Genomic DNA, 576716 nt, shown 5'->3' with positions numbered 1-576716 from the left:
TTGTAATACTTTTTTAGTAGCACCTTTATAATGCCATTTGATATGTTGCTTATTCCATTTATACAAACTAGTTCTATAGCTACCAAATTCATCTTTTACACCACATCTAGGCATGTTCATAAAATTTAAAGTATCATCACTTAATTCACCACTTATTTCAAGATTATATGTTAACTGAAATAACATTAATGCTTCTCTAAATGTATCATCAGTAACATGAGTATTATCATTAACATTTGTAATATCTAAATATCCATAATCACTTAAATACTTTATTGCTTTACACTTATCATTGGCATATATAATTTTAAACAACAATAAGAATATTATTGTTTTCATTTATATAGACTAAAAAATTCAATCTTAATATTCTCATTCTTATCACTAAAATATAAATCAATAATATGGTTATATATAGTTGAAGAAAATTCCCAATCAGATGATGTAATTGATACTTTAAAATTTAGAAATACCTTTTCATCATAATTATAAATAATGATTCTATAAGTCGTATACAACATTTTTTCATATTTTATATAACCAAACCTAAGATTATTATGTAAATAAAAATCAATGTTGAATTCTTCAAGTTTAGATATGACTTCTATCAGCCTCACTTATTATATAAAAATAAACAGTTTGTTTCTTAAAATATTCATAAACAACACATATTTCCTCACAATTCAGATCATATACATAATTCAAAGATTCGTCATTTAACTTATTAATGAATATAGATACATCATCATCAGGATAACAGACAGATAGAAAAAACAGAAGTGCAAACTTCTTCATTTATATATATAAAAATTGTTCACGTATTATGTTGTCCTTACTGACCCAACTATTATGTGAATTATCAAATCCTAACCATTTAACATATACTTTATCAGCTTTTGTTCTTAACACCTTTTCAATAAGATATACATCTGGATATTTTGTTTTCTGTATCTCATGTTCATAAAAATTACCTTTAACATCTTTTAATTTGTATGTAATTGGATCTGAATAAATAACATCTTCAATTTCAAATAATTCTGTTGACCAATTAGCTGTATATCCTTTTTCAAATATTCCTATTAATTTACTTATTCTAACTTGATCACCAATAGAATATTTAGCTTTATATGGATATATTACAGTAGCAGATGGTTTATAATTTTTATCATTAACATCTATTGGTTTCATTTTTATTATACTATGTTTAGTATTATTATAGAAATTTACTAGTTTTGGTAATATATCAACCCATTTATAGTTACCTTGAATATCAAATTGTTTCCACATTTTCTCTTTTAGTGTTCTATTAAATCGTTCTAGAACTGATGCTTTAATTTCAGTAAATGTAGAATAGTGATTAACATTATATATTTTCATTAGTTTATTAAAATATTTATTATAAAATTCTTTTCCATTATCTGTTTGTAAATGTTTTGGTGATCTAATTTTAAATATATTATGAAATGCATTTGCTACATTTTCACCTGATTTATCCTTAATTGGAATAGCCCATGCATATTTAGAATATACATCAATAACAGTTAACATATATTTATATCCTTTATTTATTTTTGATATACCTTTTAAATTACCTGAATCCATTTCAACTAAATCAGCTTGCCATAAATCATCTATCCCAAATGATTCTACTTTTCTTCTATTGTAATTTTTTCTCATTGGTTTATGTAATTCATTTATTACATTTTCTCTACTTACAATTAAATTTTTTTTAAAAACTTACTCTTTTTTGTTTTACATATTGCACATATACCCCCAATTCTATTACATCCATTTTTAGTTATTGATCTATATAGGTCATGTGTATCTGTAAATGTTTTACACTTCAAACAATATATATGATCATTCATTTATAAGGCTTAAAATTCTTCTTCATCTATTAATTCACCAAATATAATTAACTTCACATCAACTGGAACAGTTTTAGCTGTATCATGTAATGTAACAGTTAGAAAATTTGATTTGTGTACAATTATTGATTGATAACCATTATTTACTTCATATAGTTTATCAGCTACACTTACCATAATATCAAAGTCATCAAATTTCAAATCTTTGTTTATATTCTTACCAACAACAACAATTCTTTTAAGTCTGAAATCATATTCAAAGTTGTGCATTTTTTGTTCATTACCAGTCAGAAAAGTATATTCAATTGATTGTTTATCACAGATTTTATTTTCAAGATTATTTATTTTATTTATGTATGGTGATAAATCTGACTTTGAGAAATAATCTGAAAAAGCCTTTTCAATCTCCTTTTTTGTGAAGAAATTCTTAAAAGTGTTGTAGTTATCTTGATGAATCTGATTAATTTTTTCATTAAATTTTGTATTGGTAACATAGTTATTAAATTGTGTTAAAATAGACATGTATTCAGGTTTCGTAACATATTCTTTTTCTAAGTATCCTTTTGTAACAGCATCATAGTCATTAACTGGGTCATTTATATTTACTAACCGTTTACCTTTAAAACTAATATATTTTTGGGTAACCTCAAAAATCTTTTCAAATTCATTAATTACATTCTGAATTTTTGAATCCAATATTGAGTTTAGTTTATTAATTTGTTTGTTTTTTATATTTTCTGATTTTATTTTATTTCAAAAAATGTCCATTTATTAGATTCAAAATATCACTGAATTTATAACCATCTGATAATAGCTTTAACACAAATATACATAAATGCCCACATATTACTTCATCATAATTTTGTATTCTCATTGCATTATAGTATAATTCATTTTCACCTAAATACTTAACTAGTTGATATGGTATATTACCACCAAATGAATCAAACACAAATTTACCATCATTATTCTTATAATAACATATCCAATGTGTACCAACATGATCAGATGTGTCTAAATTTACTATTCCACATTCATTATTTTTAGGTTTATTAGGTAACTCATCTATCATAAAAACACCTTTAAAATGTTTAATTTTTAATTTTTAGCTATATTTTCTAAATCAAAATTACTAAATGCTTTTGGATACATTTTCATTATTTTTTGCATCGTTTCTTAACCCTGTACCTTTTTTCTCCATTTCCATATTATGCCTCTTTAATTCAGCTAATTCAGCATCATTTTTCTTTTTATTCATAACTGAACTAGCAACAGCTGCAGCACCACCGGCTATTGTACCAATTGATGCTAAATATGGTAATGCAGCTAATAATAATGGTAAAAATCCACCTTCATGTTGTGTTAATCCACTACCTTCTTTCTTTTTTGTTAGATATTCAATAATCTTTTTCACAAATGGAATACCTAGTGTAATAAGTAAATTACCACCAATTTTTTATCTCTTTTTCTTTTTTGAGCATTAGTTAAAAAATTATCAATACTATTTAGTTGATCATTATTGGCTTTAATTTTAAGTGATTTTGGTTTAATTTTTCCACTAGGTAGTAAAGTATAGTCAATACTAAATGTATTCATTTATATAGATTAAAAATCCCATCTATCTCATCAAGATAAAGTCCCATTCCTAATTTCCGTTTTCCATACATAATTCCTCTAACAGCAGTAGAATCTAATTTTTCACTTAATGATGCATCTGAACTATACATTCTCTCTTTTGCTACATTTTGTAATATTTTATCAGCTATATGTCTTTTTTCTATATCTTTATTATCCCTATATGCAATATCATGCTGTTTACATGCTTCATCTAATGGATTTATACCTTTATTACCTCTAGATAACCTTTCATCTAATTTTGTACCTGGTCCACAATAATTATAACCAGGTAGATGCATTTCAAATGGTAATTTATTAATTAATGTATTTATCAAGCCTTTACCATATTTTTCATTCTTCCAAAATGTATGTGGTATATTATTCAAGTACCTAATTAAATAAGGAATACCTTTTGGATCATTAATTATAATGTCATTAAATTTATTTGTTAACATTTTAGTTATTCCTACCTTTTCATTGTAATAATTATTATTACCAGCCATTTCCTCACCATGAATTACCATTAATCTATCAATTAGTTGTCTAACATCATTCATCCATATATATTCAACTGGTTTATTACTATATTTTTTAATAAATCCTGTACCTGATTTGGTTGGGGACACATCTGAATAATCTGATGAATCTATAGTTTGTTTTCTTTTTTGGGGTAAATTTCTTTTATCAAATTATTGTATTTAAAACCTTTACTTAATTTAATTTTATTTGGGTTTTTATCAGAATATAATGCATCGGAATTGTATAATATATCTGCATAATTTGATAAATCAACAGGATAAAATTTATCATTCAAATCATCCACAGAAATATGTTTTTTAGTTAAAAGGTTCATTAATCCATCTGTACCATCATATTCATGTCCACCAATTATTAGTTTATCCCCTTTGAATTCTACAGGGAATTTACCAATGTACTTAAACATTCCAACAGGTCTTAATCCAAAAACTGGATCCTCACTATGATTGATATATTTTAACATTCTTTCACTTATATTAATTTTTTTTAATTTTTTCTCTTCTTCATATTTACTCAATACATCAATTTCTGATTCATTTAAATCACTGTAGTTATCATATTGTGTGATTTGTGGTATATGATATGGAATCGTTTGTTTTTCTACCTCTCTATTTTCTTCAATAGCTTTCAAAACATTATCACCTATTCCTTCAAGCCCTTGTTTTACTTGTTCTATAGCATCAATAACAGGTTGATCCTCTTTTTTATATTTTTCATATTCTGTTCTTGGTTGTTTTTTCCATGTTTTAAATTGTTCTTTTAATTTTTCTACTTTTTTTCTATTACATTTAGCTTGTTTAACTATTGCTGGATCATATTTTGTAAACATTTATTTAGAATGAAAATGTGTTTATGTTGATGTTTGTGTTGATGTTTAACGTTTATGTTAACATTTATGTTTATGTTTAACATTTATGTTTTATGTTAAGATTTATGTTTATGTTTACGTTTACGTTTATGTTCTTATGAAATGTTTTATTTTATTTCTATATTTTCCATTATTATATTTTCTTGTTATATCTATTGATATAAAACCAAATTCATCATTCCAACATTTACTACATATTTCTTTAAATTCGTTAAATTTTAAATCACCACCAACAAATTCATTATAAACATGATGTAGATTTGTATCATCCTGTCTAAATATATTTAAGAAATTCAGATTATCTCTGACTAACTGTTTAGGTATTTTTGAGTAAGTTTGAGCTAAATAAAAGCAATCAATTCCTTTATGTCTACCTCTAGTAAAATATTCTCTTACTATATCTTGATTTTCTAGTATAAAATCATCAAATATTACAATTGAATTATCATCACAATCATCTAATGGTACAATGTCATCATTGCTACTAATAAATGATGCTAATGAATCACCTGTTATATCTTCAATTTTATTACATTTTTTAATTAGTTGTTGATATTTTGATTGATCTAAGCTTTTAGAATAAATATATACATGGTTTATTTTATCCCAATTTAACCAGCCTGGTGCTAATAAATAGTTATCAATCATTAATGTTGTTTTACCACATCCACTTGGCCATATAATTGCACATCTAATTGAATTAGGTAACAGTTTACTATGCTTATTTTTTACCTTTTTCTCTGGTATTCTAATTTTTGGTTCCCAATCAATTTTGTTCATTTAATTAATAATAAATGAGTAGAATAATTCAACTAAGTGATAATTCATCAGTACTCAAAAAACGATTAACTGTTCCTATTAGAGATAACTTTAATAGTGTAGCATTAGTTGGATTTTATACAACATTTTTAACACCTAATATAACATCTAAAAATAATAAATTATATTGTGATGGTGAAACAATTGTATTTCCTATTGGCCAATATAATTTAAAAAATATAGAAAAATTTATTCATGCAAAAAACCCTAATATAAATATTAAAGCAGATGAAATTTTAAATAGGGTTGTTATTGAGAGTGATAAAAAAATATATATGGATATACAAAAAGAAGATAATATAGCACCTCTATTAGGTTTTAGTAATCAAACAATTAATCCAAAACAAAGAACTGTTGCTAATGATGTACCTAAAATTATACCATTTGAATTAATTAATATTAATTTTAATTTAGCTGATGGTATGTATATAAAGCATAATGATCATTTTCATAGAGAAACTAATATTATTGCTTCTTTTAAACCAAATGTTGAATTTGGTGCACCAATAATATATGAACCATCTGATCCATTATTTGTTCCTATTCATGATAAAATATATGATTTAGAAGTAACTATAACTGATGACAATGATAATTTAATTGATTTCAATGGGGCACAAATAACAGTTACATTGGAGGTGAAATGACACATTTTTCTTCTTAATAAATGAAGAAGATTGAAAGCTATCAATTTCAATCATTTCCAGTGAATGAAAACACAAAAAATAACCTAAATATTCCCAATAAGGATACAGAAATTAATATACATGTTGGTGATGGATGGTTGCATCCTAATATGGCTCAATTGTACATGAATTTTAGTATTATTAAAACTGATGGAACTAATTATCCAACATATGATGGAAAATCCAATAAGATGCTAATTGATAACTATGTAGCAAAACTATTTGACTTTATAACCATAAGAAAGGGCAATCATGTTTTATCTAGAATTGAACATCCATTTATTTCATCATCAGTTCTGTTGCATTTAACATCATGTGTTACTGATAAAATAAGTATGGAAGGACATATAGTTAACAATGGAAAATTAAGAAAGAAGAAAAATGAAGTATTGTATCCATTGGAAATGTTAGGTGGATTTTTTAATGATTACGAACAAATGATGTTTGAAGGTGATCTTACTGTATGTTTCACATGGTCATCAAGTGCAAATGATTGTATTTTGAGATGGGCTGATTATAATAATGCTGGAGTTGAAATTAAAGATACACTTCCAAGTGAAGGTAAAATCATAGTTGAGAATATGGAAATTCGTGTACCCGTTGTTAAATTTGAACCTAATTATGAACTTGAACTACGAGAAAATATACTGAAAAATCCAAAAATTCCAATATCATTCTATGAATTGCAAACTGTAGAAGTAGCTGGATTAAATGGTAAGGAAAAATTCGAATTAGACATCACAAATTATTATAACTCAATGGAATTTGATATGCCTTACTTTATATTTGTTGTATTTCAAACTAATCGTAAAAATAATCAATTGCTTGATTCATCATTATACGATCATGTTATGTTACAAAACCTATATCTGAAAAATGGAAGAAATGAATTATTTCCTCAAGAAATGTGGAATTTAGATCCACCATACGATTATTTGAAAGCTTATGATTCATTCCGTGATTTTAAAAGGCTAAAACAAAATGGAGATGGAAATGTTGATATTAATACATATAATTATATAACAAATTATCCTATTTATGTAATTAATATGGCACATAGAAAAAATACAGTAGTTACACAAAAAACAACTATGAAGTTATGTGCTACTTTTAAGGATAAAATACCTGATAATACACTAGCCTACATAGTCATGTATGGAAAGAAAAATCTCACTTATGATGCACAACACAGAATACTGACAGAGAACTTTTAATCCCATATATCAATATCTTCATCTTCATCTTCTTGTTTCTTATTCTCATTTTCTTCATGTTTCTTTTTCTCATTTAAAAATTGTTCCCATATACTAATATTACGTTTTGTGTTTTGTATTTTTATGTGATGTTCAATATTTAATAGTTCAGCTATTTTTGCAATTATATATTTGTATGGTAATGCCTTACCTTTGTAATAGTAATTAAACATTTCAAATAACTCTATAATACGATCCTTTTCATAACTATTAAACATATCAACTATGGCACCATTTTCTATAGTCATACGTAAGTTCATTAAATGTTTAATAAAATATTTAAATCTATATTTTTTATTATTATGAACACTTACTTTATCAGGATTACAGAACAATTTTGACAATATTCAGGTGCATAATATTCAGATGGATAACGTATATTATCAGGTATATCAATTTGAACTGCTTTTCCGAATTGTTGAACTAACCTACTATCATCATTTTTTACATTATTCTGAATGTTACTGGTTTCCTTTGGATGATATCTATTTTTTCTATCTTGATTAATACATTTCTTACATATAGATCTTGGTTTACCTAATTTCATTCCATATTCTGATATATCTTTTATCATCTCACATTTAGTACATTTTTGTACTGTTTCATTTTGAATGTTACTGGTTTTCTTTGGATGATATCTATTTTTTCTATCTTGATTAATACATTTCTTACATATAGGTCTTGGTTTACCTAATTTTAGTCCATATTCAGATATATCTTTTACCATATCGCATTTAGTACACTTCTTTGATATGTTGTCCATTTATTATAGAAAAAAATGTAAGTATTTGTTGTCCACTATTTGTTGTCTATGTTTTATATATGTAAATATATTGTGTATTATTGTTTCATCATCATTCATTGTATATATGTATATATTTAGATTAACTAACACCATCTATAATTGTATATATGTATATATTTATATTATTCAACACCATTATAAATGTTGTATAAATGTATATAGTACTATCTAAAAGAGACACTTTATGCATTTCCCTAATTTTGTGGTTGTATCATAGTAAAAATATGAACAATAGCTGATTTCGATGTAAAATGGTCTAAAAATAGCATAAAAATGGCTTTAAATGACTGATTTTGGCAATTGAGCCAGAACATACATTTCCTATCTACTTTCATGAATCTAAAGAGTCTCACTTGTATCATCAAGAATGCTGTATACCAAAGGACGATATAAAAGTTAAGTGTTCTAGTAGCTACGTTCTTTTCTTTATCACATTCATCACTTATCCTGTTCCAGACTTCGCGCCAGTCGGCGTGTGTGTACGTGTGCCCTCTCGGCTACCCGTCACTGTGGACTGGCTGCTTTGTCAGTCCACTACAAGGGCCTTTTTGTGTTACACGCAGTGTTGCAGACTTCATTATTCGACAAGTCACTTTGTTACTAATTTGTTACTAATTTGTTGGAGTGTCGTAGAACCTTCGTTCTTCTATCCTGTAACCTGACTCTGGGGCAAGGCTGTGTAAAAATGGCAGGAAGAAATTGTCTTAGCGGTGTACTGCACCAGAACCCGTTTCGCGAACTCACAAACTCGGCCTACCGTAACAACAGTGGTAACTCGGCGTCCATAGCAGTAGCGACGAGGCATTTACGAAACTGGTGACTAGGGTTTACAAAATACTGCTTCCCGTGGAGTGCAGTGGGCCAAAAACATGGAAGTCTGAAGGTGCGATATCTGGGCTGTAGGGTGGGAGAGGGCGAACAGTCCGATGACGTTTTCTGAGCTCCTCTCGGGTGCGCGAATTTGTGTCAGGCCTTGCGTTGTCATAGCACTCCGTCATCAGGCCACAAGTGGTCCAGCGGGACCATCCGACCGCCGTGTCATCCTCACTGAGGATGTGGACAGGAGGGGCGTGTGGTTAGCACACCGTTCTCCCGGTCGTTACGATGGTTTTCTTTGACCGGAGCCGCTACTATTCGGTCGAGTAGCTCCTCAATTGGCATCACGAGGCTGAGTGCACCCCGAAAAATGGCGACAGCACATGGAGGCCCGGATGGTCACCCATCCAAGTGCCGGCCACGCCCGACAGCGCTTAACTTCGAGGATCTGACTGGAACCGGTGTATCCACTGCGGCAAGGCCGTTGCCGCCGTTGTCATAGAGAGGATCATTTGCATTTTTGTAGCGATGGAGACGCTGAAGCCGTTTCTTCAATTTCCTGCAGGTGACACAATATACTTCAGAGGTGATCGTTGCACCATGAGGGAGGATGTGAAACAGAATAACCCCTTTAGATTCACAGAAAGCCGGCCGCGGTGGTCTCGCGGTTCTAGGCGCGCAGTCCGGAACCGCGCGACTGCTACGGTCGCAGGTTCGAATCCTGCCTCGGGCATGGATGTGTGTGATGTCCTTAGGTTAGTTAGGTTTAACTAGTTCTAAGTTCTAGGGGACTGATGACCTAAGATGTTAAGTCCCATAGTGCTCAGAGCCATTTGAACCATTTTTGATTCACAGAAGAGCGTTGCCATGACCTTACCGCCTGATGGTGCGTCTTTGAACTTCTTCTTCGGAGTAGAGGTGCAGTGGCGCCTCTCCATGGATTGCCGTTTTGTTCAAAATTGTTCAAATGGCTCTGAGCACTGTGGGACTTAACATCTGAGGTCATCAGCCCCCTAGAACTTTTTTTTTTTTTTTGGTCATCAGTCTACTGCCTGGTTTGATGCGGCCCGCCACGAATTCCTTTGGTGCAAAAGGGTTCAAATGGCTCTGAGCACTATGGGACTCAACTGCTGAGGTCATCAGTCCCCTAGAACTCAGAACTACTTAAACCTAACTAACCTAAGGACATCACACACATCCATGCCCGAGGCAGGATTCGAACCTGCGACCGTAGCAGTCGCACGGTTCCGGACTGCGCGTCTAGAAACGCGAAACCACCGCGGCCGGCACGAATTCCTTTCCTGTGCCAACCTCTTCATCTCAGAGTAGCACTTGCAACCTACGTCCTCAATTATTTGCTTGACATATTCCAATCTCTGTCTTCCTCTACAGTTTTTACCCTCTACAGCTCCCTCTAGTACCATGGAAGTCATTCCCTCATGTGTTAGCAGATGTCCTATCATCCTGTCCCTTCTCCTTATCAGTGTTTTCCACATATTCCTTTCCTCTCCGATTCTGCGTAGAACCTCCTCATTCCTTACCTTATCAGTCCACCTAATTTTCAACATTCGTCTATAGCACCACATCTCAAGTGCTTCGTGTGGTGTCACCGCCAGACACCACACTTGCTAGGTGGTAGTCTTTAAATCGGCCGCGGTCCATTAGTATACGTCGGACCCGCGTGTCGCCACTGTCAGTGATTGCAGACCGAGCGCCACCACACGGCAGGTGTAGAGAGACTTACTAGCACTCGCCCCAGTTGTACAGCCGACTTTGCTAGCGAAGCTACACTGACCAATACGCTCTCATTTGCCGAAACGATAGTTAGCTTAGCCTTCAGCTACGTCATTTGCTACGACCTAGCAAGGCGCCATTACCAGTTTATATTCAGTGTAATAATGTCTAAACAAGAGCGATGTTCTCCAGTTGTGGATTAAAGTTAAGTATTCCAAGAACTACGTTCTTTTCTTTATAGGATAATTACTTTACCTTGTTCCAGACCTCACGCCAATCTGCGTGAGCTCAACGCGTGCCTTTCGGCTACCTCCGAGTGGCTTGGCTGTCTTGCTACGCCACTACACTTCGATTCTCTTCTCTTCCGGTTTTCCCACAGTCCATGTTTCACTACTATACAATGCTGTACTCCAGACGTACATCCTCAGAAATTTCTTCCTCAAATTAAGGCCGGTATTTGATATTAGTAGACTTCTCTTGGCCAGAAATGCCTTTTTTGCCATAGCGAGTCTGCTTTTGATGTCCTCCTTGCTCCGTCCATCATTGGTTATTTTACTACCTAGGTAGCAGAATTCCTTAACTTCATTGACTTCGTGACCATCAATCCTGATGTTAAGTTTCTCGCTGTTCTCATTTCTACTACTTCTCATTACCTTCGTCTTTCTCCGATTTACTCTCAAACGATACTGTGTACTCATTAGACTGTTCATTCCGTTCAGCAGATCATTTAATTCTTCTTCACTTTCACTCAGGATAGCAATGTCAGCAGCGAATCGTATCATTGATATCCTTTCACCTTGTATTTTAATTCCACTCCTGAACCTTTCTTTTATTTCCATCATTGCTTCCTCGATGTATAGATTGAAGAGTAGGGGCGAAAGGCTACAGCCTTGTCTTACACCCTTCTTAATACGAGCACTTCGTTCCTGATCGTCCACTCTTATTATTCCCTCTTGGTTGTTGTACATATTGTATATGACCCTTACCCCTACTTTCTTCAGAATCTCGAACAGTTTGCACCATTTTATATTGTCGAACGCTTTTTCCAGGTCGACAAATCCTATGAAAGTGTCTTGATTTTTCTTTAGCCTTGCTTCCATTATTAGCCGTAACGTCAGAATTGCCCCTCTCGTCCCTTTACTTTACTGATCGTCACCTAGCGCATTCTCAATTTTCTTTTCCATTCTTCTGTATATTATTCTTGTATGCAGCTTCGATGCAAGAGCTGTTAAGCTGATTGTGCGATAATTCTCGCACTTGTCAGCTCTTGCCGTCTTCGGAATTGTGTGGATGATGCTTTTCCGAAAGTCAGATGGTATGTCGCCGACTCATATATTCTACACACCAACGTGAATAGTCGTTTTGTTGCCACTTCCCCCAACGATTTTAGAAATTCTGATGGAATGTTATCTATCCCTTCTGCCTTATTTGACCGTAAGTCCTCCAAAGCTCTTTAATACTGGATCCCCTATCTCTTCTAAATCGACTCCTGTTTCTTCTTCTATCACATCAGACAAATCTTCACCCTCATAGAGGCTTTCAATGTATTCTTTCCACCTATCTGCTCTCTCCTCTGCATTTAACAGTGGAATTCCCGTTGCACTCTTAATGTTACCACCGTTGCTTTTAATGTCACCAAAGGTTGTTTTGACTTTCCTGTACGCTGAGTCTGTCCTTCCGACAATCATATCTTTTTCGATGTTTTCACATATTTCCTGCAGTCATTTCTGCTTAGCTTCCCTGCACTTCCTATTTATTTCATTCCTCAGCGACTTGTACTTCTGTATTCCTGATTTTCCCGGAACATGTTTGTACTTCCTCCTTTCATCAATCAACTGAAGTATTTCTTCTGTTACCCATGGTTTCTTCGCAGCTACCTTCTTTGTACCTATGTTTTCCTTTCCAACTTCTGTGATGGCCCTTTTTACAGATGTCCATTCCTCTTCAACTGTATTGCCTACTGCGCTATTCCTTATTGCTGTATGTATAGCGTTAGAGAACTTCAAACGTATCTCGTCATTCCTTAGTACTTCCGTATCCCACTTCTTTGCGTATTGATTCTTCCTGACTAATGTCTTGAACTTCAGCCTACTCTTCATCACTACTATATTGTGATCTGAGTCTATATCTGCTCCTGGGTACACCTTACAATCCAGTATCTGATTTCGGAATCTCTGTCTGACCATGATGTAATCTAATTGAAATCTTCCCGTATCTCCCGGCCTTTTCCAAGTATACCTCCTCCACTTGTGATTCTTGAACAGGGTATTCGCTATTACTAGCTGAAACTTGTTACAGAACTCAATTAGTCTTTCACCTCTTTCATTCCTCGTCCCAAGCCCATATTCTGCTGTAACCTTTTCTTCTACTCCTTCCCCTACAACTGCATTCCAGTCGCCCATGACTATTAGATTTTGGTCCCCCTTTACATACTGCATTACCCTTTCAGTATCCTCTTACACTTTCTCTATCTGTTCATCTTCCGCTTGCGACGTCGGCATGTATACCTGAACTATCGTTGTCGGTGTTGGTCTGCTGTCGATTCTGATTAGAACAACCCGGTCACTGAACTGTTCACAGTAACACACCCTCTGCCCTACCTTCCTATTCATAACGAATCCTACACCTGTTATACCATTTTCTGCTGCTGTTGATATTACCCGATACTCATCTGACCAGAAATCCTTGTCTTCCTTCCACTTTACTTCACTGACCCCTACTATATCTAGATTGAGCCTTTGCATTTCCCTTTTCAGATTTTCTAGTTTCCCTACCACGTTCAAGCTTCTGACATTCCACGCCCCGACTCGTAGAACCTTATCCTTTCGTTACGTGTCTTTAATGTAGTGGTTTCCATTGCCTTCTGCATCCTCATGTCGTTGATCATTGCTGATTCTTCCGCCTTTAGGGGCAATTTCCCACCCCTAAGACAAGAGAGTGCCCTGAACCTCCATCCGCTCCTCCGCCCTCTTTGACAAGGCCGTTGGCAGAATGAGGTTGACTTCTTATGCCGGAAGTCTTCGGCCGCCAATGCTGATTATTTATTAAAGTTTAGGCAGTGGCGGGGATCGAACCCGGGACCGAAGACGTTTTGATTATGAATCAAAGACGCTACCCCTAGACCAGGGGTACTTCTGTCCCCCTAGAACTTAGGGCTACTTAAACCTAAGTAATCTAAGGACAGCACACACATCCATGCCCAAGGCAGGATTCGAACCTGCGACCGCAGCGGTCGCGGTTCCAGACTGTAGCGCCTAGGACCGCTCGGCCACCCCGGCCGGCTGCCGTTTTGTTTCCGGTTTGAAGTGATGAACACATGTTCATCGCCTGTGACTATATTCGACAGAAAATTGTCACGTTTAGCCTCTTATCGCCCAAATAGCTACGCATGGATGGTCCTTCGTTGCTCATTATGGTCCTCTGTTAGGCGGAGAGTAACCCATTGGGCACACACCTTTGAGTACCCCAGCTGGGGGACGGGTGTCTCAGCACCACCAACACACATGTCCAGCTGTGCCGCGAATATCTGTAGATCACCTAGAATGAGAGTGTCTGCACGTTCCAACATTGAATCAGTCACTGCTGTGTGCGGCCGTCCGGCACGCGGGTGATCGGACAGGTTTGCGTGACATTGTTGCGATGATGACACACGCCTACCCAACGACTCACCCGTGCTTCCGTTCACTGCCAGCTCTCTGTAGACATTCTGCAAGTGCCTATGAATCTCTGCAACGCTCTGGTTTTCCTTCAAAAGAAACTCAGTGACAGCGCTCTGCAATTTGCGCACCTCCATTACAGAAAAAATGGTTCAAATGGCTCTGAGCACTATGGGACTTACCGTCTGCGGTCATCAGTCCCCTAGAACTTAGAGCTACTTAAACCTAACTAACCTAAGGACAGCACACACATCCATGCCTGAGGAAGTATTCGAACCTGCGACCGTAGCGGTCGCGCGGTTCCAGACTGAAGCGGTTAGAACCGCTCGGCCATACCTGCCGGTTCCGTTACAGACACCATTTTGAAGGCTACATATTGCGCTGACACCTGTCGGAAATTCATGAAACTATAGCTGCTGAAGCGGGAATACGCCACAATGTCTTACAACAAGTATCGCGTTTTTTCAACCCAGAATTGGCTGAGAAAAACCGAGTGTTGTTGAACGCCCCATCTACAATTCCAAAGAAATTTTGAAAAAAGTTTTACACTGAACTTTATGTCATGTTTCGTATACTGTACCCAGTATAATGCAATCCGACTCATAAAACCAAGGTAAAGACGTGGTAGAAGCTACTCAAGCACAACGGGTGAGCCTTTTTGTACAGCATTTCTAACCAGCACTGGCTGAATGTTACGTATACTCGCTGTAGGGAACCTTGCTTTGTACGGTCTATTCGTGCAGTGCAGATGTGCTTCCCATCCATTATAGATATCACTTCAAAATTACTAAATAGTGAGCTGCAGTGGTTCTGAACATTAGTAACCTGCTATTTCAATGTGCGTCCAGCAGCTACATTGCGGCGTCCTTACCTGATTGGTGAAAGTTCTTACGGACGATAGCAGTTGTGCGCATTGCAAAGCGAACAGATGTCTTGGTTTCAAAGCAAGCTTCACGAAAAATGGAAGAGGGGGTTGGTACCATATGGCCACCTCATGACAGCATGAATTAATAAAGCTATGTGGCTATGTAAGAAAACAAAGGAAAATTATCTACTACTGTAAATAAGAGTATGACAATCTGAATGTTATAATGTATGAAAATAAATAGTACAGAAATATTAGTCCCACATGGACAGTACATATCATCAATATAGTAACAAATCGTATCATCACCCTATATTATCCATAAGGAAAGCTACAAAATGTTTCTAATGCCTTTTACCACAAGCCAGTTCTTGTCAGGAATGCAAAATTATAACAGGATATCCCCAACAATGTGTGAACAAATTTTGTAATAACTTACAAAGAAAATAACAAAGCGCCTTGCGAAATAGTCAGACACACGGTTCGAGAAGTTATTCTGAATGTACAGTCTTAGACATAAAAACTGACCGCAGGCCGGCCGCCACAGAGACTAAGTCCGAGTCGTTCACTTAAGGTGGCCAATAAAACTGACCGCCCCTGACAACTCTAAAAAAAAAATAAGTCCGGCCATCTGCACAATCTGGCAACACTGGAAGATGGGGACGTGTTAGGAGGAAGTGTTGTCTACTTCCGAGTTGATCTGGATGGAGTGAGCCCGTGGTCTTGCGGTAACCGTCGTGCATTCTAAACTTAGAGTCGCATGTTCGCGTCCAACTGTTTTTTTTTTTATTATTTCACATTTCAGTCTAAAGTTATGAGTCTGATTGAACATCGAAGACAATTCGCTTAACATTCTACCCACCCGCAATAACAAGTATTCCAGACACAATTCCGCAGCACAGCTCGTGGCTGCGTCGCGATCATAACAGCTTACGCTCGAGCGTTTCCTCGCGCTGCCGCGGCTACCGGCCACCGGCCAGACGCCACCCACCGCCTGAAATCCGGTGCCGCCCATGTGAAGGCGGCGCCACGCTGTCAGTGTATGTATCAATGCCATTTTCGAATTTGAAGTTCTAGTTGTCATCTTGCAGTTAAGCATTGGATTTTGCATACTTGAAAATCATGAACTATAGTTAAGCGTTGTAAAATTGAGTCGCAAGTGGAAAAAGGAGTAACATCTGCAACACAACGTTTACTTTTGGTATAACAGAGGGGTGAATGTAGAGGAGGCAGCTAGAAAGATTTGAACTGTGCGTGGAGCGAGTGCCTTTGGGAAAAATACGCCAGAAAAAGATATTCTTGTTTCAACAAAGATCGTTCTGGCATGAATGATTTTCCACATTAAGGAAGTCTCGACTACTGATATATGTGACAGATTACCATTTTACCATCATGCGACATTTGCATTCAACAGGCAAAGTTCAGAAGCCTGGTGTAGGAGTACTGCATGCTCTAATTCGAAACAACAAAAATCAACGGAGTGACTATTATTGAACGTCATCAGGTCGCTCATTGAGCATTCCTATGCAGTACTGTTACTGGTGACGTGTTATGATGCCTTTATCGTTAACTTCCTAAGAAGAAATGAAAGGCTGAGCCCCACCAAATGACGTAGACTAAAGTGTAGTGTGAACATAATATTTTACATTTGATAGCTCCATAAGTGTGTTTTGGACTACGAATTCTGCCCCAAGGGGTGTGTGCAACACAGCTGGAATTTGTTGTCAACATCTGAGACACCATTCGGTCGCAGTGTAAGAAAGTCGAGCAACAAAACTACATCACCTGCGCTACTGCATGATAACTCACTCTGTTGATTTGAGAAACAAAACTATCCAGGAGATTGATAGGAAAGTCGTCTCTCAGACACTTGTATTGATAGGGAAGTCCCCTCTCAAGAACTTGTCCCTCTCGTCATATAATCGAAAAATATTATCATTCCTGCTCTTGATCGATCAACCGTCAAGGCAATTCATTTCTAGACGAAAATACTCTTAAAACTACACTGGTTTAATGACATCGTTAAAACAAGTAGGTTTCTACGGGCGTAAAATTTGTAAACAACTGTTGCATTGTCAGATTGTTGTAGATATCGTGAAAGAAAATTCAGCTGCTGATTAATTTCTCTTTGATGATTACTGTTGCGTTTAGTAAACTAATGGAAAATGCAAATAAAATATTCACTTTACTAATACAAATTAAATTCATCTTACTACAGAAACATCACGACGGCAGTCTATCTTAATAAAGCATTAAGTTCAAAAATGGTTCAAATGTCTCTGAGCACTATGGGACTTAACTTCTGAGGTCATCAGTCCCCTAGAACTTAGAACTATTTAAATCTAAGTAACCTAAAGACATCACACACATCCATGCCCGAGGCAGGATGCGAACCTGCATCCGTAGTGGTCGCGCGGTTCCAGACTGTCGTGAAGCATTAAGTGTCCTATTTTAACACGAATTAGTAGGATATTACCGACTTTTGACTTCGAAAAGATCTGTATTTACTTCATTTCCTGTATCATTCGCAAGTATTATGAAAATGTGGCATTTCATAGATAAAATTATGCATTCACAACAACAAAAAATATGTCGTCAGAAAACAAAAGTGGCATTATGAAATTGGCAGTACCGAAAGGCTTCCGCTCTGACACTAAGGGTTACTGTAAGTAGCAAGCCGAATTTTGCTCGAGCGTTATCTTACGATTCCCTTATTGAGTTTGTATCTGCCTGCTTGTAGCTCAGCTACAAAAGAATTAAAAATCTGGCTTTCAGCGAGTCTCGAAAGGCGAACGAAAGCAGCTTGCACCTGGTAGCCAAGCATGTTACCTGGGAACTGGTTTTTTTCTAAAGTGGGAAGACATCCTTTTGTAGTTGTATTGTTGGCAAATGTCAGTCAGACGTGTGCCGTTGGTCTAAGCGTTTCGGTATGTTGAATTTGTACCAATGATTTTTCTACAGGTTTTTTCTGTTCCAAATAGAGAGTTGAAGTCTCCCATTAGTATTTTCACGTCATCTTGGTGAATTCCGCTCATAGTATTTTCGAGTGTGTTCCAGAATTTTTCGACATTTTTGGTGTTTTTCTTATTTTCGATGTTGGTGGGGGCATGTGCATTGATGAGTGTATATTTTTTACTGGGGCTCTGAATGAGCATAGTCATAAGTCGATTGTTGATGGGTGTGATTTCTTTGACAGAGTTGATGATAGATCTGTGTTCGAGAAAAGCAATGCCGAAGATTGGTACGCCATTCGGTACCCTTTGTTGTATTTTGGTCTTGAAGATGCAATGGTTTCCGTAATGCAAGGTTTCACTGTCAGTGAGTCGTGGTTCGTGAAGGGCAAGGATGAGAATTTTTTGTTGGTCGATTTCTTTTGTGAGATTATTTAGTTTTCGTGCTTGGATCAATGTACCGATGTTTAGTTTTCAAATGCATGTTTTCTGCTTGTAGGGAAATTTACCAGAGATCTTCGATATTCTCTGCCGTGCTAACCTGGCCTCCCCAGAATCCGAAATTCCAACTGCCGCCTGTCGACAATTTCCACAGTTCATGTTTGCTTGTGTTTCATTGGTTTGGCCTGGGTGATTCCAGGACCGGACAGGACCAGAGGGTGTTGAAGCCTTTGGGAGCAAATATTTTCAGCCGAGCTCATTGAGCTAAAAGACGGTGACCAGAGTAGCGGTGGTTTTCACTCAGACGTGCGTGGATTTTGAGTTCAACGGATTGAGTAGTCGTTGAGGATTGTGTTAGTATTTGGTTCACCCCAAGTATTTGATTTCCTCTCGGTACCACCCATATGGGGGAGGGTTTCCCCTCTCGGCCCCACGGGATTATTATTATTATTATTACTATTACTATTATTATTGTCATTATGTCATCAGCAAATCCGATATGGTGCATCTTCCCACCACTGAAATAGATGTGCATTGTTCGACTCAGTATTTCCATCACATAAATATGGGTTATAATTACGTTACATTGCTGCTAGTAGACATATTTCTCACTTTTTCTTGGGCAGTTGCTACCTGTTACTCCATCATAGGAATTTATGTGCGCAGCATTGTTGCAATACAGACGTTCAGTTTATCCGATTTCTGTAATTTCATTTCGATACCACATCGTTCTAATCGGATTCAGCCAGTCAGGCCTAATGTGGATATCCGAATACGACTGTCATCACTTGATAGACTGGGTAAACCACATTCTTAATCGGACGGTTGAATCTAGATCACTTATTTATGACAGGGCCTGAATTTTTAAACACTGTGAAAAATAATAATACAATGTGCTTATTACTAATATTTTAGCCGGCCGAAGTGGCCGTGCGGTTAAAGGCGCTGCAGTCTGGAACCGCAAGACCGCTACGGTCGCAGGTTCGAATCCTGCCTCGGGCATGGATGTTTGTGATGACCTTAGGTTAGTTAGGTTTAACTAGTTCTAAGTTCTATGGGACTAATGACCTCAGCAGTTGAGTCCCATAGTGCTCAGAGCCATTTGAACTAATATTTTATTTAAATATAAATATATGATCGAACGAGATAACAGTTTATTTACAGGAGCAGAGCCCCATCCATCATAGCAGAGCAGTGCGAGATTGGTTTCAGGGCCAAGAGAGGATAAAGCTGTTGGCGTTTGTTCCACGATCATCGAACATCAACCAGATAGAGAATATGTGGGCAGAGGTAACAAGGTCATTGCCATGTGGACCTACAAATGCAAGCGACCTTTGGACGAATATAGAAAACGTATGGTGGGAAGTAAACCATCACGCTACACTGTGCCCGGGTTCCCGGGTTCGATTCCCGGCGGGGTCAGGGATTTTCTCTGCCTCGTGATGGCTGGGTGTTGTGTGATGTCCTTAGGTTAGTTAGGTTTAAGTAGTTCTAAGTTCTAGGGGACTGATGACCATAGATGTTAAGTCCCATAGCGCTCAGAGCCATTTGAACGCTACACTGTCGACGACTTAATGAAAACAATGCCCCTACGCCTTCGAGAAATGTTACGTAATGATCGTGGGTGGGTTGGTTACTAAAAGTATACTCGTCTACAAAACCCATGTGGACAATTATCTGATAGTCGGTCAAGCTTTGCTTTGTCGCAGCTCTTTTAGATACAAGTCCATTTACTTTCAGTCTCCTCCTTACAATTCTTGCAATGCAAGGTAATTGAAAAATCTCATCCACTCGACGCCAACTGTGGAACTGACTGGTGCATGTGTTGTTCAACACACAGTAGTTGTCACTCTCACTGGAATCAATGACTGTTTGTGTGTGTGTGTGTGTTTTCGTGTTCACGCACTATCTGAATCAATACTGTTAACATTAGAGAGACAACCAACAATACATATTGCACCAAATATGACTGTAAAGTATTTTAATGCGATGGGAAGTTACAAACTGAATTTTTACCCAACCCACGACCTGCATATTACGTTACGTTAAGTAAGATGTATTAACTCCATAGTATCGTTAGCAGAGGCAGTACGCTCTTGTTGTCGAGGCTCGCGACAAGTGCAGCGATTAGCAGTGCCCAATGTCGCCGCGATTTGTTTATGTTGGCTGAGCGTGGACACTGCAGCAGACGCTTCGCCATAAACAGAAAGAAATCACCTTGGCTCTGACTGCAGTGAGCGGATATCACTGCCTGCGTGTTCTTATAGTAACCAACGTGAGACTCTACTCATAGGTGCCATGGAGCAATTGCAACGGGTATCATGTCAGTAGTCACCAGAATATTAACCAGTGATGAAATGTCCACTCTATTTGAATCCCAAGAAAATAGGAACCTTCTCACAAAGGAATGTGAGGTGATATCAAAATTTATCCAACACACAAAAATTAACTGCAGGGCTTTCATGTATGCAGTAGTAGCACACAAGGAAATATTATGTCTTGGAAGCGTATATTTCATTTCCTCTTCTCATATTAACGCCCTTGTTTTAGTATGAAGTGAGAAAAAAACATGAAAAACTAAAGTTCCTGAGAAGCATATCAGTCATTTCCTCTTCTCATATCATAACTTTTATTTTAGTATGAAGTAAAAAAACAAACAGATTAAGTTTGTGAAGCATAATATGACACAAGATTCTTATCGTAGGCGCTATCGGAAACGCAAAAAGCAGGGAGCTGTCCATTCTTTTGTCCAACAGTCTGTCTCCTTTCATGCATTACTCCCGCTGGGAGATTCTTATTTAAGGACTTGTGGGCATCAAGTTCTTCAGCAGAGCAAGCCTTATGCTATTGTGCTAATTACGGTATGGAAAAAATGCAACAAAGACGATTTCCCCTAAAGCAGTGGGGATATTTGCAAATGTCTGTATTCAGCAATGACTGCCAGCTGCCATAACACTTCACAGAATCCATGTGGCAGGCAACACAACTGAGCGTGCACTTCAGACTTCATTCAGTAAGACGTCAGGAGATGGATGGAAACGTCAAATTAACGTCGCTTTCCGAGTCGTATTCAGTCCAGAATGAGGTGTTATTAAGGTAGTTGAGCGTTCTAGCAATTACACTTTTCTAATTCCCATATGAGTATTCCGACAGCCAAAAGAACCTGTTAGTGTGAAACTATCGGGAACTGCAATAATATCAAACTGCAAGAACTTGAGACAATACGTGGACTCTTCTCTTCGCTGGGTGACCTATTACTGTTATTTAGGATTCTCTCCGTCCTAGGCGTAATGCAAATGGAACTTCAGAGGCGCTTTCCGCTATTATTGACAAACATCAGCAACTTGTAATCACTGCGAATTACAACTGCGTGATGATATGGCTCAGGTTGTCAGTAGTTGTGGTGGTGTTATGCTGTCAAACTGCTTACAGTAACGTTAATGGTGGCACACATAATTTAGCGCTCACTACCTACTTAAGTAAAGATAGTGTTGTGGCGTCGTCGCTTCTCTTTATTTGGCCTCAGCCTGTGTAATCCGATTTAACGAACATAGTACTCCATTCGCGGGCTGCTAATGGTACAGTATGACCACAGAGATCATCGTGCGGGTATTACATTAATTCTGCAAAGAATTGCTTAACAAATATTACCCTCAGCTATGCAACTGGAATGACTCATTACACAGGTACTCTGTGTTGCACTTGGTTAAGGGATCAGTTCGCTGCAATCCTGCTTCTACTGTTCGTAAATACTTGTATACTTCATAAATGGTTCAAATGGCTCTGAGCACTATGGGACTTAACTTCTGAGGTCATCAGTCCTCTAGAACTTAGAACTACTTAAACCTAACTAACCTAATGACATCAGACACATCCATGCCCGAGACAGGATTCGAACCTGCGACCGTAGCGGTTGCGATGCTCCAGACTGTAGCGCCTAGAACAGATCGGCCACCCCGCCTGGCATACTTGTATACTGACCATTCGTTATTTGACTAAATATGAACTACAATCTGATTCGCATATATATGAAATGGGTTAGCGGCGGCACAAAGCAATGACTAAGGGTTGGATGGCGTTGAAGTCCCGTTACACTGATGGCAAGACAAATGTTCGCAAATCACCTCTATTGCCTCAAGAAACAATTGCATCTTAAATATCGAAGGACCGACGTCCACACTGTCACAGCGCGTTGAAATACAGCTAAGACGGCAGATGAATATTTGCGACCGACTGGGCTTCGAACCTGGACCTCCTGCTTACTAGACAGACATGCTGAACACTGCACTATTATTTTTTTTAAAAAGTTTGAGAAGACTTTCAGCACCAGGTAGGCGGAGGCAAAGAGGGCAGGGGTCGAAGATCCGAGGCCTGGCCTCAATGCCTCCCCCCCCTACCTGTCACTGAGCAGAAGCATTATTCCCATGTATTCCTTGTTTGCACCCATATATACCTTTAAATTGTGGAAAAAAAATTGAAGTAGTAATTAAGGTAAAGTAAATTACAGGTTGCCGCCTCCAATGGCGTGCGTTCCTTGTAGAACATAACTTATAATAGTGAAAAGGGTGACGGAAAAATACATAACAAACATTCATTCAGATATATATTCACAGTTTCAGTTATTATGCTCTTAACCACAATCCGAGTTGGAGTCTCTCTTCAGTTACAGTTAACCAGTGCGCACCTATTGCACTATTGTAAGAACCGAGATGCAGTATTCTGGATTTAAAATTTTGTAAATTCGATTTAAGTATTATGAGACCAAGTTGCTTTGGTCATCGGTCCCTTAGCTTACACACTACTTTATCTAACTGAAACTAACTTACGCTATGGACAACACATACCGATGCCGGAGGGAGGGCTCGAACCTCCGTCGATGGGCACTGTCGGGACGCAGCAGCCAACCTCTTTTCAGCACCTATCTACACACGCTCCTCGTCAGACGCGAATTCCCATCTTTGCCGCATACCACATGCGCGGCTCTTTCGGGAATGTCCGAAAGGAAAGACACTACGAATCCGGTTTCGAACCTGATCAGGCACAAATTTTCATCTGACGCCGTTGTTCTATTTTAATGCGCTAGACAGCCTGGACATCTGTCCTTCAATCTTTAATTGATTAACAAAGCTGTCTATTTCGATTCGTAGTGTCTGTTCTTTCGGAACACACACACACACACATTTTGATCTTAAGTGCTATTCGGAAAATGTTTGGCAACTCAGTGATAGTGCCGGACTGGAGCTGCATCAACCTACTCATTTCACTAGATATAGTTGTAATTTTCTGACCAATTCCTGTTTATTAAGTGATAGCGACAGTGTCTCTCATCGTTTACTTTGTTGGAAACCCGCTTCTCTCTGCCCTAGCCTATACTATAGCAATGAGTGATTGCTCACATTCTTGATACCTCACTGGACGTGCTACTGCAACTGTAGCCAAAGATTCAAATCCCGCTCGAAAAGTATGTTTCAAGTCAGATGGTTTTGCTCCTCCCGTGCTGACATTGAAAACGATCACAGCGAAACTAAGTATAGGTATCCTATGAAACCCTTGAGTTCACACTATGGTGCTGTGAAGATGAAAAATGTAGTTTTTCACAATTATCAGATGACAGATGGAATTTGTCAGATTCCACTAATTATGATTGCATTATTAACTGTTGATTCACAGGCGCTTTTCTGCCGCTTATTGTAACTGTTATTTGAATGTTAGAGCTGGAAGAATAGAAACACCAAATTTTCGCCATATGGAATGTTCGAATTCACCCTAAGTCTTCACGTTTCGAACAAAGGCGGAATATCCGTCAGGAAAGCTGACAACAATAAGCCAGGCCATGCCTGTCTTCTGGTGGATGTGCCAATGACAGTGATCTCAATAACAATATTGTACAGCAAAAAGACATTGCCAACTCAACCACTGGAGAAGTTCCAAAACTGTGAATCGCGTCTGGTGAATACGCTTTCAAGGTTTCTGTCCGATTAAGTCAGTAAAACACAAATAATTGCCGCAGTTATTAATTTATGACGTTTAGTTTGCATTCAGTGCATCGATGTATTACAAGTAATTGCACTCTAGCCCCTAAACCTAGTTACAGAAATGCGAATAAGACTCATTGACATATAATGAGGATCTTGCGGCCCTTGCCACCCGCAACTTTGAAACGAAGGTATTGTCAGTTCCGAGGTCTCTCACAGAACACATCAGCTGGTATCCTTCCTGGCGGTATAACTGAAACGTGGCAACAGTGCAGAATATGTTTGGCAACTCTGTGACCGACGAGTTACTTCCTTGATGGCACAGAACTATCCTGCTAAATTCACTTGATATTATCGTGTCATTTAAATTTAATACTGAGTGATTTTCGCTTGAGACGTGACATAAGGATATCAGTTAATTCTTTTGAGTCCACGAAAGTCGTTCCACATGGGAAATACAACTACTGTCGCCTCTTATGTTGCGGTTTATCTGCCATAGTGCTTACTGGCTCAATAAGTAAGTGGCAAACACCGCGCCTATTCGCTAGCTCGTAGGTAACGTGCTTACCTGTCAGGTGCATGCTGCCTCTGTTCGCCTTTCGAGCCTCGCCGAAAGCTAGATTTTTAATTGTTTTGTAGCAGAGCTACAATCAGGCAGATACAAATACAATGAGGGAATCGTAAGACAACGCTCTAACAAAATTCGCCTTGCTTCTTTTAGTAACCCTTAGTGTCAAAGCGAAAACCTTGAGGTACTGCTAAATTCATAATGCCACGTTTTTGTTTTCTGCCGACATATTTTTTGTTGTTGTGAATACATAATTTTATCTATGAACTGCCACATTTTCATAATACTTGCGAAGCAAATCATGTGAAGTAACACTTCACCAATTTGTTGGGAAGGTGGAAAAAGCACTACCCTTTCTGGATGCTCTCTGTCTCTTCCTGGATGTCGAGTAATACGACCTTCGAGTAAATGGTTAGAGATGAAGAACCTAGTGGTGAATGAACTCATAGATGAGCTGAATGCGGGGGACTACTCTTGAAAAGAATAAGTAGACGATCTATTCACAGTAAGACTTAGAAAATTTGCTAGTACTGTTAAACCTATGTGCACTGAACATTGTGACAAAGTATTTAAAGACGAGCCCCACGAAAAATGGTGTAGTATTATTTATGGGGAAGTATGTCCAGCACACATCCCGAAAAATTATGTTTCTCGATGAAACTTTAGAGAGGGTTGTAGTGTATCTAGAGGTAGCCCTGGATGGAAAACTATTATGAACATCTCACATAAAGAATATTTTCCACTGCGAAAGATAATCTTACAAGCACTAGAAGCTGCTGTAGGGTAAACTGGGGTCTAAACCCAGTACGTACTGGATATACATCCCTGCAAGAAGACCAATTATAATTTATTGGCCTATAATATGAACAAAGTGCTGCTAGGGAGTCTGGCAAAGTGCAGAGACTGGCCTGCTTTCACAAGCAGATGGAATTAGCAGGATATCCACTATCCACTCTTGCAATGGGTATTATGCTAGACATGCCCGCCTTACATCTGTGGCTTAAAATGGAGGCAGCGGCAGGGGCATAAAGGCTAAAAATTGGAAATAACTGGATATAGTTAGAATATACGGAATCCCAAATCAGTAAGGCGATGGCTGGGGAAATGCCGACTAACTACACAATAACTTCTAGCTGTTTCAATAAACTTTGCCATGTAACAGTTGGAAGCAGGGAGCAGTGGAAAAACGAACGACAACACCGTGCAGGAGACATAATATTGTGGTTTACTGACAGGTCGAAAACAGATGAAAGTACCAGGTCTGGTGTACTGCCTAGAGTTTCTTTAATGAAGATGGCCACAGTATTACACGTTTTTTTCTGTCAGCATGTGCACGGAGGAAAATTAGGGTAGACCCTACAAAAATCGTAGCATCTACTTTTATTCAGACAGCCAAGCAGCTCTGAAATCTGTATCAGCCCCTGCAACTAGATCGAAGGTCGTTGCAGAATGCCATGAAGCATTTTCTTTCTGACATGTCCGAAAGAACAGAAACCACACATATATCCACAGGGTGTTTCAGGAGGAATAGTACATATTTTCGGAGGTGGTAGTACAGACGAAAACAAATTCCACATAAATGCGTCCACTTTTTATTGAGTGCAGAGATACAGCTGTCAGTACGTAACGCTAACAAACTCAAAGCAAAGGCAAATAAGGACATTCAAAGTTGATTTTCAAAAATTCACCAACCAACTTCAATGCACATTTGACTTCTCTTGATAACACCACGCGTGGCCTTACTGAGGTCGTCTTTGCGTTTTTTTATGAGGGCTGCGCTATTCATAACCCGAACGATCAAATCGGCTCTTGGGTTTACTTTTTATTTGTAGACTTCGCCTTTAACCATCCCCGCAGGCAAAAATCCAAAGAGATAAGGTCCGAGGACCTTGAAGGCCAAGAAAAGTGCTCATATCTAATGATCTACCTTCCGGGAAATGTTAGGTTTGGATTATGTGTCACCTGACGACTAGAATGTGCAGGAGCCCCGTCATGCTGGAGGAACATACGCATTCTTGTAGCCAAATGAACCTGCATCTCGGAACTTACAATAGTGCAACAGGTGCGCACTGGTTAGATGTAACTGAAGAGAGACTCCAACTCGGCTTGAGGTTAAGGGCGAATCCCAAGCGCATGGCCACGAACAATTGGGAGCGGAAACTTAATGTCATCGGAACCTTGTTGAAGGACCATGACATGCGATTGTTAGACCGACTGCAGAAAGCTAATTTTATAAATACATACATACTTAGCAAAATATATCATGTCGCAGCAGTCTTACCGATACTGCGGGTCACTGCACATAAAATATTAGCTGTAGCCTCTTGGTATGTGTGGAAACAAAATATCTTCAAAGTATCCCTCCACACGGCGACTTTGCAGAGGCAAAATGGAGGACATGCAATTAAAGACGTGCTTTTAAACTAATACATGCCACTAAGACAAGCATCACGAAACTTCTGTTCCTCTCGTTAGATCCTGGGGATAGGAACGCTCCTGTTAATGTAGCATGCCAGCCTAGGTTACGTCCGAAAGCACTATGGCGATTGGAGCTGTATAAGACTTCCACCAGCACAAACCAACACTAGAACCGTCTATGATTATATTACCACACATCGTCTTCACAAACCAATTCCGGTAAATTAACCTACAAAAAACTGGAGGAACGTCTGGAAAAATATCAACAATAAAATTCTACCAACTAGAGTCAGTGCCGTATGGTGCGACGTTGTAAACGAAACCATACCCTCAACGGAACGATTATGGAAAATCAAATTGAGACCATCTCCATACTGCGACAAATATCGGCTTGTAGAAACTGTAGAGCACATCTTCTTATGTGAAAATAGAATCAGAATTTGGAACTGGACTAGGAAGAAATTAGCACTATCAACTGAACCGCAGAAAGTCATATACCGACAACTGAAGCTTTACAACCCGACTGGAAATGTTACCCGTCCGCAAAGAATAACAGTTATTCGTGGCTTCTGGGAGAGTTTGTGTTTTACGTCGTAACAAAGAGAACCTACAAGAGTACATGTTCTATATTGCAGAAGAACATTTTACGCTGAAGAAGAATAACAAATATAAGGAATGGTTTCAAATTTTTTTATCTATTGCTTTATGTGGGCTACGAAGAGGTGGACAGTTTTTTTGATTAGAAGCAGAATACTATCCTTTCACTTTTTTTTATTCTTGGAATATTCTTTTACGTTGGTTCTAAAATCAGAACAGTTCTAATTTGGCAAAACCCCACCGGCTCCGAATTTTTTTTCATTTGTGGAAAAATATAAGGCTTCCTTACAGACCTCATATGCATCCAGTGCAAAATAACTTAAATTGTGAATATATTTCTGAATGAATGTTTGTTATGTATTTTTCCGTCACCCTTTTCACTGTTATAAGTTATGTTCTACAAGGAACGCACGCCATTGGAGGCGGCAACCTGTAATTTACTTTACCTTAATTACTACTTCAATTTTTTTCCACAATTTAAAGGTATATATGGGTGCAAACAAGGAATACATGGGAATAATGCTTCTGCTCAGTGACAGGTAGGGGGGGAGGCATTGAGGCCAGGCCTCGGATCTTCGACCCCTGCCCTCTTTGCCTCCGCCTACCTGGTGCTGAAAGTCTTCTCAAACTTTTTAAAAAAAAATAATAGTGCAGTGTTCAGCATGTCTGTCTAGTAAGCAGGAGGTCCAGGTTCGAAGCCCAGTCGGTCGCAAATATTCATCTGCCGTCTTAGCTGTATTTCAACGCGCTGTGACAGTGTGGACGTCGGTCCTTCGATATTTAAGATGCAATTGTTTCTTGAGGCAATAGAGGTGATTTGCGAACATTTGTCTTGCCATCAGTGTAACGGGACTTCAACGCCATCCAACCCTTAGTCATTGCTTTGTGCCGCCGCTAACCCATTTCATATATATGCGAATCAGATTGTGGTTCATATTGAGTCAAATAACGAATGGTCAGTATACAAGTATGCCAGGCGGGGTGGCCGATCTGTTCTAGGCGCTACAGTCTGGAGCATCGCAACCGCTACGGTCGCAGGTTCGAATCCTGTCTCGGGCATGGATGTGTCTGATGTCATTAGGTTAGTTAGGTTTAATTAGTTCTAAGTTCTAGAGGACTGATGACCTCAGAAGTTAAGTCCCATAGTGCTCAGAGCCATTTGAACCATTTATGAAGTATACAAGTATTTACGAACAGTAGAAGCAGGATTGCAGCGAACTGATCCCTTAACCAAGTGCAACACAGAGTACCTGTGTAATGAGTCATTCCAGTTGCATAGCTGAGGGTAATATTTGTTAAGCAATTCTTTGCAGAATTAATGTAATACCCGCACGATGATCTCTGTGGTCATACTGTACCATTAGCAGCCCGCGAATGGAGTACTATGTTCGTTAAATCGGATTACACAGGCTGAGGCCAAATAAAGAGAAGCGACGACGCCACAACACTATCTTTACTTAAGTAGGTAGTGAGCGCTAAATTATGTGTGCCACCATTAACGTTACTGTAAGCAGTTTGACAGCATAACACCACCACAACTACTGACAACCTGAGCCATATCATCACGCAGTTGTAATTCGCAGTGATTACAAGTTGCTGATGTTTGTCAATAATAGCGGAAAGCGCCTCTGAAGTTCCATTTGCATTACGCCTAGGACGGAGAGAATCCTAAATAACAGTAATAGGTCACCCAGCGAAGAGAAGAGTCCACGTATTGTCTCAAGTTCTTGCAGTTTGATATTATTGCAGTTCCCGATAGTTTCACACTAACAGGTTCTTTTGGCTGTCGGAATACTCATATGGGAATTAGAAAAGTGTAATTGCTAGAACGCTCAACTACCTTAATAACACCTCATTCTGGACTGAATACGACTCGGAAAGCGACGTTAATTTGACGTTTCCATCCATCTCCTGACGTCTTACTGAATGAAGTCTGAAGTGCACGCTCAGTTGTGTTGCCTGCCACATGGATTCTGTGAAGTGTTATGGCAGCTGGCAGTCATTGCTGAATACAGACATTTGCAAATATCCCCACTGCTTTAGGGGAAATCGTCTTTGTTGCATTTTTTCCATACCGTAATTAGCACAATAGCATAAGGCTTGCTCTGCTGAAGAACTTGATGCCCACAAGTCCTTAAATAAGAATCTCCCAGCGGGAGTAATGCATGAAAGGAGACAGACTGTTGGACAAAAGAATGGACAGCTCCCTGCTTTTTGCGTTTCCGATAGCGCCTACGATAAGAATCTTGTGTCATATTATGCTTCACAAACTTAATCTGTTTGTTTTTTTACTTCATACTAAAATAAAAGTTATGATATGAGAAGAGGAAATGACTGATATGCTTCTCAGGAACTTTAGTTTTTCATGTTTTTTTCTCACTTCATACTAAAACAAGGGCGTTAATATGAGAAGAGGAAATGAAATATACGCTTCCAAGACATAATATTTCCTTGTGTGCTACTACTGCATACATGAAAGCCCTGCAGTTAATTTTTGTGTGTTGGATAAATTTTGATATCACCTCACATTCCTTTGTGAGAAGGTTCCTATTTTCTTGGGATTCAAATAGAGTGGACATTTCATCACTGGTTAATATTCTGGTGACTACTGACATGATACCCGTTGCAATTGCTCCATGGCACCTATGAGTAGAGTCTCACGTTGGTTACTATAAGAACACGCAGGCAGTGATATCCGCTCACTGCAGTCAGAGCCAAGGTGATTTCTTTCTGTTTATGGCGAAGCGTCTGCTGCAGTGTCCACGCTCAGCCAACATAAACAAATCGCGGCGACATTGGGCACTGCTAATCGCTGCACTTGTCGCGAGCCTCGACAACAAGAGCGTACTGCCTCTGCTAACGATACTATGGAGTTAATACATCTTACTTAACGTAACGTAATATGCAGGTCGTGGGTTGGGTAAAAATTCAGTTTGTAACTTCCCATCGCATTAAAATACTTTACAGTCATATTTGGTGCAATATGTATTGTTGGTTGTCTCTCTAATGTTAACAGTATTGATTCAGATAGTGCGTGAACACGAAAACACACACACACACACAAACAGTCATTGATTCCAGTGAGAGTGACAACTACTGTGTGTTGAACAACACATGCACCAGTCAGTTCCACAGTTGGCGTCGAGTGGATGAGATTTTTCAATTACCTTGCATTGCAAGAATTGTAAGGAGGAGACTGAAAGTAAATGGACTTGTATCTAAAAGAGCTGCGACAAAGCAAAGCTTGACCGACTATCAGATAATTGTCCACATGGGTTTTGTAGACGAGTATACTTTTAGTAACCAACCCACCCACGATCATTACGTAACATTTCTCGAAGGCGTAGGGGCATTGTTTTCATTAAGTCGTCGACAGTGTAGCGTTCAAATGGCTCTGAGCGCTATGGGACTTAACATCTATGGTCATCAGTCCCCTAGAACTTAGAACTACTTAAACCTAACTAACCTAAGGACATCACACAACACCCAGCCATCACGAGGCAGAGAAAATCCCTGACCCCGCCGGGAATCGAACCCGGGAACCCGGGCACAGTGTAGCGTGATGGTTTACTTCCCACCATACGTTTTCTATATTCGTCCAAACGTCGCTTGCATTTGTAGGTCCACATGGCAATGACCTTGTTACCTCTGCCCACATATTCTCTATCTGGTTGATGTTCGATGATCGTGGAACAAACAGCTGAATTTTATTTCACGATATCTACAACAATCTGACAATGCAACAGTTGTTTACAAATTTTACGCCCGTAGAAACCTACTTGTTTTAACGATGTCATTAAACCAGTGTAGTTTTAAGAGTATTTTCGTCTAGAAATGAATTGCCTTGACGGTTGATCGATCAAGAGCAGGAATGATAATATTTTTCGATTATATGACGAGAGGGACAAGTTCTTGAGAGGGGACTTCCCTATCAATACAAGTGTCTGAGAGACGACTTTCCTATCAATCTCCTGGATAGTTTTGTTTCTCAAATCAACAGAGTGAGTTATCATGCAGTAGCGCAGGTGATGTAGTTTTGTTGCTCGACTTTCTTACACTGCGACCGAATGGTGTCTCAGATGTTGACAACAAATTCCAGCTGTGTTGCACACACCCCTTGGGGCAGAATTCGTAGTCCAAAACACACTTATGGAGCTATCAAATGTAAAATATCATGTTCACACTACACTTTAGTCTACGTCATTTGGTGGGGCTCAGCCTTTCATTTCTTCTTAGGAAGTTAACGATAAAGGCATCATAACACGTCACCAGTAACAGTACTGCATAGGAATGCTCAATGAGCGACCTGATGACGTTCAATAATAGTCACTCCGTTGATTTTTGTTGTTTCGAATTAGAGCATGCAGTACTCCTACACCAGGCTTCTGAACTTTGCCTGTTGAATGCAAATGTCGCATGATGGTAAAATGGTAATCTGTCACATATATCAGTAGTCGAGACTTCCTTAATGTGGAAAATCATTCATGCCAGAACGATCTTTGTTGAAACAAGAATATCTTTCTCTGGCGTATTTTTCCCAAAGGCACTCGCTCCACGCACAGTTCAAATCTTTCTAGCTGCCTCCTCTACATTCACCCCTCTGTTATACCAAAAGTAAACGTTGTGTTGCAGATGTTACTCCTTTTTCCACTTGCGACTCAATTTTACAACGCTTAACTGTAGTTCATGATTTTCAAGTATGCAAAATCCAATGCTTAACTGCAAGATGACAACTAGAACTTCAAATTCGAAAATGGCATTGATACATACACTGACAGCGTGGCGCCGCCTTCACATGGGCGGCACCGGATTTCAGGCGGTGGGTGGCGTCTGGCCGGTGGCCGGTAGCCGCTGCAGCGCGAGGAAACGCTCGAGCGTAAGCTGTTATGATCGCGACGCAGCCACGAGCTGTGCTGCGGAATTGTTTCTGGAATACTTGTTATTGCGGGTGGGTAGAATGTTAAGCGAATTGTCTTCGATGTTCAATCAGACTCATAACTTTAGACTGAAATGTGAAATAATAATAAAAAAAAAACAGTTGGACGCGAACATGCGACTCTAAGTTTAGAATGCACGACGGTTACCGCAAGACCACGGGCTCACTCCATCCAGATCAACTCGGAAGTAGACAACACTTCCTCCTAACACGTCCCCATCTTCCAGTGTTGCCAGATTGTGCAGATGGCCCGACTTATTTTTTTTTAGAGTTGTCAGGGGCGGTCAGTTTTATTGGCCACCTTAAGTGAACGACTCGGACTTAGTCTCTGTGGCGGCCGGCCGGCGGTCAGTTTTTATGTCTAAGACTGTATATTTTTCGAAATGCACGTCTGAAATACAAGCACGGTGAACGGGCCTTGAATGAAAAGCACGATTAGCGCCTGTAACAAGCGGCAGTCTACCCAGTTGTACCAAACAACGTGCTGAATCACCGCAACGCCATCTTCCTCCAGAACGTCTAAACTACATCGAAGAAGGACCCAGCAGCAAGAAACTTACTGAGGGTGAGGTCGTACAGTGGTTAGCACACTGGACTTGCGTTCGGGAGGATCACAAATGAGCTCCGTAAACTCATTTTAAACTCGCCAGCGGGTCCCAATGACGTCGTCTCCTCGCCGTCTCCCTATACTCGGAGACTCGACTCGCCAGTCTTCGCGCTGCTCATTTATAATAACCCTAAACGACGGAGAATACCGGTACGCCTCCACGAGACTGCACGATTCTGCTACCAGAAGGAACAGGGGTCACTGAATACAAACAGTGAAAGATACACTTTCGGCCGTTTAGGCGTACAAGATGACAAGACCTGCTTGTCAACAAAGTTAACAACATATGGAAGACGAAACGAAAATGGATCATAGAGATGGCAAACAGAAAGAGAAGGACCACAGCACACACAGTAAGAAATGGGAGGCAAGACTGCAAAGTTAACGCTCCAACAACCAGCTGGAAAGAAGAAAATCCCATTGAAGATCCAGCGACGACGACGACGAAGCGGACTCTACCAGCGTAGGAAGGAGACCGATTGCACGAGTATAACGGTGAACACTCAACGTTTGGGCATGACCATCTACACATATTGTATAGTAAAGTCCTCCGCCGCGTTTTTCTGTCAATATATGAAGGCTAATCTCAAGAACACCTCTAGGGATTTCGATACTGTTTGCACCAATAGGTTCACGAGGAAGCTTCGGTTGTACGAGGGCTGTCCAGAAAGTAAGTTACGATTGATCGCGAAATGAAAATCACAGTGAAAATCAGAAATGTTTCATTTGTAACAGTTAGCTACACCTTTCAGCTACTTCTCTACGTAGTCGCCGTTCTGACTCAGACATTCGTCGTAGCGTTGTACCAACTTTCCAATACCCTCATCATAGAAAGCAGCCGCCAGTATTTTCCGCCAATTCTCTACGCTGGCCTAAAGTTCGTTGTCTGTACCAAAATGTTGTCTTCATAGCCAGCGGTTCGTTTGAGCAGAGATGAAACTCAGTGGGAGACAATTGCGGGCCGTATTGTGGGTAACCAAACATTTCCAATTGAAACGATGCAGGAACATCTGCAGAATGAGGCTGACAAGGGAACCTCCCCATCGCACCCCCCTCAGATTTAGTTATAAGTTGGCACAGTGGATAGGCCTTGAAAAACTGAACACAGATCAATCGAGAAAACAGGAAGAAGTTGTGTGGAACTATGAAAAAATAAGCAAAATACACAAACTGAGTAGTCCATGTGCAAGATATGCAACATAGAGGATACTCTGAGCTCCGGAACGCCGTGGTCCCGTGGTTAGCGTTAGCAACTGCAGAACCAGAGGTCCTTGGTTCAAGTCTTCCCTCGAGTGAAAAGTTTCAATTTTTATTTTCATACAATTATCAAAGTTCAGGCACTCAAACGTAATCAACTTCGCTCTCCAAAATTCCAGGACATGTTCAGATTTGCTTGGACATATGCAGGATTTGACGGTCTACACACGGAAAAATTTGAAAACGTTAAAAACATATGTTTTGACACAGCACAGGGAAAACTGTGAAACTGTTGCATTCATTTGTTGCAGTTTATGTGACAAACTCTTATGTTTTCATCACTTTTTTGGGGTGATTATCACATCCACAAGAAAACCTAAATCGGGCAAGGTAGAAGAATCTTTTTACCCATTCGCCAAGTGTACAAGTTAGGTGGGTCGACAACATATTCCTGTCATGTGACGCACATGCCGTCACCAGTGTCGTATAGAATATATCAGATGTGTTTTCCTGTGGAGGAATCGGTTGACCTATGACCTTGCGATCAAATGTTTTCGGTTCCCATTGGAGAGGCACGTCCTTTCGTCTACTAATCGCTCGGTTTTGCGGTGCGGTCGCAAAACAAAGACACAAAACTTATTACAGTGAACAGAGACGTCAATGGACGAACGTACCGATCATAACTTTGTGAAAATAAAGAAAGAAAACTTTTTACTCGAGGGAAGACTTGAACCAAGGACCTCTGGTTCCACAGTTGCTCACGCTAACCACGGGACCACGGTGCTCCTGAGCTCAGAATGTCCTTGATGTTGCCTATCTTGCGCATGGACTACTCAGTTTGTATACTTTGCTTATTTTTTTCATAGTTCCACACAACTTCTTCCTGTTTTCTCGATTGATCTGTGTTCAGTTTTTCAAGGCCTATCCACTGTGCCAACTTATAACTAAATCTGAGGGGGGTGCGATGGGGAAGTTCCCTTGTGAGAATTGTCTTGAAGAAGAAACCGCACGACAGTTATGTAATGTTGGTTGCATAGCTTCAGGGGAAAATTTTCACCAGGCCCTCGTACTTGGCGGGAGACACTATTTTCTATAACATCTTTACGCGCTCACTAAGAGCTCAGGAATGAAAAGAGCGACATAATTCTACCTAGAGTCATACTAGTGACACTGCCCAAGACATCTTTGCAAAGCTTTATCGGATTTTCATAGTCGTTTCCATTTCGCGACCGATCGTAACTTACTTTCTGGACAGTCCTCGTATTATTTACCATTGGAAAGACGCTCCTATCGGAGCACAAAAAACGCGAACATGTTCCTTTTCCTCTTTAAAGGCTCTGGCTGAAAAGTGTGGTACCAGCTGCCTCAATCTACCTTCCTCATCAACTTTAAATTTTTTTACAAAAACCTTGCTTGTCAACATAGTCACCCTTTTTTTTTAACACGCAGCTCACTTCAAACTCAGAAAACCATCATAACGACTGGGAGAGCGGTGTGCTGACCACATGCCCCTCCTATCCACATCCTCAGCTGAGTATGACACGGATGTCGTATGGTCCCGATGGGCCATTTGTGGCTTGAAGACGGAGTGGTTTTTCACTTCAAACTCCCACAAGCTACCCATACACACCCAATAGTCCATCGCTCATACCGACCCACGCCTAACGGCCGTTTCTCACTCACTCATTCAGACCAGTTCATCGTCATTATCTCTTTGTGTCTCTGCGTCATTGTCTCCTGTATCACAACTACAGTTCCCTTCGCTCTGTCCTACGACCACATTCCTCTCTCATGGTCACTGTCCACCCTCTTACTCTCTCTTACTGCTATTACATCATTCCATTCTTCCTGCTGCTGCTGCCTCTTCTCACTGTCTCCCTCTTCCTCGTTGTCATATATTGTGTCTCTCTTTATCACAGGCTGTCACCTACTTGCACTTTGTTTTTATTCCGCCAACCCCCCCCCCCCCCCCTGCCCCGAGCACTTTTCCGCTGGTTCCTTTCTTTTCCCTGCTACAGCAGGGCAAGTAACTCATATGACCTGAAATGTATTAGTCAGTAAAATTTAGATAGTTTACTTAAGTGGAATTTAAATAATGCAAAACTAATTTTGCACCTCAGACCGGATTTAGAGTGCAAAAATATTTTGGACGAGCTTTACTCGTACAGCATGGGATTCCCAGACGATCAGATACTTTACAGTATATTTCCCCGCTCTACATCACTTTACAAAACACGTTTTCGCCTTACACGGGATTTTACGTGTACAACTAGCGTAACTTTGAACCTCTGTATCTCGAAAACGGATAAAGATATGAAGAAAACTTTCAAAGCTGTTCGAGGTCGAGATCTTACGATACACCATAAAAATTACAGCAATTTGCTGTACATAGCTGTCTCGGATTCCACGGCTGTGTTTTCGTACCGAAAATAACGTTTTTCCGGTTTCTTTCGATAACGGATTAAGATTTTTGAAAACGGGAAGATGTCTCTTCTAGCAGTGCCTAGAGAATATGCCGTTAAAATCTGAGCAATTTGGTGCGGTTATCTACTGTTTGGATTTGGCCACATGCCAGGTCTTACGTGTAGTAGTGTAGTAGTAGGCTGGCTTTGAATCTCTGTATCTTGGAAACGGATAAAGATTTCAAAAAAGTTTTCAAGGTTTTTCGAGATCGGGGTCTTAGGAATATTTCTGTAAAATTTCAGCCATTTTCTGTGCGTAGCGCTCATGGAAACCTCAGCAGGGTCTTGGTCCTCTGGTGACGGTGAAGATATAGTAAAAAACCTTTTTTTGGGCGGTTTTCCGAGGAACAGCCCATGATCTAATGGTGCCTGCACGAGCACCCTGAAGCCACCATAGACCTCATCAAATGCAAAAAGAACAAACCGATTTGCCCCATTTGCCTAAGCAGGAGGAGGAGTGTAATATTCATACTCTGAGTCTGCACTGTACGATAGTGACACTAGACGTTCATTCGGTAGAGCATACACGTCGTCCGGCCATAGTTATTTAGTGCTACCCGTGCGAATCCGGGGAGCATCGCTAGGTTTTTTCTAATGCGGATCGGTTAACAGTCAATATTATTCTATTTGTACTTACACCATACACCAACTCCATGCACCACCCTCCATTGTCTCTCCAACCCCTCCTGTCCCTCTCTCTCTGTCCATCTCCTCCTTCCCACTATCCCTGTTCATTTCGTCCTCTCACCTGTGTCCCTCTGCTCCTTCCCCCTCCGTCCATCTGCTTCTCCTCCCCCCCACTCCCACCATCACCACCACCACCACTACCACCTTCTCCCTCCATTTGCCATGCGAATCCCAAGGATGCTGGTGGTTCTAACGCCCCCCCCCCCTCCAGATCCTAACTAATACGTGAACCATGTTTGGTTAAAATTATTCCAGGGTTTTAAAATCAGCTTTCTACCTGCAGCTTTGTTGGTGTAATTACATATCAAATATAGTTCACATGTTATTAACACATTTCACATGTACACTCCTGGAAATGGAAAAAAGAACACATTGACACCGGTGTGTCAGACCCACCATACTTGCTCCGGACACTGCGAGAGGGCTGTACAAGCAATGATCACACGCACGGCACAGCGGACACACCAGGAACCGCGGTGTTGGCCGTCGAATGGCGCTAGCTGCGCAGCATTTGTGCACCGCCGCCGTCAGTGTCAGCCAGTTTGCCGTGGCATACGAGCTCCATCGCAGTCTTTAACACTGGTAGCATGCCGCGATAGCGTGGACGTGAACCGTATGTGCAGTTGACAGACTTTGAGCGAGGGCGTATAGTGGGCATGCGGGAGGCCGCGTGGACGTACCGCCAAATTGCTCAACACGTGGGGCGTGAGGTCTCCACAGTACATCGATGTTGTCGCCAGTGGTCGGCGGAAGGTGCACGTGCCCGTCGACCTGGGACCGGGCCGCAGCGACGCACGGATGCACGCCAAGACCGTAGGATCCTACGCAGTGCCGTAGGGGACCGCACCGCCACTTCCCAGCAAATTAGGGACACTGTTGCTCCTGGGGTATCGGCGAGGACCATTCGCAACCGTCTCCATGATGCTGGGCTACGGTCCCGCACACCGTTAGGCCGTCTTCCGCTCACGCCCCAACATCGTGCAGCCCGCCTCCAGTGGTGTCGTAACAGGCGTGAATGGAGGGACGAATGGAGACGTGTCGTCTTCAGCGATGAGAGTCGCTTCTGCCTTGGTGCCAATGATGGTCGTATGCGTGTTTGGCGCCGTGCAGGTGAGCGCCACAATCAGGACTGCATACGACCGAGGCACACAGGGCCAACACCCGGCATCATGGTGTGGGGAGCGATCTCCTACACTGGCCGTACACCACTGGTGATCGTCGAGGGGACACTGAATAGTGCACGGTACATCCAAACCGTCATCGAACCCATCGTTCTACCATTCCTAGACCGGCAAGGGAACTTGCTGTTCCAACAGGACAATGCACGTCCGCATGTATCCCGTGCCACCCAGCGTGCTCTAGAAGGTGTAAGTCAACTACCCTGGCCAGCAAGATCTCCGGATCTGTCCCCCATTGAGCATGTTTGGGACTGGATGAAGCGTCATCTCACGCGGTCTGCACGTCCAGCACGAACGCTGGTCCAACTGAGGCGCCAGGTGGAAATGGCATGGCAAGCCGTTCCACAGGACTACATCCAGCATCTCTACGATCGTCTCCATGGGAGAATAGCAGCCTGCATTGCTGCGAAAGGTGGATATACACGGTACTAGTGCCGACATTGTGCATGCTCTGTTGCCTGTGTCTATGTGCCTGTGGTTCTGTCAGTGTGATCATGTGATGTATCTGACCCCAGGAATGTGTCAATAAAGTTTCCCCTTCCTGGGACAATGAATTCACGGTGTTCTTATTTCAATTTCCAGGAGTGTATTTATACACATGTCTCACCTGTGCCTCTAGCGAATTTCGCCTTGGAGACAAGGCACTGTCTTTTCGTGCTATTTCCACCACACAAGAATATAAAAAACTGACTCTAAGCACTATGGGGCTTAACATCTGAGGTCATCACTCACCTAGACTTAGAACTACTTAAACCTAATTAACCTAAGGACATCACACACAACCATGCCCGAAGCAGGATTCGAACCTGCGACCGTAGCAGCAGCGCGGTTCCGGACTGAAACGCCTAGAATTGTTCGGCCACAGCGGCCGGCCAAGAATATCAGTTTACGCTTCTGCTTTCTTTTCGGTAGCAGCGATTGACAGGTACAACAATATACAACAGTACTTCGTGGTATTTGTCCGCATTGTCCATTCTTCTGGAATATTTCTTGAATTTCACCAGATGCGGCTGACGTACTTTTGTGTGAACCACGGGTAAGTAGAAAGAAAAGAATCGTGATTTATAGCAAAATAACTCATAATCATATTGCAGGATCAATCAGTAATAACATATATAGCTGTTCGCTCTCCTGAAACGTTTACACATTGTAAGGTGGCTATAATTTCGCACCTTGCAAGCACTCATCTATACATTTTGCCGTGATCTACAACCAGAATTAGGTATCATTTGATAGGTTGTACATCGTATATATAGTATTTAAAGAAGACTGACACTGTTACGTCTACCTTGTAAATATTTGTTAACGCTTAATGCATGAAAGGCGTAATGAATGATTGCCTATACTAGCAGAGGTTGGAACGCCATTGGAAATGAAACGTCAGGCGTAACTCAGGCCCTGGGTGGAAAAGCCCGCACAGGTGTGTTGGTCTTGCTTCACTCAGAAAGTAACCCAAGAGGGATTGTCGGAGCACCTGAGCACCGAAGCACAATACAGCGGCGGCCGGCCAGTGTTGTAGCGGGCCGGAAGGATAACCAGATTCTACTTCGGAAACTCTGAAAATCTTGGACGCAGTAGAGAGGAACGAGGAAGCGTTACCTCGGAAATCACGCAGGCTGGGTTATCTCAGAGGATTTTTTACTCTGAGAAGCGTACCATTGTATGAATTCCTAATTAACGGGTGTCGGTATTTCCTCACAAACTTTCCGCGCTGGACGACTAAAGCGTAAAGTATGGTCGGTCGGCGTTCGGAAGAATCTGTAGAGAGGGAGAATATTCCGTGGTTTCGAGAATATGATTCGCCTTCTGCAGTTACGAGGGAGGGGAGCCGAGCTTTGCTGGGAAGCCAGTGGTGGAGAGAAAGAGGTCTTCCGTTTTGAGCACCCGTGTCTGATGGTCGCTCAGTATCAGCTTTGTTGCTGCAGATAGACCTCCTGTGTTTGCTCTCAGGAGTTTTTATAGTTAGAACGGTTAGGCACTGTACTGTTGCGAACTTATACGATTCTGGACTTCGCCTCCGGGTAGGGAGTCGTCTTTGAGTATGCAACGTTCAGTGACTGAGAGCGCCTGAGTGCCACTGAATCACAAATACCGTGGTTCTAATATGCAGTACTTCGTTACCTACCGTTATATTCAAGTACATGCAAATTTTTTTCAATGGCATAACGTAAATTTTTAAGGACCCTGGATGATGAAAGGGATATAGTTGTGATATCGCCACAACATAATTGTAGAAATTAGATATTGACTTTTATGCTTTGACTGAGCTTCTTTATAAGCTATTGACCTGTCATGTGGTAAGCAGACGACCTTTGCTGACAGCATGGCATCGCTTACAGCGCCTCTCCTGGGATCGTGACCATATCGTCTGGCCCCTAGACGACAGGAAAACCATGGCCTGGTCGAATGAGTTCAGTTGGTAAGAGCTGATGGTAGGGTTAGAGTGTGACGCAGACCCCACGAAACCATTGATGCAAGTTTTCAACGAGGTGCAGTGCAAGCTGGTGGTGGTTCCATAATCGTTTGAGCTGCGTCCTCTGGTCGAGGTGAACCCCTCAGTGACTGAAATGGTTATTGTTCGGCTACTTAGAGACCATCTGCAGCCATTCAGGGACTTCATATCCCCCCCCCCCTCCCAAAAAAAAGATCGAATTGTCAAGGATGACAATGCGCCATGTCACCGGGTCACAATTATTCGCAACTGACTTGAAGAACATTCTGCACAATTCCAGAGAATGATTTGCACACCCAGATCGCCCGACGTGAATCCCATGGAATATTTATTGGACATAATCTAGAGGTCAGTTCGTGCACCAAATCTCTCACCGGCAACACTTTCGCAATTATGGACAGCTATACAGGCAGTATGGCTCAATATTTCTGCAGAGGACTACCAACGACTTGTTGACTCCATGCCACGTCGAGTTGCTGCTCTATGCTGGGCAAAAGTAAGCTCTACAAGATGTTAGGAGGTGTTCCATAACTTTGGTCATAGTGTGCTAAGAATGAGGCAGTTTCTTTTTTATCCCCTGTAATGGGCACAAAATTTGGAAGTGTCAACCGGATGACGTAAACAAACATTTTTCTTATACCAGACACAGCTGACAAAATATTCATGTATTCAGACGCTTCACATTAATCACTAGTTTTATGTATACAGAAATGGAATGGAACAAATAATTATAGTCACAGTTGTTCTGTATTTTGCGTTGGCTACCAAGCATACTTTATCAAATCCGTAAAAAGGTGACAGTTCAGAAATGACTGAAGTTTAACAATACTTTTCTGCTGATAAACCTAAAATGACAAAGAGTTATCAGAAACTAAGTTGTCCTACAATTTTCTGAAAAATTCTTCATACTGTTGGAATTTTTTTAATTGAGAGGCTGAATCACACTATTAGTTCCAGGTGGAACCCAAATTATATTAAGTCTACTACTTTGCTTGCGCCGTTTTGCAATAGACGGCAGTATCAGCAAGTGGGGTTCAGGTAGTTGGTCATAAGTGTAACACAAAAAGCTGAGGCATCTGTAAACACAATGCCATAAAAATATTAGTCGATTTGTGATTACATAATAAGGTTATTCTCGATTAAGTACGTCAACTTACGTACCCATTTCTCGTAATTTGCGGTAAGTTTTAATTTTCTGTTTTAACATGAACAAATCTGCGGCTGTGACTCTTAAAATGCTGGGTAACACGAATGGTGAGCGAAATATCAGTGGAAGAACGAGCAGAGAATGTTTTCAACGCCTTAAGAACTGTGATTTTGATGTCGAAGGCCGTCATGACGGTGTAAGAACGTTTTCGTAGCTACTGAAACAGACGAAGACAGTCACAGGACGTCATTATCGAAAGCAATTGATGCGTTCGAGCCCAGCACTGAAACACAAACGGCCACAATACATCGATAGACACGTGAAGGTAATTTTGCAGCAGGTTAGTGCTCGACCCAATGTTGCAAAACCCGACAAGATATATCTGGAAATATTGAAATGAGAAGTCCTACCCCTCCCGCCGTATTCTACATACGTTGCTCTCCTTGACTACCACCTTTTTCGATCAGTAGCATACAGTCTGGCTGACCAGCACTTCCGATCATATGAACAAGTGCGAAATTGAATCGAGTCATGGATCCCCACAAAAGATGCCCAGTTCTTCCGCCACGGGATTCGTATTCTATCTGAAAGATGGGAGAATGTAGTGGCCAGTGATGGGTAATACTATGAATCATATTTTTTTGTAAGTTTTTCACATTAAAGCCCCGAACTCCGAGAAAAAACGGCGGAAGCAAAGTTGTAGACCTAGTATTAACCGTCTTTTCGTCCTCCTTCTAAAGAAACAGGTGTCGTTATGTCCAGGCCAAGACTCCAACAAAAGAAAAGAATTATTTTCTGCAAAAGGTAAGAAGATGTTTCAGAAAACTACTCTCTGCCATTTTTCCAGGTGAAGCTGTGTAGAGTACAAGATTTTTGCAAGCAAACAGTCCTTTTTTTTTAAAAAAAAAAGTCCTGATTTGCCTATACGTTCCTGAAAATGGACATAGACTTGCGGAAACAGTAATCCATTGATATTTATCCCTGGCACAGTTAAATTCGAATGCGTCATAGCATTCACCGACTGCACAAGCGAGTCTGTCTTTTCTGTAGATCTAAATGATAAAGTGTGGTTTGCACGCAGTTCTTGCACGAAACCTGACTGATTGGCTTTATACACAGCATTTTAGGGGAAAGTAAGAAGATTCGTTTTCACGTCAGCTAAGAATTTCTCTATAGTATTACCTGTTAATGAGATCTCCTCTACACGTCTACTTGAGGTAAATTTCGCAGTTTTGCGAAATAATAATAATTTCGTGAATTTGTTTAACGTGGTCGAAGAAGCCTGTGAGTCAGTAATGTTCATCCCACTTGTAGTTCAGAACGCGAAGTCTCGTAGATCTCCCTCGGTACCAGTGCCCTGGCTCTCACGAGTAGTTGTAAATCTTTCGGATAGTTTTTCTTTCACACTTATGCGAGTTTCACTTTGGCGCATATTACATATTTCTTGTAAATTTTTATCCAATTTATACAACTCACGTCAGATTTTATTAAACATAACCGGCTTTGCACACTGCTTAAATTTAAGCTCTCTCCTCCCTTCGTTTAATCAAAAAATTTACAGCCTTTTCTTTGTCACTGACAGCTATTACTGAAGATGTTTGCTTTGGGCTTGGAAGGTAGTATATTTTTGTTCTGGACTCAAATTAGCATAACAGTCATCGTTTGCTCTACAATTCATGGAATCTTCCGACTTATTTCTTGCTTCTTCTAATAGTCCCAGTTTCAAAATTTCTAACGAAAAGTCGATATCATTCATAAGAATGTAGAATAAATTAACTAGTAAATAACACATATGCAGGTAAATTTAAAATTCTAGAAAGCATTCTATTAATGGAGCGTCAACAGTGATCGGCATAGAATGTTAAAATTTAGTAAAACAATCGATCACGACAATAGTTTATTTAGGCTGCCAACCGGTTTCGGTGTATAATTTCGATCATCTTCTGACCTTAAGCGGCTGGTGGCGACGGACGGAGCAATACCCGTCAGCTGCCAACCTAAATAAACTTCTGTTGCGGTCGAGACTGTTTTACTGAGTTTTAAAATATAAAGGTCATCACGAAATGTAAGTGAACTCGACTGCCCACGATGTTCTTGACCTGTATTTCATCTGTGCAAGGTTGAAAACATTAATTGGATTCCACATTACTCCGATTCTGTGGAACCTTCACAGAGACTCATACTATTAGCAATCACTTTTAATTACGAGTGGATATTAAATGAGCCGCAAATTCGAGAGAACAGTGACTGAACGATTGTCAGAGAAACTGTCAACGGAAACTGAAATTCGCTTTACAAATTACGATCACGTTATGCTTAGTTATGTGTTTATCGATGTGGCGTCAAACCAAGGATATGTTACCACCGTGTTGCTACGAATTTGGAAGTTTTCAACATTATTTTAAAAATGCTTGCAGTGTGACTTAGCAGCGAAAATTTTGAAATGTGTTTCTTTCAGTGTGTTCTCTCTATGTAAAAAAAATCATGGAAGGTTTCAGTGATTCACAGATTCAGATTTCTGAAGCACATAATTTCATATTCTAGCAGATCAAAAGATAGCTGGCAGTCTGGTTGTACCAAGATGATATTATATCCAAATCCGGCTCAATATTACCATATAAACTCTAAGATAAAAAGAAACGACGTACCACAAATGAATTATACGAAATGGACGGAAATCGGTAATTTTGATGTACATATACAGAAAAACAAATGATTATAACTTCAGAAAAACTGTATGATTTATTCAAGAAAATAACTTCCCAAATTGAGATAGATTGATAGATAGATATATTTTCAGCGATCCTAGGCCCTGCAGACCACGCGCTGCTTCCACAAACTGCCTCCATTCCTTCCTGTTTTGTGCCCGGTTCCTCTAGGTGTCTTCAGTTCCCAGGACTGCTAGGTCCTTCGCCAGGTCGTCCACCCAGCGGTGCCTTGGTCGTCCAATGGGGCGTTTGGTGTTTGGTTTCCCCGCTAGTGGCATCTTCGCCTGTCTTCCATCTGGCATACGGGCTACATGGCCCACCCATTGTATTCTTTTGCTCTTTATCTTCTGTAGGATAGTTGGTTGTCCACATCAGAAGGTAGATTTCCTCGTTTTTCCTCCTCCTCCATTCTCCATTATCTAAAACTGGTCCCCATATCTTCCTCATTACTCTTCTTTCAAATGTTAATAGTTTTTTCCTTTCTTGCTTAGTCATGCTCCATGTTTCTGAACCGTACATTACTGCTGGACATATCACTGTGTTGTAGATTTTCATCTTAGTGTTCACTGAGATCGATTTAGAGCCAAGCGTCTCTCTGAGGGAATGCATGCATTTCGTTCCCACTGCTATTCTTTCCTTGATGTCCATTTTTATGTTGTTTTCCGTGGTAAACCAAGGTCCCAAGTATTTGAACTGGTGTTCTCTTGAACCTCATGCCATCTATCTCAAGAAATTCTTCCTGCTCTTGTCTTCTTCCTAATTGCATGAACTCTGTTTTGTCTCGATTCACTTTGAGCCCTACCTTCTGTGCATAATTGTCCATTTTATGGTACATTTCTTTCAACTCGTGCTTTGATTCACTTAGTAGCACTTTGTCATCTGCATATGCGAGACAATTGAAGTTACCGTCCATCTCTATTCCAGCCCACTCCTGTTGCGTACACTCTTTTATTACTTGCACTAATATCCCCTTGTCTGAGACCTGTGTATATCTCGAATGTTTCTGATGTGGCTCCTCGGGAACGTACTCCTGCCTTTGACCCTTCCATACAAGCTTGCACCATTCTAACTAGCTTCTCAGGGATTCTGCAGTCACGCATTGCATTGTACAGGCTATTCCTGTGGATGCTGTCATATGCACGCTGTAGAACAGGCTGTTGATATCTTTATCATATTCCTAGTTTTTTTCAAACAATTGTCTTAGCGTGAAAATGTGATCTACTGTCGATCGGTCTGGTCGCAAGCCAGCTTGGTACCCTTGCATGTTGTTCTCTGTGAATGGTTGCAATTTTCTGAGGATATTGATGGACAGTACCTTATATGTTACATTCAACAAGATGATTCCTCTTCCCTTCTTGTATATTGGGTATATTATAGCCAATTTCCATTCTTCTCGCAGTGTCTCCTTCTCCCATATCATCTGGATCAGTTTATACATCTCTCTAAGTGTAAGCTCTCACCTCCCTCCTTTTATTAATTCTGATGTTATTCTGTCCTCCCCTGGGGCTTTGTTGTTTCTGAGCCCTTTGATTGCGGTCTTCACGTCTTCTTGACTAACTTCTCAATCTTCGTCTCTCCTTTCCTCCGTAGTGTCTGCAGGTAATATCTCATCTTGGTCTGGTCGATTCAACAGTTCTGAGAAGTATTCTTTCCTTCTTTCTACAATTTTTTCCTAGTCATTTATCAAGTTGCCATTCTTATCTCTAATGAAAAAAGTTGGGCTCTGAAATCCACATTTCCGATTTTTTTTATGTATTGGAAGAATTGTCTTGAGTTTTTGTTTTGGCTCTCTGCCTCAACTTGTTCTAGCAAACTTGTTAGATATATTCTCTTCTCTCCTCTTAGGATTCGCTTTGTCTCCCTTCTCTGCTCATTCTCACTGTCAGCTAGCCACTTCTCCCACATCTTCCTTCTCTTTTCTGTAGCCTTCTGGCATGTCTCGTTGAACCATTTACTCTTCTTCATTATCTTCTTTCTTCCCAATACATCACCCGCTACACTTAGTACCGTGGACTTTATTTCTTTCCACTTTTCCTCCACGTTCTTTCTTGGTTCCAGGGTCTCTAGGATCTCAAAATGGTTTTTGATTTCTATAGCATATTGTTCTTTAATGGTAGTTCCTCGTAGTTTCTCGACATTAAAAGCAGGTTCTAGTGTCCCCTTCTTCTTATGCATATAGGTGAACATGAGTTTAAGCCTGCACACAATGAGGAAGTGATCTGACGCACAGTCGGCTCCTCTAGACGTCCTGACGTCCATGACTATATGGCTGTAGCGCTGGTCCACCAAGATGTGATCTATCTGGTTGGTGGTTCTTCCATCCGGTGAACACCATGTTCCCCTATGTATTCTGTTGTGTTCGAAGTAAGTCGAACTTACTTTCAAGTTCTTTGAGATAGCTAAGTTGATCGTCCTCTGACCATTCTCATTGGTCTCATCATGCAAACTGTTCCTTCCTATGGTTGGTATGTAGAATTCTTCTTTTCCTGCTTCTCCATTAAAATCTCCCAGCACTATCCTGATATTCCTAGTTGGTGCGCTCTCAATTGTTTGATCTAGTTGGTCATAGAACTATTCCTTTTCCTCATATGTTTTATCCTCAATTGGCGCATGAAAATTGATGAATGTGATGTCTGACACTTGGTTTCCAAGTACTATGTAGGATATTCTCTCGTTAACAGCTTTGAATTCCTTCACCGAATTTGCTGCTTTGTTGTGTATTTCCCCAGATCACGTGATCTGGGGTATTACAAAACCAGTGCCGAATTCGTGTTTATCTATACATCCGCCGTAGAATATTGTGTATCCATCCTCTTTGTGAGTTCCTTCTCCTAGCCATCTTGTCTCTTGTATTGCCACCAGGTCCAGTTTATATCGGTTAATTTCTGACACCGTAGTCTGGATGGTTCGTCGTCTATACAGCCTCTGAACATTCCAAGATCCAAAATTAAAATTTCTAAATCGTATGCAGTTTCTCCTTTGCAGTTTTCGTATTCCATTGTATCCATCCACGTCCCAGGCAAGTTTGTATTTCGTAACAAAGAGTTTTTATAGGATTGGGTTGTTGGCCCAATGCCCAACCCTCCTCCTTTATCCGGGCTTGGGGCCGGCAGTGGCTGTTGCAAGGCAACTGAACCAAGGGGGAGTGGTCAAATTGAGCAAGTCAATAATGCGTTGATCCACCGCTGGCTCTTATACAAAAAGTTATTCGCCTTGGTACTGATTGATGTAGTTATTGGATACCGTGTCAAATTCTGTCCAATTGGCGCTTAAGGTCGTCAGTATCCCGAGATGGATGAGGGTCCTGCCCATAATGATCCAAACGTAGAGATTCGGTGGCCTTGCTGGCCAGTGTAGGGTTTAGCAGGTTTGGTGAGCGAGGAGGCTATACAAATGGACCTCCTCGACCAATCGATCGCCCATGAAACGTTGCGGTGAGGTGCTGTCATAAAAGTCGTACAAAATGGGTTGGTGTCCCGTCGTCCATAAACCACAGTCGTTATCTTTGTGCATGGGTAACGTTCCCTAGTAGGGACGATAATTAATCGCACAGAAATCAGTGATACACAGCGCGTTTTAATCTGATTGGCAAAGTCTTTTACCGACAATTCTGGCCATACACAGATGCTGATGCGATCTCGACGCCTCATCTCCACGATTGATCGAGGATTTGCATCTACTCACACATGCTCATTGTGGTCTTTCACTATGGCATCTCTAGCGACTCCTGCCTCAACTGCAAATAAAATGCAGCCTGTGAACTGGGGATCTTAACACCCATATCTTAACAGGTATTGGTTTCCGGACATATTAATGTAGGAACTTTTCTACTAGTTTTGACCAATATTGCCTACTGTACGAATACGTGACACATTTTTGTGAACGCCCTTTTTTATCAAGGCAGTAATAAACTAATTAATGACATGCAATATTCTGTAAAGTATTTGCATGAAATTTCATATGTGCGTTGTGAATCCAATTTCGCCGGCGAAATCCAAATAAGTAGTAGGAGGACAATAGTATGGAAATAAAATAAAGTAAAAGAAATACCGACGCACTTAACACATCACAGTACTTTTGCATCCGGTAGTTGTTGTATTACGCTGTATTATATGTTGTACGTTTCAGTGATCGGATATTATAGGTTTCTTTGATTGATGTGAAGATATATTCAAAAAACAAAAGTAATTTGGGTATCAAACAGAATAAATCATAATTGCATTAATACTCGGCAACGAGCAACCGAAAACAACGCATTCCTCATATCAAAATCCACAGAGAATATCCTTGAACAATCTTCCAAAGTACTTCTGTGTTGGTAGGCTACTCTTCATCCAGAACAGCATTCTGCGTTGCGTCCTTCACGAAGTCCGCAGTCCCTTGTCTAATATCCCTTGTGTCATTTTCTGCGACAATGTTCATGACAACCATAAGGCTGTAGATAGAAAAACTCTGGTTGATTCCGTATTTATTGACCTCTATATTTCTCCTATACATTTACACAACGTTGGTTACTGAATGAATAAATAACATACATATGGACAGTCGGGATAGGAATGTGACAGCAGAGAAAATTTCCTAGATAATCGAATCCACTACTTCGTTCTTAGACATCCTCAGGAACAAAAATAGCGTGCAGTGATGCGACAGTTATTGTTCACTTGAAGGCGCTAAGCGCTTGGTGCAAACGTAAGTAAATTATCTGGGAACGTCAGCGTAGTGTTATGATTTGGAATCAACACTTGTATCTAACCGTTCGTGAGTAAGCTCGTTCAGGGTAGAAAAAATGGTGGAAGAACTTCAACACAATCGGCTAAGCTTGTACAGATCACGCGTATGTCAAGAACAGTAAGCCTATTTGACATAAAAGAACCGGAAAGAGGTCATGGCGTCCTACCGAATACGTGGATTATGCCTCTCAAGAATAACCTGAAACCGATGAATGACCGATAACAAGACAAGGGGGGCCGACCTCAAACCGATATAGGTAAAAAGACACGGAAGAATTAGGAAAAGACACGATACATACAGCGGTGGGAAAGGCGGATGTCTGATAGGTATGCTGAAAGAAATCTAAGGAACTGTAATTCACTTACAGAGGACGTCGTTTACAAAACTCTCGCTGAACCAATGGTCCACGTGTACCAGGTCGTTATTGAAAGTGAAGCTACACACAGAAGTCTAGAGTGGTTTGTAATTATCGTATGGCAGCGAATATTGGTGAAAATAGTGAACCAATTTACGCCGAAAAAAATGTTGCAATTTTGGCCACCAGGTGCAAATAGGGCACAGAAGATGCAAGAAAAACGAACAGAATTTTTTCTATATGTAATGGATTAGGAACGGGACGTGAGCAGAAAAGGTCAAACAAGTAAGGAAGGCATAATATTAATAATATTATTAAACGCCACTTACACAATTTGTTCACTATGAGCACCGGAGACGTCGACGAGATGCACAGTGTCAGATATGCACCTGGTGGTCAAAATTAGAACTAATTTTATTCTAGTGTAAATCGGTTCCGCATTAACGCTTTAAAATACACTACTGGTCATTAAAATTGCTACACCAAGAAGAAATGCAGATGATAAACGGGTATTCATTGGAAAAATATATTATACTAGAACTGACATGTGATTACATTTACACACAATTTGGGTGCATAGATCCTGAGAAATCAGTACCCAGAACAACCACCTCTGGCCGTAATAACGGCCTTGATACGCCTGGGCATTGAGTCAAACAGAGCTTGGATGACGTGTACAGGTACAGTTGCCCATGCAGCTTCAACACTCTACCACAATTCATCAAGAGTAGTAACTGGTGTATTGTGACGAGCCAGTTGCTCGGCCACCATTGACCAGACGTTTCAGTTGGTGAGAGATCTGGAGAATGTGCTAGCCAGGACAGCAGTCGAACATTTTCTGTATCCAGAAAGGCCCGTACAGGACCTGCAACATGTGGTCGTGCATTATCCTGCTGAAATGTAGGGTTTCGCAGGGATCGAATGAAAGGGTAGACCACGGGTCGTAACACATCTGAAATGTAACGTCCACTGTTCAAAGTGCCGTCAATGCGAACAAGAGGTGACCGAGACGTGTAACCAATGGCACCCCATACCATCACGCCGAATGATACGCTAGTATGGTGATGACGAATACAAGCTTCCAATGTACGTTCACCGCGATGTCGCCAAACACAGACGCGACCATCATGATGCTGTAAACAGAACCTGGATTCATCGGAAAAAATGACGTTTTGCCATTCGTGCACCCAGGTTCGTCGTTGAGTACACCATCGCAGGCGCTCCTGTCTTTGATGCAGCGTCAAGGGTAACAGCAGCCATGGTCTCCGAGCTGATAGTCCATGCTGCTGCAGACGTCGTCTAACTGTTCGTGCAGATGGTTGTTGTCTTGCAAACGTCCCCATCTGTTGACTCAGGGATCGAGACGTGCCTGCACGATTCGTTACAGCCATGCGGATAAGATGCCTGTCATCTCGACTGCTAGTGATACGAGGCCGTTGGGACCCAACATGGCGTTCCGTATTACCCTTCTGAACCCACCGATTCCATATTCTGCTAACAGTCATTGGATCTCGACCAACGCGAGCAGCTATGTCACGATAAGATAAACTGCAATCGCGATAGGCTACAATCCGACCTTTATCAAAGTCGGAAACGTGATGGTACGCATTTTTCCTCCTTACAGGGTGCACCCATCTGCAGGTGGTCGCTCATGTCGGCACCAATGATGTGTGTCGCTATGGATCGGAGGAAATCCTCTCTGGCTTCCGGCGGCTATCTGATTTGGTGAAGACTGCCAGTCTCGCTAGCGGGATGAAAGCAGAGCTCACCATCTGCAGCATCGTCGACAGGACTGACTGCGGACCTTTGGTACAGAGCCGAGTGGAGGGTCTGAATCAGAGGCTGAGACGGTTCTGCGACCATGTGGGCTGCAGATTCCTCGACTTGCGCCATAGGGTGGTGGGGTTTCGGGTTCCGCTGGATAGGTAGCAGGGGTTGTGTGGCGTGGACTGGGCTTTTTTTTAGGTTAGATGGCCTCGGGCAAGTACAGAAAGGGCAACAGCCTCAAAGGGTGCGGAGCAAAGTCAGGACATGCGGGGACCAAGCAGCAATCGGTATTGTAATTGTAAACTGTCGAAGCTGCGTTGGTAAAGTACCGGAACTTCAAGCGCTGATAGAAAGCACCGAAGCTGAAATCGTTATAGGTACAGAGAGCTGGCTTAAGCCAGAGATAAATTCTGCCGAAATTTTTACAAAGGTACAGACGGTGTTTAGGAAGGATAGATTGCATGCAACCGGTGGTGGAGTGTTCGTCGCTGTTAGTAGTAGTTTATCCTGTAGTGAAGTAGAAGTGGATAGTTCCTGTGAATTATTATGGGTGGAGGTTACACTCAACAACCGAGCTGGGTTAATAATAGGCTCCTTTTACCGACCTCCCGACTCAGCAGCGTTAGTGGCAGAACAACTGAGAGAAAACTTGGAATACATTTCACATAAATTTCCTCAGCATGTTATAGTCTTAGGTGGAGATTTCAATTTACCAGATGTAGACTGGGACACTCAGATGTTTAGGACAGGTGGTAGGGACAGAGCATCGAGTGACATTATACTGAGTGCACTATCCGAAAATTACCTCGAGCAATTAAACAGAGAACCGACTCGTGGAGATAACATCTTGGACCTACTGATAACAAATAGACCCGAACTTTTCGACTCCGTAAGTGCAGAACAGGGAATCAGTGATCATAAGGCCGTTGTAGCATCCCTGAATATGGAAGTTAATAGGAATATAAAAAAAGGGAGGAAGGTTTATCTGTTTAGCAAAAGTAATAGAAGGCAGATTTCAGACTACCTAACAGATCAAAACGAAAATTTCTGTTCCGACACTAACAATGTTGAGTGTTTATGGAAAAAATTCAAGGCAATCGTAAAATGCGTTTTAGACAGGTACGTGCCGAGTAAAACTGTGAGGGACGGGAAAAACCCACCGTGGTACAACAACAAAGTTAGGAAACTACTGCGAAAGCAAAGAGAGCTTCACTGCAAGTTTAAACGCAGCCAAAACCTCTCAGACAAACAGAAGCTAAGCGATGTCAAAGTTAGCGTAAGGAGGGCTATGCGAGAAGCGTTCAGTGAATTCGAAAGTAAAATTCTATGTACAGACTTGACAGAAAATCCTAGGAAGTTCTGGTCTTACGTTAAATCAGTAAGTGGCTCGAAACAGCATATCCAGACACTCCGGGATGATGATGGCATTGAAACAGAGGACGACACGCGTAAAGCTGAAATACTAAACACCTTTTTCCAAAGCTGTTTCACAGAGGAAGACCGTACTGCAGTTCCTTCTCTAAATCCTCGCACAAACGAAAAAATGGCTGACATCGAAATAAGTGTCCAAGGAATAGAAAAGCAACTGAAATCACTCAACAGAGGAAAGTCCACTGGACCTGACGGGATACCAATTCGATTCTACACAGAGTACGCGAAAGAACTTGCCCCCCTTCTAACAGCCGTGTACCGCAAGTCTCTAGAGGAACGGAGGGTTCCAAATGATTGGAAAAGAGCACAGGTAGTCCCAGTCTTCAAGAAGGGTCGTCGAGCAGATGCGCAAAACTATAGACCTATATCTCTGACGTCGATCTGTTGTAGAATTTTAGAACATGTTTTTTGCTCGAGTATCATGTCGTTTTTGGAAACCCAGAATCTACTATGTAGGAATCAACATGGATTCCGGAAACAGCGATCGTGTGAGACCCAACTCGCGTTATTTGTTCATGAGACCCAGAAAATATTAGATACAGGCTCCCAGGTAGATGCTATTTTTCTTGATTTCCGGAAGGCGTTCGATACAGTTCCGCACTGTCGCCTGATAAACAAAGTAAGAGCCTACGGAATATCAGACCAGCTGTGTGGCTGGATTGAAGAGTTTTTAGCAAACAGAACACAGCATGTTGTTATCAATGGAGAGACATCTACAGACGTTAAAATAACCTCTGGCGTGCCACAGGGGAGTGTTATGGGACCATTGCTTTTCACAATATATATAAATGACCTAGTAGATAGTGTGGGAAGTTCCATGCGGCTTTTCGCGGATGATGCTGTAGTATACAGAGAAGTTGCAGCATTAGAAAATTGTAGCGAAATGCAGGAAGATCTGCAGCGGATAGGCACTTGGTGCAGGGAGTGGCAACTGACCCTTAACATAGACAAATGTAATGTATTGCGAATACATAGAAAGAAGGATCCTTTATTGTATGATTATATGATAGCAGAACAAACACTGGTAGCAGTTACTTCTGTAAAATATCTGGGAGTATGCGTGCGGAACGATTTGAAGTGGAATGATCATATAAAATTAATTGTTGGTAAGGCGGGTGCCAGGTTGAGATTCATTGGGAGAGTGCTTAGAAAATGTAGTCCATCAACAAAGGAGGTGGCTTACAAAACACTCGTTCGACCTATACTTGAGTATTGCTCATCAGTGTGGGATCCGTACCAGATCGGGTTGACGGAGGAGATAGAGAAGATCCAAAGAAGAGCGGCGCGTTTCGTCACAGGGTTATTTGGTAACCGTGATAGCGTTACGGAAATGTTTAGCAAACTCGAGTGGCAGACTCTGGAAGAGAGGCGCTCTGCATCGCGGTGTAGCTTGCTCGCCAGGTTTCGAGAGGGTGCGTTTCTGGATGAGGTATCGAGTATATTGCTTCCCCCTACTTATACCTCCCGAGGAGATCACGAATGTAAAATTAGAGAGATTAGAGCGCGCACGGAGGCTTTCCGGCAGTCGTTCTTCCCGCGAACCATACGCGACTGGAACAGGAAAGGGAGGTAATGACAGTGGCACGTAAAGTGCCCTCCGCCACACACCGTTGGGTGGCTTGCGGAGTATGAATGTAGATGTAGATGTAGATCACAACGACGCTTCACCAGGCAACGCCGGTCAACTGCTTTTTATGTATGAGAAATCGGTTGGAAACTTTTCTCATGTCAGCACGTTGTTGGTGTCGCCACCGGCACCAACCTTATGTGAATGCTCTGAAAAGCTAATCATTTGCATATCACAGCATCTTCTTCCTGTCGGTTAAATTTCGCGCCTGTAGCACATCATATTCGTGGTGCAGCAATTTTAATGGCCAATAGTGTATCTATCAAGTTCCGCTGCCTTATGATATTTGCAAACCACAGTGAACCTCCATGAGTAGATGCACTTTAATTATGACCACACGGTACCTCTATATTCTGCAAACTACCATTCGGTGTGTATGTACTTCTGCTAGTACCGTTAATCCCTACTTCCCTGTTCCATTCGCAAATAACGCGTTGTTCTAGAACGACCGTCGATAAACCTTCGTATGAGCTCTGATGTTTTGGTCACGGTCATTTTGTGAGACGTGTGTGGGAGGAAGTAATTTGCTTCCCGACTATTGTTAGAACGTACATTCGCAGAACAGTAAACCTCTAAGTGATACATAACGTCTCTCTTTTCGGTTAGCTGCTAGAGTCTGTCTAGCACCTCTGTAACGCACTTAAGCGTACTAAACATCCCATTGCAAAACCCGTCGCTCTCGTTCGATTTTTCCCAACTTTTTTCGTTTTAAGCCAACCCGGTAAGGTTCCAACACTGATGTGTAATACTCAAGGACCAGTCGAACAAATGTTTTGTAAGCTACTTCTTTCGGTGATGAATTTGATGTCCTTAATATTCTTTGAGTGAATCTGAGCCTGGCATCTGCTTTTCCTACAGTCATTACTATGTGACCACTCCCCTTTAGTTCGCTCCGGGCAGTTACTACGAGGTATCGTAACAACTGTTATTGTTCCAGTGATTTATCGCCAATACCGTAATCCAAATGTAATGGGCCCTTCGCCTATTCACTCCCCATACCTCCACATTTATTTACGTTCGGGGTCAACTGGCAACCCCTGCACCGGTTATCGATTCTTCGCAGCTGTTACAGCATTTCGCCACAGTCTTCTAACGTTGCAGCTTTCCTATAGACAATAAAATCTACGAACATCGTCCTGGAGCTTCCGAAGCTATCTACTGCATCATTAATGTAAGTTGTGACACTCCCTTGGGGTATTCCCGAAATTACATTTACATCCTTCGATTTCGTTCGAAAACGAACAGCGTATTGAGTTCACTTTGCTAGGGAGTTTTCCATCCAGTCACAAATCTGACCCGACACTCGTTGAGCTCGTATGTTGCTCACTAGATGACAGTGCAGAACTACATCGAATGCATTCCAGAAATCAGGGAACACGCCATCATCCTGGGCGCTTGCTCTATGCGTTCTGAATTACAGGGACGAACAAAGCGCACTGTAATTTAGACGATCTCTCCTTGCAGAATCCATGTTGATTTTTATAAAACAGATTTTCGTTCTCTACAGTCGTCAAAATGCGTGAGTGTTAAACGTTTTCGATAATTTTGCTACAGACTGACGTCAGCAACACAAACCAGTAGTTATAATATTCTGCAGTTTTTCCCAATCGCTTGGTACCTTTTATTGCTTCAACGATCTCTGTCTGCTAGGCGGAGAGTAACTTCTTTCGCACGACTAAGTACGGTTCGTTGATCAGGAGCCATACTGTATGTGATTACCAGAAAAGATAAAAATTCAAAGACGAGCTGCAAGCTTCGTCAACTTTTTGCTTAGACACCACGAGAACGTCGCAAATTACTTAAACTTCAATTCGAGCCACTACAAGAAAGGAGTTGTGCATCGCGTAGAGCCTTAGTAACAAAAATCTGAGTCTCTGTGTTCGCGCATGAGTCAAGAAACATATTATTTCCTTTATATTCTGTCTCACATAATGCTCACGTGGTCACAGTTGCAGAAAATTGGGCATATAATGGAGCGTCAACGATAGTCTTTCTTGTCGTACACCATCCACGGAGAAAATACACACATCAAAAAAAGTTTTGCATCGTCCCGGTTCCCAGAACTCCTGAAGATAGACGTTGATTGTGGGTACTGTATTACAGACACAGTCCCTTTGACTGTTAAGAGATGTCACTAAACCCGCCCAAACACGGAAACAACCATGCATGAGCAGCGCCTATTAGACGGAGCGGGTCCGACAGCCGATCAGTTCCAGTCATTCCACCAGGAAGGAGGTGATCGTCTTACGTTGTTTATAGTTCAACCATGCCTAGACGGTCAATACCGCGGTTCGATCGCGTCCGCACTGTTACTTAGTGCCAAGTGCCAGGTAGGGCTCTCAACAATGGAAGTGTCCAGGCGTTTCGGAGTGAACCAAAGCGATGAAGTTCGGGCATGGAGGAGATACAGAGAGACGGGAACTGCCGATGACATGCCTCGCTCAAGCCGCCCAAGGGCTACTACTGCAGTGGATGACCGCTACCGACGGATAACGGCTCGAAGGAACTCTGACAGCAACGCCACCATATTGAATAATGCTTTTCGTGCAGCCACAGGACGTCATGTTACGACTCAAACTGTGTGCAGTAGGCTGCATGATGCGCAACTTCACTCCCGACGTCAACGGTGAGGTCCATCTTTGCGACCACGACACCATGCAGCGCATTACAGATGGGCCCAGCAACATGCCGAATGGATCGCTCAGGATTGGCATCACATTCTCTTCACCGATGAGTGTCGCATATGCCTTCAACCAGACAAAGTGATGTTTATGTTGATCTCTATTCCAGTTTTCTTTACAGGTTCCGGAACTCTCGGAACCGCGGTGATGCAAAGCTTTTTTTTATGTGCGTACTAGGGGGAAGACGAGGCAAGGAGGTCAGGTACCTTACGTCTTACAACGTACGTTTTATACGTTGAAAGCAGACGCGAGCCCAGTAACTCCACTTCGGAAACGCGCTGAGAAATAGCCTGTTATAAGTGAACGTGACACTGTATTTCGACAGTGTTCACCCATCCAGGGACTCCGGTGGAATCTTGAAGAAGATGCCAGCAGAGGGATCGAAACGTCGAGCAGTGGAATCTGAAGAGGAAATTTAATGAATGGTGTCACTTCTAATTTCTTCACCGAGCGAGGTGGCGCAATGGTAGCACACTGGACTCGCATTCGGGAGGACGACGGTTCAATCCCGTCTCCAGCCATCCTGATTTAGGTTTTCCGTGATTTCCCTAAATCGTTTCAGGCAAATGCCGGGATGGTTCCTTTGAAAGGGCACGGCCGATTTCCTTCCCAATCCTTCCCTAACCCGAGCTTGCGCTCCGTCTCTAATGACCTCGTTGTCGACGGGACGTTAAACACTAACCTAACCTAACCTAACCTAATTTCTTCATTTAATGATTGTCTTTAATACAGTCTACAAGATCGTGGAATTCATTTGTCTAGAGGAGAGACTGGACTTGGTTGAACTGCTTGTAGCTCCAGTTAACATGTAGCCTTTTATGCACCGAACGCTTCCTGAGTACGTGAGGTATTTATCACTGGTGCCCTAATAGCAAGACGTTTGCGATACTCGCTTGGGGACACTTCTGCTACCACAACGTTTACACGCTGTCGGCTCATTGTGTCTGGTTGTGTCTTCGAGCAGTTACGCAAATGCATTGGTCAGATTCTGCCAAATGAACTTTCTCTAACAAAGGTGTAGCTCTGTCAGGAATTTTATGTCAAGTGTAAGTTCTTCCACAGTCTGAACTACGGAATGGAGCTTTAGCTACCATTCAACTTAGGCTTGTCTTTTTTATGATTCCGCCTTCTCGACTGTTAATTCCATTGAGACACCAGACAATTTTCGACTGCTATAATTTTTGCTTTTTTGTTCAGCACTCACTTCACTGTTGTAACATAAATGTTCTGCTTAAATTCATCTTCATTAATTTACGTCATGTCTAACTGAATTTTGTTTCGTTTAAAATCTTTCCCTTTAAGTTTTTACTTTCATTTCTTAGCTTTTTAAACGCATCTATTTTTAAAAACAGGCTCCAAAAATCAAAAGTATTTAATGGCACTAGAAACTTGTCTCTGTTCTTAAGTTCTGATGACTTCCATTTTTGTCTTGATTAGTTAGCTAATGGTACTTTCATTCATTTACTCTAAAACTTTTCTTTATGTTAACGGTTGTCGTGATCACTAAACAACTATACTCTTCAACTTTTGCCCCCGTTCGTAATTGATCCACTTAACTTTAAAAGATGAAAACAACAAGCTCATAGCCTGAATCATATGTCAGATTCTACAATCTTACTCTAAGGTAATATGCTTTTGCATTACAGTTACATTTTTTGCCTTAGATATTGTCCTTCGGCCATCGACGAACGCAGAAAACGTGTATGCATCTACAGTAGTGTCGATGTTCGCCGTGGACATGATTAAACAATTCCTGGATGCGAGCTTAATAGGTCGTAGCTAATTGTACATTGTCTACTGCAGTAGAGTGGTAACTGCTACATTAGCGATACATCTGTTGTCCAGAACCAACGACGCTCGTTACATTGAGCTCCCGTTGGCCGCATTATTTACAGATGCGTGGTGAATACGAGTGAAGAGATCGGAATAAAACTGCGATGGCGGAACAGACAGCGCTACAAGTCTCCGATGTATTCGTGTAGCGGAAACACTGGTGAACTGAATTCTTCTTTTTGAGTTTAAGCTTACTTTGGCTTGCCGTCATTCCTTCAAGAATACTGACAAATTAAATTTAATTACGTGGATGTTTCATGTCTGTCGAGAGTTACAGAAACCGCCTGAACATATTGGGAACATTGGTACTCGATACTTATCTCTTTTGTCCTATCTAATATTGCCTGTAGTTATATCTGAAAAATTTTGTTCGGAGTGTTCATATGTGTTCTTTCTCCGGACAAGCGTGAGATAAATTTTACAGTAGTACCTCACATTAACTGTAGAACATAGTTTGAAGCATAGGCAAGATATTTTTAAATATATTAAATGTTTCTTACAATCAAGTGATGATTGTAGATTACAATATGTAGAAATTTTTAATTCATTAGTGGTGTTATTTCGGTTTTGTTTCTTTGCAAAACATTTGCAAAAAAATACGGATTACGTAATGAAGCTGGAAGTGCTATTTAAAAAGCTTTTCAGACATTACGCACCTAATGAAAAGGTTGCTGTTTTTTTATTTTTATCGAAGGTCGGCAATAATCATACAGTTTTATACAATGGAGATATACTATAAAAAAATTTTGTTTCAACGTATAATTCATTCAGATGGTGGAAAAATCGTATGAGAAATAACCTACGGAATCTATGGATCAAGATAAGAAAATCTTTCGCTACATTTAACACTGTTCATGTATGAATCATCTGTGTGTCAAATTTTATTTTATCTAATAACCATATTTTAACTGGAACATGATATTTATCACTAAGCCAGAAGTACCAAATTTCTCAGAAAAACTTCTATTTTTAATGTTTTGTTAGGAAGAGACCCCAATTTCAGTTTTCATTTTCCACACTTTGCCCCACATTTGTGTTTCACCGTTCGACGGAGTAACAAGTGAGGTGATCGACTCTTAATGAGAGTAATAGTGGTCGGAGAAGACAGAGGAAAGACAACTCATTTGAACAAAGTTATTGTTACAAGTCTTTTAAGTACTTCATTCTGCATGAAAAGATAACAGCAGACCGTTTTACAGTTAGGGACTAGTTTTTCCGAGAAGCGTTTGCTAAGCTTTATTCGAAATTCGCTAAGCATACCCATGCAGCCAACAGCTCTCTCACGTTATGCGCTTAGTTCGTCCCTGGCCTACAATAATATAAACATTGAAGAAGACATTGTCCCATTACATTCTAAAAATGTTTCATAGATGATAAATAAGATGATCTTGCATTTCAAGAAATTGGACCATCTCTCAGTAAATGGTACTGAGTAGAACGAATATGTTCGAAACGACCAACCTGCTTTGTCGAGCAGGCACAAAAGTAAGGCCATGGAACCTCGCTTAGAAATCGCTCTTTTGACTTCTCGTCCGCGACAAATACAAGAGTCGCCTTGGAACTGTTTGTACTTTTTAGTCATTATACCTCTGTGTGCTGCGATGCAGAAATAACTCTTATGTGTCTTGGGAAGAGGACCAACTAGATGAAAAATGGTACAGTTCTTCAAGACATCTTACAGAAAAAATACATTTATTGCTACACACTAAAACACCATTTTCATACAACTAGCTGGTGCTGTCAGGCAAATGGTAAACTCTGGAAGATACACTGTACAGCACTGTACATCGGTTTCGTCTCTGCTTAGCTCGATACATGCGTCTATTTTATGAGAAGACTTATCACTCAGAGCGAACGGTACAATTTACCGAACATAGCTGGCATTTCCTCTGAGGCTATTCAGCGATAGTCGAGAAGCATTGGTGCTGTGTGAGGCGTTTCAGTTTGAAGTTAAGCACACCAAATAGCTGGAAGGAAAATGAAGTATCCTCTTGAAGGCGAATTTATTTGAGTTGTTATTACAAGAAGGAAAATAATTACAGAAAATAAGTGCGCGGATTTAAACACAACTTCCATAATTCAGCAGTTACCACAGTCTTTGAGTATGAAAATGATTAAAAAATAGGTAGCAACAGCTTCTGTTCAGTGGAAAATACGAATTTTAAATGAAGAATACGGTGGGGATATTAGGGGGCGATGAGCGGTTAGTACGAATAAATCTCCTCGTCGTCTAGCTTAGCCTAATATGGTGGAACCAACTACAAAACCGTGTTCAGTAAACATCAACGGGACGCATAATGAAAACATATGACATAATGTGGAGTGGAATGTGCAACTAAATCTAAGCTGTACTCTTAGGTCACAGCTCAACAATAATTTCGGAAATCTTGACGTTTTACGATAGAAGGAGCAAACATGTAAGACAATGATGACTGATCGTTTCATTTGCGGCAATTTACTCTCCGCTCTTAGGTCCAGACCTCACCTCTGAAATCTCGACCAATTAAAATACACGTCTTTCAGTACGACAAATACACTGAGGGGAAAATAGTCATGGGATAACTCCTAATACGGTATCGGACCTCCTTTTTCACGGTGTAGTGCAGCATTCCGACGTAGCATCGACTCAAATAGTCGTTGGTAGTATTAGGCACTGCTGTCTCTATAGCTGTCCGTAACCGAGAAAGTATTGCCGGAGCAGGAGTTAGTGCACGAACTGGCCTCTCAATTATGTCCCACAAATGTTCGATGGAATTAATGTAGGGCGTCTGGATGGCCAAATCATTTGATAGTATTGTCCAGAATGTTCTTCAATCCGAACAGTTGTGACCTGGTGACATGATGCATCGCCATTAGCAAAATTTCTATCGTTGTTTAGGACCATGAAGACCCTGAGTGGCTGCAAATGATGATGATGATGTTGTTTGGATTGTGGGGCGCTCAACTTCGCGGTTATCAGCGCCCGTACAAATTCGCAACCTTTTCTCAGTCCAATCTTGCCACGTGCATGAATGATGATGAAATGATGAGGACAACACAAACACCAAGTCATCTCGAGGCAGGTGAAAATTCCTGACCTCGCCGGCAATCGAACCCGGGACCTCGTGCTCGGGAAGCGAGAACGTGACCGCGAGACCACGAGCTGCGGACGGCTGCAAATGGTCTCCAAGTAACAGAACATAAGCATTTCCAGTCAATGATAGGTTCAGTTAGCCCAGAGGACGCAGTACATTCCATGTAAACCAGCCCACACCATTTTGGAGCCAACACCAGCTTCCACAGTGTCGTGTTGACAACCTGTGTCCATGTCTTCTTAGTGTCCACGTCACACTCGAGCCCTACCATCAGCTCTTGCCATCTGAAATCGGGACTCATCTGACAAAGTCACGGTTTTCCAGTCGTCTAGTGTGCAAGCGATATGATCACGAGCCCAGGAGAGGTGCTGCAGGCGATGTCGTGATGTTGACAAAGGAACTCGCGTCGGTCATCTGCTGCCATAGCCCTTAACGCCAAACTCCGCCGCACTGTCCTAATGGATACGTTCGTCGTACGTCCCACACTGATTTCTGCCGTTATTTCATGTATTGTCTCCTGTCTGCTAGAACTGACAACTCCAGGCAAACGCCGCTGCTATCGGTCATCAAGTGAAGGCCGTCAGCCACTGTGTTGTCCTTGTTGAGAGGTAATGCCTGAAGTTTCGTGTTCTCGGCACACTCTTGACACTGTAGATCTCTGAATACTGATTTCCCTAACGATTTCCAAAATGGTATATCCCATGCGTCTAACTCCAACCACCTCTCTGCGTTCAAAGTCTGTTGATTTCCATTGTGTGGCCATTGTCACGTGTACGCGATACTGGCGCCATCTGAATGTGTGCAACCCGCTATCCCATGACTATTGTCACCTTAGTGTATATGCCTGGGCTGTCCTCGTTCTTCCATTATTCTCCAGATAAGTTGTCTGTCTGTTCGGTCAAACGCCTTCCTGACCTCTGTAAATGCTATGTAGCTTGCATTATTATACCCCAACATTTTCTCCATAAGTTGTTTTGTAATGAACGCATTGTCGGTGCAAGATCTGCGCTTTATGATACATTCTGCGTCTCTGAAAGAAGCCAACGGCCTTGCCGCAATGGTAATAACCATTCTCGTCAGATTACGCTGTCGGGCTGGGCTAGCACTTGGATGGGTGACCATCCGGTCTGCCGAACGCTGTTGGCAAGCGGGGTGCATTCAGCCCCTGTGAGGCAAACTGAGGACCTACTTGATTGAGAAGTAGCGGCTCCGGTCTCGTAAACTGACATACGGCCGGGAGTGCGGTTTGCTGACTAAATGCCCCGTCATACCCGCATCCAGAGGCGCCTGTGCGCTGAGGATGACACGGCGGCCGGTCGGTACCGTTGGGCCTCCATGGCCTGTTTGGACGGAGTTTAGTTTTAGTCTCTGAAAACGTTCTTCACTTATTTGTGCTCTTTTATAGATCATTCTGGTGATATTTTGTACGTCGTATTTGCCAGACTTTTCTATCTCTGTAATTTCGCCATACACTTCGATTTCATTTTACATAACAAGGCCATTACCTTCGTAAAAAGCCCGTTCTGTGATAAGCCAATAACTCCACACACGATTCTTTAAAGAATCGAATTACCACGTATAATACACTTGCAAATCTCTGATTACTTTAACAATGGTTTAAAGAGTTCAATATTTGACGTTAAGCATGTAAAAACCTTTATGAATGAAGAAGCAAAATCCTAACTATGTTGGTTTTAAAAATTTCGGATTATTCAACCTTATCTCCTGAACTGTGTGTCATCCAGTGATATAATTTTACATGTATATTCAATGGTCCTGGTGGATAGTGTCAGCAAAATGTGTTGTGAATAGACTTAGTAGTAAAGAAGTAATAAACTGAAACGTCATTCCTGATTCTGAGGTTTTGTAACATAAACAGGTTTCCATTTATTATTTTGTGGGTTTTTTTTTTGTCATCAGTCTACTGACTGGTTTGATGCGGCCCACCACGAATTCCTTTCCTGTGCTAACCTCTTCATCTCAGAGTAGCACTTGCAACATACGTCCTCAATTATTTGCTTGACGTATTCCAATCTCTGTCTTCCTCTACAGTTTTTGCCCTCTACAGCTCCCTCTAGTGCCATGGAAGTCATTCCCTCATGTCTTAGCAGATGTCCTATCATCCTGTCCCTTCTCCGTATCAGTGTTTTCCACATATTCCTTTCCTCTCCGATTCTGCGTAGAACCTTCTCATTCCTTACCTTATCAGTCCACCTAATTTTCAACATTCGTCTATAGCACTACATCTCAAATGCTTCGATTCTCTTCTCTTCCGGTTTTCCCACAGTCCATGTTTCATTACCATACAATACTGTACTCCAGACGTACATCCTCAGAAATTTCTTCCTCAAATTAAGGCCGGTATTTGATATTAGTAGACTTCTCTTGGCCAGAAATGCCTTTTTTGCCATAGCGAGTCTGTTTTTGATGTCCTCCTCGCTCCGTCCGTCATTGGTTATTTTACTGCCTAGGTAGCAGAATTCCTTAACTTCATTGACTTCGTGTCCATCAATCATGATGTTAAGTTTCTCGCTGTTCTCATTTCTACTACTTCTCATTACCTTTGTCTTTCTCCGATTTACTCTCAAACGATACTGTGTACTCATTAGGCTGTTCATTCCATTCAGCAGATCATTTAATTCTTCTTCACTTTCACTCAGGATAGCAATGTCATCAGCGAATCGTATCATTGATATCCTTTCACCTTGTATTTTAATTCCACTCCTGAACCTTTTTTTATTTCCATCATTGCTTCCTCGATGCATAGATTGAAGAGTAGGGGCGAAAGGCTACAGCCTTGTCTTACACCCTTCTTAATACGAGCACTTCTTTCTTGATCGTCCACTCTTATTATTCCCTCTTGGTTGTTGTACATATTGTATATGACCCGTCTCTCCCTATAGCTTACCCCTACTTTTTTCAGAATCTCGAACAGCTTGCACCATTTTATATTGTCGAACGCTTTTTCCAGGTCGACAAATCCTATGAAAGTGTCTTGATTTTTCTTTAGCCTTGCTTCCATTATTAGCCGTAACGTCAGAATTGCCTCTCTCGTTCCTTTACTTTTCCTAAAGCTAAACTGATCGTCACCTAGCGCATTCTCAATTTTCTTTTCCATTCTTCTGTATATTATTCTTGTGAGCAGCTTCGATGCATGAGCTGTTAAGCTGATTGTGCGATAATTCTCGCACTTGTCAGCTCTTGCCGTCTTCGGAATTGTGTGGATGATGCTTTTCCGAAAGGCAGATGGTATGTCGCCAGACTCATATATTCTACACACCAACGTGAATAGTCGTTTTGTTACCACTTCCCCCAATGATTTTAGAAATTCTGATGGAATGTTATCTATCCCTTCTGCCTTATTTGACCGTAAGTCCTCCAAAGCTCTTTTAAATTCAGATTCTAATACTGGATCCCCTATCTCTTCTAAATCGACTCCTGTTTCTTCTTCTATCACATCAGACAAATCTTCACCCCCTTAGAGGCTTTCAATGTATTCTTTCCACCTATCTGCTCTCTCCTATGCATTTAACAGTGGAATTACCGTTGCACTCTTAATGTTACCACGGTTGCTTTTAATGTCACCAAAGGTTGTTTTGACTTTCCTGTATGCTGAGTCTGTCCTTCCGACAATCATATCTTTTTCGATGTCTTCACATTTTTCCTGCAGCCATTTCGTCTTAGCTTCCCTGCACTTCCTATTTATTTCATGCCGGCCGCAGTGGCCGTGAGGTTCTGGCACTGCAGTCCGGAACCGCGGGACTTCTACGGTCGCAGGTTCGAATCCTGCCTCGGGCATGGGTGTGTGTGATGTCCTTAGCTTAGTTAGGTTTAAGTAGTTCTAAGTTCTAGGGGACTTATGACCTAAGATGTTGAGTCCCATAGTGCTCAGAGCCATTTTTATTTATTTCATTCCTCAGCGACTTGTATTTCTGTATTCCTGATTTTCCCGGAACATGTTTGTACTTACTCCTTTCATCAATCAGCTGAAGTATTTCTTCTGTTACCCATCCCTTCTTCCCAACTTCTGTGACGGCCCTTTTTAGAGATGTCCATTCCTTTTCAACTGTACTGCCTACTGCGCTATTCCTTATTGCTGTATCTATAGCGTTAGAGAACTTCAAACGTATCTCGTCATTCCTTAGTACTTCCGTATCCCACTTCTTTGCGTATTGATTCTTCCTGACTAATGTTGAACTTCAGCCTACTCTTCATCACTACTATATTGTGACCTGAGTCTTGGTTGGTTGGTTGGTTGGTTGGTTTTGGGGAAGGAGACCAGACAGCGTGGTCATCGGTCTCATCGGATTAGGGAAGGATGGGGATGGAAGTCGGCCGTGCCCTTTCAGAGGAACCGTCCCGGCATTTGCCTGGAGTGATTTAGGGAAATCACGGAAAACCTAAATCAGGATGGCCGGACGCGGGATTGAACCGTCGTCCTCCCGAATGCGAGTCCAGTGTCTAATCACTGCGCCACCTCGCTCGGTGACCTGAGTCTATATCTGCTCCTGGGTACACCTTACAATCCAGTATGTGATTTCGGAATCTCTGTCTGACCATGATGTAATCTAATTGAAATCTTCCCGTATCTCCCGGCCTTTTCCAAGTATACCTCCTCCGCTTGTGATTCTTGAACAGGGTATTCGCTATTACTAGCTGAAACTTGTTACAGAACTCAATTAGCCGATCTCCTCTTTCATTCCTTGTCCCAAGCCCATATTCTCCTGTAACCTTTTCTTCTACTCCTTCCCCTACAACTGCGTTCCAGTCGCCCATGACTATTAGATTTTCGTCCCCCTTTACATACTGCATTACCCTTTCAGTATCCTCTTACACTTTCTCTATCTGTTCATCTTCAGCTTGCGACGTCGGCATGTATACCTGAACCATCGTTGTCGGTGTTGGTCTGCTGTCGATTCTGATTAGAACAATCCGGTCACTGAGCTGTTCACAGTAACACACCCTCTGCCCTACCTTCCTATTCATAACGAATCCTACACCTGTTATACCATTTTCTGCTGCTGTTGATATTACCCGATACTCATCTGACCAGAAATCCTTGTCTTCCTTCCACTTCACTTCACTGACCCCTACTATATCTAGATTGAGCCTTTGCATTTCCCTTTTCAGATTTTCTAGTTTCCCTACCACGTTCAAGCTTCTGACATTCCACGCTCCGACTCGTAGAACGTTATCCTTTCGTTGATTATTCAATCTTTTTCTCATGGTAACCTCCCCCTTGGCAGTCCCCTCCCGGAGATCCGAATGGGGGACTATTCCGGAATCTTTTGCCAATGGAGAGATCATCATGACACTTCTTCAATTACAGGCCACATGTCCTGGCCGGCCGCTGGTGGCCGAGCGGTTCTGGCGCTACAGTCTGGAACCGCGCGACCGCTACGGTCGCAGGTTCTAATCCTGCCTCGGGCATGGATGTATGTGTGTTGTCCTTAGGTTAGTTAGGTTTAAGTAGTTCTAAGTTCTAGGGGACTTATGACCTCAGCAGTTGAGTCCCATAGTGCTCAGAGCCATTTGAACCACATGTCCTGTGGATACACGTTACGTGTCTTTAATGCAGTGGTTTCCATTGCCTTCTGCATCCTCATGTCGTTGATCATTGCTGATTCTTCCGCCTTTAGGGGCAATTTCCCACCCCTAGGACAAGAGAGTGTCCTGAATCTCTATCCGCTCCTCCGCCCTCTTTGACAAGGCCGTTGGCAGAATGAGGCTGACTTCTTATGCCGGAAGTCTCATTTTGTTCGTTATAGTTCGTTGCAATTGTTCGTGGCGGACGTCCCCTGATGCCCGTTGAAGTTCGTTAGTGATCCATTAAGTCAGTTTTTTTATTACAGAGGGCAGCTAACCCTCTGACCGAACACGCTGAGCTACCGTGCCGGCGCGTCAAATTATTCCTACCCAACCCTATGACTTTACTTGTCATGCCTCTTTGCCGAATTCCGCGTTTATACCTTTGTAACGGTGATAGGATCCAACTAAGACTGAAACTTTCAATGTAATAGATGTATCCAATGTTGCTTGAAGGGTAAAGCTGTGTAATGAAGGCAGGAAAAAAAAGACATGAATTCACGGCTCCCAATTATCGACTACATCTTTTCTCTTCCCTAGGAACGGCTTCATACGGCTCATTCAATAACACAATATTCAATTTTTACTGTCAATAATGATGGGGGCTGAGGCGGAAATGTTAGTCAGAAGGTTAAAGCGATAGGAAAGTAGTGCAACGGGGCCATCATGACATACGAAAGTATGTGTCACTTCTGTACCCCAATAGGGATCCCCACATAACGTGATCACAGACTATAACAGCGACCCTAACTGGTTGCACCGAGCGGTGAACCGGTCAAGATGGGATTGGACCCCTAGACCACGGGTGGGGGTATCAGTGAGAAAATGTTTCACAAAAAAACATTTGAAATTATGTGTAAAGTTAGTTTGAAGTCGATTTGTTCTCATCCTAAAATACTTATTGACTTATACCTGTACGGTAAGATTATACTTCTTACAATTAGTATTACATCGCGACAGCATTTTGAACTTTTAAATCCGGTCGATAATTATATGAAATACTGAAAATCAAATTTTTGTGACCCTGGACCGGCCGCTGTGGCCGAGCGGTTCTAGGCGCTTCAGTTCGGAATCCCGCGACTGCTACGGTCGCAGGTTCGAATCCTGCCTCGGGCATGGATGTGTGTGATGTCCTTAGGTTAGTTAGGTTTAAGTAGTTCTAAGTTATAGGGGACTGATGACCTCAGATGTTAAGTCCCATAGTGCTCAGAGCCATTTGAACCATTTCATTGACCCTGGAACGTGTTAGTTAGGCAACCTGCAACTGAGACTGTTGATTGTCTTAGCCGTTTAGTAGCAGATATTAGTGTATGAGGCAGATGGGTTCCGGCAATAAAATATTTCTGGTACCAGCAGTTCGGTGACTGAAATTTGTGAGTCACGCGTTATTTTCACCGCGTGCAGGACTGCAGTGAGCATTCTTGTTGTACGGCTACAGGCAGAAAGGAACACGTCAGAGTACAGCTGTGTGTATTCGTTACTGAGTAACGAATATGCCACGATGCTCGAAGTATCGTTTCATTACTGCCTAAGGAGTTTCGTCACTCTTGTAACTTGTTTACCTCAAGTTCTGCCGACCCGGCTGTTTTCATTTTCTTCCAGTTTCTTCCTCTAAGCGTAGAATGTTGGCAGTAACACGTAGTTATAGACTGCGTTTTCTCTGTCATTACCGTATGTTTTCTTTTGCGCATGCAGTTCGTGTCCGCGTTGGGCAGTCGCGGCGGTATTCATAAGCCTCCAGTTCCTGACTCACATACCTTTCACCCGTGCGGTAAACGGCGTGAGCGACTTCTGCAGAAAATGTATGTCTGCAACACCATTTAGTTCAGCCTGTCAACGTCTCCTAGGAAGTCGCCAAATGATGATCGAAGAAATCTGTGGATACCAGTCACTGAATGCTGGCCCCTATTTTGACTGAACCAAAGGTGGAATTCTTCCGACATGTCTGAAGACGGCGCTGAAATTGGTTGTACAGATAAAATAAAACTTGAAATTTGAACGGCTGAAGGTGTTTTGATTTGACATTTTATACTGAATAGTCGAGGTTCCGCAACCATCTTGCATAAAGATGGACTTACAGAGAATTTTTAAAAAAGTTTTCAGTTCGACTGTAAAGATAAGTTGTAATTTGAGCATAGCTATCTCACGATGATCTGTTATAGTATTCATGAGTTCATATAAACGATAATTTAGTGTATTTTCGCACTGTGTAATGCAGCGTCATTTAGCGGAAAAGAAGCACACGGTGGTTTGGTTTTTTTAATTATTTATTTTTTATTTTTTATTTTTATTTTTTTTTTCAGCGACGAGCCAAGAAATAAAGCAAATTCAATTTTTGTGCCGACAAGTATGTCCACAAGCAGACCAAAAGACAATCGAATTTTAGTAATTTTTTTATTTACGTCACTTGAAGTTCAGAACTCTCATATCAAGTATCCAAAGCAGACTCTCAATAATTCTGGAGAAAATTGTTTTAAGGCTTGTCCGAGCGACTTTAATTCGCTAAAGGTCTGGAGACTGGTAAGTGGTCGATCACTAGTTCGAGTATCGCTTCGATCTTTATTTTTTTTACTTTTTTTCGTTCAATTCGAACATCTGCGTTTATTAAAAGTGAAAATTTAATATATTATAATTAACAGATATGTATTTACCAATTTTTACGAAAAATGAACGTCTTCTTATTTCTAATACAGACTCCACCCAAAATACATTTTCATCGGAAGTATACTGAAAACAAATTGCGACTGTGAAAATGCAGTATTTGTACAATATGCCTGACATAGTGAAATTTTTTGTTTTGCGTGTTTTTACTACGCTTATCACTCTGGGTCGTTTGAAACCACATCTGTGGTACAAAACAATGCACACAGTAAAAATAAAGAGTGATTTACAAGAGAATGATTTTTCTGTTTTTGATCCAAAAATTTAATTAGTAATTTTTTTAATCAGACTATCATTAGTAACAATCTTACATAAAAGATTGGTAATTGGGAGTTTATATTTACAAATAACACTTAAATTTTGCTTCCGATATGTAATTAAAAATAAGAGGTGCATTTTTTATGAAAATGATGTATTAATTTTATATATTTGATGAATTTTATGTTTAAATGGCATAGGTATTCGAATTGAGCGAAAGAAGAAAAAATAATCACCGAAGCGGGATTAGATCCAGCGATTACCATTCTTCAGCAGTATCGATAAAACGACTCGGCCAGTCGAAAATTATCATACCTGTAGTGAATTAAAGTCGGCCGAACAACTTCGAACTCGATATTATCGAGAATTTTTCAGAGTCCACATCGAACCGCTTTGGGAGATCAATATTTGAGTTCTGAACATCACGTATATATGAAAAATTACACAAATCCATTTGCCGCGTAGTCCCCCTCTCGGTCAGAGCAGAACGTTCGCAACACATTTCAAAAAACCGCTCTTGCCAATCGACGTTCGGTACTGACGTGACTAGTAACTAATACTTCGTAGCGAGTATTTGTCTCGACAATACAGGGCACATTCGGCAGAATATTTGATCGCTACTTGGACTGCGCTACGTCACAGGTAGTGGACGGTGTGTACTCACGGTGCTGCCAGTCGGGCCGCGACTCCTCGGGCCGCGCCGCCTCGGGAGACAGGTAGTGCACGCAGTCCGGTCTGGTGAAGCCCACCTCAGACAGCAGCTGCTGCTGCTCCTCTGTGGACAAACGGAGGCCCAGTCACAACACTTCAGCTCACCTCAGCATCACATCCAAGTTACGTCTCAACAACACATTTGGAGGTACAGTCTTGCCGAGCGTCTACATCACTACCTGAAGATTTGTTTAGTCAAGTCACTAAAGTAGAACAATTATGATTAACAACGGACTAGAAAAAAATTAAAAATATGGATCTAATACTACAGTTCAATTTAATTAAAATAATCGAAGAGGTATCATTGTCATTCGCCCTCTTCGCTGAGTTGCTGAATATCAATACCTGGCAGAAAATCCAAAGCCATTCTGGTCGTATGTGAAGTATGTTAGCGGCAAGAAACAATCAATGCCTTCTCTGCACGATAGCAATGGAGATACTATCGAAGACAGTGCTGCCAAAGCAGAGTTACTAAACACAGCCTTCCGAAATACCTTCACAAAAGAAGATGAAGTAAATATTCCAGAATTCGAATCGAGAACAGCTACCAACATCAGTAACGTAGAAGTAAACATCCTCGGAGTAGTGAAGCAACTTAAATCACTTAATAAAAGCAAGCCTTCTGGTCCAGACTGTATACCAACTAGGTTCCTTTCGGAGTACGCTGATGCAATAGCTCCATACTTAACAATCATATACAACCGTTCGCTCGACGAAAGATCCGTATCCAAAGACTGGAAAGTTTCACCGGTCACACCAATATTCAAGAAAGGTAGTAGCAGTAATCGCCTAAATTACAGGCCCATGTCGTTAACGTCGATATGCAGCAGGATTTTAGAACAAATATTGTATTCGAACATTATGAATTACCTCAAACAAAACTGCCTATTGACACACAGTCAACATGGGTTTAGGAAACATCGTTCTTGTGAAACACAACTAGCTCTTTATACACATGAAGTGCTGAGTGCTATTGACAAGGGATTTCACATCGATTCCGTATTTCTGGATTTCCGGAAGGCTTTTGACAGTGTACCACACAAGCGTCTCGTAGTGAAATTGCGTGCTTATGGAATATTGTCTCAGTTATATGACTGGATCTGTGATATCCTGTCAGAGAGGTCGCAGTTGACGGAAAGTCATCGAGTAAAACAGAAGTGATTTCTGGCGTTCCTCCAGTTAGTGCTATAGGCACTTTGCTGTTTCTTATCTACATAAACGATTTGGGAGACAATCTGAGCAGCCGTCTTCGGTTGTTTGCAGATGACGCTGTCGTTTATCGACTAATAAAGTCATCAGAAGATCAAAACAAACTGCAAAACGATATAGAAAAGATATCTGAATGGTGCGAAAAGTAAACTTCGGTTACACGATAAATCAGTCTAATCTAAAAGCCGTAAATTCAACTAAATACCTAGGAATTACAACTACGAACAATTTAAATTGGAAGGAACACATAGAAAATGTTGTGGGAAGTCTAACCAAAGACTGCGTTTCATTGGCAGGACACTTACAAAATTAACAGACCTACTAAGGAGACTGCCTACACTACGCTTGTACGTCCTCTTTTAGAATACTGTTGCGCGGTGTGGGATCTTTACCAGATAGGACTGACAGAGTACATCGAAAAAGTTCAAAGAAAGGCAGCAAGTTTTGTATTATCGCGAAATATGGGGGAGAGACTGTCACAGAAATTATACAGGATTTGGGATGGACATCATTAAAAGAAAGGCGTTTTTCGTTGCGACGGAATCTCCTCACGAAATTCCAATCACCAACTTTCTTCTCCGAATGCGAAAATATTTTGTTGACACCGACTTACATAGGGAGGAACGATCACAAAGATAAAATAAGGGAAATCAGAGCTCGTACGGAAAGATATAGATGTTCACTCTTTCCGCGCGCTATACGAGATTGGAATAATAGAGAATTGTGAAGGTCGTTCGATGAACCCTCTGCCAGGCACTTAAATGTGATTTGCAGAGTATCCATCTCGATGTAGATGTAGATGAGGTTGCTGTTGTAGTGGTCTTGTGTCAGAAGACTGTTTTGATGCAGATCTCCAAGCTAGTACATCCTGAGCATGCCTCTTCATCTTTGCAGAAATTACTTCCATCTCAACCCGCTTACAGTAGTCAATCCTCGGCCTCCTCGACAATTTTTACTCCCCTGGTTTCCCACCGTTACCAACTTGACAATTCCTGGACGCATCAAGATATGTCCTATCAACCATCCTTTGTTTCAGTCAAGCTGTGCCACAATTTTTGTTCTCCCACTTCCATTCAATATCTCCTCATTACTTACTCGATCTGCACATCTAATATTCAACATTCTTCTGTAGTACCTCTGGTGTCCAGACGAAAAAACACTCGTCAGCACTGTGCTGGGTTCTTAGATTTATTTGTGGAGGAGGGCACGTGTGCACTACAACAAGCACAAAGTATTAGATCACTTTCTGATAACCTGAACAAGATGAAATATTTAAATTTGAAACAATCCATGACCACAGGATTGTCTATGTACGTTGCTCTCACTGAACACTAACGTATCATTCGATAAAGTACAGAATAATAATCCTTTCTCTCAATGTACAAGTGACTATAAACTTTGCAACATACACTACTGGCCATTAAAATTGCTACACCAAGAAGAAATGCAGATGATAAACGGGTATTCATTGGACAAATTTATTATACTAGAACTGGCATGTGATTACATTTTCACGCAATTTGGGTGCATAGTTCCTGAGAAATCAGTACCCAGAACAACCACCTCTGGCCGTAATAACGGCGTTGATACGCCAGGGCATTGAGTCAAACAAAGCTTGGATGGCGTGTACAGGTACAACTGCCCATGCAGCTTCAACACGATAGAACAGTTCATCAAGAATAGTGACTGGTGTATTCTGGTGAGCCAGTTGCTCAGCCACCATTGACCAGACGTTTTCAATTGGTGAGACACCTGGAGAATGTGCTGGCTAGGGCAGCAGTCAAACATTTTCTGTATCCAGAAAGGCCCGTACAGAATCTGCAACATGCGGTCGTGCATTATCTTGCTGAAATGTAGGGTTTCGCCGCGGTCGAATGAAGGGTAGAGCCACGGGTCGTAACACATCTGAAATGTAACGTCCACTGTTCAAAGTGCCGTCAATGCGAACAAGAGGTGACCGAGACGTGTAACCAATGGCATCCCATACCATCAAGCCGGGTGATGCGCCAGTATGGCGATGACGAATACACGCTTCCAATGTGCATTCACCGCGATGTCGCCAAACACGGATGCGACCATCATGATGCTGTAAGCAGAACCTGGATTCATCCGAAAAAATGACATTTTGCCATTCGTGCACCCAGGTTCGTCGTTGGGTACACCATCGCAGGCGCTCCTCTCTGTGATGCAGCGTCAAGGGTAACCGCAGCCATGGTCTCCGAGCTGACAGTCCATGCTGCTGCAAACGTCGTCGAACTCTTCGTGCAGATGGTTGTTGTCTTGCAAACGTCCCCATCTGTTGAATCAGGGATCGAGACGTGTCTGCACGATCTGTTACAGCCATGCGGATAAGATGCCTGTCATCTCGAGTGCTAGTGAAATGAGGCCGTTGGAATCCAGCACGGCGTTCCGTATTACCCTCCTGAACCCACCTATTCCATATTCTGTAAACAGTCATTGGATATCGACCAACGCGATGGGCTACAATCCGACCTTTATCAAAGTCGGAAACGTGTTGGTACGCATTTCTCCTCCTTACACGAGGCATCACAACGACGTTTCACCAGGCAACGCCGGTCAACTGCTTTTTATGTATGAGAAATCGGTTGGAAACTTTCCTCATGTCAGCACGTTGTAGGTGTCGCCACCGGCGCCAACCTTTTGCGAATGCTCTGAAAAGCTAATCATTTGCATACACAGCATGTTCTTCCTGTCGGTTAAATTTCGCGTCTGTAGCACGTCATCTTCGTGGTGTAGCAATTTTAATGGCCAGTAGTGTAGTTCCGTTTAATACAACATTCGCACTGCTCTGTAGTGAGGCGACGCTGTCTTCTTCGGCGATGGTTGCAGACTGTTTTGAGCAACACTCCGCTCTGACGGAAGTAAGTCATCAGCAGAGATGGCGTCCGGAAACTCTTGGATGCGTGTCTACGACTGTGTCCCTCATTCGTTGCCGCGTTTGGCAACGACTGTGCTTACAAGTAGTATCGTCGTGTAGTACCAACTTTGTCATGGTACCTCGTTAACTGGACGACGCCACGAACATTTCCAAATTTTCCATACTTATCCGAACAGTTTATCGTCCACATCTCACTTCCGTGCAATGCTACGAGAGTAAGTCAATTATTTCCGCAAATTAGTTACATTTTTGTTTATTTTGGTAGTACTGTCGTTTTACGTTGATGACGCATGCTTTGTTTATTTATTGTTATATCTTTGCAATTTTCAAGCTGCTAGGTTAGTTTCGTTGTCGCTGCCGTGCTGTTAAACATGGCTGCTCCTCTGTCTATTTGCACCAAAGAAGGGCAACGTTTAGTGATCCGTTTTTTGTGGTCGGAAGTTGTATCAGGGGCCGAAATTCATCCAAGACTTTCGGTACAACGGAATGTCTACGAATGGATTAAAAAATTCCAAAATGGTCGCACAAGTGTTACGCACGATGAAGGAGCCGGACGACCGTTTACTGCCACAAATGGAGAAACCATTGAGCGTTCACGTGACGGACGATTAACTATTTACGAAGTGGCACATCGTCTGCAAATTAGTCACGGTTGTGCCTACAAAATCATCCACAACAGACTTGGGTTTCATAAAGTTTGTGCCCGATGGATCCCAAAGCAACTAACACTGTTGCATGAATAAACGCGCTTGGACATCTGCAAAAAACATTTGGATCGCTATGGTAACGAAGGAGACAACTTCTTGAACAGGATCATTACTGGTGACGAAACATGAACCCATCATTACGAGCCGGAGAGTAAACGGCAGAGTATGGAATGGAAACATCCAAATTCGCCGTGCAAGAAAAAGCTCAAGACCCAACCGTCCGCAGGAAAACTGATGCTTTATGGTGTTTTGGGACGCACAAGTTCCAGTACTGGAATATTATGGGGAAAGAGGCACAACAATAAGCAGTGTACGTTACAGTGACATGCTTACTGCCAGGCTAAAGGCTGCAATTCGAAGCAAACGCCGAGGATTGCTGTCAAAAGGTGTTGTGTTGTTGCACGACAATGCCCGTCCGCATACTGCTCCCCACACTGCTGAAACGTTCCAGAAACTCAAATTTGAAGTACTGGATCATTCTCCATATAGTCCCGATCTCGCCCCTTCTGACTATCACTTGTTTGGTCCACTCAAAAAGGCATTATGGGACCATCGATTTCCGTCGGACGAAGCAGTGAAAGAAGGGGTGCATTCCTGGCTCGCAGCTCAACCGACAACCTTCTTTTATGAGGGCATCAGGAAGTTTGTACAACGATAGAGCAAGTGCGTTGAAATGCAAGGAGACTATGTCGAAAAATGATGTTCTTGTAAGTTTCCTATTTGATTACAATAAAATTTTATAACTACCTTTCGGATAGTAATTGCCTTACCCTCGTAGATTTCAAAAAAGACTTCATTCAAATTTATATTCGATGTTAACAAATTCCTCTTTTTCACGAACGCTTCTCTCCCCATTCGCAGTCTGCATTTTATATCTTCTCCACCTTGGTCACCATCAGTTATTTTCTGCCCAAATAACAGAACTAACCTACTATTTTTTTAGTCTCATTTCCTAATCCAACTTCCTCAGCATCGCCTGATTTAACCCTACATCCAATTATCCTTGTTTCATATTTGTTGATGTTCATCTTACAATCTCATTTCAAGAAATATCCATTTCCCGCAACTGCTTCTCCAAATCCTTTGCCGTCGCTGACATAATTACAATGTCGTCAGCAAACTTCAAAGCTCTTTTTCTTCTGCCTGAACTTTAACACTTTTCAGATCTATCCTTTGTTTCTTTCACTGCCTGTTCAATGACCGGTTGAAAAACGTCGTGGACAAGATATGATTTTGTTTCACTCGCTTCTCAACTACTGCTACCCTTTCATGCTCTTTGACCCTTCAGATTGTAGTTTGGTTTCTGTACGAGGCACATAAAACATTATTTTATTACAAGTACACAACATTTATTAGTGAATAAAGTAAGTACAGTATTTAACTCTTTTTTTAAACAGCACGACGTTAGACACAATATTTTCCTAGTATTCACTTTCTATCAAAGTACTTATCATGTTGAGTTAAACTTCCAAGAAGTAATGAGACCATCTGCCGTGCGATGAATGTGGTGGGCGATTATTGTACCAGCTGGCAGGGTATCGGACCCGGAAGTAGACACACGGACTCTGCTGTCGAACTCAACTCTCCACATCGGTGATCAGGCATTCTATTGTAGTCACGTGGCTGACTTGGAATTAGTATTACTATAGTTTTCTTGAGTTCTTAGGGTATTTCGTCTGTCTCAAATAACTTGCATACCAAATGGAAAAATTTGGTCACGGCTGGCTGCCTATATGTCTCAGTAATTCCGAGGAAATGTCGTCTACTCCACTGATCTGTCATATTCTTTTCGCTGAATCATCTCTCCCATCTCATCTTTATTTAATTCTTCTCCTGCCGGCCGGTGTGGCCGTGCGGTTATTGTACCAGCTGGCAGGGTATCGGACCCGGAAGTAGACACACGGACTCTGCTGTCGAACTCAACTCTCCACATCGGTGATCAGGCATTCTATTGTAGTCACGTGGCTGACTTGGAATTAGTATTACTATAGTTTTCTTGAGTTCTTAGGGTATTTCGTCTGTCTCAAATAACTTGCATACCAAATGGAAAAATTTGGTCACAGCTGGCTGCCTATATGTCTCAGTAATTCCGAGGAAATGTCGTCTACTCCACTGATCTGTCATATTCTTTTCGCTGAATCATCTCTCCCATCTCATCTTTATTTAATTCCTCTCCTGCCGGCCGGTGTGGCCGTGCGGTTATAGGCGCTTCAGTGTGGAACCGCGCGACCACTACGGTCGCAGGTTCGAATCCTGCCTCGGGCATGGATGTGTGTGATGTCCTTAGGTTAGTTAGGTTTAAGTAGTTCTAAGTTATAGGGGACTGATGACCTCAGATGTTAAGTCCCAGAGTGCTCAGTGCCATTTGAACCAATTCCTCTCCTCTTCCTATAATATTGTCTTAAGAGTTCGTTTCCCTTGTACACATTCCTTCCACCTTTCAACCTTCCGTTCTTTGCTTAGTACTGGTGTTCTTAATACTTATACATGTACTTCATATTTCCTATAGGTAGCATTTGTCTTTTCCATAGTCATTCATAGTTGTACCGCTTTGCAATTTCTCCTTCAGCCATTCCTACTTTACAAAATTTCACTCTCTGTCAATCTCATTTGTCTTTTCGCATACTTGAGCCTCTGCTGCCTTCACCTCTTCATCTCTCAAAGGTACACATTTGTCTTCTATTGTACCCCTTTCCCCCGTTTCAAACGTTGCCTAGTGCTTACTTTGAAACTCTCAATAACGTCCAGTTCTTTCAATTTGTACAGGTCACATCTTAATTTCGTACGTTTCGGAAATATATTTAGTTTTAATCTGCTGTTTGTAACCAATAAATTACGGTCAAAGTCTAAAAACTTCCACTGGAAACGTTTTGCAACAATCTGGTTTCAGATTCTCTGCCCTCTCATTATGTAATCTATCGGGAACCTTTGTGTGTCTCCGTATACAATCTTCTGTCATGATTCTTTCACCAAGTGTTAGTGATTAGATTATGCTCTAAGCAAAATTGTACGATGTAGCTTTCCCTTCCATTTCTTTCCCCAGTCCATGTTCTTCTGCCTTTATCCTTCTCTTCGTTTTCCTACTATCACAATGAAATTCTCGTTTGCATTAACGATCTGAATAATTAACTGTTATTTATATGTAATAGAATGAAATGATTTATTTTTATTAACGTGATAGTATGTTATAAGCCGAAACATTACTATTAAGAATTGATGAATGACATAATGGAAACGTCACATACATCGTACGCTATGTTTTGTCAACAGCTTGTTGCTTTTCCTGTATGTTTGTAGTGGGTCTTGTAGAAATTTAATGATAATTTCGTAATCTTGAATAATCTATTGCTGTTTTTAAGTAAAGGCAATTTAGCTGTCTGTTCAGTTAGAGGGGTGATATCATTTACTATTAGCTGAAAAGTACCAGCTTCCATTTCTTTTCTGAATTGGAAAAGCTATGAAATTAATCATGTCATTTGTATAGCATCTAACTTATTCAAAGTATATTCTGAAAATTACATTCGGTTTTTCGCTTTCAGTAGAAAAGATGAATAATTTTTACTATAGGCCAAGAACCAACACGCAAGAAACACGAATCTCCCTAAATTCTCTCTGAAACACTGGAATGTTTCCCTTTGTTTTTTTATGAAGTTACAATGTACGCTAATCTTGCCGGAAATTGGGTCCTCTTAAAGCTGAAGTGAAGTCATATGACATGGATGGCTGGGAGACCCCGAAGAGCAGATTCAACCAGCCAATAGGAAGGCTTGACCGTATGCTTCGCGCCCGCAGGCACCTTTTCTTCGCGAAGTGTGAGAGCTGTGTGCGTAAGTGCAGTTGTTAAATGCAGGTGACTGTAATGGGTGTGTGTAGCGTAGAGTCACGTTCAGTCACTTTCTTCATGAGGGCCACCACTGCCATATACACTCCTGGAAATTGAAATAAGAACACCGTGAATTCATTGTCCCAGGAAGGGGAAACTTTATTGACACATTCCTGGGGTCAGATACATCACATGATCACACTGACAGAACCACAGGCACATAGACACAGGCAACAGAGCATGCACAATGTCGGCACTAGTACAGTGTATATCCACCTTTCGCAGCAATGCAGGCTGCTATTCTCCCATGGAGACGATCGTAGAGATGCTGGATGTAGTCCTGTGGAACGGCTTGCCATGCCATTTCCACCTGGCGCCTCAGTTGGACCAGCGTTCGTGCTGGACGTGCAGACCGCGTGAGACGACGCTTCATCCAGTCCCAAACATGCTCAATGGGGGACAGATCCGGAGATCTTGCTGGCCAGGGTAGTTGACTTACACCTTCTAGAGCACGTTGGGTGGCACGGGATACATGCGGACGTGCATTGTCCTGTTGGAACAGCAAGTTCCCTTGCCGGTCGAGGAATGGTAGAACGATGGGTTCGATGACGGTTTGGATGTACCGTGCACTATTCAGTGTCCCCTCGACGATCACCAGTGGTGTACGGCCAGTGTAGGAGATCGCTCCCCACACCATGATGCCGGGTGTTGGCCCTGTGTGCCTCGGTCGTATGCAGTCCTGATTGTGGCGTTCACCTGCACGGCGCCAAACACGCATACGACCATCATTGGCACCAAGGCAGAAGCGACTCTCATCGCTGAAGACGACACGTCTCCATTCGTCCCTCCATTCACGCCTGTCGCGACACCACTGGAGGCGGGCTGCACGATGTTGGGGCGTGAGCGGAAGACGGCCTAACGGTGTGCAGGACCGTAGCCCAGCTTCATGGAGACGGTTGCGAATGGTCCTCGCCGATACCCCAGGAGCAACAGTGTCCCTAATTTGCTGGGAAGTGGCGGTGCGGTCCCCTACGGCACTGCGTAGGATCCTACGGTCTTGGCGTGCATCCGTGCGTCGCTGCGGTCCGGTCCCAGGTCGACGGGCACGTGCACCTTCCGCCGACCACTGGCGACAACATCGATGTACTGTGGAGACCTCACGCCCCACGTGTTGAGCAATTCGGCGGTACGTCCACCCGGCCTCCCGCATGCCCACTATACGCCGTCGCTCAAAGTCCGTCAACTGCACATACGGTTCACGTCCACACTGTCGCGGCATGCTACCAGTGTTAAAGACTGCGATGGAGCTCCGTATGCCACGGCAAACTGGCTGACACTGACGGCGGCGGTGCACAAATGCTGCGCAGCTAGCGCCATTCGACGGCCAACACCGCGGTTCCTGGTGTGTCCGCTGTGCCGTGCGTGTGATCATTGCTTGTACAGCCCTCTCGCAGTGTCCGGAGCAAGTATGGTGGGTCTGGCACACCGGTGTCAATGTGTTCTTTTTTCCATTTCCAGGAGTGTATTTGTTAAGGGACATTTTGAAGTTCTATACCTCGGCTGGTATTCACAAGCATTCAATGTATTGGACTTGCACGATAGGCAAATTGCGGCCTTACAGGCCTTTTTCAAGCGCGCTAGGTGTCGATGTGTTGCAAATTGTCAGGTTAAAGCTGTAGATGATGAGAGAACGGAGAGGGTGAAACCCGGTGCCGGCACATAACCTACTCCCCTTGAAAACCACGAGGCGAGTGCCGAGCTTGACGTCTCCATTCATAGGACGATTCACCGTGAAGAGTGTCGCACGCCCTCGCTTTATGAGGTACTGCGGACAGGCTTGGAATTCAGTTCCGGCCACTGGCGCAAAGACTGGTGATCAGGGACTTACCACCACCACCTTTGTTTCTACGTCCGACGGTGCTTAACTTCGCTGATCTGACGGGGATCGGTGTATCCACCTTGGTACGGCCGTTGACTAGATTGAATGGTATGAACTCTGACTTGCCTTTAACTTTTTCGGTTAACATTTACGCTTTTTTTCCCTGGATCATTGAGTGAATTTAGGAATTCTGTTGCGGAATTTACTCTTTCGTCTTGATTCATAATTGTGTCAATAGATTTAAATATTTATCCTTCCCCTGATACCATGTTCTGTATTCGCTTATTTGTTTGTTGAAGTGCACCATTTTTTGTTCTTACAATTCTTAAGTCACACAACCATTCTTTGTTTACGTTCTCTCTATCAGCGGATACACTTTTTCGACAAATTATTTGTCTGACCCTACTCTGAGCTCCACAACTCATCGGTTAAGATTCAAAATGGTTCAAATGGCTCTAATCACTATGGGACCTAACATCTGAGGTCATCAGTCCCCTAGACTTACAACTACTTAAACCTAACTAAGCTAAGGACATCACACACATCCATCCCCGAGGCAGGATTCGATCGTGCGACCGTAGCAGTCGCGTGGTTCCTGACTGAAGCGCCTAGAACCGCTCGGTCACAGAGCCGGCCATCGGTTAAGACAATTCTGCTGGAGTGCATTTGAGTACTATATGTGTCGTATTCAAATTGCACTCTAGAACATTCCGGTATATTCTAGAACTTTCGAAAAGATTCGTTAACGTTCTAGAGTATCCTTAAAAGTTCGAGAACATTATAGATCCCGAATTCAGTACGCTGAAAAATACAACGCTGCGAAGAAGATAGATGCTCTGGCGGCCACAACGATGTGATGGCGACCACTTGAAATCCTGATGTCTCCTCAACAGCAACAGTTCCCATATCACAACCACTACAGTGCACGTCAGAGGATCATGTCTAACACCGAACGCAAAATCATGTGATCAGCGGTGGGTGGTCTTGGAGGTGTAGTCAACATTACCGACAAAGACTTTAATTTTTTCGTGAGTGCAGGGTGTAAAAACAACTTCGTACATAAAATTTTATTGTACTTGGCGGAGATGAAAAGAAATTTTGGCAAAAAATGTAACAGATGCTCCGTTGAAAGTTTTTGACGCTAGTGATGTTCAGAGTTGGTGCTGAAATTTCCGTGTCATGACTACTGTTTCAGAGAGGTTACTGATAATTTCGTCTGGTTACACCAGTGCATAGCTGACATCTTCGTGCTAATGACTGACTAACACAACCTGGCATTTTATGTTCCTGACATTGTCAGTATGCGGAAGATCTGCAACGTATGGTAACCGAAGAAAACTCCACAAGCCAAGAACGCTAAAAAACTTTTTATTGGTTGACGGGTTTCGACAGAGTTATGTAGTCATCATCGGATCTTATGCTTTAAAATATTACAACATATTGTCACACTGATGGACACCGGTCATCTAAGCCGGTCATTCAATAAAATGATTTTTTAGCGATCTTGGCATGTGAAGTTTTCTTCCGTTACCAACGTGGTATTGTTCACGATCTTCTGATTGGGCCATATCTTATGACTAACAGGCTCGATGAAAGAAATTACTGTATCTTTCTCCGCGAAATGCTACCAGAAATGTTGGGGAATGTCCCGCCAGCAGTCGGGCAACGATTATCATTCCATCATGATGGGGCGACGACCCTTTCCCTTGATATCAGAGAATGTTTAGACTCTGTTTTCCCCAATTGTCGGATTGGGTGCGGGGGACAAGTAACGTGGCCACCACGTCCCCCGACCATCAGCCATTTGGATGTCTTTTTGAGGGGAGAGATGAAGCATTTGGTGTACGAGACAGTGATAGACACTCCAGAAGAACTGGTTGCCCGTTTGACGGAAGCTGCAGCCATTATGCGTGAAACACCTTGCTGGACAATAACTGGCGCGAAGACGGCAGTTGTGAGTTAATCTAAACGAATATTTTCAGTAACATCTCTAAAATAATATTTATCGCGCGGCAGTTTAAACAATATCTCTGGACACCACTAGGGCAAAAATCTTTGTGGACCCCTAGCGGTAAACGGGGCGCCTGTGACATGTTTGTCACATAAAGTGTTTCTTTTTATCTTCTCTTACACCATATATAAATAGTTATGTGATCTGCAGAAAGAAAAAAAGGAAGTTGCAAATTCTAGCACTGCAAGTTAATACACTGCCGAAAAAAAAGTTAGTACACCTTCTAGAGGTTTCCAATTTACTCAAGGCTCACTGTTGTAACGGTGCACATGGAGTACATGAAATGATGACATTTACAGATCAATAGCACAAGCGATTTAGAGGTATCAGGTATCGACTCATGCAGAAACACCATGTTAGTACGTGGTGTAGTATCCACAGACGACAATGCAGGCATCCGGTCGATCGCACACATGACGGGTACCGTCCTTGAATACGTTATGCCACGCCTGCTCGACCTGTTGTTGGTTGACGAGTCGCACGCGTCACTTTTCGTCTCATCATATTCCACACGTGATCGATTGGAGGCAAGTCCAGAGATCGTGCTGGCCAGGGAAGTTGGTGTACGTCTTGCAGAGCACGTTGAGTTTCACGGGCAGTGAACCATCAGCTTCCTGTTGTAAGAAAGGCAAAAGAACGGGTCTAACAACATTCTGCACGTACCGAGCGCTGGTCAGCGTCCCTCGAGAATCACTAAAGGTGAAAGAGAGTTGTAGCTTAGCGTACGTCAGACCACAAGCCTGGGGTGGTGCCAGTGTGTCTCGGACGATTGTACCTTACGAGTTGTACGCCGTACGCTCAAACGACCACCTGCATGCAGACATTATCCAACACTGCTTTCTCACAACTGACTCGTCGACTTCTCATCTGTTTTTTTTTAATTGTTAGTTTAAACTGCCACCGTAGTTACTGCGCTGACATCATTTTTACGCCAGGAGTAAAATCAATCTCGAATCTTTTTGGACGGACGATATATACTAGAACAAACGAAGGACTCAAAGTTGAACCTTGTGCTACACTACGCAAAATTCTTCAAAATTTCGAGTGCCTACCGCTGCGTTATGAACATTCTATTGGATTTATGAGTAAACGAAACTTACTACCTCGCTGTGAATGAAGAAATTAAACAAAACTATATACTCCCCAGTAGCATCCCTCTGAATCTCTCATCTACAGAGATTATAATATTGGAAAAAGTTGCCAATTCAGGAAAGACGTGCGGATGGCCAATGCTTGACGAAATGACCAGGGACTGACTCTTAGCATAACAAAGTATAATATAATGCTGTCGCTAATAGCCGTTATTGTGTGTTTTCACCATCACTGATCAGCACTGGGATCAAAATATTGTATCTCTGGACGTATCCATACGTAATGATTTGGGCTTGGACAACCACATAAATCTAATATTGTGGAAATGGAAGAGAACATAGATAAAGATGAAATGGGATATATGATAATGCGTGAAGAATTTGACAGATCACTGAAAAAAAAGTGGAAATGAGCGTACGGCATTGTGGGACGGGAGTCCCCCATTCGGGGAAGTTCGACCACCGAGGGCAGGTACTTATTGCATTCGACGCCACATTGGGCGACTTAAGCGTCGGAGTTGGGGATGAAATGATAACGAGGACAACACAATACCCAGTCCCTGAGGGGAGAAAATCTCCTGCCACAACCGGGAATCGAACGCGTGCCCCTTGGCGTGGCATTCCGCGACGCTGAGCACTCAGCTAACGGGGCGGACCGACAGAGCACTGAAAGCCCTGTGTCGCAACAACGCCCCGAGGGTAGATAGCATTTCGTTAGAACTACTGATAGCCTTGGGAGAGCCAGCCGTGACAAAACTCTACCATCTGGTAAGCAAGATATATGAGACAGGCGAAATACTCTCAGACTTCAAGAAGAATATAATAATTCCAATCCCAACGAAAGCAGGTTTTGACAGGTGTGAAAATTAGCGAACTACCAGTTGAATAAGTCACAGCTGCAAAATATTTGCACGAATTCTTTACAGACGAATGGAAAAACTGGTAGAAGCTGATCTCGGGGGAGATCAGTTTGGATTCCGTAGAAAACTGCAACTGATCGACGTTAGAGATATAGGTCTATAGTTCTGCACATCTGTTCGACGTCCCTTCTTAAAAACGGGGAGGGCACAGGCCATCCCCGTTTTCAAGAAGGGACGTCGAACAGATGTGCAGAACTATAGACCTATATCTCTAACGTCGATCAGTTACAGAATTTTGGAACACGTATTATGTTCGAATGTAATGACTTTTCTGGAGACTAGAAATCTACTCTGTAGGAATCAGCATGGGTTTCGAAAAAGACGGTCGTGTGAAACCCAGCTCGCGCTATTCGTCCACGAGACTCAGAGGGCCATTGACACAGGTTCACAGGTAGATGCTGTGTTTCTTGACTTCCGCAAGGCGTTCGATACAGTTCCCCACAGTCGTTTAATGAACAAAGTAAGAGCATATGGACTATCAGACCAATTGTGTGATTGGATTGAAGAGTTCCTAGATAACAGAACGCAGCATGTCATTCTCAATGGAGAGAAGTCTTCCGAAGTAAGAGTGATTTCAGGTGTGCCGCAGGGTAGTGTCATAGGACCGTTGCTATTCACAATATACATAAATGACCTTGTGGATGACATCGGAAGTTCACTGAGGCTTTTTGCAGATGATGCTGTGGTGTATACAGAGGTTGTAACAATGGAAAATTGTACTGAAATGCAGGAGGATCTGCAGCGAATTGACGCATGGTGCAGGGAATGGCAATTGAATCTCAATGTAGACAAGTGTAATGTGCTGCGAATACATAGAAAGATAGATCCCTTATCATTTAGCTACAAAATAGCAGGTCAGCAACTGGAAGCAGTTAATTCCATAAATTATCTGGGAGTACGCATTAGGAGTGATTTAAAATGGAATGATCATATAAAGTTGATCGTCGGTAAAGCAGATGCCAGACTGAGATTCATCGGAAGAATCCTAAGGAAATGCAATCCGAAAACAAAGGAAGTAGGTTACAGTACGCTTGTTCGCCCACTGCTTGAATACTGCTCAGCAGTGTGGGATCCGTACCAGATAGGGTTGATAGAAGAGATAGAGAAGATCCAACGGAGAGCAGCGCGCTTCGTTACAGGATCATTTAGTAATCGCGAAAGCGTTACGGAGATGATAGATAAACTCCAGTGGAAGACTCTGCGGGAGAGACGCTCAGTAGCTCAGTACGGGCTTTTGTTAAAGTTTCGAGAGTCAAGCAGTATATTGCTCCCTCCTACGTATATCTCGCGAAGAGACCATGAGGATAAAATCAGAGAGATTAGAGCCCACACAGAAGCATACCGACAATCCCTCTTTCCACGAACGATACGAGACTGGAATAGAAGGGAGAACCGATAGAGGTACTCAGGGTACCCTCCGCCACACACCGTCAGGTGGCTTGCGGAGTATGGATGTAGATGTAGATGTAGATGTAGAAATGATGGAACACGCGAGGCAGTACTGACCTTACGACTTATCTTAGAAGATAGATTAAGAAAAGGTTCAAAAAATTGTTCAAATGGCTCTGAGCACTATGGGACTTAACATCTGTGGTCATCAGTCCCCTAGAACTTAGAACTACTTAAACCTAACTAACCTAAGGACATCACACACATCCATGCCCGCGGCAGGATTCGAACCTGCGACCGTAGCGGTCACGCGGTTCCAGACTGAAGCGCCTAGAACCGCACGGCCACTTCGGCCGGCTAAGAAAAGGTAAACCTACGTTTCTAGCATTTGTAGAAGTAGAGAAAGCTTTTGAAAATGTTGACTGGAATACTCTCTTGCAAATTCTGAAGTTGGTAGGGGTAAATTCCAGGGAGCGAAAGGCTATTTATAATTTGTTCAGAAACCAGATGGTAGTTGTAAGAGTCGAGGGGCACGAAAGGAAAGCAGTGGTTGAGAAGGGAGTGAGACTGGGTTGTAGCCTATCCTCTATGTTATTCAATCTGTATACTGAGCAAGCAGTAAAGAAAGCAAAAGAAAAATCTGAAGTAGGAATTAAATCCATGAAGAAAAATAAAAAAAAAATAAAAAAAATTGAGATTTGCCGACGACATTGTAATTCTGTCAGAGATAGCAGCTGAACGGAATGCACAGTGTCTTGAAAGTCGTATAGAAGATGAACATCAACAAAAGCAAAACAAGGATAATGGAATGTAGTCGAATTAAATCAGGCGATGCTGAGAGAATTAGATTCGGAAATGAGACACTTTACGTACCATAGTAGATGAGTTTTGCTATTTGGGGAGCAAAATAACTGATGATGGTCGAAGTGGAGAGGATATAAAATGTAGACTGGCTATGGCAAGGAAAGCGTTACTGAATAAGGGAAATATATTAACATCGTATAGATTTAAGTGTTAGGAAGTCGTTTCTGAAAGTATCTGTATGGAATGTAGCCATGTATTGAAGTGAAACATGGACGATAAATAGCTTAGACACGAAGAGAATAGAAGCTTTCGAAATGTGGTGCTACAGAAGAATGCTGAAGACTAGATGGGTAGATCACATAACTAATGAGGAGGTATTGAATAGAATTGGGAAGGAGTTTGTGGCACAACTTGACCAGAAGAAGGGATCGGTTGGTAGGACATGTTCTGAGACATCAAGGGATCACCAATTTAGTACTGAAGGGAAGCGTGGAGGGTAAAAATCATAGAGGGAGACCAAGAGATGAATACACTAAGCAGCTATTCTGAAACCATTATCCGCAGATACTGTTCATTCAAATTTTCAACTTATTTAATATTCGGCCTAATTACCAGCTGCTTTTGCGGCAGTGTAAGTATTAATAAGGTGATAAAACTGAATTAATTTTCATTGTGTTTAACTCTTAATGTTAAGCAATGTGCAAACCCGGTTTTGTTTCGTAAAATCTGACTGGAAGAAAGTCTTGTATGAAGCAATAAACATGTGTCGAAATGAAACTCGCACAACTGAAAAGAAAGACTAACCGAAAGATGTACAGTACAGGGTGGCCACAAAACTCCAGTGCCACCTGCCTGCCACCACCCCCAATTAATAAGCCCTAACTTTTAACTAACATAACAGCAAAGAAATGGTTCAAATGGCTCTGAACACTATGGGACTTAACTTCTGAGGTCATCAGTCCCCTAGAACTTAGAACTATTTAAACCTAACTAACCTAAGGACATCACACACATCCATGCCCGAGGCAGGTTTCGAACCTGCGACCGTAGCGTTCGCTCGGCTCCAGACTGTAGCGCCTAGAACCGCACGGCCACACCGGCCGGCCACATAACAGCAGCTCTTGAAAGGAATTTGCTTGAGATCTGAACCATGTAAAGTAGCTCTGAGAGACAATGCACCGTTACCGATCGAGATCTATGAGATCGGGCCCTCCGGATGGCAAATGAAATGAACATTGTTGATCTCAAGTCTTATTCGGCCTGGGTAAGCAGATTCAAAAAACCAAACACTATAGGAAGTCACAAGACGATGAGATTTATTTCAAATAAAAGTGTAGAGTAGATGCCATTAATTCGGAGCTGACAAAGCTTGCTGTTATCCCCAGATCGGCTATGTTTAATGCCAATCAGTTAGGTATCGTGAAAGAATGGCGAGTAAACCGCACTTGCATCATTTTGAGGGGAAAAAGGACAGAGACTGATGTGAAATCAATTAAAGCTATGATACATTCTTACACAACAACGCCAGTGAATGGATTACTTTTTCTGCAGCTACACTACTGGAAATTGAAATAAGAACACCGTGAATTCATTGTCCCAGGAAGGGGAAACTTTATTGACACATTCCTGGGGTCAGATACATCACATGATCACACTGACAGAACCACAGGCACATAGACACAGGCAACAGAGCATGCACAATGTCGGCACTAGTACAGTGTATATCCACCTTTCGCAGCAATGCAGGCTGCTATTCTCCCATGGAGACGATCGTAGAGATGCTGGATGTAGTCCTGTGGAACGGCTTGCCATGCCATTTCCACCTGGCGCCTCAGTTGGACCAGCGTTCGTGCTGGACGTGCAGACCGCGTGAGACGACGCTTCATCCAGTCCCAAACATGCTCAATGGGGGACAGATCCGGAGATCTTGCTGGCCAGGGTAGTTGACTTACACCTTCTAGAGCACGTTGGGTGGCACGGGATACATGCGGACGTGCATTGTCCTGTTGGAACAGCAAGTTCCCTTGCCGGTCTAGGAATGGTAGAACGATGGGTTCGATGACGGTTTGGATGTACCGTGCACTATTCAGTGTCCCCTCGACGATCACTAGTGGTGTACCGCCAGTGTAGGAGATCGCTCCCCACACCATGATGCCGGGTGTTGGCCCTGTGTGCCTCGGTCGTATGCAGTCCTGATTGTGGCGCTCACCTGCACGGCGCCAAACACGCATACGACCATCATTGGCACCAAGGCAGAAGCGACTCTCATCGCTGAAGACGACACGTCTCCATTCGTCCCTCCATTCACGCCTGTCGCGACACCACTGGAGGCGGGCTGCACGATGTTGGGGCGTGAGCGGAAGATGGCCTAACGGTGTGCGGGACCGTAGCCCAGCTTCACGGAGACGGTTGCGAATGGTCCTCGCCGATACCCCAGGAGCAACAGTGTCCCTAATTTGCTGGGAAGTGGCGGTGCGGTCCCCTACGGCACTGCGTAGGATCCTACGGTCTTGGCGTGCATCCGTGCGTCGCTGCGGTCCGGTCCCAGGTCGACGGGCACGTGCACCTTCCGCCGACCACTGGCGACAACATCGATGTACTGTGGAGACCTCACGCCCCACGTGTTGAGCAATTCGGCGGTACGTCCACCCGGCCTCCCGCATGCCCACTATACGCCGTCGCTCAAAGTCCGTCAACTGCACATACGGTTCACGTCCACGCTGTCGCGGCATGCTACCAGTGTTAAAGACTGCGATGGAGCTCCGTATGCCACGGCAAACTGGCTGACACTGACGGCGGCGGTGCACAAATGCTGCGCAGCTAGCGCCATTCGACGGCCAACACCGCGGTTCCTGGTGTGTCCGCTGTGCCGTGCGTGTGATCATTGCTTGTACAGCCCTCTCGCAGTGTCCGGAGCAAGTATGGTGGGTCTGACACACCGGTGTCAATGTGTTCTTTTTTCCATTTCCAGGAGTGTATTATATTGGGGCGCAGTGTCACTTTAACAAACACGGTTGTGTGAGCATTAGGATAATGACGTGATGATATTTACACGATCCGACGTGTAGCTATTAACGGTGTACTGCTCGGACACGATTGTAACTGAATCAGACATCATTACGTATATTCACTAACACTACCAGTGGAGTTGCTACATGTATGCTGGCCGCGATCCGGCATAGCGATGTTAAACGATAGAATGGCCGGTCATCGGTAGAGGATGACTATCGGTAGAGGATGACTATTTAATGACAGGCGTAAGAACATGATATGAATTCTGAAATTACGTAATGCTTTAAAATTTGGTTCTGTTAGATTTTACTGTTCAGCAACGACTCTAAAACTTCACTATTATTTGGTTTTTGAAAAATGTTGCATGTTAATAATTCACAAAAGTACATAAAACATAATTATTACTCGGTTTCTGGAATCCCCTGTTTACGAGTATGGCATCCATTTTGAAATTATTCTTTTACGATTGTAAGTTATTCGAAATCTCCATTAGTGTCTAAATTAATTAGTGAGAGGTGTTGTTTGATTCTGAAAAAATATATTGCCAAAGTACAGAACGTTTCAGTCAAATGGCTCTGAGCACTATGGGACTTAACTTCTAAGGTCATCAGTCCCCTAGAACTTAGAAATACTTAAACCTAACTAACCTAAAGACATCACACACATCCATGCCCGAGGCAGGATTCGAACCTGCGACCGCAGCGGTCGCGCGGCTCCAGATTGTAGCGCCTAGAACCGCTCGGCCACTCCGGCCGGCAACGTTTCAGTCATTGGGCAAAATACAGTATTCAAATATAAAGAGTCTGAACTTTTGGTATCAATTATTTCTTAAGTCAATTGCTTGCAGATTATTTCAAATAAGTTCTCGAAAAGTCGGGAGTGCATGTTTTCGAATGTGTAGTAAGAATAACCCCTCTTTGCTTATTACCTCGCAAAATTTTTCCATTACACAATGCTGTCGTAATTCCAGTTACCTGTATATTTTATTTATTAAGGCCTGCAGAAAAACTAATTGCATTATTGTAAGCAGGAATATAATTATAACCAGCTCTTTTTTTTTTTTTTTTAAATGGTTCAAATAGCTCTGAGCACTATGGGACTCAACTGCTGTGGTTATCAGTCCCCTAGAAGTTAGAACTACTTAAACCTAACTAACCTAAGGACATCACACACATCCATGCCCGAGGCAGGATTCGAACCTGCGACCGTAGCAGTCGCACGGTTCCGGACTGCGCGCCTAGAACCGCGAGACCACCGCGGCCGGCTATAACCAGCTGAGCTATTAATTTAAATGAGATTCCATGTAAAAAAAAATCTTACATATTCCTGTACTGACGGTGTATTACGTGCGTACATACTTCAGATATAGAATGAAAAAGCGAAAAATTTTTAATTATTCTTGGGATAAGAAAACATAACAAATGAGTTATATCCCAACTTGCTGCATTTCAAGCTTATATTGTGGTCTTATGTTTCCTACTTTTGCAGTGACGCTAATCTCTATGTTTTCAACTGTCTACTATGTATTGTTACATGAATCTTTATATTTTGGCCATTTAATATGATCGGGTAGACGAATTAGTTTCTCAGGCTAAAGCAGTGCTGACCAATTTGAAACTAACGTTTACGGCGTAATTTCTTGTCAGACAAACAAAATAGTTACGTCCATGAACTACAAAAAAGTCAATAAGATTTAGTTTATACGTTGATGTGGGTCATTGTTTTTGATTTAGTTCTGACAATTCGTCTAGATGAAAACGTATCACTCGTATCTTAAACATACCAAGGAATAATTGAGGTGAAATAGGTAAAAGGAACTCTCTGTGTGTAGCTTTTCATTAGTACATTTACTGCACAGAAGGCAGTGATAGTGAACGTTGTTAGTAGACTGTTTACGATCAAATCGTTTCATAAACTATAAGAGGTCAAAAATTCATAGTTATTCCATTGATATTTGCTAATTGATTTGGCGCAAGGAAAACATAGTCTTCTAGAAATAGAGCTGCTGTAATGGCTGAATCACAGGACTCGAATTTGGGACGAGTGGCGTACAAATCCCCTTTCGGCCGTAAATTAAATGTTTTCCGTGAATCATGAAAGGTGGCTACACTGAGCCACAGCGCCAGAGATCGCGCTAGAGAGTATTGTTCCGCCGCCTCCACTGGCAGTGATTATTGAGAACTCGTAGTAGTCAGTGCTTTGGGAGAACTCGTGGTAGTCAGTGCTGAGATGTCGTAGTGAGGAGTGTTTGTTGAGATGAGCTAGTAGGCAGTGCTTGCTGAGATGTGATACTGAAAAGTTCTTGTTGAGATGTGATAGTAGCGAGTCGGTGTGGAGAGATTGTAATGTCTAGAGTGCTTTTCATCAATATAAATTAATGTAACAAACTACTTTTCTTTTCTTTCTCATTATTTCAATGTCCTGAATAATGCGTCATTACAGGTTCAGTCAACAAAGCATCTGGCTTGTGTTCTTGTATTACAGTGTAATTCTGGTTTTCTTGAGTAATTATGGTATTTCTATTTTCTTTAATTAATTCAGTATAAATGATATTTAAAATTTCTTGTGTTGTTGAAGAAGAACCGTGCCAAATGCGTACGTTGAGTCATACTTCCACACATAGAACAGTTACACTTGTGCTTTGGTTTCGTAGGTTTTATAGTTGCTGGGGACTTAATTAATTAATTGTGTTAATGAAAATTTCCATTTCATTCTTTGTTGTTGTTCTATGCAGTCAGATAGCGTAATAATACTAGTCAGGGCCAACCGTTTACGAGACATAGCGTAATCGGACATACAGCTACCAAAAACCAAAATTATTTTCATTTCATTTAATTAAGCCCCCATGCACGTGGCGACCGCTGCTTCGGATCGTCCCTTGGAATCTTCTGATTGTAAAAATAGTAGACAGTAGTATTGTTGTAGTAATTTGTAGTTTAGCAATTGTAGTCTATTTTGCATGTGTAGATTTGGTAATTGTCATTCTTCTAATGGTATTTTTTTTTGTTGCAAAATTTCATTTCTGTTGTCTTGTCTACGGGTTTGACAATTAGTGCAATTATTTCAATTGTTCGATTAATCGTGTTTGAGGGAAACATTTCGTGTGAATGGTATTGTTGGAGATAAAGCGTCATTGTGTGTAATTTCATATAGTGACGAGTTTTGTATGTTTTGTAAATGATTACGCGGTCGATGAAAAAGGCAAAAATGATGGACAGTGAGAATGACGAAATTGTTGACATGGCGAACTCGCCAACACTGGACAACAGTATGATGAATAATGGAGTGGAAAACAATTTAATAAGTCGGGAAAATAGTCCGGAACCATTTCAAAATTTTTCTCAATCAGGAAATTCACAGAATACGAGATTAACGATAGAAGAGTCTGAAATAGTATCGAACACAGATAGCTTTACAGCTATGACGAAGGAAACTGGTTTTGCGGGAAATGTTAGGGGCGAAAGGAGTTTCGAATCAGTTACTATGGAGCAGTTGATGAGTGCTATATTAAAAATGGAAACACGGTTTGGATCTGAATTAAAAACACAGAGGGGAACACTGGAATCACTGGGATCACAAATAGGAACAATTAAAACAGAGATGGGAACTTTACGATCTGAATTAAAAACTGATATGGGAACAATGGAAACACGGTTTGGATCTGAATTAAAAACACAGATGGGAACAATGGAAACACGGTTAGACTCACGAATAGGGACATGTTTCAAAAACATGAAAGATGAATTAAAGAAAGAAATCAGAGAAGAAGTACAACCGATTTTGAATGCTCACAATAATAGATTAATTGCAGTAGAGATTAGACAAAGGGAACAGGATAGAGAACAGGAGGAAAGAGATCGCGTGATAGTACAAAAATTTTCAGAGTTAAATTTACAACGTGCACATGATAAGGAAGAAATATTTGAGAGAATCGAGGAATCCGTACCAAATGACAGAATAAATAATCTAACACAACAATATGAACAGTTAACTACCAAATGTGTCAATACTGAAACCCGAGTCGCGACACTTACGGAAGACGTAAGTAAACAGAAAGAAAAAATAGGTGACTTATCGGAAAGAGTTGAGGAGATTTCAGATAAATTGACAAGTCTTAGTTTAAATGGGGATAGAGATTCAGATGATACAGCTCCATTACCATTTGCAGAAACCGAAAAGTACCAGAACATAAGTAAGCATGTTGAAAATCAGGGAAAATTTAATGAACGCGTTAAAAGGGAAGTTGAGGCATTACGAAAGCAAGTCAAACAAATTGAAGGCGAAATCGTAGGAAAGGACAGCAAAAGAAATTTGGAATCACAGTTAGCGGAGGGGTTTGAAGAAAATAATTTGTTTCATTTACGGGATGCAACAAGGGAGCGCCAGGCGCGCGAACTTGACAATAATCAACATTGGGACTGGGACAGACGCGGTAGGTATTTGTCGCCACGAGGCGAAAACTTTGACTATAAACACTTTTTGACTGTTCGGAAATTTAAGATCTTCCGCAATTCTAAGAATGACATACATCCATGTGCATGGTTAGATCAATTTATGTATGCACTCCCACCAAATTGGCCACTAAGTCACAAACTGGAATTTATGTGTGGATATTTAGAAAATGAACCGGCGACGCGGATGCGCGCACTCATTAGAGACTGTAATAATCTGAATGATTTTTATCATGCATTTCTATCGGCATATTGGTCCGAAAACACGCAAGACAGAGTCAAACACAGTCTTATGCAGCGTAATTTCAAACAGTCTGAGTTCCGCACGCCAGCGGAATATTTTGAAGACATGATTCGAAGGAATCAGTTCCTTTCCAACCCTTATAGCCCGACTGAATTAATTCGCATTTGTTTAACTAAGCTGCCACAGTCCATAAGACAAATTGCTTTAGCCGGAAGATGTAAAGACGACATTGAGACTTTTAAGACTTTGTTACAAGAACTTAAGTATGACAACGACGACGGGACTTCTTGTAACTTTTTCAGTAACAGTAATTACGATAGATTTTCAGAGAAAAGGGATAGTGATCGGAACGGGCGTTATATGGGTAACTTTGAGAATGACAGACGTAACAGACAGGACAATAGATACCAGCCTTATGACAATAACAGACGTTCTAACAGAAATTACACAGACAATTATAATAACGGTAATTCTTACCGGAATGATCAATCATACGGAAACAGTAATCGGTATCATCAAGACAGAAATTATCCATACAATAATAGAAATTCTTACTACAGAAATAACCAGGGTAGTAAGTCTAACAGTAATTTCAGAAGTGACAGTCGAAATTATACAAGAAGTAGTTATGCAGACAGACAGGAAAACAGAAATTTTAATAACAGACACAACCAAGAATTTGCATCTAACAGACAGGAAGGACCTAATTGGCATCCTCCGCGTGACAGAAATTCAGAGAGACAAGTGGAAATAGTAGAAATTGATCCTCGAAATGTCGGGAATAATCAAAGACGTGACGCAAACAATCGACAATGACTAGCAGCTTCGGCTTCTGGCAGCAATATAGACGGGTCAGAAAGTAATGACACTACAACTTTACACAACGTACGCCTGGAAGATATGAGAGACATTTTGCTAGGCGAAAAGGAGAATAATGTAGACGCATTTTTACATCCTGTTATTGAACTATGTGTGGGTAAGAATAAGTTCACTGCAGTTCTAGATTCTGGGAGCCCATTGAACGTCATTAGTGAATCAGTTTTTCGTATATGTGAAAGAACTATTGCCTGTCTTGTGTTACCTATTTCTAAAACTACAATTCGAGGAGCGATTTCTGGAAAAGTTGTGGAAGTTAAACAACAGACCAACCTAAATTTCATTTGTCAAGGATACGAATTGTCTGCTAATTTTATTATTGTTCCATTACTCAGTACACAGATTATATTAGGTATGGAGTTTCTTAACACACATAAGGCAATTTTGAACTTTAAAGAAGGAAGTGTGAATTTGACTGTTGCCGGAATGCCGAAATGTCTGAAATTTTTCGAGTGTTTAGCAAGATCTGAATCAGATACAAAATGTTTAAGGTTTCGTACTTCTGATGTTTTCGTTGAGCATTATGACGACAGTGTGTTTATTCATGACAATGACAATAGATACAGAGACGCGATGGAGGATATAATTAGTAGCGAAGAATTAATTAATGAAAAGGTTAAAAAAGCTAAAGTGCCAGATGACGTTGCAAGAGAAGAGCTGCACCATATTTTGACTTCACATGCTACAGTGTTTAGTCATCACACAGGAACTATACAAGGCTTACAATATTTATTTAAAGTAAAAGTACACACACCATTTCGCGGGAAAACGTACGCTAATCCTTTGGCTTACAGAGACAAGGTTAAGAATGAACTTCAATACATGTTAGATCAGGGCATTATTGAGCCAGCAGTCAGCCCTTATACCAGCCCATTACACGTTGTTCTTAAAAAGGATGGGTCAATTCGTTTGGTTCTGGATTCCAGACAGATAAATAATATTATTATTCCTGAAACTGACCGTCCACAAAATTTAGATGAACTTCTTCAACATTTCCATGGAATTAAAGTTTTATCCACGATTGATATGCGCGCAAGTTTTTGGCAAATAGAACTCCACCCTGATTGTAGAAAATATACTGCCTTTTTAGCCTTTGGTAACTGTTACCAGTTTCGGAAATTACCGTTTGGACTTACTGTATCTTCAGCAGCATTCATTCGTAGCTTAAATGAAATTTTACCTGTTTATCTTCGTGACAATATTACTTCATATGTTGACGATATTCTTATTGCTAAACGTTCTTGGAGTGAGCATAACAAAATTTTGGATTCATTATTACGTATTTTTGCACGAGTTGGCATGACAGTGAACTTGGAAAAATCTGAATTTGGTCGTTCTCAGGTGAAATTTCTCGGTCACATTATTTCTACAGAAGGTATTCTTCCTGATCCAGAAAAACTAGACGCTATTCGTAATTATGCTCTTCCTACCACAAAACGTGATGTTCGTAGTTTCCTTGGTGTCTGTAATTTTCTTAGACGCTTTGTTAGATTGGACAATTTGGCCACACCTCGTTTATGTGAACTATCTGGAAAGAATTCTAATTGGTGTTGGGATGAGGAAGCTCAATCAGAATTTGAACAACTTCGTGACGCTTTAGTTGCTGCTCCACTTTTTTCACATCCGGATTTATCTAAAGATTTTTGTTTGGCGACGGACTCATCATACAAAGGCCTAGGTGCAAATTTATTTCAAGAGATAGAAGAAAACGGCGTTGTAGTACAGAAGACTATTGCATTTGGAAGTCGTGTTCTCTCTAAATCCGAAAAGAATTATTCGATTACGGAACTTGAAGCTTTGGCTGTTGTTTGGGCTTTCACAAAATTTCGCACATTTTTGTTTGGTAGACATACTAAGGTTTACACTGATCATCGAGCTTTGGAATTTCTTATGTCGACAAAATTAACTCATGGCAGATTGTCACGATGGGCGCTGTATCTACAGGAATTTGATTTTAGTATTGTTTACATACAGGGATCTTCAAATATTGTTGCTGATGCTTTATCACGTGCACCTATGGGTTTGAAACAAACTGCTGAAGAGGACTGCAAAGAAAACCATTATTGTTTGATGTACATTCAAGGTGTTGCGTTTGAGAACTTTATTTCATCTTCGCTCCAGGACATCGCTAAGGAGCAAAATAAGGATCCAATCTGGAAGGACATTAAGGAGAAGTGGAGGAGAAAGGAAAGCGTAGCGATCAGACGGTATTATTTAGTTCGCAATGATATTCTTTTCAAACGAAAATCGGTCGACAACTCTGTTTGGTTAGTTTGTATTCCTGATGAGTGGGTCAATAAATTGATTTGGTACACACATTTTAGTTATGCGCACTTTGGTCCCAGAAAATGCTTTCATAAATTACGAGAAAATTGCTACTTCAGTAATATGGAAAAACGTATTCGATCTGTTCTTGCCAAATGCAAATTATGTCAAAAGGCTAAGCCGCCAACAATTTCTCACAGAGCACCGTTGTTTCCTATCATTCCAGCGAAATTAAAGGAGATGGCTGCAGTTGATTTGTTCAGTCCAGTGGTTCGATCTACTAATGGTTTTACGTACATTTTTATAGCAGTGGAATTGACATCAAAATATGTGTGTTTTATACCTTTACGCAAAGCAACAGCTCGTTCAGTATCTAATGCTTTCATCAAACATTTTCTTAAAGAAGTTGGTCATGTTGATAAGGTTATATCAGATAATGGATCACAGTTTCGCTCTAAAATTTGGCTTCGTACTCTACGGCGTCGTAAGATTAAACCAATTTTTATTTCACTTTTTCACCCTCAATCTAATGCTTCAGAGAGATGGATTAAGGAAATCAATAAATTGTGCCGTCTTTATTGTTATCAGAATCACAGAACTTGGGATCAGTATCTTCATATTTTCCAAAACATTCTGAATGAACTTCCTAATGACTCAACTTCTCTACCGCCTCTATTGATATTAAAAAACAAAGCACCGACAAATCGCATTTCTGAAATCGTTCCTTTTCCGCCTTCACGGAAACTGCGGCATTCTGAAGTTGTCAACCTGGCTCTACGAAATATTGCGTCTGTGGCTGCTAGAAGAGAGAAATCAGCGAAACGTCCTGGTCGTTTAAAAATCTTGTCAGTTGGTCAAAAGGTATTAATTAAGTCTCACCATTTGTCTCACAAAGGAAAAGGCTTGTGTCGCAAATTTTTTCTGCTTTATAACGGTCCATATAGAGTTCGCAAAATTATTCATGATAACACTGTTGAAGTAGAAACTCTTAAATCTCGGCGCTCTAAGGGAATACATCATATATCGAACGTAAAAATTTTTGTGGAATGACATACTTTTGAGAAACCAACAGTTATACGTAAACAGGTGGAGAATGCAAGGATACCGCGCCGTGTTCCGGCGGCGGCAGATACTCAAAGCAACAGTGAAGTCTGCGCGCCGCAAAAGGCAGTCGTTGACCGCAAACAATTACTTCATACGTCACGCGCCTACAGCTGATCGAGCGCACAGTGTGAATGCACTGACAGCCGTAAACAAATACACAGTCTAATTTTTCCGACTAAATTCTGTATAAAGCTATGGTGACTTTATAAATTATGTTATTAACGTTCAGTATTTTTCAGGATATGGTTCTATAAAATATTTAAGAACTTCAGGTAAATTCTGTGCGTGTCCGACGTTAAGACGACTTGCTATTGAGAAAATTTCAGGAAGAATGTCATTTCGAAGAAGAAAGTAATAAACAAAAAAGGTAACGATTAATTGAGTTTATTTTTCAGGTAACATATTTCCACTTAGGTACGTACTTTAGACGTAATTTGCTGCTTGCGATTACGTGACTCATACTTTGTGCTAAATTTCATGTTCTATGAATTTACTTGTGAAGCGACGTGCTTACGCACATTAACTGATTTTGACGATGATTGATTAATGAACAGGCTTGTTATTTGTATATATTACGCATCGCTTGGCTGCACTGCTTTTTCACTGATGTCACATTTTTCTATTATGTGCCTGCTGTGCTTATTTATTTAAATTATAATTGTCACCTGATTAATTGTGCTGACTGTAGTTAGGTATGTAGGTTACACTTTGTGATTTATCTGCTTGCGCCTTCATGTTTACTTATTAAGATTACATATGAACATTTATTTGCTTATGCTGAATGATGCTAATGACTTGTTTATTACGTAAGATATATGTTTGCTGCTGTGCGTATGGATTGCATATTTACACACTTCTGTTTTGTTGTCATAACTATAAGTTGGTATATAGAAATGCTGATATACTGTGTACAAACATAGAGTTTAGGTCACACTATGGTATTAATTATAGATTGTTCGCTTGGCAGAGCCTCGTTGTAGGGATTGTGTTGCATCCACTTGTTGACATTCTGTTCTCTACTGGTATATTTACTCGCTATTGCATGTTTTGCTTACGCTCAGTGCCTGATATTTTTAAGATAAGAAAATGAACTGCTATAATCCTACGAACGACATTAGTACAAGAAATTTCATAAAAGTCACATGAGATGGAGGTTTTATGGAAGCTGTATAAATTTATGCTAATAGGAAGGAAGCTAACGACATGACATACCAACACTAGGTTTAGACCATTGACAGTTATTACACTGCATTTTTCGTGAGTAATTGAAATAGGAAGTGACACGACACAAGAAATACTCCACATGTTTGCTTCTTTTTGCCATAATTCTTGAAGTGGTGTACACACTGTGAAATATTATGATCATTAAACTTCGTAATCGTACTTACTTACTGAAAGTTATTCAAACTAAAGGCTGTTAGAGGTCATGTATGCATTTCTTTTATTTAATGATGGACAAGGAACCAAAATGTATCTTATAATTTATAATGAGTAGAAGATTTGGGTCAGATGGATTATACAGAGGTTGTGTGTGGACACTGTGTCTTCGGATTGTATGGGATGCTGAATTGAAGTTGCACTAGGATTTTGTCTGTACTTGTTCGAGGAGACTGACTAGAGGAAAGAGTTGTTATGGAAGTGAAATGATATTGGTGCTGAGGTTTATATGTATCGACGTATTATTGAGGTATTGAGATTATGTGAAGTTGATGATTATTGGAGTTTCGTGGACAAGAGGTAAGGTAAATGAGGTATTATTGAAGTATTGAGATTATGTAATGCTGATGTTTATTGGAGTTTTGGTGGATAAGAGGTAAAGTAAGTGAGGAGCATATTTTTTTTGTTGGTCCATATGGAACAAGGAGGATGAAGATGGCAGACTAGAACACTCAAGTAGAAGGAAGATTGTCTACACACACACTTTGTTAAATCACTAAGCAGTATATACTTTTTTTTTGGAGAGAGGAAGCAATTGCATATCTTGGGTCACTGACAGTTGTTCAGCAACTGTACATTTTGATCTGGCTTGGCAAACATTGGTCTTGACATGATGACTATGACGTTGACTAACTATTATTGACTGTTATACATTGCTGCCACTACCACTTGATACATATGATGAACATAAAATTTTGACAGAATTGCATTTACACAGTTAACACTATTCAACTACACAGTAGCACTAAATGTGGATGAAAGATGAGTGAGTGTGTTTTGTGTGTTTTCCTTTTATAATCCCAGAGAAGTGATCCCAACCTATCTCCTAAATATTATTTTACTTGTTTGTTGTGGCTTGCACTGACACCCATAAATATTATAGGTTTACTGGTATTTGTGTATTGTAATAGTTAATAGGACAATTATCTGATATCATTTGTGTGTTTGTTATGATTTGTATGTTTAGTGTAAAAGCATTGTATGTGTATTCAAACTATTGTTCATGCCTGAACTGTCTGATTAGTGATGGTGCTGCACTTTTCAACATGGTGGATGCCACCTGGACATGTTTAATTTCTGCTGATGAACTGTGTGATTAGTGATAGGGAATATTATGAACTGTTATTTGCACTTTTGGTGCCACTAGGACATGTTTAATTTCTGCTGATGAACAGTGTGATTAGTGATAGTGAATTTTATGGACTGCGGTCAGCACCTGGTCAACATTACTGGGTGCCACTGATGGACTGCTTCTACCGAAATGGTGTTACTTGTTGATGTCTGCACCTGCTCAACATTGCTGGGTGCCACTGATGGACTGCTTCTACTGAAATGGTGTTACTTGTTGCTGTCTGCACCTGCTCAACATTTCTGGGTGCCACTGATGGACTGCTTCTACTGAAATGGTGTTACTTGTTGGTGTCTGCACCTATTCAACATTACTGGGTGCCACTGATGGACTGTTTCTACTGAAAAAATGTCACTTGTTGGTTTTTGCACCTGTTGACCATTGCTGGGTGCTACTGCTGGAACTTTCAACTACTTGTTTCTTGGGCTATGGAAAGCGTTTATGTGAATATTTGTATAAACTGATTTTTTGTGTATTACTGTTTGTGAAAAGTTATGAGACTCTTACCTGCACATATTCGTCATTGCTGACGCTATTGATTGAACTGTTTAACCACATAATACTTGTGTAAACTATTATGTAAAGTCACATGTATGAAAGAATTTGTATTGCTTACTGTATTTTATATATTAGGTTATTGAAAGGTCAGTGCAAAGCCAAAATTTTATCTAGTTATATGATATTTACGCATTAATATTATCTTTTATTTTTGTCTGTATTTTTTTGACGAATTTGGTGGTATTTTCACCACCAATGCCGGCAAAAATACCATCAAATTCTAGACTGTGGAGGAAGGGCATATGAAAGGTGGCTACACTGAGCCACAGCGCCAGAGATCACGCTAGAGAGTATTGTTCCGCCGCCTCCACTGGCAGTGATTATTGAGAACTCGTAGTAGTCAGTGCTTTGGGAGAACTCGTGGTAGTCAGTGCTGAGATGTCGTAGTGAGGAGTGTTTGTTGAGATGAGCTAGTAGGCAGTGCTTGCTGAGATGTGATACTGAAAAGTTCTTCCAAATAACTTCCGGGAATTCAGCCAGGTAACACTTTCAGCGACCGCCGATATTTCGGCGGGAGAACACCCCGCCATTTTCAAGGCAAACTGCAACGGACAGGCGGCGTGCATGCAAATTTAATACCTCGGTTCTGCGACAGAAGCAGGAAAGATAACACACACACTGAACACTAGTGCCACCAAAGATGACCAAAGTCAGAGCTATCGATAGTGAGACTATGAATTCACAGGTGAGGCAGCATTGACTCTGTTCCTCTGTTTTTTGACAAGGGAGAGAGCCGGATTCCAAACAGAGTTTAAACAGAAACCTCCATCCCTGTTAACGAGGTTGCTCGCTAGTTTAATCTCAACTGCCTCCTTAATGACACTGTCCCAATAGCTGGACGTGCATGCCAATATCTCGGTGTTATTATATAACATGGGGTGACCAGTATCCAAGCAATGTTCGGCAATAGCAGATCTATTTGGCTGCTGTAATCGTGTGTGCCGTTTATGCTCAGTACATCTGTCCTCCACGGTCCTGATAGTTTGACCAATATATGCCATACCGCAGCTACAGGGAATACGATACACACCTGCCTTACGCAATCCAAGATCATCCTTAACGGAACTCAAAAGTGCTCTAATTTTAGATGGAGGTCGGAAAACACATTTCACATCGTATTTCCGTAAAATACGACCGATCTTATTGGACGTGTTTCCTACGTAAGGCAAAAAAGCAGTAGACTTAGGTGTTGACTCAGAATTATCATCAATCACCCGATGTACAGTTGGTCGATAGCGCAACGCACGTTCAATCTGTCTATCACTATAACCATTTCGACGAAATGTAACTTCAAGATGGGACAGCTCAGCTGGCAAAGTCTCAGCGTCAGAAACGACATGTGCCCTGTGTACCAAGGTACGAAGTACCCCTTCACGCTGAGCCGAATGGTGACAACTATTAGCTTGTAAGTACAAATCGGTGTGAGTACGTTTCCTGTAAACTGCATGTCCCAATGATCCATCATCCTTCCTCCTAACCAACACGTCGAGAAAGGGAAGGCAACCATCCTCTTCCACCTCCATCGTAAAACGAATGTTCGGGTGGATCGAGTTCAGATGTTCTAGAAAGACATTCAAATTTTCCCTACCGTGAGGCCAAACAACGAAGGTATCGTCAACGTATCTAAAGAAACAGGCGGGTTTTAAAGGCGCCGACTCCAATGCACGTTCCTCGAAGTCTTCCATAAATAAATTTGCGATCACAGGAGACAACGGACTACCCATCGCAACTCCATCTGTCTGCTCGTAATACTGGTCATTAAATAAAAAGTAAGTGGATGTCAACACATGCCTAAAGAGATTAGTTAAATCAGCACCAAACCTGGCTTCAATTAACCGCAACGAATCAGACAGAGGAACACGAGTGAAGAGAGAGACCACATCGAGGGACTGAGGCTGAATGACTCTGATATTTTAGTGAGTTTCGATGTTGTCTCTCTCTTCACTCGTGTTCCTCTGTCTGATTCGTTGCGGTTAATTGAAGCCAGGTTTGGTGCTGATTTAACTAATCTCTTTAGGCATGTGTTGACATCCACTTACTTTTTATTTAATGACCAGTATTACGAGCAGACAGATGGAGTTGCGATGGGTAGTCCGTTGTCTCCTGTGATCGCAAATTTATTTATGGAAGACTTCGAGGAACGTGCATTGGAGTCGGCGCCTTTAAAACCCGCCTGTTTCTTTAGATACGTTGACGATACCTTCGTTGTTTGGCCTCACGGTAGGGAAAATTTGAATGTCTTTCTAGAACATCTGAACTCGATCCACCCGAACATTCGTTTTACGATGGAGGTGGAAGAGGATGGTTGCCTTCCCTTTCTCGACGTGTTGGTTAGGAGGAAGGATGATGGATCATTGGGACATGCAGTTTACAGGAAACGTACTCACACCGATTTGTACTTACAAGCTAATAGTTGTCACCATTCGGCTCAGCGTGAAGGGGTACTTCGTACCTTGGTACACAGGGCACATGTCGTTTCTGACGCTGAGACTTTGCCAGCTGAGCTGTCCCATCTTGAAGTTACATTTCGTCGAAATGGTTATAGTGATAGACAGATTGAACGTGCGTTGCGCTATCGACCAACTGTACATCGGGTGATTGATGATAATTCTGAGTCAACACCTAAGTCTACTGCTTTTTTGCCTTACGTAGGAAACACGTCCAATAAGATCGGTCGTATTTTACGGAAATACGATGTGAAATGTGTTTTCCGACCTCCATCTAAAATTAGAGCACTTTTGAGTTCCGTTAAGGATGATCTTGGATTGCGTAAGGCAGGTGTGTATCGTATTCCCTGTAGCTGCGGTATGGCATATATTGGTCAAACTATCAGGACCGTGGAGGACAGATGTACTGAGCATAAACGGCACACACGATTACAGCAGCCAAATAGATCTGCTATTGCCGAACATTGCTTGGATACTGGTCACCCCATGTTATATAATAACACCGAGATATTGGCATGCACGTCCAGCTATTGGGACAGTGTCATTAAGGAGGCAGTTGAGATTAAACTAGCGAGCAACCTCGTTAACAGGGATGGAGGTTTCTGTTTAAACTCTGTTTGGAATCCGGCTCTCTCCCTTGTCAAAAAACAGAGGAACAGAGTCAATGCTGCCTCACCTGTGAATTCATAGTCTCACTATCGATAGCTCTGACTTTGGTCATCTTTGGTGGCACTAGTGTTCAGTGTGTGTGTTATCTTTCCTGCTTCTGTCGCAGAACCGAGGTATTAAATTTGCATGCACGCCGCCTGTCCGTTGCAGTTTGCCTTGAAAATGGCGGGGTGTTCTCCCGCCGAAATATCGGCGGTCGCTGAAAGTGTTACCTGGCTGAATTCCCGGAAGTTATTTGAAAGTTGTATACGCCAGGAGAAACTCAGGTCTCACATTGAAAAGTTCTTGTTGAGATGTGATAGTAGCGAGTCAGTGTGGAGAGATTGTAATGTCTAGAGTGCTTTTCATCAATATAAATTAAGGTAACAAACTACTTTTCTTTTCTTTCTCATTATTTCAATGTCCTGAATAATGCGTCATTACAGGTTCAGTCAACAAAGCATCTGGCTTGTGTTCTTGTATTACAGTGTAATTCTGGTTTTCTTGAGTAATTATGGTATTTCTATTTTCTTTAATTAATTCAGTATAAATGATATTTAAAATTTCTTGTGTTGTTGAAGAAGAACCGTGCCAGATCCGTACGTTGAGTCATACTTCCACACTCAGAACAGTTACACTTGTGCTTTGGTTTCGTAGGTTTTATAGTTGCTGGGGATTTAATTAATTAATTGTGTTAATGAAATTTCCATTTCATTCTTTGTTGTTGTTCTTTGCAGTCAGATAGCGTAATAATACTAGTCAGGGCCAACCGTTACGAGACTTCGTAACCGAACAGACAGCTACTGAAGCAAAAAATTAAAATTATTTGCATTCTATTTTAATTAAGCCCCCATGCAATCACTTCGGACGAATTCCCTGTTCCATCAACATGTTGCGGCTGACTTCCTGCTGCGTCCTTGTTCCACTGAGCTTCTCTATAATTAATGACATCGATGGAACAGTAAAGTACGTTCTTCATAACCCCTCTCATTGTTACGATGGAGTTTGATGATAGGTTAGGCAAGCAATTGTTCTTGTAATGATAACGAACGGATTTGGCATGGCCTAGTGGAAAAAGGTACAACCTTAAGCAATGGTTCTAAATCATTCAAGGTACATTCACGTGGGCTACACATTGTAATTACTATAATCACAGGTTCAAGTACCTACGAACAGGATGACACGGACAAAAATCTCAGCATCTAGTGAGGCGTCCTCTAGATACAATTCAGAACTGTAATTTTGTAGTAGAACTAACACAGAGGTGTCGGATGTTATCTTGGAAGGCGCAGTATAACACTTTACCTCTTTCTGGGGTCTTAAATGGTCAAGGGATGTTGCCAGGAATGCAGAACGGAGTTGATTTCGTCCCATCATGTCCAGCATATGATTAATGGAGGACATATGTGGTGATATTGCTGGCCAGGGGATTTGACGACTATCTTGGAGATGCGTTTGAAGACGTTAGAAGTGCGGCATAGTTTTTCTCCTACTGAAAAAGCACAGCACCTTCACGTTGTGGCAACAGCAACAGAATGGAGTAGTTGATGAAATGTACGTGTACAATATCTTACAGTGCGCCTCAACAAACACTAGACATGTATGGTGTTAAGCCTGTGTTTCCCAACGTGGTCCCCCGCGTTGGTCCTGCGTTTTCCAGTCCAGTACGGCCTCGTTTCCGCTCTCCTGATCCATGACGCAGTAGGAAACAACCATAACTGAAACCGAATTGGAATTGCTCTCATCGATGGCACTTACAACTCTCCAATGCATGTTCCGCTACGGTGGGCTGTACGTGGGATGTGAGAGGAGGCGTGACGGGCAGTACCATTGCTCGTGGTCCAGTTCCCAGCAGTGGATTTACGGTGCTCGTATGTCAGTGCGTGAGAGACTCCCAGAAAACTTAAAGCACAATTCGAAGAGTTCGTCCACACAGGGGGCATTCTCGCCTTCAGCACTACAATGCCAGACCACACACGAGCGCTACGACATCTGCAGAAATCCGACGCCATGGTTTCACCGTCATCGTTCATCCTCCGTACAGTACCGACTTGTCCCTGTCCGAGTTTCATTTGTTTCTAAAACTTAGAGAACACTTTCGAGGACTTCACTTTGATAGAAATAAAGCGGTGGCGAGGCTGTGGTTGTTCTGCAGTAACAGTATCAATGACCTGGTCTCTCGTTGGAAGAATTGTTTCCGCCGCCAGAGTGGCTAACTTGAGAAACAAATACGTAGGCATGAAGAATAAAGTTGTAGAATGTTAGTAAAGTTTGTTTTAACAAAAACTTTGTTTTCACTTACAAAATTTGGAGGCGTTGCTTTCCAGCACGCTCTCTTCTAACTTGCTTGAACCACAGACACCAAACGCTGATACATACCACCATTTCGAGCAATTGTTCGGAAGGACACACACCTCAGGCTCCTGCAGACCATCAGTACGGCTAGGTTAAACAATGTTAATTTCACAAATTCATCTCGTCGACAACTTTCTTAGTGTCTCTACAAATTTTATTGACTCAGTAACATGATAAAAAAAAGTATTCATCTTTCAGCATGGCAAATACTGTTTTAGACTCAGTGGTTTTATTCTCGTGAGGCGATGTGGTTTGTATTCCACTTGTGCGGCTGTCGGAGATTCGATGTGATCACTGCGGTTGACGATTAGAATATAAGAATAAAAACATACATAACAAATAAAAATAATTTATAAATTAGAACAACTACTTTTATGGTCTTAATTCTCCTCAGGCAATTTCATCCGAGAAATAGCCTAAAACGAAACTCCGCCCGAACTGGCCATAAAGGCCCAACGTTACCGACCGGCCGTCGTGTCATCCTCAGCCCACAGGCGTCACTGAATGCGGAAATGACGGGGCATGTGGTCAGCAAACCGCTCTCCGGCCGTATGTCAGTTTACGAAACCGGAGCCGCTACTTCTCAATCAAGTAGCTGCTGATTTTGCCTCACAAAGGCTGTGTTCACCGCGCTTGCCAACAGCACTCGGCAGACCGGATGGTCATCTACCTAATACTAGCCCAGCTCGGCAACACTTAACTGCGGTGATCTGACGGGAATGGGTGTCACCACTCCGCCAAGACCGTTGGCGAGAAATTGCCTAATTTAAGATACTTGAAATTTCCATCGTTAATTGGACAATGGGGCACTCGGTCGTGCTCGTATAATTAGGAAAACCAAGAATTGGCTCATATTGCAATCAAATGCGCTTCACGCCTTGGAATCGAGTGTGATGTATTAGAATGAAGAACATTTATTACTATCTGTGCCAGTTTCTTTTTCTGGTTCAAAATGGTTCAAATGGCTCTGAGCACTATGAGACTTAACATCTGAGATCATGAGTCCCCTAGAACTTACAACTACTTAAACCTAACTAACCTAAAGACATCACACACATCCATGCTCGAGGCAGGATTCGAACCTGCGACCTCAGCGGTCGCGCGGTTCCAGACTGAAGCGCCAACTACCGCTCGGTCACAGCGGCCGGCTACTTTTTCTGCCTCAGTTAATAGTTTCCTCTTCAGTTTTTTGCATCTATTGTCCGTAGCCTCGATGGAATGTAGGACATCCACTGCTACAATGATCGATCTCGTCCCGAGTTTCACGTCACTGGTAGTGCTCCTAAAGGATGGAAATAAAAGCAGACACAATTGAGCTAGCACCGCCCCCGTGATGGAGGAATGATGTGACCAATAAAGGAAAACAACTAGCGTAACACCAGTGCCCAGTCATTCATAGTCCTTTGCTTTCAATTTTTTATTCTCAGTGGTCTCCAGTGCATTTGTTTTCTTCTCTTTTTCATCTTTCAAATAACCGCAGAGCCAGTAATGTTTTTATTCTGATTACCGATGAGGACTCGTTGCACAAACTTAGTATACTAACTGAATGAAGTTATACCGTATTTGGCTGTTAAAAGTATTATTTATTGCGATTGCAGTAATGATATATACTCATTGCCAAGTGTTGTGGAATGTTAAAACTCACTCTACAACATTAAGTTCTCACATGGTAGAATATAGTTTCACACAGTCTGAAACCAAGTGTTTTATTGTTTCTTGCTCTAGTGTTCTGCATTTAACTGGCATTCCTACACAACCTGTCAATAAGTTGTTGGATTTTTGTAAATTGAACAAAATATTGTTGTTAGTTATAGAATACTGCCATCTAGTTTCCCGAGTTACGACGCTGCAACAGAATTCTTGTGCCAGTTACATCACCGTACTAGTCGTCAACACTGTAGCCTTGTACAACTCCTCGATATTATCAATTCCCTGTATGATATATACGCATCACCTATACCTGCCATCACTGTACCTTATTTTGCATTGCTTTGAAGAACTTCAAGACATCACGTTTACTGTCTACATGCTTGGCCGCGATGCTACTAGCTCGTTCACAGGCATCTCAGATGAGATGTAAACCCTCTTCTTGTTAGTGCTAGACATAACAGTACATTTTTCAGTTTATCAGACGGTTAATCCCTGTACAACTACGTAATGTGCAGTGATCGTCAATCTTGTTGAATTTCGCAGTGAGAGCTTCTGGAACGGAAGTTATCACAGCGACGATAGCTTTCGGAATCGACTTACTCGGGCTGCGCATCCGCATCTCCTGCGTTAGCGGCGATGTTGAACGAGGCGTATCGGTTGCAGGAGTGCCGACGCAGAAGGCCGATTGCTTCCGGCAAGTTCCGCCAAAGGAGTAAAAGAGAGTGGAGTTCAATTTCTCGTCGCCAACGAAGTCTTTGGACTCGGAGCACAGACTAAGGTGGAAAAGATGAGGAAGGGAACGGATAATGTAATTGTCAAGGGATCCGTCCCGATATTTGCCGTTAGCGACTCCGGGAAACCGCAAAAAACCAAAATCTGAGTGGACCTCCATCCGATACGTCTAAATACATAACTGTAGTGATACTTCTCAGTATGTGATACCTGAGCTGACAGAAGACGAATAACACCGAAACCGGTGAGAAGAAGAAGAGTAGAAAAATCTAACGAACATAGCGGTTCGGAACACAAAAGAAAATACGACATAGATGCATCAACATATAAAATGATTAAGTTGACCACAGAGAACGAGAAGTTAACGATATGTCATAAACTAAGATCAAAGCATATCTCTTGTTAACATTGAACTTTGTTGCAGTGTGTACCGGATAATGTAGACAATAAATGATAATCAAAGTAGACCATTACTATTAGACCATTGCTATTTACAGCATCTTGCTTTTTTTTAAAATAAGTGTGCAGCACAACATTCTCAAAACGTTAGAGGCTGTGTTCATAACTGTGATCCTCCTCAGTGATAGCCTTTTTGTTATGACAAACTTCTCTTTGATGGTAATCGATTGTGTATTAGACCATGGTCTATCGGTATATGTATGTATGAGGGCGGAAAAATACTCGGAATGTTACTAACCGAATGTGCCAGAGCCAGTAAGCTACCGATTAGTAAGGATTTTACCTACATGACGCGTTCCGAAAGTTGGTCTTGTAAGCTGATGGATGTGTGTAAGACTAAATATGTAACATTCGACATGTGTATGTGCGGGAACGTCTCTGTCCTCATATAACACGCTATAAACATTATTAAATGTGACACATACACCAGAAATATCATACTTCTGATAATAGCCTAAGGACAGTTATGTAATTTATGTGCAGTCTGCATTAAAGGAAGAAAAGTGACAGCCTACGTGTTTAAAATACACTCCAGGAAATGGAAAAAAGAACACATTGACACTGGTGTGTCAGACCCACCATACTTGCTCCGGACACTGCGAGAGGGCTGTACAAGCAATGATCACACGCACGGCACAGCGGACACACCAGGAACCGCGGTGTTGGCCGTCGAATGGCGCTAGCTGCGCAGCATTTGTTCACCGCCGCCGTCAGTGTCAGCCAGTTTGCCGTGGCGTACGGAGCTCCATCGCAGGCTTTAACACTGGTAGCATGCCGCGACAGCGTGGACGTGAACCGTATGTGCAGTTGACGGACTTTGAGCGAGGGCGTATAGTGGGCATGCGGGAGGCCGGGTGGACGTACCGCCGAATTGCTCAACACGTGGGGCGTGAGATCTCCACAGTACATCGATGTTGTCGCCAGTGGTCGGCGGAAGGTGCACGTGCCCGTCGACCTGGGACCGGACCGCAGCGACGCACGGATGCACGCCAAGACCGTAGGATCCTACGCAGTGCCGTAGGGGACCGCACCGCCACTTCCCAGCAAATTAGGGACACTGTTGCTCCTGGGGTATCGGCGAGGACCATTCGCAACCGTCTCCATGAAGCTGGGCTACGGTCCCACACACCGTTAGGCCGTCTTCCGCTCACGCCCCAACATCGTGCAGCCCGCCTCCAGTGGTGTCGCGACAGGCGTGAATGGAGGGACGAATGGAGACGTGTCGTCTTCAGCGATGAGAGTCGCTTCTGCCTTGGTGCCAATGATGGTCGTATGCGTGTTTGGCGCCGTGCAGGTGAGCGCCACAATCAGGACTGCATACGACCGAGGCACACAGGGCCAACACCCGGCATCATGGTGTGGGGAGCGATCTCCTACACTGGCCGTACACCACTGGTGATCGTCGAGGGGACACTGAATAGTGCACGGTACATCCAAACCGTCATCGAACCCATCGTTCTACCATTCCTAGACCGGCAAGGGAACTTGCTGTTCCAACAGGACAATGCACGTCCGCATGTATCCCGTGCCACCCAACGTGCTCTAGAAGGTGTAAGTCAACTACCCTGGCCAGCAAGATCTCCGGATCTGTCCCCCATTGAGCATGTTTGGGACTGGATGAAGCGTCGTCTCACGCGGTCTGCACGTCCAGCACGAACGCTGGTCCAACTGAGGCGCCAGGTGGAAATGGTATGGCAAGCCGTTCCACAGGACTACATCCAGCATCTCTACGATCGTCTCCATGGGAGAATAGCAGCCTGCATTGCTGCGAAAGGTGGATATACACTGTACTAGTGCCGACATTGTGCATGCTCTGTTGCCTGTGTCTATGTGCCTGTGGTTCTGTCAGTGTGATCATGTGATGTATCTGACCCCAGGAATGTGTCAATAAAGTTTCCCCTTCCTGGGACAATGAATTCACGGTGTTCTTATTTCAATTTCCAGGAGTGTAGTTCCATCATTTAGACGGCCTGTTGTGCTCATCTGAATTAGAACAGGACTATTAATCATCTAATCACTTAGCTTCTTGCAGGACATAAAGATTCTGTCATCCGAAGTAAATCAGATGCAATTTTTGTACACGTGTAATGCTAATGTAGACCAGATTTGTCCTAAGCAGATAATGTTTTTGGGCTCTAAACGTTAAGTGGAAAGATAAGAAGAAAGCAGCTTCCATCTGCCTTTGATTTTATAGAGCGTGATATTTACAAGACAACACAAAAATATTCTCTGCCTCGTGATGACTGGGTGTTGTGTGATGTCCTTAGGTTAGTTAGGTTTAAGTAGTTCTAAGTTCTAGGGGACTGATGACCATAGATGTTAAGTCCCATAGTGCTCAGAGCCATTTGAACCATTTGAACACAAAAATAAAAATCCATGACAGAATGAATTATAGAGCCACAAAAGTAAGTCACTCTTGTCCAGATACAGACATTGTTTAACAGGTGGGAGATTTGAAGATAGTTCTGCCTATCACATTTTTTATTGTAACAGAAATATACTATTTCAGTATCTATTCTATAAAACTAAATGAAATAGAGGACTTATTAAATAAAAACATGTTACAGAAGAAAACTTTATAATGAACTTAGCATTTTAGTTGTATGAGATGTGGCGTATCTGCCTTTCAGTCCGCAGAGTTAGAGTTCGGAAGCTATCAACGAATGCATGAAACAACGATTTGAAATAAAGGCAAGTAAGCATTGCCATGATTACGAATCTCTAAGAAACTATTTGTTTACTGATATTGACTTACAAATTTCAACTTGAACAAAATAATAAAAGTAATACACATCAATATCTAAAGTGAGATCAGTAGGAAAGTTGTACGAGACTCTAGATCTGATCGAAAATATACACGACTGGCCATTAAAATCGCTACACCACGAAGATGACGTGCTACAGACGCGAAATTTAACCGACAGGAAGAAGATGCTGTGATATGCAAATGATTAGCTTTTCAGAGCATTCACACAAGGTTGGCGCAGGTGGCGACACGTACAACGTGCAGAATTGAGGAAAGTTTCCAACCGATTTCTCATACACAAACAGCAGTTGACCGGCGTTGCCAGGTGAAACGTTGTTGTGATGCCTCGTGTAAGGAGGACAAATGCGTACCTTCACGTTTCAGACGGATTGCAGCCTATCGCGATTGCGGTTTATCGTATCGCGACATTTCTGCTCGCGTTGGTCGAGATCCAATGACTGTTAGCAGAATATCGAATCGGTGGTGGGTTCAGGAGGGTAATACGGACCGCCGTGCAGGATACCAACGGCCTCGTATCACTAGCAGTCGAGATGACTGGCATCTTATCCGCTTGGCTGTAACGGATCGTGCAGTCACGTCTCGATCCCTGAGTCAACAGATGGGGACGTTTGCAGGACAACAACCATCTCCACGAATAGTTCGGCGACGTTTGCAGCAGCATGGACTATCAGCTCGGAGACCATGGCTGCGGTTACTCTTGACGCTGCATCACAGACACGAGCGCCTGCGATGGTGTACTCAACGACGAACCTGGGTGCACGAATGCCAAACGTCATTTTTTCGGATGAATGCAGGTTCTGTTAACAGCTTCATGATGTTCGCATCCGTGTTTGGCGACATCGCGGTGAACGCACATTGGAAGCGTGTATTCGTAATGGCCATACTGGCGTATCACCCGGCGTGATGGTATGGGGTGCCATTGGGTACACGCCTCTGTCACCTCTTGTTCGTATTGACGGCATTTTGAACAGTGGACGTTACATTTCAGTAGTTTTACCACCCGTAGCTCTACCCATCATTTGATCCCTGCGAAACACTGCATTTCAGCAGGATAATGCACGACCGCATGTTGCAGGTCCTGTACGGGCCTTTCTGGATGCAGAAAATGTCCGACTGCTGCCCTGGCCAGCACATTCTCCAGATCTCTCACCAACTGAAAACGTCTTGTCAATGGTGGCTGAGCAACTGGCTCGTCACAATACGCCAGTCACTACTCTTGATGAACTGTGGAATCGTGTTGAAGCTGCATGGGCTGTTGTACCTGTACACGCCATCCAAGATCTGTTTGACTTAACGCCCAGGCGTATCAAGGCCGTTATTACGGCGAGAGGTGGTTGATCTGGGTACTGATTTCTCAGGATCTATGCACCCAAATTGCGTGAAAATGTAATCACATGTCAGTTCTAGAATAATATATTTGTCCAATGAATACCCGTTCATCATCTGCATTTCTTCTTGGTGTAGCAATTTTAATGGCCAGTAGTGTAAAAAAACGATATTAGAAGTTTAAGCCGTTACACAGAACTAACTTCAAACAAATCCCACGGTTAAATGCTTAAACATTGTGAAATGAATGAGACTTGATATTTTGTTGTTACAGTTACTGAGTCGCAGATCTCGAGGTTAACACGAAACATGCTTTAGGCGGAATATATCAAAAGTCTGGCACGTTACTGATGGCGATAAAACGATAACCAGAATCTGAAACACTACATGAAACTTCCTAGCCAAAAATTAACACTTTACTCCCGCTTATTAATGAAATGTGGAGTATGAAATTGTTTCGCTAAAAGATGAACCTGTCCGCTTTGCCAGTCTGAAGATAAACGATAAAAACCACTATAATTCTGATACAGACACTGTCGAAAGACGGTATAATATCGTGAAGACGAAGAATTCAGTGTCTCTTTACTGAGTTTGATCATCGATAACTTATTGTTACAGTTTTACTAATTGTCACATCATACAATAGTAACAGAATTGTAGTGATCATTATTTCAAATGGAAATACATTTTTTTTCTGACGCTAGCACAGTGTTTTATAACCAAGTATATTCAGTGTCAAATAAGTGTGAACCGGGGGACTAGCCGGCCGCGGTGGCCTAGCGGTTCTAGGCGCTTCAGTCCGGAACCGCGCGACTGCTACGGCCGCAGGTTCGAATCCTGCCTCGGGCATGGATGTGTGTGATGTCCTTAGGTTAGTTACGTTTAAGCAGTTCTAAGTTCTAGGGGACTGATGACCTCAGATGTTAAGTCCCATAGTGCTCAGAGCCATTTGAACCATTTAGAACGGGGAAACTAGGGGACTGATAACCTCAGATGTTAAGTCCCATAGTGCTTAGAGCCATTTGAACCATATGAACTGGGGGACTAGCAGACCCAATCAACTTGTTGGTGACGTCAGCTATTTAGGCATTGTCATTACTCTGTTGCTGAGACTAAACGGTAGCCAGATGGCGAGATGAAAGCCGAGCTCACCATTTGCAGCATAGTACAGGACAGATGGCAAACCTCTGGTGCAGAGCCGAGTGGAAGGTCTGAATCAGAAGCTCAGGCAGTGTAGGCTGGAGATACCACGGCTTGCGCCGTAGTGTGGTGGGGTTTCGGGTTCCAGTAAATAGATCAGGATTCCATTACACACAGGAGGTGGCTGCACGGGTAGCAGGGGCTGTGTGGCGTGTGCGGGCGGTTTTTTAGGTTAGAGTGTCTCGGTGAAACATAAAAAGTACTTCATTCTCAAAGGGTGCAGGTTGAGCACAGGAAGAAGGTAGCTCTACGAACCACAGCTATAACAGTTGTAAATTGTCGTAGCTGTGTTGGGAAAGTACCAGAGCTCCAAGGGCTAATAGAAAGCACTATTTCTGGAAAGCATTATAGTCACCGAAAACTGGCTAAAGCCGGAGATAAGGTCAGTCGAAATTTTAGCCAAGGACCTAACTGTGTTCGGAAAGGATAGGCTAAATAGTTGGCGGAGGCGTGTTTGTTGCTGTTAGCAGCAGTTTATCTTGTAGCAAAATTGAAGTAGATAGTTCCTGTGAGTTAGTGTGGCTAGAGGTCATTTTGACAACCGGAATAAAATAATAATTGAATCCTTTTACCGACCTCCCAAATGAGATGATACAATTGCTGAAAGGGTCAAAGAAACCTTGAGTCTAATTTCAAACACGAACCCGCTTCATAGAATTATAGTTAACGATGACTTCAATTTACCCTCGATATGTTGTCGAAAATATATATTTAAATCCGGAGGTACGCATAGAACATCATCCGAAACTATGCTAAACGCGTTTTCTGTAAACTGTTTCGAACAATTATTTCAAGAGCCCACTCAAATAGTAAGATGTTGTGAGAACACATTTGACCTCTTAGCAACAAACAATCCTGAGCTAATAAGCGGCATCGAAACTGATACAGGGATCAGTGAATACAGGGCTGTCGCTGCGAGACGGAATACCGTAAATCCACATCCTCCAGAAATAACTGAAATATATATCTGTTTAAAAAAGCAGATAAAAAACCGCTTGACGCCTTAATGAGAGTCACTCTCCACTCGTCCCAAACTAACAATGCAAGTGTAGTCCAGATGTGGCTTGAATTCAGAGAAATAGTATCGACAGCAGTTGAGAGATTTATACAAAATAAATTAACAAAAGACAGAGCTGATCCGACACGGTGCACAAGAGAGGTCAGAACACTGTTGCAGAAACACCGAAAGAAGCATGCCAAATATAAACGAACCCAAAATCGCCAAGACTGCCGATCTTTTATAGAAGCTCGAAATTTAGTGTTGATGTCAATACGAGATGCTTATAATAATTTCTCAAAAACTGGCAGAAAATCCAAAGAGATTCTGGTCGTATGTAAAATATGCTAGCGGCAAGACAGAATCAATGCCTTCTCTGCGCGATAGCAACGGAAATACTATCGATGACAATGCTGCTAAAGCAGAGTTACTAAATACAGCCTTCCGAAATTCCTTCACCAAGGAACACAAAGTAAATATCCCATAATTCGAATCAAGAACAGCTGCCAACATGAGTAACTTAGAAGCAGATATCCTCGGAGCAGTGATGCAACTTAAATCACTTAGCGAGTCTTCAGGCCCAGACTGTATACCAGTTAGTTTTCTTGCAAAGTATTCTGATGCAGTAGCTCCATACTTAACAATTATATACAACCGCCCGCTCGACGAAATATGCGTACCCAAAGACTGGAAAGTTATACGGGTCACACCAATATTCAAGAAAGGCAATAGGAGTAATCCACTAAATTACAGACCCGTATTATTCAAGTCGACATGCAGCAGAATTTTGGAATATATCTTTTGTTAGAACATTATGAATTACATCGAAGACAATGGTCTATTGACACACAGTCAACACGGATACAGAAAACATCGTTCTTGTGAATCACAGTTAGCTCTTTATTCACACGAAGTGTTGGATACAATAAAAAGGGATTTTAAACTGATTCTGTATTTCTGGATTTTCAGGAGGCTTTCGACACCGTACCTCACAAGCGGATTGCGATCAAATTGCGTTTTTATGGAATATCATCTCAGCTGTGCGACTGGATTCGTGATTTCCTGTCAGAGAGGTCGTAGTTCGTAGTATCTGACGGAAAGTCACAGAGTAAAATCACGTGGTGTATGGCGTTCCCCAAGGTAGTGTTATAGGGCTTCTGCTGTTCCTTTTCTATATAAACGATTTAGGAGACAATCTGAGCAGCAGTCTAAGTCAGCCTAAGTAAAGCCGTCAGAAGATCAAAACAAATAGAAAAACAGCTTAGCAAATATATCTGTATGTTGCTACAATTGGCAGTTAACCTTAAATAATGAAAAGTGTGATGTCATCAACATGAGTACTAAAACGAATCCGCCGCACTTGGTAGCCGCGCGATCTGAGGCGCTTTCCCAGTCCACGCGGCTCCCCCAGTCGGAGGTTCGAGTCCTCCCTCGGGCATGGTTATGTGTGTTGCCCTTAGCGTAAGTTAGTTTAAGTTATATTAAGTAGTGTGTAAGTTTAGGGACGAATGACCTCAGCAGTTAGGTCCCATAAGACCTTACCACAAATTTCAAATTAAAAAAGAATCCGTTAAATTTCGGTTACACGATAAATCAATCAAAACTAAAGGCCGAAAATTCAACTAAATAACTGGGAATTACAATTAAGAACAAGTTAAACTAGAAAGAAGGCAAAGATAAAGTTGTAGGGAAGGCGAACCAAATATTGCGTTTTATTGGTAGAACACTTAGAAAATGCAACAGATCTACTAAAGAGACTGCCTACATTACGCTTGTCCGTCTAATTTGGAGTATTGCTGCGCGGTGTGGATTCATTACCAGATAGTTTTAACGGAGTACATCAAGAAAGTTCAAAGAAGGGCAGTACGTTTTGTATTATGGAGAAATAGAGGAGAGAATGTCACGCACGTGATACAGGATTTGGGGTGGATATCACTAAAACAAAGGTATTTTAAACATAGCTGCACAACAGCAACGGTTCCACGTAATAAAATTATAAACAGCCGACCAGTTGCAATGGGTAAAGAAATCTGTACCTAGGTTTCAACAAATTTAAATTTGTCTTCTTCAGAAGGTGGCAATTTTACATTAGTATGGTCTGATGTATCATCGCCGTTTTTACAAATGTCTGCATAGATCCATTTGTCCAAATTAAAATATAGCCCTAAAAATAGGGTTTGTCATGTAAATATAAATTAGTACATGGATGTTGCAGAGCTCACCAGCGACTGGTGAGCTCTGCAACATCCATGTACTAATTTACATTTACATGACAAACCCTATTTTTAGGGCTATATTTTAATTTGGACAAATGGATCTATGCAGACATTTGTAAAAACGGCGATGATACATCAGACCATACTAATGTAAAATTGCCACCTTCTGAAGAAGACAAATTTAAATTTGTTGAAACCTAGGTAAAGATTTCTTTACCCATTGCAACTGGTCGGCTGTTTATAATTTTATTAAAACAAAGGTGTTACTCGTGGCGGCGGGATCTTCTCACGAAATTTCAATCACCAGCTTTCTACTCCGAATGCGGAAATGTTTTGTTGACGCCGACCTAATAGGAAGACATAATTATTTTACCATAAGAAAACAAAGTATCATTAAAATAAATTATCATAATAAAATAAGGGAAATCAGAGCTCACACGGAAAGGCAGAGGTGTTCGATTTTTCCGCACGTTGTTAGAGAGTGGAATAATAGGGAATTATTGTGAAGGTGATTCGATGAACCCTCTGCCGGGCACATAAGTGTGATTTGCACAGCATCCATGTAGATGTAGCAACTGCACGTCATCAACATGTCACCGTGTTGCATAGTTCCTTGCGGCTGATGTGTCGCTGTTCACGAAACAAAGCTGAATGCGTACATGGTAAGGGTAAAGAGTGGAATTGAAACATCTGTGTTACACTGTCACTCCATAGTGTGGATGTATTCAAATTGACACAAAAAAGAGGGATTAAAGGTAATTCGTGTAAGGTTTATAATTTAAAACAGCAACCAGTCAAAATTATGGTTTAAAAAGTTTATTTAAATCAGTCCATCACCGATTTCGGATTCATTAGGAACGCATCTTCTTGCTTTCCTGTCGCGCCTTCGTTCAGTAGTCGTTACTGGTTTTGTGCTGTGGTATGTGTGTGTGTGTGTGTGTGTGTGTGTGTGTGTGTGTGTATGTGTGAGAGAGAGAGAGAGGGGGGGGGGATATATTGCAAACCTACCACTATTTTTTCTACCTTAAAACTCGTATAATCCTTCTAAAGGTATTAACATATGTGCCGCTATTTTCACTAATTTGGCATTAATCAGTTCGGGATTTCAGTAACAACAACACAAAGAAAATTCGCATTTTATCCTCCTATTCGAACGAGCTGTTTGCCTGAGAATATATAATACCAAGCGCTATTTAGATTAGCAGTTTAATTGCTGTGGCTCCCGTTTATATTAGAGAAGCGTACATGTTCATAATGTGTTTTGCTCCAAGCTATGTTATTGGTTGTCGATAATGCGCGCGTGTCGCATTGCGCATTGAATATGTACTGTGGGCTGTCAGCCACTGGTCAGCCTATAGCGGCGTGATGAGCAACCCGTATCGCTCCACCAGGTGCTATCATATCCATACCCATAGCCTGCCACAGGCCCAGTATACCCCAGAACGGCTTCCGCGGTCTCGGGTAGCATCGCTGCTGTGGTCACGCGATCGAGCCCCATAGCGAGCACAAATGTGTTTTCGAAACCTGTCGTTATTATCTGTGCCCTCAGTACATATCACAGAAATGTTATGCTGTAAAATGACGTGCCTTCCAAATACTAGGGGCATTCAGTAACTAAATGGAAAAATTGATGTCGAAATTACAAAGTAGACGTTTAGTACCTTCAACATAGTATCTAACAATATTAATACACTTTTCCCCACAATGGCCTAGTTCTTTTATTCCTAATGCAAAGAAGTTTTTGTGTTGTCGTTTGAACCACTTTCCCGCCAATTCTTTGACCTCCTCGTTGTTACTGAACTTTTTTCCACGTAATGCATCATTGAGTGGACCAAACAAATGAAAATCCGAGGGATTTGAATCTCTGGACTGTGGGGAGGATAAGGTACTACCTCCAAAATCACTTTTGGCAATGGTTTCTTGGGTCAGCTGGGCGGTGCGAGGGCGAGCATTGTCGTGTAGCAGTATCACTCCATTTCTTTGAGATTCGTGAAGTGTTTCTCTCACTGCAAGCCTTAATTTGTTCATCAGCATGTCTGCATAGTAGGCACTGTTTATCGTACGCCAATCTTCCAAATAATATCAAAAGACAACACCTTTCACATCTCAAAAGACGGTCAATGTGATTCTTTCTGCTGATGCTTGCGTTCGGGATTTCTTTCGGACAGGGGAGCTGGTGTTCTTACATTCCGTGCTTTGTCTGCTGGACTCTGGTTGAAAACAGTGTACCCAAGATTGATCACACATTAAAATCTTGTCTCGAAAAGGGGTCACTTTCCCTTTAATAGCGTTCTTTCAAGTCTTTACACACTTTGAGTCTTGTCTCCTTGTGTTGTTGCGTTCTGTCGAGACCCACCATGCACTTGTTTTTCTGTAGCTTAGTTTGTTACTGATAACGTTATGAGTTGTGACAACACTTACTGCAACTGTTTTTGCTATATGTTCAACTGTACCACGTCGGTAATCACGAATAATAGTGAAGAAGTTGAGACTTCAACTGGCCGGACAGGACGTTGCCCGTCAGTCACTGAGGTTCGGCCATTTTTGAACTGTTCTGTCTACTCATCAAAATTTTCGCTGTTATACAACTTTCACCATACTGTAAAACCACTCGAGAAAACATTTCTGCAGGTTTTACATTTCCAGAAAACAAAGAAAGAATCGCTGAACGTTGTTCAATTAATGTGGAAACTTGAAATGTTCACACCATCATTAAAAGTAATATTGAAGCTTTCATCTGTCTGCTGTTCTCAGCTCATCCCAGTGATGCCAACCTAAAGTCATTAAAGTATAAAACTCCTCTTACAAACTGTTTCATTTCTGCATCAGTTTGTCTCTGTAGCTACTAGATGTCTTTCGTACATTGCGTGTTCACCTGTTATGAGTGAGACTTCTAGAATAGAAGAAGTAATGAGCAGGTACCATCCAGAATAAGTCTCTCATTCTTCAGAGGACTATGTGGTGTTTTGAAACCGACCACGGCAGACTAAGACTGTGGGGTAAGCGGGAATGGACTACGGAACCTTGCCTCCTACGAGCCGTGCTCTTGCCGATTATTTTTCTTTTTTTTCTTCCCTTCCAGTCCATTCTTTCCCTTACCAAAAATGCCCTCTATGGCTAGCATCTCATACTATATTCTACGTTTTGTTAAGGCACAACGTGTAAAACCAATGTTCATCGGAATATAACAACCCAGGTCACTCGACGAAACAAAAAGGAAAAAACTCATTTTCAGAATACAAACATGATACCTCTTCCGAAACAAAAAGTTCTTCTCTGTCCAAGCAAATTACTGCTATTCTGAAGCAAGGTAGATTCCTCTGCTATAAAACACAAAATTCCTCTTCCAAACAAAAGATAGTAAGTCTCCCCTTCAGAAATAAACAATGCTTCTCGTCTGAAACAAGAAATTTCTCCCCCTTGTAAAGCAAACTGGACTGCTCTTCTTGGTCTAAAACAAACGAATCTCGTCTTTCATGTCACCATTCCTTTCCTAACGCGAACAAGACATCTAACGCAATCCAGCCTTCTCTTCGACAGAAACTAAAGCTACCTCCCCAAGACTACTCTTGTGAAATACAAATATCCACTTCAACAACAAACAAACTTCTCTTCTGAAGTGAACCGTTCTTTTTCATATAAAAAACAAACAAAGGCATCTCTTCTTAATCAATAATAACGAAGCTATTTTGCTAAATCATCAAGCGTTTTTTTCTTTATAATAAACAAGGCTCCGCTTCTACAACAGGGAAAACCAGCGTTCTGTAGCATCAGTCATTGTGGCAGTACAGTGGTTAAAAATCGATCAAAGTGATCTATTTCGTGTATTGTTGCAGTTGGTTGTGTTACTCTGTCGAGTAATACCAGTAATCTTAGAGATTCAGCTTTCTTGCTAATTAAGTAGGAGATATAATGGGCTAGTAGCCACAGAAATGCATTGCTTTTAATTTTGGGTCAAAAGGACTTGTCTGGCAATAGAATTTCTGAGCTGTACGTGGTTGACGAAGTTCGCGAAATGATAGCAAATTTTTGTCTCGTCCACAGTCAAATTTCAGGCTTCTCGTAGCATATTAGGCGATGACGTATCGTATCTTCTACGTTGCAGCGAATGCACATTGAAGAGGGGCTAAGCTCTATTTTATGTAGTTTGCTGTTTATGGGACTCTTTTGGTAGATAACCTTGTGCCGTAGATATGGCTCAATGGGTTATGGATATTTTCCCATATCTTTTTCCATTTATTGGAATTATTCTAATTATCAACATTGCTCATATACGAGGGTGAGTCAAATGAAAACCTTAAATTTGTAATAACAAATCGAAATTTCGCGTCGTTGTCCTGTAAGTTGGTAAGCGTGCTACAAACAGCGTGCAGAATGGCCTGTAGGTGGCAGCATAGTGCAGATGCACACATACCGTCGCAGTATCAGTATAAAGATGGCCGCCCCACTTGCGACTTGCACCAGGGAAGAACAGCGTTCTGTTATTCGGTTTTTGCGTAGTGGTGGAACCTATTGAAATTCATCGACGAATGAAGGTTCAGTACGATGATGCATGTTTGTTACAGCAGCAAGGCCACGAATGGAGTAGGAAGTTCGCAAAAGGTGTGACTTCAGTGGAAGATGCTCCTCATCCAGGTCAGGCACATCGAGTTGTGACTGCACATAACATTACTGCAGTTGAAGCCATAATCAAGGAAAACCGCCGAGTGACACTGAATGACATTGCAGCATGTTTACAGATTAGTCATGGGTCAGCACACCACATTGTGCATGATGTGCTCCACTTTCGCAAAGTGGAAGATGGGTGCCACGGCAGCTGACTCCTGAAATGAGAGAACGATGTGTTGATGCTTGTGAAGAACTTCTTCGGCGCTTTGAGCGAGAAGGTGATGGCTTCCTTGCAAGAATCGTTACTGGGGACGAAATCTGGCTTCACTTCCACCAACCGGAAACGAAGAGGGCGAGCAAGGAATGGCGCCATTCCTCATCACCAAAACCAAAGAAGTTTCGAACAGAACCATCAGCAGGGAAGGTTATTCTGACTCTCTTTTGGGACGAAAAAGGCGTCATTTTGGAGCATTACATGCCTAGAGGGACCACTGTCACCAGTGCATCATACACAGATCTCCTAAAAAATCATCTGCGGCCTGCAATCAAATCAAAGCGACGTGGATTGCTGTGAGCATGTGTCCTTTTGCAACATGACAATGCAAGGCCCCACACTGCGCGTACAACAGTTGCAACAATCACAGACCTGCATTTTTAGTGTCTTCCTCATCCACCATACTCACCAGACCTTGCTCCCAAGTGATTTCCATATGTTTGGAGCACGAAAAGACGCAATCGGAGGAAAGAAGTTCCGTTCTGATGAAGAGGTACGCCACGCGGCGCATGAGTGATCGCACGGACTACAAAAAAAACTTTTTTGTAAAGGAATTTATGCACTTTGTAAGCGCTTGGAGGACTTGCATTGAAAGTGGGGGAGATTATGTTGAAAAGTGATACAGCTTAGTACCACTTCTGCACAATAAATAATATTTTAAAAAATATTTAAGGTTTTCATTTGACTCACGCTCGTATTATTGGCCTATTGCATTACATATTTTCCTAGTCGTTGGATTTATCGCAACTGATTTTTAGGGTTCCGTACCTCAATCGGTAACGGGATCGCATTGTTATTCCTCTGTCTCTATGTCTTCCTGTCTGTCCGACTGCTAAGTCCTGTTTTTCTTAGCAAGGAGTAGACGTATCAAATTGAAATCTGTGTCACATACTAAGGTCTAAGGTCCCTTGGCAAAGCTTCTAAGTCAGTACAGTCAAAATGTACGGCCATTTTATGTCACATATTTTGATACTCGCAAACTCAACCATCAAAACCTATTGGATGTTTTCCGTTGACCAAGAATCAAGAAATTTGATAAGAAGTAAGGTTTGTTTTGGCATTTATTATCCACCTGTGTCTGTCTGTTCGTGTGTTAAGACTCCCTTTCCTCAGAATGGGTAGACGCATCCAGTGGAAAGTTACGTCACATACTAAGGCCTGTGGTCTCCTGGCAGTGCAAAAAATTCAAGCTTCTAAGTCAATGCAATCGAAAGATACGGTCATTTATGGCCCATATTTTGATATCCGCCGACTCACTCATCGAATACATTATTTCAGTTCCTGTAACTGCAGTATAGTATTTGTCCACCGATGCCAGGCAGGGACTTTCAATTAAAATGTCCTTCCCTGTACAGGTTGTGACGCAGGAACGACGATATATGAAAGTTTGGGTCTGGCCGTGGGTTGTGTCCTGATAAACAAAAGCAGTTGAGGCGAGCCCTCGCGTAAAACGGGAAATCGGGTTCGAGTCCCGGCCCGGCCCAGATTTTTCACTGTCATCATTTTCTTATGCAGCTGATGTTATTCATATTCGCAATTGCGAATAAAGTTCATGTCACTCATCACAGGGCACTTCCTATCGACCTATAACAACGAAATTTCGCAGGAAACAAGGTTCCACAAGGAAAACATCCGAAAATTGTTAATTAGTTATTATATCGTATGAAAAAAATATTTTTTTTTCGTTTCCTATCTGACTGTCAGTTTATCTGTCAGCTGTCCGTCTGTTAAGGCTCCTTTTTCTCAGGAATGACAATAGCAAATCCGAAATACATCAAAAAATTTAAACTTAAAACTTAAGATGAAAGGCGTCTACTGGAACATACTTGTATGTGGCACCAGAATAAGATAAGAAAATCAATAAATTAAAATGAAACTAGTATACTGTAAATGATGAATATCCCCGATAGGCTCGATAGCCGGCCTTTGTGCACGAGCGGTTCTAGGCGCTTCAGTCTGGAAACGCGAGACCGATACGATCGCAGCGTCGAATCCTGACTCGGGCATGGATGTGTGTGATGTCCTTAGGTTAGTTTGGTTTAAGTAGTTCTAAGTTCTAGGGGACGGATGACCTCAGCTGTTAAGTCCCATAGTGCTCAGAGCCATTTGAACCATTTGATAGGCTCTATAATGCGGATCGCTGGCTGTGTGCGACCGCAGAGCCGAAGATACTGCTTTGTTGGAGTAAGAGAGCGCTAGGCGCACAGTTGTAGGTGGCTATCTGTGAGGGAAAGACGATGGAGTAGGCAGTTTTTTTTTTTTTGGGTGTGCTGTGTGAAGCCAGCAAGAGTTAGATTAATGTAGGTTTGTCAATAATGTTGTACATGGAAGCAGAAGTCGTCAGCAGCACAATCTTAAAATTCAAATTCCAACAATGCAACAAAACCGATAGCAGTATCATAATCTAAAGACTTTTCAGCACGTTTTGTTGTCATATTGTACCGTCCTTAGCGTCTATCATGTGACCACAGGTAATTCTTCCAATATAGCGGACATCGATGTTTCGTTTCGACTGCGAGTTGTCATTGAATTACTTGTTAAACAGGGGAGAACTGCTGCAGAAATTCTCCACAAACTTCAACGTGCCTAGTAGATGTCTGTACGGTGGCCAACAGTGTCAGGAGATGGGTGAATCATTTCAAAGATGGGAAAACCAGTACCCATGATGAGCCGCGTAGAGGTCGCCCGTGAACTGCCTCCACGGAACGCAACAAGGAAAGAATTGGTGATATCATTATAGAAGACATGCGTGTCACCGTGAATGAAATCGCTACTGAACTTGCAGTACAACTCAGTGCAGTTATCGAAAACTTTGTGCCCGTTGGGCCCCACGCTTATTTACCAAAGCTTACAAACCTCAGAGAAGACCCATCAGCCAAAACCTTTTCCTGAGATGTGAAAATGAAAGTGATGATTTATTGATGAGTATTGTATACGGTTCATTCAAATGAAACCCGTCTGTGCATCTACCGTTGCCTTACACGTGAGGTGGCACCACGTAACTGTGGGTATGGTGGCGTCATCTATTGGTAGAGAGACTGACGCGTACGCACCGTTTGATGTTGCATAGCGCCAAATCGTTCAAATGCCTCTAAGCACTATGGGACTTAACATCTGAGGTCACCAGGCCCCTAAACTTAGAACTACTTAAACCTAACTAACCTAAGGACATCACACACATCCATTCCCGAGGCAGGATTCGAACCTGCGACCGTAGCAGCAGCGCGTTTCCGGACTGAAGCGCCTAGAACCGCTCTGTCACAAGGGCCGGCTTGCATAGCGCCAGTTTGGTTTAACGCAGAAGAGAAGATGGTCACACAAGTTATCGTCCACTACCGACCGGTCAACTTCAGTAGGATCAAGGCAACGACCATTCTGGCGGTTGGTTAACTCCCACCCGATAGGATAAGAGGCTTGCACTTCCTGAGTGTTCTCCAGATTGGCTGGCTAACACCCTCGTTCTGTGAGGATGTGCTGGTTACACGGCAGGTATCGTGGATGTCTGAAAACGCTGGAACACAGTACTCCAGCTGTGTGTTACGAGCTCATGTAGTATAAGTTCTCTTTCGGTTAGTGCTGCGTCGTCCGAACAAGACACAGCCAGAGCAAAAGGGCTGGATGTGCAAAGATGCGAGCTGGTGCCAGTGCCAGAGAGATCCGCCACTTGCGCGAGTTGCTCCAGCGCCATGGGCGGCGCTGAGGATGAAGACATCGACTTAGACTCAGCCAGTTGCCGACCAAGTACAATCCGCCAATGACCGGACGACAATGGCCAGAAGCCTGCTCGGAAGATAGAAGAGCAGCTCTCGCCCATTTGGTTATAAATCATCTTCCAGGGCTGACTTAGACAGAGAATGTCGTATAGTGGACTCTTAGAAGTGAACAGACAGTTGTTGTAAATCGCATTTGCTCTGTACTGTCAAGTTTACCTGCGATTATTTGCACTTAGCCATTGAGGGCCTATTTTGAGTTATATTACATGCAGTGTTGCAGACTTCATTACTCGACAAATCACAAACGTAAGTAAACCTTTTTAATTCATTTGTGTGACTTTGTTACTAGTTTGTTGGAGTGTTGTAGAACCTTACCTGACCCTGGGGCATAGCTGTGTAATAATGGCAGGGAGAAATTGTCTGAGCTGTTGACCGCACCAGAAGCTGTTTCACGAACTCATAAACTCAGCCTACCGTAACAACAGTGGTAACTCGGCCTCCACAGCACTACGGCGAGGCCTTTACAAAATTGGTGATGAGGGTTTATGAAAGTCAGGGTCCGTTAATTATTTCATAGTTCAATGTAGTTGATAACTGGTTACTTAAACTCAGCCACTAGGTAAATAAACGATCCTTGTTGACATGTTAACCCAAGCTGTTCAGTCTGTGAAGTGTGAGGGTGATCACTCCGATAAAATCCCCATCATGACAGTCAGAGCTTTCGTAACTCAGTAGAACGAATATCTGGATCCATATCGAAATTTACGTGCATCGATTGTTACCATTTTTTTTTCTATGTTTTGGGGGGATCGATCTTAAGACGATGGACCACACACAATAGTACCGTAACACTGTCTTCCGCGTAACTGAAATGAAATGATGGTATGGCATTGATGACCGGGAGTCTCCACCTTGGGAAGTTAGGCAGCCGAGTTGCAGATCTTTCCAGTTAACTCCATACTGGACAGTACTCCAGCTGTGTCTTACGAGCTCATGTAGTATAAGTTCTCTTTCGGTTAGTGCTGCGTCGTCCGAACAAGACACAGCCAGCCGATGATAAACTGATGATGACGACAACGCAACACCCCGTCCTCGAGCGGAGACCGAACAGGGTAGCACAGTGATTAGCACACTGGACTCGCATTCGGGAGGACGACAAAACAAAACGGCGTCCGGCCATACTGATCCAGGTTTTCCGTGATTTTCCTGAATCACTTAAGGCAAATGCTGAGACCGTTCCTCAGAAATGGGCATGTCCGCTTTCTTTCTCCATCCTCCCGTAATCTGTGCTTGTGCTCCGTCTCTAATGACCTCGTTGTCGACGGGACGTTAAATACTAATCTCCTACACCTCCTCCTCCTCCTCCTCTCGAGTGGATAAAATCTTTGATCTGGCCGGAATCGAAGCCGGACCCGTTGTATGGCCCTGAGACTCGCTGAAAACTCAGCTAAGAAGGCGGACCCTACGCCGGCCGCAGTGGCCGAGCGCTTCTCGGCACTCCAGTCTGGCACCGCGGGATCGCTGCGGTCGCAGGTTCGAATCCTGCCTCGGGCATGGATGTGTGTGATGTCCTTAGGTTAGCTGGGTTTAAGTATTTCTAAGTTCTAGGGGACTGATGACATCAGATGTTAAGTCCCATAGTGCTCAGAGCCATTTGAGCCATTTTTGAATTTGCGAACCCTACTTACCTTATAGATCATTATAAATACTTCGGAGCCAGGGGAGGGGTTGGTAGTTTGGGATTTGTCAGAATTATCACAGTTTTATGGAGCTTGGTGAACTTACCACTATAGGAGGAAGGGCGGCATCGGACGTAAATTTTTAGTCTATTTATTGCAGTTCGATTTCAGCTACTGTGTATCTGTATCCATGTATTGATGACAACACGTGGTACCACTTGACATTACAGAAAACAATATCAGTATATTTACGGCAAGTCATCTTTATTTGGTTGTAATGCACCAAGATGGTTACACAAGTAACTGAAATCGATCTGCAGTAAACATATTAAAAATTTACAACTGATGGTGTTCTTTCTCCTATCGTGGATCTCATTAATACGGTCATGAGCACGGTTCCTAAAGGAAACAAAGATCGTGAACTTACTTCCCCCCCCCCCCCCCCCGCTTTTGATTCACCTGTACTGATGTTCTGATGTTGCTTATTCGTGTACGAATCCAATGTGCCTTCCCACTCTAGCTTTTTCTTAGTCGGTGTAAATTACCTATGTCACGAATGTTAGAGCTTATTACAGTCCGAAGTGCATTCATGATTATTTCCTCTGGCTAACGATCCCTTACTGATAATGATATTTATCGTGATAACCACTCCATTTTAACGTACCATATCAATATGTTTGTTCTATTTTTGGTACATCATGAGCAAGTTAAGAAAGGACAGGTTACAAACAAATAAATATCTGTTTCATGGAAAACTATTCGGTTTTAGTTTTCTCCCATGTGCACGCCAACATCTTCCTAGGTCCCCTATGATATCATTGACGATAGCACTCCCTGTTTGAGGAATGGTTACTGAAGGATTGATATAATCCTTTCCCTGGACGGTCGTGTTGAAATCATGATATAAAAGTCCCTTGCGCACTTCCTATTATTTAATGGACAATATTCTTTTAAAGGCTTGACGTGACATTGCATCCAGTGGAATCAGAATGTGGTGAGGCTTTGTCCACGGCTAACATTTCAAACAAGAATAAGAGGACACCTGTTAACTTTAAAGGTTTTAATGTAACCACTAAGACCTAAATCTAGATGACCGGGCGACGATTTGAACCTTCACCCTCATGAATACTAGAACAGAGTCTTACAAGCGCGCCACCGCTCGTTCGTAACCTAAAAATAGGGAGTCGTTATGAAAATGAATGAAAAAGAAACATTACTGCTTGCCTTTGCTACAAGCTCTGAGTGTAATAGGGTGGTTTCAGTGAAAAAGTTGTCTTCTGTGAGGAAGCAATATTTTAGAATGGTGCAGCAAATATGCAATGTGTGCAGAATGAGATTTTCACTCTGCAGCGGAGTGTGCGCTGATATGAAACTTCCTGGCAGATTAAAACTATGTGCCGGGCCGAGACTCGAACTCGGGACCTTTGCCTTTCGCGGGCAAGTGCTCTACCACCTGAGCTACTCACGCACCGTCCTCACAGCTTTACTTCTGCCAGTTCTACCAGTCCCGAGTTCGAGTCTCGGTACGGCACACAGGTTTTATCTGCCAGGAAGTTTCATACAATGTGTGAATCTGTGACACCGAAAAACCCACACTCTCGTGCAGCACAGTAGGACTCACCCGAAAAGTTTTTATCGAAGATAGTCTAAAGCACTAAAATTAAATATTTCGTCTTAGTGCGGTATGTTTGATCATATTCAAAGTTCAGGTATGAGTCAATCAGTGATGCATATGCGCCAGTTTGTACTGCTAGTACAGGTCAAGTATGGTTCTTCAGAAAGACATTTAGCAGGTCTTCATGGCATTGTCTCTTTTGTTGTCGTCTGTTATGACGATTAAGTAACAGTTTTCAGAAAAGTTTAGAATCGATATCATTCACATGTGCGTGTTTGTCGCTCAAATTAATGATGAGGTCTTTGGAACGCTGACAAGTCTACATGGATTATCTACGTTCCAATCGATGTTGGTGACGTAATTGTCTCGCCTGTTGGGATAGTACAGCAACACGAATCTCAACATTTTTCTGTGTTTGTAGTCAGATGCCAAGCAACTGTTTTAACAATAATAATTTATATGATAACTACAATTTATCAACTATCCAGTCATTATCGCATTTGTGCAAAATTACAAACAAGCATCGTTTAGGTTATTAGATGTAAAGTATGCTGCCATGTAGTATTAATTTAGATATGTAATGCTATTAAACGTTTTTCATCGTTAGGTTCACTGCAGGAAGATATGAGCTGTATGAAATTAGAAGTGGCCTCAAACAAGGCAAAACGACCGACAGATCTTTTTTTTAAAAAAAACCAATTCAATTGCCTGACCCAAAAAAATATGTGGGCAATCGTATGCAAGGCAAACACAGTGCTGGATGTAGTTCCGAGAGAAGCTTCATGTTGAAAACTTTTGCTAGAAGTTTGGCTCAAGAATTTGGTCGTGTTTGCTGATATGATAGTTATGAGACACTGCTGACAGACTTAGTCTCAGGCAGTGGGGAATGGTTCAATCAACGTGTCGAAACCTACCCTGAAATTTACACTACTCATTTTTGCCGCACGAAGAACCGCTTATAACGGCGGTTTGCTGCCCGGCGCGCGATCGGCGAATAAGACGCAGCCGTGACATGAGAATGTAGCACCGCGTACCGCGAAGTGCGACGTGCACACACGAGAATTTTAAGCGCTTAAACCATATCGAACATGTCTCAGATCACTAATTTTTATGAATAACTTGAAGTTTATATTGACCGCTTAACTGTTGCAGTTGTATTTGTTACACAAGATGCAACAAGTTCACTAAAGAGACAGCTTACACTACACTCGTTCGTCCCCTGTTAGAATATTGCTGCGCGGTGTGGGATCCTTACTAGGTGGGATTGACGGAGGACATCGAAAGGGTGCAAAAAAGGACAGCTCGTTTTGTATTATCACTTAATAGGGGAGAGTGTGGCAGATATGATACGCGAGTTGGGATGGAAGTCTTTAAAACAAAGACGTTTTTCGTCGCGGCGAGATCTATTTACGAAATTTCAGTCACCAACTTTCTCTTCCGCATGCGAAAATATTTTGTTGAGTCCAACCTACATAGGTAGGAATGATCATCAAAATAAAATAAGAGAAATCAGAGCTCGAACAGAAAGGTTCAGGTCTTCGTTTTTCCCGCGCGCTGTTCGGGAGTGGAATAGTAGAGAGATAGTATGATTGTGGTTCGATGAACCCTCTGCCAAGCACGTAAATGTGAATTGCAGAGTAATCATGTAGATGTAGTTATAGAACCTGCAAAAAGACAGATGCTATTAGCAACAACTGCTAATTATAATGGATATTAAACGAGTTGCAGATTCGAATGAATAGTAACTGTGAGCAGTTGTGTCAGAGAAACTATCAACGGAAACTGAAATTCTCTTTACAAATTACAATCGCATTGTGCCGTGTTGTTTTTCACCCATGTCGACCAAGGATATGTGCCTGTCGAGTTGCACACCCTCTGGAGGGCTACGAATTTAGCAATTTTCAACATTTGTTTTCTTAAACTTGCAGTGTGTCGTATCCGCATAAATTTTGGCATTGTGGTTCTTTTGTGTATTCCTCCTTTACAAAAATTTCTGAGCAGGTTTCGACATGTCGGATTGGACCGTTCTGTTGTCAGTGGTGGCTTGCAGCCAACTCTCCCAGTAATTCCGACCCGCCGTAATTGTTATTAGGAACCTGCGTACTGCAACAAGGTTGCAATTTCGTTCCAGACCCGCTAGCAGCAGGCGCTAGCATACTTCACTACAAGTCAAAAGCTGTTGGTATTTATCTCAAAATAAATAAATAATTAATTAAAAAACCATTTAATCTGTACGAAAAGCGATGCTGAGATCACTAATACAATGGGCAACTACTTTACATTTACATCTACATCTATATTCCTCAAATCTTCTTTCGGTGTGTGTGGCGGAGCGTACTTCTGCTATCACTATCAGAGACTCCCTCCCCCTTCCCTGTTTCATTTGTGAATGGCGTTTGGAACGAATGATGGCATTTATTGGTGGGGATATCCCATTCGGGGTTCGGCCACCGTATTGCAAGTCCTTTTATTTGACGCCACTTCGGCGACTTGCGTGTCAATGATGATGAAATGATGATGATGGACACACAACACCCAGTCCCCTCCTCGGAATCGAACCCGGGGCCCCTTGGGTGATGGGCAGTAACGCTACCGCTGCGCTACCGAGGCCGACGGAAAGAGTCATTACCGGTAAACTTCCGTATTAGCTCTAATTTTCTCAGATTTTCTCGTAGTCATCATTTTGCGAGAAATATGGAGAGGAAGACGTATGTTTCCCGACTCTTTCCGTGACGCATTCTCCCAGAATGTCAATAGTAAACGTCTCCATGATGCACAACGCCCCTTTTCTAGCGTATGCCACTGGAGTTTGCTGAGGATCTCTGAAACGCTCTCGCGCTGACTGAACGATCCCGTGACGAAACGCACCGCCCTTCCGTTGGGTCATGTCTATCTCTTCGTTTAATCCCACCCGGTGGGTGTCCCAGATCGATGAACAGTACTGAAGAATCGATCGAGTAAGAATTTGTAAGGCATTTCCTTCGCGGATGAATAACATTTCTTAAAGATTCTTCCTTTGAATCTGAACTTGGCACCTGCTTTTGCAACTATTTGTTCTGTGTGGTCATTCCACTTTAGGTCGCTTTGGGTAGTTACTGCTAGGTGTTTTACGGTAATTTCTGTATCCAGCGGTTTGTCACGAATTGTAAATTAGCGGATTTCTTCGCGCAATATGTTCCATTTATTTACGTTTAGAGTAAAACATCAGTCCTCAACAGATCTTCTTGTAGTTCGCGACAGAGTTGTGGCGTTGCTACATTTTTATAGAAAATCGCACCATCTGCAAACAGCCACACGGAGCTTCCGATGTCGTCTACTAGATCATTTATGTATATTGTGAAGAGCAACGCACCTGAACACTTCTTTGGAGTGTTCCTGAATTTAGCTTTACATCTGCTGATTTTGTTCCGTTAAGAGTGACGTGTTGAGTTCTGTCTGCAAGGAAGTCTTGAATCCAGCCAAAAATCTGGACGAACACTAAGTAAGCTGGTATTTTTTTTGTTTCACTAAACGACAGTGTTAAACCATGTCAAAATCCTTCATAATGTCAAAGAATTTGTCTACAGCGCTGTGGATCTGATGCTAAGTTTCGCAAGGCCTCTACTTGAGGAATCTATGTTGATTTTTACAGAGGATATTTTTCGTTCTGAAAAAACGTTACAGTTCTTGAGCATAAAACATTTTCCATAATTCTACAACAGACTGAGGTCAACATTACAGGTCTATAATTGTGTACGTCTGTCCTGCGTCCCTTTTTGAAAACGGGAATGAATGGGTCTGAGCACTATGGGACTTAACATCTATGGTCATCAGTCCCCTAGAACTTAGAACTACTTAAACCTAACTAACCTAAGGACATCACACAACACCCAGTCATCACGAGGCAGAGAAAAAAACGGGAATGACCTGCGCTTTTTTCCCGTCGCTAGGTACCCTTCGCCTATCCATCGATCTACGACAAACTACTGTCAGAAAGGTAGCAAGTTCTTTCGCATAATCTTTGTAGAATTTCGTAGGTATCTCATCTGGTCCTGATGCCTCTCAACTACTAAGTGACTGTAGTTGCTTTTCTATTCCGCAAACGCTTATCTCAATATCTGCCAATTCCCCGTTCTCGCATTGATTGAAAAGTGGGTCCGTATTACGATCTTCAGCAGCAAAAACAGTTTCGAAAGACCAAATTCAGTATTTCTTTCTTATGTCATCTTCTGTTTCTGTGTCAGTAAGATCAATGATTTTACATAAGACCAGAAGTTATTTGAAATTTTTTAAGTCAGGTTGATAAATTTTTACTTTGAAATTCATTGAACATATCTCATATTGTATCCTTGCGCTTATTTTCGCTTTGTTCGGCATATGTTTGTCAGCTAAGTTTTGCCTTCGTTTAAATCTCTTAAGAATCTCTCTCCGTAAAAACTTTCGTTCATGGCTATTAACCATCGCTAAAAACCTTACTAGGGACATACTTGTCTGAGGTCTGTTGAACGACGCTTTTGAATTTTATCCATTTGTGTTCAACATCTTTGTTCTCAGAACTGAATATTTGATGGTGACTACTCAGATACTTCGCAGTTTTTACCCTGCCATAGTCTATAAACCAGTGGAAACAGTAGCAATCATAAGATAAGTGGGAGTAACCGTTCGCTGCGACCGAAAGTGGAACGAGCACATAAACGCAATTAAGGGGAAAGCAGATGCCACGCTAATATTTATTGGAAGAATGTAAATGAAACGTAAACCATGGTATAGTGAACTTTCAGACGGTGAATCTTGCAATCTTGTAACCCATGATATCAACGTGGCTATCCGACTATCAAAGGAAGCCGCAACAGATCATGGTCGTAAATACCTCGGTGCAAACTGACGATGTAAAACTGATTGGTGTTAGCCGTGGCTTTTCCGATCCTTTTATAATAACATCCTTTCACATTTTATCCAAGTTTAGGATAGCTATGCACAGAGTAAATAGGCATGTTTAAATGCTTTTGATCTCGAGTCTGATTAAAAAATGAAAGACTAAATTTCTGCGAGTGAAACGGGAAGCAGTGACATTTGTCTTCTTGCTTGTCACATTTAATCAGCTGTTAACTTCTTATTATCCGTGCGCAGATATAGACACCAGTTGTAAACTCCCGTGAATGCGCACATGCGCATTAGACAGCAAGTACGCGCGCATGCACAGAAGAGGATACTTTCTGCTTGTTATTGTTTATAATGTACTGTCATAGCTGATATCCGTGGCCAGCACATAACTTGGGGTTTTCATGTTGGACATTTTTGCGCATTTTTAAATCACCAAATTTTCATAAATGCCGTAATTATACAAAACAAATATTTTTTACCAGCAGATTTTCTTTTATAAAAGGTGATGCGAAAATCATTCTTTGTACTGATTGCTTCGTATTCCAGAAATGGAATGGACAAAACAAATCTTAAGCATCCTGATCCGGGCGTACAGCGTGTAAAGGTCACTATGATCCCCACGGCTGCTGTAACATAAGGTACGTTTGTTATGCCGTGCGTTCATACAGCGCGGTCGGCGCACGTAAGACGAGCCCACAAGAAATGCAGCAGGCATACCACTGGAGTCGACGGAGTCAATCAGGGTGCAGCCTCACGTGATTAAGTCGCATCGTCGCGGCCCGGATGGGAGTCGTGTGGTGGGCCTCCTGGAGTACTGAGTATGTCTTCTCTCAGTCGCGATGCTGTTACGCTGATACTGTTTACGGGAGATGTACTTTGGTCACGGACCTGGACACAAGTGGTTGCGCTGGTTACGTTTCACCTTGTTTTCAAAATAAATCTTCAAAAATTGTAATTAATTCCGACTTTCCATTCGGTAGTTTGTACCCGGAACACAACAACGTCAGCAGTCGTTTATTTCTGAGTGTATATACATATAATTAGACATGTGCGAGTTTCTGTTTGTATACTTAGCGCCTTAACAGACGAAATAAAGAAATACATCAATTATTGCGAATATGGAGAAACGTCAGCTGTATAATGGACTGACGACAATGAAAATTAGTGCAGGATCGTGGCTCAAACAGGGATTCCCCGCTTATAGCGAGCGGTCGCCGTACCATTAGCCTGTCCGAGCCCGACTCACAACTAGACTCAATCTTTCATATGTCGTCAACGTGTGTCTATAACCTCTACTCGTGCATCCATTATGTACACTACTAAATGGTTCAAATGGCTCTGAGCACTATGGGACGTAACTTCTAAGGTCATCAGTCCCCTAGAACTTAAAACTACTTAAACCTAACTAACCTAAGGACATCACAAACATCCATGACCGAGGCAGGATTCGAACCTACGACAGTAGCGGTCGCGCGGTTCCAGACTGTAGCGCCTAGAACCGCTCGGCCACCACAGCCGGCTGTACACTACTGGCCACTAAAATTGCTACAACAAGAAGAGATGCAGATGATAAACCGGTATTCATTGGACAAATATATTATACTAGAACTGACATGTGATTACATTTTGCCGGCCGAAGTGGCCGTGCGGTTAAAGACGCTGCAGTCTGGAACCGCAAGACCGCTAGGTCGCAGGTTCGAATCCTGCCTCGGGCATGGATGTTTGTGATGTCCTTAGGTTAGTTAGGTTTAACTAGTTCTAAGTTCTAGGGGACTAATGACCTCAGCAGTTGAGTCCCATAGTGCTCAGAGCCATTTGAACCATTTGATTACATTTTCACGAAATTTGGGTGCATAGATCCTGAGAAATCAGTACCCAGAACAACCACCTCTGGCCGTAATAACGGTCTTGATACGCCTCGGCATTGAGTCAAACAGAGCTTGGATGGCGTGTACAGGTACAGCTGCCCATGCAGCTTCAACACGATACCACAGTTCAACAAGAGTAGTGACTGGCGTATTGTGACGAGCCAGTTGCTCAGCCACCGTTGACCAGACGTTTTCAATTGGTGAGAGATCTGGAGAATGTGCTGGCCAGGGCAGCAGTCAAACATTTTCTGTATCCAGAAAGGCCCGTACAGGGCCTTCAACATGCGGTCGTGCATTATCCTGCTGAAATGTAGGATTTCGCAGGGATCGAATGAAGGGTAGAGCCACGGGTCGTAAATCATTTGAAATGTAACGTCCACTGTTCAAAGGGCCATCAATGCGAACAAGAGGTGACCGAGACGTGTAACCAATGGCAACCTATACCATCACGCCGGGTGATACGCCAGTATGGCGATGACGAATACACGCTTCCAATGTGCGTTCACCGCTATGTCGCCAAACACGGATGCGACCATCATGATGCTGTAAACAGAACCTGGATTCATCCGAAAAAATGACGTTTTGCCATTCGTGCACCCAGGTTCGTCGTTGAGTACACCATCGCAGGCGCTCCTGTCTGTGATGCAGCGTCAAGAGTAACCGCAGCCATGGTCTCCAAGCTGATAGTCCATGCTGCTGCAAACGTCGTCGAACTGTTTGTGCAAATGGTTGTTGTCTTGCAAACGTCCCCATCTGTTGACTCAGGGATCGAGACGTGGCTGCACGATCCGTTACAGCCAAGCGGATAAGATGCCTGTCATCTCGACTGCTAGTGATACGAGGCCGCTGGTATCCAGCACGGCGTTCCGTATTACCCTCCGGAACCCACAGATTCCATATTCTGCTAACAGTCATTGGATCTCGACCAACGCGAGCAGAAATGTCGCGATACGATAAACCGCAATCGCGATAGGCTGCAATCCGACCTTTTTCAAATTAGAAAACGTGATGGTACGCATTTCTCCTCCTTACACGAGGCATCACAACAACGTTTCACCAGGCAACGCCGGTCAACTGCTGTTTATGTGTGAGAAATCGGTTGGAAACTTTCCTCATGTCTGCACGTTGTAGGTGTCGCCACCGGCGCCAACCTTGCGTGAATGCTCTGAAAAGCTAATCATTTGCATATCACAGCATCTTCTTCCTGTCGGTTAAATTTCGCGTCTGTAGCACGTCATCTTCGTGGTGTAGCAGTTTTAATGGCCAGTAGTGTACATTCAGTGGTATATGTGGGTACTGTCTGAAAACTGTGTTGTGAATGAAGTCGGCAGTAAAGAAGTGATAAATTAAAGTGTCATGTGTAATGCTACCAGGATAGCGAAATTTTAGTGAGATTAGATTATATTCGTTTTTCGTTCCGTATGTCCAAAAATGATACTCATTGGTGTGGAACATGTCGGAAAGAATAACACAAAAAACATAAAACACTTGAATACAATACTTGTTACCCTGATCATTTGTCAGGAGAGTGTCAAAATAGGTGAACACATTACAGTAAACTGCAACTGCTAATATTTACAGAATTAATACATTGTCAGAATGAAACACAGTTACGCAGTTCTAATAAATTTATCATACACAAAATACCTAATCTTGGCTGTTGTGCCCAAGAGCTGTCGAAACTGAAATCTAATAAACCTTTTTACTTCAGCTTGTCTAACAGTCCCTGTTAAGATATTCATCTATAGAGTATTCATCTGTAGAGCAGAATGAGTTGGCTATCAAAAAGTCTTTCAAACTATGTTTAAACCGTCCTTTAACTGAAGCCAATCAGATGAAGACTGACTGCTTACTGCACAGTTATTTCGCAACGACACCATTTGTTTCCAGTTAATTAGATAACGTTAACTGGAATACTCTCTTTCAAATTCTGAAGGTGGCAGGGGTAAAATACAGGGAGCGAAAGGCTATTTACAATTTGTACAGAAACCAGATGGCAGTTATAAGAGTCGAGGGGCATGAAAGGGAAGCAGTGGTTGGGAAAGGAGTGAGACAGGGTTGTAGCCTCTCCCCGATGTTATTCAATCTGTATATTGAGCAAGCAGTAAAGGAAACAAAAGAAAAATTCGGAGTAGGTATTAAAATTCATGGAGAAGAAGTAAAAACTTTGAGGTTCGCCGATGACATTGTAATTCTGTCAGAGACAGCAAAGGACTTGGAAGAGCAGTTGAACGGAATGCACAGCGTCACGAAAGGAGGGTATAAGATGAACATCAACTAAAGCAAAATGAGGATAATGGAATGTAGTCGAATTAAGTCAGGTGATGCTGAGGGAATTAGATTAGGAAATGAGACACTTAAAGTAGTAAAGGAGTTTTGCTATTTGGGGAGTAAAATAACTGATGATGGTCGAAGTAGAGAGGATATAAAATGTAGACTGGCAATGGCAAGGAAATTGTTCTGAAGAAGAGAAATTTGTTAACATCGAGTATAGATTTAAGTGTCAGGAAGTCGTTTCTGAAAGTATTTGTATGGAGTGTAGCCATGTATGGAAGTGAAACATGGACAATAACCAGTTTGGACAAGAAGAGAATAGAAGCTTTCGAAATGTGGTGCTACAGAAGAATGCTGAAGATAAGGTAGGTAGATCACGTAACTAATGAGGAGGTATTGAATAGGATTGGGGAGAAGAGAAGTTTGTGGCACAACTTGACTAGAAGAAGGGATCGGTTGGTAGGACATGTTTTGAGGCATCAAGGGATCACAAATTTAGCATTGGAGGGCAGCGTGGAGGGTAAAAATCGTAGAGGGAGACCAAGAGATGAATACACTAAGCAGATTCAGAAGGATGTAGGTTGCAGTAGGTACTGGGAGATGAAGAAGCTTGCACAGGATAGAGTAGCATGGAGAGCTGCATCAAACCAGTCTCAGGACTGAAGACCACAACAACAACAACAATTAGATAAGACTCAAACCATTTCGCAACATTGCCGGCGACACCATAATATTATAATTTACTTAAGAGAACTCTGCGGCTCACACAGTCGAAGGTTTTTGACAAGTCAGAGAAAATGCCAGTAACCTCTAATTTATTATCAAATGAATTCTCATTATAGGTGTAAATAGCTTTCGCTATATCAAAACACTTATGAAACCCAAACTGTGACTTGGACAATATATTATTCCTTCCTTTCATCATTTTGTGGGAGTTATCAACGAGAAACAGTTTCGTAAAGGTTTGAAATTATGTCTAAACCTTGATGGAAGTCACTAAGCACTCTCATTCTGAAATACTGGATCAATAAATTATGGGTACTTGCGCGCCGTCAGTTACGCTGCCTCATGGAAAACACACAGTTCCTAATTGTAATACTTATATTATTCTGTTAAAATTTTAACCTAAGATTATCAATCTTAATGAGTAGATTACGACAGCATTTTAATTTTTAAATTTGGTGAATAATTACGTGAAATACTGAAAATCAAATTTTTGTTGCCCCTGGAACTGGGACTATTGCAGAGTCAGAATAAGAAGATCCATCAAAGTTGCAGATGACTGTACACTGCAGCTCCTTGCGTCTACATCTACATCTATATTTATACTCCACAAGTCACCCAACGGTGTGTGGCGGAGGGCACTTTACGTGCCACTGTCATTACCTGCCTTTTCTGTTCCAGTCGCGTATGGTTCGCGGGAAGAACGACTGCCGGAAATCCTCCGCCCGCGCTCGAATCTTTCTAATTTTACATTCGTGATCTCCTCGGGAGGTATAAGTAGGGGAAAGCAATATATTCGACACCTCATCCAGAAACGCACCCTCTCGAAACCTGGACAGCAAGCTACACCGTGATGCAGAGCGCCTCTCTTGCAGAGTCTGCCACTTGAGTTTGCTAAACATCTCCGTAACGCTATCACGGTTACCAAATAACCCTGTGACGAAACGCGCCGCTCTTCTTTGCATCTTCTCTATCTGTCAACCCGGCCTGGTACGGATCCCACACTGATGAGCAATACTGAAGTATAGGTCGAACGAGTGTTTTGTAAGCCACCTCCTTTGTTGATGGACTGCATTTTCTAAGGATTCTCCCAATGAATCTCAACACGGCACCCGCCTTACCAACAATTAATTTTATATGATCATTCTACTTCAAATCGTTCCTTACGCATACTCCGAGATATTTTACAGAAGTAGCCGCTACAAGTGTTTGTTCCGCTATCATATAATCATACAATAAAGGATCCTTCTTTCTATGTATTCACAATACATTACATTTGTCTATGTTAAGGGTCAGTTGCCACTCCCTGCACCAAATGCCTATCCGCTGCAGATCTTCCTGCATTTCGCTGCAATTTTCTAATGCTGCAACTTCTCTGTATACTACAGCATCATCCGCGAAAAGCCGCATGGATATTCCGACATTATCTACTAGGTCATTTATATATATTGTGAAAAGCAATGGTCCCATAACACACCCCTGTGGCACACCAATGGTTACTTTAACGTCTGTAGACGTCTCTCCATTGAGAGCAACATGCTGTGTTCTGTTTGCTAAAAACTCTTCAATCCGTAGGCTCTTACTTTGTTTATCAGGCGACAGTGCGGAACTGTATCGAACGCCTTCCGGAAGTCAAGGAAAATGGCATCTACCTGGGAGCCTGTATCTAACATTTTCTGGGTCTCATGAACAAATAAAGCGAGTTGGGTCTCACACGATCACCGTTTCCGGAATCCATGTTGATTCCTACAGAGTAGATTCTGGGTTTACAGAAATGACATGATACGCGAGCAAAAAACATGTTCTAAAATTCTACAACAGATCGATGTCAGAGATATAGGCCTATAGTTTTGCGCATCTGCTCGGCGACCCTTCTTGAAAACTGGAACTACCTGTGCTCTTTTCCAATCATTTGGAACCTTCCGTTCCTCTAGAGACTTGCGGTACACCGCTGTTAGAAGGGGGACAAGTTTTTTCGCGTACTCTGTGTAGAATCGAATTGGTATTCCGTCAGGTCCAGTGGACTTTCATCTGTTGCGTGATTTCAGTTGCTTTTCTATTCCTTGGACACTTATTTCGATGTCGGCCATTTTTTGGTTCGTGCAAGGATTTAGAGAAGGAACTGCAGTGCGGTCTTTCTCTGTGAAACAGCTTTGTAAAAAGGTGTTTAGTATTTCAGCTTTACGCGTTTCAATGCCATTATCATCCCGGAGTGTCTGGATATGCTGTTTCGAGCCACTTACTGATTTAACGTAAGACCAGAACTTCCTAGAATTTTCTGTCAAGTCGGTACATAGAATTTCACTTTCGTATTCACTGAACGCTTCACGCATAGCCCTTATTACGCAAACTTTTGACATCGTTTAGCTTCTGTTTGTCCGAGAGGTTTTGGCTGCTTTTAAACTTGCAGTGAAACTCTCTTCGCTTTCGCAGTAGTTTCCTAATTTTGTTGTTGAACCACGGTGGGTTTTTCCCGTCTCTCACAGTTTTACTCGGCACTTAACTGTCTAAAACGCATTTTACGATTGCCTTGAACTTTTTCCGTAAACACTCAACCTTGTCAGTGTCGGTACAGAAATTTTCGTTTTGATCTGTTAGGTAGTCTGAAATCTGCCTCCTATTACTCTTGCTAAACAGATAAACCTTCCTCCCTTTTTTTATATTCATATTTACTTCCATATTCAGGGATGCTGCAACGTCCTTATGATCACTGATTACCTGTTCTGCGTTTACAGAGTCGAAAAGTTCGGGTCTGTTTGTTATCAGTATGTCCAAGATGTTGTCTCCACGAGTCGGTTCTCTGTTTAATTGCTCGAGGTAATTTTCGGATAGTGCACTCAGTATAATGTCACATGAGGCTCTATCCCTACCACCCGTCCTAAACATCTGAGTGTCCCAGTCTATATCTGGTAAATTGAAATCTCCACCTAAGACTATAACATGCTGAGGAAATTTATGTGAAATGTATTCCAGATTTTTTCTCAGTTGTTCTGCCACTAATGCTGCTGAGTCGGGAGGTCGGTAAAAGGAGCCAATTATTAACCTAGCTCGGTTGTTGAGTATAACCTCCACCCATAATAATTCACAGGAACCATCCACTTCTATTTCACTACAGGATAAACTGCTACTAACAGCGACAAACACGCCAACACCAGTTAAATGCAATCTATCCTTCCTAAACACCGTCTGTGCGTTTGTAAAAATTTCGGCAGAATTTATCTCTGGCATCAGCCAGCTTTACGTACCTATAACGATTTCAGCTTCGGTGCTTTCTATCAGCGCTTGAAGTTCCGGTACTTTACCAACGCAGCTTCGACAGTTTACAATTACAATACCGATTGCTGCATGGTCCCCGCATGTCCTGACTTTGCCCCGCACCCTTTGAGGCTGTTGCCCTTTCTGTACTTGCCCGAAGCCATCGAACCTAAGAAACCGCCCATTCCACGCCACACAACCCCTGCTACCCGTGTCGCCGCCTGCTGTGTGTAGTGGACTCCTGACCTATCCAGCGGAACCCGAAACCCCGCCACCCGATGGCGCAAGTGGAGGAATCTGCAGCCCACACGGTCGCAGAACCGTTTCAGCCTCTGATTCAGACCCTCCTCTCGGCTCTGTACCAAAGGTCCGCAGTCAGTCCTGTCGACGATGCTGCAGATGGTGAGCTCTGCTTTCATCCCGCTAGCGAGACTGGCAGTCTTCACCAAATCAGATTTCCGCCGGAAGTCAGAGAGGATTTCCTCCGATCCATAGCGACACACATCATTGGTGCCGACATGAGCGACCACCTGCAGATGGGTGCACCCTGTACCCTTCATTGCATCCGGAAGGACCCTTTCCACAACTGGAATGACTCCCCCCCGGTATGCACACGGAGTGCACATTGGTTTTTTTCCCCTCCCTTGCAGCCATATCCCTAAGGGGCCCCATTACGCGCCTGACGTTGGAGCTCCCAACTACCAGTAAGCCCACCCTCTGCGACTGCCCGGATCTTGCAGACTGCGGGGCAACCTCTGGAACAGGACAAGCAGCCATGTCCGGCCGAAGATCAGTATCAGCCGGAGACAGAGCCTGAAACCGGTTCGTCAGACAAACTGGAGAGGCCTTCCGTTCAACCCTCCGGAATGTCTTTCACCCCCTGCCACACCTTGAGACGATCTCCCACTCTACCATGGGTGAGGGGTCAGCCTCAATGTGGGCATTATCCCGGGCAGCCACAGGCGTAGTCCGATCGGGGGATGCGTGGGACGAGCTGCCCGTCCCCGACAAACCCCCATCCGGACCCCCACAGTGATGCCCATTGGCAACAGCCTCAAGCTGTGTGACTGAAGCCAACACTGCCTGAAGCTGGGAGCGAAGGGATGCCAACTCAGCCCGCATCCGAACACAGCAGTCGCAGTCCCTATCCGTGCTAAATACTGTTGTGCAAAGAACGTCTGAACTAACCTACAGAGAGCACAAACAATTCGACAAAATTTAAACGGTTATTAAAGTGCAAGACTGCCTAGTAAATGCAGTAATGCTTCTACTTGCGCACTGCTGACACACTGCTCGGTGGCAGAAGGCTAACTGTACTATCAGTAACGTACAAATACTATGTGAAAGAAATAAACAAATGACAGACGACTACGCGACTTTACACGTCACAAATATTAAAATGCAAATCTCCCCCTGCTAATTACGAAACTACACAAGGATTTGACGGATTTAACTAAACAAATGCGCTAAGAACACTCAAATTTTCAACTTGACTACTACACTTGTAGCCGGCCGAAGTGGCCGTGCGGTTAAAGGCGCTGCAGTCTGGAACCGCAAGACCGCTACGGTCGCAGGTTCGAATCCTGCCTCGGGCATGGATGTTTGTGATGTCCTTAGGTTAGTTAGGTTTAACTAGTTCTAAGTTCTAGGGGACTAATGACCTCAGCAGTTGAGTCCCATAGTGCTCAGAGCCATTTGAACCATTTTTTTTGAACTACACTTGTATGAACCTCAACCGATCACATTAAGCGATTCTGTAAACGTCACTACGGCAACGCCTCAATTTTGTCGCAGCTACATAGGCAACTATTCATTTGTCTTCAGTCATTAACGTTGTGCAGCTGAAAGTGAGCAACAGCGCTGATAGCTGTCATAAATCCTTTTATTCCAACCAGACTACAGGTTCCGGGTTTCAGTCGCTTAGTAATAAACTTTACTCATGTCTGGCAGTCTTCAGGTTGGATAAATAAGATAGAAGATGCGATGAAGGGCAGCGCATTTCCTCGTGGGTTCATTTAGGCTGCGCAAGTGTGTTACGGAGATGCTCAAAGAGATCTATTAGCAGACACTACGAGATATTACAAGACCTGAGTTACTGCATGCCGTTGTGGATCACAGAGAGGTTTACTGTTGGAGTTCCGAGATCACACGTCTACAAAGAATCAGGCAGCATATAACTTCTTTCAACATATATCTCGTGAAATAACCACGAACAGAAAATCGACAAATCAGAGCTAATAGCGAAGTTACTCGACAGTCGTTCTTCCCACAATCCGTTTGGGAATTTGACAAGGAAAAGGGGAGTGGGCTATAATGGTATAAGAAGTTCTCTTCACCCGGGCTCTAAGTGTCTTTCGGAGTGTACATGTAGATGTGGAACATCCAGACAACGAGATTCGCTTTCCTCAAAATTCGAGAGATTCAATATTTCTATGGCGTCAGCGAGAATTTACCAGACGCTTACATGTGCGTGGCATCCATGCCACACACAAGCCTACAGAGACCACCCTGCAGTATCCAGTCCCATTTACCACTAAGGGATTGCGTCAGTCATTGGAGAGCCTGTAAATGAACAGGAGAACTATGACCACATCTGTCAACGTGTCTTACACATGCTCGAGGATGGGGCTCGTCGCTTGCCGTTGCATTTCTCGAATGTCCAGGTTCTGCAAGGTACCCTTGTGATGCGCTGTTAATGCTGAACAAAAGACAGAATTCAGGGACGACACCATAAGCAGGAGCCACCACCTAGTCTACTGCGGTTTGCTCGATGCACTTCATGCCGGAAAGGTGACCACGCATAATGTTAAAATCGTTGCAGCCCTCATTACGAAATGTCCAACTTTCTGATTGTAAGTGACTGCCAATATGATTTATGTACAGTTAAGGAGTCGCATTTCTTGTGCTCGATTGAATACCCTCTTCATAAATAAAAAATAACAGTTAGGGGCCACAAAATGGCTCTGAGCACTATGGGACTCAACATCTTAGGTCATAAGTCCCCTAGAACTTAGAACTACTTAAACCTAACTAACCTAAGGACATCACACACACCCATGCCCGTGGCAGGATTCGAACCTGCGACCGTAGCAGTCCCGCGGTTCCGGACTGCAGCGCCAGAACCGCTAGACCACCGCGGCCGGCCAGTTAGGGGCCACATTTCCAGAGAGACCAGCAGCACTCATACATGGGTAGGTGCCAATTCCAGTAATAAGTCTGTCGCGTGTTGTCGATAACAATGTGGACTTGGAGTTGAGCACCAGCTCAATGTAGTTTGTGTATGCATTATCCGATCCGAAACACCCGGACACCTTTGTGTACTGCGGGATTTACAAGTATATGCCACGAGAGGCTGGCCTGCCAGAATACAACAAGGCAGGAAGCATTGTGTTGTCAACAGAGACACAGTAACAGCCGAATAGATATTCAGAACAGCTCAGTGCCTTCGAAAATGGCCTCAGTAACAAATCCACCAGAGACATTTCAACCATTCTAAAGCTGCCCTAGACGACCGTTGGTGACATCGCTGTTAAGTGAAAACACGAAGAAATAACCACAGCCAAAACATGACCAAGCAGACCGCATGTACTTACGGTCAGGGATCGTCGAACACTGCAGAGGGTAGTTGTAAAAAATCTCATGAAATCAGCAGAAGGAATCAATTGTGAGTTCAAAAGTGCTATTAGCAGACCAGTGAGGATATAACCTTACGTAAGAAAAAGAATGGCGTACAGTGGTCGAAAGGCAGTGCCGAGCGACACTTCAGGTGGTGTGAAGGGCCTTACCACTGGACAGTGGACGACCAGAAACGAGTCATTTGGAATGATGAATCACACTACACACTATGGCAATATGATGGAAGGTTTCGGGTCATCACGTGTAGTGCCAACAGAGAAGTACGTAGGAACTGGTGGTAGGAAATGGGTTTGTTTTTCGTGATAGGGAGTGGCCCTATTACTGCGCTTAAGAAGGCGCTAAATGCGGAAGGATATGAATGCATTTTACAGCGTTCTGGACTGCAAACGGTACCTCAGAGACGATGTTTGTATGAGCGTGACAGTGCATCCTGCCATAAAGTAACATGTGTGAGGCAATAGTCAGCGGACAATAACAGTCCTGAAAGGGACTGACCTGTCCAGAAACCGTAACTCAACCCAATAGAAGCCCTTTGGGATGAACTTGAAGGTCGATTTCGCTCCAGAGCCCAGCATCCGACATCAATATCTTCTCTGGTTTCGGCTCTTGAGAAATAATCGGCTCCCGTTCAACCACAGACGTTCGTACACCTCATTGAAAGGGTCCCCAGCAGAGTTCAAGTCGCCATGAAGGTGAAGCACGGACAGAACCCATACGCCTAACAGATGTCCGGAAACTTTTGATCAGAGAGTGTACTTAGCATTTTGAACGATGCCTTGGCAGGCCGGTGGACTGGAGCTCGTGAATTAGTGCATGGGCATGCCAAGTCTCGTGACTTTCTTGCTCTGAACGTTTACCTTTGGGAATACGTAAAAAGTGTGGTGCACACAACTCCCTATAACAATATCGGAACATCGGTGACGTAGGATAGCGTATCTGTAGCCTCTGTACCTCTGTTTGGTTGGAATGGCCTCGCTATCATCGACTGTCTTCGACTAGCAATGTTGAGATGTTGTCCGGATGCATTAGAACTCAGTGCACACAGTCTGAGCATCCAGAATTAATGTTTCATTCTGCAGCGGACTGTGCTCTGTTTCGAAATTTCCATCACAACTGAAGGCAGGAGAGCTGCTGAAGCTGTGAGGGTGTCTGTCATGTGTGGTGCCTGTATAGCTCATTCGACAACAGCATTGTCCTCGATACCCCTTCATGTTTGAGGCCCGATTCGGCATACAGTTTTTAGCCTGCTCTAAAGTTTCAAAACGTTGACCGTCTCCCGTAATGGGGGCAGCTTACGTACAGTACTACTGCACCGTGTGACTAAGTAACAATGCGTCACAGACCCTCTGCTCACAGGACATTTCTGTATTGTTTGACCAAGCGAGAGGTTGCGGTTGTAAGACACTAGAGTCGCATTCGGGAGGACTCTTTTCACACAAGTCTGGCAATCCACATTTAGGATATCTGTGGTTTACCTAAATCTTTTAGGGCGAGTGAAGGGACTGTAGGCTTGAAAATTATACGGACTGTTTCCTTTTACACCTTTCTCCAATCTAAACTTCTGCTCTGTCTCCTAGGACGATAAACGCTGATCTGTTTCGATCCTGAATTCCCCTCCCCCCTCCTCACCGTCTCCACCCACCTACCATTTGCAATACCACCAATACCTTCAGCATCACACCCCCGCCATGTTCCTTATAAATGTTTGGAAACTGTATTTGTCGTTGAAGATAAACGTAACGTAAACGTAACTCTGAAGATAGTGGAGCAAACTTTTTCCACAAGTGATACAGCTCGAATATTACAGTCTACCACCACATCTTCTCTAGAAGCCGTACTCGCCGTCTATGGTTTCATGTTTAGCAATTGCCCCTACTACCTGCGAAAATTTTCACTGCGACTTTAAAAAGCACTGATTTACCGTCTGCCACTGCTCAATGGTTTTCGAATACTATAAAGGAGTATACGTTCTGTTTAAAAACATCCATACTTCAATATCTTGGCATATGAAACTGTTACGAGAAAGAGCATAATGCAAATTCTTGCCGTTTTGCGTACTCTCACCTTCCGAAAGAATGTTATTTTTTTAATAATATCATAGATGTCCGAATATCATCTTCTCCCTCCTTTTCTAGTTGTGATATGGCCGGCAATAACGTCGTTATAGAGACTGAGTTGATAAAGAAATTCCTTATTTCTTTCATGTATTGAACAGTTCAAAAATGGCTCTGAGCACTATGGGACTTAACATCTTAGGTCATCAGTCCCCTAGAACTTAGAACTACTTAAACCTAACTAACCTAAGGACATCACACACATCCATGCCCGAGGCAGGATTCGAACCTGCGACCGTAGCAGTCCCGCGGTTCCTGACTGCAGCGCCTAGAACCGCACGACCACCACGGCCGGCTACTGAACAGTTGCTGGCCAGTCTGCATGAGATTTTTCTGCTGTTTTCCCAATCAACAGAGGTAAATACCGAGCTGGTTCCCGTTTCCTGCCTCAGATACACGATGTGTGAATACTTTGCCACATGATGTCACATCTGACCAAGCGAATGCTCCAACGCACTCTGAAGGGGTACGTCGATACCTTCCAGGAGGGGAGGTGGCAGTGCCTTTAAAATGCCTTGGCCGGCCGTTGTGGCCGAGCGGTTCTAGGCGCTTCAATCTGGAACCGCGCGACCGCTACGGTCGCAGGTTCGAATCCTGCCTCGAGCATGGATGTGTGTGATGTCCTTAGGTTAGCTAGGTTTAAGTAGTTCTAAGTTCTAGGGGATTGATGACCTCAGATGTTAAGTCCCATAGTGCTCAGAGCCATTTGAACCATTTTTTAAAATGCCTTTGACAGTGGTAATCCCGTCGTAATAATAGCCTGTGAACGAGTGTAGTTCGTTCTCCGCAAAATAGAAGTATCATATCAGTCACGACTCGGCATTGACTGGATATATTGCACTGGATAGGAACAAAGGAAGGATACGGCTGGAATGTGATAGGAAGGTGTTATATTTCGTACCAGTCTCCAGTCGGCAATCTTCAGGAAGCGACACAGCATTTGGTTCTGGAACGGCAAGAAATCATTCGGAGGCTGTTGCCACAATGAATATAACAGAGCATTCCTGCCCATGGAGGTCACATCTCATACCGATGTTGAAGATACACTGAAGCGCCAAAGAAACTGGTATAGGCCTGCATACTCAAATACTGAGATACGTAAACAGGCAGAATATGGCGCTGCGGCGGGCAACCCCTGTAAAGTGTGTACATTCTAAGTTCACAAACCAGAATAACTCAAAAAAAAAGCCACACACGAAAAATTGTGTAGAATCCAAAGTTGATTATTTTAGAGGGCACATCTGCTGGTGCTAGAATTAGCCCGCCATCCCAGCCCCCTGGGCAATTTTCTAATTTTTGCGTGGAAAATGTTTACAGATAAATAAAAAAACTTATTTACTTCGTAAATTTTGATTCTCTACAACTAAAACTCTCCCTCTCTCACCATAGGGTGGGGTTTGAGAGAGAGGAATTAGAGTTTTACAACTGTTGACCCAAATATTAATTTTTTCCACAGATTCGGATAAGTTTTGTTCGCTTCGTGGTCATGAGTCCACACAACTTTTAATTATCAAACAAATCATCTGACTAGCTAACAAACTAACCAAACATCCTACTTACTAACGAGTGATCTCATTAACTAAAAAACTAATTGACTCGCGAACCTAATGAGAACATGGGTTTTCGTGAATTACAGCGCAAACTACCAAGAATCAAAACAAATGTTTAAGACAAAATGCACGTAGTATTTTTATGCACACTACTGGCCATTAAAACTGCTACACCAAGAAGAAATGCAGATGATCAACGGGTATTGATTGGACAAATATATTATACTAGAACTGACATGTGATTACATTTTCACGCAATTTGGGTGCATAGATCCTGAGAAATCAGTACCCAGAACAACCACCTCTGGTCGTAATAATGGCCTTGATATGCCTCGGCATTGTCAAACAGAGCTTGGATGGCATGTACAGGTACAGCTGGCCATGCAGATTCAACATGATACCACAGTTCATCAAGAGTAGTGACTGGCATATTGTGACGAGCCAGTTGCTCGGCCACCGTTGACCAGACGTTTTCAATTGGTGAGAGATCTGGAGAATGTGCTGGCTAGGGCAGCAGTCGAACATTTTCTGTATCCAGAAAGACCCGTACAGGACCTGCAACATGCGGTCGTGCATTATCCTGCTGAAATGTAGCGTTTCGCAGGGATCGAATGAAGGGTAGAGCCACGGGTCGTAACACATCTGAAATGTTAGGTCTTCTGTTCAAAGTGCCGTCAATGCGAACAAGAGGTGACCGAGACGTGTAACCAATGGCACCCCATACCATCACGCCGGGTGATACGCCAGTATGGCGATGAAGAATACATGCTTCCAATGTGCGCCCACCGCGATGTCGCCAAACACGGATGCGGCCATCATAAAGCTGTTAACAGAACCTGGATTCATCCGAAAAAATGACGTTTTGCCATTCGTGCACCCAGGTTCGTCGTTGAGTACACTATCGCAGGCGCTCCTGTCTGTGAGACAGCGTCAAGGGTAACCGCAGCCATGGTCTCCGAGCTGATAGTCCATGCTGCTGCAAACGTAGTCGAACTGTTCGTGCAGATGGTTGTTTTCTTGCAAACGTCCCCATCTCTTGACTCAGGGATCGAGACGTTGCTGCACGATGCGTTACAGCCATGCGGATAAGATGCCTGTCATCTCGACTGCTAGTGATACGAGGCCGTACGGGTCCAGCACGGCGTTCCGTATTACCCTCCTGAACCCACCTATTCCATATTCTGCTAACAGTCATTAGATCTTGACCAACGCGAGCAGTAACGTCGCGATCCGATAAACCGCAATCGCGATAGGCTACAATCCGACCTTTATCAAAGTCGGAAACGTGATGGTACGCATTTCTCCTCCTTACACGAGGCATCACAACAACGTTTCACCAGGCAACGCCGGTCAACTACTGATTGTGTATGAGAAATCGGTTGGAAACTTTCCTCATGTCAGCACGTTGTAGGTGTCGCCACCGGCGCCAATCTTGTGTGAATGCTCTGAAAAGCTAATTAATTGCTTATCACAGCATCTTCTTCCTGTCTGTTAAATTTCGCGTCTGTAGGACGTCATCTTCGTGGTGTAGCAATTTTAATGACCAGTAGTGTAGTATCTGATTCTGCAATAAAAAATGGGGGTTCCCATTTGAAATTTTAAAGTTGCCTCCCGCCCCACCCCCAAGGGGCTGGGGTGGTGGGCTATTTTCAGCACCAGCAGATGTCCCCCTCGAAAATAATCAACTTTGGATTCTACTCATTTTTTCGTGTGAAGCTTATTTTTCGAGTTCTTCTGGTTTGTCAACTTAAAAGACAGCAAGTGCCTAGCGCAGTTGTTAGATCGGTTACTGCTGCTCCAGTGGCGGGTTATCAAGATTTAAGTGAGTGTGAACGTGGTGTTACAGTCGGCGGACGAGCGATGGGACACAACATTTCCGAGATAGCGATGAAGTGGGGATTTTCCGGTACGACCATTTCACGAGTGTATTGTGAATATCACGAATCCGGTAAAACATCAAATCTCCGACATCGCTGCGACCGGCAAAAGATCCTCCAAGGACGGGACCAACAACGACTGAAGAGAATCGTTCCACGTGGCAGAAATGCAACGCTTCCGCAAATTTCTGCAGATTTCAATGCTGGGCCGTCAACAAGTGTCAACGTGCGAACCATTGAACGAAACATCATCGATATGGGCTTTCGGAGCCGAAGGCCCAATCGGATGTCCTTGATGACTGCAAGAGACAAAGCATTACGCTTCACCTTGGCCCGTCAACACCGACATTGACTGTTGATGAATGGTAACATGTTGCCTGGTCGGACGAGTCTCGTTTCAAATTGTATCGAGCGGATACGGGTATGGAGACAACCTCATGAATCCATGGACCCTGCATGTCAGCAGGGAGCTGTTGAAGTTTGTGGTGACTCTGTAATGGTGTGGGGCGTGTGCAGTTGGAGTGATATACAGGGTGGCGCACGAAATGTGTTACCAATTGTTTCTTTCACAATTTACGACGCACATTAGATATCGCGCTGGGATCTCTACAGCAGGACCAGCAGAGCTTTGAAAAACAAATGAGTTACGAAATGACGCGTAATTCATGATACTGCCGCTAGGAGACTAGTAAGCAGCAGTGGCTGACAATGGAAGACTAACGACACAGCAACGATCGGCAATTGTGTTACTTTTTCATGAAACGATAAGCCTTGTTGTGACTCAGAGGCGTTTTAACACACGATGGGTCCCTTGCAAGAAGACCATCCACAGATTGTACGATAAATTTGTACAGGAAGGAACAGTGTTGGAAGCGAAGCGACATCGGCCTAGGCCTGTTTGTTCGCCGGAGAATATTGAAGCAGTACGAGTTGCTGTACAGAGAAGTCCCGGGAAATCGTGTAGAAAGGCAGCAGTGCAACTGGGAATATCCAGACGCTCCGTTCAAAGCATTCTTAAAAGTGACCTCCATATGTACCCATACAAGATGAGCTGTGCACAGAAGCTCACTGAAGAACACAAGCAGCAGAGACTACTGTTTGCACAGTGGGCAGAGGATAGGGAAGAAACTCTCAACAACGTTTGGTTTTCAGACGAGGCGCATTTTCATTTAGACGGTGTGGTTAACAAACAAAATGTATGCTTTTGGGCCACTGAAAACACACAAGTGCTTCATGAACGACAGCATTATGCTCCGAGGATTACAGCGTGGGTAGCAATTTCCAGTCACGGACTTATTGGACCCTTTTTCTTTGAAGAAACTGTGAACAGCGAGCGTTATTTGAGTTTGCTTCGCAATAGCTTCATTCCACAGCTTCTTGCTACTGCCTTGCCCTTCAGCACGCAGTGGTTCATGCAAGATGGAGCAAGGCCACGTACTGCAAACACTGTGTTGGAGTTTTTACACGAGCATTTCGACACGCGAATCATTTCACTCAGGTTTCCAGATCGCTTCAGTGACGGACAAAATTGGCCCCCCAATAGTCCAGAGCTCAATCCATGTGACTTTTTTCTTTGGGGGTACCTAAAGGAAAAAACTTTTCCCGGAACGTCCACGTCATTTTATGGAGCTCAGAAGACTTATTCTTCAAGCTTGCAGTTAAATTACGGAAGACATGTGCCGTAGGGTAGTCACTAACTTCAGTGTTCGTTTGAAGGAAATTAGGAATCGAAATGGTGGACATATTGAGTTAGAACAAAGGATAGGGAAGAAACTCTCAACAACGTTTGGTTTTCAGACGAGGCGCATTTTCATTTAGACGGTGTGGTTAACAAACAAAATGTATGCTTTTGGGCCACTGAAAACACACAAGTGCTTCATGAACGACAGCATTATGCTCCGAGGATTACAGCGTGGGTAGCAATTTCCAGTCACGGACTTATTGGACCCTTTTTCTTTGAAGAAACTGTGAACAGCGAGCGTTATTTGAGTTTGCTTCGCAATAGCTTCATTCCACAGCTTCTTGCTACTGCCTTGCCCTTCAGCACGCAGTGGTTCATGCAAGATGGAGCAAGGCCACGTACTGCAAACACTGTGTTGGAGTTTTTACACGAGCATTTCGACACGCGAATCATTTCACTCAGGTTTCCAGATCGCTTCAGTGACGGACAAAATTGGCCCCCCAATAGTCCAGAGCTCAATCCATGTGACTTTTTTCTTTGGGGGTACCTAAAGGAAAAAACTTTTCCCGGAACGTCCACGTCATTTTATGGAGCTCAGAAGACTTATTCTTCAAGCTTGCAGTTAAATTACGGAAGACATGTGCCGTAGGGTAGTCACTAACTTCAGTGTTCGTTTGAAGGAAATTAGGAATCGAAATGGTGGACATATTGAGTTAGAACAAATCTCCATGGACAGCTCTTCATTGTAGTATATGTTCCTTTCAGAATGTATTGACCATAAAGTTTATATTCAAAAACAAAATGGTAACACCCTGTAGAACCCCTGAAACATTTGGATACGACTCTGACAGGTGACACGTACGTAAGCATCCTGTCTGATCACCTGCATCCATTCATGTCCATTGTGCATTCCGACGGACTTTGGCAATTTCAGCAGGACGATGCGACACCCCACACGTCCGTAATTGCTACAGAGTGGCTGCAGGACCACTCTTCCCAGTTTGAACACCTCCGCTGGCCACCGAACTCCGCTGTCATGAACATTATTGAGCATGTCTGGGATGCCTTGCAACGTGCTGTTCAGAAGAGATCTCCACCCACTTGAACTCTTAGGGATTTATGGACAGCCCTACAGGATTTATGGTGTCAGTTCCCTCCAGCACTACTTCAGACATTAGTCGAGTCCATGCCACGTCGTGCTGCGGCACTTCTGCGTGCTCCCGGGGGCCCTACACGATATTAGGCAAGCGTTGTTGGGTTGTTTGGAGGAAGAGACCAAACGTGGAGGTCATCGGTCTCATCGGATTAGGGAAGGACGGGGAAGGAAGTCGGCCGTGCCCTTTCAGAGGAACCATCCCGGCATTTGCCTGGAGCGATGTAGGGAAATCACGGAAAACCTAAATCAGGATGGCCGTCGACCTCCAGAATGCGAGGCCAGTGTGTTAACAACTGCGCCACCTCGCTCGGTTAGGCAGGTGTATAAGTTTCTTTAGCTCTTCAGTATAGATATCAGATCAGACTGGAATAGAACTCGGTTTGATACCCATTGTGCGATGAATTTCTCCGCAAATTTCGTAAACATTGGACTGGCGCTTCATGGCGTGACACATCCAATTTTCGTCAGTGTATTTGTGACTCCATTGATTGTTCGTGAATCTTATAATCGATTATGGCTGTTTCCGCCTGTTTGTGCGGAGTACTTTGTATCCGTTATGCAGAGAGTCAACTGATAGTTCCTGTGCAGGTCTCCCCGCATCTCGGTCAGTCTAGTGGCAGACAGTGTGGCGCCGGACGCCGTGAGGCGAGACACGAGGCAGGGGCGGGGCAGAGGCACTGACCGGTCAGCGAGGTGCAAAGCGTCCAGATGCCGCCGTGCGTGGGCACGAGGAAGACGGCGTCCTCCTGGCGGCTGAAGGCGGAGGCGGAGCCGGGCGCGAGGCGGCGCGTCACGCCGAGCACGAGCCGCGCGACGCGCCCGCCCAGCAGCCACTCGGCCGCGACCGGCGCCAGCGACTGGTTGAGGCGCGCGCGGCTCCACGACAGCTGCTCCCAGCGGTCGGTCATCATGGCGGCGCACAGCAGCGCCGTGGCCGCCGCCGTCAGCGCCAGCGTCGCCAGCAGGAACCACGCCGTCGCGCTGCCCGTCGGCATGGCCCGGCCGCGCGCTCCGCCTCACTGACGCGGCCCACCTCGCTGCCGCTGCCGCTGCCGCCGCCTCCACGGCGAATCGATGCGTGCGCGCTTCCGCCGTGCCGGCCACTGCCGCACTGACCGACGCCACTGCGGCAGCCGCGACGCCGGCGCTGCGCTGCCGGGGGCGGCGCGCGCAGCCGCCACCGATCCGGCGGCGTCGCACGTGCAAGCAGAGAGGGGCGCACACCCTGGCCGGTCGGCTGCCAAGGGTAGTGATCAAAAAATCTGAGAAATGGACTGACACCACTTATCAGGCAGATATTGTCTCCGACAAGTGACGTGGGTCCTAATCCAACAGTTCGTTCACGGAGTGCTTTAAATCTGTTACACTGAATCAAACTGCTGACCGCCTTGGAGATCATGTGATCCAAGTGCCAATGGCAGTCACGTCTTCTACTACGGCCTGATAACGAATAACTTCGTGAGTTATGAAACACAACGTTCATATTTTATGTCCAGTAAGACCTTCAAGAGTGTGTTACGTAGAGGGGAAAAAAAGTTGCTATTAATGAAAGCAACTGGCAGAGAATGCTCTGGTGTGTTCAGAAACTCCCGTTACAGACTTGTAGGACCTGTAGAGAGGACTGCGTACACAAGACTTGTAGGACCTGTAGAGGGGACCGAGTACACGAGACTTGACGGAACTGTAGAGAGAGGACTGAGTACACAAGACTTGTCGGACCTGTAGAGGGGACTGAGTACACTAGACTTGAAGGAACTGTAGAGGGGACTGAGTACACAAGACTTGTAGGACCTATAAAGGGGACTGAGTGGACGAGACTTGTAGGACCAGTAGAGAGGACTGAGTACACAATATTTTGAAAATGATCCCCTGTCCAGAAACGCCATCCAACGACGCTACAGAGCGTCAAAGTTATAGGCGCCGACGTCCGTCTTCTTCTTCCATTGGCACTACATCCCAGGATGGAACTTGCCTCTTCGAAAATTTTCCGCCATTCCTCTCTGGACTTCTCTGTAGCTCTCCAGTTACGGCAACCAACTCGGGCAGCGTCTTCTCCGACCTCATCACTCCATCTCAAGCTCTGTCGTCCTCTTGCCCTTCTTTCTCGAGGTTCACTGCAGCAGGTTTTCCTTGCAGGATCCGTCTCATCAAGTCGTATTACATGTCCAGCCCATCTAAGCGTACACAACTTTATGACCTTCAACACATCATCCTCCTTATAGCAGTCATAAAGCTTATCATTCCTTCGCCTCCTCTTACGCCCATTTTCATACATAGGTCCAAAGATTCAACTTAATATACTTATTTCGTGTGATCTTAGTCTACTTTCACCCTGCTTTGTAATCGCCGATGTTTCTGAACCACACGTAACTATTAGGCATATCAGGGTTTTATATAATCGGCACTTAGTCTCTCGTGATAGAAGCTTGGATTTAAAATGTCAAACCGGCTGGAGTGGCCGAGCGGTTCTAGGCGCTACAGTCTGGAACCGCGTGACCGCTACGGCCGCAGGTTCGAATCCTGCCTCGGGCATGGATGTGTGTGATGTCCTTAGGTTAGTTAGGTTTAAGTAGTACTAAGTTCTAGGGGACTAATGACCTCAGCTCTTAAGTCCCATAGTGCTCAGAGTCATGAACCATTTTAAAAAGGTCAAGCATTCCAAAATAATATCGATTACGAGCACTTATGCGGGTCGTAATTTCAGTCGAAGTGCTGCCATTTACTTCTATCTTTGCGTCCAGACAAGTGAAACATTCCACTCGCTAGAAAGTCGTTCGATCAAGGCCGGCGCCAATAAATGTATATATATACAGAGCGATTCCGTGATGATGTTACAAACTGTCTAGGTTGATGGAGAAGGAGGAAGTCCCAGTCTGAGGTAAGGGTCTGTACTGGCAACGAACTAGTCGATATTTATAAGCGAAAACGATTCTGATACCTCTCACAGTGAAATACGTGTACTGCTACTATTGTTGCTAAGATTGTAGGGTAGGCAGCTTTCAGAGGAGGCAGTATGGACCATAACAGGGAAAAAATGACCACTAAACATAGGCTTTAAAGGCGCACCTGACGGGTTATTAGCACTTGTTCAACTTCGCTACTGTGAAACGCATCTCCTCTATTCAACAAGTGTCGTAGCTGTTAACGTACGCATTTTAGAGCTCGTGTTTACTGAACATTTTCTTCCTGTTGGGTGTGTTATCCTTAGCATAAGTTAGTTTAAGTTAGATTAAGTAGTGTGTAAGTCGAGGGACCGATGACCACAACAGTTTGGCCCCATAGAACCTATGAAGATCGAGAACGCGTAGAACACTTGGCTGACTCATGCCACTTCCTCGTGCGATTGTGTGAGAGCTGATGTGCGGATGAACTGCAACAGCAACAAGAACATTTATTTCCCCCTCTTCTGTCGTTCCTTGTTTCCTTCTGTTACGTTGTCTAGGTGTTACACTTTCACTTTTACGTAACTGGTTGAAGAGGTAGATAAATAACTGTCGAGATGGTTTGTGACGAAACAACCGCTATACCATTTGAGAGGTAGAAAGGCGAGCGAGTATGCCGAGACTTCCCCCAGTTCACTGATACTGGCGCCATTCATCATAATGCGCAGCATACAAAGCATTGCGCCATAATCTAAGAATGAAATTAAAGATTAAAGTAGCTTTTCCGAACTTTGTCAATATATGCTTCAGTATAAAGACGTTAAAAGTGTTAAATCTCGGAATTTTCAGAAGAATCTATTTCGCTAAATACATTCTTTAAAGTAAAACACAAATGGCGCTAAATAATAAAGACAGAGAGCCAAAAATTGTTCACGCTGTGCATATGTAGGTCGTAATCAACTGTTGTATGTTGTATGTTAACCGGGGGCCTAGAAACGACGGAGAGGCTCCGTCCCCGCCGCAGCCGCAGTGATCCAGAATCCCACGACGACTACCGCAGTCCACTTCACCCCTCCGTCGCCCCACACCGAACCCAGGGGGTTATTTTGCGGTTTCGCCCTCCGGGGGACCCTCCAGGGAACGTCTCACACCAGACGAGTGTAACCCCTATGTTTGCGTGTTAGAGTAATGGTGGTGTGCACGTACGTGGAGTGGAGAACTTGTTTGCGCAGCAATCGCCGACATTGTGTAGCTGAGACGGAATAGGGGGGCCAACCAGCATTCGCCGAGGCAGATGGAAAACCGCCTAAAAAGCCATCCACAGACTGGCCGGCTCACCGGACCGCGACACGTGTCCGCCGGGCGGATTCGTGCCGGGGACCGGGCGCTCCTTCCCGCTCCGGAAAGCCGTGCGTTAGACTGCTCAGCTAACCGGGCGGGCCAATTAACTGTTACGAGACTCAACTTGATAGGAGCAATATTTTAATCAAAACTGAAGGCGCTAAATATCAGACTCAGAAAAATGAAAATTGGTGTGAAGCTTCAGATTTATATGGAAACAATATGTGACCCTCACCAAGCTACCTCTAATAGTTTTCAAGTAATTTACTAAACACTAAATTTGGAACAAAAACGTCCTTATTTGTAATAAAAAAAATGGCTCTGAGCACTATGGGACTCAACTGCTGTGGTTATCAGTCCCCTAGAACTTAGAACTACTTAAACCTAACTAACCTAAGGACATCACACACATCCATGCCCGAGGCAGGATTCGAACCTGCGACCGTAGCAGTCCCACGGTTCCGGACTGCGCGCCTAGAACCGCGAGACCACCGCGGCCGGCTATTTGTAATAGATTAAGTAATCATTTATATTAACGATAGAAAGTTCTGACTGCAGCACTTGATTACATTCATTAGATACTCGTAATAAAGCTATAACAAGACTTTAATGTGAATAACAATCAATACAAGATCTCTTAAAGATATTCAGATGCCATGTTCTACTGTCTATTCCGTTCTAAGGATTCTAGCCGGCAAAGTTTATAGGTAGTCAAGCTGAAACCTTTTCTGTAGTTAAAGCTAACTCAACTCTATTCATGTAAAAATTACGAAGATTGTAAATTGATTCATGGCAGAGTTATTAAATGTGTCCGAGAAAGCGGCCATTTAGATGCTGCTACCTGGGCATCATATCCATGGCACTCTCTCCTCTATTTCGCGATAATACAAAACGATCTGCATTTCTTAGAACTTTTTCGATGTCCTCTGTCAATCCCATCCGATGCGGATACCACACCATGCAGCAGTACTCCGGAGGAAGGTGGACAAGCGTAGTGCAGGCAGTAGCAGTAAACGATTTAGGGGACACTGTGAACAGCCCTGTTAGATTGCTTGCAGATGATGTTGTCACTGAGTCACTTGGCTGTCCGGGAGGGCCACAAACATAAAGGCTATCGATTCAACTAAAATCTAAGGGTTAAAATTACGAAAAAGTTAAATTGAAATCATAGTATAGAAAATGCGTGGAAGGCGAAAAAAAGACTACTTTTCATTGGCAGAACACTTAGAAGGAGAGGTAGGTAGATTAGAGTTTAGCGTCTCGTCGACTACGAGGTATTTAGATACGGAATACTGAGAAGATGCAATTAATCTACCAAAGACATTGCCTGCACTGTCTCTTCTCTTCTCCTCTTCTCCTCTTCTGGAATATTGGCACACTACACGGTAGCCTTACCAGATAGGAATGACGGGGGACATAGAAAAAGTTCAAAGAAGAGCATCTAATTTTGTATTATCGCGAGAAAGGAGACAGGCAAATAAACCGAAATAATGCTCAGTGTATTATATTTACTAATATTTTCATAAAAGACGTGCAAAGAAAAGGCAAATTTGGGGTGGAAAATGAATATCCAAGAAAGGACTGTAGTTACAGCATCCAAAAGGACTCTGCAAATAAATTTCCAGGCAAGTATTGTAAGGCGTACACGACAAGTTCATATATAAAATTGGATTATTGTTTTAAATTTACTGCAGAAAAAAGCATTGGTTTACATACATCAAAGGTTCTCTCTCATCATACAGTTCGCAGCAAACCGCGCGTAACGCTGCTTCAAAACCAAAATGAAACTAACGGAACACGCTTTAATTACAATCCCTTCTTGGAAAGTTATTTGCAGGGTCCTCGTGGACGCTTCTTGGAAATTTATTTGCTATCTCAAATTTTCTTTGCCTATTCTTTTCTTGCTTTTTATGAAAATATTAAGAAAACAATGTATTGAGCATTATTTCGGTTTATTTGCAGTGCAAGTAACGTTAAAAATGGAAATAAAGTGTCCGCCTAAGGAATCGACCGCACGACCCTCGGTTTACTCTTCTGCACTCTTTGCGCTGCGCCAAAGGCTGCGTGGAAAGAACGCTAACGTAAGTGGTCCATGCCTCGCTCGACCCCTGCCAAAATGCTCGTTTTTCCCAAACGTTTGTCCATCTGGAGCTACCACTTCTGTCACTTTCATTTCTAACCATGCCTTAGTCGCGCCATAAATTTGGACAAAATCGTCGATGTCCAATAGGTGCAGACCCCTTCTAAGTATAGAAATGGCGTGTTTTCTATGCTGCTTGAGTTTATGCAGTAACACACACCAGAAGTGAATCGGTAGTTGTTTCAATTTTTTTTATATTTTTTTATAGTCCTGCAGCCGCGCGGAGTGGCCGCGTGGTTTGAGGCGTCATGTCACGTACTGCGCGGCCTCTCTCGCCGGAAGTCCGAGTCCTCCCTCGGGCATGGGTGTGTGTGTTGTTCTTAGCATATGTCAGTTTAAGTTAGTTTCAGTGGTGTGTAAGTCTAAGGATCGATGACCTAAGCAGTTTGGTTCCTTAGAAATTCACACACACACACACACACACACACACACACAGTCCTGCAGATACTCAGTGTGAATGATTGAAACAGAAGAAAAGAAAAAGTACAAACATCTACATTGACATCTACAAGTTTGCCCTGCAATTCACAATTAACTGTTCGGCAGTGGGCTTACAGAACCACTTTCTCTACCGTACTCTCTCGAATAGCACATGGGCAAAATAACGAATTAAACCTTTCCTTGTGATGTCTGGTTTACTTATTTTTGACGCTAGTCATTTCTCCCCATATACATGGAGTCAATCAAATGTTTTAGCAATCGGGGAGTAAATGGGTAATTTCGTGAAAAGAACTCACTACAACGATAAAGACGTCGCATTTTTCTCGCTGGCGGATGGCTTGCGGCGACCTTGATTGTAATCTGGATTTTGGCTATCCAGGAAATAGTCCACCTCGAAAATCACTTCGTAGTCGTTCTTGGTTCAAATGGCTCTGAGCACTATGGGAATTAACTGCTGAGGTCATCAGTCCCCTAGAACTTAGAACTAGTTGAACCTAACTAACCTAACGACATCACACTCATCCATGCCCAAGGCAGGATTCGAACCTGCGACCGTAGCGGTCGCGCGGTTCCGGACTGTAGCGCCAGAACCGCTCGTAGTCGTTCAGCAAATGCCCGTCACGCAATGATTTCTTCATCCGAAGCAAGAGGAATAAGTCACCGGGTGCCATGTTAGGAAAATGTGGCGTACGAAGTAAAATCTGATAGCCCAAAGAAGAAGCATTTGAGCTTGTGTCCAGTGCACAATGATCTGCGACGTCGTCGTGGAGCAAAAGCATCCCTTTAGACAGCTTCCCACAACCCTTCATCCTGACAGCCTCTCACAGTGTCGTCAGGAGACTTCGGAAGTGTGTTTCTGCGACCGTTTCCCCCACCGAGCGCTATCTGTTAGAACCACTCACGGCAGTCCCAAAAACTACTCACCATCACCTTGCCCTGTCATTGTTGGATATTCGCCTTTCTCGGCGGTGGTGAATTCAAATGTTTCGACTGCTTGTTTAATTCTTTTGACTCGGGGGCAAAGGGAAACACCCAGCATTCGTCCATGGTGAATAATCGACTGAACAAATCACACACATTGGCCTGATACAGCTGTAATATTTACGCTGCTGCCTCAGGTGGGCGGGAGTGGGTGAGAACAGTTGCGTAACCCAGTGGGCGGCGACCTTTATCATTTCAAAATGTTTGAAAGACGGTGAAAACTTATCCATGACTGAAACTTACAGGCAGATTAAAACCGTGCCCCGAACTTGGGACCTGAAGCTTTCACGAGCACGAGCACGTACTCTACCAACTGTACTATCCAAGCACGACACACGACTCTCCCTGACAGCTTTACTTCCGCCAATATCTCTTCTCTCAAGGGCCGTGAGCCTTGCTTGGACGGCTGCCATCAGAGCGCCCGTGAAAGACAAAGGTTCCAGGTCCGAGTCCTGCCCCGGCACACTATTTTAATCTGCCAGTGAATTTCACATCAGCGCACACACCGCTGCAGAGGCAAAATTCATTCTGATCCATAACTGATTTTCGCTTTTTCCATTATCGGTTAGTTTGTGATACATCAGTCTTGGAGCACCAGAGTCTCCATTACGAGTATCCGCAGAGATGTGGTCCACCACTTCGTACCTCGTCATTCCGACTTGTTTCACCACAATGTAAACATCTGCGCCATCTAACCAATGAGTCGTACGATGATACTTTGTTGCCAAGAACTCAGTCTGGATTGCTGTTTTGTTGTTCTTCTTCAAATGCAGAAGACAAATACCGAATGATACTCCAGCAATTGGCTGCGCTATTTTGCTGTTTCTGAGTGCAACGCTACTGTGACGTGGAGATTTCAGTGTGTAACAGGACTGCAGAAATGTACTTGCAAAGGAAAAGAAATTACGTAAGTATTTTTCTAACTTTTTACTGTCCCCCGTACAGTGTGTGGCGGAGGTTAAGAAATGCTGTTGGTACGGCTCTAGATGTCACTGGCCCAGCGAGGTGGCGTAGTGGTAAGACTCTGGACCCATATTCAGGAGGTTGGTGGTTCAGATCCTGCTGTCTGCCCATCGAGATTTAGGTTTTCCATCGTTTCTATAAATTGCTTAAGGCAAGCGCTAGGGTCGTCCTTTTGAAAAGGCATGGCCGTTTCACTTCCTCTTCTTTTCCCATCCCCAGCTCCATCTCCGATGACCTTGTCGTCGTCTTTATTTTCCATATGTGTTCACATTTCTCCAGTTCTATACACTGCCTGACACAGACAAAAAAGCACTCAGTAGGAATAGTCGGAAGTCTATGTAACTTCGTACACACACACACACACACACACACACACACACACACACACATCATGTAAATGATTAGAGTTTTAATTCTGCTTCTACTTCGTTCCTGAACGTTCTTACCCGCCGTAAACCCAATGGGTGTCTCCATCACAGCGTTTACTGCAAGACCACTCACACGAATCGGTATTTGCACGTCACCAGCTACCACCATCCAGCACAGAAACGGTCTTTTCTGAGGACCTTGGTACATTGACCTGAAACCGTCTCAGACGCCGAAAACTTGCTGAGGGATCCGACCCACTTACGTAAAGTTTACAAGGAAAACGGTTAGAACAACAGACAAACTTCGCTAGCAGTGTCATATAAGACTCGAAAACAGAAGGACTCCGAAGAAAACAAGAAGACTGCGTTTTTACCGTTTTGCGGTTCAATAACAGTGAAAATTAGCCGGCTCCTGAAAAAGCATAAAATCGACTGTCTTCAGGACCCCAGCAGAGATACGACAAGTCTGTGAAAGACGATTAGGGCTCGGAACACCTGAGATATTCAAAATAACAAGTGAGTGTGGACAGTTTTATGTCGGTCAGACTGTCCACACTACTGAACAGCGCCGCATAGAACATTAAAGGTGTTCCTACTAGGCTATCCCAAAAAATCAGCAGTAGCAGAGCATGCACTGAAAAACGGACCCCAAATTCCATTCGATGATACTTCTATTACTAAAAGTGTTGGGTTGGGGGTTGGGTTGTTTGGGGGAGGAGACCAAACAGCGAGGTCATCGGTCTCAGCGGATTAGGGAAGGACGGGGAAGGAAGTCGACCGTGCTCTGTCAAAGGAATCATCCCGGCATTTGCCTGGAGCGATTTAGGGAAATCACGGAAAACCTAAATCAGGATGGCCGGACGCGGGATTGAACCGTCGTCCCCCCGAATGCGAATCCAGTGTGCTAGCCACTGCGCCACCTCTCTCGGTCTAAAAGTATCCTGGCGTAACATCAAGCGCCGGCACGTCGGCCTGGGACGTTACAGCAGAGAGGTTTCTGAGACTACGTCAGCCAATAGTAGACTGACTAGGATGACACCACGACAGGAGCGGTCTCTATGCGAAGAGAACATAAGCGCCGCTCCGCCCAGCCGCGGCCGCACTGGAAGACGAGCAGTCAACCAAACGCTTTAGCCGTGACTTAGATTGCGATTTGCTTACATTGAAATTGTATATATCAAATGACATCGATTATTTTCATGCCGCCATTTGCTTGCGAAACCTCTTTGTGAAAACGCAAAGTTAAGTATTGTCAGCTTAACTTACATGTAATAAACTCCATTAATAAGATTTGCTTGAATTGCTGTCTAGCTATCCGAGAAAACAGCTTCCTAGGCACCCTATACTAGACGAGTGGGCAGGATACGACGAAAAGGACCAACAGCTTGTGGGACAGCGTAATAAATGAAGCAACAGAGATCGAATTGTTAGACAGCATCCTCAATAAAGACGGTGGTTTGACCTGAGTAAGCCCTAGGACCCTTTTATTGGGAAACTGAAGTGGGCACGGCGGTCGCGCCGCCAAAACATTTACGATACCGAACGGGGCACCATTGACGTCACTGGCGGCGACACGGCTATATTAAGCACGGCAGTGGCACTCACTCGATAATCAACACTTGAAAATCGCAGAGGAGATCTCTGGCGAAAGCTCGTGGGCAGTTAACCACCTGACGTGGCTTGAAACCCGAGAATATTTTATTAAAGGAAGATTAGAGTTTAACGATCCGTCGACAGAGTGGTCATTAGAGATGGAGCACAAGCCGGGTTACGAAAGGATAGAGAAGGAAATCAGCCAAGTCCTTTGCCCCAGCACTTGCCTGTAACGACTTAGGGATGTCACGGAAAACCTAAATCTGGATTACTTGATAGACATTTGAACCATTATCCTCCCGAATGAGAGTCTATGTGCTCACCACTGCGAGTGGTGGTGAATGGCGTCGCACTGTGTTCAGTAATGATTCACGGCTCCACACTACCCTGGGTGTCCATTGTCGGACAGCATGATAGCGACCTGGAGGGAGATCCCAAATGGTTCTGAGCTCTATGGGACTTAAAATCTTCCCCTTGACTTAGAACTACTTAAACCTAACTAACCTAAAGACAGCACACACATCCATGCCTGAGGTGGGATTCGAACCTGCGACCGTAGCAGCAGCGCGGTTCCGGACTGAAGCACTCCGGCCGGCAGAGAGATCCCACTCTTCTAGTATTTTGGAGAGGTAGATTGATGTCACTCCTGGCATTACGGTGTGGGGAGCCATCAGGTATGACTTCAGGTCAGGAAGTATTTAGGGAGCTCCGAAGGGACAACAGAACATCATGCACATCCTGCATTCTCATGTGTGACCTCTTATGCGACGGCATTTTGGACTTATTTTTCAATATTACGATTCTCGTCCACACAAGCAAGTGTCTCTTATGTAAGTTTATATGTACATACACGGAAACCCAGGAGAAATGGTCAGTATTTTGAGATATAACAGAAATGCTCATTTTAAGTGTAAGGCTTTTACTGTATTCCAACCTAACTCGTTACTTCCAACTTGTTTGCTCGAGATGTCTTTCTGCTATTAAGTTAGCCTGTTGTGAGTGGAGTAGCACGAGGACTGAGACTGTATCAGAGAAATAATCGGTAAACGTGTTTGTAGATGGGCTGGCTAAAATGCCACACAACTAAACTAATCGAGAATATGCAGATATGGTGTACAGTAAGCCTTCTGCGATCGTATTACTTCTGCTGCTGTTGAAGAATACCGTCGGCGCTTTCCGACACGTCTAATTCCTGATCTTAGATGTTTACGAGTTTTCAGCACACTGCGTCAAACAGGTATCCTTCCAAGATCCCATTTTTCTTCTGAACTGTTTAGTTCCACAATCTGTGTAGGAACAGCAACACATTGCTGAAATGATGCAGCGTGGTCCTACCGCTACCACATGGCGACCTTCTATACGGGTATATGTATATACCACGAACACGTGTATGGCTAACATCACACTCGTACATACTTTTCACATACAGCACGTCCACAGTTTTCACACTGACGATAGTCACTTGCTTCCATCCACTGTTGGAGTCACGTTTACACGGAATGGAATCGACAACACACGTAATAACCATCAATGGTCGCAGCTAAATCCACGCTCTACAGTGGAAACCGATTTCCAATTTCGTTTTTCCATCAGTGTTGGGTGCAGTATAATCGTTAACATCTTGATAGGTCCAATTGTTTTAGAAGAGTGAATGACGGGGCAGAATTACTTGCATTTTTTGGAAAATTCATGTACTGAACACCTTGAGGACGTTGCTTTGGCTGCGCGGGCTGCAGCGTACGATGGTGAGAAAATAAATAAGTCGCAAATGCCAGAATACGGTATTTAAATTTAGCGTCTATACGTATCTAGAAGGTGGCAGCACATGTCTCGTAGAAGACAACCGATACACAGTATTCCGCGGCCGATAATTACGATCTGCAGTCACACAAAGACGGCAGGTGTGCTATGAGTGTGTACCTGACTAGAAAAACGTTGATATTTGTCAGCCGAGGGACTGTCCATAGAGCACATCCATAGGCAAATTCGTCCCATTCGTGGTTAGAGCTGTGTTTCGTGGATTTTTGTTCAATTGGCTACAGGAATTCAGCAAAGAAAAAAAAAAAGAAAAAAAAGCGCCCAAGGAGCGTTCTGGCCGCCTAGTTATCCAGTGATGGCACACTATTTCCCCGGCCAGAGACATTTTACTACCTTCAGGACTCTTCGGTCTTGTGGGTTGCAGAAATTTGAGGAGAGAAAAACGCATCACACTGTGAACGATTTCAGCACTGTTGTGGATGTACTATAAAGTGTTTCAATGCGTTCTCATGAAATATCACGATAAAAACTTACGATAAGCCCATCAAATCACCCTCACTTTCGAGTACAATTATACTATGATTGACTAATACATTCCGAGAGGTCACTCGTTAGATACAAATGCTGCAGGCTTTAAGGCTTTGTCAAGTGATGGGAAAGTGTTTAACCCTTTCAGACCTGAATTTTTTTCTGGAGGAAGGAAAATTTTTCTTAAGTGATTTTTTAATGATTTTAGATGCAAGATTTACACAAAAATATGTACCAATTTTCAAAACATACTTCGTACACTTAGCCTCATTTTATGGAGTAAAATAACTAATTTCGAAATATGCTCTCTTGTAATAAGCAGTAAAATGATCATTCAATAATTACTGTAGAAAATAACAATAACAATATTCAACTATACACTGGAATATAGCGAATCGACTACGTCCGTGTATTCTGGTGGTCGCGAGCTGCTGCGCATGGCTACATTGACTTGTTGATATCTTCAATGTGATGTCCAACAGTTGGCAGCACCTGCGAATGATGAAAAGGTTGAACATTCACAAATGTGTACCTCAGGTTTCCACTGGGGAAAATACTTCTGTTGCAGTAAGACACAGCAAAAGTTAATGTACACAATTGTAGCCAGAAGGTCTGAAAGGGACAAGTCTACAAGGGGCTTAGGTTGAAATTCAGGGCGAAAGAATGTTAATAATAGATTCAATGATTACATTGATCAAAAAAGCCAAGAGAGCCACAGAAATGGAAACACCTCAGCTCATCACAACGAGACTGTCACGCCATAAGAACAAAGTGAGTGATTGTTACAAAACATTTGCATGCAAACATCAGTCCAACTTACAAAGTGACATCGCCCCTTACTAGGTTTTCTTTTCTTCCACAGGATAACCATAGCATTTATGAAAAGACTGTTTAATATCTGCGTGATCCAATTGTGAATTTGTTTTTGTAATGCCATATAGCCTGATGATGAGGTATATCCTCGAAACATGTCGCGCAATAAATAAATAATACAATAGTTAACAAATTTTGTGACTGGTAGCGGTAGTTAAAACCTTTACATATTTTTTGAGCCAGTCAAGGTCGGAAAATAGTCAAAATGGCGTCAAAAAGGAGCAGGATGGAAGGACATCTCTTGAGACATCAAGTAGTAACTTCCACGGTACTTGAGGGAGCTGTAGAGGATAAAAATTGTAGAAGAAGACAGAGATTGGAATACATCTAGCAAATAATTGAGGACGTAGGTCTCAAGTGCTTCTATGAGATGAAGAGGTTGGCACAGGAGACGAATTCGTGGTGGGCCATATCAAACTAGTCGGAAGACTGATGGCTGAAAAAAAAAAAGTTGAAAAGGAAAATAAGGTTTGGGCTGGTGCATGCAACTCTGATGTTTCTATCCCAGTTTGCGACTTATTTATTGAATCATCCTCGTACTTCCAGCATGACGTAACCCCTCCACATTTTACCAGACGTGTGAGGGAGAATCTCGGCCGTACGTAGCATATCGTTCGATTAGTCGTGGTAGAACAATTCAACTGCCCACCAAGATCGCTAGAACTTAACCACAATAGATTTTTGTTTATGGGATTGTGTTAAATCACAAACGAAAGGTGAATACGCGAGATTAGCTGCTTGGTCGTATAATGGACACTGCTGCCCTCACCAGGGAACGTGCATAATCAATCAGACAAGCAGATAACATATTCTCCGGTATTAAAATAGAAGGTGGGAAATTCTTAGATACACTCCTGGAAATGGAAAAAAGAACACATTAACACCGGTGTGTCAGACCCACCATACTTGCTCCGGACACTGCGAGAGGGCTGTACAAGCAATGATCACACGCACGGCACAGCGGACACACCAGGAACCGCGGTGTTGGCCGTCGAATGGCGCTAGCTGCGCAGCATTTGTGCACCGCCGCCGTCAGTGTCAGCCAGTTTGCCGTGGCATACGGAGCTCCATCGCAGTCTTTAACACTGGTAGCATGCCGCGACAGCGTGGACGTGAACCGTATGTGCAGTTGACGGACTTTGAGCGAGGGCGTATAGTGGGCATGCGGGAGGCCGGGTGGACGTACCGCCGAATTGCTCAACACGTGGGGCCTGAGGTCTCCACAGTACATCGATGTTGTCGCCAGTGGTCGGCGGAAGGTGCACGTGCCCGTCGACCTGGGACCGGACCGCAGCGACGCACGGACGCACGCCAAGACCGTAGGATCCTACGCAGTGCCGTAGGGGACCGCACCGCCACTTCCCAGCAAATTAGGGACACTGTTGCTCCTGGGGTATCGGCGAGGACCATTCGCAACCGTCTCCATGAAGCTGGGCTACGGTCCCGCACACCGTTAGGCCGTCTTCCGCTCACGCCCCAACATCGTGCAGCCCGCCTCCAGTGGTGTCGCGACAGGCGTGAATGGAGGGACGAATGGAGACGTGTCGTCTTCAGCGATGAGAGTCGCTTCTGCCTTGGTGCCAATGATGGTCGTATGCGTGTTTGGCGCCGTGCAGGTGAGCGCCACAATCAGGACTGCATACGACCGAGGCACACAGGGCCAACACCCGGCATCATGGTGTGGGGAGCGATCTCCTACACTGGCCGTACACCACTGGTGATCGTCGAGGGGACACTGAATAGTGCACGGTACATCCAAACCGTCATCGAACCCATCGTTCTACCATTCCTAGACCGGCAAGGGAACTTGCTGTTCCAACAGGACAATGCACGTCCGCATGTATCCCGTGCCACCCAACGTGCTCTAGAAGGTGTAAGTCAACTACCCTGGCCAGCAAGATCTCCGGATCTGTCCCCCATTGAGCATGTTTGGGACTGGATGAAGCGTCGTCTCACGCGGTCTGCACGTCCAGCACGAACGCTGGTCCAACTGAGGCGCCAGGTGGAAATGGCATGGCAAGCCGTTCCACAGGACTACATCCAGCATCTCTACGATCGTCTCCATGGGAGAATAGCAGCCTGCATTGCTGCGAAAGGTGGATATACACTGTACTAGTGCCGACATTGTGCATGCTCTGTTGCCTGTGTCTATGTGCCTGTGGTTCTGTCAGTGTGATCGTGTGATGTATCTGACCCCAGGAATGTGTCAATAAAGTTTCCCCTTCCTGGGACAATGAATTCACGGTGTTCTTATTTCAATTTCCAGGAGTGTATTTCTTCTGTTACCCATGGTTTCTTCGCAGCTACCTTCTTTGTACCTATGTTTTCCTTTCCAACTTCTGTGATGGCCCTTTTTAGAGATGTCCATTCCTCTTCAACTGTACTGCCTACTGCGCTATTCCTTATTGCTGTATCTATAGCGTTAGAGAACTTCAAACGTATCTCGTCATTCCTTAGTACTTCCGTATCCCACTTCTTTGCGTATTGATTCCTCCTGACTAATGTCTTGAACTTCAGCCTACTCTTCATCACTACTATATTATGATCTGAGTCTATATCTGCTCCTGGGTACGCCTTACAATCCAGTATCTGATTTCGGAATCTCTGTCTGACCATGATGTAATCTAATTGAAATCTTCCCGTATCTCCCGGCCTTTTCCAAGTATACCTCCTCCGCTTATGATTCTTGAACAGGGTATTCGCTATTACTAGCTGAAACTTGTTACAGAACTCAATTAGTCTTTCTCCTCTTTCATTCCTTGTCCCAAGCCCATATTCTCCTGTAACCTTTTCTTCTATTCCTTCCCCTACAACTGCATTCCAGTCGCCCATGACTATTAGATTTTCGTCCCCCTTTACATACTGCATTACCCTTTCAGTATCCTCTTACACTTTCTCCATCTGTTCATCTTCAGCTTGCGACGTCGGCATGTATACCTGAACTATCGTTGTCGGTGTTGGTCTGCTGTCGATTCTGATTAGAACCACCCGGTCACTGAACTGTTCACAGAAACACACCCTCTGCCCTACCTTCCTATTCATAACGAATCCTACACCTGTTATACCATTTTCTGCTGCTGTTGATATTACCCGATACTCATCTGACCAGAAATCCTTGTCTTCCTTCCACTTCACTTCACTGACCCCTACTATATCTAGATTGAGCCTTTGTATTTCCCTTGTCAGATTTTCTAGTTTCCCTACCACGTTCAAGCTTCTGACATTCCACGCCCCGACTCGTAGAACGTTATCCTTTCGTTGATTATTCAATCTTTTTCTCATGGTAACCTCCCCCTTGGCAGTCCCCTCCCGGAGATCCGAATGGGGGACTATTCCGGAATCTTTTGCCAATGGAGAGATCATCATGACACTTCTTCAATTACAGGCCACATGTCCTGTGGATACACGTTACGTGTCTTTAATGCAGTGGTTTCCATTGCCTTCTGCATCCTCATGTCGTTGATCATTGCTGATTCTTCCGCCTTTAGGGGCAATTTCCCACCCCTAGGACAAGAGAGTGCCCTGAACCTCTATCCGCTCCTCCGCCCTCTTTGACAAGGCCGTTGGCAGAATGAGGCTGACTTCTTATGCCGGAAGTCTTCGGCCGCCAATGCTGATTATTTATCAAAATTTAGGCACTGGCGGGGATCGAACCCAGGACCGAAGACGTTTATGATTATGAATCAGAGACGCTACCCCTAGACCACGAGTTTTAAACCCTCTGACCGTAAGTGGGAACAATGGAGTGTTACAGCCCGAAGTCCTTCTGCAGGACAATTCACAGAGCGCTTCTTCCCGGAATCACTTCCACAACCAGGTCACTGGACACCTCATTTATGGCCCACAATCCATCGTTCTCCCTGTTCTCTGTTGCCTTCATTATGGCCCTTCGGTTACAGGTTCTCTACAGGCTACACATGCAGTTATATGAACATTATGCCCACAATTTCCTCATGAAAAAATTAATAAGTCACCCATACCAAATGGAATACTGGGGAACACGGAAATCATTACTTGAAATTTGAATATTAAGCTGACCGACGGTGTAGCTAAGGTGAGAGAGTGGCGTGCCACCTCTCACAACCTCCTGTTGTCGAATAAGTTCTGCTTGAGGAGTGTCACACTTCAATAATGAGGTTAGTGTGACATGGAGCTGAAGAAATTATGACACTCTAACTGGGTCTTTGAGAATAACATGCGAGATCATGACAGATTTGATAATCAAAAACACAAAAAAGAGAAAACCATGCCTTGTCTTGCTCTCATTCAACCAGGAGTCATACACAAACACTCATTGTCGCATGCCCGCAAAAATTTTGTGATTTTCTGGGTGTCGTAGTTGTTTCTGTGGACCCTTAGGTCTTTGACATACACCCCTGACCATAAACACATCCACTGAACGGTTAAAACGTCATACAGACATTTAACTAACCCATTCACATCGAAGCTGAGGCCAGAGATGATTAGTTTCCCTACCACAGTACAATATCGTTGAGCGTTGAGCATTCTCTGCCTCAAAGATTTTGCTACCTCTGCCCAAGCATTAACAGTGGCTGAATATTCCATAGAGACAGTAACATGACAAATTCTATCCAAGCATTCAGCAAAACTAGTTCTTTTAGTAGAACAGAGCAAATAGTGTTAACACAAAATAAACAACATGCAAATACAATGTGAAATATAGTGAGACTTTATACAAATGACAAAGACAAAATAAAATGCATGAGTCGGTTTCAAAAGGTGGTTTGAATATTACAGTATTTGTTGTTTATGAACTTTTTCAATTTGAGATTTTAGATTAGATTGACCTTGTACCCCAGTTCACATCTAAAAATGGTGTTGTCCCTTAAAAGATTACCCCTTGACCTAGTAAAATTAATACAGAAAGGCACACAAAAATAAGAAATAAAAAACACAAACATTTTTAAGTCTCCTACTGCTCCCTTCTCAAGGGTCTTTAGGGAGCGCAAAAGTTAACTTTAACATTATACAAACAAATAAACACAGCGCTACACTCAAGAGGTGTGTAACAGGTTGTATGAGGCAGCTGTGGTTAGTGAGTTGGTGCTAAGAGAAGGGTAACCCCTTTACTTAACATAAGCAGTGGTGGCTGTGGTGTGGGGGCAGGACCTGTCTCCAGTCTATGGCAGCAACAGATGGGCATCTGGACTATCGACAGACTAGAGATGGGGCAAGATATGACAAACGGTTGTTCATGTTGAACACAGTCCTCCAGCAGCAGTTGTCAGTGTCATGGCAAGTGCCCGGAGACATCAATCGATTGGTCTGACGCTCTCCAGTCTGTCCTTTCTGGTCGACAGCGGCGTTACATTCAGGTCAGGTCCCTTGAGACGCTTGCGTCAGAAAGCGATTGTCCCTGGTGGTCGCGTGATGTCAGGGGCGAGCCTCCATTACCTGCTGGCTGCAGCTGAGGCACCCTTGCGATGACGTTTCCTCAGCTGGTCTCTCGCCCGGGGACGTCGCCCTGTCGTGATGTCACACTGGCAGCCGCGCCCAAGGTCCCGCTAAGACACCCAAGCCCTGCCAGCCGCGTTGTGATTTGGGCGCCTGCGGTGCAGTGAGCCACGTCCAGTCACGGTCTTCTATTTGGTCGCCGTTTGGAACGCCATAGTTCTTTGCACAATCCGTAGCACATGTTTCAGTACTGCGTTTATACAATAAATGTTTACAAAAACACGTACACAGAAAATGATAAAAAATATATATGAACTGATGGTCATTAAACCTGAAAATACTATTAATAGAGGAAAAGTGCCTTGCTGCCATCTTTCATTCGAATAAAGGACGAAACATCGATCATTAATCTCTTATCTAAAAAAACATCTAACCTAATCATTTTCTAGTTTTGAAGCCATTGCTGTTGTTTATGTCAGTGTCATGTTAGTTTCCCAACACCCTTAATGCACCCCAACAGGCTGCGTCAGCACAGACTGCACATTCATACTTCAAGCATCCTCACACCATAGAACACTTACTTCTAGTTATTTTACCCATTACCAAGCTTAGCTACTTCTAACCCTTTCTACTTTACGCTATTCTGGACTTTTACACTTCTCCTGATGCCAGCTTATTGGATGGTGACGATATTGCGGATATCTGGCTTAGAATCTGGGTCGAATACTGCTCACTGCTATCTGTACACTCCCCTTCGTTCTCTCAGCATAAATCAGACATCGGCACGAATTCATCTTTCCCTCTGAAAATGACCAATAACTCTCAAAACTCGACATACAGATATCATCATTACGAAGGGTCGTATTCATGATCTATGGAACAAGTATTAATCTAATCTAATCTAATCTAATCATCAACTAACAGCTACTACAATAATATAAAAATACCAAGTCTTATTAATATTTTTTTAATGCTGAACGATTAGTGTCGCACGTTTTCATTTGGTCCCGTTCGCTATTTCCTTCCTGTCCATCTAAAACGTACTACCGTTACACACACTCCAAGTGCTCACGTTATGTTATACAAATCTTTGCCGATGACGCACCTCTGGCGCTGGCGATCCACGATCGAAATACCTCAAGACGAACATCATCGCACTCCTGGCGATAATCCATAAGCAATGACCACAGACGAAAAACACCACCAGCGTAAAATATCGCACCATAGGCGATTACTCATAAGTGTAACCACATTCGAAAACCACCAACGAGACACATCGTTCTACTGGCGATAACAGTAATCGAACCACAGCGAGAAAAATGACTACATTAGAACATCAACACGCCTCTGGCGCGGATAGCTCATTCCATCTCGCAAGATACCCCCACTGGTATCAGTGGCATAATCCAAATCACACCAATATTCACTATCGGATCACATATCAGCTTCTGTGGCACCACTATGCCATCCTCACTCCGAATGGTGGAACAGACCGTGCATACGCCCCACCGGCAATGCACACAATATCAACGGAAGAAACCAAACCATTACTACATTCCAAGATGAGGAGAATTGCGACTCCAAGACTCGTGTGATTATTCCTGAACCAAGAAATGCAATTTTCCCATTGTTCCAGCACATACCTTTGCAGCAATGTTCAAATGTTGGACCAACCAGTTTTGTCACAAACCCGAGATATTTCTGCCGAGAAATCGGCACATTCCTATCCATGAAATAAATTTCTATCGGCGAAACATGAGAAGATACCAGTTCGTCACAAATTTGCGGTAAATCATCAAAGTGAAAATGCTGGACAGAAAACTACGAACGCCAGACTCACTGTTCAGATAACACAGGAGAAGATCTTATCCTCTAATTATGATAACAAATCATCCAAAATGTGCAAATGCCGACAAATAAAGAATAATACACTAAATGACTACATAAATGAATCGGGAACAAATGATTCTTAACACTAAATTAATGACCTAACTGTTCAAGTTTTATTCTATGAAGTGTGTCACATAGCAGATGTGATGAATCCCTAAGGAATTCTTGGTTTTCAATGTTTCGAGTTCCATCGTGTTTGGATGACCTATCCTACGAACTCGAACGGGTCAGACATAAGCCGGCAGCTGTGACCGAGCAGGTCTAGGCGCTTCAGTCCGGAACCGCTCTGCTGCTACGATCGCATGTTCGAATCCTGCCTCGGGCATGGATGTGTGTGACGTCCTTAGGTTAGTTAGGTTTAAGTAGTTCTAACTCGAGGATACTGATGACCTCAGATGTTAAGTCCCATAGTGCTTAGAGCCATTTGAAAATTTGTTTTTTGTCAGGTATAGATAGGTAAAATTTGTGGCACAGATGCTTTTGGTTAATCGATATTCAAAAGCTTTTGACGAGGTCTTTTTGTCCGATACGAAACTGTCGTTTCCGAGCTTTCCTGTTCTATGCATCCTTTCTCTTTGTACCTGCCACCCGCAGACGTCTGAGAGCCAGTTATAAAACACATTTATGTTGTTTCTGGGTTCTCGGCAGAAAGTCAATTGTTTGTAAATACATAAAACTGCGACTAGTCACTGTTTTGAACAGTTATTTATTATTCCATGAACCGGTTTTCGAAACTTTTCAGGTTCTTCTTCAAATTGGTATTTCTAGCATAATGCTGGGCGCTGGCTTTGTGACAGGAAGATGGAAGATGCTTTAATGTATCGCTATGAGTATTGTTTATCTGTCGATATGGATGCAAAATTTTAGTTTTGTACTTACTGCGACAGCATGAGCGGCTTTTTTTCTGTTAGTATCCATCTGTCTGCTTACATTTTGATGGCCGGTTGGTACATCACTTCACACACAATTATCTCGCGAATCTGGTCATTGGGGCACCTTTTTCTTAACATGGTCACTGGTGCCATTCTTATGACTCCGTGTGGCAGCTCATTCATTACCTCCTGGAAATCATGTAAGAAGCTGTTCCAGGTGTCGTGTCTTTTCGCGCAGTAGATGCGGCAGACATCCGTGAAGCTTTTCATTATTATCTTCGCCGGCGACGATTGGGGATGCCTTATGGATGCATAGATTGGTCTCATCCTGTGCTGTCTCAACATGGTCTTACATTTGTTTGATCTAAACTGTGGTCCAGTATCGGAGATGATTATGTTTACATGTAGTACCTGTGACAAGAAATCTTTGAAAAAAGTTTTGCTCACCGTTTGCGCGGTAGCCATCTTCAGTGGCGTCAGTGTGATGTATTTAGATGTTAGCTCAACGACAACTAGTATGTAGCACTACCCTCTACTCACGCATGGAAGAGCTCCCATGGGATCTGTGGCGGCCACATGCTTTAATTTTTTCGTAATGATAGGGTACTGTGGCGCCTGCATTGGGATTTGTGTGTTCCGATTTCTGACATGCCTTACCCACCGCCAGTAATCTCCTTATCCTCCTTTCCATGTCTTTAAAATAGCACAGTGTGCGTAGCTACCAATCCTGGCACCGAAGTGTTGGTAACTCAAGTGTGTGTGCCATGTCACTTTATTTACAAGTTCATCAGGGGTGCAGACGCTCCACAATGCATCTTCCCCTTCGCCACGGTAGAAAAGCACTCCTTTACATAACAAATAGGACTGCCTACTTTTTGTTTCTGCACGGTCCTTGACTCTCCCCATCAAGACTGACAGAGCTGGGTCTCTCTCCTATTCTCTCCCAATGTCTTTCGAGCTCGCGGCCACAAGATTTTCAAATGCTACAGTTTTTATATAGCATAGACTGAAGTGCTCCTCCTGCAAATAATGTTAGTATGTCACAAGATTCACATAAAAGCACAGTAAAAATAATGTTAATATATTGCAACAGAATATCAGGGGATTAAAAAACAAAGTAGATGAGCTTCTTTTTTGTTTAGAAGATTTAGAAACTGAGGGTGGAATAGATGTACTAGGCCTCTCTGAACATCATATAGTCACAGGTATGAAAATGTAGGTGAATATAAGCTTTCAGCACATGTAAGTAGAGACACCGTGGAGAGATGAGGAGTTGCCATATATGTTAAAATCTGTCATAGTGTGAAAAATTTGAAAACTAAAAAATTTTGGGTAGAACAACATATAGAAGTATGTGCATATGAGCTTAAACTAAATAATGGCACTTTAACAATTGCAGCAGTGTGTAGGACCTCATTGATAAATTTTCAACTATATTTGAAAAACTTTGATTCTTTGTTGTGCTATCTGTCAGACAGAGGAAGGCAAATTATTGTTTTTGGGGATTTCAATCTAGATTTTCTGAAAGAGTTCGATAGAAAGCTTGACCTGTGCATATGAGCTTAAACTAAATAATGGCACTTTAACAATTGTAGCAGTGTGTAGGTCCTCATTGATAAATTTTCAACTATATTTGAAAAACTTTGATTCTTTGTTGTGCTATCTGTCAGACAGAGGAAGGCAAATTATTGTTTTTGGAGATTTCAATGTAGATTTTCTGAAAGAGTTCGATAGAAAGCTTGACCTTGAAGTATTACTTGGTTTTTTTCAATCTGACATCAGTTACTGATTTTCCTAGTATGGTTCAAATGGCACTGAGCACTATGGGACTCAACATCTGAGGTCATCAGTCCCCTAGAACTTAGAACTACTTCAACATAACTAACCTAAGGACATCACACACATCCGTGCCCGAGGCAGGATTCGAACTTGCGACCGTAGCGGTTCTAGACTGAAGCGCCTAGAACCGCTCAGCCACATCGGCCGGCTTGATTTTCCTACTCGGGTGGTACAGGAAAGCAGCACACTGATAGATAATGTTGTCATAGACCAACATAAATTTAATCAAATAAAAACTTTTCCTGTTAAGAATGGTCGATCTGATCGTGATGCACAGCTAGTTACAGTAGATGATATAGCCCCAACAGTAATGCAAAACAGTCTTCCAAAGTAGTGCATTCAGTTAACGGTTTAACAGTTCAAAAGTTTAGGGTAAGCTTGCAAAAGTTAGTCTTGGGATGGGGTGTACAGGGAACATGATGCTTATTTAAAATTTAACCTATTTCATGATACCTTTGTGAGTATATCTGAAAACAGTTTCCCTAATGAAACAATGAAATATAATTATAAGAAACCACGTAAAAAGCCATGGCTTACTAAAGGGATAAAAATATCTAGTAAACAGAAAAGGGAGGAGGAGATCAGTGTTTAACGTCCCGTCGACAACGAGGTCATTAGAGACGTAGCACGAGCTCGGATTAGGAAAGGATGGGGAAGGAAATCGGCCGTGCCCTTTCTAAGGAACCATTTCGGAATTTGTCTGAAGTGATTCAGGGAAGTCACGGAAAACCTTAATCAGGATGGCCGGACGCGGATTTGAACCATCGTCCTCCTGAATGCGAGTCCAGTGTGCTAACCACTGCGCCACCTCGCTCGGTCAGAAAAGGGAAATGTATCTTACAGCTAGGAAGAGTAATGATTCTGATACAGTGAACATTATAAAAACTACTGTATTGTATTAAGAAAAGTTATTAAAAAGTCCAGAAGTATGTGCACTATGTCTGAGATTAGCAAATCTGATAATAAAATTAAAACAATTTGGAACATTGCTGAAAGGGAGACAGGGCAACCGAAAGCACAGGAAGACTGTATTTCTATCAAACACAATGAAAATTTTGTTAAAAAGAAGTCAAAAGTAGAAAACATTTTTAATAATCATTTTTAAGTGTTGTAGTGAAAATAGGATCCAGCTATTCATTAGAAAATGCAAGGCAGTAAATGGAAGAGGCAGTACCTATGCAGTTTCATAAAATTTAAATTCAAACCACCTCTCCTACTGAAATTAGGAAAATAATAAATTCACTCAAAAGTAAAAGCTCACGTGGAATTGATGGAATTTCCAACAGAGTACTAAAAGCTTGTTCCCAACAAATAAGTAGGATTCTGAGGCACATATGTAGTAGCTCACTGAAACAGGGTATTTTTCCAGATAGACTGAAGTACACCATTGTTAAACCATTGTATAAAAAAGGGGATAGGTCTGATGCTAACAGCTACCACCCATTCTCACTTCTAACAGGTTTATCCAAATTTCTTGAAAAAGTAATGTATTCAAGAGTCGCATCACATATTTGCAAAAATGAAGTACTAACAAAATGTCAATTTGGTTTTCAGAGAGGCTTTTCAACAGAAAATGCTATGTACGCTTTCACTGATCAAATATTAAATGCATTGAATAATCAAAAATCACCCTTTGGGATATTTTGTGATCTCTCAAAGGCTTTTGATTGTGTGAATCTTGAAATTCTTCTAAATAAGCTTAAGTATTGTTGCATGGGTGGAACAGTGCACAAATGGTTTGATTCATACTTAACTGGAAGAATGCGGAAGATTGAAATTAACAGTACAGATAGTCTTCAAAAACCAGCTGGGGAGGTACCAAGAATGGTGTCCCACATGGTTCAGTCTTGGGTCCCTTATTTTTGTTAATATATATTAACGAATTGCCATTCTACATTCATGCAGATGCGAAGCTTGTTCTTTTTGCTGATGATACAAGTATAGTAATCACACCCAACGAGAAATAATCAGTTGAGGAAATTGTAAATAATGTCTTTCAGAAAATTATTAAGTGGTTCTCTGCAAATGGACTCTCACTAAATTTGAGAAAACACAGTTTATACAACTCTGTAAAGTAAATGGCATAACACCATTGATAAATATGGAATATGAACAGAAGTCTGTTGCTGAGGCAGGCTACTCAAAATTTCTGTGTCTGTGCACTGTTGAGAAATTGAATTGGAAAAAACACATTGATGATCTGCAGGAACAGTTGGGTTCAGCTACTTATGCTATTAGAGTTATTGCAAATTTTGGTGATAAACATATCAGTAAATTAGCCTACTACTCCTATTTTCATTCAGTGCTTTCATATGGCATCATATTTTGGGGCAATTCGTCATTAAGAGATAAAGTATTCATTGCACAATAGAATAACAGGTGCAGCCCACCCAAGATCACCTTGCAGACAATTATTTAAGGAACTCGAGGCATTCACAGTACCTTCGCAATACATATATTCAGTTATGAAATTTGTCATTAATAACCCATCCCAATTCAAAAATAACAGTGAAGTGCATAGCTACAACACTAGAAGAAAGGATGATCTTCACTATTCTAGATTAAATCTCACTTTGGCACAGAAAGGGGTGAATCACGCTGCCACAAAAATCTTTGGTCCTTTGCCAAATAGTATTAAAGTCTGACAGATAGCCAACCAACATTTAAAAGCAAATTAAAAGAATTTTAAGAATGACAACTCCTTCTACTTAATAGATGAATTCTTAGATATGAAGTAGACACTGTAAAAAAATAAAAAGAAAAAAAATTAATTAATTATTTTGTGTAAAGAAAACTTATGCTAAAGTGACGCGTTCCACAGAATTACGAAATGTCGTGTTCATGATCTATGGAACACGGATTAATGTATGTATGTATGTAGGTATGAAGTCTCTGGGCTGTTCGATCCGTTATATTCTTGGACGGATGAAACAAAGAAGTTAGTCGCTTTTGGTCCGTGATTAAAGTAAACCGGCGTCCATAGAGATATTGGTGAAATTTAGAGGCGCCGGAGATGATCGCCAGGGCTTCCTTCTCTATGTGGCTGTAATTACGTTGGGTCTCAGTAAGCAACTTGGATGCGAACGCAATGGATCGATCCGAGGAGCCAACTTTGTGTGACAACACTGCTACTGTGCCGACATTAGAAGCGTCCGTTGCAAAGATAAGTGGCTTCACCGGACCAAAAGGCTTGAGGCAAGGGTCACTAAGAAGTGCGTCCTTAAGTTTTTGAAAAGCGTATTGACATTCCCTTGCCAACTGAAAAGGCACATGCTTCCAGCGAAGGCAACGAAGCAGAGCGGCGGTTTCAGACGCGATGGGGATGAATGTAATGTAATGAGATAACTTCCCCAAAAGAGCGAGTATTTCAGACACACTATTTGGCGCTGGTAGCCGAATAATATCGTCCAAATGCTTTTGAACTGAGTGAATGCCTGATTTATCAGTCACACAGCCCAAATATTCCAAATCAGGAACAAAAATTACACACTTGCCACGATTAAATTTGAGGCAAGTGAAGCCATAACAGTAAAAACATTTATGAGATTCTTCAAGCGATCCCCAGGCGATGTTCCCGAAACTAAAATATCATCCAGATAGCCGGCCAGTGTGGCCGAGCGGTTCTAGGCGCTTCAGTCTGGAACTGTGCGACCGCTACGGTCGCAGGTTCGAATCCTGCCTCGGGCACGGATGTGTGTGATGTCCTTAGGTTGGTTAGGTTTAAGTAGTTCTAACTTCTAGGGGACTGATGACCTCAGATGTTAAGTCCCATAGTGCTCAGAGCCATTTTTTCATCCAGATATGTGGCACAACATGGAACACTACACAATAGTTGTTCTAAGCAGTTTTGAAATAATGCAGAAGCAGAAGAGCTGCCGAACGGTAAACGTTGAAAACGAAAGAGGGCAATGTGATTGTTGATCACTGTGAACTGTTGTGTTTTTTCATCCAGTGGTATCAGAAGGTAGGCTTCCTTTTGATCAGTTTTGGAGAAATATAGGTCAGATTGAAGTTTATAAATGAGGTCTTCAGGGCAAGGCAGAAGAAAAGTGTCAACTATAGTCTGAGTGTTTACAGTAGATTTTAAATCCACACAACTTCTAATGTCTCCATTAATTTCTGTTATTACGACGACAGGTGACGCCACTGACTTCCTGTAATAGACTGCAAAACGCCAATGCCTTGCAACCAACGTAGCTCTGTTGCAACGTTATCACGAAGTGCATGAAAGACAGGTCGCATCCTAAAAAGCTTCAGAGGTTCGTCTGGGCGAAGAGTAATTTGTGCAGTATAATGTTTTGCTCACCCCAGAGATCGAGCAAATACACATTAGTAAAAGAGGTATGAGAAGACTTGTGCAGCAGCTTGTCCTGTATTTTCAGTCCAATTACATCAAAAGCATCCAAACCAAAAATGTTCTTACTCGAAGCTGCACGGAGGACAATAAACGACACTGATTTGTGGTGTTCTTATAAATAGAATTTAAGACTCATGTACCTAAAATGTCACATTTAGCACCATCAGAGGTCGTCAAACATGTATTTGAAGGGAGCAGTCATGGATTGCAAAGCAGTTTGTTAGTATTTTGATTCAGTAATGAAAGAGATGCATCTGTGTCCAGCTGAAATTGCCCATCGTGGTGACCAGTCTTCAGAGAAATGAATAATTTATTTGAACTGCTAGTAACTTTTGATTGGCTCTGGACAGGTTTTGCCTTATTAGCAGTAGCAGATGCGGGTGCAGATTTACGACGTCTGGTGGGATTAATAGTATTTGGTGGCATATAACATTTATATCCATGCGTTCTACTTGCTGTCTATATGCCGAAGGCTTTTGCGAAGTAACTTTTGAGAGCAGATTTGCTGTACATGACCAGGATTGTTACAGAAAACACATACGACGTCTTTAAGAGGACAGAGTTTACGTTCGTGGCGGACAAAGCACTGTGAGCATGATTTTATTATATTTCCGTCAGCTGCACGTAATGACTGTTTGTGCTTGGGCGAGCGCGTCTCTTGTTTACGAGAAGGCTGTGCCAGCGCCGGCCCGCAGTAGCGCGGACGGCCGCGCTTGGTGGCAGCTGTTTGCCGCGTCACTTTGTCAACAGGAAGGGGCATGTCAGTGTTTGCTGATCACAAGTCTCCCATGATTCGAGAATCTGCGCAACATCTGACGCGGTCAGATTCCGATGCTGCAATGTTTTAGAACGGATTCTTTCATCAGGAACGTTCTAAATAATTACATCACGGAGCAAATCATCAGCAAATGTTTTTCCACATGAACAGTCAAATTTGCAATATCTAGTAAGACCACCTAGCTCAGTAAGCCATTCCTTGTAAGTTTGCTATGGTCGTTTGGCACATCGAAAGAATTTTAATCGAGTGACAGCAACGTGAATTTTGCTGTCGTAATAGTCCGTCAGAGATGTAACAATTTGGTCATTAGTGCACTTGTCCGGGTCAGACTCAGGAAAAAGTTGGGCAAGGAGACTGAAGGTCTTCTTGCCAAGTCGGCTTAGAAAAAATGATCGATGATCCTCATCTTTGATGCTGTAGGCTGCAAAGTGTTGCTGTAGTTGTTAAAATAAAAATCTAAATGTCGTATGAGTAGGGCCTCCCGCCGGGTAGGCCGTTCGCCGGGTGCAACTCTTTCGATTTGACGTCACTTCGGTGACTTGGGCGTCGATGGGGATAAAATGATGATGATTAGGACAATACAACACCCAGTGCCTGAGCGGATAAAATCTCCGACCCAGCTGGGAATGGAACCCGGGCCCTTAGGATTGACATTTTGTCGCACTGACCACTTTTTTTGTGTATCTTATTTTGTTCTACATTGTTCGTTTAATTTGTTCGTGGCGGACGTCCGATGACACTCGTTCAGGTTGTTCGTTGATCCGTTTACTCAGTTTTTTTATTACAGAGGATAGCTAAACCCTCTGACCGAACACGCTGAGCTACCGTGCCCGCACCACCCAGCTACCGGGGGCGGACGCTGTAGTTGCTCAACGTAGATTTTCCAGTCTTCTACCTTCTCGTCATACCACGGAAAGGTGGCACAGAGATTTTATTGTTTTGTCGCAGCTATGTTTGAAGAGCGGCCTTGAGCTGCGTCATCTGTTGTGTCTGAGACAAAAATAATGCATGTATAACGTTAGGCACGAAACATATGAATCTCACAAATATATATATATATATATATATATATATATATATATATATATATATATATATATGTATATATATATATATATATATATATATATATATATATATGAAACACTGTTAAATTAAGTTCTTTTGTCCGCCTGTAAGAAACAAGAAATTGCCCACATCTACAGTAAATTATAACGCACAAGCACTACACCTTCTTTTCGTCCGCTGCCTGCTGGTCACTGTAGAGAAAACGGTATACCAGACAGATGCTACCGGCTGCGAATGCAGGAGGACGGCGTAGTTTACCTTCAATCAGAAAGAGTCCCAACAATTAGTAATAAAACGCTATTTAGTGAATATGAAGAAATACTCAACTTAAATGACGCTTCTTCTTGTGAAATGTTAAGCACAATTAGACTTTTGAAAATACTACCAGTCCTCTAAAATATTGAAGTTGTGTCACTGTGCCTCTGAGAGATGCCTATGTGGAGTCCAGGGCTGGCCTACGATGCCCACAGAGACGACGGACGAACACTGCAGCTTGTAGATTTTATCTTTTTTTGTGGCTGTGTAGTAGTACTGAATTCTTACCGCCATGAGCGGTCTCTTCTTCTAGAATAGGTGGTGAAAGGAAATTTTCTCTTTATTTGACACTTTCAGAGGGCAGTGGGCACTCAAATGGCTCAAGTGGGTCCTTTCCACTTCTGGAATCGTAAATGTAAAAGGGTTGAACGCTGAACTGAATTAAGGCTGAATACAGCCTAAACATCTCGGTGAACGTGCGGCAGGTCAGATTCTTGTGTTAACGGTCCATCAGTTGTCGCGGGACATTGTATCTATGCCACGGACATAACTGGATGGTACCTACGTGTTCAAGTTGCCGGACAACATGTCGTAAGGCGTCCATCCGTTAGGATATGGTAGTTGCGCGATCGCGTAACTTTTCGCTAAGGTATTATTCGTGAAGAGTTCTGTGAATCGCTCGTGAACTTGCCCACTATGGGGACCTAAACACGACTTAAAGCACCTATTCTGGAGAGTCTGAAGTTCTTTAATATCAGAGTTGCAGGTCGTCCCCCTGCAGCACTGCCATCTGGGAGGGTGGGCTATACTGTAGCCTTGAAGAGTTTCACTTTCTTTGCCGTGTTGAAACCTCTCAGAAAGATTGGCATCAGAGCATGTAACATCTTTAGTGTCGTCTTTTTCTTCTCTTTAACATGTGTTTTGAAGATAAGTCTCTTGTCAAGTTATACACCAAGGTATTTAGTGTGAGTCTTCCAGGGTATCCTGTATTCGTTGATCATTAAGTTCACGTTCATTTAAGGTACTTGTTCTGGAGAGTCTGAATTTCTTAAATATTACGAGGGTGAGTCAATTGAAAAACTTAAATATTTTTAAAATATTATTTACTGTGCAGAAGTGGTACAAAGCTGTATCACTTTTCAACATAATCTCCCCCACGCTCAATGCAAGTCCTCCAGCACTTACAAAGTGCATAAATTCCTTTAGAAAAAAAATTCTTTTGGTAGTCCGCGCAACCACTCATGCACCGCGTGGCGTACCTCTTCATCAGAACGGAACTTCTTTCCTCCCATTGCGTCTTTGATTGGTCCAAACATACGGAAATCACTTGGTGATGAGGAATGGCGCCATTCCTTGCTCGCTCTCTTCGTTTCCGGTTGGTGGAAGTGAACCCAGGTTTCGTCCCCAGTAACGATTCTTGCAAGGGAGCCATCACCTTCTCATTCAAAGCGCCGAAGAAGTTCGTCACAAGTATCAACACGTCGTTCTCTCATTTCAGGAGTCAGCTGCCGTGACACCCATCTTGCAGACACTTTGTGAAACTGGAGCACATTTTGCACAATGTGGTATGCTGACCCATGAATAATCTTTAAACATGCTGCGATGTCATTCAATGTCACTGGGCGGTTTTCCTTCACTATGGCTTCAACTGCTGCAATGTTCTGTGGAGTCACAACTCGTTGTGCCTGACCTGGACGAGGAGCATCTTCCACTGAAGTCACACCATTTGCGAACTTCCTACTCCATTCGTAGACTTGCTACTGTGACAAACATGCCGTACTGAATGGCGCCGTACTGAGCCTTCATTCGTCGATGAATTTCAATAGGTTTCACACCTTCACTACGCAAAAACCGAATAACAGAACGCTGTTCTTCCCTGATGCAAGTCGCAAGTGGGGCGGCCATCTTTATACTGATACTGCGACGGTATGTGTGCATCTGCACTATGCTGCCACCTACAGGCCATTCTGCACGCTGTTTGTAGTACGCTTGCCAACATACAGGATAACGGCACGAAATTTTGATTTGTTATTACAAATTTAAGGTTTCCATTTGACTCACCCTCGTAGAATTGCAGGTCGTCCGACACGCAGCGCTGCCATATAGGAGGGTGGGCTGTACTGTCGCCTTGAAGAGTTTCAGCTTCGTTGCCATGTTGAGATCTTTGCTCAGAAAGATTGGCATCAGGACATGCGACATCTTTAGTGTCCTCTTTTTCTTCTGTTTTGAAGATGAGTCCCTTGTCAAGCCGTACACCAAGGTACTTAGCGTGAATATTTCAGAGTATCCTGTCTTAGTTGATCATTAAGTACACGTCCAGTACCGGCCGTTTCTTCCTGAATAGGACTGCTGCAGTTCTGGTTGCGTTATTTTGTTGCAGAAAGCCCATGTTTCAAGTCAATCAGCTGCTGTTTAATATGACCTGCGATTAGGAAAGCCGCGTCATCAGCAAATAGACTCTTGGACACGTTGCGTTCCAGTGTCACATCGTTAATGTAAACATTAAACAGTAACGGTGACAAAACAGAGCCCTGAGGGATGCCAGCGATGGGATGTTTCGTGCCAGACTTACTTCCTTCAGGTTGAACGAAGAGTTGTCGGTCGTGTACAAAGGTATCCAAAATCTTCACATTACATTCTCGAAAAGGCATATTGGTAGAAGCTTCTCCAGCAGCTTAAGGCGCCAAACCTTATTGTACGCTTTTTCTATACCTATGAAAGCGCTGAGGAGCTGGACCCGTTAAAATTATACTGATTAAATTCATTGATCTGGATGAGCTGAAGTTCCGCAGACAAACTGTTCTGGGCGTACGATGTGATGTTCCAATTGATCGGTGACCCTGTTAAGGAGAATTCGTTCCACCACTTTCCCCATAGTAGGCAATAAGCTTATCGGGCAATAGCTGTCTGGTTGAGAATGATCTTGTCCAGGCTCCGGAAATGGGACAACAAAAGGTATCTTCCATGTGACTGAGAAGTACTCCAGTAAAAGACAGCTGTTAATAATCCTGGTAAGCAGTATCAGCGAGTTTCGAAGGAGATGTTCAGCATTGACGATGTAGTCCTCGCCAAGTGAATTGTTCTTAGTTTTTTGGATAATTTCTTGACCTCTTGGGCCGTCGTCACGAAAGGGCAAGCCTTCGTCAGTCGCTGCAAGAAGTCAGTGTCTAGTCGCAGCAGTCTATTTTTTTTTTTTTTTTTTTTTTTTTTTTTTTTTGTAGATGTTGAGCAAGCCTTGCTGGGGCTGTGGAGTCGACATCTGACGATCATAGATAGTCGGATAAAGCTCATCCTTCGCCAGTGGATCATACAGATAGCTGTCGGGACCTTGAACAGCACGTTTGGCGAATGTGGGTTGTCGGAGTCGTCGGAGAGTTGCCATTCTTCGTTAGTGTTGAGGAGAAATTGCGCCATTTTGTGCTCCCAACAGCCCTTCTCCATTCTAGGGTTCGTCAGCTGGATTTCGATATCGCTTCCAACGTCTTCTGCTGCTCTTGTTCCTTTGGATCTTTAGTTCTTGCAACAGCGGCGGAAACGGTTCGACGATCGATTCTGACAGGACTACAACTGTGGAAGCCCATTTACTAGCCGTCCGGACTTTACTGGTTAGCATTTGAATGACATCTTCAATGAGTTTCTTGGTGTCCAGAGTCAAGATAGGCAGGACGTTATTATTCAGGTAAGAACTAAACTGGTCCCAGTTGAGTGTTCTCGTTATGCGAGGTTGGGAAGGAAGTTTTTCTCGTTCAGTAACCCCTACGACCGGCAGATGGTCTAAGTAAAGGTCATTTGTAGTCTGAAGTTGTAGATTAGAATGGAGATTCTTGACTATAGCGATATCCAATACATCAGCCGTTTGGTGTTGAAAATAGGGTATCCTGCTCGGCTGCTGTGGACCAGAGACAGCTGCATCCTACTCTAGTTCCAGATCATACAGGATGCGACCCTTGGGATTGGTGGTAAGCAAATACCAGGTCTTATTCTTGGCATTCACATCACCATCGAGTTGTACCTTCTGATACGTATGGAGTATATGGCAGAGGTCATCTGGGATTCACAACCGCCATGTTGACCGCGACAGCTGTCGCTTCCAGAGCGATCATAAGCGGTAAAACTTCCACAGAGTGAGTAAAGGTGTTCTTGACAAAGACTGCAGTCTTCCTCCCCTGTGGCCTATTCTATCCATTCGATATTCTTGAAATGTGTCGTTGCCGTTAAATGCCTCTCTGAGCTAAGGACGACGTCTAGTCGGTGAAAGGTGATGAAATCTTCAAGTTCGACCTTACAGGTAGTTGAATAATATGTAGCCTATGGGCCATTTTAAGGCTAGACGAACCCTTCAATAAGAGCCCCCTATTAGGGACAGTATACTTGTGAGTTTTTGTTGCAGCATGATCAACACATTCCTAGTATCTGTGAGGGCTGGCGTCATAGGTCTCGTGAAGGAAGTAAACTCGTTGTACAGCTGTTGCTGGTGATGTTCAGGGCTGGCAGATTGTGCATAAGTCTGTCGTCGAGTGAGGGAGATAATTCGTTGCAGTTGTCGATGTTGCTGAGATTGTGGTTGTGGTTGTTGGTGAGACCAGTGCAATGGATGACCTGGCTGTGAATGGTCAGCAGGTAAGTGGTAAACGTCCTGAGAAGTCGGTCTGATGATTGTTGTGAGCTGAGGAGGTTGTGGTAGGGCAGCAGCTAGTCCTTGGTAGGCTTGGAGTAATTCTTGGTACTAAGGGCTGCCTCTGTATGAGGTAGGGTACTTTTGTTCACAATTACGGCACTTAGCTTTTTCCGTTCTTGGCAGTGTGCATTCCCAAGAGTGATGGTAGCCTACACATCTCCGCACCTCGGCGGGATGTGGCTCAAAGAGCTGACAGCACTTACACTGCGGTGGTCCCTTCTTTAGTTATAATCTTCGGCGCACACCCTGATGTCAAAGACATACTGGAGATTGTAGATACGGTCATTGTCATTGTCTTTCGGTAGAATGATGACGTAAATTGTAAGACATTGCATGTCCTTGGACGAGTCCTCTCGGTTTTTATATAGATAGACGGTTGCCGCAGGAAAGCTTCCCCACAGATTTCCTTCATCTGTTGTCCACCACGACTTGTGCTGGAAGACCCTTCAAAACAACTTTCAACGGCTTATCTTCAGGGTGTTGATGTCCGAAAAAGTAAAGCTGATGTTGTTGCAAGAAAGCGCTGGTTTTCTGTTGGTCAGAGTAAGCTTCAAAGTGGTACTTGACCCTGTTTCCTTGATATACAGCCTTCAGTGTACCCTCTACTTGTGTTTCTAGCCCTGAGTTTAGTTCGAGGTGCTCTTCCTTGTAATACTTAGTAAGTGATACTTTCTTCCATGGTCTTGGGGCACCGGTCGCTGCTGGTTCCTGTTGTGGAGGTTGGGTGTCCGGTTGATCTTACTGTGTGACGTCATCTTGGGCCCTCGGTTGCATGAACGGGCTGGAAGAGATTGGATGTTTCCAGTGTCTCCACTCGCCCTATACGAGCGTTTGAATCCTGTGGCAGTGAGTCAGATGTATGTTGGCACTTATATTGCAACATAATGAAACCTTCGTCGTCGGCGATTTCATGCGGCGGCGCGTCATTCGTGAAATGGACGTCCTCATGTTCCATATTTTCAACTAGGCCGCGTTCATCGTCGTCGTTAGGGACGGCAACAACGTCGAGGGGGCGTTCCTCTTCCTGGTGACGTACGTTTCACGTGGTGTCGTATATTTACTGAATGTTAGTCGTTGGAGAACTGTTTCAGAGAGTTGCTCCATTGCCTCAGGTCGAAAACAGAGAGCCAATTGGCTGTCAGTAGCGTCTCGATCAGGTTCTTGTGAGCTGACCTGTGCAGCAGACTGCAAAGTAGTGAGTCATAATTTCTGTTTCTTTAATGGTACTACAGACTTCGCCTTCTTGAAAGGTGAGTAGCCTGCAACCTCTTTTTGGACCCACTGCCTCTCTTTTCCCTTGTAGTCCCGGCCTGCCTTGGGGAACGCGGGCTGACCGCCTAGGTGGGGCCTTGGCTTTCCCCCTCATGCCCTAAGATAGCCATCCCCTTAGAGTCTGGCTAGTTCAGACTACCTCACCTGTACCTATGCCGGTGTTGAGGCGGAAGCAAGCAGGTAAATGATAGAAAAGTCGAGGCAGACGGGAAGACGCAATAAGGAAATAAACTCATAGCGGAAAGCAAGTTCGATGTAAACACGTCCTCGCGACTAGCTCGTACCTCGCCAGACTCCAACAGAAAAGTGCAGCTTGTAGACTTGGTGGTAACTAAAGACTGTACACGACTCGACACACTGAAGAGAACCGTCCGCCGTAACTCAGTGCTCCGGTATTTAAAGATGCATCGACCAATCGCTATCCACACACGTGATGCCCATGAGATGGCGGCTGTGTCCCCTGGCGGACCATGGTATACATCACGCTGCCAACCCATACAGCTGCTGCGCTACGAGAGTTTTGAGCGTGGCTTATCGATTATGGCGCGGTACTCTCTGGAGTCGTGACTACCGTCACCTCACTTTGCATTTTAAATCCTGTATATATATAGGATGTCCCAGAATGAATGGTCAGAATTCAGGGATACGACAGGAACGATAATTTGAAGCAAAATACTGGATATACGAGAGGGTATCCAAAAAACGGATTTGTTTTTTTAAAAAAGCTATATATTTTCAAATTGTTTACAGAGCAATCTTATCCCCTTGAACATACTCTCCATTACAACTAATACATTTGTCCCACCGGTGCTGACACTGTTCGGTACATTTTTGTAGTCATCTTCATAAATGGCTGACAGTTCCTCCTCGTTTCTTTCTCGACTTCTTCAATGTTGTCAAATCGGTGTCCTTTCATGCCCCTTTTCATGCGTGGAAATAAGAAGAAGTCGCACAAAGTCAGGTCAGGCGAGTAAGGTGTGTGGGGCAGCGAAACCATGCCATTTTTAGCCAAAAACTAACAGAGATGGCTGTGTGATTAGGTGCATTGTCGTGGTGGAAGAACCAGTCTCCTGTCTACCACAAATCGGGTATTTTTTCACAAACACTGTTGCGCACTCTTCTTAAATCTACCAAGTAAAAGGTTTGATTGACGGTCTGACCTGGCGAGCAAATTCTGAATGAACTGCACCCCTGACATCAAAACAGCATATCAGCATTATTGCAATGTATGGTTTGACCTGACGACATTTTGTTGGGTGGAGTGACGATGACGTCTTCCATTGGCTTGACTGTTGCTTTGTTTCTGGGTCGTAACCATAGCACCATGACTCGTCACCACTAATGACCTTTAACAGAAAATCTGGATCAGTTTCAAGCTGTTGTTTCAAAGCACTTCGTGTTGCAACTCAACGTTCCTTTTGATTTTCAGTCAGAACTCGAGGAACAATCTTGGCAGCAACCCTTTTCATTCTCAGATCTTCCGTTAAAAGTCGCTGAATCCTGCTCCAACATAATGTACTAATCTCTAACAGTTGATCTATTGTCTGTCGACAGACTGTTAGCAGAAACTCTCGAATATTTTCAATATTTTCGTGAATTCGGGCAGTTGATGGACGACCAGGACGAAGTTTTCATGAGTGACATGTTGCCATTTTTAAATTGAGCAAACCACTCATGCACTTGAGATTTTCCCATTGCGTCATCTTGGTAAGCTGTTTTCAACATTAAAACAGTTTCAGCAGTATTTTTACGGAACAGAAAACAAAATTTCACAGCTGCGCGTTGTTCACTTAAACCTGTCATCATGAAAGCCGAAACATTAAAACAGCGCTGTCAAAAACAATCACTGCACGTGAACAGAACATGCCAGGTCGACAACACAGGCAGCACGGAGCTGGCAATGAATTGCGTTACACACACAAGCTCTACCCGCGGCAATGTTATTCGGTTTTTTTTTTTTTTTTTTTTTTTTGGTACCCCCTCGTATGCCCTATTCCCATTGGTTTTGGAGGCAGAACACATTTAATGTACATTATTAATTATTTTCTCCATTGTTCAGTACAACGTCAGGTTTAAACAAGTACAATAGTTAGTAAACATTACAAGATGAGTTTTACAAAGTGTTAATTGAAAAATAAGTATTTTTGACAGTTTCACCTCTATGCATTATCGTAGATGTCACATTACAGCTGTTGTACAGTTTGTAACAACAACGACGCTGTACTATTGTACATATAAATAATATTTTTTCTTCTGATTTTTCGATAAACTTGTGTAATTGATGTTCTGATTTCATTTCTTTATTGTTTCATGTCATTATATTAAGAAAACTGTAAATAAGTTTCAATGTGAATATTAATGTTTATGTCAAATGTCAAGCAATATTGTAATAGAATTGAAATGTAACAAATGTTGAAACTGTTGTAAGATGTTTAAAATTGTTCAAAATGGTTCAAATGGCTCTGAGCACTATGGGACTTAACATCTTAGGTCATCAGTCCCCTAGAACTTAGAACTACTTAAACCTAACTAACCTAAGGACATCACACACATCCATGCCCGAGGCAGGATTCGAACCTGCGACCGTAGCAGCCCCGCGGTTCCGAACTGCAGCGCTAGAACCGCACGGCCACCACGGTCGGCGTTTAAAATTGTAACTGTGCGTCTGGTCCACACGTAGGCAATGTGTTAGGATATGCAGAGTGCAAAACCTCGGGTGAATACCCGGTCTGTCAGGGAGCGGTAAAAGGTGGATGGCAGGCGAGCGCGGGAAAATGCACGCGGGCACTGCGCGGCACAACGGGCTCAGTAGTAGTTGGAGTTTGGCACTGGTTTGAGCAACACCTTCTGGAGCGAGGAGGCTATCCTGGAAGACGTAGTTTCACTGAGCATCGGGTATGCCGTTCCAACGCCCACACAGCATGGCAAAATTCCATAGGCACTAAATGGAAAAGTATTGCGACGCTAAGAAGAATTAAAGTGCCAATACGTCAAGAGCCATAACTGTGGTTGTATGTGTGCTCTGTGCCTCGTCAACTCGCCGCCCGCCAACCGCCGCATCGATACCAGCAGGTTGAAACTTTTAGTACTGTATTCGTATGGATCAGAGAGTGAACTGTGCAATAATAACCTAAATTTTACCAGAGCTTTCCCATCATTTAATTATCCTCACAACTAACCTAGACAGGGTCCTTTCCAAATGTTGTGCAATCCGAGTGTCCCAGAATGAAAATTAAAATTTGTGTTAATAATAATTATTTGCTGAACTAGCTATGTTAAAATGGTGTTTAAAGAAATGTTTTGTTAATGAACCAGTAAATGAATAACGAGGGTCTAACGAAGTTGAAAGATAACTTTAATATTGATATAGTAATGAAGTTTATTATCTCGAGACAGATATAAGGTATTTAAATGAGCAGTAAATAAGATGAAAAGAGTAGTAACTTATATACTGGAAATCTTGAACGCATAATAAATTCAGTAATCATTTTTTTAATACAGCGATCATAACAGTTTCAGGGTCCCCCCCCCCTTTTTATTCATTTGAATTCTGAAGTGTTCTAAATTGGTTTGACCAGCAAAAATTAAAGTCAATATAAAAGTAAAATTTATCAGTGTTTTATCTTTATTAAAATTGACTTTTTGTGTGTGGCACGAAAGCGTTATTTCGAGGGTAACCTATGCCCGATTATAATCAGATTAATAGACAGTATGAAGTTTTGTAATATACATTATAGTGTAGTGTTATGTATTCATGGTTTTTTCATATCAGTACAGAACGTGAAACTATTTGTTCAATAGATTTTCTGGTTCCTAAATTTTACTATATTATGCAGTGTTACTACTTGTTTTACATGAATATATACCAACTTGAACAGGGAAGAAACTCAGTTAATGCCTAATTAGGGTGGCGACCGTATTATTAACTAATTGATAGCATCTTCAGAGTTGCTTTTGGTCCATCCTGACGTGTAATTGCATTTCGAACTTACTTGACGTATCATTGTTATTACAGAGTGGATGTAAGTCTGATTTGCCACCATTCAGGTACGCACGGTCGATATCTATACAAAAATCCTTTCTCATAAGGTGAACCCCGCTCACTTACCATAGTACAGGCTTTAACGAGTACTGTGTCACGCGGAGGTTACAAGTTCACAGTATACACTCCTGGAAATTGAAATAAGAACACCGTGAATTCATTGTCCCAGGAAGGGGAAACTTTATTGACACATTCCTGGGGTCAGATACATCACATGATCACACTGACAGAACCACAGGCACATAGACACAGGCAACAGAGCATGCACAATGTCGGCACTAGTACAGTGTATATCCACCTTTCGCAGCAATGCAGGCTGCTATTCTCCCATGGAGACGATCGTAGAGATGCTGGATGTAGTCCTGTGGAACGGCTTGCCATGCCATTTCCACCTGGCGCCTCAGTTGGACCAGCGTTCGTGCTGGACGTGCAGACCGCGTGAGACGACGCTTCATCCAGTCCCAAACATGCTCAATGGGGGACAGATCCGGAGATCTTGCTGGCCAGGGTAGTTGACTTACACCTTCTAGAGCACGTTGGGTGGCACGGGATACATGCGGACGTGCATTGTCCTGTTGGAACAGCAAGTTCCCTTGCCGGTCTAGGAATGGTAGAACGATGGGTTCGATGACGGTTTGGATGTACCGTGCACTATTCAGTGTCCCCTCGACGATCACCAGTGGTGTACGGCCAGTGTAGGAGATCGCTCCCCACACCATGATGCCGAGTGTTGGCCCTGTGTGCCTCGGTCGTATGCAGTCCTGATTGTGGCGCTCACCTGCACGGCGCCAAACACGCATACGACCATCATTGGCACCAAGGCAGAAGCGACTCTCATCGCTGAAGACGACACGTCTCCATTCGTCCCTCCATTCACGCCTGTCGCGACACCACTGGAGGCGGGCTGCACGATGTTGGGGCGTGAGCGGAAGACGACCTAACGGTGTGCGGGACCGTAGCCCAGCTTCATGGAGACGGTTGCGAATGGTCCTCGCCGATACCCCAGGAGCAACAGTGTCCCTAATTTGCTGGGAAGTGGCGGTGCGGTCCCCTACGGCACTGCGTAGGATCCTACGGTCTTGGCGTGCATCCGTGCGTCGCTGCGGTCCGGTCCCAGGTCGACGGGCACGTGCACCTTCCGCCGACCACTGGCGACAACATCGATGTACTGTGGAGACCTCAGGCCCCACGTGTTGAGCAATTCGGCGGTACGTCCACCCGGCCTCCCGCATGCCCACTATACGCCCTCGCTCAAAGTCCGTCAACTGCACATACGGTTCACGTCCACGCTGTCGCGGCATGCTACCAGTGTTAAAGACTGCGATGGAGCTCCGTATGCCACGGCAAACTGGCTGACACTGACGGCGGCGGTGCACAAATGCTGCGCAGCTAGCGCCATTCGACGGCCAACACCGCGGTTCCTGGTGTGTCCGCTGTGCCGTGCGTGTGATCATTGCTTGTACAGCCCTCTCGCAGTGTCCGGAGCAAGTATGGTGGGTCTGACACACCGGTGTCAATGTGTTCTTTTTTCCATTTCCAGGAGTGTACTTCAGTTGATTGATGAAAGGAGGAAGTACAAACATGTTCCGGGAAAATCAGGAATACAGAAATACAAGTCGCTGCGGAATGAAATAAATAGGAAGTGCAGGGAAACTAAGACGAAATGGCTGCAGGAAAAATGTGAAGACATCGAAAAAGGTATGATTGTCGGAAGGACAGACACAGCATACAGGAAAGTCAAAACAACCTTTGGTGACATTAAAAGCAACCGTGGTAACATTAAGAGTGCAACGGGAATTCCACTGTTAAATGCAGAGGAGAGAGCAGATAGGTGGAAAGAATACATTGAAAGCCTCTATGAGGGTGAAGATTTGTCTGATGTGATAGAAGAAGAAACAGGAGTCGATTTAGAAGAGATAGGGGACCAAGTATTAGAATCGGAATTTAAAAGAGCTTTGGAGGACTTACGGTCAAATAAGGCAGAAGGGATAGACAACATTCCATCAGAATTTCTAAAATCATTTGGGGAAGTGGCAACAAAACGACTATTCACGTTGGTGTGTAGAATATATGAGTTTGGCGACATACCATCTGACTTTCGGAAAAGCATCATCCACACAATTCCGAAGACGGCAAGAGCTGACAAGTGCGAGAATTATCGCACAATCAGCTTAACAGCTCATGCATCGAAGCTGCTTACAAGAATAATATACAGAAGAATGGAAAAGAAAATTGAGAATGCGCTAGGTGACGATCAGTTTGGCTTTAGGAAAAGTAAAGGGACGAGAGAGGCAATTCTGACGTTACGGCTAATAATGGAAGCAAGGCTAAAGAAAAATCAAGACACTTTCATAGGATTTGTCGACCTGGAAAAAGCGTTCGACAATATAAAATGGTGCAAGCTGTTCGAGATTCTGAAAAAAGTAGGGGTAAGCTATAGGGAGAGACGGGTCATATACAATATGTACAACAACCAAGAGGGAATAATAAGAGTGGGCGATCAAGAACGAAGTGCTCGTATTAAGAAGGGTGTAAGACAAGGCTGTAGCCTTTCTCCGCTACTCTTCAATCTGTACATCGAGGAAGCAATGTTGGAAATAAAAGAAAGGTTCAGGAGTGGAATTGAAATAGAAGGTGAAAGGATATCAATGATACGATTCGCTATCCTGAGTGAAAGTGAAGAAGAATTAAATGATCGGTTGAATGGAATGAACAGAGTACACAGTATGGTTTGAGAGTAAATCGGAGAAAGACGAAGGTAATGAGAAGTAGTGGAAATGAGAACAGCGAGAAACTTAACATCAGGACTGATGGTCACGAAGTCAATGAAGTTAAGGAATTCTGCTACCTAGGCAGTAAAATAACCAATGACGGACGGAGCAAGGAGAACATCAAAAGCAGATTCGCTATGGCAAAAAAGGCATTTCTGGCCAAGAGAAGTCTACTAATATCAAATACCGGTCTTAATTTGAGGAAGAAATTCTGAGGATGTACGTCTGGAGTACAGCATTGTATGGTAGTGAAACATGGACTGTGGGAAAACCGGAACAGAAGAGAATCGAAGCATTTGAGATGTGGTGCTATAGACGAATGTTGAAAATTAGGTGGACTGATAAGGTAAGGAATGAGGAGGTTCTACGCAGAATCGGAGAGGAAAGGAATATGTGGAAAACACTGATAAGGAGAAGGGACAGGATGATAGGACATCTGCTAACACATGAGGGAATGACTTCCATGGTCAGAGCAGGAGGGTGCCAGCTCACAAAACATTTTTCCTTGGCCAGGTGACATACTATTGTGAAGGTGGCCAGTTGGCAGAAAGTGGGTGGAGGAGGCCATTTAAGAGAGACTGCTGTAATCTGAGCTTTTGTACAAATGGCGGGACGGTCATAAAACTACAAGCATTCTAGAAGCTGGGACGATACGAGCGAAATGGCTGGTCCACGTGTTTATGGAGGCAGGACTTCAAAATGGTTCAAATGCCTCTGAGCACTATGGGACTTAACATCTGAGGTCCCCTAAAACCTAGAGCTACTTAAACCTAATTAACCTAAGGACATCACACACATCCATGCCTGAGGCAGGACTCGAACCTGCGACCGTAGCGGTCGCGCGGTTCAAGACTGAAGCGCCTAGAACCGTTCGGCCACATCGGCCGGCCGAGGCAGGACTGTAACTCCCCTGATTCCAGGAAGTCGCCAGTTTCTTTTAGCGAGCGGCATGACTGTCTGGGAAGCCTAATAGCCTTCTTACAGAAATCGGAAATGGTCGGCCTGGAAAGATTAGATCTCTTCATAAATGTGGGGCTATGGTCCTGTCTAAATAGACGTTTGTTGCCGAAACATGGCCATACTTACTATAAGAATGACGCCTTCCTTGTCTAAAGTCTTCTTCTCGTAGACAAGAGAGATTTTGAGTAACCGATTGGTTCCTCTCAGGATACGCAAAGCAAAGGTTTGCTCCCCTCGCGCGGGAACCCTGGTGCTGTGTCTGGACTGGCTACCAGACCAGGAGAACAGTCACGGGGGGAGATTTAATGAGTAAAGGATAGTTTGATTGGTTTGTATAACGTGGCGGCGGGTTTTCTGCTAATTCGGCTTCCGTACCGAGGTTTGGTGGAAAGTGATTGTGATTCTTTACGTCTTTCGTCTTCTGATCCTGCCTTGTTCGAGAACTTCAGTCTTTCCCCAGTGGGTGAGACTTGTGGTCTGCAACTTGTGGTGTTCTAAGAGCCGGTGGTACTTTCCAACTGTTCTGCCAGTGGACTGCATATCGTCTTAGAAACATTGAGTGTCACAAGAGCGAACGTACACTCCTGGAAATGGAAAAAAGAACACATTGACACCGGTGTGTCAGACCCACCATACTTGCTCCGGACACTGCGAGAGGGCTGTACAAGCAATGATCACACGCACGGCACAGCGGACACACCAGGAGCCGCGGTGTTGGCCGTCGAATGGCGCTAGCTGCGCAGCATTTGTGCACCGCCGCCGTCAGTGTCAGCCAGTTTGCCGTGGCATACGGAGCTCCATCGCAGTCTTTAACACTGGTAGCATGCCGCGACAGCGTGGGCGTGAACCGTATGTGCAGTTGACGGACTTTGAGCGAGGGCGTATAGTGGGCATGCGGGAGGCCGGGTGGACATACCGCCGAATTGCTCAACACGTGGGGCGTGAGGTCTCCACAGTACATCGATGTTGTCGCCAGTGGTCGGCGGAAGGTGCACGTGCCCGTCGACCTGGGACCGGACCGCAGCGACGCACGGATGCTCGCCAAGACCGTAGGATCCTACGCAGTGCCGTAGGGGACCGCACCGCCACTTCCCAGCAAATTAGGGACACTGTTGCTCCTGGGGTATCGGCGAGGACCATTCGCAACCGTCTCCATGAAGCTGGGATACGGTCCCGCACACCGTTAGGCCGTCTTCCGCTCACGCCCCAACATCGTGCAGCCCGCCTCCAGTGGTGTCGCGACAGGCGTGAATGGAGGGACGAATGGAGACGTGTCGTCTTCAGCGATGAGAGTCGCTTCTGCCTTGGTGCCAATGATGGTCGTATGCGTGTTTGGCGCCGTGCAGGTGAGCGCCACAATCAGGACTGCATACGACCGAGGCACACAGGGCCAACACCCGGCATCATGGTGTGGGGAGCGATCTCCTACACTGGCCGTACACCACTGGTGATCGTCGAGGGGACACTGAATAGTGCACGGTACATCCAAACCGTCATCGAACCCATCGTTCTACCATTCCTAGACCGGCAAGGGAACTTGCTGTTCCAACAGGACAATGCACGTCCGCATGTATCCCGTGCCACCCAACGTGCTCTAGAAGGTGTAAGTCAACTACCCTGGCCAGCAAGATCTCCGGATCTGTCCCCCATTGAGCATGTTTGGGACTGGATGAAGCGTCGTCTCACGCGGTCTGCACGTCCAGCACGAACGCTGGTCCAACTGAGGCGCCAGGTGGAAATGGCATGGCAAGCCGTTCCACAGGACTACATCCAGCATCTCTACGATCGTCTCCATGGGAGAATAGCAGCCTGCATTGCTGCGAAAGGTGGATATACACTGTACTAGTGCCGACATTGTGCATGCTCTGTTGCCTGTGTCTATGTGCCTGTGGTTCTGTCAGTGTGATCATGTGATGTATCTGACCCCAGGAATGTGTCAATAAAGTTTCTCCTTCCTGGGACAATGAATTCACGGTGTTCTTATTTCAATTTCCAGGAGTGTATTTGTCCTGAGTCGGCCGTCTGACGTTTGATAATTCTAGCACGCACCTTCGTGCCTGTGAGTCTAATTAGTTTAGCCAAAGCAACAAACGTGTGCACCTCACACTGAAATCTGCCAGGATTTCAGGGTTCTGATAGGGAAGTTTCACGCGTTCTAATAATCAGAACGCCAGTCCGGAAATCTTGCAAATTTACGTGGATGCCTCGGAACATTTCAGCCGCCACAGCGCTCCACTCCTCGGCCACAACGGGCCGTTTTCTGCTGCCGCCTGAATCAAGGTGAAAGGGTAAAGTATTGCTGCACCGGCACACAGTTGTTAAATGATATTCACAGCTCCCTGTTCTGCGTGAACCGCAGTTTATGGTGTACTTGGTCGTAGCTGATTCCATTTGAAAAGAATTCGGACTCACAGTGGATTCATATAAACTAAGTCTGATTCAGCTGTAAAAGGGATTAAATCAGAGGAGAATTTGTACGGTTCCCACCCCAATGAATTCCTTGCCAATCGAGCACCATCCCTGTTCTGATTCATGCTTATCATTTTTTGTCAGATTTATCAGCTCGATTGTAGTTACAAAAGGATGAATAAAAACTTGTCATTATTTTTGTAAACTTAAATGCGCCACTGTTCTCACTCGTCCTCCTTCAACCATTCACTGTTTTTATTTTATTGTGGCGATTAATGGATACAGCAGCAATTCAAAATGCAATCGTACTAACTTAGTTAATTTGATGATTCATTTGAGTTCTGAGAGTGACTGCAGACATAAGCAACAAAAGTGCTCCGAGTAAATTCACTAATTTCTTATATAAAAATTACTGGTGAAGTTCACGATTTAAAGGTTCTTATATATATATATATATATATATATATATATATATATATATATATATATATATATATATATATATATATATATGATTAAAGCAAGTGACCTCTCGCACAGTGTTCATCCATCGTCTCTGAGACTTTGGCCCCGAAGGCATCGTAGGCCAGCTCTGGACTCCATGTAGGTATCTCTCAGAGGCACAGTAATAGGACTTCAAAAAAATTTTAGAGGACTTTTACTAATTTCAGACCTCGAATTGTGCTACCGATGAAGGTGGCGCATTGGTAGGACACTGGACTCGCATTCGGGAGGACGACGGTTCAATCCCGCGTCCGGCCATCCTGATTTAGGTTTTCCGTGATTTCCCTAGATCACTCCAGGCAAATGCCGGGATGGTTCCTTTGAAAGGGCACGGCCGACTTCCTTCCCTATCCTTCCCGAATCAGAGCTTGTGCTCCGGCTCTAATGACCTCGTTGTCGACGGGACGTTAAACACCAATATCCTCCTCCCATCCTCGAATTGTGCTGGACATTTCACAAGAAGAAGCGTCATTTAAGTTGAGTATTTCTTCATATTTAATAAGTATCGTCTTATTACAAATTGTTGGGAATGTTTCTGAGCCGGCCGGAGTGGCCGAGCCGTTCTAGGGGACTGATGACCTCAGAAGTTAAGTCCCATAGTGCTCAGAGCCATTTGAACCTTTTTTTTTTTAATGTTTCTGATTGAAAATAATTTACGCCGTCCTCTTGCATTCCCAACACAAAGCCCTGTTGTGTGGGAACCAATATTTCTGTTGGAGAGCTGTGATCACCGTTTATGCCCTCTCCTGTTCCTCAGTCATTGTGTCGTGCGGTATACCAGTTGTAATTGAACTAGACGAGTTAGGAACGGCCTTGCAAAGAAGTGCGAGAACTTCAGTGCACGATTTGTCTCACAGAGCTGCGCACGCACTCATACTGAAACTTTACAAAGTAACGGTAGAGTGTCGACTGACCAGTTCAGAAATAGTTGATCGATGTCAGTACTGAAAATGACTATTGCAGTCTAGTGGAAAATTTTGATTCTGAAAAAAAAAGGCTCTGAGCACTATGGGACTTAACTTCTGAGGTCATCAGTCCCCTAGAACTTAGAACTACTTAAACCTAACTAACCTGAGGACATCACGCACATCCATGCCCGAGGCAGGATTTGAACCAGCGACCGTAGCGGTGGCGCGGTTCCAGACTGCAGCGCCTAGAACCGCTCGGCCACCCTGACCGGCTTTGATTCTGAAATGCTGTGTTTCTGCTGATGAAGCATATCTGCTTTTATCGGTGTAGCTAAACTCTCAGAACAACTGGCGTTAGACTTCTGAAAATCCTCGTCACTTACATCAAGAACTTCTGCGTGGTAAGACACTAGCCTGTAGTGCTAAACAGTGCAGCGACTTCCTCACATTCTTTTCTAAGACCGCTCCTAAAACGTCTTTGTCTGTCTGTCTCTCTTTCTTTCCTCTCTCTCTCTCTCTGTCTCTCTCTATCAATCTCTCTCTCTCTCTGTCTCTCTCGAGACTTGAGACCAGTCGAACACCTTTTTAGATGAGTTACAACGTCGACTTTAGACCCCAGCGTCTAACATCACTACCATCTCTGGTTTAGGATTTTGAGAAAGACTGGGCTACCATTCTTCACACTGAAAGTATCCGCAGAAGAGTTATAGTTGTCATTAAGGCGAAGTGTAGACACACTGCTTATTAATGTCTACTAACAGGATTCCGAATATTTTTGATCAGATAGTGAATATACAGTGCATCACCTCACACTCAGCATCACTAGACTTCACGAAGCTCACATCGACAGCTTGTTAGGTTCACGACTGCACTGAAACGATTAAAACAAAAAGCAGTGACAAAAATAACATGTGTCTAAAAGACCACAACCATACAATCACATCGCTGTCCGCTGCCCATATCGACACAGTACTCCCTCACGAAGTTCCAGCGTAACTGTCGAAGGCAATACACGGTGGAGGGCCCTTAGTCGGCCGGAGTGGCCGAGCGGTTCTAGGCACTACAGTCTGGAACCGTGCGACCACTACGGTCGCAGGTTCGAATCCTGCCTGGGGCATGGATGTGCGTGATGTCCTTAGGTTAGTTAGGTTTAAGTAGTTCTAGGGGACTGATGACCTCAGGAGTTAAGTCCCATAGTGCTCAGAGCCATTTGAACCATTTGGAGGGCCCTTCATACTAAAATTAGTCACTCTCCATTTTTTCCATTACCATACTAACCAAGGGAAAAATGAGTGTAAGCTTCCGTACGCACCTTAAATTATCCTACCCTGTTCTCATGATTCCTGCTTGAGACACACAGCGAAATCAGTTTATGCACTGAGGCCAAAGAAGTCACGGGGCACCTCCTAAAATCCTGTCGGACCTCCTTTTGCCCGGTATAGTGCAGCAACTCGGCGTGGCACGGACTCAACAAATCGTTGGAAGTCCCCTGCATAAATATTGAGCCATGCTGCCTCTGTAGCCGCCCATAATTGCGAAAGTATTGCCGGTGCTGCATTTTGTATGCGAACTGACCTCTCGATTACGTCTCGTAGATGTTCGATATGATTCGTGTCAGGAGATCTGGGTGGCCAAATCACTCGCTCAAGCTGTCCAGAATATTCTTCAAACCAAATAAAATTGTGGCCCAGTGACATGGGGCATTGTCATCTATACAAATTCCATCGTTGTTTGGGAACATGAAGTCCGGGAATGGCTGTAGATGGTCTCCAAGTAGCCGATCATAAGCATTTTCAGTCAATGATCGGTTCAGTTGGACAAGAGGACCCAGTCCATTCCATTTAAATACACACCATTGAGGAGCCACTGGCAGCTTGCACAATGTCTTGTTGACAACTTGGGTCAACGGTTTCGTGGGGTCTGTGTCACACTCTAACCCTACCATCAGCTCTCATCAGCTGAGATTGGGCCTCATCTGACTAGGCCACGGTTTTCCAGTCGTCTAGCCTCCAACTGTTATGGTCACGAGGTCAGGGGAGGCGCTGCAGGCGAAGTCGTGCAGTTAACAAAGGCATTGGCGTCAATCGTCTGCTGCCATACCCCATTAACGCCAAATTTCGCTGACTATTCTAATGGATACGTTCGTCGTACGTCCAACGTTGATTTCTGCGGTTATTTCAGGTAGTGTCGCTTGTCTGTTAGCACTGACAACTCTAAGTAAACGCCACTGCTCTCGGCCGATAAATGAAAGCCGTCAGCCACTGCGTTGCCTATATTGAGAGGTAATATCTGAAATTTAGTATCTCGACACATCCTTGACACTGTGGATCTGGGAATAATAAATTTCTTAACGATTTCCGAAATAGAATGTCCCATGTGTCTACTTCCAATTACCATTCTGCTTCAGTCTGTTAATTGCCATCGTTCAGACATAATCACGTTGGAAACCTTTTCACATGATTTACCTGAGTGCAGATCACAGCTCGCCAATGCACTGCTGTTATATACTTAGTACAAGCGATACTACCGCCATCTGTATATTTGCATATAGGTATCCCATTAATTTCGTCATCTCAGTATGATCTACTCAGAGAAGCGGTTCTCTAAACTTTCTCAACAGAGATTAGTGGGAATAATGTCTCCTTTCATCCAGCAATTCCCATATGTGTTGTTAGACTTTCGTGTTATTCTGATATGTAACGAAAATTGCACAGAGCCATTGTTTCATTCCACTTGATAAGGAGCGTACACGTCACACTATAATCTTGTGGCGTGTTTCCAAACATGTACACTGCATCTCTCCAAAATCATCCCAGCTACATTCCTTTGAAGTCGAAGCAGGTAGAGAGCTAAATCGACGGTGGGAACAGCCGTGGCTGTGGTGAAACCAAAGAAAGAGGAAAACTTTTTAAAGGCTTTCAGAAGCTGAAAGTAAAAAAGAAAGTACTTTGAAGTGAGAATAGGGGGAAGGAACACTTTTTTATTTCTACTGAAGGTTTCCTCAATCACTTTTTAGCTTGAAGGACAGAAGTCAAGAGTCTACATTTGACTGTGGACAGTGTATTGAAAAATTACCAACTGAAAAAATAAGAAACAGTTGAATGGGAACAGGGGCTAATTCTTAAAGATATACTAAAAGAAGATACAGAAGTGATCGTAACCCAATACGAAAAATAAATATTATTTATGAAACGATGTATAATCCTGGTATAAAACTTAAGATACTGGGACTGACTGATAAGTTGGCTACTTCCTACAAAGAAACGACTGTTCGGATTCCCGAGTAGGAAGAATGTTGATTGAGTGTGAAAGTCTTATAGTGCCCTGACTAAATGATAAGGCGATTCATAAGATGTAGTGGAAGACAGAATATACAGTTGAGATAACCCGCGAATGTTATTGTAAAAGTTGAAAGTTCTGAATTGACACCATGTAGGTGAGAGCAATTATCCAGACCCACCCACACATGAAACATTAAGAAAGTATCAGGCTGGTGATAGCCAAACAGTGAGGACTAAAATACGCCATTCAAAACGAAAGAACAGCCGAAAACATCACCAAAAATATCCACAGCCTGTCCTTATCATGAAACCCAAAACAGCAAATCTAGAAAATCCACCAGATTTAGCAATTGTAAATAACTCTATAACAGGACAATGTCAATAAAGATTGTGGCTAACAACCAGAGCACACAAAAAAAGTAACCCTTCATTGTAAGAGAATAAAAAAGGCAAATATACGGTGTGCAAGAAGAGAAATTTGTTAACATCGAGTGTAGATTTAAGTGTCTGGAAGTCGTTTCTGAAATAAAAATAATTTAGACAAGAAGAGAATAGAAGCTTTCGAAATGTGGTGCTACAGAAGAATGCTGTAGATTAGATGGGTAAATCACATAACTAATGAGGAGGTATTGAATAGAATTGGAGAGAAGAGAAATTTGTGGCACAACTTGATTAGAAGAAGGGATCGGTTGGTAGGGCATATTCTGAGGCATCAAGGGATCACCAATTTAGTATTGGAGGGCAGCGTGGAGGGTAAAAATCACAGAAGGAGACCAAGAGATGGATACACTAAACAGATTTAGAAGGATGTAGGTTGCAGTAGGTACTGAGAGATGAAGAAGCTTGCACAGGGTACAGTAGCATGGAGAGCTGCATCAAACCAGTCTCTGGACTGAAGACCACAACAACAACAACGGGGTGCATCTGAAATGAATGTAGAAAATGAGAGGGCTGGCAGAGTGGGTCGTAACAATCACATTTCACGTAGGAACCCAAGTTTGCGTCCGTCAGCAAACAGCGCTAGGCGTCATTGACAGGGCCGTGCACTGCCAAGAGCGTAGGCACACAACATTCCATCCGGACCGTCATGGTAGCAGGTCTGCAGGGCAACGTTTTCAGTGTATTTGTGGCATCAATGTAAATGAGAAGTTGGGATGAAATTTTATAACCTTTAATTGAAGATAGTTACAAGAAATTCTCGAAATCACGCCTCCCTGCTTAAAGGTACGCCTTACAACGACGGTAGAGTGATGCCACACTCTTTCAAATACTCATGGCAAAGTGGAAATTGTATCAAAAACTGCCACAATGAGCGCTGTCAGCTTTTCATCAGTCGCAATGGGTGTTTCATACACAAAACAGATTTCAAGTGGCCCCAGAAGAAAAAATCAATGGGTGTCAAATCGGGGGAACGTGCAGGCTACTGCATGCTACCTAGTTCTCACCAAAATTTCATCCAAATGATGAATGACCAAGTCAGTCAGGTCTTCGCACCTGCAACACAAAATGAATACACCAAGTTTCGAAGTAGGCCTTAAATGCACATGTGCCATTAGGAGAACATGCCATTGGAAAACGTAAAGTGAACCTGCCTCTTGTAGGAACCTGTGGATGGCAGTAAATCCGTGTGAATGTGGCACTCGACAATTTGTAAACCGCCAAAGGTACAAACTTTGGCCAGCTTGAGCATTTTTATCCACCATCCTATAAGCACATTACATCTCTGCCCTTAATCCCAAGAATAGCACTCCATTTCCTGTCCGCTCCACACAATAACAAACACAAGTGTCCCCATTTGGTGACAATCTGATGCAGGGCAAACCATACTCTGCAGCATGCCCAGGTGCTGCCCTCTATGCAACACCTATCGAACAGGCATTTTCACAGCCAAAAGTAGCGCGTTCATGTCCCCTTAAGAAGTGAAAAACCTGTAGTGTTGTCCTGCCTCGCATATCCGTAGCTGTGTTGACTACAACGTTTGCAAATAAAAGTCATAAAACTTCAACCCGATGACTCTTTTACAGTGTTTTCATAAATACATTGAAATCGTTGACCTGCAGATCTGCCACCATGACGGCTCAGATGACATGTTGTGTGCTTACCCTCATGACGCCATGCGACATTGTTCAACAACACCTTGTACAGTATGCTAAGGGATGTGGACATGGGTTGCTATGTGAAATATGCTTGTTCTTTCCCACTCTACAGCCTTCTCATTTTCTACGTTCATTCCAGATACAAGCTATATATATATTGCCTGACAGAAAAAATGAAGCATCCAGAAGACACAATCAGATGCTAGTTTCATGTCATGCATGTACGCATGTTTGTATTCCATTTCACCTGCTTCATTTCCTGCATATTTATACTTTCTTCTTTCATCAGTTAAATTAAATATCTCCTTTGTTATCCAGGGATTTCTACTAGGCCTGGACTTTTTGCCTATTTGATCCTCTCTGACTTTACTATTTCATTTCTCAAAGCTACCCATTTGTCTCCTACTGCTTTCCTTCCTCTGTTCTAGTCAATTGTCACCTAATGCTCTCCCTGAAACTCTCAACAGCCTCTGGTACTTTTAACTTATCCCGATCCCATCTCCTTAATTTCCTATCTTTTTATAATTTCTGCAGTTTTAATCTACCGTTCATAACCAATAAATTGTGTTCAAAATCCACATTTGCCCCTGCAAATGTCTTACAATCTAAAACCTGAGTCATAATCTCTGTGTGGGCCACAGTGGCTGAGCGATTCTAGGTGTTTCAGTCATATATTTATCTGATCTTTTTTTCTTGTTTTGGTGTATGGAACCTGTCCCTCAGTTGTAAAAGTATTTTCGAAACCCACTGTATACCCTACCAGGTAACAACACTAAACATGGACAATACTACAGCTCTGCGATGAGGGTACAACCTGACACAGAAAATTGCAACTCTAATTATTTAAATACCAGCTATGACGTGTAATTGTACAAAGTTATATTGACAACTGGTCTTGTCTTCTGTGCACTTAACTTTTTTGGTCAGGCTGTGAATTCATCTCAAAGTAGCACTTATAACTGTCATCTTCAATTCTTCGTTCACAGTATTCATATCATTTTATTAATTAAATTTAATATTTCACACGTTATTTAACGATTTCTACCCAGCTTCCCAATTTTGCATAGTTCTTCCAATACTTTCTTCACTATTTCATAATTCAAATTATCCTTTAATCATCTATTGTATTCTTTCCCTCTGTTTATGGTAGTCATTATCTAATGCTTACTTTGAAACTCTCGACAAAGCCTTATCGTTACAGCTTCCCAGTCTCCATTTCCTTATTTATCTACCTTGTCCTATGCTGACCTCGCAAGTGTGTTTTAATGTACTGTTGTGGTTGATCGTGGTGGGGGCTATCTACGCTACGATAATCACTTCATTGTGCTGTTTATAGCAGTTCATTATAATTTCTATTTTCTTGTTCCTGCCACGCCCCTACCACATACTAACAGATTATGGTCTTACTTGATTCTGTGTTGAAAATACTGGACTCGCCATACCTGGAATTCTGATCTTTCTGGCTTCACACTTCAGTAAGTCCCACTGTTTGTAACTTCAACCTTTTCATTTGTATTTTCAACTTCTTCAATCTTCCACCGCGATTAGAGATCTAACGTTCGGAACCTTATTCTCAGGCCGCTGCTTTTATTTATTAATTTTTTTTACAACGTCTCCCTGAATAGTTCCCTCACACATAATTGAATTATGAACTATTTATCTACGGAATATTTTACCAAGGGCATACTATCATCGTTTACGATGAGGTAAAATTGCAAATCTGTTCATAATGTAAATCGATTGTCGCATTTTGACAATTATCGAATTATTATAGAGATGGCTGTGAGTCCCGTTGCCATGGTTTCAGCTATGTTGATGTCTGTAACAAAGCCGCGAATTCCGATCGTCACGCAAATACTGAGGCTGAAAGATTTAACAACTATATCACTATTTCGTGTACAGAATGTTTCTCTGGGACTGGTGTGAACCGATGTTCTCGTATTTATTCTCCAATAGCGAAGACATGACTTGAAATGCATAACACGCTTGTGTGACGTAAAAATTTCACTCCGAAAGAATTATTTGGTATTGTGATATAATTAATTAAAAATAAAAGTTGCTTACTTCTTGAAGCTGTTAGGTTTATCAGTCACGATAATGTCATTATACTTCGATTACAAAGTACAAAACCCTGATTTAGCAGCTATAAACTTGGGTGTGGACTGGCATCATCAGCATTCGCTGCTAGCAGTCTCATCATACAGCGAAAGCAAAGGAGGATTTGTGAGCATTTACGATGAACTGGTATGTGACAGTGTTAATACGAAAGTTAACTGTTGTTTGACTCATACCATGATTTACCATGTATCAGTGCATATGCTTTACACCCATACTGAACTTTTATGTAGGACTTCCGTTTACAGTGAAAGAATAAATTTATAAGATCCACGTAGGTTGGGAAATATTTTGTTATTTCAATTATCGTTGGAGGGAGTGTAGCGGTATAAATATAATCGAAAAAAGTAAAGGAGAAAATGTATCATGTTTTTACAGAAGGTGAAGGGTTCTAGACTTCCAGTAATATAAACAATTTGAATACAGACAAGCATCTGAGCACTGTATACAGAAAATCAACATCCACCTTTATTGTCAGTTTCTATTTATCACTCGACAAGCGACAATCTATCCGTACATCAACAATATGATAAGATCTTATACTACTGGTTAACAGAATTGTAAAAAAAAAAAGTGTTTTTTTAACTGACGCCAGTAAATTCAGTTTTTGTCGTGCATATTTTTAATGCTACTCATCTTTTAGGTATTTTTGGTACCAGACAAAATGAAATCAACAGCTCTATAAATATATTTTCCAGTTGTAGAGGTTGAATGGATATGTTATCCTTTGACCTTCTACTCTCTTTTCTACATTTCGTATTTATCTACTAAAGTTGTGTTAGCAAGTGCACTGAAGTCTGCCACATCTCCAGTCTTGGAGATGTAATGTGCAACCAGTACAGACTTTAAAGGGTAATCATAAAATGATAACATTTACTATATGCCCCATCTCTTCCTCCCCCACCCCCCCCCCCCCCCACCCACCCACTACCACTGTTTAATTTTGATAGTTGTTGCATGGGTTAGGGCTATCTACTATCTACATAGTATGTACCAAAATACTCTCAGGAATTTTCTGTATTATGAGTAAATAGGCCTATTGTTATTATCATTGTGTAATACAGCAAATTAACTTTGCAGTTTTAGTATTTACAGAGAAAAATTGTTCACTAAGCAGCAGGTGTCAAGAGTGAGGAGCTCTGTCTGAAACTGTAAATTGCTGAATCAGTTGCATGGAGGGTTCTCATGTTGATTCTTGCCGAAGATGACTTGACATGTACTACCATAAAGATCAGTTTACTACCTAAAATTTTTGATCCCTGTTTGTTGTATTCTCTAGTTTGGGACAAAACTGTCACCTTCCAACATAACCTAGACATGCTGCAGATCTCTCTTTCAACACAACCAGTATTTCTAATAAAGGGGAGGGGTGTTATTACACCCAGGCCATTAAATTTGGTCTTCTAGTGCTTCAGATTTGCACTGTTGCTTATGCTGTGACATGAGGTTTTGTACAGTTTATGATGATAAAACCAAGAATTTATCACAGCACACATAAGTACATTATTATTGGACACTCTGTGTGCACAGGCCATGATTCCTACTTTTGGGTTAAAATATATCAATGAGTTATTGAAATGTTTTCTCTTAGTTATATTGTGAGACATTATGAGCATCTCTTTCCTGGATTTTCATTGGGATGAGTTTAAGTGCAGCATATGAGTGGGCAGAGATCCAGGAAAAGAGGGGTTGTGGAGGGGCGCACAGGTGGTGGATGCTAGGTCATGGTTATTATGTCTTCTGCTAAAAGTGTGTATATTTTTACATATATCAGTTTCGAAATTTCTCAGCTAATTTTCGGATAATAATGGACTCTACTTTAGGCGATCAGCTCCAGAGGACCAAGTCTTTTTCACCAGATTCTATTTCCTGCTTTCTGTCACCAGTCGCCCTCTATGCTGATCTGCAGCAAGTCCTCATGGATTCCATCTTTGTACCTTTTCTTTCATCTGTCTGGTGTCCTTCTTCCACGTAGAGTAAAATGCATTGATTTATTCATCCGAATGTCATGCCCTGCCTATACAAGCTGTTTGGTTTTCAATAGGTATACAATGTTTGGTCTGTTGTAGATCTAATCAAGCTCACAATTATGGCAAATCCTCCACTCTCCAGTGATCTCATATTGTACTGGATCACAGACCATAGATCTTCCGTAAGACTTTCCACTCAAAAATGAGAAGTTTATTGAAGTCTTTTTTCTGGGGAGGGGTAGTGTTTTGTACAGCTGGAGTTTGAAATTCCTTGGGAGACTGCATGCTTTAAAAAGCTGACTCAGACTGAAGTATGATTGATTTGCGGAAGATATTTAAAATTGAGAACCTTTTTTGGGATTGGGTTCTGACTACCACAGTGGTTGGTGTGCATTTCTTGAATAGGCATGACTCCTGCTCATCACCAGGTACTTGGTCTTCAATTCATTCACAAGGAGACCAATCTTGTTCTTTGCCACTCCCATGCTGTTGCTCATCTGCATTGTTAGATTTGGACAATAGGACCATCTTTTCAGATGTGAGGTGTGTGACTTTCTCACACTCTACTTAGATCTCTTTGAAACCCATATGGAAAACTTCTCTTGTTATCTTCTTTAGCATGATGTTGAGCAATACCGGTGGCACACCATCTGTTTGTCTCAATCTTGTGTTTGTGTTAAAGTTATCTGTTACTTGGTTCCCAAGTATCAAACTAGGCTGATGAGTTTCTTTAATATATCAAACTTGGTTAGGCACTTCCGGTGGACACTGTCATGTGCCTTCTTAAAATACACTCCTGGAAATTGAAATAAGAAGACCGTGAATTCATTGTCCCAGGAAGGGGAAACTTTATTGACACATTCCTGGGGTCAGATACATCACATGATCACACTGACAGAACCACAGGCACATAGACACAGGGAACAGAGCATGCACAATGTCGGCACTAGTACAGTGTATATCCACCTTTCGCAGCAATGCAGGCTGCTATTCTCCCATGGAGACGATCATAGAGATGCTGGATGTAGTGCTGTGGAACGGCTTGCCATGCCATTTCCACCTGGCGCCTCAGTTGGACCAGCGTTCGTGCTGGACGTGCAGACCGCGTGAGACGACGCTTCATCCAGTCCCAAACATGCTCAATGGGGGACAGATCCGGAGATCTTGCTGGCCAGGGTAGTTGACTTACACCTTCTAGAGCACGTTGGGTGGCACGGGATACATGCGGACGTGCATTGTCCTGTTGGAACAGCAAGTTCCCTTGCCGGTCTAGGAATGGTAGAACGATGGGTTCGATGACGGTTTGGATGTACCGTGCACTATTCAGTGTCCCCTCGACGATCACCAGTGGTGTACGGCCAGTGTAGGAGATCGCTCCCCACACCATGATGCCGGGTGTTGGCCCTGTGTGCCTCGATCGTATGCAGTCCTGATTGTGGCACTCACCTGCACGGCGCCAAACACGCATATGACCATCATTGGCACCAAGGCAGAAGCGACTCTCATCGCTGAAGACGACACATCTCCATTCGTCCCTCCATTCACGCCTGTCGCGACACCACTGGAGGCGGGCTGCACGATGTTGGGGCGTGAGCGGAAGACGGCCTAACGGTGTGCGGGACCGTAGCCCAGCTTCATGGAGACGGTTGCGAATGGTCCTCACCGATACCCCAGGAGCAACAGTGTCCCTAATTTGCTGGGAAGTGGCGGTGCGGTCCCCTACGGCACTGCGTAGGATCCTACGGTCTTGGCGTGCATCCGTGCGTCGCTGCGGTCCGGTCCCAGGTCGACGGGCATGTGCACCTTCCGCCGACCACTGGCGACAACATCGATGTACTGTGGAGACCTCACGCCCCACGTGTTGAGAAATTCGGCGGTACGTCCACCCGGCCTCCCGCATGCCCACTATACGCCCTCGCTCAAAGTCCGTCAACTGCACATACGGTTCACGTCCACGCTGTCGCGGCATGCTACCAGTGTTAAAGTCTGCGATGGAGCTCCGTATGCCACGGCAAACTGGCTGACACTGACGGCGGCGGTGCACAAATGCTGCGCAGCTAGCGCCATTCGACGGCCAACACCGCGGTTCCTGGTGTGTCCGCTGTGCCGTGCGTGTGATCATTGCTTGTACAGCCCTCTCGCAGTGTCCGGAGCAAGTATGGTGGGTCTGACACACCGGTGTCAATGTGTTCTTTTTTCCATTTCCAGGAGTGTATGTGAAGATAACATGAAGGTCTTCACCATATTCCCACTTTTTCTCTGTTAGCTGTTGCAATAAAGAGAAATTGTCGTTGTCCACAGCCAAACAGCCATGTCTTAAACCACTCTGATATTCACCAAGCACTTCTGCAAACTAGTGGTTTCTATCTGTATAAAGTTGGACAAAATCTCACTTATCTAGTTTGAATGACTTCTGCCTGGTTTCCTTCTCATGGACTTTTGTTCTTATTCAGTTTCATTATCTGATTCTTTCTTTCCTCCAGTGTAGGTGGTGGATAATCTAAATCTACAATGTCAGAAATTTGAACAGATCTTTAGGTTCATTACCATTGAGGATACCCCTGAACTATTGATTCCCTCTCTCAGCAATGTTGGACTCATTGTTGAGTATGGTCCCCATATTGTCCTTAGTGAACTTTTGGCAGCGGTCATGTCCCTTCTTAAAAAAGTTATTTTTATGGTACAACTTTTCCACCTCTTGGCCCAATAAATCTTTTTGAGCCTCCTCTATCTCTGCTTTGACGTACATTTTCTTTCCTGTCCTCAGGGTGTCTTAGGCAGTTCTCCATACTTCTTCGAACTGTGCTCTTCTTTGTGCAAAATCTGTGACTCGTAGCGAGCTCTCCTTGGGCTCCCTTCTATTGATTAATGCCTTAATGCTTTTATCCTCAAACCACTACTTCTTGCTCCAGATCTGCTTTTTGATGATTGTATTTTCCACCTCATTTACACCAACCTTGGCTTCTTTCCATACTCAAAGGGTTCTTCTTGTGAGGCATCCACCACTCTACAAGGCCATTTTGTAAAAAGAAGAAACCACACAACAGTTGCTGACTCAACAATCTTATATGATATATGACCAGTTTCAGAACTTTCATGATCTAGTGTAAACTGTAATAATGAAAATATTATATTATAAGAAAATGAGAAGGTATCCTCAACTAAAAAAAAGTCATATGTATAATTATATAGTTATAATTTCTAAAATAAAATAAAAAGCAGAACAGGACTTAAGTTACAAATAAAATCACATAACCATCTGAGGTCATTCGCACCCCCTCGTTGTCATGGAACAAAAGTTCTCTCTCAGAAGAGTAAAAAGGGGGACCTAGAAAGATCCCAAAAACTGACAGTACAATCGGACATTGACAGTCACCAGAATCATAAAACATGTAGGATGAAACAAAAATGAGAAGAGGAAAATTTTGCTGTGTGGAATTACTACCTAAATTTCATGAAACCATTCTGCCAAGCTGCCCCACCTGGGAACATTAACAGGAAGACTAAGCTATAGTATAGACTTGCTAGCCATGCATGTTGAGGGCGCAAATGGCCCAAGTGCAGGTGCAGTATGAATCAGATATGTGATTAGTAAACAGTTTAAAGTGCAAAAGCAGGAAGTGACAGCAGAAAGGAGAGAGAACCATCACTACATTAGAAGGGAAGAGAACCTGTACATTATGCATTCTTTCAGTCACAGCTACAATATGGGATTCAGTTATGGGGTAATTCACCAGGCACAAAATGTGTATTTAAAAAAAAAGGGGGGGGGGGAGCAATTAGGTGTTTGCAAGGATTGGGTCCAAGAGAAATCTGTAAGGAGCATTTCAGTATATTGACCATAATGACACTTCCAAGTCTCTATATGTATAACTGCTTAATATATGTAAAAGAAAATATACAACAATTTACACAGAGAAAGAATTTACATTTGCACAGCACTCGAAACAGCTGCATGCTTGATATACCGTATTCTAGGCTGTCACTGACACACGACAGTCACAAACAACTAAGTCTAAAGTTATATAATAAGCTGCCACAATCTATCAAAACCCTCACCTACTTTAAATTTAAGGAGGTATTAGACACATGGCTCAAAAATAAAGCATATTACTCAGTTGAAGAATATCTTGGAAGTAATTTGAAAGGAATGTATAAATAATGAAATAATGTAACTAACTTAATGTGTAAAACCCTATAATTAATTCTTGAATGTCAACTGTATAATGATTATTGCTGAAATTGTCTGATTAGTAAGAAGTTTATGTATTTATGTACAGGGTGGCGCAGATGGATCGGGTGGTTTTGAAGTGGACTGTACGTCTGGAGGGGGGGAGCCAGGTGTTCGGCGACTTCGTCCTGTGGTGGGGGGGGACGGGAAGTTTCAGTTGCAGGCTGGCAGTCAGTCGCGATGGCTACGTGGTCCGTTGAGCATCGTGTTTTCGCAGTGGAAGAGTTCATACGCAATAACGAGTCAATTGTTGCTGTGACGCGTGCCTTTCGCCGGCGTTTCAACATCCCACCTCGCGGTAGTGTTCCTAAGCGAGATACGATATTGAGTTGGGTGCATAATTTCCGCACTACTGGTTCATGTGCTCCAAAATGGACGCCTAGACCGCCAACAATAACAACGCCTGAGAACGTGGAGCGTGTGAGACGCGATGTCACTGCGAGCCCACGTCGATCAACGAGACGTCGTGCTCAAGCTCTTGGAATGTCACGTCGGAGCCTTCAAAGGATTCTTAACGAAGAACTGAAATTCCACCCCTATAAAATCCTGTTGGTACAGAAGATTCTCCCAACAGACCATCTTCAAAGGCTTCAGTTTAGCCAACAGATGTTGGAGTTATTGGAAGATGTAAACCTGATTATCATGATGTCTGACGAGGCTCACTTTCACATTAACGGATACGTAAACAAGCAAAATTGCCGTTACTGGGCCGACACTAACCCAAGAGATCTACACCAGCGGCCTCTCCATAGTGACAAAGTGACGGTTTGGTGTGGGGTTTCTAAGGTAGGGATAATTGGTCCTTACTTTTTTGAAAATGAAAGGGAGCAGGCGGTTACTGTTAATTCGCAGCGTTATGTGAACATGATTGAAGATTTTCTTCTCCCACAACTTGAAGAGAACAATTACGACATGGGCAATATGTGGTTCCAACAAGACGGGGCAACTGCACATACCGCTAGGATATCAATGCAAGCTGTACGCGCTCTGTTCCCTGGCCGTTTGATTTCCCGTAATGGAGATGTCCATTGGCCCCCTCGCTCGCCGGACCTCACGGTATGTGACTTTTTCTTATGGGGCTATTTAAAAGCAAGGGTCTACATGAACAAACCCCGGACCATTCAGGAGTTGAAGGCAGCAATTCACACCGAAATCACATCAATTCCTGGTGATGTGCTTGAGCGGGCAATGCGGAACGTTAAGGACCGACTCCAAGAATGCGTCGCTCGAGAAGGAGGGCATTTGATGGATGTAATTTTTAAAAACTAACATTACTATTTTTTTGTTAATAAACTTCCATTGTAACTACACGTTTTGCACTTTATTTCAATCCAATACCTTTACAATTGACAGTTTGACAAGTATTTTAAAACCACCCGATCCATCTGCGCCACCCTGTATATGTAAAATGATGATGTGAGTAAAATGTACAAATTACTAACTACTAAAAAGATGTATGTATATGTATGCATAATGTAAAAATTAGTAACAACTCTACTTATATGAAATATGTAAAATGTATTTCGAAGAAGCCAATTGCATGGTAAACATGCTGAATGGCTAATAAATAAACATATGAAACATATAAAAACAAGGAAAAAGATTATATTACAGTACACACCTTAATTTTTCACTCATTAATAGTATCAAGAGGATGGGAATGAAGACTTCTTAAGATTTCAGTTTCTTCCAGGATATTGAGTATCCGATGTTTCTCAGGAGTGTGTAGGACAGTTAAGTTATTGCTAACCTGCTGCTGCTGACATTGGTCATCAGTCAAATGCAGTGTCATAGCTGACCAGAGCTTTAAATCTCGTATAAAAATTCCTACCTGTCTGTCCAAGTGTATCTACTCTTGCATATCTAGCTTGTATCACACTCAATATGATACATGCAAGGATAGGAGAAAGTGTCCCCAAATTTTTTCATATGAAAAGTGGCGGGCAGCAGTTTCTTTCCAGTCATCTCTGATACGTATCCATGACATTTGTTTGCAAGTAACATTCTGTTTTCTCTTTTATTTTATTTTAGAGATTTTAACTGTGTAGATCCATATCTGACATTTAAAAATAAATACATAAAAAAATAAAATAAAAAGAAAAAAAACTTGGTGATTCACTCTGTCTGTCTTTTAATAATATTTTCGTTATTACACTTTACACCAGATGATGGAACTTTTAAGTGTTTTGAAACTAATAACATATGCAATAGAAGATTGTTGAGTCACATCTGTTGTGTAGTTCCTTTCTTTACACAAAATATTTGATTTGATTTTTTCAGTACTACTTCAAGGTTCTTTTTTGAATCCTCTTCTTGCAGAGTTTCTAAGTGGTTGCTGAGATGGAGCTGAAATTCGTCTTTTTTTTTGTAGTATCTCGGAGCATATTAATGTTGTAGCATATTACTTTCTTAGAATTGTTTCTGTCTCTGACTGTGCATTGTACTTGAAGTCAGCTTTTTCTAGGAAGTGGTCACTTAGAACCCCATCCTGTCTTTACATCCATCACGCAGTTCTTTGCTTTGATGTCAGTTACAATGTGATTTTCCTAATTAACTTATTTACCATCTGTTGACACCCAAGTTGCTTCGTGTATGTCCTTCTGTTGGAAATTAATGTTGATGAACATCACTGTCAGTGTTGCAGAGGTTAAGAACCAGATGCCATTGTCGTTGCTGAGTTCATGTAAACTGTGTCTTACTGTTGTTGAATGGAATATACCTTCTCTTCACACTTTGGCATTCATATCACCCAGTGGGACTTTATATTTGTTATTCCAAGTGCTGTTGACTGCTACCTCCAATTCTGCACAGAATTCATCCTTCGCTTGGGTTGCATATTCTTCTGTGGATGCATGGCAGTTCGCAAACGACATTTTACAGCTCTTTGTGTCTGCTGTTAATACTGCTGTTCTAGGGGTCACACAAAATCCCTTATGCAGTTTGTGTCCTGACTATAGCTTCCATAAAAGATTGAATACTTTTCAACATCAAGAGTACCTGTATCCTCCCAGCAAACTTCCTGCAATGAAACTAAATCCATCCTATATCTTTTGATCTCCTTGACTAGACTGATTGAGGAGTGTATTTTATATAAACTACAAATATTCCATGTTTCCAATTATATCTCTTGTCATCTTACTTTTCGTCTATTTTTTCTTATGAAATTCTGAGGCTTCCTTGTAGTCTGTTTACTATTACCAAGTTTTCTATACCAGGTGGTAACCTATTGGCAGCCTTCAACGTGTAGGACCAGAGCTTTTAATTTTGGGGTAACCTTCTCCTAGACGAATCACTTTCTCTACAGCTGTTGAGGTTCGTCTTTCCTTTCCTTAAAAATCTAAGTTATAGGGAGTGGGAAGATAGGGTACTGTGAGATACACTTCATCTGGTTCATTGAGTCAATAATGAACAATGTTCTTAGGTAATAAAATTAGTCTGCAAAAAATAATTTAGTTTGTGAATGGTATCTAATACTTTCAATGCAGAAAGGTACATAAGTCACCCAATTTTGTATATTTTTGTGCACAAAATTATTTCATTATTGAGCACTTGTCTATACAGCATCTCTTTCATTTTATCAGAAAATTAACTAGTATTTTTTGTGTGATTGTTTAATCCTTAATTATTGAACTGGACAATTTTTTGTTTTTCCTGAAAATTTACTTTGAGTGACTTAGGTACCTTTCCACAATGACCCATTGAGTTTGTGTCCAGACTTACAGCTTCCATAAAAGACTGAATACTTTTCAACATCAAGTGTACCAGTATATAAACTACAAATATTACATGTTCCAAACCATATACCTTGTTCTCTCTCTCTCTCTCTCTCTCTCTCTCTCTCTCTCTCTTTTTTTTTTTTTTTTTTGGGAGCTCTGAGGCTTCCTTGTAGTCTGTGACCATTACCAGGTTTTCTGTGATGAGGAAGTAATTCATTGGCAACCCCTAACCCGGAGGACCAGGGCTTTTAATTTTGGGGTAACCTTCCCCTAGATGAATTTCTTTCTCTACAACTGTAAAGGTTCATCTTCTATTTCCTTAAAAATTTGAAGGATACAGAGTGGGAAGATGGGTTCTGTGAGACACACTAGTTCATCGAGTAAGCCTTGTATGGCTCGGGAGATCCTGCAGCAGCTATGGTACTGCCACAGCTAGCCCTTAGTGTCATATGAATTAGGAAACCTCTCTCCCACATGGACAGTGTCTCCTTGAGAGGTTCAGAGAATAAATTAATATGAAAACTGAATTTCAAAAAAGCCAAGGAACTCTGGAAAATTACAAGTTGAATTTAACACAGAATAATTTTAAAACTGGGAGATCAGCCCATACGGGTTAGTTTGTGACCTGACGGGTTGCATCTCAACTAGGAAAAGGCACCCATTCACGGGCTGACCATATATGCTGCTAACAACAACTCAAACATGGTTTTGTGAGTCTACAGATGTGGAACTGCAAATCACAGGAAGTTGAATAAGTCGAGACAAAAGAGATAAGGCGTACCACTAAAAGAGAACATAATACAAAGACTTACTTTCCCAAATGTAGTCAGAAATGACTAAACAAAACAGCTTTCACTACATTTTCATTCTAGCATAGACATAGTCTGTAGTCTTGTATTTAAAATTGTAATGTTCAGTGAAATACTGATTATGGTGCATGCAGCCGCCTATTTTATATTGTGTAAATTACAGGCATGATATTGTCAAACATGATACTATTACAGCTGTTAAATCAGTTGTGTGAGACATGTAATATACATCTCAAATTTTCAAACAATACTAAACTGCATGAAACCATTGGCTGAAGGAATCGTAGGCCCCTATCAATATGGTTTGTTCCCTGGACAGTTGATTCTTGACCACACATTTACTTTGAGGCAGCCAATAGAAAAATTTTATGAGTTTGATTAAGAATGATATCTTACCTTCATTGATTTTCAGGTACCTTATGACCATTCCATCTTATGGAGAACAGCGGAATTTGACATCTCATCGAAATAAATCTGACGAATTGCAGCTTGCTACTCTCAATCAACTTGTCAAGTACAGTTCAGCAACCAGCCTTTGCCGCCTTTCAGTGTTTGAAATGGGTTGAGATAAGGAGATCGATTAGCATCAGTACTACACTCCTGGAAATTGAAATAAGAACACCGTGAATTCATTGTCCCAGGAAGGGGAAACTTTATTGACACATTCCTGGGGTCAGATTCATCACATGATCACACTGACAGAACCACATGCACATAGACACAGGCAACAGAGCATGCACAATGTCGGCACTAGTACAGTGTATATCCACCTTTCGCAGCAATGCAGGCTGCTATTCTCCCATGGAGACGATCGTAGAGATGCTGGATGTAGTCCTGTGGAACGGCTTGCCATGCCATTTCCACCTGGCGCCTCAGTTGGACCAGCGTTCGTGCTGGACGTGCAGACCGCGTGAGACGACGCTTCATCCAGTCCCAAACATGCTCAATGGGGGACAGATCCGGAGATCTTGCTGGCCAGGGTAGTTGACTTACACCTTCTAGAGCACGTTGGGTGGCACGGGATACATGCGGACGTGCATTGTCCTGTTGGAACAGCAAGTTCCCTTGCCGGTCTAGGAATTGTAGAACGATGGGTTCGATGACGGTTTGGATGTACCGTGCACTATTCAGTGTCCCCTCGACGATCACCAGTGGTGTACGGCCAGTGTAGGAGATCGCTCCCCACACCATGATGCCGGGTGTTGGCCCTGTGTGCCTCGGTCGTATGCAGTCCTGATTGTGGCGCTCACCTGCACGGCGCCAAACATGCATACGACCATCATTGGCACCAAGGCAGATGTGACTCTCATCGCTGAAGACGACACGTCTCCATTCGTCCCTCCATTCACGCCTGTCGCGACACCACTGGAGGCGGGCTGCACGATGTTGGGGCGTGAGCGGAAGACGGCCTAACGGTGTGCGGGACCGTAGCCCAGCTTCATGGAGACGGTTGCGAATGGTCCTCGCCGATACCCCAGGAGCAACAGTGTCCCTAATTTGCTGGGAAGTGGCGGTGCGGTCCCCTACGGCACTGCGAAGGATCCTACGGTCTTGGCGTGCGTCCGTGCGTCGCTGCGGTCCGGTCCCAGGTCGACGGGCACGTGCACCTTCCGCCGACCACTGGCGACAACATCGATGTACTGTGGAGACCTCACGCCCCACGTGTTGAGAAATTCGGCGGTACGTCCACCCGGCCTCCCGCATGCCCACTATACGCCCTCGCTCAAAGTCCGTCAACTGCACATACGGTTCACATCCACGCTGTCGCGGCATGCTACCAGTGTTAAAGACTGCGATGGAGCTCCGTATGCCACGGCAAACTGGCTGACACTGACGGCAGCGGTGCACAAATGCTGCGCAGCTAGCGCCATTCGACGGCCAACACCGCGGTTCCTGGTGTGTCCGCTGTGCCGTGCGTGTGATCATTGCTTGTACAGCCCTCTCGCAGTGTCCGGAGCAAGTATGGTGGGTCTGACACACCGGTGTCAATGTGTTCTTTTTTCCATTTCCAGGAGTGTATTTAACTTGGCCTTGGATGAAGTAAGCCATGACACTTATTGAATCAGAGAAATGGATATAATGAGAGCAGACTCAATCCTGGCATTTGCTGATGATGTTGGGATTCCATGACACCCTGGAGCAAGTATGTGCTGATACTTCACAGTTTCTCCACAGTACGAAGAAAGTTGGGCTGGTGGTGAACGATGATCAAAACAAATATCTCTTTGTATCATGTCGTTAATCTCTCCTTCCTTCCATTGTTGTCAATGGTCATATCTTTGAATGAATTTGAGAATTCAAGCACCTGGAATCCATACTGACTGATAAAAGTGAAACAATGAATAACGAACACTAATTGCATGTTCTTTGCTCCGAACAATTTATTCAAGTCACAACTGATGTCACAGAAGAACAAGATGTATGCATATATGACACTAGTATGGGCTGTACTTTTACATGCTTGTGAAATCTGGGCAACATCAGCAACAACTGAAGAAATAATATGTGCCTTCGAGAGGAAGGCACTTCGACAGATCTATGGACCCATGTACAATACCCGAAAAGTAGAATGAAAACAGATCTGTATCAGCAATTTGAAAAGCCACACACTGGCCAAATATTAGGGCACTAGAGGCTACAGTGGTTTGGCCACATCCCTTGATCTGATAGATCCCTCCCGTACCAAATCCTCCATTCTCAGGCTGGTGTAAAACATCCAAGGGACATCTGAGGACACAATGGAAGGATCGAGTGTTTTCCATTCTTAAATAAATGGACCCATCATCAGTGTAAGATGAAGCTAGCAATGTAGGACTACCATCTGCAGTAGATATCTCCTCTGTTGTAAATGACTGCTCTCCTTTTTTATAGCCCTTTTCATAATGGGTTCTTTTGTAATTTTTTATGGTGTGCTGCTTTTTCCTCTTTGTAGTTTGGTCATTTCTTTTGTCTTTCTGCTGCAGGCTTTAAAGGACCACTAATCGACTAGATAATAAAGATGATGATGGCGATGCTTTTTAAATAATGCACTCTCTGAAATGCAATTTTTGGGAAGTTATTCGAAAGTTATGCACTAAACACTGATGTAAACAAATTATTATACTAAAGTGTTTTATGTAACTTATTTTTGTGTTATTGTTGCTGTTGTGGTGCTTTCCAGTTCAATGACTGGTTTTAATTAGCTCACCATGTTAGTCTGTCCTGTGCAAACCTCTGTGTAATTATTGCATCCTACATCCATTTTAACCTACTTACTGTAGTCAAGACTTGGTCTCCCTCAATAATTTTTACATGCTACACTTCCCTCCCTTACCAATTTGACTATTCCTTGATGTCTCAGGATGAGTTAAACAGAAAACTAAAAATATTGTGACTGAACATGGTCTATTACTAGGAAAAAATTCTAAGCAAAAAGTGGATATCACAATTTTTAAAAAAATTTTATTGCAACAGCCAAAAACATTTTTATTATACTGAGAATTATTTATAAGAGATGTTAGAATAACTGTATCTGTGTGATAATTTGCTCTATGTTAAGTTTCACAGAGTCAAATGTCAGTGGTTTTCCACAGTGAATGAATGAAGAGTAGAGATAAGAAACTTCTGCTCACCAGCTATAGATGATGACTTTTGTGAAAGTAGCGTCTTTCCCCTTAAGATTTTTTTGATCAATATAGAAACAACTTTTTGGCCTTGTACATCCAATAATTGAATTTGACCAACTTGTCATTATGTTTTCCCTTTAATTTTTACCCCTTCATTCTGATAATTGGCTGTCAATGTGTAATTGTTGTACTTAGAAAAATAGTGTTGACAATACTTATCACATTTATTGGTGACTGGTTTCAGTGGAAAGGCAGACCATCTTTAGACCATACTCCTATTGTTATGTGGAGATGGATCCACAGAGCAGGAAATGCAGAAGTCCCCAGATGGTGTCAGCTGCAGTGGTTACTGTGAGCAGTTGACAGCATCTGGAGGCTTCTGCAGTTCCTGCTCAGTGGGTCTATATGCACACTTCAGCTTTGGAGTACAGTGTGAAGATGGCCTGACTTTGGACTGAAACCAGTAACCACTAAATGTGATTTTTGTGAACTAGACTTTTTTTTGTAAGTACAATTGTGAAAATCGAGCACTGTTTTTTCCAAGATGTTTTTGAAAATATGTCCAATCATTTTTCATCAGTCCTTCCTCTTCATTGTCTCTGCCAGTGTTTGTCTTCTACTTTCTTAGAGACCTCCCTCACTATCTGCTGTGCCTGTGAATAACAGTAACACACTACACTGAAGCATTCTCATAAGATGCATTGTCCAACTGAGTTTTTGCTGTTACATTTTACTCGCAGGCTGAATTTTGTGTATCAACCTATTAATTCTTTATTTGGCTGTAATTATTAAATTGTATATGTCTCACATAATATGTTGGTTTCAACCTCCATGACAGTTTTCAGTTGAGATGATGTAGGTGATCTTACAGACAGAGAAAAAGAAAACCAAAATTGCTTCATGTTTTCATTCTTATGGCTTATTTTAAAATTTGGAAACTCCCTAGGCTTTCTTTCCTTGCATATTATGTATCCTATCCACTCATGCCATCTTCATTCAGTTGTTTTTCTGAATGTTCTTTCTTCACCAAGTCTTTGTCTTAGTTGGTGGGTCTATCCATTCATTTCATGCCCTATCCTCTTAAAGAAAAGGTGTTACCAGCACCATACTTCAAATACCTCAAGATATCTTGTTTCATTTTTTGTAGCATCTGTATTTCAAATGCTCCAAATATATCTTTCATCTAGTTTTGCCTCACTTCAATATTTATGTTTTTTGGGAATTTTTTATTTTTTACTTTACTCATAAACATTATTGATACTTCTCTCATTCTTAGTATTATATCTTCACCAATTCTTCGCTCATAGTACCTGAGTATTTTTTGATCTTGTTTGTTTTATTTTAGTTCTGTAATTAATATTCACTTTTTTGATTCCTTGTCTTTTTAGTGTTTATTTTTATTTTGTATTCATCTGTTATTGCTGCATGTGTATTTGCTAAGATTCTTTGGAGGTTTCTTTCATGTGGAGCTATCATCTGTAAAGCTAAGTATTTGTATTCTTTCTCTATATTATTTTTGGTTTCTGAACAGTATTTTTGCACTCATTGTTTCCGTTTTCCATGTAAATGTTGAATAAGGATGGAGACATTTACATCCTGGTCCAGTACCTGTAAGAATTCTGTCCTCTTTTCTTGAATTGCATATATGAAACAACATAGGCCTACTGCAAGTTTTTTTCATACTTTACATCATACAACAATATTTTCAGTTGATACAACACATGCATACAAGTAATAACAGCATTTCTCACTCTTTACACATATATTCCTCCACACTATAAAATTGAGGCACCGTGAACCATAAGTGTCTAAAGCACACTGTCATCAATTTTGAGATTGTAGTGTGTATGCATGATCCTGACACCTGTTGATCATACAGTGAACCAGCTTTATCTGTGCTGCGAAAAGATTTCTCACCAATTTATCTGATATTTATTTCCATATGGTCCCAAAGTACAAATTTTCGTTGCTGTAGGAGTTCTCACTGAGTACACAGGCACCCTCATCTTCATAAAAGCTGGTAATTTTTAAAGGAATTCCCCACCACACCCTCACCTTCCAGGATTTCAACATTCAAGTTTGTAAAATGGATGCTGAGGATTTCTAAACCTTTAAGAGTTTTACCAACCTCACTAACAAACTGGAAGTTGATGTTCACAGTAACAATGTACATTTCAGAAATTTTATAATGAAGTTTTCAACAGGTTGCCCTGAACTGTTGTTTGAAAGTAACAAATTCTTCATTGAAGTCTTGGGAGGCCACCATGTTGTTCAACTCACATCAAGGGAGCCCACAATTTGTCTTTTCTCCACAGCTTGTAGATGTCTTGCAAAATCGTGTGCCCAAAGACATGGTGGAAGACAAATGTCAATTGTGAAAAACAAAGACTTAACAAAACTACTAGATCACATTTGGAACACTGATTTAACAGTACTACTAGATTTTATACCTGAAGTGAACAGACAGTTTTATATGACCCTCAAGGCAGATATTGTGCTTAATGAAAATAAGGATAACAAGGACCATGAAGTGTTGGGACATGTCGTAAGTACATGTGTGGTGTATTTAGTACCTGTTCTTTATGTTCTGATTCTAGTTTCACATTAATTACAAACTATACAACACTCAAAGAGATTTAATAATAATCCTAAAGATTAATTAAAATAATATAACATAAAGTGGGTACATTTTAGCTGCAAGCTGCAAATTAAGACATTATAGAACAGTTACAAAACCAGAAATAACATACGAAGCTGAAACCATCTTCAAAATGACTAATACAGCAGAAATTGAGAGACTACTCAAGATAGAAAGAAGAATAATTAGGATGCGCATAAATAAACAGTGTCAAGTAAATAATCATTGGAGAGTAGCTTCAAATGAAACACTATACAAGAAAATAAATCTGGTAGTGAGCACAATCAGAAAGAAACACATCTCATTCTTTGGACATCTTATCTGAAAAGAGAAGTAATAAGAGAATAATAAAAATATTATGGAAATTTAAGAACAACTGTAAATGGCTTGCAGAAATTAAGGAAGGTATAAGAGAACACCAAATTACAATAAATGATGTAAAAAACAAAGTAGACAAACAAAAATACTGCAAGAAAAATAAACTGGACTTAAAACAAAGATCAGTAAAAGGAATACAAGAAGAGTGATGTCAAACAAAGAAAGCAAAAAATCTGAAAGAATGAAGAAGTATTGGGTATGAAGAGTAAAAAATCCGTGATATAATAATAATTCTTTGTATAATGACTGTTTCATTGAATTTTTATTGAACTGAGTTGTATTAATGAATAATAATATGTCTTTGTATAAACATTTGTATAATTTACCATAAAATAAATAATAGTAGCAAGTACTTCATTTTCATTTCATCAGCTTCTCACACTCACTATCTACCTCTCGCTCCTTTTTCTGCCTTCTAGTATTTGTCTTCACATTTTTGTATTTTTTCAACATCTCTCCCTTTTTTTGTGATTAACATTTATTGTTGTTATCTGTTTCTATTTTGTAATTTGTTTTCGAAATTAATTGCTTTCTTTTTCCTTTTCTCTGTGTACGACCAGCCAGTACTCATTTTTTATATTCTTTTCTGACATGCCTAAATAACTAAGCAGAGGTGAAGTCTTCATTACCATTCTGATAATGAGATATTTCCACCAAACTTCCCATATGAAGGTCATCTGGAAATAAAAGAGTCTTATCATAGTAATACTGGAATTACAGTCTTTCGTTTATCAGCTGGTACTATATTATTACAGTTCTTTCAATGCTATTCTTTCACTGACAGAAAAATGTGGTTTAGGATGTATTGAAGTGATATGGCTGTGGTAATGTATTCTATAGCACGAATAAAATTTCCTTTAGTGTGGTTCAAATTTTAAGTTGTCTTTCAAGCTACTAAATGGTAGGATGGTGAACTTACTTCCCAGAGTGTTTCCTTACTCTGTATTTTTGTGTTAATATGTTCCAAATTCAATATTTGATGTACTGCCACATTATAGAATAGAGATTCAACCAAGGGTGATAAAGAGAGTTCCAAATCAAGTGCAAGTATCAGTAAGTTGGGAACAAAGGAGAATGAACTAAAGGTATAGTTTCAGCTGTGCACCATGCTCTGTTAATGTAAGGCTGAATTACAAAGCACCTGGTCATTTGAAATGACTGCTGGGAAAAGAGTATGTAAGAAACACCTGTGTTTTGATACACAACATGATGAAAATGGTTGAAGAAAGGAGAACAGCTCTTCCTGTAAGGATTAGAAAGTCTCCCTTCAGATAACATTTTGCAATGAGTGTATGCAGTTCTAAAACATGGCTAATTGTCTTTTTCTTTTCTTAAGTGCTTTTTTGACACACATTACATTCATAGATTCTGAACTCAGTTGGTGACAGAGACACAGTTTCAATCTTTGAATTGGAATAACAATGAGATGTGATATGCAGCTGTGTTTTGGCAAGCTTCTGAAAAGGATAGTTGCTACTTACCATATAGCAGAGATGCTGAGTCACAGATAGGCGTAGCAAAAGGACTGTCAGAAAGTAAGCTTTCAACCAACAAGGCCTTTATCAGAAATACACAACATACACACTCACTCACGCAAGCACCACATGACCACAGTCTCTGGCTGCTGAGGCCAGAGCAGCCAGAAACTATGGTCATGTGTGTGTGAGTTGCACCTGCATTAGTGTGTGTGTGTGTGTGTGTGTGTGTGTGTGTGTGTGTGTGTGCATTTTTGTGTATGTTGTCTATTTCCGATGAAGGCCTTGTTGACAGAAAGCTTACTTTCTGACAGTCTTTTTGTAGTGCCTATCTGTGACTCAGCATCTCTGGTATATGGTGAGTAGCAACTATCATATTTTATCCTGGATTTTCCATTGTCTGTTTTGGCAGGGATTAGATCACATTTATCTTGTTAGACTAATTTTTTTTTTTTTTAATTTCAACACATGCAACAAACATGTAAACTCTGGAAAACAGTGTAAAGAAAAATATTTTAATGTTGTCCAACAGAGACAGGAAACATTTCTAATGGCAGACTAATGTTTTTTTAGCCATATAGTTTAACACGAAGTAAGTTGTGGTTGTGACTCATGATGATTGCGCTGCAGTAGGTCTGGATTACTGGTGCTAAACAGGAAAGAGTCTGTGAGTTACCAAAACCTGCTGGAGTAAATACCATTAATTTTACTGAGTATGATGATAACATTGAACTCTTCATTTTCTAGGGTGAAGCATTACCTGATATCAGCTGGCCATCTCATCCAATGGCTCAGGTCACATCTCTTGCTTGGCATCCACTACGTAAAGCACTTGTAATTGGTTGGGAAAATGGAGAGCTTCGTGTGTGGGGTGGTGGTGATCCAGAATTTGTAACAGTTCAGTCACCACATCAGGCACCTGTCACAGTGCTGCAGTGGAGCCATGCAGGGGGACGACTTGTTTCTGCTGATGCGGTCAGTATTATGTTTGAACATTTCTATCAACAAATTATTGAGATACCAGGGGCATGTAGAACCACCAGTTAAGCATAAATTTGGCATTATTCATGTTCATGAAAGACCATTAACTGAATTTTAATTTTTAAATGAAAAATAGAGGCAAGCAAAATATGTTGAAATTTACTGGGGGGATGGTTAAAATCCTCATAGACATGAATATTTGGCATTTTATCATTTATGTCCAACAGCAACAGATCCTAATCGATTACCATATTGTAAGAAATCCTCTGAAAAATCAATTTTGGTCAGACAAATTATTGCTGGTATTTGATATTATAGTTACTCTTTACTACCAATGCACCACATCCTGTTGAACCAGCACTATCCTCGGTCACATACATATTTAGTTTGTAGAGGAGCAAAGGAGGGAGTCATTGAATTGAAAACTTCTGTCATACCACAAAAAATTAATGTATCCTCATGGATGTGTACAAAAATTTATCCAACTGGAGGCAAGGTTCTAAATTTGTTATTTTTGATGCAAATGATTTTGTGAACTTGAAAATGTATCTTGCCCTCAAGAACTAAATTTTGCAATATGTGTTCTTATCCTATTATACCTTGGATGATTGATAGTAAATTATCCACCCAATATACACTACTGGCCGTTAAAATTGCTACACCACGAAGATGACGTGCTACAGACGCGAAATTTAATCAACAGGAAGAAGATGCTGTGATATGCAAATGATCAGCTTTTCAGAGCATTCACACAAGGTTGGCACCGGTGGCGATACCTACAACGTGCTGACGTGAGGAAAGTTTCCAGCCGATTTCTCATACACAAACAGCAGTTGACCAGCATTGCCTGGTGAAACGTTGTTGTGATGCCTCGTGTAAGGAGGAGAAATGCGTACCATCATGTTTCTGCCTTTGATAAAGGTCGGATTGTAGCCTATCGTGATTGCAGTTTATCGTATCGCGACATTGCTGCTCGCGTTGGTCGAGATCCAATGACTGTTAGCAGAATATGGAATCGGTGGGTTGAGGAGGGTAATACGGAACGCCGTGCTGGATCCCAACAGCTTCGTATCACTAGTAGTCGAGATGACTGGCAGCTTATCCACATGGCTGTAACGGATCGTGCAGCCACGTCTCGATCCCTGAGTCAACAGATGGGGACGTTTACAAGACAACAACCATCTGCACAAACAGTTTGACGACGTTTGTAACAGCATGGACTATCAGCTCAGAGACAATGGCTGCTGTTACCCTTGATGGTGCATCACAGAGAGGAGCGCCTGTGATGGTGTACCCAACAACGAACATGGGTGCACGAATGGCAAAACGTCATTTTTTCGGATGAGCCCAGGTTCTGTGTACAACATCATGATGGTCGCATCCATGTTTGGCGACATTGCGGCGTACACACATTGGAAGCGTGTATTCATCATCACCATACTGGCATATCACCCGACGTGATGGTATGGGGTGCCATTGGTTACACATCTTGGTCACCTCTTGTTCGCATTGACGGCACTTTGAACAGTGGTCATTACATTTCAGATGAGTTACGACATGTGGCTCTACCCTTCATTTGATCCCTGCGAAACCCTACATTTCAGCAGGATAATGCACGACCGCATGTTGCAGGTTCTGTGCGGGCCTTTCTGGATACAGAAAATGTTTGACTGTTGCCCTGGCCAGCACATTCTCCAGATCTCTCACCAATTGAAAACGTCTGCTCAATGGTGGCCGAGCAACTGGCTCGTCACAATACGCCAGTCACTACTCTTGATGAACTGTGGTATCGTGTTGAAGCTGCATGGGCAGCTGTACCTGTACACACCATCCAAGCTCTGTTTTACTCAATGCTCAGGTGTATCAAGGCCGTTATTACGGCAGAGGTGGTTGTTCTGGGTACTGATTTCTCAGGATCTATGCACCCAAATTGCGTGAAAATGTAATCACATGTCAGTTCTAGTATAATATATTTGTCCAATGAATACTCGTTTATCATCTGCATTTATTCTTGGTGTACCAATTTTAATGACCAGTAGTGTACTTTTGAAAATGAATTACATTGAAACCCAATAGGTATGCACATTTCATTAGTACATGCAAAGTACATCTTTTGATATTATTAATGACTATGGATGCCATCTTTTTGAGTTAAAGATCTAAAATTACATCCTCATATGATTAAATGAAGCATGTACAAGTTGGCAAATAATGCCAGTAAATATGTTTCTATTTATGTATTAGTAATTTTCAGTTTACATTGAAAATTGAAAAACAAGACTATATAGGTAAGAAATCAGAATGACAAAAATATTGCCATATTAGAACAAAAGTCACCAGCAAGAAATGTCATTCTCTACAGTGGTGAAACAAGAAACTTTAAAAAAAATCCCTTATATGAGTATGACTTTCCCCATGAACCATGGACCTTGGTGTTGGTGAGGTGGCTTGCATGCTTCAGCAATACAGATAGCCATACCACAAGTGCAACCACGATGGAGGGGTATCTGTTGAGAGGTCAGACAGACATGTGGTTCCTGAAAAGCCTTTTTAGTAGTTGCAGGGAAAAATCTAGGTGATTAACTGACCTAGATCGTAAAATCAACCAAAATGGCCTTGCATTGCTGGTACTGCAAACAACTAAAACCAAGGGGAAACTGCAGCCATAATCTTTCATAAGAGCATGCAGCTCTCCTGTGTAGTTAAATGATGATGGCGTCCTCTTGGTTAAAATATTCCGAAGGGAAAATAGTCCCCTGTTCAGATCTCCAGGTGGGGAATACTCAGGAAGATGTCATCATCAGGAGAAAAAAAAAACTGTCGGTCTACAGATTGCAGCAGGGACAGGGAATATTAGATCCATTAAGTGAGCAGGTAGGTTGGAAAATTTAAAGAAGGGAAATGAGTTGGTTGAAGTTAGATGTGGTGGGGATTAGTGAAATTCACTGACAGGAGGGACAGGACTTCTGGCCAGGTGAAAACAGGGCTATAAATACAAAATCAAATAGGTGTAATATTTATTTATTTATTTATTTATTTATTTTTTTCCCCCCCATCAGTCTACTGACTGGTTTGAAGCGGCCTGCCACGAATTCCTTTCCTGTGCTAACCTCTTCATCTCAAAGTAGCACTTGCAACCTACGTCCTCAATTATTTGCTTGACGTATTCCAATCTCTGTCTTCCTCTACAGTTTTTGCCCTCTACAGCTCCCTCTAGTACCATGGAAGTCATTCCCTCATGTGCTAGCAGATGTCCTATCATCCTGTCCCTTCTCCTTATCAGTGTTTTCCACATATTCCTTTCCTCTCCGATTCTGCGTAGAACCTCCTCATTCCTTACCTTATTAGTCCACCTAATTTTCAACATTCGTTTATAGCACCACATCTCAAATGCTTCGATTCTCTTCTCTTCCGGTTTTCCCACAGTCCATGTTTCACTACCATACAATGCTGTACTCCAGACGTACATCCTCAGAAATTTCTTCCTCAAATTAAGGCCGGTATTTGATATTAGTAGACTTCTCTTGGCCAGAAATGCCTTTTTTGCCATAGCGAGTCTGCTTTTGATGTTCTCCTTGCTCCGTCCGTCATTGGTTATTTTACTGCCTAGGTAGCAGAATTCCTTAACTTCATTGACTTCGTGACCATCAATCCTGATGTTAAGTTTCTCGCTGTTCTCATTTCCACTACTTCTCATTACCTTCGTCTTTCTCCGATTTACTCTCAAACCATACTGTGTACTCATTAGACTGTTCATTCCGTTCAGCAGATCATTTAATTCTTCTTCACTTTCACTCAGGATAGCAATGTCATCAGCGAATTGTATCATTGATATCCTTTCACCTTGTATTTTAATTCCACTCCTGAACCTTTCTTTTATTTCCATCATTGCTTCCTCGATGTACAGATTGAAGAGTAGCGGCGAAAGGCTACAGCCTTGTCTTACACCCTTCTTAATACGAGCACTTCGTTCTTGATCGTCCACTCTTATTATTCCCTCTTGGTTGTTGTACATATTGTATATTGTAGATTTAATAATGAATAAGAAAGTAGGCTTGTGGATAGGCTACTGTGAACAGCATTGTGAATGCATTATTGTAGCCAAGATAGACACAAAGTCCACACCCACCACCCTAGTAAAAGTTTATACACCAGCTAACTTTGCAGATGATGAAGAGTTTGAAGAAAACTATGACGAGATAAAATAAATTATTCAGATAGTTAAGGGAAGCGAAAATTTAATAGTGATGGGGGACTGGAATTTGATAGTAGGAAGAGAAGGAAAAATAGTAGGTAAATATGGTTTGGGAGATTGGAATGAAAGAGGAAGCTGCCTGGTAGAGTTTTGCACAGAGCATAATTTAATCATCGCTAACACTTGGTTTAAGAATCATAAAAGAAGGTTGTGTACAGGGAAGACACGTGGGGACACCAGAAAATTTCAGATTGATTATGTAATGGTAAGACAGATTTAGAAACCAGACTTTAAATTGTGAGACATTTCCAGGGGCAGATGTGGACTCTGCCCACATTTTAATTGGTTATGAACTGTAGATTAAAACTGAAGAAATTGGAAAAGGGTATAAAATTAAGGAGATGGGACCTGGATAAGTTGAAAGAACCAGTGGTTGCTGAGAGTTTCAGAGGCAGCGTTAGGCAACAGTTGAGTAAAGCATGAGAAAGGTATACAGTAGAAGATGAATGGGTAGCCTTAAGAAATGAAATAATGAAGGCAGCAGAGGATCAGATAGGTAAAAAGACAAGGCCTAGTAGAAAACCTTGGATAGCAGAAGAGATATTGAATTTAACTGATGAAAGGAGAAAACATAAAAATGCAACAAATGAAGCAGGCAAAATGGAATACAATCATTTAAAAAATCAAACTGGCAGGCAGGGCAAAATGGCTAGAGGACAAATGTAAGTATTTAGAAGAATATTTCACTAGGGGAATGGTAGATACTGCCTACAGGAAAATTAAAGAGGCCGTTGGAGAAAAGAGAGGCAGCTGCATTAATATCAGGAGCTTAGGTAGAAAACCAGTCCTAAGCAAAGAAGTGAAAGCTGAAACTTGGAAGGAATATATACAAAGTAGATTACTTGAAGTTTATGTTATAGAAATGAAAATGGGCATAGATGAAGATGAGATGGGAGATATGATACTGAGAGAAGAATTTGACAGAGCCCAAAAGATCTTAAGTCAAAACAAGGCCCCAGGAGTAGACAATATTCTGTCAGAACTACTGATAGCCTTGGGAGAGCCAGCCGTGACAAAACTCTTCCATCTGGTGTGCAAAATATATGAGACGGGCGAAGTACCCTCAGACATTACAAACTTTTAGTTTAATAAGTCATGGTTGCAGAATACTTACATGATTCTGTACAGAAGAATGAAAAAACTGATAGCAGCAACATTGGGGAAGATCAGTTTGGATTCTGGAGAAATGTAGGAACACGCGAGGCAATACTGACCCTATGACTTATCTTAGATGATAGGTTAAGGACGGACAAACTGACATTTATAGCATTTGTAAACTTAGATAAAGCGTTTGACATTGTTGACTGGAGTACTCTCTTTGAAATTCTGAAGGTAGCAGGGGTAAAATACAAGGAGCAAAAGTCTACTTATAGCTTGTACGGAAACCAGACAGCAGTTATAAGGGTTGACTGACATGAAAGGGAAGCAGTGATTGAGAAGGGAGTGAGACAGGGTTGTAGCCTGTACTCGATGTTACTCAATCTGTACATTGAACAGGTAGTGAAGGGAACCAAGGAAAAATTTGGAGTAGGAATTAAAGTACACGAAAACAAATAATAACTTTGAAGTTTGCCGATGACATTGTAATTCTGTCAGAGACAGCAGATGACTTGGAAAAGCAGTTGAACGGAATGGACATTCTCTTGAAAGGAGGATATAAGATGAAAAACAACAAAAGCAAAACAAGGATAATGGAATGTAGTCGAATTAAATCAGGTTGACTGAGGGAATTAGATTAGGAAATGAGACACTTAAAGTAGTAGATGAGTTTTGCTATTTGGGGAGCAAAATAACTGATGATGGTCGAAGTAGGGAGGATGTAAAATTTAGACTGGCAACGGCAAGGAAACCATTTTTGAAGAAGAGAAATGTATTAACATAGAATGTTGTAGATTAGATGGATAGATCATACAGTTAATGAGGAGGTATTGAATAGGACTGGGGAGAAAAGAAATTTGTGCCACAATTTGACCAAAAGAAGGGATCAGTTAATACGACATATTCTGAGGCATCAAGGCATCACTAATTTAATTTTGGTGGGGAATTCTGGGGGTAAACATCATAGAGGGAGGCTACGAGATGATTGCAGCAAGCAGGTTCAGAAGAATGTAGGTGCAGTAGTTATTTGGAGATGAAGAGGCTTGCACAGGATAGAGTAGCATGGAGAGCTGCATCGAACCAGTCTTCGAACTGAAAACCACAACAACAACATGAGTGTAACTTTGATGCCATTGATAATACTTTTCTTGTTTGCAAAATGTAGCATCAGATCATGTTAATGGAATTATTGGGTCAATTCCATGCCTTCTATTTTTTTAATGTTGGCTGTTGTAATTAAAGTCCAACAAAATGTGTTATGAAAGTGCTGCTTGTGGAAAGTGTAACCCATGGTGAGTATGCAGTTAAATGGATGAAGCTTCCAAAGCAACCCTCACTTTAGTTGATAGAACAGTCTCAGTAGTCTGGGATTGAACCAAGGCTATTCTTGTCTCCCAGATTGACATGTTGTGTTACCATGTCTCGGAGTTGCAGAATTAGTAACTGTGTGACTGCATGTTTTTCTGTATCATTCTCCATAGAATCTGAAATTATGCTAGCTCCTGTAGTGCACATTTTTTTCAACCTTGAAATTTAACATTTTTCTTCTCTTTCCTAATGCAGAAAACTGCTTCTTCTCTTCTTTACTGTTGCTTCTCTTCTGTAACCTACAGCAAAAAATGAACAATTTTACATTTACAGCATTTACTGGCCATCAAACAGGAACAACGTAAATTGCTGGACCCTTTTAAGTGGGGGAAGTTTAAGTCCCCAAGAAAATAAATGATGTAGAAGTAATTGACTTGTGAAGTCTGAGTAGCATAAATATTGAAAGGAAATTTTTCTGAGTATGTCACTTGTAGTTGAGCCTTGGTTATAGAGTCATAGTCCTAGTAAAGCAGGATGGCAATGAACTCCGCAGAGTCCAGATAAGCAAAATTAGTCATACTAAAAAGTCCAGTGGCAGTGGTGGCTTAGCATAGCTGTCAATTCATTCTTCAGGTGTGCTGGGTATAGCTGGAACACTCCTCTGTCTGGTAAATGGGGCCTGTGGTCTGGCAGTACTGCTATTGATGTGGCTTGTGGTAATTGCTACATACTGCTGATTCACCTAGTGCTATTGTTAAGTCCTCTTCCACTGGGGATATGGTGTGGTTGCTTCTGCTATTTCCAAGTCTGGGCATGTGAAAAATTCCTCTGATGCTAGGGCTGATGGGCTGGATTCTGTGTGCAGCTGTGCAATGATGATTCTTGACACATGGAAACTCTTCGAGAGTGCATCTAGTTAATTTGTTGACATTCCAGCCTTTGGTTTGTAGCTCTGCCATAGCTGTACTCTGAAGCTGACAATGATGCCCAGGAACCAACAAGATGCCCATACCCACAAATGAAGACTTGATCTTGTTCTCTGAATGTATATTGGGCTCATGGCTAGAGTTTTCCAGCTGTAGGAGGCAAAGTGATGTCCCTGAATGTCTAATGCGAAGCAATTCTGCTGGCCTTTTTGTTGATGTTTTAGTACAGTATGTATGTTTTATGTTTTACAGCACAAAATGTGGAGGTGGCTGAAATTTGAATTGCCCACGGTGTTACACAGAAGCCATTCACTTTATAAAATGTACTGCACTGCTCATAAAAGTAGTGGACACCTATAATTTGAGTGCAGTTGAGGTAGTTACATCATAATGATGCTTAGCATGAAGCACACACCCTATAAAAACACACAAGAAACTCTGCTTCATGTTATTACTAGGATTTCAGTCATGGAAAAGGCACCTGAAAGAGCGAGGTGTAGTGAAGGGTGGAACAACATTAAGAAATACCTGAATATCACAGCATTCAGCATAGTGACTTTGTAGTCCATTGGCAATAGTTGACAGGTTGATAAGCAATTCCAGATAGCAGAACTCAGATCAAATGCCACTTTCAACAATTAATTTTTATTTTAATGTATTGATTTCTTTAATCTATAGGAAACAAAGTTATCTGAACAAACTGTTCCTGGTTCTGTGTTTATTTGCTGCAGTAAATGCAGAAGTGCACGCAGCCAGCATACTTTGTTATTGCTTTGCTTGTTACAAATCTCTCTATATTTGAAAGCAGTTCTTGAGTCAATGTTTCAGCTGATGGAAATAGGTAGTATTTTACGAGATGATCTTTTCACTGTAAAAGAAATTGTTGCCCACTTGAAAGTTGTATATGAAAGTGAAGATTTATTTGTGACAGAGATTAATAACTGCCAGCCACTGTTGCAGTAGTTGATCCTCCTCCTGGTCTTCCTGCATTTAGCTACATTATTATGATATTGTAGCTTCCCTATAGATAACACCATCATCCGCAAACAGCCTCGTAAATTCAGTTATATGGTATTTCATTTTTTCCTGTTACATGTAATATACCTTTTTCTACCTTGTTTGAGCTGTGTGGTATGCTTTCAGCTTCATTATCAGTAAATGAAGAACTGAAAATTCATCATTCCCGCAGTATCGGTAGGTAGACTGAGTCAAGAATGCCAGTTGACTGAAGTCCAGCAAATTGGAAAAACCAGTTGATGATGCATTATTTGTTCTACAGCAATATGTATGAGTAATTCAGTAAAGTAGTCTTCACCATTAGAGAATGGTAATATTAAGCTGTGTCCCTCACTTTATTATTATTAGCTATAGCACATAAATGCAGCTGAGTAACATACATGTAACCTGAGTTTTCTGGCCCATTATTGGTAGGGCAGTTTAGGTCTCATAGAAATCGCTTGAACTCTGAATGGAAACTATTTTTTAATTGAATTTTTGTCCTGAGGATGCATGTTTATCTATTAGCCTAATGTCTGTTAAGTTGCCTACATTTGGCCAGGAAAAGTGCCTGGCATCTTCAAAGGTTAATGTTACATTGCTTTTAGCTTTGATTAGTAGACTGATTCTTTTGCCACAGATGAATTTTGCCAAAGATGGATTGTGTGAACACAAACTCTCATAACAGCATCAGCATGCTAAGAGAAGCTAATAATTACAGTAGCTCACTATCCTGCAGTGAATCTGCTCACTGATAAGTGGAAAGCTAACACTTCTTTGTTTACGCATCCAAATATTAACTACACAACCCCATTTCTTAGTTTTGCAAGATTATCAAAGTGTGTGCATGTGATTATTTCTACTAAACGTTACGGGTCAGATAGTCTTTCCAAATTATTTTTTGGGGGATAATAATTATGCGTTTGCGTTGCTTGGAGGATTCAGGGATTAATTTTCACCACTAATTAATATATGTCGTATTTTAAAAAAGTGTACAATCACACATCATAAGGAATGTCCTAGTCCCCTTTGTGGAATGACACATTATGTTGGTTCCCTGCTCATCAAAAATTGGGGGATGCCAGTTCGGCAGCTGTGGATATTTTTATAAACTATCACAGAAATAGTTTGGGGGAAGATTCTTCAAATAAATGTTTAGGCCTGTTCCTCATTCCATTCAAAAGAGATTAGAAATGTCAACTACAGCGTGTGGAGGTTTCAGATCACACCGAAATCTAAAAGTCATGGGAATATAAGTCTGTCGTAGCGAAATTATTTTTGTGCTAGTATGATAAAGGAGACAAAAATTGCTTTCTCTCTTACCCTATAGTGTTTAGAATCTTCGAGTAAGCAGTCCCTTCGAGTACCACGATGTTTGCTACCAGAATCTGAATTTTTCGTATGCAGTGCTGTGATGAGAAGCGCTGTATGAAGCACACATCAATAGAGCACGTTGAGCAACCAGCTGCTTCTATAGACTCCTCGATGTCAAAGCGTGTAGTGGAGGCAAGGTGGGCACGGTGGCCTCAAAAGCTCAAGAGCCACACTCACAAAATCTTACGCAACATAAATAACATTCATTGGCTTACCCTAAAAATATTCTGTGCTAACTGCTTCTTTAGTTGTTGTTCAAACCTAAATATAATAACTTAGAATCATAAATCTTATTTTAATTGTCAGGGAACAGATAATTTTAGTTTAATTTAAGTGTATTTTTACCATAATCATTGTCTTATCATTATTATTATTATTAATATTGTTATTATTATTGTAAAACAAACTGCTTATCAAAATAGCTTGTGCTTTCAATATAAATGTTATGGTATTAGGTAAAGATAACTGTAACAAATATTTGTGACAGGTTCAATCTCTGTACTAGACTGAAAAAGAAAGAAGGAAGGTTTATGATTTAATGTCCCATTGAGAGTGAGGTCGTTACATTAGATGTGGAGCACAAGTTTCAATTAAAGATGGCTGGGGAAAGATATCATGTATGCCCTTTCAAAGAAACTATTCTGACATTTGCTGTAAGCATTTCAGAAAAATCACAGAAAACTTAAATCTGGATGATGGGGCAGAGATTGAAATACCATCCCTCTGACTACAAGACCAGTGTCTCACCGCTGCACCACCCTGCATGGTCTATGCCAGACTGGAGCTCAAACCAGGTCACTTGCCATCCACAGAAACTGGCCGCAAAAGACATAGATCTGAGTCAAGCTCCAGTCTGACACACAGTTTTAATTTTTTCACAAATATTAATTGTATTAATTGCTATGAACTTTATTAATGGCTAAAAATATGCCACTCAGGATAATTGTTACTGTTATTTCTATTCGTGAAGAAAAATTGCCGGCCGCGGTGGTCTCGCGGTTCTAGGCGCGCAGTCCGGAACCGTGGGACTGGTACGGTCGCAGGTTCGAATCCTGCCTCGGGCATGGATGTGTGTGATGTCCTTAGGTTAGTTAGGTTTAAGTAGTTCTAAGTTCTAGGGGACTGATAACCACAGCAGTTGAGTCCCATAGTGCTCAGAGCCATTTGAACCATTTTTTTGAAGAAAAATTTAATTGGGTATTTAATATCTGCAAAGCCTTGATTCGGTGTGTGTTTTACTATTTTCACCAGTAACTTTTGTTGCTCAGGCTGGTGCATTATTGGGCTGGAAAATGGACTCACGAGGCCAGTTGCTGTCTGTTTTCCATGTGGAAATGCGAGAACCTTTGGGCCATGTCACTTTTCGGCGTCCAGCCCCAGGTGTTGACATCACGTATGTACCAAACTCTGCAGACTTTACATTCACTTGGTTCTGTAAGTCTTCAAAAAGTAAAACTATAAGCACATATAAAGCCCATTTTAAATATATGAAACTTATAATGTTAAAAGTTCATACTTTTCTAGTTAATGACATCCCCTCGTACAATCTAGAATTCTGTTTGTGAAATTAATGGAATTAAACTACTATTCTGCATGCCATTTCAGTTGTTTCCTCTGTTGGATGGTATGTAACCAGAATTGGTGTATTGCACTTCCTCGCCCAAAATATATACTGCAAATGATGTTCAGAAAGTGGTTGATTAAATTATGACTATACATATATGGAAAGTTAGAACTGAATGTTCAGAAGAGCCACACTCACAAGGCATTTCATATAAAACTATTGCATTTTGTAATATATAGATTGACATTTATATATTACATGTAATCATTGTGGCAGCATATTTCTGACATGTTTCATGTGTATAAGAAAAAAAGGAAGAAAGTAGTGAGTCTGCTTCAGAGAGTGAAGGGTCTTTATCAGACTTACAGTAATTAAACTGTCATTGGATGCACTTCCTCAAGCAAAGGCCTATAATTATTCTGTCTTTTGTATTCACCGTCTATTGTTGAAATGCCTTCTGCCTAATCCATGTATCATTTTTTAAATCAGTTGAGGATATTTGTCTGTCTTGATAGCCACATTATCTTCTTCTTTTGGCAACTAATTTCGTGTTGCTCCATTTTAGGAAGTCACTCATGTTTCAGGACAATACTTTAGCAAGCAGTAATGTTATCTTACTCATAAATTTTGTTTGTGATGCAAACAGTGTATACTGTTTTATTAGAAAAATGTAACTTGCTTTTAAGATGACAGTTCACAAAAGACACTTGAAATTAGTTTATGGGTAGTGTTCCATCATATCAGTTCTATGTAAAGATTCTTTTAGGAACAAGAGTGAGTGTGTATAAGTATGGTACAGTTCATTACTACATCAGTAAAGTAATATGAGAAACAATTGATATATTGACATGGAAAGTTCGTAAGACGAGTTACATTTTACAAGAGAAGGAAAAATATTTGTGAGCATGTTAAAAATGTGTTTTGTGTGTATAAACTTGTAACAAGCCATACAAAACTCATACGCAACACTATAACTCAAGTAATACGAGCTAAACAAGTGCATCATATCAACAGCGAAACTTTAATAAAATAGGCAAGTTGTACATGCACTTTCTAATTTGAAACATGTAGTTCTTTGCAAAATGAATGATATTTTTCATTTATAAAATAAGGGAAAGGCAACCACTTACTTATAGTGGATTCACATGTGGAACACAGAAACACGTAACAGTAAACAGCAGACACTCTACGTTTCGGGCACTAGTTCTTTTTCTAGCAGTAGTACACCAAAAGTCATACTCTTATGGCCATGGCAAGACTAATTATTGATACTTGATTACTGAAAGCAGTTGCCTGAGCTGGTGAAGGTGAGGACGATGTAGGGAAGGACCTAATATGGTCTAACAAGAAAGAGGCAGGTCTTTGGACAGATGACTCTGCAGCCACACAAGATGAAAGGAGTACAGAGGGTACAACAAAAAGAGATGTAAGAAGAGGGAGGAGGGGGGAGGCTGTTGGGATAAAAATGGTGACAAGGGAAAAAGGAGAGAAAGCTGAAGATGAAGAGGGAGAAAGGGAGAGGGTATATAAGAATATACAGCCTACAGTTGCAGGATAACTTTATCGTTTACCTAGGTTTCAACGTTAGTAATAACGTCTTCTTCAGAACATAAAATATTATTTAAATGTTTACCTAAAACAAGCCATGTCCTAAGTCAACTTTATAAAACTTGATGCGTAACCATAAGGTTTTGTCACTTCTATTAAACAAACCGTAGCAAATTCACTTTAAGCCCGTTGTATGGGGCTCGTTGTGTGACAAGAGACTGCGGACCACGAGGGCTTCGCGGTCTGCCCTAGGTAAACGATAAAGTTAACGTGCAACTGTAGGCTGTATATTCTTATATAAACAATATTAGCTGCTGTCGCTGCATAAAAATGTTAAAAAAAAGGGAGAGGGGTTAAAACATGGGAGAGCAGAGGGAGAGAGGGGGGGGGGGGCAGACAGAGAGACAGAGGGAAAATGCCTGCTTGGAAGGGGGAGGGGGAGAGGAAGAGGGAAGAGTGGTGGAGAGAACACAGTGTATGATCTGGCTGGAGGAGGAGTGGTGTGGACAGAAGAGAGAAGGGAAAAGGCAAAGTGGGGCAGTTAGAACAGAGTAGCAGAAATTTAGGCAAGGAGGATTGCAAGAGCAAAGAATGTGTTGGAGAGAGAATTCCCATCTGCCTAGTTCAGAGAAACTTGTGCTGGAATGGTGTATCCAAATGGCTCTTGTAGTGAAGCAACTTTGGTAGTCATTTGTGTTGTGGTGTGGAGCATTTTCAGCAACTGGGTCGTCAGGTTTGTAGTTTGCCACAGTTTGGCAGCAGCCATTCATATGAGTAGACAGTTGGTTACTTATAATGCCCACATAGAACGCTGTACAGTAATTGCAGCATAGCTGATATATAACAGGGCTACTTTCACACAAGGCCCTGCCTTTTATTGGGTAGGAAATGGCTGTGACTGGACAGTGGGATGAGGTGGTGGGTGAGTATATGGGACAGATCTTGCACCAGAGCCAAGCACAAGGAAACAACCCATGGATGGTGCCATGCAGGTATCCATGACGGTACCATGAATTTGTTTGTAGATTTGGCCTTCAGAAGTGAAATAAGCAAATGACCCAGTCACATGTATTTCCTACCTTATTCTGTTTCCTTTAATAACCACATATCAGTAATTAGTCTTGCCTTGGCCATGGGAGTGTGCGTTTGGTATCTGTGTGGCTTTGTGTATGAATGTGTCTTCTACTGCTAGAAAAGGAGCCAGTGCTCAAAAGCTAGTGTGAATGTTGTTATGTGTTTCTGTGCTCTACACACTGATTTGCAATTGGTTGCCTCTCTGATTATATCATTGCTCCATTATTGTTATATGTGTCATTAAGAAATTCAAAAATATTTCTTTTTAGGATCACTAATTGATGTTCTGGTCTTGAGAGATGGACGATGACTCATTTTAATGACAGTGTCCAAGGAATGCCCTCTCTTTGTAATCTCCTATGTTTTCAGGTTGCTGAATGTAAAGAATACCTTTATGAACGTAAAATGATATTTTAATATCCTGATAGAGAGAAGGTGCACATTTTCAAAGTGGTTGTAGTCAGGTATTGGTTACTTGCCCTTGTCACATTTTGGAAATTTTTGGACGCCATGGAAACAACAGTGAATGATTGTACCAAGACTCAAATACTTGTGCTAACACCACATGGAGAGCTGCATAGAGTTAACTATTTTGTGTAGCACCTTAGAGGCTTCATTGTTATGTTGTCTGCCAACAAAATGATTTTCAATTTTTATATGATTTGCATACTTTCTCCTGTCAACACCACAGTTGTAAAAGAAAGTTTATTTCATGGAAATATGTTCCATCTTTGCAACTACACAAAACGCAGTTGGGTTTTTGCCATACACATTTTGCTTCTTTTAGTTATGAAACAGCTTCAGTGGCCTGTAATACATTTCTGTTTTTATGTATATAATAAATGCATTATATAGTAGTTACAAGAATGTTACTGTGTTATGTTTTCTCCTGTTTTTATCTTGTTTTTCAGGACAAAAAAAAGAGAAAAATATGAAAAAATGTTACACAGTAACATACTTGTAACTACTATATAATACATTTATAGCCAGTCCTGACAAAACTCTACCATCTGGTGAGCAAGCTGTATGCGACACGCAAAATACCCTCAGACTTCAAGAAGAATATAATAATTCCAATCCCAAAGAAAGCAGGTGTTGACAGATGTGAAAATTACCGAACTATCAGTTTAATAAATCATGGCTGCAAAATACTAACGTGAATTCTTTACAGACGAATGGAAAAACTAGTAGAAACCAACCTCGGGGAAGATCAGTTTGGATTCCGTAGAAATATTGGAACACATGAGGCAATACTGACCCTACGACTTATCTTAGAAGCTAGATTAAGGAAAGGCAAACCTACGTTTCTAGCATTTGTAGACTTACAGAAAGCTTTTGACAATGTTGACTGGAATACTCTCTTTCAAATTCTGAAGGTGGCAGGGGTAAAATACAGGGAGCGAAAGGCTATTTACAATTTGTACAGAAACCAGAGGGCAGTTATAAGAGTCAAGGGACACGAAAGGGAAGCAGTGGTTGGGAAGGGAGTGAGACATGGTTGTAGCCTCTCCCCAATGTTATTCAATCTGTATATTGAGCAAGCAGTGAAGGAAACAAAAGAAAAATTTGGAGTAGGTATTAAAATCCATGGAGAAGAAATAAAAACTTTGAGGTTCTGTAATTCTGTCAGAGACGGCAAAGGACTTGGAAGAGCAGTTGAACAGAATGGATAGTGCCTTGAAAGGAGGTATAAGATGAACATCAACAAAAGCAAAACGAGGATAATGGAATGTAGTCAAATTAAGTCGGGTGATGCTGAGGGAATTAGATTAGGAAATGAGACACTTAAAGTAGTAGATGAGTTTTGCTATTTGGGGAGCAAAATAACTGATGATGGTCAAAGTAGAGAGGATATAAAATGTAGACTGGCAATGGCAAGGAAAGCATTTCTGAAGAGAAATTTGTTAACATTGAGTGTAGATTTAAGTGTCAGGAAGTCGTTTCTGAAAGTATTTGTATGGAGTGTAGCCATGTATGGAAGTGAAACATGGACGATAAACAGTTTGGGCAAGAAGAGAATAGAAGCTTTTGAAATGTGGTGCTACAGAAGAATGCTGAATATTAGATGGGTAGATCACAATAACTAATGAGGAGGTATTGAATAGGATTGGGGGGAAGAGAAGTTTGTGGCACAACTTGACTAGAAGAAGGGATCGGTTGGTAGGACATGTTCTGAGGCATCAAGGGATCACCAATTTAGTATTGGAGGGCAGCGTGGAGGGTAAAAATCGTAGAGGGAGACCAAGAGATGGAAGAGCAGTTGAACAGAATGGATAGTGCCTTGAAAGGAGGTATAAGATGAACATCAACAAAAGCAAAACGAGGATAATGGAATGTAGTCAAATTAAGTCGGGTGATGCTGAGGGAATTAGATTAGGAAATGAGACACTTAAAGTAGTAGATGAGTTTTGCTATTTGGGGAGCAAAATAACTGATGATGGTCAAAGTAGAGAGGATATAAAATGTAGACTGGCAATGGCAAGGAAAGCATTTCTGAAGAGAAATTTGTTAACATTGAGTGTAGATTTAAGTGTCAGGAAGTCGTTTCTGAAAGTATTTGTATGGAGTGTAGCCATGTATGGAAGTGAAACATGGACGATAAACAGTTTGGGCAAGAAGAGAATAGAAGCTTTTGAAATGTGGTGCTACAGAAGAATGCTGAATATTAGATGGGTAGATCACAATAACTAATGAGGAGGTATTGAATAGGATTGGGGGGAAGAGAAGTTTGTGGCACAACTTGACTAGAAGAAGGGATCGGTTGGTAGGACATGTTCTGAGGCATCAAGGGATCACCAATTTAGTATTGGAGGGCAGCGTGGAGGGTAAAAATCGTAGAGGGAGACCAAGAGATGAATACACTAAGCAGATTCAGAAGGATGTAGGTTGCAGTAGATACTGGGAGATGAAAAAGCTTGCACAGGATATAGTAGCACGGAGAGCTACATCAAACCAGTCTCAGGACTGAAGACCACAACAACAACAACCCTGATCAGCCAGAATATTGTAACCACCTACCTAAGTGCCAGTATCCACCTTTGGCATGGAGAACAGCAGAAAAGTGTTGTGGCACGGAAGCAATGAGGCCTTGGTAGGTCGCCAGAGGGAGTTGGCACCACATCTGCACGCACAAGTCATCTAATTCTTGTACTTTTCTCGTAGGGGAGTGATGAGCTCTGATGCCACATTTGATCATATACCAGATGTGTTCGATCAGTTTCAGATCTGGTGAGTTGAAGGCCCAGCACATCAAATGGAACTTGCCAGTGTGTTCCTCTAACCACTCCACCACACTCCTGGCCTTGTGACATGGCACATTATTTCATTGAAAAATGCCACAGCCATTGGGAAATATTCATCATGAAGGGTTGTACATGATCTTCAACCAGTGTATGATACTCCTTGGCTGTCATGGTGCTTTGCACGAGCTCCAGTGGGCCCAAGGATGCCCATGTGAGTGTTCGCCAGAACATAATGGAGGCACTGCCAGCTTGTCTCTGTCGTGCAGTACATGGGTCCATGAGCTGTTCCCCTGGAAGACAACGCATTTGCTCCCTCCCATCGCCATGATGAAGAAGGGGACTCATCAGACCATGCAATGCTCTGCCATTGCACTAATGCCCAGTGCCAATGGTCACTTGCCCATTTCAGTTACAGTTGCTGATGTCGTGATGTTAGCATTGGTACATGAATCGAGCATCAGCTGTGGAGGCCCAGTGTAAGGAGTGTTCAGTGCACCGTCTGTTCAGACACACTTTTACTATGCCCAACATTAAAGACTGATGTTAGTCCCACTACAGTTTGCCGCCTGTCCTGTTTTACCAATCTGCCCAGTCTATGATGTCCGACATCTGTAATGAGGGGTGGCTGCCGAACCCCATGATGCTAGACGTGGTTTCACCATGTATTGAAGACACTCATGACAACACTCCTTGAACACCCAAAAAGTCGTGCAGTTTCCGTAAAACAAGGCATAATCTATCATTTACCGGAGTATATTTCATGAATTTATAAAATAGCAAAAAGAAAGAACTTACTGTGTACAAATTGAATTCAGTCACTGTGTAACATTTTTGGATCATCTTCTTTTCACAGCGGATTAGCAAAAGCAGCAGTGGCAGGTGATGAACATGCACTTGATCTCTTAAGTTCTTGGAGGCCACGCACAGCTGGAGCCAGAACAAGTATACAGGGTGCACAGCCTGAGAGCCTTTGCTTTTATATTGGTTCATTTTCAGGTAATTTTCTATGTTATGATGGAGGTATTATGTATAACACAAGCACATTAATTTCACTTTATAGTAAGTGTATGCACATAATTAACTAGACTAAGTGTTTTTGTCTAAGTTAATTTGACACATGGGTAAGGTCAGACAGGTAAGTGATATAACTGCTACTTTCAACCTTCCCAAGTGCACTGTATATAATTATCCCACCAGTGTTGTTCAAATGCAGGTTTCCATGACCTTAACATCTGGTGCCGGGCTGCTGATTCCTCCAAAAGACAACTTAGGAGTACACTTCTTGTTACTCAATACTATCCTGGTCTTGACTGTATTCATCAGCTACTTTAGCAGACCTATAACTTCCTATATGATTTCCTAAAATCATGTCCTGAAATGAGGTTCATTCTGTCTTATATTTCACCTGTCCCATCTAGAGCAGTGCAACATCCTGGTCAGACCTATGCTTCTTTTACAACCATTTCCCAGCCTCTCATTCCTGATGTAGGACTTCCCAATACACCACCTACTGCCACCCACACCAGCCCTGTAACTGGCAAAATATCTACTATGAAAGGGAGAGCAACTGTGTAATGATACATGTCCTGTACCATCCATTATGTAAGCACTGTTCAGCCTTCTACATTGGTAGAACTACTACCAAGTTACTAGTAATGATGAATGAGCATTGACAGAGGGTGTGTATTAGCAAGACATACTATCCTGTTGCAGATTTAGTATCTTCACAGCATGACAGCCCCACTACTCTACACTGTCACCAGGGATATTTCATGGGCTGATGGTGGCTTAATAACAACCAGGGAACAGAGCGGCATGAAAGGTTCAAATGGCTCTGAGCACTATGGGACTCAACTGCTGTGGTTATCAGTCCCCTAGAACTTAGAACTACTTAAACCTAACTAACCTAAGGACATCACACACATCCATGCCCGAGGCAGGATTCGAACCTGCGACCGTAGCAGTCCCACGGTTCCGGACTGCGCGCCTAGAACCGCGAGACCACCGCGGCCGGCTGGCATGAAAGGAGACGAACTCACTGTGCATGTCAGTCTGTGGGAAGCAGAGCATCTGAACCCACATAGAGGCGTGTGTGGCAATAAACTCAGCACATGGCTGGCATGGGTGGCCAACAACAAAGCACATGACAACAACACTCAGCACAAAGTGCAGTGTGAGCACTGGCCCACTCCACTTACTGCCACCTGCAAGTAAACACTTCTATCAGTGGATCTGCCCATACTATGTGACATGTGCACCCTCCATGGCAGGTTTCTGATCTACTTTGCTATGCTAACCATGCCAGCTCATCTGTTTCCATAGCAATGTTTGCTAGTGGGGATACTAAATCTCTCCCCCGTGGAAAGGCCATGTAGTGCCAAAAATGGACAGGCTTGGTTGACAACCTCCAGCACAGAACTGGAGAAGGTGTGAAGAACCTGGCAGCTGACCGACCACAGATGCAAGTCGCAAAAGAGGTGGAAGAACATGGAGTCTGCAGCAACACAGGTTCAGCAGCTGCAGTGGGGACGAGGCCACCTCAACCTATGAAGAGGAGAATGAAGTGGAAGGAAAAGGGGATGGGTCAGAATCCATGTGCTACACCTCAACAGGTGGAGGCACAAGCCCCGCTGGGGGCCAAGGTCACAACAATGGGAGGATGATGGAGGGAGCGGCAACAGGGAAGTGCGTCTCTGCAAGTAGGAGCCCGCTGCTGAAACAGCATTGTGATCAACCCTGCTGCTCTGCTGACTGGAAGCTTAAAGGGGCAATGTCCTAACAGGATGAGGGCACAACCAATTTGCATGACAGGTCTGCTGGCCTCCACCAACATTCACCACAAACTACTGCCAATCTTTGTGGCTCATGACACCTGGCACCCATCCCTGCTGCCAGCCAAAGGACCAGACCCAAACTGCATCCCCAGGAGAAAAACACAGTGGTCTGTTGAGTGCAACTCAGGGAGCAACAAATCCAGGAGACACTGCAGATGGCACCCAAACAAATATTTCGTGGGAGTGCACCTGTTGACTAGCGTCACATGATATGTAGCCAGAAAACTTGACAATTTATCATTGTGGGAAGAGGCAGACACAGACTTCTTCTTGAATGTACACATGAAGTGCTCCACCTCCAAGTTAGAAGCCAGGTGAAACTGGGCAGTAGTCAGATGTTGCATATCACTGCAGAATCGAAAGTCTTCAAACTGACATGACACAAATTACCTACTGTTATCAGACTCAAGCATCCTTGGGGGTTCCTCAGTGGCAAGAATAACCGACAACTTGCCAGTGTGGTAGTCGACAACTTGGAGGACAGCTCAGCTATGTACAGGAAATTGGACAATCACTGACCACCAAAAACAACATTTATTTCCTATAAATTGGAGGGCAGGGAATTCATGGGATATACGAGCATTAGGCTAGCTGGGGTGGCCTGGGATGCTTCATGTCACGCTAAGTTTAATCAGGGCAAGATGGTATTCTACTTCTTGGGCAATTTGTGGTGGTAAATAATGCATGCTGACTTCAAATTATGGTTAATCCTTTTGGTGAAGGAAGCCTGAGGATAATGTGTGGTAGTAAAATGTTTTATCCCATTGCCAAAACAGAATTGTCCAAACGACCTTGCCAGAAAGCCAGGAGTGTTATCTGTAAACAATGCCTGCAGTGGCCCGAACCACCTAAATATATTAATAAAATGTGAAATGGTTATAAGAGCGGTCACACCCTAGCTAGGTATCAACCAAACAAACCTGGAGAAGGCGACCACCACTACAAGAATATGTGAATTGCCTTTTTTTGTCCAGGGCAGCTGGCCCACATAATCAACAAACAATTTGTCCAACAGATGCTCTTCCCATTCCAACTGCAGCAATCCCCTCACCGGGGAGTTACTCAGTTTTCCTTCTTACAATCTCGGCATTCTTTGACTAAACCTCTAATGTCTTTATAAAGTGTTGGCCAGTCAGCTACTCCTTGACCTTCTCTAAGGTTTTATAAAGACCTAAATGCCCTCATACTGGAGAATTATGGAAGTACTGGAAGACCAGTATAACTAAGGTTCGTGGGAGACAAATTCTAGCTTCCCCAGTCCTAACCCTGCAGTTACACAGAATGCTGTTCTTCAGAAAAGTCACTGGATTGCTGTCCATCTAGTATTTGCTTCCTGAGACCCCCCCACAATGGGTCTTGTTCTTGTTCAGTTTTCAAATTATTAAACTGTTGGGGTACCTCAGTAAGGATTGTACGTACTAGGTGACTGACTGGGGTTTCCTCATCAAGCTCGTGCTGTTGGAACATCCTGCTAAGGGTGTCAGCAACCTGATTATCAGATCCCTTAACGTGCAGAACCTTAAAATGGAAAGCTGAAATGTGGACTGCCAATCTCGCGATACACCCTGTCTTTCTCGGCTGAGCTAGGACCCAACAACGGCCTGATTATCCATCTGTAGGTCAAATTCATGATGTTCGAGATAGAACCGAAATTTTTCCAGGGTAAATAACACAGCTAACACCTCCAACTCATATACCAAGCAATTGAGCTCAGGCCCCTCCAGACACTGGGAAGCAAATGTTAACAGACACCTGATCTTTCTGTAAACAAACTGCCTCCACACCAGTATTGCAAGCATCAGTCTGGACCACAAATCTTTTCTTAAAGTCAGGTATGGCTAAAACTGGTGGGTTGGCAATCACAGTTTTAATTCCTTCAAAGGCTGCCTGCTGACTTTCAGACCAAATGAATTTCTCATTATTTCTGCGTAACAGATTAAATGGAGCAGCAAGTTGCGCAAAGTTTGGGACAAATCTGCAGAAATAATTTGCCATCCCTACAAATCGGGCAACCTCCCTCTTATTTCGTGGCTGTGGAAAATTCCTCAACGTGTTCCTGATCAATGCTAAATCCATCCCCAGACACCGAATGGCCTGAAAATGACACCTGGCACTTAGCCAACGTTATCTTTGAGGGTTTCACAGTCAGACCCGATGTACCTTCCAGATGTGCTCAAAATGCTCTTCAAAGGAGGCACTAAATATGACCATATTGTCCAAATAACTGAAGACACAATTAAACTTTAAATCACCTAAAATTTTATCCAATAAATGGGATGAAACTGCTGCGCTGGTTGACAGACCAAACAGAACCCAGTTAAACTCGTATGAATTTCAATCTGTGATGAAGGTGGTGAGATGCTTAGATTCCTCCATTATGTTGTTGTTGTTGTGGTCTTCAGTCCTGAGACTGGTTTGATGCAGCTCTCCATGCTACTCTATCCTGTGCAAGCTTCTTCATCTCTCAGTACCTACTGCAGCCTACATCCTTCTGAAACTGCTTAGTGTATTCATCTCTTGGTCTCCCTCTACGATTTTTACCCTCCACACTGGCCTCCAATACTAAATTGGTGATCCCTTGATGCCTCAGAACATGTCCTACCAACCGATCCCTTCTTCTAGTCAAGTTGTGCCACAAACTCCTCTTCTCCCCAATTCTATTCAATACCTCCTCCTTACTTATGTGATCTACCCATCTAATCTTCAGCATTCTTCTGTAGCACCACATTTCGAAAGCTTCTATTCTCTTCTTGTCCAAACTAGTTATCGTCCATGTTTCACTTCCATACGTGGCTACACTCCATACAAATACTTTCAGAAATGACTTCCTGACACTTAAATCAATACTCGATGTTAATAAATTTCTCTTCTTCAGAAACACTTTCCTTGCCATTGCCAGTCTACATTTTATATCCTCTCTACTTCAACCATCATCAGTTATTTTGCTCCCAAAACAGCAAAACTCCTTTACTACTTTAAGTGTCTCATTTCCTAATCTAATTCCCTCAGCGTCACCCGACTTAATTTGACTACATTCCATTATCCTCGTTTTGCTTTTGTTGATGTTCATCTTATATCCTCCTTTCAAGACACTGTCCATTCTGTTCAACTGCTCTTCCAAGTCCTTTGCTGTCTCTGACAGAATTACAATGTCATCTTTTGTTTCATTTACTGCTTGCTCAATATACAGATTGAATAGCATCGGGGAGAGGCTACAACCATGTCTCACTCCCTTCCCAACCACTGCTTCCCTTTCATGCCCCTCGACTCTTATAACTGCAATCTGGTTTCTGTACAAATTGTAAATAACCTTTTGCTCCCTGTATTTTACCCCTGCCACCTTCAGAATTTGAAAGAGAGTATTCCAGTCAACATTGTCAAAAGCTTTCTGTAAGTCTACAAATGCTAGGAACATGGGTTTGCCTTTCCTTAATCTTACTTCTAAGATAAGTCGTAGGGTCAGCATTTCCTCACGTGTTTCAACATTTCTACGGCATCCGAACTGATCTTCCCTGAGGTCGGTAGAGTTTTGTCAGGACTGGCTCTCCCAAGGCTGTCAGTAGTTCTAATGGAATGTTGTCTACTCCTGGGGCCTTGTTTCGACTTCGGTCTTTCAGTGCTCTATCAAACTCTTCACGCAGTATCATATCTCCCATTTCATCTTCATCTACCTCCTCTTCCATTTCCATAATATTGTCCTCAAGAACGTCACCCCTGTGTAGACTCTCTATATACTCCTTCCACCTTTCTGCTTTCCCTTCTTTGCTTAGAACTGGGTTTCCATCTAAGCTCTTGATATTCATGCAAGTGGTTCTCTTTTCTCCAAAGGTCTCTTTAATTTTCGTGTAGGCAGTATCTATCTTACCCCTTGTGAGATAAGCCTCTATGTCCTTACATTTGTCCTCTCGCCATCCCTGCTTAGCCATTTTGCACTTCCTGTCGATCTCATTTTTGAGACGTTTGTATTCCTTTTTGCCTGCTTCACTTACTGCATTTTTGTATTTTCTCCTTTCATCAATTAAATTCAGTATCTCTTCTGTTAGCCAAGGATTTCTACTAGCCCACGTCTTTTTACCTACTTGATCCTCTGCTGCCTTCACTATTTCATTCCTCAAAGCTACCCATTCTTCTTCTACTGTATTTATTTCCTCCATTCCTGTCAATTGTTCCCTTATGCTCTCCCTGAAACTCTGTACAACCTCTGGTTCTTTCAGTTTAGTCAGGTCCCATCTCCTTGAATTCCCACCTTTTTTCAGTTTCTTCATGTTTAATCTACAGTTCATAACCAATAGATTGTGGTCAGAGTCCACAGCTGCCCCTGGAAATGTCTTACAATTTAAAATCTGGTTCCCCCATTAAGGGTATCTGATAATAAGCCTGATTAAGATCTAGAACCATAAACCAAGATGCTCCAGAAAGCCAGGTGAAACAGTTGTAGAGAGCAGGCAGTGACACTGATCCCAAGATCACCTTTGTATTGAGAAGCCTGTAATCAAACACAGGTTGGAAATCCTGTTCCTGATCTTTAGGTACTAAGAAAATGGGGGAAGCATAGGGGGAGGTGGACGATCTTATGACTCTGTCTTTTAACAAGCCCTCAATTTTGTGCTGCAATATCTTTATCTTAGGTTGTGACAAGTGATATGGAGACTGGTGAACCGGCATATCATCCATGACACGAATATAGTATCTAATGACATCTGTGACTGCCAACCTGTCACAAAATTCTCTTAACTGTTTCCCTTGTTGACTAGAGAAGTGGTCCACCCCAAGCAGCTACATGTTACTGCTGGTGTCACGTCCCATCCCCATATGAGCACATGAACAAAAGGCTATTCGATCGTTGGGGGAAAATTTGAAATGTCAAGTCACCCAGGCCTTGACACCAACCATGTCAGATTTTGATGAAACTTGGTACAATTACTTCTTTTATCATTCTGAAAGCACTTGTAAAATTTTTTTGCTCTACCTCTTATAGTTTTTTTAAATAAATTTTTAAAGTTTTAAATTTGGCGTTGTTTCAGCAGTCGGAAATCGTAACTTAAACGTGTCCTCACAACAACAACAAAAATGTATATTAAAGAATACTCAAGATATCAGTATGAAATTTTGGAATAAGTTTGTGTATTATATCTAAATGTTAAAAAAATTACCATAAAGACATATTAAAATCTTCCAAATGAAAAAAAAATTACAAGTTTTTTATTTATTTTTTTAGCTAACCCTAACGGATGTTTAGTTTTACAAAAACTGCAATATCTAGAGTCTCAGACCTGATAGAAAGCTCAAATTTGTTTTAAAATACTCTTAATTGTATAGGATATTAGATAAAAGATTAATTATGTTGGCTTTTTAACCTGTTTATTAGTTATCTAATTTTTAAAATAATATTAATTATATTTTAAAAATAAAAAGTACCAAGTGACTTAGACACCAAAAATAAGTTTTTGTCTTCTTGGAGTAACAATGTACGCTTGGATTTTGTTTTGTTACTCCTGTGTTTTGAAGTAAAAAATTATTACAGTGTTAAATAGTGCTTGGATAGTATTTTATTAAGTTTATTCGAACTTTCAGTAAGTACTGTTATTTAGTTTACAGAGATTCTTTTCCAATATCCTATAAAAGTAACCAGAACAGTAATCAGACCAAAAGTGAAATCAGTATGTCAGATATTCAAACCTGTAGCGTAGGGTTATTTAAAAAATCTGACTGTTTCCAAACAACCTACACACCTTCAAAAAAGTTACAACCGGTATCTGAATTGAGTGAGGAAGAAAAAGATTTGATCCACTTACGATCTGGAATTAATCTGCGTGAATTTAAGAATATATGTTCACACCACAGCTACTACTTTTTAAATGTTTTTGAAAAGTATCAAACAACATGTGTAGACCCACCAAAAAAACACTAAAAGCTCATCAAAAAATTGTTGAGAAGTGTAGGCTTGGATCTTTCTAAAAAATTACTGACAAAAAATATTAGCATAAAACCTGGACAAAAGCTTTGCTCAACATGCCATAACTTTTGTGAGGAAAAATTAAGAGTTGAAGTCAATGAAAGTGAAACAGATGATGAAGTCATGGTTGAATTAGAATCATTGGAATCCAGAAATGAATCCCTTGTACAAACAAACATTGCTCTTGATAATTTAGGTTTAACACCGATAAAGCTTCATGGCTTGTCAGAACAAAGTAAAGGGTCTTATTTTAAAAGGCAGGTTAGCAGTATTGAAAAGACTGCAAAAAAGGCGGTTTCAAAAGCATTAAAATATGATGCACCAAGTTCTGATGATGACGAAGAAGATACAAGTGTGGTTGAGAAAGCAAAGGATTTTGATGTAATGATTTCTCTTATGAAAGAGAAGATTTCATCTGTTGGGAGGTCTAGAAAAATCCAGATTCTGACCTTGGCTCCAGATTCTTGGAGTCGAAATAAAGTGATGAAAGAATTTAATGTAAGTGAGTACATGGTGCGACAAGCTAGAAAGCTAAAATCTGAAAAGGGTATTTTGGAAACTCCTGGTCCAAAAAAAGGTAAAACTCTTTCTGAAAATACAGTAAGACTTGTAACAGATTTTTATGATAAGGATGAAAGTTCCAGAGTGCTACCTGGAACAAAAGACAAAGTAAGTGTTCAAAAAAATGTGTACATGCAAAAAAGACTCATTTTGTGTAACTTGAGAGAACTCTATTATTCTTTCAAATGGGAGAATCCTGAGGTAGAAGTAAGATTTTCAAAATTTTGTTTCTTGAGACCTAAATGACATATCCTTGCTGGTGCTGCAGGCACACACACTGTATGTGTACGCAGTATCCACCAGAATGTTAAACTATTACTGGATGAGCAGCACTGTGAAAATTGAAGAATCTTATGAAGACCTAATTAAGATGCTTGTGTGCAACACGGAAAACCAAAACTGCATGCTACATCATTGCGACAGCTGTCCTGCAAATACTGCACTAACTGAGTACTTAACTGAAAAACTAAGTGAAGATTATGATTTAGAAGAAGAAATTGTAATCAGTCAATGGGTTAACACAGGCAGGGCAGAAATGATCAGTCTATCAGTGTTGAAGACTACATTTCTTTATTGGTTAGGTCATTGGAAAAGCTCACCCCGCACTTGTTTATAGCAAAATCCCAATCAGCGGCCTTTAAAAGATTGAAAGAAGACCCACCACCCAAAACAGCAATTATTGTGATGGATTTCAGTGAAAATTATTCCTTTGTTATACAAAATGAGATCCAAAGTTACCAATGGAATAGAGGTGGTTGTACTCTACACCCAGTTGGAGTTTTTCTAAGAAATGAGGAAAACAATGTTTTTGTTTCCAACCACTGTTTTATTAGTGATGACCAAGAACATGACACTGGTTTTGTTAACTTTGTACAAAAAGAAATTACAATGTGGCTGTCATTACATCATACTGACATTGACTCAGTTCACTACTTTACAGATGGATGTGCTGGGCAGTACAAAAATAGAAACAGTTTTAAAAATTTGACTGAACACTTGAGAGACTTTAATTTGAAGGCCCAACACTCTTTTTTTGCAACAAGTCATGGGAAGTCAATTTGTGATGGCCTAGGAGGAACTATTAAAAGAATTTTAAGGAAACCCAGTCTACAGCTTTCAGATGAAGAACAAATAATGACAGCAATCGATGTGTACAAGTTTTGTGAAAAAAATATTGAAAACATTCATTTTCACTTTATTGACAAAAAAGAAGCTGATTTGCTACGGTTAAAACTAGAAAAACGTTTTTCAGCAACCCGAACCATTCCTGGAACAAGAAGTTTTCATAACTTCAAACCACTTCCAACAAACAACCTTGAAATTAGAAGGACTACAGATAGTGTAAAACCCTCTTTAGTCTTTTCTTTCCATTCTTCTTCTGATTGGGTTCGTGTTGAACCATCCATAAATAGCTATGTGGCTGCAAATTATGATGGTAACTGGTACATTGGACTGGTAAAAACAATATTCAATGATGAAGAAGATGCAGAAATTCTATTGCTACATCCTTCAGGACCAGCTGCATCATTTTATTGGCATGAAAGAGAAGAATCTTACATAGTGCCTTTGGAGCACATAGTCTGTGTAGTAGACGCACCTCAATCAAGCGGCACTGGAAGAATGTATTACTTCAAAAAAGACTGTATCAAAAGAACTGAAAGCTCTTGGATGAAGTGGAAAAACAGTTTGAATCAGCATTAATGTTTATTAAAAAGACAAAATTACTCAAAAAATTCAATGTTTCAAGCAATCAGTTGGGTTATACATAAGTGTCGCAAGTACACTATCTTTGTACATAATTCTAATGTAATCTACTATAATTAATAAACATGTTAAAAAGCCATCATTATTTTTGTTTTATCAAGTAGCCTATATGTTTAAGAGTAATTTAAAACAATTTTGAGCATTCTATCAGGTCTGAGACTCTAGATATTGCAATTCTTATAAAACAAAACATCCGTTTAAAAAAAAAACATATTTTTTTTCATAGAAAATATTAATATATTTTAATAGTATCATTTTTATCTTCAAATATGTATAATAAATAAACTTGCTGCAAAAATTCATGATGTTATCTAAAAGAGTTTTTAAGATAAGCAATTTTAAAGTTTTGAATACAAATTAAATTTACCATTTCCGAAGGTTCGGAAAACGCAAAACATAAAAACTTTAAAAATTTATTAATAAAAACTGTAAGAGATACAGCAAAAAAAATTGCAGGCGTTGTCAGGATGGTATTAGAACCATTTGAGCCAAATTTCATGAAAATCTAAGGAGGTGGGTGTAAAATTTATTTTTTATTGGGTGATTTGATATGGAATGACCCAGGTCTGGTTACCAAAATTGAACACCATACCAGTCTTACGGATGAAGTCATGCCCTAGAATTAAGTCAGGCACCAATCCCTTAACTAATAAAAACTTGATAGGCCATGAAAATTGACACATGGAAAGATTTCCCCACACTTCTGTGCACAGAGGTAATTCGTCGCCATTGGCCTCCCGACATCTCTCAACCGAGGGATGTACTGGAGATAATCTACATAAGTGTCCATATTCAATAAACCACTCGTAATTAAGGAGTGACACAGAGCTGCCTGAATCTAGTAACCCACACAATGGTTCATGCCCTGTAGCCAAAGAAACGAATGGTAACGTACATATGGTGGCTGCCTGTCTACAACTACACCACTCCTATCTCCAAAGACGCAACCACACCCCCGCCTGACGTCATTTCTCAGTGCGAGGCATCCTTGGAACCAGGCATCCTCATGCTAAAGGGTCATATGCACCACATCTAAAACAAGGATTGGATTGGATTGTTTGGGGGAAGAGACCAAACAGCAAGGTCATCGGTCTCATTGGATTAGGGAAGGAAGTCAGCTGTGCCTTTTCAAAGGAACCATCCCAGCATTTGCCTGGAGCGATTTAGGGAAATCACGGAAAACCTAAATCAGGATGGCCGGACGCGGGATTTAACCGTCGTCCTCCCGAATGCGAGTCCAGTGTGCTACCACTGCGCCGCCTCGCTCGGTCCTAAAACAAGCCCCTGATTTCATTGACCCACATGCACTACCTATCACGCTACCTTCTGGACCAGAGATAGGTAAGTTTTGATGTCCCCCATTAACTCATTTCGCTGGTTGTCGGCAAAAGACAATTTCATAACAGAGTTAACAAGATTTCCTAACTCACAAAGAGTGACCAGATGAGGAAAGAGTGCAATGCGAGCCCAATCTTCAGGCCGAATACCTTCCATGACATAAGCAACTAAATTTGCCTTGGGAACATCCATATGTAGTGCTGATGCTGCCTCATAAACCCACTCTACATATTTAAACAACGATTCGTGGGAGTCCTGCATGTGCCAATAATATCTACACTCTAGCTCTTTGCACATGTGGTCTGGTAACTTACCCTCCATGACCGATTGCCTTAGTTGCCCAATCATCTTACCCTGCTGTAAGGTTTCGGATAGCAGATTACTTAAGCTACTGTGTGCTAATGGGTAGAGTGCGATAAGTACTACGTGATGGGGGATCCTTAATGCATCAGCATGCAACTCAAACTTAACTAGCAGCCACAATACCTGTTGTATATTGTCTAAAGTTTCAATTGACATTTCCCAAATACTATTTAAGAGACACATCATCAGGTGGGGGAGCCAGGTAAAATATTCCGCAAATCAATCACTTAGACCTCGGCCAACGGATCTACATTCGGCTATTGGGTTGTCAGAAACACATTCTATATTATTTGTATTAGCCCCACTTTCTCATTCTAAAGCTGCAGTTTGGATCTGCAAATCAAACAAAAGATTAATTATCTGAATGACACGTGCTAACTGCCCTGGGCTCTGTTCTGGAAGTTTAAGATCCTTTACTCTATTTCCCAGGTGGACTAACTGTGCATGAATGCGCTTCACCTGCCTCATGATTGGTTGATTATTTTGGAGAAAGGGGAGATTTTCTTGTAACTGATTCAATGCTACCATAATAGTCTGTAAATTTTGGTTACCCTGCCAACTGTGCTGACAGAAATGGAGTATTGACAATGCTGCCTGTAGTCTGGCTGCCAACTCCCCAACCGCACCATGAACATTTTGTTGCCTAATGCTCAGTTCATACTCAAGCTGATCCCATTTTAGGTACGAAATACCGGGACACTGACGTGGATCCATGGTGCTGCTGTGGACAAAAGAGAATAATTAGACAATGTCCCAAAAGAATAAAGTACAAAATTTAAACTGAAGCACATTGCATGAAATGAAACTCGTTGCTAACAGGTCGAAAACCTTGCTCTGCTACCAATGATGCATGGTACTTACTTGAATTAAGGAAAACTTGGAAGGGAGGACACACCAATAGTACTTTCTTTTCACACAACCTGTTTATTTAACAATATATAACCACAAAATTTTCTTTGACAAAATGAACAAATTTGGAAAATTCTTTTGACCTTAAACCTTAAGTTGAATCAGCTTTTGCAAAAGAAATCTGAAGTGCTGTATTGCAAAACAGCAAACAATATGACAATGATTAAAAGACACCCGGACCTGCAGCATGCCCGTTATCATGTGAAACAGTGGCATTTGCTACTGCACTGGACACAGTCTGTCTTAAATGCCATTCTCCAACACTTGAAAACTATATAAGCACCATAGATGACAAGAGTGATTTAATTACTCAAGACAGATGATGTAACTTTTAATTTGAAACCTGTATGTCGAAAGCTTCAGGGTTAAGACATGCATCTGTCCTTAAAGGTTAAACAGGTTAGGAAACAATATGACAATGATAAGGCTTAATTCAAAGCAACCAATCTCTTAATTTCAATCGGCAACCAAGGTGCGACTGGATCCCAACTCATCCCTTCTGACACAATAATGACCCAGTCTTTCAAACACAGCAGTGAACAGCATAGTACAACATATTGTCCAGATTATAACTAATGACTGAGAAATACAATTACAATCAAAGAATTAAACTGGTTAACATCTACATCTAACCACAAGGTCCCTCTTTTGTTTAATGGCAACCTGTGCCTTAGTACAATTGTTCCAGCTGTATTTATGACCAAGAGCTGATTCATTAGAACATTAATGATCGGGTACAAACCAGAAAGGAAAGGCAATGTAATAGCGGGATGGATTTTCAAACAACAAATAGTATCTTAGTACAATACTACGGCATATATTTATGACCAAAGAGCCAATCGAGTAAAACTCTGAGGGTCATACAAACCAGAAAATAATACTGAGGGTATGTAGGCAATGACACGTATCACCATGAGGATTACAGAATACTCCCCTTTATCAGTAAGCAGTTCAATGGATCCATGGTGCATCACAGTGGTTACTGAGTGCTGCAGATGAAAGCCAGGTGGAAGAGGGCAGCTACGCCACGAATGGTCGTCCAACATGAACGTTGCCAACCAGCCAACTGACCCCGGTGAAGTAATCCAGTATCTTCGCTCTGCGCAGGCCCTCTTTGCGCAGCTCATGGCTTCAGCCGCTTGGACCTTGTGACCACCTTTCGTCACGACGCTACCGCCAATCCACATACTTCATGCCTCTCTTCATAGATATTGGCAATGGAGCCATGAGAGGGATAGTCGATACTACACCTGTGCTAGTGGCGCCAGACAGAACAGTCTACTAACTAAATGGTGCCACAGCTCAAGATGTTCTTGATCTGTCATTATTCTCAGTGGTATGCCAAAATGTACAATCCATCCTTTGAAAAACATATTTGTCACAGTCTCTACCGTGATGTCTGCCATAGGTAATACTTCTGGCCATCTTGAGTATCTGTCCACAATCATAAGGCACTAGCTGCAGGCTTTGGACGTTGGTAGTGGCCCTACAGTATCCCTGCGGACATAAACAAAGCGCTGGTTTGGTGGTGCAAATGTACCTAGCGGTGTATCAACACATCATGTCATTTTGTTTTTTTGAGAGGCCATACATTGTCAGACTTACAGTTTACATTCGATGTTGATACTGGGCCAGATGATACTGCGTTTAACCTGCTTTGTGGTTCCTTGGGCTCCAGGAAGTGCTTGATTGTGTATTGAAGCAATTGCCTGGGCTTGAAATTGCTACGGAACGTATGGCCAAGGCTTTGAGGTGATGACATCACATTATTATAACTCCACATTTGTGCCCGTTATTGTCACTCTTCACAGTTGTAAAACTGATTGTTGCCCACCCAATGTATGCAGCTTGTCATCGTCTTGTTGCACCCAACCCATGGCATCAAAATCATTAGCTGCAGCTACGGCCTCAACGTGCAGTGATTGATGCTTGGTTACATCCATTGCCTAACCCAAGAGGGTACATCAGCAGTACATTAACTTTGCATTGCACATACATGATGTTGGTTGTAAATTAACCAATGTAGTCAGTATGCCCTAGGTGTCTTGGCAATGCCTTACTTGGCTTCACTTCAAAGGCGTAAGTTAATAGCTTGTGGTCTATGAAGATACTGAAATGGTGGCTATTGAAATTGCATTGAGAGCGGAGTCTTCATTGAATATCCATTGCAGTCTACTGTTTCGCCTAAGTGTGCCCTTCAACCATAATTCTATGGTGTTGTTATTGCCGCATGGTGTGACAGAAACTGTTGGTACAAATTTATTACACCAAGATAATGCCCCAATTGCTAAATTGTAACTGGCTGTGGGTACGCACATATGGCTTCCACCTTGTCTCGTCATGTTTGGATTCCTCATGCATCCGCTGTGTAGCCAAGAAACTGGATTTCCTTTATGCCAAAAATACATTCTGATGGGTTCACTATTAGTCCTTGTGCATGTAAATGTTCAAACAACCTCATCAAATGTTGCATATGTTCCTTTTCAGATGCAGCCATAAGGAGCACATCATATGCATATACATTATGTACATAACAAAATTGTAGATCACACGTTATCTCACCCATCTATCACAGAAAAGTCTGCGCTGCATTGCAGATCCCAAATGGCATTCATGTGAATTCGAATGAACAAAATGGTGTGATGATAGTTGTACAGGCAATGTCTTCAGCAGTAATTGAAATCTGCTAATATGCCCTGACTAAATCTATTGTTGAAAAAATCATTTGCCTTGTATCCTGGCAGATAAATCCTCCAAATGTGCTCGGGGTATCTGTCTGGAATGGTTCTCACATGTCAGGGATGCTAACCATTCTTCTTTTTGGGCACCACATGGAGATGGGGAACCCAGCTGCCACTTGAAGAGTGGCAGATACCTCAATCCTTAGCAATCACTCTAGATTGATTTAGTAGCATTGTAGTTCACCTTACCTTGCCCAGTCATGTTTGTTGTTGCATCATTTAATCACTGCCAATGCTGGCCCAGTACCAGATGGTAGAGTGCCAGGAAGTCTGCTTCTAGTATGGGGTGTGATACATCACCTACAGTAAACCACTACTCAAATGTATGATGCAGTGCGAGGTTGTGTATAAAGACGTGTCCATGTGTCGTAATCTTTGTATCATTTACAGCATGCAGACAAGTGTCATAATGACTGCGACATAGTAACTTGGTTACTGGATACGCTGATGTCTATCTGGCACTGCACTTTTGTGTTGTGGGCTGTAATAAACAAACGTTGTGTGCTGTTGGTGGACGTGGTTGTAGCTGCTATTGTGTCAGCATCATGATTCGCTTTACACTGTGGTATACACTTCCGAGCATCTAATCAAATTTTCTGTGGTACTGACATATGTTGTGTGTCACCAGTGAGTGATTTCGACTCCTTAATCATTGACATGTGCATTGCCATTTGTTTGCTTTCTGCAGTTCAGTCTCTTGTATTGTAAGCTCAGCTAGCTGAGACTGTAGTGACAACAAAGTCACAGAGGTTATGTTACCTTGTACAGTAGCCATCATTGTGAGACGTGTCATCTGATACATGTCCATTGTCCAATCAGCTGTTTCCACTAACTCGTTCAGATCTCCGGAACATACCTTTCAAATCTTCTGTGTATCCTCTGATAGTCAGGATAGTCATATACTGTGTAATATGTCATTGACAGTATTACTTGCAAGAGTGTGCTGGTAATGAAGCAGCTGCAGTGGAGTTCTGTTGCATTCATAAAAGCATTTCCATACATTTAGCTTCCGACTGTGACAGGTGCATAATCAACGCATTTTGTGTGACAGCATATTGTTTGGTCTCTGGAGGCATAGCAAGAATGTCTTGGAATTCTGCGGCAGGATCTTCTGTTAATACAGTTACCATGTAACTATATTTTATTTTGTCTGCCATAATCTGTGCTAATATGTATTGGCTCTCTAATTGCACAAAACCAAAGCAAGGAGTTATGTTGCCAAAAAGGTGATGGTTTGATAACATAATGTGAGAGACAATCAAACAATTTAAAATCAGAGATAGTAAAATAGTCCATATATAAAATCGAGTGAAAGGCCAATTTTGCAATAGATGTTTATTGTGTTTTCACTGTATGATGACCCGTTTATATCCTGGAGCTATATATTCAGGTCGTATAAAAGTAATGCTTCATGTGCCACAAATTCCAAGGTACAAATGTGCGTAAAAACATGTGAAACCTTGGATGAAACAGTAGATCTGCATCCAATCTGACCATGTGTGATCGCTAACACATCTCCAAAACACAGTCAAAAGACAAGCCTGGGCAGCACTTGACAGTCCACTTATGATAGGATAAAACCACCATCAAAATCTGCAGGAGAAGCAAAGAATTTAAAGGCAATAATCCTTGGGAGTCGTCAACATACTAAAACATACTGGCATGCGTCAAATAGTTTTACACGTTACAGCACTAGCCACACATTCAGTTACATGAAGCTGGCTCATTAGGCACTGGCAAGGAATCCATCTTTGTGCTGAATGAAAACCCAACAAGGCTGGCACAAGAGTAACAGTCGTAGTTTTGATGAGGCATGGAACGTATAAGCCAGCGGAGAAGTACAGTTATGTATGACCATGCCAGGGACACCAGTTATATGTCGTTAACGTATAACTTAATTACATTGAAGTATGCAGTTTGCATGACATTCATTGTCAATGAGATAAAACAAGGAATAACTATATTATTAAAAACAATCAATAAACACAATGTGGCATGGAACTATGGAACTCTCATATAGTCTACACCACTGTACCGCAGGATGTACATGGTGGGAGTCACAACAGTTCTTTAAGTACAGAAATAGACTGATTTAATGACTGTGGAGGATGCCTCTTGAGGCGAAAAACTTAAATCTTGCTGCAGCGACATGAATCTGTGATTCATAATGTCCATCAAGCTTGTGAATGAGTTCCTCATAAGCAATATCTTCTGGCAAAGAGTCAGAGCTCAATGTAGGACACAGTCTTGTTGGCTTTTACTGTTGCTAAAAAGAAACCAGTGTGTGCCATACTTCTAATGTTGCATACTGTGAAGTGTGCTTCCAGTTATGCACAATATTCTGACCAGTCCTCTTCTTTACTGTTAATCTGGCGGAACTTGGGAGCAGCAACTGGTTGTGGAGCAGCTTGTTTTGACAATAAGGTTGTCATCTGTTATACATGGTGAACCTGAAACTGAACATCATCATTTAAGGATTTCTTGTCGGGGCTCAGACACACTGAAACACTTTTTATAGAATACACAAAAATATGATAATATTATTTTGGCTGCCGACACCAGCAGAAGACTAAAAACACCGTCAGGCAGACCAGGACGGAATTCAGTATATAGAAAGAAAGATGCACACATCGACGTCACCAGCTGGGGTATGCCAGCAACCATCCTTGTTGCCATTGTAATGAAGGAGAGAAATGCACTTGAGACATTCGCTTTGGCACTGTAGTGGGTCCTAGCAAGGCTAGATTTACTTCTTGTGGAGGTCAAGTGGATACTACAATACAGAAAATACTAGATCATTTTATTAAAGTTTAAACCATGTAAAATACTTAACTTGTAAACAGTCCACATCCACAGGAATGTCTCTGTATTGTATTGGTTACTGTCACTGAGCACTATAACTTATCATTTTAGTACAGTACAAAATGATGGCCTCATCTCAATGGACAATTGGCTATAAACTCTGATATACAGTTCTGACTAATAATTCTGTAGGTCGCAGCCAGATCTGACTAAGTTGATGCTGTCATCATAAGCAATGATTGCAAAGTGGGCATGGGTGATGGTGCCCTCTGATGTAAGTAATCTTCCGGCAGTGGCGGCAAATGGAAACTCTTTGAGGGTGTATCTCCACCGGCCTCTTTCATTTGTCATTGTGTCTGTCAGCAACTATCCTTACTTTTTGTTCCATTATGAAGTGCCAACTTTGACATAGGACCTCATTCTTCGGACAAAACTACAATATCAGTAGTACATTGATGGACTCAGAACCCAGATTGGGACTCAGGATACAAACCTTGGCAAGCCTCTCCATTGTGCCCAGCACCACATGGGCAAATGCTTTTCTGACATAATCAGTAGTGAAATTATGCATTAGCAGTTGCAATTACCACAATCACTTTGACCTTTGTATAGAGTGATGATGTTGACATTGTGCATACCTTGCGGCACAGGTACCTCAGCCCAATATTTCAGTAAAATGTTGTAGAGCACTGGGAGGAGTGGAGTTAGCTTAGTAAGTTCTGTGTAGATGTTTGTTTACCAGGGCATTTCCCAGATTGAAGGCCTGCTTTGTAGGCACAGTGCACAGCTCGTGGTAAGTTGGCAACTGAGAAATTTCTCCTACTGGGTTTGGGCTGATGTTACCAGATGTGAGCAGAGATTGGAACAGTGTCCCATCCATTAGAATTGTTGATTACAATCTGTGCTGACTGTTTTGTCAATCTTCTTCAGTAGGGCAGTCTTCTTAGGGTAGGTTCCAGTGGTCATTTTGATACACAAATACACTCTACTGATGTTTCATCACACTCCTGTGTACTTTCACAAAGTTTCTCCCAGGATATACAGTGCAGTTATTGTACACTGACCAGTTGTCTTTGCTTTGCTTCGATCCCTGTGGTTAGATTTGCAAGGGTTTGAGTGCCAGTTGATAGATGCTTGATGCTTAGAATCAAGGAGGAGTTTCAGTACATCACTGTTCTTGAGGAACCAGTCCTGTAATTTCACTTTCAAAATAGCAAATGGATTGCCAGCCATAAGAAGGGACTTGATTTTTAGCCAGTCCTCAGCAATGGGTGCATATGTGTCCAGGTGTCAATTTCTTTCTGAACCCTATCACAAAATATTTCTACTGTTGTAGGATCCTTATTGTAGCAAAGATTGATCTTGGTTTTGCTAGGTGTTGTAGCAGAGTGAATCTTTGTAGGCTCAAAGCTAGCTTTTGTCACCACTAATGTATGGTCAGTGTCACAATCAGCACTATGGAAGGAGTGCAAGTGGAGAAAATGGCTGAGATCTTTCCTCTTAGTTAAAATAAGATCTGTCAGGCACAAGTAAAAGACACTTACACATTAGTTTTTGTCCACAGACTTTGTCAGAAAAAGAAAACATACATTCATTCATTCATTCACACAAGTAAGCACACCTCGCACATACGTGACTGCAATCTCCAGCAACTCAAACGAGAATGCAATACACATTATCTGTCGGCCACAGCCTTTGTCAGAAAAATAAAACAAACATTCGTTCATTCACAGAAGCAAGCACACTTCACACACAAATGACTGCCATCTCTGGTAGCTTGGACTGGAATGCATTCCAGTTCGAGCTGCCAGAGATGGCAGTCATATGTATGTGAGCTGTGCTTGCTTGTGTGAATAAATGAACAAATGTGTATTTTCTTTTTCTGACAAAGGCTGGGGCCAAAAGCTAATATGTAAGTGTTTTTTAGTTGTGACTTTCTGCAACTTAACATGTCATCATTACTGTAAGTATCAACCTATCTTTTTCCTACTTTTGTAAACCCTCATCACCAGTTTTGTAAAACCTCATCACTACTGCTGCTGAAGCTGAGTTGCCACTGTTGTTACAGTAGGTCAAGTTTGTGAGTTTGTGAAATGGTTTCTGATGCAGTACATCACTCAGACAATTTCTCCCTGTCACCATTACACAGTGATGCCCCATGGTCAGGTAACAGGACAGGAGAACAAAGGTTCTACAGCACTCCAACAAATTGGTAACTAAGTCACACAGAGGAGTCAAAAGGTTTACTTATCTTTGTGATGTGTCAAATAATGTCATCTACAACACTGCATGTAAGATAACACAGTAGGCCCTCAATGGCTAAGTGCAAATAATCATAGGTAAGCTTCACAGTACATAGCAAATACAATGTACAACAAATGTCTGTTCACTTCTAAGAGTTCACTAAACTACATTCCCTGTCCAAGTCAGCCCTGGATGACGATCTATAACGAAGTGGGTGAGAGGTGCTCTTCTGAGTAGGCTTCTATCTATTGTCGTTCAGTCATTGGCAGATTGTACTCAGCTGGCGATTGGTCGAGGTGAAGTTGATATCTTCATCCTCATTGCCGCCTGTGATGTTGGTGGAACTCATGCAAGTGGCGAGTGTCTATGGCACTGGCACCAGCTCACGTCTCTGCGCCTATAGTGCTTTTGCCCTGTCTGTGTCTTGTTCAGATGACACAGCACTTACATTGTTGATATTCCAGCCTAGAGTTTCCGTGGTTTAAAATGAGGCCTAGTTGATGCCAATGTTTGGAGTGAAGATGCATCCAGGAAACCTTGTGCCTTGTATTACCTTACAAGTATGTGTTAGTGATGCACAGTTGGTACTTGGCACAAAATTCAAGCAGCCGTAAACTATTATTATTCATTTTGTCCACTCCGTATGTGCCTAGGCAGTCTAGCCAAGGAGCTGTAACACATCTGATATAGGCATTAAAATTACCTAGAATGCACAGATGGTCCACAGGATGCAATCCCTGCATCGCTTCACTGAATTGTTCATAAAACTGATCCTTGAAGAGTGCAGTCAGGATCAACACTGGTGCATATACACTCCTGGAAATGGAAAAAAGAACACATTGACACCGGTGTGTCAGACCCAACATACTTGCTCCGGACACTGCGAGAGGGCTGTACAAGCAATGATCACATGCACGGCACAGCGGACACACCAGGAACCGCGGTGTTGGCCGTCGAATGGCGCTAGCTGCGCAGCATTTGTGCACCGCCGCCGTCAGTGTCAGCCAGTTTGCCGTGGCATACGGAGCTCCATCGCAGTCTTTAACACTGGTAGCATGCCGCGACAGCGTGGACGTGAACCGTATGTGCAGTTGACGGACTTTGAGCGAGGGCGTATAGTGGGCATGCGGGAGGCCGGGTGGACGTACCGCCGAATTGCTCAACACGTGGGGCGTGAGGTCTCCACAGTACATCGATGTTGTCGCCAGTGGTCGGCGGAAGGTGCACATGCCCGTCGACCTGGGACCGGACCGCAGCGACGCACGGATGCACGCCAAGACCGTAGGATCCTACGCAGTGCCGTAGGGGACCGCACCGCCACTTCCCAGCAAATTAGGGACACTGTTGCTCCTGGGGTATCGGCGAGGACCATTCGCAACCGTCTCCATGAAGCTGGGCTACGGTCCCGCACACCGTTAGGCCGTCTTCCGCTCACGCCCCAACATCGTGCAGCCCGCCTCCAGTGGTGTCGCGACAGGCGTGAATGGAGGGACGAATGGAGACGTGTCGTCTTCAGCGATGAGAGTCGCTTCTGCCTTGGTGCCAATGATGGTCGTATGCGTGTTTGGCGCCGTGCAGGTGGGCGCCACAATCAGGACTGCATGCGACCGAGGCACACAGGGCCAACACCCGGCATCATGGTGTGGGGAGCGATCTCCTACACTGGCCGTACACCACTGGTGATCGTCGAGGGGACACTGAATAGTGCACGGTACATCCAAACCGTCATCGAACCCATCGTTCTACCATTCCTAGACCGGCAAGGGAACTTGCTGTTCCAACAGGACAATGCACGTCCGCATGTATCCCGTGCCACTCAACGTGCTCTAGAAGGTGTAAGTCAACTACCCTGGCCAGCAAGATCTCCGGATCTGTCCCCCATTGAGCATGTTTGGGACTGGATGAAGCTTCGTCTCACGCGGTCTGCACGTCCAGCACGAACGCTGGTCCAACTGAGGCGCCAGGTGGAAATGGCATGGCAAGCCGTTCCACAGGACTACATCCAGCATCTCTACGATCGTCTCCATGGGAGAATAGCAGCCTGCATTGCTGCGAAAGGTGGATATACACTGTACTAGTGCCGACATTGTGCATGCTCTGTTGCCTGTGTCTATGTGCCTGTGGTTCTGTCAGTGTGATCATGTGATGTATCTGACCCCAGGAATGTGTCAATAAAGTTTCCCCTTCCTGAGACAATGAATTCACGGTGTTCTTATTTCAATTTCCAGGAGTGTACATCTATCAGTGTCATTAGGTTGGTTGGTTGTTTGGGGGAAGAGACCAAACAGCGAGGTTATCGGTCTCATAGGGTTAGGGAAGGATGGGGAAGGAAGTCGGCCGTGCCCTTTCAAAGGAACCATCCTGGCATTTGCCTGGAGCAATTTAGGGAAATCACGGAAAACCTAAATCAGGATGGCCGGACGCGGGATTGAACCGTCGTCCTTCCGAATGCGAGTCCAGTGTGCTAACCACTGCGCCACCTCGCTCGGTATCAGTGTCATTAGTACACTGGTAGTTGACAAATGCGAAGTCATAATGCATTCTGAGATCCCAAGCAACATACAATAACATTACTAAAAGGAGGTGAGATATTACAAGTGTACAGCAAACAGAATATTTAAAAATATATATTATGCAGGATCTTCATTGTGATGTGGTATAATTTTTTGTGGTAAATCATCAACTTGTATAAATTAATTTTCAGCCCAAAAGGGAAACACAAGAAAAGATAATTATCAGAAACAAATGCAAACTGTTGTTTTGAAAAGGTGATAATACCACAGTTCTCATGTTCATATATCCAATATTAACAAAATACATAAAGAAAATTACAGATAATGAAAACAATGCAATATGCACAAACCAGTTTCTTCATTCATGTGATGCTAGATAAAAACGTAATCTGTTGCCTCCTGTTATAGAGAAACATTTTCCTTGTATACTGTTGGGTTGTTGTAACTGAATGTTACTATCAATTCAGACCAAATATATGCAGTAGAAGAAAGCATATTTCTACTATACTTCTAATTATGAGGTGGTGATATGCTTGGTAGTACTTTCTTATTATACACATGTACGTAAGAGCGGCATTAGAACAGGAATGTGGCAACACTATAAGAAATAGAATGAAAAGTTCCTGGGTTTCCAGTCGTGTTAGGTGATTAAAATTACATGAGGTTTTGGCCAGGCACTTCTTGGCCATTGTCAAGTGGTATGACTGCCATTGGGTGTCTGGTATTCCCCTTACATACAGTAGTTCTCAGCTGCAACTTCACTGGTGCTCATGCCACCACATGCGGGCATACTTTGACTTGGCATTTGGTGTGCCTGCTTCAACCGCACAACCGCTGGATCCCATGCCATGCTGAACTGCAGGACTCCATCTCTATTTGGGCTGTTATTGGTGAGTTTATTTCAATGGCTTCCTCAATTACACAATCCCAGAAGCCATTAGTGCAAGCCACAACCGATGTATCATCAGATTTTATCTGGTGTCCATTTTCTAAAGCTTGCTAAGCTAAAGCAGATTTCTCAGGGCATCATAGGTGATAAACCCTCTCATGCTCCTTCCTTTGTTGTTCGACAATGTATACTGTTTGACCGATGTAAGGCAGGCCACACTCACATGGTACCAGTGTAGACCCCAGGTTTCTGAGGCCTACTGCATCTTTAACTTGTCTCAGTAATTGACGGATTTGTGTCAAAGACCTGAAGGTCAATTTGTTCTTGTGTCTTTTCAGCTTATCTTACCCAACACGGAGCCACAGAATGGCAATAGAGCAAGTTTCTTACCCTGCTCCTCGTCGGTTGTCTTATTATGATTCTTGCTTGAAATCACTTCATTTGATGAACCTTATAGCCAATGTTCCTGAAGAGTTTGCGTGGGTGGCTCATCTCACGGGATGTCTTATCAGCAACTGAGATCATTCTTGCACGATGCACCAATGTTCGTAAAACAGTGTGCTGCTGTGCCCAGTTATGACGACTGATGACGTGTAAGTAAAGATCATTGTGGCTGGGTTTTCTAAAGATGCTGTGTGCAAGGCATCCGTTTCATTTGTGGTGGATGAGGATGTTGAGGAAGGGCAGTGCAGTGTCATTTTCTACCTCCTGGTTAACTGGATGTTACTGTTAATGCTGTTGAGATGTTCCAGCTTTCGTCAAGTTTCTCATGTCTGTGGGGCCAAATGATGATCATGTCATGAATGTATTGAAAGAAACAACTATGCTTTAATGGTGCCATGTCTAAAGCAATATCCTCAAAATTCTCCATCAAGAGGTATGTAACAGCTGGAGCTAACGAGCAACCCATTGCAACACATCAGTTCGATTATAACACATAAGAGTGTGTGTAAATAGCTTGACCATGTCACAAAGAAACAGGATACTAAGTCCAAAGATTCTGATGGGCAAATAAGTAAACAGTGCCACCACATTAAAACTAAGTTGAAGACAGTTAATTCAGTGGATAAAATCTGCTGCATTTTTAATACAATGTTCACTATGTGTCATACATATGGAGTGTGGAGATTGGCCAGGTACTTCGCCAGCTTGTACATTGGTGAATGAATGGTGGGTACGATGAGGTGGAATAGCGTCCCATCCTTGTGGATCTATGGTAAAGCATAAGTGTTATGTGGTTGGTGCATCATGCAAGAATGATATCTAATGCCCCATGAGATGAACCACCTTTGCAACATCTATAGAGACAATGGTTGTAACTTTCATCAAATAAAAAAAAGTGATTTCAAGAAAGAATCACAATAGGGCCATTGACAAGGAGCAGGAAAAGAAGCTTGCTTTCTTGCTGTTCTGTGGCTCCTTATTGCGAAAGATAAGTTCCCTGCTAAAAAGACACAAGATAAAATCAATATTGAGGCCTCCAACGTAAATTCATCAGAATGAGATTTTCACACTGCAGCGGAGTGTGCGCTGATATGAAACTTTCTGGCAGATTAAAACTGTGTGCCGGACCGAGACTTGAACTCAGGACCATTGCCTTTCGAGGGCAAGTGCTCTACCAACTGAGCTACCCAAGCACGACTCACGCCCCGTCCTCACAGCTTTATTTCTGCCAGTACCTCGTCTCCTACCTTCCAAACTTAACAGAAGCTCTTCTGCGAACCTTGCAGAACTAGCACTCCTGAAAGAAAGGATATTGCGGAGACATGGCTTAGCCACAGCCTGGGGGATGTTTCCAGAATGAGATTTTCACTCTGCAGCGGAGTGTGCGCTGATATGAAGTCGGTGTGAGTCGTGCTTGGGTAGCTCAGTTGGTAGAGCACTTGCCCGCGAAAGGCAAAGGTCCTGAGTTCGAGTCTCGGTCCGGCACATAGTTTTAATCTGCCAGAAAGTTTCGTATCAGCACACACTCCGCTGCAGAGTGAAAATCTCATTCTGGAAACATCCCCCAGGCTGTGGCTAAGCCATGTCTCCGCAATATCCTTTCTTTCAGGAGTGCTAGTTCTGCAAGGTTCGCAGAAGAACTTCTGTAAAGTTTGGAAGGTAGGAGACGAGGTACAGGCAGAAGTAAAGCTGTGAGGATGGGGCGTGAGTCGTGCTTGGGTAGCTCAGTTGGTAGAGCACTTGCCCGCGAAAGGCTAAGGTCCTGAGTTCGAGTCTCGGTCCGGCACACAGTTTTAATCTGCCAGAAAGTTTCATAAATTCATCAATTGCTAAGTCCATTTAAAGATACAACAAGTCTTAGAACAACTGGGGTCTACAACATACACTATGTGATCAAAAGTATCCAGACACCCACTAAAACATACGTTTTTCATATTAGGTGCATTGTGCTGCCCCCTAGTGCCAGGTACTCCATATCAGCGATCTCAGTAGCCATTAGACATTGTGAGATAGCAGAATGAGGCTCTCCGCAGAACTCTCAGATTTTGAATGCAGCCAGGTGATTGGGTGTCACTTGTGTCATACGTCTGTATGTGAGATTTCCATACTCCTGAACATCCCTAGGTACACTGTTTCTGATGTGACGGTGAACTGGAAACGTGAAGGGACACATACAGCACAAAAGTGTACAGGTCAACCTCATCTGTTGACTGACAGAGACTGCCAACAGTTGAAGAGGGTCATAATGTGTAATAGCAGACATCTATCCAGACCATCACACAGGAATTCCAAACTGCATCAGGATCCACTGCAAGTACTATGACAGTTAGGCAGGATGTGAGAAAACTTGGATTTCATGGTCGAGCAACTGCTCATAAGCCACACATCACACCAGTAAATGCCAAGCGATGCCTCGCTTAATGTAAGGAGCATAAACATTGGTCGATTGAACAGTGGAAAAACGTTGTGTGGAGTGATGAATCAAGGTACACAATGAGGCAATCCAATGGCAGGGTGTAGGTATGGTGAATGCCCAGTGACCATCATCTGCGAGTGTGTGTAGTGCCAACAGTAAAATTCGGAGGTGGTGGTGTTATGGTGTGGTCATGTTTTTCCTGGAGAGGGCTTGCACTCCTTGTTGTTTTGTGTGGCACTATCACAGCATAGGCCTACATTGATGTTTCCAGCACCTTTTTGCTTCCCACTGTTGAAGAGCAATTCGGGGATGGTGATTGCATCTTTCAACACGATCGAGCACCTGTTCATAATGCACGGCCTGTGGTGGAATGGTTACACAACAATAACTTCCCTGTAATGGACTGGCCAGCACAGAGTGCTGACCTGGACCCTATAGATTACCTTTGGGATGTTTTGGAACACCGACTTCATGCCAGGCCTCACTGACCGACATCGATACCTCTCCTCAGTGTAGCACTCCATGAAGAATGGGCTGCCATTCCCCAAGAAATCTTCCAGCACCTGATTGACATATGCCTGTGAAGTGGAAACTGTCACCAAGGCTAAGGGTGGGCCAACAACATATTGAATTCCACCATTTTACCGATGGAGAGTGCCAGAGACATTTTCAGGTGTCCAGATACTTTTGATTACATAGTGTACCTTGCGAGTGTGACCAGTCTTACCTCAGACAAGCAGTACGCACTATGTTATAACACAATAAGGAGCATGAGAGGTTTTATCACCTGCACTATCCTGAGAAGTCTGCTTTCTCTATCTTAGCATGCTTTTGAAAATGGACACCAGATAAAATTTGCCAATACATCAGATGCAGCTCACACTAATAGCTTCTGGGATTATGTAATTAAAGAAGCCATTGAAATAAAAATCACCAATAACATCCCAAATAGAGACTGTGGTTTGCAGCTCAATATGACATGGGATCCAGTGACTTCACGGTTGAAGAGGGCACACTGAATGCTGAGTCAATGTACACCCATAATGACAGTTACGCGAGCAGCAGTGACATTACAGCTGGCAATTAGTGTATATGAGGCTTATCATCAGCCCACTGCTAGACTTACCTCTTGACAATAGCCAAGGAGTGCGTCGCCTAAAGTTCTTGTAATTTTGATCACTTGACACAGATGGCAACCCAAGAACTTTTTATTCAGTATTACCGCCGTGAGACTCTGCGTTCTTACACAATCAGAAATAGTCAGTAACATTTATTAATGGTGATGGTATAAACTTTCACTTAACTTTGGTAGCAGTTGATGAATGGCACTTGATGTCCTGTACCTAATACAGTGAAATCTAAATGACTTTATTGTGTCTTGGCAGTCACTGTGACTGAAATTACTATGCAGACTATGCTGTTAATTATTCTGTAAATAGTGACTGTTAAGGTGAAACTGTCTTCTGAATGGAACCGAATTTTTGACCACTTACCCAGTTATATTAAATTTCTAACAGGCACCAAGGTAAAATTTGAAAATAAATTGAAAAAGTTTCTCCTTGACAACTCCTTTTATTCTGTAGAAGAATTTCTATGTTTGTAATGTGTAAAAGTTGGTGGGTGGGAATTATTAACTCAGTCTGTATATCTCGTTTTCTTTTTAGGGGGAAAAAATAATTATATGGTGATGTTTAGAGTTCATAGATGTACAAATTAATTTGCAATATGAATGTAAAATGACTCGTTCCACATCTTGACGATTTTTCATGCAAAATTATGCATGGAACATGAAAGTAACTAACTAACTCACAGACTGTGCTCCATTGCATAAATGGAGGAAATGGTGGCACTGTAGAAGTAGCTGAACTGCAGGAACTGAGTCAGTGTCAGTGGTACATCTTCTTTTGTGATTGTGGATGGATCTCTGTGTGTGTCAGTACTAGATTAAAGTGAAGTTCTTCACAGTTGGCTGCACTGTCTCTGGTGGCTAGCAACACTATTAGTGGATAAATACAACATGCTGAAGGATGCAGTGAGGAAGCAGAGTATAGTCCCAATTAGCGAGCACCATCTTGAGGCAGCTGTTTGGAACAGAGAAAGTGCAAGGCAAGTGGTTGTGCATTTGTAGTGGCGGCTTCTTGTGGTATTGCTGTGTACCTCCTTCCTTGTATGCAGAAATACTATCCATAGTTTCAGTTTCTTGCCTTGTAATGTTGTTGCATGACTTGTATGTGGGTACGTTTAACAATTTTTGGTGGACGTGAGAGGTAGACTTATCACATTCACTAACATAAGAATATGAAACATTATGATAAACAAATCATACATATATGAGAAATTTGTTGCTTGACACTAAGATCCATAACTCCTATCTTCTACTGTCTGTTAAACTTTGGTTAAACTGTGGTTAAACTTTGTACTTGTAATGCATTTTATTATTTCCTTAGGAAAGATATTCCACTGTAATGAAGAGGGCATATGTATGGAAGTGTTGAGTACAGATGGATCACAACTGCGAAGAGTATTGCACCATGAGCATTTACCACAACTTGCAGTCCTAACTGATGTACCTAGTCTTGGACATTTCTCTTGTGAACCATCTGGGCAGCTCTCCGAAATCGTCAAAGTAATACTTTACAACATTCAAATAATTTCAAAAACATTTATTCTCTAATACTTCCACTTTGTAATTTCACAATTTTACCAATTTTTCCCTTGCAACTATCGCCTTCAGAACCAGTAAGAGAGGTAAAAAAATACTGAATCTAGAATTGAATAAAATTATGATAAGACTCATTAACAAATGCAAAAATATACCAAGGCTAAGAATGTAGACCACTAAAGGGATTGTATTTGTTAGGTATTGTGGGAAGGTATCAGGTGGATACTACATTGTGCCCCACAATTAGATATTGCTTATCAAAATAGTTTTATATTAATTTTAGTTATACTCAAATAAATAAAATTGTATGGAATGTTTACATACAATTAAAGTTATTTGTCTTTTGTTTTTGTGTGATATCTCTTTTGTGAGGAGCTGAAATTGTACATCTAATGAAGTGCTTGTGCATTTGATCTTTCAAGATGAATAATGTTGTGAAAAGAAACTGAAAATGTTTATTCAAGTAGTCTTTGCTATCATTTGTGTTGACTTCACAGAATAATTCAGTCAGTCAAGTATATCAAGTTGTTAAATGTGTTCCAAAAATATAAATCAGACTACTGTGACTGAAACTTGTTTAACTTAGCACTGCATGCTGTCACTACAGGCTAATAAGATTTCCATGTGTCTCGAAGTGGAAACACCTTGTTCTGCCTCTTGCCATTATAGACCGCAGAAATTGTTTGCTCCCACTGTTCGAATATGTTACATTTGACAAACTAAAATCTCTGTCCCATTCCTTGTGCCTTTCAATGAGCATGAAGGTTACATGTTGATTACAATATTTCTGATATTTCCTGTTACGGGAGACAATGTTATGCACCATACCAACAGAACTGTCAAAGTCGTGTGACATGTCACAGATGCATTGTTGGTGATCTGTCTTGGTCTTATTGTTTCTGTTAAGAAGTAGATTGACTTCCCAAGTCAAATTTTTGCCAGAATTAATTCAGACATAAATGAAAGCCTTGTTATGCTTTAGCTGTGTGTAACACTATGTTCACAGAAGTAAATGCACTACCAGTATGAAGAATTACAAGTGTTCAAGAATACTGTAACTAATCTTTCTTGGAATTAAAGGTGAAACTAGTAGGAAGACCTCAGGATGCGTGTGCAGAGTGGGCTGGTCCTGGATTGGTTGCCGTGGCAGCTGGTGATGCTACGGTTCGTCTCTGGGACTTGGCATCAGGGGAAAGTTGCATTTTATCTGCAGATGCGACTGGCACTGTAACCTCGATTGCTTACTGTCCACAGAAAGGTAATACAGTGGAACTTCGATTTTACGTTTTTCACGATTCTACACCGTAAATTTGTGGACCCTGTGAAAAACCCCTAAGATCAATGCTAACAATTCCCTGATTTATTCAATGTCTAGCCGGACTTTGTCCTGTTTTCTTCCTATTGGCATTTGATGTGACTGAACAAGTTATAAGTGGCTCAAAAGACAGATGGTTTGCACCAAAGGTGGTGGCAGAATTAAGGGAATATCTTGGGCCACTGTGGAGAGGGGAGATGTGAGAGAGGAAATGGTGATGTAATCCACAGTTGATGTTGGCAACACAACTTGCAACATTTAGCTTCACCACGCAATTATTATACAACTACTGCTAGATTGCAGCGGGAGTGGAAAAACAAGATACTCGACACAAAGTGTTCTGGACCGAGCTAATACATGATGATGGTGCCCAGCAACTACCTTTCTTCATCCCACTTATAACTCACTCTCATCTGTTTTGCACATATTTCTGATGCACTGTATTCAGCAACAATATCACTTGTCAACCTTTAAAATTCAGACACTGACTCTCGATGAAGATGCTGGTCATAATCGAGGAAAAATCACCCATTTCTGGCTAGTGAGCTCCTATTGGCTGATGACTTGTTAAGTCACCTAATAGCCAACACAGCCACCACACCACACGAAAACACTAAAATGAGCTCACCTACTGAATGTGTGGATAGGGGGAGTGGCCCTTCAGTGACAGGAGTGTGAGAAGGGATGGAAGCATTTTGTGAAGTGCTGAAAATGTACTTTTCATGCAGATAATGTGCTATGACAGAGATGTCACACAGAAATAAAACAAGGGTTTGGCAATAATATGTTCAAAGACTTTTGTCTTCAAATCTGACATGATACAGTTTCAACAACTACGTACACTACTCATTTATATACTTTGCACCACACACTGTTGATTGTAAAGATTGGCAGCAGTGATAGGGAGCATGAAGCAAAACTGAAGCACCTGAACTTTCTTTCAAATGGTTCAAGTGGCTCTAAGCACTGTGGCACATAACATCTGAGGTCATCAGTCCCCTAGACTTAGAACTACTTAAACCTAACTAACCTAAGGACAACACACACGTCCAGGCCCGAGGCAGGATTCGAACCTGCAACTGCAGCAGCAGTGCGGTTCCGGACTGAAGTGCCCAGAACTGCTTGGCCACAAGCTTTCTTTCAAATTTATGTTTTACATAATGTACAGAAATTCACTGAGCCACCTTCTAGTAAGCTTGTAACATCAATTGGGAAACTCATTATGCTTTTTTTTCTGAGTACAGAGAATGATATATCAAAAATGTGTGTTTTGAACATATAATTTGTAGTCGTAGCATGTCGGAAAACAGCTTGATTATCTTGTACCCAGATACCAAGTTCTACTTTTTGATTTTTATTTACTTGCTGTTGCACATCTGTGCTTTTTTTATGAACTGATGAAATCCATTACCACAAATTATTGTATAGACATTGTATTGTACATTTAATTTCCTTCACTTACACAGATTTTATACAAAGTATTGGAGAGGATTGCGATTTTTAAGCATATGTGCCAATTACATGTGTTTTTGCTCATATTTTGCAGTTGCTCAATTCTGCATTTTGCTCAGTTTTGCATTTTTTAAAGTCTCGACTGCATAAAAACATAAAATAGGGTTTTGCTGTTTATTGCTTATGTTGTAAGGGGACGAGCAATATCATCAACCTAGGATAACACTAGTGTTAATCTCTCTCTCTCTCTCTCTCACACATACACACACACACACACACACACACACACGCACACACACATACACACATTTTATATCAACTACAACAATCTCTTTCACTCACACAGCTGTCAGCTACTTATGGTTACGTCCCTTCACCATCCACACTCTTACAGAAATATGTTATGCTTGCCTTTGTACTAACATTAGAATGTGAAGTTTACAAACCAGATACATATATGAACAACATCTTGCAAACATAAATTTGTTCACTGTTAACAGTATTTTGTGTATGGCCAGACACAGTAATAGTATTCATATGTCTTTTACATTTTCTTGCATGCAGTTGTAGCCTTGACAGTATGCTATAAAATGGAATGAGGAAGGGCTCGTCATGTATTGGAGGCCTAGGATAGAATTTAGTAAAAGATATGTTATTCTCAAAATACTTTTTTCTCCATTTGTTCCATCTGTATTCGTTATTGACCCAGTAAATCTTTACTTTGTGTGTTGCTTGTGCATGCAAAATAGGATACTTCAGAAATATTAAAAGTAATATTAGTGAGTTAGAAGACATGTTAATTATTATCAACATAAATGTATTCAAAGAAAGTAATGTAATTTAAAGTGATAGTATAATTAAAAATTACTTAATCCATTAAGTTTAATCGCTGTGATGCTCCACAAAAATTCAGAATGTATCCCATGTTTCCACTGTGATGTTATCTATTCCAGGAGCTTTGCCATTTTTTTTTCATTTCTAATACAGCTTTTTCTACACTGCTTGAAGATTGATGAAAAGATAGTTTTACAGAAAATCAAGAACAAGATACAACCACACTTAAGAACAACAAAGATTTTGGCTTGAAGATCAACTATGATGCCATATTTACAACTAGACAGATAGTAAAAAAGAAATGAGAATGTGGGAAAGACATTGTAGTTGCATTCATAGGTATACAAAAGACTTAAGACACTGTTAGAACAGAAGTTATTTGGCAAGGTCTGAATAGATTGGAACCGTCAAAACAAATGCAACTCAGACTCAGAAACACGTATAACAATTTACTGAATTGTCTTATAATAAGAGCTAAAAATCAGAATGTTTTGGAACAGATAAAGTGTTTAGAAAGTGTAGTATTCACTCACCTGTGCTCTTTAATATAGTCATGGACATCATAAGGAAAGTTCGCAGTGGGTTAGTGGCAGATGAAACAAAAATCATAGCATGTGCGGATGATGTGATAATACGGGAAGACAATGAACAGAAACTGGAAAAATAACTAAATATCTGGCACAGGGTAATTGAAGAAACAGTCTTGAAAATAAGCTTAGCAAGTGAGGCAGTGAAGATCAGCTGGGAAAATGAAAAAAAAAAAAAATGTAAATTATTAAAGACGTAGATGGTTTCAAATATCCAGGGAGGGAGCTAGCCATGAAAGGAAACATCAAGGAAGAAATTTGAGAGAGTGTAGAACATTGCTCAAAATTTTGTTATTGCTTATCAGATATAGTTAGAAATTGGAAAATACCCACCAAAACGAAGATCATGAATCATGATATACAAATCATATTATCTACCAGTTGTGGTGTATAGATCAGAGTTTTGGTTCTGGACAAAGAAAGTTCTTGGGTAGAACAGAAGTGGCAGAGATGCGCTTCCTAAGAGGGAACCTGGATAAGACGAGAAGGAACAGAATAAGAAATGAAACAACATGAAACATGCTTCAGGTTGATCTCTGAAAAGAAACTATTGAGAGAAATAGGCTGAAATGGTTTGGTCATGTTAAAATATTGGGAAAAGAAAGACTACCAAGATGAGCTCTGGAATGGACAGAATTTGGAAGAAGACTGATTAAATGGCTATAAACAAGATGAAGAGACCAGGTGAAGTATTATGTGATTCAGTGTGGACTTCAGTAGTAGGTAATGTTGAATGGTAGAGTGAGTGAAAAGAGAAGATTGGAAGAGGTTTTCTGAATGACCTGCATAAGCAGAAAAGTTTCAGAATGAAAAAGAGAGATGACTGGTAGTGTCAGCTTTTGTCTTTTCATAACAGTGCAATGCCAGGACCATAGAGATGCAAATGTAGGAAAGGTAAGCTAATATTTGTGTTTGGCCTCAGGATGAAGCTGTTATTAGTGAGCAGTGTGCACAGACGTGTACTGAAAGAGACTTACATAGTACTCAAGAGAGTTAGTGACTGTTAATGTTTGTTTTCATTTGCAATAGCAGAGGGTTATTTACGTTGTCTCAGGTTACATATTATGTGAGTCAGAGAGGGAAAACATTGAATAGCACTTCTGTAATGACATTAGCAATATTTTAGTTTGTTTTGCCTACTCATAACTGTTTCTGCACAGAAACAAATAGCTCTTGAATTTCTGTTTTTCCCTTTAGCTGCAGAGTTGACATTAATGTGAATTTCATTTTAGTATCCCATGCAAGTTCATTACTTAACTGACTAAAGACAGCAGTTACACTGCCAGCAATCAAAAGTCTATCTGGATAAGATTGCCAACGATGAGCAAAGGCTTCGAACATTTTGCTAGCCAAAACATAACCAGAAACTAAAGTAAAGTTTAACACCTATCTGAGAATGACAGTCAAATTGTAAGTGAATAGATGCTGAAGTTTAAGAGAATTGTCAAGAAGAATCAGTATGTAAAGAAGTGGGATACTAAAGTGTAAAATGCACGTTTGACCGTCAGTTGCTTTTATTTGAAACCCAAACAACTTGTTTCTGTCATGGACCTTTTTCACAGATAACAGTTAAAGTGGTTCAAGCCACCACATTACATTTGTCATTACTTAAATAAGGTGTAGAGCATGTCATGAATATCAATATACGACACAGGACTTTTAGAAGCAAACATACTAAGTGTAAACAGAACAGTACTGATGAGAAGATCAGGACTATAGCACTGCTCTGTGTACACTTAGTATGTTTACTTCTAAAAGTCCTGTGTTGTATATTAATATTCATGACATGCTCTACACATTATTTAAGTAATGACAAATGTAATGTTGTGGCTTACCATTTTAACCCTTGTCTGTGAAGATGCTCCATTACTGAAACTGTTTGGTACCTGGGTTTAAAATAAGAGCAGCTGATAGACATACATTTTACACATTATTTGATAGTTGTTGATAGCAGGGTTGCCGTAAGTTCTAGAAATCAGGGAATATCAGGGAATTTCAAATGTGTCAGGGAAATCAGGGAAATAGAAAAATTTGAAGAAAACACTCGAAAAAACTCGTTTTTGTCACAGTAGATGAAATGGTTTGTTTCACTGAGATGTCTCATGTGTCGTCACTGGCTGGGCACAGATGAGTATGTGCGCCACTTCCCTACTCCCTCATTCTGACTGCTTCTCCCCTTCCTACCATTCCCCTTAGCTTGCAGTCATTACTGCCATCACTTCTTGCCACTGGCGTAGCAGCTGCTGGTGAGAGGCAGGGAGGTGGGAGGAGTGGTTTGTTTGGATCTGATTCTCAGAGATTGTTGACGCAACGGGCAGAGATAGTGGTCATGTGCGTGGGCTGAGTCTGACTGACTGTATGAATTTGTGTATGCTCTTGTTTCCTGACAAAGGCTTTGGCTAAAAATTTAGTTGTGAGAGTGTGATTCTTTTCTGTGTGCCTGTCTGTGGCTCAGTGATCACCTTTACGGTGAGTTGCTACCTGCCCTCATTAGTATTGATTCCCAGAGTATTTGCACAAGTTATCTGTTGCATGGTTTGATCAACGCAGTCTCATTTCATCAACATGGTGTTTGTGACATGTTAATAGCTGGCCCCACGAGTAGACTTTCACGACGGGCCAAAACAGCAGGTCGTTTCTGTGGGTATCTCTTAACGGATCGGGCCTGCCGTCTGGAAGCCCATCATTTCCCACTAATGTGCAGTCCCTGCTCGTCAGATCTGGTCTCACCAATCTGCCTGCAGTCTGGATCTGTTTGTGTGTGGCACAATGCTGCAGATTTTCATGGTTTATCTAAGGACTCAGGACTGTGGTGCTCCTTGGCAGGCCTGAGGCCACGGGTGATGGATTTCAGGAATTGCAACCATCTCACAGCAAGTACATTGTACAGTGTGGCATTTTATAGACATTTTATTTATTCTAGTACATTTTGGCACTTAGAAAACAATTTATATATTAGAAAGTATGGACAATAAGAAGAAGATAATTGTGACAGTCACTAGCGATTTGTACGCTATGTACTCATGTATGTCTCGAAAGAAAAATCACACAATACCTGTAAAATAATAGACATAACACAGTGACTAATAACTGACGATAAATAACATAGTAGAACCAACATTTTGGCGGTGGTTACCTATAGTGTTGGTTTGCACAACTCTTCCCTGCCTTATACAGATCTTTCAAGGGCCTACTTTTTTCTGAGGCTATTCCTGAAATCAGTGAAGGTATTTTAAATATGTCTTCCAACTCCAAGGAAATGCATATTTTTATCACAAATGTGTTTCGTTTTATTGAAATAAAATAACAACAGTGATCTTAATGAAACACGTATATCATTTGCCTCGCTTTCTCCATCTAAAAACAGTTCATTACAAAAGATGTTGATGTTAGCACTTAAGATTTTTGCTCACACAGGGGAGAAATCTACCATGGGGCTCCAGCCTTTGCAGTATCTTTTCCATTCCATGCTTTGTGTCTATCCTCTTGCTATTCTTTTTCTCATCCCTTGGGGAACATGTCGGGGGTGTTTTTGGGAATGTTCCACTCTGTCTGTAGCTGACATAAGAACAGTCTCACCACTGTTTTTCACTCCTTTTTCTTTTCTTCATTCACTTTCTTCTATCCTTCCTCCGCTTCAGTGTTTGAGGCTCCTCTTTTTCATTCTTCCTCCCTGTGCACTCCTGAAGACCGGCTCATGCATCTGACGTGTAACAGGTGACTGGGTAATGCATAATTTCCAGCCGCGCGTCGATAGGTAGGGTTCACATGTACTCCCTGGTGCAGACCAGGCCCAGGGAGGGGTGATTGCCTGAGCTGCTACCTTCCCAAATTGCTGAGTGGTCCCTCTGTCAGGTGTTAAGGAGGTGTGATCTGAGGTGTGAACTATCACCTAAGGTCGGTGCGCTCCCGTGTGAAGGTTGGCCCCAGTTGGAAGGAATGAGCCATCGGAGACGCTGGCAATCATGGAGACTTCTCTCGCAGTGAGCCAATCATCTTTACAATCAATGTCTACAAAATGTAAATGGAATGAGGCTAATGATTCAAAGACCCACCCAGCTGTACCATGGTTCCTCGTGGTTCACGTACTGAAGACGGTCAGTCCTTCTCAACCATATGTCCATTTATTATTCAGAAAGGTGTTGGCGCAGTTACCAGCCCTTTGAAATCTTGCTCTCATTTATGGAATGGAACTTTGCTTTTTGAGACTACTTCTGATTCTCAAGCACAACAATTGCTTGCTACATTGCTTCTCCACAGCTATCTTGTTCATGTCGAGACCCATAGAATTCTGAATTCTTCCCATGGCTTTATTTACAGTAGGCTGCTCGACAGTCTGACTGAGGCTGAAATCCAAACATACCTCTCTGATCAAGGTGTCATTGCCATCCCATTGGGTGATGAAAAAGGTAGATGTCTCCTTAGTGCCCACACTCACTCTTTTTCTCACCTTTTATAGAAAGGTACTTCCATCCAAGGTCAAAGCAGGCTATGAGGTTCTCACAGTCTGATCGTATGTTCTGAACCTGATGCGCTGCTACCAATGCCATTGTTCCAATCACCCTCAAATGTCTTGTCGGCACCTGGCCAAATGTGTAACCTGTGGTAGGGATGTGCACGAGGGCGATTGTATGCCTCCTTCTCCCTGCTGTATCAACTGCATTGGTGACCATGCCACCTCCTCTCAAGATTGTCCTGTGTATCTTGATGAGTGGGCTGTTCAGGAGATCTGGTTAAAGGAAAAAGTTCCTTACCCACTTGTGCACAAGTTATTGGCTAGTCCCAAATCTTGCGTTCTGCCATCTGGCACTTATAGTACTGTTCTTGTTACATTTTTTTCCCTGAAGGACATGGCCACGCAGACATACAGCCTCAAATTCAGCTCTGAGGTTGTCCAACCTCCCAGTGTTATGGTAGCATCGCAGTACCCTCATTCAGCTATGCAACAAGCCATCAGACTCTCGCCTCACAGGGCAAAGTCAGTAGCTACACAATCAGCAGGCCGAAAAGGACAGAAGAAATACTCCTGTGAACACTTCCTACATCCCTCCAGCCAACCAACACCTGAGTCTTCATATGCTAATTGGAAAGGCTCGGAGAAGTCCAGCAAAGGCAAACAGTCCTCTCCTTCGCCAACTCAAAGATCCTCTTCGATGGTGTTGCCACGTGATACCTTCTCCTGGCAGGCCTCCATGTCACCAGTGCACACCATCAACTGTTTTTCTGCATTGGGCTCTGCAGGCCAACAGCAGAAGAAAGCCAACACTTCAGTGGACCTCATGGTGCACCTCTGTGCCCTGTAGTAGCAAGTTTTCACAGACTGGCAGACAGACAGCAGAAGAAAGCCAACACTTCAGTGGACCTCATGGTGCACCTCTGTGCCCTGTAGTAGCAAGTTTTCACAGACTGGCACTCAGCAGCCTTTATTTTTTCCTCATCATGACTCTCCTGCAATGGAATGTTCGCGGCCAAGCCATGCTGCTCATAGGGGGTGACGTTCATAGTCAACCCATCTCCCTGACTACCCATCTTCAAGCTGTTGCAGTTCGCCTTTTACTTCCTCACTTGACCTTTTCCCTTTGCACCATTTACATTCCTTTGTCATTCGATGTCACCAGGGCTGACTTCCTCCAGATTATTGGGCAGCTATGTCACCCTTTCTGCTGCTCAGTGACTTTTAATGCTCACCATCCCATTTGGGGTTCTTCCAGAACCTGTCCGAGAGGTGCTGTCTTGGCTGACTTCGTTAATCAGTCGTTTTCTGCCTTAACACAGGAGCACTAACATACCTTTCACGCGCATCTATTCCCATTTGGACCTATTCTTCTGCACTGCACATTTTGCACGTCATCTTAAGTGGCCTGTTCTCCCTGACATCTATTCGAGTGACAATTTCCCAAGTGCTATCCATTTGCTGACTCCTACCCCACCTCCATGCACACGCAAATGCAGCTTACTAAGGCTGACTGGAGGCTTTACACCTCCCTGGTGACCTTTGACAAACACGATTCCTCCAGTTGTGATGATCAGGTGGAATACCTTACAAACGTGATTCTTACCACTGCAGAACATTTAATTCTTCACACTTCCTCTTTACCTTGCTGTGTCCCAGTCCCTTGGTTGACTGAGGAGTGCTGCAATGCAAATCGCATGCAGAGATGTACTCTCCATGTTTTTAACTGTCATCCTGTGATGGTAAACTGTATTAATTATAAACAGATACATGCACAGTGTCGTTGCATTCTTCAGGATAACAAAAAAGCTAGCTGGATTTTGTTCACTAGTTCTTTTAACAGTTACACCTGCTCTTCCTCTCCAACAGCTCCCTGGGACCAAGATCCATTCCCCAATTTCCGGCCTGACAGTAGCAAACAATGTCATCACGGACCCTATTGCTATCTGCAACACCTTGAGCATTGAGCTCCTCCAACTAGTATCCTGACCTCCTCCATTGTAAACGAGTGGAGGAGATTCAGCCAATAGCATTCTCTTCTCAGAATCGTGAGTGTTACAATGCTGCCGTTACTGTGAGGAAGCTAGATCATGCTCTCACTTCATCCCGATCCTCTGCCCCAGGGCCAGACGCTCTTCACATTCAAATGTTGCAGCACCTTTCTCTTGCAGACAAGCACTTTCTGCTTAATATGTACAACCACATCTGGGCAGAGGGCACGTTTCCCAGACACTGGCGTGAAGCCACTGTCATACCCATACCTAAGCCCAGTAAGGACAAATACCTTCCTTCTAGCCTCTGCCCCATCTCTCTCACCAGAAGTGTTTGGAAGGTGATGGAATGTATGACTTACATCCAACTGTTATGGTGGCTCGAGTCTTGTAATTTACTGACCACTGCATGGTGTAGATTTCAAGCGCACTGTTCTGCAGTTGACCATCTCATTGCTTTGTCCCCCCATGTCATGAATGGTTTTCTGCAGGAATCCCAGATGGTGGCCATGTTTTTCGATTTGGAGGAAGGGCTGGTACCCTCTGTACTCTCTATATGTGGGACTTCCATGGCTGCCTGCCCTGTTTTCTTGAGGAATTTTTAAAAGACTGAGTTTTCAAAGTACGTATGGGTTCTGCCTTGTCAGACACCTTTATCCAGGAAAACGGTGTGCCTCAGGGTTCCGTCCTGAGTGTCAACCTCTTTGCTATTGCCATTAACCCTATAATGGCCTGTCTCCCACTGGGCATCTCCAGCTCCCATTTTGCTGACAATTTTACCATCTATTGCAGTTCTTCACAGACCTGTCTCATTGAGCCACATCTTCAGTGGTGTCTCGATCCTCTTTACTCAAGGAACATTAACAATGGTTTTCATTTTTCCACTGACAAAACCGGTGCAATTTGTTTCTGCCACCATATTTACATCTTGGGCCTGTTGCCCTTCCATTCATTGAAACTATGAAATTCTTGGGGATCCTGATTGATAGGAAACTCTCTTGGTCCTCCCACATGTCTTACCTGGCAGCCCACTGTACGCAGTCCCTCAGTGCCCTACATGTCCTCAATGGTACTTCCTGGGGTGCAGATCGAACCACCCTCCTCCATTTGTACGTCCCTTGTCTGTTCGAAATAGACATGGGTGCTTTGTTTATGCGTCTGCACATCTGTCCCTCTTTCTCCGTCTCAATACTATCCTTCATCATGACCTCCATTTGGCCACTGGCTCCTTTTACACTAGCCCGGTTGAGAGTCTGTATACAGAAGCTGTCGAACTACTGCTGTCCAACTGCCATGACTTTCTCCTCAGCAGATATGCATGCCATTTGTCTGCCATGCATGGCCACCCCTCCTATGCCTCCTTTTTTCTTGACTCCTTTGATTGCCAGTACGGGGCACATCCCTCTTTTCTGTTACCTCCTGGAGTTCGCTTTCAGCTCTTACTCTAGCAGATTAACTTCATGTTTCCTGCAGATTTCGCAGTGGGTATGAACACTTCATCACCTTGGCTTCATGCGGCAGCCCGTTTTCACCTTAGCCTTCATTCACTTCCTAAAGACAGTACACCAGCCACATTCTATCATCTCCAGTTTTATGACTTTCGCACAGAATTTCACAATAGTACCTTTGTGTACACTGATGGCTCACAGACTGACCATGGTGTTGGGTGTGCCTTCTCTTGGCACCAATGTTTTTTGGTATCGGCTTCTGGCACACTGCTCAGTATTTACACCAGAGCTCTTCACCCTGTATATGGCCACGGAGTACATCCAGCAACACAGGCTTTTCAGTTGTGTCATCTGCTCACTCTCACTCAGTGCCCTTCAAAGCCACTGTGCACTGTACACCATCCATCTCTTAGTGCAACAGGTCCAGGAAAGCTCTCACTTGCTCACCCTTGATCAAGCCGCTGTGTGTTTATGTGGGTTTCTAGTCATGCCAGTGTGACAGGAAACGAGGCTGCTAATACTGCTGCCGAGGCTGCAGTCCTTGTACTTCAGCCCACTAGTTTTTACATTCTCTCTGATGATGCCGAACTACCATCTGTGTTGCCATCTGTCAGGGAGGGTGTCACTTTGGCATCACCACTGGTTGTCCCTCCATAGGAATAAGCTCCAGGTTATTAAACCTCTCTCAGCAGCTTGGACGACCTCCTCTCAGCCCTCCCACCACAAGGAGGTCATTTTAACTAGGTTGCATATTGGGCACTGCCTTTTTAGCCATCACCATTTGTTAAGTGGTGCTCCCCCACCACATTGTGCACAGCTTTTAACTGTCTGCCATTTTCTGATGGAATACCCTTTTTCTTACTGTTTATGTTCCTGTTTGGGTTTGCCGTCTGAGTTATTGGCCGTTTTAGCGAACAATGCACGGGCTGTAGACCGTGTTTTATTTTTTATCCGTTGTGGCAATATGGCGAAGGCCATTTAAATTTTAGTTCTGGACCTCTATTTCTCTATTGCGTATTTTGTAGACCTTTCTCCATGTCCCTGTTTTTAGCTGTCTTTTCTTCCATCATTGGGGATTGACATGTTGTCACTTTTAACTCCTCTCTTTGTCTTCGTGTTCCACACTTTTGACATGGGCGTGTATGATCCTAGTTGTTTCTTGCCCTAAAACAAAACAAAACAAAACGGGGGAGATATTTGGAAGTCCTTATAATTTTTGTCAACTTATGTCTTTACTTACCCTTGAGATCTCAAAATTTGTCAAGGAAAAATGCTAAAACTTATTTGGAAATCAGGGAAATATCAGGGAATTTCACTTGGGGGAACTTGTGGCAGCCCTGGATAGTCAACTTCCAAAAATGGATACTAAAGTATTCAAGAACGATGATTTTCCATTAGAAGTCATATAAGGATGTGGATACTGTGATAATGAATACCAAGCAGGCATTTCAGTTGAATGAAAATGGACATCCTTAAAGAGGACAGTCATAAAAGTTGCACAGACAAACACAATGAAGGTACCTGTGAAGAAACATTAGATAACAAAAGGAATTCTTCACGTAACAAAAGAAGAAACAAAAGAAATGTTAGAAAAAGATAGGAATACGTCAGTATGGAATGTAAGCAATGGGAACTGTAGGAGAACATAAGAGAATTGGCTGAAGGTATAATGTGAAAAAGTCAAAAAGAAAATGGTGATTGTAACAACAGATTCTGTATATAGTTATGTCAAAATATGTTTTGGTGAAATTAAAAGCTTTGGTGTTAACGTTAAGAAGGAAAAATTAATTCATTTGTTTACATGGAGGAGAGAGAGAATAGGCAAACAAGTACATCGTGAACCTTTAGGAAAAATTAATAATCTGATAATAAAATCAAAGAAGAAAAGGATGTTTATTTGGAAGATGTAGGGGATCCAGAGTTTGATAGATCTTTGGAAAGGTTTGTGATCAAACAAGAGAGACTCAGATCTTTGGATAATATCATGCTGAACATAATACTAGCAGATAAATGGTTGGTTCAAATGGATCTGAGCACTATGGGACTTAACATCTGTGGCCATCAGTCCCCTAGAACTTAGAACTACTTAAACCTAACTAACCTAAGGACATCACACACATCCATGCCCAAGGCAGGATTCGAACCTGCAACCGTAGCAGTCGCGCGGTTCCGGGCTGCGCGCCTAGAACCGCTAGACCAGCAGATAAATGCAAGAGCTATCACATGATCTGCTTAAGAGCTCATGAATCCAAGTTACTCACAGAATAATATACAGAAAAATGGAAAAGAAAACTGAGAATTTTTTAGATGACAGTCAGTTGGACTTTAGGAAAGATAAAGGCACCAGAGAAAAACAACAATTTGTTATGCTGTTCTTGATGATGGAGCTAATACTTCAGAAAAATTAAGATGCTATCATTGAACTTTTCGACGTAGTAAAAGCATTTGACAACCTAAAATGCTGCAAGGTGCTTGAAATTCCCAGAAAAATAGATAAAAGCTGTAGGGAAAGATGGGTAATGTACAATAGTACACAAAGCTAGAGAAATCAAAATGAGTGGAAGACTTAGAGAGAATAGCTTGGTTTAAAAAGCATGTAAGACAGGGATGAATTCTTTTGCAAACCCTAGTCACTGCTGCTGTGGAGGCCGAGTTGCCACTGTTGTTATGATAGGCTGAGTTCGTGAAATGGCTTCTGATGCAGCGATGTCCTAGGGTCAGGTAACAGGATATGAGAATGAAGGTTCTACAACACTGCAACAAATTGGTAACAAAGTCACACAGGTGAGTTAAACACATTTACTTATCTTTGTGACTTGTTGAATAATGAAGTCTGCAACACTGCATGTAACATAACACTAAAAAGTCCCTCAATGGTGAAGGGCAAATAACCATAGGTAAACTTCACAGTACATAGAAAATGCAATTTACAACTGTCTGTTCACTTCTGAGAGTTCACTAAGCAATGTGCCCTGTCTAAGTCAGCACTGGATGACGATCTATAACCAAATAAGCGAGAGCTGCTCTTCTAACTTCCGGGTAGGCTTCTGTCTGTTGTCATCTGGTCACTGGTGGATTGTACTTGGCTGGCAATTGGCTGAGGTGAAATTGATATCGTCATCCTCAGCACCACCCTTAGCGTTAGTGGAACTACCGTATTGCAAGTGACAAGTCTCTATGGCACTGGCACCAGCTCGTATCTTTGCACCTATAGTGCTTTTGTCCTGGCTGTGTCCTATGTGGACGACACAGCAAAGTCTTTCTCCCATAATGTTCAGCATGTGCATCAAAAAAGCAATGATGGAAATAAAAGAAAGGTTGAGGTGTTGGCTTCAAATTCGGAGTGAGAGGATGTAAATGGCTTTTTTTCCATACAGATTAATTTCCTTGAAGGAAAAAGAGTAGATTTTATTCAATCAATCCTTGTTTACTCAATTTAATTTGACATATATTTCTGTGGCAAAAATTGAACTTTACCTTTTCTGTAGAAACACTAAACTAAACAGCTCTTAGATATTTCTGTGTTGCTTCAGTAGAATAACCAGCTCATACAATAAACACAATACATACACACTTAAATCATATTTATGATATGATTCAGATGAAGAAAGTTTACTGTGCAGCTACTGAAAAGGACTAACTGGATTAGGTCATTAATCATAAAAATTAAATGTAATCTCTTGTTTTTAAACCATCAGATAGCCCAGTCATCAGAAAAAAAGAAAACAGAAAATGAGGAATAATGGATAAGGTATACCTGTGTTTTTATGCCTTGCTCAGGAGAAGCCTTGGAAATTACTGAAAAGTAACAGCTGAAATTAAGATTCATGTCAAATGCAAGGAGATGCTGAGTTGCAGAAAGGCATTTGTTTATGAGTTGCATTTGCTTGAATGTGTGTGTGTGTTTTGTGTAATTCAGAAGGCCTTTTGGTTGAAAACTTACTTGTTTGACAGTCTTTTTGTTGTGCCTATCTGCGACTCAGCTTTATCCACTACATGGTAAGTAGCAGTCTGTCCTTTTCATAATATTTTCCATTGTTTAAACTGAATTTTTTCCCTCTCACCACTTCATCCCTGTAGACTCCCACAAGCAGCACTTTACCATCCCCCACCCTACCGTGCTATCTCTCCCCCTCCCCTCCCCAGACTCCTCCTTATCCAGACCATCCTGACTGTTTCTCTCATCATGCTCTGTTGCTCGCAGTATGGCCTCAGCAGCCAAAGACAGCTGTCATGAGTTTATGAGTTGCGTATTCATGAATGTGTGTTTTGTGCTTTGTCTAATTCAGAGGAAGGCCTTTTGGCCGAAAACTTACTTGTTTAGACGTCTTTTTGTTGTGCCTGTCTGCATTTCGACATCTCCACTTTATGGTGAGTAGTAATCAGTCCTTTTCATAATATCATCATTTTTCATACTAATCATTTATTTATATTTCATGTCATCAGCTGTAACTGTAATCTAATCTGCTTGCAATAAAGATAAAGCATGCACATTACAAAACAGTGCTGCTCTGTGCGGGGACGTCTCTTGGACAAGTGCTGATGTGGCGACGCACTACTACTGATGCTGGCAGTGGAGGGGCTACTGGCAGCTCTGGTGCAGATTCTGACAGCTGGATATTACTGCGAGGATGTCAGCTGCATGGTTCCATCAAACAGCTTTCATGGGGTGGCACTTTGCTTGCTGCCAATACAATTACAACAGTGTTCATTTTGCGAGAGCAGCGGTTGTGTGCAGCGTACACTGACACAGTGAGGTTTACATTTATGTACAATGTTTTCATTCCTATTGCTTTTCAACATCACATTCAAAATTTGCTTTAACTTATTTTATGTATTGCTTTCCTGCTTTTGAACTTTAGGTTATAAGAGTTTACATGGCAGTTGTCTTATTAAATGAATCACTACATACAGTACTTGTCACGTTACTTCTGAGTCCTTTATTGCCTGCACAACAAATTTTGAGAAGCATTCAATGTCATCAGAGCACCATCTGTCCAACTCCATATTTGGATTAAATGTAAAATCTGAACTGGCAGACACATGAAGATAGATGCCAGCTGTCCTGCGAAAGACTATATAGAAAGTTTCAAGAACCAGGGAAACAGAGTAGACTACAACCTTCTAGGTATTGCTTCTAAAGGAACATAGGGACTGTTTAAATTGATAAAGCTAATTACAGTGCACACAGAGACACTTAATGAATCTGGGAAGAAACTGCAATATATGGTAATATAGGAAGTATTCTGTGCCATGCACTTCACATTGGTTCACAGAGGATAGATGTAGATGTAGATTTATTGGCGGGGGTTTGAGGATTCCGTGTGCAGGCTGCAAATTAGTATTCACCTACCTCAGAACGTCTGCTCGATGTCCCTCCACTCGGCAAAGTAGATACTTTCAAGAGGATGTAAAAGCATTGTTGATAAAAAACACCATCTAATATCTACAATCACTGAGACCGTGCAACTGTAGTAATGAAATAAAATTCTGTAGAAAAACTGTCCTTAAAAAATTTATCGGGCGGTAAGAAAATGGATTGGCTTCTGGAAAATAATGTCTGAAATTTCTACACAAAAAGGTTTATTTTTGTCCATCTAGTCAAAGAAACGTTACTATTCAGTCCACATTTAAACTATTGGCTATTTTCTTCATATTCACAATTCGTACACTCATTTCACATGCACAGCAGCTAGAAATCTGTCCAAATGCGACCCGAGTTAAACAACGTTTCCACAGTCATTAATTCCACCACTAACATGAGTTATTACATTTGGTCCTTATGGTGGATTTCAAAAAAGAATTGCTCGCCAAAAATGCTCAGTAGTTGAATACTGGAACATTGCCATGCGGATACTATGCAGGCCAAATTTCACACTCAAATATCTGTCCAACTAAACATTTCTAGAACTTCCAAACTTCACAAAACTGTCCATAACTACATCAGCGTTAGCCACAACACGTATCAAACATGAGGAAGTCAATATTCCTTCATTTTACATGTAATTAGAAACATCTCATGTAACATTTCCTTCCGCGACCGAGGCTGGCGAGCGACTCCTTTCTTGTGGCCTCAATCCCAATATAACTATTAGGTAACGAGTGGGAACCGTCTCAGTTCTGATTGGCTAACCATTCTAACTGCCAATCAGAATGCTCACTCATGAGCATACTCGTGCCAAAACTGGCCTGCACCAATCCTTACATACAGACACATTTACTTCTTTCTGATCTACAAATATTAAAGTAATGTTTCATAAACGAGAATGAAAAGGCAATAAATCTGTAAATATCCTTTAGATACAGATAATACTCCTGCTGACTTTCTGGCTGCTCTGTTACAATAGCAATCACACCCAGACATACGTCATCAGCAAAGTGGGTAATTCCCTATGAACATTTCCCCTTGACAGGCTTGTGTAACTCTTGCAGGTTACTTAAAACGGTATATAATGCAATATTAAAATTTGACGGATGTCCCATGCACACCCTCTCATTCATTCACATTTACTCCCACAGCTAATATTAGACACAAATAATAATTTTGTCCGATTTTTATCTTACGAAAACAAAAAGTAATTAAAGTTTTAATATAAAATCTCAATTAATTAATTCTGCACACTGAGAGTTCTGTTTGTGTTTTTAGATAATACCAAAAGATAAACTATTATATTTCCAAACTGAATTTAGTTCCCTAAGTGTTGGTTTTTGACATTTTTAGCAATTTTTTTCTATCTTTGAAACTATGATGGTTGCAAAGCTGAAATTTGGGTACAATCTTCTCCTGAATGTCAAAAGTTAGTGTACCGATTTTGAAAATGATTGAATAATATTTAATATCATTTATTTAGGTTCTTATAGGCTGTGAATATACGCTCACTAGGAAGTGACACAGGAGCCGTTCTCACGCTGCCGTAGTAGCAGGTGTACATGACTCATTGGCTAAGACACAAGTGGCAGTTTCTTTCACAGCCTCTGCCTCCAATACTGCAGGCTGTATAGCAACGAATGTTATCACGCATTTACTCGCAACATTACAACACCACCTTCAATCATGCAGTGTGGGACTGTGCACACAACAAGGCAGCCCCAGCACAGTGTTGCAAATACCTGAACACCCATTCCACCACATATACACATCAATAAAAGCTTTATTTATTTGAAAAGTTTCTTGTATTACTCATTTCCTCTGAGTTACCAAAAATCCCTTGGATGTGTGTGTACTGTAAGTATTATATCTTACATCATGCTGAACACTAAAAGAATGCAAAGCTGTGTTTACAAAACTAGTTGTCATGACTGCTTTCAGCCAATATGTAACAATATTATGAAATGGAACCACACAGGTTTCAGTTGCCTGAGACTGCAATCGTTTGTTGCATTAGTGTGTGTGTGTGTGTGTGTGTGTGTGTGTGTGTGTGTGTGTGTGTGTGTGTGTGTGTCTGTCTGTCTGTCTGTTGTCCATTGTTGATGAAGGCCTTACTAGCTGAAAGCTTTATATGTGACATTTTTTTTTTTTTTTTTTTTTTTTTTTTTTTTTTTTTTTTGTGCCTATCTATCATCCAGCATCTCCACTATATGATGAGTAGAAACTTTCCTTTTCATAATATTGTTACATTCTATCCTGGATTTTCCATTGCTTGATTTCAGTCAATATGCCTTTGACTGGTTCAGTTATGTAATGTGGGCCCAAGATATCTTGTGGCAAAGACATTTCAAAAATTCAGTTAACAAAGTCACATTTTAATATTTACATTCGCTGTAGGATAAGGAAAAAAATCAGCTGGCTTGTGAAAGATGATTTTAGATGTAGTCCCCTTATGATCAGTGAACATTTTCCAACATTTTTCTGTTGAGTAGATTGTATCCATAAAATGTGATTCTGGGAAGCCTGCAAAATATTCACCTGCAAATGCCATAACATTCATTACTGGACTCTAAATGTCTTCCAATTGCCAGTCTATTCAGCTGTGGGAGAAGTTTGAAGTCAGAGGGTGCCAAATCTGGTTCTAAAAATACCTAGTTTTCTCAGTGTCAAATCACATTTGTGGGCAGGTGTTTGTTTATAATGAAAGATATGGTTTGTTTTGGCAATCCACACCTCTTGTACAATTTTATTTTATGCATTTGGTCCAGAAGAGTTGCATATTATTTACCAGTTATTGTTTTAATCTTTGCAAGGCAATCAATAAAAAGAATTATTTTTGTATCCCAGAAATAGAACCACTTACTGTTTTGCTTGCTGTTTCATTTCTGATGTGGAACAGTGGATCCATTGCTCAACCACATAAAAAATCAGTGCGGAAAGGAAAGAGTTGCAGTATTCCAGTAATAGTCCAAAAATGAACGAGAATTTTACATTTCCTCCTGATTAGTATTCAGTCAATAGCTGTGGCTCCCATCTTACACAAAGCTTTATCATAAGTGATTCTTCCTGTAATCTAAAACCATACACTTCTTACTTATATGCTTATGGGGTTAGCTATTTCATACACCTTTAATCGCTAATTGTGATTTTGTATGGATGTTGAAAAAGTTTAGGCTAGACAAAACCTAGAAAAATGATGTCTTTTGTTTCATGGTTGTAGGAATATTTTACATATTTCTAGAATATAAGTTAATGCAGACCAAGTAATGTCTCTGAATTTGTAGATGGTTTAAAGTAAGGAGTCGTTTCAAATACTTTTGACAACTAACATCCATTGCATCAATTGCTACTCCCTTCAGTAATGTTACACCTTGGGTTATCTATTTATAATTTGTTTTTATGGAATTATAATTACACTTCCATTGTCTTCCCTGACCACTTTTCCTCCATTTCTCCTACTTTTCAACATCCTTCCAACTGTATTACTAATTTTTTCTCTTACTTTTGGCACCTCTAACCAGTCCTTTTCTGTGCATTTACCTTCTGTGCTGTCATTTGTATCATCTTTTAGACATTCCAGGTGTTCTTTGCAAATCTGCTTCCACCATCTGACATGCAAAAATTGTACAGCCAGATGTTTCATTCAGTGTGTTCTCCTCAACATACTGTTTCTACCAGTATGATGTGTATGACATTCTGCCTTACTGAGCTTCACTAAAATGTGAAAATACTCATACATGCAAGCTAGCATTTTATCTCTGCCATGCTTCTACAGGTGATCTGTAAGGTTCCTTTGATAATGAGGAAACACAAATAGTTCTGTTATACTTCAATAATGGTAGTTACTCATATCACTTTGCATCAGCACAGTAAACATGTGTGGTATCTATGTATTATTAATTATTGTCAAATTGTATTTTAATTGTGATATTGATTATATTTTAACAATTGTTTCGTTGTATGTAATGTAAGGCATTTCCATATAACAGGTATCAGCAGTACAGATATCTCCAAATGTACTGCAAGTACAGACACTTCCACCTGCACCTATGCACTACATGGAACTGAAAGTTGATCTGCAAGTATCTGGTGTAGCTGTGTCATCACAACACATTGCTGCTTGGAGTGCACGAACACTTGCTGTTTACCAGTTGTTACCACCCAGTGAGGGTGCTACTTCTGTTACGGCTGCTAATATGGCTGCCAAGTCTGTTGGTGAGTATTATTAAATGATATGTTAAGATTTTCATAAACAGTTTGCAGTTGCTGTAATTCTTCTTTCTTCCCTCATTCTAAATGTTTGAGTGACATGGTCAACGTACCTTGGGAGATTTCTCAAATTGCAGTCATCATTTATCATGGCCCCATATAATTCAGAAACTGCTAGTTCTTATTTCCCCAAATCTTTATCTTAATTACAGCTTTTATCATCACAGATATAGTAGTAAGATAAATACTGAAAAGTTTCTTGGTGCATGGAAATCCATTCTTCCAGGTGAAATGTATTCACGACTGAAATTACTACCCTACAAATAATTAAGTATAAATATATGCCACCTCATGTTGGTATGTGCGGGGCACATTTCTGAACTAATCTTTGAGTGAAATCACTAAGTAAGTTTCAGAATAGCAGTATAGGATTCCTTCCATGGAAAGAAGAAATACACTATGGTATTCCCACCAGAAGATTACATCATGCAGAACTTATGAAGAGGCTAAAAGATTCATCCAAGGCATAGACATATGTTTGCATTTGAGCTGTGTAGAAAAATGTCAAAATAATCACAGACCAAATATTTACTCAGTTCTTGAAAATTCAGGAAAAACGGTACAAATTAAATCCAAGAAAAAGCACAGGAGCAACCTATTTTATAATTCAAATTATCGGAAACTTTATTCAAAATAGAGCACTGACTGACAGTCCATCTTTGCGAACTTTATTTGGGGCTGCCTGTCAGAGGTGAGAACCGTTCATGAGCCATAACAAGCAGCCTTGGTGATGGACACTCATGATAATGCCAGGAGTACTATACGGATGGTTGTGGTGTCATCCTGGTCTGCACTCATCTTAATATTAGGCACTAATACTACATTATTGAAAGAGATGACTGTGCCTTGTATAAGCTTCTGACAATTCTTCATAAGTTATGTGGTTGTTCAGCCAACATGGATAAGGATGGCTCTCCAGTGGACATTATAGAGATAGAAATATGAGGGTGTATGATAGGTTTTTAAATAAGTCTCCCCGGAATTTTCTTAAAGTAATTTTTGGAAACCAAAAGCATTACTTGGGAAGGTTAGTAAAATTTTGAACTTGGCACCTGTGTATCTACTCATATCCACAGTGCTCTGTCTTACAACACATACTGATATACTTGAATTCATTCTCTTCCAACTGTCCACTGTTCTACTCAGATAATCTGTGTGTCCATCCTACCTCCTCCTGACTGCTGCACACAATGTTGATTGGCACATGCCTGCACATTTGTAAACAAACTATACCATTATGGGTTCATCACTGACACATTTATGTGGAAAAACGACATCGACCAGAGTAGTTCCAGGTTACGCAAAGTTTGTCTTATTCTCCACTCACTGAGGGATGAGTTCAATACCAGTACACTGACATGCATAGATTATGCTCTTTTTCCATTCAGTGCTATGCTATGGAATTATTTTTTGGGGTCATAGTACTGAATCAGTGAAATTATTTATTCTGCAAGAAAAAGCAATTAGAATAATCCTGTACAAACAGCAAAGAGAAACATGTAAAGTACTCTTCAAAAAATTAAAAATACTGGCTCTCCCTAGTCAGTATACATTTGTACTGCTCTGTTCTATTAAACAAAACATCAGTAGACTGCACTGGAATATGGATAGTCACCACCATGACACAAGATCGAGAAAATTGTTAAGACTAGTTCCACATTCTACTAAATGGTGTAGTGTTTAATGTAAAAAACAAAAATGCTGTGACTTACCAAATGAGAAAGCGCTGGTAGATAGACACAATAAAAAACATACAAACACACACACAAATTTCAAGCTTTTGCAACCCAAGGTTGCTTCATTAGGAAAGAGGGAAGGAGAGGGAAAGGTGAAAGGATGTGGGTTTTAAGGGAGAGGCTAATGAGTCATTACAATCCCTGGAGTCAGACACAGGCAGACAGGTAGACTGCACTGGAATATGGATAGTCACCACCATGACACAAGATTGAGAAAATTGTTAAGACTAGTTCCACATTCTACTAATACTGGATATCTACTAATATGTCTGTATATGTGCGGATGGATATGTGTTTGCGTGCCAGTGTATACCTGTCCTTTTTTCCCCCTAAGGTAAGTCTTTCCGCTCCCGGGATTGGAATGACTCCTTACCCTCTCCCTTAAAACCCACATCCTTTTGTCTTTCCCTCTCCTTTCCTCTTTCATGATGAAGCAACTTTGGGTTGAGAAAGCTTGAAATTTGTGTGTTTTTTATTGTGTCTATCTACCAGCGCTTTCTCATTTGGTAAGTCACACCATATTTGTTTTTTAATATATTTTTCCTATGTAGAATGTTTATATAACACTAAGGACACTGCTTACAAAACACTGCCTCTACAGCATACAAGACTTTCTTGAATGTGATCTGTCATAAACAAAATTATATGCTTTGATTATCTTTAAAAACTAAACTGTTTTATTAGAAATAACCTGTAGTTCATTAATGAACTTGTGCTGTGTGATTGTGACCAGCATTATTATTTGAACTTATTCTTATATTATTATGAATACATACATAATATATCTTCATTGTGATGTTCACTACAAAAACAATGTTATTTATATACATGCTCTCTCATCATCTGTTTGACTTGTCCCATGTTGTATTGACACTTTTGTACATTGAATGACTGAGTGCATCACTAAAGATACAGTACAATACAACTTGTAGTGCTAAGTGTCCTCCACAACCTTGTCTTTCAACGTTATACTTAAGATGCATGCAAAAAATGAGGACATACATGTGAATAAAGTCACAGATGTTGCTCATAACTGTATCAGCTATATTGGCCGTACAATTGTGTGGTTTTGAAGAAGGTGTACCAAAATGGCAGGTGAATGGAGAATTGTAGGAAAATGACATTCATGCTATTGCAAACTACTTATGCATTTGAAAGCAGAAAAATTGTTACTTTTACTTTTCTTTTATGCTTTTACTCCCTACTTGTTCTGTAAGAAATTATTAGAAATTTAATAAATCTTTTCTCATATGTATAATGAGATGACTAAATTTGAAATGTTGTGTTTTCTCACACTGGTATTATTTCCAGCAACATTTGCATGTGAAGTGGACACTTGCGTTTTGTATGAAGAAAATCTGGTGGTACTGTCAGTGGGTGCTAAACTAGACATCCGCACCTTACACGGCACTATAAAGCAAACCCTATCTCTTGGGGCATCAGAAGGTCAGCCAATTGTCATGTCACTCTGTGGCTCCTTTCTGACTGTTGCTTCATCTCTAGGAATCGTGCGTCTCTGGAATTTGTCACACAGGTCTGTGTCATTTTAGAAGTTCTTTCACTTTCATCTGCAGTAATATCAGACATATTAGAAAGATATAAGAGTAATCCAGGTATTTGTGTTAACATGCTGACACCGTATTTATATGTGAGCAGTTTAAGGGTGAAATCATGTCTCCTAATAAAAATAAATGCACTACATTTTATGCCACCAGTGTTATGCTAATATGGTGAATCTCACATTTGAATCAGAATACCTTAGAAAAAAAGAATAGAAAATAAAAATCAGTAACATGAAATTTCTCAACAGCACATTGAAAATTTTAAGAATAGGGGGACAGGGTTAATAAGTACAAGTGCACTACAAAAATTGTATGGTATGATTGGAAAGGATTCAAGAATAAGGAATTTTGATCAAACTGCTACATTGGATAACCATAAAAAGACACAGTTTATGATGTACAAAATATGATGAACCAAAGATATCTTATAAAAGGGAAAAGAAAGAGATCAGTCAAGAAGAAGTAGAATAATGGTGCATAATGAAAGTGTGTCCAACTTAACTGAGTCTCAATAATTATGACAGTCACTGCATGCAAAACATTTTTCAACTTAGTATGGAAGTTGCTGTTCATAAATGTGGTTGTATGTCTTCATAGAATTACACTAACACAGCAATAAAAATTAGTTATGTAATTAATATTTTTGATTACAGGGCGTATACTGAATGCAATATTTTGCGTTCATGTTTTAATGAAAATTTATGTGAAGTTTGTAATTTTGCATCACTGTGTCATTAAATATATTGTTACCAACTTCTTTGAGAGTAATATCACTTATGTGATGTCTTATAATTATAGCCGGAGTTATGTGCAGTGCAAAGTTAAAAAAAGAATACTTGCACCCATGTTGAAAAGTTAATGGTAAAGATAAGAATGCAATGTACACATAATTTCATATAGAACTAAATCTCATAGTTCATCACCAACCACTCCCACTCTCCCTCTCCCCCTTCCCTCCCACCTACACACATAATGCTAAAAGGAGCAAGACAAGAAAGTTTTCTGACAGAATAGATCATCTTGTGTTCTTTACCCTGTTGTTAGAATATTTTACTATTAGCCTGTGAAAATGACTGATTCAGCATACCTTCGGGAAATGTTGAACTAGGGAAAATGGTAATACGTTTTTATTATCCATCACAAAGGGTTGTCATGTTTTTTAATACTTTTCCCATTATTCATTAATATTGTCATTAATGTGCTATGTACATTTCATTGTTCATTTGAAGAAACCTGATTCCTGTGTTTCTGTAATCCTTTAATGTTATAAAGAATTAATTTAATTCTTTTGATGGTTATTATATTTTTAATTTTTATTTCCTAGATTCATTTTGTTTTTGGACATCAGTAAATGTAATCAGTAACTTATTTTCTGTACACCACTTTAGTGTGCACAAATGTGCATTTCACTGTCTTAGTTTACTTACTTATATGCCTAACACTATGATGTAAGGATATTGACAGTAACTTGAGGAGGTTTGGATCAGGCTAGAAAGCGTGCACAAATAACCTAAATGGTTAAGGTGACAGCTTGCAATAACCAAGAAAGCCGAATTCGAGTCCTGATCCAGCACCAATGTTCATATGTCACAGTTGGCTAATACATCTATACCCATTGTAGATGAAGTCATGAAATTTATAACCAATGAATAATATTGGAATAATGTCTCAGTTTAGTTTTAAAGCAGTATTGGTTGCAGTTCTTACAATAATTCCTATGTATTCTGATGCTACTGCCTAAAGAACTAGTGATGCAACGAGGAATTTGAAAATAACTATTCAGTTTTTATAAACATTTTTGTCTGCGTTCTAGAGAGGCTAAGCAGCATGGGCGTTCTCGAAATTTGGATGATGAGCTCCCTGACTTTGGAGAGGTCATGCTTGCTTGCAGTAACTGCACTGGCACACGGGTCTCCATCACTGTAGCTAGAGTAAGTCCTTCCTACCAAATAGATAGAAATTTTAACGGCAATTTAAGATTTATGAATTAAAGAAAAGACATTTGTATTACCTGTAACGTAGTGACTCAGATATAGACAGGGAAGCAGGGTGGATATATTTAAATAATTTAACACATTTTAATAAAGATATTTTCCGGTGGATCATTATTTGCTGCAGACAGATCTGTTTGTTCCTGTAATGTGTAGAGATCTGTACTATATTACACCTGCCTTTGCTCATATGACAGGGAATTTCTGTTAGTTACAAAAACTGAATTTTAGAATCTAAAGCTGTTGAAGCATCTGACTTTATTTATTAAGATAATTTAAAAAAATGACAAATGATCACCATCTCTTTCGTTTTTGGGTGAGCAACTTTTGTTTGCCTTGCATGACCATAACTCATAAAACTCTCATTTCCTGTTCTTTTGTTTCTTCACTTTTGGTAGTACTGTCTTTTAATCTAATTCCTTCTCATGGTACTGACGAAATACTTTTTGAAATCCTTCTTAAACCATTTCCATAATTCATCATGCTCATAGATCTTGTCATGTTTATCTGCCAGCTAAATCTACATCTACACTCCTGGAAATGGAAAAAAGAACACATTGACACTGGTGTGTCAGACCCACCATACTTGCTCCGGACACTGCGAGAGGGCTGTACAAGCAATGATCACACGCACGGCACAGCGGACACACCAGGAACTGCGGTGTTGGCCGTCGAACGGCGCTAGCTGCGCAGCATTTGTGCACCGCCGCCGTCAGTGTCAGCCAGTTTGCCGTGGCATACGGAGCCCCATCGCAGTCTTTAACACTGGTAGCATGCTGCGACAGCGTGGACGTGAACCGTATGTGCAGTTGACGGACTTTGAGTGAGGGCGTATAGTGGGCATGCGGGAGGCCGGGTGGACGTACCGCCGAATTGCTCAACACGTGGGGCGTGAGGTCTCCACAGTACATCGATGTTGTCGCCAGTGGTCGGCGGAAGGTGCACGTGCCTGTCGACCTGGGATCGGACCGCAGCGACGCACGGATGCACGTCAAGACCGTAGGATCCTACGCAGTGCCGTAGGGGACCGCACCGCCACTTCCCAGCAAATTAGGGACACTGTTGCTCCTGGGGTATCGGCGAGGACCATTCGCAACCGTCTCCATGAAGCTGGGCTACGCTCCCGCACACCGTTAGGCCGTCTTCCGCTCACGCCCCAACATCGTGCAGCCCGCCTCCAGTGGTGTCACGACAGGCGTGAATGGAGGGACGAATGGAGACGTGTCGTCTTCAGCGATGAGAGTCGCTTCTGCCTTGGTGCCAATGATGGTCGTATGCGTGTTTGGCGCCGTGCAGGTGAGCGCCACAATCAGGACTGCATACGACCGAGGCACACAGGGCCAACACCCAGCATCATGGTGTGGGGAGCGATCTCCTACACTGGCCGTACACCACTGGTGATCGTCGAGGGGACACTGAATAGTGCACAGTACATCCAAACCGTCATCGAACCCATCGTTCTACCATTCCTAGACTGGCAAGGGAACTTGCTGTTCCAACAGGACAATGCACGTCCGCATGTATCCCGTGCCACCCAACGTGCTCTAGAAGGTGTAAGTCAACTACCCTGACCAGCAAGATCTCCGGATCTGTCCCCCATTGAGCATGTTTGGGAATGGATGAAGCGTCGTCTCACGCGGTCTGCACGTCCAGCACGAACGCTGGTCCAACTGAGGCGCCAGGTGGAAATGGCATGGCACAGGACTACATCCAGCATCTCTACGATCGTCTCCATGGGAGAATAGCAGCCTGCATTGCTGCGAAAGGTGGATATACACTGTACTAGTGCCGACATTGTGCATGCTCTGTTGCCTGTGTCTATGTGCCTGTGGTTCTGTCAGTGTGATCATGTGATGTATCTGACCCCAGGAATGTGTCAATAAAGTTTCCCCTTCCTGGGACAATGAATTCACGGTGTTCTTATTTCAATTTCCAGGAGTGTACATCTACATACATACTCCACAATCCACTATATAGTGCGTGGCGGAGGGTACCTCATACCACAACTAGCATCTTCTCTCCATGTTCCACTCCCAAACAGAACGAGGGAAAAATGACTGCCTATATGCCTCTGTACGAGCCCTAATCTCTCTTATCTTTTCTTTGTGGTCTTTCCGCGAAATGTAAGTAGGCGGCAGTAAAATTGTACTGCAGTCAGCCTCAAATGCTGGTTCTCTAAATTTCCTCAGTAGTGATTCACAAAAAGAATGCCTCCTTTCCTCTAGAGACTCCCACCCGAGTTCCTGAAGCATTTCCGTAACACTCGCGTGATGATCAAACCTACCAGTAACAAATCTAGCAGCCTGCCCCTTGAATTGCTTCTATGTCCTCCCTCAATCCGACCTGATAGGGATCCCAAATGCTCGAGCAGCACTCAAGAATAGGTCGTATTAGTGTTTTATAAGCAGTCTCCTTTACAGATGAACCACATCTTCCCAAAATTCTACCAATGAACCGAAGACGACTATCCGCCTTCCCCACAACTGCCATTACATGCTTGTCCCACTTCATATCGCTCTCCAATGTTACGCCCAAATATTTAATCGACATGACTGTGTCAAGCGCTACACAACTAATGGAGTATTCAAACATTACAGGATTCTTTTTCCTATTCATCTGCATTAATTTACATTTATCTGTATTTAGAGTTAGCTGCCATTCTTTACACTAATCACAAATCCTGTCCAAGTCATCTTGTATCCTCCTACAGTCACTCAACAACGACACCTTCTCATACACCACAGCATCATCAGCAAACAGCCGCACATTGCTATCCACCCTACCAAAAAGATCATTTATGTAGATAGAAAACAACAGCGGACCTACCACATTTCCCTGGGGCACTCCAGATGATACCCTCACCTCCGATGAACACTCACCATCAAGGACAACGTACTGGGTTATATTACTTAAGAAGTCTTCGAGCCACTCACATATTTGGGAACCAATCCCATATGCTCATACCTTAGTTAGGAGTCTGCAGTGGGGCACCGAGTCAAACGCTTTCCGGAAGTGAAGGAATATGGCATCCGTCTGATACCCTTCATCCATGGTTCGCAAGATATCATGTGAAAAAAGGGTGAGTTGTGTTTTGCAGGAGCAATGCTTTCTAAAGCCGTGCTGATGCATGGACAGCAACTTCTCTGTCTCAACAAAATTCATTATATTTGAACTGAGAATATGTTCGAGAATCCTGCAACAAACCGATGTTAAGGATATTGGTCTGTAATTTTGAGGATCCGTTCTTCTACCCTTCTTATATACAGGCGTCACCTGCGCTTTTTTTCAGTCGCTCGGGATTTTACATTGGGCAAGAGATTCGTGATAAATGCAAGCTAAGTAAGGAGCCAATGCAGTAGAGTACTCTGTGTAAAACTGAATTGGAATCCCATCAGGACCTGGTGATTTATTTATTTTCAACTCATTCAGCTGCTTCACAACCCCAGGGATGTCTATCACTATGTCCTCCATACGGGAATCTGTACGAGACTCACACGGTGGTATGTTTGTACGATCCTCCGGCGTGAAAGATTTCTCAAATGCTAAACTTAAAATTTCAGCTTTCGTTTTGCTGTCTTCCATTGCCAGGCCAGACTGATCAGTGAGTGACTGGATGGGAGCCTTCGACCCGCTTACCGAATTTACGTAATACCAGAATTTCCTTGGGTTTTCAGCAAGATCTTTTGCTAAGATATGACGGTGGTAGTGGTTGAATGCTCTTTTTACAGCAGCACGAATCTCTACTAACTTTTGCCTGTCCTCATTCTCCCGATCTTTCTTGTAGCGCGAGTGCAACTGTCTTTGCTTCCTGAGCATTCCCAGAATTGCGCTGTTAAACCACGGTGGGTCTTTTCTGTCCATAACCCAGTTCATCGGCACATACTTGTCCAATGCGTGATTTACAATGTGTTTAAAATTGTCCCATAATTCTTCCATGTCCATCGTACTGGAAGTAAATGAAGTCGATTCATTTACTAAGTGGGATGCTAACAACTGCTTATCTGCTCTTTCTAGTAAGAATACTCTCCTAGCCTTCTTGACCAACTTTTTAACTTTCGTAACCATAGTCATAATGACAACATCATGATCACTAATCCCTGTCTCAACACTGACACCGTCAATGAAGTCTGGTCTGTTCGTGGCTACCAGATCTAAAATATTTCCATTACGCATTGGCTGTCGATTTAGCTGCTCAAGACAGTTTTCTGATAATGTGTTCAAAAAGAATTCACACGACGGCTTGTCTGTACCACCCGTAATGAATCCATAGACATCCCAGTCTATACTAGGTAGGTTGAAGTCGCCTCCGATTAATATAGCATGATCCAGGTACTTCTGCGATACAGAGTGTAGACTCCCTTTGAATGATTCTAGAACTGCCATGGTGAAACCTTGTGGCCGGTAATAACACCCAACAATTAACTTTATTTCTCCTAGCCCTGTTAAACGTGTCCAGATAACTTCACAATCACACTCTACTTTGACCTCAGTAGACACAATATTTTTGTCAACTGGAATGAAGACACCACCTCCTACAGTGTCTAATATGTCTTTCGAATACACACTCCAACCCTCACTAAATATTTCAGAACTTCCTATCTCAGGGTTCAGCCAGGTCTCAGTCCCGAGAATAATTTGCGCACCACACGCTTCCTGGAGGGCAGTAAATTCAGGAACCATATTCCGAACACTCTGAAAATTTACTGCTAATATCTTGATGGCTGAAGTGTCTTTACACTGAGCGCATCCTGATTTCCCTGGCTGCAAGTCGACTGGTGAGTGTTCATCAGGACACCTCACACTACTGCCTAGCCTAGAAAACCCCCATCTGCACGCCACAAGTAATCTGCTACCCGAGTAGCTACTTCCTTTGTGTAGTGCACCCCTGACCTATCTAGGGGTGTCCTACAATTCCCCACCCAATAGCGCATGTCTAGAAATCTGCAGCCAAGACCGTCACAGAGTCGACAAAGCATCTGGTTGTGATGCTCCACTCTGCTCCAAACCAAAGGACCCCGATCCACTCTGAGAACGATGCTGCAAATAGAGAGCTCTGTTTGCACCCTGCGTGCGAGGCCAGCGGTCTTCACCAAATCCGCCAGCCACCTGTACGAACTGAGGATCGCCTCAGAACCCAAGCAACAGGCATCATTGGTGCCGACGTGAGCAACTACTTGCAGACAACTGCACCCCGTACACTCGATAGCTGTAGGCAAGGCCACCTCCACATCTTGGATGAGGCCTCCCGGCAGACAAACCGAGTGCATGTTGGAATTCTTTCCAGCCCTGTACACTGTTTCCCTAAGGGGCTCCATCACGAGCCCAACGTTGGAGCTCCCAATAACCAGCAAGCCTTTGCCCCTCTGTGCCTGCTCGGGCCCTGCTGAAGGAGCAGCCACCTGCCCACTGACAGGATGAACGGGCGAGGCCAGCCAGACAGCCTCCACATTGACCCTAAATGTCATCTTATCTGTTAAAATCTTAAAACAATTTTATGGAGAGCTACGGTAGCAGGCTGTTTCTGTTATTTGTGCTCCTTTGTTTCATCAAATCCTTCTTTAAAATGATCACTACATTTTTCACATCTTCTGTCTTCTTTGTCCTGTGTCAACTTCTTGTTTGTTGAGCACTCCATCACCAGAATTGGTAAATGATAAAACTTATTGCATCTTTCTTACACACAAGTTATTTTTTCACTTCATTTTCACCTTTCTTCCCACTGTCTGTGGAAATGTTTTTCATATATATTTTTGCTGAGATACAAGTATAATTCCATACTTGGCCTCAAGTCATTTGGAAATACTTCAGATATACAGTATATCTTAGGAGCAAAATTATATTAGAAATAGTTTTTTGTTACATTCCCAATTTCTTTGTGTTTTAGTAAATGTATGGCAGCAAGTATAGTTATACTAAATTCAAGTGTTGCTTTCGTATTGCATTGGATAAATGTAGGAACTGAAGGAAGGTAGAGCGAGAAACTAACTTCAAAAGTCACTGACCTCATCACTGCACTGTTTCTTACATCACCGCTCTGTCAAAAACATATAGAAACTTTGTTTTCTCAGGTCCAGTACCATTAGATAACCTATTAATAACCAATATTATGAAGTCTCAGGCAACTTAAACAACAGTCGTGTGTGAGTTGAGTGTGCGTGTGTGTGTGTGTGTGTGTGTGTGTGTGTGTGTGTGTGTGTGTATGTGTGTGTGTGTGTTGTCTATTGCTGACGAAGACCTTAATGGCCAAAAGCTTTAATTGTGAGAGTCTGTTTGTTGTGCCTATCTGCAACCCAGAATCTCCACTATATGATGAGTAACAACTTTCCTTTTCGGGATATTATTACATTACATCCTGGATTTTCTAAATTAATGACCATAGCTTTGAACGTGGGTTGTAGAGTATATTATTAAAACACAGATCTACATTCCCTTTTTTGTTTGTATTGAAGAATGATTATTATACAGTTCAGAAAATAAAGGTACCCCCCCCCATCTCTCTCTCTCTCTCTAAACTTCTATTCTCAGGCATAAGCTATAATTATCAAAAAAAGAATGTGCAAAAAAAAGTTCAGTAATATGCTGACTGTACATCCCATAAATTTCTTTAACACCTGTTAAGTGACAGTAAGATTGAGGGAAATTGCTAACACAAATTTACTATAGTGTTCAAATATAATGTGAGGTTTTTCCTCCTGTTGCTGCTATATTTATTGTGGGAGTAAATTTCCTGTTCATCGCAGAGCATAAAATATGCACTAAGAAATACACTGTAGTCTGACTGTAAAGGAGATGAATTTTGTATATGGCATAGCATATTTCAATAATAATGTTTTAAATTACTGTTCCAGTCAAATTTCCAACCTGACCCTCGTTTGTATGTGTGGGACATGGAAGCCGACACACTTTCCTGTTATGATACAGATCTTGGTCGAATGGACAGTTTAGGCAGTAATGAAGAGCCTAACAGCCTTCCAGTGATGAGTGGTGATTCAGGAGTCTGTGCTGAGATAAGGTGAGAAAAAACAAAATAAAATTAACGATACACAAAAATGTTCATCAAAACTAGGAAGGGAAACAGATTGCATGAATAACTAACATTATTAATCAAAAATTTTGTTACAAATTTTATTCTTCATGAGCCACTTGATATTAGACAGATAATTAACAAACAGAAATATTAAATTTGAAGAAGAGACAGAATTTGTTAGTGATGTGAATCTATAATTGCGTTGAAGAAACTTGTCAAAGTAATAGGCATCCCAGGCAGAAAATTAGTCACCACAGGGAGTATCACATGTACTACACAGTACAACCTCTAGCCTCGATAATGGCCTTAATTTGCCAAGGAAGAGAGTTCATAAGATTCTTCTCGTATAACATATCCAGCTTAAGCCAATTATTGATGATTAGATCTCATAAAGCTACCAAATTGTGAGTATGTTAATTGCTACATTTCAACTGCTGTTCGAAAAATCCCAAACATTTTCTGTCAGATTAAGAGCAGGTGATTTTGTGGGCCAATTAGGTGTGGCAGGGTACCCAAGTATTTGCCAAACCAGGAATTTAGCCCAGTGAACACAGGTGTTTCCAATTTGGAAGACGAGAATGTCAATAGCGTACTCAGTGTGAAGATGTAGAAGAAAGGGTGACACTTGGTCTCAGAAAATGTTGAAATAAATATTCTCGTTATGGGTGAAATGCCTCATTGTGGTATTAGTGCACTTGATGCCTTGCATCATTTGAAAAAGTGCAAAATTGTGACTCATGAGACCACAATACATGCCTCCAGTCAGCTACTCTCCAATTTCAGTGTTTTTTTGTCCCATTGAAAATTTGCTGCTTTATGTGCCATTGTCACCAATGAGCTTTTGCGAGGTACACAACTCCAAATGTCCTTTGCATGCAGTTCACTTCACGATGTTCACTCAGAAACTGGTTGAGATGGACCTGCATTTACGGAGAGCAGCAATTCCTGTTGGGTTTCAAACCAGTTGTCACTGAAACATGAGGATCATTGCAGTTGTGGCGAGGTCATGATCTTATCCTCGGACCTTCAAAAACCAGGAGTAATTTTATGAAAGATGGCTCTCCTCCCCACATTGCACAGTCACAGAAACAGCTGCTGCAAGGCATTTCAGAAATGCTAGAATTATCAGCCTGGCCATCCAGATCATCTGGTCTTTTCCGCATGGCTTCTGACTTTGGGATTGTCTTAAAGATGTCGTATTCAGTGCTCCAATTAAAAATGAAGATAAATTAAAGGCACACATTGAATAATACATCATGAACATGAGCCTTGAGATACTCCAATCTGTTGTCAAACATATTGTTTCATGCTTTCAACTTTTAGCAGAAAATGATGGACATGTCTTGTGCCAAGCTCACATTAATTAGAAACCAATGCGTCTTCCTCTTTATGTGGTTATTGTCCCCAGGATGATTAAAAAGTGGTGTCATTTTGCTTTTTATCTGGTTTTTGCCCTCAGATCAATTAAAAACCAATTTTCCCCATCCAATGTGTTATGATCTTACAGTGTTGGATGGGTTTACCTAACTAACAGTGCCACACCTGGTGACTGTCTAATTTGTGCAGTTGTGCCCAATGAACAGTACGGATGATGCAACTCAGACCATAGCTGTTGTACCGCGATTCATCTGTCATTTGTAGCTCACCCCATTTATGTTAAGATGCTTATAGTGCCATCTATTGTTTATTGTTGTTGTCCACCTCCTTTATGTCCCACCCCCCCCCCCTCCCCTCCACCCCAATGTCAATAATATGCTGTTCAGATTTGACATCGTTCTGAGCAGTGGGTCTCTTTCTACAGCATTTTGAAGCAGACATATTAGGGAAGAGGATAAACTCCACAGTTTTCAAAGAGTGTGTCATCATTATCCACATTTCCTATGTCACTATCTTTTCCATCATCCCCTAATTTTATTATCCGGCCTCCACCTTTTTTCTAGTCCACTTTCTCATTCCTATGCCTCTTCCAAAAAGTGCAACTTATGTCTGACAGTATTGTTCCATTTTGTGGGAATAATACTTCCCAGTACCTCACACACTAAATATTCGACATCTTTTAATTTAAATCTTTTTATTTCTGTCTGCAACACTTTTTACCTGAGCCCATGCGATTGCTATTGCATTGAAATGGCAATGACGTGGTGGAAGGCACAACTCTGTAACCATTTTCTTCTGCAATTGTGTCAGTCCCATGATTTGTGCTCTTTTACTATTCCTACAATTCAGCCTTTTTTCATTTCCCCATCAAGTGAATCTATGCTGTTACTCTCTAGCCTGCCTACTGTCACTCTTCCTGCTATTGCATGGAGGGCCTTTGTTTAACTGATTAACTGCACAGAATGGTGTAGTACATTATCTAGTGTTACAATGGATTTCTCTTCTATGTTCGGAAGCAAAGAGTGTATGAACCACTCTTTAAATAAATGAAATGGCACAATTTCAGAGACTTTATTGGTCTCATACAAGATATGGTTTTATGTGTATACAGGAGGAATTTAAAGTAGACTGGGGTCGGAGTGAGAATTTGGATCAAGGAGGAAGGTGTGCCAGGGTATTCCGTACAGTGGTGTGGACCACTATGTCAAGGTGGCTTAGCGGCTAACGCACCTGCCTAGTAAGCACGAGACACAGGTTTGATTCCCGGCCTTGATACAAATTTTCACTTGCCGCTTATGCCTATATACATAAAATCATATCTGTATGAGACTATTAAAGTTTCTGAAATTGTGTCATTTCATTTGCATAAGTACCTGCAGCTATGTTTTGGGCTGGATCCCCCATTTACATTCGATGCTGAGGTGCTGTTCCCGAACTTGGAGAGCCTCGTCAATTCTGTTTGTGTGTGAGGGGGAATTTAAAGTAGACTGGGGCAGCACTGAGAATCTGGATTCAGGAGGGAGGTGGTACGCCAGGGTAATCTGTGTAGTTGTGTGAACTGCTGTCCCAAGGTGGCATAGCGGCTAGTGCACCTGCCTCATAAGCAGGTTTGATTCCCAGCCTTTTCATTGCCACTTCAGTCTGTATGCATAAAATCACTTTTTAAATTTTGTTACCATCATTTCCTTGTCATAGTCACCAGATTTCTTTGGTGTAAATAGCAACAGAGCATTTGGTACAAACCCACTGATTGTTCCAGCAAGTAAAAGAATGAGATTACTTACTTTTACAACCAGAGCTTTCATTGTTCCTCATGCAGTGTCATTGATCCACACGTTTAGTCTGGAATGACCAGCATTTGCCCACGTTTCATTCAACCAAACTGTTTTGTGAGACTTATGCTTAGATACTCGTCTGTAAAAATGGCATCTCCAGTCATCAATATCCTCTCAATCAAGTTGATCTCTTCTTCCAGAAAAGTTTTCCATTGAATCCTTATCTTCTTTAGTACAGCTCTTGAGAGAAGCAGCTTCTTCTGAGTTGGACAGTCTTTCTGCACATAATACTCATACAAATGTCACCGAACTGTGTTCTCTTGAAAATTATGCAGTCCCATCATTTTAGCAGCACGCATTCTGGTTTTCCCTGGATTCGAAAGGGCAGCAGTTGGTTCATGTAGATCTCCAGCACACTTCTCCCTCATTATTTCTTCACAGTGGTCATTCCAGTTTCCAGAGCAGCAGCAACCCATTCAACAACTTTCAACAATGGTATAACAGGCCCGCACTCATCCCTTTTGTACTCAGAATAGTGTTGTACATTATATACTAGCTCATGAGATTGGCTTTGTAATGTAGTACCTGTGCCCACTTCCCTGTGGCTAGAGGAAGAGGCCATATCACAGACTGCACTGTTAACACAAACAGCATTGGTAACTCAAGACCCGCGACAAGCGGTGAGCACGCAATAGATGCTTTGCAGCCGCTAAGAAAGCGTGGCACTTGACAGGACCTGGAGTGACAGATGTCACAGCACAGCACGATCAACATAGCAACTTTAATGAAATCCTGAACTTGGGTTGGTGCTAGAGTGTCCCCTCAACACAATGCAGTTCCTGCATGTGAAATGCTGCAGACATTCTTTTAGCAGCCTTACTGTAGATGTGGTCCTTTTGGAGATAGTATACCTTTGCATTCCTCCACCCTCCGCCTTGACATACCCATTATTTGTCAAATCATATACATTTTTCTGTTGCAGGGGTCGTCTAGTTGTTGTACACTGCTGGGATTGTGAGGAACCACGATTACTAGTGTGTCAAGCAAAACGTATACCACGTTCAAAAGAAGCTACTCCAGGTAGAGCATCTTCAGCAACGGTCTCTGTAACTTCTGCTCATGAAAATTCTGCCCCATCCATCCCCAAGGTAACATTAACTTACCATTTTCAGTTTTGAATACTTTTTTCTACTAATCCAGATCAGTTTTAATATGTTTTAAAGCCTCATGATGCTCGTCAGTTTAAAAATTGTGCAGTTCTTGTGACATAAAATGTAATTTCATTCATATAACTGACACAGAAAATTTTAGTAAAATACCAGAATATCTTTCTTACAGTTTCTGTAACAAATATGCTATTATAAAGCAGAATGTTTAGAAAAAAATTATACAACTGATATTTTGCTTGCTGTGCATTCATTGCACTTTCATGGCATACTCATTACTAATTGTTCCACAAATTCAGTGCTAGAAATCTGATTTCATGTTGCTGTACATGAAATGTTGAATTTACTGTGAAACTTGTAACTCTGGATAGGAGAAACTTTTATAATTTAACCAGGCAATAAAACACCTTCGTCGTAATGAGCCACCAATGAATAACATGAATTTCACTGAAATTGTGGGTTTCGCTCTATGATCATTGCTGTAAGAAAGTTTGTTTATCTTGAAGCACCAAATCTGCTGTAATGTTCTTGTTAACACCCCCCCCCCCCCCACCTCCCCCAATTGCCTACAGTAATGTACAAAACCTATCAAGAGTAGTTAGCATTTTCTTAGGTAAAAGGTAAAAACTTTTAATTCCAGAAACCCACGTTGTCACTGTGGATTGAAGAATGCTGGCACAGTGCGGACCAGACAAGATGCCGTCCCATTATGCTGCGTACATTGTTACTGCGAGACAGAACTAGTGATTGTGCTGGGGAAGGGAGTCAATGAACTGGTTGGAGAATGCTTTGGCTAATGAGAGAAGTAGGTGCTTGGGCATTCTCCTGCTAGAAAGGAAACTGCAACAGAGTGGGAGGGATGATGTTTCGAATACATTATGTACTATTTAGTGTTACCCCAATAAACATGACAGGTGCATGGTCATTGTAAGCTAAGGCTTCTCACACCTTGATGTCCTTGGATTGTCCTGTATGTCACCGCGTGGTCCTCTTTGGTAGTTGTCTCTCTCTTGATGGTTGCTGCACATGCAAATGACCATCACATATAACAAGACATACAGTCTATTAAGTAAGAGCATGCTTGATATTACACACAGATGGTATAAGATATTGACTTAGTTTCTTCACAGCCCAATGGAGGGAACCTTTGTCCTTCATGCATTGTCCATAAAGCATTAATTTACTTTGAATTATTTACTGAGATACATACGAAGAGATGTGAGTGCAGTTTACGTTTGAAGTTTATCAAAGATGTTTGAGGCTGACCGCCAAATGTTAGTTCAATGAAAAAATTGAAGATTGGAGGAGGACAATAATCCGAAGCATTGCAGCAGGCTTTGCAGTGACTGCAAAAAGGAGAACGATGTGCAGGTATTGGATTGACCTTCACAGGTACCTTACACTAACCCTGTTGAAAATGTATGCTCTTACATCAAAAAGAAGTTGCAAGGAAAAAGATCTTCACTTTAAAAAAGCTACCAGAGCAAATTCTACACTTTTTGAAGTCTCTCCCACATGAATACACAGAAAAACCTGTGGTCACAAGCGTGCCTCAGAGGTGCCAAGCAGTTATCGACACTGAGGGTGACTGGATGTAGTGTTAATTGTAAATGTACTTTTCTTTTGTTCATATATGATGTGTCTATAGCTTTTAGTTTGTTGTCAGATACATTAGCCTTCTTATCAGCCCGACCACGATCTTACTGTGCTTTGCTTTTGTCACCATACACAACTTCACACAATTTATTCCTCCAATTGCTTGTTTCACTACATTACTGGAGATAGGTTGCACAGTGTTGAGGGGAGAGGGGGGGGGGGGGCAGAGTGAACAGAACATGTACTGTTCACCTAGCTGCTGCGAACGAGGTATGAATCAGTATTTCACTGTCATCCAAAATCAAAACAAGTGAATGCACTTTGCTTAGACCAGAGTTTCCATAAGTCTAGGACTAAAACCATAAAAAATTGTTTATTGAACTTATTCTTACAGTTAGTCAATTTTTTTCAAAATAGAACCTTCTGAATTGAAACACTTCTGGAGACAGTGTTTCCAGACCAGAAGGCATCATCAAAGGTCTTCTCTGAGATGTCCTTTAGAGCTTAAGTAACATGAACCTGGATGTTTGCAGTCATGTCCCATCATTTCCCTTTCAGGCCTTCTTTGAAAAAGGGGGAGGGGCGAAATCTGGGGAAGCCAGGTCAGGACTGTAGGGAGGGTGGGAGAGTAATGAGAAGTAGGGCCTGGCAATAAATTACTTGATACTGAAGTCACTGTGGCTAGGTACATTGTTGTGATACAGTTTCCACTTATCCTTGATCTCGCATCGACAGTGCACAATCCTACTTTTCAGTCTTTTGAGCACTTCCAAGTAGAAAACTGCTTTCACTGGGTCCCAGTAGGTACAAATTCGTGGTGGACAATAACATCAATTGATAGCTTAACTGCCAGACAGAATTCAGTCACACACATGCATCACATTTTCCTCAATTCAGGAGACTGATGGATGTCCACTGTGGCATTTACACTGTGACCTATTCTCAGGCCTCCTTGAATGACTTGTGCCACTGGAGAACTTGTGATCTGGACAAGCAATCACTCCCAAAGACACACTGTATTAATGGAAATGTTTTGATCATGTTACTTATGGAAACCTCCTGGTTTACATATGGAAACCTCCTTGTATTGAGCCAAATGAATTGCCACCACTACACTGTGGCCAAGAGTAGATCTGACCACCCAGTTCAGCTGAGCACAACATACTCAATTTCAACGGCTGCTTCACAATCCATGCTGTCCGTACCCCTCTCCCCCCCCCCCCCCCTCACCACAGCACCAGCTCATGTGAACTAGGTAGAGGGGAGTTATCCTTGTAACACGTCCTTCTTTCCCCCAGCCATCCAGGTCTTAATCTCTGGTAACCCACAGCCACCTGCACCTTGTCCCAGGACCATAACTTCATTCATCCTGCATCCACACCCTCTTCCCCACAGTCTCTTCTTCCTCTGTTCTGTCACCCCTTCTCAGTTCACTCCGATACGTCGTAGCCATTATTCAGTACCAGAGTGTCCCATTTCTATACCAATGCACCTGTTGCCTTCAGCTCGCACATTCCTGTTCCGTAGATCTGCTGCCTCCCTTCAAACCATCGCGTTATTCCCCAGCCCTCCTTCCTAATCCCCACATTCTTTCTCCCCTCTCTCACTTCACCCAACTCAGTTGCTCACCCCAGTCTACCTGCAGAACTTCTGTCATAGCTTTGTGCACTCAGCCGGCACAGTGTAACCATACTTGTGTGTGTGTGTGTGTGTGTGTGTGTGTGTGTGTGTGTGTGTGTGTGTACTCTAGCTCAAAAGAGATTCGTCCTAAAGCTAGCAAAGTTTTAACCCATGTTTATATTATGCCCATCAACTACTCAATGCCGCTACTGTTGGGTGAGTTATTACCTTTACTCCTACTTTAATTACATTCTGCTGGAACTTCCCGTACCATAATTGCCTTGTAAAGTGATCATTCTTCAGATGTGTAATATCAATTGCAGTGACATATGTGGAGTAATTATCACAGAAATTTTTACACTTTATTGTAAATACAGTTGTTGTCAACACTATTTCCAGTTAATTCTGGATATTGACAGTCTGTAATAAAGAATGTTTTTAATAATTTTTGGAGTGTTACATAGTTGCTATTAACTTACTAATTAGTTCTTTTTCCCTTCTGTTTAGGAAGATGTTTTGGTTACATTTTTCTCAACAGATGAATCTGCACTTGTTCTGCATGATGTAATATCTCTGAAATCTGAATTTTCTATTCTACTTGGAGTGCGCTGTCCGCATTACATCTTGCTGAGAAGTTCTGATTGTACTCAGGTGAGTATAATGCTTATTATGTGCTGCATTTTGTAGTGGATATTACACATGATTCTGTTGCAAGTAATGATAATACACAGCTTTTTGTGAAAACTGCAGATGATGCAAAACTTCAAGGACAGGATGTGACATGGAAATAGTTACACAGTGGTAGCAAGTGCATGGGATAGACAGTAAAAAAATAGATATTATTGCATTTTGGGCTTAGGTCCAACAACTGGTTTGATACAGCTATCCATATTCGTGTGTCCAGTGCAAGTCTCTTCATCTCTGCACAACTCTGTCACTGATGACCTCAATATCAACGGAGTGTTAAAAACTTAATCTTCCTTCCTTCTGCATAACTACTGCAACCTACATCCATTCAAACTTGCTTACTGTATTCAAACCTCTACAATTTTTAGCTCCCACGCTTACCTCCATTAACAAATTGATGATTCCTTAATGCCCCAAGAAATCAGCATTCTTCTGTAGCTCCACATTTCAAAATCTTCTGTTTTTTCTTTTCTGAACAATTTATTGCTGCTTCGCTTCTGTATGAGGCTACGTTCCAGACAAATACTTTTATAGGAAGTATTCTTGACATTTAAATTTATATTTGATGTTAACAAATTTGTTTTTTTCTTTTTTTCAGAAATGTGTTTCTTGTTATTGCTTGTCTGCATTTTACATCCTGTCTACTTTGCCATAATCAGTTATTTTGCTACACAACTGGTAAAACTCACCTCTACTTCCAGTGTCTCTTTTCCTAATTTAATTCTCTCAGCATCACCTGATTTAATTCAGTTTCATTCCATTACCCGTATTTCACTTTTGTTGAAGTTCAAGACACTATACATTTTGTTACACTATTCTCCCAAATCCTTTGCCATCTGTGACAGAATTACAATGTCATCAGCAAATGTCAGAGCTTTTACTTCTTTGTCCGGAACTTTAATTACCTTTTTATTTCTCCTCAATTTCCTTCAAAGCGTGCTCATTGTACAGATTGAATGATATCAGCTATACAGCACACCTGTGACTCATTCCATTCTCAACTGCTGCTTCCCTTCCATGTCCTTTGACTGTTATAACTGTAATTATGTTTCTGCACAACTTATAAATAATCTTCCACTCCCCGTACTTTATCCCTGTTGTCTTCACAATTGCAAAGAGTGCAGTCCACTCAACATTGTCAAAAGCCTTCTCTAAATCTTCAGATTGTATAAGTGTAGTTTTGCTTTTCTTTTGCCTTTCTTCTAAGTCATAGGTTCGGTAGGAAGCATCTGGATACAGTGAAGTCCTGTTTGTCTGATTGGTTTAGAGATATAACATTATTTAGAACAGCAGTCGTTCTGTGGTGCCTGTCTGCAACTCAGCATCTCCACTATATGGTGCCTGTCTGCAACTCAGCATCTCCACTATATGATGAGTAGCAATCTGTCCTTTTCGTAATATTATCATTATTTAAAACAGACTTATTTGTGAGGTATTAGAAAGTTTTAGATATCAGATCTTTCTGCCAAACAACAAGCAGGACTGTCCCATACTGTAGCGTGATAGTGTTAAGTATTATAAGTGTACAAGTGAACGCAGCAATGCTTCGCCATTGTAAATAGTGTGTGAATTGGATACATGTCCTAAACACCTCAACCTCTCTCTTTATCCATCTTCTCCCTCTCCTCCTCTTTGTCCATCTCCTCCTCCTCCCATCTCTCTATGCATTACCTCCTCCCCCCTCTTTTTGTCCATCTTCTCCTCCACTCACTCTCTCTCTCTCTCTCTCTCTCTCTCTCTCTCTCTCTCTGTTCATCTCTTCCTCCCCCCTCTCCATATCTATTTTCTCGCTCCCTCTATGTCCATCTCCTCTTCTCCCCTCTCTCTGAACAAGATATTTGTTAATCATTATTGCAAACGAAATCTTGATTGGAAACTGAAGTTGCTTAAAAGAAGTGGGTAAATCGGTTAGGATTATTGGTATTCTGGGTATGAGAGAAACCTCTTCAGCTGCTTGATCAGTGAAGGTAGTAGCTTCAATTACAGTATTTCACTTCTTTTACTGTGTGAATAAGTAGGATTACTAAGTTTTGGACAATACGGATTCCATAGTAGTGTTCTTATCATAAGTGGATAAACCATAAATACAGCTTTCTGTTTTCTGTAAAGCTGATGGCAAGGAAGAAAACAAAACACCACATTGTTATGTTTACAATTTTTGTTTAAAATTCTATGTAAGGAGGAAGAATATACATGGGAGAAACAGTTTGTCTAATGGTTTACCAGATCTTCCATTGTAGTTAAAACTGACTGTGGGAAAGGAAACAAAACTGAACATTTGCAAAGCACACCACAGCATAGCATTTTCTTTCTAGCAGTAATTTTAACAGAAAATCTGCATATTGTTGTTTAAAAAATATACAGCCTGTGTCCATCTGAACGTATCAAGTAAAAATTTGAAACAGAATGGTCAACTTTGCAGGATTTTTGTTGACAGTGTTTCCCCGTTATATAATTATAGGTATATTTATACAGTGAAGTCCCAAAGAAACTGGTGTAGGCATGCATATTCAAATACAGAGATATGTAAACGGGCAGAATACAGCACTGTGGTCGACAACACCTATATCAGACAACAAGTGTCTGGTGCAGTTGTTAGATTAGTTACTGCAGCTACAGTGGCAGGTTATCAAGATTTAAGTGAGTTTGAACATGGTGTTATAGTTGTCGCACAAGCAATAGGACACAGCATCTCCAAGGTAGCAATGAAGTGGGGATTTTCCCGTATGACCGTTTCGTGAGTGTACCATGAATATCAGGAATCCAGTAGAACATCAAATCTCTGACATCACTATGGCTGGAAAAAGTTCCCGCAAGAATGGGGCCAATGATGACTGAAGAGAATCATTCAGCATGACAGAAGTGCAACCCTTCCACAAATTGTTGCAGCTTTCAGTGCTGGGCATTCAGCAAGTGTCAGTGTGTGAACCATTCAACGAAACATCATTGAATGGGCTTTTGGAGCCAACGACCCACCCATGTACCCTTGCACCCTTGCTGACTCCACAACACAAAGCTTTACACTTCACCTGAGCCCGTCATCACTGACATTGGACTATTGAGGACTGAAAGCATTTTGCCTGGTTGGATGAGTCTCTTTCCAAATTGTATTGAGTGGATGGACGTTTATGAATATGGAGACAACCTCATGAATCCATGGACCCTGCACGTCATTAGGGGACTGTTCAAGCTGGTGGAAGCTCTGTAATGGTGTGGTGTGTGTGCAGTTGGAGTGATATGGAACCCCTGATACATCTACATACAACTGTGACAGGTGACACATAAGGAAGCATCCTGTCTGATCAACTCGATCCATTCATGCCCATTGTGCATTCCAACAGACGTGGGCAATTCCAGCAGGACAGTGCAACACCCCACACGTCCAGAATTGCTACATAGTGGCTCCAGGAACACTCTTTTGAGTTTAAACACTTCCACTGGCCACCAAACTCCCTAGACATGAACATTATTGAGCATATTTGGGATGCCTTGCAACATGCTGTTCAGAAGAGATCTCCACCCCCTCATATGGATTCATGGACAGTCCTGCAGGAGTCATGGTGTCAGTTCCCTCAAGCACTACTTCAGACATTAGTCAACTCCATGCAATGGTATGTTGTGGCACTTCTGCTTGCTTGCGGGGGCCCTACACGATATTACGCAGATGCACCAGTCTCTTTGGCTCTTCAATGTATAATATATATATTAAAGAAATACATGGTCTGTGTCTCTCCAAATCACTATCGTGTAAAAATTTGAAGTGAATCAATCAAGAACTTTTTGAAATTTTTGCTAACAACATGTCCCTATTACATATTACGTATATTTATGTGCTATATATATTAAATAAATACATAGCCTATGACTGTGTGAATATTTGTTAGAGTATTGCGTAAAAGTTTGAAGTAAATTGGTCAAGAAATTTTCAAGATGTTTGGTAACAACATTTCCCCATTTTTTTCTTATGTCAGTCTGAATGTTTATTAGAGAATCATGTAAAACTTTGAAGTAAGTCAGTCACAATTTTTTCAAGATTTGCTAATGTTTCCGCTTTATACACAATATATATTGTGAAAATATGTAGCTTATGTCCGTCCAGATGTTTCTTAGAGCATCATGTAAAAATTTGAAGTAAATCACTTAAGAATTTTTCTAGATCATTGGAAACAGCATTTCATCTTTATATAATAGTATAAATAGATATATATTGTTTATATTTAAAATATTTAGTTCATGTCTATCTGAATTTTTATTATAATAATGTGTAAACATTTGAAGTAAATCAATGAAGAACTTTTTGAGGTTACTGGAAAAAAATATTTCCCCTTTATATATTAGTTATATGTCATATAAAGGGTGTTTCAAAAGGAATATACGTATTACAAAGTATTATTTTGTCGAAACCATCAATTGCTGTGCCTTGGCTCAGCTATTGGAGAAACAAATACGTAGTCTAGTTAATATTAATAGCTGCTAGATGTCAGTTGTCTTCTGTTTTGCTTGGTAACCGTCATATGTTTAAAATGGCTACTCCGCAGCAGAAATCATTTTGTGTTCTCAAGTTTGCAAAGTGCAATTCTGTGATTACAGTGCAAAGACGTTTCAGGTTGAGGTACCAAATTGATCCTCCGAAGGGGTGGAACATTCGCAGATGGTATCGACAGTTTCTATATACAGGGTGCAGGTGTAAAGGAAAGAGTCCTGGCCACCCTCGTGTTCCTGAAGAAAATGTTGCACAAATTCAAACTGCTTTCCAACGTAGTCCTTCAAAATCAACTCACCGTGCCAGTTGGGAGTTACAACTGCCTACAACAACAATTTGGCGTGTTTTGAGACATTGGTTGGTTATGAAGCCAGACAAGTTACAGCTGTTACAAGCTCTGTGTCCTGATGACAAACGCAAACATGTGCATTTTGTAACAGGATTCTTGATGCTATTGACAATGATAACACTTTCACACAGCACGTCGTGTTCAGTGATGAAGCAACTTTCCATGTCAGTGGTCAGGTAAACAAACACGATGTTTGAATTTGGGGCCTACAGAACCCACATGCAGCCATTGAACATGTATGAGATTTACCCAAAGTCATTGTGTTTTGTGCAATATCCCAATCATCTGTTTGCGGCCGGCCCATTCTTCTTTGATGGAAACACGGTTAATGGTCAACAGTATCTTGCTATGTTACAAAACTGGTTGTTTACGAGGCTGCACGAAGACAACTTCATTTTTCAACAAGACGAGGCACCCCCTCACTGGAGTCACCAAGTGCGTGAATATCTGAACCAAACTCTACTGAATCATTGGATTGGTCGTCAAGGAGCTGGCAACTCAGCTGGACTCCGTGGTCACCAGATTTGACACCCTCTGACTTCTTCCTGTGGGGTTTTGTTAAAGACAACGTTTATGTACCACAACTCCCACAGAACCTGGAAGAGTTGAAGAACCGAATCCATACTGCCATAACATCAGTGATGAAGGACATGTTTGTCCAAATATGGTAGGAATTTGAGTATCGATGTGATATTGTTCGTGTCACTGATGGAGGACATATTGAACATCCGTAATCTGAACTTGAGAGGTTCATAATTGTGTGTGTAAAGTGTCATATTCATATGTCTTAAAGTTTAATAAATATATGCATTTGAATACATATATTCTCTTTGAAACACCCTGTATATCTAAAAATATATAGCCTGTGCATGTCCAAATGTTTACTAGAAAAGTGTGTAAAAATTAGTTCTAGATTATGTTGAAAGGAGATCATCTTCTGGACATCTGTTTAAGGAATTAGGCATTTAGAATACTGCTTCACAGTATATTTATTCCCTCATGAACTTAGTTTTAAATAATCCCTTGCCATTCAAAAGGAACAATGAAGTACATAGTTATAGTACCAGAAGAAAAAATGACATTCATTACATCACACTTAAGTTGTTTTCAGCACAAAAATGGATGCACAGTGCTGCTACTGAAATTTTTGATAACTTACCCAGTAATATAGAATGTCTGACAGACAGCGAAGAAACATTTGAAAACAAAACTGGACAACTTTCTCCTTGACGACTCCTTCTATTCCATAGCAGAATTTCTGTTATTGTAATAATAATAATAATAATAAAATAATTAAAAAGCCTTATAAATGTTCAGCATGTAGCCATTTTTACACATGAATTTGTGATGTGAATGTAAAATGACCCATTCCTTGTCAGTATGACTTATAATGCAAATGATCCATGGAATGTGAAACTAATCAACAGACTTTTCGATTTCAACCCTTCTTTAGTTTTGTGTTATAAAGTTGGTTGTGTCATGATGATTTATATCAATCAAATACAGCCCACTGAGCTATAGTTTATTATTATTATTTCTCTCTCTCTCTCTCTCTCTCTCTCTCTCTTGTACAGATAAATATTATGATTTCATGTAATAAATGTGTTAGCCGACAGTTTAGTATTGTAAGTCTCTGCTTTGAAATTGCATCCCGGCTTGTGTTCAAGTCGTACTAATGTTTCTACTTGAAGAATGTCAACACACATTAAGTAAATATGTGGTTTATACGAATTCTAATCCCTTGTGGTATTCACTGAGCATATGCAGGTAGTACACCTACCGTCATTACTGTGTAGTTGTGAATGTAATTTATTCAGAGTGTCTGTTATTACATACAAACAAAATATAGAGTGATTCTGGCGTGTTGGCCAGAACCTTCTTTATGGAGATATCTATAATTTTTTGACATAACCATGCTATTGGGCAAGATAAGCAAATGGTAAATAAACAAAAGTTAATTTACTTGCCTCTTGTGTGATTTATTTATTGTGTGGAGGCAGTAAATTGAGAATTAACTGATTTATGTAAGAAATTATGAAATCCTTTTTACATTGTTTATCAATTTATAAACTGCCAAGCATGATTTGTGAACCTTAAAAATTAAATATTGTTAATTTTTTGTGTATGTTATATAGGGTACCTTCTGTGCTTTTCGAATTGGTGGTAGGAAAAATTTCCAATTCTTTTGCAGCTTTGAAAAACATTGCATATGTTGTTGTTGTCTTGAGTTCAAAGCCTGATTTGATGCAGCTGTCCATGGTACTCCATCCTGTGCAAGTCTCTTCTCCTCCGAGCAACTACTGCAACCTACATCGTACTGAATTTGCTTAAGGTTTTCATCTATTGTCTCCCTCTATGATTTTTGTCCCCACGTTTCCATCCAGTACTAAACTGGTGATTCCTTGATGCCTCAGAATGTGTTCTACGAACCAATTTTTTCTTCTAGTCAAGTTGTGCCACAAATTCCTCTTCTCGCCAATTCATTAGTTACATGATCTACCCATCTAATCTTCAGCATATCTCTGTAGCACCACATTTCAAAAGCTTCTATTCTCTTCTCTGTCTAAACTGTTTTATCATCCATGTTCCACTTCCATACACGGCTACACTCCATACAAATATTTTCAGAAAGAACTTCTTGACCCTTAAATCTGTACTCGATGTTAACAAATTTCTCTTCTTCAGAAACACTTTTCTTGCCATTGCCTGTCTGCATTTTATATCCTCCCTACTTCGACCATCATCAGTTATGTTGCTCCCCAAATAGCAAAACTCATCTACTACTTTAAGTGTTACGTTTCGTAATCAAATTCCCTCAGAAATGATTTAGTTTGACTACATTCCATTATCCTGGTTTTGCTTTTCTTAATGTTCATCTTATATACTCCTTTCAAGTCACTGTCCATTCCATTCAACTGCTCTTCCAAGTCCTTTGCTGTCTCTGACAGAATTACAATGTCATCAGCAGACCTCAGAGTTTTTGTTTCTTCTTCCTGGACTTTAATTCCTGCTCCAAATTTTTCTTTTGTTTCCTTTACTGCTTGCTCAATATACAGATTGAATAACATCAGGGATAGGCTACAACCCTGTCTCACACCCTTCTCAACTATTCCTTCCCTTTCATGCCCTTGATGATACTCTACCCAAGAGGATGCCATCATCATTTAATCATACAGTAGAGCCACGTGCCCTCGGGAAAAATTATGACGGTGGTTTCCCCTTGCTTTCAGCTTATTCCATGGCATGATGATATGCAATACCAGCACAGCAAGGCTATTTTGGTTGATGTTACAAGGCCAGATCAATCAATCATCCAGACTGTTGCCCCTGCAGCTACTGAAAAGGCTGCTGCCCCTCTTCAGGAACCACACATTTCTCTGTCCTCTCAACAGATACCCCTTCATAGCTATTGCACCTGCAGTACGGCTACCTGTATCACTGAGTCACGCAATCTTCCCCACCAACGGCAAGATCCATGGTTGCATATAAAGAACACTAATTGATCAGTAAAATGTTTTTTAGAAATATTGACGCATAACATTATCACATAAGCAAGAAGTTTATTAATAAGACAATGGAAACTCCAGGTAAGAATATCAACAAGGTAGGAAAAGACAGATTGCTGCTTACCATAAAGAAGACACATTAAGTTGCAGACAGACACAATTAAAAGACACTTAAAGCTTCATTAGTAAAAGAGAGACACACCATTAATACACACAAGCAAGCACTCCTCTCACACACACGACCGCCAACTGCACTATCTCAGGCTTGAATGCAACTATCACATGAGATGCAAGCAGAAATCTGGAGGGGGCAGGGTAGGGGAACAAATAGTAGTGTATGGATGGGGAGGGAGGAAGAGAGAGAGAGAGAGAGAGAGAGAGAGAGAGAGAGAGAGAGAGAGATATGAAAGCTGTCTGGTGGAGTGTGCAGGGATTAGAATGCCAACAGGCACAGCATCAGGAGGTTGTGGGGCAGGGATAAAAGGAGCAACAAAGGAGAGAACCAGGGAGAGACAGATGGAAGCATTGGCAGAGGACGGCAAATAAGCAGGGTGGAAGATGAGAATGGGAAGGAGGTGATAGGACAGGGGGTTTAGAAACTGTTGGGTGGAGAGCTTTGGGACAGTAGTTACCATAGGTTGAGGCCGTGATAATTTTGTGAGCAGAGAATGTATTGTAAGGAGGTTAGGATAACCTCCATCTGTGCAGTTCATAAAAGCTGGTGGTGGAGGGAAGGATCCAGATGGGTCAGACAGTGAAGCAGCCATTGAAATCAAAAGCGTTATGTTCAGCTGCATGTTGTGCCACAGGATGGTCTACTTTGTTCTTGACCACAGTTTCATCCTGATGGAGACCTAGTTGGTAGTCATACCAATATAAATAGTCGTGCAGTGATTGCAATAGAACTGGTAAATGGCATGGCTGCTTTCACAGGTGACCCAGCCTCTGGTGGGGTTATCCAGGATTGGAGTAGGAAGTGCTGGGTAGATGGATTGGGTAGGTCTTGGACATGGGTCTTCCACAGGAATATGACCTTGTGGCAAGGAGTTGCGATTGGGAGTGGCATAGGAATGGTGTAGAATGTTGTAAGGTCGGCCAGGTGATAGAACATCATTTTAGAAGGGGTGGGATGTCCCTCATTCCAAGACATGATGATATGTAATCAAAGCCCTGGTGAAGGCTGTGGTTCAGTTGTCCGTGATGAAGAGGATAATCCATTGTGGCTGGTTCTTGGGGTGGTGGGAGGATTGGGAGTCTGAGGGGAAATGACATGGAGATCTGTTTGCCGACTAGGTATGGTGGACAGTGCCTGTCTGTGAAGGCCTTGGTGAGACCCTCAGCATACTGAACAAGGGAGTTTTTGGCACTGTGGATATGCCATCCCCGGGTGGTCAGGCTTTATGGCAGGGAATTTTTGATGTGAAAGGGATGACAGATGTCAGAATGCAGGAACTGTTGGTGGTTGGTGGGTTTAACGTGGACAGAGGTGTGGATGGAGCCATCAGAGAGAAGGAGGTCAACATCTAGGAAGGTGGCACACTGGGTTGAGGAGGACCATGTGAAGCAAATGAGAGAGAAGGTATTGAAGTTGTTAAGGAATGATGATAGGGTGTCTTGGCCCTGAGTCCAGATCATGAAGATATCGTCAATGAACCTGAACCATACTAGGGGTTTGGTGTTTGGGAGGCTAGAAAGGTCTCCTGTAGATGGCCAACAAAAAGCTGGCATAGGATGCTGGCATGCGGTTGCCCTGACTGTGCTGTGGATTTTTTTATATAACTTCCCTTCAAAGATGAAGTAGTTGTAGGTTAGGATAAAATAAGTAAGGTGTATGAGGAATAAGTAAGACCATGGGCATGAGGGATGTTGGTATGTAGGGAGGTGATGTCAACAATGACGAGTATGGATCTATGAGGGGAAGGAAGTGGTTGGTGTTTTTGACATGGGAGGCTAGAGTATGGTCAATTGGTTGGAGTTGTTGGTCAATGAGGGCTGAAATTCTTTCACTGTGGATACAATAACCAGCCACAATGGGCATCCAGGATTGTTGAGGAACATGTAGAAGGTGGGTGTGCAGGGTGTCATAGTTTGAGGAGGGTAGTGAATTCAGGGGAGATGTTCTGGAAAGAACCTAAAGTTTAAGCAGGGATTGGATGTTGTGTTGGACTATTGGGATGGGATCATTTTGGCAGAGTTTATAGGTGGAGGAGTTTTATAGGTGGAGGAGTCAGATAATTGGCGGAGGCCCTCTGCCAGGTACAAACTGCAATTCATAACAACAGTGGTGGAACCTTTGTCTGCAGGTAGGGTGATTAGGTCAAGATGTGTTTTGAGGTTGTGTATGGCTGTTCTTTCTTCTATTGAAAGGTTGGTGTTCTGAGGAAAAACCTGGGGACGGATGGTAAGGCTAGGTTGGAGGTAAGGAATTCCTGGAAGGTGAGCAGAAGGTGGTTACTGGGAGGGGGGAAAGGATCATGGTTTGATGGTGATATGAACTGGAAGAGGCAGGGTTCAGTGTTGGAATTTGGGTGGTTTTGATTGGAGAGATTAGCGGCAAATAAGTGCTTCCATTGTAGGGATTGGGAGAAGGAGAGGAGGTCTTTGAGAAGCCCAGCATGGTTAAATTTGGGTGTAGGGCTTAGGGTAAAGCCTTTGGATGTGACTGAAACTTCTGTGGAGCAGAGGGTTTTGTTGGAAAGGTTGACGACAGTGTTATGGGATTAAGAGATGTGATGTATGGAGTATGGATTTCAGAGTAGTAGTATCTTGTGGAGGGAGCAGAGGTGATTATGGGATGCCTGTGCCACGGAGTTGTGTTTTCTGCAGTACCAGGTTTGTAACAGCCAGGGAGTGACAGAATCTGAAAAGGTATAGGTCATTGTGAAAGGAGGGGTGGGATCCAGAGAAAGGAATCTTTATGGTTAGGGAGTTTTGGGGGGATCCATGGTTTAGGCAGCATTTGAGAAACAGGATGTGGGACTAGGTTTTAGCCAGGGAAAGAGCTACTTTTCTGATCTGGTGCAGAAAGATGGAGCAAGGGTCCATTGTGGCAGGAATGGTGTGAAGGAAACAGGAATGACCGCACAAATGGGGCAAATAGGTGTTGATGGTTGTGAGAGGAGCTGGATACATGAAAAGATACATAAAAATGCATAAAAATATGTAAAGACATGCAGAAACACATAGAGATATGCAAAAAAAATGCACAGATAAGTAAAATTACACAAAAGTACATAAAAATATGCAAAATATGTGAAATTGTGTGAAGCCACATAAAATTACACACAAATATGTTAAAAATGTACAGAAACATGGGAGAAAAGGAACAATGAGGTGTGGGAGAGTATATATTTTGCAGTAAGCAAAGAAAGAGGGAGGGGGGATGGGTTAGTTTGAGGATCAAAAGTTTGTGTTGCCCGGATAGGTGTAGAAAACAAAATGCTAAAGTATGTCAATAGGAATAAATGAAATTATAGTAATCGGAGGAAAGAATCTGGGGCATCAGTTTCTGCATCAACAGTTTGTGTGGTCACGATGTTAATGTTGTGTGCGGGCGATCATTGATACAGTGTGGCTTAGAGTAGATGCGATTTGGAAGGCGGTGAATAAACACAGGAAAGAGGAGAAAGAATAGACACTGACAATAGTAATGCTATAGATAAGAGTAACAAAAGAAAACATCACAGGGTTGTAGGATGGGAGAAAGCAAATTCACAAAATCAAACATTGGAAACTCCAAGTAGGAATGTCAACAATGTGGAAAGGACGGAGTGCTACTTACCGTACAGAATACATGTTAAGTTGCTGACTGGCACAATTAAAAGCTTACATAAAGCTTTCAGCCACAGCCTTCATCAGTAAAAGAAAGACTCACACCATTCTTACACAAGGAAGCATACTTCATGCACACATGACCGCTAACTCCAATATCTCAGGCTGGAATGCAACTGTCACATGGGATGCATGCAGCAGTGTGAAGGGGATGGGGACGGGGAAGGAATAGTAGTGTGTCAGTGGGGAGAGAGATGAACACTGTCTGATTGATGTGCAGGGATTAGAATGCCAATAGGTGCAGTGTCAGGAGGTTATGGAGCAGGGAGGTGGGGAAAAAAGGACAGGAGTGGGCAAAGACCGGCAGATGCGTTGACAGAGGGCAGCAAATAAACAGGGTGGGAGATGAGAATGGGGAGAAGATGACAGTACAGAGGAGACCTTTCTAGCCTCCCAAAACACCACACCCCTAGTGTGGTTCAGGTTCATTGATGACATCTTCATGATCTGGACTCAAGGCCAAGACACCCTATATTCACTGCTTTGCAGCCTCAACACCCTCTCTCCCATTTGCATCATGTCATCCTCAACCCAGCATGCCACCTTTCCAGATGTTGACTTCCTCCTCTCTGATGGCTCCAGACACACATCTGTCCACATTAAACCCACCAACCACCAACATTACCTGCATTTTGATTTTGACAGCTATTCTCCCTTTCACACCAAAAAATCCCTCCCGTACAGTCTGACCTCCTGGGAGTCGTCATGTCCACAGTGCTAAAAACTCCCTTACTCAGTATGCTGAGGGTCTTACGAAGGCCTTCACAGACAGGCACTGTCCACCATACCTAGTCGGCCAACAGATCTCCCATGTCATATCCCCTCACACCCTCAGTCCTCCCACCATCCCAAGAACCAGGCACAAAGGATTGTCCTCTTCATCACCCAGTACCATCCAGGACTGGTACAACTGAACTACATCCTTCACCAGGACTTAGATTATGTATCATCGTGCTGTGGAATAAGGGACATCCTACCCAAGATACTTTCCACCCCTCCTAAAGTGATGTTCCATCACCCACCCAATCTCCACAACATCCCAGATCATCCCTATGCCACTCCCAATCCTAGCTCCTTGCCACAAGGATCATATTCCTGTGGAAGACCCAGGTCCAAAACCTACCCAATCCATCTACCCAGCACTTCCTATTCCAATCCTGGATAACCCCACCAGAGGCTGGGTCACCTGTGAAAGCAGCCATGCCATTTACCAGTTCTATTGCAATCACTGCACGACTATTTATATTGGTCTCCATCAGGTTGAAACTGTGGTCAAGAACAAAGTAGACCATCCTGTGGCACAACATGCAGCTAACCATAACGCTTTTGATTTCAATGGCTGCTTCACTGTCTGACCCATCTGGATCCTTCCCTCCACCACTAGCTTTTATGAACTGCACAGATGGAGGTTATCCTTACAGTACATTCTCTGCTCACAAAATTATCTCTACCTGCCTCACAACCTCCAGACAGTGCATCTGTTGGCATTCTAGTTGCTGCAGAAAGCTTTCATCTCTCTCTCTCTCTATCTCTCTCTCTCTCTCTCTCTCTCTCTCTCTCTCTCTCTCTCTCTCCCCCCCCCCCCTCTCCCCCCCCACCTCCCCCACCCATACATTACTATCCCTTCACCTTCCCCACCCCCTCCAGATCGCTGCTTGCATCCCACATGATAGTTGTACTCGGCCCAAGAGTTGGTGGTCATGTGTGCATGAGGTGTGCTTGCTTGTTTGTATGAACGGTGTGTGTGTCTCTCTTTTACTGATGTAGCCTGTGGCCGAAAGCTTTAAGTAAGTGTCTTTTAATTGTGCATGTCTGCAACTCAACATGTCTTCTTTATAGTAAGTTTATTAATCAATTATCTTGGTAAGGTATATAATGACATAAAACCAACATATTTTCACACGTTTTCAACATTTATTGGCCTCTACTTTGTTGCCCTTATATTCATAGTAGCATACTTCATAACAATATATCTGTCTTCAAGCATTTCAGTGACAAGTACAAAGCCATTTGAATTTGAACTTTATTTGAACTACTATCTACAACTATGTCTGGTTCTAATCTTATGTCTTTGACTCAAGGCTTAGTGAACCCATTGCCTGTTGGATCAGTTATTAAACCAGTTTTAAACAAACACCATAATTAACAGTAAGTTCTTTGATCTGACAACATATAGCTATCAATCTTACACATAATTTATTGAAAAAAGTTTTTCCTCTTATAATTACATTCGGTTCAAAACTTTTTTTTTTTAAGTGTTTGTTGCAACTGACAGAAGCAAAGGTGTTTTAACTTCAGAAGTCTGTGTCCTTTCCATGCAATGGATTAGCTGTCACATAATTTGGTTTATTAAATGTGTTACATATAGTACAGAGGAGGACAAAACCACATAAACTGAACATGCAATAATGTACTGCACTTCACACTCATTATTGTGTACAAACTAAGTGATGTGCTTCTGAACTCAAGTGAAATTATGATTGATGTGCTGCAATTTGACAACTCTTGCACACCATAATTGGACAGATCATGCATAAAGTGTAGAAGCATTACAGGCGTTTTTATCTATCAGAAGCACAGCACTTGGTGCTTTGTTACTAGGTCTGTGTTCATATCCAGCTACAGTAGTCCAAAGTAATGGGAGTGGGAATGAAGAATGCATCCTCGTAGTACCCAAATAAATATTTTTTTAGGTAAAAAAACTCAACCTTTGCAAACTTTGTTCTTCAGATTCATGTTTGCAGATAACTTTCAAAGGAGAATTTAGTATTACATATAAGAATTTTTTTTCCTCTGCAGAATGTTTTTGTAAAATACGCTGCAGGACATTTTTACAAAATATAAAATGTAGCACACTGACAAATATAAGCTTCTCATAATACAGTGCTTGACTTGAACAGCAGCTGTTGCTCTTTTTGTACATTGACATCTACACTCCACAGGTCACCTTACACTGTGTAGCGCAGGGTACTTTGGTGTGTACCAGTGTCACATCCTCCTTTTCTTGTTCCAGTCACATATGATTTGTGGGAAGAATGATTGCCGGTAAGACCCTGTGTGGACTCAAATCTCTCTAATTTTATCTTGATGATCTTCTCATGAGATATACATTGTGGGAAACAATATATTAGTTGATTCTTCTAGGAAAGTACACTCTTGAAACTGTAACAGTAGACTATACCATGATGCAGAATGCCTCTCTTACAATGTCTGCCACTGATGGTGGCTGTGGATCTCCATGATGCTTTTGCGCTTGCTAAATGAACCTGTAACAAAACATGCTGCTCTTCTTTGGATCTTCTCTGTTTCCTCTGTTAGTCCTATCTGGCACAGACCCTGTACTGACAAGCAATATTCAAGTGCTGATCAAACAAGTGTTTTGTAAGCTACTTGAAGGACTAAATTTCCTAAGAATTCTTCCAATGAATATCAGTCTGGCATCTACCTCACTCGCCATTAATTTTATATGGTTGTTCCACATCAAACTGCTGTGTGTGCATATTCCTAGATATTTTATGGAAGCAATTTCTTCAAGTGATTGTTCTGCAATTGTGTATTAATACAATAAAGGATCTTTGTAATTGTGTATTCACAAAACATTATATTTGTTTACGTTGAGGGTGAATTGCCACTCCTTGTTCCACACATCAAACCTCTGCAGGTCTTCCTGCATTCCGCTACAATTGTGTAGTGTTTCAGCTTCTCGGTATGCAACAGTGAATTCTGTGGAAACCCTCATGGAAATTCTGATGTTATCTAGTGTGTCAATTATCACTTAATCCCTTATATATATTGTGAGAAGTAATGGTCCTAAAACACTGATATGCCCCGTGCCTGAAGTTACTTTTATGTCTCAAGACTTCTCTCCATTTAGAATGAAATGCTGTGGTGTGTTAGCTAAAACCTCTTCAATCCAATCCAATATTCCATACAGTTGTATTTTATTCATTAGGTGGCAGTGCAGAACTGTTATAAAAAGCCTTCCAGAAGCCAAGGAACACAGTATCTACCTGGATGCCTGTGTCTACTGCTTTCTGGGTGTCTTAGATTAACAGAGCAAGCTGAGTTTTAACACTATCATTGTTTTCAAAACCCATTTTGGTTCCTACAGAGCAGATTTTTGGTCCTTAGAAATGCCATAATATGACAGCATAAAACATGTTCCAAAATTCTACAACACACTAACATCAGTAATATAGACCTATAGCTCTGTGTGTATTCAATGACTCGTCTTGAAAATGGGAATGAATCTCTTGGTCACTTATATCTATATTGGGCATTTTGTCATTTGTGCGACTGTGAAACACTTTTGGAAGAAGAAGTTTTGTGAAATTTCTTGGCTGATTAAAACTGTGTGCCAGACTGTGACTCGAACTCAGGACTTTTACCTTTCACAGGCAAGTGCTCTACCGACTAAGCTACCCACAACTCATGTCCTGTCCTCACAGTTTTTCTTCCACTAGTACATCATCTGCAGCCTTCCAAACAGTTTGAATCTCAGTCTGGCACACAGTTTTAATCAGCCAGGACATTTCACAAAACTTCTTCTTCCAAAAGTGTTTCACAGTCGCACAAATTACAAAACGACCAATATATGTGTAAGTGACCAAAAAATAGTAAAGCAACTGAAATTGCTCAACAGAGGAAAGCTTATTTTAATTCTACACAGAGAATGTGAAAGAACTGCTCTTCTTCTAGCAGCAGTGTACTGTACATCTCTAGAGAAGCGAAGTATTCCTAATGACTGAAAAAAAAAGCGAAGGTCATTCCCATTTTCGAGAAGGGTTATCCAATAGATGCACAAACTATAGGCCTATATCACTGACTCTGTGTGCTATAGAATATTATGCTCTCATATTATGACATTTTTAAGGATCGGAAATCTCTGTAGGAACCAAAATGGGTTCTGGAAACAATGATAGTGTGAAATTCAGCTCGCTCTGTTTGTCCACGAGACCCAGAAAGCAGTAGATACAGGCATTCAGGTAAATGCTATATTCCTCGACTCCCGGAAGGCTTTCTATACAGTTCTATACTGCCACCTTATGAAGAAAATACAAGTGTATGGAATATCAGACCGACTATGTGATTGGGTTGAAGTGTTTATAGCTAACACAACGTAGAATTTCATTCTGAATGGAGAGAAGTCTTGAGACATAAAAGTAACTTCAGCCATGTGGTAGTGGTGTGTTACAGGACCATTACTTCTCACGATATATATACACACATCAAAAAAAGTTGTACATCACCCCGGTTCCTGGAACTCCTGAAGATAGACATTGACTGTCGATATCGTATCACAGACACAGTCCTTTTGACTGTTCAGAGATGTCACTAAACCTGCCTAAAGATGTAAACAACCATGCATGAACAGCGCCTATTAGATGGAGAGGGTCCGACAGCCAATCAGTTCCAGTCATTCCACCAGGAAGGAGGTACACGGTTTGTGTTGTCTGTAGTTCAACCATGCCTAGACGGTCAGTACCATGGTTCGATCATGTCTGCGTTGTTACTTTGTGCCAGGAAAGGCTCTCAACAAGGGAAGTATCCAAGTGTCTTGGAGTGAACCAAAGCGATGTTGTTCGGACATGGAGGAGATACAAAGAGACAGGAACTGTTGATGACATGCCTTGCTCAAGTCACCAAAGGGCTGCTACTGCAATGGATGACTGCTACCTACAGATTATGGCTTGAAGGAACCCTGACAGCAATGCCACCATGTTGAATAATGCTTTTCATCCAGCCACAGGACGTCATGTTACGACTCAAACTGTGCGCAATAGGCTGCATGATGCACAACTTCAGTCCTGACGTCCTCCCAATGTCCAAGGTGAGGTCCATCTTTGCAACCATGACACCACGCAGCTTGGTACAGATGGGCCCAACAACATGCCAAATGGACCGCTCAGGATTAGCATCACATTCTCTTCACTGATGAGTGTCGCATATGCCTTCAACTAGACAATCATCGGAGATGTGTTTGGAGGCAACCGGGTCAGGCTGAATGCCTTAGGCAGCAAGATGGAGGTATCCCTGCTGTTTTGGGGTGGCATTATATGGGCCTGGTTGTCATGGAAGGTGCTGTAATGGCTGTAAAATACGTGAATGCCATCCTCCGACTGATAGTCCAACCAGATCGGCTGCATATTGGCGAGGCATTCATCTTCATGGACGGCAGTTCACGCCCACATCCTGCGCATCTTGTGAATGACTTCCTTCAGGATAATGACATCGCTTGCCTAGAGTGGCCAGTGTGTTCTCCAGACCCCTTTTGAGCATGCCCGGGATAGATTGAAAAGGGCTGTTTATGGACGACGTGACTCACCAACCACTCTGAGGGTTCTACGCCGAATCACTGTTGAGGAATGGGACAATCTGGACCGACAGTGCCTTGATGAACTTGTGGATAGTATGCCACGATGAATACAGGCATGCATCAACGCAAGACGATGTGCTACTGGGTATTAGAGGTACTGGTGTGTACAGCAATCTGGACCACCACTTCTGAAGGTCTCACTGTATGGTGCTACAACATGCAATGTGTGGTTTTCATGAGGAATAAAAAGGGCAGAAATGATGTATATGTTGATCTCTATTCTAATTTTCTGTACAGGTTCTAGAACTCTTGTAACCGAGGTGATACAAAACTTTTTATTGATGTGTGTATAAAAGGTCCACTAGATAATATCGGAAGTTCCATGAGGATTTTCGGAGATTTTGCTGCTGCATACTGAGAAGTCGCAACTCCAGATAATTGGACCAAAATGTAGGAAGATCTGCACAGGGCTGATATGTGGAGATGGGAATGGAAATTGATGCGTTAGAGGAATGGAACAGAATGTGTGAACAGCTGTTTGTGAGTACCTAAAGCAAGAGTAGCAGTGCATATAAGTAACTATGACAAGTCCTGCTGCAAATGTAGCCATAGGTTGCACCGTGTTAAGAAAACTGTGGCTATGATCCCAAAAGTTGGCAAAATATTTACCATAACTGAAGTGTCCATGGCATGAAAGTGCCACTACAAGACATGAAACCCCAGGTAGCCAGATAAAATGAAGTTTATTTAGTCAGTGGACAAACAGAAAAGTGTCTCTGGATTTGTTACAAATAACAAAACAAAAATTCTTGGGTGCATAGCTTGATGCCAGTGTAGTGTCCATTATTGTCTAATGGAATGTCTTTGGACTGACTATAGTTGATGCCCCGTGAGGTAGGGAGTTTGAAGTCAAAGTTGGTGGTAATGTTCCGCAGTGTGCTGCAGGGGAGGCACACAGTGAGAGCCAGTGATTTTGATGCTGCAAGCAATGTACTCCTTAGACTGCAGAAGCAGGTGAACATCAGTCATGTGAATCAGGTGTGCTCAGCGATAAGAGCTCAATGCTGAGGGAACGCGGCAAGGTAGCCACAGTGTTCCTCCCGATGAGTTGCAGCTGCACTTGGTATGGAGAGCTCTGTACTGAAGAACAGGGAATGGTTGACATATGGCAATGGAGCTGCTCTGCTGTACAAGTGGTGTAGATCAGATGAACCGCAACCCTTATAACTGGGTCATGGAAGGAGAAGGCACCAGCGCTTGGAGGTATGAGACTGGTGGCATCAATATAATGCCAGCCCCAGGCAATGACACCTGTAGTGGGACATATGTGCCCCCCACCCCTGCTGGACACGTGGCTGTCACTGGACACTTGAAGGAAAACAATTTCGTCTCTTTATGTGTATGTCAGACCATTTCCAGTGCTCATCAGAAGTAGTGTAGCAAGCAGGCAAAGAGGGTGGCCACTTGTGACACAAAGCTGCATGGTGAGAAGTAGGATCGTAGGCACTAATTGTGCAATACTACACACCCCGCCCCAGAGATGACAAAGCCATCATAAAGAAAGGTGGGCTCTGCAAGGAAGGAGGCAGGCAGCATGAGGGTGGCTGCAGCAGCAGAAAACACACTGGGTTAACATTGTGGAAGGACAGCTGGGCAATTGAAGGCAGCATGAGAGCCAGAGCTTAGGTTTGTGACAAAACTTCCACGATGACAGCCCCCAAAATGCTGGAAGAAGCTGCTGGTGGTCTGGGGGGAAACGGGCCAGATTGGTACAAGGCAAAGACCTGTGGAAGTCATGTTTGCACTGAAGAGTCATTTGTAGAATTAGGAAAGCAGAACATAAGATGTCATTTGAAGGTGAAGGCAACAGGAGATGATATTATGCAAGGGAAATGAAAACCCTGGCAGGACGTGTGCATGGTGATATGAAGGAGGGCATGTTGATGCACAGTGGTGAGGGGGAGGCTGTGATGGGTGGAAAGACACTTTGGATTGTGATGGTGGGTGGAAGTGTATGTTGGGAAGCGATGGCGCACAGGAGCTTATTTGTGTGCAATGGTGCACAGGAATGTATGTTTGTGCACAACAGTGTACAGGAGCTTATGCTGATGTGAGGGCGTACACGTCGGTACATGGGAGTGCACATTGATGTGTGTTTGGAGCACAAGCCTCCGCATTTGGAACACTAAGGAGGACTGAACTCAGTTGTGCACATGCAGAGCACAGGTGAATGTAGATGGAATGCGGGTAGCCGTGTCTGGAGTGTGAGTTGGCATGTGTAAGAATTGGTGTCACTGGAGCTGGTTTTGCTGAAGCCGTTGGCTCTGGAGTCCATGACGCCAGAGCCAATGGTGCCACAGTTGGTGGCTTCACAGCTGGTGTCGCTGGAGCAAAAAGTGCCGAAACAATAGGCACCAAAGCAGGTGGCATGAACCTGAAGCAATGGCGTTTTGGGCAGTGGCACTAAAGCAGGTGGTATTAGCCTGGAACAAAGCTGTTTGGGGCAATGGAGAATATGGAGGGTCCAGTAAGGAATAACAAACAGGAGGATCCAGTCAGGAGTCCAGAGAGGACAGAGAAGAAGCCCCAGAAGAGGAGGGTGCACAAGAGCACAGGGACTGTGTTGGCAGTATAATGAGCAGTGTGCTGATTCTGGAAGCAGGCTTAGGAGACAGAAGAAAAGTCCACCCCAGGATTGAGAGACTGTAGAAGTCAATAGGTTGAAGTGCCAGAGTAGGCGAGGAGAAGATCTCGTGTGAGAGTCCTTATGGCTTGCAGAGGCCAAAAGAGACTATTCCAGCTGGTTGAGGAAAGTGGTCCATGGCTCCAAGGTGTAGTTGAAAACACGGAATGTCGGGTGTTGTGGCACCCATGTTTGGGATGGGGCTGTGGCTGGGTGAATGAACTGCTGTAGTGAAAAGTCAGTGTTGCATCGAATAACCTCGACACAGTGCCGCATAGTCAGCAACATGAGGAAGTGTGCTGTAGCAACTGAGAGCTCCTCTGATACATGAGTAACTGATCAAAGAATGCATGAGAGAGAGGATACCCTGTATCACCAATGAAGTGTCTGTTTGGTGAAGGTGCACATTACAAGATATGGAAACCAGGCAGCCAGAACAAATGATGTTTATTTAGTCTATGAATAATTAGAACAGTAGTCTTTGGTTTCACTATGGTAACAAAACATTTCTTGGCTGCATGTCTTGATGCCAGCATAGTGGCCATTACCATCTAGTGCAATGTCCTGGGACTAGTTGTTGCTAACATCCCTGCAAGGTTGGTAGCTTGAAATCAAAGTTGATGGTGATGTTCTGTGGTGTGGTGAAGAGGAGACACTCAATGAGGGCCAGCAAATCGGACACAGCAGGTAGTGTGCTCCTTAGAATGCAGAAGCAGGCAAACATCAGTCAGGCAAGTCTGGTGCACTCAGCAGTGGGAGCACCATGGTGAGGAATCCCATCAAGAAGAGCACGCCATTATTCCCGATGAATTGTAGCTGTGCTTGGTGTGGAGAACTCTGTAGTGAAGAGCCACAAACGGTCAATGCGTGGCCATGGAACTGTCCCTATGTGCAAATTGCGTAGAGCACCTAAGCTGTGACCTTGATGCCGGGTCGTGGGAGGATAAGGTACCAGTGCCTAGAGGTATGTGATGGGTGGCAGCAGTATAGTGCCAGTGCTGGCCACAATACCTGTAGCGTGACTTGCCCCCAAGACACAGTGCAGTCGCTGGAGACTTGGAAGAAAATGATCTGGTCTGTTTACGTGTACGTCAGACTTTTTTCGACTGCTCGTCAGAGGCTGTGCAGCAAGCAGGTGAAGAGGGCAGCCACTTGGGATACATGGCAAGGTGGTGAGGTGTAGGACCACAGGCACTAGCCATGTAATTCTATAACAACTGTGTCATGTGACACAAATCTCTATTTGAATTATTTAGCAGATGTAGCAGAAATGAAATGATAATTAAATGGACACCCTAGCTGCAAGTAGGCGTTGATCTACTTCATTGGGGACATGTTGAAAATGTGTGCCCCGACCGGGACTCGAACCCGGGATCTCCTGCTTACATGGCAGACGCTCTATCCACCTGAGCCACCGCAGGCACAGAGGATAGTGCGTCTGCAGGGTATATATATATAAGTCCTGGCAGGTCGACAGACACACAAACATACACACAAAATTCAAGCTTTCGCAACAAACTGTTGCCTCATCAGGAAAGAGGGAAGGAGAGGGAAAGACGAAAGGATGTGGGTTTTAAGGGAGAGGGTAAGGAGTCATTCCAATCCCGGGAGCGGAAAGACTTACCTTAGGGGGAAAAAAGGACGGGTATACACTCGCGCACACACACACATATCCATCCACATATATACAGACACAAGCAGACACATTTAAAGACAAAGAGTTTGGGCAGAGATGTCAGTCGAGGCAGAAGTGCAGAGGCAAAGATGTTGTTGAATGACGGGTGAGGTGTGAGTGGCGGCAACTTGAAATTAGCGGAGATTGAGGCCTGGTGGATAACGGGAAGAGAGGATATATTGAAGAGCAAGTTCCCATCTCCGGAGTTCGGATAGGTTGGTGTTAGTGGGAAGTATCCAGATAACCCGGACAGTGTAACACTGTGCCAAGATGTGCTGGCCGTGCACCAAGGCATGTTTTAGCCACAGGGTGATCCTCATTACCAACAAACACTGTCTGCCTGTGTCCATTCATGCGAATGGACAGTTTGTTGCTGGTCATTCCCACATAGAATGCGTCACAGTGTAGGCAGGTCAGTTGGTAGATCACGTGGGTGCTTTCACACGTGGCTCTGCCTTTGATCGTGTACACCTTCCGGGTTACAGGACTGGAGTAGGTGGTGGTGGGAGGGTGCATGGGACAGGTTTTACACCGGGGGCAGTTACAAGGGTAGGAGCCAGAGGGTAGGGAAGGTGGTTTGGGGATTTCATAGGGATGAACTAAGAGGTTACGAAGGTTGGGTGGACAGCGGAAAGACACTCTTGGTGGAGTGGGGAGGATTTCATGAAGGATGGATCTCATTTCAGGGCAGGATTTGAGGAAGTCGTATCCCTGCTGGAGGGCCACATTCAGAATCTGATCCAGTCCCGGAAAGTATCCTGTCACAAGTGGGGCACTTTTATGGTTCTTCTGTGGGAGGTTCTAGGTTTGAGAGGATGAGGAAGTGGCTCTGGTTATTTGTTTCTCTACCAGGTCGGGAGGGTAGTTGCGGGATGCGAAAGCTGTTGTCAGGTTGTTGGTGTAATGCTTCAGGGATTCCGGACTGGAGCAGATTCGTTTGCCACGAAGACCTAGGCTGTAGGGAAGGGACCGTTTGATGTGGAATGGGTGGCAGCTGTCGTAATGGAGGTACTGTTGCTTGTGGGTGGGTTTGATGTGGACGGACGTGTGAAGCTGGCCATTGGACAGGTGGAGGTCAACATCAAGGAAAGTGGCATGGGATTTGGAGTAGGACCAGGTGAATCTGATGGAATCAAAGGAGTTGAGGTTGGAGAGGAAATTCTGGAGTTCTTCTTCACTGTGAGTCCAGATCATGAAGATGTCATCAATAAATCTGTACCAAACTTTGGGTTGGCAGGCCTGGGTAACCAAGAAGGCTTCCTCTAAGCGACCCATGAATAGGTTGGCGTACGAAGGGGCCATCCTGGTACCCATGGCCGTTCCCTTTAATTGTTGGTATGTCTGGCCTTCAAAAGTGAAGAAGTTGTGGGTCAGGATGAAGCTGGCTAAGGTAATGAGGAAAGAGGTTTTAGGTAGGGTGGCAGGTGATCGGCGTGAAAGGAAGTGCTCCATCGCAGCGAGGCCCTGGACGTGCGGGATATTTGTGTATAAGGAAGTGGCATCAATGGTTACAAGGATGGTTTCTGGGGGTAACGGACTGGCTAAGGATTCCAGGCGTTCGAGAAAGTGGTTGGTGTCTTTGATGAAGGATGGGAGACCGCACGTAATGGGTTGAAGGTTTTGATCTACGTAGGCAGAGATACGTTCTGTGGGGGCTTGGTAACCAGCTACAATGGGGCGGCCGGGATGATTGGGTTTGTGAATTTTAGGAAGAAGGTAGAAGGTAGGGGTGCGGGGTGTCGGTGGGGTCAGGAGGTTGATGGAGTCAGGTGAAAGGTTTTGTAGGGGGCCTAAGGTTCTGAGGATTCCTTGAAGCTCCGCCTGGACATCAGGAATGGGGTTACCTTGGCAAACTTTGTATGTGGTGTTGTCTGAAAGCTGACGCAGTCCCTCAGCCACATACTCCCGACGGTCAAGTACCACGGTCGTGGAACCCTTGTCCGCCGGAAGAATGACGATGGACCGGTCAGCCTTCAGATCACGGATAGCCTGGGCTTCTGCAGTGGTGTCCAGCCTTGCCTCTCAATCCTTCTTAAAAAACCTTAATCCTACTCCCAACATCACCACTGCTGAAGCCCAGGCTATCCGTGATCTGAAGGCTGACTGGTCCATCGTCATTCTTCCGGCGGACAAGGGTTCCACGACCGTGGTACTTGATCGTCGGGAGTATGTGGCTGAGGGACTGTGTCAGCTTTCAGACAACACCACATACAAAGTTTGCCAAGGTAACCCCATTCCTGATGTCCAGGCGGAGCTTCAAGGAATCCTCAGAACCTTAGGCCCCCTACAAAACCTTTCACCTGACTCCATCAACCTCCTGACCCCACCGACACCCCGCACCCCTACCTTCTACCTTCTTCCTAAAATTCACAAACCCAATCATCCCGGCCGCCCCATTGTAGCTGGTTACCAAGCCCCCACAGAACGTATCTCTGCCTACGTAGATCAAAACCTTCAACCCATTACGTGCGGTCTCCCATCCTTCATCAAAGACACCAACCACTTTCTCGAACGCCTGGAATCCTTAGCCAGTCCGTTACCCCCAGAAACCATCCTTGTAACCATTGATGCCACTTCCTTATACACAAATATCCCGCACGTCCAGGGCCTCGCTGCGATGGAGCACTTCCTTTCACGCCGATCACCTGCCACCCTACCTAAAACCTCTTTCCTCATTACCTTAGCCAGCTTCATCCTGACCCACAACTTCTTCACTTTTGAAGGCCAGACATACCAACAATTAAAGGGAACGGCCATGGGTACCAGGATGGCCCCTTCGTACGCCAACCTATTCATGGGTCACTTAGAGGAAGCCTTCTTGGTTACCCAGGCCTGCCAACCCAAAGTTTGGTACAGATTTATTGATGACATCTTCATGATCTGGACTCACAGTGAAGAAGAACTCCAGAATTTCCTCTCCAACCTCAGCTCCTTTGGTTCCATCAGATTCACCTGATCCTACTCCAAATCCCATGCCACTTTCCTTGATGTTGACCTCCACCTGTCCAATGGCCAGCTTCACACGTCCGTCCACATCAAACCCACCAACAAGCAACAGTACCTCCATTACGACAGCTGCCACCCATTCCACATCAAACGGTCCCTTCCCTACAGCCTAGGTCTTCATGGCAAACGAATCTGCTCCAGTCCGGAATCCCTGAAACATTACACCAACAACCTGACAACAGCTTTCGCATCCCGCAACTACCCTCCCGACCTGGTAGAGAAACAAATAACCAGAGCCACTTCCTCATCCTCTCAAACCCAGAACCTCCCACAGAAGAACCACAAAAGTGCCCCACTTGTGACAGGATACTTTCCGGGACTGGATCAGATTCTGAATGTGGCCCTCCAGCAGGGATACGACTTCCTCAAATCCTGCCCTGAAATGAGATCCATCCTTCATGAAATCCTCCCCACTCCACCGAGAGTGTCTTTCCGCCGTCCACCCAACCTTCGTAACCTCTTAGTTCATCCCTATGAAATCCCCAAACCACCTTCCCTACCCTCTGGCTCCTACCCTTGTAACCGCCCCCGGTGTAAAACCTGTCCCATGCACCCTCCCACCACCACCTACTCCAGTCCTGTAACCCGGAAGGTGTACACGATCAAAGGCAGAGCCACGTGTGAAAGCACCCACGTGATCTACCAACTGACCTGCCTACACTGTGACGCATTCTATGTGGGAATGACCAGCAACAAACTGTCCATTCGCATGAATGGACACAGGCAGACAGTGTTTGTTGGTAATGAGGATCACCCTGTGGCTAAACGTGCCTTGGTGCACGGCCAGCACATCTTGGCACAGTGTTACACTGTCCGGGTTATCTGGATACTTCCCACTAACACCAACCTATCCGAACTCCGGAGATGGGAACTTGCTCTTCAATATATCCTCTCTTCCCGTTATCCACCAGGCCTCAATCTCCGCTAATTTCAAGTTGCCGCCACTCACACCTCACCCGTCATTCAACAACATCTTTGCCTCTGCACTTCTGCCTCGACTGACATCTCTGCCCAAACTCTTTGTCTTTAAATGTGTCTGCTTGTGTCTGTATATATGTGGATGGATATGTGTGTGTGTGCGAGTGTATACCCGTCCTTTTTTCCCCCTAAGGTAAGTCTTTCCGCTCCCGGGATTGGAATGACTCCTTACCCTCTCCCTTAAAACCCACATCCTTTCATCTTTCCCTCTCCTTCCCTCCTTCCTGATGAGGCAACAGTTTGTTGCGAAAGCTTGAATTTTGTGTGTATGTTTGTGTTTGTTTGTGTGTCTGTCGACCTGCCAGGACTTTCATTTGGTAAGTCACATCATCTTTGTTTTTAGATATATTTTTCCTACGTGGAATGTTTCCCTCTACTATAACTAGAGATTTTTCTCAGAACACCCTGTTTGTTGACTTTACCAACAATAATTAAATCATAACTATCCAGTCTAAACTAGACCGTGAGCAATGTTATAGATCAATATATCACTATATCTTTCATTCCGAAGGAAATTTAGAAAAACAAGGAAGCTTTGGCAGGTTTACAGCGTTGTCATGAATCAGTGGAAACATAAGCAAAGAATATGGAGTGGTTTCATTTTCTGCACTCAAAATACCTCATTACCCACTGCCAACCTATGTAACATACAGGAAAAGAGCACAGAGCACAATGACATCTACGTTACTGTCAACAGTATAAGTAACAATGTTCTTGAGCTGCAGTGCTTTGATTGACACTCTATAATTGGATTGCTGATACAACCAAATCTACATTTCATGCAAATAAATATTGTTCTGAATGATTGTATGTCAGTAAGTATTTCTGAGAGTGATTTTTCCATAGATATTGTAAGTAATTTGCATTCTTCAACAACAGTTTGAAATATAAGGTCAGATGTTGCATTTATGTATCTCTGCACTGATTGAGTAATGTCATTGTTTATCCCATTGCCTGCAAACTGTTCAGCACTGAAAGAAGTGTTTTACTTTTATAGCATCATAAATTTTAATAAAAAAATGAGGTACTTACCTTTGTACATATATCAGTAAACTTTAATTATTCTGAGAGGTTTCTATTTTATTTGCATGTTCATAACTGTCCTGCAAGTGCCTAATAGACTCTTGTTCATTAACTGTATACAGAACTCAATGTCAGGTGCTATACACATAATTGCCCAAACAATATAGGTCTCACTTTTCACACACTCATTAGTTTCAGTTTATTTGCAGAGCCTATAACCTGTGAGACTGGCACATGATAGCGTACAATGACTGTCTGGAAACTATTCAGCCAGTGAAAATAAAGTGGAAATTTTAGATGCACTGAACTTCAAATACCTCTCTCTATCAACAATGATATTATTCTTCTCCATATCAATGTATAATCTCTTAGAGAGAAACTTAACAAACTACAGTAGTAGATTATAATAGAGGGGAACATTCCACGTGGGAAAAATATATCTAAAAACAAAGATGATGTGACTTACCAAACGAAAGTGCTGGCAGGTCGATAGACACACAAACAAACACAAACATACACACAAAATTCAAGCTTTCGCAACCAACGGTTGCTTCATCAGGAAAGAGGGAAGGAGAGGGAAAGATGAAAGGATGTGGGTTTTAAGGGAGAGGGTAAGGAGTCATTCCAATCCCGGGAGCGGAAAGACTTACCTTGGGGGAAAAAAGGACAGGTGTGTGTGTGCGAGTGTATACCCGTCCTTTTTTCCCCCAAGGTAAGTCTTTCCGCTCCCGGGATTGGAATGACCCTTTACCCTCTCCCTTAAAACCCACATTCCAATCCCGGGAGCGGAAAGACTTACCTTGGGGGAAAAAAGGACAGGTGTGTGTGTGCGAGTGTATACCTGTCCTTTTTTCCCCCAAGGTAAGTCTTTCCGCTCCCGGGATTGGAATGACCCCTTACCCTCTCCCTTAAAACCCACATCCTTTCATCTTTCCCTCTCCTTCCCTCTTTCCTGACGAAGCAACCGTTGGTTGCGAAAGCTTGAATTTTGTGTGTATGTTTGTGTTTGTTTGTGTGTCTATCGACCTGCCAGCACTTTCGTTTGGTAAGTCACATCATCTTTGTTTTTAAATACAGTAGTAGATTGGAAGATAAAATTACGATACCTTATTCAGCAATGAACAGTGGAAGAAAGACTTGGAAACACATGAGAGTGTTCCCCATGGCTGCTAGCCAGCTACAGCTGGATGATTATCACACATGGTAGGGTTACATATATATATAACTTGAAGTAGATGGTGTAGTACTTTACAAATTGATGTGTGGTAAACTGATTCAATAACAAGTGATGACGAGTTAATATTTATGGAAAACATTACAATAGTAGTGATCTAACTGTAAACAACATAAAGATTCTAGAGTCATTAGACTCCTGCTTTGTCAGTAAATAAATATTTAGTTAGTTATTTCAAACAATGAAAAAGCCAGTATGGAATGCAACAATGTTATTTGAAGGAAAGTTGCTGCTCATCATATAGCAGATTGCTGAGTCGTAGATAAGCACAGATAGGTGGGAGTCTTTTTGTTGTGCCTATCTGCGACTCAGCATTCCACTATATAGTTAGTTATTTGTATGTTCTGTGGATTATAATTGTGCCTTCTCACTATAATATATAATGAGCCAGTTTTATAATTATAGGACTTCATATCAGCAGAAAATGTGGAAATAAATGTTGTGTGGCTGCCAGCATTTTAATTTGATGCTACATTAGTAGCTTTTGTGTCAGTTTTGCACTCACTTTAAGCAAGTTGCTTCTCAAGTGGCCTCATGAGGCCATGTGTGCCCTGTTCCAGTCCTCTCATCAGGGAACAGTTCTTGGCAGTACAAGAAATCGAACCTGGGTCCTGCGCTTGGCCATCAGACATGCTTACAACTCAGCTATGCAGATAGAGTACTGTGTCTACAAAAAATCCTCAAGGCCAGTCGCATATCTTGACAACATAATCATACTGTGTACTGAAACTGTTTTCAAAGTGACATTATAGAGTATGAGATAGTGTAACATTATAGCTTAAAATAGAAAACTCAGTTTCAAATACCATGGTAAGATGAGACCTGCCTGGTATCCCACTAAAAGAGATGAATAATTGCATCCAAGAACATATAGTCCCAGTTGAAAAAAAAATCTTAATGAACATTTGGTAAACTGTGATAATGCCAATACTCTCCTCAATAAATCCACATTGGGAGTAGAAGCCCCGCAGAGCAGACAACGAGTGTCCCTATTCTTGCTCACAAATCACTTTAAAGCATATTTACAAACATATAAACGAACTTAGCAAATCGAAAGCAGAAGACTATGGGTTCAGTAGTTTTATTGTAAAGTGTACAGCATTGAAATCGAAAAACTTGAGTGAGATCCTTCATTAAATATATTCTATGAACTGTATTGCAGTTGTGGAATGTTTGTCTCCATAAGGGAAGGAATCATGAAAGTTTTTCACCTGGTCGGTCTGTTTGTGTGACAAGTAGTACATGGATTCCATCTAAAAATGGAGCATCCATGACAGAATATGACAATATTATGAAAAGGATAGTTGCTGCTCACAATATAGCAGAGATGCTGAGTTGCCACACACACACACACACACACACACACACACACACACACATGTGTGCAAACGCAACTCACACTCTTTTAACCACAGTCTCTGGCTGCTGAAGACACACTGGAAGCAGCAGCACTTGATTGGAGAAGCAACCAGGTGCTGGGAGTAAAGAGGACGCTGGAGCAGGCATGGAGAGGGATAGCAGGACAGGGATTGGGGACAGAAAAGTGCTGCTTGTAGGAGCATACAGGGATTGTGTGGAGAGAGGGTAGGCAAGACAGCTATGTGCAGTCGGGAGGTTAGACGGCGGGGGGGGGGGGGGGGGGGGGGGGGTGTTCCAGGAAAGGAGAGATGTAAAAAGACTGTGGGTGATGAATTGGTGGAATAGAGGGTTATGTAGCGCTGCAATGGGGAAAGGTAAGCGGCTAGATGGGTAAGGACAATGACTAACAGAGATTGTGGCCAGGAGGGTTACAGGAACATAGTATATATGGCAAGGAGGGTTCCCACCTGCACATTTCTCAACATACAGATGAAATGAGAATCAAGTGAGAAATGAGATCTCGCCTAAGTAAAGAAAGCTGTTGACCAGAACAAATGTGTTATGACATGCAATCTACAGCTGGAAATTATTGCAAAATACATTATCTTCCTGTCACATCCAGTGAATTGTAGTCTCTGAGGACAGATCTGAACTGAGAAACAATGTGCTCTTTGCAACAAAGTTTTCAGATGTTCAAAAACGAATTACATATTATTACAGAGTTATATGAAAAATTTTCTGAGATGAATATATCTCCAGAACTAAGCAGAGTGACATTTGTTATGGATTAAGAGCCAAATGTAAAGAAAGTTCTTGAACATCATAAAGGACTGCCATGTGCAGTACACAGTATAAACACAGCATTAAGGCATGCATTTGATGAAAATTTCCTTAGTGAAGAATTACCTGATATTTATAAACCTATCCAGACAGTATGAAGAATTGTGGGACATATTAAGTGCTCCATTTAGATGCTGAGATTAGAAAAAACGTCACATTAAGATTTAGAAACTAGATGGAATATTATCTATGTGATTGAAGTCATTCACAAAAAATTAAATTGAGAATTTGCTGTTTGAGAAAAATGAGCAGATAATGAATATCCATATCAGCCTGATATGATGGAGGGCACAATCAGTTTCCTGGAACCTTTTAAACAAGTGAAAAATGATCTGAAGGGTGAAACAGAATTGACTCTGCCTTTTGTAATGCTATGGGCGTTTAGTTTGCTAGATTAGCACCAAAGTGACAATGGCAGTGCAGTACTTACATTGCTGAAATAATGGCCAGAAACCTTACTAAAATAGAAAGTCATTAACGAACTATAGCACTCCCTTTACATGGCTACAGTTTGTCATCTGTGTTTCAAAGAACAGTTAGTAGTGAATTAGGAGAGAAAGAAGACCCCATTTCTCAACTCTGAAATGTAACTTGAGAGATATTTGAAGACAGATGGCCCAGGTGATGACTTCAGGGATGTTTTGTCTTGGTGGAAGGCCAATGCCTATGCCTTCCTCAAACTTTTTAATAAAGTGATGAAAGAAACCCCACGCATTCCCTCCAGTAGCATTGCAAGCAAAAGAAATTTTAGCCAGCCAGACTTAGTTCTTTCAGATAAGTGCAGCCGTGTTGATCCAGGTCTTGTCAATGACATTTTGTTAATTCATATCAACAAGAGGGATGAGTAAATTGTTTAATGAAGACAATCATATCATATGAGATGAACTGAAAAGTACCTGTGTAAGTAGCCTTTATTCACGTAATATACATGTAATACACAATTTTGTATTCTGAAGTTAGTGTTACAGATAATTTATTTGCACTCTGGACACACAGCTGCCATGTACTGTGTTACTCTACATTCAACCTCTTTTGCTTCAGAATGACTGATCCTATTTTGTGCCTTGTTTATCTTCCATTTTTAATCGTAGTTTTCATTTAAATATCATAAAGAATATTATTTCTGTCATTGAATAGTGATTAAATGACTTCATAAACTGAATTTTATTTTAGTAGAGAAAAGTATTATTTCTCGGGCACATGCTCAGCAAGCGAATCATGTGACCATTTTCTGATACTTCAATGTTTCTCTACAAGATAGCAAGTAAATGCAAAGACCCAAGTATTATGAAGACGAACTAATGAATTCATTAATCATGTACATATAATGTGAGCAGTTTCCATTGCAGGGATTCGTTACCACCCTTCGCCAATTTCTGTTCCACAGCGAGAATGAACAAATTGCCTTGTTCATGAGTGCCCATGCCAAAGCCAAGAGATTCTTGCTGCCCTACTCCCAAGCAGCTACCATGGTCATGAGTAACGAGCAAGCCTGATACACATACTGACCACATCCACTGTTAGGTCTTTGCTTGATATTGAGTTTCTGCGAGAAATGGCATTTTAGTGCCCTCTTCATATTTACTCCTGAAGGTTTTTGCTATGGCACTTAACTCAAATTCTTCCTGTTAGGGAACTTCTCAGTCCTCATCCTCAAGAGCAAAAACTATTATCTATAGTGCCAGTGCTCACACAAATCATTGTGCCTGTACAGAAGCAGTGACTAGAGTCTGGTCACACTATACCTTACAGGCTGTTTTTCCTAAGATCCAAAATTTGGAAAAAACTGTCAAAAGAATTGTTGAACAATATTTGGAATAGTGAGTAGAAGTCAGTTGGTTACTCCTTTGGCTTCAGAAAATGAAGGCAGGTGTATGATTCTAAAGCAGTATTTATGATTGTCATTGTGGCTGTGTCCACCTGGAATACTTTAACATTTCACATATGTATGATAACATACAAGTTCCACATACTAATACATACACTTTGCAGTATTAGAATTCCAGAACTCTCTGTTACAGGTAATTGTGGGCTGCTTCATACTCAGTAGCGGAGATACGGTCATCGTGCGAGCTCTGAAATTCCCCAGACTACTAGGACTAGAAATCTTGCTCATATCTGTCTCGTCAATTGTGCTGTACCAGAAGTGAATTCAATACAGAAAAGTAATAAATTATGAGACAGAATTGCTGGCCAGTTCCTTTTGTAGTGACTGTGTTGTACCATGTGGTCTGTTAAAAAAATCCCGGAACTTTGTCTACAAAATTTTTCTACACTTACCTTTGAAATACTATCCTCCACCATTGATACACCGCTCCCAATACCATTTCCACTTCTGGAAGCAGTCTTGGTATACTCCTTGCTGAATTGCACAAAGTACTGTTTGTGAATTTTCTTTTATGTTGTCTATCGTTGCAAATCTTTGTCTTTCAATGGGGTTTTCAACTTTGGAAATAAAAGTCCTTAGGGGCCAGGTCTGAAGAGTATGTAGGATGATGCAGCATAGTGATTTAGTTTTTTATGCAATAGTCGTGCACCAACAGGGATGAGTGGCTGGGCGCCTTCTCATGATGCAAGAGCCACGAATTGTCACATGTCAAGCCATTTCCTTCCTACATGATCCAACTGAAATGTTACTTTCTTCTGCAATCTCTCAGTCGGTCTTCGATTGGCACACTCAATTTCATTGATGCACATGACAGAAGTGTAGTCAGTAGACGTCGCAGAGTGTCCTGAACAAGGGTGTTCTTTAACTTCCATCTGGCCATTTTTAAATCGTGTTAACTATTCGTAATACCGAGTATGGTATAAGAACTCATCATGGTAGGCTTCTTGCATCATTTGGCGTGTCTCTGTAAAGATTTTCTTGAGTTTCATGCAAAATTTAATGCAGACACGTTGATTCTCTAACTCTGCCATCTCAAAATTCGCAAACTGTGTGACCAAAGTTCTACTCGATACGGCACTGAACAAGGCACTGAACAATAACTAACAGCCATACAACAACGAAACTTCTGTCAGTTACACATTAAACAGAGGCACATGCAGGGAAGCCAATCCCACTTCACTCCAACTCACCATTGGTGTGATATTACAAATGTTCTAGAATCTTTTGAAGAGACCTTGTATTAGTGCTAAGCTGGCACAAGTTCTGCTTGCAAAGTGGAGTGTGGGGTGTGTGGTGAATTGTGGCATGTAATCTCTGGAACCATGGCAAGTGTGGAGTCAAGAATGCTTACTCAGCGATAACATTCTTTATAATCACATTGGCTAGCCGACAACGTGTGGGTATCCTGTGGTAGTGCAATTTTGTGACAGCAGAACAGTGCTGGCAGCAATTATGCCCTCCATGGCTCAAATTGGGAGGCGCTCTGCAGCAAGATACGATGGGCTCAGTGTATTGTGCACATGGTCCAAGGTGGCTGACTGGAATATGTAGACACCCCTAGTTAAATCCAGGGAGATTGGCTGCAATGTCAATCAGTGCTTCGTCTTGGCAGATCCAGTTCAAAGCCCAGAACTATCAGGGTTAGTTGACAGTTTGCAGACAAATAGCTTCATCTAGTTGATGATGTTGCTCCATGACATTGTAACTGCTACACTACATGTTTGATGATTGGTGCAGAGACTGTTCAAATGTACAGTGGTGCGGAGACTGGTCGAATGCACAGCACTGATGGAATGCTACTAACGGGTGAGCTGGGGGTATTTGTACATACTCACTTCAGCTGGGAGTGTTAAGACAGTAGCTAGGCTTCCAACATGTAAGTGGCTGCAGAAACATTGCTGTATGCTACAAAATTGCAATCTATCAATCTATTCTGTTGTACACCAATAACACCCATCATAATTCATTGCATGTTTGTGGCTTTCAAAAACCTTTCATAGATTTGATGAAAAGCTGGGACATAGTGAAGTACTGGGAAGATGTGCAAGTACTTACGCACATCAGTTGCTTCTTCCAGAGTAAATGACATGAAATTCAATTCTGATATCTCCTTTCTTTTTTTATTTATGAGATTGTTTGAAACAATATCAGTCAAGCCAAAGTGTATTAGATTTGACACTCCTGTAAATACAGGAGAATGTTGTAAGTGTTTCAGCTTCATGTCATATTCAGTTAAAAAGTATACAAGTCTACTGACTAAAAGTTGTGTATGAAAACTCCTTATGCAAGACTTGTAGATGTGTACGTGATTCAGCTATAGCTGTACCCATTTCTATTATGTTCATCTTCTGTTGGCAAGCAAAGTTGTGCAACAGAGTCCTACATTCACACTAGCCGTCCACTGCTTGGATTTCCACGATTTCCCCACTCAGGTGTGTGATATGCAAAAGCTCAGTTGCTTACCTTACTGCCAACAGCATACCTATGCGGTGGTTATAATAAGGTAGTGAATCATCTCACATCCATGTGGTATCTCAGTGCCCTGCTATGCTGTTTTGACTCAATGTTGCATGATGAGAATACAAAAATGTCCAAAACACAAGACACTGTTGCAACATTGTCGTCACCCCCCCCCCCCCCCCCCCCACCCTCGGGGTCAATAATGTTGTATGAAGGCTTTCAACTACCTCACCAGAGAAAAGAATTACAGATGAAAGCACATAGCAATCTTGAGACAGAGAGCTGGCTGAAACCTGAAATGGGGAGCTCTGATATATTTAGCAAGTCATGGAGTCATAGAACATTTATCAGAAGGACAAATAAGATGTCATAGGATGGGGAGTGTTATTTTGCAGTTGACAAAAATGTTGTCTCTATTGATGTTGAAATTTACTGTGACAGTAGAGTTATCTGATTGTGTATAAAAGGTTAGGTGAAACCCAATTAATTGTTGGATCTTTTACTGACCACCCAATTCTGCTGTGACAGTTTTAGAGTTATTCAAAGAAAGCCAGTAGCCCATAGGAACTCAGATCATGCAAAACTAGTAGCAGGCGACTTTAACCTACCAAACAGACTGGGAAATCTTTGGATCCATTGCAGAGGGTGCAGACAGTCAGTCTTGTGAAGTACTTTTGAACACGTTTTCCAAAAAGTGTCTTGAATAGCTAGTTTGAATCCCACACACGAAGGAAATATCTTTGAACTTGTAACTTTAAAGAGGCTGGACGATATTGATGGCACCAGTACAGAGACATGTACTGGTTATGAAAGTTGATAAATCAGTCAAGAAGACTAGGAGAGTGCTTTTGTCAGCAAGAGCAGATAAGCAGCTGTTAGCATCTCATTTAGACAGTGAAATGCAATCATTTAGTTCCAGTGTGATCGACATAGAGGAATTGTGGGCAAAGTTTAAACAATGTTCTCAGTGCAAGTGTGGATGGCTTTCTCCATGCCAGGGATTCCAAAGAAGATCTGATGATAATCTCTCTAGTGGATCATAACCGGTCATCCTCAAATAAACAGTAACAACTTATTTATGACCATGACTGTATTTACTAAAAAAATTATAATACCATTAGATCACTGTTTCCTGAAACAATGTTCCAAAACAATTTAAAATTTAAACAGAATGTTTATTGTGCTCTGGATAAGTATGTGCCCAATAAGTGGATTAAGGATGAAAAAGACCCCCTGTGGCTTAGCAACGAAATTAGGAAAATGCTAAGAAAGCAAAGGCTGTTGCACTCTCAGTTCAAAAGAGAAAGTGCAGATGATGACAAACAAAGGTTAATAGAGATTTGTGCACCTGTAAAAAAAATCTATGCCCAAAACATACAACTACTACCATCATACCTTAGCAAAAGATCTGGCTAAGAACCTGTGAAGATACTGGTCCTATGTAAAATTTCTAAGCATGACTAAAGCTTCCACCCTGTCACTTATTACCATTGTGGTGTGGCAGTTGAAGACAGTGAAATGAAAGCTGAAGTTTTAAATTCCGCATTTAAGAACTCGTCCATACAGGAGAATCACACAAACATATCATTGTTTGACCATCACAGAGTCCCTTGTTGGTGACATAGTAATAAACAACCCTGCCATAGAGAAACAACTGAAAAGGTTGAAGACAAATAAATCACCAGGTCCGGACGGAATCTCAATTTGGTTTTACAAAGAGTACTCCATGGCATTGGCCCTTTACTTAGTTTGCATTTATCATGAATCTGTCAATCATTGGCCGTTTACTTAGTTTGCATTTATCATGAACGTGTCAATCAGTGCAAAGTCCCAGATGACTGCAAAAACATGCAGATGACTCCTGTATATAAGGAGGTAAAAAAACAGACCCACAAAATTACAGACCAATATCCTTGACATTGATTTGCTGCAGAATCGTAGAACGTATGTACCACTCATGTGAAACTGTTTGCCCTTCTCTCACAAGGTACACTGTGAACTATGGATGTAGGTCAACATGCAGTTTCTGTATTACTACATTTCTGAAAAGCATTTGACACGATACCACACTCAGACTGTTAATGAAGGTACAAGCTTATGAAGTAGGTTCCCAGATATGTAAGTGGCTCGAAGACTTCTTAAGTTATAGAACCCAGTACATTGTGTTGGACAGTGAGTGTTTATCAGAGACAAGAGTATCATCAGGAGTACCCCAGGGAAGTGTGATAGGACCACTTTGATTTTCTATATGCATAAACGAACTGGTGGACAGGGTGAGCAGCAATCTGCAGTTGTTTGCTGATGACACTGTGGTGTATGACGATACAAGACTACTTAGACAAAATTTGTAGAGGGTGCAGTAAATGGCAGCTGGCTCTAAATGTAGGAGAATGTAAGTTAATGTGGATGTGGAAAAACAATCCCATAATGTTCAGACAAGTCACGTCTTTTAAATATCTGGGCATAACAGATGGAATGAGCAAGTGAGGATTGTGGTAGGGAAGGGAAATGGAAGATTTCAGCTTATTGGGGCAATCTTAGGAAAGTGTGGTACATGTGTAAAGGAGACCACATATGGGATACTAGTATGGCCTTTTCTTGAGTACTGATCAAGAGTTTGGTATCCACACCAGGTCAGATTAAAGGAAGATATTGAAGCAGTTTGGAAGCAAGTTGCTAGATTTGTTACAGTAGTTTCTAACAACTTGAAAGTGTTACGGAAATGTTTCAGGACATAGATGGGAATCCCTGGAGGGATGATGCCATTCTTTTTGAGGAACAATGACATTTGAACCTGACTGCAGAACGATTACACTGCCACCTCACCAACATACATTTTGCGTAGGATCACAAAGATAAAATATGAGAAATGAGGGCTTGTATTGAGGCATATAGACAGTCATTTTTCCCTCACTGTATCTGGAACAGGAACAGGAGAGGAAATGACTATTAGTGTTACAGGGTACCCTCCACTACGCACTGTATGGTGGCTTGCAGAGTATGTATGTAGATGTAGATATAGAGTGTGATGCAGAAATGGAAAAGAAGAGTAAAGCTCCACATGTGCCTCAGGCACTCTATGGATGTCAAACCACATGTCAGTTAGTATAGATCCCTGGAGGACTTCTAAATGTCTAAATCACATGCCAACACTTTTTACAATAAATTATGCCTCCATTTTCCCACTATTGACATTCATTCAAACATCCCCAACACCCATTGTTTTTCATGCCTTAGCTGCACACAGTCTCTGTGTTGCCTGGTGTAATGCCCTCTTTGTTGGCATAACCAACGTACTAGTCATGTGAATAGGTACATTGAGCCATATGAGCCAGTGCATTACACTGTGACCATATAACCAGTTTCATCGGTTCATGCTTTGGACAATTCCATCTATTCCTGGCATAATCAAAACATAATAACAGTGGGAAGAGGACAGACATAAACTCAGAAATAATGGTCAAAGGGAAGCCACAAGTACCGTATTTACTCAAATCTAAGCCGCACTTTTTTTCCGGTTTTTGTAGTCCAAAAAATCGCCTGCGGCTTAGAATCAAGTGCAAAGTAAGCGGAAGTTCTGAAAAATGTTGGTAGGTGCCGCCACAACTAACTTCTGTCGTCGAATATACGTAGCGCTACGCAGGCATGAGGCATGCTTAGCAGGCACAAAGACAAATACTGGCACCAAAACCTCTGCGTCAGTAAATAAATATAAAACAGGTGGAAGACAAGCTTTTTCTTCTCCGCCCCAAGTTTCGAGCACTGCATGTTCATACATTATTCAACGAAGTAAATACAAATTCCGTATTGTTCCTCTTCGAACGTAGCAGCATTTCAATGTACTACGAAAATCCGACTGGCAAGACTGTTTGGGATATTTGTCAATATGGCCAACTCTGCTTTCTGAATTTTTTCCTAACTGTGAGAAGAAATGATGGTTGCTAATAGGAACTTTTATGAATTGTGAATCACATGCAGTATTCTCTTCACCATAAGAATAATACGAATATAAACATTTTGCCATGTATTCTTTCGTGTTTGCTGCTATCTCATTTAAATCCTGTCCGCCTAATAAACTACGAAACTAGAGTGAGACAACAGCAGACGCGGAAGAATATACATACCATGTCATGTTTATATTCGTATTATTCTTATGCCTAATAGTGATACAGTCAAAAATGAAGCACGGCAATTGACTAGATTTTTAAATCTAAGATGACTCTAATTTCTGTGCACAATGTAATGTACTAAAGAGGCGTCTGCAAAGATTTTCAAACGGAAAAAATTTTCGCTAAATTCTCGTTCAGAACATCTTCTATCATACGCAGTCTATTATTTGATTCTTGTTGATCATTATCAAAGAAAGCAGCAGTGTAAGCAGCAACGAATAGCAGTCTCATGCCATTGTTTCGCTAATGAGACGATTCCTCTCTTTGTTTTTTTTTTTTAATTGTAAGCGGCGGTAGCGTGCACAAAAGCAAGCCATGCCGCGAGCGGCGACAGGCCGTAAACCCTCATTTTCAGAATGCAACAAACAATGCATGACACAGTACAGTAATGCATTTTCAGCTTTGAGTGACGGAAACACCTATAACAAAGAGAACTGCACTTGTCAGATCAAAGAAAAATAAGCAATCAATTCAAACCAGACGAAGCACGTGAAAAGGGAAGGGTACCCGTATAAATACGGACGGAGCGCCAGACGCATAACAACGGCTACCTGGTAAAGCTTAACTGCTAAGCTTATGACTCGAACCAAACTACTACAGCTGTATCGTCATTCATTCAACATGAATTGTGTCTCATATTACAATGGACCAAGTTTGTTTCGATTTGGAAGTGCGGCCTAAAACTTTTCTCTCCCCTTGAATTTCGAGTCTCAGATTTCAGGTGCGGCTTAGATTCGGGAAAATTTTTTCCTCGATTTCAAGTCTCATTTTTCAGGTGCGGCTTAGATTCGAGTGCGGCTTAAATTCGAGTAAATACGGTATTTGTAGAATACACATACTGCTAGTACTCTTGATGGCATGGGTGTTGACAGTAGCACCTCCACCAATCCCACTACTGACACGAAAACATAGTGGTTGAGTTGTGCTATGACTGCTACATCGACATGAGTGTTGCGAGATGGCCGCTTTTACCTCCAAAGTGACATGTGCAGGTAGTTATGGGATTAGATCTGCAGTATCACAGTGAGTGCTTGCTCAACAACAAAATTGTTTATTAATCAGAAGGATGACGATTGCAGGCCACAAACCAGCCATGGCCAGCAAACAGCGAGGGAGTGTGTTGTGGCAAGGACTTCTGTGGCAGCAGAACAGTAGCTGACAGCAATGACATCTTTGCTGATGCAAGTCAGGAGCCAGCTCCATAACAAGGATGGTTAACAAATGGGGTCGGCACACACTAGTGTGTCCCAAGATGGCTGGCTAGAACGTACAGATGCTCTGAGTTGAACCCAGGACTCATAGAGACTGGCTCAAGTGTCAGGCAATGACAACGAAAAGGTTGCCTCGCCTTAACAGATTCAATTCAAAGCCCAGAGTCAGCAGGACTAACTGATGGCTTGTAGACCTGCTGCTCAATGAGGGTTTATCTGCTAGGCCACACGTTCAACTGATGGCTGGCTTGGAGATTGTGGTGGTCGAATTCACGGCACCAATGGAATGCTGCTAATGGCTAAGCTGGAAGTACTTGCACAAGCCAGGGGTGCTATGACAAGAGCTAGGCTCCCATCACAGAATTGGCTGCAGAAACATAGTTTTATGCTGCAACATGTAGCAATCTAGCCGTCACTATGGTAGACTATTGCATTGCAGAACTTTATGCCACAATTATTGTGGTGCCCAAGAGCAAAATTACACAGGTGTCTGGCCCACATTGCCCTTGACAGGCTGGTATGGCCAAAATTTTAGTGCTGTCAATAGACACATATAAAAGTGTAAGTGACAATACGACTGTAGCTTTCAGAACTGTTAGTTCCATCCTTGAGAAAGAGAGGGGGTATCTTGGGGAACATCCCCAAGAGGAGAGGGACTTACAAGTCATGAGGGCCAGGATAGGAGGAAGGTTAGGGTTTAACATCGTGTCAACATTGAGTTCATTAGAGATGGAGCACAAGCTTGGAATTTTTCAAGATTGGGGAAGGAAGTTGGCCATGCTTTTTCAAAGGAACCTGGAGTGATTCAGGGAAATTATGGGAAGCTTCAATTTCAATTGCTGGACACAGATTTGAAGGGTCATCCTCCCGAATGCGAGTCCACCGTGCTGACCACTGTGCCACATTGCTTGGTTAACAAGGGTAGACAAAGATGTTAATTGCACTATCAGATCTCAGCACTCCAATAATGCAGAGAGATAATAATGTTCAACTTATGTACATAGTGGGTTAAGTGATTGAGCCACAGTTATATAATATGAGGGATTTTATATTTTACTTAAATTCCTTTATTTAAAAACTCAAGGCAATCATAATTTATTTTTCCACATAGTCTCTTGCTTTGAAAATGCATTTGTCCCAGCATATGGGCAGCTTTTTGATGCCCTCGTCATAAAGAGAACTGAGTCATGTCACCAGCCAGTTGCACATGAAGTCTTCCACACTCTTGTCGTCTTCAGATCGTCACCCTCCTAGAGCTTCTTTAAGTGGTCCGAATAAATGGAAATCACAGGGTGATAAGTCTGGGCAGTAAGGAGGATGATCAAGTGTTGTCCATTGCATTTCCTGTAACTTGGAGACAGTTAGAGCTGCAGTGTGGGGTCGCGCATTGTCGTGGAGGAGGATGACCTGTCAAATCGATTGATCTCGTCTTTTGCGGCAATATGCAACTCTCGCCTTGTTCATCAGTTCACAGTAATAAGGAGCATTGATTGTTCATCACTCATGCAAAAAATCAATCAGAAAAATGCCTCGCTGATAAAAAAAACGCTGAAAGAAACTGACAGTCGAGTCTTGGGTTTCAATGGCGCTGCCTCCCCTTTCCTCTGCCACTCCTTACTGGCTTCTTTGGAATCTAGAGTGTAGTGGTGAACCCATGTTTGGTCGCAGGTGATAATCCGACTCAAAAATGCATCACCTTCTTCTGTAAACCTTGCTGTAAGCCCTGACAGGCCTCCAAACGTCTCAACTTCAGAATTTCGGTCAAAAGTTTAGGGACCCATCTGGAACACACTTTACAGAACTGTAGGTTGTTTGTGATGATTGCTTGACAGCTCCCATAATTGATTCTGACTTTTTGTGCAATTTCTGATACTATCACCTGTCAATTGTTGTCAACAATGTCTTTAACCGCATGAATGTTTTTGTCTGTAGTGCTGGCGATTGTGTTGCTGATTTTCCACATGTTCTTGTCCTTCCTTGAACTTTTCATGCCAGGCAAACACACGTTTCCTTGATAATGTTTTATCACGAATTGTGTAGTCAATGTTTGGCAAATTTCTACCGCTGTAATTCCTTCGTGAGTAAGAAATTTTGTAATTATGTGTTGTGGTAAGGAGGGGTACACCTGTTGCTCAGACATCATGAGTGTTACTGACGAAACAGCAGGAAATATCTAATAGCATGCTCTCGTCACTTCTGACAGTCCCATCAAAGCATAGCAGAAGTGCGGGGCCAGTCCTACCAACTGTTGATGTTCAGGAACAAAAATCCAGTTTATATTTCATTCCCCCCCCCCCCCCCTTGTATATCAATGGTATTCTACTAAATGAGTAAGTGGACCACCTCGCAAAGGATACAAGTCACTTGTGCAACTCCAATTTCAGTGCATCCAGTCACATTCCTAAATCCAGTCACATTCCTAAATCCAGTCACATTCCTAAACTTATAATGAGGGCCTATAATGCATGAGCTGAAGAGTGGGAAGAAATATGATGGCACAGAGGACACTAGTACTGTAATCTGCAAGATTGGGGTTTATGGATTAGACATATGGAGAGACGCTTCTATCATGGCAGCATAACTAGTCAGGATATGCATCAGAGACTCTCCAATTTGTTTATGCAATTCAGCATAACCTATTCTTTTTGTTTAAGTTGTATTGTGACCAGCAAGTCATTTTGTACAGGAGACCAAGCACACTAACATTGCAATTTCCCACTTGTGTCACCACTATCTGCAGAAAATACAACAACTTTTAGAATCATCATAGAGTTTTTAAAAGTTTCTATCCAGCCTGTATAATTGAATTTCTATTCCTACAAAGAGGCAGGCGTTGGAATGGTGCAAAAAGTGCCAGGTGATTGTTCCACTGCTTTCCATTTTTACCTAGTGATGGAGCTATTGTGTAACCAGAAGACTATGTAGAAGTTACACTTCAGAATCATTTTGTATATTTTTAATATTCTTTTATTTCCCCTCACCCTGCCCCCTCCTTCAACCAACGCAGACTGACTGTAGCAAGAGGATCATTTCTGAAAAAAAGAAATTTTGTATCATCAAATATGAATTTATATGTTAGGAAGTATTTTCTGAAGGTATTTTTCTGAGGGTATAGAATTATACAGCAGAAAAATACTGATGATAAACTTTTCAGAGACTAGAAGAATATAAACTTTTGAAATGTGGTGCTGCAGGAGAATGCTGTCTATTGGGTGTGTAGACTGGATATCTAATGAGATACTGAATCGAATTTGGTTAATAAGAAACATCCTGAGACATCCAGGAATCATCAGTTTGGTAGTGAAGGAAAGTGTGGAAAAGCAGGGGGAAGGTGTGGTGGGTAAATACTGTAGAGGAAGACCAAAGCTTTACTATAATAAGCAGTTTCAGATGGATGTAGTTTTCAGTAGATGTACAGAAATGAAGAGGCTTGAGCAGGATATACTACCATAGAGACGTGTATCGAACCAATCTTTGGGCTAAATACCACAACAGCAGCAGTCTGAAATAACTGTATTTCTTTCCAATTGCCAATAAGTGTCATTACATGTAGCTAACTACAGTTATGTACATTGTGTACCCTTGCACAACTTGTACTTTAATCACCATATGTACCAGTTTGTAGTAAAGTGTTAGCTGGAAATAATGTGCAAAAATTTTAAAAAAGTATTTTGTTGTTAATTCAGGCACAAATTTATGTTTTATTATATCTGTACACATGTAATACTATGTGGTAAACCCTTTCTAGATGTTCTGCAAAGTATCACTCATGCTACACATATAGTGTACTTTGTAAATTGTGTAAGAAATTTTTGAATAGAATGCTGTTAATTCTAACAATGTTTACGTTCTACTCACTATTGTAGGAGCAGCAACCAGTTGATACATTGCTGATGCGTGATTTTGAAGGCCTGAGTGACTGTGATAGGACAACTCGTGATGCCATACTTACTTTTAGTTACCAGTTGAGTGCCGGTAATATGGATGAGGCCTTCCGCGCTATTAGGGCTATTCAAAGGTCAGTTACATCTGTGTTAACGTTGAGAGCCACAGTTCATTTTTTGAAAATATTCCCACTCAGCTCAGGATTGTGCTGTTTATGTAACATAGCTATAGTGACAGTCTTTTGAGAGTGGTAGAGCTTATTTATTTTTTCTTAAGATTGCAGCCGTCACTTTCATATTACTGGTGTGAGTTGCCTGAGATGGCGGTCTTGTGTCTGTGAGGTGTGCTTGCTTGTGTGAATAAATGGCTTGTGTGTTTCCTTATCTGGTGAAAACTGTGGCTGAAAACTAATGTGTAAGTATCTTTTCATTGTGCCTGTCTGTGACTTAACACGTCATCTTTGTGGTAAGCAGTAATCTATCTTTTCCTTAAAATGTTGCTATTCCAACCTGCAGTTTCCATTGATTGATTTTGATTACTGCATTGAATCAGTCATTATGGGAATCGCAATGGAACAGTTACTGTGAATCACATCAGTATGTCAACATTCACTTCTCTCTCTCTCTCTCTCTCTCTCTCTCTCTCTCTCTCTCTCTCTCTCTCATTCACACACACACACACACACACACACACACACACACACACACACACACACACACACAGAGTATAGTGTTCAGCGAATAAGTGTGTTATATATTCAGTGGTAGGAACTAAGTTGGAAAATGTACAGGGTGGCACAGAGAAACTGAGGAAAATTCGAAGCTGATAGTGGCGGCTTTGTAGATATTCAATAAAGGGTTTAAAATGCCAGATTGTTGATTAGTAATGGACATTTAGTTGCCATGGAGTATGCAATCACCATTAGTGCATAATACCGACTTGGAGACTGTGTGACCACCGCACAAAGATCGCACAAAGATTGTTTTTGTGTCACTATGATATCCATCCATGCAGTCAATTTCCTTCTCCACATATGATCAGAACATTGGTTTTTAACTTGGAAGAGACTAATTCAGTCTAGACAGCATGTATTGTCTGTACATACCCCAACAAACACTGATGCTGTTGCAGCTGGAGTGGTAAGGAGACCTCAACATTTGATGTGAAAAACTGCCTTCTCATTGGACCTTGAACATTGAAGCATACAAAGAATAATTCATAGCCTTCAATTTCATTCTTCAAGCTTCAGATTGTTCAAGAACTGAAATATAATGATTCTATATTGCACCTACAATATGTGAAAACCTGTTGGCCAAAATCAGTGAGTATCCTAACTTCACTGAAAATTTTTGGGTGTCAGATGAAGCCCTTTTTCATTTAAGTGAATATTTGAATAATTAGAACAGGCATTACTAGACATGAACAAATCATGCTGCACTTCACCAACATCTGTTAAAAAAAACTAAAGTTTTTGTATGATGTGCAGTGTCATGTCACGTCGTAAGGTGATAGCTCATTTCTTCTTTGAAGATGAAGGAGGCTCCACTGTCATGTTTTGTCAACATGATAGAGACATTTTTGGTTCTAACACTCCATTCTCTGAACTACATAAGTTCTGTTGGAACCACTGCCCAAATTTCTGAGTGTACAGTGAAACGGTTGTTTGGGGATTACATAATTTCAATTGGATGACTCAATATCTAGATTTCTCAGTCTGTGGCTGCTTCTTAGGGGATATTTGAAGAGCATTGTGTGCCGGACTAGACAATAAACCTTGTCCAGCTGAAGACTCAGATTGAAGAAAACATCACCAACATCCTGGGGAACACATTGTGCTGCACTGTGCAAAACCTTCAGAATCAACTTACTAAACATGTATGATGAAATGGACAGCACCTAAATTATGTAATTTTTAAAAAGCAATGCCCAATGAAATTTCTCCTCTTGCAGAACACTTATTGCAGCATCAGATAAAGTATTGTAAGTTTCCTCAATTTTGCTTATCATTTCAAATTTGCCTATTTCTCTGCACCATCCTGTACAATATTCAGGGAGACACATTTAACATCACTCAATTCTTTTTATGAGGTATGTATTTGTTTTGTATAAGGCCAGTACCTAATTGCTATTAACCACTTAGCATATTAATGCTCTCTAATGGCAGCAGCCTTGCCACGTTGGAAACTCCATTTCATGCCCGACTGATGAAGTTAAACATTAGTCTGTTATTGCTTGTTAAAGAGAGAAATTTCTTCTGTTTTATTTAAGTGAATCAGTTCAGCTTGTGTGGAAGGAACAAGTCAAAAAATAGCACAACTTGAGTTTATATAAATAATTTTGGATCTATTTTGAAAGTATTTGTCTGACTGTTATTTTGTATGTTCTAATGATTTTGTTGTGATTATTATCATTATAATTAAATTAAACAGCAAGTACACAAAATTTCTCTGTTAACACTGACATAAGACTTATTTGCAAATCATTAAAGTAATATGCATTCTAGTTTGTAAATGCAAATTCTGTTACTTTCAGAAGCACTGTTATTTTAATAAATTCAGTTGGGAAGGGTGAACCACCCAATTGCTGAAGCACATGGACAAGTCTGTGTTTGCAATGCAAATTATGTCAGGTGTAGGTGGTATATGTAAATATAAAAGAAAATGCATGCTCTGCTTACTTTCATTCTGTTATGTCATATGGGATCATATTCTGGGTAACTCATTAAATTGAACAAAAGTTTTTAGAGAACAAAAGCATGTAATTAAGACTCATTTGTGTTGTAAATTCAAAAACGTCATGTAGAAACCCTTGCAAGGAAATGGGTATTCTAACCACTGCTTCTCAGTATTTTGTTCCTTAACGAAATTTGTTGCAAATAATGTGTCTCTATTTCCAACCAGTAGCTCGTACATAGTATCAATACTAGGAATAAGAACATTCTTCCCCTAAAGACATAAAAGCACTTATCTTGCTTCAATGAGGGGTCCAGTATTCAGGAACAGATATTTTCAATAAATTGCCAAAAACCATTAAAAGCTTGGTTTCAGATAAAGCATAGTTTAAACAGAGTTTGAAAGACTTTTTGTTTGCAACTCCTTCTGTTCTATAGATGAATATCTTAACAGGGACTGTTAGACTGGCTCAAGTAAAAATGTCCACAACTATGGCAGATGATCAGGGAAGTGAGTATTATCTCCAATCATAATTTTTTTTTTTTTTTTTTAACCTTCTGACATGTTCTACACTCACAAGAATCATCTCATTTTAGGATCTGTGAAACAAAAACTGAACCTAATCTAATCTAATTTAGGTGTTCACTCTGCCAACATATCTTTTGCTACTTGCTGTAAAGAGACATGTTAAGTTGTGGACGGGCAAAATGAAGAGATACTTACACATTAGTTTTTGTATGACACAAACTCCAAAACTTTAAGACATCATCTAAGATAGGTTTCAATTTCAAATGAATAATTAAAATGTACAGAGTATTGTTACATAATAAATACCAAAAATTGTACACTTTGTTCTACGCCATGAAACTGATGGTAGCAGTAATGTTGTTGAAAGTGCACTTGCTTGTGGACTTCATCCAGCTGCGAAAAAAGAGAAATAGCTCTAATTTTTCTAATGTTAAATGAACAGTAATGTGGATCAAGTACAAAGTTAGTCTAACTACCTACAGTGCATCTGAAAGATTTACTTACTTGGTGTCCATCGAGTTCAGTGCATGTTTATGGGAAAGAGTGTAAATTTCTGAGGACATGAAAGACATAATCTGGGTCACTAACTTCACAGGTATACTGGATTCTTGCACAGCAGTGAGCTACGCCTCAATTCTTCATTCAAATAACATGAGGCCAATCTGGTGGCTTATCTGTAACAACTCCATTGTTTCATAAAAATATAGTCTGGTTATAGTGTGACAGGTCTCCATAACACATGAATCATGTTGGATACATCCAAATATTATCGATTTTGCGTACCAGCCAATCACCCACTATTGTCAGCTTTTTTTCCATTCACAATCTAATCAGTCTATTCAAAAAGAGTACAAGAAAGTGTTGTACTAATTTTACGTGCTACACTACATTACAATGTGTGATGAATCTGCTGTTTCTGAGCTGCACTCAGTATGCTAAGATACATTTACATTGGTCTAAGTGAGTCACACATTGAAGCAAAACAAATGAAATACAGGATGTACATAAAGTCTGGGAACACTTTCAATTATTTATTGTATAAGAACTAAACATTGTACAGATGTCATACATATTGCATTTTGAAGAGAAACTCTGAAAGTTTTTTTTAAAAAACATTCGATATGCGAATGATGAGTGACCCGGCAGACGTCAATACAGTAATAGAATTCTTGCGATACCCGTCCCAGATGGCTTCATCGACTGTGGCAGTCGCTTCCTGTATTCTCTCCCGGAGCTCTGCTACATCACGTGGTAGAGGCAGTACATACACCAGATCTTTAAAATGTCCCCACAGAAAAAAGTCACACGGAGTAAGATCTGGTGATTGGGGAGGCCATTTCATGTGACAGTTGTCCCCTTCTGTAGCATGGCCGCTACATCGTTGCGGCAGCTCCATGTGCAGGTACCCACAAACTTCACGATGAAAATGGGATGGAGCTCCATCCACTGAAAGAGTCCGATTGCATTTGAGGCATCAGCCTTTGCTGCAACATGTCCAAGTAGGAATATCCAGTGACAGTCTGTCGGCGAAGAAGAATGACTCGTACAGTTTTCAGCGTGATAATGCACAAAAAACATTTACTTTTGGGAAATCACGCTAAAATTCAGTGCATTCGTGTGGCTGCTTTGTACCCCAGATTCGACAATCATGCCCGTTCACTTTCCCAATAGTGTGAAAAGTGGTTTCACCACTAAAAATTAAACGATCACTGATGCCATGCCCATCCTCATTCAATTGTTGCAACTGCGAACGATACTCAAAATGCTTGTCTTTGTCCTCGTCATTGAGCTTCTGCACTAGCTCCAATTTGAATGGTTTCATAGACAGCTTTTGTACTGTCATTGGAACCATTTCGATTTCACAGGATACATAATGCACCGATTTCCTTGGACTCCTTATGAATGTCTCTCATACGTGCTCCACATTCACTTCACTCACACTAGGACATGCGCTTCTCTTTGCCAGGCACAAGCAACCCGTTGTAGTGAATTTGTCGTGCCAGTGATAAATGGCCTTCCTTGTTGGTGGCTTCTTACCGTACTTGGTTCTAAACATCCATTGAACTGCTGTAGTACACTTGTTTTTGTCGAAGTCCAACACACAGAAAGCTCAGCTCTGCACCTCAGCTCACCGTGTTTGCGACTAACGCTGACTATCGGCAGAATACCAAACTATGCTGTGACGGTATACATAAAAAAGCCTTTCAGGGTTTCTCCTCAAAATGAGATATTTATGGTATCTGTACAATGTTTGGTTCTTGTGCAATAAATAATTGAAAGTGTTCCCGGACTTTATGAACATCGTGTATTTTAATGTGACTGATTGAAAAGTTGACAGTGGTATAAGAAAAGACTACAGCACACCTACAGTGTACAATATATTTGGGTTATATTGAAGAAGAGATACCTCTTAAGCATAAGTCTGTTCTTTCAAACACTATTTATTACTTATAAAATATCAAGTACTAAATCAAATTTCTTATTTCAGCGAAACTGTGTGGAGCAGCCTTGCTCGTATGTGTGTGAAAACTCGGCGCCTTGATGTCGCATGGGTATGTTTGGGTCACATGCAACATGGTCGTGCAGCTTTTATTTTGCGCCAAGCAGCCAGTGAACCAGAACTGGAAGCCAGGGTTGGAATTCTGGCCCTGCAACTTGGTCTCAGGGTCAGCAAACATTTTATACATTTTAACTTCTTATTGGACTGCAATGTAATGGAACTGCTCTTTAATGCTCAAAACCATAGTCACAACTTTTTAACTCTCTATGTGATTTGTAATATGTACATCTTTATATGAATTTTCTTTATCTCTCAACATGTATCCTTCGTAGATACTACAGTAGAGAGAAATGTCGAAGTATTCATCACACTATAATGTTCACCCTAAGATGTGAATAAGCAATAATCTGATTGAGGTGGCCAAGATCTGTTGCAGCATAATTAGACAGTATTACAAGAACCCTATAAAAATCTATATAGAAGTCTCTTAATTTAACATTTGTCAACAATATTCATTTACAACAGCCATATTATTCTAATTAGCTCCTGTATGGGTCACAACAACATTGATTGAATGCTCTATCCACACTGAATTTATTCATAGACTTCTAAGCCAAAATTAAATGACATGTTCACTCTCAGAGTCACACCAGCTCACACATTTTATAATATATGTACAAGTAAAATAGTTACCATGACAATAATATAATTAAAATTTGACTTTGAACAAATACTATTAAATAAATACTGTGACACAATGTAGCAGCAGTAGTTATAGCTCAGTCTTTTAACAGCTGCCTAAGTACAGTGGATCAAATGTAGCTGAAGTTCAAATAAGCTTTCGTTTAAAATTACTAATGTGTGTCCAGAATGAGTTTTCACTCTGCAGTGGAATGTGCACTGGTTTGAAACTTTCTGAAAAATTAAAGCTGTGTGCTGGGCTGCGACTTGAACCTGGACATGCATGTTAATGAGCAGAAAAGGTAATGATTAGTGGCTGCTGTAGTTAAACCATCTATTTCATTATTCAAAACTTTTTCTAAATGAGCGGTTTGTTAGAGGTTGAAAATACCACTTCAGTTGTAAACTTCTTTTATTATCACACGACCAGTTTCGGGCTCTCATAAGCCCATCTTCGGGTGTCGAACTTGGTGCTGTGGCTCCCGAGTGTCACGGTGGATGACCACTGCAGCACTCAAGGGCCACAGCACCAAGTTCGACACCTGAAGATGGGCTTATGAGAGCCCGAAACTTGTCGTTTGATAATAAAAGAACTTTACAACTGAAGCTGTATTTTCAGCCTCTGGTATAATGCTCAGTTGCAGATGTTCCCCCAACAGGATTGTTTGGAGTGGTTTGTGTTTATATACTTCTGCTAAGACCCTGTCGTTGACTGTAGCAATATAGAATGAACAACTTGAATTTTTTAGTGATATTTGTCATTGGCCCATTGATGATCTTGAAATGAATACACTCGCTTTTTCAATCAGTATTGATGTTGTTCATGCTTCTCGCATAATTTATAGCAGACACATGAGTGCAGCTAGTATACCCAACACAGCTACACCTTGCCAACCCAGGTCTTCAAATGCATCTGTACTACTCTGTGTCTGCTAGAGTATTGTATATATCTATATTCCAAGATCATAAAAAATGCTCACATTGTGAGCATGGGTGACGCATGTTTCGAATGACAGTTAGAAGTAGTTTAAACAATATTCTTACACCAAATAATGTAATTGTTGTTGTGGCCTTCAGTCCAGAGACTGGTTTGATGCAGCTCTCTGCGCAAGCTCCTTGATCTCCAAGTAACTACTACGACCTACATCCTTCTGAACCTGCTTAGTGTATACACATCTTGGTCTCCCTCTACGATTTTTGCCCTCCACGCTTCCCTCCAATACTAAATTGGTCATCCCCTGGTGCCTCAGAACATGTACTACCAACTGATCCCTTCTTCTAGTCAAGTTGTGCCACAAATTCCTCTTCTCCCCAATTCAATCCAGTACCCCCTCATTTGTTACGTGATCTACCTATCTAATCTTCAGCATTCTTCTGTAGCACCACATTTCGAAAGCTTCTATTCTCTTCTTGCTTAAACTACTTATTGTCCATGTTTCACTTCCCTAAATGGCTACACTCCATACAAATATTTTCAGAAAGGACTTCCTCACACTTAAATTGATACTCAATGTTAACAAATTTGTCTTCTTCAGAAATGCTTTCCTCGCCATTGCCAGTCTACATTTTATATCCTCTCTACCTCGACCATCATCAGTTATTTTGCTCCTCAAATAGCAAAACTCTTTTACTACTTTAAGTGTCTCATTTCCTAATCTAATTCCCTGAGCATCAGCTGATTTAATACAAATACATTCCATTATCCTTGGTTTGCTTTTGTTGACATTTGTCTTACACCCTTCTTAATGTCATCAGCAAACCTCAAAGTTTTTATTTCTCTCTATGGATTTTAATTCCTACTCCAAATTTTTCTTTTACTTCCTATACTGCTTGCTCAATATAGAGATTGAATAACACCGGGGATAGCCTACAACCCTGTCTCACTCCTTTCCGACCACTACTTCCCATTTGTACCCCTCAACTCTTATAACTTCCATCTGGTTTCTGTACAAATTGTAAATAGACTTTTGCTCCCTGTATTTGACCCCTGCCACCTTCAAAATTTGAAAGAGAATATTCCAGTCAGCATTGGCAAAAGCTTTCTGTAAGTCTACAAATGCTAGAATGTAGGTTTGCCTTTCCTTAATCTATCTTCCAAGATAAGTCACAGGGTCAGTATTGCCTCGCATGTTCCAACAATACTACGAAATCCAAACTGATCTTCCCCGAGGTCGGCTTCTACCAGGTTTTCCATTCGTTTGTAAATAATTTGTGTTAGTAATTTGCAGCCATGACTTATTAATCTGATAGTTCGGTAATTTTCACACCTGTCAACACCTGCTTTCTTTGGGATTGAAATTACTCTATTCTTTTTGAAGTCTGAGGGTATATTGCCTGTCTCATACATCTTTCCCACCAGTTGGTAGTGTTTTGTCAGGGCTGGCTCTCCCAAGGCTTCAGTAGTTCTAGTAGAATGTTGTCTACTCCCAGGTCCTTGTTTTGCCTTAGGTCCTTCAGTGCTCTGTCAAATTCTTCATTCAGTATCTTATCTCCCATTTCATCTTCATTTACGTCCTCTTCTATCTCCATAATATTGCCCTCAAGTACATTGCCCTTGTATAGACCCTCTATATACTCCTTCCACCTTTCTGCTTCCCCTTCATTGCTTAGAACTGGGTTTCCATCTGAGCTCTTGACATTCATACAAGTGGTTCTCTTTTCTCCAAAGGTCTCTTTAATTTTCCTGTAGGCAGTATCTATCTACCCCTAGTGATATGTGCCTCTACAGCCTTACATTTGTCCTGTAGCCGTCTCTGCTTAGCCATTTTGCACTTGCTGTCAATGTCATTTTTGAGATGTTTGTATTCCTCTTTGCCTGCTTCATTTACTGCATTCTTATATTTTCTCCTTTCATCAATTAAATTCAGTATCTCTTCTGTTACCCAAGGGTGTCTACTAGCCCTCATCATTTTACCTACTTGATCCTCTGATGCCTTCACTATTTCATCTCTCAAAGCTACCCATCCTTCTTCTATTGTATTTCTTCCCCTCATTCCTGTCAATTGTTCCCTAATGCTCCCTCTGAAACTCTCTACAACCTCTGGTTCTTTCAGTTTATCCAGGTTCCATCTCCTTAAATTCCCACCTTTTTGCAGTATCTTCACTTTTAATCTACAGTTCATAACCAACAGATTGTGGTCAGAGTCCACATCTGCCCCTGGAAGTGTCTTACAATTTAAAACCTGGTTCCTAAATCTCTGTGTGACCATTATGTAATCTATCTAAACCCTTCCAGTATCTCCAGGTCTCTTCCATGTACGCAACCTTCTTTCATGATTCTTAAACCAAGTGTTAGCTATGATTAAGTTATGCGCTCTGTGCAAAACTCTACCAGGCAGCTTCCTCTTTCATTCCATACCCCATTCCATACTACTTTTCATTCTCTTCCTTTTCCTACTATCGAATTCCAGACCCCATGACTATTAAATTTTCGTCTCCTTCACTATCTGAATAATTTCTTGTTTTGTTTCTCCTAATAATGATGTCCTCCCGTATAGTCCCTGCTCGCAGATCCGAATGGTGGACTATTTTCCCTCTCGAATCTTTTACCCAAGAGGACGCCATCATCATTTAACCATACAGTAAAGCTCCATGCCCTCAGGAAAAATTACGGCTGTAGTTTCCTCTTGCATTCAGCCACTCACAGTACTAACATTGCAAGGCTGTTTTGGTTAATGTTACAAGGTCAGATCAGTCAGTCGCCCAACTGTTACCCCTGCAAGTACTGAAAAGGCTGCTTCCCCTCTTCAGGAAGCACATGTTTGCCTGTCCTCTCAACAGATACGTCTCCGATATGATTGCACCTACAGTACTGCTACCTGTATCTCTGAGGTTTGCAAGCCTCCCTACCAACGGCAAGGTCCATGGTTGATGTAATCAAACACCAAATATTTAACAACATATATATTTTGTAACTGTGTGCAAGTTTTGAGTATCAAAACATATGACCTCAGCTATCTTCTCTCTACATTGGAGTCACGTAGCACTGAAGTTCGAACTACTTGTGACAGAAAGCAACTATAAAGCAGTATTAAAAAAAATATTGTGAACTCATACCTAGGACATTAACTGTAAACTATTTGGAAACGTGGCCCTTCCATGTTGGTCACATGAAATATTGGTGCTCCTGTGCTGTATGAAAGAGATCCAGTTTACAGTGATGTGACTTTTGACACTTCCTTGTATATGGCCATGCAGTGCCTGTAGATAACAATGACGTGTTCTGTGAGTTTTGAGCTAATACTAGGTGGCATCCCAGTTTTATTTGATAGAGCTGATATCAAGACAATTTGGAAGCTAGAGCATTGACAGGAATTCATCTTCCTGTTGCTGTGGTCCAGACTGTAGGCAAACTGTTCAAAAGATTGTGCTGAATGAAATTCAGCCTGAAAGACTGTAGAATGTGTTCACGATTTTAAGGGAATATTTCTAATTTTACCTTAATTGTTTCAAGAATCATATGTACTTCCTTACACCAGGGTTGCATGGAACCAAAAGCACATTGAAGTATTGTAGATAAATATTAAGTTTTGGAAACTGTTAGTGCCACCACTGAAATCCAAGCAAGAAGCAAGGGAGAGGAAAAGGTACAGAAAAGTGAAAGAAGGTGTTGGCCCAGATAGACATTGGAAATATGACAAGAGGAAATCATGCATAATTTACTTAAGATTTCATTTTTTGTTTATTGTTTGAGTCATCTGATTGTTTGGAATGAATGGAAGCTGCACTGTAGAAAAAGAAGAAAAATTCAATTGCATTTTCAGTCCATATACGTGATACATTAGAAAAAAGGAAATGCAAAATATTTAAGTAAGTGAGGGAAACTAACTGTATAAGCCACTTGAAAATTAAATTCGGAAATTTGTGGTAAGGACTATGAGACCAAACTGCTGAGGTTATTGGTCCCTAGGCTTACTAACTACTTAATCCAACTAAAACTAATTTATGCTAAGGACAACACACACACCTATGCCCGAGGGAGGACTCGAACCTCCGACGGGAGGAGCCGCGCAAACCGTGACAAGATGCCTCGGACCACACGGCTACCCCGCACGCAGCTTAAAAATTAAGAAAGTACAAAGAAGCAAAATGAGAATATGTGAAAGAGATATGGCATGATGTGTAAAAAGATATGATCTTAGAAAAAACTCATTCTTGGTACAGTAACATTAAATATAATTTCTAGAAAATTAAAGAGAAGATTCTAACCGAAACGTTTTGTGAGCTGTGACGTGACTGAGTGTGAATGATTGCATTTTCCTTAATTTATTTCAGTGTCTGTTATGGCTCCTGTACTAATCATTGATTGATTGATTGATGGGGATTATGGGACTGTAGTAATCATTGTTTCAGATGTAATCTTTACTAGTACTTGTTTCTTTTAGTTTCAGCAATTTATAATTGCAGTTTCAACTGTTTCTATAAAATGAATTTTCTGAGATAGCAACTTGTAGAGTCAGACTATGTTGAAGTATTTCTTTACAAGGAACATTTTCCTGTAAGCGTAATTATCTAATTATGTGGTGATTGTTTCAGGATGAAGCAATGCAACTTTTCAGGCAGTGTGGTCGACATGATCTTGAAGCACGTGCATTGCGCAGTTTGGGCCAGTGGGAGGAAGCTCTTAAAGTGACGGAACAACATGACAGAATTCACTTACGTAACATGCGCCATCGGTATGCACTGAACTTAGAGGCACGTGGTGACAGGCGAGCTGCTCTGCAAGCGCTAGAACGTGCTGATACCCACCGAAGTCATGCTCCAAGGCTGCTTACTGATAATCCTCGTGCTCTTGAAGCATATGTACTTCGTGACAGAGATCCGTAAGTTCATATGCCATGCTTCTCTGTTAATTGCCATTTTTCCAGCAGAATTGGAGAGAAGGTAGGAAGAAAGAATAAGACAGTTACAGTGGATAGATGTGTCTGTATTAATAGCTTTGGATGATGTTAGTGGAAACTTACTACCTGTTCTGCAGTCTGTTGATGCCAACAGCTCAGAATGGCATTTAGGAGATACAAACAAAAAACAAAATAGTTGTTCTATTTTAAACAAAGAAATGTGCTGAGATGCTAGATTTCAGCATTTGCCCTTTGAAAGTACTTTCTTATTGCACATTGCTGCTACCAAGATTCATTAGAGCAATACTTATGATGTGCCTACTCAGCTGGGTGAGGATGTAGACCACAGTAGAAGAAATATGATGTATCTCATTACAAGAGTTTGATGATAGAGATTGGGGTAAAAAAAATCAACACTATTGGATGAGGCTGTGATAATCGCCATGATATGTTCACTCTAAGTGTTAATACATTAATGGGGATAATTGTGTTCAGTGATCTGAGATACTAACCCTCCCGCCCCTCCTTTTTCCCAGTTTTATTTACATTTCCCATGGAGTTAACCCATTATTATTTCTCACCTGATTAAATGTTATTTTATTCCTAAAGGTTGATAATCATTGTTCACATTGAAAGTGTATATAACTTCAAGCATGCTCTGACCTTCATTTGAACAAAGCCTTAATATTCATTTTATGAGTAATGCATCTTGATAAAAATAATTTATTTCATATCATTGTGTCAGCTCTATAATATTTGATTTTAACAATATTAGGGAAAGGACAGATCGCTACTCAGTGTGAAGATGACACGGTGAGTTGCAGGCAGGCACAATGAAACAACTGTTACACATTTAACTTTCAGCCAACGCTTTCTTCAGAAAACAAAACATACACACAGTCACAAAAGCAAGCACACTTCACACATATGTCTGCCACCTGTGGTATCTTGGACTGGAATGCAACTTGTCCCATTGAGTGGCAGTCTGGAATAGTGGCAGAGAAGGGAGAGGGATAGTAGGGTATGGATGGAGGGAGAGAAGAGCACTGTCTGGCTGATCATGCAAGGACTGTAGGAATCAGCATGGGTTTAGAAAAAGATGATCGTGTGAAACCCAGCTCGCGCTATTCATCCACGAGACTCAGAGGGACATAAACATGGGTTCCCAGGTAGATGCCATGTTTCTTGACTTCCGCAAGGCATTCGATACAGTTCCCCACAGTCATTTAATGAACAAAGTAAGAGCATATGGCCTATCAGACCAATTGTGTGATTGGATTGAAGAGCTCCTAGATAACAGAACGCAGCATGTCAGTCTCAATGGAGAGAAGTCTTCCAAAGTAAGAGTGATTTTAGGTGTGCTGCAGGGGAGTGTCATAGGACTGTTGCTATTCACAATATACATAAATGACCTTGTGGATAACATCGGAATTTCACTGAGGCTTTTTGCGGATGATGCAGTGGTATATCGAGAGGTTGTAACAATGGAAAATTGTACTGAAATGCAGGAGGATCTGCAACGAATTGACACATGGTGCAGGGAATGGCAATTGAATCTCAATGTAGACAAGTGTAATGTGCTGCAAATACATAGAAAGAAAGATTTGTTATCATTTAGCTACAATGTAGCAGGTCAGCAACTGGAAGCAGTTAATTCCATAAATCATCTTGGAGTAGGCATTAGGAGTGATTTAAAATGGAATGATCATATAAAGTTGATCATTGGTAAAGCAGATGCCAGACTGAGATTCATTGGAAGAATCCTAAGGAAATGCAGTCCGAAAACAAAGGAAGTAGGTTACAGTAAACTTGTTTGCCCACTGCTTGAACACTGCTCACCAGTGGGGCATCCATACCAGATAGGGTTGATAGAAGAGATAGAGAAGATCCAACAGAGAGCAGCGCACTTCGTTACAGGATCATTTAGTAATCGCAAAAGCTTTACAGAGATGATATATAAACTCCAGTGGAAGACTCTGCAGGAGAGACACTCAGTATCTCAGTACAGGCTTTTGTTGAAATTTTGAGAAAATACCTTCACCGAGGAGTCAAGCAGTTTATTGTTCCCTCCTACGTATATCTCATGAAGAGACCATGAGGATAAAATCAGGGAGATTAGAGCCCACACAGAGGCATACCGACAATCTTTCTTTCCACGAACAATACGAGACTGGAATAGAAGGGAGAACCAATAGAAGTACTCAAAGTACCCTCCGCCACACACCGTCAGGTGGCTAGCAGAGTATGGATGTAGATGTAGATGTAGACTGTCAGGCACAGTCTCTGAAGGTTGGAGGGGAAGGGGGGCCTGTCAGGAAAGGGGAGGAACAGGGAAGGGGAAGATGGGCGTGTGCATTGACAGAGGGCCACACATACAAAGAGGGTGAGGGGATATGAATAGAGAGGAGGTGATACAACAGAGGCGGCCAAGACTGTTGGGTGGAGGGCATGGCCAAGATAATTTCAGGAGCGGAGGATGTGCTGTGAGGATAACTTCCCCCATTTACATAGTTCAGAAAAGCTGGTGGTGGATGGGAGGAGCCAGATGGCCCAGTTTGTGAAGCAGCCACTGAAATCAGGCATGTTATGTTCAGCTGCGTGGTGCGGCACAGGGTCAACTCTGCTCTTGACCACAGTTTGGCATGGCTGTTCATTTTGTTGGACAGCTGGTTGATAGTCATACCAATATACAAGGGTTGCCCAGAAAGTAATGCACCACATTTTTTTCTTTGACAATTCTTTATTGAACATAATGAGAGTTACACACACACCACACAAAAGAATGGCATTTTATCTGCACACCCTATTTTTCCACGTAATCTCCATCCCGTTCTATGGCCTTCTCCAGCGCAAAACAGGGGCGTGTATACCCAGTCGGTACCAAACCTTGTCGTGGTGGCAGAGCCAGTGCTTCACTGTGTGAATCACCTCCTCATCATCCTCAAAATGTCTTCCACGAATGGTATCCTTTAATGGCTCAAACAAGTGGAAGTTCAAGGGGGCTAGGTCAGGGCTGTAGGGCGGATGGGGTAACAGTGTCCTACCCTGTTTTGCGATGTGTCCAGCAATCCTCAGACTTGTATGGGGCCAAGCATTATCATGTTGCAGAAAAGCATCTCTGGGGTTGCTGTGGCACCAAAGTTGCCAGAAGCACATGTTGAGTTTTGTTAATGTGTTGGCATAGGCTTCTGAATTAAAGGTACTGCCTCTTGGCATCACAACATTGAGAATCACACCTCGACAGTCTCAGAAGACAGTGATCATGACCTTACCAGCAGAAGCAATAGCTTTGAATTCTTTCTTCTGTGGGAAGTGGGAATGGTGCCATTCCATCGACTTTTGTTTTGTTTTGGGCCCAGAATGGTGAACTCAGGTTTCATCAACTGTCACAGTCTGGGATAAGAAGGCCTCCCCCTTAGCTTCAAAACGTCACAACAAATCAAGACAATGTTTTTTCTGTGCAATTTGTGGTCCACCACTAGACACCATGGGACCCATCTTGCACACACACTTTTGAATATCAGAGAGTGTGGATAATTGCATCCACACTTCCTTTGCTGATTGACAGATGAAGTGCCAACTGCTGAGTCGTAATGCGTCTTTCCTCAGAAATGACAACATCAGCTCCCTGCAACATGTCAGGTGTGATAGCTGTGGATGGTCTCCATGAGCACTGCAAATTGTGGAGCTCTGCCAAACTGCCTTCTGATGACCTCACCCTTCGTGCCCAGTGACTAACTGTACATCGGTCGAAGCAGATGTTCCATTGCCTTTGCACAAGCGTTTGTGAATATTCCCAACAGTTTCTTCCTCTGCAGTGAGAAATTTAATGACGGCACGTTGCTTGTAACATACATCACCTGTAGACACCAATTTGAAACTGTCCTGCAGCTACGCTATGTGTCAGAAGTATTGAAAACTTGGTGTGATCCCTCAAGGGACTTCAAAGAAAACATATGTAACGTTTCGCATTTGTAGCATTGTTTCCACTGGAGGAAAAAAAAAAAAAAAATGTGGTGCGTTGCTTTCTGGGCAACCAACGTAAAAATCTGTGCAGTGATTGCAGCAGAGCTGATATGTGACATGGGTGCTTTCACAGTTGCCTCTGATGAGGTTGGATAAGCTGTGAAGGATTGAAATAGTAAGTGCTCCTTCTCTCCATTTTGCACTCCTCATTCTTCACTCCGCCTCCTCCCCCTAACCCCTGTCTCTCTACCCTCCAACCTCCTGACAGTGAATCTGGCAGTCTTCTCATGCCTCCATCTAGTCCAGACACACTCTGCCAGACATTGCTTTTCTATCCCCCCACTCATACCCTGCTATCTCTCCTCCCCTTCTCTGCCCCCACTCCAGATTGCCACTCAGTGTGACAGTTGTATTCTGGTCCTAGCTGCCATAAATGGCAATTGTGTGTGTGTGTTTTCTTTTGTGAAGAGGCTTTGGCTGAAAGCTAAGTGTGTAACAGTCTTTAAGTTGCACCTGTCTGTAACTCAATGTGTCATCTTTACAATGAGTAGCAGTCTATCCTTTTCCTAAAGTGTCTGATATTCCAACCTGGATTTTCTGATATTTGATGTTGAAGTTTACAAAAAAAAATCAATTATTTCTATTCTTCTTCCAGGCAACTACTTCGTTGGTGGGCACAGTACCTGGAAAGCATGGGCCAGTTGGATGAAGCACTGTCTCTGTATCGTGAAGCAAATGATTTCTATTGTTTGGTACGTGTACTGTGCTTTCGTGGTGACCTGGATGGAGCAGCAGAGGTTGCTCAAAGCTCTGGAGACCCTGCTGCCTGCTATCATTTGGCCCGGCAGCTAGAGTCTCAAGGGCAGTCAACAGAAGCAGTTGGATTTTATTCTCGAGCTCATGCTTACAGCAATGCTATCCGTATCTGCAAAGTGAGTAAATGCAATTTTTATTTTAGTTAATGTTGTTGTAACCATAGTTTCATGGTTAATATAAGTTTCCATAATATACACCGTGATGAAGGCCACTTGAAGCAGTGGCCAAAATGGTGGTTCATCACATCACAGTGTGACACAGTCTACAATCCGGAAGAATTTTATGAAAATGCTTGTTGAAACTACACCTGTATTTAAGAAAATAATGTCACGAGACAAGCATGACATTTTGAATAACCTGCACAACATCCTAATCCATCCCCAAACCATTCCCACTCCCAACCACTTGCTGCAGCGGTCATACCCATGTGGAAGACCCAGTAGCAAGATATGTGCTGCAAGATCTGTCCAATCTATCCACCCAGTACTTCCTACACAAGTTGTGTTGCATGCTTATCCAACCCCATCAGACACAGGGCTCCTGTGAAAGCAGCTAAGTCATATACCAACTCTGCTACAAACACTTCACAGCATTTTATGTTGGTATGACAACCAACCAGCTGTCCACCAGAATGAGTGGACACCAGAAAACTGTGACCAAGAACAAAGTTGACCACCCAGTGCTAAAACACACGACTGAACACAGCATGCTTGATTTCACTGGATCCTCCTTTCCACTACCAGCTTTCTGAATTACACAGATGGGAGGTATCCTTGCAACACATCCTTCATTTCCCGTAACCCTCCTGCCCTCAATTTCCTTTAACCCATTGTCCACACACCCTTCCTTCAACAGTTTCCCTTTCATTGCCTTGTCACCCCCTCCCATCACAAGTCTTCAGTCACCTTTCTTATGCATTACACCCCACCATCTCCAGTACCTGGCTAGCGAGTGCACCTGCTATCCCTCTCTTCCTCATTCCGAGCCAGAAATCCCGCTGCCTCTCTCCAAGTTGCTACCTATCCATCCCAACCCCTTCCCTTGCCTCCTGCCTCTCTCTCCCTCTACGAGTGTGTGTGTGTGTGGGGGGGGGGGGGGGGGTCGGTGGCTGGGTGGGTGTGGGTGGGTGTGGGCGGGTGGGTGAGGAGTGCGCTGGTGCATGCACACACACATGTGCATGCATATTTGAACTCTGCCTCAACAAAGGATTTATTCTGAAAGATTGAAAGATAGAAAGTTTTCTTTCACTTTTGTATGTGCCTGTCAATGACTAAATGCTTTGGCTATTTGGTGAACTGTCTCCCTTAATCCTAAATTATTTACATTCTGCCAGAACTTTCTACATATTTATACTTGAACTGTTGCCATTTTATTATTGCTTAATTCCCTGAAATAGAGACTTTTTTATACCTTAAGAGTAAATTATATCACACTCTCTCTTCCCATTCCCACTCCTGTGTTCTACTGTTTGTCAATGGGTCCTTTAACTTATCATCTTCAAGGAAAAATGACAGAGTACAAAAGTTTACATTGAAATGTACTATTTCACTGCAGCTGATATGGATTGCCTGCTTGTTCATTAACTTGCAATATGTGATTTATCCATTTCATTACATACAAGTTTTAATCATTTTATTTGTTGTACAAGAGTCATGTCAAGATTTACAATGAAACATTTTGATAAGAGTAATTCAAAAATTTTATATTATTTTACACACATTACTGTGATACAGCTATACAATACTCATGAACTAAGATCGATGTTGATTATATTCCTGCCGTTAGTTTACTGTAAATTTGTAACCACTTGTACTTTGACATTTTGGCATAGACTGTTAAATGGTATGCAGGAAGTTTAATGTTTTATATGTGGTGAATGCAGCAATTGTACCAGAAATGGGAAGCTTAAATTGTATGTTATTTTTTAATTAAAAAAAGAACAAGACTATATCAGTAACTTTATGATATTTTTTGAATTCTCCTGGAAGATTGTGCCATAACAAACAAACAACTCAAGGTAACAGTGACAGACTATATTTTTTATGTCCATGTTTGTGGGACCCGACAAAACACACATTAAAAATGTGAAGTTATTCAATTTATTTGCTGAATAATCTATGTGTATCATCAGTTTACATTATTCTCAAAATGTAGGTGTAAAAGCTTTACATGGTTTGCCTCTGTGATCTTTTGATCAGAGCAGTTTATTTTTGTCCCTCTCTTTTAATGATTTATTCCCAAATCGCAGCATCTAGGATTACTGACATGCAGATTTAGTCCATTTGGATGGAAATAGGAGTCAAGCTTTCCTAAAGCATTTTTAGTAATTTTTGTAACATTTTCAGGAATCTCATTTTCAAAGAAAAGTGATGTATCACCTGCAACTGAGACTGAATGAACATCAACAGTAAGTGGTGGGCCATTTACATAGAATAGAACAGACAGAGACAGGAAACTTTCATTAAAATTATTCTGGAACAATGTGTCTCTCCTCTCAGATATTAGTTTTGTAGGGCAGAGAATTGAAAGAAGAGTAAATAAAGAAAACAGACAACAGTTTATAGAAAAGTAGCTGGGAAAAAAATGTTAAAATCAAAATGTGAAAAAGTACAATGCAACAAATTCTCTGTATAATGCAAATTCTCTGCAATTTTGTCATCCTTTCACCCTTGTCTTTGGATCTCAGTTCCTTTCTCTTCTGTGTTCTCCAAACTCTTCTCCTCTCGTGATCTTTTCTTCTTTATGCTCCAAACTCCTCATGACCCTCTCTTCTTCATATGTTTTCTCCCATGGCACCATCTGACACACTAACACATCTACAGTCTTTCTTCATGCCACTCTAAAGTTGTCATTCAACGTGCTGCATCGTACAGTTCATAGCACTGAAAAAGTATATGACCTTATAGAATAATTAGCAGACACTACGGCTTGACAGCGGTAGCACTAAGTATCTACAGCCAGATGACGCGTTCGGTGTAGCAGTAATAAATCTCATGAATCAGTCTCTATATTAGTGAAAATTATATCAAAATCCCTGCAGTAGTTCCTGAGGTTAGCCATCATATACAGGCACACAAACACAACGGGGGACCTTAATTTATAATATGTACAGAAGAAGAAGATATGTATAGATTCTGGTGATAATAATTTTGTGGCCAATTGACCTGGTGCAAGTCTTTCAATTGGATGCTACTTTGGCAATTCGTGTGACTCTAACCTCCCTCAGTTATCTTACTGGGTAAAGTGTATCTACAGTTTAATGTGGAATCTGAATCACATATTGTTTCTGCTGAATCACCACATCATTGACACATGAATGTTAGTTAAGAAGGAAGACCAAAAAATCTGGGATTCAGCCTCTTGACCTTTCAGTTTTCAGGCATATGTTTTATTGCTAAATCATCAGACCTGACCTAGATGCTAGTCAAGCTCCTTTGCTCTTTGGAGTTGCAGCAGCTGTTTGCTTTAGCTTTTTCGTCCACGACCTCTGTAGTTGACCAGCTCATAGCTCCTATCATTGCTATGAGATGTCAGTCCAAATGAAGATTAAGTATGGAAGAGATGACAATACATATAAACACATCAAAAAAAGTTTTGCATCACCTCAGTTCCGAGAGTTCCAGAACCTGCACAGAAAATTGGAACAGAGATCAACATAAACATCATTTCCGCCCTCTTTATTGCTCATGAAAACCACACATTGCATGTTGTACCACCATACAGCCAGACCTTCAGAGGTGGTGGTCCAGATTTCTGTACACACCGGCACTGCTAATACCCAGTAGCAAGTTCTCTTGTATTGATGCATGCCAGTTATTTGTCATGGCTTACTATCCACAAGTTCATCAAGGCACTGTTTGTCCACATTGTCTTCTACTCAACAGAGAATTGGCGTAGATTCATCTGAGTGGTCGGTGAGTCGCATCGTCCATAAACAGCCCTTTTCAATCTATCCCAAGCATGTTCGATAAGGCTCATGTCTGGAGAACATGCTGGCCACTCTAATTAAGTGATGTCGTTATTCTGAAGGAAGTTATTCATGAGATGTGCACGACGGGGGTGTGAATTGTCATCCATGAAGACAAATGCCTCACCAATATGCTGCCGATTTGGTTGCACTATCGGTCAGAGGATGGCATTCACATATCATACAGCCGTTACGGTGCCTTCCACGACCACCAGCAGTGTACGTCAGCCCCACATAATGCCACCCCAAAGCAGCAGGGAACCTCCACCTTGCTGCACTCACCAAACAGTGTGTCTAAGGTGTTCAGCCCGACCGGCTTACCTCGAAACACGTCTCTGACAGTTGTCTGGTTGAAGGCATATGTGACACTCTTTGGTGAAGAGAACATGACGCCAGTCCTGAGCGGTCCATTCGGCGTATTGTTGGGCCCATCTGTACCACGGTACATGGTGTCCTGGTTTCATAGACTGACCTCGCCATGGACGTCAGGACTGAAGTTGCACATCTTGCAGCCTATTGTGCACAGTTTGAGTCATAACACGATGTCCTGTGGCTGTACGAAAAGCATTATTCAACATGGTGGCATTTCTGTTAGGGTTCCTCCGAGCCATAATCCATAGGTAGCAGACATCCACTGCTGTAGTAGCCCTTGGGCAGCCTGAACAAGGCATATCATCGACGGTTCCTGTCTCTCTGTATCTCCTCCATGTCCAAACAACTTCGCTTTGGTTCACTCCGAGACGCCTGGACACTTCCCTTGTTGAGAGACCTTCCTGGCACAAAGTAACAATGTGGACACAATCGAACTGCGGTATTGACTGTCTAGGCATGGTTGAACTACAGACAACATGAGCCGCATACCTCCTTCCTGGTGGAATGATGGGAACTGATCAGCTGTTGCACCCCCTCCGTCTAATAGGTGCTGCTCATGCATGGTTGTTTGCATCTTTGGGTGGGTTTAGTGGCATCGCTGAACAATCAAAGGGACCGTGTCAGTGATATAATATCCACAGTCAGCGTCTATCTTCAGGAGTTCTGTGGAACTGGAGTGATGCAAAACTTTTTTTGATGTGTGTGTTACACACCCATCATTACTCACAAGGGAACCTCCCCATCGCACCCCCCTCATATTTAGTTATAAGTTGGCTCAGTGGCTAGGCCTTGAAAAATTGAACACAGATGAATCGAGAAAACAGGAATAAGTTGTGTGGAACTATGAAAAAAATAAGCAAAACATACAAACCGAGTAGTCCATGCGAACATAGAAAACAACAAAGACAAACGTGAGCTCAGGAGCGCCGTGGTCCTGTGGTTAGCGTGAGCATCTGCGGAACAAGAGGTACTTGGTTCAAGTCTTCCCTCAAGTGAAAATTTTAATTTTTTATTTTCAGACAATTATTATCTGTCCGTCCGATGCGATCACTATTTGGGAGTGATTATCATATCCACAAGAAAACCTAAATTGGGCAAGGTAGAAAAATCTTTTTACCCATTCGCGAAGTGTACAAGTTAGGTGGGTCGACAACATATTCCTGTCATATGACGCACATTCCGTCACCAGTGTCGTATAGAATATATCAGACGTGTTTTCCTGCGGAGGAATCGGTTGACCTATGACCTTGCAATTAAATGTTTTCGGTTCCCATTGGAGAGGCACGTGCTTTCGTCTACTAATCGCACGGTTTTGCGGTGCGGTCGCAAAACACAGACACTAAACTTATTACAGTGAACACAGACGTCATTGAACGAATGGACACATCATAACTTTGCGAAAATAAATTAAACTTTTCACTCGAGGGAAGACTTGAACCAAGGACCTCTCGCTCCGCAGTTGCTCACGCTAACCACGGGACCACAACACTCCTCAGCTAACGGTATCCTTGATGTTGCCTATCGTGCGCATGGACTACTCAGTTTGTATATTTTGCTTATTTTTTTCATAGTTCCACACAAATTCTTCCTGTTTTCTCGATTGATCTGTGTTCAGTTTTTCAAGGCCTATCCACTGTGCCAACTTATAACTAAATCTGAGGGGGGTGCGATGGGAAGGTTCCCTTGTCAGCAGTAATAAATTATATACACATCCTCCCTCATGAACCAGTCTTTCTGTTAGTGAAAACTATATCAAAACACCAAAAGAATTTCCTGATATTAGGCTGCACATACAGACAGAAACTGCAGCAGTGGACTTTAATTTATAATACATGTAAATTTTCCTGAAAAATTGCAAAAATAAATAAATAAAAAATTTGGAGTTTACTGTGTTGGGTCGTTGTAAAAAGTGGACGCTGCTGAAAGGACTTTGGAGTGCCCAATATCTGCACATTATTTACAATTAAATGAAGCATTCCTGATTAAAAAGTTCTTTGCTGAAAAAAAGAAAAGAGGAAATCAACTGGAAAGTCGTCAGTGCTGATTATATTAGGTTGGTGGATAAGTTCATAGTGTTTCTGTTTTGCATGTTAGTATTCCAGTTACCATGGGTTTATTTATCAATTTTCATTCTGTATTTCTAGTTCACTGTTGATATTTGCATTCACATATTGTCATTTTGTCACTTGGAGATAATGAGAGGAGCTGTGAATGCTAGAAAATAAAGCACTAAGTGGAGAAATCAGAACATTTCCAACATATTCTTCCATTTGAATTCAATAGAAAGGTGACAGCAGTGGAGACATCTAGAAACATTTATGCCATGTATGGAGATAATGCCAGTGGGCAGAGCACAGCAAGAAAATGGTTTTTCATTTCAAGGATGATCATTTTGACATTAATGACTCTCCGTGTTCAGGAAGTCTTTTGGGATTTTATGAAGATCATTTAAAGATATTAATCCACAATGATCCACATCATTGTACACAAGAACAGGCAAATACGATAACTGTGATCATTCCACCATCATGTGACATTGTTATGCCACGGGAAAAGTTCAAAAATTGGCTGTATGGGTACTGCATCCTCTAAGCCAAAAACACAACAATCAGCAAGTGGCCATATTTTCATGTCTGCTTACTCGTCATCAATTGGTTCATGAACAACAGTGACCATTCCTATACTGTATCGTTACTGGTGACAAGAAATGGTGTCTCTATGCTAACATAAGGATAATAAATTAATGATTGAACCCAAACAAAGCAACAACTTCCCATACAAAGACCTGTGCACATCCACAAAAGATAACTTATGTATCTGGTGGAACATTGACAGTATGGGGTGCTAGAAATTGCTTCCCCAAAGTGTAACCATTACTGCTGACAGATACTGCCAAAAACAGAGATATCTTTCAGATGCAATCCAAGAACAATGGTCAGGAAGACTACATGAAGTAATGCTCCTCCATGATAATGCCCGCCAGCATTCAACTAGACTGACAAAAAACACTATACAGGAGTTGGTCTGGTAAGTCATTCCACACCCTCCTTATTCAGCTGATGGTGCACCCTCAGATTTTCTCCTTTTCTGTTCTCTATCAAACAACCTTCAAGGCTCTTCCTTTCTGGATGAAAATGTGTTCTGATCATGGTTCGATGAATTCTCTCGAAACCAGGAGATTTTTACAGTCACAGAATTGCAAAGCCAGACTGTTGTAAATAGTGGAGGAGAATATATTATTGATGACTAAAGTTCCTGTTATGTGTATTTGAGGTGTTTATTAAACTTATGGAAAAGTGCTATGAGCTTGCGCACCATTCCAATAATTACAACCTGAAGTCAGTAAAAACTTTGAAAGCATAAATTATTCACATCCTCTGAATTACACAATTCTGTCACATAGGAACAAGGCCTGGATGATCAGCTCTGGAACCTTTCATTACTAGCAGGACCTCGAGACCAACTTGACGTAGCCCGATACTTTGAGAAGAGCTTTCCAGACCGGGCAGTTCGTCTTTATCATCGTGCTGGGATGATACATCAGGCTGTTAACCTTGCATTCAGGTGATCTTTTTCTCAACAGTGTATGCATTTGTGTGTTCTTTATATTTGGTTTGTATTGTATTGGTTTTGCTTGTGTTCTATCACAAGACTGTTTATTTCAGTGATAGTTTGTAAGTTTGATCCTAGGATTGCCTCAAGACTGCCGAAAACTGTTCGGTTCTTTATATATGTCATTCCAGTCAATAAGCCACAAACAGGTCATTGGGTTCAAATTTTGCATTTGGCATGCATCTTGATGTGTTAATCCAACCTATGTTTCAAATGTCCTACTATGAAAAAGAGAAAAAGTTTGAAAACCTTGCTAACAATCATTTCTAGATTAGATGTGTCTACACATACAGTAGCATGTATGTACTAGCATTTTTTTCACCCTTGGGACTCTCCATCAGCGTATCATCTCATTCTACTCTAAAACTAATGATAAGTGATCAGTTCTGCCAACTGTTTTATAAATAGTGTTCATATTAGTGTTATTAAGGAAAAAAAATCTTGAAGCACAACTTCATTTCCTAGGCTTTAGCTTATTGCTGGTGGAGGGCCTTTATTAGATTCCAAAGTTATCGAGTCCCAGGGATACTAGAATGAATTTAAACAAATAAATATGCAAACATAGCATTAGAACATTTAGATAGAAGCTTAAAAAATTTATTTAATCAATAATGCAGTGAAGTATGAAAAAATGTCTATTTTTAATAACATGGAAAAATCTTTGTTTTTAATAAGAGAACATAAAAAATCATGGTTGATAATTAAATATTGGAAAATTTGCCTTTTTTGCTTTTCTGAAGTAAATGTACTGTCTGTCTGAGGGCAGCAGTTGACTAATATTGGCTATATGCTGTGGCTCTCATTGCAACTCTGGGTTCCATCACTAAAAATGTTTCCTGCTGTCACATACGTGACAACCTTTTCCATACATTCAGGTCATTTTTAAGTCTACAGTGTGGTACAGTGCCACAATCAAAAAAATGTGAAATCTCCTTTTCAGCAAACATCCATTGTTCACAGTTTATTTCTGGTCTGCCTCCAGAAAAAAGACATCTGTTCTGCTCAAGGTCTGGATCACAAGAGAGAGAGAGAGAGAGAGAGAGAGAGAGAGAGCACCAATTGCATTCTGCACTGCAGAGTCCTCCAGATTCCACACACATGACCCGTATCCCATGCACATTGTTGGCTAAAACTGATGGCATGGTTTCTCTAGCAATTTCAGCAGAGGACTGAGGACATCTCTTGTCAGAAACTTTAACTGGATGGAACTGCTTCATGTCTGAAAGGCAGGCAACTTGTGTCATGTAGGCACAGTCAAAGTTGTTGTGGGAGACAACTTGTAAAGATTTGTCTGGGCCTTTGAAGTATTTTTTTTTAACCAATTCCCTAAAATATTCCTTGACTGGCTACCATCCTGTACGCTACCCAGGTAGCACAAGCCCTTAGAGTTGCCTACTATCTGTCCCTGCTTCAACATTATGTTTATTACTAATCTCATTTCTGCTACTCTTCAATACTTTCATCTTTCTTTAGTTTACTGTCCATCTCTTACACTCAATATCTTTAATTATTGTTGGATATATTTCTGTCTTCTCCTAAATATTCTGTGCATGGAATAATGTTTATTCCATTCAACAGGTCACGTAATTCTTATTCACTCCCAGAAAGGACATCTGTATATCCAACAATGATTCTGTTTCCTTGTCCAGCCCAATTATTGATGTGGAGGAAAGGTCACAGATACTCGGGCGTCATACCACAGCTGCAGGTTGCTCCCAAGGAGGGCATTGTCATGGACATGTCTCGTGAGAGCATCCACTGATGTGACAGTCTGAGGGCGAGATAATTGATCCTAAACTTTATTTTCTGTTATTTTGTGTATTGTTCTTGTCACAATGTGGATGCATGAGCAGTTAAGCTGGTTGCATGGTAATTCTCATACACATCTATCTTTACTATTGTTGTGATTATGTAGACTGTACACTAACATCAATAATGATTTGGTTGTTGCTTCCCCCATGATTTTAGTAATTTTAAAGGAAGTTTATCTATGGCTTCTGCCATGTTTGATACCAAACCTTCCAAAGCTCTGTCGAACTCGTACTCTAATACCGGATCACCTGAACTGACACAATTTAATTTTGTATAAACCCAAAAAGACTATTCCTCCTCCTCATAGAGGCCCGCTGTGTACTCTTTCCTCTCTCTCTCCTGTGTTTAACACTCGAATTTCTTTTGCACTCTTACTGTTGATGCTTCTGCTTTTATTTTCTCCTAAAACTATTTTGTCTTGTTTTCTGTATGATAAATGTGTCAATGTGATGACCATTTTCTTCTTTATTTCCTTAGATGTTAGCTGCAGCCATTTCACTTTAAGTTTCTATGTACTTCATAGGATATCATATGTTAGAAAGGTGATCATTAATAAATCTGTACTGCTTTATGTCCAGAAGTTCCATCCCCCCCTCCCACTCACTCTCTCTCTCTCTAGGAAATTTGTTATATTCAAGCTTACGATACACTCAAGAAACTTATACTAACCCAACACTGTGGATACTGGTGTATAATTTTGCTCATCTGTACTGTTGCCCTTCTTATACATGAGAGTCACATGTGTGGTCCAGAATGGACTAACAACAATATGAAAAGGACACATTGCTACTTACCACATAGAGTAGCCCTTGAATCGCAGATAGACACAATAGACAAAACTTGAGCAGTTTAAGGTTGTTTTAACAACATGCACTTATACAAGCTTTCTGGATCTATATGATTCACTACTAAATGCTCTGATGATGGCTATACTGTAGCTGAAATCTGGCTAGATCGGCAATAAAATAAGATTGATACACAGCTGACTGCTATGTTCATCCCTGATTGGAGTCATTTCACAGTTGATGAGCACAATGGTTCCTAATGGAATCCAACCTGATTTTTCATAGTGTTTGCATATCATATATCTGAAAAGGGTTGTGGGAAACAGTGTGGTATTTACCTTGATGGATGTGGAAAATGTACTAAAATCCACATCCAGACTGGCTGGCACACTGGTCCGTTAGTTAATGTGTGAAGCAGATTTGATCTGAAAGTGCGTGCATTAATGCACTCTGTTATCCAGGTGAGTTACCTCTTTGTCTGTCATATTTCAACTAAATGATTTTGTAAATAGAAAGGTAACAACTGCTCATCTGGGTTTATTGACTTTAGTAACCTTCATGGTTATAACAGTGTCATGGCTGCTAGTCTGTATCACTTTACTGACACTGTCAATAAGGCTACATCTGTTTGTAGCCACATGCTCCAAAATATTATCAGTGGCATAAGGACTGTAATACTGTTTGCTGGAGACAGTTTTCAGAAATACTACTCAATACTGCCTGTCCATTCCACTAGTAATGAATGTGTAGTTGTCCTAATCCATATTCAGAATGTTAAGGTCTCCTCCTACTGCTAATGGGTGATCATGGATTACTTTCTTTGAATGATTCTGCAGCTGTTTATCTCCCTCTAGCATACTTACTTTTAGTGTTAGATTCCATTATTGCATTGCTTATTGTTCTTTCTCATCACTTACTATTTTTGTAAAATACATCATGTTAGTTGTTTAAGGAAAATAATAAGCTTTCTCAGGAATTTTATGGTGAAATTGAATGATTCTGCAACCATGATCCATTTTTGAAAAGTTTTTTTTATCTTTCTTATTAGATGGATCATGTTGGTTGTTTGCAGAAATGACGAGTTTCCCATGAGTATTTTTGTTAAACAATGTACAATAAAGAATTGTGTGTAGTATTTATCTATACTATCCTTTAAAGAACAGAGAAATGAAAGTTAGGCACAACATCTAATACTGGTTGGTCAGACAGTCTGAAAAAGCTTGTAAGGGTTTTGCAGGGGTAGTTACGATGAGAAATAATTGTTAAGAAAAAAATTGATACACTGTGTAGTTTCCAAGTCAATCAGGCCACTGAAAATGCAAATTCATGCTGTCCGCCGGAGACGGTGTTGTGAAACATGTTCTTCATTTGGTTTCATAAAACCAAATAAAAGAGCAATACAAAAAATGGACATTGGACAGTGGTAAGGATCGAACCCAAGCCGAAGGCTGAGCAGTCCCTTGCATATCTACAAGAACAGTTGATGCCAACTGTATCTGGCCATTTGAATATGCACATGCAGCAGCCTGATAGGCCAACTTCAATGTTAATTAACTCATAAATATCACAATGTATCAAACTTTTTTCTTAACAGTTATTTCTCAGCACAACCTACACTGCAACACCGGTACAAGCTTTTTCACTACCGTGTATACGTAATGTAAATTATAGATTTATTTTCTTCTTTGGCATAATGCCAGTGAACTGTGTAGTTAAACAAAGTAATGAATCAAAAGAAAATTAAGCAGCCAGGAAAACACAGAAACTGAAAAAAAAAACACTTAAATTAGCATAAAGTAAAATAAAATGATGGAAATTCCAGGTAGAAATATCAACAATCTAGGAAAAGACAGAGTGCTACTTACTGTAAAGAAGACACATTAATTTGCAGACAGGCACACTTAAAAGACACTTACATAGAGTTTTCAGCCACAGCCTTCATCAGTAAAGAGAGAGAGACACCATTGACACACACAAGCAAGCACACCTCACACACATACGAATGCCATCTCCAGCATTTCTGGCTGGATTGCCTTCTTGCTTATGTGTGAGAATGGTGTGTCTCTCTCTTTACTGATGAAGGTTGTAGCCGACAGCTCTATGTACATATCTTTTAAGTGTGCCCACCTGCAACTTAATGTGTCTGTAAAGTAAAATTATTTTTTTATGTCTTATTATTGTGACCATCTGCAGGACACTGATTTGCACAGCAGGATTTTGCACTGCAATAAATATACGTGTTGTGGAATGAAAACATCCAGTTTCAATGTCCAATTCCAATTGTTCTAAGGAGCCTTGAACTGCACAGTGAACCAGTGTATACAAGGACCACAATAATCTTCAAAAAGTGTTCCAAAGCAGGCTATGCCTTTAAAGAATTGTTTAATTGTTTTTCCATGTAAATACTTTTGAAGTAAAGGAGAGCATTCGCCAAAATACTGCCATTTTGAATTTTCAATAGGCACATGCGAAAGAAAAAAACTTGCTAGTTTTCAGAGTATTTCATTTTTAGCTAGAGTGAAACACACACACACACACACACACACACACACACATTCACATTCACATTCACTCACAAGGGTGCGGGTTCATCTAGCTGACACCATGTAGGGGCACAGGCACATATGTATATTTGTGTATGCTTGTACTCTAGCTCGAAAAAGTATTACTCTGAAAGCTAGCAAGTTTTCTTTCTTTTTGTGTGTGCCTGGGCAACACAGTGCTTCTGCTTTTCAGTGAATGGTCTCCTTTATTCCGGTAGTATTTAATTGTTTTTTCCATAGTTGACTTGAATTAGTCTTCCAGCTTTGAAAAGACACAGAAAAGACAGTTTTCTAGTTTTCATGAAGCTGATACTTGACACAAGTGTTACAACATTCCCAGTTATGAAAGTGTCATTCTTTCTCAGTGAGTTGAGCTGATATTAAGTTTGTGGGTTTCCAACTAGGTAAGCTTATTGAACACCTTTAAAGTACCTGAGTGTCATTTGGCCTCCACTTCACATCCCTTTGAAATGTCTCTCATCTGGGCATGCTCACAGAATATTGTTGTCAGAAATGGGTCCTATGATGAGCTCAGCTGAAAGTCTCTGCCTCTGTTTAGGGAGTCTTTACAGCTGCTAATTCGATGGTCTCCTTCATAATGCCGTTACAGAATTCAGAGGCCATGAACAGCAGTGTACTCCATTCAAAATTAAACATTTTGTCCAAGGTGGTAGTACGGGGCATGCTGCTTCAGTACAGCTGTATTGGTTTAATTTGCCTCAAAGATGAGTGATAAGGAGGTTGCCAGTTGCAGTCAAAGTTGTCAGTTTTCTCGGCTCTTGTACAAAGTTAAGCAAAAGATGAAATAATGGAAAAAAGCTATGTAACTTAATATTTGCTATGAAGTTACATCTTAGTGTTAAGCAAAATTCAATTATCTGCCTCACTCCCTTGCTCTTGAGGCCTTAGCACATCAGATGTTCTTAGCAGTTCATGGTATTTATTGAATTTTATATACTCCTCACACCCTAACAACTTCCAACAGTAATTAAAAGTGCACTGAACTAGATGAGTTAGTTTCCTACTTTGCATTAACTTGGAGGGTAACTGGTTGTGGTAACTTGAATACTACAGGAGAGTGTAGTTACCATAGAGTCTTGTATTGATTGCACTCTGGTGCTTCCTGATGATTTCACTAATTAGTGACAGGCTAGGGTGAATATGTTGTGTCTGCTTCTCTAATACATATTAAGAGCTTTAATTAGCACAAAATAAAACATCTGGATGTTTATTACTCATTTTAAACTTCCATAATGCAGTCTGTTGTGAGTATTACACAACACATACGTAACTTCACACAAATAATTTATCAACTCTTCATCATGAAGACCTGTGCAGGACCGAGACCCTTAAATTTTTCAAGCATTTTTGGAAGATGACTTTTAACAGTTGTTAAGTAATGTATAAAAAGCATATTTGAACCATCAGCTGCTTTTATTGTAAACCCAAATATCAACTGGTTTCAGTCTTTGACCATCTTCACGGATACTATAGGGGTAAAATGGTTTAAGCCGCCACATTACATTATTCATTACTTTAATTAAGTGTAATGCATGCCATGAATATAAATATACACATAACTTTTAGAAGCAAACATACGAATACTAAATGTGCACAGACAGGACTGAAGAGAAGATCGGGACTCCTGATCTTCTCCTCAGTACTGCTCTATGTACATTTAGTATTTGTATGTTTGCTTCTAAAAGTTATGTGCTTATATTAATATTCTTGGCAGGCATTACACATTATTTAAGTAATGACTAATGTGTTGTGGTGACTTAAACCATTTTAACCTCATAGTATCCTTGAAGATGGTCCAAGATTGAAACTGGTTGGTATTTGGGTTTAAAAAAACAGCAGCTGATGGTTCAAATGTCCATTTTATACCTTAAATTATTGTTCCATCAACAGCACTGAGTACAGTGTGGCACTCTTGTTGTATTTTTAAAACAGATATCTGTTTTCTCAGAAGATTCATTTTCATTTGTATGGTGACTCTTTATTCAGAATAAATTATATCTTCAAAGATGACACTTTGAGTTGCAGACAGGCACAATGAAAGGACTGAAACACATTAAGCTTTCAGCCAAAGCCTTCTTCAAAAAAGAAACCACACACACACAGTCACAAAAGAAGGCATACCTCATGGATGCATAACCGTCGTCGCTGGCAGCTCGACCAAGAAAGTATCTGTCACAATGAATGAAGGCATCAGTTTGTAGTGGAGCATGGGAGGACGAGAGATAGTAGGATAGGAGTGGGGAGAGAGAAGAGTGCTGTCTGGCAAAGCATGCTGGGACTAGATGGAGACATGACAAAGACTGTGGGATGCAGCTTCAGGAGACTGTAGGGGAGGGAGGTGGTGGGGGGAGGAGATTGAAAAAGGAGAGGAGCAGAGAAGGAGAAAAACAGGTGGGAGCATTGGCAGAGGGCAGCACACAATGAGGGTGAGGGGACTTGGATAGGGAGGTGATACAACAGAGGGAATGGAAACTGTTGGCTGGAGGGACAGTAGGCTACCGTAGGTTAAGGCTGGGATAATTATGGGAGGGAGAATGTGTTGCAAAGATAACTCCCATCTGTGCAGTTCAGAAAAGCTGGTGATGGAAGGAAGGGTAGTCAAGCAACCAATGAAATCAAGTGTGTTATGTTCAGCTGCATGTTGTGCCACAGGGTGGTCTACTTTACTTTTGGCCACAGTTTGGTGGTGGCCGTTCATCCTAGTGGACAGCTGATTGGTAGTCATACCAACATAAAAAGCTGTGCAAATCTTTGCAGCAGAGCTGTTATATAATGTGGCTGCTTTCACTGCTGGCTTGGTCCCTGATGGGGTAGGATAAGCCTGTGGCAGGACTGGAATAGGAAGTGCTGGGTGGGTGGATTGGACAAGTCTTCTTCCCTGTGTGGCAAGTGACTGGGAGTGGCATATGGATGGACTAGGACGTTGTCGAGATTGGATGGGTGGCAGAACACCACTTTAAGGGTGGAGGGGGTGGGGAGAGATCTTGGTTAGGAGGTCCCTCATTTCAGGGCATGATGATACGTATTCAAAGCCCTGACAAAGGATATGGTTCAGTTGTTACAGTCCGGGGTGGTATTGGGTGACGAAGGGGCACTCCTTTGTGGCTGGTTCTTGGGGTTGGTGAAAGGATTGGGGATGTGTGGGAAAAGGAACAGGAGATCTGTTGCACACTAGGTATGGGTGATAGTGCCTGTCGTGAAGGCCTGGTGAGACCTTTAGCATACTGGGCAAGAGGGTAGTTATCATTGCAGATGCCCCTTCCCCAGGTGGCCAGGCTGTATGAAAGGGATTTTTTTCCATATGGAAGGGATGGCAGCTGCAGGTACTGTTGGTGGTTGGTGGGTTTAATGTGGACAGAGGTGTGGACGGAGCTATCAGAGAGGAGGAGGTCAACATGCAGGAAGGTGGCATGCTGACTTGAGGAAGACCAGAAGCAGATAGGAGAGAAGGTGTTGAGGTTGTGAAGGAATGAGGATAGGGTGTCTCAGCCACGAGTCCAGATCGTGAAGATGTCATCAATGAACCTGAGCCAGACCAGGGTTTGGAGTTTTGGGCAAGTAGAAAGATTTTCTCTAGATGGCCCGTAAACAGGTTAGTGTAGGAGAGTGCCATGCGGGCAGCAGTGAAAGCAGCTGTGTCATACACCAGCTTTGCTGCAATCATTTGCACAGCTTTTTATATTGGTATGACTGCCGACCAGCTGTCCACCAGAATCAGTGGCCACCACTAAACTGTGACTGAGAACACAGTAGACCACCATATGGCACAACATGCAGCTGAACAGAATTTTCTTGATTTTAAGGGCTGCTTCACAAGATGGGTCATCCAACAACAGCTTTTCTGAACTGTGCAGATGGGAATTGTCTTTAAAACACATTCTCCACTCCCCATGTCCTGTGAATACATAGAAAGATAGATCCCTTATCATTTAGCTACAAAATAGCAGGTCAGCAACTGGAAGCAGTTAATTCCATAAATTATCTGGGAGTACGCATTAGGAGTGATTTAAAATGGAATGATCATATAAAGTTGATCGTCGGTAAAGCAGATGCCAGACTGAGATTCATTGGAAGAATCCTAAGGAAGTGCAATCCGAAAACAAAGGAAGTAGGTTACAGTACGCTTGTTCGCCCACTGCTTGAATACTGCTCAGCAGTATGGGATCCATACCAGATAGGGTTGATAGAAGAGATAGAGAAGATCCAACGGAGAGCAGCACGCTTCGTTACAGGATCATTTAGTGATCACGAAAGCGTTACGGAGATGATAGATAAACTCCAGTGGAAGACTCTGCAGGAGAGATGCTCAGTAGCTCGGTACGGGCTTTTGTTAAAGTTTCGAGAACATTCCTTCACTGAAGAGTCAAGCAGTATATTGCTCCCTCCTACATATATCTCGTGAAGAGACCATGAGGATAAAATCAGAGAGATTAGAGCCCACACAGATGCATACCGACAATCCTTCTTTCCACGAACAATACGAGACTGGAATAGAAGGGAGAACCGATAGAGGTACCCAGGGTACCCTCCGCCACGCACCGTCAGGTGGCTTGCGGAGTATGGATGTAGATGTAGATGTAGAAAATTATCCGAGCCGCAACATACAGTAACCTACTGTCCCCACATCCTGTATGGTGAGTAGCAATCTATCCTTTTCCTAATACTGTTGATAGACCAACCTGGAGTTTCTGTTGTTTAAATTAGTTCTCCAATTTTCAAAAAGTGACATTGTTATTAATGTTTGTCTTTTTTTGTTTCTTCCTTTCCTGTCGAGAAAGAAGCTTGTGGCTGCAAACTGTCTCTTTCCAAGTAATGTGATGTTGTCTATCTATTTCAATCTTCCTCAGTACAGTGTGGTAATTTTAAATATTTGCTCAATTTTATACCCATAATCTCATTACTAAAGTAGTAGCAGGGGTGGTGTAGTTCACGTATGTAAATCTGTGTTGTCACCTTTCATGTTCCAGGATTGTTTCACACATTTATAAATCTCATTTCATCTCCTGTCTTTCAGAACACAGCAGTACAATGCTTTGCAGTATATTGCTATTGATCTGGATGCTAAATCTGATCCTGAATTGGTACAAAAATGTGCTCAGTTCTTTTTTGAAAATAAGCAATATGAAAAAGCTGTTGACCTCTTGGCGGTGACAAAGCAGGTAATAATTATGTAGTTAAAAAGTAAGAGTAAAGAACAGGAATATAACATAATACAGTACTTTCAGTTTAGAGAATTGCTGCCAGTTAACAATGTAATAAACTGCTCTTTTTATGTAGCATGTAGAAGCGTTGGAGCTGTGCCTGGAACATAATGTTCCTGTGACAGAGGAACTTGCAGAGAAACTGACCTTGGCAAAAGGGGAAACTGATGAAGCAACAAGAGTGCATGTTCTAGAGAAGGTGGCAGAGTGTGCTATTGTACAAGCAAATTATCATCTTGCTGCTAAAAAGTTTCTGCAAGCTGGAAGCACTGTGAGTTTTTAATTAGGTGTACTATTGTCCACACTAACAATAAGAGAGGGAAAATAAAATGACTTTGATATTCATGTTCAGTACTTAATAGTCCTTGCTAATATTTACAGTTTTATTCAAAATAGCAAAATCTGAGTTTTCAAATTTACTCTGCTTGAACCTAGTTTGTTAAAAAGCCATAAGATCTCGTTTGTAACTGAATAGTTGCGTGTAATGAAATTTCCCTTAGAAGGTTCTATTTTAATTTACTTCTCATAACACATTTGTTTTTCATTTCTTGAATCATTTATTTGTACACTATGGTTCTTTTCAGTATCAAAATAATAAACTGTAAAAGAAAAAGTGAGGTGCTTCCTAGCTATGTGAAAGTATAGCTCCTTCCTCAGTGAGGAGAGAAGGAAGGGTTGAGGAAGGTTAAAAGAAAGGGAAGGTCACTCAGACCCAAGGATGAGAGGACCCCACATGTGATGAGGATGGGGCAGACTGCTGTGACAGCAGTCACAGTGTGCCATATTGCATGCCAGATAAATGTCAGTTTCTCCAAGGTGGCTACGAACTACAAAGGACAGTCTTCATAAAAGTCTCCACATTTATTCAAGGCACGATGTATAAAGTATGAGTCCTAAGAAGAGTTGTCGGATAAAATGCACAAATTCAGTAAAGTTCATTTAAAAGTGAAGTCCAAACTGGTTAAGTTATGTGTTCCTGATTTAAAGTCCAAACCATGTTATCTGGCATGTTGGGCATTGTCCAGTCTGTGAATATTTTAAACCAGAGTAAAAATATGAAAGGTTGTTCGAAATTATTCGATGATCATTGCTAGCCAATTCAGAGATAACTGCGTGTAGAACTTGGAGATAACTGATGATCACTTCACTTCACTAGAATTATGATTCAACTAGCTATTCTGGAGCCATATGGCTTGCTGAATACCAGCTGAGCTGAAGGTTACTTGTCCCACTCTATTTTCATAAACAGGACAGGTGTCAGGAAATAATGCAGCGATGTTGACTCCGCCTGTCCAAGTAGCGCTTCCTGCAATCATGACCATAAATATGTTTTTGTTACTGTCAGGTTGGCAACCCATTAGACAAGCTGCATGACGGAAGGACCTAAGCCCTAAGATACATTAGTAGATACTACAGGTGGTCCCTCTCATAGTGGTGCCTGCTGAGTGACTTGCCCTTCCTTTTAAGCTTCCCCAATCTACTCCTGCCTCCTTCCCAAGTTCCAAAAACTAGAAAGTGTCACTTTTCGTTCGTTTCATGTCTGTCTAGTAGCAGCATTACCAGGAGACTCCAAAAAATAAGTTACACGTTATAATGGCAGGCAAGTAATTCTTTCTTTCTCTCTCTCTCTCTCTCTCTCTCTCTCTCTCTCTCTCAGGATGAAAACAGACAGAGATATTCGGTTTTTTTTTTTTTTTTTTTTTTTTTTTTTTTTTTTATAAGTTTGCACTCATGAATGTGTGACAGAGATGGCAGGCAGCATTGTACAGCACATACAACTACAAGGCAACATCAAGAGTAAAGACTTAAAATGGTGAAGTTTTCATTATAAGAACAATGTACAATCAGTCATTTTTCTACATTTGCATGGTTTGAAACCAATTGAAATTCATCGCCATTTGAGTGAGACGGTGTTATGGGCATATCTAATGTCTATTCATGGATGCAACAGTTCAAAGAAGGCAGAACACTGTGGGACAACAAACCAAGACAGTCTCAGCCTCGCTCAAGACTCTGCCTACAAGGTCGAGCGAGTGGAGAAAGGTGTGTGAAGGATTTCTGAATGACTGTGAAACACATCACATCCAAAATTAGCATTTCTATGGGATCTGTGCACACAATCCTGCATGAAGGCCTGAAAATGTGAAAAGTGTGTTCCATGAATTCTGACAGATAACCACAAGGCTGCATGCATGTTGCCAGGCAATGTTACACACAATTACATAAATGAGACTTTCTTTTCATCACTGTGACAATGGATGAGACAAATCCTGAAACAAAGTGCCAGTCAACTCAGTGGAAGTGAACACACTCAGCACCATCAAAAAAATTTTGAGAAAGCACCAGTGTTAAAAAAATGATGGCTATGTTCTTACTCATTGCATTCCAATGGGCAGTACAGTGACAGGTGCATCCTTCCAAGGTGTTTTGAAGGACATGCTCCTTCCAGCAATGTGTGAAAAATGGCTGGAAAAGGCTGCACGTGTGTTCTTTCACAAAGAAAGTGCATCAGCACATCGGGTGAACATGATGTTGCAGTTTTTTGTGATAACAGCTTTGAAATGATTTCTCATGTTCCATACTCACCTACCCTGACTCCTAGCAACTTTGGGCTGCTTCCAGTGATGAAAGACACTCTCCATAATTGCACATTGACTAGCTGGGCCACTATTGCATCAGTGATTTTTCAGTGGTCAAACCAGACTCCTAAAGAAGTGTTCCCAGTGGCCATGGAATCATGGGACAATGTTGTGAAAAATGTATATGGCTGCTGGGAGATTACATTGACACAAGCTTAACAGTTTTCATGTGGTTATAGTCTGCGCAGTGTTTATGGCTTCTGGACTAGCGATGTGCATTAGACAGTATACAGCTAGCCAATCAGCACTTTGTGTTTCTGTGCTACATACAGTGTAAACTTACATTATATTTGAGCATTCTATCACGTTTTATGTACTCAAAACTATGATTGATGGATTTCTGTGGTATTCCATGTATTTGGTGAGTTTTCTCATAGTGGTTGAAATACAGGGCTATTACAAATGATTGAAGCGATTTCATAAATTCACTGTAGCTCCATTCATTGACATATGGTCACGACACACTACAGATATGTAGAAAAACTCATAAAGTTTTGTTCGGCTGAAGCCGCACATCAGGTTTCTACCGCCAGAGCACTCGAGAGCGCAGTGAGACAAAATGGCGACAGGAGCCGAGAAAGCGTATGTCGTTCTTGAAATGCACTCACATCAGTCAGTCATAACAGTGCAACGACACTTCAGGACGAAGTTCAACAAAGATCCACCAACTGCTAACTCCATTCGGCGATGGTATGTGCAGTTTAAAGCTTCTGGATGCCTCTGTAAGGGGAAATCAACGGGTCGGCCTGCAGTGAGCGAAGAAACGGTTGAACGCGTGCGGGCAAGTTTCACGCGTAGCCCGCGGAAGTCGACGAATAAAGCAAGCAGGGAGCTAAACGTACCACAGCCGACGGTTTGGAAAATCTTACGGAAAAGGCTAAAGCAGAAGCCTTACCATTTACAATTGCTACAAGCCCTGACACCCGATGACAAAGTCAAACGCTTTGAATTTTCGGCGCGGTTGCAACAGCTCATGTAAGAGGATGCGTTCAGTGCTAAACTTGTTTTCAGTGATGAGGCAACATTTTTTCTTAATAGTGAAGTGAACAGACACAATGTGCAAATCTGGGCGGTAGAGAATCCTCACGCATTTGTGCAGCAAATTCGCAATTCACCAAAAGTTAACGTATTTTGTGCAATCTCACGGTATAAAGTTTACGGCCCCTTTTTCTTCTGCAAAAAAAACGTTACAGGACATGTGTATCTGGACATGCTGGAAAATTGGCTCATGCCACAACTAGAGACCAGCAGCGCCAACTTCATCTTTCAACAGGATTGTGCTCCACCGCACTTCCATCGTGATGTTCATCATTTCTTAAACAGGAGATTAGAAAACCGATGGATCGGTCGTGGCGGAGATCATGATCAGCAATTCATGTCATGGCCTCCACACTCTCCCGACTTAACCCCATGCGATTTCTTTCTGTGGGGTTATGTGAAAGATTCAGTGTTTAAACCTCTTCTACCAAGAAACGTGCCAGAACTGCGAGCTCGCATCAACGATGCTTTCGAACTCATTGATGGGGACATGCTGCGCCGAGTGTGGGAGGAACTTGATTATCGGCTTGATGTCTGCCGAATCACTAAAGGGGCACATATCGAACATTTGTGAATGCCTAAAAAAACTTTTTGAGTTTCTGTATGTGTGTGCAAAGCATTGTGAAAATATCTCAAATAATAAAGTTATTGTAGAGCTGTGAAATCGCTTCAATCATTTGTAATAACCCTGTACTTGGAAGGCACAAAGTGTTTCACAAACAGACAAGGGACCTTATTTTTAAAGTGTACTCATTCTTCAGATGTGAGGCATATTCAGGCAAGCTGGTCTGCGATGTTGCCAAAGTGCAGGAACATAACATATTTGTTGTCTGTGCGCGTTCAGCTGAGTTGACTATACAGCATACCTTGTGAGCTGCCACTGACTTTAGTTTGTGAGGGAAAAAAATTGGAGATGTTATAACTTGAATGCCCTTCGTTATAACTTAAATGCACTTCATAGTCACCATGTCTCTCTACACAACTGTCAGAACATTCTACCAATCACTCAGTTCCCTGACAATAGAAATCTGCTCCTCAATCGTAGAGCCATTTCAGAACAGTTATGTGAATTTTCTCATTACTGGAATGTTTCTTTCCCCTCAGGTGTACTTTCAAAAGATGGCAATCACAAGGTGCAAGATCTGGACTTCTCAATCAGTATCACTCACATTTGTGCAGCCTTGGTCAGATTTTTGGCACCATTTCGCTACAGCTTGATGCGACATTGCATTTTGTCCATATGCTGCCAGTATTTCATGGTGACTCTATGTGCAATACTACCCCACATATTTTAACTTTGGAACAAATATCCAACTGCTGCTGTGATCTACTTCTACATTTACATGGATACTCCGCTAATCACATTCAAGTGCCCGGCAGAGGCTTCATTGAACCACCTTCACAATAATTATCTGTTATTCCAACCTCCAACAGCACATGGTAAAAACGAACACCTACATCTATCTGCATGAGCTCTGATTTCCCTTATTTTATTATGATGATCATTTCTCCCTATGTTGGTGACTGAATTTTCGTGAGAAGATTCTGCCACAAAGAAAAACACCTTTCTTTCAATGTCAACCCCAATTCCTTTGTCATGTCAGTGACACTCTCTCCAGTACTTCACGATAATACAAAATTTGCTGCTCTTCTTTGAACTTTCTTGATGTACTCCATTAATCCTATCTGGTAAGGATCTAAGACCGCACAGCGGTACTCCAACAGGAAGTGGACAAGTGTAGTGCAGGCAATCTCTGTAGTAGATTGTTATATTTTCTAAGTGTTCTGCCAATAAAATGCAGTCTTTGGTTTGCCTTCCTCACAACGGTTTCTGTGTGTTCTTTCTAATTTAAGTTGTTTGTAATTGGAATTCCTAGGTATTTAGTTGAATTTACAGCCTTTAGGTTTGACTGATTTATCATGTAACTGAATTTTAATGGATTCCTTTTAGAATTCATGTGGATGACCTCACACTTGTCATTATTTAGGGTCAGTTGTCAATCTTTACACCATACAGATATCTTTTGTGAATTATTTTGCAATTTGTTTTGATCTTCTGATGACTTTACTAGATGATAAACGATAGCATCATCTACAAACAACCTGAGATGGTTGCTCAGATTGTCTCCTAAACCATTAGTGTTTCACTCGATGACTTTCTACATCTACATTTATACTCCGCAAGCCACCCAACGGTGTGTGGCGGAGGGCACTTTACGTGCCACTGTCATTACCTCCCTTTCCTGTTCCAGTTGCGTATGGTTCGCGGGAAGAACGACTGTCTGAAAGCCTCCGTGCGCGCTCGAATCTCTCTAATTTTACATTCGTGATCTCCTTGGGAGGTATAAGTAGGGGGAAGCAATATATTCGATACCTCATCCAGAAACGTACCCTCTCGAAACCTGGCGAGCAAGCTACACTGCGATGCAGAGCACCTCTCTTGCAGAGTCTGCCACTTGAGTTTGCTAAACATCTCCGTAATGCTATCACGGTTACCAAATAACCCTGTGACGAAACGCGCCGCTCTTCTTTGGATCTTCTCTATCTCCTCTGTCAACCCGATCCGGTACGGATCCCACACTGTTGACCAATACTCAAGTATAGGTCGAACGAGTGTTTTGTAAGCCACCTCCTTTGTTGATGGACTACATTTTCTAAGGACTCACCCAATGAATCTCAACCTGGCACCCGCCTTACCAACAATTAACTTTATATGATCATTCCACTTCAAATCGTTCCGCACGCATACTCCCAGATATTTTACAGAAGTAACTGCTACCAGTGTTTGTTCTGCTATCATATGATCATACAATAAAGGATCCTTCTTTCTATGTATTCGCAATACATTACATTTGTCTATGTTAAGGGTCAGTTGCCACTCCCTGCACCAAGTGCCTATCCGCTGCAGATCTTCCTACATTTCGCTACAATTTTCTAATGCTGCAACTTCTCTGTATACTACAGCATCATCCGCGAAAAGCCGCATGGAACTTCCAACACTATCTACTAGGTTATTTATATATATTGTGAAAAGCAGTGGTCCCATAACACTCCCCTGTGGCACGCCAGAGGTTACTTTAACGTCTGTAGACGTCTCTCCATTGATAACAACATGCTGTGTTCTGTTTGCTAAAAACTCTTCAATCCAGCCACACAGCTGGTCTGATATTCCGTAGGCTCTTACTTTGTTTATCAGGCGACAGTGCGGAACTGTATCGAATGCCTTCCGGAAGTCAAGGAAAATAGCATCTACCTGGGAGCCTGTATCTAATATTTTCTGAGTCTCACACGATCGCTGTTTCCGGAATCCATGTTGATTCCTACAGAGTAGATTCTGGGTTTCCAAAAACGACATGATACTCAAGCAAAAAGCATGTTCTAAAATTCTACAACAGATCGACGTCAGAAATATAGGTCTATAGTTTTGCGCATCTGCTCGACGACCCTTCTTGAAGACTGGGACTACCTGTGCTCTTTTCCAATCATTTGGAACCTTCCGTTCCTCTAGAGACTTGCGGTACACGGCTGTCAGAAGGGGGGCAAGTTGTTTCGCGTACTCTGTGTAGAAATGAATTGGTATCCCGTCAGGTCCAGTGGACTTTCCTCTGTTGAGTGATTCCAGTTGCTTTTCTATTCCTTGGACACTTATTTCGATGTCAGCCATTTTTTCGTTTGTGCGAGGATTTAGAGAAGGAACTGCAGTGCGGTCTTCCTCTGTGAAACAGCTTTGGAAAAAGGTGTTTAGTATTTCAGCTTTACGCGTGTCATCCTCTGTTTCAATGCCATCATCATCCCAGAGTGTCTGGATATGCTGTTTCGAGCCACTTACTGATTTAACGTAAGACCAGAACTTCCTAGGATTTTCTGTTAAGTCGGTACATAGAATTTTACTTTCGAATTCACTGAACGCTTCACCCATAGCCCTCCTTACGCTAACTTTGACATCGTTTAGGTTCTGTTTGTCTGAGAGGTTTTCGCTGCGTTTAAACTTGGAGTGAAGCTCTCTTTGCTTTCGCAGTAGCTTCCTAACTTTGTTGTTGAACCACGGTGGGTTTTTCCCATCCCTCACAGTTTTACTCGGCACGTACCTGTCTAAAACGCATTTTACAATTGCCTTAAACTTTTTCCATAAACACTCAACATTGTCAGTGTCGGAACAGAAATTTTCGTTTTGATCTGTTAGGTAGTCTGAAATCTGCCTTCTATTACTCTTGCTAAACAGATAAACCTTCCTCCCTTTTTTTATATTCCTATTAACTTCCATATTCAGGGATGCTGCAACGGCCTTATGATCACTGATTCCCTGTTCTGCACTTACAGAGTCGAAAAGTTCGGGTCTGTTATCACTAGGTCCAAGATGTTATCTCCACGAGTCGGTTCTATGTTTAATTGCTTGAGGTAATTTTCGGATGGTGCACTCAGTATAATGTCACTTGATGCTCTGTCCCTACCACCCGTCTTAAACATCTGAGTGTCCCAGTCTATATCTGGTAAATTGAAATCTCCACCTAAGACTATAATATGCTGAGAAAATTTATGTGCAATGTATTCCAAATTTTCTCTCAGTTGTTCTGCAACTAATGCTGCTGAGTCGGGAGTTCGGTAAAAGGAGCCAATTATTAACCTAGCTCGGTTGTTGAGTGTAACCTCCACCCATAATATTTCACAGGAACTATCCACTTCTACTACACTACAGGATAAACTACTACTAGCAGCGACAAACACGCCACCACCAGTTGCATGCAATCTATCCTTTCTAAACACCGTCTGTGCCTTTGTAAAAATTTCGGCAGAATTTATCTCTGGCTTCAGCCAGCTTTCTGTACCTATAACGATTTCAGCTTCGGTGCTTTCTATCAGCGCTTGAAGTTCCAGTACTTTACCAATGCAGCTTCGACAGTTTACAATTACAATACCGATTGCTGCTTGGTCCCCGCATGTCCTGACTTTGCCCCGCACCCTTTGAGGCTGTTGCCCATTCTGTACTTGCCCGAGGCCATCTAACCTAAAAAACCGCCCAGTCCACACCACACAACCCCTGCTACCCGTGTAGCCACTTGCTGCGTGTAGTGGACTCCTGACCTATCCAGCGGGACCCGAAACCCGACCACCCTATGGCGCAAGTCGAGGAATCTGCAGCCCACACGGTCGCAGAACCGTCTCAGCCTCTGATTCAGACCCTCCACTCGGCTCTGTACCAAAGGTCCGCAGTCAGTCCTGTCGACGATGCTGCTGATGGTGAGCTCTGCTTTCATCCCACTAGCAAGACTGGCAGTCTTCACCAAATCAGATTACCGCCGGAAGCCAGAGAGGATTTCCTCCGATCCATAGCGACACACATCATTGGTGCCGACATGAGCGACCACCTGCAGATGGGTGCACCCTGTACCCTTCATGGCATCCGGAAGGACCCTTTCCACATCTGGAATGACTCCCCCCAGTATGCACACGGAGTGCACATTGGTTTTCTTCCCCTCTCTTGCTGCCATTTCCCTAAGGGGCCCCATTACGCGCCTGATGTTGGAGCTCCCAACTACCAGTAAGCCCACCCTCTGTGACTGCCCGGATCTTGCAGACTGAGGGGCAACCTCTGGAACAGGACAAGCAGCCATCTCCGGCCGAACATCAGTATCAGCCGGAGACAGAGCCTGAAACCGGTTCATCAGACAAACTGGAGAGGTCTTCCGTTCAGCCCTCCGGAATGTCTTTCGCCCCCTGCCACACCTCGAGATGACCTCCCACTCTACCACAGGTGAGGGATCAGCCTCAATGTGGGCAGTATCCCAGGCAGCCACAGTCGTAGTCCGATCGGGGGATGCGTGGGACGAGCTGGCCGTCCCCGACAAACCCCCATCTGGACCCCCACAGTGATGCCCATTGGCAACAGCCTCAAGATGTGTGACCGAAGCCAACACTGCCTGAAGCTGGGAGCGAAGGGATGCCAACTCAACCTGCATCCGAACACAGCAGTTGCAGTCCCTATCCATGCTAAAAACTGTTGTGCAAAGAACATCTGAACTAATCTACAGAGAGCACAAACAAATCGACACAAAATTTAAATGGTTATTAAAATACAAGATTGCCTAGTAAATGCAGTAATGCTGCTACTTGCGCACTGCTGACACACTGCTTGGCAGCGGAAGGATACTATGCGATTTTACACTATACAGGTACTAAAACGCGATGCTACAACTCTCAAATACTATAATACGCCCGAAATTTATGAATTTAAACAATGCAAGTACCAAAAACATGCAAAGAAATTAAGAATTAAACTGTGTAACAAATGAGTGAGCTAGGAGTATACGACTTTCTGCTGGCAGCTGCTTATCCAACGGCGGCAGGGAGCACACTGGCTGTGACCAACTGACACTGGCCATTCAAAACAAAAACAGAAGACAGACGACTACGCGAATTTACACTATTCAGGTACTAAAGTGCGATGCTACAACTCTCAAATACTATAATACGCCCTAAATTTATGAATTTAAACAATGCAAGTACCAAAAACACGCAAAGAAATTAAGAATTAAACCATGTAACAAATGAGTGAGCTAGGAGTATACGACTTTCTGCTGGCAGTTACTGTGAACTGTCTTCTCTCTGACAGGAAATCATGAATCCAGTCACATAACTGAGGCGATATTCCATAAGCAAGCAATTTCAGTACAAGCCACTGGTGTGGTACAGTAGTGAAAGCCTCGTGGAAATCTAAAAGTACAGAATGAATTTGAAATCCCTTGTCAGTAGCAGTCAACATTTCATGTGTGTAAAGAGCTATTTGTGTTTCACAATAACAATGTTTTCTAAATCTGTCTTGACTGTGTGTCAATAGACTGTTCTCTTCAAGGTAATTCATAATGTTAGAACATAATACATGTTCCAGAACCCTGCTGCATATCGACGTTAATGATATGGTCCTTTAATTTAGTAGATTACTTGTACCTTTGTTGAATATTGGTGTGACTTGTGCAACTTTCCAGTCTTTGGGTACGGATCTTTCGTCAAGTAAGTGGTTGTATATGATTGTTAAGTATGGATCTATTGCATCAGCATACTTTAAAAGGAACGTAATTAGTATACAGGTTGGAGCGGAAGACTTGCTTTTATTAAGTGATTTAAGTTACTTCACTGCTCCGAGGATATCTACTTCTAAGTTACTCATGTTGGCAGCTGTTCTTGATTCGAATTCTGGAATATTTACTTTGTCTCCTTTGGTGAAGGAATTTTGGAAGGCTGTGTTTAAGCAACTCTGGTTTAGCAATGTCATCGATAATATTGTAAGCATCTCACATTGAAGTCCATGCTAAGTTTAGAGCTTGCTAAGAGGTCAAGTGTGTTTTCACAACTGTTTACTTGAACTAACTGCGCGGAATAATTTTCAGAAAAAGTGTTTTGCACCTATTATCTGCACCACAGCAGAACTGTTTCTGCAGGAAACATGGAACATTGCAGTCTCATCTGAAAATGCACCACTCTTGTTGTGCAATGGTCTTAGTGTGGAACAACAAGTATAACTTACTTTCTGTAGTCCCTATGTGCGTTTTGCCTCCTGAAGGTTAACCGAGTGATGTGGCACAGTGGTTAGCACACTGGACTCGCATTCGGGAGGACAACAGTTCAATCCCGCATCCAGCCATCCTGATTTAGGTTTCCCATGATTTCCCTAAAGTCATTCCAGGCAAATGCCAGGATGGTTCCATTGAAAGGGCATGGCCGGCTTACTTCCTCGTCCTTGCTGTCTGGTCTCCTCCCCACAACAATCCAACCCAACCCTCCATAAGGTAAGCACTGGTCAGCTATTCAGTCTCATAGCTTACTAGTTTTCTTGACTGAATTTCTTTTTCCTATAGTGAAGTTGTCACTTTTTGTCACAGATGGAACTATACTGAGGCAATCAATTATAAATCCCACCAAAGAAAAAACCTTTTTGCAGCATGTGATACTGTAGCACCAGTCTTATGTAAAATTCAGTATTTCACATTCACTCTGCAAACGACTGTGAGATGTATGGCAGAGGGTACATCCCATTGTACCAGTTATTAGCATTTCATCCAATTCCATTAACATATGGAGCATGTGAGGAATGATTGCTTGAGTGCCTCTCTGCATGCAGTAATTATTCTAATCTTATCCTCATGATCCCTATGTGAGATATCATAAGGAATTGTGGTATATTCTTAGCGTCATTATGTAAAGCTGGTTCTTCAGACTTTGTTAATACTTTCTCGGTATAGTTTACGTCTTTCTTCAAGAATCTTGCAGTTCAGTTCCTTCAGTACCTCTGTGATGCTCTCCCACAGTCAAACAAACCTGTGACCATTCGTGCTACCCTTCTGTGTCTATGTTCAGTATCCCCCGTTAGTACTGTTTAGTACAGGTCCCACATACTTGAGCAAAATTCCAGAACTGGTCACACGAATAATTTGCAAGACTGTAGACTGACTGTACTTCCCCAGTATTCTACCAATAAACTGAAGTCTACCACCTGCTCTATCCCCGATTGAGTCTATGTGATCATTCCTTTTCATATCTCTACAAAGTGTTACACCTAGGTATTTTTATGAGTTGGCCAAATCCAACAATGACTCATTGATATTATGGTCATAGGATACTACATTTTTTTCATTTTGTGGAGTGCACAATTTTACATTTCTGAAAATTTAAAGCAAGTTACCCATTTCTGCATGACTTTGAAATCTTATCAAGATCTTACTGAACATTTATGCAGCTTCTTTCAGATAATATTTCATTATGGATAAGTGCATCATCTGCAGAAAGTCTGAGGTTACTATTAATATTGTCTCCAAGGCCATTAATAAACAACATGAACAGCAAGGGTCCCAACACACTTCCCTGGGGAGTTACCTCTACATCTGACAGTTACTCTCCATCCAATATAATATGCTATGTCCTCCCTACCACAAAGTCCTCAATCCTGTCAAAATTTCACTTGATACCCCCATATGATCATATTTTTGACAGTTAGCTTAGGTGTGGTGTAGGTGTGGTACTGAGTCAAATGCTCTTCGAAAACCAAGAAATACTACATCTCCCTGACTGCCTTGATCCAAAGCTTCCAGTATGTTATGCAAGAAAAGTGCAAGTTGGGTTTCACATTATCTATGTTTACAGAATCCATTCTGATTAGCATTGAAGAGGTCATTCTGTTCAAGATACCTCATTACATTTGAGCTCAGAATATGTTCTAAGATTGTATAACAAATTGATGTCAAGGATATTGGATGATAGTTTTGTGGATCACTTCTTCTATCCCTCTTGTAACTCAGCTGCAGATTCGGTACAGAATCTGACAGAGATCCAGTTGGACCCTGGAGATTTGTTTAAAATTGAACAAAGCTGATTCTGAACACCACTGACAATAATACTTATTTCATTCATCTTTTCAGTGGTGAGAGTATTAAATTGGGGCAATTCTCGTGGGTTTTCCTTTCTAAGGAACATTTGAAAGTGGAGTTCAGCTTTTGCTTTGCTACCATCCGTTTCAGTTCCTGTCTCATTTACTAGAGATTGGACACTAACTTTGGTGCCACTGACAACTTCTACATACAATGAGAACTTCTTTGGGTTTTGTGAAATATCATTGGACAATATTCTGCTATGGTAGTTACTGAAGGCAACACATATTATTGTCTTGACAGCCAAATGTGTTTAATTCAGTGTCTCTCTATCTACAGCCCTACACTTTGTTTTACACCTGTTATGCAGTAATCTCTGGGTGGTGTGCGTACTGTAAGACCTTCAGTACACACACCATCAGATTATTTGACTTGTTGCTCTAACGAAGTAGGTGAGTGTCAGCAATATGTCTTGTGGTCTTATCGTGGCGTGTTTATCTTCTGCCGCTAGGTCAGATGATAGCTTAGAGTAGCAGATTGACGGTGACCAACTTTAAACAGAACTTGATTAATTTTCACACACATTTATTAAGATAATAACAAGCATAAAAATTGCTTAACTTGGTTTTGGATGCTATTTACAATTGACAATCTGAAGTTCCTTTGCTATTGGTACGTTAATCTTATTCTCACATATATCTCTGATACTTGACAAAAGTGTCATTATATTTATCTTCATGGCTATGTACAGGAATATGGTAATCTTATTAGGCGCAGACTGAAACTTGACTATAGACTGGTACAGACAAATGTAGAACTCGTACAGTCTGGTACAGACTAATGCAGACTGGTGCAGACAAATGCAGACTGACTGATCGGAGGTCTGTACACTCGTTATAATACCTCGCGCGTTCATGTATCACTGCGCGAGTGTGATCTGCGAGGAGAAAAGGTTCTACATTAGCAGCAATCTCAGTGGCTGCGTTACATATTAATACACGGATCGGCGGGAACAGAATTTGGTCCGTCTCTATGGCAGCGCCATCTCGTAGTGCGGAGACAGACGAGCGCTGCGCCTGCGCTGTTGTGCTTAGTGGGGCGCGCTCTAGTGGGAAAGTTGTGTACGCGCTGACTACGCGGAACTATGTACACAACACTGTTTCTTTATAGTGTCTTTACAGTGACTGTATACCATGGAGGTTCCCTCCCATATGAACTGTTCTACTGGGTACATATCTATCCACTGAATGGTCAACTATTCATTTAAACTTGAGTCATAGTTCCTCTACATGCTCCTGCCCTGTGCTGGATGTTTCAATTTCCTCATTGAGATATGAAACTACCGATTTTTTATCTAGTTTACTGAACATATATATCTTTCATCTTGTATTAGTTTTTCTTTGGTAATCATTGTTACCACAACTGCATCCTTGTCACTGATACCAGTTTCTATGTGGAAATTCTCAAACAAGTCAGGTCTGTTTGTTACCATTAGATCCAGTATACACTGAAACCCCACTTTTACATTTTTCAAGGGACTTCAGAAAAATGGCATAAAATGTGGGAAATAATGTTTTAAGCTGTAAAAGCTACATATAGGATACCCCCTTGCATTTTCATGCTTTATTTAAGGTATATGTACATAATAGGCATCAAAATACTTGTCACATACTTGTTTATTATCTAATAAAGCTTTATTACCCAAAAAAATGACTGATGTAACCTAAACTGATAACTGTCTGGGAAGAAGAAATGATTGACTCAATTTCATACATCGTAGTCGATGTTTCTGGAAAGCATGCAGCTGTCATTCATTATTTAAACAATAAAACACTGCACCAGTTACATAGTTTCTCATGCTTAGCACCATGAGTTTTAAGAATTTTTTCTCATTGTCCAGTGCTAATATTTACAAAAGTATTTTGTGTGGTGTTTGCATATATTTTATGTGTTGTTTGCATATGTATTGTTCTGTGTTTCCTGCACTGCAGTCATCTTTTTGAATTTATCAGGTACTGTGCTTCCTCAGTCATGTAGGAAACCACACAGACGCAAACTGTAACTCACATTGTTTGTTTTTTATAACTCTCACAAAAAATACATACATAAATACTGCACTTGACAATGAGAATAAATTCTCGAAACACGATTTGCTCAGCATGAAAAAATATGTAATTGGCACCCTTTAAACCAACAAAATTTGAGCAGTGCAAAGTGAGTGATCAGTGAAGATGTCAACTAGCCAAACAAGTGACCAAATTATGAAACATGCTAAATACAAAGGTGTCATGACGAGCACAAAAATCTTGAAACTGTAAATGCGCAATCGAGACAGTTTGGAATTGGTTGTGATCGGTCATGATATCTTTATTCGAATGAAACTACGAATGAACCTAGTTTCTCCCATCAGGCACTGTGCCGAGTGGAGCTTGACAGTAACAGGAAATAGGTCATGTATTGTTCCAATTTTTATACACTTACCACTCCAGATCTGCTGAGTAGAGTGCCCTGGTGTCAAGAAACTTAACCTCATAATGTTTGTAAACATTACTTGACGGCCAAAATCATGCCAGCATCAGTTTACGTCAGTTTGTTTTTTCTCCACAAACATTTTCTCATAAAGCGTAAATTGCGGGAAAATTGTAAATATGTTGATGCAAAATAGGGTGTGAATTAACTTTGTGGACATAATAAATTTGACGGGAGCAACAAAAAATTCCAGTAATGTAAAAGTGTGGTCATACTGTATTTCTATCATGAGTGAGGTTCCTAACTATGTGTTTGAGGTAATTTTAAGAGAAAGCATTTAGTAATGTTTCACAGGACATCTTATCATGCGCACCATTAACAAGACTGTAATTTCCCCAATTAACTTTTGGATGATTAAAACCTTCACTGGTGTTACAGTGTGATTGGGGAACTTACGTACAAGTTAAGTGAGGTTTTCTCTCAAGTTTTCAGTTACACCAGGAGATGAGTCTGGTGAGTGACAGAAGGATCCATTTATCAGTTTATGCCCCTCACCCCAAGACTGAGTCTTGCACAAACAATCTCACATGCAGCTTCAATTTCTGTCTCAGTGGATATGAGTTTCTTGACTACTGCGACAAATACAACACCTCAATTTCCCACTTGCCTATCCTTTCAATATACACTTAAATTTTCCCCAAAAATCTCACTACTATCAATTCCAGGTTTCAATTAGCTTTCTGTACCTAGTATTATGTGATCTCCACTGCTTTTCATGAGTGCTTCAAACTCTGGCACTTTATTGTGAATGCTTCAGTAGTGCACCATTAGGACTGTAATACTCTCACCTGTGAGAGGCGTTTCTTTCTATTTTACATTGATACTCCTTGGTTCCCTACTGCTATTGTTATCTGGATTGGATGGAGAGTCACCTAATCTAAAAACCCTGCTACTTGATTAGCAGCCCTTGATGTGTAGACCACAGCTGACCCAGTTCTCAACACGATGGCGCATGTCCAGGAAGTCACAGCCTAGCTTATCACAGAAACTTCAAAGTCTCTGGTTCAGTCCTTCCACTTGTCTCAGAGCCAAAGGGCCATGATCACTTCTTGGGACAATGCTGCAAATTGTGAGCTTCATTGAAGCTCCACAAGGTTGGTCCTCTCAACCTTCTCTGCCAGTTGCAGGAATGAACCAAGTACGACCTCGGAGCTGAAATGACGGGCATCATTTTTTCCAACATGCACCACAAACTGCAGTTGGTTGCACCCTGTTCCCTTGATGTCTGCTAGAATGGCATCTTCAACATGTTGAATGAGGTCCCCATGTGTACGCACTGAGTGCACCTGGTGCCCTTTCCTGTCCCTTGCTGCCATTTCCGTAAGGGGTACATCATTCACTGTATATTTGAAATGCTGACAATTAATAGACCCCTAAGCTTTTGCATTTGACTCTTCTTGACACTGGACAAAAACAGGTGGAGTGACTCCCACTAATTCAAACTTGTTGGTTAGGGGGATTGGTACAACACCCTGAGTCCTTGCTGGTCCCCATCCACCCTGCACATGAAGCCTAGATCTACCACTGACAAGCCACTCACAGTCAAGTGGACGAGTAGTAACAGATCCTGTACTTTCTGCAGTGGAGACAGAATCCACAGGATAGGGTAGTACCTTAGGTACCCCTGGCACCAGTATCACAGGTACACAACTCTCGGGAGCTCTTCCAAAACACTGATTCACAACAGCTGCCAATTGTTTGATAGTAGTCAAGGTGATTTCCAGCTGCTTACAAATGTCAACCAAGTCATCCCATGTTCTAGAACAGCAGTCACAGTGGGGCTGCATTTCGGCTGGTGCAATGTATTACAAGGCAGTGAACAAATTATCTTTCAGTCTGTTGAGCTAAAAAGTTGCTAATTCCCAATAAGAATTGAAGCTAATACACAAAATGAGATTTCTGTTAAGGCAACACAAAAATCGGTGGTAAAAATTACTAGTTTCCTAAAAGATTTTGAGGTTAATTATAGTTGTTAGCAAATATAAAAACAGCATTAATTTATGATTAATGCAGATGATATATATGGGCTGCAACTTTTTAAGGGAAAACTATATGTGACACAATATGTTAGTTAGACTATCTGCTACAGTAACTAAATCACAAACGCAGATTTACTACAAATTGTTTGTAGATTATGCAAAGAACAATGGTAGATTCTAAAAACTCTCTAAAGTGCTAATTTATTTACATTGATATACAATGAAATTCAAGGGTGATGTATTCTTTGGCAGAACTGGTAACAACAAACACTGATTTGCTAAGAAAAAAGTTATATATCTTACCAGTAACTTATAAAAATATAGTTTCTCAGAAATAAACTATTTTACATGTAACTGTACAATAAAAAATTAAAGAACAATTGTTTTGAATGAGGATAGGCCTACTTTTCCCAAAAATTTTAAAAGAACACAATTTTAAGCCTATAATTGGTGATAATAGTACAAGTTTATCACAGCACTCACAAATGTTATAAATTTCACAATATATCACAGTACAAGCAGGTGTTGATACAATCAATGACAGACTAAGGTTCACATAATGGAAAATTCTGAAGTTGGCTTTTGTACACAAATAAATATGTGTATTGCACATATTTTTCACTTCGTTGTGTCTGTTCCCACTTCCGCACCGGTGTGCCAAAGAAGAACACTGCAACATGAGTTTTCCTTGGTCAGAATCACTAAAATGTGCAGCACCAACAAACTTGCTCCGTACACTGTATTAACAATAAACATTCCCTTAAATTTTTTGTGCTACACCAATTAAATATAAAGCTTCTGCCTCCACAGTACCATTTACATTCTATGGTGACTTAATATTTAGTTCATTACATTGGTTCTATTTTAACAAAAATTTACCTACATCTGTAATGACAGAGGTTAGCTTCATTAATGTTTTACAGTCTGATAATATGACCTGTATTCTAGTATAAGACAAGACTCCATTCATGCAAGAGGGCTATCATTAATGCCAGCTATTCATCCCAAAACTGGAGGAGGATAGCAAAGGCTTTAATAAACTTCTGTATAGTGTTATCAGAAGTAAAAATAAACCCATAAAGACACTTGAAGATGAGAATGGAAATCTGGTTAAAAAAGAAAGTCACATCAGATAAGTCTTGAAGGACCATTTTGACCACGTACTGAATGGATCAGTTGTAACATTTAATCAGATATTCAGACCTAAAGCGAAGAGCCTCCCATCACCTGTACAGAAACAATGACAGCTGTAAAATGTATGCCAAAGGAAATTCCCTGTGTGCAGATGAAGTGAATGTGGGCATGAAGAAGGCAGGTGCACAGAACACTGTGCCAACACAAAAATATGCTTGTAGACAGGAGCAAGAGTGTTATAATTCAGTTGTGTAAGAAAGGCAGTAGATGGAAGGTTACTAGTTACAGATTAATAACCCTGCCGTTGCATGGGTTGAAAATTTTAGAGAAGATCATATAAAGAAGATTGAGAACAGTCCTAGAACCAAAGCTGGAATAGGAGCAGTATGACTTCAGAAGTAGAAATATGCCTTGGATCTAATTTTCATTATCCGCATGATGATGTAAAAATACCAGAACAGAAACGAAAACCTGTTAATCGAGCTGCTTGGGGGAACAAAATGATATGTGCCAAAATAAAAGTTTGGAGATTCAGAAGATTAAAGTTTGCAGTTGATCCACAAATCTGAATAATTTTATTCTAATGTCCATTTGGTTCTCGATGGCTTTTAATATTTATATTCTTCAACACAGACTTAAAAAGAGCAAGAAGCAGTCTATAACATGTGAAATATACAAAAATAAACACTATTGTTATGTAGATAACATTATATTACCCAAATCACATACACTAACAACAAAATATAGTGATAGATAATCAAATGAAAACATTTACACAGAGTTACTGGAAGGCTTAAATGCATAGCTCATTACTTGAAAGTACTTAATCATTCATCACTGATGTGTCTGCAGTCCAAACATGTTGGTTTTACTGACAAGAAAAATCCATGATGAACGGGAGGTATGTGATGTAAGAGGGAAAGGACATCGACAGCTTCCTTCTTTTCAACGATTCTGGGTACATCATATTTTAATCAAAGAGCAAGAAATGGGCTTTGCTTCCTATGTTTCTTACTTACTTCTTGCGAGATGCGACAGAATGTCTCGCTGATTAATAAAGATGGGTTTTCAGAAGCCACCTTACACCTGCATAGATTCCTTATGTTGACAGCCAGACCATCAACAGTCTTCTTTCTGAAGACAAATGCTTCTTTCAAGTGTCTTATTTGACAGAAATTCTACCTTTTCATGCTACAGACAGCAAATGGATTCTTCTTGGCTGAATTTCTGGATGATATTAGACCGCTCTTCTGGACAGTTCACAGTTTGAACTTGCTGGCTTGTATAATTTTCAACTGTCTCAAAATCTCTGTCAAATGTCCTCATCATTTGACCACTAATGGGCAAGTAGTGCTCCATGACTGGAAATCATCCAGATGATATTATACACTGCTGGAATAGACCCAGTTTCCAATTCTTATTTTGCTCACAGCATTTGTTAGAAATTGTAATGAAAGTCTTTTAATTTACATCGATTTTGATTATTGCTATTTTCATCATTATCATTGCTGTTGTTGTTGTTGTTCTTCTTCTTCTTCTTCTTATTATTATTATTATTATTATTATTATTATTATTACGAATATAAATGAAGACAAAACTTCCTAGCAGATTAAAACTGTGTGCCGGACCGAGACTCAAACTTGGGACCTTTGCCTTTCACAGGCTCTCTGTGCGGACGGGGCATGAGTCTTGCTTGGGTAGCTCAGACGGTAGAACATTTGCCCGCGAAAGACAAAGGTCCCAAGTTTGAGTCTCGGTCTGGCACACAGTTTTAATCTTTCAGGAAGTTTCATATCAGTGCATACTCCACTGCAGAGTGAAAATCTCATTCTATAATTGAAGATATATACATACACACACCATCAAGCTCTCAACAGCAAACATTCATTAATAACATCATATCATGCATTTCAGGAACGTAACAGTATGTACATGGAATTACCATTATATTCATGAAACGTACTTAGTACAAAAAAATTGAAAATTTATATACTTCTCAGTCATCTTAGTTGTGAGGAATTTACTCAGGATCCTGGTCAGAGATATCAGAATCACTAAGAACATCTTCATTTTCTTGTAACTCATCAAATATGGCTATAATTTCAGAAGACGTAATGCAGGCCATTTTACCTGTCGCTTGCCGTATTGTTCCCATGGCAGGCAGTCACTGCCATTTACCATGAAGCATTGCCCTGACATCTGTTGAGTGCAGTTAGAACTTTTTTCCTGGTGTATTATATCCATGAACCATGGACCTTGCCGTTGGTGGGGAGGCTTGCGTGCCTCAGCGATACAGATGGCCGTACCGTAGGTGCAACCACAATGGAGGGGTATCTGTTGAGAGGCCAGACAAACATGTGGTTCCTGAAAAGGGGCAGCAGCCTTTTCAGTAGTTGCAGGGGCAACAGTCTGGATGATTGACTGATCTGGCCTTGTAACATTAACCAAAACGGCCTTGCTGTGCTGGTACTGCGAACGGCTGAAAGCAAGGGGAAACTACAGCCGTAATTTTTCCCGAGGACATGCAGCTTTACTGTATGATTAAATGATGATGGCGTCCTCTTGGGTAAAATATTCCGGAGGTAAAATAGTCCCCCATTCGGATCTCCGGGCGGGGACTACTCAAGAGGACGTCGTTATCAGGAGAAAGAAAACTGGCATTCTATGGATCGGAGCGTGGAATGTCAGATCCCTTAATCGGGCAGGTAGGTTAGAAAATTTAAAAAGGGAAATGGATAGGTTAAAGTTAGATATAGTGGGAATTAGTGAAGTTCGGTGGCAGGAGGAACAAGACTTTTGGTCAGGTGATTACAGGGTTATAAATACAAAATCATATAGGGGTAATGCAGGAGTAGGTTTAATAATGAATAAAAAAATAGGAGAGCGGGTTAGCTACTACAAACAGCATAGTGAACGCATTATTGTGGCCAAGATAGACACAAAGCCCATGCCTACTACAGTAGTACAAGTTTATATGCCAACTAGCTCTGCAGATGATGAAGAAATTGATGAAATGTATGACGAGATAAAAGAAATTATTCAGGTAGTGAAGGGAGACGAAAATTTAATAGTCATGGGTGACTGGAATTCGTCAGTAGGAAAAGGGAGAGAAGGAAACATAGTAGGTGAATATGGATTGGGGGGAAGAAATGAAAGAGGAAGCCGCCTTGTAGAATTTTGCACAGAGCATGACTTAATCATAGCTAACACTTGGTTCAAGAATCATAAAAGAAGGTTGTATACCTGGAAGAATCCTGGAGATACTAATAGATATCAGATAGATTATATAATGGTAAGACAGAGATTTAGGAACCAGGTTTTACATTGTAAGACATTTCCAGGGGCAGATGTGGATTCTGACCACAATCTATTGGTTATGAACTGCAGATTGAAACTGAAGAAACTGCAAAAAGGTGGGAATTTAAGGAGATGGGACCTGGATAAACTGAAAGAACCAGAGGTTGTAGAGAGTTTCAGGGAGAGCATAAGGGAACAATTGACAGGAATGGGGGAAAGAAATACAGTAGAAGAAGAATGGGTAGCTCTGAGGGATGAAGTAGTGAAGGCAGCAGAGGATCAAGTAGGTAAAAAGATGAGGGCTAATAGAAATCCTTGGGTAACAGAAGAAATATTGAATTTAATTGATGAAAGGAGAAAATATAAAAATGCAGTAAATGAAGCAGGCAAAAAGGAATACAAACGTCTCAAAAATGAGATCGACAGGAAGTGCAAAATGGCTAAGCAGTGATGGCTAGAGGACAAATGTAAGGATGTAGAAGCTTTTCTCACTAGGGGTAAGATAGATACTGCCTACAGGAAAATTAAAGAGACCTTTGGAGAGAAGAGGACCACTTGTATGAATATCAAGAGCTCAGATGGCAACCCAGTTCTAAGCAAAGAAGGGAAGGCAGAAAGGTGGAAGGAGTATATAGAGGGTTTATACAAGGGCGATGTACTTGAGGACAGTATTATGGAAATGGAAGGGGATGTAGATGAAGATGAAATGGGAGATAAGATACTGCGTGAAGAGTTTGACAGAGCACTGAAAGACCTGAGTCGAAACAAGGCCCCGGGAGTAGACAACATTCCATTAGAACTACTGATGGCCTTGGGAGAGCCAGTCATGACAAAACTCTACCATCTGGTGAGCAAGATGTATGAGACAGGCGAAATGCCTACAGACTTCAAGAAGAATATAATAATTCCAATACCAAAGAAAGCAGGTGTTGACAGATGTGAAAATTACCGAACTATCAGTTTAATAAGTCACAGCTGCAAAATACTAACGCGAATTCTTTACAGACGAATGGAAAAACTGGTAGAAGCGGACCTCGGGGAAGATCAGTTTGGATTCCGTAGAAATGTTGGAACACGTGAGGCAATACTGACCTTACGACTTATCATAGAAGAAAGATTAAGGAAAGGCAAACCTACGTTTCTAGCATTTGTAGACTTAGAGAAAGCTTTTGACAACATTAACTGGAATACTCTCTTTCAAATTCTGAAGGTGGCATGGGTAAAATACAGGGAGCGAAAGGCTATTTACAATTTGTACAGAAACCAGATGGCAGTTATAAGAGTCGAGGGGCATGAAAGGGAAGCAGTGGTTGGGAAAGGAGTGAGACAGGGTTGTAGCCTCTCCCCGATGTTATTCAATCTGTATATTGAGCAAGCAGTAAAGGAAACAAAAGAAAAATTCGGAGTAGGTATTAAAATTCATGGAGAAGAAGTAAAAACTTTGAGGTTCGCCGATGACATTGTAATTCTGTCAGAGACAGCAAAGGACTTGGAAGAGCAGTTGAACGGAATGGACAGTGTCTTGAAAGGAGGATATAAGATGAACATCAACAAAAGCAAAACGAGGATAATGGAATGTAGTCAAATTAAATCGGGTGATGCTGAGGGGATTAGATTAGGAAATGAGACACTTAAAGTAGTAAAGGAGTTTTGCTATTTAGGGAGTAAAATAATTGATGATGGTCGAAGTAGAGAGGATATAAAATGTAGACTGGCAATGGCAAGGAAATCGTTTCTGAAGAAGAGAAATTTGTTAACATCGAGTATAGATTTAAGTGTCAGGAAGTCGTTTCTGAAAGTATTTGTATGGAGTGTAGCCATGTATGGAAGTGAAACATGGACGATAACCAGTTTGGACAAGAAGAGAATAGAAGCTTTCGAAATGTGGTGCTACAGAAGAATGCTGAAGATAAGGTGGGTAGATCACGTAACTAATGAGGAGGTATTGAATAGGATTGGGGAGAAGAGAAGTTTGTGGCACAACTTGACTAGAAGAAGGGATCGGTTGGTAGGACATGTTTTGAGGCATCAAGGGATCACAAATTTAGCATTGGAGGGCAGCGTGGAGGGTAAAAATCGTAGAGGGAGACCAAGAGATCAATACACTAAGCAGATTCAGAAGGATGTAGGTTGCAGTGGGTACTGGGAGATGAAGAAGCTTGCACAGGATAGAGTAGCATGGAGAGCTGCATCAAACCAGTCTCAGGACTGAAGACCACAACAACATTATATCCTGCTGCTCATAGGTAGCACCACTTGCCCTATAACACAAAAAACATGGCTGTGGCACTTACAATGTTGTTCCCTGAGTCACTCAGTTGTGTTCCTAAATGTGAAAAAGTTATATGATAGTGTTGCAAGAGAGAAGGTCTGGGAGTGCCTAAGGGACAGGAGTGTAGCTGAAAGACCGGTAAGGAAAATCCCAGTGCTGTACTAAGAGTGTACAGCTGTATACAAGTTGAAGCGGGGAATCTTTATGGTTTCAGACAACGAAAGGCAATGTACAGTCCCCACTGCTTTCATCATTGTTGTGGATGAAGAACATCAAGAAAAGATTTGGTGAACTTAATGTAGGGTGAAACAGGAGAGGAACTTCAGACCAGACTCATTGTGTAGAAATCCTTACTGCAGGAATACAATCTCCACACCAGTGAGACCAAGAAAACAATAATGGTAGTCAACCGAGATGGGAATCCCACAAATATGAAATTAGGAGATCACCAGCTAGGGCGTGTGGATAGTTTTCTGTATCTCAGAAGTATAATTTCCAGGGATAATTTGATTAGAAAGGAGATAAAGAACAGAGTAGAAAATGGTTGTGAACAGCTACTTCACACTAATATTGACCTGTGGTATTGAAGCATGCATTCTCACAAAGAGAGAGTCATCAAGACATGAGGCATCAAAAATGAAATTTCTTAGATCCATCACCCAGAAGACAAAATTGTACAAGTTAAAGAATGAGGAGTTGAGGAAGAAAGCTGAAACAAGAGATCTTTTTGAGACTGAATCATCACATCCAGACTACAGTGCTACAGGCATATAATGCGGTTTGAGCCTACCAGAACAACCTGAATAAATTTGGAAGAGAGGCAGAAGGAAAATTCCCTGTAGATAGACTTAGAACCCTTTGGATGTTTATGATCTACGATGACCTCACTGTCAGAGGGAGGACAGTGAGCGATGTTCCCCATGACAGGTTACACATGGATAGAAGGAAGTGGAAGAGGATTATTAATAATATCCAGGGAACTGGAACTATATAATGATGATGAGAAACTCAAATGCTTCAGCGAGATAAGGGAATAAATCAATATCCTAATATTTACTTGTGTAGTTTTGTTGGGACTTCATTTGGGAGGTCTTGTAAGACTTTCCCTAGGGAGCATCCTTTACGAAAGTCAGATTAACAAATTCTGCTTGTAAAAATGAGTCAATATTCTATGATAGGCTACTGTCTTAAAAACATGTGAAAAGAGTGGAAGGTGTGAAACTTTGCTTATCTCTAGCTTAATAAAAAAATTTAAAAAAAAAGTGTTGGTACAGCATAATTAAGTCTGTCAGGAAATACGTCCTGAGTAACTGATTCATTACAGAAAGAGTTTAATGGTAGTCCTATCAAGTCAGCACAGAATTTCAATACTCTGCTAGAAAAAGCATCAGAGTGAGCAAAATACTATTTTTTTGTAATCTGATGAATTTTGTGATCTCTTAGGAGTTGTGTTTTGAACTAATGTATGATGGTAATTTCTGCCTGAGTAAATGTAATGCATCTAAATTTGTAAAAATGACTGAAAATGTTGGCGAACTTTCAGGCAATGCCCTCCATCAGACCTAACTAATACAGAAAACACACACACAACTGCAGTGTCTCAGCCAGCTACATTGTACTGAAGCTGCAGCTGAATTGCTAATTATAAAATCACTGTCATGTCAACAGTAAAGTATCTTGCTGTGTCATTCTGGTAAACTTATTTAGATGTTATTTCTAGAGCTGTATGTAATATGTAATGATTTTACCTTATCCCTCTACAAACATTTATTCTTAATGTTTTTACAGGTGATTCTAAACAAATTTCTTTGATATCTTCTAATTTGTTAATTGTAGGTGAAAGCTATGAAAGCACTTCTGAAATCAGGTGATACTGAACGTATTATCTACTTTGCAACTACATCACGACAACGTGACATCTACGTAATGGCAGCTAATTACCTTCAGTCATTAGACTGGCAGTCTGATCCAGAAATTCTAAAGAATATAGTTGCTTTCTACACTAAAGGTCATGCTTATGATCTGCTTGCAAATTTTTATGTCGCTTGTGCCCAGGTAAGTGTATGTTTTTTTTTCCATTGATAATACAATATTGTAAATTTTAATTCTAAATACAGACATCAGAAATTCAGCTTTAGACCTAGTCCCTGTAAAAAGAAATTTTAGTCTAAATGCACTTTGATGAAAATAAGGAAGAACAACATTGAGGAGGGTCAGACATTTTGCTGATACCTTGGTTATTAGAAGTGGTTTATCCCAGTTTGAATCACATATGGTACACACTGGCACTTTTAAAGCTCTGTGCATGTGTGGCCTCAGAGATAAAGTGCCCTATGTGTTGACACCCACAAACTTGCCATCACAAAATGTGCATCTTGTCTGTCCTTCAATAAAATGTCAGACAGATGCCCTGTACAATGTAATATTCTAATCATGTGCCTTAACACATTCTTCAATTTGGTGTGGTGATCATCCAACACTGAACAGCAATCACTAATCCAATTGATGGTCATTGTCTAAAGAGACTGCCAGTACTATGCTTGTCCATTCTCTTCTGGAGTATTGCTGCACAGTATGGGATCCTTACTAGATATGACTGACAAAGGACATCAAAAAAGTTCAGAGAAGTGCAGCTCATTTGTATTATCATGAAATTGTGGAGAGAGTGTCATGGGTATGATAAGCAAGTTGGGTTGGCAATTACTAAAAGAAAGATGTTTCTTTCTGCAGGCAGAACTTTTTAATTTCAGTCACAGACTTTCTCCTTCAAATGCCAAAATCTTTTGTTTGCTCCCACCTATGGGGGGAGAAATGACCACCATTACAATAAAATTAGAAAAAGATTTTGGGGTTCCTTTTTCCCCCTCTGCTATTTGAGAGTGGAATGCTCAAGAAGCAGTCTGAAAGGTTTGTAGGCACCTTCTGCCAAACATCCACATCTACATACATAGTCCACAAACCACCCTATGGTGTGTGGTGTACCACTACCATTCATTTGATTTCCTAATCCACTCACAAACAGAGCAAGGGAAGAACGACTGCCTATACGCCTACACATGGACGTTGATTTCTAGTATTATGTTTGTGGGTCTTATGTAAATGTTCATTGGCCACGGTAGAATTGTTCTGCAATCAACTTCAATTGCCAGTTCTCTAAATTTCCTCAATAGTGTTAAAGGAAAAAAAAGAAACATTGTCTATTTTCCAGGCATTCTCATTTGAGTTCTTAAAGCATTTCTGTAATACTCGTGTGTTGACCAGACCTATCGAAAACAAATCTAGCAGCCCACTTCTGAATTGCTTCAACATCTCCCTTTAATCCCACATAATTGGGATCCTAAACCCTAGAGCAGTACTCATAGGTCACACTAGTGCCATATATGCAGTTTCCTTTACAGGTGAACCATAATTTCCAAAAATTCTTCCAATAAACTAAAATTGCCATTTGCCTTCCCTTATACTGTCCTTATGTGCTCGTTCCATTTCATATCACTTTGCAGTGTTATGCCTAGATATTTAATCGACATGGCTGTGTCAAGCAGCTCACTACTAGTGCTGTATTCAAATAATACAGGATTGTTTTTCCTACTCATCTGCATTAACTTACATTTTTCTACTGTTAGAGCAAGCTAGCATTCATCACATCAACTAGAAATTTTGTCTAAGTCATCTTGTATCCTCCTACACTCACTCAATGATGATACCTTCCTGTACACCACAGCATTACTAGCAAACACCTGCAGATTGCTGCTCACCCTGTTTGTCAGATCCTTTATGTCTATAGAGTCCTATCATACTTCCCTGGGGCACTCCTAATAATATCCCTTAGCTCTGATAAACACTTGCTGTTGAGAACAATGTGCTGGGTTAAAGTCTTCGAGCCACTCTTATCTAGGAACCCATTCCCTGTGCTCATACCATCGTTAACTGTATGCAGTAGATCACCATGTCAAATGCTTTCTGGAAATCTAAGAATATGGAATACAACTGTTGCCCTTCATCCATTGATCACTGGAGTTCATGCAAGGAAAGGGAAACTGAGTTTTGCATGAGCAATGCTTTCTGAATCCATTCTGATCTGTGGACACAAGCTATTCTGCCTCAAGAAAATTTATTATATTCAAACCGAGAATATTTTCAGAAAATCTTCAGCAAACTGATGTTAAAGATATTGGTCTGTGATTAGAACCCTACGATCCACTATGGATTTTATGTAGGACCAGAATTTTCTCGGGTTTTCAGCATTACTTTTTACTAAGATACAGAGGTGGTAGTTTTTGTATGCTTTGCACATTGATCTTTTTACAGACACATGAATTTCTATTAACTTTTACCTATAGTCATTTACATATTCCATTTTGAACCGCAATAGCAACAGTCTCTGCTTCCTCAGCATTTTCTGACTTCTGTTATTATTAAAGTACAGGAGTCACCTACACTTTTTTGCAGTTTCATGAGACTTTATACTAAGAAAGAGATTTGTGACAAATGCAAACAAAAATATGGGGCCAATAGCATGGAGTACTCTCTGTAAAACTGAATTGGGATTCAGTCCGGACTGGGCAATTTATTTGTTTTCAAATCTTTTAGTTGCTTCTCTGTGCCAGGGACCCCTATTACTGTGTCCTTCCCACAGGAGTCTGTGCAGTGGTCAAACAAGTGTACATTTGTAGGATTCTCCTGCATGAATTATTTATGAAATGCAACTTCAGCTTTCTTTTCGCTGTCTTCTATTGCCACACCAAACTGGTCAATGAATGACTGATTAGAACCCTACGATCCACTATGGATTTTATGTAGGACCAGAATTTTCTCGGGTTTTCAGCATTACTTTTTACTAAGATACAGAGGTGGTAGTTTTTGTATGCTTTGCACATTGATCTTTTTACAGACACATGAATTTCTATTAACTTTTACCTATAGTCATTTACATATTCCATTTTGAACCGCAATAGCAACAGTCTTTGCTTCCTCAGCATTTTTTGACTTCTGTTATTATTAAACCACGATGGGTATTTTTCATCTTAAATTCACATACTTGGCACATACATCTCTAGAGTGCGGTTTACAATCTGTTTAAGCTTTGCTCATAGGTCTTCTGTGTCCATCATATTGAAACTAAATGACAGCCATTTATTATCTAAGGAGGATACTAACAACTGCTTATCTGCTCATTCTAGCAAAATTACTCTCCTAGCCTTCTTGATGGCTTTATTAGTAACCATCGTTGCTATGATATCATGATCACTAATCCCTTTCTCTATACTGACATCAGTGATGTCAGACGTGTTCATAGTTACAAGGTCTACAACATTTCCATTGTGTATGAGCTGCTCAAGACAGTTATTGTAAAATGTGTTCAAAAGTGCTGCACAAGACTGCCTGTCCATACCACCTACAGTGAATCCATAGCCATCCAATCTATAATAGGTAGGCCACAGTCACCTCCAACTAATATTGCATAATCTGGGTGTTTCTGTGCTACTGAGTGTAGATTTTCTTTAAATGTTTCCAAAACTGTGAAGGTGCAATCTGCGAGCCAGTAAAAAAACTGATAATTAACTTGAGTTCACATAGACATGTTACAGTCATCCAGTTAACTTTACAGTCAGACTCAGTTTTGAACTTGGTGGAAATAATATTTTTGCCAAATGCAATGAACATTCCTCCTCCCATGGCATCTATCACGTCTTTTTGATATACATTCCATACCTCACTTATTATTTATGCCAGCTCCCAGTTCCAAGAATAATTTGAGTTTTCCTGTTGTAAATTCAGGAACTTTGTTACAAATACTTCGATAATTTATTGTTACTTAAGTGTCAGTTGCAGAGTAATGATGTAGATGTACAGTGTAAAAGGAATATCATATTGTCACTCATAATAGTATCAGATGGCAAATATAATTCTATTCCATAATGTTCATGCTGTCATAAAAATAGCCTGTCATTTTATTTGAGTGTTACGCTGCAGTTTGTGTATCAGCTGTAGCTCATATGACACAAAGTCCATCTGTCTCCATAAATGTTCTTCACTTTTGATATCGGCTTTCCATTCTCAGTTTTCATGTGCTCCAGAGGAAGCTTTGAAACAGTTAATGAAATGAAATGTATCTTCACACAGACATCACTTCCCAACATTACCTTAACCCTCAGTGACAGTTGGAGCCCCCAACACAAAATTCTTTATACTCCATTTGCACTACAGGTATAGTATCCAGATTGCTGAAAGAGTCTTTTGTGGCCATGACCAAGGGTTGCTACAGACTAACTATGAAATGTGCAAGTGCCATAACAACTGTTTGTCATTAATATAAGAAACAGAACTCAAATATAGTGTCATTGTTGAATGTCCACACACTAAAGTGCAAACAGATATGTCTCCTCTAGATGTTATGTGGGATCTGCTTACACGATGCAGTCCATAAGTTGTCCATAAGTTTTAGTAGGTGGCAGAGTAATAAGGGCCAAGGATAACTGATGGCAGGATTCAACCTAGCACTCAGAATGTGACCTTGAAAACAATGAGCTTCAGGGATGTCGGGCATTGGCAAGTGTTGGAGACATAGCTCAATGATGATAGCTGCTGGTAGGATGACAGTACTTGCAGGGTGTCAGGCTTTGGTGGATGTCAGTGCCAGTGGCTTGACAATGATATCTGCCAGTGGAATGGTGCTACTTCTGGGACATCAGGCATTGGTGGTTGTCAGAGACGATTGCTCAACTGCCACAGCTGCCGGTGGAATGATAATACTTCCTGAACGTTGGGTGTCAGTGGTAGTCGGAAGCGATAGCTTGATGACAGTGACTGCTAATGAGATGAGGTGTGATACCTGAGAGTGTTGGACAGCAGTCCTGCATAGTATCGGCAACAGGTGCTCATAGTGAGAACAATTACTCTGATCTGTGGACTGCTGGTGTGGCTGGCATGAAGCCCAGAGTGGTAACTTTCCATAGCATGGTCCAATGGTGGCCTAAATAGCCTCCTATGGAGGGTTACTGACGTGGGACTAAGCGAGCACGTGATTTGGCGCAATGAAGTTGTGCCCTGCCTACTGCACTTGCTGCCATAATAGGCATGCTGCTTATCAGCAACACTGGTTCCTTGGAGACTCTGTGAAGCTACAACGCAAACAGCCCAAGCCATATGGGGCTAGGCTAGTAAACAGCTCAGTGAATTTTGTTGATGTGAGCCATTTACTTGCATCCTCATGGAGAGGTGACAATTCACAATGCCTGTTCACAGTGCCTGCCGGGTATGCGGAGCAGTGTAACACCTGGCAGATGTAATTATTCCCCCCACCCCCACCCCCTTAAAAGAGTTGGTGCAACTAGTTTGAGGGTTAAGTGGCTGCCACCGAAGGGAGGTGCCCTGGGAGTGGAGAGCCTACTATGGTGTTGGGAACATCAGCAGCCACTGAGAGTGATACTCAAAGAATGGTGACCAGCCAGGAGGCGATGACATCAACAGGCCGGAGAGGCTTACATTGTGGCCAACAAAAGGCCACATTGACGGGAAATCTGAAAGACCAAAGATTTACATGGTCAGTGTAAAGAAAGACTGTCTGATTGTTGGGAGAGGTGACAGGGCAGTGCCCAGCATCACCCGATGGTTGCTGCAAAATTTCCACAAACACCAACACCAAAGTGTCGCAACAGAGAGGAGCAGTCCATGGCCAGGGCAGCCAGACGAGGAAGCCATGTGGAATGGAAGGGAGAGGGCACCAGAGCATGCATGCAGAGCAGACTCAGTAGGCACAGGACACAAGGTGCAGGACCAAGCAAAGGGTGCCTGAGGAATGAGCAACTCGTTGGGAACGCTGTGATCGGCTGCAGGGCCAGCAGCAGGATCGACCTCAGGGATGGCCGAGGTGGCGGCGGGGATGGTGGCAGAAAAACCCGTGGTGTAGGTACCAACATCAGCCATGATTGGGCTAGAGATGATCACACCACTGGCAGGAGCACTGGCATCAGCAATGACAGTTCTGGTCAGAAAAGGGCCAGTGACGACCAGACCAGTGACGAGAAGGCTGCCATATCAGTATGTAAGTGCAGAGACAGTGGTGGCAGGTGGAGAGGCATTGACACCCATGGCTGGTGTTGTGGGCTGCGGAGGGGAAGGCATCTCAGCAGTCACCTGGGCTGACACTGATGTGGCGATAGGGATGGCTATGCAAGGATCAGTGGTGAGCAGTGTCAGGGATGGCAGTTGCCAGGGCCAGGTGCAGCGACAGTGGTGACTGCGCAAGGGCCAGCAGCAAGCAGTGTTGGGAGTGGCAGGGTGAATGCATCTCCACTGTCCCCTGGGTTGACATCAGTGCAGTGGCTGGGGTGACAGTTGTGGCAGTTGGTGAAAGGCATTGACACTCTCTGCTGGTGTCAAAGGTGACGGCATATCCACAGTCACCCAGGCCAACACTAGCAAATCGACAGGCTTTAGAGCTTCTGTCAATGAAACCTGGGGTGACAGAGGACATTAAGGGTCCTGGAAATGCAACATACATAGGGTAGCATAGTAGGCTGTCAGCTGGTCCTACAATTGCAAATAAGAAACAAGGGAAAGATCAACCACAGGATTAAGAGATTGAAGGGTACTATATGGTGAAGTGCTGGGCTAGAGAGAAGAAACAATTGACTATGAGAGTCTTCACCAATCATAGAGGCCTCAAAGTATTGTTCAAGCCAGAAAAGGAGAGCCACCCACAGCTCCAAGATGTCATTGAAGGACATAACAGTGGATGGCGGTGTGGGCATGGCCGGGATGTGGCAGCGGCTGAGCTAGTGGGCTACTTTAGGGAAAACTCATGGTGCGCTGTGTCAACTGTTACAGGAGCAACTGCAAAATCAGTAAACCAAAATTGCCAACACCCCCTCAACACACACAGTTCCTGCAACCAAGTAACCAAATCACCTGTTGTGCATACGGCAGGGAAAAAGTGTGGAGATGAGGTCCATAGTATTTGTTGTCAGTTTAGTCTGCAAACTGCCCCCCACCAATGCAACCTAAAAACACACACACAACACAACAAAACAAAACAAGAAAAAGAAGACTACCATCAGCCTCTGTGAAAAACAGTCTTGAAACCAGTGCAGTATAGCAGATGAGGATAGGAGACAAGAACAGCTCACATTTTGACTCTAAATGCACTGTAACTTTTGTGAAAAGTAGACTCATAGCCAGTTTGTGTCAGAAGCCGAGGGGTGGTACAGACCACAACTGAAATGCACAAGTGCCACAATAACTGTTTACTATCAATATAAGAACAGAAATCAAGTACAGTGTCTGTGGATGAATGTCCAAACACAAAAATACAAATAGAAATGTCTCTCCTAGATATTGTCTGGGATGCACCTACACAATGAAGTCCACAAGTCATTGTAGGCAGCAGAGCAGGGACATTAGGATCCAACCTGGCAGTAAGTGTGACCTCAAGAGAGAGAGGCTTCAGGATCATTTGAGGTGTAGCTCAAAGATGATAGCTGCTGGTGGAACAACGGTACTTCCTGAACATCAGACAGCGGCAGTTTTTGGAGGCAGTAGCTCAATGAGGAGATGATGTGCAGTGAGGCATGGCATCTGGGGGTGGTGCATGCTGGTTCTGTGTAGTATTGGTGACAGTTGCTCATGACGATGATGATGATGATGACTTCGATCCATGAGCCTCTAGTGTGGCTGGTGTGAATCCCAGAGTGGTAACTGGCTGCAGAAAGTTCCGGTGGTGGCCTAAGCCTAAATAGTCTCGCATGGTGTGGCATAATTAAGATGCCCTGCCTACTGTGCTTTCTACTAAAAGGGGCTTGCTGCCTGTGGTTGACACCACTGGATGGCTTGGAGACCATGTGAAGCTATGAGGTAAACAGCCTGACCCATGTGATGTTAGGCTATTAAACAGTTTGATGACTTCTGTTGATGTGAGCTGTTTACTCTCATTCTCCTGGAGAGGTAGCAGCCCACAATGTCTGCGTATTATCCAGAGTAGTATAACACCAGGTGGATACAATAGAGCTTAATATACAAATTACTGTCTTAATTCTCTTCTAAAATCAGTTAACTGTGTGTCTTTAAACATGCCAGTTGTGGTCACTTTATTAATGCAGCAATGTTCTCCAATAATTGTAACATATTTAAATGCTGTAGATGGCATATGCAATCAAATGCCAAAGTTCAAACTTCAATCTTCCCTTCTTGTGTTGGTTGTAAAACCATGCAACAATGTTAACTGTTATTGCATTAGATTGCTTTAGTATATGTGAATATGTAGTGCCTTTAAATGAAACTTTTAAAACTTTAAAGTAACTAATGCATAATTAGCACTTTTATTCATTCAGGTAGAGGTTGATGAATATCGTAATTATGAGAAGGCATTAGGTGCTTTGGGAGAAGCAAGCCGCTGCTTGGCCAGAGTTACTAATCCAAAAGACCCTTCACAGCATGAGAGAGCAGTGGAAACAGTAACGCAGCGAGCAGCACTTGTCAAGCGCTTTATAGATGTGTTGAGGTAGGAAAATTCAACTGTTATCTTGCTACTTAATATGTACATAAGCACATTTGTAGGACACTAAACTCTGTGAGATAAAAATTATGGACATATGAACAAGTCCTTAGATTTTTATTCTTCTTATACATACTTTTTTTTTTCCACGCAACGTTCCAACAGCTATAATATCTTTAAATATGCATGACACTAAGCTGTATTAATCTTTCTTTATTATTACTACCGGTTTCAGTAAAGTACCATCTTATTCACTTGCAGCCAATATCACAAATTCAAAATAGATTGGGATTATTTGATTTATGGGTGCAAAATGCATAATATCCAAAGCTGTATAACTGAGCTACACATGTGTGTGTGCGTGAAAGAGAATAAAGAGAAAAGAGATACAAATGAGAAATTATTTTATGCACTGTAATAGCATTAACGTAGATAAACTTTATGGCATCCTGCCTGTTGCTAAGGCATATCTCAAACATGTAACTTAAATTTCAGATTATTTGCCCGTGGTGAGAAAGAAACAGCAGAAACACAGTGTACATCATTAATACATCAAATAGAAGAAGGGCCAAGTCCGGAGGGTCCATTGAGAAGAGGTGATGTTCTTGCAGCTGTGGTAGAAGATAGGGCCGCACGACAAGACTGGAATGGAGCAAGGAACATACTGGATCAGATACGGCAGTTAACAGGTATAGATAGATTAAAGTTATTTAATTACATGTTGTGATTATATCATACAGGAAAGTCTCATATTGATATGAAATGTATGCATCGTACAAAAGATAGTTAAACAGAATATTTAGGGATCTTTAAATTCGACAGTGGAAGAATTTCGCCCCATTTCTTCATCCCCATCTACATCACTGTTATGAAATTCACACTTAAGTGCTGGGAAGTGGGTTCATAGAACCATTTTCAAACTAGTTCTCAACCGTTTATTTCTTGAATAGCAATTAGGAGAAATGAAAACCTAGATTGTTGCAAGTGAGCCTGATTTCTCTATTTCATTATGATGGCCATTTCTCCCTTTACAGGCAGGAATCAACAAAATATTTTGGCATTTAGGGGAGAAAACTGGTGATTGAAATTTCATTAAAAGTTCTCACCACAACAAAAAGTCTCTTTGTTTTAATAATTGCCATTCCAAGTTGCTTATTGTATATGTGACACTCTCTCCCGTATTTCAAGATAATACAAAACAAGCTGTCCTTCTGTGAATGTTTTTCATGTCCTCTGTCAGTCCTATGTGGTAAGCATTCCATACTGCACAGCAGTACTCCAGAAGGGGATGGACAAGTGTAGTGTAGCCAGGCTCTTTAGTAGATTTGTTCCATCTTCCAAGTGTTCTACCAATAAAATGAAGTCTTTGACTTGTCTCACTCCGCCCTCCCCACAACATTATCTATGTGATCATTACAAATATTTAAGTTGTTCATAATTGTAATTGCTAGGTATTTAGTTGACTCAGGAGCCTCTAGATTTGTACGATTTCTCATGTAACGAAAATTTAACAGATTCCTTTTAGTACTTACATGGATAACTTAACCCTTTTTATTACGTAGAGGCAGTTGCCACTTTTGGCGCCATCTATATATCTTGTCTAAATCATTCCGCAATTGGTTTTGATCATCTGATGACTTTGTGAAATGGTAAATGACAGGATCATTGGCAAACAATGTAAGAGAGTTGCTCATATTGTCTCCTAAATAGTTGATTTAAATTGGGAACATCAGAGCGTCTGTAACATTTCCTTGGGAAATCCAAGATGTGACTTCAGCATCTAGCAGAGGTGCTGAGTCACAAATAGGCACAACAAAAATACTGTCACAATATAAGCTTTTAACCATCAAGGCCTTTGTCAAAAATGATGACACACACACACACACACACACACACACACGACTGCAGCCTCTGGCAGCTGAACAGCTGAAGCCACACTGGCTTCAGCTCCCAGAGGCTGCAGTCATGTGTATGTGAGTGCAAGTTGCATTTGTTTGTTTGAGTGTGTGTGTGTGTGTGTGAGAGAGAGAGAGAGAGAGAGAGAGAGAGAGAGAGAGAGAGTTTGCGTGTCTGTCATCGATTTTCGACAATTTCGACAAAGGGCGTGATGACTGAAAGCTTATATTATGACGGTATTTTTGTTGTGCCTGTCTGCAACTCAATATCTCCATTATAAGGTGAGTAGCAAGTTTCCTATTCATAATATTGTTACATCCCATCCTGTATTTTCCATTTTTTGATCAAGATATGATTTCAGTTTGACTAGATGGCTTCCTGTCAATTAGTATGAACTGTAACCTTTCTGACTGGAATTCATGAATCTGGTCGCACAACTGAGGTAATAATCCATAGGCACAAAATTTGATTAGACATCACTTGTGAGGAATGGTGTCAATAATCTTTTGGAAAGCTAGAAACATGGAATCGACTTGATATACCCTCTCAGTAGTACTCATTACTGTAAGTGAGTTGAGCCAGTTGTGCTTCACAAGAATGATATTTTCTTAATCCGTGCTGTTTATATGTTACAAGAGAAAGCTTATGGTAATGTTGACTGTAATGCACTGCCCAGGCAACCCAGGCCCCAAACACAAGAAAATTTCATTATTTAAATTTTACAAAGAGGCCACCTTTTGGTCCATAGCCATTCAGCATGCAACAACAATCTACTGATTCATGCCAAATAGGCTGAATTGGTATCAGCAAAGCTGCCCTGCCAATCAAATCATGTTGCAACAATCACCTGAGACTGAGGACTCTCAGAGCTGCAGCAGAAAATCTCTCTCTCTCTCTCTTCTGTTCCAAGTCATCATCAGAACAGATGCTTTATGGCTTATTCTTCTTTACCTTTACCTCTGAGATGGGTCTTGGGCTACTGGAGCTACCTTCTGTTGTCCCCTTGCCAATCCTCATCATATAATCCCCCAAGAGCAAATAGACCGATATAGTTTCTTTTTCTTAATTACAAGCCCACATTGCTTTAAAAAAAAATACAGGGAGTGGAAGATTAGGCGCAAAAAATATAGAAACCAGGCTGCTGTTATAAGAGTTAAAGAACATAAAAGGGAATGCTGAAGATTAGATGGGTACAACAAGTAATTAATGATACGGTAATGATTCATATTAGGGTTAAAAAGGAAATTTGTGGCAGAACCTGACAAAAAGAGGGGATCAGTTGATGAGACACATCCTGAGGCATCAAGGAATCATCAAGATAGTAATGGAGGGAAGAGTGTGGGGTAAAAATAGTAGAGGGAGACCAAGGCTTGAATAAAGAAAGAAGGTCCAAATGGATGTAGGTTGCAGCAGTCATGTAGAGATGAGGAGGCTTGCACAGGCTAGACTGCCATGGAGAACTGCATCAGATCAACAAACAAATAAATACCCCACTCATACGGTTATAGTTGGTGGGGACTTCAACCTTCCCTCGATATGTTGGCAAAAATACTTGTTCAAAACCAGTGGTAGGCAGAAAACATCTTCCGAGATTGTCCTAAATGCCTTCTCCGAAAATTATTTCGAGCAGTTAGTCCATGAACCCATGCAAATTGTAAATGGTTGCGAAAACACACTTGACCTCTTAGCCACAAACAATCCAGAGCTAATAGAGAGCATCATGACTGATACAGGGATTAGTGATCACAAGGTCGTTCTAGCTAGGCTCAATACCGTTTCTTCCAAATCCACCAGAAACAAATGCAAAATAATTTTATTTAAAAAAGTGGATAAAGTGTCACTAGAAGCCTTCCTAAGAGACAATCTCCATTCCTTCCTAACTAACTATGCAAATGTAGACGAGGTGTGGCTCAAATTCAAAGATATATTAGCAACAGCAATTGTGAGATTCATACCTCATAAATTGGTAAGAGATGGAACTGATCCCCCATGGTACACAAAACAGGTCCGAACGCTGTTGGAGAGGCAACGGAAAAAGCATGCGAAGTTCAGAAGAACGCGAAATCCCGAAGAGTGGCTAAAATTTACAGACGCGTGAAATTTGGCACGGACTTCAATGCGAGATGCCTTTAATAGGTCCCACAACAAAACATTGTCTCGAAATTTGGTAGAAAATCCGAAGTAATTCTGGTCGTATGTAAAGTACACAAGTGGCAAGATGCAGTCAATACCTTCGCTACGCAGTGCCGATGGTACTGTTACCGACGACTGTGCCGCTAAAGCGGAGTTATTGAACGCAGTTTTCCGAAATTCCTTCACCAGGGAAGACGAATGGAATATTCCAGAATTTGAAACACGAACAGCTGCTAGCATGAGTTTCTTAGAAGTAGATACCTTAGGGGTTGTGAAGCAACTCAGATCGCTTGATACGGGCAAGTCTTCAGTTCCAGATTCTACACCGATTACGTTCCTTTCAGATTACGCTGATACAATAGCTCCATACTTAGCAATCATATACAACCGCTCGCTCACCGATAGATCTGTACCTACAGACTGGAAAATTGCGCAGGTCGCACCAGTGTTTAAGAAGGGTAGTAGGAATAATCCATCGAACTACAGACCTATATCATTGACATCGGTTTGCAGTAGGGTTTTGGAGCATATACTGTATTCAAACATTATGAATCACCTCGAATGGAACGATCTATTGATACGTAATCAACATGGTTACAGAAAACATCGTTCTTGTTCAACACAGCTAGCTCTTTATTCGCACAAAGTAATGGCCGCTATCGACAGGGGATCTCAGGTTGATTCCGTATTTCTGGATTTCCAGAAAGCTTTTGACACCGTTCCTCACAAACGACTTCTAATCAAGCTGCGGGCCTATGGGATATCGTCTCAGTTGTGTGACTGGATTCGTGATTTCCTGTCAGGAAGGTCACAGTTCGTAGTAATAGACGGCAAATCGAGTAAAACTGAAGTGATATCAGGTGTTCCCCAGGGAAGCGTCCTGGGACCTCTGCTGTTCCTGATCTATATAAATGACCTGGGTGACAATCTGAGCAGTTCTCTTAGGTTGTTCGCAGATGATGCTGTAATTTACCGTCTAGTAAGGTCATCCGAAGACCAGTATCAGTTGCAAAGTGATTTAGAAAAGATTGTTATATGGTGTGGCAGGTGGCAGTTGACGCTAAATAACGAAAAGTGCGAGGTGATCCACATGAGTTCCAAAAGAAATCCATTGGAATTCGATTACTCGATAAATAGTACAATTCTCAAGGCTGTCAATTCAACTAAGTACCTGGGTGTTAAAATCACGAACAACTTCAGTTGGAAAGACCACATAGATAATATTGTGGGGAAGACGAGCCAGAGGTTGCGTTTCATTGGCAGGACACTTAGAAGATGCAACAAGTCCACTAAAGAGACAGCTTACACTACACTCGTTCGTCCTCTGTTAGAATATTGCTGCGCAGTGTGGGATCCTTACCAGGTGGGATTGACGGAGGACATCGAAAGGGTGCAAAAAAGGGCAGCTCATTTTGTATTATCACGTAATAGGGGAGAGAGTGTGGCAGATATGATACACGAGTTGGAATGGAAGTCATTAAAGCAAAGACGTTTTTTGTCGCGGCGAGATCTATTTACGAAATTTCAGTCACCAACTTTCTCTTCTGAATGCGAAAATATTTTGTTGAGCCCAACCTACATAGGTAGGAATGATCATCAAAATAAAATAAGAGAAATCAGAGCTCGAACAGAAAGGTTTAGGTGTTCGTTTCTCCCGCGTGCTGTTCGGGAGTGGAATGGTAGAGAGAGAGTGTGATTGTGGTTCGATGAACCCTCTGCCAAGCACTTAAATGTGAATTGCAGAGTAGTCATGTAGATGTAGATGTAGATGTAGATCAGCCTTCAAATTGAAGACCACAACAATGACAATAACAACTACAGCTTTTGTTTCAAGCTAGTGGAGTGCCACTTCTTATCTTTTTGCCATCAATTGCTTCAGTGTATAAAAATGGGAAGCGTAATAAAGTGTGATGCTCATCTTGAATAAAAACTATGAAACATAATAAAATGTGCTGTTCACCCATAATCATAAGGAGTTCAGTATATTAATTATAATGTTTCAATATATTTATTTTCTCATTTAATGTTTAATGAACAGTCTACCTTGCTATGCAGGTAACAGAAAAGTTAATAATCACCAATAAATGAGAAATTTCCTTATTTATCTTTAGTAAAACTATCTTTATCTTTGGATAGTGTATTATACTATTAAAAAAAGGTCTCTGACCAGTTAAGCTACGATGTAAGCTAGCCTATGGTGGCAGCAGTTCTCTGGCTGCCAAATGACTAAAAAGTCATAACCACCATATCCAAGAGGTGCCACATTTACCAATAACGCAAGGAAATTTGATATTAACCAGTGGCCCCTATGTTGGTCACCCTGAGGTAGCTAAGTAGACATAAAATTACTTTAATTACTTCAGACTCACAACAAAATAAATGACTCATAGGGAATGAGAATGGGTGTCATTGAAAAAATTAATAACAAGGACCTAAGGTATCACAAAGAAATTTACTAACTAATGTCAGGGTCAAGTGAGAACAAACATATAAACAGAAACTTCAACTGTGTAACATTGCATTAACGCGAACTCATGTTGGTTGGCAATAGACTTGGGGAACCTAACTGGAATTTACATGTAAATGAGACTGGTTACAATGAGTGGAAGGATGTCAGTGTAGGCAAGCACATTCTACTGCATCATTCCACTGATTGGTCTCTTGTGTCAAAATATAATTAAGCATGCAATGGACACGGTGTGACTACTGCAGGTACAAGGCTGCTATGAAAAAAGATGCTTGTGAAAACAATTGATAGGCTTCTGAATGTGCCAAAGCTGCACAATGTTACCAATATAGCTGGTGAAAGACGAAGTGTCGTACTGCGGGAGATGACCCCCACATCCACCGGTGATTGTCTCATGTCCAGGAAAATATAAGTTTCGCCCAGGTGTCCGGACATCTTTTCAACTAACTGCTCTCTCCATATAAAGGGAAGAGCCCTAGCAAATGTACTACGTGAAGGTCGAGAAGCAAGTCCCAGTTTCCCCCGTTGCTCAAAACCTTCTGAAAAATGGCAGTTTCCCCCTCCCCAATGTTCTAGAATAAAGCTATCATGCCCCAGCAGTGGTTACCGTGCCAATCATGTTTTCTAGCAAGGAGACCCGATCTTCCTCAACCAATCACTGCAGTGCAGTATACATTCTGTTCTCCAAAAAAACAGCATTGGCGTGGAGGTTCTGCGGTCAAACCCCTTCACAAGATGAGGGAAGCTTCCTAGTGAAAGCAAGCTCCACCTCATCCATAAAATGATTTAGTGGGTGCCGTTTTCGCAGGGCGCAGTGGCATCTAAGAAAATGCGACATCTGGAGAAATTCGTCATCCCGTCTCACGGGGTATGCTGTTCTTATAATAAACCGGTGTTACCAATAGTTAAAGTGAGTTCCCTACCAGTTTCAGTGCAAAACCACCAGAAAACCACTAACAAAAATGCCCCTACTCTCGTAATCACTTAAATTACCACAATTTTATTTTTTTTATTATTATTATGCATCTGCATCATCATCATCATCATCATCATCATCATCATCATCATCATCATCTTTGGTTTCAGACTGATACGATTCTTTGGTATCGATTTGTTTTACAAGGTTTACTGTAATTTCATATTCATTGCAGCATTTTCCTTCCAAGTCAAACCACTGCGTATTCTTAGTATAGCAGTTAAAAGATTTAACTTCATTCTATTCCTCTGATTGTTTTTTATTACATTCATATTGCTAACTAGTCTGTCAACATAGGCACTGGAATGAGGCAGTATTAGGCGAGTAATCGCAAAAGCCACTAATTCCTCAAATCTGGATTCCTCTTGAGCATTTTTGAAATGCAATACTTCATTCCAAAATTATTTTGTATCTTTGGTCTCGCTCCAGTTCAGCAAATGAATTTGTCACCACTGATCATCCACTTTTGCTATAAGTTCTACACTTTTGTTGAACTGAGCCATTATGTAAACCAGATTTTCTTTGTTGTGATTAAGTGCTTGTTCAACATGTATTCCAGAAATTTTTTTTATCAGTGTCAAATTTTCTGGTAACCTGTTTTTTTTATATCTTCAATCAGACTTAATATAAATGTTAGGTACTGATTATGCAACATTTCTTCATCTTCCGATGGTAATCCTTTTTTCTCTCATTTCAAACAACTGCTTCTCAAAGTGGAATTCCAGCTAACATCTTAAATAGAAGAAATCATGAATTTTTGAATAAAAATACTAACATTAATTTCAGGTAACATAACTTTGCTGATAAGCATATCAATCAGGTTGGTCAACTCATCAAAGAGTTTGGTGTGATCTGTATCTTTCGACTCGAACATTTTATTGACTCTGTTTATTTCAAATAATATTGGATATAAAAATGAAGTATATGTATAATTAATCTCGTTCACATAAGTAAAGTGCAATAACTCTGTCATGTGACACCTTTATGCACTTTAGCTATGGAAAAATTTGTTTTTGGCTCTGACCATTGTGTGTATATTTTGATACATTGGGTTCTATTGGTAACCACCCTGTCTGGCATGCTTCAACTATTTTTAACGGTTTTTGTCTTTCGTTGGTGGTTTTGTATAGCTCCTTACAAAGAGATTGTCTGGAAGAGGAGCGACTAAACCAATCATATGTCTCTTTAATTAGAAACTCCAAATTTCTCGGTAAAAATTCTTTTTCAGCAGCTGAAGCAGCCAGTCGCAAGGAATGGCACAAGCAATGTACTAAAATCAGGTGTGGTACCTCTTCTTTCAATTCCATAAATTCTCTGTTATTTACTCCAACCATGACAGAGACATTATCTGAATGATTGCCCATTAAATTTTCAAGTCGCAAATCAAACCGTTCAAGTGTCTTCTTTATAGCACAGACAATAGCTCCAGCATTACACTTAAGCAGCAAGGTCAAGGTATGTAGATACTATTTTTTGGTGTAACTTATTGTAATAGACAATAATCAATCCCAGGTATTTATCTACAGCAATATCAGTAGATTCATCAATTAATAACCTAAATGGTTGATCTTTGCAATCTTGTTTTAGAACATCAGGGAAATGCGGTGATTAACATGTTTTTTATAACTGAGGTGCACTTAGTTCAGTGCATCTGAAATTTTTCTATATCTTTTTCATGACTGTGATTAATTACCTCTCCCAAATGGTCAACTACATGGTTACTAGTATGCGTGGCTGTGAATAATGAAAGTCTTTCTTCTTACTTTTTCTCTTATTCCCAATGGCCCCTAACTTAAAAGCAATTGTAGGTTGCATAGGCAGAAACTGCAACAATTTATTTAGTCAAAGAGTGGTCAAAGATGTAAAACCAATTAATGAATGACTAATCAATTTAAAAAAAAGGGTGCTTACCTTTTTATTTTTTAGATGCTTCTTTGACGTCCCGCGAGAGTTCAAATTACCATAGTGACTCCTTAAAACTGTACCACAAAACTTGCAATTCGCTACCTGACCCATAGTACTTTCAATAACCTGAACCCAATCTTTTAAATGTGGGTCTTGAAGCCAAGAATCCTGAAACTTTTGCATATACTGTGGTTTTGGCATAGCTATACAAGTATGAAGTCGTGAAATAATACCATACACTGAGAATCACAATTGTATAGTGCTCACCATGAACAACAACAGTCGAGTTAGTTTTTCTGCACATCTGACGTGACGCTCCCTGCCTGAGCCAACAAGCTCTCAGTGGTTATTCTATGCAACAATGAAATAAGTAAGCACCCAATTGTTTGAAACTGGTTGCTGCCACTCCCTGCAACTGCGCCAGCCACCATCGCTTGTGAAATGAAATATAACTGGGTGCTACTAAGTACTGTTCATGCTACAGGGAATCCCCACATGTAGTCTGTCGAGTGTGATGATTCGTTTGATATCACATTGTAGTGCATCAGTGTTGTCTTTGCAGTAAAAGTTAAATACTCCTGAAATCAAATAAAGTAGAAATAACATATTTTGAAACATATAATAGCTTAGTAAAATATGGCATTTCAGTCTTCGATCGCTATACTTTATTTTCAATTACCAGTTTCGGGCTAGCTGCCCATCTTCAGATCTGTTAGACAAAGTTAAAAATGTAATTGGCCACCGAATTTGGCGCCTCCCCGCATGCGCACTTCCTGCCTAAAACTGGCATAAATGGGGAGCCCTGGTCCTGCCTTAGCAGTGTGTTCGTCGCACCTGAAGATGTTGGCCAGTTGCGCTGACGAAATATTGTGGAGTTTTCACTATGACATCCGACGTCTCGCCCGAGAACCATATATACAAAAGAGATACAGTTAGTGATAGAAACATCTTAGTTTACAAAAAGAAATTTTGGAACGTATTAAATACCAACATACCATATATTGTAGTTACAGAGTAACTTGTCCGTACAGAACACTCGGTTCACTGTCATAAGTAAAGTAAATTTCAATCTGTTAAAACCTTATATCACAGTTTTCAAGAGTAACCTGATTGGTAACAGTAAAAAGTGCCCTCTACCTATAACAATTGTGCATCTGTTATTATTTCACCATATATATTAATGGCGAATATTCTTTTTAATAAAACAATTTTTTAAGGCAATAACATATGAATAATCTTTTTTGAGTGGACCATGTAACGAAAAATTTACACTAATTTAAAATTTATTTTTAAAGAAACATAAAATATAATTAAAATGTAGATATTGTTTCGAAAATGTGCGTTTCCTCTTCTTTGTTTTGATTGGTGGTGGAGTGGATTTCCCTACGTCAGAACGTATACAACGCCACGCCGAGTCCTCTTCCGCCGCATCCAATTCGCCTCGCCGCCAGTACGCTGAGGGCCGTTCCGCTGCAGCTGTTTCTTACTGGGGCGTGCTGTTGCTTTCAAGAGTAAGCCTAAAACAGGTCTTTAAAAATCTCATAATAATTCCTGTGCATAAAATCACTTTGCTCATTAAGTAGTAGGCCTGGGGTTTTTCTTTGATGAGCATATATTTCAATCTCTTCGAGCACGTTGAGATAGAGACTTTTTGGAGCTTTATGTAGCACCTCCATTTGTTCATTTATATTACTCACTTCATGTCTATTCTCTTTTACATGTGTATTCCAGGAGACATGTATCGCCATCAAAGCCAAAGAGGCAATTGAATGCCAGAAAACTTTACATATCGGTAAATATAGTGAGATGAGGTTAGTGAAAGAAATTAACTTAAAACTGGATTCTAACAACGCAATCGTGATTAAGTCAGATAAAGGCAGTACCTCAGTGGTGATTTACGAAAAGGACTATATAGATAAGACAATGCGGTTTTTTCAGGAAAATGGAATTAAAGAAGTAAAAAAAGATTTAACAAAGAAGTTTCAGACAAAGGCAAAGATAGAAGCAATACAATTTTTATTCACTCCAAATGAAAAAGCTAGATTAGTAAAGATGAATCCAAGAACACCAGAAGCAAGAGCGCAAATAAAATTGCACAAAGAGAACAAACCAATGCGTGTTATTTGTAATGGGAAGGAAGCCGTCAATGAGCTCTTGAATAGGGCTTTGTACCGTAAGTTAAAACCTGCGTATAAATATGAGCAAGTTTACAACGTAAAAAATAGTGTTTGTTTCGCGAACGAAGTGAAGGACATTGCAATCCCAGAGGATGCAGTCCTAGCCTCATTGGACGTCCTGAACCTCTACACTAATATACCAATACCAGGAACTTTGCAAATTATAAGGAAAAACCTGATAAAAAATAGGTCAATGAGCATGGGTGAAATCGTCGAACTCGTGGATATGCTACAGGTCACATTGAGTTTTAATAGTTTTATTTTTAACGATAAAGTTTTTATTCAAGATGAAGGTTTAGCTATGGGAAACAGTCTATCAGGCATTTTAGCTGAAATTTTTATGAATGACTTTGAGAACAAAGTTTTTAGCTCTTTTCCAGAAATTAAGGAGAAGTTAATTTATTACAGATGGTATGTTGACGACACTATTTTATTATTCAAAGGGAAAAAAGAAGACGTAGAGGAAATGACTAAAGTTTTAAACGAACAGCATCCAAAAATTCAATTCACACTAAAAATGGAAAACAATGGGGCGATTAACTATTTAGATTTGACCGTCAGAAAGGAGGGAGTCAGGCACGTTTTTGGCGTCTACAGAAAAGACACTTGCTCCGACAACATCATAGTAGCGACGTCGCACCACCCGGCACAGCATAAAAGAGCATACTTTCATGCCATGTGCAACAGAGCCCTCAGATTGCCACTAAAGGAAGATGAGTTGCAGAAAGAACTAGGTATTATTAAGCAAGTAGCAGCAGCTAATGGATACAGGACACAAGATGTTACACGTATGTTTAACAAGATCAAAAACAAATCCGCGGGTATCAGTAGCGATTATAGGAAAATTAAAGTAAAGAAGTTTGTCACCCTGACATACAAAGGGCGTGTGTCGGAAAGAATTGCTAAATGCTTTCCAAAAAACATCGCAGTGGCACTTCAGAATGAAGGGCAAATGGCACATAGACTAAGACATAAACCAGCAACGACAAAACAAATGAAATACAATAATTCCGGAGTATATAAGATTAAATGTGCTGAATGTGACAGTTATTATATAGGACAAACAGGGCGGAATTTTGAAATTCGATACAGGGAACATTGCAGTCATAGCAATCGAACAGCATTTGGAACACATGTAAAAGAGAATAGACATGAAGTGAGTAATATAAATGAACAAATGGAGGTGCTACATAAAGCTCCAAAAAGTCTCTTATCTCAACATGCTCGAAGAGATTGAAATATACGCTCATCAAAGAAAAATCCCAGGCCTACTACTTAATGAGCAAAGTGATTTTATGCACAGGAATTATTATGAGATTTTTAAAGACCTGTTTTAGGCTTACTCTTGAAAGCAACAGCACGCCCCAGTAAGAAACAGCTGCAGCGGACTGGCCCTCAGCGTACTGGCGGCGAGGTGAATTGGGCGCGGCGGAAGAGGACTCGGTGTGGCATTGTATACGTTCTGACGTAGGGAAATCCACTCCACCACCAATCAAAACAAAGAAGAGGAAACGCACATTTTTGAAACAATATCTACATTTTAATTATATTTTATGTTTCTTTAAAAATAAATTTTAAATTAGTGTAAATTTTTCGTTACATGGTCCACTCAAAAAAGATTATTCATATGTTATTGCCTTAAAAAATTGTTTTATTAAAAAGAATATTCGCCATTAATATATACGATGAAATAATAACAGATGTACAATTGTTATAGGTAGAGGGCACTTTTTACTGTTACCAATCAGGTTACTCTTAAAAACTGCGATATAAGGTTTTAACAGATTGAAATTTACTTTACTTATGACAGTGAACCGAGTGTTCTGTACGGAAAAGTTACTCTGTAACTACAATATATGGTATGTTGGCATTTAATACGTTCCAAAATTTCTTTTTGTAAACTAAGATGTTTCTATCACTAACTGTATCTCTTTTATTAATTACATTTTTAACTTTGTCTAACAGATGTGAAGATGGGCAGCTAGCCCGAAACCGGTAATTGAAAATAAGGTATAGCGATCGAAGACTGAAACGCCATATTTTATTAATGAACGATCGCGGAATTCCCATTGAGACGATTATGTCTAGTTTCGATAATAGCTTAGTGGTTGAGAGATCAGCTTTTCAGTAACTGAAACTGAATTCTACTAAACCACTATAAAATCCACAATCCACTAGAAGCAGTATTTTGCCACTAAAAGGAGGGGTAGAAACCACCAGTTTTGTGGAAAATCCATTAATTTGGCAACACTATAATAAACACATTAGCTGGGTGCCAGAACGCTGCTTTATCTGGACCGGCACATGGGATAAGGAGACCAGGCTCCCACCCCACGTGCATTCGCAGTTAGGCCAGCTGCCAGGATGCTCGGCGCCACCAGTTTCTAAAGAAGTGTCATTTTGCATTCAGCCACGGTGTTCCCACCCTCTTGCTTGGGTGCTAGCGGAACAAGGCCAGCCACCAGAATGGAGGCCCATAAACCACTACCCTGCCAGGACCACGGCCAGTTTCAGTGACTCATCTGTGAACTGGCTTACTGCTTGGGGAAAGTTCTAAAGCTATAGCTGAATTTAATTCTACTGCTACTACTCAGGTCACGTATGTACTGTGAAATCAATCAGTGGTTTACCCTAACCGTATTATTAGTCATTTAGATACATCAAAGGCGAATGAAATTGTATGATAATCACCAAAACAAAATGAAGGGGGGGGGGGGGTGCCTGACAGACATTACGATGGCCGATGGCAGTGGCCAGCCTGGAAGGCACCGCCATCTTTCAGCGATACTTTTAATGGCCCAGTGAAACTATTTATCCTTATCATCTAATTCAAAGACAATTTAAAGATGCTTGAAACTTGAAGTGCACTTTAGTGGGAGATGCTTTTAACAGTTTTCACAACAAAAGTTGGTCTCAAAACCTGGCAGAAAACCCTAAGTGATTTCTGTCCAATGTAAAGTACACCAGTGGCAAGTCATGATCAATGCCTTCACTGCACAATAGGAATGGTAATGTTACTGATGACAGCCATCACTAATGTGGAATTATTAAACATAGTTATCCAAAACTCCTTCAAGGAAGATGCAGATAATATTGCAGAATTTTAATAAAGAACAGCTGCCAAAATGTGTGATTTGGATGTGACTCCCTTGGTTTAGCAGAGCAACGTTAAGTCACACAATATAGGCAAGTCTTTTGGTCCAGACTGTTTACCATTAAGGTTCCATCCAGGTTTTGCTGATGAAGTAGGTCCATTTTTAGCAGTAATATGCAACCTTGTACTCAACAAAAGATCCGCACCTGGAGACATGAAACTTGTTCAGGTCACACTTATACAGTAGGAAGGAAAAATAGAAGTAATTTGCTGAGTTATTGTTACGTATAAGTGACATCCATTTGTAGTAGGATTTTGAAACATATACAATATGGAACATATGCATTGTGAAATGCTCTCTAAGAATGCTATAAATGAAGGTTTGTTTTCTTCAAACTATATTCTAAGGTACGTAGTGGGGTCAGTATTACCTTTTGTGTTCCAAAATTTCTTTGGAAACCAAACTGATCTTCACCAGGGTCAGCTTCTACCATTTTTTCCATTCTTCTGTAAATAATTTGTTGAAGTCTATTGCATGTAACTATGCTGAATGACTAATAAAGAATCTGAATCTGAATCTGAATCCATGACTTATTAACCTAATGGTTCTATAATGGTCACATGTGTCTGGCCTGATCTGTCTTTGTAACATTACCCAACATGGGCTTGCTATGTTGTTACTACAAACAGCTGAAAGCAGTGAGAAACTACAACCATTGTTTTTCTTAACGTCGTGCAGCTATATTGTATGGTTAAATAATGGCACCCTCTTGGGTAAAGTATTCCAGAGGTAAAATAGTCGCCATTCAAGTCTCCTGATATGAACTGCTCGGTAGAATGTTTCATCATAGGATAGAAAAGAAAAGTGCTGTGCATGTTTTTTGTCGAATAGGAATTGTTACAGTCTTCTTTAAGTCTGAGGGTATTTTGCATGTCTAAAAAATCTTGCACACTAGGTGGTATAGTTTTGTCATGATATGTTCACATCTACATCTACATTTATACTCCGCAATCCACCCAACGGTGTGTGGCGGACGGCACTTTACGTGCCACTGTCATTACCTCCCTTTCCTGTTCCAGTCGCGTATGGTTCGCGGGAAGAACAACTGTCTGAAAGCCTCCGTGCGCGCTCGAATCTCTCTAATTTTACATTCGTGATCTCCTTGGGAGGTATAAGTAAGGGGAAGCAATATATTCGATACCTCATCCAGAAATGCACCCTCTCGAAACCTGGCGAGCAAGCTACACCGCGATGCAGAGCGCCTCTCTTGCAGAGTCTGCCACTTGAGTTTATTAAACATCTCCGTAATGCTATCACGGTTACCAAATAACCCTGTGACGAAACGTGCCGCTCTTCTTTGGATCTTCTCTACCTCCTCCGTCAACCCGATCTGGTACGGATCCCACACTGATGAGCAATACTCAAGTATAGGTCGAACAAGTGTTTTGTAAGCCACCTCCTTTGTTGATGGACTACATTTTCTAAGCACTCTACCAATGAATGTCAACCTGGTACCCGCCTTACCAACAATTAATTTTATATGATCATTCCACTTCAAATCGTTCCGCACGCATACTCCCAGATATTTTACAGAAGTAACTGCTACCAGTGTTTGTTCCGCTATCATATAATCATACAATAAAGGATCCTTCTTTCTATGTATTCGCAATACATTACATTTGTCTATGTTAAGGGACAGTTGCCACTCCCTGCACCAAGTGCCTATCCGCTGCAGATCTTCCTGCATTTCGCTACAATTTTCTAATGCTGCAACTTCTCTGTATACTACAGCATCATCCGCGAAAAGCCGCATGGAACTTCCGACACTATCTACTAGGTTATTTATATATATTGTGAAAAGCAATGGTCCCATAACACTCCCCTGTGGCACGCCAGAGGTTACTTTAACGTCTGTAGACGTCTCTCCATTGAGAACAACATGCTGTGTTCTGTTTGCTAAAAACTCTTCAATCCAGCCACACAGCTGGTCTGATATTCCGTAGGCGACAGTGCGGAACTGTATCGAACGCCTTCCGGAAGTCAAGAAAAATAGCATCTACCTGGGAGCCTGTATCTAATATTTTCTGGGTCTCATGAACAAATAAAGCGAGTTGGGTCTCACACGATCGCTGTTTCCGGAATCCATGTTATTCCTACATAGTAAATTCTGGGTTTCCAAAAACGACATGATACTCGAGCAAAAAACATGTTCTAAAATTCTACAACAGATCGACGTCAGAGATATAGGTCTATAGTTTTGCGCATCTGCTCGAAGACCCTTCTTGAGGACTGGGACTACCTGTGCTCTTTTCCAATCATTTGGAACCCTCCGTTCCTCTAGAGACTTGCGGTACACGGCTGTTAGAAGGGGGGCAAGTTCTTTCGCGTACTCTGTGTAGAATCTAATTGGTATCCCGTCAGGTCCAGTGGACTTTCCTCTGTTGAGTGATTCCAGTTGCTTTTCTATTCCTTGGACACTTATTTCGATGTCAGCCATTTTTTCGTTTGTGCGAGGATTTAGAGAAGGAACTGCAGTGCGGTCTTCCTCTGTGAAACAGCTTTGGAAAAAGGTGTTTAGTATTTCAGCTTTACGCATGTCATCCTCTGTTTCAATGCCATCATCATCCCAGAGTGTCTGGATATGCTGTTTCGAGCCACTTACTGATTTAATGTAAGACCAAAACTTCCTAGGATTTTCTGGTACATAGAATTTTACTTTCGAATTCACTGAACGCTTCAAGCATAGCCCTCCTTACAGTAACTTTGACATCGTTTAGCTTCTGTTTGTCTGAGAGGTTTTGGCTGCGTTTAAACTTGGAGTGAAGCTCTCTTTGCTCTCGCAGTAGTTTCCTAACTTTGTTCTTGTACCACGGTGGGTTTTTCCTGTCCCTCACAGTTTTACTCAGCACGTACCTGTCTAAAACGCATTTTACGATTGCCTTGAACTTTTTCCATAAACACTCAACATTGTCAGTGTCGGAACAGAAATTTTCGTTTTGATCTGTTAGGTAGTCTGAAATCTGCCTTCTATTACTCTTGCTAAACAGATAAACCTTCCTTCCTTTTTTTATATTCCTATTAACTTCCATATTCAGGGATGCTGCAATGGCCTTATGATCACTGATTCCCTGTTCTGCACATACAGAGTCGAAAAGTTCGGGTCTGTTTGTTATCAGTAGGTCCAAGATGTTATCTCCATGAGTCGGTTCTCTGTTTAATTGCTCGAGGTAATTTTCGGATAGTGCACTCAGTATAATGTCACTCGATGCTCTGTCCCTACCACCCGTCCTAAACATCTGAGTGTCCCAGTCTATATCTGGTAAATTGAAATCTCCACATAAGACTATAACATGCTGAGAAAATTTATGTGAAATGTATTCCAAATTTTCTCTCAGTTGTTCTGCAACTAATGCTGCTGAGTCGGGAGGTCGGTAAAAGGAGCCAATTATGAACCTAGCTCGGTTGTTGAGTGTAACCTCCACCCATAATAATTCACAGGAACTATCCACTTCAACTTCACTACAGGATAAACTACTACTAACAGCGACGAACACTCCACCACCGGTTGCATGCAATCTATCCTTTCTAAACACCGTCTGTACCTTTGTAAAAATTTCGGCAGAATTTATCTCTGGCTTCAGCCAGCTTTCTGTACCTATAACGATTTCAGCTTTGGTGTTTTCTATCAGCGCTTGAAGTTCCGGTACTTTACCAACGCAGCTTTGACAGTTGACAATTACAATACCTATTGCTGCTTGGTCCCCACATGTCCTGACTTTGCCCCGCACCCGTTGAGGCTGTTGCCCTTTCTGTACTTGCCCAAGGCCATCTAACCTAAAAAACCGCCCAGCCCACGCCACACAACCCCTGCTACCCGTGTAGCCGCTTGTTGCGTGTAGTGGACTCCTGACCTATCCAGCGGAACCCAAAACCCCACCACCCTATGGCGCAAGTCGAGGAATCTGCAGCCCACATGGTCGCAGAACCGTCTCAGCCTCTGATTCAGACCCTCCACTCAGCTCTGTACCAAAGGTCCGCAGATGGTGAGCTCTGCTTTCATCCCGCTAGCGAGACTGGCAGTCTTCACCAAATCAGATAGCCGCCGGAAGCCAGAGAGGATTTCCTCCGATCCATAGCGTCACACATCATTGGTGCCGACATGAGCGACCACCTGCAGATGGATGCACCCTGTACCCTTCATGGCATCCGGAAGGACCCTTTCCACATCTGGAATGACTCCCCCCGGTATGCACACGGAGTGCACATTGGTTTTCTTCCCCTCTCTTGCTGCCATTTCCCTAAGGGGCCCCATTACGCGCCTGACGTTGGAGCTCACAATTACCAGTAAGCCCACCCTCTGCGACCGCCCGGATCTTGCAGACTGAGGGGCAACCTCTGGAACAGGACAAGCAGCCATGTCAGGCTGAAGGTCAGTATCAGCCGGAGACAGAGCCTGAAACCAGTTCGTCAGACAAACTGGAGAGGTCTTCTGTTCAGCCCTTCGGAATGTCTTTCGCCCCCTGCCACACCTTGAGACGACCTCCCACTCTACCACAGGTGAGGGATCAGCCTCAATGCGGGCAGTATCCCGGGCAACCACAGTCTTAGTCCGATCGGGGGATGCGTGGGACGAGCTGGCCGTCCCCGACAAACCCCCATCCGGACCCCCACAGTGATGCCCATTGGCAACAGCCTCAAGCTGTGTGACCGAAGCCAACACTGCCTGAAGCTGGGAGCGAAGGGATGCCAACTCAGCCTGCATCCGAACACAGCAGTTGCAGTCCCTATCCATGCTAAAAACTGTTGTGCAAAGAACGTCTGAACTAATCTACAGAGAGCACAAACAAATCGACAAAATTTAAACGGTTAATAAAATAAAAGATTGCCTAGTAAATGCAGTAATGCTGCTACTTGCGCACTGCTGACACACTGCTCGGCGGCGGAAGGAGACTATGCAATTTTACACTATACAGGTACTAAAACGCGATGCTACAACTCTCAAATGCTATAATACGCCCGAAATTTATGAATTAAACAATGCAAGTACCAAAAACACGCAAAGAAATTAAGAATTAAACTATGTAACAAATGAGTGAGCTAGGAGTATACGACTTGCTGCTGCAGCTGCTTATCCAACGGCGGCAGGGACCACACTGACTGTGACCAACCAACACCGGCCGTTCAAAACAAAAACAGAAGACAAATGACTATGCGATTTTACACTATTCAGGTACTAAAACGCGATGCTACAACTCTCAAATACTATAATACGCCGGAAATTTATGAGTTAAACAATGCAAGTACCAAAAACACGCAAAGAAATTAAGAATTAAACTATGTAACAAATGAGTGAGCTAGGAGTATACGAATTGCTGCTTGTAGCTGCTTATCCAACGGCGGCAGGGAGCACACTGACTGTGACCAACCGACACCGGCCGTTCAAAACAAAAACAGAAGACAAACAACTACGCGAATTTACACTATTCAGGTACTAAAACGCGATGCTACAACTCTCAAATACTATAATACGCCCGAAATTTATGAATTAAGCAATGCAAGTACCAAAAACATGCAAAGAAATTAAGAATTAAACTATGTAACAAATGAGTGAGCTAGGAGTATACGACTTGCTGCTGCAGCTGCTTATCCAACGGCGGCAGGGACCACACTGACTGTGACCAACCAACACCGGCCGTTCAAAACAAAAACAGAAGACAAATGACTATGCGATTTTACACTATTCAGGTACTAAAACGCGATGCTACAACTCTCAAATACTATAATACGCCGGAAATTTATGAATTAAACAATGCAAGTACCAAAAACACGCAAAGAAATTAAGAATTAAACTATGTAACAAATGAGTGAGCTAGGAGTATACGAATTGCTGCTTGTAGCTGCTTATCCAACGGCGGCAGGGAGCACACTGACTGTGACCAACCGACACCGGCCGTTCAAAACAAAAACAGAAGACAAACAACTACGCGAATTTACACTATTCAGGTACTAAAACGCGATGCTACAACTCTCAAATACTATAATACGCCCGAAATTTATGAATTAAGCAATGCAAGTACCAAAAACATGCAAAGAAATTAAGAATTAAACTATGTAACAAATGAGTGAGCTAGGAGTATACGACTTGCTGCTGCAGCTGCTTATCCAACGGTGGCAGGGAGCACACTCTCTCCCAAGGTCTTTAATAATTCTGAAGGAATGTCATCTACTGCATGGTCCTTGTTTCTGACTTATGATTTTCAGTGCTCTGTCAAATTCTCCTCACAGTTTTGGCAGTTAGTCATTCTGCATATTCCTTCCATATTTCAGCTTTCCCTTCTTTGCTTAGTACTGGATTGCCACTGACCTTTTGATGTTTGTACAGTTGCTTCTCTTTTCCCCAAAAGTCTCTCCAATTTTCCTGCCAGCAAAATCTATCTTTCCACTACTCATGCATACTTCTATAGCCTTGAGTTTGTCCTGTACCCATACCTGCTTAGCCATTTTGCGTTTCCTGTTATCTCATTTTTTAGATGTCTGTATTCCCTTTAGCCTGCGTCATTTGCTGCATTTTTATATTTTCTCCTTTTATCAATTAAATTTAATATCTTACATGTTATCCAAAGATTTCTGCTGGTTCTTGTTTTTGCCTATCTGATCCTCTGCTGCCTATACCATTTCATGTCTCAGAGTTATCCATTTATATTTTGTTGTATAAACGGCAGTCAGTTGAAAACAAGACAAATGGAAAAAAAGTAAGTAAACTGTTCCTTATTTCAAAAATAATTGCCATAACTGTTAATCCATTTATCCTTCTGTGAGACAAGATGGTCATTGCGTTCACAAAGAAGTGTTTGTGGCTGCCTTCAGAACCATGATTATACCCAGATATGCACCTCTTCTTCAGAAGCAAATTGATGGCCACTAATGTCTTTCTCCAGGGCTTCAAAAATTGGGGGGAGGGGGGGGGGGGCATAAGGGCTCCCCATCAGAACCTATCTAGCATAGTCAAAACAAACTTGGCAACACATGGGTCTATCCACAATTTCATACAGTCTTGCTTTCTGACAACAATGTTTTATTTGATAGGGCACATTTAAATGGCAATATGTCAATGGCAAATGAAAGTGCGAGTATGTCCTTGCGTTATACAGATGTCATATCATATCTTGAACTAGAATTAAGATGATATTTAGTTGTATTATATGATCACGGCTTGAATAAATAAAACACTCCGGTCCCTTGGGCCATATGTCATGCTTTAGAGAACTTCGGTTGAATTCTGCATTCTGATGTTGAGAAACACTTTTTCTTATGTCAAACTTTTTTTTTCTCAAACCAAACAAGCACATTTTCATTGTAAATCTTTTTACTTCTTTTAAATGGAAGTAGCACCAACTCATTCATTTCCTGCACTTGGTGCAGCAAAGCCTTGTGCTTCTGCATTGTTTTGTAGCAAATTCTGTCAAAACACATGTGTGGAGCAGATTGTATAAACTAAAATTAAGTGAAGCTTATGGAATAATACAATTTAGGTTTATTGTGAGTTAGTTAGATATAATATTCAAATTTAACAGTATATATAATGATAAAATGAAATAAATATTTATCTCATACTTTTTTGCAGATGGTCCGGTAATCTGTAGTGACATACTATCTGTGAAAAACAAAACAGATATCTTGTCACATCATGATAACATTTCAAAGAGGTGCAAAGATTGATAATGTGCCAGTCACACATTGCCACAGTTGTTTCAAGTACACTGCAGAAGTTTCGCTGGGAAGCACTTTCACATCCTCAATACAGTATATATTTCACACCATACGATTGAGCCCTGAACAAAGACAATCATCGACTTGTTTAGGACAAAGAGGTGTACTCCTTTTTTCCATCTGCCTCATTTTCATTCGATTGCCCCAGATATTGATTTTCATCATAGTGGATATCACAGCAAGGAATTTATTAACAGAATGTGGCAGATTTCCACTTCTGGTGTATTTATTTTATTAATGTAAACCAAATGAATAGAACATGTAAATTTAAAGATTCTGCCATTTTAATGCATATGACACATTTTTCTGTTTCAGAAAATCACGTGAAAATTACCTAAAAGGCAGAAATTTGTTATGTATCGATAAAATAAATACATCAGAAGTGGAAAAAATGCCACCTTCTCCACTGTGTTCTTTTTTCCGTTTTGCCTATTGCTTCCTTTGAGCTCTCAACAGCCTCTGGTTCTTTCAATTTATTGAGATCCCACCTCTTCAATTGTTTACCTTTCTGAAATTTCTTAATTTTAATCTGCAGTGCATAACCAATAAATTATGATTGGAAATGTTTTGCAGTTTAAAACCAATTTTCAAAATCCTTGTCTTACATTTATGAATTCGTGCCATTGCGTAATCTACATGAATCCTTCTGGTGTCTTCAAGGTTTATCCACATATACAGTCTCCTTTCATGACCCTCAAACTAAGTATTGGCAATAATTAAATTTTCTCTGTGCAAAATTCTGCCAGTGGCTTCCCCGTCCATTTCTTTCTCTCATTCCATCTTCTCCTACTGTTACTCCTTCTCTTCTTTTTGCTACTACTGAATTCCAATACCTGATCAAAATTACATTTCCTCATACCCAACTGTCTGAATAATTTCTTTTATCCAAATATACTTTCTCTCAATCTCCTCAATGTGTACGCATATAAACTTACACTTCATTTATATCTTGGCTATGACAATACATTGTTTACACTATTCATTATTATTCTTCTTTTCTTATTCATTATTATTGCTACTCCTGCATTACATCTATTTGATTTTGTATTTATAATTCTGTATTCACCTGGCCTGAAGTCCTGTTCTTCTTGCCACTGGCACTTCAGCAGTTCCCACTGTATCTAACTATAACATATCCATCCCTTTTTAAATTCTCCAAATATCCTGCCTATCCAATTAAGGGATTTAACATTCCATGCCCCATCCCATAGAACACCTCTTCTCTCTCTCTCTCTCTCTCTCTCTCTCTCTCTCTCTCTCCCTCTCTACCTAATGACAACATCCTACCAAACAGTCCTTACTTGGAAATCTGGTTGGGGGACTGTTTTACCTCCAGAATATTTTACCCACCATTAAGACACACAGGAGAGCTGCATGTCTATATCCATGGTTCCAGCTGTTTACAATGCCAAATCAGTCAGTCATCCCTACTCCTCACCTGCTTCTCCTCAGAGACCCTTCAATTGTGAATTTGCTTATCATAAGACTATCTGTATTGTTGATGAAGTCATATCACCTACTTCCTTGTTCAGGATATTGTGTCCAACTCTCAGAGTGTTCTTAAAAGTACGAGGGCGGTTCAGAAAGTAACCTCCGATTGGTCACAGTGCGGGTTGTTGGGGGAGTAGCGACGCCATCTGTGCGTTCACGCACTCAACAGGTCAGTCGGTATCAAGCCGTGGTCGAGTGAACATCGTACCTGCGCTAGTTTAGTTTTTGTGGCAGTTTGAAATGTGTGCTGCAATAGAAAACCCCGCCAAATGTGAAGTGCGTGCTGTCATAAGGTTTTCTACAGCCAAAGGATATTCTGCAGCAGCTATTCATCGTGAGCTTTGTGCCGTGTACGGACCAAGAGTTATGAGTGAAGGAGTTGTCCGTGAATGGGTATGTTTATTTAAAAGTGGACGAGAAAACGTTCATGATGAAGAGAGGAGTGGTAGACCATCATTGGTGACTGACGAACTCGTTCAAACAGTTGATGCAAAAGACCTGGCGCCAAGTGATTATCACCTCTTCATGCATTTGAAGAAATGGCTCGGGTCACAGCGGTTTGATGACGACGAAGAGCTCAAAGATGCGGTCACAGGCACAAGCGGGTGATTTTTATGCAGAAGGAATTTCAAAGCTCGTGAAGAGATACGATAAGTGCCTCAATCGCTATGGAGACTATGTAGAAAAATAGTGCAAAGATGTAGTTGTAAGATGTATATATTAAAATATTTTTATTTAACTTGGTGTATTTTTTTAAATCAACCGGAGGTTACTTTCTGAACGGCCCTTGTATTAAACACTGAAGCTTGAATAAAGCAACCAACCATTATATTTTGGATGTGGCACTTTAATATATTTGCTGTAAACGGAGAGGGCAGACAATCATTTTGCAGTGGGCTCATTCCCACACTGCCATCCACTATAATCAAGCAGTTGATGTCTTAGTGAAACAAGCTTCATAAACAGAAACTGTTCTCAATTTGAAATTGCTGTATACAGACTACCCACATGAAGTCAAGAGCCACGGAAAACAGCAGTGGCAAGAGAAGTTTAATGTGACCCAAAAGGTGGTTATTATGTGGCATTACAACTTCAAATTCCTATAAGACACTGGTTTATGAGAATGCATTTGAATCGATCAATGATTTCCACCATCATTCAACTCCACTTTAACTGTACCTCATTTCCTGTACATCTGTATAGAATCAACATTTATGATTCTCCTGCATGTGAGTGCAGTTCCATGTCAGAAGCTGATGTAAACCACATCTTGTTTTCGTGTCCCAAATTTGACAGTGAACAATCAGAATGTTGAAAGACTTTGATAAGTGTGGGTTACCTCCTCCCACAAACAAGGTCTTCTCTTTTGGTTTCTAAAAACATTCACCTGTATCAAATGATAATGAGTTTTCTTTAGAGTATAGAGGAAAATCTGTAGGACTCATATATTCATGTATCTGTATCTCTTATTATTAAATTTAAGAAACAGTGTGAATTGATAACATAAATATCTAGTTTATGTATGATTCTATGGGAATCGAGATATTATGTGGTAATGTCGAACCCAACACTAAGTATTCGCTCATTTATAATGAATTAACTTTATTTTGATCATGTCGGTACAAACACATCCGCTCGAATACAGAGTTTGGAACATACTGAGATAAACAGTTGTGAAAGAAGTTCGTTCTCAAAGATGAGGCGGTCGACTCTTGCAGTCGATAACCGCCACAGAGCCCCCGCCGGTAGTGCAGAGCACGGTAAGGATGATGAGAGGCGTGTGTGCACCCGGCCGGCTGATGGCACAGGTGCGTGTGACCAATCGTGTCGTGGCAGGCGCTAGTGCGAGGCGTGATCGGACCGTTTCTCGATGTCTTGGTAGGCGCGACCAGCGGAGAGAATGAGGTGCGGAAGGCGTCCACAGGTTGACCGTGCCATGCTGCTGATGGCACAGTGGAAGCAGAAGGCGGCGGCGTGTCGGTGGGGAGAACATCGTTGTGCTGAGGACGTGCGGCGCAGCGGCGTTTTGATCCAATCAAAGGCGCGGAGTGCATCGAAGATGCGATGCAATGTATTGCCAAAGTATTTGCCAGCAAGCACTGCGGTAAGTGCAACGTGTCCGGTAACAGTTTGTTATTGGCCATATGACATAAAGGAGCCAGCATGCTGTGGCTTAACAGGTTGCGTAAGAGATGCCGGATGAACAACACTCGCGGTAATGACGGAGTTATAGAGGCGCTTGATGTCGCAGCAGGGGAGAAAACAGCAAGCTGCACATGACTGACCTTGGTGGTGGATGACTTCGGTGTAGACAGAAGCGTTACCTCAGAGTCCGTGGATGGTGTGTGTGTTACAGCAGTAGATGGCAGGATGTTCTGAGCGGAGTTGACAGTGTCGGTGTTTTGATGTGCGAAACAACCGTGATCGAAGGTTGGGATGTGTGGCCGTGAGCCCTGTGCATGAGGCATGGCGACGGCGAGAGGTGGTGGAAGGCGGACATGGTCGGTGAAACCATGGTCGGAGCAGGAAGGCAATGAGATGTAATGTGAACGTGAAGAAGTCGAATCGGCGAATGAACTACTGGTCCGTGGCAGAGATGCAACACAGTTTGATGGAACTGGAGCTGCGTGTGTGCTGCCGCTGTCGGCACTGCGGTCGAGTCGTAAGGCTGCAAGCTGCTCACGCGAAACTGCTGCACAGTCATGTGACGGAGTGGAAAGATGCTCACTCGTCGAAGCAGAAACGGCAGATGTGTTGGTCATACATTGCGGAGGTAGTGAAGAGGGCGGCAAAGCAAGTGGCACTGGAATGCGGCTGGTTATGCCGTGGTACAGGCACAAAGTGTCTGGAACTACCAAGGAAAGGTGGCAGTGGCGTAAATAAGTTGCTTGTACCACATCAGTAACGTAGAATTTCCACTTGAGGCGGCGCGATGATGACAGTTGTGACATCTGGGACATAGATCCATGTAGCATGATTGTCAGGGTATTAGTTGTAGCTGGTAGTAACAGCGAAGGATCGTCAGCAGTCGGAGGCAGAACAATGACAAGCGCATCTCGTTGCATGTCGCGCTCGGTCGGTGTCGGCTGCAGCATGTGTAACTGATCTTGTACCAACAAGTTGTATTTTGCAATTTGCTCACATAGCTGTCGCAGTTGTTCAGGCGAAAATGCATCTCGTTGCACGATGTGCTCGGTCGGTGTCGGCTGCAGCATGTGTAACTGATCTTGTACCAACAAGTTGTATGTCGCAATTTGCTCACGTAGCTGTCGCAATTTGCTCATGTAGCTGTCGCAGTTGTTCAGGTGAAAATGTATGTCGTGAAGCAGTCTGCTGTGTATCACTGAATAAGATGGGGTCGAAATCAGAATCTGTCTCTATCAAAGGGTAACCTGACGTACAAGACAAGGTCGGCAGCACAGTATTGACATAACAGTTTGAGTAGAAGAGATCGTGTGTGCGATCGCGAATGTGAAACTCAGTACTTGGTGGCAGCGAAGTGAGAACACGTTCACTGCTGTATGAATCATTGATACGGCTGAAATCGTCTTCTGGGGTGGGTGAACAAGTTGCGGGCGCGATCGAGTAGTGAACGGCCGGGCAGTAAGCATGCGTAGTGTCAGCGAGTTGTTGACAAGATGCGGGTGCGGTAGCTGTGGCAGGATCATAAGTCGTGCAGCTGTTTGTTTTGACTGGGTCAAGGTCAGTGAGCCAGCAGGCGGCGGCCGTGACGCCGCTGTCGGTAGCGGTCGAGCAGAGTCAGTGCGGATCAGGTGCTGCGTAGAGGGAGGTGTGGCACGTCCAGTGTTGCACTGAGAAACAGCCGGCACTGTCGTCTGTGTAATTGGTGCATTGTCGTTGATGGATAGGATGTCCTTGATGAAATTATTCCTGTGATGTTGGTGACAGGTGCTGAATTAAAGCAGCTTTTGCTCTGGTGTACTTGTCACTCAAATTGTCACAGATAATGTCCATAATTATATAATGATAGTCCTTCAGGTGCCTGAAGAGTACGATGTATTTTTCACTTTCGTCGATGATGCCATAAGAGGAGAATATATACTCCGCAGCCATGAACCGCATTGGAAGTTGGTCCGAGAGAAATGTTGGTAGCTGAATGCTGCAAATAAGGGGCAAGCGCAGAGAAGTGGCGGAAAAGTTGGTGCGAACATTCAAACTCTGGAAGACGGGCTGTGCGGAAACCGGGTCGAATGAATTTGCACGCAGCGTGGAAGATGCGGTAGCCGTGACAGGTGTTTGTGAATTCAGCGAGGCATGCGATTTAGCCGTAGTTCGGAGTTCGTGCGAACTGAGATTTGCAACATAGTCCCCGTTTGTTGCAGTCCATTGTTGGGCATGATTGTCCGATGTCGAAGCACTGCACAAAGTTAATTCATTACACAAAATCAAGTCAATACTGTCCAAATTGATCGACAAAGGAGCACTGCACTGTCCGGAAGTGAAATTACTGACGCGTTGAGTGGGTTTCGACGGAAAAGGTGTGCACCTCGGTCGCATTGTCAATGTGTGAGAAGGTGACAAAAGTTACCAAAAAGCACGATTCACATAAGAGTCAGGAATTTACACACTAATTACACTTCGTGTACACTGCATCCACATGCGGCGCAATGCGAAGTCGATGGACATAGAAATCCAACAAAGGGTTGCTGCATTGTTTGTCCATGGCGATGTTCCAGTACACATTTCTGGCATCGTAAGTGGTGTTCATGAGCGTTGGGGTCACCAGTGTAGGAATCAAGATGTTACGTGCGGTAATATCAAACCCAACATTAAGTGTTCGCTCGTTTGTAATGAATTAACTTTATTTTGACCATGTCAGTACAAACACATCCGCTCGAATACAGAGTTCGGAACACACTGAGATAAACAGTTTTCAAAGAAGATTGTTCTCAGAATTGTGGCGGTTATCGACTGCAAGAGTCGACTGCCCCATCTTTATTTGTTAAAGACTTGTGGAGAAAATTGACAGTTTGGGCTTTCATTTCTGTAAATATGCATTTATCTATTACTTCTGTAGAATTATGTATTCTATGTAAACATGTGTTTCCAATGGCTAAATAGAATACTAATTCTGGACAAACAAAAAACCTTGGTATGGACCATGATTCATGAGTAGGGGGGAACAACAACTGAACATATTTGTCAAAAGAGTCGGTACCACAATATGTCACTCACAGTTTATAGTCTCGTTGGTGAGAGAACTAGAAAGCTTAAGATTCTACCTTAACTAATTTTTGTTCAAGTAATGTTTTTATGATCACACCAAAAGTATTGGGTCAGAACTCTTTGATACATAAAAATAGTTTGAAAAATATTTTTCAAATTTTCCTTGGGTAATATACAAACAAAAACTTTCTTTTCAGAATGTGAGATATTCAAAATAAGTTAAATGTCAGCATGTAATGCATACAAAGAGTGGGACTTAGAGCTTTACAACAAAATTGAAATTTAATCTTCAACTGTCAGTGTTGTACATCACTTCACCTAGGAGTAAACAGTATTATGGTAAACTAGAGAGGTTGTAAGATCTGCTCATATTTTACAACTTGCAGTGCACTAGCGCATAAGGAAGGAAGGTGAGGCAGACCCAGATCGAATCTGCACAGCAGGTTAATGACCATGGGTAATGCACCAGCCAGCCTCGGTGTGATTACTAGGCAGTTTCCCACACTTGTTTAGACAAGTGCTGGGCTGTTCTTCAATGTCTGCCTAAACAACTGCAATTCAAAAATAGTTAAATATGATTACACATAGAACAGAATTTACACAGAATTAAATTTTCACTCGGCACTGGAGTGAAACTTTGTGGGAGATTAAAACTGTGTGCCAGACCAAGACTGAAACTTTGGACATTTGTGCTTTTCAGGAAATTGCTGTACCAACTGAGCTATCCAAGCACAACTCACAGCCAATTCTCACCATTTTACTTCTGCCATTACCTTATTTCCTACCTTCCAAACTTCACAGAAGTTCTCCCACGAAACTTGGGTAGTAGCAATCCTGGAAAAAAGGATATTGTGAAGATATAGCTTAGTCACAGCCTGGGGGATGTTTCCAAGATGAATTTTTCACGTTGCAATGGAATCTGGAAACAAACCCCCATGCTGTGGCTAAGCCATGTCTCCTCAGTATCCTTTCTTCCAGGAGTGCTAATCCTGCAAGCTATGCAGGAGAGCTGCTGTGAAGTTTATAATGTAGGAGATCAGGTATTGGTGGAAGTAAAGCTGCGAGAAGGGGTTTTGAGTCATGCTGGGGCAGCTCATTCAGTAGAGCATCTGTCTGCGAAAGGCAGAGTCTTGGTCCAGCACATAGTTTTAATCTGCCAGGAAGTTTACACCGTTCGCAGACAGGTTGTGCAGAGTACTCCTCTCCCTTAGGTATCTGATGACTGCCGACAGGAAGGCCATGTGGTCACAAATTTAAATAAAAAATATTCGCCATATCTTAAGCACAGCAGAGCACGTCAGAAGTGGGGTTAATGCTAATGAAAAAAAGAATAAGGAGATGGTTTGTAAGACTGGTAGTAGTAACATAGGAAAAACAGTCTCTCATAACTCTTTGTCAGGATGTAAATGCCAAGTACAGAACAGTAGGACACTGTAGGAATGAAATACCATAGAGCAAGCTTGTATAAAAAGAGATTCAGACAAATGTTGTCAAGTGTAGAGGAAAATAAGTGTTGAGTGGGGATAAATATTAACAGAGAAAATGAAAGAATCATAATTTATTGCAAACAATAAAGACCAAGAAACAAGGAACTTCTTTCTGTGTTAATCTTCTACTGACATAGTTCAACATTTCATTAAGATTCTTTGCAATTAGTAATATATTTATGTATTTTTCTGTTGTTGGATTTCTTGTTTAAAGTGAGAACTTCTACAGTATTTTCTTTCCTCTACTAGCTGAGTTGATGTCATATTTCCCATATTCCTTTTTTTATTTATACCATGAATAACAACACACTTATTTTTATAATTTGTTCCTGTAGTGACTACCAAACTCTGACACTACATAGCATCCATCTGGTTCCACATATTGAAAATGTATTTTAAGAAGACATCCAATAACAAAAAATTGCACTATTGTAATGGTTAATATTTATCATCTGAGATTTAGTTTTGAGTGTCTCTGTATGGAAGCGAACACCTTAGAAAAAGATGAAGTGTATGTGGACAAAGCCATCGGCAGTATTAAAATCAGTTATCACTTGACAATGATGAACAGATGATCAAGCAAACTTTCATGGGAATTTTAGCACTTGATGTGGTTGGGAGCTTGAGAAGATTTTATTATAGATTGCATTAACCTAGTAGCAAGAAGGTTGGATAGACAATAAACTGTCAATTAATTGTTAAGGAAAGCTACAGGCCCATGTATTGCATATGGGATATAAAGCTGGGTTTGTTGGAATGGTTCCAGTGTTCCCATTATTTGATGAAAAACACTGATTACAAGTTCATTAGAGATTGAGAATTAAGTGCACAACACAAAGTCTTTCGTGGCTGTGACTACACAAAGAATGAACCCTGTGAAATACTGCATGTCTATGAATAAAGCCCAAGTCATACTGCTGTGGCCATATGCGTTGTGCTGTTTTGTCAGGCAACAATGAAGAAGGGCTGAAAAAGTGAGGAAAAAAAGGCTTGTATGGAATTTCATGTCATGGAGGCACAAGTGAAATTTTTGAACTGCGTAGATTTGGGCCTTATTTAATATTTTGCAATGAAAACTGTGGCTGTTCTGACCCACTTCCCAGCATGTAAGGACAGTGTTGGTACCATGCTATGGTGAAGCATTTGTGGCAAGTACCAAAGGTGTCTTGGTGGAGTAGGACACCAAACAAGGCACTTATTGAAGGGTGGAGACACATTCTCACACTTAGGCAGCCAAACAAACTTAGCCTGCTTCTTTCAGAGGGAATTTAGAGGTTCTGCAATCTACACTATGTTTGCTATAAATTTTCCATAGTAGTTCGCCATACTCATGAAATATTACAGTTCTTTCAAATTCTGGAAAGGGCACATAAAATCAGTGGCCTGTTTGTGGTGTTTGGTCAGAAGTATACAGTTTTTGTTCATGATGAAACCCAGGTCTCAATTGAATGACCTCTTAAGAGTGCACTGTAGGCTCTTTTTCTGTAAGACAGAAAAAAGTGAGTGTAGTTTCTGGAGATGCTTGTGGGTGTTAGACTGCATAACAATTATTTTGTTGAGATAATTGCAACACAGTGAAATCTCTCAGATCAGATGTCCCATGGATCTTTGAATATGGAAGGTGTTGGAGTATGGCAGGTGCACTAGCAATGCCAAAAGAAAACAGCTGGCATTGGTAGAGGCTGAATGAGCATTCAAAAAGAGCACTCGTTTGAAGTCCGGGTACAAATATAGTTGCAAGTACACCTCCAACTTATTGATTTAAGAGTAGTATTCACTGCCTTTTAATTTTGAAAAAAAAAGTCCTTGGAATGTAGAATCAGATGGGTGTCAGCCCCCACTTGAGAATTAACAGCTTTTACAGTCTCCACTGAGAAAGCCATTCAGTTTGTGTACCACTACTAAAGGGGACACCCATGAGCTAGACAACATATGCATGATCACTTCCTGTTACAACTGAATGTGTCTTTAATATTCTCATACAGAACATGTAGTAAAGAACATGACTTTGCAACATGGCAGACTGCACTGCATTGGAGGAAAATCTTTTCCTGAATGTCAGAGAGATAGCCTAGCTCTGGAGAAAACAACTCGGAAAAATGTGTGCAGAGGTGTCAACGCCTTGGGACTGCAGAGAAAACCATGGTGACATTGAGTGCATGCATACATAAAACAAGATTCCTAGGTAGTGATGAAGCAAAACGCTTTATGCCAGCACCATATGAAAAGAAATAATTTTAAAAAAATGTCCTCAGGGAAACAAAGTAATTAAATCTGACAACAAAACAAAATAATAAACTTCTTGGTTTGAAGTTAAATAAGGAATAGTAGTCTCCCAAGTGATTACTTTGCCTGGACCCCAATCACTGCTGACAGTTAATTGGTACAATTGTATGATAGTTGGCAAGTTCACAATATCCAAATCAATCAGTGCACATAAGTACAGGAGCACAAGAGTCCAAATGAAACTGAGACTGGAAGAGGCAAGTGGAGCCCAAGCTTAAATGTTCATTATTTAATATTTTTTTTCTGCATTTCAGACAAGGGGCTCCATAAATTTTAAAACGCGAATCAATGTGTAATAAAAAGAGGTTGAAGGCTATGTAAGCTTAATCTTTAAGGAAACGGTATTTATGCTTAAAATGAATCATAGTTCACTGAAATCTGAAATGAGGTTAATGATTTACACAGCAGACAAATTGTTGCATTTGGAAAATAATGCAAACTTTATCAAATTTTAACTCTAAATCTAGTAAACATTTAAGAGCTAACATTATGAAGGGTGTTCTTTTTTACTGTATCTGACGCATGTAAAGAAATATTAATGATTTTCAAAAATAAAAGGTCAGTGTTGTCATTTTTCATCCAATTTGAGATGGAATAGTCTATATGTGGTGTCGCTGGTTGTCAGAATATGTAAATAGTCTTGCTGTATGAGTCACTGGCTACAGCAGGGTTTGTGATCAGATAGAAACACCTTGATGCACCAAACATTCTCTTGGATTGCATGTTGTCAACTCACCTGGAAATTAAATACAGACTGCTAATGTGGTTCAGTATCTAAGATGCTGGATGAGTGGAGTGGAGTTAAAATATGTGCCCATCAACTCTGATTTAGATTTCCAGCATCTTTCCTAAATAACATAATGCAAGTGGCAAGACAGTTCCTAAAAAAGGGATGGCTTATTTCTTGTCCCATCTTGACCCAATCCAAGACTGTGTTTCATTTTTAAGGACCTCATAATCTATGGGACAATTAAATCCCCATTATCTCATTCCTTATTGCTGCAGGTGTGCCATGGATTACTATGGTTATGTGAGTAGTGTTTGTGGTGGATATTATTATTATTTTATTATTATTATCGTGTTTTTGCAGTAAATGTTAGTTGTAAGCTCTAGTTTTTTTTGTAAGACAAGCATTTATCTATGTCAGAGTGATAAATTAAAAAGAAACCTTCATGAGTATCCACTTACACTTTGATAAGATTTCAGCCTTTTGCACAGGCTAGCAACTGGCTCCAAATTTAGAAAAAATATTAAGTTGTTCATTCTCAATGTGGCATTTCAGTAGCCTTTAACTGCAAAAGGGCACCAATCACTTCACACCAATTTTTGGGTGTGTATAGTCATCTGAAATGACATTATTACCATATACACATGAATAATTCACACCCATTTTTTTCCTGAATGTAAGGGCGAAAAACTGAGGTGTGCAGATTAATTGTAATGAGGTTGGTACTGATGTGCCTCCTCTAACTATATACTATAGCATTATTGCGGCCTCAGTCTGTGACATGTCAGTAGTATGATAAAAGTGAAGTATTAACGATTTGTTAATTATGGTTACAAGTTCTCATTATCTCTAATACTCAGCTAAAAACAAACTTAAAATTATTGAAGCAGCAGAGAATATTGGAAACTGTGCTGTGGGAAGAAATTATGACGTGATCAAGGGTTGTTTTGTGACTGTTGAAAAAATGAAATGTGGGTTCACGAAATAGTTGTAAATCACTGCGCATTTTGTGACCGAAAAGGGAAAGGGGACCACTAAAAAAGGCTCTGCAGTTATGTAGATCAGAAGTGACAAAATGGGTGCAGAATGAGTAGTGGATCTAGTATAACATCGTACACCTTCCATTATAGCACTTGGCACAGAAAGGGAGATGTTCAATTGGTGTGTACGTACTATTTGCAGATATTGAATTGGTGTGTACTAAGTGGAACTGTATGCTGTTAGAAACACCCCTACTTCAGATTTGCGCCAAAGATCCTTCCATAGATCAAAAAACTTTTATGAGACATTTTTATTGACTTCCTTGTTAAAGCTCTTGAAATTTTCTCTAGCAGTTCTCCATGCAGTGAAAATTCCTATCGACCATCAACTGTGCTCCTTCCCAGGACACAAATCCTATTAAATGTGTCTATGATAACATTTTAATACATTCTGCATGTATGCCAGCATTTCGTATGATATACTCAGATCTAGAAATTGCTCCTCTTGATGAATGGTAAAATGTCACTCAGCAAGTTATCAAAAATCTCACTGAACCATATTAGATGCAAAGCATCTTTGACTGCTTGTGATGACTAGAAATAGTTTGAGAGGCCAGTAATTACATTGCTGTGCCTATTTCTGAGCTATTCCATCCCTGCAAAAATTTTGCTCTTATATCTTCATTCATTTGAAAACTTTTTTTTCTTTCGTATATGTGCTATATCTAATAGCAAATCCTCATATATCTAGTATCAAAGTTAGTTAAAAATTTATATTTAAATATTTATATTAAATATTATGTAGTATTGTATCCAAACTCTTGTTTTTAGCTATATGCTATATGTATTTTAATGGTGTTTATATTCAAACAGTATATATCTAATAGCTTTGATATTTTTTTCTATTAGAATTTCATTGGTGTTTCCAAGATATCATAATAAAATCACAGGACCCACTTGAAGTTTATCTGTGTGTACATTAAGTATCCCCCCCCCCATGAACCATGGACCTTGCCGTTGGTGGGGAGGCTTGCGTGCCTCATCAATACAGATAGCCGTAATGTAGGTGCAACCACAACGGAGGGGTATCTGTTGAGAGGCCAGACAAACATGTGGTTCCTGAAGAGGGACAGCAGCCTTTTCAGTAGTTGCGCAGGGGCAACAGTCTAGATGATTGACTGATCTGGCCTTGTAACACTAACCAAAACGACCTTGCTGTGCTGGTACTGTGAATGGCTGAAAGCAAGGGGAAACTACAGCCGTAATTTTTCCCGAGGGCATGCAGATTTACTGTATGGTTAAATGATGTTGGCGTCCTCTTGGGTAAAATATTCCGGAGGTAAAACAGTCCCCCATTTGGATCTCCGGGCGGGGACTACTCAGGAGGACACCGTTATCAGGAGAAAGAAAACTGACGTTCTACGGATCGGAGCATGGAATGTCAGATCCCTTCATCGGGCAGGTAGGTTAGAAAACTTAAAAAGGGAAATGGATAGGTTAAAGTTAGATATAGTGGGAATTAGTAAAGTTTGGTGGCAGGAGGAACAAGACTTCTAGTCAGGTGAATACAGGGTTATAAATACAAAATCAAATAGGGGTAATGCAGGAGTAGGCTTAATAATGAATAAAAAAATAGGAATGTGGGTAAGCTACTACAAACAGCATAGTGAACACATTATTGTAGCCAAGATAGATACGAAACCCACGCCTACCACAGTAGTACAAGTTTATATGCCAACTAGCTCCGCAGATGACGAAGAGATTGATGAAATGTATGATGAGATAAAAGAAATTATTCAGGTAGTGAAGCGAGATGAAAATTTAATAGTCATGGGTGACTGGAATTCGGTGGTAGGAAAAGGATGAGGAGGGAACGTAGTAAGTGAATATGGAATAGGGGTAAGGAATGAAAGAGGAAGCTGCCTGGTAGTATTTTGCACTTGGTTCAAGAATCATGAAAGAAGGTTGTATACATGGCAGAGGCCTGGAGATACTAGAAGGTTTCAGACAGATTATATAATTGTAAGACAGAGATTTAGGAACCAGGTTTTAAATTGTAAGACATTTCCAGGGGCAGATGTGGACTCTGACCACAATCTATTGGTCATGAACTGCAGATTAAAACTGCAAAAAGGTGGGAATTTAAGGAGATGGGACCTGGATAAACTGACAGAACCAGTGGTAGTAGAGAGTTTCAGAGAGAGCATTAGGGAATGATTGACAAGAATGGGGGCAAGAAATACAGTAGAAGAAGAATGGGTAGCATTGGGAGATGAAATAGTGAAGGCAGCAGAGGTTCAAGGGCAAGTAGAAATCCTTGGGTAACAGAAGAAATATTGAATTTAATTGATGAAAGGAGAAAATATAAAAATTCAGTAAATGAAGCAGAGAAAAAGGAATACAAACATCTCAAAAATGACATCGACAGGAAGTGCAAAATGGCTTAGCAGGGATGGCTACTGGACAAATGTAAGTATGTAGAGGCATATATCACTAGGGGTAAGATAGATACCGCCTACAGGAAAATTAAAGAGATTTTTGGATAAAAGAGAACCATTTGTATGAATATTAAGAGCTCAGATGGAAACCCAGTTCCAAGCAAAGAAGGAAACCAGAAAGGTGGAAGGACTATATAGAGGGTATTTATAAGGGTGATGTACTTGAAGGCAATATTATGGAAATGGAAGAGGATGTAGATGAAGATGAAATGGGAGATATAATACTGCGTGAAGAGTTTGACAGAGCACTGAAAGACCTGAGTCGAAACAAGGCCCCGGGAGTAGACAACATTCCATTAGAACTAGTGACAGCCTTGGGAGAGCCAGTCCTGACGAAACTCTACCATCTGGTGAGCAAGATGTATGAGACAGGCAAAATACCCTCAGACTTCAAGAAGAATATAATAATTCCAATCCCAAAGAAAGCAGGTGTGAAAATTACCAAACTATCAGTTTAATAAATCACGGCTGCAAAATACTAACACGAATTCTTTACAGACGAATGGAGAAACTGGTAGATGCCGACCTTGGGGAAGATCAGTTTGGATTCCGTAGAAATGTTGGAACATGTGAGGCAGTACTGACCCTACGACTTATCTTAGAAGATAGATTAAGGAAAACATTTCTAGCATTTGTAGAGTTAGAGAAAGCTTTTGACAATGTTGACTGGAATACTCTCTTTCAAATTCTGAAGGTAGCAGGGATAAAATACAGGGAGCGAAAGGCTATTTATAATTTGCACAGAAACCAGATGGCAGTTATAAGGAGTCGAGAGGCATGAATGGGAAGGAGTGGTTGGGAAGGGAGTGAGACAGGATTGTACCCTATCCCTGATGTTATTCAATCTGTACATTGAGCAAGCAGTAAAGGAAACAAAAGAAAAATTCGGAGTAGGAATTAAAATCCATGGAGAAGAAATAAAAACTTTGAGGTTCGCCGATGACATTGTAATTCTGTCAGAGACAGCAAAGGACCTGGAAGAGCAGTTGAATGGTATGGACACAAAAAGGAGGATATAAGATGAACATCAACAAAAGCAAAACGAGGATAATGGAATGTAGTCGAGTTAACTCGGGTAATGCTGAGGGAATTAGATTAGGAAATGAGACACTTAAAGCAGGAAATGGGTTTTGCTATTTGGGGAGAAAAATAACTAATGAGGGTCAAAGTAGAGAGGATATAAAATGCAGACTGGCAATGTCAAGGAAAGCACTTCTGAAGAAGAGAAATTTGTTAACATCGAGTATAGGTTTAAGTGTCAGGAAGTCATTTTGGAAAGTATTTGTTACGAGTGTAGCCATGTATGGGAATGAAACATGGACGATAAATAGTTTGGACAAGAAGAGAATAAAAGCTTTCGAAATGTGGTGCTACAGAAGAATGCTGAAGATTAGATCACATAACTAATGATGAGGTATTGAATAGAATTGGGGAGAAGAAAAATTTGTGGCACAACTTGACTAGAAGAAGGGATCGGTCGGTAGGACATGTTCTGAGGCATCAAGGGATCACCGATTTAGTATTGGAGGGCAGCGTGGAGAGTAAAAACTTGTAGAGGGAGACCAAGAGATGAATGCACTAAGCAGTTTCAGAAGGATGTAGGTTGCAGTAGGTACTAGGAAATGAAGAAGCTTGCACAGGATAGAGTAGCATGGATAGCTGCATCAAACCAGTCTCTGGACTGAAGACCATAACAACAACAACATAAAATATTCAATCAGAACTTAATATGTGCAACATAGTTGTATAACTGATTAGTTATTTTCTTTTGTTTAGGCGATCCACCAGCACGTTATGTGTCAATCAGTACACTAGAAGCAATTGCAAATGGACTAGGTTTACCCTCTCCACGTACACAGTCTGTTCATGAAATAGGAGATGAAGAAGTTGAGGAAGAAGAAGGACTGGGCACGGGTGCAAGGCCTGGCACTAGCTATGCAAGTAGTTATGGGTATCCACTGTAGTCACTGAACTATTCTTACAAATAGAATCTGCTTGTTGTGTAATATATGTTATCATTAAATTTTATAGTTACTATATCTTGCAATAATGTGTGCGTCAGAAGAAAGCTGCTGGTTACAGCCCTTACTGGAAGGAAAATCCAGCAGTAATGTGATATTTTCTGTTACCCCAAAAATAAAGTTATGTTCCTTTGCTTTGACTGTGTGATTCCATGTAAAATCATCTGCTTAGATAATTTAAGAATTATCATTCCGTACAAAATTTTAATGTGCAATACTTTTAGTGAAGTTATGTTCCTTTCACTGGATGATTCAACGTGAAGTAAACTTCTAAGATAATTCCTAAATTATCATTTTGTACAAAACTTAAATGTGCAATACTTTTACTATAAGTTTAATGAATTTGGTCTCAAACACCTTACATTAATGCAACCTATGATGGCATTTTGAAAGGCTTCATTCAAGGCATTACCCTGTCAGAATAATTTCTTTATCCTTTTGCCGTACCTATTGAAGCGGGTAATGTTAGTCAATAATATTCCTAGCCAGTAGCCATTTTCAGTAAATGTTATGTATTTCCAACAAAAGTTTCATGTCAGTACAGATACACTTCTGTGTTTTAAAGTGGATGTCAAAATTTCTGTTAGAAATTTGCAGCTCACCTGTGTGTTCTTCACTTGTAAAGTGGTGCTCCCATTGTAATTTTGGCTGGGCTCTTAGACTTTTGTAATGATTATTTTTGTCATGCGTGGTAATTACTGCCTGCAGTTCTTTTCTCATCTGTTCTATTTTGTGACATTTTCATTTTACATCTTATTTTATGTTAGGTTATCAAGAACACCATAAAAGTGAACAGTCATTAAATATGCAAACTTCTAGACCCTTGATGTATCATTAGAAAATGAAAGTTAATGTGCTTTCCGTATCACTCTAGTGAGGAGTTAGTTTTATTTTTAAGTGTTCATCTCTTGCCTGTCTCAGTATGTTTTACTGAAAGTGGTTTTAACAAAACAATATATTCTCATAAAGCAGCCATATGTTTAATCACATATATTGAATATGTTGTGTTTTTTCATCCTTTTCAGGTTTTAGACATTCTGTTGTAGTCTTTGAGCTTTTACTTCATAGGAACTCCTTTGTTTTATTATTATTATTATTATTATTAGTAGTAGTAGTAGCAGTATTGAAGCTTGAAGTAGACCCTATCACAGCTGCTTCTAGTTTTGTCAGTGCTTTGATGCTCATTCCAGTACTACATTCATCAATGCTTTTCAGAAATATTCTTAAGTGTATCTTGTAATACTGTAATGCAACCAATCATTACATCCTTATTTGTAGATTATCCCACATAGTTCCTGCTATGACTGCATGTATATGGATTAGAAATCCAACCTCCTTTCAATGATTCCATGATATTCTTGCTTCTTGATTTTACAGAGATGGAGGAAGTCATCAGTATTAATTCTGTGTCAGTAAAAAGTAACATTGCTCTTCTTAATTGTTTAGTAAGTTTACATAAATTATGAAATACACATCCATGTGATATACATTCTGCCAGAAAGCATTTTAACTAGCGTATCTTAGAATACAATCACTAAGTTGAATGTACCTGATAGTATGTAACTTTTGTTGGTTAGAGTCTGAGTATACTGTGATTTACGTAATTGTTTGTAATAAAGTACAAGCTTCATTTATCAAAATATTTTACTCGTTTTAGCATGTAATATTCTTCTCAGTCAACTACTTATCTTCTGTCAATCATTTGAGTAATGTATTATGGTAATCTCAAAACAAAGTATTTTTATCACATTTTTATTATCTTGAATGGTTTCTTGCATACTAAAGTCATTGTTTCATTGTAGAGACAGTAAGTCTAAGTAGGCTCATCATTACTCATCTTTGTGACAATGGCTTGGGAGTTACAACATGAGACACATGAGAAATAGTTTCTAGGGAGCACACCTTGAGTTATGGAAGTATGTGATGTTGCAGACATGTAGAGTGACCTGAGGCCCAGTCTTCTACACTCTATAATTTGCAACCAGTATTCAGTGAAGTATCTTTCTTGATACGATTTGTGCTTGAATTTGATGGAGTTGGTAATGACTCACAATGCCAAATGCCTTTTGTTACTTACATGTGTAATTTATGTCTACAATTTTTCTTTCAGGCATGTTTCATAGTACTCATAAATTTGTTTTTGACCATGTGTATGGCTGACTACTTACGATGGAGAGCATAAATATATGTGAAAGTGTGCTTTTGTCATGGAAAAGAATTGTTTGAGGATTGAATACTATTTATGATTTTCATCTTGTACATAGCTGTAATTTTGATACAGTATTTGTAATATAGCTTTATTTAAATAAATTTTAATTTATGTTTTTGTGCATATCAAAAACTATCTATTGTACATGGATATTGTGTCTCATGTGAAACATGTTTAAAAGTCACTGTATGAAGGTTTAGCAGTGACAGCAATGATAACTAAACATTGTCGTCTTTGCTGAGAACAAATCATGAAAATAATAGGATTTCATGTGTTACCCAGTTTATAGCCTCTGCCCTTGTTAATAAGGTTTTTTCCCATGTATATCTCCATGTACTCTTCAATAATGGGACCAAATGAGGTGGCGCAGTAGTAAGACACTGATCTCATTTTGGAGAACAGCAGCTAAAACTGCTATCCAGATTTTGGTTTTCCATAATTTTTGTAAATCACTTAACAGTTTTGCAGGCCATGGGAAGCATACTTATCAGTAATTGTATTTCTTTACTACACACAAGGGAATATGTCACACCACTTCTCTACATTCCTGGGCAAGTAGTGGTAATCTGCTACACCAGCTGTAGTTCTTGTTTGTTATGAAATATAACTTTTAGGACCATGGGAAATAGACATACCATTAAATAACATTGTTTTACTGGCCACTGGAAAGTATGCTTACCACTAAAGTAGTTTCTTCATGAGACGAGAAGTATACTTACTAGAAACTTAATATTTCTTCTGTGGACTTTGAGTAGCATACTTGTTACCAGCTTAGTCATTTTACAATTATCTTGGGAATATGTCTTACCTAAGATGTGCCTGATGGTGTACATTGCTACAACAGCCAGTTTCTGTTAAAGTCAGAACACACTGCTTCCATTTGTCAGTACAGATTATTGTGACTTGTACCAGCTCATTTCTTTATTTTGTGAAAAGTTTTCTAGGATTGTTTTCATAGTGTGATCAATAAAATAAAACACAAAATGCTGTTTTTTTTATATTTTTTACCTGTAATGGCAACACATAACAGTTCACAAAAAGAAAGTGAGAAAAACACTTTCCACCATTGTTTAACAACTCACAAAAGGCTTTGGAAGATATACATACCACCATTGTTTCTGGTCCTAAATCACAAAAATGAAGTTTTTGCAAAATAAGTATACTCAGTTGATCGTAATCCTAATACAGTACCAAAAAACTTAACTTCACTGAGTTGCTATAAAAACTGCATTTTTGAAAGGGTTAAGGCAAATACCAGGATGGTACTTTTGGAAGAGCATGACCAATTTCCTTCCCCAAATTGAGCTGGTGTTCCATCTCAAACGATGGTGTTGTTGATGGGGTGCTAAACCTAAATCTTCCTTTCATTTTTTTTAAGAATAATGGGATCCCAAAAGAAAATTGCAGTAGACAAAATTGTTGTTTCACCATACTCCATGCTATGCCTGGTGAATATACAATGTCCAGCAGTGGCAGACTTCATTGGTTGCACAAAGTGAGTGCAGCTTTGATGTTATTTGCAAGTTATTCCACTGTGCTTGTGGTCTGATCTACATAAGACATACCACTCTGGCAAAGTATTTTATGTACTCTAGCCTTCCACAATATACCGAGCGAGGTGGCGCAGTGGTTAGCACACTGGACTCGCATTCGGGAGGACGACGGTTCAATCCCGTCTCCGGCCATCCTGATTTAGGTTTTCCGTGATTTCCCTAAATCGTTTCAGGCAAATGCCGGGATGGTTCCTTTGTAAGGGCACAGCCGATTTCCTTCCCAATCCTTCCCTAACCCGAGCTTGCGCTCCGTCTCTAATGACCTCGTTGTCGACGGGACGTTAAACACTAACCACCACCACCTTCCACAATAATAAATTGTCTTTCACCAATCCAAGGTGGTCTGCAATCTTATACAGTGGATGGAAAAGTACCTTAACTTGAAATTTCAAGAGTAGACTACAGATATTGAATGAGATGTTGCCAACAAATGGAAGAAAAGCAATATAATTTGCTGGTGTATTAGTCTCCTTGTCCGATTGTCAATTTTTTGCATTGACTGATAGCGCCCTGTTGATTTGCTGGGCAGACTATTCATTTTCCCTGAAGAGTGCTCTTATATGGGCTATCTCCTTAGGCAAACTCAGCTTCACAAACTGCGTATGCCCTATGTGCGAGTGTCTTAAGCACACTCATAGCATGTAATGCATGCTGACAACTTGAAGACTGTAAATACAGGTCTGTGAGGAGTGAGCTTACGATAACCTGAATGACCCAGAGAGCCACAATTCTTCTATCTAACAAGAATATCCAAGAGCAACAAACAATGATATTCCTTTGTTCCCATGGTAACTTGCATGTTCTTATGTATGACATTGAGATGGTGCAAAACCTCCATTAAGTTGTCCTCTGCATCGGGCCATACTATGAGCATGTCATCAGCAAACCTCCAAAAACTGAAGGGTTAAACAGCTGCTGACTCTGGGGCTCTCTCCTCAAAATCGTCCATAAAAAAGTACATATTCACCTGAATTATCACTAGCTGCATTGCATGGGCAACATTGGATTTTAACAAAGAAAAGAAACAAATTGGTTTTGAAGTGAACATGATACAATGGACCTGTTCCAAGCTATAAATGTAAGTATAAAGTAAAGCAATGGCTATGAGTTTCCACTTCACTTGAGAGTCATAGATACTAAGAAAGTTTTTGACTCAGTTTCAGCAAAATCACACAAACAGCCTCTGCGAAAAATGCATAGAGAATCCAATGTCAGGATAGTAGCAAATTCAGGATTCATAATGGAGTCAGTCATACAGATACCATGTCACCAAAACTATTCTTAGCAGCTGTAAGGGAAATTTTCATATCCGTAAACAAGGTAAATGAAGGAATATCTGTTAACATATCTAAACCACCTTTAAAAGCTGATGATATTGTGCTATTTGCCTCTAGTGTCATAAACTTCAACAACAAATGGAAGACCTTATCTGTAAGTAGCCTTGCAGATCAATAAGACTAAAATAATGTGTAACCAACACATCAGCAAGACATTTAGTCAGGTGTATGGGTAGAAGATGGACCAACAAAGCTTGTTTTTGGATTCTAAGAGACCAAAATGATGACCTAATTTAAGGAGATAGATGATGTTAAAAAACATGTAGAAGTAACTTGGATATGTATAACTGAAGGCCATAAAGCACTAAAAACTCTACAGGAGGTCTTTATCCAGCAATAGCTGATGATTATGATGCAGAATAGTAATCCACCCACTCCCAATACTGATTTAAAACAAAGTCCCTCTCCCTCTCCTCTCCCTAAATGGCTCCACTATTAATTTATCAACACACACTTGTGTACTTGAGACTTTCTGACTAATTAAAACTGTGTGCCAGACCAAGACTCGAACTTGGAAACTTTGCCTTTTGCGGACATGTGCTCTACCAACTGCGCTACCCAAGCATGGCTCACGACCCAGTCTTACAGCTTTGATTCCACCAGTACCTCATCTCCTACCTTCCAAAGTTCAGAGAAGGTCTCCTGTGTAGTTTGCAGGATTAACAATCCTGGAAGAAAGGACAATGCAGAAAAGTGTCTTAGCCACAGCTTGGGGGACATTTCCAGAATGAATTTTTCACTTTACATTGCAGAGTGGAAACAATAATGCAGGCTGTAGCTAAGCCATGTCTCCAAAATATCCTTTCTTCCAGGAGTGATAGTCCCACAATTTATGCAGAACAACCTGTGTGAAGTTTTGAAGGTAGGAGATGAGGTACTGGTGGAAGTAAAGCTGTGAGAACAAGATGTATGTCATGCTTGGGTATCTCAGTAGGCAGAGCACTTGCCTGTAAAAAGCAAAGGTCCTGAAAGTTTGAGTCTTCTTCCAGCACACACTTTGCTGCAGATGGAAAAATTCATTCAGGAGAACTGTATAGTTGTTCTTCTTTAGTAACAACATATGCAAAATGTTATATATAATACAAATCAATAATGATCACATAAATACTTTTTAATAAGTAAATAGCTCAACAGTACCAATTACTTTCAGGGTCATTCCACGTGAAGTGTCCTAGGGCTCCCAGCTCAACCATGTACCCGAGGGCCCTACATGAACTTACGCAAAGTTTCAGGCACACCTGTAACTTAGTTGAGGTGCTAGCACCACTTTTGTGAAGACCAATTTTTCTGAGACTGAAATGTCGCGAAGAGAATGTAAAAGAGATGTAAAAGAGATAGACTCTTGCTTCTCGGTATAGTGACACAATGTTTCATGCTCTACGCGCAAATGATGGAAGTAGAGTTCAGAAAGAAATGCATATGGAATAATCTCAGTTCAAAGTGGGCAACAAATCATGTTGCGAGAAATTTGTTCCATACTTTAATGAGGCATAAGTAGTGGAGAAAGTGCGCAATGGACCTGGTCTTTTGCCAAACTACTGTCTGCCTGGGTGTTTAGTATATCCCAAAATTTGGGCCTGGCTTGTGTATTTAATTAATGTGCTAAGATCCTGTAAATCTGCTAAATTTGGGTCTGGCTTGTGTGTTTAATTACTGTGCTAAGGTCCTGTAAATTGCTAAATTTAACTTAACACACAAGCTAGGCCCAAATTTGTGATATACTTAACACCCACACAGATAGTAGTTTGGCAAAAGACCAGACCCTTAGCACATTTTCTCCACTACTTATGCCTCATACAAGTATAGGACAAATTTCTCGCAACATGATTTGTTGGCCACTTTGAACTGAGATTATGCCAAATGCATTGCTTTCTGAACTCTTCTTCCATCATTTATGTTCAGAGCACAAAAAGTTGTTCCAACTATACCCAGAAGCAAGAGTCTAGCTCTTTTAAACTAGGAATAGTGGAATGCCAAGCTTGAAGATTTCTTCGTGACTTTTTGGTCTCGGTAAAAGTGATCTTCACGAAAGTGGCTCTACAGGTGAGCCTGCAACTTTGCAGAAGTTCATGTAGGGCACTCAGGTACATACTGTATAAATTTCATCAAAATTGAAGATGGTCAAGCTGGGAGCATCTTCTAAACTGGGACACTTGACTTGGAATGACCCTTCAGTTAAAAATTTGATGATTACTTGTACACCTCTACTTTACAATGAAACCATCATTAGTGTAGCATGATGACACTGTAGCTACACTATATATGCAGTTTAGACAGCATATCCTTTTCTGCTCTGGCTTTACCTTTTGTGAAATCATACTGTTGCAGATAACAATAACACCTACAGTGTCTGGGTATTTCAAAGTGCCAGAAAGAAAATAATGGTAAGGAAGCTATAAGAAAAAAAAGTACAAACTTTTGTGAATGTTGGGATTTCAGTGACATTCTTTAATAGCTATGCCTGTGGCTCGTCATACTGACGTCAGTAGTCATGTGGTCATCACAGAAATATACTCATATATTCATACTGCAGCAGCCCTAGAAAACATTTCACATGTGCTGCAACATGCTGCAGAGGCTGGCGGTGACATGACACACAGAATTATTAAATGGTCCAGTATTTCTGTGTTGTACTGCTACAATATGAAGATTTATATGTTCTTCGCCATATAATTCTCTGATTCACTGAGAAAGGTGAAGCAGTGGTGGGACATTGAAATCACACTCAGGAAAAGTGGGGCTAAAATTGCCAGTTTCATTTTAATTTTCATGGTTACACTAAATAATTTCAGGTCAGTGTCAGAATAATTTCTTAACTAATCAACTGCTCCTCACATGTCCTTCTTACTACTGCAGATAGATTTATTTATAATGGCCTCTATGTCTAACACTCAGGGGGATGTCGTTATCAGGAGAAACAAAACTGACGCACTAAAGATCGGAGCATAGAATGTCAGACCCCTTAATCAGGCAGGTAGGTTAGAAAATTTAAAAAGGGAAATGGATAGGTTTAAGTTAAATATAGTGAGAATTAGTGAAGTTTGGTGGCAGGAGGCCAGATGGATACAGGGTGATAAATACAAAATCAACTAGAGGTAATGCAAGAGTAGGTTTAATAATGTATGAACAAATATGAAAGCAGATAAGCTACTGTGAACAGCATAGTGAAAGCATTATTGTAGCCAAGATAGACACGAAGCCCACACCTGCCACAGTAGTAAAAGTTCATACGTCAACTAGCTCCGCAGATGATGAAGAGATTCAAGAAATATATGATGAGATAAAAGAAATTATACAAATAGTTAAGGGAGGCGAAAATTTAAGAACTGGAATTTGATGGTAGGAAAAGGAAGAGAAGGAAAAGTTGTAGATGAATATGGACTGGGGGTAGGGAATGAAAGAGGAAGCCACTGGTAGAAATTTGCACAGAGTGTAATTTAATCATTGCTAACACTTGCTTTAAGAATCATGGAAGAAGGTTATATTTATGGAAGAGACCTAAAGACAACGGAAGGATTCAGATTGATTATAAAATGGCAAGACAGAGATTTCGGAACGACGTTTTAAATTGTAAGACATTTCCAGTAGCAGATGTGGACTCCGACCACAATTTATTGATTATGAACTGCAGATTAAAACTGAAGAAGCTGCAGAAATGTATGAATTTAAGGAGATGGGACCTGGATAAACTGAAAGAACCAGAGGTTGTAGGGAGTTTCAGAGGGAGCATTACTGAACGATTGACAAGAACAGGGTAAATAAATACAGTAGAAGAAGAATGATAGCTTTGAGAGATGACATAGTGAAGGCACCAGAGGATCAAGTAGGTAAAAAGATAAGGAAATTGGTCATAGGGGATTTAGTAAAACTATAAAAAGTAATTCATTGTAATTCTGACATGATTGTCATAAGAAGTGTGACTAAAATATAATTTAAAAGTTTATTTGACACTACAGTAATGAAGCCATGTCACAGTACATATTTTTTTTCTTTAAAAAGAAAAGAAAGGGTTACATTACCAGTTTCAATGAACTATGTCATCATTTTCAAATGTAGAAACATCAGTTGGAGACTACATAATGGGAATTATGACCATACATCTGACAAAAATTATGAGAAATAGTGACACCAGGCAACTGAGGCAATGGTGGTACAACCAAGTCACTCAAGTTGTGCCTATACTTACCCAAGCATTCATTCCATGTTCTAATGTAGAACAGATGGTGAAATTTGAGAAGAACTACAATGTGCCCTGCTGTGACACAACAATCGTATGGCTAATATAAATTCACAACTCTGAAAATTAGACACATATATGTGTATTTAATTATTGTCATGGCACAAACTCCTATGAGATAAACATATCTAATAACCTCACTGTAAGTGTATCAAGCACAGCAAGCTTCCAAATGGAATGCAGCACATAATTTTACTATGTTCCAAAAACAAAAAAGAATCTCAAAACACAATGTGCTTTCATGCAGGAGTCCTACACTGTGGTAGTTCTAAATACTCCTAGCAGATTTGTCACTGTTTTCATCAGTGCAGCAAATATGTATAAACTGATAATTTTCTCTTATTTGAAGTACACATGTTTTGATGTAACATTAGATTAACATAACACAACAATCACAAGCCTCATGGCTGCTTGAAAAAAAATTCCACTGGTGTGTAAAGCAGAAGAAAATAGTGGTGTTTACATATAAGTCAGAAAACAAGTCTAAGGAGATGAAGCATTTGTGTCAATGTGATGTTATTACTTTGTAGCCTATTTGTTCCTTGAGCTGAGGTTCAGATCAAGCAGACAATCTATCTGATAATACTCAATATCATAGTCTCCACAAGACTCGGGGATAACCAGCTGATAAGTATAGTGTTAATACTGTTAAAGAGATCAAAAAGGTACTGGCACCTGGGTGCAGGCATCTCAGCGGCATGTTATACTTATGTAAGAAGACTGTGAATAATGATTCTCAAAACACAGAAATCCTCTTGCCCATTCCTAGAATTTACAGCTATTTACTTCCTTGGAGAAAGGAATTCATAAGCTACACCATGTGATATAACACAGTGTGCTGTTAACAGTTTAGACTGCAATCTCAATTACAAAACTGAGAACAATACCACAAACTTTACTGACAAAGTGTGACATGCCAGTTTGAAGCTCTTGCAACACATTTTCTCTAACGTGTTGTAAGACAAAATTGCAGATATTGACAACATTACACCTACAATGACCTCACATCCAGATGAATCAAGTAAACTAGCTTGCTGCTAAATATGTATGCCAATCTTCTGAGATTGCTGACTATGCTTGACAGCCCATGCTGCAATGCTTTACAACGCATTGGAACAGTGGCAACTGATATTTTCAGCAGCTGCTGTAAAGAAACAGTTCTGTACTGCGACACAGCATAGTGTATGAGAACAGAGTTCCTGCACTACCATCTGATTCGTAAGTTTTCATTATCTATTCCTGTATAACCTTATAAGCAATTGAATTTTACTTATTTGCCTAGTAGCATTTATTTATTGCTTATGTAGCCTGACCATGTTAGTGCCTTAAGGCCCTCTCTTACTTCTGAATTTGAACAATTCATACCAAAGATATTACAAAAGCATTCAAGGGAACAATAATAATAATAACTGACATTATTAATGATAACAATAGTAAAGGACATTGAGAATGATATAGATTTGTATAGCACATGTATTACAGAAGCAGGAGGGATAAAATAAGAAGAGAAGATTGAAATGACTGACAGTGACAGTGGCTGTGAAGACTGAACAGAGTTTAAATAAAGAACTCTGCCAACAAGGGGGAGAGAAAAGTTATGGGAGAGGGAGGACTGATGAGATTGGGCTGCAGACTAGTTTATGGGAGAGATGGCTATTGTGTTAGAAGGTGGGCCATTAACTGTCTTTTGAAATTTGGAAGAAATTTAATTTCTCTGATTTTTTAGGAAGATTGTACCAAAGTCAGGCTCCTGAAACAAAAAATGATTTAAGAGTTACGTGATGATATAGAGAGAATTTTACTTTGTTTGGTACAAGTATTTCTGCTGTACTGGTCAGACAGTATAGTGTAAGAAAGTTAAACAAGAGCCTGAGAAGACAATAGAGTATTGTAGTCTTTACATGTATCGGCTTGCAGCCATGGTAATTGTTCATAGACAGGTATGATATGGTAAAAATAGCATATGTTACAAATGCATCACACTCAATCATTCATTATCAGTTCTAGCATGCACGAGCTTTCATACTTAAGCCCATGGAGAATAGCATCACCATAGTCAAGTATGGGGAGTATTAGTGACTTCTATGAGCTTCTTTTTAAGCTCAAAAGTAAAAACTTGGTATATTTCTGTAGTGTATGAAGTGATGCTGGCACCTTCTTACAGACTCCAGTTGTGTTTTCAGTCCAGTGTAAGTGATGGTCCAGAGTTAACACCAAGTTCTTTGCAGAAGAGGAAAAGGTTATTTCTGTGCCATTTAGGATTAAAGGTGGAAGAATTTTTCTGAACTTTGTGGTAATAAGCCTTGTGTGAGTGACTAAGATTGCTTGCACTTTAAATAGGTTAAGTTTCAACCTATGCCCTGCACCCACTCAGATAAGACAAGTCTATCAGTATTTGCTTCCTGGATGGCTGTGCACAACTGTGTAGGTCTTACACTTGGATATAACTGAAGGCCATCAGCGTATAGGTCACACTTGCAATGGGAGAGAATAATTGACGCATCATTAACATATCCAGAGAAAAGTAGTGGGCCCAGTACCGATCCTTGTGAGCTCCTGATACTTCCTTCCATTTTGACCTTTTAGTTCCAATGATCACACTCTGTTGATGGGATGTCAGTATGAGTGGAACCATTTTACAGTACTAGAAGAAAAATAATTGACTTCTGAGTGTAGCAAGTAGAATGTCAAAGTCAACAGTGCCACAAGCTTTGCTGAAATCAAAAAAGCACATAATAGTTGCCTGTTGTTTTTCCATAGCTTGTTTCACTTAGGACCTCATTCGTTTCACTCTGATGATGGTAACATGGGCCCCCAAGACCAGAAAATGTGGAGCAGTCATCACTTATGACTATGTAGTCACCACTAACAACTCATTGAGAGTATATGGAGCTAGACCCAAGGGCACTCATCTCACTTGGTGGCACCACAGATGTAGGCAACAGGGTTGAGGTCAGCTGATGTGGAGTGCCGAATGAACACCACTCATGTCTGTGTAGTGTTCCTCAAACCAATATGACATAGTCTGGGGCTGATGGAGTGGTGCAAGAGTTTACCCAGTGAGTGGCAGGAGAGAGCAACTGCACCCCCACCTACCATAAACATTTTTAAAAAAATCTGATATTGAACTCGCATCCTGCCCTGTCAGGCAGATGTATTAGTTCAGTGCTAGTTTGAAGAAAGATGTAAAATTTAACATATGTTGACTTGTGGATGTCTGTCATGAAATCTCACAACTGTTTCAACATTCATTGTGAAACAATCTTGAGTTTCCCCATCCGCTCCTTCCTCCTTACTCAGGTTCTAGGTAATCTCTTAGGGTGGTGTAGTGCATTGTACAAGGTACTGATTGCCTCTGGTGTGCTGTGATTGGACAATAGGTTCCTCTGTTTTTTGCTGGTGGAAGGGACACCAGGAGTTCTGTTTCTCTCATGTGAATATCCATAGCACCATAATGTCTCCAGCATCTGCATGAATGGTGACCTTTTGGCAAGCAAGAAGTCCGCCTCATGTAGTTTTCAATGTACAGCTCATCACTTCAGGCAATCTGTTCCAGTGCATTCCACATCCAGAGAAGTTATTCATGCACTCATGCTGAAATCTGTAGCATGCTAATTGTAATGAACAGAGATACACATCTACGTCAGTCACTTCTGTACTCACAGAGAAGAGGCAATCCTAGGTGTTATTGCAGTTCAGCAATTGTTGCTATCCAGCACTGAAGTGGCGAGTGTGGTCTGTGCTTATGTTATTAGCCCTATTATGGAAATATAATTGTTCATTGTCAGGTAAAAATTTATTAATTTTACAATACTGCTCCACCTTGTAAGCAGATGTTTATGTAAGTGAACTATGTTACTAAAGTTTGATGTGTATCCTGGACCCTAATCAGATGATCAATAAATGTTTATTAGAGAGTAAAGCACTATTTCCATTTTTAAAAACTATAGACCTATATCACTGGTGTCAATCTGTGGTAGTATTATGAGGCAGTTTTATGCTCATGTAATTATTAATTTTCAGAGCAGAGCAAAAATTTCTTCAATGTCAACAGTAATTTTGTGGAACTAAGCTCACAGTGTTCATCCACGAGATCTAGAGAGCCGTAGATAGTGATGTCCACATTGGTGACATTTTCCAAACTTGTGGAAAGTACTCATTGCAGTTTTGCACTCAGTGTCATTTAGTGGGCAAAGTACAAGTTTGTTGAATATTGGACCTCTGCATAACTGAAGTCAGGACTTCCTAGCAGATAAAACTCTGCACATTGTTGGCGTAGGAATTGTCAATTGACCCTCAACATAAATAAATGTAGCCTGTTGTTGTTGTTGTTGTTGTTGTGGTCTTCAGTCCTAAGACTGATTTGATGTAGCACTCGATGCTACTCTATCCTGTGCAAGGCTCTTCATCTCCGAATAACTACTGCAACCTACATCCTTCTGAATCTGCTTACTGTTGTCATCTCTTGGACTCCATCTATGGTTTTCATCACCCACACTTTCTTCCAATACTAAATTGATGATCTCTTGATGTCTCATAATATATCCTGTCAACTGATCCCTTGTTTTGGTCAAGTTGTACCACAAATTTCTTTCTGCCAAAATTCCGTTCAGTATCTCCCCATTAGTTACACAATCTACCCATCTAATCTTCAGCTTTCTTCTGTAGCACAACATTTCAAAAGCATCTATTCTCTTCTTGGCTAAACTGTTTATTGTGCTTGTTCCAATTCCATATATGGGTACAGTCCATACAAATACCTCTAGAAAAGACTTCCTAATGCGAAAATCTATATCTGATAGTAAAAAATTTCTGTTCTTCAGAAACATTATTCGTGCCATTGCCAGTCACAACTTCAGCCATCATAAGTTATTTTTTTGCCTAAATCGCAAAACCCATCTACCACTTTAAGTGTCTTGTTTCCTAATCTAATTCCCTCAGCATCGCGTGACTTAATTCTACTACTTTCCATTATCCTCATTTTGCTTTTGTTGCTATTCATCTTATATCTTTCTTTCAAGCCACTGTCCATTCCACTCACCTGCTCTTCCAGGTCCTTTACTGTCTCTGACAGAATTACAATGTAATTGGCAAACCTCAAAATATTAATTTTTTCTCCCTAACTTTTAATTCCTACTCCAAATTTTTCTTTGGTTTCTTTTACTGCTTACTCAACGTACCGATTGAATAACATCAAGGATAGCCTACAATGCTGTCTCACTCCCTTCTCAACCACTGCTCTCCTTTCATGACCCTCAACTCATAGCTGCTGTGTAGTTGCTGTACAAGTTGTAAATAGCCTTTCATTCTATATTTAACCCCAGCTACCTTCAGAATTTCAAAGAGAGTATTCCAGTCAATGTTGTCAAATGCTGAGAAAGCTTAAGTCTATAAATGCTATGAATGTAGATTTGCATTTGCTTACCCTATCTTCTAAGAGAAGTTGTGGGGTCAGTATTGCCTTGTGTGTTCTTACATTTCTCTGGAATCCAAACTGATCTTCCCTGAGGTCAGCTTCTACCAGATTTTTCATTCTTCTGTAACAAAATTGTGTTAGTAGTTTGCAACCTCGACTTAGTTCGATAATATTCACACCTGCCAGCAACTGCTTTCTTTGCAATTGGAATTATTACATCCCTCTTGAAATCTGAGAGTATTTCACTTGTTTCTCACATCTGCCACACCAAAGGAATAGTTTTGTCATGGCTGGTTCTTCCAAGGCTCTCCACAGCTCTGACAGAATGTTGTCTACTCCAGGGGCCTAGTTTGGATTTAGATCTTTCAGTGCTCTATCACATTCTTTTTTCAATATTGCATATCCTATCTCATCTTCAGCTGTCCTCTTCCTTTTCTGTAATATTATCTTCAATATCACCTCTCTTTATAAGGTCCTCTATATACTCCTCCCACCTTCCTGCTTTCCTTTTTTTGCGTAGTACTGGTTATCCATGTGAACTCTCAGTATTCATACAGCTGCTTCTCTTTACTCCAAAGGTTCCTTTAATTTTGCTGTAGGTGTTATCTATATTTCCCCTAGTGATATAATTATGATTCTAAACCCTTACATTTCTCATCTAGTCATTCCTGCCTAGCCATTTTGCACTTCCTGTCAATCTCACTTTTTAGACATTTGTGTTCCCTTTCACCTGCTAATTTGCTGCATTTTTTTATATTTTCTCCTTTCATCAATTAAATTCCATATGTCCTGTGATATCCAAGGATTTCTACTAAGCCTTGTCTTTTTCCCTTTTTGATCCTCTGCTGCCTTCACTATTTAAACTCTCGAAGCTACCCATTCTTCTTCTACTGGATTCCTTTCCTCCATTCTAGTCAGTTGTTGCCTAAAGCTCCCTCTGAAACTCTCAACAACCTCCTGTTCTTTCAATTCATCTAGGTCTCATCTCCTTAATTCCCTACCTTTTTGCAATTTCTTCAGTTTTAATCTACAGTTCATCCCCAATAAATTGTGGTCAGAGACCACACCTGCCCCTAGAAAGGTCTTACAGCTTAAAGTCTGATCCTGAAATCTCTCTTTCACCATTATATAATCAATCTGAAACCTTACAGTGTCTCCAGTCTCATTCACTTGTACAACTTCGTTCATGATTCTTAAATCAAGTGTTAGTGATGATTAAATTATGCTTTGTGCAAAATTCTACAAGGTGGCCTCCTCTTTCATTCCCTTCTTCCATTCTATATTCACCTACTATTTTTCCTTCTCCTCCTTTTCCTACTATGGAATTCCAGTTCCCCATCACAATTAAATTTTTGTCTCCCTTATCTATATGAATAATTTATTTTATCTCATCATACATTTCTTCAGTCTCTTCATCATCTGCAGAGCTAATTGGCATATAAACTTGTACCATTGTCATGGGTGTGGTCTTCGTGTTTATCTTGGCCACAATAATGTGTTCACTCTGCTGTTCATAGTAGCTTATCCACATTCCTATTTTTGCATTCATTATTAAACCTACTGCTGCATTACCACTATTTGATTTTGCATCTATAACCCTGTATTCACCTCACCAGAAGTTCTGTTCCTTCTGCCACCCAACTTCACTAATTTCCACTATATCTAATTTCAACCTATCCATTACCATTTTTAAATTTTCTAATCTACCTGCCTGATTAAATCATTTAACATTCCATGCTTCAACCTGTAGAACACTAGTTTTGGTTTTCCTTATGTTGACATCCTACTGCATAGTCCCCAGGTGCAGATCCAAAGGGGGGACTATGTTACCCCCAGAATATTTTACCCAAGAGGATACTAACAGTAAATCTGCATGCCCTTGGAAGAATTACTGCTGTAGTTTCTCCAGTACTAGCACAGCAAGGAAATTGTGGCTGACGTTACAATCATCCAGACTGTTGTCTTTGCAAGTACTGAAAAAGCTGCTGCCCTTCTTCAAGAACCACTCATCTGTCTGCCTTCTCAACAAATACCCCTCCATTGTGGTTGTAACTATTGGTACAGCTATCTGTATTCAGGCATGCAAGCCACCCCAGTAATAGCAAGGTCCATAGTTCATGGGGGAAAATGTAACCTATTGCGCATAAATAGGCAGAAAGACCTGTCATTGATAGTTTATGCTATTGATGACAAACCACTGGGAACAGTACTAACCATGAAATATCTGGGACTACACATATGGAGCAACCCAAAGTGGGATGATCACACGAAACAGGGTGTAGAAAATGGAGGTGCCTAGCTGAGGATTCACTGAATGCTAAGGAAATACTACTCACCCACAAAACAAGTGACATAAAAGACACTCATTCCTAAGTATTAGTATGAGACTGTTAGCAGATAGACAAGGAAGATCCAAAGAAGAGTGTCACATTTCATTATGGGATCTTATAGTAAGTGCAAGAGCATTACACAGATGTTTATCTAATTCCAGTGATAGCTGCTAGAGAGATGTTGTCCATCAGGAAGAAGTTTACTACTAAAATTCCAAGAAGAGTCAAACAACATTTCATTTCGTCTTACTCATGAGATTATCATGACAGTAAAATCATTGGAACTGGAGTCCATATACTCCTTCTTACCACGCACCATACATAAATGGAATGGTTGATTTAGGTTATAGCATAATCATCAGCACAATATCAACACACACATCTCACAGTTTGAATGATATCTGTTTTCAAAAAAAAACAAACATGTACGAGGTCTGTTAAAAAAATAACCAAACATTTTGAACTACACACCAGTAGAGATATTTAGTGACACATGATTGGCAGCACTGCCTCGCTCACTACCTCCTCTATTTACCATGTGCTTTTGGAGTGTTGATATGTCATTTAGTTTTCATGATATTGCTGTCTGAGCACAATGTATTTAAGTGTTGGTGGCGATTTTTGACATGTGCAATTTTCTGGAACAAAGATGCAACATAAAATTTTATGTGAAACTGGGGAAAACTTTTACAGAAACATTTCAACAAACAAGCTTCCAGAGATGATGCTTTGCGCCCAACACAATGTTACAAATGGTTTTCATGATCAAAGAGTAGTCATCAGTCTGAATCCAGTGTCAAACGGCTTCTCTCTTTTTTTAGACTTTAATGGAACTGCACATTTTGAATTCTTTCCTCTTGGTCAAACAGTGAATCATGTTTATTGTCCGCACAGGATACAGTGGCCAATGCGAAGTGACCAGTTTTCGTCCAAAGCGCTGGGTGAGTTCGTTCATTTGTTCAGAAGGGGAGGCCGACATTGCCTGTCACCTTTCAGCTTGTCAGTGATGACAGAATCGAGGCACATGCCCTGCAGCCTTTCTCTAACAATTTTACAGAAACAATTTGATAAAAAAATTAATTTCTGCTTTACTCGTAGCTTTACATGTCAGGTTCATGCTGATGTGCCCATCATTTCATTAATGGTCATAGTTTCTTTGATATGTATGTGTAAGTAAGACACTGTGAGAAATTAGAAAAAGTTTGCAGTGAAAAATGGGGGACGCTATGATTTTGCATGTGCTGCATGTTACATAATATGTTACTGTATATGAAATTTAGCCAACATATCGAATTTTTCTTTAGACTTGGGTGGAGGACTCTTACCTGTCACCCATTTCAAGAAAATAGATCTGACGTAGCACACTAGTTTCTGATCACGCCATGCCAGCGATAAAGTCAGAGTGTAATAACCACAACATTCCTCATATTTCATAAATGGTTTGAGATATCAAAATGAGATTTTGGCAAATGACAGCATGCAAAGAGAAGAGTATTTTGCCATATCATTATTATGCAGAACTTCATTATCTACCATGTTATTCCCCTAACTACAGACTTTTTCAATGAAAGAATGTAATTTTTAAGGGTCATCAATAGCTGGTGAACTGAGAAATGCTATGGTTTTTGGAACAACATAAGTGAAGACATTACACATTTAATTTCTTCCAAGGATGTATTTTTCATAAAGAAACTGACCTCACTTTTCCTCGCTTAGTAAACCACTGTTTCAAATTCCTCTCACAATTGGGTCTGCACATCTTAATGAGGTGAGACTGATGGATGCCAGTTGTTTCGTATTGGACTATTCACCACCTCTCTCGTATTCCAAAACCTCCGCTTGTATTATTCTATCATAACGAGACATTTTCCTTCAGAATTGCTGAATGAAATATAGAGAAATGTTTTTTCTTTTTCAAGAACGTAAGTTACAAATCCTATTTACTTACCTATGAAACGTAACTGAATTTTGATCTTGATCTCTAAAAGCAACAATTCAGCACCATTGTTATTACTAATACATAAATATGTGGAGACAGAGCAAATACTTGTAATATTGAAGTTTCGATCTTAGCGCAAAACACCAGCGTCATACCAGTGTGGTTTGGCTATTTCGGTTTGATGTTCGCCACATGAGCACTAAATTACGTTCACTCCATAGATATTCCTAAACTATGTGGGCAGTAAGCGATGCACTAATCATGGAGCAAGCACTATCTATAATCTCCTTGTAAAATATTTTCTACCGTTGTCCGCTTACTCCACGCGCCGGCAGTTAAAGGTTTGTGCGAGATAAATTCTAAGTGCATGGCGATGGAAGAGGACACATCCGTTTTGCACCGTCTTTCTGATAGACTTCCTTTCGAGCCAGACAGGCTGGCAGTGCTTTCAGAAATGCTCGCAGCGGTTAAAAGGTTGGAAAAGCACGCACTGGAGGAAAACTTGAGGAACCTTCAGATCAGTACGATATTCGAGTGCCTAAATAGCAGTAAAATGGACGAAGTGATGATCACAGGAGACATCCTAAGAAGTCTCCTAAGCTCGATGGACAGCAATGAGGTACTCGCCCAATACGGGCAGCTGCTGCAGGAGGCCATCGCACACCCCACAGCAGAGGTGAAGCTCCTCGCCATCAGGGAACTATTGCGTGCTGCTCAAATGGATTCTCTTGTGCCAGTGCTGCGTGACGACGGTTTTCTTATCACGACAGTGCCTTGTGTTTTTTCTGACAACTCTGCTGTGACCGAAGCAGCAAAGCGTTTCTTTGTCAAGGTGTGCGATACCAAGTCCGGCCTGGACGCATTCTTTTCCGAACCTTTGATGCACTGCCTGAATCAGTTCATGAGCCACAGTGACGAATACCGTCTCAGGGGCTACGAATTCGTGGCTGACATAGCTGCTAGTTTGGACAGTGCGCTCACGAGAAGCGTCGAGTGTGGTTTCTTGGGCCAGATGCTTGAAGAACTGAAGGGTGACGACGTCCTGTTCCAATTCAACATCCTCTCTGTACTGTCCAAAATCGCTTCAACGGAACACGGATTTTACTACCTGAAGAATGCTAGCTTACTCACCCACGCCGAAGCCAAGCTATGCACCTCCCACCCTGCAGCACTGGACACCTTCGTCCTCCCCGGCTACGTCAGGTTCTTCGGTAGCGTTTTCTACGCGAGGCCTGTCGAAGCTCACGAGGCGTGCCCTTCCGTCTTGCCGAAGTTGTTCGGAATAGTCGCTGCGCCTGACAGCGACCTGTCGTTGCAATCCGTCGCCATGGAAACGATCGGTCACGTCGCTGAGCCGGTGGCGGGCAAGCGCGTCTTGGACGGTCTCGGAACGGCCATGCCGGAGCTGATGGCTAGACTCAAGCACTTTGCCAGGACGCTGCCCCTGGAGTACAAGGTCCGTGCTCTGAACGCGATGGCCTGCGCCGTCGATCTGCAACGCAGCGACCAGTCGGAGGAGACTCTGGCGCTGACGAGCCGCTGGTTCTCGACGGAAGCGTCCGGCTCGCCACTGGACGTGGTGGTGGCGTTGTGCAGGCAGCCGTTCCCCGCGCTCAAGATGGCCTGTCTGCAGCTGCTCAGCGTGCTCGCTGGCCAGCCCTGGGGGCTGCAGCTTATCCGCGACTACCCAGGACTCGTCGACTTTCTGCTCGACAGATCCGGCGAGCCCAGCAAGCTGTGCAAAGAGGCCAAGTACAACGTCGTGCAGACCATCGTCGCTGCGCATTCAGCTCACGAAATATTCGGATTTGAGGCCCTTGACAAAATGAATACCTTCATCCAGCAGGGCCCATTCTACGTCGATCTGCAGGCTGAAGTAGCGTTTGAGGAAGACGAGTAAACTTCACTCCACCCTTTAGCCTTTTTTTCTCGGTCTTCGAAAAAGATTATTCCATAAAAACTCTTGCAAATGATTTTTTACTTTACATTATCCTTTGCAAGCCGACAAAGCTATTCATTTTCTAGTACTTGCTTTTCGTCTATCCATGTAACACAGCATTACAATTTTCTAGAAACTGCATCAAGCAAACACATTTTCATGGTCACACTGCTGTCACTATGGTTGTGGTGTGATCATATCATATGCTATATGTAATACATTTTCGTATCGCGACCCCGCACCTTTTGCAATGAAATGTAAGTATTATGATATAATTTTTATGTACCTATACTGTAATGATTGATCATATCGTTGAGGATCCGTCAAGAGTCATAAAAATAAATACGTGAATAAACGTTAAATCAAAATTTTTGATGAAGCTACTTTGGACAGCAGATATTTTTACTTAAGTAGCTACCCATCATAAATGATGTTATCGAAGGCTAGGAACTTTGTGAACATAAATTAAAAATAAATTTCACGCAGTTTTTTTTTTTTTTTTTTTTTTTTTTTTTTTTTTTTTTTTTTTTTTTTTGCGAGAAGCGCGACACGTTTCAGAAATTTATTCCATTGTCAAGTATTGTGGCGCTTCCATGCGTACATGTATGACACCTGTGTGTGCTCTGAATTCTAATGCATTCTTAGGAAATTTCCAAGAATGTTTGCCTATCGAAGGCGCAGACTGCAAACGGTGTATATCGAACGTGTGATTCTCAATCCATCACTGTGGTGGCGGACGTTATGAGCATGTTTATAGTGGTCACAACAGCAACGACAAAAGGAGAGCGTTACTAAAATGGTTGTAATTACAAAGGAAACAACTTACCTCACTCGTCGTCTACGTTGTCACGAGAAAATCCATTTGATGTGTATGCTACGGGAAGCATTCCCTTTTTGCCGTAACCTGGGTAGACTCTGCCAATGTCCCCCAAAAATATGGATAGAGTCACATTTCCGACAAAAATTCAAACAACTTTCTGCATTGCATAAGCATGGAGTTAGGTTCTTCCACGTAAGTCAATAGGCCGAAGAAACGTCTACAATACCAGACATCCCACTTACTACCATCATAAATCGTTTGGGTTTCCCTAGCATCTCACAAATAATTTATTATAACGCTCGCCACCACAATCGCGTGATCGATGTAGAATCGCACTTTCGATATATATCTTTTGCAGCCCGGGGGTTCGTAAGGCAAACTTTCTTGGAAATTACCTATTCTTACTTTGTATCAGTCACGTGAATCTTTCAGCGCAACGATATTCACAAGAGCACAACACATTATTTGCATCATTTACGCATTAGCTGACAGGCAAACATACAGATGTCTTGAAAACTGGCAGTTAATTCTTGAAAAGCGTCGTGCTTCGCTTGCAAAACATAAGTTTCAACCTGGGCGACCAGATACACCTCTAACGTGAAGCGTGAGAGTAGTACGGAAATCTGCGTTAGTGCATGTGCACTCACCTTACCCTGTTTTTTAAATGTTGAGTTTAATTGTAGTGTCCGATTCCACCCGACAACTATGAGCAATGGCGTTAACGCTACACAGAGGCAGTCCTTGATAGACAATACATAACACAGACCGCGCATGTCGCTATCTCTGCCGTGTTAAAAGTCATTAAACGCTGTGTGAAGTGGCACTGACAGTTACAGGTTATCACATTTATAGCTGAAATCGAGCATTGGTTTGTGACAATGCAACGAGCAGTATTGATTTGTGACAATCCAACTATTGTTACACATGTAGTGCAATTAACCTAGTTTCTTCGAAATTCCTGGTGATAATGTAATGGTTATCGTTTTTACATGTGGTCAAATTGAAACGTATTGACAGTTCTTTTTAACAAGCGACAGAATCACTGTTCTTTAGGGATTTATTTATTTATTTATTTTTAATTTATTTATTTTTTGCACTGTGTATTCTTGAAGATCACCGCTTCCACAGGAGTGGAAGACAAAATGACAATTTCACGTGCAGCATTAGCTTTCTAACAGAAAATGTATGAAATGTTTTAGTATGCTTTTGTAAGAAAGGAAATTCGTTTAGATGCATAATGTATTCAGACAAAATAAGCGCATATATTTTCTGACTTTTGCTTAATCCAATACAGATACCTGAACGATATCAAGATAGGAAGCGTATTGTATTGCAAAACGTTGATTACACTTGTGTATTGATCTAGACGTTAACAATGTGTCGTCTCAAAATCTCAGTCATTCATTAAGTTTTACATCCAAGGACCAATATTCATCCTTACAACTCATGAAAATATCTCTGCAAGGATTTTGAAATTGTTTCCTTTCACAATTGAGATTTTAATTCGTTTGTGACGTGTACAGGGTCAAAAGAAGACTTCTCTGCTTATATGGTCGTTAATTACGCTGCTAATACAGAGCACAAAATTTGATATGTAACATAGACGGAGAACCCTCGGGGATGTCGAATGAGTAAAGATCTACAGTAACAACAAGCAAATTGTAGACAATATGTATTAACATTAAAGTACCTGTCTCTATATTGCATAATTATATTCATTACCTACAGCTGCTAATTAAAGTAAAAAAAGTTACTACTTTGAAAAAAGCTGCCACATCAACAGTTACACTAAATACTTGCTGTTTGCCTCCCGCTGGTAGCTTAATACTAACTTGATAACGCTTGAAATTTTCAGACAAAATAGTTACTTACATCTGCAAAAACTGAGTCTTGCTTGCAATGGATTACTGTTTAACTTACAGCGTTACAACACACATTTGTACCTACCAAGTAACCATCAGAACCTTTTAAGTACTGAATTTAGATATTCGAGTACCGTAATAAAAAGAGTGGTTAATTTAAGTATGTTTTCTTTTGAATTAGCAGACATTGTTCTCACTAAGAAAAACCATTAACGAGTACAAGTAAAGAGGAGTAAGAATTCCAAGAGCCTTAAAAAAGATTCTGCACAATGTGTGGTTATCCCCATCACACAATAATCTTGCTGCTCACTTCTGGTGAATAGAGTCTATCTACTGCAAATACCCAAACACTTTATTTACTTAAAGTGTCCTGCCCCAGAGGACTCATTTACAGCAGAGTCAAAATATCCCAACAGCAATGCCTAACCCCTACCCTCCCCCCTCCCCTCCCAATCCAAGAAAAAATCATTTAAATGGACAGCAATGTACATCCTGAACACTTCACTGTGTTTGTCTTAATACTATTGTCTATTTCTTATAGATGAACTCATCTCTTGGAAGAATAAGGTAAACAGCATTTTTAACAGGATCACTATCAATTTTGTAAATTGTTTAGGATCTGCAATAGGCTACTTTATGTGCGTTAAGGCTGCAGATTTTCTGTTAGAACAGAATTCTAAATTCAGCAGTTAACACAAAAGAAAAATGGAAGTACTGATGGCAATAATACAAGGGCTTAATTTGTCACAGAAAAACAGCACTTATGCAAAACTTATATCCTTCTACTGTGGAAATCAATTATTGTATCACTTAACACAGGTCTTTTAGAATCAACTTTATTTAATCCAATTTTTGCTACAGTGGAAACTTCATGTGAGGGAGAAGAAAAAAAGTCAACTCATTTCAAAAATTAAGATGATAACACAGTTTTAAGGTATAGAAATTTGGAAACTGATATTACGAATTACACCATAAGGCATTAATTTCTCTTGACATAACAGAGTTTAAGAAAGATACAGAGAAGGTTTACAGAATGGGACTCAAATTCATTAATTTATTTCACACAAAGAAACACAAAAGCTACAGTTCAGTTGCGGGTGACCTGAATTCTGCAGCTGTAGGTGCACATGTGTATGTAATTTTATTTTCAAAACAATCAGCAAATCAGTGATTATTAAACAAAACTACTTTTGTGTGAACACTTCTAATTAGAGCAAGGTGTAGCTTCTTGATGTGGAGTCTCACTTCATCATGTAGCCCTATTTTACAATAATTGGTGAGTACAGCTTCTTTTTTCAGTTGATGAATATGATTATCAATGGGAGGACTGCTTGACACATGTTTATTCAGCTGAAGGAAAGCATCATTCCCTACGTCCTGCAAAGCTGTGGTAACTAATTTCTTAAAAGGGTTTTTCACATTAAAAAGTGACATTGTCTAATACTTTCTGGCCCACTTGGCACAGATAAACGTGATCATTGGATATAATAGATAATCCACCTCCGTTTTTTTCTGTTCAAGACTTTGGTTCTAGAAATTTTAGAACACGATGAAATTTGCCAAATGAGGCACTTGAGTTTTTTGTTCAGTTTCCTAGTCAGAAAAATGGGTAAGAAACTGAATAAGGTATATAATCATAGTCGTTATTTATTACAATGGCAGAGCAATCAACACTAGTAGATGAACGAATATGAATGTGCAACAAAAATCTCTTGGAAGCAGCTTCAGACTGCTGGATTGCTATTTTGCTCTTCCACGAGCCGACCGCTGTGGCTTCAGTCAGGAAACGCGCTGGTGCTACTGGTCGCAAGTGCGAATCCTGTCTCGGGCATGGATGTGTGTGATGTCCTTACGTTAGTTAGGTTTAAGTAGTTCTAAGTATAGGGGACTGATGATCTCTGATGTTAAGTCCCATAGTGCTCAGAGCCATTTGAATTTTTTGCTCCTACACGACTTATCACAGCATTAAAAAAACACTTCCAGCAGGTCTTAAGTGAGTTTCTACGGCAGTATGAAAGTCCTTCGTGGTGCAGATCTGCTTCTGACAGCGTAATACACAACTAAAGATGAATGTAGACTGTTCAAATGGCTCTGAGCACTATGGGACTCAACTTCTGAGGTCATTAGTCCCGAGGCAGGATTCGAACCTGCGACCTTAGCGGTCTCGCGGTTTCAGACTGCAGCGCCTAGAACCGCACGGCCACTTCGGCTGGCAATGTAGACTGTTAATTATACCTATAAAATCGGTTGTTGTTGAGTGAACCAGTTAAGGTGCCCCAGGAGATTCTTTTAACGTAAATTGGAAATATTCTACTTGCTTTACATACTGGCTTCACTAAGCGGCAAAAGTCATAAAATATAAACGCTTATTTTGCGTAAAAACCTGACCTTGTGGTTATAAATGGATTTCATTTCTTATAAAACATTTCACACGTTTTGTTGTGGAATCGTCAGGCAAGTAATGCTGCCGTCCAAACCGATACTTGTGTTTCACTCCTGTGGAAACAGTGGACTTTAAAACTCACAGTGGAACAAAAACAAGTATTTACTAAAGAACTGTAATTTTCTTGCTGGTAAACAGACCTGTCAGTAGGGACTACGTTTCACATGGCCACTTTTAAAAACGATTATAATCGCATTAATATTAGAAATTTAGGAGATACCAGGGTAACTGCATTCCTACATGTGTAAAAGCAACAAGACAAATTGTTTGATTGTTAAAAATCAGTGCTTCTTTTCCTCTATGAACGAGAAAAACTTTTAACTGTCAACTCAACTCCTCACAGACCTTAACGACAAACTCAGTGTTCTGTCCCGAGTCACGTGACTTAGATGTTGGTTTTAGTGTAATGCTGTGATGCGCAGTGTTATCTATGGCCTGTGCTTCAATGCAATTAAACATATTTGTGAACAAACGAATACGATAGAACTGCAATCACAGTTCATGCGATTAATCACTTAGTCACGAATTATAATGATAAAAACTGAAGGCAACGAAAATAAATAAGAACAGAAAAAAGACATATACATGTCTGCAATAATTTTAATGACCTAAAAAACAGTGAAATATGCAAGCATATATGATCTAAAACTTAAATAAATATGAGCTTAAAAAATAAAATATGACTTAATAGAAATTTATGTAAAGCATTCTTGTTTGTTTATTTAATTTTTTATTCACCATAAAGTAATACAAAATTCAGTTCTCAAAATATTTTAAGTATAGTTCTTTCTTTCTGTAGGGTTTGTGGCTAAATTGCACCTATTTTTTGAATGTCTGAATGTTTTATTTTCTAAACACAAAGTACAGTGAAAAGGTCATCTATCGAAACAGTAAAATAATGTTTTTATTTCTATATAGTATTTAAAGCGTTTCACGTTATTTAATACTGTATGTCAATCTTCAGTATCTGCAAAGTTGCACTGGATCACAAGGTGCATTTTCAGGTTTTCCATTGTCAAAGATCTGCGGTTGTCGCTGAGGATAGTTTTGTACCTGGGAAAGCTCCTCTCCACAAGACGTCACTGGAGCGTATTTGAAGGCAGCCAGGTCACTGGAGTTCAGCTTTGTTTCGGTGTCTTCAAATGTTGCGTCATTCCCTGAAAGACTGTCACTAATTTTGCACAGTGTAGCATATCCAGGATTCCGTTGGAGAACACTTTGCAATTTGGTTTTCACTTTGTCAGCCACATGGCCACGAGCTCGACCCAACTCACTCTGCACATGTTGCACAATACTCAGGGCCTCACATAGCTGAGTGCCAACAGCTTCCAATCGTTTGATGGTTTTTGATATCACTGAAAAATTGGCGTTGATGTATGCCAAGTTTCGAGACAAAAAAACTTCTTTCACAATTTTGATAGCATTTGATTCATCGCTAACAAGTTCACAGAAGATTGTCTTTATTTGGGTGCAGTTGGTGCTGTAATACTCAGCAGCATTAAGCCAAGAACCCCATCGTGTAAGAACAGGTTTATGTGAGAGGGGCGTTGTAGGTGCTTGTTCCTTGAATTTCTGCACCCGTGCCTTCGCATAGATTCCACAGGAAATTAATTTGTCCACGTCAGGGTAATTTGATAGAACCTCTTCAGCAACTCTGTGCAACGCATGTGCAAGGCAAGTGGCGTACACCATACTGGGGTGGAGAATCTGAAGCCCCTTGGCTGCTTTAGCCGTATATGAAGATCATCTGTTGCAAGCAGCAAAACGTTGTCTCCTTTCACACCATCCGGCCACAGTAGCTTCAGAGAGTTGTCAAACAAAATAGCAATCGTCGAATTGTTTACTATATCGAGAGTTTCATACGTTAGTAGGAACATATCTCCAGGGCCATCAACTTTTAGAACACCAACAACAACATTTGCAATATATCGCCCACTAACATCTGTAGTTTCATATGTCGACAGCCAGATCTTTTGCTCAGCAATAGTAATTCGTATTTTGTTGAGCACATCATTGTAGCATACGGATAAATACACTCCTGAAAATGGAAAAAAGAACACATTGACACCGGTGTGTCAGACCCACCATACTTGCTCCGGACACTGAGAGAGGGCTGTACAAGCAATGATCACACGCACGGCACAGCGGACACACCAGGAACCGCGGTGTTGGCCGTCGAATGGCGCTAGCGGCGCAGCATTTGTGCACCGCCGCCGTCAGTGTCAGCCAGTTTGCCGTGGCATACGGAGCTCCATCGCAGTCTTTAACACTGGTAGCATGCCGCGACAGCGTGGACGTGAACCGTATGTGCAGTTGACGGACTTTGAGCGAGGGCGTATAGTGGGCATGCGGGAGGCCGGGTGGACGTACCGCCGAATTGCTCAACACGTGGGGCGTGAGGTCTCCACAGTACATCGATGTTGTCGCCAGTGGTCGGCGGAAGGTGCACGTGCCCGTCGACCTGGGACCGGACCGCAGCGACGCACGGATGCACGCCAAGACCGTAGGATCCTACGCAGTGCCGTAGGGGACCGCACCGCCACTTCCCAGCAAATTAGGGACACTGTTGCTCCTGGGGTATCGGCGAGGACCATTCGCAACCGTCTCCATGAAGCTGGGCTACGGTCCCGCATACCGTTAGGCCGTCTTCCGCTCACGCCCCAACATCGTGCAGCCCGCCTCCAGTGGTGTCGCGACAGGCGTGAATGGAGGGACGAATGGAGACATGTCGTCTTCAGCGATGAGAGTCGCTTCTGCCTTGGTGCCAATGATGGTCGTATGCGTGTTTGGCGCCGTGTGAGCGCCACAATCAGGACTGCATACGACCGAGGCACACAGGGCCAACACCCGGCATCATGGTGTGGGGAGCGATCTCCTACACTGGCCGTACACCACTGGTGATCGTCGAGGGGACACTGAATAGTGCACGGTACATCCAAACCGTCATCGAACCCATCGTTCTACCATTCCTAGACCGGCAAGGGAACTTGCTGTTCCAACAGGACAATGCACGTCCGCATGTATCCCGTGCCACCCAACGTGCTCTAGAAGGTGTAAGTCAACTACCCTGGCCAGCAAGATCTCCGGATCTGTCCCCCATTGAGCATGTTTGGGACTGGATGAAGCGTCGTCTCACGCGGTCTGCACGTCCAGCACGAACGCTGGTCCAACTGAGGCGCCAGGTGGAAATGGCATGGCAAGCCGTTCCACAGGACTACATCCAGCATCTCTAAAATCGTCTCCATGGGAGAATAGCAGCCTGCATTGCTGCGAAAGGTGCATATACACTGTACTAGTGCCGACATTGTGCATGCTCTGTTGCCTGTGTCTATGTGCCTGTGGCTCTGTCAATGTGATCATGTGATGTATCTGACCCCAGGAATGTGTCAATAAAGTTTCCCCTTCCTGGGACAATGAATTCACGGTGTTCTTATTTCAATTTCCAGGAGTGTAGTTCTTTCTCAGTGTAGATTCATCTGGAACTGGATGTGTTGTGTACTTCTCCAAGAACCGTCTGAAGCGTGGATTCTTCAGTTCTACCAATGGGATGTTGCAGGACACCATCATCTCACACAAATCCTTGCAGAATGATTTCACAGTTGACGATTGACCTGTCTGTTCAAGTAACAACGTTTGCCTGCTGTTATTTTCAGCACTTCGTTCCACATAGTTGCTGTGTTTAGCGGTATTACAGTGTTGTTGCACATTAAAGCGCTTTTCTGCACTAACTTTAACTTCACACAGTGTACAAAATAATATTTTCCCATCAGCACTAAAGAAGTTCTCTCCAAATTCTCTAACATATCCTCGCAACTTCACGCTGTCGGTGCACTTTGCTTTAGGCATGTTGAACAAGGAAAAGGCTGTATTCAAACTGGTTACTGGGAACACCTTTGCGACTGCGATGATTATTACGGGCCTACGGCAGAAGCCGCCTTTGTTGGCTCTGAGAGCATATTGTCGACTCTGCGCAACAATGTTTTGTGTTCGCGAAACGACTGTTCTGGTACACCGATTTTCTGCTACAGTCCTGAGAAATAAAGCTGTGTACTAATTTATCTGTATATCTTTCATAATAGCGCGTTAAATATTGTCTCATGAGCAACATATTCATTTTCTTATTCGTGTGTCCCGTAAGATACGAGAAAAACGGTATATGCATTTTTGGCAAAAGGTGACGGAAATATGACCTATTATATTAGAAGTTAGCCGCAGTATGACCTATTACTAAAATTTGTTGAAATATGACTTTATATGCACAATCAAAATACATTTCTCGACACTAAAATGCCTAGATTTGTGTATAAATTGTTCTAAAATCCACCCTATAGTTCAGAAAAAAATATGTCTTGTCATTAAAATCCGGGCCGTAGTAATAAATTATTAACGTAATTTATGCGAGTAAGAAAAGCACAGGGAACTTTTAAATCCCTTACAGTAGACCGCATGGTGAAGTCGCAATATTGTGAAATAGCGTTAACTTTTAATAATGATTATCGAAATTAACGGGACAACCGCGGGAAAGTGAGGGTTTTGGGCGGGGGGAAACCAAAATGTGACACAACAACGGGAAAAGGAAATAAATACGGGGTGTTCAAAAAGTAAAAATGAATATTCAATAAATTAATAACTTGTATTTCACTGAGTTTCAAATCGGTATGTTCACTGCGGCATACGGCCAATCATACGTCACTGCGGAGAGTCTTTTTGAACACCCCGTAGTAACGTACATGAAACATAAAAAAGCACAGTAGCACGAAATGTGGAGAAACCGGTTCAGAAATCCCAAAAGAACAGCCAGTACACAAGGAATGAAAATTCACAGAAGGTAGTAAATATTGGAATCGGTAGGTGGCATTAAGATATAAAGGTCAGTTTTATTTACGGATTCCAACCAGTGCATGGTTCATCATTTAGATCGTTTTTCCAGCCGGTTTGTGCACTCAAAAGTAATATGATTTCTGCATTTCTCTCTGAACTACAGTGAAAAAGTAACAGTTCTAATTACCGATTCCACAGTTCCTTATTTAAACAGTTTTTGCAACAACTGTGTCCACTACGGTGTTATAGGATATCTAGCCCCCCCTTCTCTTCCCCCCACCCCTCTCTCTCCGCTGCCGTCGCCTGCCCCCGTGGACATCATTGAATGCACCTACAACAAATATTAGAATGGATAAAGATCAATTTTCTGCGATCTAATTAAATTTTTGTGTCCCAATATAATTCAGTTCTTGTGGGATGACCTGTTTCGAAACTGACCAACGTAAAAAACGGCAATTCTGAGAATCTTTTGTGTAACATGGAGGTTCAGCAACGCCTCTAGTTACAATATATCTCTCGATTGCCGTCGATTCTATTTCTTTGGATTGAAGCTGCATCTGGTCTACGGTTACTTAGATTGGAAGGTGGCAAGTGAATTTTTATCTGCTTTTTTTAAATAGGTGTATTGTGCGTTTATTTTTCGTGAGTTTTGATGTTTCGGTATTTAGAGTCGCTACAACCACCTTGTCACTAATCCCCGTATCTTGCGTTTATTTTCGATGGGTTTTGATGTTACAGTATTTAATCTGTCTGCAACAACACTGGTCCCTAATCCCTTCATCCGTCATGATGCCACCTATTTTCTCAGGATTATTTGTTGCCAAGAGGTCAAGTACGCTTTTGCAAAGCTTTACACATCGAGTGGGCTGCACTGTATAGATGTTCTCTGTTCCTCTTCTCACTTCAGAAGCCGGCACGTTGTTTATTGCAACTGTGAAGCGTGTGACTTCTGATTCATCCTGTATAAATCAACGTCCGGTTTGCTTAGAACAGCTACCTTCATTATTGTGAAGATGCGATACTGTGCTGGTGTCGGATACACTATAACAGCGTTCCCAGTAACGCTCTCAGTTGTTTATACTCTGTTAGGTGTCTGGCGATGCATTTGTGTATGCTGACGAGCCCGACACACCTTCAACAGAGCTTTACTTCAACAGAGCTTTCCTAAAGTCAAGGAAAAAAAGGCAGAAAAAGCAAAGTTATTTTGAAAAAAGCAATACTCTCGAACCCCAGCTAAATCACTTATCTGCCAGCTAAATGATATCAAAAAGACGGTAGAGTTAGCTCTAAAAAATCAGATTTGGCAACATCGGCGCGGACGGGTCACACACGAAACCTCCAGATGTCAGACACTCAGATCGGTACCAAACGTTGTATGTAGATAAGAATATCAACCAAAACACTGATTTAGTTCGTGATGTGTGATGTCGTCCAGTAGAACATGCGTAGACGGTAATTAAAACTACGGAGTACAGGAAAATGTATCTGTGAGTAGTTGATAGTAGATCTCGCGTAGGTGAGCTGGCAGAGCGTGCGGTCGGCGTAGTCAATGTCCCGCGTTCAAACCTCACCGGTGAACATTTTTTTAAACTGTTTATGCGTGTACTGTTATATGGGAGAACATTTTCCTGAAATGTAAAAGGACTTTTAGGGAGTTTGTAGCAATGTTCTTTTGGCAGTCTGCTTTCGCTTCGAGAATTGAAAGTAGCAAACCTGTAGTGTACATTTGTATAGATAGGCATGCAGTGTCGTACATGTGCAAAAGAACAACACACCTAGCTAAATAAAGGTACTCTAGGGTTGATAATTTCAACTATCGAAGCGAAAGCAGACCAACAAACGAACACTGCTACAAACTTCGAAAAGTTCTTTTACTTGTCAGGAAAATGTTCTCCCATATAAATTTCACGCGCAAACAATTAAAACATTTATCGTCAGTAGTGTCTGGAAGCGGGACCCTTGGTAGGACGATCTCAGATTATACCAACTCACCAACGCTAGGTCTTCGAAACACTTCCTCACAGATACACGTTTCCCGTGCTCCATAGTTCTGTTCAGTTGAGTCCCATAGTGCTCAGAGCCATTTGAACCATAGTTCTGTTGTTACTTTTAATTACAGTTTACGCATGTTCTATTGGACGACAGCACACAGCACGAACTAAATCGGTGTTTTTAGTTGATATTATATCGACATACAACGGTTGGTACCTATCTGAGTGTCTGAGGTCTGGAGGTTTGGGTGTCAGTTGTACGACGATTGTCTTGTTTTTACCCACGACTGTTAAACAATGGCAGCTCACCGTGTAACGCTTACAGTGAGCATTTAAGGTAAGTATTGTAAAAAGAATGGATATTTCACTTGAAGGTTTAGTTGGGTGATTTTTTACGATGTTTATTAAGACCTAACCGAACGAAAATGCGTCGAATCACTTTGTTTGACAGTTGGTAATGAGTCAACTTCAGAAAACACTGTTCACAATTGGTTTGCAAACTTCGTCGTGGTGGCACTCCCGGCAGCGATAAGTTTTGGTGCTGCCCGCGACATGATTCAAAAGGATCGCCATGTCTCTTACGATGAGATAGAGGCACACTTAGGAATGTCGATGATTGCATTACATTCGATTACGCTTGAAAATCTAGCTGTAAAAAAGATCTGTTCATGATGGATAATGCACAGTTTGACCGAAGCTCAGAAACATGCTCGCGTCAGTTGGTGTAAGGAAATGTACAAAAAATTACACCGTCGATATGCAAAATCCGTTAGCAACATCGTAACAGGAGATGCGCCTTGGATATACTGCATTCTTATGAGCCGGAAAGCAAGCAGTGGTCAACAATTTGAGTGTTCTAAGACGAATCAAACAAGTATGGTTCATTCGTGAAGCAATTAAAAAAAAAACTAGTTTCTTTGGTTGCCTGGACACGTTGGGACCATTGCTGTAGCACTTGAACGGAGGAATTACTGACGTTCCTGAAACGGCGGAAAGAGTCGTTTTGTCCCTATATAAAATGTTTTCATATTTGACTTAACAAGTACTTTAGTTTAGCGTATGTTAATCTTAACTTTTCTGTGAGTTATAGCAATGATTATTTAACATGATAATGAATGCGGTCTTACTTATTCCAACAAAAAATATCTTACCAATTTTTCGTTGCGCATGTAACGAACTCCCTTAACTGTATACTGTCATATATTAACCATCACATATTATGGATACGTAGAACTGTCTACATACATTTCGCATTTATGGTGCATATACTCGCATTTGTTCTACACACGACTTTGTTGTACTTGTTTTCTCAAGTCACTGGAATCTGCTAGTTGCTCTTGTCGCAGGTGATTTCTGTTTCCCACCCACATTTTTCGCATACACTTTACAACAGTTGTCGCTCGTCTGTTGCCTTTGCAGAAGCTGATTTGGCACTTCTGCCGCTGTGTAGATGATTTTGGCCACGTATCCTTTTATCTTTCTGTTCTTATTCCTGCTTTTTCGTTGTCCTGAGTTTTTTCACCAGCTGAAGTGTAAACTTCTTCTTTTCCATCTTCTTGTTCGTTACTATCTTTTAGATTACCCATGCATTTATTGTCACCATGTCCAAAATGTTGTAGAAGACATGCATCGGCTATCTTCTTCATGCAACCTTTGTAGTACATTTATGGTTCATTCGATCGACTATGTCCGCCCCATACTTTGTTGCCTTGCAGAATGTTATGGTTTCAGGCCTCGTCTTTCCTTCTTTGCTTACTGCTACTTTACCGTGCAGTGTACCCAGGATAATGATATTTTTATTATTCTTCCCTACGTATACAGTCATGGTGCAGTGTGTATTGCCAGTCTGACCCAGGATGGTGGTGGGATGTGTTCCTCCTTTGGCTACTTTACCTCATCAGGGATTGCACGACGATTTTTTTCATTGTACCAACTGATGAAGTTTTCTTTTAGCTTCTTACAAGTTGATGAGTTGTCCGTCGTCAGGATTCTTCCTCGATTTATAAATGGCCCAATTGGATGCTGAATGTCATACATCTTATCAGTGCACGTACTCTTTCCCAAAGTATGTGAAATCGTTACATATAAACTGTGTTGCTACATCGGCAGCAATCCACGATTTGGGAATACAGTATATTAGTCGGGTTTGATGGGTATGAAATGAACCGGCATTTTGTTTTGCTTGGTAACAGTTGCCCATGTATGGTTATATATTCTCTAGGGCAGTAAAAACGAATGCTAATTTTCCCAAATTTCAGATAAAAGGGCGACTATGTAGGGAGGCTGGCCGCCATTTCAGCTCGAGTTAATTTTTAATCGAAGCGGAGGAATCTGAGAAGCTCCTGAAATTTGTCCCTTGGCATAAAGTGCTTGATGAAAGTAGATCCACAAGAATATTACCAAGAGACATCCGCAGACGTAACTTCCGTACAAATCATGGCTTCAGTATATATGACGGCTATCATTTTCTCCGGTTCCTCAAGTGACACAGTCCAGCCATTGTTTCTGACAAGGGAACCTCCCCATCGCACCCCCCTCATATTTAGTTGTAAGTTGGCACAGTGGATAGGCCTTGAAAAACTGAACACAGATCAATCGAGAAAACAGGAAGAAGTTGTGTGGAACTATGAAAAAATAAGCAAAATATACAAACTGAGTAGTCCATGCGCAGGATAGGCAACATCAGGGATAATCTGAGCGTCTGTGCGCCGTGGTCTCGTGGTTAGCGTGAGCAGCTGCAGAACGAGAGGTCCTTGGTTCAAGTCTTCCCTCGAGTTATAAGTTTACTTTCTTTATTTTCGTAAAGTTATGATCTGTCCGTTCGTTCATTGACGTCTCTGTTCACTGTAATAAGTTTAGTGTCTGTGTTTTGCGACCGCACCGCAAAACCATGCGATTAGTCGACGAAAGGACGTGCCTCTTCAATGGGAACCGAAAACTTTTGATCGCAAGGTCATAGGTCAACCGATTCCTTCACAGGAAAACACGTCTGATATATTCTATACGACACTGGTGACGGCATGTGCGTCACATGACAGGAATATGTTGACCCACCTAACTTGTACACTTGGTGAATGGGTAAAAAGATTCTTCTACCTTTCCCGATTTAGGTTTTCTTCTGGATGTGATAATCACTCCCAAAAAAGGGATGAAAACATAAGACTTTGTGACACAAACTGAAAACAAAAAATTAAAATTTCCACTTGAGGGAAGACTTGAACCAAGGACCTGTAGTTTCGCAGCTGCTCACGCTAACCACATGACCACGGCGCTCCTGAGTTCAGATTGTCCTGAATATTGCTTATGTTGCGCATGGACTACTCAGTTTGTATATTTTGCTTATTTTTTTCATAGTTCCACACAACTTCTTCCTGTTTTCTCGATTGATCTGTGTTCAGTTTTTCAAGGTCTATCCACTGTGCCAACTTAGAATTAAATCTGAGGGGGGTGTGATGGGGAGGTTCCCTTGTGAGTACATACCGAGCACTTGATCCTGCGTACATCTCTATGAGACGTAGCATTGCTTCGTTAAAAATTAGACGCAAAGCACTGATGTCAAAGTTGTCTATTCTATGACAAGATTCTTGCAGAAGACGAAAAATTGGTGATCTCCGACTCAGTTCCATCCCCAGCAGCCATCTTTCTAGAGAAATTCATCTTGGACTGCTATGATGGACGGTGTGAGGATAGACGTAGATCAACTTATGAATACTCCTCCACTAATCCCTCTTCGTTCACAGTGGCTTCATCTCCACTTTTCTCTGTTACAAAATCCTCATCGTCATCAGTCAAGTTCCAATTTAAGGTCAGAATTCTTTAATAGACGTAACATTCCTTCATCAGAAAGTATACAATGACGAGACACATTTGAATACGTCTTTTGTGGACAAAGAATGTCTGAATTATACGATATAAAATGTGGCAAACTGTAGTGTGTACATACCAAGACGTAGCAATAAGCAGCTACGGCTTTGCATGATCGCTGCTTCTGCTTCTTTGTTGGATTATTTACATATGTTCAGAAGAGAATATACAACGAAAAATGTTCAAATGTGTGTGAAATCTTATGGGACTTAACTGCTAAGGTCATCAGTCCCTAAGCTTACACACTACTTAACCTATATTATCCTAAGGACAAACACACACACCCATGCCCGAGGGAGGACTCGAACCTCCTCCGGGACCAACCGCAAACCGCACAGCCTATGACTGCAGCGCCTCAGACCGCTCGGCTAATCCCGCGTGGCAATATACAACGCTGTCAAATTGACCCCTTCCGCAGTTGAAGATATCGTAAAGAAAATGTCCAAAAAACACGTATTTCGTAAATTCTAATATCTTTAGGGGAAAAAATCATTGATTATAAAACTTTTACTTCCAGTAAGTACACAAGTAAAGAAAAGAAATTAATGTTTTTTTTTATTTAAAAAGTTTCTCCATATGTGAATCTACGTTAGAAACATACAAGAGCAAATTGTATTCAAGCGATAAAAAACGATTCCTGAATTAGGTTTTAGTGCAACCATGGACAAAAAAATCCTTTTCTCCAATGTAAGACGTTCCCAAAGGAATTGATATTTCCAATGCTTCTGTGACCAAACTTCCCAATTCATTTCAACGAACAACCCAAAACGTATTTAAGTCTTCAGATGTCAACTGCAGTTGTACCTCGGCACAAAGCCCTGTAATAGTGGCCGAAACGTCGGACAGTTTTATATACTGACAGTGCGGTCAACAGCCCAGAAGAATTTTACTGGCAGTGCAGTTGTAGCGTTTTGTCGGCAGACATTTTGATGAGCTGAACGTGAATCTCAACTGGTAAAAAAAAGTTTTCACTAAACAGATTCAGTACCCGTCTACTCGAGAACTCATTTTTATCTTTCAGGAAATACTATGTCAACTGAGTTTTTGGCTCAAGCAAATGCATCTTCTTGCAGTCCAAACTGAGATGAATAATAGAGACTTAGTCATCCAAATTTTTCTCAATATAATTCAAAGTGAATGGGAACATATCCAGATTTTTGCCTTGAAGTATAATAATCCAGATATTAAGCTTCTTAAAGAAAACATGAAATTTGTCTGTCATTAATAAAATATCTTCATTGCACCCTTGTTTAAATGCGAAAACACATCAGCAAAATAACCCAACAACATAATATACTAATTATTCTGCAAAACCAATGAGAATGGTGTTCTGTTATATTGCAAAAATATTCATCTGGCGCTTCCAATATCCGGTTTCTCACTTTCATTGCAATGTGACTAAATAATATAAAATTTTGTTTTATATTTATAATTACAATTAAAATTCAGTTATTAAAAAAAAAGTTTTGCATCACACCGATTCCCAGAACTCCTGAAAATAGACGTTGACTGCGGATGTTGTATCACAGACACAGTCCCTTTGACCGTTCAGAGATGTCACTAAACCCGCCCAAAGATGTAAACAACCATGCTCAACAGCGCCTATTAGACGGAGGGGGTCCGACAGCCTATCAGTTCCAGTCTTCACCAGGAAGGAGGTACACGGCTCGTGTTGTCTGTAGTTCAACCGTACCTAGACGGTCAATACCGCGGTTCGATCGCTTCTGCATTGTTACTTTGTGCCAGAAAGGGCTCTCAACAAGGGAAGTGTCCAGACGCCTCGAAGTGAATCAAAGCGATGTTGTTCGGACATGGAGGAGATTCAGAGAGACAGGAACTGTCGATGACATGCCAGGCTCAGGCCGTCCAAGGGCTACTACTGCAGCGGATGACCGCTACCTACGGATTATGGTTCGAAGGCGCCCTGACAGCAACGCCACCATGTTAAATAATGCTTTTCGTGCAGCCAGAGGATGTCGTGTTACGACTCAAACTGTGCGCAATAGACAGCATGATGCGCAACTTCACTCCCGACGTCCACGGCGAGGTCCATCTTTGCAACCACGACACCATACAGCTCGGTACAGATGGGCCCAACAAAATGCCGAAGGGACCGCTCAGATTGGCATCGCGTTCTCCTCACCGATAAGTGTCGCATATGCCTTCAACCAGACAATTGTCGGAGACGTGTTTGGAGGCAACCCGGTCAGGCTAAACGCCTTAGACACACTGTCAAGCGAGTGCAGCAAGGTGGAGGTTCCCTGCAGTTTTGGGGTAGCATTACGTGGGACCGACGTACGCCGCTGGTGGTCATGGAAGGCACCGTAACGGCTGTACGATACGTGAATGCCATCCTCCGACCGATAGTGCAACCATATCGGCAGCATATTGGCGAGGCATTCGTCTTCATGGACGACAATTCGCGCCCCCATCGTGCATATCTTGTGTATGACTTCCTTCAGGTAACGACACCACTCGACTAGAGTGGCCAGCATGTTATCCAGACATGAACCCTATCGAACATGCCTGGGATAGATTGAAAAGGGCTGTTTATGGACGACGTGACCCACCAACCACTCTGAGGGATCTACGCCGAATCGCCGTTGAGGAGTGGGACAATCTGGACCAACAGTGCCTTGATGAACTTGTGAATAGTATGCCACGACGAATACAGGCATGCATCAATACCAGAGGACTTGCCACTAGGTATTAGATGTACCATTGTGTACAGCAATCTGGACCACCACCTCTGTAGGTCTCTTGCAACGTGTGGTTTTCATGAGCAATATAAAGGGCGGAAACGATGTTTTGTTGATCTCTAGACTGTACAGATTCCGGAATTCTCGGAACCGAGGTGATGCAAATCTTTTTTTGATGTGTGTAATAAGACTTACTGTTACTTCGTTTAGGGAGGGTTGTGAAATATTTATGTTTACTATTTGGGGGTCGCAGAGGTAAGAAGGTTGAGGATCGCTGCCTTAGAGAATAGAAGAACAGTCAATGATTCACAGAAATACTTTTGCCACAAGTTATCAGAGAAATCAAGAATAATGACCGAAAACGTGTTTTTTTATCATGACAATGCAACTGAAACGAAATATGTCCAACAATTGGTTATGCCTATTGACTTTTTTGTTCCCTTGCGTCAAACAAAAAATGTATCGACATCGATTTTAACAGCCTCAAGAAGCTGTCGAAACCTTATAAAGCAATGTTTTCGAGGTACAGACATCAGAATCCAAAAAAAAAAAAAATATATTAGGAGATTTGGTTCGAGTGCGTACAAAAATGTTTACATTTTGTAGGCGAGTATTGTGAGAAACAATAAACGCTTTGTCTCAAAAAAAAGTTTTCATCCATTTTTTGTAAAAATTTAAAAGTTAGCCCTCGCATACAGGAGTTTACGTCATTAGAACATTGCTACGAAATGCAGACAGTGTTAATAGAGGATACGCGCTTGGTGTAAGGGCCGACAAATGAATATGATGTAATGGACTTAAATAGATGAAAGACCGGACACAGACAACGTGATCGAATATGCATCGTGATCGATAAGTACCTAGGAATATCTGTTAGGAGCGATTTTAAATGGAACGGCCAAACTAATCTAGGTGTCGAGTAGATAAGTGTCAGTTTGAAATATGGAAGATTAAGTCCATGAGCAGCTCTTAAGCACTATTTGTTGTGTCTAGACAAGACAGCCTAGACACAATGAGAGGAAGCCGAAAGGCACGCGCTTAAACTCACGCAGGCTGGCGTGAGGTCTGAAACAGGATACGTAATGAATGCTATAAAGAAAAGTACGTAGCTTCTGGAATATTTAACTTTAATCCACATTTGTAGAACATCGCTCTTGATGATACATTAATAGAATCTCAATATCAATTGAATACGGCGCCTTGCTAGGTCGTAGCAAATGTAGCTGAAGGCTATGCTAACTATCGTCTCGGCAAATGAGAGCGTATTTGTCGGTGATCCATTGCTATGAACATCGGCTGTACAACTGGGGCGAGTGCCAGGACGTCTCTCTAGACCTGCCGTGTGGTGGCGCTCGGTCTGCAATTACTGACAGTGGCGACACGCGGGTCCGACGTATACTAGCGGACCGCGGCCGATTTAAAGGCTATCACCTAGCAAGTGTGGTGTCTGGCGGTGACACCACACTATTCGCCTGTGTGGCCTCTTAAGAAGTTAATCCACGGAAAAGCTACAGGAGATTAAAGGAATATCTGCCTGATTGTTTAGTAAACGCGAAACTGTCTCAGAAATTATAGAAAAAGAGGCGCAGAACATTAAAGCTAGTCTAAAAACTCGGTAAAGAGAGTCCACATTCTACGAGGGCATGCTGAAATGTAATGCCTCCAAATTTTTTGAGTGAACACTTTCAAAGACTTTTAACTAAGACTAACTTCATTAATATTCTACATCTTTATTTTTCACGTCTACATATTTGTAGTCATCTGCTGCAAGAGGGCTCCGAATTGTCGCGTGTAGCGTGGCGGTGTGTGACGTAACTCTGTCGGTGCGTGAGAAAGAGCGTGCTGTAATGGAGCTTCGAATTCGAAGAGTTCGTCCACACCAGACCACACACGAGCGCTGCAACATCTGCAACAATCCGACGCCTTGGGTTCACTGTCGTCGATCATCCTCCACACAGTCACGACTCGACCCCATCGTCTTTTCATCTATTTCCAAAACTTAGAGAACACTTTCGAGGACTTTGATGGTGATGAAGCGGTGCAAGCAGAGCTGAGGCTGTGGCTCCGACAAACGTTCTACAACGGCGGTATCAACAAACTGGTTATTCGTTCGAAGAAATGTGTTCGTCGCTAGGGCGACTATGTTGAGAAGTAAATAAGACATGAAGAATAAAGATGTAGAATATTAATTACATTTGTTTTATTTAAAAAGCTTTAAGAGTTTTCACATAAAAAATTCGGAGGCATTACTTTTCAGCATGCCCTCGTATCATGAATCAAGCAACAAGTAATTTCCTTCATCAAAAATCTCACTACGATCAAATTAGAGGAGATCGTATCTGACGCAGAATTATTTTTCAGCTTATGTTTGTGTATGGAAAAATATACTTGGTGTATCATAATTAATAACGGAAACTGATAAAGGTGACAGTATACGATCATAGAAGCAAACACTTTCCATTAAATATGGGTCCGGAAACGTTTGTAAGGTAACTGCGAATGTGTGATCACGGGACACCAGTTACGTCAGTATAAAATATTGTCCTAGTTACTACGAACGTAACTGAAATATACCGACGTGGAAAACTTGAGGACGAAAGTAACTTTATCATACTGTGTCACCACCAAGTAACACAGGTCGATGACACTTGGACCGCACGTGGAAAGAACTGCTACAGTACAGAATAGAAGGTAACTGAAAGAAATACGCAATGAGACGAACAGAAATGACACATTTAATCAAAGACAATAATTACACTGAAGTCTCCGCGATTTATGATGGTCTCTTGGAGATGCTTCTTGATAGGGTATGAAATCACCACAGACAGCAATGCACGCCCTGCGACGTACACACGTACTGGCCACCCGCTACTCACCACTGTTGGATGTTCGCTGGTGCATGTGGACGTCTTGCTGCAAATACGTCTCTCCAACTCATCCCACACGTGGTCCATGGGATTTAAGTCGGGGGGACAGGCAGGCCAGTCAATTCTCCGACTATCCCCTCGTTGGATTGGATTGTTTGGGGGAAGAGACCAAACAGTGAGGTCATCGGTCTCCTGGGATTTGGGAAGGACGGGGAAGGAAATCGTCAGTGCCCTTTCAAAGGAACCATCCCGGCATTTGCCTGGAACGATTTAGGGAAATCACGGAAAACCCAAATCAGGATGGCCAGACGCAGGATTGAACCGTCGTCCTCCCGAATGCGAGTCCAGTGTGCTAGCCACTGCGCCACGTCGTTCGGTATATCCTCTCGTTCCAAGACCTTCTCCAGCTGTGCTGTTCAACGCGGACGGGCATTGTCATCCATAAAATGAAGTCAGGACCGAATGCATACCTGGAAAGACGCACATGGGAAGGAGTACAATAACACTGACCGCTAGGTGAGTCAATTGCGCCCCTGTAAGATTATGCAAGAACGTAACACCTGGACCATCAAAACAACGAGGCGTGTTTTTTAAGTGAGTACCGTTTTGAAATTAAAAGAAGACGTGCTAAGATATCTCAATAATTTTATTTTTACATGAAAGCCTATACCTTAATCTACTTTTCTACATAATTTCCGTCAATATATAGGCACTTGTCATAACGTTGTACCAGTTTTTGAATACCCTCCTCTTAGAAGTCCGCCGCCTGACGTGTTAATCACTACATCACCACTGTTTTGACTTCGTCGTCGTCTTGAAGACACTGACAGCCCAGGTGTTTCTTCCAGTGCAGTAACAGATGGTAGTCACTGGGCGCAAGATCGGGGCTGTACGGAGGATGATCTAAAGTTTCCCATCGAAAGGATGTGATGACATCTTTGGTCTGATTCGCCACATGCGGACGGGCATTGTCTTGCAAAACGATGCCCTTGCTCAACTTCCATGGACTGTTGCTTTGATTCTGGTGCGACGTATGCCACCCATGTTTCATCGCCCGTAACAATTTGGCTTAAGAAGTCATCACCGTCGTTGTGGTACCGCTCAAGGAAAGTCAATGTAGTGTCTAAACTTTTGGTTTTGTGCACATCCGTCAACATTTTCGGTACCCAAAGTGCGCACAATTTTCGGTAATTCAAGTACTCGGTCACAATGCCATACAAAACACTACGAGAAACATTGGGAAAGTCATCCCGCAAGGTGGAAATCGTAAAGCATCTGTTTTCTCTCACCTTATTGTCCACTTCCTGCACCAAACTTTCATTAACGACCGGAGGACGCCCACTCCGTTGTTCATCGTGCACATTTGTGCGGCCATCTTTAAATGTTCTCACCCACTTTCTTACCATTCCATCACTCATACTGTTCTCTCCGTAAACTGCACAGATCTCACGATGAATATCGATCGCTTTTAGGCCTTTAGTACTAAGAAATCTTATAACAGCCGGTACTTCACAGTCGGCGGGACTCACGATTATCGGAGGCATCTTAAACACTCAGTACACAACGTGAACAAGGAAGAATCAGACTGCAATGGCGTCAGTGCGTAGATTAAGGTACAGGCTTTCATGTAAAAATAAAATTATTGAGATATCTTAGCACGTCTTTTTTAAATTTCAAAACGGTACTTACATAAAAAACACGCCTCGTATTATGTTGAATAATGTTCATGGATGCATTGCTTGTTTCTACCCCTCGCCATGTGAGGGTACGTTCAGCATTGTCAAACATTATCGCTACTGTGTCTCCTTCCCCTTGTGCGTCTTTTCAGGGATGCTTTCAGCCCTGACTTAATTTTTATGGCCGACAATGCGCGACCGCACCGAACAGCACAGATGGAGGAGCTCTTGGAACGAGAACATTTTCAGTGGATGGACTCACCTGGCCATCCTCAAGACTTAAATCCCATCGTCCACATGTGGAATGGGTTGGGGAAACGTATTGCAGCACGACCAAATGGACCAACGACCATCCAGCAGTAACTGTCAACCGCGCTGCTGGAGGAATGGCACGCTCTTCCACAAGAACTCCCTGCCAACCTTTTGTCCAGCATGGGATCACGTTTTTTTTTAAAAAAAAAAAAGTTCAAATGGCTCTGAGCACTATGGGACTTAACATCTGAGTCCCCCTAGAACATAGAACTACTTGAACCTAACTAACCTAAGAACTACCCTAAGGACATCACACACATCCATGCCCGAGGCAGGATTCGAACGTGCGACTGTAGCGGTCGCGCGGTTCCAGACTGTGGCGCCTAGAACCGCTCGGCCACCCCGGCCGGCTATTAAGTATCATGTCCTGGTTTTTGTTGCGTCCAGGGGACCTTCAAGAATCGCGGAGACTTCAATGTAATTATTGTCTTTGAATAACAGTGTCATTTCTCTTCGTCTCATTGTGTATTTCTTCCAGTTATCTTCTCTGATATGCCGTAGCAGTTCTTTGTATGTAAGGACCAAGCTTCACCGAGCTACGTTACTGTACAGCGGCATCTCATGCGATAGTTACTTTCGTGCTATCTTCATTGTAAAATATTGTCCCAGTTAGTACGAATGTAAACTTTTCGGTGGAGTCTACGCCCGACTGGGCTCAAGTTTCACTCATGGCCCATGTTTCGATAAAGTGGTCGATGTACGATGACGCACCGGCATATTGTCCTGTTGATGGAAAGACAAAGTCTAACGTGCCAGTACGGTCAATTATGTAAGATCGGATAGGGCCTGTACCATGGCCTCCAAATCGTCTGGATTTCTGACCGGGGTTTCAAAAGAAGGGTGTAGGACTTCCGTTGTTGTGCAGTCTTTCACAGTCTTGCCAAGGTTTACGAAATGATACTGCAGGGATAATAGTATTGCAAGAACTTTCGAGTGTATAGTAAATTGTAACGTGCTGAAGCAGAATCGTGTTTCTTGTTAAGGGAGGCCATTCAAGTATATTGTACTAACTAGGACATTCACAATGAAGCCAGTGGTGCCTCATAAGCACACATTTGGTTATCTCGTAAACTGTCGTTTGTATGCCCATGTTTATTGAAGCGACGTTTCTGCTTTAGTTTTCGTTGTTAATAGTGACATGCCTGGCGTAACTTCATGGAAAGTTGGTGAATGACTGTAAGTGAAATGTGCTAGATTTAAGATTTTGATTCTCACCGAGACTGTCAATAACACGAAATTCAAAACTGGCTGAACTAAGTCGTTAAATAAGCTACCTTACTTGTTAGGTGATTCCTACTTTTGAATTAAATTTATCGTTGGTGTTTTTACCTTTTGCCGTACACAACCGAATGCCTTTCTTTTTTTCTTTTATAAGGAATTTGCCATTTGATGAGACCCGGTTAAAAGTTCCCTCCGTTGTTCAATGTATGTTGGCACTGATAACAACATTCGTGTCATCTGCAAAAAGAACGAATTATGCTTGATTTGTATTAAAAGAGGGGGGGGGGGGGTTCATTTACGGATAAGAGATACAACGGTGAATCTAAGAGTGAACACTATCTGTACAGCAGTTAGCAGCACTTGCACTCGAAAAGAAATAGAATAAAAGCAAAAGAAGAAAAGAATAGTGGTCCCTAGACTGAATATTTGCTGTATAACGTTTAGTGGTAGTTGCACATGATCCAAATTGACATTCTGCAAATCTGTCTCCATCTCAAGCTTCAAAGCTCTTCTTATATTTCGTCTTTATTTACTATAGTCTTTTTGAATATTATTTTTTTCATAGAGGTGTTGTCTCGACACAACTAAATGAAAAGCAATTTGTTTCTAGCCTTGCGCGTTCCACTTCTTTTTTTTGTGAGGCATGTTCAGTGTCCCGTAGCATACGTTTCTTTTTATAGGTGTGATAATTGTATTATGTAGTTCTTCAATATGTTACTGTGTTACATTCTGTCATGTTTTTCTCTTGTTTTTCAGATTTCGAACAATTTTTGCAGCACAAATAAACATGTTAGTCCATATGTGTAGTCCTGGAGATGTGTTCAATCGATCCCGATGCTCCAGCCGGCCGATTTCTGGGTTTTCTTCATCCACATTTATTACAACACATCATTTGCACTGTTCATTTTGTGGCGTATATGTACGTGTTTACAAAGGGTAGTGTTGTCATCTGTCGCTGTGTATTTATCTTCCGTCTTTTGTTTGTGTTGTGTGTGTGTGTGTGTGAGAGAGAGAGAGAGAGAGAGAGAGAGAGAGAGAGAGAGAGAACGAGGAGGAAGTTGGGGGGGGGGGCAATGATTCATTAATTATATACCTGGTTATGCATCAGATTCTGATCGTTATTGGTCTTGTAGCTAACATGATCCGGGAGTTATTGTTTATATTGATTTGGTCATTAATTACTTTCTTTTTTACTGCAGGGGATCTTTGCTAGTGAAAGTTTTCTTGTAACGACAGGAGCTTTTTTTGTTGTGGTTGTTTACTCTAATAATTATTTATTTCAGTCTTACAAAACTCAGATCAATCGAAAACTTTAAACGCCCTTAAAACAGAGCGTGGGGAGGAATAAAGGTTATGGTGCTACAAAATATTTACTAGTATCTGTTGGAAACCGGGATGAAACAATAATTAGTTGACAATAAGCTGTGTTACACACGTTATTTCAGGTGGCAGAGAAATATAAATAAGAATTATTAAGCTATTATTGGACTATAATTCAAAACACATATTTTAACAAACCATATAGTAAATATGCGAAACTATTATTAATCTCACAATCCAACACATATTACAGCAGGACAGTGACATAACAGAATTAAGTTAGTACCCTATAAAAAATAAATGGTACTTTCGCGATGTTGGTGTTTGAAATCTGAATTTTTCTGGACATACATGCAAGCAGCGAATTTTTAAACCGTTAAAGAATTGACTCAATCGTCAACGACCTTTTATGAAGCGCTGATTCATGGATCTCGTCACCTTGAACATGTTCCACTCCGTACTTGCCAGATGTCCCTGTAACTACGTCTCACTACTGGGAATAAGAGCACTTCATCGCCAGCCAAACAACTCTTCGTGATTCGTCGAAGCTTCCCCGTAGCCCTTGCTCGTTATGAATACAAAGGTGACGCGTGGGACTAACTCCCACGTTCCGGCCACAGTCACGTGCAGTGCCATGTCCGTAGTCGAGTGTTAATGCAAACAGCTTTCTTCACATCGCATTGTCTTGGCGCCGACGCTATGCTACAAAACCTTTCCATGAAGTTCGGCAGCGGAAAATTCGCGCTGTTGTGAAGTCCCAATTTAGATCGTCGAACGATACTGCAGCCTTTCAGTAAATATAGCTGAGTAACAGGTGCGACAAGCCACGATCACAAGGAAAACTAACAAGATAGAAGTGTTAAACTGTGGGAGCAAGACCTTCGTTACACTTAAGTCTGACAAACTGCTTAAAAAATGACAATATAATACTTAATGACATTTGACCATTTTAAATACATAATACCTGGAAATTCGCACTCAAAATGTATATTGTAGGATGGAATATTGAATTTTAAAATGAAATTCTCACTGAGAAGAGATTTGGAATTCAGCACAGGACGGATGTAAAGTCTTGTGATTCAGAACTGTACGCCACAATCTCTCCCCCCACCCCCTTGGCAATCAAATATTAGCGATGAAAATTTCTTCCGTGGCCAGGATTCGAACTTGCAACCTCCAAACCGAGCGCCATGCACAAGCGTACATTAGAGACATTGACTTCGGAGGCGAGTACACGTGAAATAATCAGATGTTTTAAAAACTCACATTGCATCGATGAATGCGGCTACGTTCAACGTGACTAATTATATCGTATGAAGGTGACATCCGAGATGGTTGGGACAAAAAATCCCTCTCCCGTTGTGGTTGACATAGGAGAACTTAGGTGGTACACGTTGATTTGACTCCTCTATGGCCAAAGTTCCCAAATATTCTTTTATGCATATATTACTTTTGATGTTCTCCTCATTCCTCGAAATTTTCTGTCTCTTCTGAATTTTATAACGTTAGTAAATAGTCGTTATTGAGACAGAGTATGACTGAAGAACAGTGGAAGTCGTACCTGTACACTGTGGATCCCAAAGAAAACACTGATGGTTTTCTCATACGAGAATTCAGTATTGCCATTTTTAAACAAAACCTGCGCCTATGAATACTCAACTTGTGTATGGGTATATGTGTGGGGGGTGGGAGAACTTTGCTCGCAGGTTTGAACCAGTACTTTGATGCAACACTTATTGTTTCGTTATTACCGTCACACGATGCGTTTACCATTTAATTTTATACAATATATCGTCACTTGTGTTATATTGTGAACACATGTTATGTATAAATACTGTATATTCTGCATCGACTTAGTTCTTTCAGAGTAGTTTCTGTCCACAATTTATATACACTGAAGAGCTAAAGAAACTGATATACCTGCCTAATATCGTGTAGGGCCCCGCAAGTATGCAGAAGGGCCGGAACACGACGTGGCATGGACTCGACTAGTCTGAAGTAGTGCTGGAGGGAATTGACGCCATGAATCCTGCAGGGCTGTCCATAAATCGGTAAGAGTACGAGGGGGTGAAGATCTCTTCTGAACAGCACTTTGCAAGGCATCCCAGATACGCTCAATAATGTTCATGTCTGGAGAGTTTGGTACCCAGCAGAAGTGTTTAAACTCAGAAGAGTGTTCCTGGAGCCACTCTCTAGCAATTCTGAAAGTGTAGTGTCCCATTGTCCTGCTAGATTGCCAAAGTCCGTTGGAATGCATAATGGACATGAACAGATGCATGTGATCGGTCAGGATGTCTGTCAGAGTCGTATTTAGACATATCAGGAGTCCCATATCACTCCATCTGCACACGCCCCACGCCATACAGAGCCTTCATCAGACTGAACAGTCCCCTGCTGACATGCAGGGTCCATGGATTCATGAGGTTGTCTCCATACCCATACACGTCCATCTGCTCGATACAATTTGAAACGAGACTCGTCCGATCAGGCAACATGTTTCCAGTCATCAACAGTTCAATGTCGGTGTTGACGGGCCCAGGCAAGGCGAAAAGCTTCGTGTCGTGAAGTCATCAAGGGCACATGTGTGGGCCTTCGAATCCGAAAGTTCATATCGATGATGTTTCGTTGAATGGTTCGAACGCTGACGCTTGTTGAATGCCCAGCACTGAAATCTGTAGCAATTTGCGGAAGGGTTGCCCTTCTGTCACGTTTAACGATTCTCTTCAGTCGTCGTTGGTCCCGTTCTTGCAGGATCTTTTTCCAACCGCAGCGATGTCGGGTTGATGTTCTACCGGATTCCTGAGATTTACGGTACACTCGTGAAATGGTCCTACGGGAAAATCCCCTCTTCATCGCTACCTCAGAGGTGCTATGTCCCATCGCTCGTGCACCGACTACAACACCACTTTCAAACTCACTTAAATCTTGATAACCTGCCATTGTCACAGCAGTAACGGATCTAACAACTGCGTCAGACACTTGTCTTATGTAGGAGTTGCCGACCGTAGCGCCGTATTCTGCATATTTACATATCTCTGTATTTGAATACGCATGCCTATTCCAGTTTCTTCGGCGCTTCAGTGTATATTAATGCTATTAATTTCATTTTACACAGTTCCGTCATTCCAATAGTGGCCCTACTTTTTATTTATTTTTGCATGAAGAGCAGAGGGAATACAGTGCGGGGTATATAGACAGGGAAGGTCTACCTGTGGAAACCAGGACCGGTGGTAACAGAAACATCAATCAATAAGGCGAGTGCAACCCGCAGTAACTTTAAACTGCTCCCGTACGTTAACCTCAAGAGTAGTGAATGTACTAGTCGCGCTTATTACCTGTCTCACGAAAAATGGTGGTATTGAGAACTAACCGCGTTACTTTCTTATGAAGAAATATAGCTGGAGTCACTTGTCGTGAGGGATCGGGTTCATTCTGCAATATTCGATATGTACATTCATGTTCAGAAAAACAAGAACCGAGTGAGATGGCGCAGTGGTTAGCACACTGGACTCGCATTCCGGAGGACGACGGTTCAAACCCGCGTCCGATAATCCTGATTTAGGTTTTCTGTGATTTTCGTAAATCGCTACAGGCGAACGCCGGGATGGTTCCTTTGAAAGGGCACGGTCGACTTCCTTCCCCATCCTTCCCTAATCCGATGGGACCGTTGACTTCGCTGTTTGGTCGCCTCCCCAAAATCAACCAACCAATTAAAAACAGAACAGTTTGAACGACTAGAGATAAGACGTTCATATTGACATGACATGTTCATTATTATGTTCTGCAGACATTATTAGCATTTCAGTAACCTCGGTTCAGCATGCGTCCAGTGGCCAAGTAGGCACATCGTCCACCATGGGACCTGATAACTTGCTCCAGGCGTGATGGCATCGACGCGTATAAGGTGCGAATGGAATCCTGTGGTATATCCATTCATGCTGCATTGACCTGGTTCCAAGGTTCATCTGTGGTGGTTGGCATTGGGTCACAGTACTGCAACCATCGTTTCACGATAACCCACAGACTTTTGACTGGCGACAAGTCTGGTGATACGGTGGTCCAGGGCAAAAGGCTGACATCCTGTGGCCCCAAGAAGGCACATGTTCATGCAGCAACATGTGGTCGGGCATTGTCTTCTGGAAAAATGACGTCTGGGATGTTGTGAAGAAAAAGTATAGCAACAGGTCGTAGGATGTCATTCACATAGTGCCCTGGACACGGACCAGTTGTGATTTGTGGTTATACTCAACAGCACCCTACACCATGAGAACTTGAGTTGGCGCTGTATGTTTTGTGCGAATGCAATCACTGTGATGTCGCTCCTCTTGTCTGCGGTGAACCAAAACGCGCCCATCATTTTCAAACAAACAGAACCTTGATTCGTCCGAAAACACTATCTGATGCCGTTCCTGTCCCCTGCGAAGTCGCTACACACGCCATTGCCGTCTAGCATGTTTCTGCATATTCGTCAAAGGTAGGCGGAGAAGTGGACGATGCGCACGTAACCCATGTCATAATAAACGTCGACAGACTCTCACCCTGATCGAATACAATCTGCTACACTGTTCCAAAGCTGTGCCAGAGACGAGGAGGACGCAGATCTGTACTTCAGTGCCATTCGGGTGAGGTGTCGATCTCGAAGGTTGGTATGGGTGGTGCGGCCTGCCCATGCCATCGTGTTCTACGGCCTGCCGTGAACCATTCTGTACACAGCCGTTGCACTGCCGAAACGCTTCGTCGCACATGAGCAGCAATTCCCGGATGAATGCATCACATTTACTCATGCCAATAACTCAATTATTTGACGGTATGGTTCGCGCATACGTCTGCGAGAGATCCTGCACATTGATCGATTACTTTCGGTTTATAGCAGGCACATTTTACCAGTAGGTGGTGTTGCGCCGCGGTATCGATGTTGACCTTGAACCCGCGGGCCGACGTGGTTCAAATGCTAATCATTTGTGCAGAACATACTTGTCCTGTGAATATGAACGTCCTATCACTACTCGTTCATGGTGTTCTGTTTTTTATCTGAACAAGAATATAATTCCAGAATTATCGCTTATTGCGTAATTAATATTTACTGAAAATTTTAAATAAATGTAATTATGAGGATATGGAGGCCCAGAATTATTGTCTACTTCAAACTGTAAGCTATTGCGATTTTGAGAATTATTCATAGGTAATTCGGTGGTGTTAGCGACCTACAGGCATACGAAACATATTATAACTTTTTAGTTAAGTGGGAACATTTTACGTTTCCCTGTTTCATCCATCGCAACATTCACAGTCTGTGAGGATGTCGTTCAAACGGCTCTAAGCACTATGGGACTTAACATCTGAGGTCATCGGTCCCAGAGGCTTAGAACTATTTAAACCTACCTAACCTAAGGACACCACACACATCCATGCCCGAAGCAGGATTCGAACCTGCGACCGTAGCAGCAGCGCAGTTCCGGACTGAAGCGCCTAGAACCGCTCGGTCACGACGGCCGGCTGTGAGAATATGAACTGCAATCATCATACAGGCTCAGTCGTAGCTGAGGCAGGTGGCAGACTTCAGTCTGGTAGAGAGAAAATGCAATCAATCTACAAAGCAGATTGCTAGCGAAGCACTCGTGCGACTTACCCTAGAATACTGGTCAAGTACGCGCGATGCTTGCGAAATAGTGCTTACACGTGATATTGAACCATCAAAGAATGGCAGAGCACATGAGTACGGAAATGCTGAAGAACCAGAACTGACAAACACTGAAGAGAGATGTCACATACCGCGAAAGCCTGCTTACAGAGTTTCAAGAACCAGTATTAAATGAAGAGTCTGGAATTATACAAAAGTCCCCTGCCTATGGCTCCTGTATAGACTGTGAAGACAAGATTGGACTATTTACAATGGCAAAAAGTTAAGAAGTAATTCTTCCCTCGGTCCATACGCGCATGGAAAGGCAAGAAATCCTAATATGCGGTACACTGAGAAGTATTCAAAATGGTTCAAAGGGCTCTGAGCCCTATGGGACTAAACTTCTGAGGTCATCAGTCCCCTAGAATTTAGAACTACTTAATCCTAACTAACCTAAGGATATCACACACATCCATGCCTGAGGCAGGATTCGAACCTGCGACCGTAGCGGTCGTGCGGTTCCAGACTGTGGCGCCTAGAACCGCTCGGCCGCTCCGGCCGGCCTGAGAAGTATTCTCTGCCTTCCACTTCAGATTGGTTTGTAGAGAGTGGATGAAGATTCTGTCAACGCGCACAGTGCACAGTGGTAAAGAACCATCATACGACCATGTACAGTGGTACAGAACCATCATACGACCATGTAAAGTGGTAAAGAACCATCATACGACCATGTCCAGTGCCTTGGCCATCGGCGAAAAAGGGAACCGTAATCTTTATTTCTTTCATGTAGTCAGACGTGTTGCGAAATACACCCAAGGAAGAAAAAAAGAGAAAAGACGATGCACTTCGAACGAATCATCCAAATGGGACTAAAATCAGTAGATGTGATGCACAAGTACAGAAGAAAAATGATTAGAGTTTCAGAAAAACTGGATGATTTATTGAAGATAAAGAGCTTCGTAAACTGAGCAAGTCAATAACACGTTGGCCCACCTCTGGCCCTTATGCAAGCAGTTATTCGGCTGGCATTGGCTGACAGAGTTGTTGGATGTTCTCGTGAGGGATCTCGGACCAAATCCTATCGAACTGGCCGACAACAAGGAATGATGGACTGGGGTGCCATTTTATTTCATAGCACGCACGGCCCCTATGGTTATCATCAGCGGCAGCCTTACAGCACAGCGGTTCGTCGACAGTATTCTACGCCCCGTTTTGTTGCGATTCATGGCAAGCATTCCTGAGCTTACGTTTCAGCAAGGTAACGTCCGCCCACACGCAGCGAGAATTTCTACTGCTTGTCTTCGTCCTTGCCGAACCCTGCCTTGGCCAGCAAGGTTGCCTGATCTCTCCCAATTGAAAACGTTTGGAGCATAATGTGCAGGGTCCTCCAACCATCTCGGGATTTTGACAGTCTAACGCGCCAATTGGAGAGAATTTGGCACGATGTCGCACAGGAGGGCACCCAACAACTCTATCAATCAATAACAAGCTTTATAAGTGCTCGGTTAATGGCCAGTGGTGGACTAACGCGTTATTGACTTGTTTAATTTGTGAAGCTCTTTCCCTTGAACAAAGCATCCAGTGTTTCTGAAATTGTAATTATTTGTTTCTCTGTGCAAGTAACTCACATCCACCGATTTCCGTCCCATTCAGATAATTCCATCGTGGTGCGTAGCCTTTTTCTTTTTTCTTTTTATCTGAAGGTTATACAGATCGTCTGCATTTTAAAGTTACAGCTTCGTCACAAAATAAAAGTGGTCCGGTGTAAGGAAATCTGAAACAAAAACAAATAAAGAAAAATTAATGTACTTGCAAGGTAATGAGACTTAAAGAGCCAGTTTCGTTCTTTTGTTTACCTATATATTTTGCAATGAGTCGACCTATCAAAACTGTCACCGAAGAAATGTCCTTTGACGTTCACGATACGACGTGTGACTTCCTAAAGAGGTCACTGCCGTGCTTCCAGCTCCATTTGTCACTGTGTTGACTGTACGATTGCGGTGGAATGTCATCAATGCGACAAGCTACGAAGATCCATTGTTGCGGAGTTGTAAAGCATTCGCTGTATTCTAGCGCAATAAAATCGGCGTGGTGCGAGAAGTTGAGATTCATGAGATAATGCATGACTGTACCAGTATTTAGTGACGAAAGGTGGACGAACGGGTACTGTCTGAACCAAAAAAATACGTCACATTGAATCGCTAATCACATAATGTGAACATTTGGCTTCATCTCTGGCATCTACGCGAATTCGAAGTTCTCAGTCTTGCTAGTCCTTAAATTGCTTAAAACATGTTTTCACTGCATGCTGACGGAAAAGTGGAGGAACAGTTTTAATCTTTGTGTCATTCATGGATGTGCTCCATCGATGTGAGTCTTATTCCTTCACACAGTATTTTTGTGGCCTCTGTGTGATTTGTATGACAGGGAGAGTAAAATTTTGTTTTAATATTCTCTTTGAGGAAAGATTCTCATAACTTTAAGCCTCGTCCTTCACGCAACATGCAAGAGGCTGTGTTGTACACTATCGTAATGGTGAATGGGAGAGTCTCCGTAACACTTTCATCTGCTCCACATAGAGGGTGTCCGGGAATATTAAAGTGCTATAGAACATACAAAATTTATTGAAAATGTATTCTTTTTACAAACACATTAAGGAACTTCTCCCATTTATGTATGAAAAATGATATCCTCCACGTGACCACTCAAGGCCGCGTGGCAATGAGCAATGCTGTCAACTCACAATCATCTGCTGGGATGCCGTTAATAACCTTTCTAATTTCGGCTTACAGTTGGTGTATTGCTAGTAGTTTGTTCAAGTACACTTTTGATTTCACAAACCCTACAAAAAAATAGTCACAAGGCGTAAGAGCGCATGTCATGGCAGCCAATTCCAGGCAAAGAGACAATTTTTTGAGGAAACTTTTCATTCAGCAGAGGAATCATTTCACGGGATGTGTGACAGGTGGCGCCATCTTGCTGAAACCAAAAATCGTCTTTTTCATCAGTAAGAGGGAAAAATCAATCAGTTTTTGACAAAATAGCATTAACCTTACCTCGCCAGGTACTGAGAAACGTTCATGCTTTTACAAGATGCAAAAGAAACCTAACAAAGACCAACCTCAATATCAAATATGACAAGAAATGTCTGTCAGCACAGATAACACCAAACCTCATAAAAGTGAAGATTAAAGTTGAACCTGTCGGTTCGAAACCGATAACGGCGCTGTTTAAATAGTTGAATAGCATTGTATAAAATGGATGGTTGCTTTAATCTTCTGTTTAAAAGTCAGCCTATATTTTGTTCACAGTCAAGGGCTCAAAATGTAAGTTTTTGACAAAATAGCAGAATCAAAAATAATGTTTGTGTGACAGTCACCGTTCACAGAGACGGCTGCTCCCTCACCATTTTCAAAACAGTTCTGGCCGATCACTCCTCCTGCCCAGAACCAACACCACACACTCGTGCGATGTGGAAGCATCTCATCATCCACAGTCACTCGCAGATTTTCGTTACCCCAAATTCTGATGTTCTGCTTATTGACGTACCAAGTGAAGTGGAAGTGCGCCTCATTTGAGAAAATGATTGTTTTTGTGACGTTCTAGTTCTCCACTTGTGAGCAAAGACCCATTGAGCAAATCGATGTATCTTTCCATGATACGTGTAAGGTGAATCTTGTACTCACGCATTTTCAGATCTTTTGAAAGGATTTCATGCAGTGAACTTGGTGATACATTCAATTGTAGAGCTCGTCGGCGAACCGATTTTCTGGGGCTTACGGTCACAGTCAGGCACGACAGCAATGTTTTCTTGTGTTCGAACAGAATATGGTTGTCCTCTTTTCTTAACGGTTGGACTGGAGCTCGTGGTCTCAGACTTCCGGATCAACTTCCGAACTGGTGATTCTGTTGGAGCAGCATTACGTCCGAGTATCACATGCAGGTCACGAACGGTTGCCGTGACACTTTCACTGTCTTTTAATAGATTTTTATCACATTGGATACGATGCTCAGTTCTCATATGTCATAAACATCAAACAACAATGTTCACCACACAAAAGCTATCACGCTACTAATGGGAAGGATCGCAGATAACAAAATGAAAACACCACAGCTGCCAACCGTCATATGACAAAATGGCGCAAAATTCAAATCGTCCTTGCTTCCCGGACACCCGTTACAACGATTAAGAATCTGTTGCTTATAGTTGAATCACTTTCCTCCTTATTTAGTCATTAAAATTTATTTCGGCCCTCAGGCGGAGGAACAACGTTAATGATAGTCGGCACTTACGAGTAGCCATCTTACTTCTTGTTGTTGAGGACCCATACCTTCACAAAACCAACCAACCCCCTTCCCGCCTCCAGTGACATCACTGACTGTACTGATTTATCGTTTACTCCACACAGAAACAATGCATGTGACTTTCTTACGTTTGGGAACTTGAATCCTTACAATCGAAAAACTATTACTGACCCTAATGCATTCATTCTGGACATTCGTTGTGATGACGGATTGGCCGTGGAGAGCACATTATGAAGGAATTCGATGGGCTGCAGAAGTCCATTTACTAAGTTTTCAACCAAAATGTTCAGCAGCACTCTACCATTGACGCTAGCGCTTTTGTGCGATTGCAGAAGGGAATTGTTCTGGAGGGGACGCTACGAAACACTAAATCGCTTATATAGTCCAGTGAAACTGTCAGAAGAAAAGCCTGTACCTTGCAAAAGGTGGGGTAGAAGATTTTATTTTTTTAACTCGTTCATATTGTTGGAAAGGTTAGAAAACCAAATTTTGCCTACAAAATTCCTCTTGGAAAAATTTTCTGGAGTCAAAAAACTTAGAAAATTTCGGACATTTTTCAGTTTTTTCAAAATATCTCAGTTTCATTTGCTCCTATCGCTTTGACGTCTATTTGTTTTTTTTAAAGAGCACAAAATTCTCTACAAATTTGATTCTTACCATTTTTTTCTACTCCGAGTATCTAAGGCGCTACAGCGCGTCAAAAAATACCAATTTTTAATATTTCGAGCAAAGTGGCAAATTACCAAATTTTTGAACACTGTTATTTCAGTTTCTATTTGTGTAGTATAAACATATTACTCATCATGTTATTCACTGGAATTTACCATCTTACTCTGCTGCAGGGCCAGGACAAACAGCATCATATTCAGTAACTAGGAACACATTCACGTCGGATTGTTAATTGTCATATGTGTCACGAAGAGGGGGAAAAAAGCATGAAAAGAATAGTTGGTGACAAATCCACAATGTAAAGTTCCGTAGAAAAGATAAAGTTGTGACTCGCCTTTCTGCGTTCAATTCTGTAAAAGCTGGGAGCACTAAAATTACTCCTGTTGATCCTTTAAATCTTTTCCAAAGGATTTGTTTAATGAAACAAAGTGAAGAAGAGTTAAAAGCCTTTCTGAAATATGAACTTGCTCCTTACCCAATGTCCCTATTCTCAGAAAAAGGCATGCGAAAAAGAACAAAATCTTCATTCTACAATGCCTTCGTTCCAGTGGAAGATGTGAAGTCAGGTGGACCGAGTAAATTTTTTGTCATTGATGGAGGGTACCCTATCCACAAAGTGACTTGGACTCGAAATGTTTGCTTCAAGTCAATAGCCCAAAGCTATGTTTCTTACCTGCAACGTCATTTTGTATCTCGATTTGCTATTGTATTTGATGGGTATCCATGTGAGGGAGACAAATGTAGCAAAAGAGTGCTGAGAGAATTCGTAGGGCCAAAAAACATTCTTCGGTTGACGTTGTGGTTGAATCAGAGATGGTGATCCAAGTCCCTCAGGACAAGTTCTTGTACGACGAACGAAACAAGATGCGTTTGATCACACTTCTTAAAAAGGAATTGAAGTGCACCAGGCACAAGAAGATGTTGACGTTATGATTGTAACATCTGCCATTTCAAGAACCAAAGATTTCGGAAGTGTTGTCATTGTAGGAGAAGATGTTGACCTGCTTGTGCTCATGAGCGGTTTGGGGCAAGGCATTGAAAACTTATTTTTCTTAAAGCCAGGAAGAGGAAATGCAGAAGACAAATGATTTTCCACTGCGTCTTACAAGTTTGGCAGTGAATATATTCTGTTCACTCACGCCTTTAGCGGATGTGATACAACATCCGCTTTTTTTCGTCAAGGAAAAATTAAGTGCTGCAATATTGTTGCGAAAAATGAACACCTAACCTCAGCGCTTTGCACGTTCAATAAACCACATGCTACCCGTGAAGAAATAATAACAGCAGGAGAACAGGTTACTATCGCATTGTATAGTGGAGGTGTCAGCAGTTCCCACACACTAGACCATTTGCGGTACCAGCTATTCGCCAAGTCTGCCACAAAAAGCAAACTGAATCTTGCACGGTTTCCACCTACACAAGATGCTGCACAACATCATTCGTTGCGGACTTACCAATAAGTCCAAAGTTGGATGGGAAACTGGAAACCTCCTGAGAAATGGGGCTGGAATCACAGTGACCACGGTCCAATACCCGTTATAATGAGCCAAGATCCAGGCCTGAAGCACTTCTTCACATTGTTTCATGCTCATGCAAGCTGAACTGTGGCGGAGCGTGCTCTTGCAGAAAAGCGGGTTTGAAATGTTCATCAACTTGCAAGAAATCTATTGGGGTCAAACGTGAAAACGTGCAAAAATTTTTATATGAAGACAGTGAAGAAGATGTTATGGAGGATGTTGAGGAAACCGCTGACGAAATCAATGAACTTGCTGAGGCTGACTTGCTGTTTGAAGAAGAGGTCAATCTGGGATCAACTCTATGTACAGACCCTGAATCCGTAACTCAAGGTATTTCTGGTGACACTGAGGAACCTGGCCCATCAAAACGTTGGAAGTGATGCTCATATCTGTCTCAAGTGCGCTAAAGTGCGATATTAAAGTATTACACACCCAGAACTGTCAACATTTTTTAGTAACTGACAATGCATTTTAATTGTAATAAAGCTACATATTTTTAATGTCAACTGTGTGGCTTTTATACACAAGAATAATTACCTACCTAATTAGGTTGCCTATTGCAGCTAATAATAGTTCAGTTTCCTGAGACTATTTATTTTCTGTGTGTGTGTGTGTGTGTCTATGCCTCTAAATGATGTATTTTTATATTTATAGTTTTACAAATACCAGGGCTGAGGTGGCCCATAGTGAACTTCAGGTGGTGATGTTGGGTGCCCAGCAATCATCATGTTGCATACAGGGAAATTGAATAACTAAAAAGTGGGGCGGTAAATTCCAACATATAACATGATGTGTATTTATACTACACCAACAGAAACTGAAAAAATAATGTTCGAAAATAAGGTATCTTGCCACTATGCTCAAAAATTGAAAAATTGGTATTTTTTGAGGCGTTATAGCGCCTTAGCTATTGGGAGTAGAAAAAAATGGCAAGAATCAAATTTGTAGAGAATTTTGTGCTCTTTAAAAAAGAAAATAGGCGTCAAAGCGATAGGAGCAAATAAAACTAAGATATTTTGAAAAAACTTAAAAAAGGCCGAAATTTTCCAAGTTTTTTGACTGCAGAAAGTTTTCCCAAGCGAAATTTTGTTGGCAAAACTCTGTTTTCTAATCTTTCCAACCATATGAACGAGTTGAAAAAATAAACTCTTCTACCCCACCTTTTGCAAGGTATATCTGCTATTTGACTGGACTAATATCCATTTCTCCTACCACTCCAGTCTTGGAAAATTCGCAGTCACCTCTACGTATCCATCAGGTTGGAATAAACGAGAAGACATGGAATGCACAAATGGATCGATAGGCGTTACATGCCCCTTGCCAGACGAAACTCCAGAAGGAATATATAGTTTGAAAGAAAAGCGCCTTTTGAATGCTGCACTTGTTTTTTTTTTTTTTTTTTTTCTTATTTTATTTGCGCGCTGAGACGCGGTTTCGCCTTGTTTACAAGACATCTTCAGTTGGTGTCCTGAAATATTATATGATTTCAGTTCACGGAAGTTTTTATAATAAAATAGAGGGTACTTGCAGATCAGCCCGTAATTCAGTTTTTTCTTACGGTCGCTTTTTTTTTTTTTTGAAACATAGCACTGTAAATGCGATTTTCTGTGTCTAGAGTGTCACTTGTTTAAGTGTTGCCAACTTCCTCAATTTTGGCTTTCGATTATTTTTCGTCTAATTATATGTGTACAAGAACTTCCGTAAACTGTTTCAAATCTGTAACTTATATGTACCGTCGAAAAAAATCATATAATTTTCGGGAGATACAGTGAAGATGCCGTGTTAATAAGACGAAAAGCGTCCGGGTGCGCAAATAAAATGAAAATATTAGTGTTAATCATGCAAAAGGCGTTTTTCTTTTAAACTATCGTACCGCATTTTACATACAGATACCGCTAAAATGACTACTACAAGAAAATTCTTCAGAAGAAATGAATCACAACAATTGGACAATATAATTAACAGCCTAGGGATCGTCGCAGAATGTTCAAAGATACTTAATAAACAAATATCTGTTTGTGTTCCTGCCGTAAAACAAAAGCAAAGGATCCTGTGTTACTGTGTGTGCTGTATGACTGAAGTTCTTGCGTTACAACAGAAACCCTAATAGCAACCTTTTCTAGCTCGGTTACAGGTTAATTTATTTTCGACTGACCCGTCGTAATACGAAATTTTATTTAAATGACTCTACGATACATCTTTGAATTTTTTCATATGTTAACCAACTAAATGGTCTTCAGTCCTTTAGGAATACTAAGAGATTAACGAAGGGTTTGAGTGAGGACCTGTTCTGACAGCTAATTTGAATGTATTTTCGGGAGGACAATGGTTCAAATCCCCGTTGGGCCATCAACTTGTAGTGTTCCTTGATTTTCCTAATTCCATTTCTGAAGTATTTGTTACTTTGATGAGTTAAATGGTCAAATGTTGGAGTGGAGCGAAAACAACACTCCCTAGGAATTACTCACTGATTTTTGTGCGAATTTTTATTATCATACAAGGAGGAGGACATTGACAAATAGGATATCCAATCGATCGACGTGGTGTCTATATATAAATATATAATTGCTTGAAAGTAGTCAAAGTAATTAAGGAAAACTTAATTACCAGTAGTGATTTGAGGGAAAATTACAAAATGGATTTTTTTCCACTTTTTATAGACAAATGAAGAGTAGGAAATGGATAGATGGAGTATCAACTGATCAGTATGAGGACTACTTTTGCAAGAAAAGGTTTAATTGATCAAAAGTAATCAGGTTAATTAAGAAAAACTTAATTAGTGATTTGGGGGATATTTCGCGCACGACTACTGCTAGCTATGTAAATGAAGTCTCAAAAAATATCAAAAGACAGTAGAAATTGAATTTTTTCTCATTTCTTTTGATCTATATAGTCTTATTAATGATGGAACACCGATCGATATTTAAATATATTTAATTTTTTCTGAATGAAACTTCAAACTAAAAAAATTGAAGAAAAGGTCAAATGTTTTTCGAAATAATTTGACTGAAATTAAGAAATAAAATACGATAGAGAAATATTTGACACGCCTTTGAATGGTGTTCGAAACCATGTACACCAAATGAGGTACCGACTGAGAATTCAAAGTTCGATATTAAAGTTAGAATATCAGAACATTAAAGACTACAAGAGGATATTTGTCAAGTCGAATTTCACTCGGTGGTCTCCTTACGCCACTATCGTATGAGCACCTCAGCTGCTCAACGTCATTTACAGCGTCTTTCAAAGCCACATCAAATGATTCTCTAACCTATTTTACTTTTGACTTTCGGACAAATCGTTTCACAATACATTTGACCGATTTACTTTCAAATGATTTTTACGTAACTTTTATAACACTTGAAGCCTTAAATCTATACGGGCTGTGATATCATTTCAACTTCATATGTTTCAGCAGCTGTAAAGCCTCATGTTAAATGTTGATTTCGTATTCCACTGAGCAACCGAGCAAGGTAGAGCAATCTTAAGATATTGGACTCAGATTCAGAAGGACTGGGATCCAATTCCCCTTCTACACCTACATCTACATCTACATCCATACTCCGCAAGCCACCTGACGGTGTGTGGCAGAGGGTACCTTGAGTACCTCTAGCGGTTCTCCCTTCTATTCCAGTCTCGTATTGTTCGCGGAAAGAAGGACTGTCGGTATGCCTCTGTGTGGGCTCTAATCTCTCTGATTTTATCCTCATAGTCTCTCCTCGAGATATACGTAGGAGGGAGCAATATACTACTTGACTCCTCGGCGTATTTAGGTTCGCGAATCGCTAGACAGATTCCGGAATGGTTCCTTTGAAAAACCGCTGTCTACTTCTTTCAGCGTCCTCCTTCTACCCCAGATTCCGTCTCGAATGATGTCATGGACGGCACGTTAAACTCTTTTCTCCCACTCCACGGTTTACAGGTTTAAACAAACAAAGATACAAAAAATTACCACCCACGAGGCAACGTAGCATAGCGATGCGAGAAAGTGGCGAAGTGAGGAAGAGGCGATATTGTGAATACCACAATACAACTAAACAGCCGATCGCATGCGATAGTGCTGCTATCTTGTTCAGAGGAGTTAAAGCACAGTTTGTCTGGCCGCTATTAATGGATATTCTAAGTACATACAGTGTACAGGAATAAATTGGGTTGACTTACACAGTACTTGTGTTCATGCTTTTCGTTCATAAAACAGGTGTTATACCCTGCAATACAATGTCAAGCAAACGAAAACATAGTTCCTGTAAATAAAAAGAAAAACTGGAAGTGCTTAAGCGTCTTGACAATGAGAAAGTACTACAGTGGGAACATAGAAAGCAAACACCACTGACATTGCCGGCCGAAGTGGCCGTGTGGTTAAAGGCGCTGCAGTCTGGAACCGCAAGACCGCTACGGTCGCAGGTTCGAATCCTGCCTCGGGCATGGATGTTTGTGATGTCCTTAGGTTAGTTAGGTTTAACTAGTTCTAAGTTCTAGGGGACTAATGACCTCAGCAGTTGAGTCCCATAGTGCTCAGAGCCATTTGAACCATTTGAACCACCACTGACATTAATTTTGGTATTCCACAGGGGTCAATAATAGGACCACTTCTTTTTATTATTTATGTTAATGATTTCCGGTATATAAAAAACCCCGCTACAGCTATCTTATATGTAGATGATATGCCGCAATCCAAGCTATTCGCAGCTGGAAATAGAATCCAGTGCTGCACCAGGCGTAATTCTGCAGTATTTTAATAAAAACAAACTAAAATTAAATACAAATAAATCCGTCTATATTGAATTTGATCTTGGGAAGCAAAAAATTCATGAAAACCAAATTTTAATAGCCGATGAATTCATTAAAAAAGAATATTCGACCAAGTTTCTTGGCCTGACATTTGATGCAAAGTTAAACTGGTCTGATCATGTAACTGATATTTGCAAAAAGCTATCTATTACCATATATGCCCTAAGAAAACTGACACCTTTTTGTAACATTACCACTCTGAGGCAAATATATTTTACACTATTTGAATCCCATCTAAGCTATGGGATAGCGGTATGGGATCCAGCAGTAAAGGTAGTATGAAAAGTGTCCTTATCCTACAGAAGAAGACACTTAGAATTATGAGAAAGAATTGTGCCATGGAGTCCTGTAGAAATTTGTTTGGAGAATTTAAAATACTAACTGTTTATAATCTGTATGTACTCAAGATAATCATTATGGCAGTAAACAGTAACAAAACGCTTGATAAAGAAATACACAATCACAACACTAGAGGTAGAGAGAGAGCTCACAATATCTCTCATAGAACAACACTTTATGAGAAAATCCTCACTATACTGGCATAAAACTACTGAATTGCTCCCATCCTATTATCTCCAAATTGCCCACTACAGAACTAAAAAAGAAATTAAAATTAAGGCTCCTAAACAATCCTATGTATTCAACAGATGAGTTTCTAGATTTAGTACACTCGTATGATGGAAGACCATCTATCTAAAAATATATGAATCTCAGATCTTAGACTGTGTCACAAACTGTAAATATTTGAATCTCAAATCTGAATACTGTGTCACAAACTGTAAATGTTTAAATCTATGTATTGCAAAGGCAAATTGTTTTTATGTATAGCCCATATATGTAACATTGTTCTCTCAACTAAATTTAGAAAAAGTTGTGTAGAGAATAATGCCAGGCAATAATATGCGACGCAAGAAAGTAAGTCTCTGACTTATCCAGAAGACTGGAACAAAAAAAGACTTTTTTTGTAATCAGTTGGTGTTGGATCAAAATAAACAGATAAATAAAAGAAAATTGCCTACTGAATTTTGTGTCGGGAAAGCCTCTATCAGTGACTGGAAAAAAATCGGGGGAAAATTGACTGGAAAAAATCGGAGGAAAACTAAAAGCTTCTGCAACATAACTAGTAAAAAAACTCTGGAATAACACCACAACTCCACCGTGTCGAGATCATTTTTTGTGATTTGCTCAGGAAACAGACCTTCCTTTTAGCGGTATACTGATTCAAGAAAAGATATTGCAACTAAAGAAACTTATAAATTGTGATCCAGCGTTTAGTGCCAACAGTTTTTGGTTAGACAGTTGGAAGAAGAGACGTGGGATACGACAACTAAAAATAATCGGAGAAAAAATATCAGCCGACGTTGCTGCCGCAGATCCATTCTTCGATGAGTTTTGCTGACTTGCTATCGTCAGAAAATTACTCGCCACAGTTGGTTTAAAACGCTGACTGGACTTAATTTCAAAGCACACCCTAAAAAATGTGTTGCTTCGAAAGATGAGTCATCTGCACCAGTTTTTAAAACGAATTAACAACGCCTTACTCTTTTAGCCTATAGCAACACCGCGGCAACGAACAAACTATCGCTGGTGATAAAACGTAAGTCTGCATAGCCACGAGCCTTAAAAGACAAAATATGGACGCTCTTCCTATTTGTTACAAAAATCAAAGTAAAGCTTGGATCACCGATGTTCTGTTTGGTGAGTGATTTGAAAAACGATTTGTTCCCTCGGTTAGAAGATTCAATACAGAAAAGTGACTACCTCCTTTAGCTCTACTTTTGACTGAGAATTCTCCATCTCATCCTTCAGAAATGCAGCTAGTCAGTGAAGACTTCAAACCATTTTTTTGACACCAATTGGACAAACATGTAGCAACCAGTGAATGAAAGGGTGTTACAAAAGCTAAAGTTGAATTACAGAAAATAGCTTCTATGATTTCTAACTGAAAGAGAGGACTGTTCCATCTTAGAAAAAACGATAAATGTAACAATAAAGGACGTCATTTGCTGTCTAGACGTAGCTTGGGACAATTCGAACAAACATTTAATACAACGATCTTGGAACAAACATAGGCTACCCTTCAATTGGCATTATGCTATGTAAACAGCACATTTCTGCCATACCAACCGACGTTATGTTCATGCGATGCTGGCACAACCTCACATCATGAAGCAGGTTCAGTTTCTTACGGCAAAAGCAGATTAACGATTTTCCAAGCTACTGTAAGTGAAACTTACAGCACTGCTTCATTAATATGCGATACAGTACTACAGTACAATAAAAATCTTTTCTTTGCATTAAAATTACGTTTTTTTAATTTAGTTTATTTTTCCTCCAACGTAGATTTTGTTCGGACTATCTGAAATTTCGTAATTGCGAAGTTCGGATTAACGGGTTTCTACCGCATTTACAACGTGAACTCGTCGTCGAGAGACACATACACTAGACCCGTAATACATAGAAAAGAGATTCTCGCACCTCGATTTGGTTTCTCGTGGTATTCCTGCATTATTTCGGTAAAAGTCAGAGTACATTCTTGAATAGACCAGGGCCGCTTTTGTCACCTAGTTACTAAAACAGCTGTCCTTCTCCATCAGTCATGACTTCGATGTTGGCAGGGTTGCCTCTCCTTTCTTCAAAGATGCGAAGTTCGACGGCAGTAAGCGCTGGGAACACAAACTGCATTCTGCCAACGAAACACAAGGATGTGCGTGTAGGAAGCACAGTGGAGCAAGTTCCTGTTGCGGCAAACACCGGACAGCCTCACCTCATCCGAAATAACACATCTGCCGCCACATTTTGGCGCAGCGGATGTGGATTGTCGTGTTCAGCGCACAACAAACACTTTATAGGCGATTACGGTACTACAGCACGAAAATGTGTAGAAGCGTCGCAACTGTGAAAGTTTCACAGAAATTGAAACGACTTGGAAGCACAAATAAAAGCACATATGACAAACATCTTACACACAGAGCTGTTTTTACATACTTGTAAGTACCACAATTTCGTCTGATGAATTTTGACCCCTCCAGACTTCATTACATCAGGGTATCAATGTTCAAATACTTATTTTCTAACTACTATGTTGTTGTCATTTTATGTACAGTGTGTGTAATCCAGTTTGAGAAGATAAAGTGAACGAAGGTGTAATAAGGGCATTAAGAAACGCCAACAGAAATATCCATTCCCTCACGGACTGGTTTAGCCTGTTGTTGGAATTTGGACTCATTGGTTGTTTGTGATGACTTTCAAGGGGCTGAGGAATCTTTTCTGTAGCATTTGTGTACAGGTGCAGATCAAGGGTTGAGATTTCGGCGTAGGCGGGGGTGGAGGCGTGTCATCGTCTCTCTCCTCATTACAAATACACTGATGGAAAAAAAATCGCAACGCCAAAAAATAACTAATTTACACACTTGTCTAGGTAAGTGATTAACATTACAAGGTGGCAGATTAATGTAAGTGCGAGGTAAGCCTTTGCAAATGTGAAATGCTGGTACATTAATAACCGGTGTAATCGCCAGAATGTTAGATGCAAGCATGAAAACGTGCATGCATCGTATTGTACTGGTGCCGGATATCAGTCTGTGGGATGGTGTTCCATGTGTGTTATACCTGGTCGGTCAATACAGGGAGAGTTATTGCTGTTTGTTGATGATGCTGAATTTAGTCCGACGATGTCTCATATGTGTTCGATTGGAGACAGATCTGGTGATCGAGCAGCCGAAGGCAACGTGTCTACATTATGCAGAGCATATTGGGTTACTATAACGGTATGTGGCCGAACGTTATCCTGTTGGAAAACAGCCACTGGAATGGAAGCACGACAGGCCTCATCATAATTTTGCAGGGTGCTTGGGATAATCACGAGAGTGCTCCTGCTGTCATATGAAATCGCATCCCAGGCCATAAATCAAGGTGGATGTCCAGTGTCTCTAGCATGCAGATACGTTGGCTGCAGGTCCTCAACTGGCCTCCTTCTTAGCTACACACGGCCATCACTGGCACCGAGGCAGAACCAGCTTTCATCTACATCTACATCTACATGGATACTCTGCAATTCACTTTAAGTGCGTGGCAGAGGGTTCATCGAACCACCTTCACAATTCTCTATTATTCCAATCTCGTATAGCCCGCGGAGAGAACGAACACCTATATCTTTCCGTACGAGCTCTGATTTCCACTTTTTTTATCGTAGTGATCGTTTCTCCCTATGTGGGTCGGTGTCAACAAAATATTTTAGCATTCGGAGGACAAAGTTGGTGATTGGAATTTGGCGAGAAGATCCCGTCGCAACGAAAAACGCCTTTCTTTTAACGATGTCCAGCCCAAATCCTGTATCATTTCTGTGACACTCCCATATTTCGCGATAATACAAAACGTGCTGCCCTTCTTTGAACTTTTTCTATGTACTCTGTCCGTCCTATCTGCTGGATCCCCTACCGCGCAGCAGTATTCTAAAAGAGGACGGACAAGCGTAGTGTAGGCAGTCTCCTTAGTAGATCTGTTACATTTTCTAAGTGTCCTGCCAGTAAAATGTAGTCTTTGGTTAGCCTTCCCCACAACATTTTCTATGTGTTACTTCCAAAGTTGTTCGTAATAGTAATTCCTAGGTACTTAGTTGAATTTACGGGCTTTAGATTTGGCTGATTTATCATGTAACAGAAGTTTAACGAATTCCTTGTAGTACTCATGTGGATGACCTCACACTTTTCGTTATTTACAGTCAAAAAAGTGGTTCAAATGGCTCTGAGCATTATGGGACTTAACTTCTGAGGTCATGAGTCCCCTAGAACTTACAACTACTTAAACCAAACTAATCTAAGAACATCACACACAACCATGCCCGAGGCAGGATTCGAACCTGCGACCGTAGCGGTCGCACGGTTGCAGACTGTAGCGCCTAGAACCGCTCGGCCACCCCGGCCGGCATTTACGGTCAACTGCCAATTTTCGCACCATTCAGACATCATTTCTAAATCGTTTTGCAATTTGTTTTGATCTTCTGAGTCATCATGAAGCACAACAGACCTACCACCTGCTTTCAATGAGCTCTCGCCTCACGCCACTGAAGCTGTAAATGGCGGTGGTTTGGGGTCAGTGGAATGCGCGCTACAGAGACTCTAGCTCGGAGCTGTCCTTGAAGTAACCGATTTGTAACAGTTTGTTCTGTCACTGTGGTGCCAACTGCAGCTCAGGTTGCTGCTGCAGATGCATTAAGATGCGCCAGCGCCATACGCCGAATACGATGGTCTTCCCTCTCGGTAGTGCGACGTGGCCGTCCGGAGGCCGGTCTTCTTGGGACCGTACATTCTGATGATCAGCGCTGCAAGCAGTGACGCATAGTGGCTACGTTCCTGCCAAGTCTTTTTGCAGTATTGCAGAAGGAATATCCAGCTTCTCGTAACCCTATTACATGACCTCGTTCAAACTCTGTGAGGTGTTAACATTGGCGTCTTTGTCGCCAACATCAACACACCACGTAAAATCTAAAAGGTAACGCTCAAGCCCGTTGCAGCGAGTATTTAAAGCAAACATGATTGGCATCCTCAGAGTGGCGCTACTGTCACTACTCCTATGCGACTAGCGCCAAATCTCAATATACATCATCCTTCAGGTGTAGAAAGACTCTTGCCAACTTTCATTTATCTCGCACAACTCCTTCTTTTTTTCCGTCAGTGTATAACTTGACGTTTCCCGCACGTTTTATGTGTAACAGATGACTGCGATTGTAATAATAAGAACAATAAAATACATAAATGCTTTGAAATAATAAATAATACACTGCTCAATTACACTGATAATCTAAAACATTATGACGACCGCCAACAACATCGTTGAATGCAGCCTGGTGGCGTTGCGGGCAAGTGACGCGGTAACAAAAGTTTGTAAGCGGCGCAGATACGGACGGGGGATCATCCTAGCGAAGATATGAGCTGCAAATAGGAAATCCACTGAGATAAGCGACTTCAACAAAAGGTAGATTATTACTACGCAGAGCTTGTGCGAAGCTGGTCGGACAGTCAGGTGCTAATGTCGTGAGCATCTACGGAAAGAGGTAGAAGGACAGTGAAATTAAAAATGGTTCAAATGGCTCTAAGCACTATGGGACGTAACATCGGAGGTCATCAGTCCCCTAGACTTAGAACTACTTAAACCTAACTAACCTAAGGACATCACACACATCCATGCTCGAGGCAGAATTCGAACCTGCGACCGTAGCAGCAGCGCGGTTCCGGACTGAAGCGCCTAGAACCGCTCTGCCACAGCGGCCGGCACAGTGAATTTACCACCAGGCGCTAAATGGTTGGATGACCACGACACTTCACAGAATGTGGACTCTGGAGGCTTGTCTGCTCTGTAAAATAGGATGAGTGGTGATCTGTGGCATCTAGCCGAAAGAACACGATGGTCGTGCACGCATAAGTGTTTCACAGCACATCGTTCATTTTACATTGTTGAACATGGAGCTCCGCAGAAGACCACCTCTATGTGTTCTCATGTTGACCCAACGATATCGTCAATTACGTTCACTGTGGGCACGGGACCATCGGGATTCGACCATCGATCAATGGAAACGTATCGGCTCTTAGGGTGAATCACATTTTGCTACACTAGGTCGATGGTCGTCTCCACAAATGCCGTCATCGAGGCGAACGGCGGCTCGAAATGTGCAGCGCGCCACGAACGCAGGCTGGTGGAAGCGGTATTATGCTATGGGGAGACATTCTCCTGCGCTTGCGTGGTAACTGTGGTAGTAATCGAGGACGTGTCAACAATTGCGGACGATGTGCAACGCTTCATACTAGATGCCTTCCCCGGCGGCGATGTCATCTTTCAGCAGTATAATTGTTCGTATCTCGGAGCCAGAACCGTACTACAGTGGTTTGAGGAGCATTAGTGAACTGACGTTGATGTGTCGGCGACCAAATTCGCCTGATGTAAAACCTATGGAACCCATATAGGTTGCCATCGGGTGCTGTCACTGCGTACGCAAATGAGCGGCCTGCTGTTTACGCGAATTTCGTCACCTGTGCGTAGACATGTAATGCCACATACCTCCAGAAACCTACCAACAATCTTTGGGATTCCCGATACGCAGAATAAATTATTTATTTCGTTCCAAAGACGGACAAACAAGCGACTAAGCAGGTGGTCATTAAGTTTCGGCTCATCAGTGTATATTAATGTGACCATCTGTCAAAAACCTGAATAACTACCTTTCATTCGTGAACCGCTCCGAGACTTGCAGGAAGAGAGTCAGTGGGATTCTGGAAGGCACCGACAGGGATGTGGAGCTATGCCGACTCCATTGTTATGACCAACTGCGCTACGTTCCTCGGTTGAGGCTCCACGGCGCGAACAGACCAATCGAAGTGGTCCCACAGATTCTCGACTGGGCTTAAATCTGGGGAGTTTGGTGACCAGGACAGTACAGTAAACTCATCCTGGTACTCTCGAACCGTGCACGTACTTTTCGAGCTATGTGACACGTTGCATTTTCATGTTGGTAGATGCCCCTGTGCCGAGGAAAAACTGGACTTAATCCCCAAGGACAGATGCATACTTGTGTTGATCGATGGTGCCTCCCTGAATAACGAGATCGTCCAGGGCTTGCAATAAAAACATTTCCCAAAGCATAACTGAGCAGTGCACGGCTCGTATTCATCCCATTAATTGTTTGTCATCTTCTATTACGGTAGTGCCACCTCGTTTTCTTATTCCATTTACTGGCGTCACTAACTTTCTCCCTTACTTGCCCATGAGTGACAGCAGCAGCGCGTATCGATAAGCGCACTGTCGTACCGTCTCTGGAGCGACCGATAGTATTTCTGTGTCGTCGTGTGTCGGGTAGTCTGAGTGGGAGACGCACCAACAGTGCAGTCGCGATGTAGCAGCAGTCGCGGACGGACAGCAGTCCAGTGTCAGTCGGTTGGCGTGGAGCAGCAAGCAAGCTCCCATCGCGCGGAGTCCGGATGGAGCCGCTGGAGGCGGTGCACGCGCGGTTGGAGTGTAAGGTGCTGCTTGTGAGTGTCACGAAGTTCGTCGCCCACAGATCTTGGACATGAAAGTTGAGTCCTCACTTAACTTACTAGCGAGCCTCAACTGTTTACATTTCTTCGTTTGATCCTGGTTGTCGCTTTTGGGACATTCCCGCGAGTTAAACGTGTGTGTATTTAAGTCGGCTAAGATTCCAGCCATCTTCCTCTGAAATTTAACTTAACTTGATTTATTTCCTGTTATGGAAGTCCACCAGCGGTATCTTCTGCCTTGTGGCCGTTCTCGTTCCGGTTACCTGCCCTGCTCTTTGACGTAATTTTAGGCAATGTATTTTCCTCATCGTGTTGTTGCTGTCCAGTGCGGCGTGTAGTTCGACAGCTGAGGTGTTGGTCGTTGTGGGCGCCAGTATTCTGTGTGTCGTGTATTGAAATCTTGTGGTCGTTTTGCTGGTTGCTTGGAGCGGAAGTGATTTGGTTGATTGGTCGGTCGGCCGGCTGTCTGTCGGTTGGGTTGCCTCAATATTAATAAGTCGTTGGACAGGCTGCCTGTCTCACCTAAACGGGCGTTAGAGCTACAATCCCAGGCTGACCCTTGGAAACTTCTGAGCGCCGTTCGTTGTGTGTTATGCAGTAGTTTCCCTGTTTGGATTTTAGTTATTTGGTTGATGTGTGGCTTTCAGCTGAGTATCAATATCTCTTAAATTAATGTCCTTGTCTTGCCCTTAAGGCATGAGATTGTTATTCTTTATTTTATATGATATGTTTTAAGATAAAGCCTTCTTTCTTTTAAAATCGAAACTCTTCTTTCTAGGGCTTAAGCCGTTAAATTATTTGTTGGTGAGCGGCATTCAGCCGAGTTTTAACATCTCTTAAATTAATCTTAAGGCATAAGATTGTTATGCTTCTGAATGGGGCCTTCAGCCCAATTTGCAAGAAATGTTTTATGATAAGGCCTTCTGCCTTTGATTGAAACTCCTCTTATTGCTTAATATGCGACCTCCAGCCTAGTTCCATTAAAATTAAATTGCTAATGTCTTCAGTCGATTAGATTGAAGATATAGAAAATATTATTGGGTGAAGCCTCCAGAAGAAACTTGTATTTCAGTTTTGCTTAAGCCTTGTATCACATGAGTTCCAAAAGAAATCCGTTGGAATTCGATTACTCGATAAATAGTACAATTCTCAAGGCTGTCAATTCAACTAAGTACCTGGGTGTAAAAATTACGAACAACTTCAGTTGGAAAGACCACATAGATAATGTTGTGGGGAAGGCGAGCCAAAGGTTGCGTTTCATTGGCAGGACGCTTAGAAGATGCAACAAGTCCACTAAAGAGACAGCTTACACTACACTCGTTCGTCCTCTGTTAGAATATTGCTGCGCGGTGTGGGATCCTTACCAGGTGGGATTGGCGGAGGACATCGAAAGGGTGCAACAAAGGGCAGCTCGTTTTGTATTATCACGTAACAGGGGAGAGAGTGTGGCAGATATGATACGCGAGTTGGGATGGAAGTCATTAAAGCAAAGACGTTTTTCGTCGCGGCGAGATCTATTTACGAAATTTCAGTCACCAATTTTCTCTTCCGAATGCGAAAATATTTTGTTGAGCCCAACCTACATAGGTAGGAATGATCATCAAAATAAAATAAGAGAAATCAGAGCTCGAACAGAAAGGTTTAGATGTTCGTTTTTCCCTCGCGCTGTTCGGGAGTGGAATGGTAGGGAGATAGTATGATTGTGGTTCGATGAACCCTCTGCCAAGCACTTAAATGTGAATTGCAGAGTAATCATGTAGATTTAGATGTAGATGTAGATTTTGAATGTGGCCTTCAGCCGACCTAAAGTTAATCAAAGGAGGTCGATTAAGGTTTTGCATCCTAGTTGTAATATTTTGTGTTGATAAATAAAATTTGTATGTTGAGTGCAACTGATAGGAACTCATTTTGGCTCCTTCCCACAAACCTAATCCGCTCTGTCCTGCCAGCCCAGGCATTTGAATAACTTCTGCAGGGTGTTTGCTTTCAGATGTTTCACGCCTTACACGCCAACGGCCATCTGTTCGATGGACCATAAGACGCGCTTCGTACGAAAAGGTAGCCTTTCGCCACTCAGTGGACGTCCATTTGCAGTATTGGCTCGTAGATTCTAGCGTTCGTCGCCGCTGAACGGCACGGGTGCATGAACCAGGCGTCTGCTAAAGAGGACCGTACGCAGTAATATTCGCTGAACGTCGTTGAGGAGACACTGTTGGTAGCCCCTACGTTCATCTAGGCGGTCAGTTGCTCAACAGTTACACGTCTGTTCGCCTGTACACATCTCCGCGGCAGTCGTTTACCCTATCATCTGTCTCCTGTGAAGTACCACAGTCGCCTCAGCGCTGGTTTTGGATAGCGCAGTTTCGCCGTACACGGTATACTTCAGCCACGATAGCATGCGAATAGTTTGCAATCTTAGGCGTTTCGGAAATGCTTTTGTCCATCACCGGAAAGCCAATGATCATCCCTTTTGTACGTCACATAAACTGCTCCCATTACGCATTGCGACAACGACTGCACTGTTTTCCCTGTCCCCTCGAACGTTCACTGCTTGTGCTGCCGGATGCCGTCTGTGAGTGGTCATGGCACGTTGACGTCAAACATAGGCATCGGTCACTTCATGTGACTATACCGTGTAAATTGTTTTATTACAGTACATGGTGAACATTAATAAAAACCGACAAACTGCAGGGGCGGATTCCATACTTATTTATTTATCGTATGATGATACAGAGCTTGGATAAAATACGTTATTTTAAGAGTATACAGTGTAAGAAATGACCGGCAAAATACAGGTAAAAAACAAATTTACGAGGTATTATGCTACATTATGTACAGATTAGACAATTCTTAGATTTCTAAGTCAAATCTGTTGATCCAGTTGAGCCCTTCAGTTGATACAAAGTGGAAGTCATTTATTGGTCCCCCAAAGGCTGGTTTCGGGCATTCACCAACAATATGATTTATTGAATAAAAACCTCTCGGTGTACATGCCGCGTCAATTCAGGATAAAACTGGCCACATGGCAGTGACACGCTGCAGCAGTTCGTCGAACATTTAAATGGTGTACATCCAAACATAAAATTTACATTGGAGGTAGAGAAGGAAGGGAAGTTACCTTTTTTAGATGTGTTGGTGGAGAGAAAGCCGGATGGACGACTGGGCCATTCTGTGTACAGGAAGCCAACCCATACAGACTTGTATCCGCATAGCCACAGCTTCCATTATCCGTCTCAGAAGAGAGCATGCTGAATACTTTACTACACAGAGCCAGGACTATTTCCGACAAGGACCACCTCGGTCCCGAGATAAACCATTTAACGACTGTTTTTTTCAAGTGGAATGGTTATTCTGCCGGTGAAATTAAATCAGTATTGTCCAAGAAAGTAAGACACGATGCCGGCCATGTACAAGAAGAGGACCAACACATAGCGCGGTTTCCTTTTTGCGGTGCTACAACAAGCAAGATAGGCAGAGTCCTAAAGAATCAAGGAATAAAACCAGTTTTCCGACCACCTAGGAAAATTAAGGAAATGTTGAGACCAGTCAAAGATAGTCTCGGCTTAAGAGTGCCGGGAATTTATACTGTTCCTTGCGAATACAGCAAAACTACGTGGGCCAGTCTGTAAGAACCGTTGCCGACCGCTGCATCGAGCACCAGCACCACCTGAAATACAGGTATTTGGAAAAATCAGCGGTGGCTGAACATAGCCTGCTTAACAAGCATAAGATTTTGTTTGAAGAAACCAGAGTAATAGCCCACGCATCGAATTACTGGGACTCTGTGATCCGGGAAGCAGTCGAAATTAGACTTAGCGATAATAGCTTTAACAGAGACAACGGCTATGCACTTAGTAATACTTGGAAGAGTGCACTGGATAAAGAAAAATCGCAGAGAAGAACTTCCCGCAGTTTACCTCCTGATTCAAGGGATGGCGCTGCAAGCAACGCGGAATAGAAACTACATCTATGGAAGTAGAGGGCACCACTTCACTACGCGCCATATCGCTGTTGCTATGACGTATTCCAGCCAATCAGAAGCCGTCCTTTGCATATAAAAGTGGAAGCCTCGCTAGTTCACGACCGCTCCGCCATTTTTGTTTCCCTTGACCTCCAAAATGCCTATGACCGTGTATGGCATCCCGGTCTCCTCTTTAAACTCCAAACCTACGCCCTGCCTATCAATTTTGTCCGTCTGGTCGCTTCCTTCCTCTCGCACCGTCCTTCCTATGTCACCCTCCACAACACCAACTCCCGTATCTTTTATCCCACGGCTGGCGTCCCCCAGGGTTCTGTCCTCTCCCCTCTCCTTTATCTCTTGTATACAGCTGATATGCCCAAGCCACCCCCACCAGTCCACCTTCTCCAGTATGCTGATGACACCGCCTTCCTGGCTCTCTATCCTACCCTTCAACGGTCTCAACGTACCCTCCAAACCCACCTTAACCAGTTCACCACTTGGTGTAACCAGTGGTTCCTCCATCTCAACCCCTCCAAAACCCAGGCAATCATCATAGGCCGCACCACTCGCTCCTTCCGCCTCCTTGATTTCTACCTCACCCTTTATGGTCGTCCTATCCAACTCACCCCCACCCTGAAATACCTTGGCCTCACCCTTGACCGCCACCTCACCTGGACCCCTCATCTCCTGACCATCCAACAGAAAGCCCATTCCCGCCTCCGCCTTCTGAAACTCCTGTCTGGCCGGACATGGGGCTTGCATCCTTCTACCATCCTCCATACCTATAAATCCCTCATCCGTCCTATCCTCTGTTATGCCAGCGTTGCCTGGATCTCCGCCCCCACCCGCTTTTACAAGGCCCTCCAAATCCTTGAACGCCATGCGCTCCGCCTTGCCTTCCGTATCCGCCTTCCTTCCCCCACAAGGCTCCTGTATGAACTGATCCCCTTCCCCCACCTCCTCCTGTTCCTCCAACATCTCCGCATCCTTTACATTGTTCGCAGGCTTGATCCCCCCCCACCCTCTGGTTTCCTCCTTCCTCTCCACCCCCCGCCCGTTGCCGCGCCTCTATCGCTGTATCCCTCCCTCTCTCCACCTCCACACCCTCCATCTCCTTCATCAGGGCAATTTCCAACGCCTCCCCCTCCCGGATGACGAACTTCGCCGTGACATCTACCCTTCCTTCCAACTATAACCTGGCCTTGTTCCCCCCCCCCCCTCTCCAGGGCCCCTTTCCCTCTTTCCTCCTTCTCCCAGAGCGGATTTTCCTCTGTCCCCCCTCCCCTGGGACCCTGCATCCCATACTTGCCTCTCTCCTTCCCACATCCCTCCCTCCCTGGCCCTCTTCCACGCGCCCCCCGGTCACCTCCCCCATCTCTTCCCCTCCCTCCCTTCTTCGGGTCTCCCTCATCTCCTAGCGCCTGGCAGATCCTCTGTGTTGCTCTTCATCAGTGTGCCACATCAGTGTTGTTTAGTGCTGTTTCTCGTGTGCGTCAAGAGGTGTGATTTTAATTGTGTCCTGCCTTGAGGTTCGCCGTCAGTGTTACGTTATGTGCTATGCCATACGTCGCTACCTTTATGCTCCAGTCATACTGTGCCTCGTGTTCTTTTAACCGTCGCAGTGTGTGGCTTTTTGTGTGTGCTACTTTTAAACAGTTTTTTATCTCCATTTTAGTCACCCCGTTTTTTTGTCTATTGCCTTCCATGATGTTCCCCTTTTTTTATATCTATGTTCACCTTATTCTCTCCTTTGCTGTTTTTAACTGTCTTCTATTGTTTTGTTCTATGTCTTTCGGCTGAAGAGCAGCGCCTATGCTGCTGCCAGCCCGCCCCGATGGGGAATTGAAATACAATAAAGGAAAAAAAAAAAAATAGTTCACGACAGTCAGTTTTAGCCCTGACGACGACCATTGAGGTAGTGGTCGAAAGCTTGGAGTTTTATTCTGAATTGACGCGGCATGTACACCGAGAGATTTTTATTCAAGAAATACGTCGCGAAAGACTTCTTAGCAATATGATTTATTGTTTGCAGGGCAGCCCCACAGTCGCAATCTGGAGACGTTGCCCAGCTCAATTTGTGCTTTAGATATCCGCAGTTCCCTTGTCCTGTAAGGACGTCTGAGGGAGTGTGAAACCTGGAACTCGCATGGAAGGCTTTTCAACCAGATGACCGTTGAACACTGCCGATTCTTCCCATTGACTTCTCCATACTTCGTTGATGTTAAGTCGCAGGCTTCAAGATGTGCAGTTCGCCAAGGCGGTTTTCATTTCTGGAAATGGATGACAAAAGATCTATGAACATGTGTGCGGAAATGTATCATGCCACTGAAGATGCCGCTGTCGAATGAAATGTCCCTATGACCACGTGCCGAATGTTCCTTGTGTGTTGCAGGCTGTGTGACTGACGCAACATACCGTGAGCAGTAGAATGGTCCGGTATTCTGTCGGGAACAAGCCGAGATGGTGTTTGTGTGCGATGGAAACGGTCGGGAGGCAGCATTGCTACACTAAAACAAGTACCCTCACGGACACCAACCACATCACACAACATTTGAAGCTATTTTAGGGTGTTTGCGTAATCATGGGTACGATCGTGCAGATTTGGCGGACAGGGTTCTACAGGATATTGAGACGAACCCTAGTACAACTCCAGGTCCGTCTTGAAGTTTAAACAGGTCCTATCACCCTGTCACTTATTCTTGTCTGTTTTTTCAAGATGTTCCTCTCCTCGCTGATTATTCGAACACCGCCGGTCGATGTGGCCGTGCGGTTCTAGGCGCTTCAGTCTGGAACCGCGTGACCGCTACGGTCGCAGGTTCGAATCCTGCCTCGGGCATGGATGTGTGTGATGTCCTTAGGTTAGATAGTTTTAATTAGTTCTAAGTTCTAGGGGATTGATGACCTCAGAAGTTAAGTCTCATAGTGCTCAGAGCCGTTTGAACCATTTGACTACAAATTTCTCGTTATCCTCATTTCGGTTACTCCTCATTACTTTCGTCTTTCTTTAGTTTACCCTCAGTTCACAGTCTGTACTCATTAGATTGTTCATTCCATTCCTCATTTTCACTTAGCGGATATTATCGTTGATATCCATTCACGCTGACTTTTAATGCCAATTCTGAAACCGTCTTTTATTTCCATCACTGTTTCTTTAATGTACAGATTGAACAGCAGGTTTAAAAGATTGCACCCGTGCCTATATGATTCCTAGTCCGAGCACATCGCTCTTTGTCTTCCATTCTTTATTTTTACCTCTCTGTTATTGTAGAGATTGTATATTACCTGTCGTTCCCCGCAGCTTACTCTTATTTTTCTCAGAATTTCGAATATCTTACAACATCTTACATTGTCAAACTCTTTTTGTAGGTCGACAAATTGTATGGAAATGTCCCAGTTTTTCCCAAGTTCCTTTTACATTATCAAGCGCAATGTCAGAACTGCCGCTTTGGTGTCTTCATCTCTCCTAAGGCAAGACTATCGTCATATAAGAAATTCTTAATTTTATTTTCCATTTTCCTGTATATTATTCTTGTCAGCAGATCTGATCGTGAGGAGGTGGTTATGTACTGCGTACGTCGACACAGACCACCCAGTTGCCTCCGAGTAGGGAGGGCGTAATTCTGTCGCATTGTCCGTGGCATAACTGTCAGGTAGAATTTGCTGGTTATGTCAGGTCCATCCCACGACACAATGTTTGTTCCTCAGTGGTAATGCTTTGTAGCACGACGACAGGACAGTTCGCACCGTCTAGGACTGGTTTTATGAGCACGAGGTTAAATTTCACATCTCCCCTGGCTACCGTGATCACCAGATCTCAATATTGTTGAGCCTTTGTGTCCTACTTTGGAGAGAAGGATGCGAGATAGCTGCCCGTCTCCACCATCTCTACCTGAAATCGCCACCATTTTGCAGGAAGATTGTTATAAGATTCCCTTGAAAACCAAGCAAGATCTTTATTTAACCATTCCGAGACGACTGGAAGTTGTTTTGAATGGCAACGGTTTTTCTGCATCGTGTTAGGCGAGGTAGTGTGTCGTGTTCGGGGTGTTTTGTTTACCGCCTGCATTTTTATAATAAGAAGGGATATTTTCAGTTTGTTGTGTAACGGTCTGCCCACGAGGATGGGCTCGCAGCGTTACCGGTAACATTACAGCCCCGTACTTGCTGTCAACATGGCTCATGGATCTACATGTAGAAAGGAAAAGATCCTCAACTAAAAGAAAAAACAAAACAAAACAGAAAGACTGGCTTCCCCACCCCACCCCCCACCCCCCCCAAAAAAATCAGGAAGACGGACTTCCCGAGTGTAAAACAGAAACGACGGTTCCCTTATCTACAATCTCGCATTGCCTAGTTATACAACAGTGTTCACAGCTGTAGTGCTAAGCGAAATACGTATAACACTATTTGGTTATGGTTCATCCATATTTTTTATAAATTTTTCGCTTTAAAATTTTTACATATTGGTGCTATATCTCCTGTATATGTAAAGTAAAGCGTGCTATACGTTGCATTGTATGTGAGTAATATATGTAAAATAATTTTCTGACATTTTGTATTTAAAAATATTTGAGCGTATAAACTGTTCACGTTGATGTAAATTTGACAATTGTAAGAAATGGTCACGCTTAGGAACAATGTAAGAAATAGGTGTTATGTAAAAGCCAGTGTACTTTTGTTTGAAACGGAAGTGGTTCTGAGGAGAGAAAAAGGTGGCAAGAGCGAATTATCGCGCTACCTAGAGCAAGCACGGGAAGTAGTGATTGAGGTAACATCCTTGTAGAGCAGGAGAAGCTTTGCCTGCAAATTTGCACATAATTGCCTCGGATGAAGACTGCAAACAGCTTACGGCATAGCTGCGAGTTGTTGGGCTACTGTATGTAAACTGAACGACGTCAAAAACAGAAATTGAGCGAATACAGCAAGATACTGGCAGGCCGTACGGTGGGAGTTTAGCTACCATAATTGTTCGCCACTCTCAAGCCTACAGCCACCAGATAAGACTTTTTTTCTACTTTTGTACAGCGTGAACCATTAACTTAAACTGTGAATAATCATTCTTGAACTTTAAAGAAACTGGTTCACCCTGTTATTTCATCCTAATCATACACCTATATAGGGTTCCCTCCTCGTGTTTGTTTTACAGACTTACGAAGTGCCAATTTAATATAAAGAGGCACCAAGTAAATCGTTTTTGTGTAAATAATTAAAAATATTTCTTAACTATTGTTAAGTGTTAAAGTAAAAGTTTGCTTACGTAAAATTCGATAAGAATGAATCCAAGTTAAAAGAATTTGTTTAAAGACTATACAGAGTTAGTTCAAAGAATAATAGCTTTTGAAAGTAAATTCCAGTAAGAAAGAGGATTTCTTGAAGTGAATTGTTCAGTATAAAAAGTGTGTGCTTTAATATCTAAGTATTTTAGTACTAAAGTTTGATGGTTATGGAAAGTGCTTTTCTAGAGGTCCCCCCTGGCCAAATTTTTTAGCTTCAGTGAAGATATCTACTGGGCTTTTTCTATCTTAAAAACGTAATATAAAAGGGTTTAGTAGTCAAAAAGAAATTCCAGTGTCTGCACCAACATTGTTTACGTGGAGTAATATTTATTTAAAGAACCTACTTAAGCAGTAGCAAGAAAGTAGGCAAAATTCATACTTCTGCTTTTCCAATACTTCACTGTTTTATTGCGTGGATAGGCTGGCGGCCATTAATATATATTTTAAACCACTAAATGAACTTGGAACTGAGTTGATCTAGCTTCAATATAATACTATTCATACTGCGTTGCTTTGTAACCGATGGGTAAGCTCTTCGGAAAAGAATTGAATTGCATAGTTTGATTTACTTACCCATTAGACACAACACACGGTCAAATCCTGTAAAAAAGGGTAACTCTATTGATTAGCTTTTCCTATTAACAGGACTATCCTCCCATAGTGTACTTTATTTGGAAACTAAACTAAATTAGTAAGAGGGTTATTATGCCAACATAGAGGCAGGGTTTTCTCTTATTTAGGTAAAAGAATACTACGTACATTACAATAGTAGTGATAGGATTATATACTATCAAGAATGAATGCACACTTCGACTTAATGTCGTATAAATTACGGTGTTGTCAAAATTATAAGAGTCTGTTGCTATTAAAATTTTTAAATTTAATATCATGACACTTGTACTTCTTAGAATTTTTGGCCGTATGCAATATTTCTCTGAGTTGAAGTATATGGACTGTGCACTAATGAGAATAAGTTATTAGTGTTGCATTAAACATTTCATATATTACGTAGGGTGGACATTAATAAAACCGACAATTGCAGGGACGAATTCCTGACTGGAAATGGAGGAATAAAAGTAATGTGAACATGTCGCCAGTAATGCAGTGTTACCTCGGTAAATGGCGCTGACAGTTGTTTTGATCATGTGTCGTGTTTTCCTTGTGTGTTGCAGGTGATACGGGTAATAGCGCTTGACGTGCGGGATACATATAATCGTACTTGGGCTTATACCACGTTGTTGGGCCACTTGGCTGGAGCTTGTATTAGGGTTTATCTCAATATCCTGTAGAACCCGGTCCGCCAGATCTGGAGTATGGACAGTCCACCATCTCCCTGCCCGATCGTTTGTCTGAAAGGACCCTTGATCACACAAACGCCCAATAAGGACTTGAAATGTTGCGTGATGCGTTTGGTGGCACCTCTCGATCTTTCCATCTGATACTAGAGGCAGCTGTAGAGAGTAAAAACTATAAGGGAACACAGAGATTTGAATACACCCAACAAATAATCAAGGGCGAAGGTGCAAGCACTAATCTGAGATTCTGAGATGAAGAGGTTGGCACAGGACAGGATATCGTGGTGCGCTGCATCAAACCAGTCAGAAGACTGGTGACGGAAAAAAAGGAGGAACTGATTGTTGAACTGACCTAAAATAATGACTAAAATGTTCTGTGACCATAGCGGTACTCATATTAAATTAACTTTGAGTGGACTAGTATATTATATCTGGATTATTAAATAACTAATTTAGGAAAGTAAAATTGTGTTCTATATATTAGATGTGTCTGATTTCAAACGAATAGGCATTAACTGAGTATTTGAAAATAATCTCAAACATTAGTAAAACTCAGCATTTTTTTTTCTTATGGGACTTAACTGCTAAGGTCATCAGTCCATAAGCTTACACACTACTTAACCTAAATTATCCTAAGGACAAACACACACACACACATGCCCGAGGGAGGACTCGAACCTCCGCCGGGACCAGCCGCACAAACTCAGCATTAAAACAGTTCTCGTTCCAGGTTTTCCTGTCATTAATACTTTAAAAAGCTTCAACAACAGTCTTTAAATGATGGCTCTAGGAATATACTACAACCTCCTATGTATCGCTACTGTACGGATCGTAAGGACAAGATCACATTAATTAAACCACGCAGAGAGGCTTTTAAAAATTCATTTTTCCTGCGCTCCATACGTGAATGGGACTGCAAAAAAATCCTAATAACTGATACTATGGGAGGCGCCTTCTGCCACGCACTTTGTAGTGGTTTTCAGAGTATAGATGCAGATGTAGACGATCCTATACCGTATTGCGACCTTGCAGAGTAACTGTAGCGTCCATGCAATACCACGATATGGCTGCCCAAATCATCAGGAACCTCTACTGTGTTTCATTCTTGGGACCTAAACTCGACCACAAGTTGCAGACAGTATGAGACAAGACTCATCTGACCAAATTACATTCTTCCAATTGCTCCACGGTCCACGTTTTATGGCTTCGGAACGACGTTTTCCTGTTACGGTCATTTGCATCACTGAAGAGTCGTGGTGGAATTCCAGCTCTTCCTGTAATTCCTGCTTATGGATCTCCCTTCTAGTTGTTTAAGTGCTTACATGGTTAGAGATGGCGACATTCACCTCTACAATGACTTTTGCTGCTGTCATCCTCTTATTTTTCATCACAATCTTCTTTCAAACAAATGGTTCAAATGGCTCTGAGCACTATGGGACTTAACATCTGAGGTCATCAGTCCCCTAGAACTTAGAACTACTTAAACCTAACTAACCTAAGGACATCACACACATCCATGCCCGAGGCAGGATTCGAACCTGCGACCGTAGCAGTAGCGCGGGTCCAGACTGACGCGCCTAGAACCGCTCGGCCACACCGGCCGGCCAATCTTCTTTAATGACCGTCCATCACGATCACGCAACATGCACTTCCCACATTGTGACTTAGCGGATGACGTTTTTCCGTTTTCCCTGCATGCGGTATAAATCTTCGGCACGATCCCTCTTGAAACACCAAACCCTGCGGCTTCTCTGGTTACGGAAGCACCCACCATATGAGCACCAACGATTTCCCACGTTCGAATGCACTGAGCTCCGACGAACGTCACTCACAACTACACAGAACACTGTTCTGATCACTGGTGACACTTGCAACGTATTGAGGACACTGCAAAGGTGCCGTTCAAGGTCAAATACAAAAGCGCAATATGCAGTTTTGGCTAGCCTCTGCATTATGTTCATGTAGCTTGTAATTTCCAACTTTCCTTGCCATTTTCGAGACTTTTAGTTGTCATGCTATTTTATTCTCCGAAGCTGTGACACTTAAAAACTAATACATGTGAAAAAGCATTAACACTGCTGCAAACTTTGTCTTTCTTTATTTTTTTGGGAGGGGGGGGGAGAGGGGGAATGGGGGTTTTGGTTGGAGTCATGATCTACATGAGCCACCCACTCCCCCTCGTCCGCCGGCCCCCGAGGAGCCCCAACTGCTTAACTGCAGGATTTGTGAGGTATTTGTTTGCTCTCTTCTGATTGCTGGCAGACATATATATTATAGGTCTCCCCACATCTATACATTACTAAAGAGTACATTACTAAAGAGGTACTCTCTGTATTTTGTGGAATTAGCTAGCATTACTGTACAAAATTCTGTCTTTTTTATTCACTATTGGTATACCTGTGGTCACGGTGGCCCTGTGGGTATAGCACTGGACTCCAGGCTTGGAGTTCCCAGGCTCAATCCCAGATGGAGATGGAGATGTTTCTCGTTCCAGTCCCTCCAGGATGGTCCCAAGTCCACTGAGCCTGCAATCAGACAGAGTATTGGGGAGAGCGATGGGGGTACCAGGTGGCCGGGCGTTAGGTTCAAAATGGTTCAAATGGCTGTGAGCACTATGGGACTTAACTTCTGAGGTCATCAGTCCCCTAGAACTTAGAACTACTTAAACCTAACTAACCTAAGGACATCACACACATCCATGCCCGAGGCATGATTCGAACCTGCGACCCTAGCGGTCGCGCGGTTCCAGACTGTAGCGCCTAGAACCGCTCGGCCACTGCGGCCGGCCCAGGCGTTGGGCCTGGCATCCTCCCCCTCCTATGCCGCAGCGAAGACAAGTTGCACTGTACCCGCGATCTACCTGCAGTCAAGTTAATAGTCTGGTCATGAACTTTTTTCATCACCTATACCTTTACCTTTATTGGTGTACTTGCCATGCAACCAGCACCCAGTTGCAATGGTAGTATATCAGTAATTTATGGTGGGATAGAGGGCACATACTAACTGAAAACAAATCTTAGTAAGACATAATGGTAACTGAAAATAAATAAAATGCTTTTAAATTATTTTACGGGGAAAAGAGAAGGAATAGAACATATAGACTAATTTCTTCTGAAGTCAAATTTCTACATAACATTCTGTTTATAAGATGGCTTCCATAACGTAAAAATTAGACTGCACTTGGGTATGGCATTATCGGTACACATAGTATGGTGCGAATAGACATTAAATTATGTGCGCAATTTAAAATTTCTTAATAAGTCTGTTACGAACCAGGAAGTAGTCGTATCCTAGGACGCAATGACGGAGTTACACTAGTGGGTAATTTGTGTCCAGCTTTGCTTAATATATTAAACAAAGTAACTTACTTTTCGGAGTACCCCTCAGAGTGAAATAACAGGTAGTTCAAATCACATTTTGTTAATAGTGGATCTCTGAAGGTATCCTGTAGAAGTGACTGATGCATTTGTCATGCTGGTGGTGCTGGTGATGGTGTATATGTGTGTGTGTGTGTGTGTGTGTGTGTTTGTGTGTAGTATAGGCTCCCTCTTTGCTGTCGTTTGTCTTCTCACCCTTCTTTCCACATGTTGTACGTCATTGCTGTAAGTTCAAGAATGTATCTGAAGTCATAGTTAAGGAAGCAGCACCTGTTCGTTGTTCTTTGCGAAAAGATCCACATACTCAATTTGTTGGATGTCTAAGTGCACCAAACTTCCGTAGCGCTATAGCTCAACCGCATTCTGCATTATGTTCGTAAATTGAACGTCGTTGATTCTCGGTGCTCCTGGAGTGTGATGGCCCGGTAGTGCACTTAATGGGTCAAACATGAAAAAAACATTGTGCAGTCCTAAAAGGTCAGACGAAATGGTGACTATTTATGATGGTCACTCCTTTTGAAATAGACATGGGCCTTCCCTTGAACCACAGTAGGTTCTACGATGCGTGACCATAGCATATTGAAGTGACAATCATATAGAAAGTGGAAGCAGCATTTCTATTATTCGCAATAGTACTGTTTAGTTACTCAAGGGTGTTATAAGCCAGTTTTCCTCTTATTTTAGTCTATTATAAACAACTAAACGTCTGTGCCCAGCAGATGTGATATCAGTAGTCCAGACACTCTGGGATTTCATACTTCTCCTTGAGAGGCAGTAAAAGGATGCTGGGTGATGCTGGATACCCAACCGTATTCGTATCGAGGAAGAATAGAAGGGAATATCAGTCATTTTGTCAAAGGCCGATTTGGGAGCGTTAGAGAGATGCTGAACAAGACTACAGCGAGAGACTTAAAAGGTTGGTGTCGTATAAACAGTATAGATTACTTCTAAATTCCGGAAACGGGCATTAACAGAGAATGCTAAGAAACATTATCCCTATTTTTTTTATACAGCGTGTTTTAAAATTCATGTTACAACTTCTAGAGGTTGTAGAGGCGACACAGAACATTACGTTTATATAGTAAAACATGTCCGGAAACGACATACAACGACACTACAGAGCTTCAAAGTTATAGGCACCAGCGACCGTAAATATATGTATATACAGGGTGATTCCGTGATGATGTTACAGATTTCAAGGATGATGGAAAAGGATAAATGTATCAATCTGAGGCAAAGGTCCCTGTACCGGAAACGAACGAGTCGAAAGTTATAAGCGAAAACCATTCTGATACCTCTTACAGTGGAATACGTGTATCGATACCACTATTGCTCAGAACGTAGGACATGCAACTTTCAAATGTGGCAATATGGACCAAGGCAAGAAGAAATGACTAGTAAATATGGTCTGTACAATGCATATCTTCGTTAGTGTGAAACACATCTCACCTACCGAACAAGTGCTCATAGCTCTTAAGATATACATTTTAGAGCCCATGTTTACTAGACATTTGATCTTGTCTTGGCCCATTCTACCATCTCTGAATGTTGCCTAGCGTGCAATCTTAGCAACAACAGTACCAGTAGGTGTATTCGACTAACAGAGAGATCAGAACAGTTTTCGCTTATAACTTTCGACTCGTTCGTTTCCAGTATAGGGACCCTTACCTCAAAATAATGCATTTATCCTTCCCCTTCATCCTTGAAGGTTTGTAACATCGTCACGGCATCACCCCGTAAATACACTGGCTTCCAAAACCAAAGCAACAAACCACTATTTCCCCGTCCTGTGTCTAGTTCACGATTCAGTCATACAAACTGCCAACCAGATGTCGATACGATCGTGTTCTGCACGGAAGATGGCATTCCAGTCAACTAACAACCATGCCAACGATGACGTCATGGCACCTATGAAACGAGGTAATGTTTGGCGGATAGCCCCACATCCACAATCGCTGTCTACACAGTCACAGATGATGCAGTAGGACAGAGAGAAGATGCCTACCAGTCTCTGCGGTGGGGGGCCAGAGAAACAAAGGAAGCAGGACTGTCGCAAACCGATGTGGTCCATTGGCTTAGTGTGAATCTTTCTGTTGTTTCTCGGGTGTGGCGACAGTGTATAGAGACCGAAACTGTGTCCCAAAGGCCAGAGCTGGGTCGACCACGTGTAACGTTAGAAGAGAGGACCATTATTTGGCTGTAAGGGCACGACAGTACCGCCTTAAACCAGCACGGCAATCGGAATGTGAATTCGTAGGATCCACTGGACGTGTTTGTATCGAGGCAAATGGTGTGCAAAAGGTTTCAGCAGAGTGGCCTTTATTGTCAGAGACCTGCTTAATGTCTACCTCTGACGAATTTTCAAAAAATGGCTCTGAGCACTATGGGACTTAACATCGGAGGTCATCAGTCCCCTAGAACTTAGAACTACTTAAACCTAACTAACCTAAGGACAGCACACACATCCATGCCCGAGGCAGGATTAGAACCTGCGACCGTAGCGGTCGCGCGGTTCCAGACTGAAGCTCCTAGAACCGCTTGGGCCACACCGGCCGGCTCTGACGAGTTTTCACAGAAGAGAACGTCTAGAGTGGAGTAATCAAAATGCCACCTGGACAGTCGAACAGTGGGCCAATGTTGTTTTCACAGATGAGTCCCGATTTAGCCTGGAGAGTGATTCTCGACGGATTCGCATCTGGAGGGAAAGTGAAAAACGATTTTTGGACTCGGACATTGTGGAAAGAGACTGACATTGAGGAGGATCCCCAGTGGTGTGGTTCAAAATGGCTCTGAGCACTATGGGACTCAATTGCTGAGGTCATAAGTCCCCTAGAACTTAGAAATACTTAAACCTAACTAACCTAAGGACAACACACACATCCATGCCCGAGGCAGGATTCGAACCTGCGACCGTAGCGGTCGCGCGGTTCCAGACTGTAGCGCCAGAACCGCTCGGCCACCAGCGGCCGGCCCCAGTGGTGTGGTCAGAGCTTATGCTTATCACTCGAACCCCTCTTCATCAAATTGCACGGGTGAATTGGCAAGGTTTATCTTCTGACGGGTATCGTGACGAGATCTTGGGACCTCATTTGCGGTTGTTGCCTGGTGCTGTGTGCCCTGGCTTCGTATTGATGGACGATAATGCTCGAACCTCACGTTCATGTGGTTCGTGTTTTCTTGGAAACAGAATATATTGCACACATGGCGTGGCCTGCTCGCTCTCCTGATTTGAATCCAGTAAGCATGTCTGGGATGCACTAGGAAGACGGCTTGCATCACGTCAGCATCCACCAACCACTCTCCAAGACTGCGAGCAAGTCTGCAGGAAGAATGGGCGTTATTGCCTCAACATGAGACTGATGACATCATTCGCTGCATGCCCCATCGTTGTCTGACCTGTATTGATGCCAGAGGTGGTCACATCCCATACTGAGCACATCAACCAGTTGTCAGAATGTGTGTGCAGGTCCGTTATGTTGGAAAAAACAGAACATTTTTGTGCACCGTTATGCATGTTGAGGTTGTTTACGTTCTGTATTCTTTACATTGTTTCTACTTTACTATCACCTGTTTATACTGTTTTTTTGGGAAAATAAACACAATTTTGCAAAATTTTCGGTTGTTGCTTTAATTTTGGACAACAGTGTATATACATTTACATGCGTCTGCGGCTATAACTTTTGACATTATGTAGCGTCGTCGGATGTCGTTTCCAGACATGTGTTCCTTTGTGAAACTTGATTTACTAAGTTCCCTCTACAACTTCCAGGAGCGTGCAACATGAATTGCGAAACGCCCTGCAGGTCAGTGTTGGAGACACTGGAATCGTGGCTTTCTCAGTCATGAAAAGTGAATGCTGGGATAGGTCTTTTAACAAGACAAACACTGATCAACGTACCAATACTTATCCACTGAGATTTGTCGCTCGTCTACAGAACCTGACTCTCTAACTGCCATCTATTGACAAGGCGTACAGGGAAATGAGAAAGGAACCACTGCAATAAAACTGGAGAGCTTGGGGCACTTACGGAGCAGTACTCAAAAATCTTTGCTGAAACCCCGTGAGATGTACCATACAGTCACACTCTTGGCTGAAGCGACAACCGACTGCTGTATCCAACAACCTCGGTTGTTTGCCGATCATAATCACGTCAATACAGCCTGTTTACCAGGCAAAAAGTCAGAGAGCAACATATCTGCACAAAGCCTAAGGCAACTCAAGGTCTACTGATAAAACAAATAAATTTTGGGAAATACTTAAAAAATGTAATTTAGAGTATACATCTCCACTCAGTCACGAAAAATTGTAACACATGAACATACACTGATCAGGCAGAACATTATGACCATCGACCTGCTATCGATATAAACCCAGGCGATAGCAGCGTCACCTGGCGAGAAGTGACTGCTGCTCAGACACACAGTGCATGTAGTATCAGTGAGTGTGCTGTCCGTGTGTAGACATTGCACGACTTGCCGGGAGTTCGAGGAGTGCTGCGGTGAGTGTCTTCAACACGTGGCGACACCAAAGTGAAACCACGCCCAGACGTCTTGGTGTGGGGCGGCCACACCTCATTGCACATGTCGGAAGTCGTAGGCTGGGCAGATTGGTAAAACAGGACAGGCGGCGAACAGTGGCGCAAGTAATATCAGACTTCCAGAATGAGATTTTCACTCTGCAGCGGAGTGTGCGCTGATATGAAACTTCCTGGCAGATTAAAACTGTGTGCCCGACCGAGACTCGAACTCGGGACCTTTGCCTTTCGCGGGAAAGTGCTCTACCATCTGAGCTACCGAAGCACGTCTCACGCCCGGTCCTCACAGCTTTACTTCTGCCAGTATCTCGTCTCCTACCTTCCAAACTTTACAGAAGCTCTCCTGCGAACTTGCAGAACTAGCACTCCTGAAAGAAAGGATACTGCGGAGACATGGCTTAGCCACAGCCTTGGGGATGTTTCCAGAATGAGATTTTCACTCTGCAGCGGAGTGTGCGCTGATATGAGTCGTGCTTCGGTAGCTAAGATGGTAGAGCACTTGCCCGCGAAAGGCAAAGGTCCCGAGTTCGAGTCTCGGTCGGGCACACAGTTTTAATTTGCCAGAAAGTTTCAATATCCGACTTTTATGCAAAGTTCAGGTGTGCCTGAGCACACAGTGCACCGAACACTCCTAACCATTTGTCTCCGCAGCCGATGACCCATGTATGTGCCAATGTTAACAGCACAAGATCGGCAACTAAGACTGAAATTGGCACGTGACCATCGGCACTGGACATTGGTGTAGTTGTAGAGACTTGCATGGTCTTATGAATTCCGGTATCTTCTTCATCATACTGACGTGAGGGCACAAATCAGTCTTCTTCCAGGGAAACAGCTCCTTGACTCATGTACTACGTGATGGAGACAACCTGGCGGCGGCTCCATAATGGTTTGAAAAACATTCACATGGGCACCCACGGGTCCAGTGGAACTCCTGTAAGGCACCATGGCGGCCAAGGAGTATGGTACAGTGGTTGCAGACCACGTACAACCCTTCATGACGATCAAGTTTCCCTATGCCAGTGACATTTTTCAGCAACATATTGCGCCATGTTACAAGGCAAGGCATGTGATGGAGTAGTTCGAGGAACACAGTGGCGAGTTGCAGTTGATGTGCTGGTCCCCAAACTCGCCAGATTTGAACCCGGTCGAACACGTCTAGGATGTGACTGAACGTGGCGTCGGAGCTCTTCGGCGCCATCCCTGGAATTCACGGGAATTAGGTAAGTTGTGTGTGCAGATGTGGTGCCAACTCCCTCCAGCGACCTACGAAGGCCTCATCCCTTCCATGCCACGACGCGTCGCCGCTACTAACCGTGCCAAAGGTGGACGTACCGGCTATTAGGTAGGTTTTCACAGTGTTCTGGCTTATTAGTGTAGATGTTTTTGAATTATAGTGTGCAGTAGCAAAAGAAAAAAAATGACCGTATGACATTATAGGCCGGGAGGCCCATCCGGGGAAGTTCGTACGCCGTGTGGAAGTCTTATTTCAGTCGATGCCACATTGGGCGACTTGCGTGCCGGTGATGAGGATGAAATGATGATGAGGACAACACAACACCCAGTCCATGGGCGGAGAAAATTCCCAACCCGGCCGGGAATCAAACGCGGGCTCGCTGCATGAGAGGCAAACACATAATCACCCAGCTAAGCGGGCGGACAATAGCAAAAGACTTTTACCAGAAGGAAATAACTTGACTGTAAACTGAAATTCCAAAAGATAATGATCTGAGCTAATTTGAAGCGTATCTCGTTAACGTTATTCGTTCACTGTCTTGTAGATGTCACATTAAATTGCATATCTTTTCTGCGGTTTTGCCGGGTTTTTCACGGAGCAAGCTCGCTTGGGGAAGGATCAATAAATATGTGCAGGATAGAAAAGACATTCCAAGCTCGTGAGTAGAAACCAAAACGATAACGTTCAAAGATGAAAATAGCATGTTGAGCAGAAAATATGTATGATCTGAATCCAATTACGCAAAGTCACTATATTGTTCACTATCGAAAAGATAAAATAAAAAAAATGTTCAAATGTGTGTGAAATCTTATGGGACTTAACTGCTAAGGTCATCAGTCCCTAAGCTTACACACTACTTAACCTAAATTATCCTAAGTAGAAACACAAACACCCATGCTTGAGGGAGGATTCGCACCTCCGCCGGGACCAGCCGCACAGAGATAAAATCCTTATGTTAAAAGAAAGAAAAAAAAACAACTGAAAAAATTCTGTAACTAATAAAAAGCATATCCTGAGAAACCTTAGCCAACCAAAACAAAATCTTGTCCCTACCGAATATATATTTTAATCTGTAAAAGTGAGCGGATTAGAACGGCGCTATTTATATTTACGCTGTAAACTAAATCTGTCGCCATTGGAGGCTTTGCACAGTTCTTGTATCTCCTGGAGTGCTATCTGAAATCCAAATATAGTATAAATGCGGGAATTTAGGGTTCCGAATGCTGTTTTTTTTCTACTCGCCTGAACAATAAAGGAAAATCGAAATAGTATGTGTATATGATAAAGCTCACTCTGCCTTTATCGCTCAAGCAAACAACGATATATTAAAGGTACGGTGACTAATCGTTTATTTACGAGTAAATGACGTTTAAAAGAACTTAAAGGTGTCAAGACTAGATACTATCTTATAACCCAGTAATTCATGTTAAAGATAAAAGAATTAGTTTATGATATTGAATAACTGGAAGAAAGGTCATAATAGGAATCTTAGTCGATAGTGTGTGGTGCATTGTAATTCCATGTATGTTCGATTATAAAATAAGTATACTACTATTTTCTTTTGCGACATCAAACCTGCTCTTCGGACTAGAATTCCCTCTCCAAAAATTAACTGTATTTCTTGATTACGATAAAATCAAGTTTGTCTATAAGTATTACCACCAGACAGGGCAAGTAGCATGTAAGCGAAAGTGATCTTCTGCTTGATTAATGCATAACACGTTATAATTCTAACTCCCATCTACAGAAATATCGTACAGGGACAGCTACAATAAAACGAGAAAGGAACTGCTGCAATAGATCCCTTACGGCATGTATACAAGCCTACTGAAAAATCGAGGATGTGCGCTGCCACAGTAAGGTGACTCGCGCAATCAGCCAATTGCTTACCTGTCCGAAGGTGTCAAACCCATGACAATGAAGTGGAGGAGGCATGAAAGAGATCGGTGCGTTTTTGCCTTTCCCTCTGTCAGATTGTGTCACAAGAAGCAAAAGGAAACCTTCTGACGCGTACGTGCGTGTCATTTGAGACCCACGGATATGCTTAATAGCCTCAAGTGGGAAATGACGTCCAATTCTCTAATGACTTTTGACGATGTTCTGGGAGCGAGTATTTAGCGAAGATTTCAGAAACACTTCGCTGTCTAGCATGTGACCTTTCCCTAAGGAACGCAGTGATTAATTCGGAAGGACGACAGTTCAAATCCCCGGCGGCCATCCAGAATTAGAATTTCGTGATTTCCCTCATTCGCTTCATGCAAATTTCCGGATGGTTCCTTTGCAATAGCACGTCCTATTTCCTTCGTAATCGTTGCTTAATCCGAACTTGTGCTCCGTCTCTAATGTCTCCGTAGTCGACAAACTCTGATCTTCCCTTCTTGCTCCATTCCTCTTGATGACTTTTCAGTACAGTGTGAGAAGTAAGATTGTGTATGGAAGGAGTATGCTGTAAAGGCTCCTTTGAAAAAAAAATTGTTTACTACTACTACTAGGCTAATTACTGTTTAGCTCTACAGGACCTTTACACTGAAATGTTTCCTACACCACCTTGTATTGTCTTTCTATGTGTGTGAGTAACTGTATGTTCACTGTTGTGGGCAAATACATACAGCGTACACAGGGCGATGTGTGAAACTGATAGCGATTACACGCTTCCGCTGTTGTAGAAATCTGCTCCAGATGCTGCAGATACCGTGTTGAGCTGAAAATGGTAACCAAAGTACGGAGAAATATTCTTCGGGGCTCTGTTGCATAGCAATGAGATTGCTTTCAGTTCTGAGAAATGTCCTGGTACTATTGTGGATTTGAATGATCCATGAAGTGACTTGCCCGCATCTCGTGGTCGTGCGGTAGCGTTCTCGCTTCCCACGCCCGGGTTCCCGGGTTCGATTCCCAGCGGGGTCAGGGATTTTCTCTGCCTCGTGATGGCTGGGTGTTGTGTGATGTCCTTAGGTTAGTTAGGTTTAAGTATTTCTAAGTTCTAGGGGACTGATGACCATAGATGTTAAGTCCCATAGTGCTCAGAGCCATTTGAGCCATGAAGTGACTTCTTTTCCGAAGAAAACATCGAACTATTTCACTAGAACTGAACGCTCCCTTCGGAACTGTTCTCAAGCTGGTATTTATAAATCACAATAGAAGTATACGCTGGGTGTAGAATAACACGTACCTTCTTGAAATGAACAATATTTTATTGTTCTATTAACTGGCTAATGGTTCAAATGGCTCTGAGCACTATGCGACTTAACTTCTGAGGTCATCAGTCGCATAGAACTTATAACTAATTAAACCTAACTAACCTAAGGACACCACACACATCCATGCCCGAGGCAGGATTCGAACCTGCGACCGTAGCGGTCGCTCGGCTCCAGACTGTAGCGCCTAGAACTGCACGGCCACTCCGCCCGGCTTCTAATAACTGATTTCCTTCCATATACACATATATTTTACAATGTGAATCAAAAACTCGCAATGGCGTCGATTTTTACATCACAAGAATGGCTCTCATCTAGTAACAATTACTCTTAAGAAGAACAAAAGCTCTATATCCTAAGAATAATTATGTGAGCGCTGACCGCCACAGAGTAATAAACAATATCTTTGTCTCTCTCTCTCTCTCGCACTGTCACAGCAAGTTACGCTGCCCGTTACATCATAATGCGCAAAGGCGCCCATCCGGTAGTATGTAGATGGGGTGGGGGGTTGACCTGGGTCTCTAGAGTATTTTTAAAGACGAATGGCGACTTGTAAATATCCATAAAAATGTTCCAGCTCCGATCCTGACAAAAGTCTGTGTAATACTGACGTTAAAATCATTTTCTTGGAAGAAAAACATCTGACTGCGCTATAGTTTTCCTTTCTCTGATAGGGGTGTTGGTACGCGACGCGCCCTTGACCCCAGGTATGGGCTCCGTTGAGTATACGCAATACAGGTGATAACACTGGCATACATAGTGCATGAAACTCGTGCCACGGCAATGATTTTGTTAACACGTATACAGTCAAATTGGCTTAGAAGATGAACTCCGCCCAAGGCAGTGTGAACGCTCGTAATGAGAAAACCGTAATGCCTACGAAGCCGCAAACGAAGAAGATCGATTTCACATCAGGTGGCGCAACCAGCAACACTACACAACTGGATGTAAGAGATATGGATGTTCAAGGTTTGTTAAAAAAGAAGCTGCACTACATTTAGAATGGGCAAAATGCAACTGTTGGACGAAGAAAATGCAAAGTGAGCGCTTGATGAACTATTCCAAACCGAGAAATGAAATGGAGGATATACGAAAATTAATGCAATGAATTATTTCACGACGTGTATGGATTGTCGAAATAGGTACAACAGGATGATAACGAAATAAAAATGTGTGATGAAGGTCTTTTTTGTAGCTAAGTGCCGACAAAATCTACTTGTATTAATTTTCTTTTATTCATTATTTCTGTCGCATCGGTTTCGAGCATTACCACTCAGCATCTGCGGTTACAGCACACATAATCAACGGGTACTAAAATGCATCATCTATGCATTCCTGTATTATAACCTGTTGTAATAACCAGTTCTAGGTGCCAGGGTAAAAAATTTGCATAATAAAAGAAAATTAATAAAGCAGCGTTTGTTGACCCTAAGTGTCCAAAATGACCGTAGACGTCAGCAACTGTAGGGGGCGGGGGAGGGGGGGGGGGAGGGGGGGGGGCATGAGGTGGCACTTGCCCCTCATCCCCTTCTCTGGATTCAGAGATTTTTTACTCATGACAGAATTCTCAAAACGTTCCTAAGAGAGGATAACCATCAATTCTGTAGTATGGAATAACTTTTTTGTGTCACTAATTAAATTTGGTTCTTCTGGCATGATACTTCTCGAAACTGACCAACTCGTTTATACTGAAAATGACAACTTTAGAGTATTGCCGGCCTCCCTGCCCCTGGAAAATATTCTGCGGAAGCGCATGAAAATTACCTTCAACATATACCACTTAGCTGTACATACCCTTTCTTAAAAGTAAATAAAACTACTTGCAGTCGTGTGATTTCTGATCACCAGACGGATGTTTATGGGAACACGGGAACAAATATCTAAAAATTCCAAGGGTAAACATGCATTACGAATGTCAGTAGACCAATGGCCGGTAACACAGTCCTACGGATTTGTATAATCAGCCGTACTCACGACAAATAGAGGGCACTACACACGCTGAAACCTACTGATCAACTGACAAATTGGACGAGTGTGGGCGTTTTGGCCAGCCGACCGTCCGACTTTTCTTGTCGGTATGTCGATTGGGTATGACCATCCGACAACCGACCAATTCAGCCGACAAAGTGTGCCGTGTGTAGTGGCGTCTTGCCGACAGCCCGACGAAAGTTCGTCTTTTGTCACTGTGCGCGGGATTAAAATATGCTGTACTAATATACATGACAGAGACACGTTTAACTTTCAACGAGTCCATAATCGTTTCCTGTGGCACATAGAATAAAAGGTATACATTACACGAATAAAGGTCTGTCGACCTTCTGTATCTCGGTTTTATCTCCGATACTTAAGGGGTATGAAATCTAAAAACTGAAACACAAATATTATTAGATCTTGGATTCCATTTCCAAAACATAACGGAAATAAAACCGAAATATAGAAGTTGATGGACTTCTATTCTTGAAATATACTTGCGTCATTGTCAGAAGTGTCAAAAAAATCCAGCCTACATCCAAGTCTTTTGCTATGAAGTGAAAAGTGTAGGACTTCTTTTGCAATTCTACCAGTTGCTAAATGGTTCACTTCTTGTGTATTTGTCGTTGTATTTATTAGATGATGCGCGTCGCCACAATTTGTAGTTTTTCTTCTTCTTCTTTTTCTTTGAAATGAATCAGCTTAATGTACAGGGGATGACTTTTACTCTACATGCATAAATAAATTAATAACATTTACATGAACATCTTTTATTTTATTTTTCTTTGATCAAATTAAACTATATGGTTTCAGAGTCTTTTCAAGTCTCAAACATCTATGTTTATATATGCAGACTGATGCGACGAAATAAAATTTTTATTTGTTATTTATTTTGGTTTACCACGGTGTATTTCCTCAGTAAACTACAAATCACGTTGCAGATTTCAGGTATAATTTTAGATAGCAATTGTGGGGACACAAAGGCACAGAATTTAAGTTCCTCGTAATTTCTGCCAGAAGGTAGAATCCATAATGTAGCTAACAGCCCCTCCTCGAAGCTTACAACCTCACTCATGACTATTTTCTTTTTCCTGAAGAATGTTTTGATGATATTCAGCGGCTCAGGAAAGTGTGTTTCATCTATTCTTAGATGTTAACAAAAATCGTTGACTTCCACCTTCTCAAAGGGGCCTGCACAAGTTCAATATTAATTGATCATACTAGTTTGTGAAACCTTCAATATATACTGAAGCGATTTCACAATATCAGTAACATTGACAAAAATTGTCAGTTGAAAAAGCGATTTTCCAAGGTAATGTGTAGAACACCCAAAAGAAAGCGTGTGCTGCAATTATATTAGCCATAGCAACAGAAAAATACGAAAAGGAGGAAATGTGTCGGAGATTGATTGAAAAGAGGAGCGAGTGTCGACATGTTAATTTACTGACTGAAATCAGAATCAAGGACCCGAAAGATTTCGTAAATTATTTTCCGATGAGCTCTGGATCGTACAAGTTATTAGTGCTAATACGAGATAGAGAAGGAAAATACGTTAATGAGAGAGGCAATCGCATTCAACAAAAAATTAGGGTTAACTTCGAGATGTCTGGCGACTGAGAGCTCATTCTAATGCTCGAAGTTAAGTGTCCTGTAATATCAGCATGCACAGTTATTAAAATGCTATGGAAATCTGTGAAGCAATTATATCTATCTGGCAACGATCTGTTCAGGCAATTAACGTAAAACATTTTTGTAACGCTTTGTGATAATTGGTAAAATGGACATGCATTGGGCCGACCTCTTACTAGTCATTGCAGATATACGACGTATTCTTCGAAAGGGGAGCGTTTTTCAAAACTGCTGTGTAACACCACACTATATACTTTATTTTCAAATAAGTGAAGTAAACAGTGTCATAGAAAATCCTTCGTTAATCATCCTAAAGTGGCATATACAATGGTTATCCTTTCGCAGGCCTATTACAGTTCTTTTGTGTTGAAAGACTCCTTAAAAATGGAATCTGATGTGTGATATATACAACGGTAAATTGAAAACATAAACAGTGCGCACTAACGCCGCGTGACTGTTTCCTGAAGCTCTGTCAACATCTGCATGCAGAATATTGTCAGACCGTCAATATTTGTACTCACTTGTTCGTTATGTATTGACAATACTGAGAATATTTTGAGGCCCATCAATATTGCTCATCAGTATTTCTAGTATTGTCAATACGTCAATACACGCTCTCAGACAGTTTGACAATATTATTGAACTTGTGATGGCCCCTTTACGTAACAGAGCGTCAGTGAATTTCTTTCTTTGCTTTAGCCACTTCCTTGCTCACTGCTTTCTTTCGGCTTTTTTTTTAAATTATTGCCTCTGACCCGACAAAGGCAAATTCTACATCTACATCTACATCTACATCCATACTCCGCAAGCCACCTGACGGTGTGTGGCGGAGGGTACCCTGAGTACCTCTATCGGTTCTCCCTTCTATTCCAGTCTCGTATTGTTCGTGGAAAGAAGGATTGTCGGTATGCTTCTGTGTGGGCTCTAATCTCTCTGATTTTATCCTCATGGTCTCTTTGCGAGATATACGTAGGAGGGAGCAATATACTGCTTGACTCTTCGGTGGAGGTATGTTCTCGAAACTTTAACAAAAGCCCGTACCGAGCTACTGAGCGTCTCTCCTGCAGAGTCTTCCACTGGAGTTTATCATCTCCG

At 41.6% G+C, this 576716-nt stretch overlaps 3 protein-coding genes and 2 non-coding genes across 5 annotated transcripts; 2 read left to right on the top strand and 3 right to left on the bottom strand.

The window, feature by feature from the left end:
* Nucleotides 1–72469: 72469 nt before the first annotated feature.
* On the bottom strand, nt 72470–159049 carry LOC126235266 (uncharacterized). The gene is made up of 2 exons (XM_049943996.1): nt 158737–159049; nt 72470–72627 (listed from the first exon to the last, which is right to left on the bottom strand). The coding sequence occupies exons 1-2, from the start codon at nt 159047–159049 to the stop codon at nt 72470–72472; spliced, it is 471 nt and encodes a 156-aa protein (XP_049799953.1).
* Nucleotides 159050–213129: 54080 nt separating this feature from the next.
* Nucleotides 213130–480505, top strand: LOC126236856 (intraflagellar transport protein 140 homolog). The gene is made up of 24 exons (XM_049946468.1): nt 213130–213561; nt 233002–233229; nt 244461–244585; nt 251474–251616; nt 280842–281020; nt 282137–282314; nt 297641–297888; nt 302494–302719; nt 305821–306043; nt 307885–308002; nt 314911–315074; nt 319224–319389; nt 323131–323274; nt 368188–368339; nt 373895–374072; nt 380123–380409; nt 385049–385325; nt 392952–393112; nt 403336–403480; nt 403599–403793; nt 429607–429825; nt 438099–438268; nt 438758–438951; nt 477114–480505. The coding sequence occupies exons 1-24, from the start codon at nt 213415–213417 to the stop codon at nt 477299–477301; spliced, it is 4455 nt and encodes a 1484-aa protein (XP_049802425.1). The 5' UTR covers nt 213130–213414; the 3' UTR covers nt 477302–480505.
* On the bottom strand, nt 277098–277172 carry Trnas-cga (transfer RNA serine (anticodon CGA)). The gene has a single exon. It is a non-coding gene; the product is annotated as a tRNA-Ser (tRNA).
* Trnat-ugu (transfer RNA threonine (anticodon UGU)) lies at nt 345826–345900 on the bottom strand. The gene has a single exon. It is a non-coding gene; the product is annotated as a tRNA-Thr (tRNA).
* Nucleotides 480506–496983: 16478 nt separating the features above from the next.
* LOC126235265 (26S proteasome non-ATPase regulatory subunit 5-like) lies at nt 496984–498279 on the top strand. The gene has a single exon (XM_049943995.1). The coding sequence runs from the start codon at nt 496984–496986 to the stop codon at nt 498277–498279; it is 1296 nt and encodes a 431-aa protein (XP_049799952.1).
* The last annotated feature ends 78437 nt before the right edge of the window (nt 498280–576716 follow it).

The sequence above is a fragment of the Schistocerca nitens genome, chromosome 2, assembly GCF_023898315.1.
Source record: "Schistocerca nitens isolate TAMUIC-IGC-003100 chromosome 2, iqSchNite1.1, whole genome shotgun sequence".
Lineage (NCBI taxonomy): Eukaryota > Metazoa > Arthropoda > Insecta > Orthoptera > Acrididae > Schistocerca > Schistocerca nitens.
The sequence above is the reverse complement of the archived record's forward strand: the minus strand, read 5'-3'. Positions and strand labels throughout refer to the sequence as shown.

Bases quoted from the DNA above. Each gene is read 5' to 3' on its own strand.
- LOC126235265 (XM_049943995.1), top strand. From the start codon at position 496,984: ATGGACAGCAATGAGGTACTCGCCCAATACGGGCAGCTGCTGCAGGAG.
- LOC126236856 (XM_049946468.1), top strand. From the start codon at position 213,415: ATGTCATTATACTTCGATTACAAAGTACAAAACCCTGATTTAGCAGCT. The intron at 213,562-233,001 runs GTATGTGACAGT...TTCATTTTCTAG, and splicing joins TGAGCATTTACGATGAACTG to GGTGAAGCATTACCTGATAT. The intron at 429,826-438,098 runs GTAAGTGTATGT...TTATTCATTCAG, and splicing joins TTTATGTCGCTTGTGCCCAG to GTAGAGGTTGATGAATATCG.
- LOC126235266 (XM_049943996.1), bottom strand. From the start codon at position 159,049: ATGCCGACGGGCAGCGCGACGGCGTGGTTCCTGCTGGCGACGCTGGCG. The intron at 72,628-158,736 runs GTCAGTGCCTCT...GTTTGTCCACAG, and splicing joins GCTTTGCACCTCGCTGACCG to AGGAGCAGCAGCAGCTGCTG.